Raw genomic sequence first — 478,443 nt, forward strand, 5'->3', positions numbered from 1 at the left:
GTCGTCGCAGATGCCCTCTCAAGGCTTAAACCGACAGATATAAATGCTAATAACCAAGATGACGTTGAAGATGAACATGACAAGGACGAAAGCGACGAAAACACCATACATTCAGCCGACACAAGCGATGACCATTATATATGGACAACGGAAAAACCAATAAACTGTTTCAAGAATCAAATTGTATTCAAAGTTTCCGCAGTAGACATTGAAGCACACGAAGAAGTATTCCCAAAATACCATAGGTTTACAATCTCAAAACCTGAGTATACAGAACGCGACATCCTTAAAATCTTCAAGGAAAAACTTAAGCCAAACGGCGTGAATTGCATCTATTGTCCTGTACCACTCACACAGCTTATACAAGAAACATATCGTAAACACCTGTCTCATAATGGAATCTTTAAGCTTTTTATTTCACAGGTTCTACTACAAGATGTACGGCTACCAGAAGACCAAGACGATATCATTCGTAAAATCCATGAATACGCCCATAGGGGTATGAAAGAAAATAAAGCCCAAATACTTTCGGATTATTTTTTCCCTGAGATTGACAAAAAGGTCAAAATATTCATAAATAACTGTCCTACCTGCAAGAAATGCAAGTATGACAGAAAACCTACAAAATTAATTCAAAAAACAAACACAACCGGCAAACCTTTCGAAAATATCCACATTGACATCTTCTTTATGAGCGGAAAGAAAATGTTAACCGTGGTGGACGCTTTTTCAAAATTCGCAAACGTAATTGCTCTAAACACAAGAACAATAGTTGATTTGAAAAGAGCAATTACGGAGCATATTAGAATTTTTGGCAGACCAGAGATCATAACCTGCGATCAGGAACCAGCGCTCACTTCGATCGAATTCATTGGATTTATGCAAGATTTGAATATAGAGATGCACCATGCTAGTTCCAGCAACGCAAATGGGATAGTCGAAAGATTCCATTCGACGTTGATCGAACTATACAGGGCGCTCAACCCTAAATACAAAGACCTCGATTTCTATGACAGAATTAACATTTTCGTAGACATTTACAACAACACTATCCATTCAGCAACAGGTTTCAAACCTAGAGACGTTATTTTCAATCACCAAAACAAGACAAATACCGAAGAAATTCTCGAAAATTACAATAAAATCCAATCAGCCATTAAGGTTCAAATGGCAAAACGACAGAAACAAATCGAAAACAGTAACAAAAATAGAACCATACCCAAAGATTTAGATCAAGGACAAAACGTTTATATCAAGGTCAATCAACGAATTACAAAGGACAAAGACCCATACAAAATTTCTAGAGTCCAGGAAAATAACGAGTTGACTTATAAAGACTCATACGGAGTGAAAATTCACAAAAACAGAATTAAGATGTAATTTTTTGGCCTCTTTTCAGACTTGTACAACTGACTACAGCGACGACATATCATGACGTATCCACAAAGAACGGGCTGATCACTATATCACTAGACACAGTGAGAATAAAAACAGGTTACGAAAGATTGATACATAAAGTAGACCTAGGAGACATCAAGCATAATTTAATCTACATAGAAAACTTAGCGAAGACAATTAACACATCGGACCACTTGGAACAAACTTTATATTATAAAATTCAAAAAGCCCACGAGAAGCTATCAGGTTTCTACCCGAAAAGATCAAAAAGAGGACTCGTTAACGCTCTTGGTAAAGTAATCAAATTTATAGCAGGAAATCCTGACCAAGACGACTTAAACCTGATAAATCAAGATATTGAACTACTAGAAACCAGTAATAATAATATTATCAATAATCAAATAAAACAAATAAAAATTAACTATTTGCTACAAACGACAATTAACAAAGTTTCAGGTACACTTAGATCTATTAAAAGTCAGATTCAACTCCAAAACTCAGAATTTAAAACAGACTTAGAATTTATCAACTTAATACTTAACATAGACATTTTGATGAAAACATTAGAAGATCTTGAAGAGCAAGTCACATTTTCCCGATCAAACCAGCTGAATAAAAATATCCTTAGCGCAACAGAAAAAAATTACATTTGGAATTCTCTATCAAAACAGCATATTCCCATTCAATATGAAGACGAAATTTACAAATTTGTTCAATCTATCGTTTCACTGCAAAATAACCACATTATTATTATTGTAAAACTTCCCATTGTCGAGACAAAAGAGTACAGATTGATCCAGCTAGAACCAGTCAACGTTAACGGGACCAGAATCAACACGAATATACGTTATGTGGCCAGCCATCAACAAACGTTTTTCCAACAAAGAGAGAGGTGCTTCATCTGCAATAATAACGAACCAGTGAACGACGAATGCATCTTCAATATTCTAACAAATCATAAAGCCAAATGCCCTATGATCAAACAGCCCGAAGAGCCAATAATCAAAGAAGTCAACCCTGGGACTATCCTTGTCGACACACACAAGGCAGTAACCATTTGGGACTCATGCGGAGAATCACAGATAATCTCAACACCAACCGTTGTCGAAGCAGGTAATTGTACGATCACAGTGCGAAACCTCACATTTAAAGGTAATATCAAGGTCGTGAACCAGCACACATATCTCACACCTATCTTTGGTAAAGAAATAGAAACCATCAAACAGAAAGGAGACAGTGAAGATATTCACCAGCTAAACCTCAACAATCTAGAGGAAATTAAACGACTTAAACTGCACATGATCAGCTCTCAGACAATCGGAGGAATAGCCATCTCCTCCATCGTCTTGTGTCTTTTTTCAATTATCTGTATTCGTAGATTCAAAACCAAGGATAAGAAGGAAAGCATCGTCACCCTACGCATTACCGACGAGAAACCTACTATCAACCCACAGGAAAACAACAGACAGGATACATCAACCACCTTTCAGAAAGATGAAACCTCCCTCTCGCCAAAATCTCTATTCCCAGTACCCAGATTCGTCCTGACGAGAGGATCAAACAAGTCAACCGAGGACGCCTGACAGTTAGAGGGGAGGCGTTATGAGGACCCCTGCCGCCATCCAACATTAACACATTCACCTGGCCACATAGCAACATCAATTACGATGCACGCGCATGGACGAAACCGATGAGCTACGCAAGAATCCAACGGTGACGGGAACGAAGGTCGCACGGAAACCACGCCACTCCAGGAATGCAGAATCATCAGTTCTACTCCATAAAAACCATTTGGGAATCAATGTGAAGTTTAGTTTTAAGTGTGAGGTTGTAGAATCTAGGTTAGTTTTCGTGAATAAATGTTTTTTTATAAAGTCTCGGCGGATTAACGCATAACTTATATATATATATATATATATATATATATATATATATATATATATATATATATATATATATATATATATATATATATATATATATATATATATATATATATATATATATATATATATATATATATATATATATGTTTATGCATCAAATTATCTAAACTTTTATATTCTCAATTAGTACATGTGACATATTCAACCGTTTGTATGGTACGAGGAAAGTTTTTCAGCATAAATTTCATGCAATCCAACATTTAATATGATTTTCACCTCCAGCAAACCAAGCAAAAAATAAACAATACCCAAACCCTCGCCAAAATCTTCTGTTGTATATCTGAGGTCACTAAATGGCGGAATAAATTATAAAAATTTTGCTCAATGCTGAACGAAACGACAATTCGGTTACATGTCCAAGTGTTGCAAGTTTCACCCCTGTTGCAAGTTACCCCGTTTGACGGTATGTATGTTGCATGGAGCTTCCAGGTGTCGCGCGATAGTAGGCGCAATATTGATTGGAACCAATACTAGATGTTATAAACATATTGGCCAAATTGATTATGTTTTATCTTATTAAATACACAAAATTCATGTGGCTTTGAATTGATTTATAAACTATGTGTGAATATAGTTTTTCTTGCTCAACAGACCGACAACTGATACATTGCGGTGGGCGTAAAGTGGGTTTCAGCGTTCAATAGTCAGTCATCATTTCACTTGAAAGCTTTGATGTATCCACAAAAGTATACAAAGAGGTGTACCAGCGCTGGACATCATCAAAACGCTAAGATATCGTGATACAATTGACAAGCAGTAAATAATAAGAATTATTATATAGAATAACAACGTTAGGAATAATGGAGATTCGGAATTTCGCGAAAGCCACGAAATCTACGGAATTTATCCTTCATCGCGAAACTTGGAAAATAACGCGTAAATAGTTGAATTCTGAAGGTTTATATGATAATCTCAGAAAAGTTCAGATTTTTGCTCACAAGAATGGTTTATTTATTTGTAAGCCGAGTTTCATATAAAAAAATGTGCTAATCGTTTAGTTTCAAGTTAAACGTCTTTCTTCTTGTTTTAAATTTGATAATATGATATTAAACTTATTATCTCAGTTCGCAAAATACGAAAAATGATTGAAATTTATGCATATAAAGGTCATTTTTACTGTAAATATACATTTTTATGTCAAATATTATCAAACTATGCGACCGCGGTTAATACGCAAAATTTTTCTTTCATCGCCTTGGTATCAGCGAAATTTTGAGAATTTTCCTTTTCCCTATACATTGTATATTGGAATCATCCAAAATTCTTAAAACTTACAACTAGTGATTGAAACCAAGAAAACAAACAAAAAATACGTCCAATAAGCAACAAATATAATAGCTTCCAGACACTTCAAGATTGCATACAGGAAATTACATTTTAAGGTGTTAATAATAAGAAATTACATTTTAAGCTGAAATACATTTTAAAAAATCAATTGAAAAATTCGTATTCATAATTCAAAATAAACGGTTTGTGCGAGTCAGTGCACAGGTAATCAAATTCCTCACGGGACGCCTCTGGATAAGAGTTTAATATTTTTCCAAATTTAATTTGAACTTTAATAATAAAAAAAAGAGAAATCTCTGAACAAACTTCTCGAATTTTTTTTGAATATTTGCACGGAAGAGTGTATGGAGGAATAGCTGAACCCATTCCACTCAAAACTTTGAAATGATTGAATTGAAAAAAAGATATGGGTAAAGAATTTGGGGATTAATATCAAATTGATTTTTAGATAAATCTAAAGAAACACCTAGACAATTTTCTTTGAAAAAAATGCAGATAGATTGAAACCTTCTCTGAGAAATCACTAAGAACATTTTTCCAGTTAAATCTTATTTTATTATTTATGAAAACCTTGTGGAATATTAGGAGAAATCAAGAGAGAATCAATAATTTTTGCTGTGAATTTTTCAAGCAATCCTCTACAGGGTGTCGACTCAATTTGAAAAATAAAATTCCCTCATTTTCCCCGACCTTCCAGTAATTTTTCAGAAACATTTCAGAGTACTGAATTTGGTTTAAAGACGAAATAAAAATATAGTTGTCGGGCTCAGCGCTACATTTTGTTTACCAAGTTTGGCATATCGCAGTATACTATCTACGACATTCTAGATTTTGATGTACTACTTCAAGTGCCGTCAAATTTTGAGCAACTACAAGGAAAATTAAGGTCTTTATTTGGACCGTAATAGGTCGTATAAAGAAAAAGCTTTCGCTCAGTTTAGCAAAGGCTTTCACTTTACTCGAATACAACTGTTAGATAATTTTCTAGAGCGTGTTTTAAAGCTAGTATGATTAAACTGATCATTTGAGTGTTTTCTTTCAAAGCTTAAAGATTCTTATGAAACAAAAAATAGTGAAACCTGAGTAGATACCCAGAAAATCCTGAGTCATCTACTTACTAATCATACTCAGTTAAAATCTTCAAGATTTCGAATTCTCAATGTTTTTCTCTATATGTATTTGTTTAATATAAGAAGATGCTATTTCATGAACTATTACAGAAAATCTTACATTATTCCTCCATAAACTAATGCGAATATTTCTTCAAGAATACTTAGGAAGATTTTTTCAAGAGTCCAATTTTTTTTTTCACTCAAAATGATTTCTTTTTTTCGAATAGGTACTTCAAATAATTCTTCGCGAAGATTTGTAACAATTTATTTATTTTAATAAAAATTTTGAACTTTCCATATGAATTATTCCTTGATTTTCTTCCCCGAAGAATTCATCTAAAGATGCTTTAAAAATCATTCACGGATTTATTATTGTTCTAATAAAAACTTGTCGTGCCTCCAGCAATGCTGTGAGGAACTGCTCCAAGAATTCAATTATCGATACTTCTAAGAGTATCTTCAAGAAATCTTACAGAATTTCAATCTATCATAGCAGAAATTCTATTAAGAGAATTTCTGGATTCTTAAAAATCTTGGAGCAGGGGAAGATCACTAAAATTTCGACTCACAAGAATTCGGTAAACGTTCGGTAAATGTTACAATTTTAATTTCACCGGAAAAGGCCGATGAAATTGTAAATAAAATTAAATTTATGATAGCGGGGATGATTCAGACATAACAAATTGCAAAGAATCGCAGATTGAACACTTCAGGAGAATTTCAGAAGAATCTCCAGAATATCTGGGGAATTTTTTGTGTTCTTTCTGCGATTCTAAACATTAGTATAGGAAAGCTCCTAATGAAAATCCAAAAGTAGCGCTTGGAACCTTTTTCATCACATTTTCAAAATTCGAAATTCCGAGGATTTTTTTTATAGATAGTAAAATATAGTTTACCATACATAACAGCGCTTTTTCAATGGATAATAGCTAAGATTGATTACCCATTTCGTCCAACAAATTTATCGTATTCAATAATTTGCAGATAATCAACTCGTTTGATCTTGTAATATAGTATTGATAAATAATTTTCCCTGACCTGTAGTGAAATTCCCTGACTTTCCAGGTCAAAAATTGGATTCCCTGACATTCCCTGACTTTCCAGGTTTTTTCAGGTAGTCGACACCCTGACTTTAAGAATTTCAGAGAGATTTTTGAACACAATTTTGTAATATTTCTTGAAGAAAGTATTTCCAGAAAATCCTTTATACATTATTAATGAACAACTTAATGATATTTTCATCAATTAAAATTTATGTGTGATAAGTACGTAGTTTTGCTTCATGGAGAAATGTTTAAAATTATGATGTCTTCTTTTGAACAATTTGATACAGTTTCTTCGAAAAGTTCTAGATTATAAAGCCTAAAGAAACTCCGGGAAAAATCGGTTTAATAATAACTACTTATTCCGTGGGAGTCCCAGCTAAAACTGAGTTAAAACTGGTAAAGGCGTTCTTGCACTGGACAAGTACGGAAATAGTTCATGAAGAGATCCCCGATACTTGAAAAGTTTGTGCAAGAACTTCAAAGTGATATTCTTCGTGAGTTTTTTGGAAAAAATCTTAAAGGAGTTTTTTACTGGATTAAACAAGGAATTGATAATTTCCGTAATTATTATTATTATTATTATTATTATTAATATTTATATAGGACATTTTACCATACGTGTGGCATTCGTGTCGAATTTTCCGTAATGAAAATTGTAATTTACAAGCATTACTGATATTCAGAGATAATAGCTGATATGAGACAAAATCACAAACAGATAAAATCAACGCAAATTTTCGCAAACCACGAAATTTGCGAAAATCATGATTATTACTTCGGTAAACCAAGAATTTCCTAGGCCCCCCCTAGGCCCCCTCCAGGAAGAAATCCTAGCTACGCCAATGCTCCTGAGGGTTTGAGCTTTGGCTTCGTTTTATCTTCACCAGAAAAATCGGTTTTGTTTTTGCGTCGTTTTCGCACGCTTTCTGAGTGTTCAGATTTTTGCGTCGCCGGAATGATATTTTTCTGCTCAATCAAGAACGGATGATCAATTTGGAAAGCTCGTTTCATGCTTATATTTTAAATGTGCAATATATTATGAAACGTATCTTATTATGACAACGGTGGGAATGTTACTTAAATAAATTGATTTAACAATATATGAATAGTTCGTCGCTATAAGTGTCGACATAGGCTCTTGCACATTAACATTTAGAACCCCATTCAGGGTGGCCAGTGAAAAGTTATTTTTAAATTCCCGGGTTTTTCCTGGTATTTCAAAAATATTCCCGGTTTAATAATATGCTAAAAATGGAAATTGTTACGACATTTTTTTATTATTTGAAACAACTTTAAGAACGAGTTTTTTTGGTCATATACCAAATCATTCCTATTAGGGTAGACGGAAATCAGATTTTTGCTACTCATTTAAATTATCTGGGCTTATACTAATTCCAGTTTGATCAATGGGACGATATTTTACATCAGTCTTTTTAGGTAATCTTGAAGATTGTTAAGAAAAAAAAATAGTTGTTGTAGTTTAAATGATGGGATCGAGTCAGTCATACTAAGGATCATAATTTTAATTTCAAACGGTCCCACTTACTTGGTAAACTTAATAACGAGTTTATCAATTATTAAACATTACGTCCCATGCTCATCAGCATAGATTTTTTTGTTGTGTTTACCCCCACAAACCTAGAAGTTTTTCTAAGGGCAATTATTTCTGATAAAATATAACATATTATAATTCTGGAATGAATAAGGTTTAAAATTTACCAAATGTTTCAAATATATTCGGTAAAGTATTTTTTGAAAACAGGCGTTATATTTATATATTGAATTCATATGTTTTGAAAGAATAGGTAAAGTGTTCAATAAGTTGTTTCCGAAAAATTATTGAAATAATATTTTTCTAATATTTTGCTTAGAGAAATATCATTGATAACATCCAAACATTGTAGTTTGTAACATGAAATGCTTCATAAAACTTTATGAAAAAACGCTTTTCGCAAGATGTTTCATCATTAAATGTTTTTAATTTGGGGCCCAGATAGCCGTAGCGGTAAACGCGCAGCTATTCAGCAAGACCAAGCTGAGGGTCGTGGGTTCGAGTCCCACCGGTCGAGGATCTTTTCGGGTTGGAAATTTTCTCGACTTCCCAGGGCATATAGTATCTTCGTACCTGCCACACGATATACGCATGCAAAAATGGTCATTGGCATAGTAAGCTCTCAGTTAATAACTGTGGAAATGCTCATAAGAACACTAAGCTGAGAAGCAGGCTTTGTCCCAGTGGGGACGTAACGCCAGAGAAAAAAAAAAAAAAAAAAAAATTTACTGAATTTACTAGATTTGACATTTGGTAACATTTAAAGTCATAAAGTCAGGGGATGGTACACAAATTATGTCACGCAAAATTTCGACTTTTTCGACACACTCCCCCCCCCCCTTTGTCACGTTTTTTGTATGAGTCCTTCGTAAATTTTGTAAGGCTTGTCACGCTTGGCTTGACACCCCCCCCCCCCCCTTTGAGCGTGACGTAATTTGTGCATGACCCCCAGGGGATAGTATATAACAACATAGTCTTGTTGCCATATACTATCCCCTGACTTTATTGACTAACTTGGGATGCGAACCTAGAGCTATAGCAAAAATCCACAAAAAATATAAAGTTAGTGGTGGTCAAAACATCAATCGATATGCAATATTTTCCCGGTGTTAATTGAAATTCCCGTATATTTCCCGGTTTTCTCCAGGTGATTTGAAATTCCCGGCTTTTTCCCGGTGCACTGGTCACCCTGGCCCATACCTTTTTTTTTACCTGGTTTTTATCATTATAAAAAATAACCTCTGGATTATTCGATGCTAAAAGTGTCGACTTATCGTATGTCCACGTTGCCTTTATAGTGCTGATAGTTGAATGTTTTTTTGAACTGAGGTTGCATGAATCGCATCAGGTGAATCCTGACCATGCAACTGAACTATAATCCCTCCCCACTAACGAAACTCCTTTCCATGACAACCATGGAGATGCAGAGGTGATTTCGGTCTCTAGTAACAATGGATGTCATACTAACATTCCTTCCCTTCCCCGATGACCGTAAGGACGTGGCCGGCGCCGTTATTTACTTTTTAATGTTTGGAGTTCTCGAAAGTGTACAGTGCCAATCACGGAGTACGGTCATCAATGCGTATGCTTATGTCCAAAAAGGACGTTTCCAGCTCCAACTCCGATATTCTTTGCTGTAATATGTGATGCATTGTTAACTTTCGCCAAATCACTGAAATACATTGAGTTGAAAATCTCTCTGATCCGTAATATGTCACAATTTGATCCATAATAGGGTTTTCAGAAACTGATGTAATCTTGAGAAAATATTACACACACAATATTTAAAACGATTCGATTTATGCTTTTATATTGAAATATTATGTTTTATATGTTGTTTTATAGACTTCACGTAAGTAACTTTCATATGGTTTTGAGAAAATTAATAAAGAAAAATCACAACCTGTTCTAAATATATTTTAAAATGAATCACATTTTAAACATTTTTTTCGCCGTTTACATCGCTTAAGTTCGCATATAATCAGCTAGCGTTCAAAAACTAGGTAGTTCCTATTATTTCCCACAAAAAATATGACAAAATGATAAGCCGTTTTATTCAGTTACTTACGACGCTTTTGTACCAGTGTAAAATCGACCCAAGTAGTGTTTTGTTTTGATTCGTGGTTAAGTCACTTTGTCTCTCCATACAGCGGAGCGGTGAAAGTAGCCGTTAGATTGCGAAAGTTGAAAATCCTACTTAAGCCGTTTTGTTAATTCGTAAATTAAACGTTCTAAAAGTGAAAACGAGTTGGTTTAGAGCGTAACGTATAGAAATTCGTCTGCGAAGCACGTAGGATCGACATAGTAAGTTTGCTTACTATTCTGACTTGAGACTGTTTGAATTGTGGGGTCATGGTATGACTAAAAACCGGACGCGTCTGACGCCCTTTATATAACTACATTAACCCCTCTACCGGCAGCTTCATTTTTTACCGCAAAACAAATATCAAATCGTTAAACCTTTCTTGTATTTCAATTTTTTTGCACCATTTTTTTCACAAGTTCTCAAAAAACTCTTCTAGTTTAAGAATCCGTGTCGATATTAATCATTGATGATCTAGTTTTGAAGATATTCCGATGTTTTTTGGGGGACCGACATTCTCCATATAAAATGTCTTTGGCGGTCATTTTGTTTTTGGTGAATTTATCAAAATAATAAATGTGGAGTACATAATGCCAGGTAATAAGGAGCTTCTCTGAAAAAATCATACAGATCAATTAAGAATTCTTGGAGATATTTGAAAATTACGATATGAAGTTTGTAAGATCTTTATTTGGCCAGCGTGGTACCAGAAACCTAAATGCTCATTATTCAAAGACGACTGCACCAAATTGATTCATTTTTTCACAACATACTCTCATTAATATGTTGTTCCGATGAGTGAATATTCGAAAACGATTAAAATGTTGTAGCCTGAGAAATTAACGGGGGGTTATAGTTACGCGTCGGTCCCCCAAGGAATTTTTAAATATCTTCGTAACTAGATGACATCGACACAGATTCTAAAACTAGAAGAGTTTTTTGAGAACTTGTGAAAAAATGGTGCAAAAATATTGAAAAACAAAAAAGTTACAACGATTTGAATGCGTCTACCCCGTTTGGCATAATGCCGTATGGCATAATGCCGTTTGGCATATAGTCGTTTGGCATAATAGCTGTTTGGCATAATGCCATTTGGCATAACGGTCGTTTGGCATAATCGCCATTTGGCATAATAGCCGTTTGGCATAATTGTGAAAAACATTGAATTTGATCAAATTCCTTCCATTAAGCAAAGGGGTGTGTATAAACTGCTCACGATCGTACATTCCGTTGTCAGTTAGTGATAGGACATACTTCTAATCATCATTTTTCAAGGAAACCAATATACAATAAAGCTCTTTTGGAATTTCATCATATATGACTTCCGGGGTCATTAAGCCCGGGATATTATGGTGCATTTTTAAGGTGAAGATGAATCGAAGCCAAACCTCAAATTTTCAAGAGCACGGATTTGAAGAACCGAACATCCGTTCAGGCTGAAAACTTAATCGACTGATCACTAGCTGGTGGTGACCAATTCATTAAGTTTTCAGCTCAAATGGGTGTTCGGTTCTCTAGATCCGTGCTCTTGAAAATTGGAAGTTTGGCTTCGATTCATCTTCACCTTAACAAAAATATATCCAACGCCTAAGTTATTCCATGTCATTTGAAAAAAAAAGAAACATGGAATTTGATGACGCATCTTATGGTACGGCATATTACTGTACCACTGCAGTATCTTCCTTTTTCAAATTATGCCAAACGACCATTATGCCAAATGACTATTATGCCAAACGACTGTTATGCCAAACGACTATTATGCCAAACGACTTTATGCCAAACGACTGTATGCCAAACGGCATTATGCCAAATGGCATTATGCCAAACGGGGTAGACCCGATTTGAATATTTATTTTGTAGTGAAAAATGAAGCTACCGGTAGAGGGGTTAATAATTTATATTTATATAAAACGAAACCCATGAAGGACTTCCTTATCCTTCTTTCTGAAAAATATTTACAGAACGTGTTTACCTATTAAGTTTTGGACATTTTCCTAAAAAAAATATGCAGTAGTTTCTGTTATAATCCTTGGAAGAAGATAAAATGCATAATGTAATAATTGATGCAGTTTTATATGGAATCACTACAAAAAAATCTAAAGGTGTTTCAAGTAAAAGTCTGGAAAACCTGCAGTAAAAAATAAACCGTGCAGAAAAGAGAAATTTCTTGAATTCTAATAAAATATTGATGCCTGATATTGCGGATATTGTCGAGGGTCAATCAGTGAAAGTGTGACAATACATGTACATATTAGGTAATGGAAAATGCATGACAGAAGGGAAGGAGGGGGGTAAAAATCCTGAAAATCGATGGACGTTATTTTTGAATCTTCTCAAGGAAAGTAAACAAAACTATGGGTTTCAACAAATTTGAAATACCGGGGCGGGGCGAGGAGCGTCCCGATAGGCAAAAATCTGAGATTTTTGCATGTATCAAATGGATACACGTTTGACTAAAATTTGGTTAAAATCAGTGATAGTCGATTGAACGTTTGTATTGTTTAGTGGGCATCTGCATAAGGGGATTTTTTTTATTTCCGTACGGGTTTGGGCCGAAAGGTCTCAGATTTCCATGAAACTTTTTCCACAGGCAGGGCTCATCAATATATGAATAAAAAAATGAGAAAAATTCAGGGTCGCTTATTTTCCCGGATTTTGTTTTCCCCTGACACTACTTACTTTGAAAAATCATAACTCAAGAACGAAGCATCGTAGAAACAAAGTTTTTTTTTTATGAAAATGCAAGCAAATTTTCTCAGGAATAAAAAAAAACTGGAAAAAGTTTTCCACAAAATTTTCCACCGTTGAGAAAATTCGTAAAGAAAAGCCGAAAAAACTATGCTCCAACACGTGGAAAATTTTCAAAAATATATTTCTGAGAAGATAATTTCATAAGCTTTAATCGGTGAAATTTTTGAAATGGTATTTTTTTCGTTTTTGAGTTGTGGCCAATTTTGTGGAACGGTGGAAATTTTGTGGAAAACTTTTTCCAGTTAATATTTTTTTTATTCCTGAGAAAATTTGCTTTCATTTTCATAAAAAAAATTTTGTTTCTACGATACTTCGTTCTTGAGTTATGATTTTTCAAAGTAGGGGAACGTGGGGCAAGATGAGCACCCGGGGCAAGATGAGCACCCCTTATTTGTCTCGTTCTAACCGAAGTTTTCAAACAAATATTTGAGGTTCTGATGAATATCATTAAATTGGTATGACGGTCATACATTTCAACCAAAAAATCAACAACACAACGTAAATATTGTCAAAAATACATCGTTGTCTAAAAATTTACCCTTTCATATAAGATTTGATCATTTAAAAGTGATATTTTAGTTGTGTAAACAAATCTATTCATATGTTTTTGGCCGTATAGTTATAGAACAATCTTCTGTAGATCATCTGGAGCAAAACTTTTATCAGATTACAAAAATGTTTTGATTGTTTTGATTATATTAAAAAAGTTTGCCTTGGGGCAAGATGAGCACCATGTTCAAAATTAAGTAAAAGTGATAAATTATAGAACCACATTTAGCTGTGGGCTTGACTTACGGTATCCGCTTTGTACAAAACTATTTTTCTAAAAAATATATTAACAAACAATAATTTTGAGCTTATTTCAAGTAAAATCTTAGTAATTTATTAAAATTTATTTGTTTATAAAAAAAGCCTAAAAAATTAAGCTAGTTGAAAATAAATACCATTAGAAATTGAAGATAATATCTTCGGATATTACAAGCACTGAAAAATAATAGTTTTCTTTAGTAAATTTCATCTTTTTATGGGGGTGCCCATCTTGCCCCGGAGTATTTTTGGCCCATGATAAAAAAGTTATTTTTTAACATGTTATTTAGAAAACTATTTATAACTTTTTGAAACTTTTAATGGTTGGAGGCTAAAGTAATAATGTAAAAGCTAAGGATGGTTACCAATTTTACCAAAGTAAGAACGTTTAAGTAGGCTTAAATCGCGCTTAACCTTAGGGTGCTCATCTTGCCCCGCCTGACCCTAAGTAGTGTCAGAGGAAAACAAAAAAATTCCAACTGAGTTTTCCGGGAAAATAAGCGACCCTGATTTTTTCTCATTTTTTTTTATTCATATTTTACCAGAGCCCTGCCTGTGGAAAAAGTTTCATGAAAATCTGAGACCCTTCGGCCCACTTCGTACGGAAATAAAAAAAAATCCCCATAAAATAACCCATATATAAACAAACGGTTATCCAAACTTCAAATGAGAGTACTTAAGATCTAAAGTGTTTTCAAAATTAGAAATTATATAATTTAGTAATCATTCACAGAACCACGGAAACAATACAAACGAATAATGTAAAGAATTACCAGACATGTAAAAAGAAAAGTTGAAATAATTAGCCTCAATATCTTAGTGACGAATATCTTTCGCCCTTAACGAGAAGCCAGGATGTAATAACGTCAAGTTCGTAGAAGAATAAAAGTGTTGGATATGAGAAGAGTCATATTATACCGCGGGCTACACGTTTTGCAGCCCTACAATAAATGCATCAATATCAATTGCATTAGAGTTTAGAAAATTACGACAGATAAACTTTTGCTCAAAATAAAGGTACTGTAAAACAGGGTATCTTTGATAATGCGGGTAACTTTGATAGTGCGGGACCCAAACCATACTAAATAAAATAACATAATTTCTGTTAATCAGTTAAGCAAAACGTATGCAACTGTAAAGAAAATTAGTAATTTCATGTCAGAGCTATTTTCGTTGGAATCGATCACATTCGCAGCTTTATATTCAAATATGAGATTTTAACATTTTTGAAACCCTTGAAAAAAATGTGTTCAACAATCATTATTTGTTTAAATTTCCAAGAGTTTGTCTCTTATCCTTGACAGCCCAGTTATAGTAGAACAAGATTCTGGTCTCAAGTCTCTTAGCAAAAAGCATGTTTACAAATTCGGCTTATTTTTGTGATCGAAGTCAGTAATTTTCATATAACGTTCTATTTACTCTAAGTAATTCATTCGGTTTTGTTCGAAATATACTTTTTTTTTTTTATATATATTCCCTGGCCTGGATTATGGGGATTGACGGTGCCAAAGTGAAGGTGCACCGTAAAATAATATCCGTCTGTATAACATATCACCTTCCCAATACTTTGGCACACCTCTAACGGATCATGATTTATCATGAAACGGCTGCTTGCAGGCTGAGGATCTGTTAATATGTTTCTGCATATTATCAGATACTCTTCGAATGGAGGGACCGCCAGGGCTCAGTAGTTACTTATGCACCACTACTTGTTGTTGCAGTTTGTTAGATGAATTGTAGCATCTTTTGTACTAATCGGTAATGGTGGATAGGTTTCGAAGCTAACGCATGATCCAACTTTTTGTTATGTGACTTAAAAGTGAGTGTTCGGTGAGTTTCTGTGTAACATTCGTCGTTATAAAATTATGTGAGGGTGATAATGATACTTGAAGAATTGCATAGTGGTGATAAACTGTTGAAATTGCATTTGAAGTGATTGTGAGGGTTACATTAATACCACAGACATACTAATAACAATATGCATTTTGCACTTATTTCTTTAAACAAAAGCACTATTGTCTAGTTCTTTACACTTTTACAATGACAGTGTTCATAATAACAGCAAGTGCAATAGAAGTGATCGAAGTATTTTTTTTTTGTTACGGTCGTTTTGATAATTCGTAGTTCAATTAAATAGTAAAAAATAAAATTAAACATCCTTCAATTATTGATAATAAAATAAATTGGTATGAAAGTGGCGTGATGTAATATTGGTGAAACTTTTAGCTGTGATAGTGGAAAGTGATTACGAAAGTTCATGAATGATAATCGGTTATAGAAGTGATAGTCTCAAAAACAAAAGTGTCGACAGCAAAAGTGTGGCAATTATGTGACAGTGAATGATAAAACAAAATGGGGAATGAGGACCTTTTAATAAAACTATTTCGTTTTTCACTTTAACCACTCTAGTAGCATTTCAGGCCTTATCATACTTTGATAGTAGTCTGAACTACTAGACTAAACTACGGTAAGGGCTGATTGCTGCTAGGGTACACAGTGACCATTTGAGCAACATTGCTTAGGAACGTCTGTGTGATGGACGCAATAGAGGCTTATAAAAGCAAATGCTGGGAAGGAGCTTAGGGCAGATTAAAAGTGCCAGTACTACCCCTATCGCTACCGACAAAAAAAAAAAAAAAAAAAAAATATACTTTTTTATATTCCAAAAACTTTTGATTTTTGTTCAATCCGTCAAAAAGGGTCCAATCAAAATGAATCGTTATGCAATCTTTCAACTGCAATCGATTATACTGAAATACCAGTACTTGCTTTAAAAATATAAAAAAAACATTTCTTAAATAAAATGCAGAAATATTCAGATTTTCTTCCAAAAAACTATCGAAGTTACCCCAAAGTTAATATAAATTAATGGCACTTGAAATGTATTCAAACCTCTCCATTTACTTAATGCTAAAAAGAGGGCTACAAGGATTTCGGAAGAAACAAAAAACCGCCATACTATGCTAGAATTTACATTTATGACTAAAACGAAAATTATTTGTATAATGAGCAGAGAATTGAGAGCCGAATTGTAGCGAAAATATGGAGCAGAGGAACTCAAACGCTTCAGCTTTAGTGCATATTGTACAGCATTCCCTTTGCGACTTGCTTGGTCTTATCCAAGCCCACTAGAATCTCCCCAAGTTTCAGTGCAAAATCAAATGCTGTTCCTGGGCCACGACTGGTAACAAGATTTCCATCGACAACCACGGTTTTATCCTCAACGTAGCTATATGGGACATAAATGTAGTATGAATTTTCTACCTCGAACAATTACATAAAAACTGTTTGGCAGATACTTACGTGTACTTTCCAGCAAATTCATCCTTGAAGGAGGGATACGACGTCAGAGTTTTTCCGAGGGCGACCGAATGTGTCAAGAGCACGGTCGGAGCTGTAATAAAAAAAGCATGAAACCTGTACCAAACTTTACATTACCATTCAAGATGGATATTTACCAGCACAAATGGCGGCAATAAGCTTTCCTTTTGACTCGAACGACTTCAGGACTTCTCCCAACTTGGTAGATCCCGACATGGCCTTGGATCCGCCAAGACCACCCGGCAGAGCAATGGCATCAAAATCTTCCTACAGTAATGGGAAAATTGAAGTTTGAGAGCAAGTTCAAGTTCAACTCATAATTCTTGGTTCAAGCTTAACCCTTGAAAGGCGTGGATTTTTCGCACTTCTTTGCTCATATCTTTTAACTTAGTGGATTCTAAAATATTTAACTGTTTTTGTGCAGGGGAATATTTTTTCTCCAAAGGCATCCGCAAAGATTTGGATACCGATGGGCAATCCAGATACACGACCTTAAGTGTAGTGGACACACCTCCTATTCCACCAGTGATTCTTGGTAAAATTTCAATATATTTCGAATGTATTTGTGTAAGAGTATGGTTGGTGAAGCCTGGAACTGTGATTCAGAACGGGTTTCGCAAGTTCCAACCAAGCTTCAAAAACGAATTCGACATAAGACTCACATTAGCGGCTTCCTCCAGGGTAGTATCAGCCTTGATGACCACATCCCGCGAGCACTTCACTGTTTTATCGGTCAGACCAGCAACGGTAACATTGACCTACAAGAAGGAAGTTTGAAAAAAGTTGAATTGAAAAGGTGACCTTCGAAACAAAAGTTCCAAGGAAATAGGTGAATATTTACCCCGCATCTTCTCAGAACGTCGACGCAAATCACAAATTCCATTTCTTCAGCGCCGTGGGGAAGCAACATAAGCAGTTTCTTCGTCATTTTGGACGCAATTGTTGGAGAAATTAAGCACTGAAAATTATCGCTTACTTCCGAGACCGGCAAAAGCTTTTGTTTTGCGTATCGCACTTTTTTCTTTTTATAACTGTCATTTCAAGATGCGCTACTTTTTGTTTATCTTTTAAATGCGCTACTCTTTGGCTACGTTAACATTCACAAAATACGTTACACTATTCTACACTGATAAAAATCATCATATCACTGGTATTTTTTTTGCAATTTGTGTCAGAACATCCCGCATGAGCCTCTGTACGTGCCATAAATTCTTTTGTTCTCATGACTTTTACTGTGCGCCGTGTGTTGGTGCTGTCTCGCTCTCTCTCACAGGCAACTTGAAAACAGGGCGCACAGTAAAAGTCAAACGTTTTATAGCATGCATAGGCTCATAGACCAATCCAGTTGCCTGCGTAGTAGTGCAATGTTGACAAAATTTTCTTTGTTTGCTGTGAGAACTGTCACAACATTGCTTTTGTTTGCTGTGAGAATCGAAATATAAACAGAATTGCTGCAAAATAACCACTTCCTTGTTAGTCTGCCGTTGACCGAAATCTCAATGACGTCAAACAAACATCGATACGTTTTCATTCTGAGGAAATCGACTTGTGTAAGATTGATTGTGCGTTGGTGTTTGTGGCAGTTTGCTTGGGGACCTCTATATATCTGAACCATATCTGAAACATACACTCAGGCAAATGGACTATCGATAAACATAGAAACCCCTTATGAAAATTCGCCACAAGAAATCGGATTGAAATTCATAAATTTGCCTTTTGAAACCAGAATTTGAAAACAAAAAAACTTTCGTGGCAACCTGGAATCGAACCAAGAACCTTGCGATCGATAGGCCCGAGCGTACACCACGCGCCGATCGACGCCTTGATGTGAGTTGATGCTAAAACGATACATAAAGCGTTCGTATTGCAATAACCGTTCCACCTTTCATAAGGCAAAATGTATGAAATTCGATAGTCCAGTTCGCTGCGTGTATCAGAAACGGTTTATTTTCCATTGTAAACCATAATTGAATTAGTTTAGTCAACCATAATCACACAATACTGGGGTAAAGTTTCAACATCAGTGAATATGGTATTTCGAGATTCGACCGTATGAACAACGGGTTGTTAAGAATGTTTACCGTATTGAATTGCGATTTTTCTCATACATTTTTGATCGGTGAACATTATGGAGAACATAATGACAATGGTCCGAATTCTTGGTCGTGGTGTATCACGTATGGTTTACATATTGTTTAACAACAGCATGCAACCGTTCGTGATATATTCACGAAATATTTCGAACATACGTTTTTTCTTGCTAGAAATTATTACAAATTTCATTTTATTTTCAATTAAGTTTATTTACTCATCACACTCAAAATCTAACTTAAAAACTATAAAAAAATAATTCTCAGACATCATGCCGCAAATTACACATAATTATATGCCACTATAGTATACACTTTGAGATGCCGGTACCAGATTTTGGACGTTCCTGTAGACTACTGCCCATACGGCATCGCCATTCCTGAAGAAGTGAGATGAGCAGCAAATATCATGGGGTACATCACCGACTGTTTTGTTGTTCATATGCTCTGCAATTAAACGAAACAGAAGAAATTTAGTCAGAACAAATTATAACATGCATCTTCGTTTACTGTGTTGTGGCATCTTGGTTAATACACAAACTCATCGTGATTTGCAGCAACACTCGCGGAACTTTTTTTCACTCTGATTAGAAAACAGCATTTTCCTGTGGAGAACAAAATTACTTTAGTTACGACTTATTTCTGTTGTTAAGAAATTGAATTACTTACTTCATACTTCAGAAAACTATTATTATCTGAGTTAATCCCGTAATCGCTGCAGCAAAACAGTCACAAATATGAAAAGAAAAAAACTCATTGACAGCCGCTGCGTTGTGGTCGCGAAAACAGTAGCCATTATGGTTAAAATATTTTCGATAATGGTTCACAAATTCGTGCACTGTATGAAATTATATGTGGGGCCCAAATAGCCGTAGCGGTAAACGCGCAGCTATTCAGCAAGACCAAGCTGAGGGTCGTGGGTTCGAATCCCACCGGTCGAGGATCTTTTCGGGTTGGAAATTTTCTCGACTTCCCAGGGCATAGAGTATCTTCGTACCTGCCACACGATATACGCATGCAAAAATGGTCATTGGCATAGTAAGCTCTCAATTAATAACTGTGGAAGTGCTCATAAGAACACTAAGCTGAGAAGCAGGCTCTGTCCCAGTGGGGACGGTAACGCCAGAAAAGAAAGAAGAAGATGAAATTATATGTAAAAAATACTCAGAATGGTACCAGTTTAAGGTGAAGTTGGGATGTTGTTTTACCATAACCGATTGACTATTTGAGTACCATATTCGGTATTGGTAACAATACCGTTTATTTTCACGTTAATGTTAAAATCATTTCAATAATGCTACATTTCTATGCGGGATGATACCTGTGTGATACAAATAATCAGAGTTAATTTCATACACTCAGGCAAATTAATTAACGAATTTCATAAAATTTCCCTTATGAAGCATTGAAAAATCTATAAAAGCCGATTTCAGGAGGCTAATATGGATTTCATTCCATTGCAATGATAACCATAATCGAGATGCTTATGATCTTATGATCTCCATTGTTCTAAGGGCTTGTTCATATATTTCATAACGCTAAATATGGCCATTTTGGACTCCCACCCACCCCCTTGTGACGCTTTTTGTATTGATATTTTTCTGTTTTTGTACGAGCCGTAACACCGCAAGGACAACCACCCACCCCCTCCAGCGTTATGAAATTTGTGAATGAGCCCTAATGACTAATTCCATTAATGATACCATATTTCATAAGGCTGTTATGTATTTCATATTAGCTCAATGGAAAACATAATTGCGAAGCAAGTTATACTTAATTAACGTATATCAATCCCATTAAGCCGCCTTATGATTCACATAGATGTCCCTAATGTGAAAAACGCATAAGATTGTTATTATGAAAATTTGCAGCATGAAATCACTGCCATTGTTGGCATCCAACATATTTACTGCGTCAACTTTTTCAGTTATGGAAAGTCCAGTTATGGGAAAGCAAACGGACAATAATGGTTGCGGTTACGTCAACAATATATTGTACTACTAATGTTTTTTTCAATATCTGCGTTAGAAAATGGCTTGACCAACGTGTAAATATCGGATGTTCATTTTTCACCGCGTCCTCGATGAGGAATAGTAATTTGATGCGTATTATTGCGAATCAAGCAGCCACACTGCAAAGTAGGAGGAAATTCAATTTCCACACCTAAATTGCCTAATAATAAGTAGATGAAGGCATTGAAGTACATATCCCGAATGGAATTAATTGTCAACTATATAGGGCCCATTCACAAATTTCATAACGCTGAAGGGGGTGGGTGGGTGTCCTCGTGCTGTTACGGATCATGCAAAATTTGTAAAATATTCATACAAAAAGCGTTACGAGGGGGTGGGTGGGTGTCAAAAATGACCATTTTTAGCGTTATGAAATTTGTTAACAAACCCATATAAAAAACGAATAGCATAATAATAGTTTGTGTCACAAAAAGTAATGTAGTTTATATTGCTGATAGAAGAAATTCTTAAAATTTTATTTCAATGTTCATAATGCTGTTCAATTAAATAAGCCAGACACCACATTGGCATGATCCAGATCAATTCAGGCAGAAGCAGGCTCTGTCCCAGTAGGGACGTAACGCCAGAAAGAAGAAGAAGAAGAAGAAGAAGATCAATTCATAAGGTAAATCAATGAAATACTTACCGATTTCTTGTGGCTAATAAACATAAGGGAATATATTGGGTCTTGCACGAGTGTTTAGATTTCAGTGATTATTTTGGTATCCCTCCAAACATGATTTCGCTGCGACATTTTCCCCCGATTAGACTCTACGATTGTAACAGTACGATTTATTGCGCACAAATCACACAATCGCGCTCAGCAAGATCTGTTTAACTAGGTAGGCCAACTGGCCAACTGTCAAAAAGCTGAAACAACCTATCTTATGACAGACCTTGCTTGTATACATTTGCACTGCGAAATTGTATGCGAGATGCGACTGTGATAATAAGAAATTTGGGGTGAGTCTAAATGGGTGCAAAAGTCGCAATAATGAATATTCTTAGTTTTTATGCCTTAGTGTAACACACTGAAAATGTGTGTCAGCGCACATATTGTGCTCTGCAAGATAAATCCACGTAATGCGATTATCTGAAAATGTCGATATACCGTCGCAGTGATAATGAAAATCACCAAATGTTTGAGATTTAGCAAATTTGAAACATTTGCGTCCTTGAAGAACGAAAAAATCCAAGCCTACTTGAATTTGGACGTTGCGTTTGAATAGCGCGCATATCTTCTGCGCGTTACCGCCGCCGCTGGATGTGGATTTAATATAAGCGCCGCAATAATTACCATATTTTCTTAAGGCCCAAACGCAATGATAGCGGAACGGCAACGGAAAGCGGTACCGATTCGCCAGCATGAACTATAATATGCTTGACGACTCAGTGTTGGTTCACTTTCATTCGTTGACAGTTCAGTCGAGATGGTGTGAATCATGCTGGCGAACCGGTTCCGCTTTCCGTTGCCGTTCCGCTATCATTGCGTTTGGGCCTTTAGCCATTAAGTCTATGCGGTCGCAATATAGAAGAAATTATTGGTCTTGTCGATATTTAGGCTCTGCGGTAATACTAACGACGTGTTGAAAATTTGGTCGTGAAGTAATTATATATCATCTGGCAGCCCTGGTGTGAGTTGTCAGTCTACGAGTCATCATTCGCTGGCGTCGGCGGCGGAATCGTCATGATGTCATCATCGGGAGCAGAGTTGCGTAAGAGAAAGCGCAACAAAAGTTGTTTATTTACAATGCTCAGCCTCAAGCTGACACAATCAAACAGGGTTCCCATATGGCGTGAGTGAAACAAAAGATTCCCGTCATCGCCGCCAGCTGCAGTCATTGCGTACTGCGGCGGAGGCAAAAGTGAAAACAAAACGTCAGTTTTCCCGTTTTTCTTTCCTGGCGGTCGTCAACAGTGTTCGCGCTGGGGGTGGGAAAATTGAGTGAAAATCGTGAAAACTCGTCGTGCGCATTGATTTTCCTTCCGAAAGGATACCTAGGTGGCGTCGTGTCTAATCGCTGGTTAGCTATCGCAGAACAACCATCGTTTTGTTGCAGCAGCCTCGAAAAAAAAATTGCTCACCATTTCGGAGTCTTATCGTCGCGGATTTGCGTTCCCGGGAAAGTGTTGATTGCAAAGTGTCCAAAGTGCAATACATTTCAAGCTAAAATTGGTCACGATCAGGTGTTATTTTCGGGAATTTATATAGGTAAAAGGTGAATTTTCCTTCCTGCCAAAGGAAGCCATCATAATATCGATTTTTCGCTGTTTGCAAAGTTTTGGACCGTGAACGGAAAATTTGGTGCAACCCTTGGAAGGATTTAAGAAATTTGGTGATCAATTCTTGCTGCTGAAGTTGTAATCCACGTCTGAAACGATGGCGGTTGTAAGTATTGCACTCATTGAGGAAGATTATCATAAGATGATTAATCGTGTTTGACCTCATTTTTGCAGATGATGAAAGCGACCAAGTGTCCTACGGACGAGTTGTCCCTGAAGAACAGGGCCATCGTCAACAGCACGGACTTTCCGGAGGATATCAAGTGAGTGCAATCTAGTTAAACGAGAAACTGAGAAATTAGTCCGCGTATCGTTGATGTGGCTTTGCAAATAATATGACTCAGATCTTTGCTATCAATGCAGCGAAGCCTCTAAATTGTACAATCTGTTTATGACAAAAAACATGCTAATAAACAAGTTTTGTTCGTTGTTCCTCATTTAAGGATATTGGCAATACCGCTGGAATTATTCCATAAATTTCACCAGATATCTTTTAATAAACCAATTAGAAATCTATTCGGAATACATTACAAATTGCTCTAGGAGCTAGCGATTGGATTTTAGTACAGAATATATTTCAGACATATTTCAAACATTTCAATAATCTCTCTACAAGCTTCATTGGGAATTCAGATTGAAATTGCGGCAGAAATTTCATCCTGGTTTTGCCAAGACATTTTCCTAGGAAATAACCCTTGCATGTGACAACAGTTGCGAATTTCGATTCAGTTTTTTTTTTCGAATGTAGGTAATTAGTATCGATACAATGATTTTGAAATTAAATTTTTAAATTGTGTTTCAGCATATTATTACCTGATTGCTTGGTACTATCAGAGTTCCAGTCATTAATTCTTTCAACTACTGTAGGAAAATAAAAGTCCAACTTATAATAGGGTGCGATGCAAACGCCCATCATACAATTTAGAGCAGTACCGGTATTGATAAAAGAGGTGAAGATCATTAAAACTGCATGTCGTGTAACAACATTTACATATGAAACAGAGAAGATTCTTTTGTAAATGCTATCCCACAGGAGGTTCTTGATCTCACGATATGTATTGACCTGCTATCTGGAAAGATTGTGAACAGGCATGTTTCTGATGAAGAATCATTGTCAGATCACTAACAAATCCGGTTCGATTTGGAGCTACATCAGAAATAACAGAAAGCAATGGACACCCAAAGAAAACCAACTGGCTAAGGTTTGATATGACAAAACAAATTCGTAGGGGTTCATGATTATTTTGCATATAATGTTGCACCCTTCTTTCAATAAATTAAAAAAAATATGTACAAACGATATGTTTTCTGATTAATTATATAGGCACAATATATCGACGAAGAGCCCATATAGCATAAGGTCATTTGGCATAAAATGATTTGGTATAAAGCCATTTAGCATGATTATATGAAACACTGAGTGGCAGTTTCCCCTTCTCTTCATTGGTCTGCATTCTGACGTGGCAGGCGCGATTGTTGCCTAAAAATAGAAAACTGGGTCATTGGATAAAAAATAATGCTTCATCTACATTGTTTACAATCCAAACCAGTTTGAAGTCGTCGGCTAAATAAAGTTTAAAGGATTTAAGTAGAAGATTAACGTCATTGAGATATACGAGAAATATTAACGGTCCTAGATAACTTCCTTGTGATACCCCAGATGAAGCGTGGAAGTAAGACGAAATAGCATCAAGACGTTCGAATTTTGCAACAGCTATCTGATGATTGCGATCTGATGATTTAGCGATAAAACCACCAAATTTGTATTAGTAGAGCTTTTCGGCATGAAACCATGTTGATACTCCGAAATGTAATGATTACTGTGATGCAATAATACGTTGTAAACAGCTTTTTCGAACAACTTCGATACGGCACAAAGAGCAACCATTCCTTTATAATTGCAGACTTCTCATATGTTCCCTGTTTTGAAAACAGGTTACACATAGCTTCATTTCCGTTGGGTTGGAAATTACCCAACTTGGAGAGATAGATTGAAGAGACGAGAAAAAGGCGCAGATAAACTTGTGGAGAATTTCTTTAAAATAAATGCAGGCCTGGAGCTGGTTGATGGTTTCATGGAAAAGCAAGTCTTGGCAATTGCTTAAGGATTAACTCATTATACCATAACTCATTGGGTGTCAACCATAATTATGATTCTTTTGTTTAAAGAAGGATGTTTTTTATGTTATGCCAAATGGTCATTGGCCAAATGACCATTTTACCCCTAGATTTTTTAATCAATCATGCCAAATGACTTCTTGTCATATGGTTTCCCTACGGAACATTTTGTCTAAATCGTCAACAGGGTAAGACTGAAAGTAGGGTGCATCACTGTATTGTACAAAAGTTAACATGTAATATTTTATATTTGTTGTAAACATGGGTATATCCTTTTATTGTGCAGAATATTACTTATTTATGCTGCTGAATTTACATAATATAATTAATTGGGGCCCTCCTTAGCCGAGTGGTTAGAGTCCGCTGCTACAAAGCAAAGCCATACTGAAGGCACAGACAAACAGACGTAACAGCTAGAACAATTATCAATTCAAAACATAGTCACGTGAACATTTACGCCCAACGCTAAAAATACTTCATTTGGCCAACCATGAACTAGGTGGCGGAAGTGAGCAAAGCTCAGCAAACGTCAAACTCGAACAAAAGTGAGGCGAGCGCCACAAGTGGCCCGTCGGCCAACTACCAAATATTAGAATTGGGCGCTATTTTGCCGTACGATGAAAATAATTAGAGTTCTGCTTCTTCTTTCTGGCATTACGTGTCCACTGGGACAGAGCCTGCTTCTCAGCTTAGTGTTCTTATGAGCACTTCCACAGTTATTAACTGAGAGCTTACTGTGCCAATAATGACCATTTTTGCATGCGTATATCGTGTGGCAGGTACGAAGATACTCTATGCCCAGGGAAGTCGAGAAAATTTCCAACCCGAAAAGATCCTCGACCGGTGGTATTCGAACCCACGACCATCAGCTTGGTCTTGCTGAATAGCTGCGCGTTTACCGCTTCGGCTATCTGGGCCCCCAATTAGAGTGTTACGTCTTTTTGTCTGTGCTGAAGGTGTCTGGGTTCGATTCCCGGTTGGTCCAGGATCTTTTCGTAATGGAAATTTCCTTGACTTCCCTGGGCATAGAGTATAGTCGTACCTGCCACACTATATAAGAATGCGAAAATGGCAAATGGCAAATTTGGCAAAGGAGATTGGGCAAAAATGTATGGGGTTTGGTCCCGGACTGTACACGGATGATTCATATATCATTTGAAAGATCTAAATGAGACAAGAAAAAGTTGATATGGGGCCAAAAATATTCGTCGTGGGAGAAAAAAGTTATGTAAGCTGGAAAGATGTGAAAAGAGGTATGTTTTGAACAGTTTTCTATTAAATCATATTTTCTTGCGCAAATGTTTTGAACTCGTGCGTATGTTTGTGCTTATGCATGTTTTTATTTAACCCCGTTTATATTTTTCAAATATTGTGATTTGACACAGATTGCAGGACGTTTTGTATTGCTGCAATGTTAATATTAAAAACTTACGGAGATAAAATAATAAGGATATAGGTATGTGCGTTTGACAAACACGTCGCTTTGTGTAACAGTTGGACACACATACCAAATCGAATTATCCTAATCCTGTGTTCTAGGAATATGTTTGTATAAACCAGCGGTTCATGTACTTAGGAACGAATTTCCACACTATATCCGTTTTAACATTACGATTGCGTTGTTGGATTCTGTTCTACGCTGGTGGAAATACCTCGCTTGTCGTACACAGCTTAAGCGTGCTGGAAATCTGCGCGACAGTTACCACACTTCTATCTTTGATATCAATAACATCATACTGTCATGCTATTGCTTCTCAGAGAAGGGAATCATTTGAACTGGAAGTAACTGTAGTGTTTGACAAACAACCAATAATCCGTGAACAAACTGCCAATAATCCGAGCAGAACCATTTCAGTTTGCTATCAATGTCAGTTCCATTGGCGACGCCTAAGCACATGGCAAGCGATTGTAAGCAAATCGCTAAGTGCCTAATATGTGTCGACAGAGCAGACAACGGACACTTAACGGGCGGACCCAAATGTCCGGGCACAAGCGGAGTATCAAAGCAGCCAAAACGGAAGTAACACAGTTAAATTTAAACCACTGTGATGCAGCCCAGCAGCTGCTTTGGCAGTCAGTCTCGGAAACCAAGACTGACGTGGTGTTATTATCGGACCCATACCGCATACCAGCCAACAACGGGAACTGGGTGGCGGATAGGTTTCAACAGCTAGCAGCTATAGGGACGACAGGACGATACCCAATCCAAGAAGTAGTCTCTAGCTCAAATGACGGTTTTGCGATAGCAAAAATCAACGGCGTGTTCTATTGCAGTTGTTACGCGCCCCCAAGGTGGTCGATTGAGGAATTTTCCCACATGGTTGACAGGATGATGGCCGAACTAGCTAATCGGCAGCCAGTAGTGATAGCTGGCGACTTTAATACATGGGCAGTGGAGTGGGGTAGCCGCTGCACCAATCAAAGAGGCCAGCTATTGTTGGAATCCCTGGCCGCATTAAATGTAGAGCTGGCAAATGTGGGTACAGTGAGTACCTTCCGCAGAAATGGTGCAGAATCGATCATCGACGTGACGTTTTGTAGTCCTAACCTTTTAGGTACCATGAACTGGCGCGTTGATGACGATTATACTCATAGCGATCATCAATCGATTCGCTATAGTATAATGCCAGGCGGGCAGAAGGCAGCGCGATGTAACTCGACCCAAGCCCGAGGATGGAAAACAGCGCGCTTCCTCGGCGAAGTATTCACTGAAGCCCTGAGGCGCGAACGAAACACTCTGGACCTAAACGGTGAAGAGCTAGTTGCTATGATATCACGAGCGTGTGATGCTTCCATGCCGAGAAAAGCCCCTCCTAGAGAGAACAGGCCGCCAGTGTATTGGTGGTGCGAATCAATTGCAAATCTTCGAGCAATCTGCCTTCGGGCTAGACGAAGAATGCAACGCGCACGCACGGAAGCACAAAGAGAGGAACGCGGTGCAGCATTCAGAGAGGCAAAGTTGGCTCTCAAAAAGGAAATCAAGAGTCGAAAACGGGCATGCTTTGAAAGTCTATGCGAGAGTGCCAATTCTAGTCCATGGGGTGACGCCTACAGAGTGGTAATGGCTAAGACCAAAGGAGCCATAGCGCCCCAAGAGAAATCGCCCGAGTTGCTGCGATCGATAATCGATGTACTCTTCCCGCACCATCCCATAAGCCCATGGCCCCCAGCGCCGTATGCGGCAGATGAAGGAGAAGAAGTGGCGAGAGTGACGAACGAAGAGCTGGCAGAAGTTGTGAAATCATTCGCGGCAAACAAGGCACTGGGACCCGATGGTATCCCGAATGTTGCCTTAAAAGCGGCAGTGAACACGTCCGGATTGTTCAGAACCACGATGCAACGCTGCATTGATCAAGGAATCTTCCCGGATGTATGGAAGCGACAGAAATTGGTGCTACTACCAAAGGCGGGGAAACCACCAGGTGACCCGTCGGCGTATAGACCTATCTGTCTACTAGATACGACGGGCAAGTTATTGGAGAGGTTGATTCTCAACAGACTAGTACCGTATACGGAGAGTGCGGACGGCCTGTCCAACAACCAGTTTGGATTCAGAAAAGGTAAATCTACTCTGGACGCCATCCAGTCGGTCGTTCAAACAGCTGAGGTGGCAATCGAGCATAAAAGGAGCGGCATCCGTTACTGCGCGGTTGTCACTCTGGATGTGAAGAATGCGTTCAACAGCGCAAGCTGGGAAGCAATAGCACACGCGCTTCACCGCTTCAAGGTACCGGTGCAGTTGTGTAAGCTTCTAGAAAGCTATTTTGATGGTAGGATTCTACTGTATGACACAGAGGAGGGGCAGAAAAGCGTTCGAATTACCGCGGGAGTACCTCAAGGTTCAATCCTGGGCCCGCTGTTATGGAATGCGATGTACGATGACGTACTGAGGCTGCCCCTTCCGACGGGTGTTAAGATTGTTGGCTTCGCCGACGATATCACCCTAGTGGTCTATGGTGAATCGATGGAGGAAGTAGAGTTGACAGCAGCGCACTCTATTTCCCTGGTTGAGGAATGGATGAAGTCTAGGAAACTAGTACTGGCCCGTCACAAGACTGAGGTGGTGGTGGTCAACAACCGCAAGTCCGAGCAACGGGCGCTTATCTCGGTAGGTGATTGCACCATAGAGTCCAAGCGATCCCTTAGGCATCTTGGGGTAATGATCGATGACAAGCTGAGCTTCGCTAGCCACGTTGAATATGCCTGTAAAAGGGCATCTACGGCTATAGCGGCGCTTTCGAGGATGATGTCTAACAGCTCTGCTGTAATTGCCAGCAAACGCAAGCTGCTGGCAAGCGTGGCGCTATCCATACTAAGGTATGGAGGACCAATCTGGTCAAAAGCGCTTAGAACGAACAGAAACCTAAAGCGGTTGGAAAGCACGTACAGGATAATGTGCTTAAGAGTAGCAAGTGCATACCGGACGGTATCTAAAGAGACCGTGTGCATCATAGCCGGGATGACGCCCATCGGGCTCATCATCAAGGAAGATGTTCAATGCTTCAACCAAAGGGGTACCAGAGGAGTCCGCGACACGTGTAAAGAGGAAACGCTCAGAAGCTGGCAGCAGGAATGGTATAACTCCACTAAGGGTAGATGGACCCATCGACTAATACCAAATGTGTCAGATTGGTATGGTAGAAGCCATGGGGAAGTGAACTTCCACCTGACGCAGTTTCTGTCAGGACATGGTTGCTATAGACAGTACCTGCATAGGTTCGGGCACTCAGAATCTCCTGCGTGCCCCAATTGTGCTGGTGTCGATGAAACAGCGGAGCATGTCGTGTTCGATTGCCCCCGTTTCATTGTTGTGAGAGGTCGCATGCTCACTACATGCGGAGGGGACACGTCCCCCGACAATATTATAGAGAGAATGTGTGCGGATGCCGAGTGCTGGAATGCAGTAACTACGGCTGTCACTCACATTATGTTAGAATTGCAGCGTCTATGGCGCGCCGATCAAGAGTTGGCTGCAGAGGATTAGCCCTGCCGAGGCTGGTCCCTTGTAACATTGTTTAAGTCGGCTAGGAGAAGCAGTTTGCCTAGGCTACTTCTGCTACACGTGTTGTGCTATATGCACTGGTCCCTTCCCGAAGAAATACCGTAAGGTGGTTCCGGGGAGATGAGGGTCTGAGTCCAAGGGTCATGTCGATGCACTGTTCACCACTTGAGCAATTCTAAATGAATTGCTCATGCACAGTGCATAGGCTGATTTTAGCGGGTCGTCGTTGGTGCGTCATCCCCGCATTCACTGAGTTATCTTCTCAGGGGATCTGTTTGCAGATTTCCCCCTTGTAAAAAACAAAAAAAAAAAGCACATGTACCTCCTCAAATGCTTCGCTAAGATCGCTAAATACTCATGAGGATGTCAATAATGTGAATGTTCAGAAGTAATCACACTTGAGCTGGAAACAGCTTTCATCGTGATGAACGACATGCAAAAACATGAAATCGGATGGTGGTCGATCAACAAAAGAATGTGCAGGTTGAGGATCAACGGTCGATCAACGGCACTGATGATGACAAAGATACAACTGGGACGCAAGTAGGCCTGCCACCCAAGCTTCCACGTCAAGATCATCATGAGAGATAAGAACGCCAAGATTAGGAATAGAGATGTACGATTGGGAAGATCAGTGCTCTCCGACTGGCGAACATGGATGTCCTACGCTTAATTGTTTTGCCACCTCCAAGAATATGGTGAAATGATCATTCGCAGCACCTACTTCCAAGATAATCTCCCGTACTAATATAACTGGCGATCACTATTGCAAACGGACCCGAATCGATCAGGTATTGATGGATGGATTGCACATCTCCAACATAATCAACGTCAGAATCCTACCCTCTACCTGATAGTAATAAAACTGCGCTTAAAACTCCATGTCATTTACGACGAACGGTACCGACGCCAGTCAGCGTGACATTCAGCGATTGAAGTAGAATGATTTCGCCACAGCATCGCTCCACATCTCGAGCAGTCGTTACCGGATTTGGTTTTGCTGGCTGAGACCCTTCTTGGTTGTTCTACTACAGTGAAAGTAGCCATCAACCCACAGGTATAATCATTGTGCGTTGATCATTTTGCTCCACGACTTTCGTATACCAACTCGTAAAATGATAATGATTGACATTTCAACTTGAGACTAGTAGGATAATTTAGGAGTACATGTGACACTAAACATCCACGTATGCAGTATACAGTGTGAGATGATTTATACTAGCTAGCTAGATTGTCATTGCTTAAAACACATGAAATCCTAAAACTTCGCATATGTTACTGATAGGTTCAAATAAGCATTTCAATTCACATTTAACGTTTTTTATGGCTGATGATGTTGTTCATTGAGGTTGAGCTGATGGTTTTATTGATCTCTTTGCAAAATCCGTTCTGGAGAAATATGTACTTTAGCTAAAACAATTACAGTCAGTTCTCTTATAAGACACCACACACTTTTCTTTCACCATTGTCTCCCAATTGTTTTTCATCGAATGAAGTTGACTTTTTTATTTGAATATACAAGTTGTAATGTTACCTTATTGCGAGAAAAAAAAGGATTGATCGGTCAATAAACTGCAATTAGTTTAATGTGACTATCAGGGTCTGGTAGAAAACTTAACTGAATATACGTACATATTTTATAACGATTTTAAAGTTATTACGGTCTAACATCACCATGTAATATCTTCATCTCTGAATAAAAGCTCTAATTCACTTCTTTAAAGCATAAAGCTTTTCATCATCATATAGGTGCTGAAAAAAATATATGTTTTTATTTTTAATCGATAAAAAATATAGCAAAAAAAAACAAATAAAAAACATAAAAAATCCATCTCAAACCATGCGGAATAACTTTTTTCTCCCACGACGAATATTTTTGACCCCATACAAACTTGTTCTTGTTTCACTTAGATCTTTCAAATGAGATATGAGTCATCTGTGTACATTCCGGGCCCAGATTTGCCCAATCTCCATTCTGGAAGTTCTCATTGAACATTAAGCTGAGAAGCAGGTCCTGTTCCAGTGAGGACGTGACGCCAAGAAGAAGAAGAAGAACTAATTGGATACTACGAATAGACCTGAGCGCCGAAATAATTTCAATCGGCGGCGGCGTCATGCCGTTGACAATTTTCGGCGGCGTACATCGGTGTGGGGATAATTGCACAGAAAAATGTTCAAAAATATAAATGTATGTATATATGGTTCAAATAACGCAAATTTTGTCTAATCTCGTTGCTCATATCTTTCTTACAATCTTTATGGTTAATCTACTGGCAGCATCGTTTTTAATCCACAATAAAAAATAGCTTTTTTTGTGTTTCAATTTTATATATTTTCTAAAAATTTGTCAAAAACAAAATGGCGATTTTTATGATCACAATAGACACAGATGCTAAAAATAGAACAGGTCTTGGAATTAAATATGATGCTACTATGATGTAAGAGTACCGAAAGCAAGAACATATGTAGCGATTTAAATATGATTGTGGTAAAAAAGTTGAAGCTGCTGATAGAGGAGTTAAACTAGAGTTCTGTAAAATTTTAAGCCATTTGTTAACAATTCAATGGTGGCTCCAAGACGTTGATACTTTAAACACTGGTAAAACTATCATATTCTATCATATTCACGTTTGTACTAAGAAATATTACCAAACCTTATTACTCAAGTTTTTATGAACCTAGTTTTCTAGCATATTACTGAGTTTGTTTTAAAGTAAAAGTCTTATGGCGTTTTTTTAATTCATATCTATTCAATCGATCATAGTGCCCACAAGTATAAATTACAGCTTCGAAGACAATCTTATTTCTGGCGTTACGTCCCAACTGGGACAAAACCTGCTTCTCAGATTAGTGTTCTTATGAGCACTTCCACAGTTATTAACTGAGAGCTTTCTTTGCCGATTGACCATTTTTGCATGTGTCTATCGTGTGGCAGGTACGAAGATACTCTATGCCCAGGGAATCGAGAAAATTTCCTTTACGAAAAGTCCCTCGTCCAGCGGGATATGAACCCACGACCCTCAGTATGGTCATGCTGAATAGCTGTGCGTTTACCGCTACGGCTATCTGGGCCCCGAGAACAATCAACATTTTATTTTCTTTGAACAAAAAAAAAATACAAAATCCTACTAAAATTGATTGCCAAGCTTTATAGATCATAATCTTTGCGAAACAATTCAAAAGCAATCTTAGTTTGTTTTTCATATCCTTCCTTTACTCTTTTACTTGTAGGTATGTTGATGTGTCCACTGCTCCTGGACAGCATTTTATTTTCTCGGTCGAACGATGCCCGGACATTCCCAACTATTGTATCGGCTTTTCCCTACTTCAACGAAAGTGGGCAACTTTGTCAATTAATCAGGTATACTATCGATCTCTCAACGTTACACATGATAACAATTAATTCAATTTTGCCTTTTAGGACATATCTGTGAAACCTTACTTTTTCGATCGTTCTTCTGAAGTATTGTGCAATGTTAGTATCGAAGTGGATTTCTTGCAGAAGAAAACGTAAGTTGTATTAAGAAATTTATACCACAAGGCGCTACTTGATCATAATTGAAATGTCTGAGTAATCAATTGTATATTCTATTCCTCTTTCAGAACCACCCTAGAGCCATATGATAGTGATCAGATGGCAAAAGATTTTGTTCTACAATTCTCCGGTCTTGCGTTGACAGTTGGCCAACCGCTGGTCTTCAGTTTCCAGGACAAAAAGTTGCTTGGTCTGTGCATCAAATCGCTGGAAGCAATCGATGCCAGCGCCTCCGTGCAAGGTGACAAAAAGCAGGAACCGAAGAGGACCAATTTCGGCCGGCTGCTTGGCAACACGTCGGTTACCTTCGAGAAGGCAGAAAACTCCTCGCTGAATTTGGTCGGAAAGGCCAAGGGCAAGATTGTGCGCCAATCGATCATCAACCCGGATTGGGACTTTGGAAAAATGGGCATCGGTGGTTTGGACAAGGAGTTCAATGCCATCTTCCGGCGAGCGTTTGCCTCTCGAGTTTTCCCACCGGAAATCGTGGAGCAACTGGGCTGTAAGCACGTGAAAGGTATCCTGTTGTATGGTCCTCCCGGTACCGGTAAGACGCTGATGGCTCGCCAAATCGGTACGATGTTGAACGCTCGGGAACCGAAAATTGTGAACGGTCCACAGATTTTGGACAAATATGTCGGTGAGTCGGAAGCCAACATTCGACGATTGTTTGCCGAAGCAGAGGAAGAGGAGAAAAGAGTAAGTCCATTTCGGTTTAATGCAGGTCTCGTTTTAGTTTTTGTTTTAATGATAGTCTTTAAAAAATCTATATTTTTGATGGAACGTCTCTAAAGTCACTTTTTTAATCAAAAAGGTCTCTAAAGTCACTATCTTTTCTTCTTGCATTGAACTCTGATGCGAAATACCTAACCATAACCTACCTTTATGTCCACCAAAACGGTCTATAAAATCACTTGTTTTCTCCATTCTGCTTAATGTGAATTCTGCTGACAAATTCTAGAGCTTTCTGAGAAACCTTTAGAGACTATTTCAGAGAATTTATTCTCATATTCCTTGAGGAAATGCTGCATGTGATGCTAGTGATTTCTACAAGAATTCTTCAGGCATACTTTCAGGAATTTCTCCAGAGATCCTTCCAATATTTGCAGTATTTTAAAAGCACTTGGTCGCAACCAGCTTTTCTAACATGCATCCTTTACTTATTTTATTCTAGCTTGGCCCCAACAGTGGATTGCATATCATCATTTTCGACGAAATCGATGCCATTTGTAAGGCTCGAGGAAGTGTCGGTGGCAATAGCGGTGTACATGATACTGTGGTGAACCAGTTACTGGCCAAGATCGATGGTGTTGAGCAGCTGAACAACATTTTGGTCATTGGTATGACCAACAGACGGGATATGATTGACGAGGCTTTGCTGCGTCCAGGTCGATTGGAAGTGCAGATGGAAATCAGTCTTCCCAACGAGGAAGGTCGAGTCCAGATTTTGAACATCCACACCAAGCGCATGAGGGAGTTCAAGAAGATCAACCCAGATGTAGACAATAAGGTAGGGAGTTTTTAAGGTTTGGGCTTGGATCACTAATTTTAAACTACGTTAATTTTGTAGGAATTAGCAGCCCTAACGAAGAACTTCAGCGGTGCTGAGTTAGAGGGTTTAGTGAGAGCTGCTCAATCAACTGCTATGAATCGTCTTATTAAAGCTGCATCGAAGGTAGAAGTTGACCCAGAGGCTATAGAGAAGCTGATGGTCAACAGAAGTGATTTCTTGAACGCACTGGAGAACGACATTAAGCCGGTTTGTATACGCACACTACTTTCAATGTAGCATCATAATTGAATATCTTCCATTCGCAGGCATTCGGCACTGCTCAAGAAGCACTGGAGAATTATCTCATTCGTGGTATCCTCAATTGGGGACTTCCGGTGGCCCACGTCCTGGAGGACGGTGCTCTATACACGCAACAGGCTCGCGCCGCCGAAAGTTCTGGTTTGGTATCTATCCTACTGGAAGGTCCTCCAAACTCCGGAAAAACAGCGCTGGCCGCTCAGTTGGCAAAGATGTCCGACTTCCCGTTCGTGAAAGTGTGCACCCCGGACGATATGGTCGGCTTCACGGAGAACGCTAAATGTCTACAGATCAGAAAGGTTGAATTGATGGTTTGGAATGTTTGTACTAGAATACTCATGTTTTACCTTTCAGTACTTCGACGATGCTTATCGTTCGACGTTGAGTTGCATTTTGGTGGATAACATTGAAAGACTTTTGGACTACGGTCCCATTGGACCGAGATATTCCAATCTCACGTTACAAGCTCTGCTTGTTCTGTTGAAAAAGCAACCTCCGAGGGGAAAGAAACTACTCATTCTTTGCACAACCAGCCGGAGGTAAAACCTACTGATCTATCAAAATAGTGGTACCTTACATTGACAATTAATATACATTTTAGGCAAGTTTTGGAAGATATGGAAATGCTATCGGCGTTTACTGCTGTTCTGCACGTGCCGAATCTCTCACAGCCGGAACACATCTTATCAGTATTGGAACAGGAACAGGATGTGTTCTCCAAGCAAGATCTCTCTACCATCTATAAGAGGATGAAGGGTCACAAGTAAGTATGAAAAAAACTATTTTGATTATATTTTCTCTGAAAGTCTATTTTTATGCTAATCGCGATTCAAGAAAAAAAAATAACGTTCAAAAAGAAATCATACTCTCACATGATAATAAGTATCACGACTCTCAAGTGATAGAAGATAGATTAGAAGTCTGATCGTGGCTCACCTGAATGTATAATTCCTTAACCACAGGATGGACCAATTGGAGAAACACTGGTCCTATCTCAAATCAATTCACATTTCCATCTTCCTGGGCGCTCGACGATTGATCAAATCTTTAAGTTGCGGCAGATCCTTTAAAAGAGTCGTGAATAACAAGTTTCTACGCAGAAAAAAAAATATATCGATTTCCATACGGAACGGTTGTGAAATTTTACCAAAAGAAAATATAGCTTTCATACGGTGACGCTATGAATGAATTAGCTTGTGGTATAGTATGAGTTTTGTAGTACAGTCGTATAAATTTCATATATGTGACGTATGGAATCTATGAATATTTGTTATGAACATCAAATTGTACTTGTATGGGGGGTCTGTAGCCTTGAGGTTACGCTTCCGCTTCATAAGTGGAAGGTCATGGGTTCGATTCCCAGCCCCTCCACAGGCAGCAAGCCTCAAACGACTAAGGAACACGGCAAAAATGAACCACCGCAAGAGCAATGGATTATGGCTTATGGCAGCGGTTTTCATATCGTGCTCCGCCAAGCTTTGACTGGTGCTCCGCGACCGTTTCGAAAATTTCTTCAATTACTTAGAAATATATCAATTTTTGCTTTATAATAGACTTATAATTATACCAAACCAAGCCAAAATTTTCAAGAACTTAAATTTAAAGAACAAATCAATCGATCGTGTTGTAAATTTGTTGGTTGCGACCAATCGATCGCATTTTTAATTGAGACCAATGTTTTGTCTTCTATATTTGTGCTCTTGAAATTTTAGGGGTGGTTTTATTCATCTTCACCTTATGATGTGTTCGACGTATGGTGGATGACGAAACACAGTTTTCACCAGCTTCATACACACAGTGTCAAAATCTCGATCATTATCGAACTTTCATGTGCCTCGGATATTTTTACAAAAATTTTTAGTATTTGGGATTAGATTTTGTAATTGAAAGCTTGCCGGTGTAATTTTCAAAATTTGGTTTTCTTGAATTTCTTATGGAAAAAACCCTTAAGGTTGAAGAAATCCTATTATTCGTAAATATTTTGAAACTTTTATGGAGTGAAATTTTTTTGGGATACTTATCCTCGTAAAAAAAAATCTGAGGTACCGTAAAATGGGGCGAATAGAAACACTTTTCGACATGTTTAAACGTGTACAACTTAAACCGTGTGGATAAAAAACAATTTTATTAGCCTTAAATATGGGTCGCGTCTTCATTTGCTAAGAACCCAATTGCTGTTAAAAAATAACAATTATATCGTACAAAGATTTATGAAAATGTTGTATGTTTCTATTCACCCCGCAATGGGGCGAATAGAAACACTGTTCAGTAAATATCAATACATTTTTTCATTTTAATGGAAAAATAGACACATTTTTAAGTGCATCTTGAAGAAATATCAACATGTATTTACTTAGTAAAGAAAAAAAATTAAAATTTTCAAAACTAAGTTCAATTTGCGATCATTTTTGGAATCAGCCAAAATGGCGGATGTTTCAAGCTATCAAAAATTATTGCGATTTCAATATTTTCTTCTCAATTTTTTAATGAGAAATGTAGCAAAATTTTTAATTTGAAAATAGTCTAGGGATACTCTGTTGTTATTGAATTAATGGAGAAAAAACATTTCAGTAGGTTTTCAAAGTTTATCATTACACAATAGTCGCATTTCTAACTGAAGGTCGTTTTGTTTCTATTCGCCCCACTTTTTCTATTCACCCCGTTTTACGGTATGATATTTTCCAAACAAGGCTTGCTTTGGATTTCATAAGCACATCGTATGAAATGTTATAGGGCCTCGTATGAATCTTGAATTTGATTCGTATGCTTTTCATAAGCGAGTTATGGGTAACATACGAATCGTATGAAATGTTTTTCAGTTAGCAAAATACTGTTTCATACGAAAGGTGTTATGAATAACATAACTTCAGTTTTCTCAGTGTATGTATCGGAATCACTGCCGCACAGGCATTACAATCTCATCTGATCGTAGTGATCATCTTTGCATGTTTAAAAGATATGGTATACCTAATCCAAGAGCACATTGCACAATGGACCGAATCGACAATTTAGCCGGAAAAAAGTGTTTTCTCTGTTCTCGTCGATTTTAGACGTTCGATGTCTTCAGAGAAGTTATTCGTAATTGAGTTTTGCATCTTTTAAGAAAAAAAAGTTGAATAGGGTGGCCCTTATTTAAGTTAAAATTTTGACTCAAACTTTTTTGATTGATGAAATTCGTGGCTGCAAACTTCTAGAAAATGTTATGTTGAACAACTTTGTCGAAGACACTTTTGATCTAACTCTTCATTTGGGCTAAGTAAATTGATTTTGAAAGTTTTAACATAGGGTGAAACGCGTGTGCTATTGCTTCCCAGCTTGCGCTGTTGAACGCATTCTCCACATCCAGAGTGACAACCGCGCACTAACGGGTACCGCTCCTTTTATGCTTTTATGCCACCTCAGCTGTCTGAACGACCGACTGGATGGCGTCCAGAGTAGATTTACCTTTTCTGAATCCAAACTGGTTGTTGGACAGGCCGTCCGCACTCTCTGTATACGGTACTAGCCTGTTGAGAATCAACCTCTCCAATAACTTGCCCGTCGTATCTAGTAGACAGATAGGTCTATACGCCGACGGGCCACACTGGGGCAGATCGCTGTTTTCGACGGCCAAAACCTCTAGTACTTTCGATATGCACTGTAGAGGTCTGGTGTCTTCGACAAAGTATTTTGGAATAACTTGTACTACATTTTGACACATTCAGATTTGATCTAGATAAGTGAAAACTGATCTAGATCAGTTTTATCTTTTGATAGGAGCGTTCTAGCAAAAAACTTTCTTCTGCAAAGTTGTTCATTCAGGCATTTTTGACATTTCTTCGAAAGACACTTACACTCTATCACTGACGTGCATTACGATATATGACAATTTAGTAAAAATAGTCCAAAAATCGATTTTGACCATTTTTTTCATACAAAAAAAAATGTTAAAAAATACTTTGTCATCAAGTATGAGAAGCTTAACTATTACAAAGTAAATTTACATCATTTACTAGCAAAATTTTCAGATTTAATTATATTTTTGGTAAAAACAGTCTAAAAATAGTGTTTTACAATATCTAGGATAACTCATGAAGCGGCAAATGGCGGCAGCTAATTTTTTGTATACGACTAGTCAAGAATGTTGAAACGAACGGTTCGACTGGCAACATCTGAAAGAAAGCCAATCTGGCAACATTGCTACTTACATGAACAGTAACCGAACGTGAATAAATGCATTCTTGTCTAAAGCGTACTGGCGTCCACACGTGTTTATTCTTTCTACTGAGCCCCCGTTTCCCTCGTTTTCCGCTTAACCTCAACAGGTTATGTGCTCAGCATTGGGGCCAGTAATAGTTAAGAAGTACGCGACGCGATTCGGAAAAGTGTTTTTCGGTGTGAAAAAAGGAAGACTTTGTCCGAGAAAGTACGCGGAGTGGCGGCGAAATAGTTTTTTTTTTGCGGTATCGAAAGTGTTTCGTTCGGTAAACATTCGTGTGAGCAAAAAAAAATGGATTTTTCGAAAGTGGGCGTAATTCGGCTGAATAACCGAAACTATCGGTCATGGGCTTTCAAGGTTCAGATGCTGATGATGAGGGAAGGTACGTGGAGATACGTTGACCCGGGTGTCGCGCCGGCACCGGTAACTCCGGAGTGGACGGAGGGTGATTCAAAAGCGCGAGCCACCATCGCTTTGTTGGTGGAAGATAACCAACATAACCTCATCATGTCGAAAAGCACGGCAAAAGGCACATGGGATGCGCTCAAATCTCATCACCATAAAGCTACTCTCACTGGAAAAGTTTCGTTGCTCAAAGAGATTTGCAGTACGAACTACCGCGAAGGTGAGAATATGGAAGAATTTCTGTACGGTATGGAGGAGCTTTATTCTCGGTTGGAGAATTCTGGCGAAAAGCTTTCCGCAAACATGCAGGTCGCCATGATTTTGCGAAGCCTACCAAAAGCTTTCGACGCTCTTACCACCGCTCTAGAGAGTCGTTCAGACCAGGACTTGACGATGGAACTGGTGCGTGCAAAACTCATCGATGAAAGCGAAAAGCTTTACGGCGGTAAAGCTCAGGAGGAGCACGTATTGAAGGCGAAACATGAAATGAAGCCGGCTGGTGCCTGTTTCTTCTGCGGCAAATTCGGGCATAAAAAGCGTGAATGCAAGGAGTTCCTGAGTCGCAAGTGCACCGGAGACAGCAACGATAAAAAGAAGAAGAAGAATAAGCAGAAGCAAGAAGAAAAAGTGAAGCAAGTGCGCGAAAACGATCAGAGATCGTTCACGTTCATGGTTCGTCGGCATGACAGTCGTGTTTCTCGTTCGTGGCTAGTGGACTCGGGTGCCACTTCGCATATGTGTAATGACAGAGATGCGTTTACGACGATTGAAAACGTTTCGCGATCGAGTGTCACCGTCGCGGATGGCAACGAAAATCGGGTAGAAGGCGTAGGTGATTGTCTTATCAAGTGCGTTAATGACAGTGGAGAGACAATCGAACTTACACTACGGGGTGTACTGTATGTGCCCACGCTAGAAGGCAGTATGATTTCGATCGGCAAACTCGCGTCAAAAGGTGTCCGTGCGGTATTTGACAACACCAGTTGCAAACTCGTTTACGAAAACACGGTAGTTGCGGTCGCCGATAAAGTGAATGATATGTACTGGTTGCAAGTGGCGGAGGATCGAGTGATGAAATCGGAATCTAAGAAGCATACGAAAAAATGTCAACACATTTGGCACCGCCGTCTTGGGCACAGAAACCCAGAAGTCCTCGGCGAAATTCAGCGAAAAGATTTGGTGACAGGACTGAATGTCGTCGACTGTGGCATCCGCTGGACCTGCGAGTGCTGCATCGCAGGGAAAATGGCTCGGCCGTCATTTCCACAAGTTGCTGAAAAGACTTCGACTCAAGTGTTGGATATAATCCACAGTGACGTGTGCGGGCCCATGGAGGAAACAACGCCAGGAGGGTGCCGCTATTACTTGACTTTGATTGACGATCATAGTCGTTATACCTTCGTCTATTTCCTAAAAAAGAAATCGGAGGTTGAGGACAAAATTCGCGAGTACGTGAGATTGGTCGAGAACCAGTTCGGCCGCAAACCGCGAGTAATTCGAACCGATCAGGGCGGAGAGTTTTCCAGCAAGACGCTGCGTCAATTCTATGCGAACGAAGGGATAAAAGTGGAATTTACTGCGGCATATTCACCCCAGCAGAACGGGGTTTCGGAGCGGAAGAACCGGTCCTTAAGTGAGATGGGCCGGTGTATCCTTTTGGACGCAGGCATGCACAAGCGGTTTTGGGCGGAGGCGGTTAACACCGCTTGCTATTTGCAAAACCGTTTGCCTTCGGCAGCAGTAGATCGTACGCCTTACGAAATTTGGTTCGGCAGAAAACCAGATCTGAACTACCTGCGGCTGTTTGGATGCGTTGGATACGTGATGATCCCATCGGCGAAGCGAAAGAAATTGGACGTGAAGGCGGTGAAAATGAGATTCGTTGGCTACTCCGCCGAGCATAAGGCCTATAGGATGCTAAACACGAAAACGGGAGAAATTCAAATTAGCCGGGATGTCCGTTTTCTTGAACTGGATGACGGATCCAAGAATGAACTTCCTGGTTATTGCAAGCTGGAAGACAACTTGGAAGTCAGCGAAGAAGTCGAGTGGTCTCTCGATAGCACTGCGAAGCAAGCAAACGGGTCACAGGAGCTACAGGTAGCGGATGACACACTTTCTGAAGGTGATTTCTATGGCTGGGACGACGAAGATGACGATTGGCCGCGAGGTTTTTGGCACGATAATGACAATGACTGGCTTCGCGGACTGTGGAACGATGATGACGATGGAGAACCGGAAGCCGTGAACGAGGAACCAACCCCACGTCGTTCGCAACGTGCAACAGCTGGTGTTCCACCGGTTAGATATTCAGGAGGAGTGAATCTGGTCAAGCAAGCTTTTGTTGAACCAAGGTCGTATAAAGAAGCTGTGTCCTGTCCGCAGAGTGTGGAATGGAAATTGGCGATGGCCGAAGAATTACAATCTCATCGTGAAAACGCAACCTGGGAAATCGTCGAGCTACCTGCACATCGGAAGGCTATTGGTTCGAAATGGATCTATAAGTGCAAGGCAGACGAGAATGGCGATCTCGTCCGATTCAAGGCGCGCCTTGTGGCGCAGGGCTTCTGCCAAAAATATGGGACAGATTACGATCTGGTTTTTGCTCCCGTAGTAAAGCAGATTACATTTCGGACGATGCTGGTTATAGCAAGCAAGCGGAAGATGCTGACGAAACACGTGGACATCAAAACTGCGTATCTCCACGGTAAGCTGCAGGAGGAGATCTTCATGCGTCAACCCCCGGGCTATGAGAGCGGTAATCCCAATGAAGTGTGCCGTTTAAGACGCAGTATTTACGGGCTAAAACAGGCAGCCCGTGTATGGAATATGAAGATCGACGAAGTTCTGAAACGCATGGGATTTTACCAATCGAAGGCGGATCCGTGTCTTTATATTCGCCAGAAGTCGGGTAAGTCCATATTCGTGCTTATCTATGTTGACGACGTGATTGTTATCTGTTACACGGAAGAGGAGTTTGCGGAAATCGTCCAAGTACTCAAACAAAACTTCACGATCAGCGTCATGGGAAATCTACGATTTTTTCTTGGCATTCGCATTCGCTACGATGATGGGCGATACTGCATTGACCAGCAAGCGTATTTAGAACGAGTTTTGGATCGGTTTGGCATGCAGGATGCAAAACCATCCAAATACCCGATGGATCCCGGCTTCTTAAAACAAAAGGAGGAGAGTAGCCGGCAGTTGAGCTCGCCGACAACGTATCAAAGTCTGATTGGGGCTTTGTTATACGTCGCAGTGACCACCAGGCCCGATATTTCAATCGCTACGTCTATTTTGGGAAGAAGAGTCAAGGCGCCATCCGAGGCCGATTGGAATGAGGCCAAGCGGGTTCTACGGTACCTCAAAGGTACACTGGACAAGGTACTGTGCCTAGGATGCGATGCACAGAAACTTGAGTGTTTCGTAGACGCCGATTGGGCTGGAGACACCAGCGACCCCAAGTCAAACTCTGGCTTCGTGTTTAAGTTTGGCAACGGTCTCATCGGATGGGGATGCCATAAACAGAAGTGCGTCGCCTTATCAAGTACCGAGGCTGAATATGTAGCCCTTGCTGAGTGCCTGCAGGAGATAAAGTGGATTCAGAAATTAATGACGGACATCGGTGAGCAGCTGGTTTTCCCGATCCCAGTCCACGAAGACAACCAAAGCTGCATTGCGTTGACCCGAGGAGACCGAGCAGAACGCAAAGCAAAACATATTGACACGAAATATAATTTCATCAAAGATATGGTTCGAGATGGAATCGTACAATTGATTTATTGTCCAACCGAGCAAATGGAGGCGGATCTACTAACGAAACCGTTGCAAGCTGTAAAACTGCGGCAGCTTCGTGAGGCGATCGGCATCAAATCATTCAACGTTGAGGAGGAGTGTTGAACCGAACGGTTCGACTGGCAACATCTGAAAGAAAGCCAATCTGGCAACATTGCTACTTACATGAACAGTAACCGAACGTGAATAAATTCATTCTTGTCTAAAGCGTACTGGCGTCCACACGTGTTTATTCTTTCTACTGAGCCCCCGTTTCCCTCGTTTTCCGCTTAACCTCAACAAAGAACATATGTTTCATTGTCCCGAAGAAAGAAAAGTGGGGCCACGTGGGGCTTTTTTGCTGTGGTGGTTTGAAAATTTGATGAAAATATGTTAACAAATGCCTATATTTGAGAAACGTTTCATAAATTTATATATTTTTAAATGTATTTCTAAAATATATTGCATGTTGACTACAGTGCATATCTAGAGTACTAGAGGTTTTGGCCGTCGAAAACAGCGATCTGCCCCAGTGTGCGGGCGGGCCACCTGGTGGTTTCCCCGCCTTTGGTAGTAGCACCAATTTCTGTCGCTTCCATACATCCGGGATGATTCCTGAATCTATGCAGCGTTGCATCGTGGTTCTGAACATGTCTGGATCCGCGTTCACTGCCGCTTTTAAGGTAACATTCGGGATACCATCGGGTCCCGGTGCCTTGTTTGACGCGAATGATTTCAGTCTGTCTTCATTCGTCACTCTCGCCACTTCTTCTCTTTCATCTGCCGCATACGGCGCTGGGGGCCATGGGCTTATTGGATGGTGCGGGAAAAGTACATCGATTATCGATCGCAGCGGGCGACTTCTCTTGGGGCGCTATGGCACCTTTGGTCTTAGCCATTACCACTCTGTAGGCGTCACCCCATGGACTAGAATTAGCACTCTCGCATAAACTATTGAAGTAGGGGAAAGTGGGGCAGTTTGGCTACCTTAAGAAGAAGTCGATAAAAGTGTTGAAAATATTATGGAAACTTTGGGTCTTTGCGTGATTTTCAACAATTCTTAGATCAATACACTAGATCTGTATGATTTCCGTTGTCTTATAAAATTCCCGAATAAATGATAGATTTTTCAAAATATGTCATTTTTTGAGTCGCTTTTTTACCGTTGGGGTGAAATGAGCACCCTAAATTTGATTGTAAAATTTTCTCATATAATCTAAAAAATCAACTATTTTTTTCATCAAACTTGAAAGTTATTAGTATTTATTAACACTCCGTGCTAAAAGATTGAATTTTAAAAATTATTCTAACAGTCAAATTTCATCATTCTAAAATGATGAAATTTGAAAGGGCCATTCGGGGCAATATGGGCAATTTTTTCGAACTTCATTTATTTATTTTTCTTTGAGTTTAGAACACTAACTTGTAGCTTGTCTATCGTTTCATTTCCTTGTCAGCTTTAGGGTTGCATGTTATTTCAGATGAAATTTCAATAATTTATACAGTTTTCAAGGGGTGCTCATTTCACCCCATTGGCCAAATCGCCCCGACTACCCCTATGCCCGTTTTCGACTCTTGATTTTCTTTTTGAGAGCCAACTTTGCATCTCTGAATGCTGCACCGCGTTCTTCTTTGGAGACGGGGTTGGTGGTCTGATATCTACCGCTTCTGCTTCATAAGCTGAAGGTCATGGGTTCAATCCCAGGCCCGTCCCTTTCCTCGTACTTTGTAGTTGTATATCTCTCACTTGCTTCTATCTTCCATTCTAAATCTCACACTCAAACTATTCGTTCATAGCATACGCTAGAACCAGAGACGGACAAGAAACCGTTTCCCTGACGCTTCCATTCTTCCACGCGCATGCCTTTCCTTACGCCTGATACATAGGGCAGTCTGCTAACCACAAAAGCAATCCTCTCTGCCATGCCTTTTCTCCAATCCATACACTCCCGCATGAACTGGTTTAGATTAGTGATCCTTTATAGAGAGATAAGCGGAAGTAAAATGGAATGATTTGGCAACAGACCAGCAGTGCTGATTTTGCACGGCGTCGAGAATAATATTGTAACACGGACATGACTTCCTCATTGCTATAAAGTGTATTTTGTTTCGTTTTAGATTTTTGAGCTACATATCAAAACTAATAAACAGCCGAAAAAATCAAAAACTAAAAATCGCATTGACAAAAATTCAAAAAAGTAAAACATTTCATTTTTTTGCTTCATGCAAAATTATTTTACCGAAAAAATTTCAAGCGGATTACATCACTCCTCAAGAAAAGTTCAAAACAATCATAACGCATGTTCGTTTGGCTCACACTTTGACAGCTCTCGCTGCTTGATTGGCTCACACTTTGACAGAAATGTCAGCTTCCGCAAATCTCTCTTATAAAGGATTTCTAGTTTAGATGCAGTGGTATATACGGTTTACGTGGGAGCCAGTATAATGCATCATCAATTCCTCCCCCTTCCCCACATTGGTCTGCATTCTGACGTGGCAGGCACCATTGTAGCTAAAAATAGAAGATCACCAGCACTTATACACTGAGGATGCCTGTTAGTCCCAAGCAGTCATTCGGTTGGTTCCTTGTGTAAGTGCAACTGATCTGGCGATACTGGAGTAGCATCCACGGGCGGCTAATCAAGCTCAAGCTCTCAAGCTGAATGCTGCCTCGCGTTCTTCTCTTTGTGCTTCTGTGCGTGCGTGTTGCATTCTTCGCCTAGCCCGAAGGCAGATTGCTCGAAGATTTGCAATTTATTCGCACCACCAGTACTCCGGTGCACCACCAGTACTCTTTAGGAGGGGGTTTTCTCGGCATGGAGGCATTACACGCTCGTGATATCACAGCAACTAGCTCTTCACCGTTCAGGTCCATAGTGTTCCGTTCGCGCCTCAGGGCTTATTGAATACTTCGTCGTCGAAGTGCGCTGTTTTCCATCCTCGGGCTTGGGTCGAGTTACATCTTGTAGCCTGGGGAATCTCTCATATATCATAAAAAGTATATTTTAAAATTCCAACATGAACATCATAAATGTGATATTCCTATAGAAAAATAAGGAAATACAATGTAGCTTCAATTTTAAAATAACGTTGAGTATATTTTCACAGCCTCATCGTATAATCAGATCTGTACGATCATAAAATTATAAAATTAGAGATGGGCAAAACGGGTCATTTTAGTGAAAGGATCTGATTCAAATCACTCATTTTAGTGAACCGGATCTTTTGAACGGTTCAGTGCCTCAGCGGCTCGCTAAGGAAGAGCGAATCGAACCGCGCGAATCGAACCGAGCGAATGGATAAAAAAACGATTCACTCCCTGTTGCGCGACATGCGTCGTAACTTGCGTATATTTTGCTCTCTCATGCTTCGTACATTCTTCCCCAGAAACTCACGCCCGATTTACCCTCCGAACCAAAAGGAAAAAGCAAAATGTGCTTTGCCATTCAACTGAGCACATTTTCTCTTTATCTTTCATCTGCCTGTATTTAAGTGGGTGATGCAAATTAGTTGTTTGGCTGTGTATGCACCAAACTGTGTTTGCCTGTGTGCCACGGCGCGCAAAGCAAGACACGTGTCAAGCCGAGAAACGAATGGAGAACAGGGGAAAAAATCGGTTTGGTCTTTTTTCCGGGTCATTTTTTGTCTGATCCGTGCTGATCAAATAAACCGACTCTTGCCAAAAAAACACGGAACACTCATTCTTTTGAGGGATCCGGATCTTTTGAACGGCTCCGATTCTATTTGCCAAACTCTACATAAAATGTAATCATATTTCATGCTTCTATTACGTTCGGACCACTGAAGGTTAGTTTTAAACCGATTTGTAAAAATCCCGGGAAATCCTGGGATTTGAAAAATAAAAATCCCGGGATTTTTTCAAGTCCGGGAAACAAGATCCTCTAGGAAGATCTATTCGGCCTAACATTCTACGGCCTAATGTTTTCTTCTGAACGTGCAGAGGGCTCCTAGCCTTTCATGAAGCAAGTAATACGTCACAACATTTCCATCCCATTCCCAAATTGATCTGTATTCGGACGTAGCCGGCGCCGGTATTGTTTGTTACAATAATGAGAGCAACTTTTGTTTTCCTTTGTGGGGACATGACATGCACCTTACACATTGAGGATGCTACTGATCCCGAGTAGCGTCTGATGGTTCCTAGTGTAGGTACAGTTATTCTTGCAATAACGGAGTAGCAACTGCGGGTGTGGACAATTATGCTCATTCATATAACGAGAAGAATCAAAGCGAATGTTGTTGTACATAACTAATTAAATATCGCAGTAGGGGGACATGCGGCAAGTGTTCCACCCGGTGCATGAGTGCCACCGGCAATTTCACTTAGTTAAAATCAATTTTCTAATATTTAACCCAGGATAAGTATAAACTAAGCTCTAATTCAGGTTTGTGTAAATGTTATGTTAAAAACAAATTACTACAAAAAAAGTATTGACCTCGCTACGCGGCATTTCCAAAAATTGTAAGAATGTAAGACTGGAAAATAAGGTTACACTTCCGTTAAGTTATAAATATAATTAGTATTCCTCATAGTATTAACGATTTACGATTAATCAATACAGTTGTGAAGATTTTTTTTTTCGAACAAGACGAATCAGTTTAAAATCATGAGAAAAACTCATTATAATATCAAATTGTACTAATTTTTAAAAGTGTCCAAATTTGTCCCTTTTTTGTTTTGAGGGACAAATATTTTCGCCATTCATGCATTTTTTTAAATTTTGATTTAATGATGGATTTGCCTCATATTTTGCACATTTGTTACGTACATATATACACATCTTAAGTATACTTATGCTAAATTTATCGAAATCCAACGCTAATTCTTAGAGTTGGAAAACCTCAAAGTTAAAAAATGTTGAAATGATGTTAAAAGAAGAACCGTCAAACGGCACCTACGTCTTGCTAGAGAGACATCCTTCTCGATGCTTACACCTATGATACGGCATTGTCTTTCTGTTCTTTGAGTGATGATCACGGCTATATATGGCTATAGTCATCGCTACCATCCATGTTTATCAGGGCTTCAAACTTATAGATTTGGTTCTCAATAGTTTCGAGTTCTTTCGCTTATCAGAAGGCTGATGTTTCAACTAAAATACCTATCCATTTTCTCCTTTCAGAATATTCGTTGGCATCAAAAAACTTCTAGATCTGGTAGATCTTACCAGGCAGACCGACCCAACGCAACGCGTGAACAAATTCCTTTCCAAACTGGAAGAAGAAGGAGCGCTCGATGCTGGAACTTCCATCCATTAACTTATAACCGGAGGGTAGCTATGGGATCTAAGTATTATCTCTTTCAACGACGTATTTTAAGGACATGCGAAGAAGTGAGTAAGTAAAACAATAAACTATGCCATCGGCTCTCACATATTTCCAATTCGATAGGGGACACCAAAGGCGCAAGAAGCATATTACAACTATATATATATCTCTATATAATAGTTTCATTCTAACAGTAATGAGTGTTAATTGCAACGTAACTGCGGCACGTTGCTCTGAAAATGCTATCAATTATATACAGCTTGACTGTTCTTCTTTACACAAACACAAAGAGAGTATATTTAGGATATTTACATGGTTTTCTTCTACGCTAAGATTATTGCTCTAGCGAGTTCTATTAGCTGGTCGTTCTTAGGAGCAAAGCAGAACGATACACAGAAATGCTGTAGTGTTGCATTTTCAATAATCTTAGATAGCTATACAAAACCAATTTCGTTGAGTGCGCCTATGTTTCAGTTGTCCCTTGCGTTCCTGTTTCTTGGAGATAGCTCACTCTTCATAATGGTTTAACTGGCATCGGCTTTTTTTGGAATATGCTAAACATGAAGAAAGCTTTTTGACTTCCATTTATTTTAGAAGTTTTCCCTATAAAGTACATTCTTGACTCGACAATGCATACAAAACAAGCTCCAAGCTATGGAAGACGTCTATCCCGCACATTTAACAAGATTTCAAATATTTGTTGATGTTACCATCCTTATTTGGACGGCTTCTTCCAAGATGCATTATCAATCTTCAGAAGGATCTCAGCGGAAAAGATAAAAACTCGTGTACTGCAATGTTTGTTAACTGATGATTAATACATATTTTGTTTATAAACTGTTATGTAATCGACGGATTGTTCAAGTGACGAGTGAGCCTGCATTTAGCTTGTTATTGATGTGCTTCAATTTCCGTTATTTATTTGTAAAGATTAGCGTTAAGAGATCAAAATTTAGCTGTGAATCATCGATACGTTTGATGATTAGCACCTTAGTTACCCTTCGCAATTCGTGGATAATTGGAGAACATTGCAGATCGGTGATAAAATCATTTATTAAGTAACACCCTTAAAGATAGCCTAACAGCGATAGGAATTTCTTTCACACTTTGATTCGACTCGACACGTTTGTTGTAGAAATAATAGGTAAAGCAATATACAGAACGTTCGACTGAAACATCGTTGAAGGTGAATAACAAAAGTGTACAGGTGATATAGCGATTAGATTTTGTTGAGCTATTCAATACCTTTAGCTGACATCCACATTCCATATCTAGGGCTTGCTATGTGTTGAACAGTAGTTCATGAAGGAGGTTATTTGATGATGGTGTTGATATTCCCTAATAGTAAAATTTTGTCCTTTATTAGTGCTTGCTATCTTAACGGCTTCCCAACAAGGTTTCCTTGAACAATCAACAAATAGAGATGCAAGAAAACATTTTTTTAAAGATAAACGATTTTATCGTCGATTTGTTGGATGTTCTAGAAAAAAAACTTTGGTTTATTTCAATATACAGCTTGCCCTAGCTGAGCTATGTAGGTATCATGTTGATTTTTTTTTAAATTCTAGCAATATTCTTTCAAAAAGATAACTTGTATTACTATATTTGTGTATAGATATTTTGAAACAAACGACCGTCAGTGGAGAATGGATACAAAACAACATGTTTAAGTAATTATTCAGTTTAGGAATGATAATCAGATATTGTAAATTAAACCTGTTACAACAACTACATTGCATGATATGATCATTTTGAAAGAAAGCCATACATATTACCTCTGAAATGTATGACACCAGTCAGTATTCCAGTATATCAGCCACTCTATTCAAATCAAATAAAGCATGAGGCCATTATGTGAATAAGGGCAGTATAGTGAAGTTTGTTTATATTAAGCAAAACCCTGTGCTATTTCATATATAAGGTGATACAGTTTTATTTTGGCTTTGTGCACAAGCAGAAAGCTTAAAATAAGAAGATCAGAAACGTTTGCCAACTATTTTTCTAGTTCAAGTGCCTTTGAAAACGTGAGCAGGGACACAAGTCGGCCATCTTTGGATTCCGAGATATTTCACTTTAAGTTCCATAAAAAATAGATTGCAAGTTGTAGCTTGCACTTCAATAACAGTGCAATGTAGACAAAATTCTGCCTTCAGTTCCTGAAAGTACAACCCCATACTTGCAAAACCCTATTTGGGTTTTAAGGATTAGTTCAAAAATTGGAGTTACGCTCTTAATGATTTTACAGCTTGATTTCTCCTTAATACGGCTATGCCTCACAAAATATTTGGACTGCAACTTTCAAACGAATGACTTTTCACTTTTTGTGAACATGTCTCTTTGCTTAGTAGTGTTTTGGTACAATATCTTCGAAAATTTGTCAATTTTTCACATTTTTTGATCCTAACTCGTGGACCGTTTATATTTTAGCATACCTGTCTGCTTAATTCTTATGTTATTAATTTTCAAGTATAACTTTGTCTGAACATTTTGACAATATACAAACGATCCTTCTTTTTTTAATGTTGGTCATATTAACACTTCAGTGTTCGTACTGTCGTTTTTTGTACACAAACAGAAGGAAAACCCTCGCTCTTCGTACACAGCATCTGCGTGGTACGGTACCCGAGGGTCGCACGACAAAAATAGGTTCAATGAAGTTTGCATCCAATAGCTGCATTCCAATGCAACAGAGCCCAAGCCCAAGAAGAAGGTGAAAATGCATCGAAGCCATAATAGCTTCCAAATGGTGGATCGAAAAATCTGTAAAGCTGTAGTACAGTGGGGTAGTTTCACTTAGTTTTGGTTTAAATTTGTTATCCGTCCCCTTGATATTTTTTCAAGATGATGTTTGTGACTACGTTATATAGTCACCTCTCCACATCTCGATATCGAAGGGACCATCGAGATAGGGAAAGATCGACAAAAAGAACAATAATTTAATGAAAACTAGATTGAAAATCACTCCATCACTAGGAAAATAATAAACAAATAAACTTCATTTCGAATATCCAAATTGTTCTGAATCGCCTTAACCCTTTCTTTCCCACAGCTTTGTTCGACAATTTAACTATCAAAATGGCGTTTCTAAAACAAGTGCTTGAACAAAAGTTGTTCCAAATAAGCTATATTATTCAAAATCACAATAAGGTACCGCGGGGCAAGTGGGTAAATGGGGTAAGTGAAAACAATTGATATATTTTACTGAATATGTGAATTAATGTTTCAAACTCATGCGTAAACCTTCGAGGCAATTGAGAACATTACGATAGGTAAGAAATTTCTGAAATTTTTCAGCCATTATTGTATAATAGAGCGAAAAATTGTTAACCTGTCAACTGTTACTCCGTAACAAGTTGGCGGCGTACAATCATATTTTAATATTTTCAGTGGAAAAAAGTTGCGGAAAATAATTTCCTGTACCACTTCTTAGTTGTCCTCTGTGACAGTTTCAAACTGCAATAAAAAAAGTTTTAGAATTAATTCGACATAGACTTAAAAATAACCAACTTGAAACACCGTCAATTTTCTAATCAGGTGGGGCAAGTGAAAAGTTTATCATTAGAGATTGAATTTGTGTTTTCTCTTTAAGTAGCCATAAGTAAACATGGTTCGCTATTATCATAGAAAAACATAACGTGCTGATAATTCAAGAAACACTGGAGTATAGTGTTAAAAGCTGTTAGAAATCATGGAACTTCTCTAAAATATGTTGCCAAACATTACAATATTAATATGTCTACTTCGGGCAGCCAATTGAAAGGAAGACTTTGATTGAAAAGTTGCAATATTATAGAACACACGGAAATCTCGTGGAATGTCTATGTAAAGCTAGTTCAAAACATAAAAATGGGGTATAGGTCTATCCACATAAAAAATATTCTAAATACGTTATTGAAGGATTCCATTTGATTCCTCCCGAAGAATTATCCGACTTTCTCAAAAACAAATAACGAGCGGTGGAAATTCTACAGAGCAGAAATGCAATTGCTGTCCTATAATGTAAGAACTAACATTGGAAATGTTGCAGTCATAATGTTGTCGAATCATTTCAACTAACATAACTGAACAGAAGAAAATTCAAGTGTAAAGAATAACATTTTCTTTGTTTACATGTTACTTATGTTATTGTTCATTGGGAAGCCTTAACAAATGTTAAAGCTAATAGAAATCGTGAATATAACTGTTTGTTTTTGAATTTATTGTTCAAAACGGTAAACTTTTCACTTGCCCCACTTTTGGGGCAAGTGAAAAGTAAAGAGACATTTTTCAAAAACTTTTTCTATATTTTTTTCTTCAATTTTTCATTAAAATCAATTTAAGCATGCTGCTTATATTTGGTGGGAGTCAAACTAAAAAATATACACGACCTCATTTGTTTCAATTTAAAGTCTCTAGAATTTGAAGAATCTCAACTATGCGAATTCCATTACCCACTTGCCCCACGGTACCTTACAAATTTTTGATTGTTTTTCAATAGTTAGTTGATTGTTTTTCAATAGTTTGACCATTAGGTCACTTATTTCGATGTTTGATAAGACAAATGAGCGTATAAATTTATTCCAATAATTATTGAGCTACTCGTACCTATTCGGTTTAGCTAGCGTTCGTTGAAAATCGGTGGATCACCTGTGCTACCATGCTGATCAAACAAGCTCTGGTTTTACGTCTGATTTTTAGAAGTGACCCAAATCTTATACGGGGCCCAGATAGCCGTAGCGGTAAACGCGCAGCTATTCAGCAAGACCAAGCTGAGGGTCGTGGGTTCAAATCCCAACGGTCGAGGATCTTTTCGGGTTGGAAATTTTCTCGACTTCCCAGGGCATAAAGTATCATCGTACCTGCCACACGATATATGCATGCAAAAATGGTCATTGGCATAGTAAGCTCTCAGTTAATAACTGTGGAAGTGCTCATTAGAACACTCTGAGATGCAGGCTCTGTCCCAGTGGAGACGTAACGCCAGAAAGAAGAAGAAGAAATCTTATCAGAAAGGTGTCGATCGGTGAATTGATAGTCTCACGCATGTTGGGGACTACTTGGCTTCAACCTCATTTACTGGAAAATCCGCGATATCCATAAAAATCATCACTTCTTGAAAATCATCCTAGACAGCTACAGTTTTTTGCAACCTAATCAGACGATAACGTAATAGATGACCGAAACTATCCATGGACATACATAAATGACCACTGCAACTCCCTCCGGAAGATCCGTTAAATTGGTCGTAAAAATCATCCTAGACTACTGCGTGTTTTTTTTTTCAAAAACGTCAAAAATCATAATTATAGAACATCAAGGCCACCTTGATCACCAAATTGCATTGCCAACTTATTAAAATTCATTATTATACAACATAAAGGATGGTTTTGACATTCATAGACAAATATCATTACAAGACATCATGAAAAAAAAAAAAAAACTGTGTGTGTCTAGGTTGATTTTTACGAGACGACAATTTTTACTGATGTTCCGAATCTTTCAGATGCCGTTATTGTGACCACCTAGGTCCACGAACCATCCGAATAATCTATTGAGTTCTATAATAAGGAATTCTGATGAGTTTGCAATAAATCGCAGCTGTCTTGGATTATTTTCATGAATTGACCATTTTTACGGATGCTCCTGATTAGACTGGCCCTTAAACTCAATGGGGCACCCCCTAGATATGAGCCTTAGGGTAAGAAAAACGCTCTCTCAAAATTTCAACTCAATTTGTTGCTCCACCAGCTGGCGCAATCGTTATGAAGTTTGTATGGGATATTCGTCTCAAATATATTGAAAATTGACCCTATGTCACTGTTTCGTTCCGTATACTAATTGTTTGCGTTCAAATAAGCCCAGAATGACAAATACACTAGTTGATACCCTAATGAACATAATTGCAGAAGGTTGTATCTGGATTTAATCTCATTTTCATTACTTTTTCAGTCGTTGAAAGTTTGGCTTAGATCAGCACTCCCGTACAGTCACATCTTCTACAATATTCTTCGCTATTATATCAAGTAGTGTTTTTGACATTCTGGGTCCAATTGAACGCGATCATCAATTTTCCTGACCCAAACAGTAGATGATGTGCTGTTGCTCATATGTTTGAGCTGAAAATCCCATATTTCAATTCAAATGCGCCAGCTCATGGAACGACCAAATGAGTTGAATTTTTCAGAAAGGCTTCCTCTAACCCCAAGTAATAATCCTGGGGGGTGCCCCGTGGAAGCATACAACTTTATTTTTCTCCCATACTGAGCTGGGCCAGTCTACTCCTGATTATCCACCGGAGAACTACGTTGTTTATTATCGGAGCCAAGTATTCCCAAACATGTAAGAAACTATTCTTTCACTGAACGATGCCTGTCTATAATATTTGGGTGACTAGCCAACGAGTCAATTCAAAAATCAGCTTTTAGTGAAAATTTAGAAAAAAAAAACAGATACAAAAACGGGGAGGGTTCCAGCGGGGTGGAACCAATGCAAAAAGCTAGTACAACTGTTTCCTCTTACTAAAAGCCAAAAATTTCGGGAATCGGTTGAGGCATGGCATGGCCGAGAAACAGCATTTTGAAAATTGTAGTTTCATCCTTGAAATTTACGGTTTGAATTAACGTAACGCGACACCAAAACTTTGCACCTAGTGTAACTTTTTGAAGAATGGTCCGTTTTTAGATCTTTTTTTATGAAAACACGTATCTTGACGAGTAGGAAGCGAATCCATAATATGAGAGTTCTATAAGAAGTATTTATTTTACAATGTCTAAAATTCGGCGATTTTCGTAACGCGACACCATATTAATGTGACTATTTGAATAAATACGATTTCAAAGAACCATTAATTCGTTCAGAAAAATTAAACCCGCACATAACAATGTCATCAAATACCCTCCTAGTCAACGTATAAGAGATTCATATGACACTTGATAAACTGTGATACAGTACTCTTATAAAAATGTTGTTAAATATCTCAGTTTCTCACCTATAAATTATATGAAGTTTATATAACTTTTCAGGTATGTTTGTTATGGTATTTTCAATCAAATTTATGTTTTTCATACAATTCAATATGTTGCCTTTCATGTTCTGCATAGCTTTGGAATTATTTCAGAGTTTGAAATTTTGTTATCTTGGCGTAGATGTGCGTGGAATGTGTCTTATACTCATAGCGATCATCAATCGATTCCAGGCGTGCGGAAGGCAGCGCGATGTAACTCGACCCAAGCCCGATGATGGAAAACAGCACGCTTCGACGGCGAAGTATTCACCGAAGCCCTGAGGTGCGAACGGAACACTCTGGACCTAAACAGTGAACAGCTAGTTGCTGTGATGTCACGAGCGTGTGATGCTTATATGCCGAGAAAAGCACCTCTTAGAGAGAACAGGCCGCCGGTGTACAGGTGGTGCGAATCAATTGCAAATCTTCGAGCTATCTGCCTTCAGGCTAGACGAAGAATGCAACGCGCACGCACAGAAGCACAAAGAGAAGAACGCGGTGCAGCAGAGGCAGAGAGGCACAGTTGGCTCTCAAAAAGGAAATCAAGAGTCGAAAACGGGCATGCTTTGATAGTCTATGCGAGAGTGCTAATTCGAGTCCATGGGGTGACGCCTACAGAGTGGTAATGGCTAAGACCAAAAGTGCCATAACGCCCAAGAGAAGTCGCCCGAGTTGCTGCGATCGATAATCGATGTACTCTTCCCGCACCATTCAATAAGCCCATGGCCCCCAGCGCCGTATGCGGCAGATGAAGGAGAAGAAGTGGCGAGAGTGACGAACGAAGAGTTGGCAGAAGTCGTGAATCATTCGCGTCAAACAAGGCACCGGGACCCGATGGTATCCAGAATGTTGCCTTAAAAGCGACAGTGAACGCGGATCCGAACATGTTCAGAACCACGATGCAACGCTGCATTGTTCAAGTAATCTTCCCGGATGTATGGAAGCGACAGAAATTGGTGCTACTACCAATGTCGGGGAAACCACCAGGTGACCTGTCGGCGTATAGACCTATCTGTCTACTAGATACGACGGGCAAGTTATTGGAGAGGTTGATTCTCAACAAGCTGACTAGTGAGCATAAAACATTTGTTTCGCAAATATCTCAGGAGCCTGATCACATAGAAAGATGCTGTCTTCGGCAGAGTTGTTCAGTAGCTCAAATTCTTTCTTTGTTTAATTCTTAAAGTTCGAGATTTTGCAAAAGAATGATAGAACCTGAGCTTCTGAACAACTTTGCCGAAGGTACCTGTCTAAAAAGTCGAGATCCTGCAGTATCCACAAAACAAAAATTTCATGCTCACTAGCGCCGCCTGGTGGTAAAATACCCGATTTCTTGGCTCAAATAATGATAGCCCTTGAGCCACTGAACTACTTTGCCGAAGACACTATCTTTCTAAGTGGTCAGGCTCCTGAGATATCTGCAAACAAAAGTTTCATGCTCACTAGCGCCACCTAGTGACCAAATTTTGAATCAACTAGCTCGAAAAATGATAGTTTTAACTTCCTAAACAACTTTGACGAAGACGACATCCTTCTAAATAGACAGGATCCTGAAATATCTTCAAAACAAAAGTAAAACTTCCATGCCCACTAGTGCCACCTATCGGTCAATTTCCGAATTAAATAAGGTACCATCAGATAGCGCTTCACCTCCAGAACAACTTAAATAAAGACCCCAAGTTTCTATATTATCTGGATTTTAGGATATGACGATTTCAAACTGTGGTTTCCTCGAACCGTACATAGTGCGTTCATTATTATGCGACTTCCGTGTACATTTGTTGATTTTACCGTATTATAAATGGCCATACTGTAAATAAAAACTGTCGAGTATTGTTCTTAGAAAGATTCTTGAGGAATACATCTTGGTTTGGTGTCGATAGATATCTTTGTTGCAAAATGATAGCATATAAATCACAACTGTTGTACAAAGTACAACAGCGCGACAGCCCGAAGGTTAATGAATAAAAACTTGAACATAACATACACTTAACACAGATTACTGAACTACAGATCGTATTCTATTAGCAAAATGCCTCGTCGGTTCATCGAACTCGAAAAACTCTTCGACAGCTGAGAATGCTCGGGCTCGGATGCACGCTGAGATGGGTTCGTTGTATCTAGAGGGTCTTGTCCCGGGAATCCCGGGACAAAAATCCCGGGAAATCCCGGGATCTGAAAAATCCCGAATCCCGGGATATTTTCGAAAATCCCGGGATTTCCCGAAATTGCAGGTTGAACTAGAAAATTCTGTTGTATTTTTTTCTAATGATAGCACAAAACAAGCTGCATGTTTTATGGTGACTGTTGATACAAGAATGTATTTTAGTTATTGTATTTCGCTTACTCAATAAGCATTTTTATTGAGGTTTAAGACCACGTATGCTTATACTTTTTCTGGTATGCTAGTAACGTTATTTTCAATAAACTATAGCAGGTTTCTCTAGGGTTTTTTCTGTTTATCAAAAAATGCTTTGGTGGTTGAAATTTTCATCATTTTAAAATTTTATCGATGCCATTTTATCTTCCCGTAACCGTTGCAGGTTGCCCGGGGTACCTTACACTTTTACACGACTAAAATACTTGTGGATGTCATGCCAATAATTTTAAAGCATGAAGATTCCATATGACACACGAATATATAGGGGGAGATCCCCCAGTACCGGACACTTAAGCCACTAAATTCATAATTCGAAAAATATTGGTTACATGTGCTTGTGTTACCCATTTATGATAAATATTATCATTTTTATAGTGTACAAAAATAAATTTGATAATATAAATATGAATTTTGACATTGCATTTTGATGATGTATTTTAGAACCAAATTGATCGATCTTGAAAGGTGGCACCCAATACCGGACACGATCCGGAAATGCCTCGAATTATGTGAATTTGAATATCATTGAATGTGTTTACTATAGGAATAGTACATAATTGCCAATTCAATGCATTTGCAACATTTACAAGAACAATTTGAGTTTTTCTTAGTTTGCAAGATGTCCATCAAAAACCTCTTTCATATATGAAGAAAAATAGCACATTTTACTATGTTGTTCTTAATTTTATTGCATGTTCGATACCAGGATCGACGAAATCCATGAAAAATGAATGTATTTTGAGACACTGGTGCAATAATTACAAAGATATCATATAACAAATCAAGCTGTCCGAAACTGGGGGACAGGAAGCGTTCAACCAAAATTGTAATTTGTCCATACTTAGTTCAATTTTGGTACAAAATACATTCATATTATCAAATAAGGATTAGGTTCGAACATACTTGCGTGATCCAAATTATTTTTTCATATCTTAAATAATTACTAAATAGGCTCAAAATTAAGGCAAAACGTCAAATTTTTCATAATTTTCAAACTTTTTTACTTTTTTAATAAGGCATGCATATTTCAAGGATGTGTTATTCTACGCAAACATTAGTCTCCATAATAGCTTCCTTTTCTACTAATACACCATCTTAATTGTACCATGATTTCTCAATTTTTCGACTTTGTCCGGTATTGGGTGCTGTCCGGCTCTGGGGGACCTCCCCCTATATATTTTTGGAAAATTTGATAGTGATTGGTATCACCTATACCTATACCTTAGGTTTCAGGTTTGAATTTCGTTTCAAATTAACTTTAATAAATGCCCATTGACTTCAACTGCATATAGGAGAAATATTACTGTATAAAATCTAAGATTGCATTGTTTTCGTCAATTTTAATTCGACTTAACCTTCAAAAACAGGTTCGGTTATAATGAAACAGCTCTATAAAACTAAATGTTGCTTCAATATCCGCTCCGGTCATTCTATAGTCCACGCTGTGTCTAAATCAGAAGATAATGCAAATCGAATGTACCTCGGATTATTTTCCGCTAGAGTTCAGTATTTGGGTTATATTTTCATAATCGGAAGGATTTAACACTTCAGTCGTCGCGCTGTTGTATTTTGTAGAACACTGTTGGAAAAACTTCGCTTTTCGTTCATAACAGCAGCGTGGTGGTTCTGATGGTGACAAACCGCGCGACAGCTGGAAGGTTAAAATATTCAAACGGTGAAATTTTAATTTTTCCACTTTTTAGCTATTTTTTTCATATAAAGACTTCGAAATTCAATGAAAATCACGTTTTCCTACATTTCAGCCCATACAAAATGTATGGGAAAAATTTCACCGATGGAATATTTTGGAACCTCGTTTTGGTAGCATTTGATCATTGTCCCGAGATCCCGGGAAATCCCGGGATTTTGAAAACTAAAATCCCGAATCCCGGGATTTTTTCGAGTCCGGGAAACAAGACCCTCTAGTTGTATCCAAATACGGTGCGATGGAAACATGATTGGAGCAGTGTTGTACTCCGGAGAACTCGGTTAGGAACACGAAATTCTAGCAAACTAAGCAGTTCTGGAGCATCGACTTTGCCATTTAGCAACTTCGCTATTAGCAACAATTGTTGTACCTTTCTTCGTCGATCCAATGTTTCTAGTCCCAGGAGTCGGCATCTTTCCGGATACCGTGGCAGGTTATCGGGGTCCCTCCATGGCAAGTTTCTTAGTGCCAAAAGAATGAACCTCTTTTGAATCCGTTCAATTCTTAGACTCCACGTGAGTTGGTGCGGATGCCAAACGACGGATGCATTTTCCAGTCATATGATCAACTATGTTGAGAATCGATTTCGTAGTGAAAAACAATTGGATGCATCTTGCGGTGAAAAGTGATCACCTGACATTTCTCCACGCTAATAATTAGCTTGTTCCTGAGGCACCAATCGGCAAACAGTGTTAACGAGTTCTGAAGACACATACAATCATTTTCAGTCCGTACTACAATGTACAGTTTAAGATCATCGGCATAAATCAGCTTAAATCCTTCACCGAGAACCAAGGCAGCATCGTTAAAGAAAATAATAAATAGCAACGGTCCAAGGTTGCTTCCTTATGGGACACCAGACTTGTTCAAAAAGGGTAATGATACACATCCATCGATTTTTACTCGCACCTCTCGTCCCGTAAGGTACGACTCCATCCAAGAAACCAAATTCGTAGATACTCCGAGGCGGGACAGTTTGTGCAAAACTATTCGGTGGTCAATCTTGTCGATCGCAGCTTTTAAGTCGGAATAAATTACGTCAACTTGTGCCTTTTCTTCCATGCTCTTCATGCATTTTGACGTAAAAGTCAACAAGTTCGTAGTAACCGCTCGGCTAGGCATGAATCCGTGATGCTCAACGGAGATGTAGCATTTTGTTGTTTCGAAGATAATTCCACACATTAATATTTCGAACAGTTTCGAAGCAGCTGACAGGCTTGTAATACCCCGATAGTTTGTAACATCATGGCAATCACCGCGTTTGAAAATGGGTGTTATGAACGATTGTTTCCAGATGCGTGGGAATTTTGCTTGCTGGAGTGACTGATTGAAGATTTCGCACAATGGTTGTACCAAGCATAATATAATTTATTTGGTTTCAAATTAAAAGTACGCATAAAATAGCCGTTGAATCAGTTGAGGTTAGGTAACATACAGTCAAAGTAATTAACGTAAAAATTAACGTAGTCGTTGACGCTGAACGCTAACGTTAATCAATGGTTCAGAAAAACCAACGGAAGTTTCGTTAATCGTTACAGTTAACGTCAACGCATCAACGAAACGGAGTTAATCGTTGATTAACGTTAACAACCCTGTTCGCTACATAAGTTGATGTTTTTTTTTAATTTACCATATCTCATGTTGCTCTTCTAAGTTTATTTTTCAAATTTAATTAATCTGATCAGTATTTATCATATTTGTATTTAAATGTTGGGTTTACCATACATATTTACTTTTATACGTTAAAAATACTGTTAAATCAATTACTGTCAATATTAAAATACTTTGCTCGTAGGCTATGAAATAATCAATAGAATTGTTTGGCCTATGGATTCATTACATTTTGCAGCATTATTGTGTCAAGTCTATCCTATTTACCTAACACCCAAACCAATCCTATTTTCCTTTTCCCATGACGTTTGCGTGGCCCCTCCTATAATCGGCTTTGGATTGACTTGCGCTCTTATTGCCCCACCAAACGTTGCAAAATGAAAATGAAAATGAGTTTCTATCGTTTAAAATTAATTATCTTTTATTTCAATTTAAATAACTGATACATTTGCTAGCATAATATACTTATTCTAGTGAAAAATTGTGCATGAAACGCTGTGTGCGTGCACATTTTTATAGAGTAACTTAAAAAAAACGCAAGAATATTATTCGAGAGATAATTGCGCAGAAGACACCTGAATGATTGATGGCATTCCCACGTTTTTATTACATAGACTTTTAATTTAAGGTACAGCGGGGTAAGTGAAAAAGGCTGGAGAAAATGGATAAATTCCAAAGAGTAGCACTAGGCTTTCGGATAAAGAAAACTAAGTTGTTAGTTTTAACACATATTTATATTAACAATAAGTAAAACCATTGTTCCATACACATTGTAGCATCCTTGAATCTGCCTTGTTCTCTTTTGCTTAGCTCGCAGAAATCTTCTGAATAGGATAAGAATAGTGTAAAAGAAACAATCCGGACAAAAACGCTGCCTCTAGAATAGGAAATTTCCATCGAGCACAAACAATTCAATCGCAGTTTTTTGTTCTATTAATATTCGCACTTTACGTGAGTTTGAATTTAACTATGGTTTCTTTTGCAATTTTTGGTAGTTCTTGCTATAACTTTGTATAGTTGGGAGATTTCGAACCTTTTATTCAGCGAAACAAATCAGGGCACAATATGTATTGATTGTTTTTATCCTTCGTGCTTAAAATTTACTAATCAACAAATTTCAAACTTAAAATTATATGATCTTTGTAAAACATTGCGTATAATGACGGCCAGCGTCTAAAAATATACGTGGTTGTAATGTTTCCATTCTAATGTACTCTCATGTGTTTCGATCGATTTGAGCTCGCTGGGTTGCGAAGTTATTTCCTTCCAATACAGATATACATGTTTCCATAATGATAAATGTCGTGCATATTTTTAAGGTTTCAAGCCAAATTTGGTAGATCAGGAATACGCTGCCTGCTTCGGAACCACCGCTACTGAAAATTGTCCGTCCAGAGTTCTTTCACTAACCCAGTGAAACAGTCATATTTATCTATATTTGCAAAAATGCTGAGACTTTGTCACAGTTTGAATAGTTTCATTATTATAGCAACGTTGACGTTTAATGCGTATTACGGTCGTCTAAATGGTCATTTTATAATGATCATGATTTGTGTACATGATGTGATTTTTGCCGGAATACACGTGGGCTGAACAAAAATTGGACAAGCTTCACCGACGATTACTCTGCTAATGGTTTCAATATGTTTGAATGTCTGTGGTTATTTGTGGAATCAGTGATTATAGAGAGACCAAGGGATAGTGATGGGCTAAGAGAGCTTGGAGAGTGAGGAAGCTTAAAAACGTTTTGTCGACGGAAAAGTGGCCAATAAGATGTCTGTTTTACGTTCTATAGAAAATACACTCGAGGATTATATCACTAACATGTAAAGCGCTTTCATACATTTTTCGTTCTATAAACCTGATAATATTACTACTATTTTAAATACTTGATTATGTTAAAGAGGCACTTTATTGCGCAAAATTTAGATGAACTCTGGTCAGTTTTCAATATCAGCTTTCCGTAGTGTTAGGCTTTTCGCGTTTATTTTAGGTGGGTTATTTAGTTTTTTATTCGGTAGGTGATGTTTTGAAAAGAATTTGGTCAAAATTTCAACGGTGAGTGCAATTCATATCCCCAACCCAGCGGGTTCAAATCGTTCTAACAACTCTACGGCTGTATATCTAACGATACCACACACTTTTCAACTAACGGTTTGTTCATAATGAATCTCGTACAATTATTTTACGAATGGCTTCGTGTTCTTTCTCTCGGTATATTGTCCTACTAATTAGAAACAACAAATATATGCGGGCTTCTCTCGAGCGTTACCAGGCTATGCAGATGGTGTTTGCTTTGGTGGAATTCGATCTAAAGTCAGGCAAACGTTTGTCCAACACACTGTGAAACAAGCCTATTGATACCGGTGTGTTATGGTAAATATTAGGGAGTCGTCAGGAAAAGAATAAAAGTTTAGATGCCCAGTTGACAAGTAGGCGAAAACAGGCTAAAATTTATGGAGGTTACACAGATAAGACTAAACCATTGAGACACTGCACAGCAGCTGTTGTAGTAGTCAGCGACTAAAAGATTAGTGATATTGCGATATTTGCAGACCCCTTATCAGCTGCGATAATTATAGAGATAGATGCACGTGCACAGTGGAGCAATTTAGCCGATAGTGGATCAGTTTGTCAGAAGGAAGCCGAAAATCATCGCAGAAGACTTTTTTGGCTGGGCTGTGATGTGGAAAAGCAAAGTGACTAAAGCAACAGGGTATATTCTGCATGAAGCTTTAACGAAGTTAGATAGATGTATGATTACACCATGAAAATTCAGAAAGCATATTTCGGGGAAACGGAAAGGAGTCCATATATAATTCATCTCACGTTCTACAGCCATTTACTGGATTTTACAGAGTGTAATTAGAAAAGTGGGAAATGATAACCTGTTGCATGTAACGATTCATTGAACAGCAATGCACGGCTTGTGACACAACAATGCTGCGAAAATTAAGTCAAGGAAGAGACGGCGTCTAGCTTACTGGTGCAATGAAACGTTCAGCACTGCTTTTTGTCTGGAGGCGGGCTCAAATAGCAGAGGCCAAGTGTAGTAAGAAACTGATACAAGGATTTGTGCCGAGATAGAGAAACGCTTAAAAAGTCGTTATGGCAAAGATGTACCGCTAGCGCATGACGGCTCACCATAGTAGCATGCCCGAAAGAACTTAAAACTATTATGAACCAGAGCTACATGTGCAAACTAAATGTCCCTGATAAAGGTGAATGGTTGTGATGGCTTTAACCGTGGTAAAAAACAAACGGACAAAGCTGTATCGTGTCAACACCGAGGAGGCAGCCCCTCTAGCACGATATAGGAAGCGTAACCCTGGTTAGGTGGCCTATCGAAGACTCCTCATCAATCAAGAAAGGCAAAAATAGAGCAAGCGGATTGATTTTACGGCAACAGACCAGGCAAAGCATAAAGGACAACGATTGGAAAGTCGGTCTTTGAACATCAGAGCTTTGAATGATCCCGCGCGTGTTATGCTCCTGGCTCGTGAACTTCCGAACATCAGCGTGAACGTGGCAGCTATCCAGGAAATACGTTGGCCCAAAACTGGAGAACGTGAACTCCGAGCAGTGAATCCCATCGCCAACACTTCATTCAAGTGCCACATCTACTACAGCGGCGGCGGCGACAGAGCAGAACGTTGAGTTGGCTTCATAGTGATTGGGAAGCAGATGAAGTGAGTTGAGATTGACTTTTGACAATGTGGTTACACAGGAAAGTGAAGATAGTTGGTCTTGCGGATACGATTGAAAGATGAGCGGGCGAGCATTAGTAGAAGCGGATATGTCGTTGACGGAAATATCGAGCTTAATCAGAGACAAACTGCGACTAGCCCGTTGCAAAACGGAGATTTTCTTAGTCAGCAACTTCAAAGTGGACCAGCTGATGGAGATCATCATCGAAGAACACGCAATTGCATGGAAGCGTGTACTTAAGCACTTGAGAGTGATCAGTCGACCATCAACCATCTTCAACTACAACGTTGACTATGCATGTGAAACATCATCGAAGACAATGCACGCAATTACTAGAAGCAGTGCTTCCTGCTTGAGGCACCGCGCTAAAAGTCAAAACGAATCGCGATAAATAGAACAGAGTGCTCCGACTGATGGCTGTGCAAGTCACGAATACGTATAGAACGATATCGTTGGAAGCTGACCCTGTTCAATAAGTTCGAATACAACTTTTCATAATTGTGTTGGTGCGCATCATGTGCATTCTGTGTATTTATATTGGTGTCAGCTTTAGTCTAGTATATAGGCTAACCGACGCGCATGTTGTTGACATTTGTTTTTTTTTTGTTTACCGCGCACGATGAAAGAGTACCGCGATGTCGTAGTTAAGTTGTTTTCAAGAGCTGAGCAACCTAGTGACACATTCCGGCGGTTGAAATCCCACTGGGTGAAGCAGAATTTCATTTATACTACAATTCGTCGGTACCGGGAGACGGGCTCGGCCAAGGGCCGTGTGAGATCCGGGCGGCCACGTTATGCGAGGACGCCAGCAGCCATCAAGGTGGTGAGGGACAGACCGCTACTGACTTGGATATGTCGATCGGGACTGCTCACACCATCATGACGAAGGACCTGGGATACAAGCTGTACAAGAAACGCAAGATTCACGGAGTAACGGAGGCTACAACGAAAAAAAGCTGGTCAGAGCCAAACTGATACTTTCGTGGCACGCAGGTCAGGAGTTCGTGTTTTCTGATGAGAAAGCATTCACCCGTCTCGCATAAACATCCCGCGGTTCCAAAGCGCCGCGTCGGTGACGGTTTGGGGGGCCGTATCCAGGCGTGGGAAGCTCTCACTGGTGTTTATCGAAAAAAACGTGAAAATCAACACAGCGTATTATAAGACCGAGGTTCTGGAGAAGGTTGTGGCTCCTGCACTTCGAGACCTCTACGGGAAGGATCATTGCGTCTTTCAATAGGACGGTGCACAGGCCCACACGTCGAATATCGACCAAGCGTAGTGTCGAGAGAATTTGAGTAATTTTTTAATTGATAATACTTTGTGCTGGGAGGACCTCAATGCCCTGAACGTTATATACGTACTTGTATACGTTGTCGCTGGGATGATGCCCATTTACATCACTCTGACGGAGTGCTACCAGCGACGAGGCACCAGAATCGTACAAAAGATTGCCAGAATCGCATCGATGGTGAGATGGCAGAAGGAGGGATATTCTCATGTCGTCGGAAAGACACGCTACAGCCGGAAAATTACGGAACAGTACAACAGGCTGAAACATCGAGTACAAAGTATTTGCTCTCAGGAGGAACCGATTGCCCCTAGAAATTCGAGATTGTAGTAGTCATTGACAGATCGTTTTCCGAGACAGGCGCTCTCTTCTACGACAGGCACATCGACGACGTTTGTTTTATAATCTCGTGTGAACATTTGTCAGTTAAATCGATAATGTTTCCAAAAATTCATGCAACTATCGATCAACCAGTTCGGTAATAGCGTTCTGCGTCTGAGTCGGCGCCTCATTTCCTAAAGTAAAGGTGGAGAAAGTCCTTGAAATTGACTATAAACTACAAACCTGTGCAATTTAATTGATTTGGAAGACTTTGATAAACCATTAGTTGTTCTTTTCTCGTCTCAGTACTTTTCGACCGATCGATCGCCTATGGGGTGTCCCGCACCTTTTTGTAACACCTGATAACGCTGCGAGGAACCACAAACGAAACGAAACAAATCTCAGCCAATAGTCTAAACTATCTACACAGTTCGGTAATATTTTTTTGTTTTGTTTTTGAAATTCTAGTTACACTTTCACGTTTTTGCTTGCGTTACTTGGCTAACTCTCGAAACTAGATACACACATCAATATTTCACTAATTACTAGCGTACTCAGACAGTTTTTGTTTTCCTTTATGATTCTCTGTTTTATTTTGTTTGGTTTTGTTCTCGTTATGTTATTTTGTTTTACTTAATAATAAGTCTTGTTCGCTAATTGTTGAAAGTTTCCCGCTTCGAGACAGATTTTTACTGCTATAATGTATGTACGCTACTATCGTTCACATGATTCTTGATTTTTGTGTTGCTGCTTGTTGTTGTTGTTGTAGCGTGGTTAAGTGTTTTTGTTCGGTGATTCATGCGTAAATAAAATCGCCCACAATTCAGCATTCGATGATGATTGAACGTAGTTTTTGTTTTAGAATTCATGCGTGTTGTAGAACAGTTGTTTTGGTCTTCACAAAATTCAGAAAAAAATATAATTCTCCTCGGCAGTACCTTGTACCGGAATACAGACCTCACAGTATTCCGTAGCGTAAAATGTTTGATTTTAATTTTGATTTCAATGAGAATATCCATCCATTTGACACAGTAAAACAATACTTAGAGAATTTGGTACAATCCAGATCAAGAGATTATTATTGAACAGCCTTACTGGAGACGATTCCGGTTGAGGATACGTACGTGATCATCTTAGCTAAGCAAATACTCGTCGCATCTTCTCTACCGATGGGAATAAATCCCGTCACATTTTGTTTGGTGATCCTACGCCTCAATCATAAGACTATAAAGAGAAAAGGACATCAAACATTTTTTACCATCAAACAGAACGTTCGTAGAGCCTGATAGGTAGTAAATTTCGACGCAACGTAGGAGGGCTGACGAAAGAAGGACATATTGGGATATAGATATCGGTTCAAATCATGGTTGATTAGCGGCTATGTATCGGAGACGTTCTTTTTTGATCTTCATCGTTTATTGGAGAATGTCTCGAAGGAAGATTTGTTTGTAGATATGGCCAACTTCGATTTGTTCAAGGCCTATGATATGATATGGAGGCTTCCTAATTTAGACACACTTGAGGAATGGAACTTCCAAAGGCAACTGCTTAACTACGCAGAGAACTTTCTACGGCGAGCATCAAGTCAGTACGCGAGATAAATTGCTTGGTGTCTATAACAAACTAACATTTGTTATGCATGCCGAAGCGATGATGGATTCTGTCAACGCTAAGTTGAATATTCTCGGGACCCTACGATACTTGCCTTAAAACCAGGAGGCGTTACGAGAAAGCAAGGAACGTAGAAGTAGCGTAGAGAAGCGAAAGGTCATACTCAAACGCGAGATAACGCTGAGCAAGTCTGAGTGCTGCAAGCATCTGTGCTGAGCACCTGACACTAACCCATGGGGGAAGCTTATCAAGTGGTCATGGCGAAAGTCAAGAGTCCATCAAATCCCGGTTGAAACGTGTGCTGAAAAGCCGAGGGTTATTGTCGAGGGTCTCTTCCCAACGCATGATCTAACATCTTGGTCACCCACACCGTATGTCAACGAGGAAGAAGCAAACATCGAAGATCAAGATCAGGTCGCCAATGACGAGCTTGTAGCAGCGGCGAAAGCATCGGATGGAATGCCCAATGTGGCATTTAAAACGGCGATCCTAGCGTACCCGGACATGTTTCGGAAAGTGATGCGAAACTGCCTGGACGAAGATCACTTCCCAGATATATGAGAGATCCAGAAGCTGGTGCTGTTTCCGAAGCCAGGAGAAATACATCATCATACAGGCCTATATGCTTGCTGGATACACTGGGTAAACTCTTGAAACGAGTCATACTAAACAGGGTGGCTAAATGTACGGAGAGCGAGAACGGACTATCAGAAAGGCAGTTCGGATTCCGGAAGGGAAAGTCGACGGTAGATGCAATTCGGACGGTCCTGGAGAGGGCCGAGAAGGCATCGAAGCAAAAACGAAGAGGAAATCGTTACTGCGCCATAGTTACGATAGAGCTTAACAACGCGTACATCTGTGTCGGATTCTGCACAGCTACTTCGAGAATCGGGTGTTGGCGTATACAACCGACGCCGGCCGAAAGGAGTTAATAGTAACGGTTGGGTCCGACGTATGTGAAATAACATGTACGACGTCGTATGGGCGTCGAGATTGTCGGCTTTGCTGATAACGTCGTCCTAACAGTAATAGGCGAAACGCTGGAGGAAGTGGAAGTGTTTGACACGGAGGATATAGGCACGGTCGAGAATTGGATGAATGGAATCATGCTGAAGATAGCCCACCACAAAACGGAGGTGCTACTAGTCAGCAATCGCAAAGCGGGGACATTTCATAGCATCACAGCGGTCGCTCAGACACCTAGGCGTTAGACGATCGGCCAAACTTCAACAGCCACGTCTAATATGTATGTGGGAAGGCGGCAAAGGCGGCCAGCGCACTTACTAGGATCTTGCCGAACGCCCAGACTACCGCCGACCGCGAAGAGCTATGGAAAACTATGGACGAGAATGGTTTTCCTAGGAAACTGACTAGACTAATCACGATGGATAGTGTACAGTGCTGTGTAAAGATATCGGGAGCGTTATCAGACCAGTGTGGAACACGCAAGGGATTTCGACAAAGCGATGGACTTTCCTGCCTCCTGTTCAATATTGCACTAGAAGGTGTTATCGAACGGGTGGGCTTCAACACGTGGGGCACGATCTTCAATAAATCCAGCCAGTTCATCTGTTTCGCTGACGAGGTGGACATTGTCGGAAGAACGTTCCAGGTGGTTACTGAACAGTATACATGGCTGAAGCAGAACGGGCTGGATTGAAGGTAAATAGTCTAAGACAAAAATCTGCTGGGTGGAGGAACCGAGCTTTATAGAGCTCGCATTGGTGGACGCGTGATGATCGACGGAGATGAGTTCGAGGTGGTGGACGAATATGTCTACCTCGGATCATTGGTAACGTCGGAGAAATTCGAAGACGTATCATTGCCGGAAGTCGTGCCACAAGAGCTTGCGGTCAGGTAAACTTCACCTCCGTATAAGTGTGCCATGTACAAGACGCTGATGAGACCGGCAGTCCTCTATGGGCATTAGATGTGGACAATGCTCGAAGAGGACCTGTAAGCGCTAGAAGTTTTTGAAAGACGTGTGTTTAGAACATTTTCGGCGGCGTATGGAGGAGAAGAATTAACCATGAGCTTGCGCAACTCTAAAGGGATCCCAGTACGGACGAGGCACGTTATGAGAATGCCGGACAACAATCCCGCAAAAATGGTGTTCACCTCGAATCCAGCCGATACAAGACAAGAGAGGCCCAACGAACTAAGTGGTTTAACCAAGTGGAGCAGGATTTTGGAAGTGTGGGACGATCGAGAAACTGGAAGCAAGCAGCCATGGACCGAGTTTATTGGCGTAACATTGTGGCGCAGGCCATGTCTTGAAGGACGTAGCGCCATCAAAAATAAAAAGAGAACAGGCAGTTTTCAGCTCAACTAGGTTATTCTACCAGAAGAAGATCACTGACATTGTTTCTGACTTTGTCATTCAGAATTATAGAAATCTAATAGCATATGTATGTTGAAGAAACGAATATGAAAGATACAGAAGTCGTAATAGCATAAGCGTCATAAGAAAAAGAAGCAAGTGCAACTCGTTTGAAGAAACAGTGGGTAAGAGTATCAAAACGAATCGGCCACGCTAAAGCTTAAAACCTGATGAATGGTGTCAAGCACAAAATGTGGGCATTGGGTTATGGAGAGTATTTTCAAAAAACCATCGAAGTAGAAACTCAATCAAGATGATTTTTTGGAGGTCATTTTTATGTATCTCATTTTTTCGAATACAGTTTCTCATAAAACCTTTCATTTCCTGCATACGCTAAGAAGCTCGGAAGTGCACATCGAATTCAGAAATTTAGAAGCACTTGCTATTCAAGTTGAGATATAGAGAACCGAACAAGAAATTTGCTTCTAATAACCTCTAAATAAGCTCCTACATGCGTCAAAATTTACCACCGATCAGGTTTGATCGAATTGGAAAGGCCATTTTTCAACCATAATTTTGCCAATTTCTTCTCCTAAAAAATCGGTTGTGGTAACTACCTACGCAATAGAGGGAAACCTAATCCTAGCAAACACGGTTTGAATCAGACAACGAGCGAAATAAATTCACACAGAGAATCAATTTCCAAATATTATCCAAATAGAATTTGACGTTAAACATTCTTCGCTTGTTACTTCCTTGCTCTGATATTGCTTCTATTTTATAACTACTTACGATCTAAGATAGTTGTTTTCTTCTGTGTTTTACCGTATAATATCATCAACAGTGTGATCAATTTGGTTGTCATCTGTTCTTCTCTCGATCAACGCTTCTCGACAATTTAACGTGAATCTGCGTTTGCTTGTCCTGCTTCTAGCTCTTCGGCACACCTTCGTTATCATTGCACAAAAACCTCCACAAAACAGTAGCCTTGCCCAATTAACCCAAAATACTAGGGAACTTTCTTCTCGTGAAATAATCGCAGCAATAAAGAAAAACAACCTTCCTCTCGACACATTGTGGATCTGTCTTCTTTTCACGTTAAGTAATTATACAGAACAAACATTTTAAAAAGCGAAACCAAGAAAAATTTACCTGTAAGGAGGCGATCTGAACATTTCCTTGAAATTTCCAGCAGATCAGTCTCCCTGTCTTCTGCGTACTTAGTACTATTACAATCACTAAATTATATGCATTTTTTGGTTTGGATATAAATTTCGCTATTCGTGTGGTGTGTTTGCTTCTTTGTTCTTTTAATTTTCCTTTGTTTCTTTTGTTTTGGTTTCAACATATACATCTCAGACGTATCAAAAATAAAATAACTTATCGTACAAAACATCTGTTGCTCATCATAAAATGTCTAATAAATTATTAACGAATTACAATTATTGATTTTAAATATATTGAACGCAGGGAACCAGCCCTGGCGTCGTGTATGTGTGTGTATGTACGTTTGTTTTTTGATGTATGTGTCCATGTGTGTTATTGTTGCTTTGCTTGTTTGTTTGTTTTGGTTTTCGTTTTGTATAGATCTCCCTTACAGCATACCTCGATTCGCTATTTGCTTCCATTGTTTCTCCTCCTTCTTCTTCGGGTACTGATTTGCATACGTGATTACATAAGTATGATGAGTATATGCCTAGTTTGTTGTAAAGTTCTTGATTAAATGTATATTTCGTTATGATAGGGGAGAGCGGCGGGGTGATGATGATGTGCGGTTTTCCTAGGGCTTTTCCTCGCGATTTGATTCATCATTTTCCGAAGCACTTTCTTCTTCCAGCGTCATCTGAAAAGGAAAAGGGTTTTTAGTGCTTTGTTCAATAGATTACACGAACGAAAGCCATTTAGCTCTTATATATTCTAATCTTAATATTCCTGCAATTAATACGCAGCAGCACATTATTTTTATTTACGTTCACTCTTCGAGCCTTTCTAAAAATATCCTTATTGTCGAATAGAGAATCTTTCTCCAAAATCGACACTGAGCTGGCTGAAAGGGAGATATTTCTCAGATGTCATAGAGGTCAGCTCCTTTCGACGCCCTAATATCAACTCAGATCTTATTCAGTTTTAGTTAAAACTCTAACTTTTCGAGTTCCAGAAATACCAGAACAATGCAATTCAATATCCCACACTTGTCAATGGATGGAGTAGCTGAAAAGGTTTCTAAAGAAGGCCCCTCATAAATGTCTGATCCAGGGGTTGCAGCCCGCAGGTGCGGTGTTGCACCTCCACCGAGGAATATAACAAGGTGCGGACTCAACTGGACCTGTGTGGATTGTAACCTTCAAAAGGTTACATTATCTTTGTATATATTTTTTGTACATATTTTTTCCTTTCTTTATTACTATTATTTCTATATTTACTATTCTATATTTACGGCTTAGATAATATTATTATTTATTTATTTAGTTAACATCTACACAGATAACACTGAATCAACAATTTCACGCCACAATACTCGGTTCGTGGCCGCAACTCTCCATCCTCGGTTCTGCCCCACGCTCGCCAAATCGATACGCACTTGATCCGCCCACCTAGCTCGCTGCGCTCCACGCCTTCTTGTACCAACCGGATCCGAAGCGAACACCATCTTTGCAGGGTTGCTGTCCGGCATTCTTGCAACATGCCCTGCCCATCGTATCCTTCCAGCTTTGGCCACCTTCTGGATACTGGGTTCGCCGTAGAGTTGGGCAAGCTCGTGGTTCATCCTTCGCCGCCACACACCGTTCTCCTGCACACCGCCGAAGATCGTCCTAAGCACCCGACGTTCGAAGACTCCAAGTGCTTGCAGGTCCTCCTCGAGCATCGTCCACGTTTCATGCCCGTAGAGGACTACCGGCCTTATGAGCGTTTTGTACATGGTACATTTGGTGCGGGCGTGAATCTTTTTTGACCGCAGCTTCTTCTGGAGGCCATAGTAGGCCCGACTTCCACTGATGATGCGCCTCCGTATTTCACGGCTAACGTTATTGTCAGCCGTCAGCAAGGATCCAAGGTAGACGAACTCGTCGACCACCTCGAACGTATCCCCGTCTATCGTAACACTGCTACCTAGGCGAGCCCTGTCGCGCTCGGCCCCACCAGCTAACATGTACTTTGTCTTGGCCGCATTCACCACCAGTCCAACTTTTGCTGCCTCGCGTTTCAGGCGGGTGTACAGGTCTGCCACCTTTTCAAATGTTCGGCCGACGATGTCCATATCATCCGCGAAGCAAACAAATTGACTGGATCTCGTAAAAATCGTACCCCGGCTGTTAAGCCCGGCTCTCCGCATAACACCTTCTAGCGCAATATTGAACAACAGGCACGAAAGTCCATCACCTTGTCGTAGTCCCCGGTGGGATCCAAACGAACTGGAGTGTTCGCCTGAAACCTTCACACAATTTTGCACACCTTCCATCGTCGCTCTTATCAGTCTCGTGAGCTTCCCGGGAAAGCTGTTCTCGTCCATGATTTTCCATAGCTCTACGCGGTCGATACTGTCGTATGCCGCCTTGAAATCGATGAAAAGGTGATGCGTTGGGACCTGGTATTCACGGCATTTTTGGAGGATTTGCCGTACAGTAAAGATCTGGTCCGTTGTCGATCGGCCGTCAACGAAGCCGGCTTGATAACTTCCCACGAACTCGTTTACTACGGGTGACAAACGACGGAAGATGATCTGGGATAGTACTTTGTAGGCCGCATTTAGAATGGTGATCGCTCGGAAGTTCTCACAGTCTAACTTGTCGCCTTTCTTGTAGATGGGGCAGATTACCCCTTCCTTCCCCTCCTCCGGTAGCTGTTCTGTTTCCCAGATTGTGCCTATCAGCCGGTGCAGACAAATGGCCAGCCTTTCCGGACCCATCTTTATGAGTTCAGCTCCGATATCATCCTTACCAGCAGCTTTATTGTTCTTGAGCTCGTGAATGGCATCCTTAACCTCCCTCAAAGTGGGGGCTGGTTGGTTTCCATCTTCCGCAGTACTGACGAAGGCATTTCCTCCGTTGTCCCGTCCTTCATTGCCTGTGCTCTCAGCACCATTCAGGTGCTCGTCGAAGTGCTGCTTCCACCTTTCGATCACCTTACGCTCGTCCGTCAGAATGCTCCCATCCTTATCCCTGCACATCTCGGCTCGCGGCACGAAGCCGTTGCGGGATGCGTTGAGCTTCTGATAGAACCTACGCGTTTCCTGAGACCGGCACAGCTGTTCCATTTCCTCGCACTCCGTCTCCTCCAGGCGGCGTTTTTTCTCCCGAAAGAGGCGGGTCTGCTGTTGCCGTTTCTGTTTATAGCGTTCCACGTTCTGCCGGGTCCCTTGCTGCAGCATGACCGCCCGCGCTGCATTCTTCTCCTTCAATACCTCCTGGCACTCCTCGTCGAACCAATCGTTCCGTCGACTCCGTCCCACGTACCCAACGTTGCTCTCAGCTGCATCGTTGATGGCTGCTTTTACTGTTCTCCAGCAGTCCTCAAGAGGGGCTTCGTCCAGCTCACCCTCATCCGGTAATGCAGCCTCGAGTTGCTGCGCGTATGCCGCTGCGACATCCGGTTGCTTGAGCCGCTCTAGATCATACCGGGGCGGCCGTCGGTACCGTACGTTGTTAACGACGGAGAGTTTTGGGCGCAGTTTGACCATCACCAGATAGTGGTCAGAGTCGATGTTAGCGCCACGATAGGTCCTGACGTCGATTATGTCGGAGAAGTGCCGACCATCAATCAGAACGTGGTCTTAGATAATATAAGGTATTTAAATAAACGAATTAATGAGTTAAAATGAAATTAAAAAAATATCGAATTTTCCATTCCTCCTGAACATCCCTATTACCCAATACACTATCCAACCGTAACGCACCCACACAACGACACCAACGATCGGTGTCGGCAATGGACCAATGCACGAGTTCAATAACTTGACGTTTGAGCGGTGCCGAATTCACTCGTTGCCATGGTCACGTAAATAACACGGCACCGCTCAAACGTCAAATAGTGAACTCGTGCATAGGTCCATACGTTCGTCGTCTGACGCACAAAGATGACGACGATGAATCAACAAACCTGGTTGTCATCCAGATTTCAGCAGCTAATGGAGCTATGCACGAGTTCACTATTTGACTTTTAAGCGGTGACGTATTCACTAGTTACCATGGTCACGTAGATAACACGGCACCGCTTAAACGTCAACGAGTGAACGCTTGCATTGGTCCATAGGTGAAACACCATCGTCACAGCAACAGTGCGCGTTTTTATAATCCGCCTTTCTATTTTCCCTTCTGTGCAGTAAAGCAGTAGAAGCATTAGCCGTAGAAGGCTAATGTCGCGACTGTTCGTGTGACCAACATCTAGTTTGCCACGCTCTGACAGCTTGAGTACCGGGTCTATAAGTGTCAAATCAATTTTTTCGACCAAAATAAAACATTCTCTACAACATGGCACCAAACAAACAATCGAAAACCTCAACAGTAAGTAATAATAAAATAATTCTGTTTTGTGATAACAGCGCCACTAGCGTTCTACTACTTATATTTCTATTAGTAAAGCCTTGTGTGATCTTACAAGGCCAGTCCGGAATAGTTTCGCGTGTGAAGTCCAGTCGGTGTGCCAAAAGTCCCATGGCCCGACAGTGACGGGTGAAGACATTCCGTGGGCAGTGAGAAGAGGAAGTTACCGGAGTGCCAAACCTGGCCCAGTCGACGTCGGAACAGTGACGTGACACCAAGAAGAAGAAACAAGTGTCTAGCTCCAGCGTGGCAGCGGATTGGAGCAAAGCCCGGCCCGACACAGTCTCCGAGGGGTGAAAACGACCAGCGCCCATTGAAGAACTGCTGCCGTGTCCCAAACCTAGACCGGTCCAAAAGCTCGAATCGCCTAGTTTTGAAGGTCTCCCGAAACACAGCCAGGATGGAAGATGCCAGCCGCCGTTCTGATGGGATTGCGCCACTCGCCCGGTAAAGTACATTACTTTCCTCATTTCCCATTTCCAACCAATTTGTGCATGAATATATGAACAATATGTAATTTAAATGCCCTCTATTGTTGCCTATCATTTCTCAACCACTGAGCCTTGTATTCTACAATCTTTTGTGCGTAGTCCATCTCGCTCTTTTAAGGGAAAGTTTTCCGCCATCATCCAATTTCCTCACCGGAGTAATTTTGAACGACCCTGATTCCACATTAGGCTGGCCCAAAAAAGTAATTCTAACAGGGTTCGAATACTATACACACGACGACAAACCGAGCGAGCTGCCCTATCGTATGATGCTTCGTGGACTACCGCTGGTCGACCGCGGAAGCCTCCTGATTCACTTGAAGGAGGACTACGGCCTGGGAGCCCAGGTGGCGCATATAATCAAGAATGGATCGATCTTCCTGTTGCACTTCCCAAAGGGAGCCACCAACCTCAAAAAGCTGCGTAAGGTATCGGGTAGATCATCGTGCGGTGGGAAGCGTACCGCAACAAGAAGGCAGACGTGACCCAGTGCATGAACTACCTCCTCCTATGCCACGGCACCCGGAACTACCACCTGAAGAGCAGGTGCAATTGCTGCGGGGATAACCATGACACCGACTAGTGTTCGACGGTGGAAACCGCGGCAAAGCGATGTGGAATCCGGCTACGGACCGTAGATGCTCCAAGCGAGCCGAGTACATCCGTATCCAGCAACAAGTGGCCATTCAAGACCGGTCAGGAAAAGCCCAGAGGCCCGTGTACGCCGCAGGAAATGCCTGCATCCGCTGGGTACCGGTGAGGCGACAATTCACCGCGCAACACTGTGAGGCGGCAATTCTGGCGCTTCGGATGCTCGCTCAAGAAGAACGAGCTCTCGCCCTCAACCGGCGGATTATGAACCGCATGACAACCATCCGTAACCAGCCATTTTCCAACAGCATTTGGCACCTTTTGAACCACTCGAGGCCATTCTAGAAGTTGGCATTTTTTTTTTTGAAAAAACGCCTAACTGCAGTACCACCACTGAAGGATGACGTCGGTGGTATTTTTATATCTCCGCCAGAAAAGGCTGACGCTATTGCCGGCAAACTTGTGTAAGTGTAAGGCAATCTCGGTGCAAACAAGGTGAGTTCGCACGAAGCCACGGTGCGGTAATCCATCAACCAACTGACGAAGTCGATGGCGCTTCAACCTGGTTTTGAAGAAACTATCCATGGCCCTCCTGGATGTTGAAAAGGCCTTCGGAAACGTCTGGCACGTGGGTGCAGGCAAACGTCCCTGACGAGGATGGTAAGAAGTTACCTCACTAATAGATCATTTAGAGTCCATCTTGCATGTGCCTCGTCAATTCTCCGAGCGGTGGCAGCGGGCGTGCCTGAATTCAGTTTGCTAGGGTCCATCCTGTACAATCTATACACCTCTGATGTCCCACAGCTGCCTGCAGGGTGCAGCTTGGTGCTGTACGCAGACCACAGTGGGATCATCGCGAACGTTTGAGTCCCGACTCACTAACGGCCCCTGCTTCATCAAGGTGTGACGGCATACGTTGCGTACTTCACCGCCTGGAAAATTAAGGTCAACGAGTCGAAGAGCCAAGCCATCCTCTTTTGACACCGCCCGTTTCCGCCGTCTGACTGATTCATCCTGGTGAAAGGTTGCCCCGTCGAATGGACAACAGGCGACTGTATCGTGCACACACGGACAAATTGAAGAACAGGTGCATCGGGCTCCTGCAATCCATCTATCCATTAATATCCCGGAGGTCCCGGCTGTCCCAGCGGAACAAGTTGGCTGTCATCAAGGCAATCATTGCGGCGGTGGTCAACTACGCGATGCCAGTGTGGGGTACTTGCGCCGAAATCCACAAGAAGAAGCTACAGGTGGTCCAAAACCGGTTGCTGCGACGATCAGCGAGCTGCATCGTGCCACAGGGTGCAAAATCATCAATGAGTGCGTCGAAGAATCGATTGACAGCTGTATCGCAAATGTCGCAGCTTCAGAACACTCGCTCATCTGAGAGCTTTCAACTAGGGTAACAAATTTTTAGATTAAGTAGGTTAAGTAGGTGAATTAGAATTAAAATCAAAAGTGATATACAAAATTATATAAGTGAAAAAATGCCTAAAAAGGAGATTATAGAAAAAAAACAAATAGGATCCAAAGTGGAAATGAAACGAGATCAAAAAGTAATCAATAAACCGAAAAAAAATTAAACCTAAACCAGGAGATACAAGTTTAATTCCTCAAACAGTAATTTTTAAAGTAAGCTTTCAGTTAGAAACTGTGGGCTCATTATAACATTATTTTGAGTAACTCTTAGTTCCCCCAACTGGGAACGCCATAAAATAAGAAAAATAAGGGAAGAATTTTTCATTCAGATATTATTCCAAAGAATTCTCCAGGAGTTTATCCATTCATTCGCTAATTTTATTAAAGCCTCTTTAATAATAAAGCAAAAAGAGAAGTTCATGCAGTGATTCTTTTATGGACTTCATAAGAAATTCCTCCAAAAATTATCTTCAAAAATTCAACCCGAATATTTTTTAAGGAAAACCACAGAAATTATACCTTAAGTTCCACCAGTGCAGTGGTTGCTAGAAGTTTCTATCAGGAACTACTCTTTTTTCAGAACTTTTTATGTGAAATCTGAAAATCTTCTGAAATTTCGAATTGCTTACATAATTATCGACAAAATAATCAATCGAATTCCTTGATAAATCCTGCAGGATTTTCTGAAAAAAATCTTTGAAAAACATCAGACGGGAGTCCTGAAGAATTTTGTATAGAGTAAGGTGGGGCAAAAGTTCGACCTTAGAGGTATAAACAAAGTTTTCAGGAAAACAATAACAGTTGAAACAGAACAAATACCATATAGTGAACCTTCAACATATTGGCTACAATTTTGCTGAACAAACTTGTGTCAAAATATTTACCCATTTTTAGTTATAATACTTTCAAAATTGATTGTCTTATTTGAACTTTTGCCCCACCGGTGGGGCAAAAGTTCAAATCTAGTGTGGGGCAAAAGTTCGCTGGTTAAAACACAAAATATTGATACTTTTATGACAGGCATACTTTATACCAGCCGTAAACTTAAGTTTGCCGAAAAATACACTAAATTTTCATCAAAAAATAGCCCAAAACAGGGTTAATTGTAATATACTCAAAAATAACAGTTTTTCGCAAAACTAAGTGGAAATGTAAAATTTTGATGACATTTTTCGCACGATCAGGCAAATTTATCTAAATTTGAAGATAATGTGTGGATTTTAGGCAATTTGCATTTTTTCCGTGAGTTTATACATGGGTCGAACTTTTGCCCCACTATGAGCCAAAAATTGTTTCCAAGCATTTATGCAAAAACTAATACACCTTAAAGCGTCCTTATGATAGGCTTAGAAACGCCCTTACATAAAATATTGAAAAAGATTTTTTCTTCATTTGGTTCCATGCAACGAAAGTTTGAACGAAAATTACAATATTCACGTCGAAAAACAACAAAGAGCCATAACTTTTTCAAATCCCAATCAATTTTCATGATGTTTGGAGTGAAAGTCTCTTACTTGAATAGAATTCGAACCACCATGACATTTATAAGTTTTTTTTAATTGAGCTAGAAATCTTAAAATGAAACTCTTGCCCCACTTTACTCTAGGTAGAATCGCTATAATTTGTACTCGTGTAAAACTGTAAAAAAAAATTTAAACACGAACCAGTTGACATTAACCGGTTGACATGGTTTAACATGGAAATTTTGCTGGAAAAATTACGCGAACGTTTTGAAGAACTACAGGAGTGTTCCCTGGATGAAATGCTGGAGAAATTCCAACAGAAATTCCTGGAGCAACTTCATGAGGAATCCCTGGTCGAATTTATTGCGGAATTACTGAAAAAGTTCTCAATAGATTTTTTTTTAATAAACCCTTGAGGAATTTGTAGAGTGATTTCAGGGAGAAACCGTGGTGAGCTTCTGAATGAATCGGTATGGAAAATAATGAAATAATACCTTTAAAAATCGGCCTAGCAATTATTGAAGGAATTTAGTAGTAGTCTTGTAGTCTTTCCTGGAAAAATATTTAAATTTTGGGATGAACCTTTGCGAATTTTCTTTTACACAGAAAATCTTCTAGAATATCAACTGCAGGATTGGTTCCACTAGCACTTACTGGGGTGTTCCATGGAAATATTTTCATATAAATCCATGTGAAAATTGTTAAACGTATGTAGTAATGTTGAATTGTTCAAGGATCTCCTGGAGCAATTTCCAGACCAATTTCGTTAGAATCGATCATAGCGCAGTGAGGGAGGCCTACGTGCCCGAAGCGATAGAGAACGATGATAGCCTTTGTAATTATTTCTACCAAAACCGAGTATACGGTTGCAGATAGAAACAGAGGGAGGCCTAGTGGCATAGTGCTGGGCTATTTTTAAATGGGGAAGTATTTCATTTTGAAGAACTTGCAACATGCAACAATAGCGTTTCCCATTTGGTGGAAAGGTAGAACTTAGTGCAAATGTCGGAAGAATTGCGAAAATTATAATCAGCAGGGAACCAGGTTGTGGTTGGCGACTTCGTGGAAGGTGACTAATACGCTGACTGAACGTAGTGGAAAATGGGGAACCCTAAATGTTCGGGGCAATAGGAGAAGTACAACCTTATGCCGACGAAGATGTCTACAATACGCCTGGCAATGGATTGGTGCTACTGCCATCCAGGAATCATTTTGTCACAGACAAAATTTAGTCAAACTGAATGGTTGAACTATAAGACACCTTTGATAAGTGTACTCACCTGGAAACGAATCTTATCTTCCGCTTCATCGAGTGCGGGCGGCGAAGGTGGTATTAAGCTCTGATAGTAATCACGATTCTCCTCCAGCATGTCCAGGATGTCCTGCGCATCGGGATGCACCAGGTCCGCCCAAGTCTCCCACAGCGGATGTACGATATAGTCAATGAAGCCAACTTGCGATTTTTCGATTGTCGCGTTGTGCCGATCGCACATCGGACTGATGTCCATGCCGGCGGCCCGTTCCTTGTCTCCCTGCAGGAAGAACTCCTCCATCAGCCTGGCAACCCATCGTTTGTACATTGGTAACGGTTTGGTGGGATTGCTGAGATCAGCGCAGTGTACCAAGTTTTCTAATACCTGCTCGGGGAAGATCAGACGTTAGGATCACGCTATCGAATCGGCACCGAACGGTCATTTACCTGTATCCTATCAGTATAATTATCTAACAGTAAGACTCCAGATCCTGCGACCTTCTTAGTCTCCACCATAGTTTTCAGATCGGCTAGCAGTGTCATGTGTTTCGACATATCCGTTGATAGCACCATATCGATTACCATCTTTCGAAATGTTTGACGTTGTTTTCTGTGAAAAAAAAGGCAAGACATCATCAGTATGAAACACTCCTTTTCAGTCGTCATCGTATGCTATGTATCTAAATAAATCGGGAATGAAACTAAAGTAATCAATTCTTATATTGCGGTATGCCTATCACCTAAGGATGGTTACGAACTAAACTTGGAAAGTTCAAAGTCTTATATTTTTTAATACATTTTTCCCCATCCAACAAATGTTATTGTAGTTTTAAAATATGATCAAGAATTATTGTTATCCGCAATACAATAATCCCCAGACGATTCGCTTCCGTATTTTACGACTAGCGCTATTTTCAGCCATCAGCAAGAATCCATGAACTAATTGATCACCTCAAATATGTCTCCGTCTATTATTACACTGCTTCCTAGGGATTTCTCTCAAGCTTGGCTCCTCCTACTAGCATGTATTTTGCCTTGGACGCATTCACCACTAGTCTAACATTTGCCACTTCGCGTTTCAGGTGGGTGGGCCGCATTTAGAATGGTGTTCGCTCGAAAATTATCATTATCTAACTTGTCGCCTTTCTTGTAGATGGGGCATATTACCCCTTCCTTCCACTCCTCCGGTAGCTGGTCTGTTTCCCAGATTGTACCTATCAGCTGATGCAGACAAATGACCAGCCTCTCCGGGCCCATCCTTATGAGTTCAGCTACGATACCAGCAGCTTTAGTGTTCTTGAGCTGGTGAATGGCATCCCTAACCTCCCTCAAAGTGGGGGCCAGTTGGTTTTCATCGTCCGCAGTTCTGACGAAGGCTTTTTTTCTCCGTTCTCTCGACCTTCATTGCCTGTGCTTTCAGCGTCATTCAGGTGTTCGTCGAAGTGCTGCTTGCACATTTCGATCACCTCAGGTTCGACCGTCAAGATGCTTTTATTCTCATCACTGCACGTTCTATGGAGCATGGCCACCCACGCTACATCTCCAGAAATCGGCTACACTCCTCACCGAAACAATCGTTCAGGCGACTCCGTCCCACGTAACCGATATTGCTCTCAGCTGCATCGTTGATGGCTGCTCTTACTGTACTCCAGCAGTCCAGCAGTTCTAAAAAGGGGCTTAATCAAGCTTGCCCTCTTCCGGTTATGCAGCATTGGATTGCAACACGAATGAAGGGCGACTCCGCTTGCTTTAACCGCTACAGGTCATACCGCAGCGACAATCGGTACCGAACATTGTTGATAATGGATAGTGTTGGGTGCAGTTAAACCATAGCCAGATCCATACTAGATGGTCTGAGTCCACGCCAGCGCCACGATATGATCTGCCGCTCATAAATCAGAAAGAGGTCGACTTGTAACAATATTTGCTGCGGTGATCTCCAGATGTACTGACACGGATGGCTGTACTGGAAGATGGTTGTACGAATGGCTATATTCTTATATTCGCCACAATGTTACGCCAACAAACTCGGTCCATGGCTGCTTGCCTCCAGTTCCTCGATCGACCTACACTTCCAAGATCCCGCTCCACTTGGCCAAAGTTCGTTGCGCCCCTCTTTGTCTTGTACCGGTTGGATTCGAGATGGACACCATTTTTGGGATTGTTGTCCGGTATTCTCACAACGAACCCCGCCCATCGTATTCTTCCAGCTTTGACGACTTTCTGGATACTGAATTCACCATAGAGCGCAAGCTCGTGGTTCTTTGTTCTTCTCGCAGTCATCTCCGTCGATCATCACACGTCTGCCAATGCGGACTCTACCGCGCTCGGTTCCTTTAGCCAGCAGATATTTCGTCTTCGACGTATTTACTTTCAATCCAATCCGTTCTGCTTCTTGTTTTAGCCTGCAGTGTACCAGCAACCACCTGGAATATACTTCCGACAATGTTCACGTCGTCAGCGGAACGGACTGGATTTATTGAAGATCATGCCCAGCGTGTTGAAAACCGCCCGTTTTATCACTCTTTCTAGCGTAATATTGAACAGGAGGCATCCCAGTGTCGAAGTCCGTTGCGTGTTTCAATCGGGTCCGGCACTCAATATCTTCACATAGCACTGTACACTATTCATCCCTTGTTGCCTTAATCAGTCTAGCTTTTCGCGGTCGATATTATTATAGGCCGTTTTGAAATCGATGAATAGGTGGTGCGTAGGAACTTGATATTCGCGACACTTTTGGAGGATCTGCCGCAACATAAAGATTTTGTCCGTTGTCGATAGCCCATCCACGAAACCGGCTTGATAACTTCCAACAAGTCTGCTTGCTAGCGGCAATAGAGAAGAAGATGCTGGATTCCAATCCAGCGCTTGTTTGCAGATTTCATTTCCGCCCTGACGTGGAGTGTGGCCGACCCACCTTTCGTTATCGAATTTCGGTTTGTATCTGTTGCTGGTGGTACCGACGATGGAGCTCAGCATTAGAGATCCATTAGGATTAGTTGACTAATCTGACTGTTCTTTCAAATATTTCTTAAACTCGCAAAAGCATCCCTCGCCTTCTTGATCCGTGCACTATCAGACGCCAATTGGGTACCAAGATATTGGAAGTTTTCGACGTTCTCCACCGTATGCCCGGCTATTGTAAATCTGAAAGGGCTGGCCGTGTTTATATCCAACAATTTAGTTTGTTGACGTTGATGTTGAGACCTGCCGCTGAGAAGCGTTCGTCAAGATCTTTGAGCTTACTCTGCATATCAGAGCGCCATTGAGCTAGGATAGCAATATCATCAGCCAAATCGAGGTCATTTAAGTGCTCCATAGTAACAGGCACAGCAGCCCACGGCTTTTTTCACGGTCAATGGCGCCTACCAGGATCTCGTCAATTACGATGAGGAACAGTAGCGGTGATAGTATACATCCTTGACAGACACCGTTGTGCAATACTCTGCACGTACAGGCCTCGTACTGCGCTTCGATGAGGCCGATGATTTTCTCTGGAACACCCTTGCGTCTCAGGGCCTCTCACATATTTTTGTGATTCGAGTCGGTCCAAAGCTTTTTCGTAGTCAAGGAATACCATATACAGGGACTCTTAAAATTCATTGACTTGCTCCACGATGATACGGCGCCTGACAATATGGTCCACACCGGATCGTCCGACACGGAATCCCGCTTGCGGCCGACGGAGAGTCGCATCGATCTTCTCCTGGATCCGGTAGCAACATGATGCCCTGCCATGTATCACATACCGTTGAAGTCACCACTTTTGGGTACCTTCACCAACACGCCTTGCATCCAGTCGGCCGGAAAAGTCGCGGTGTCCCAGATATTGCGGAATAGTTGATGCAACAGTTGAGCGGATATTGGGGGGTCTGCTTTACAGGGTGATTACTATATCCTGTCAGTCAAATAAGTAACCATAGAAAACAAATGGTTAAATGAATTTTAATTATCAGTGCATATCCAGTTTAGGACATCTATAACATATGTCTTTGCTATACATAGATAACAAATTATTTTTTTTACCTCAATTTCCAGCCACAAGCATTGTTTCAGAAGCATTACAGTTAACACGCACGTTATTCAAAAGCATATATTTTAACCAAAAAAATACATATTTTTTTCGCTAAAATTTTCCAAAATCAGTCTCATTCTATTCCCTAGTAAGTCTAAAAGATTGTGGTAACATGCTGTTTCAATCAGGCAATTTTTTCAGCAAAGTTTAGTCAAAAATACATATCTGTGAAAAACGTGCGTGCCAGGTGCAATGCCTTTAAAACAACACATATGACTAAAAACTAAGGTAAATGAAAAAAAAAAAAAATCTTTACTTTGTCAAAACAAACTTTATAGATGTGCAAAACAGGATGTACACCGGAAATTAAAATTTATACATACATCTTTTATCTACGAACATTTACTTTACTGACAGGAATTAGTAATCACCCTGTAAGCATCTCGGCTGATATACGATCGACCCCATGGGCTTTGTTAGATTTCATACTTTGAATGGCTGTTCCATCCAGTACGTACAAATTCATAGAATATAATTCATTTCACAATATAATCTTACTCATGGCTCATGGCGTCATTTATAATGGTTTGATGGGGGCTTGTGGGGGAAGTTCTGTTTTGGTTATCAATATTGGCTTGATACTTTGAATGTCACACAAAAACTCGCAATATTAATACGCGTTTGTTTTCCGATTCAATCTTTCGAGGTGGAACCCAACGAAAAATCACCAAGAACTGTGAGTATGGCTACTTACTTCTGTATATTGCGTAGTATATCGCAGTCTTCATTTTGCAAGAGTTTAAATGCAACTGCTAAATGATGATTCTCTAGTACGGACTCGTCATTATACATAATCGCTAGTTCTGAACCTGCAAAACAAGAAGTAAGGTTAAACGTATCTTCTGACAGATTACAGAAACTATCAAACCCACTTGAATTAATTAAAAACTGATTGGTTAATCCGGGATGATCAACATCATGTATACAGGCGGCAAATAGTGCTGCGCAGGTCTCTAACGGAGTAAATACATTCTCTAGGGCCGGCGTATTCAGCAGCACGTGCGTGCTCTGCGCCACATCCGCCGCGTGCAGCGAGTTGTGAAATGGATTATCCTTAACATAATGATCTTCTAAGGTTGTCATAAACGCTAGAAAAACTTTGGATGGTATCATAAGAGTGTTCAGTATATCCCGTTCCTGTGAAAGAGAAAAGGAAAGTCGTTAGTTTGGGACGAAGCACGAGAACCTGGCGAAGAATACCTGAAATATAGCAAAAGCTACACAGGTCAGTGGTCGATTGTTGCTTAGAGTTTCGATTCTGAAGATGTCGATGCCCCAGGTGTCGATCTGGTTGAGAACCGGCCCCAACTGATGTTCGTGCGGCGTATCGACTCCGTACTGTGGCAATCGATCACTGGTGAAAGAGTTGGTATGCTGCAATGGTCGCTTGAAGCCCGAGATTTGCGACATTCGTTCACCCATCCGGGGCGACCGGCTACGGGAAAATGAGCTGGGATTGTGAGAATCCGAATCATCTCTGCTGTAAGGGATATCCAGCTCTTGTTGTTTATCTGCAAAGTACCAATACCGGTTTAAAAATTTGAAGATTCTCAGAGATCAAGTCATAATTACCTAAGAAAGTTGAACAAATATATTCAGAGATCTGGTTGCCAGATTTACTAGATTCGCTAAGGTGTGATAGTTCCTTGTTTAGCATCCTCTTGAACTGAAATGGAATTCAAAGTTGTTACAATCAGTAGATCTGCAGAACCAAATCATATCCCACCTTCAAGGACGCCATGTCCGACACGCTGCGGTGCGTTTGTACCGTTTCCAGCTGATCGAGGCACCAGTCCAGCTCGTCGATCGTATCCAAAGCCAGCTTCACATACGACTCGTCCCCGGGAGTGAGTGCCTTCGCGACCGGTGTCACCTGCACGTTATTTCGTTTTGATCTGTTGGTGGAGCGAGAGTTGTTCAGATGTGACGATTAGTGTTGCAAACGAGAGACTGCACGAGCAGCAGTTGAGTGAATTTTTATTGTGCGGTACTTCTTCTGAGCAAGCGTTCGGTATGTGACTAAGAAAAAACCGTCGGATTTTCCCAGTGAAAACGTAACCGGGAAAACGACGGTGATTGTATCGTTGTTTTTCAGCCAGTTGTTTGATCGTGACAGTTTTGCGGATGAGGATGACTGCTTACTGCGTAGGTACTTGCAAATAAATGAAAATGCTAAACCTAGCTTCCGTTTACAAACAATTTTGCTGGTAGGTACGTATTGTATATTCTCCGAAGAAATGAGTCATGCTCTATAGTGTGAATTTAATATTTACGAAGTGGTGGTTTACTACCAAGTGCCAAAAATAACTGCTATTGAAGAGAATCTAACATCTTGTATCCACTATCTATAAGTTGACCTAGTATGTATCAGTAACCTGATTAACCACGCATATTGGCCTCCTGACACCGGAGATGTCCCGGATTTTCGGAAGACATGTCCATCTGGATCAGAAGAATAGTCATTCAATGCCAAAAAATCTGCCAAATCACTTTGAATGTCTTACATTTACCTGAATACCTCAGCGTGCTGATCGCTTTTTTTGGGATGGTAAATCTTTGTCCAATCTGACTACATACTTTCATCGATGTATATAGATCATCCAAAGTAAATTTGTTGTATAACTCTCTTAGTTTACAACATTCATCAAATCTGATCAAAGTGGAATGAAGATAAAGTAATTTTGCATCTAGTGGCAGAATAATCCATTTTTCCCATGTTTTGTACTTGGTCCACTTTGACTTAACGTAGACCAAATCATAAGCAGGTTTTATCCTTCTGAGTCCAAAAAAATGGTAATGTTATAACTTTAAAACTCTTCTAGAATGTTATTTTAAATCAATGTTAACCAAATTTTTATTCTAAACAACAGGTTGAACTTAATTTTGAACTTGTCTGTGAAAAGAATATGTACCACGAGCTTTGTTTTACAACAAACTACCCTACATTACGCTGTACATACCTCCACATAATTGATGTTATCCTTATATACAATTATTGTTGAATTCATATTCTAATAATACTCAAAATAGCACGCTATTTTGCAGTTTATTGATTTTATACCAAAAATATAAAACAACTTGAATGAGCGGAGAGCCCTAATATTCTTTTTATTAGAATTTATTGCGTTGTTATCATCATTTCAAATATCGTATGTGTTGTGGTTACGGCAATAATATTAATTCTATCAATCTCCACAATAATGTTTGGTAGTAAAATGTTAAATAAAAATAATAATTACGCAATGTTTCGATACGAACATTGACTATGGTTTATGTTTATCCATTTAAGAATCAAACTAAAATATATTAACAAGAATATTTGGTTTCGGATTTGTTATAAACGTTATATTAACCAAGATTATAAAGTATAAGATGCCGATATCCGTAGCTACTCTAAAACTGATTATAGTTTTTTTTAAACTTGTTCAGTATTCGCAGTTATCATTCTTAAGGAAGTGATCTTGAAAAAATGTACATTATTACTGGATTTGTTTAGCAAAAAACATTGGAAAAGTGGTATTTTTCTTAAACTTATTCTTCTTCTTTCTGGCGTTACGTCCCCACTGGGACAGAGCCTGCTTCTCAGATTAGTGTTCTTATGAGCACTTCCACAGTTATTAACTGAGAGCTTTCTTTGCCGATTGACCATTTTTGCATGTGTATATCGTGTGGCAGGTACGAAGATACTCTATGCCCTGGGAATCGAGAAAATTTCCTTTACGAAAAGATCCTCGACCAGCGGGATTCGAACCCACGACCCTCAGCATGGTCTTGCTGAATAGCTGCGCGTTTACCGCTACGGCTATCTGGGCCCCATCTTAAACTTATATAAGTTTCAAATATGAATTATCTAAATGTATTCTATTACATCTGAACAACACAATGAAGAACCTGAGTAATCATGTAGCGCATTAAACATTAGTTCTGAATGTTGTTTGTTTGGTTGTTGATGGGTTTACTAATATGGAATTGGATCAATTTAAGACACAAATTCAATACTTTTCCATTATTTCAAATATGTATGCAAATAAATACAGTTTATAATTGCTGAAAAATAGATGATACTTATGATCACCGTTACGGATTATGTATTTCGGATTCTTCATAGATTATTTAATAGTTCTATACCAAATTGATACATGGGGACGGACCTGGTGTAGTGGTTAGAACACTCGCCTCTCACGCCGAGGACCTGGGATCGAATCCCATCCCCGACATAGTCACTTATGACGTAAAAAGTTATAGTGACGACTTCCTTTGGAAGGGAAGTAAAGCCGTTGGTCCCGAGATGAACTAGCCCAGGGCTAAAAATCTCGTTAATAAAGTCAAACCAACCAACCAAATTGATATGAAAACAGTCCCCCTTACGGGAATAAGTTTGAGTCACTGTATTTATTGTCGCTCATATTTCTGTCTGGTATTAAGTTTTATTGATGTTCATAATTTTCCTAGAAACTAGACACAATTGCAACTTGAATGCCGCACGCTATGTCTCAACTAAAAGATTATGAAAATCGAATGCACACCGGTTTTTTTCTCGCCAGAAATCAGTATTTGGTCTACATTTTCACAATCGGAAAGTTTTGAAATATTCTGTCGATGATTTTTTTTCTTACACTTTGTATGGGCTGAAATGCTTAAAATACGGGTTTTACAAGTGTTTTATTGTGAAAAAATAGTTTAAAGGTGGAAAATCAAAATTTCACCGATGGAACCTTCCGATTATGAAAAATAACCCAAATACTGACCTTTTGCGGGAAAAATTTCGATGTAAATTCGATTTTTATAATCTGCTGGTTCAGACATGGCATATGCCGGTGGACGCATTAAGATTCGTTGGGAAATTTCCGAATTAGCTGGTTCCGGAATATATGGTCAGTCATGTTTGCATTTCTAGTCATGAACCTATATATTATTGGGAACCATATCAAACTGTGCATCAGATTTCAAGATGCTGCTTCCAGAAGCATATTCTGAATTGTAAGCAGGGTTGCCATTATGCCAGAATAATCTGACACTGTTAGACTTTTAATCGAGGAAAAGTAAAAAAAAAAAACAAACTGTTCAAATTACCAAACTTTTTTTCAAATTCAGCCGGACTTTAACCTTTCGGTTGTCGCGCGTTCGACAATGTTGTTTAGGAGATCAAGGGCTGACATGAGGTGGTCATTCTGATACGGAATTCCGCTATCAGGCGGCGCTGATGTGGATGAAACTTTCGCAAATCTATCTGGAATCAGACCACTTAGAAAGATGGCGTCTTCGACAAAGTTGTTCAAGAGCTGAAGTGCTATCATTATTTTAGTAAAAAAGTTCGAGATTTTGCCACCAGGCGGCGCTAGTGAGCATGAAATATTTGTTTTGCGACCCACAATTGTGCTTAAGTCCCGAAATTGTTATCAATAGTTACGTTCCCATAAAATAAACCCAGTTTCAGCAAAAAAAAAAAAAAAAGATGAAGTCATTAGGGAGGATCTAAAAAAATCTGGCAAGTTTGTCGTCGATATCTGATAGCCCCATAGAATTAATGTTGCATTTAATTAGGACAAAAATCATGCTATTTGATCTATTAGAAGTGGTTAGTATTGCCAAAAATATTTTCGGTTGGAAATGTTCAACTCTTTTACTACCACGGGAGAGAAAACTTACGCTTACTACAAGAGGTCCACAAAAAGTTAAAAGCGATTTTCAAAATTTTTGCATCAATGGAATCAGACACTATTTGAGATCAATATCCACTGAAAAGTTGTTTAAAAAGACAATATCCCCAAAGTATTTTTTTCAACAAATGGTACTTCTTAGTTTTATCTGGTATGGATTTGTGGCACAAATTGAACAATGTAACAATATTTAAGGTGATAAATAAGGATTTTTTAGGTTGAAATATAAATTTTTGATTACATTCAAAATTTATTTCACTTAAGAAACCTAAAAAACCTATTTTTAAATCGGTTTTCCTATAAATCAAAATTTGACCGAGAGATTGTACTTTTTCTACAATCTACATGACTTTGTTTGTAGAAGCCCAGCCAACATGTAACGACAGAAATAGAAATTTTTGATTACACTCAAAATATATTTTAATTTAAAAACTACGTAAAATTACATTTCTAACACTGTTTGCCTATAAAGCAAAACTGATGGTTTTCTCGAATGAAACATGACTGTTGAAGTATATTGAATATGTTTATGCGGGGATATAAATTGTTGATTACTTAATTAATTTAGGTAATTAAAATTTTGAAAACCCATTTTTTATAACAATTTGTTAATATACCTAAATTCAAGGCGATGACATTTAGTTTTTCTTTCATAAATTTTATTATAGGAGTCTGTTGAACTCGTTTAGCCAGAAATTATAATCTTTGAGTGCATTCAAAATTTATTTAATTTCAAAAACACGAAAAGCCTATTTTTGAACTTTCCGCTTGCAAATCAAAAATTAAAAACAATTGCTTCGAATTCCACGCTCCCCGGTCAACGATCCGAAAGAAGTTTAAGCTGTTTATCTTTAATTCCATGACGAGTAATGATATTGTGTTTGTATTTGTGTCAAGGATTGTGCTTCATTTTGTAACTGGAAGTAATTGTTAAACTATAATAAGCGAAACATGATTAGGATCTGTTTCGTCTGTTGGTGTTTCCAATTTAATTATTTAAAAGTTGTCAACAATCGAAACATCATGTTTCATTTCTCGAAGACACCCACTTTATATCTCATCTTATTTTAAAGTTATAAACAATTTAGTTAAAAAATAGTTACTTTTAGTCTGAAAATATCATGGAAAGCGGCAAACCGAACAACTTCCATCTGAAAGATATTCTTTAATGCTAACGATCGAGCATTGTTTCATTTTGTTCCGTCGTTCAATACCTGAGTTTCTTGTAGTTTTTTAAGCAAAAGAAATTTTGAGTGTAATCGAAAATGTCTATTTCCGCTCACTTATAATCACTGTTTTTGTACTACCAAATGTAATACTAAATACTACATGCCATTGCTTTTTAACCCGATTTATGGGCAAATAATGTTTTCCATGTTTTTGTTAAGTAAAATAAATTTTGAGTGTTTTCAAAATCTACTATTTCTTTCAAAAGATAAAAAGACTAATTAAAAATTTAAGTGTGTTCATGCCAAAAAAATCCATTGCTTTATATATTGATTTGAAGGCAGAGAGTTTGAAAACCTAGGGTTTCTTGTTTTTGGTAAACAATATTTTAAGTGTAATCCAAAATGTCTATGGCTGCTTAAATATGTTCACTGGACTTCTACAAGCAAATTTATACCGGAAAAGCTAGATACCATAGCTATGTATTTTGAACAGAACAGAACAGGCAAACAGATTGCCAACCTTAAATATCTCATAGTTTTTTGAGTAAAAACTAAATTTAGTGTGATTAATAATTAATATTTCTACCCAAGAATGTTCACTGGACTACTGCAGTCAAATTGATGTCAATGAAACTACATGTCATCGCTTCGATTTTTTTTATAAGCAAACAGTTAAAAATGAAGTGTATTATTATTTTTCTAATAAAATATATTTTGAGTGTAACCATAAAAACTCTATTTCTGAAATCCGAAATATAATGTCCACTAAGTGGAAGATTAGACCTGAACAAGTTCTCCAAATATAATATTATTATATTTTGTACCGTTTTCAAATTTATTGCGCAAATCAATGTCCTCAATTGAGGACGCTGGGTGTTCGGTGCATCTGTCCTCAAAATAGGACGCTGGGCGTTAACGGGTTAATTAAGAGCTTTTTTGCCTATTGACCATCTTCGCATGTGTGGATCATCGTGTGACAGGTACGAAGATACTCATGCCCTGGGGGGGGGGTTGAGAAAACTGTCCAACCCTCGATCCTCAGCTTCGTCTAGCTGAATAGCTGCACGTTTATCGCTTCGGCTGTCTGATCCCAATAGATAAACGATAGGGGAGCGCAGTTCTCATCCAAAAAGCTGATTTAGATTTTTGAAAACAGTTTTACGGCGAATTTTTTACGGATTCATCGTTGTGACTTACTTATATTTTTTTTTGCAATTTCTCATTGTAATAGGCTGCTTTTCATCACTCCAATTTGGTATGAAACGGCCTACTTCTCTGCTCTGACATATTGTTATGAAAACTTCTTTTACCATGATATGAATCTGAGTGTCAGGAACTCAAATATAATGGACTTATTTGATGAATACTTATGCATTTAAAAAATATGTTATGTACTGAAAGTCTAAATGAAGTGAATTTAGAGCGATTTTAGTTACATTGTCTATGTTGTATTATGTTGTTTGTTACCGTCGAAATTTGGATCTAATAGTATTTCTGTACAATGGGGTCTGCCAGATTTTGCAAGACTTGCACTGACCAGGTGCTCTGGGGGATGTGGTCAACATGGAACAACCATAGCAATATGGGTATATAATTTCAAGATTTTGAATGCTTTTGAAATCATTTCTATAAACACCACTAATGACCATTATATAGCAAGTTATAAGCGCCCAAGGGGAAGCGATAAATATGGAACATATTCGGAACCATATCAATATGGGTACCTATCATAAATTAAAATTTTAAAAGGTGATACTTTTGGAAGCATTTCCAGAACCACCAGATGTCATGATACAGGAGATTTCAAGTGCCCTGAGGGAATTGGCTCATATGCAACATGTTCGGAATACGTAGATACCCAACCAGTGAATTACAACAGAGTTGTAACAGGTTTACTCAGTTAGCGTGTTTTTGTAACAAAATATGTTATAACAAAATATGTTATTGGCTGGTAAGTAGTAATAACAAAAAATATAACACAGTTTCCTCTATAGTTAACAAAATTGAAACAAAATATGGTATAATTCAAACAAAAACGTTACTCATTGTGTTTCAAATCAAACAAAAATATAACTCATTTTGTTATTCTTCATAACTGAATTATAACAAAATTCGTCATAAGTATTTTTTCTCAATTCTTTTACAACAAATTGTGTTACAATTATGTTTGGAATTGAAAAAAAAAAACAAATTTGAAACAGCCTGTGTTATTATTACTGATTTTGTTTTAATTATGTTATAATTTCCTCCATCAATTTAAGGTTATTTTAATAAAAATAAAACAAAATTAGTTATCTGTAACAAATCTTGATATAATTGTGCTACAATTTTGTTGTAAACCATTGGTCTAGTATAATTATCAAACTTCAAGATTTTTAAAGATGATGTTACTGTAACTAGGCCAAATTTGCCGTCGAATTCTTCCGGATGCTCCCAATTTCATTATTTTCTCGAAAAGTTGTGCTTTCGAAAACAGACAAAATTTGGCCTATCTCAAAAACTTTGCCTATCACCTGTATGCTATTTTTATGTTCGGATTTGTGACAGTTTCCATCAGATTTATTAAATTCTAACCTCATTTGTAATACTAAGTACTGAAGATGGCCTCATATTTTTAAGGGGTCTTTCATAAATGACGTGGAATATTAGAGGGCGGGAGTGGGTGGATTTGTGACGATGCGTGACGTGGGGGAGGCAAGAGTCAATTCAATGCTTTATCGACTTAGAAAACATTTGTTTCCTATATGTTAGAAACAAATACAATCAATCGTTTCAGTGTTTTTCATATTTCCAGATATGAGCTTTATTTCTTCAAAAGAAACAAATGTTAACATCATAATAAGCAAAATATAGTAAAGTGGGGTGAAAGTTAATTTTTAGATTTCTAACTCAATTCAATGCTACAGATGTCGTGGTGGTTCGTATGGTATTCAAGTAAGAGACTTTCACTCCATGATTTATAGAAATCGATTGAGATTTGGCAAAGTTATGGTTATTTGTTGGTTTCAGATGTGAAAATAGTAGTTTTCGGTCGAACTTTCATTGCATGGAATAAAATATAGATAACATATAATTCGATATTTATGTAAGGGCGTTGCTTGGCTTATCATAAGGATGGTTTAATATGTATTAGTTTTTACATAAACCATTTTCGGCCCATAGTGAGGCAAAAGTTCGCATCAGCGATGCAAAAGTTCGTCGCATATATTTTCTCGAGAAGAAATAATTAATTTATAATATTTATGCAAAATTATAGCAATTATGTTGAAGGTTCACCATCTGGTATTTACTTCTTTTCAACTGTTATATTTTTTCTGAAAATATTGATTATTCCACTAAGGTCGAACTGTTGCCCCACCTTACTCTACATATAGAACTGTTTTCTGGCTAGTAAACTGATAGAGGTAATAAACTATAGAGGAAGAATATCGCTGGCACCGTTGTCGGAATATCTTTTGCTGGTAGAGATAGGCGAGGCTATAAATGACGCTTATGTACCCAATAAGTTTCCGAGTGAGAACAAAGGAAACACCTGCGATATTAATTCTCTATAGTTTTCTATTTATATTAGTAAACTTTATGTCCAATAAACTGACAAAATTTACCTGTTAGATGGCAATTTAATTACTGCACATATAAAAAACGGTATGAAAAGAGCACTCTATTTTTTAAATCATTCCACCATATGACCTTAGAAATCCATTAACTTACAGAGTCATTTGGAAAACAACGCTCTGTTGAACAAATGAAATATGGTAAAATTCAAAATAACTATCTGCCTAAAAATATACCTCTTCAGACCATACTTCTGTTGGTCACAAGCGGACAGAATGCAAATACCTACGCTGAAATGAGTCATATGTTTTCCTTTTAACTTAAAAACAGCTGGGAAGAGCGCGTCGTCTATTATTGATGTACAAGTTAATACGATGGAGACGCTTGGTGTGGTTATTATTCGATACGGAGCATACAGTGGTAGAATTAGCAATAGAGAGTTTTGAATTAAAGATTTTTACGCATGTTGATCAATTTTTGTGTAGTGTACAAGTTATACCTTAAGTTGTTCACTATTTTTTAATTATGGAAAACTAAGTCATTTAAATCATTTTGAATATTTTAATATCGAGTTATATTGACCTTTTTAATGAAATGTATCAAACTTTAGAACTATTGAATCATCGTGTTTAGCGAAATAGGGAATCATTTTTTTAATTCAAATAAAATAAGAAAAAACACAAAAAGCCATTTACTATTTAAGTATTTGAGTATTATTCTCACCATAGAATGAGATGAGGCTTTTGAATGGCTTGAAAGCTTTGATCTTTTGTTGCAGAATATGATTTCCAGAACAAATACAGAACGAGACAATGCCAGTGTTGCTTCATTATATATCATTGCAGAATCAGCTATAACAAAAGAGCTCCTATGAATACGTATTCGAAGCTAATGATTTTTTTAGGTGTTTCAATAGTTTCTGAACATGTCCTATAGAATAAAAATATGAAAATTTGTTCATGGCAAATGATGCAATGTTCGAGTGATCTAATGACGTGCAAAGATTATAATGATATTGTGGCAAGTGCCTCATACACTTACTTGGGCGGTGAAACATTTGTCAAGTTGAAGAAGTTCGACCGTACCGAACGTAGGCTTGCGAGAATTTGCGCAAATGGTGTAACGATCAGATCTTCCACATGCCTGTGCCATGACGATCGCGGTGTTGACGGAATTATACACGGTTGTTTTCACACGGTTGCGCGCAATCCGGGGGGAAGAGAATGAAGAAAAACAAAATTGGGTTAATGAATCAAATGATTTGAGCTAGGTGATGGCGAATGTCCCGAGAATTTTTAAGATAAATTATGATACGGTTAGGTTACGTTTTTCTGAAATCATTAAAAAACACTTCATCCAGTCCGACTAAACGCAGACCATCTTCTTCTTCTTGGCATTCCCGACCAGAACCACATAACAAGATTATAACACATTCCTATCAGCAGCAGTTAAAAATAACAAGTTAATAACATTGTGTTATCAAAATGGCTTTGTTCTCAACTTGTTATATTTTTAGTAACACATTTATAACAACATTTGTTATTTTTTTTTGACATCGCATTTATAAGTTTGTTGCAAATAACATCTGATGTCATAAACAGTAACAAAGTTTGCAATAATTTTGTTATTTTGTTACATCCTTGCAACACAATCTGTAATAAATTTGATATAATGGTTTGTTATATTTTAGTTTAATTTGGTGCACATTTTGTTAGAATTTTTGTTATGTTAACTACTAACGGTACATGTTTTATAACAAGTGGTGATATAAAACAATCATATCAGGGGAACACATTCTGTTATAATCTTGTTTCTTCCGTCTGGTCGGGTTACGTCCTTACTGAGACAGTGCCCGCTTCTCAGCTTAGTGTTCTTATGAGCACTTTCACAGTTATTAATTGAGAGATTTCTTTGCCAAAGTTGCCATTGTCGCTTTCGTATATCGTGGCAGGTACGATAATACTTTATGCCCAGGGAAGTCAAGGAAATTTCCATTACGAAAAGATCCTGGACCGACCGGGAATCGAACCCAGACACCTTCAGCATGGCTTTGCTTTGTTGCCGCGGACTCTAACCACTCGGCTAAGGAAGGCCCCCGACCATATCATAATTAAATCTCTTGAAATTTTTATATTCTTCAAATGAGTTCAAGATAAAAAGAAAACAATCCTTAGATTAAGTTATTTTAAGTAATTGAAAAGTTTCAGAAACGATTTTCAATTTTTTTTAATCGGTCCAGAAGGTAAAACAATTCACTAAACAAACTGTCACTAAATGTTTCGATTGTAATTTTTTGGTAATAACTTTAAATGAAGCACCGTATTATTTTTGAATTATTAACCAAAACCCGTGGGACATCCGCTATCATAAAGTTACCGTTGTTGCTAATACTTACGTTCGTTCCGTGCTGGTTATCGTGGGTGCCTCCACTTCTTTGAGTCTAGAAAATTTATCAGTTCTGTATGAGTTCGATACCAAACAGATTTTTTTGAGGGTGGTGTTGGTGGTGATTGTTTAACCAATTGTAGGGCAAACATTCAGGTGTCGATTTGCAAGATGTTTGTCGGTGGGAATAACATTTGATTCGAGGGATACAGAAAACGTTCGCAAGGTACATGTGCAGGAAAGAGCCGGCAATGAAAAGGGGAGTAGAGAACAGATACATACAGTTGATACACAAAACTGGGGCCGGGGGACTTAGATCATCTGATCAACATTACCTTTCACTGGCGATGCTGGAGTTTCTCGACATCGACTTCGGCGACATCTCGAAATCCGAATCGGACCGGTACAGGAAGGATTCTCTCCGCTGAGGTAGATTCTGCAGTACCAGTCCGGCGGCAGCGGCGGCTGCTGGTGATCCACCTTCCAGCGGTGATCGTGAACCTTGGCCATTTTCGACGTCGAAACTGGAATTAGCAAAGAAAAAGAAATGACAAATTAGTTTTATGCTTATTATACTTTCCATAATGCAGTATGTATATAATACTGAAGCAATCCCACAATTTTTTATGTTTGCCAGCTATTTAGCGATACCAAGCTGAGAGTCGTGAGATCGAATCTCGCCGGACTAGGATCTTTACTTGTTGGGAATTTTCTCGACTTCCCAGGGTATGGAGTATCTTTGTACATGCCACAGGATGTATACTAGAGTGATGCAAATTTTGAAATTTTAGCTCCCCTATGCTTAAACGATTTTAATTATGGTAAATAGCTTCCTCCCAAAGTTTGAAGTGATTCGGAAGAAATTTGCCTGTGCACACGCCATTTGAAGTTTATATAGAGATTACTATGGAAAACGCCAATCTTTTGTGTTCAGCCCTCTATCTCTTCGTCATAACATTTTATGAAAAAGTGGGCACACTCATCTCATGTGAAAACTTCCCAGCTACAACTTTGCCGAAGACTACTTTTTGATTGGACGTCTGGATAAATTGTTATTCATAATCATAAAATTCGTTTGCATGTAGCATGCTTCACCAACTGTTCGGCAGGCAACAGTGGTGCTCCTGGCGGGAAGAATAGATCAAAGTAATCCAGGCTACTATGTTCTATAGCAAAAAAGCAGTGTTGCTCTGAAAGTAATTGAATGATCATCTAAGCATGGTTTAGACTTTGGAATCAAGAATAGCAAATTATCCTTATGTCGCATCAAAATGTGGTCTTCAGCAAAGTTGTAGCTGGGAAGTTTTCGCATGAGATGAGTGTGTTCACTTTTTCATAAAATGTTATGACGAAGAGATAGAGGGCTGAACACAAAAGATTGGAGTTTTCCATAGTAATCTCCATATAAACTTCAAACAGCGTGTGCACAATCAAATTTCTTCCGAATCTCTTCAAATTTTGGGAGGATCATTTTCATCATAATTGACATCGTTTAAGCATAGGGGAGCAAAAACTTCAAAATTTGCATCAGTCTAATGTATACATTTAAAAATTGTCTCATGGGCCATGAGTCACGGCAAAGATAGCGCTTTGTTAATAAATGTCAAAGTGCTCACAAGAACACAAAATCTTAACATCGAACGAAATCTCCACTTATATCCAAACCGTTTCACCTGGCTCGCAAGGAAATTCTAAGAATTATGGAATGTAATCGCAATCCCAGTTGACAATTTTGCCAGCCATGAAGAGAACTTTGAGGTAATCATCGTGTAAATTTATTCTATCATAGAGCCCATCCTCTGTTCGCCGTTCTTTGCGAGAGTTCGCCTTCCCACTGCCATAAATCAAGCAATGTGAGAAGACCCACCTCCCATAGATAATTTGAGACTATCCGAGAAGATGAAGAAGTGGTTTGCGGACATGTTGGAGATCATCTTAGAGCTAAGATGATTGATCGATATCGAATTCGTTCCAACTTAATAACCTAATGAGAGCCATATTCCAGAACAGAGAGAACCATTGTTTTGTAGAGTTTAAGGTGAAGATGAATCGAAGCCAAAGTTCAAATTTATAAGAGTACGGATGTGGAGAACCAAACATCCATTTAAGCTGAAAACCTAATCGATTGGTCACCACCAACTAGTGACCAATCGAATAAGTTTTCAGCTTAAATGGATGTTTGATTCTCCAGATCCGTGTTCTTGAAAATTTGAACTTTGGCTTTGATTCATCTTCACCTTAATGAGATCTTCCGAGTGAGCACTCCACCATGGTCTGGTAATTGTTCGTAGAAAATTGATCCTTTGTTCGCCGAGTGCAGACCCGAAGATATTTTAAAGTCATTAAGACTGGTCAATGTCTGCCCCAAAAGCTTAAGTTTTAGTTGGGCTGGATTCCACTTTATAGAAAATATAATCAGTTGAGTTTTTTCGCTGCACAAACATTCATATCCCATGTAGACAGATTCTTCTTCTTGACATTTACGTCCTCACTGGGACAGAGCCTGCTTCTCAGCGTAGTGTTCTTATGAGCACTTCCACAGTTATTAACTGAGAGCTTTCTATGCCAAAGTTGCCATTTTCGCATTCGTATATCGTGTGGCAGGTACGATGATGCTCTATGCCCAGGGAAGTCAAGGAAATTTCCATCACGAAAAGATCCTGGACCGACCGGGATTCGAACCCAGACACCTTCAGCATGGCTTTGCTTTGTAGCCGCGGACTTTAACCACTCGGCTAAGGAAGGCCGACAGATTATTAAGGGAATTTCACAATAGTGTTTGTAATATTTCAGCTCCTCGGCTCTTAACAGAGACCACAGCATCATGTGTAAATTGTGTAAGCGTGTATTATTCTCTCAAATTGTTTTAGATATTTTTAACATAAAATTACGAAGAAACAGGACATAGCTTACTGGCAGCTGGCATGATTTTGGCTTTCTTTCTCACAACGCACAGTGGTACCGTCCATAGGCCTAAAATCTAAAAATAAATTGTCTTATTTGTCTTTCCATTACCTTTTCATGGATCAGTTAGGATCTCAAGAAAGTAAAAACATAAATTTTATAGACTTCCCTGTATAATATGCATAGTTAGACCATGAATGATGGAGTATATTTTTGATGCTTTGAAAATACGAGAAAAATTCAGTACATTCTGCATTTTGTTCATTGCTTCCGTAAACCAGAATCAATTATTTTTCAATCAATTTAGGTTACAGAACCTTAGTACAAATGTACATCTATTACTTCCGGTACATTTTAGAGTATAATATCTAGGAATCTGTATTGATGTGTGTAATGAGGATATAATTGCTTTATAAATGCATCACTTAATTTGAAGAACATTTTTGAATGTATTCTCAATAACATTCTCAACTTCTGCCACTAAATGATCATGTTTAAAAAGTGAAATACATCTGTGAACGTTTAATAATTTACTTAATCTTGGGCAAGGAAAGATGAATTATTGCACTGTCACTTTATGTCGCATATACCTATTCACCTAAATAACAGCGCGTTTGGAGAAATCAATAATAAGAAGGATATCAATGACGACAATGTCTTGGAGAGTGGTTTAATAGTCGAAACATGATTGTTTTGTCAATTTCTGTTGGATCAGATATTGCACGAAATGATTTATGACCGCTTCGTAGAAAAAAAAATGGATCCACTGTGCAACAGTGAGGTGAACATATTCTGATTCAAAATCATTTGCACACTTATTCACTGTGAAAAATGACATAAATTGGATACATCTAATTATATAAGGCTGTCCTATAACTATGTAAGACAAGTTTCGGGGGTTTTCAACCACCCTCTACGTGATTTTTTCACCACGGATTGGAAATAATTAAGAACATGATCAGCTTGAAACTGACAGCATTTCATACATACATTTGAGCTTGAGCTTGATTGGCCGCCCGTGGTTGCTACTCCAGTATCGGCAGATCAGCTGCACTTACACAAGGAACCAACCAGATGACTGCTTGAGACTAACAGACACCCTCAGTGTATAAATGCTGGTGATCTTTTATTTTTAGGCAACCATGTTGCCTGCAACGTCAGAATGCTGACCAATGAGGGGAAGGGGAAGGAGTTAATGATGCATCAAAATGGCTCCCACGGTAGACCGTATATACCACTGTGTCTATGCCAGTTCATGCGGGAAGGGTGAAGGGGTGGGGTATTTTTTATGGCAGAGAGGCTTGCTGGTTTGGTTAGCAGACTGCCTATAAATCAGGCGTAAGGAAAGGCATGCTATAATGATGAAACTGTGATAGATATATTGAGTGGTAGATAGAAGCAAGTGAATAAAAAACTAAGAAGTACGAGGAACGGGACGGGCCTGGGATTGAACCCGTTACCTTTTGCTTATGAAGCAGAAGCGGTAGCCATTAGACCACCAACCCCGTCGCATTTCATACACACGTATGAGCTATAAAAAATCTCCAATTTTAACAAAAAAGGAATTAGAGTTCTAAAGCCCTGTCCTCACTTTAATAGGGGAAATTGTGGTAAAATGAGTTAAGGATTTCATCTTGTTTCTAACGGAAAAACGTTTATCACGGTTTTATCACAGTACTTCACAAAGTTTTTACATGTTTTTGTCTTCAATTAAAAACGGGTTGGAATGTTAATTTTACCTGCACTATGTCGGTAAAATGATCAGTTGATGGTGTTAAAATGAGCATCTAACGAAAACAAGATTTTTGAAAAACTTTCCAGTGCGGAAGCAATTACTATTCCATTAAAAAATCTAGTTTATCTAGTAATACGGGTCAAACGGCATTCATATCTTAGCTTAAAAGAATAATAGTTGATTACATAATTTTAAACATGATTTCACTTTTTTTCGTCGTAGAACTGGATCATTAATGAGTGGTAATATTTTCCTATTATTTGCATTGTTTCAAGAAGATTTGAGCTACACACTCGAAAAAAATTGCAGTATCCTGTGAAATACATATGCTATTTTACCGACAAAATCCGAAAAATCTACTATTCTACTAACAAACAAATTTCCGGTAACCCTGTGAAATACCAACGAACAGTTCAATAACAGCATTATTTGCATCGAACTTCCGTGAAATCATTTGACAGCCGCTCTGGCAGGCATGAGCTCTTTTAGTTTTAGTTTTTGAATATCACTAACAAGCAGTGAATGCTGGCATAGTGGTAGCAAGCCTGCTTCCTGATCGGTAGGTCGGGAGTTCGATTCCCGGTCGAACCATTTTCGAGTTTTTCGTCATGATTTTGTTCAATAGTTTTACAGATCGTTCGGTAATTTTTCAGCTGGCCTTCAGCTTTTGAGATTACCGTGAAATTTCACCAATTTCAGCTTCAATGTTACAATAATCTTTCATTTGCATTTTTGTTAACTATATCATAATCATTCTGATGATATCTGATTTGGGACCATAGCATTTATATGTTTGGAACTTATGGAAACTCATGGGAAACCTTAATTCATGCAAGTTTAAAATTACATCAGATCAAATTTCAAGCGTAGTAAATTCACTTTTAGTAAATGTTCTCAGTTCAATTAAACTCCATATCGCCATGTCTGTGCGTAATAAAAATCACTAAAGTTTTTTTTTTTTCTTTGTATTTAGCAAGAAGTTCATTTTACCACCACCTCCCCTACCAAATGCTTGTGTTATGTGTGTGTGTGTGTGTGTGTGTGTGTGTGATACAATCCACCTCCCACTGGCCGGCAGTGCTTTTATGGAAGAAAATTGTATGCATGTATTTAATGATACCCTTCGATATCTTTATATCTGCAGACAATTTTAGCCCAGGAGATGAAAGGTGATAGCTCTACTGAAATTCCAACGACCCATTTCAAGAATGGCAGTAAATACACACACATTCTGAGGTCATTTTTATTTACAGTAAGCCCCGCATAAAAACATCCAGATATCAAATGGATATATGCAATGTTTTTACACTTCCCGAATCGAAAATTATATTTTCGACCCTGGCACGTATTTAGTTTGAATTGGTAATAAGTGAGTAAGGTAAACAATAATAAAGAACGATTTTACCAGGATGTGAAGCAGTTTTTCTCCGTCGCTGCACTGGGGTTTCCGTAAAACACTATACACTTTTTCACTGCACTCCACGCGTAACACGTTCGATCCTGACCGCATCACCCGCCCCGCAGGAGCAAGCGTCGCAGTCAAAGGATCACACACTACTGCAAAACAGGGGAAAAAATTCTCCGGCAACGAAAATACGCGCGAATCCGTCAGAAAAATCAATCGGACGACGCAAAACCGAACTGTCCTGCTTGGGCTTCACGAAGCACTACCCAGCAAGGCGCTCCAAAACAGGGAAAAAAAAATCCAGCAACGAAAATACGCGCGAATCCGTCAGAAAAATCAATCGGACGACGCAAAACCGAACTGTCCTGCTTGGGCTTCACGAAGCACTACCCAGCAAGGCGCTCCAAAACAGGGGAAAAAATTCTCCGGCAACGAAAATACGCGCGAATCCGTCAGAAAAATCAATCGGACGACGCAAAACCGAACTGTCCTGCTTGGGCTTCACGAAGCACTACCCAGCAAGGCGCTCCAAAACAGAGGAAAAAATTCTCCGGCAACGAAAATACGCGCGAATCCGTCAGCAAAATCAATCGGACGACGCAAAACCGAACTGTCCTGCTTGGGCTTCACGAAGCACTCCCTACCAAAATGCTTGTGTTATAGGCGAAAAACACATGTTTGATCATTTTCATTTTTTTGTTGGTTGAAGTAAAAAAATCTTTCCGGTTCTTGATATTCTTTCACACCTATTGCTTTAAATTAAAATTTTAGGTGTATTTTGTTTTCCTTGTCTCTTCCGAAACGTCACTTACACAGATAGAATAAAGTGCTCAAAACTGAGTTGATTCCACTCAATTCAGAGGGTTTGTACGTTAACCTAATTTTGAGTTAAGGGGTTGAAGTTGTTTTCATTAGCAGTCATGCGTAAAAATACCTACTGGCTAAGCTCCTTTCACTCAACCGGCAGATCAATTAACTAAACTTTCAGTACTGTGCTACAAACTTAAATTTGGGGTAACACACTTAGGTTCGGTTTTTGAGTTTTTTTTTAATTTCTTTATTAGTATCATTACAAACATTCCATTCATTATTTCTTATATCTAGGTGTTCTGTGTTATTAGACAACACTATCATCCTTATTTGGTAACACAAATCTAAGATTTTATTAACATTTTGTTAACAACATATTACATTTCATTTGCCGTAGCAGTTCAGATTTTTTACAGGTGAGTTGATTTCACCTGCTTATAAGAGGAAAAAAACGTTTTCAATATACTTAACCTAACTTAACCTAAACATAAAACGCATTCATCGTGGCAATAGAAGATTGTAACGATTTTTGCCTGAAATTATTGATTATTTTATTTGACATTTGTTCCAATGTTTCAACATTGGATATTCTATGTAACTCATTGGTACTAAACCAGGGAGGAAGCTTCAGAATCATTTTCAAAAATTTTATTTTGAATTCTCTGCAGAGCTTTCTTCCTGGTATTACAACAGCTAGCCCATATTGGTACAGCATACAACATGGCTGGCCTGAAAATTTGTTTGAAAATGAAAAGCTTGTTCTTAAGACAAAGTTTTGATTTTCTATTAATAAGTGGATAGAGACATTTTACATACTTGTTACATTTGGCTTGAATGCCCTCAATGTGATTTTTGAAAGTTAAATTCTTCGGTTTTTGAGTTGGTTTGCTCTTCGCTCTCTGACAACAATACAAGGAGAGAGTGAAATAGGGAGAGGAAAATAACTCAAAAATAAGTTGAAAATACTCAAATATGGGTTTCTCCGTATAGGAACAACCTCTGTATTGAAAAGAAAAACCCCTATAGTATTTTTGTCGATTAAGTTTGTAGCATAACATGTTTAAGGAAAATTTTATATATTTGAATTATTTAAAAATCAAATTAATGCCATTTTTGGCATAATTGTAGATGCGGAAACTTCAAATTTTGTGATTGAAATATTGTGAATTTTTCGATAAGTGAAGTTCAGGTTGTTTCTGAGCTGCGATAAAAATTTCAAGTTAAATCAGATTACCGTGATGAATCAAACTCCGGACGGTACCAATATCCGGACACTCTGATACTTATCATTAATTAAATGTAAAACTTGAATAATCATTTGTATAACTTTATACATAACTTCATTCATTCAACCTTATTGATCATTTTAGTAATAATTGGTAAAAATAAAAACAAAAATGTTGCTCCAGTATGACGTGATTTCTTTGCAGTGTGGGTCATTCCAGAAAGAGTTTCGACGAACGCATCACAACGTTTGGCTGTCCGCTTAAGGATTTAAGGACAAGACAAGCTTGATTATTTCAATGTTTTTCGTGATATTTTCATAACTTTTTACATAAAAATCATCATCTATACCAAGATCTGGTAGATCTCGTAAAATACTTGTTCAAAATAGAGTTCGAACATTTTTCTCTACTTAAGCGTCCGGGTATTGATTCACCACGGTACAGGGAACCGAGATGTAGACCTCTAAACTTGAGCATTTTTATATGAGGTGTTTATCTACGTACAATACTTACATCTAAGTTTTTAAACTATGTTTTTTCCAAAAAAAACGGAACTGGACAATAAACATTTTTGCACTTGCCAACCATAACTAGTTTTGATCACATTCTTAGTTCAAATTTCTAAATCGGCCGATCACATTTATTTTTAAAAAAAAAATGGCCAGCTTGAGAAAGCCTTGTTTAATAAGGTATACAGGAGATACCATGTTATGAAAAAAAAACAATTTTTTTTTTATGATTTTCTTTTAGTTTTTTCAAGATTGATTAACTGTAGCTCTATTATAGTGGCCCTCAGTCTAACTGACTAGGCGGTTCACTACAATGCTTTCGAAGCATGTCGCGGGCCACTAGTTATGGTGAGGAACCCTTCTTATGAACACGAAGATAAGATTTTAAGAGACACGATGTTCAGGATTCAGGAAGCGTTAAGAACATCAAACATTCACCACATGAATTCGAATGATTCTTTGATCTTGGAAAATCTTAACTATTATCAACCAAGTCAAAACTTAAAAAGTATAAGTTTCCGGTTTTTCCAACAACACAAAGGCACATTTTGATACATTTAAGGTTAATGATGAAGTTATGATGATTTTTTTGGAAATATGAGGAAATTAAGATGCTTTTAGCATGCTTTTTTTTTTTTTGGAGTACATAATTGCAATCATCTTCGAGTGATCGGGTTACGGTATTCACCAACAAGCGCGATTTACTCTGCCTAAAAGTGACAATTTAACCGCGAAATACGGGTTTTTAATAGCCTGATCTGCGATCAAGCTATAGTTTACGTGAAGACATCAACGGACAAAGTGAAGTTTTTTGGGAATTAGTGGAGCACAACAGCGAAATTGAACGATTAAATTGTGCTCGTTGCACATGGTAGTGCTGTAATAAACAACACCACTTACACACACGTTGTGCAGATAGTGCAAACAGACGAGAGTGTCCCGAAGTGTATCTGTGACCAAACGTAGGCACAAAATTGTTCAACCTCGTTTAAACGAACAATAAAGTGGATCCGAAAACTTGTTTTTACGACCCGGTCAAATGACCGGTAAACACCCTGCCCCACCAAAGGGGCCACCAGATAATCCACCAGGATGTAATAGCGAGTGTAGAACCCCAAACTGGATGCGAAATAGTGATGAAATGGGCCAAACGGTAGTTTTAGTGCTACGGCGCAAAACAGACGACAATGAAACCAGTGCAGGCAAAATCGAGGCTCGTCTACCGGAGCCATTCGTTATCGGGTCATCAGTGCAATTAATACTTGGCGTAAAAGAATCGAGGAAAGTAACTGCCTCTCGCGAAGGTCGTGGGACTCGTTATCTTCTCCGCACCAACCTCCGTAGTATCGTTGACAAGCTGACATCGCTGACGGAGCTTTCCGATGGCACAAAAATAGAAATATCCCTTCATCCAACACTCAACACAGTGCAGGGGACCGTATACGAACCAGATTCCATAAACAAGGACGAAAAACTGATTTGCGAACATCTGAGTTCCCAAGGTGTCCAAGCAGTTCGGCGTATTAAGAAGCGAGTTAATGGTGATCTAGTAAACACACCTCTTCTGGTGCTTACCTTTCACGGCACGGTTTTACCGGATCACGTGTACTTCGGTTTGTTGCGGATTCCGGTACGGACATACTATCCATCGCCGCTGCTCTGTCACAATTGCGGTATGTATGGCCACTCAAGAAAGTTTTGCCAACAACCTGGAGTATGTATGCGATGTTCTCAACTGATCCATGTACCCGACGGTGAGCAATGCAACAACTCACCATACTGTATGCACTGCAAAAACGACCATACCGTTACATCACGAGACAAGGAGGAGGACAAAATTGTCCATATGAAAGTTGACCAGTGTATTTCATACTCTGAAGCAAGGCGTCGTTATACCATGGAAAACAAGCGTGAAACTATTGCACGTGTAATCCAAGACCAACTGAAGCAGGAGATTGTTGCTAAAGACCAAACGATAGCAAAACTTTTGAAGCAAGTCGCAGATCTAACAAAAGAACTCGCCCTGCTGAAATCGTCTATTGAACCTCACTCTGGCAAATCACCTTCATTCTCTCAGGATACCCAAACACAACACCCAGCCTCCATACGCTCTACGGAAGCTGGACCGTCGAAAAAAACCACACGCGAATCAAGAAAGGACACAGTCTTCATCCCACCCCCAACTAGAAAAGACAATCGTGACAACGATCCTGATAATATCATTCGTACTCGGAGTCGAAGCGGAAAACGACAATTCGAAATATCACCAACCGACACCAACAACAGTCGGGGAAAGCGGCTATCAACAAACATCGAAACATACCATGTCCGATCAGCATCGAAAAACGATGGCTGAAACCACCCCCGAAGAACTTTCTCTAGACCTGGCTACTGACCCTGCAACGCACCTTGACACGGCACTGGAAGAACAATCCCTATCAACTAATGACATACACGACCCCAGCTACACTCACAAGGACATCGAATTTGGATTTCGATTTGACAACATGCCTGAGAACATCAACGTCATAAGTATGCGGTTTGAAGGCGGGGAATGTGTAGTACCCCCTTCACTTCTAGAAGAGGAAGCGAGCTCAGCGAGTAAGGGAATCCGGACGTCTTCCTCCAACCTGTTGACCACCAAACTCCTAGCTCGGCCGCCCTACCTTTATCAGCACTATTCAACTCTGAAGCATACGACAACTACAGGAAAATGACATGTGTACCATCGACCAGCGAAACAGCATACGAATCGCCAAGCGCGAGGCCTCACACGTCGACCCTGACCAGAGATGTCCCGGATTTATCCGAAGAGCCTCTGGCGGCAGTCGGCGTGTGCACCACCTTACCATCGGCAAGTATCCCATTATTATCCACAACCAAATACCAGTCAAACTCTCCCAGCACCTCTACCTTAACAGATTGTCGCCCAAATACCCGAACAACACCACGTCCCTCAGGCGGACGCCCTCGACGATCGACTGCATCATCTGGCAGCTCAACATGCTCATCCGTGAATTCACCAACTCGCTCACAGACACTCGCAATTCAGTGGAATATATGTGGACTCCGATCGCACTACAATGAACTCCAGATGCTGATCACGAAATATCAACCGGTAGTAGTTTGCCTCCAAGAGACCAACTTAGACTACCGCAAGTCGTGCGATGGACTCCTCGGGACAAACTACCATCTGCTTCTCAGCCAATGCTCAACCCACGGCCGACAAGGTGCTGGACTAGCTATCAAAAGTGGGATGCCTTTTAAACAAATTCCGTTGAAAACTAAAATTCAAGCAATCGCAGTTCAACTATTCGTCCCAGTTAATACAACAGTCGTTTCAGTCTATCTGCCACCTAGAGATAAGGAAGCTTCAAAACTCTTCAGTGAACTTTTGCAAGAAATCCCGAAGCCTGCACTTATACTGGGAGACCTTAACGGTCACCATGCAGCTTGGGGCAGTAAAATAACTGCACCTGCATCCGAAGCGAAGAAAAGGGGTGAACAGATATTGGAACTGGCTGTTGAACACAATATGCTCGTGCTGAACGACGGCTCTCACACTCGAATTGACCCATCTACTGGAAATTCTCAGGCCCTCGACGTATCGCTTTGCTCAACATCAATTGCTCCTAAGTTCACATGGACCTCTCTACCAGATAGTTGTGACAGCGACCACCTCCCTATACTTATTAACATTCCAAACACATCAGATGAACAGCGAAATCGAATCAAGTGGAAATACGAAGCAGCCAACTGGGCACTCTACGAAGAACTTACGAGCAGAAATCTGCGCCCGGGCCTACCACTAACGGTAGAAGAATTTTCGGACAAAATTATTTCAGCAGCGGAAGCATGCATCCCAAGAACATCAGGTAAAAATGGGCCAAAATCGGTTATATGGTGGAACGAAGATGTAAAAGCGGCTGTAAAACTTAGACGAAAACGATTACGTGCTCTCCGACGTTTAGATACTGACGACCCTCGGAAAGCAGAAGCTTTGAAACAGTTCCAAGAAGCGCGCTTAGCGTGTCGGAAACAAATACACGAAGCGAAGCAGAAATCCTGGGAAGAGTTCGTTGTAAGCATCAACCCAAGCTGCCCATCCAGTCAAGTATGGGACAAAATAAACAGACTGCAAGGGAAAAGGAGAAGTAGCACTGTAACGCTGAATCTCACGACCGGTATTACTAACAACGGACAACTGGTAGCAGAAGCACTGGCAGATGAATACGAAAAAAGATCCTCCGATACGAACTACCCTGAAAAATTCCGGAAACAGCATAAGAAAGGCATCCACATCTCAGGAAAAACTCAACGCCCAAATCTGTACAAACGGTACAATGTGGATTTCTCCCTGGAAGAACTCACATGGGCCCTCCAACGCAAAGGAGGCTCTTCAACAGGACCCGACAATATAAGCTACATTATGTTGCAACGACTTCCAATCAGCGTTAAAATTGCCCTACTGGAACTTCTTAACCGAATCTGGAATGACGGAAATTTCCCACAGCAATGGAAGCTTGGTACAGTGATACCAATACCGAAACCCGAAGCCGACCGAAGTAAGGCAGACGGCTATAGACCAATTACACTCCTGAGTTGTCTAGGCAAACTGTTTGAAAGAATGGTGAACCGCCGTCTAATTACGGAGTTGGAGAGCACAGGAAAATTAGATGCACGCCAGCACGCGTTCAGACCGGGTAAAGGTGTCGACACACACCTAGCCATCCTGGAATCCTTCCTACAACTGGACGATGATGATCATGTGGAAATAGTATCCCTGGACATCGCAAAAGCATACGATACAACTTGGAGACCCGCCATTCTTCGGACCATAGCGAAGTGGAAGATTTCTGGCCGTATGTTCAATATTCTGTCAAGCTTTCTTTCTGACAGATACTTCTCTGTAACGGTTAATGGATTCTCTTCGACACTTAGAAAAGCAGAAAATGGCGTCCCCCAAGGATCTATACTCTCAGTGACGCTTTTCTTGGTAGCCATGCAACCAATTTTCAACCAGATTCCCACCGGAGCCAACATTCTTCTCTATGCTGACGACGTCATCCTTATTGTGAAGGGTAAAAACCGCGGAACAGTCCGCCAAATTCTTCGGCAAGCTGTCTCTTCTGCTACCTACTGGGCCACCAGCGTTGGATTTTCCATAGCACCTGCTAAATCTAAGTTACTTCACGTTTGCCAAATAGGCCATCGTAAACGAGGCAGAGCCATTAAAATTAATAACACCCCAATCCCTTGCGTGCGGAAGATGAAAATTTTGGGTGTGATAGTAGACTCCAAACTCAACTTTATCCAGCACTTCACAGACGTCAAAAGAAATTGTGCGAATAGGATCCGAATTCTAAGGATTTTAGGTCGCAGACTGAATAGAAGCAGCCGAGAAACCCTTCTTAAAGCAGGATCAGCCTTAGTCATCTCAAAACTATTCTTCGGGGTAGGTCTAACAAGTATCAGCCTCGAGAACATGGAACGAATACTAGGTCCAACCTACAACGAGGTTGTTCGTCAAGCCTCCGGAGCATTTGTTACGAGCCCAACGCTATCGATATTAGCCGAGGCGGGGTGTCTTCCTTTCCGTTTAGCTCTAATCTTGCGCTTATCCCAATTAGCGCTACGATTAATTGAAAAGAACCCTAAATCAGTAGATTTTCCGATGGCTAACCGAGTAAAACAACTCCTTCAGGAAACAACAGGACTGTCGCTCCCAAAAATCAACAGCATCGTAAGAACCACTGAACGGGAGTGGTACGTAGCACCACCGCATGTCGACAACCAACTCAGGAACACACTCAAAGCAGGCGCTAACAAGAACATCGTTATTGCGACCTTCAAACAACTCATCAGTGAGAAATATCAATCCTACGAACATTTTTTTACTGATGGCTCAAAGGAAACCGACTTCTCTGGCGCTGGGGTGGTTACGCCTGCCATCAACTACAGCTTTCGGCTGCCAAACATCTGCAGCGTATTCTCCGCAGAAGCGTTTGCCCTAAAAAAAGCTGTTTTGGAAGTAGGCGATCAACAAAAGGTCATCGTATTTACTGACTCTGCAAGCTGTCTCGATGCTTTAACTGGCGGTCGATGCAGACATCCATGGATCCAAACTGTCGAACAAACTGCCCGAGAACGGAACATAGTCTTCAGTTGGGTACCAGGTCACGCCGGTATCGCCGGCAACGAACAAGCTGACAAGCTTGCTAAAGACGGCAGACATCAAACTCAACTCGATATCCCTATACCAGCGCAAGATGTTGCGCGTTCTATCAAAAAGGAGATATGGTTAACTTGGGAAACAGAATGGTTCCGAAGCCAAGGACATCTGAGGCAAATCAAGCAACTCCCCAGGAAATGCTCAGACAGGTCGAATGCCGCGGACCAGCGGATACTAACAAGGTTGAGGATAGGACACACCAGGCTAACACACTCGCATATACTCAACCGCAATTCTCCTCCATTGTGCACCTGGTGTGGTGTACAAATAACAGTGCATCATATACTAGTCGAGTGCAGAGGGTACCACCAAAGACGAATGACTTGCGGTATCAGCGGATCAGTTGCAGATATTCTACAACACAGCACGGAAAAGGAAACCAAAATCCTGAAATTCATTAGGGAAATCGAAATATACAGTGAAATCTAGGTATTGTAAAGTAACGACTAGCCCGACACGAATGCCCTGACGAGGGTAAAGTGTCGTTAATAAATAATAATAATAATAATAATTGCAAGATTTGAGGAACCTCATGTATTCCTGATCAATTAAATGCGGTTTTTGGAAACGCAGGCTAATTGGCTGTAATTTTAATAAACGTTTGAGAAATGGAAAAAAAATAAACAGCGTCATCAAGAATACGAATGTCGTTTGGCCGAAGGCCATTAGGCTGAATGCCGTTAGGCCGAAAAAACATTTGATCATTTACTACTATTTCAATTGGCTAACACATTCATCAGTGTTTTTTCCTTCTTTTAATCAAAGGCTATTCTTTTTAGTTATATTTCACAGCGGTTATTGTGGGATCCTAAGTTCATTGGAACTATCGACCATTTTCGGCCTAACGACCCTTTCGGCCTAACGGCCCTCTCGGCCATACATTGTTAGCCTTAAAATCATGTTTATCAAAATATTACGAAATATATTTATAGGTTAGTTCACACAGTTCAGTGTGAACGTGAGAATAAAACCCTAATGGAAGCAATGGTGCAAAAACATTCTAAATATACAAGCTCTTCTTTCTGGCGTTACGTCCCAAATGGGACTGAGTCTGCTTCGCAGATTAGTATTCTTACGAGCACTTCTACAGTTCTTAACTGAGAGCATTCTTTGCCAATTGATTATTTTTGCATGTGTATATCGTGTGGCAGATACGAAGATCACAAGCCAAAAATTGATAATTGATAATGTAAACTATTCTCATAGTTACAAATTATACTTTTATTTGCACTTCATTTGTAGGCAACAAAATCGTGTGACACCTAGATCGATTTCAGCCCACTGATCAATTTCACCCGATTTTACCTTATCCTAGAAATTGCGTACATTAAGCCACATCGCTAATGATATGCCATGCCACTCATATATCATAATTAATCATCCAAAAGCAGTAGAATTCTCCCCACTGAAAAACAAATTTATCTTTTGGTTCGTTGATTTACCTCACAAGACTGACGAGGTAATTTCTCACTACGTCACATTTCGAAGGAGACGCATGGTTTAACTTTTCTATATGCTCCATACAATCACTCTCTCTAAATTAATGTGAAAGCTCAGCAAAGGCATTTCACACATCTGATATGGAAAAAGCTCCTCGCAAAAAAAAAAATCAACACGTTCCCATAAATTAAAAACATTTCCACGCTTCCGCAAATCGAAAAACTCATCAATCAAAACCCGAAGCGCCCATCGGCGTTGTGCATTCAAGTCTCGTCGGTTGTTTTTTTTCTTTCTACGTCACGATCCATCACCCATTCATCAGCGCAACAATGTCTCTATAGGGTAAGGTGGTTTAGAATGCCAACTAAGGCTCAGTCGCACTTTACAGAGGAATAACAAAATTTTGCTAGAAACTTCACATGGTTGTTGGAGTAATCGATGGCAATGTATCATTTCTTCAATATCACAATGTTGAGAATGAAACTTTAGTCCATATCTATTATTTCAATCATTTAGTAGATACAATGTGAAATAATTAGGATAGATATGCGTATCGTACATACGACGTTAGAAGATAATGATGAACAGACTCTCATGATATGCTACGGCTATCTGGGCCCCGCATCTTTAACCCGGGTCTGTAAGCATCCATATTGAATTTTAAAGGATTTTGTTAATAAAATCATAAACAAATTTCACCTTAACGTGAATATAACTCAGGGCATTTTTTCCAACATTTTACAAATTTTGAGTAATATTCGTCTTTTATCCATTGCGCTTCTTGTATATAGGTAGTGGTCACACACATCACATATATTTTGGTTATTGTGTTTGATGCAACCAGCTCTTATGTTCGACTCAAAACAACAAGTTAAAATTTTTAGTAGGCAAACCAAATACGTCAGATCCAAATGAGTCAGTTTCATTCGGATATTGCAATATTGAACTTTCTCAGGTCAAAAATATTTCGGGTCCTTGAATATTTACGTAGATATATTTGGAAAACAGAAATTATTTTGAGATTGTTTGATACCAACTCACCAAAATCTTCCGATTTATGTTTTTTTTTTCAGGAATAATAGAATAGTGGAATTGCCAAATATTACAGCTCTAGAAATTTTTAATTGGTAGTACAGGGCGGACTCGATTATCCGGTGACTCGATTATCCGGAATTTTAGACTCGATTATCCGGAATATATTTTTTGATATTTTTGTTTTTCAGTTTTTATGCATTATTTTGATATAATTTAGTGTTACAATATAAAATATGAATGGCTTAGCAGTTTTGGGCGTAGTTAAGAAAAAGGGGGTACGAAAAAGGCTTTTTTGTGTATGCCGGTCAAAAATTTATTTTGCTTTTCAAGACCCCTAATGTTCCTAGACAAAAAATCTGGCAACGTCACTGCATCATATAAATAAAACAACGAAAAAAGAAAATATTTAAGTTCATTTATCGCAGATTTTAAGTTCCTTTACAATTCGATTATCCGGAGTGAAAAAAAAAATCGATACTCCGGATAATCGAGTCCGACCTGTAATACACAGTGGTTAGCCTCCATACAAAAGCCGGACAAAAGTATTTGCTAATTATGGTATACCTATTCCGTTTTTCACATTAACTTTCAAATATCATGCGTGTTTTTAGTCATAGGGGTAATTCTAATTTTCTTTAGTGATTCCTTTTCAGCAAATCAAGCTTTAAGGCTGGTTTGCTGCTGACAAGTAATTTCTTAGCCTACCTTATTGCATGGGGAATTTTGGCAAGAAATTGCCCAAGAAAACACCTCACCACAGTGACATTTCTTTTCAGTTTAAACGGGAATCGATGTAGGAAATTTCTGCGAGGAATCCTCAAAAATTTTCTTGAGCGATTCCTTTCCAGCAGCAAATCAGCATTTATACTCTAATACCAAGACTATGGACCGATGCACGAGTTCACTATTTGACGTTTGAGCGGTGCCGTGTTATTTACGTGACCATAGCAACGAATGAATTCTGCACCGCTCAAGCGTCAAATTAGTGAACTCGTGCATTGGTTCATAGGTATCAAAAAATAATCACAGCATTTCGAGATTTTTAAATCCTTACTGCAATGAACAGTTAAACTTATCTTTCTATATAACGGTGAAAAATATAAAAGAACTTTTTGGAGCTTTGAGTTACAAGAATGTTAGTACATTAGTACAGAAATTGACTGGAACATTATAGAATCTACCCCGAACTTAGACGACGCCGTGAACCTCTTTAATCACCTGATTACCAGGACAATGTCCGATTACGTTCCTGTTCGTAGACCTGCTCCCAAGCCTCCCTGGACTAATGCTCGCTTGAAGAAGCTTAAACGAATTAGGTCAAAATTTTTACGGAAGTTCTGCAGAACTAGATGCCCACATGTTAAACAACAATTTGATCATGCGAGCAACAACTACCGGCTATATAACAGATTTTTATACCAAGAATATACCTTGAGCATTCAGGAAAACCTGCGTCGAAATCCTAAACAGTTCTGGTCGTTTGTGAACTCCAAGCGTAATGAAAACGGCTTACCTGTACAAATGTTTCTACAAGACAATTCTGCTAACACATCCGCCGAAAAATGTGAGTTGTTTGCCACGCATTTTAAGCATGCTTTCAACAGCTGTGTTGCATCTAATGACGAAGCAGAAGCTACGTGCCGCGATGTACCATATAATGTATGTGAATTGAGCAACGTTCAAATCGATCACCAGCAGGTTAAGGCCGCCATCTCTAAATTGAAGTATTCAACCGCTGCCGGCTCGGATGGAATTCCATCCTGTCTCTTGAAAAAATGCGCAAACAATTTGATCCGTCCGCTAGCTTTTTTGTTCAACGAATCTCTGCGACAGCGTCTGTTTCCATCTAACTGGAAAATTTCTGTAATGTTTCCAGTGTTCAAAAAGGGCGACAAGCAAAACGTTGAGAACTACCGAGGAATTACCTCACTATGCGCGTGCTCAAAAGTTTTTGAAATCATCATCTACGAGTTGCTTTTTGCGAGCTGTAAGAATTATATCTCTTCAGATCAACACGGTTTTTACCCTAGAAGGTCAGCCTCAACGAACCTTTTGCACTTTTCCTCGTTTTGCATTCGAAATATTGATGCTGGATCACAGATTGATGCGATATATACTGATCTAAAGTCGGCGTTCGACCGAGTTGATCACAAAATATTACTTGCCAAACTGAATAAGTTAGGAATCTCATCAAACCTTATTGATTGGTTCAATTCCTATCTCACGAATCGCAAGCTGCTAGTTAAAATAGGCGATGAGTCGTCGGAATTCTTCACTAATCCAACTGGCGTTCCTCAAGGAAGTAATTTGGGACCTCTGCTGTTTTCAATCTACGTGAATGAGCTTTCAAGATTGCTACCACCGGGCTGTCGATTGTTTTATGCGGACGACGTTAAGATTTTCATTGTAGTTAACAGCATTCAAGATTGTTACACACTCCAACGGATTTTAAACTCATTCGTAGCATGGTGCTCCAATAATAAGCTGACAATCAGCCTAGCTAAATGCAGCGTGATAACAATTGTTCACCACTATACAATACTGAATCAACATCTGGAGCGCGTCGACCATATCCGAGATCTGGGAGTTATACTCGATCAGGCATTTTCTTTCCGTCTACATTACGAACACATCATATCTAAGGCCAACAAACAACTCGGCTTCATCTTTAAACTAACCAGCGAGTTCCATGATCCTCTATGTTTGCGGGCATTATATTGTGCACTAGTTCGCTCAATTTTGGAATCTAATGCTGTTGTATGGTGCCCATATCAAGCGAACTGGATCTCCAGAATTGAGGCCATACAAAGAAAGTTTGTCAGGCAAGCGCTTCGAAGCCTTCCATGGCGTGACCCGCTAAACTTGCCGTCGTACGAAGATCGTTGCGGACTACTCGGACTGCGGACATTAGAAGAAAGGAGATGTATTAGTCAAGCAGTGTTTGTTGGAAAAACATTGCAGGGAGAAGTCGACTCTATCGAAATTTTAGGACGATTGAACATCTATGCTCCTGAAAGAATTCTACGCCAGCGCAACTTTTTACAGCTTGAGCCACGCCGTGCAGTATATGGCTTTCATGACCCAATCCGTTTCATATCTGCCAGATTTAACGAAGTATTTCACGTATTCGACTTTAACATCTCTACAACCGCGTTTAAACGCCGATTACAAGGCTCATTACCGACCTTGAACAGAGATCATCGTAATGTTTCCTGTAGACCACGATGTTTGGATGGATGGATGATGCACGAATAGTTTTTAATTTTTATGATGATTGACAATGTTTGTAGAAAAGTAATTGTGATCGTATTGTATTTAATGACTTTGTTTATAATTGTTACTGACAGTGATTGTAATGTTTATGTAGAAAAGATATGAGGTTTTTACGCCTTTTTGAGCAAGTCGCGAGTTGTTGGTCTACTCAAATCGGCTTTTCCTCATCAAACGCTTCATTAAGCAAAAGCAGATGAAGCTAGAAACCAAATAAACAAACAATAAACAAACAACAATAAACATAAATGCAAAAATATAGTAGGTGTAAGAATTTTGTTGCAATTTCTCATCGTAATAGGGCTCTGCTCTGTTTTGATTTTGTATGGGTCTTTGACTTCCACTTGCATTGTTGATTACAAATTTCACGGAGGAGTGAAAGAGAGACATGTTTTTGTGAAGTGACCCATAGGCTGTTTTTCATCACGCCAATCTGTCATAAAGCAGCCCCCTGCACAGAATAAAGCAGTGTGGTAATGTTCATTACGCAACTGAAAGCAGTTACGTAATGAAAAATATTACCGAATGCTTTTTCATTACGAAATTGTTTCGAGTTGCGTAATGAATCATTACCCAACAATTTTCGTAAATTTTCAAAATAATTGTCAATGCTTCCGGATACGATTTCTGATATTCTCAATTGGTCTACAACGAAATTGCAAAAAATGTTGTACGCAACTCGTTGCAGAACTCGGTTTAAACAGCACTCGTCGTTACTATCCAACTCGGCAAGCCTCGTTTGTTAATGGTACCACTCGTGCTGTAAAATTCGTCATTCTGCAACTTGTTACGTAAACTACTATTACGAAACTGAAATTAGTTGCATAATGAATATTATGCAACATCGTTTCATTACGCATAACAATTTTTAGAAATTACAAAATAATGGTAAATGCATTCTGGTATGGTTTCTGATACCCTCAAGTGATCTTCCACGGAATTGCAAGAAAAAGTTGTGCACAACTCGTATCAGAACTTGACAGAACTCGATTTTTTTCAGCACTTGTTGTAATTATTCAACTCGGCGAGCCTCGTTGGATAAATGTAGGGTGCAGAACCACTTGGGTACTTTCATGATTCACTTTGAAATGGGGGGTTTTCCTCGACCGAATTGTCTGAAAATTTGCAAAATTTAACCCTCTTGCGCCCAAAAATGAACTGATATAGATAAAAAATAATTTCAATGGGAGGAGAAGTGTTATGCCAAATCTTGTTTTTTGATGAACCGGTTCATTTTACCGGTTCGGTTTCAAACCGGTAAAATCAAATATTTTTATTTCAGAAGATAATCGCTGAAGTTTTCTGCTATAATTTGGTAACAGTTTAATCGTATAACTGAAATGTGTAATTTTGTGAACCGTTTCATCAAAGACAAAATAAAGACCTCCATGTCCCTTGCAGTTGCCCAAAATTTAATGGCTCATAAGGTAATTTAGAATGCCGGGAAAAGTGTACTGCGATCTGTCAAATTTGGGTACCTTTTGCAGTACCGAGGGACCAAATGCAGTACAAGAAGTGGTACTCAATCTGAGCCCAAGTGGGACGGACCTGGTTTCATTCTACCGATTCAACTTTGAACCGGTTAAATTATTTATTTTTGTTTCCGAAAACATTCCGTGAAGTTCACTGTTAACATTTGATAGCATATTAGTCGTACAACTGTAATATGTAACTTATATTGTATATTGTACCGGTTCATTTTACAGATTCACTTTTATACCGGTAAAATATTTGATTTTAGTTTCAGAAGATAACCAGTAAAATTGCTGTTTTATTTTGATGGAAGTTTAGTCGTTCAACTGAAATGTGTAATATTTTGAACCGGTTTCTTTTACCGATTAACTTTCGAGCAGCAAATAAGGAAAATTGTGAAATGCGGGATATTTTTTTGATTGAACGTATTTTTATAACAATGAGAATCGAAGTGTAATGTTTCATCTTGTTATTTGATGTACCAGTTCATTATACATATCGATTTAATCAAAATTTAATTTAGATGGGAGGGGAAATATCATGCTAAATCATGATTTTTGATGAACCACTTCGATTTACCGATTCACTTTAAACCGGTAAAATCCTTTTTTAAGGAAGATAATTGCTGAATTTTGCTCTGCTATATTTTCGTAGCAGATTAAACGTCAAACTGCAACTTTTTGACCTGTTACATTTTACAGTTTAACTTGTGAATCGGTAAAATTATTTATTTTTCTTTCAGAAAATAACCCGTGAAGTTCGTACAACTAAAATATGTTGTTTTTAAACCGGTTTATTTTACCGATTCACTTTTGAGCTGGCATATGAGAATACACATGCATTTAGCGTTTCTTCAGTTTGAAGTATTTTTATAACAATGAAAATCGAAGTGTAATGTTAAATCTTGTCATAATATGAACTGATAACTCGATAAAACCGATTATTCAAAATTTTATTTCGATGGGAAATTAAATTAAAAAACAAAAATGTCTGTTTTTCATGAACCGGTTTGCTTTTGAAGCTATAATTTGGTATATGTTTTATCGTATAACTGAAATGTATAACTTTTTGAACTGATTCACTCTTGTACCGGTATTTTTTCTGAAACAATAATCCTTAAACTTTACTGTTGTCAATGGACAGCAAACTAATTATACAACTGTACAAACTTAGAATAAATCACAGTATCCTGTGAAATAAATCACCGAACTTGAACTGTAAACAACAAAAATACAGATTTTCCTGTGAAATCTACTATTTTACCGACAAAATCCGTGAAATCCATTGAAGAAGATTATGGCCAATCCCAGCCGAACTTCTAGTTGATTCTTTGTGCATTTTCACTGTCTTCGGTCAATCACGGAATAGCAACCATTGATATGTGTAGTCAGTTTAAGCTAAGCTAACTACTAACAAGCAGTGAAAGCTGGCTTTGTGGTAGCAAGCCTGCTTTCTGATCGGAAGGTCTGGAGTTCGGCTCCCGGTCGGGCCATTTTCTTCTTCAAGTTTGTTATGTTGAACTCCTTGTATCGGTTCATTTTACCGATTTACTTTTGATCCTGTATTTTTTTTTTTTATATTTTTATGAGATAACCAGATAAGTTTGCTGCTTCAATTTGATGGAAGTTTAGTCGAACATCTAAAATGTGCTACTTATTTAACCAATGCATTTTACCCATTTATTTTTGTTCCGGCAAAATAATTTATTTTTATTTCAAAAGATAACTAATAGAGTTTGTTATAAATTCAATAGAATTTTGATCGTGTAACTGAAATATGTAACTTTTGAACCGGTTCATTTTGCCGATTCGCCTTTGAACCGGTAAACCATTTATTTTTTATTTCAGAACATTACCAGTAAAGTTTGCAGTTATAATTTAGAAACAGTTTAGTCGTAATGTGTAACTTTTTTGAACCGGTTTGTTTTACCAATGAACTAGTAAAATTATCATTTTAAATTAGGTGAACTAGTAAAATTATCATTTCGCATACAAAGGAAGTTGTGCAGTTTGTGATTTTATTTGGATTGAGCGTATTTTTATAATAGTAAAATTCGAAGTGTTATGACATTTTCTTATATGAGGAACTGCTTTATTATACATACTGATTTAATCTTGAATTGATGTTTTTTTTATGTTTGCTAATAGGAAATGGATTGTACGACTGAAATGCGTAATTTATGTGAATTATTGAACCGGTCCATTTAATCGCTTTCGAAAAAGTGATATATGAAAAAAAAATACTTTCACTGATTTCATCCTGAAATAGTGAAAATTTATTTTAGAAAAGTTCGTAGCGCACTAGAACTATCCCAAGCAGCACAGTTTGTTTCAATTCAAGAATAAAATAATCTCTTGAAACTAATCCAAGTTGTCAATGGTTGAAAATATGACTTTCAATTGCACTGAACAGCAACGAAAAAAGCGCAAGAGGTGGAGTCTGTTTGCAACATATTTAAGTTATATCGAAATTGCTTATTTGTGGCAAAATACTTGAGAGAAAAAAAAGAAAACAAAAATATGAACGAGAACCAAACTTCCGACCTCAAGATCACCAAACTTCTCCTCTACTCACTACTCCATCAGCTCTTTGAACAATTGCTTCGCCAATGCACTATAAAAGCGACCACATGGCCCATTAATCAAAGCTTGTTGCCTATAACTTTACTGCACCCTTCGGAATACCAGTTCATTACTGTGGAAATTAGACCACGCCTGAAATAATCTAAACTTTTTGCAAAAACTTCCACGCAACATATGAGAAACACCATTCAAACAAACAAACTGTTGCTAGACCATGTTTTCGTTGTTAGAAGATACGTAAAGTGCAACTCAACCATATTGCAACTCGATTCAAACAAACAAACTTCTAGCTGTCATACACGTAGTTTAGTGCAACTTGGTCGCAACTGGGATGAATCTTTTTGAGTTGTGGGTATGGAAACAAAAATTGAATGCAAGTTGCGGATGCTTTAAATCAGTGCTTCCCAAACTTTTTCAACTTTCGCCCCCTTGAGACCAATAGTTATCTGAAATCGCCCCCCTGATACGTGAATTCAATATTTTAAATTAATTTAATTTAATTTCAATTTACTGGACTGCAATTTATAAAGGCAATTTTCACAATATTTTGCGTGCATTAAAGGCTACTGAATCAGTTTTCGATACAAGTACGGTTCAGTTTAATCAATTTTAATGTAATTTATGCAAATGCGCCAACTTGTGGCGTAGTTGAGGGATGATTCGTTAACTGTGATTTAATACTGATTTATCCGCTATTTCTAAAATTTCTGCAATAATGTTTGATATTTCTGGGGACGCTTTTTTATGTAATCAAAAAATACTGAAAAAGTATATGGAAATCCAGAGTGTTTTTCAACTTATTTTTCAATAATACAATGATATCATTTTTGTAACACAGATTTTTTTTGGACATACTGAAGGTTCAAATCCAACGCATCTATGACATTTCTTCAAATTTTTGACATTTCTTCAACGGTTTTGTCTTTGGAACTCGATTCTGCTAAATTTTTCAAAATGTGTCTCTAAAATGATTTGTACCATAAGAAATGATAAGAATTAGTGCAGCCGAAACTTCAACATGAGTACCGTAGATTTTTTTTCGTAAAAAGCTGGATGCCAATAAAAGAAATATTAGCTTCCTAACCTCAAATTTCTCACACAAGAAAAATCTTTGTATAAAATATTGAGCATTTGCAAAAAGTTCTAAAAATTCTCAGATACATGTTTTGTACATCCAAAATTTGCTGTGATTTAAAATCTGTGACTTATCATCCGATCTTGTGAAAATCTCAAATACCGACCATTCTGAAAATTCACATGATATTACATAGATGCATAACACAAACATGTTTGATAATTATCAAGTGTTGTCTAACATCATTTTAATATTATCATTATTAGAGATATATCGATCTAAGATAAAATATTCCTGGAATTAGTTAAGTTTGGAATTGATTAACCTTCAGATGTGGTCCTTCCAAAGGTTATGCATAATTATTTTCAAATGATCCAGTGTTAGCCTTTTCGCCCCCTTTCTGGATTTTTCGCCCCCCAAATCCTGTTTCACAAATTTTCGCCCCCTTGAGCTTGAAAATCGCCCCCAGGGGGGCAAATTCGCCCACTTTGGGAATCACTGCTTTAAATGAAAGTAATTTGAAACATAACATTAAAATCGGCATTTTGGGAGAAGTTTCAAGAGTTTGTTCGAAAAGTTGCTGGAAACATCTTGACAAACTTGACTTCATTGCTATTTGCAAAGGGCATTTGCAGCAAATCTTGTCGTTTCAAAAATGTTGAACGTCAAACAAGAAGTGAAATGCATGTTCATTGGAACGGAAATGAAACTTTATGAGCCTTGATAGTGATATGCAACTGAACTAGAACCATGTAAGTTACAGATGCTTTTATTGATACGCGATTGAAACCATTTTTGCATCTCTTTAGAAGATGTTTCGTGTGCTACTTGGGATATAACTAGGTTAGAAAAAATCGCGACGCTCTAGAAGTCTAGAACAAAAGATGGATTGATTGATGGATTGGCCATTTTACGGATATTCCGGACCTCCAGTAGGCCATTCTCTTGCCACGTAGGTTCAACATTAGACCATGATAGTATTTTGATCATAATCTACTGAATCTAGATGAATACAGCTCATTTGAACTCTGATTTTTCTCGATATCTTACGACTATTATTCATCGCTTCTTGCAGTTACATTCTAAATATTATTGCAATCCATTATCATGCCAAGTGGATTGACGAAAATTTGTCAGAGATGAAAAAATCGGAATAACAAGAACATACTGTGTCCAAAAATTAAAAACCTCAAATATATTTGAAGCACATCTAAATACAATACAAACCACGTTTAGTTTGAAATAAAATGTCGTTTTGATATCCTGATATCATTGAACACAGAAAATGGACTATTTCTGCTTGGAGTCGATTCCCGGTGACCACTCCTGATTGATGTGGACCACTTTAAGCAAAAATCAAACTAGATAAGTCTAGCTTCAATTACAACTGATTACATGTGACAAGCAAAACAAAACAGGTATCACCTATTTAGAGGTGATACTGGGCGTTGCACAGTGGCGCATGGCCGGGCAAAACCTCAAAAATTCATGTTCTCGAAATCATTTGTTAATATTTTCTATAGACTTCTATACCATTGATTGACGATTTCTCAAAATTTGAGATCGATCTGTTTTTTTTTCGATTTTTAGCAACATCGTAAGTGTGGAAGAGTCAGAAAATTTGGACTGCTTTAAATTCGTCAACTATGGTTCCTAGCAAACTTCAAATAGCTGTATCTCAACCAAATCATAACTCAATAGGCTCTATAGCTCAATAGGCTTTACGTGTAAGCCTAGTCTTAAACCTTCGATTTGGCTATAAATACATTATTTTTAAAATATTAAGTTGTTATTTGCAAAAAAATGTTTTTACAATCTTTCTTCAAATATTAAGTAAATTTTCAAAACTTTATGCGAAGTGTTTCGTAAAAATGAGTCACTCTCTATGAAGTAGCATACTGCTTAATATCTCGTTCAAAACTTAACTGAAATAACCAAAAGAAAGTTAAATTTGTATCGCTAGTTCAAATTTATGCACAAATATCTGCATTACAACCAATTTTTTTTGTAATACAGTCATCTCTCCCTTACTCGATATTGAAGGGACCATCGAGTTAGGGAGGTATCGAGTTACAAAACACAAAACCAATGTAACTGCGATCCAAGGGACCATCGAGTTAGCCATGAAAATCAACTTTTACTATGGTTCTCTAACTCGATATCGAGATACGGAATATCGAGTAAGAGAGAGTTAACTGTAATAGCCTTTTTATTCTATTGGATGAAAAAACTTTGTTTGGACAATTGAAAATTTAATTTTAAATTTGACTGTTAAAGCCTGTCCACGATAAATTTCGGACACGGATGGCGGGTGTACCACAGAAAGTTCGAGAATTTTACAGAAAGAAGGATTAACATCCTTGTCAACTGTTCATTTTGTAGATATAACTCTTTTATTCTGAAATAAACAATTGTTTTTGTTGAATTATGAGTAACTTTTTTTTGCTGCCATTATTTGGGTGTCCGAAATTTAACGTGGACAGGCTTTATTTCCAAAGGGATGATATCGGGTATCGAAAATAGTTATTAGATTACCATTATCAAGCGATTTTAGGACGTAACTTTAAAAAAATCCAAAAAACTTTCGTTTCGTGATTTCTTTTTTTTTCGTGAGAGTTTTTGTTTATTGAGTTGAAAATTTTATTCTTTCCTAGTTGAAGTATTTTAAATACAAGAAAAATATTTTGAATTTGAAATTTTGATATCCATTTGTGAAGTTATTTTAAGTATTCCCTACCCAGAAAGTACTGTAAATATTAGTAACTCCATTACAATATAAACTGGGTCACTTTCCCCCACGCGAGTGCACTTTGAACCACTGTCCCCTATGTACCTTCCGGTCGTGCGTCGCCTCCGAGTGAGACTGGTTCTGGACATGCATCGCCGAATGCGGGTCAGACTCTTGCGTGTGGTAATGCGCACCGCCTCCTCGGCCACCGACCTCCCGCCCTCGTCCGTGTTGAAGATATCCGAACATATCGAGGACGAATCCTGACGGCGCTTATCGTAGATCTTGCTGGTTGCGGACGAGTAAAGCGTATCGCTCTGCAGTGACACGCACAGTTCCTCCAGTGACGAGTTGAGATTCGCTTCGACAACTGCCGATTCGTTCAGTTGGGCCTGACGGTGCTCTTGGTCTTGGTCTTGGTCTACCACAGACGGTGACGACAGATTGTTGCGGGCGATAGGGTTTCGTTTTTGTATGAGTCCACGCAACAGTGAGAATAGTACAAATACAGCAACAATCATATCATTTTTTGTTGGATTGATACCGAGTTTAAAATTCTAATTGTAGGTATTGCCTACCAGCGTACGATTGATTATTCTAACAGCACTTATCTAGTTCACGAAGAGTTGAGTTTAAAGTTACTCGAATAGATTCACTTCAGCACTGAGATGCTTTCACAGTATGAACACCGCACAAAAAAGAACGAAGACGAGAGGAAGATGCACTGTTCCTGCCAAGAATTGCGGTGCCCTAATTTCCGGAGAACAAGTTATGCACTCCCTCTTGGCACGATTACGAGCATTATGCAAGTGTTCACTTCACTTGTCACGTTTGCGTTCTCCTGAAGTGTTTCTAATCACTGTACCACTTCCTGTTTAAAACTCACTAGGTTCTAGGGTTTGAAAAAAGTAGTCGCAAAGCTGGGAAATTGAGCAAACAGTTACCGTTTTCTACATTAGACCGAAGTACAGACCGGAAAGTTCAATACGGGAAGAAAGGAAAATTTGCGCGAGCTCAAATGTAAATAATGCTATGCTATCTCTCGTGTATGGTCGTCGGTTTCTAAAAAACAGATTCGCAAGCCACTGCTTCCTACCAGACTATAGTGCCGGCCAAGTACGCCTGCCCAGACTCTATAATCAATCATTGTGGTAGGTAATTGTTGTCGGCGCAGACGCTTCTTGCAATGCCTCTCGATTTTGGCACACTCGGGCTACAGGGCACCAATACAGGAACGCGATATCTCGTGGCGAGCCTGCCGAGGCACTGTGGGCTGGTGATTTTTGGGCCACTATGAGTCACGAAGTGATAAGGTTACAGCATAGAGGTGGAAATCGATTATGTTTCATTTTGACGTATATCAACTACTGTGTACCATCATAATGACGTGGAACATACCGTTAGTATTTTTCAATGCTTCATTATCATTTTACCAAGCTATACAACTTTTGATGCAGTGAACTAAATGAAATTCTTCAGAAAGCACACACCGATGATTGCCAGATGGGTTTTGTGATAAACTGAACTTATGATAGTCCTAATGATTAAACTTAATCAAAGGTGACAAACCACCAAAAGACAGAGAAAAATGATTATTTCGAAGTACACAACTCTAGTGGAATAGTGGAAGTCAGAAACATTATTCTATATAAAAAATCCTCAATTTCCTTAAATTAATTTGAAGTGAAAACTTAGATGTGACCTATTTCGCAAATTACGGATTCTCACTTGAAACGGTAGGTATCCAGCAATAGTGGGACAATCTAACAAGCAGAGAGTATATCAGACTTGCATATATCACAGGTCACACTTCTTTAGAATCTTCCCGGATGTATGGACGCGACAGAAATTGGTGCTACTACCAAAGGCGGGGAAACCACTAGGTGACTCGTCGACGAATAGACCTATCTATCTACTAGATTCGCCGGGCAAGTTGTTGGAGAGGTTGATCCTAAACAGGCTAGTACCCTATACGGAAGGTGCGGATGGCCTGTTCAACGACCAATTTAGACCGGTGCTGTTGTGTAAGCTTCTAGAAAGCTATATTGATGGTAGGATTCTACTGTATGATACAGAGGAGGGGCAGACAAGCGTTCGAATTATCGCGGGAGTACCTCAAGGTTCAATCCTGGGCCCGATGCTATGGAATGCGATGAACGATGACGTACTGAGGATGCCCCTTTCAACGCGTGGTAAGATTGTTGGCTTCGCCGACGACATAACCCTAGTGGTCTATAATCGATGGAGGAAGTAGAGCTGGCAGCAGCGTTGAGGAATGGGCTCTGCAGTTCTTCAACCAAGTAGGTACCAAAGGAGTGCGCAACCCGTGTAAAGTGACAACGCTCAGAGGATGACAGCAGAAATGGGATAACTCATTTAAAGGTAGTTGGACCCATCGGCTAATACCAAATATGTCAGATTGGTTTAAAAGAAACCATGGGAAAGTGAACTTCCACCTGATGCTGTTTCCGTCAGGATATGGTTGCTATAGGCAGTACCTGCATAGGTTCGGGCACTTAGGATCTCCTGCTTGCCCCAATTATGCTGGTGTGGAGGAAACAATGGAGCATGTCGTGTTCAATTGCCCCGTTCTATTGTGAGAGATCGCATGCTCGCTACATGCGGAGGGGACACGTTCCCGGACAATATAATCCAGAGAATGTGTGCGGATGCCGAGTGCAGTCACTACGGCTGTCACTTACATGTTACATTTGGAAAATGTCCCATAGTTAATTGATATACATCAGATATTGTATTGCAAGAATGTAGGAGTCATATTATTTTTATAATAAAAATACTTTTTTGGGAGCGCCGCCAAACGCCGATACCTCATTCAGAAAACTCAAAAACGGTAGCTGCTTCTATCACAATAACGATGAGGGGAAAACGTACAAATCGAAAATACGAGTTGGAGTTTCCGCCCAACGACGACCCGAAGATCTTCGAGGAGGGTTCTGCCTAGCGAAGCGAGAATGGGTCGCTCTCTTGTATTCGGGCTATCGAACGATCAGATCGTAGTCGAGAAGTCCCTCCGCGAATATATACCCCCGCGAGTTAGAATAGTCCGCATGGCAAAGACCGATCCGTCAGTCCGGCCAACTGTGCAAGTTGTGGGCCATCGGACCGAAAAATAAAGTGACCACCGGGATGGATTAAATCCCAGAAGTTGAAGTGTCTGACGATACAGCTTCAAAGAGACCCGTATGTAAGGGGTGAGGAAAATTATGAGCGGAGTTCCCTCAGTGAGAAATTGGTGAGTGGTCGAGAATCGAGAACAACGCGGCCGTCGTGCAAGAGCGTAAGTTTCGGCATATTGTCCGGCGAGCAGAGAGGCGGAAGGATCCCCTTCCCAACATAAATTGTCCTCTTGATTAGGGAAGCCGGGAAGCCCTTGGGAAGAGTCACCAGGTGAGTCGCATGCGTCCTCCTTAGTAAACCCGAACTTACACACTTTATGGTAGAATTGCAGCGCCCATGGTTCGTCGACCAAGAGTTGGCTGCCGAGGATTAGCCCTGCCGATTCTGGCCCCCTGTAACATTGTTTAAGTCGGCTAGGAAAAGCAGTTTGCCTAGGCACGTTCATATTTTACAGTAACGACTAATTTAGGAATTCTTCCAACGATGTCAAGAAAAAAATGACCAGACCAGACAGTAGGACATTTATATGGTAAGCTCCAACTAGGCTGAAAAACCAGGAGAACGTGCTGCTTGGTTTTGAGAACTTGTAACCAGAAGACACAGTGTGTTTGTTTGACAAATTGAGACATGAATTTGCGAAAAATACGCGTTCTAGTAAGACTCGAACTCACGACTCCGTGTACGCTAGATCGGCGCTTTAACCAACTAAGCTACAGAACATCTATGATTCTGCGGAATAGTACTGAATCCGAGTACTAACTATGAACACATCTCTTTTCGCAAATCCATGTCTCTTTCGGACTTAGATGGAAAACCCCCAACACGCTCACGTTTGTATCTCCCGATCGCAAGTGAGAGCGAATTGTTTATGGATGCTGAGTTCTTACGCTCTGAACGTTTGTTCAAAGTTGTCTTGAAAGGTCTCTCAAATGACTATAAGTCACCTGAACAGATCAAAAATGGAATAAATGATTTACTTGGTTTTTCCCCAGTCCAAGTAATCATTATGAAAAAGAGAACCCAATCTGGCATTGTTCGGAAAGGGCTTTCTCAAGAATTTTATTTAGTTCACTTTAACAAAAAAGAACTAAATAATATTAAAGCTTTAGAAAAAGCAAGACTTATGTTCGATGTCCGTGTGACATGGGAACATTTCCAGAAACCTGGAGGAAATTACCAGAACCCCACTCAGTGCCGTCGGTGCCAAATGTGGGGTCATGGTACAAAAAATTGTCGCATGTTTAGCATCCATGCATGATTTGCGGAGGTTCTTCTCACGCCAAGGACTTCTGTCCAGTGAAGGTAGATACCTCCAAGTTTATATGCTCTAATTGCGGGCTAATCATAAGTCAAATTTTTGGGATTGTCCTTCACGCAAAAGAGTCGTTGCGGCTCGTGCCAGGCAGATGAAAGATAATATCCGTTACGATAACGGTCGTTTCCGGAATTTGCCTGGTAAAGTATCGAACAATACTCATTTTTTCAGTTAACGATCGCTTGATTGGGAATCATACCCATCAGGAAGATCATAATCATGCTCATTCACAAACTATTTTTTATCCGAATCATTCAATTTCGAATGTATCTACCCACGGAAAATCCTTTGCAGATATCGTAGCAGGTACTTTGAACTCCTCCCCTATTCGTACTATGAGTACCCATTCTACTTGTTTCAAATGGAAAAAAAACCCTACCGCCACAGGTAACATCTACTTCGCCTCTTCGTCTACCGAAAATTCTAATAGGAAATCATCAGATAATGTACCCACTTCAATTAATATGTCTGCCTATGATTTTAATTTTCTAACTAATTGCGAAAAAGCTCAAAAACTTGCTATGCAGTTTGAAAGCGCGCACAATTTTAATTTAGGAATTACTAGTCCAATTGAAAATCAAGCTATTCAGGACTTCGAAAATATTCTCAATCAAGAGAACGTTTTCGAAAATGCATGGGATACTGATTTGAAAAAAGTGAGAACTATTATTAAAAAAAATCAAAAATATGAAAGCTCCTGGCGATGATGGAATTTTCTACCTACTCATCAAGAAACTTCCAGAAAGTAGCTTATCATTTTTAGTTGATATATTCAACAAATGTTTTCAATTAGCATATATCCCTGACAAATGGAAAAATGCTAAGGTAGTTCCAATTTTAAAACCAGACAAAAATCCTGCAGAAGCTTCTAGCTATCGTCCAATCAGTTTGCTTTCCTCCATCAGTAAACTTTTTGAAAAGGTCATTTTGAACAGAAATGGTGGTCCACGAAAATTCAATTTCTGCCAATGAACAGTTCGGATTCCGCCATGGACATTCGACCACTCATCAACTTTTACGTGTAACAAATTTGATCCGTTCCAACAAATCTGAAGGCTATTCTACTGGTCTTGCTCTTTTAGACATAGAAAAATCATTCGACAGTGTTTGGCATGGAGGTTTGATCGTCAAATTAAAAAACTTTAATTTTTCAACATAACATGTTAGAATAATTCAAAGTTATCTGTCAAATCGTACACTTCAGGTTAATTATCAGAACTCCAAATCTGAAAGACTTCCTGTAAGAGCTGGTGTTCCCCAAGGCAGCATTTTGGGACCAATATTATACAATATTTTCACATCTGACTTACCTGAGTTACCTTAGGGATGTCAAAAATCTTTGTTTGCGGATGACACAGGCCTCTCCGCCAAAGGACGAAGCCTGCGTGTCATCTGTAGTCGATTGCAAAAAAGTTTGGATATTTTTTCTTCATACTTGCAAAAATGGAAGATTCCTCCTAATGCTTCCAAAACTCAATTAATAATATTCCCACATAAACCGAAAGCTCTTTATTTGAAACCTTCAAGTAGACATGTTGTCACGATGAGAAGGGTTCCAATAAATTGGTCAGATGAAGTAAAGTATCTAGGGCTCATCTATCTATCTATATAAATAAAAATGGAATGGTGTTTGTATGTCACGAAATAACTTGAGAACGAGTCAAAGGATTTACCTGATTCTTCCACAGTTAGGTTCTTGAAGTGTTCCGACGTGTTTGTGTGTTTAAAAAACTCAAAATATACACCGGGAATGTCGAAAAACGAGAGTGAATATAACTGTCTTTTTGTATGAGACGTCACATGGCGCTTTTCAACAGCCTACTTGATGGCAAGACGAAGTTTTCCGGGACCACTAGTACCAGATAAAAATTTAACTTTCAATAATCACATTGAGGGCATTCAAGCCAAATGTAATAAATATGTGAAATGTCTCTTTTCTCTTATTAATAGAAAACCTAAACTTTGTCTTAAGAACAAGCTTCTGATTTTCAAATAAAATTTCAGGTCAGCCATGTTGTATGCTGTACCAATATTGACTAGCTGTTTTAATACCAGGAAGAAAGCTCTGCAGAGAATTCAAAATAAAATTTTGATAATGATTCTGAAGCTTCCTCCCTGGTATAGTACCAATGAGTTACATAGAATATCCAATGTTGAAACATTGGAATAAATGTCAAATAAAATAATTAATAATTTCAGGCAAAAATCGTTACAATCTTCTATTGCCACGATTATTGCGTTATATATTAAGGTTAAGTAAATTGAAAACGTGTTTTTTTTCTCTTATAAGCAGGTGAAATCAACTCACCTGTAAAAAAATCTGAACTGCTAAGGCAAATGAAATGTAATATGTTGTTAACAAAATTTTAATAAAATCTTAAATATGTTTCACCAAATTAGGATGATAGTGTTGTCTAACACAGAGCACCTAGATATAAGAAATGAATGTAATGTTTGGAATGATACTAATAAAGTAGTGATTGTATCGTAACCTTTAATGGCATCAAAAAAACATTGAATAAGTTTTTTTTCAAGTTGACCGGCTTTATAAAACTGATTGGATATTTATTCCTGTAAAAATATTTTTAGTGGATATAATTCACTGATAAATTCAATATCATTCCCATTACGTTTACATCAACCCACAGTATGCTAAAACAGACTGCATGACTACCTAGTGCTTATTGTGGGTGAAATCCGGAAAACCAGGGCTACCCTCCATAAGCATAAGTATTTAAATGTGTGCGTTCTCGAGAGAGGGAGAAAGTCGTAAAGAAAAATGAGAGAACGCGTACGAATATCGACGTGCAGTTTGACGAAATTTGTATGCTTCGTATGAAATATCAAGCGAAAGCAACATGCTAATGAAAATGATCCAAAGCGAAAGCAAAGCATGTTCATGCTCGTATGGTGTACTATATCTCTATTATAGTGTGAGCGTTTATTTTCCAGCAAGCCGGGCTACTGCAAGGACCTTTGTGTTCTTTGGTGCTATGACGGCATAGCATTCAGGAACTTTACAGCCGCTCTACATGCTCTACATGGCCTACTGTGTGTATGGCATGAGGATGAAAGAAAAAAAAATGCAACAGCCTACTTTGGCGGAATACTTACTCCAAAGCTTCTGCGTTTATGTAACAGGAAGTTCGTTCTTCTTTAGTTTGCTCGCTGCGAATGCTCAAATGCGCTGGACTAAGGATGGAAATTTTGCGATTCAGTTGAAGGCTTTTCTTGAGCTTCAGCTCGTTAGTCGCTTCCATTTCGCTAAACATTTTTTCAAATCCGGCGGAAATAGCCAGCTGCGGGGTTGACGGAGTGATTGGAGGTGAAGTTATTGCGGCCAATCCGGAAAATGTGTGAGGAGTCTTCAAAGATGGGGAAGGAAGCGCTTGCTGATAACCAGATGAAGTAGCTCCAAGGCTGGAGAAACTTTGCTGCGTCGTTGCTGCGCTGCTGCTCTGCAGAAAACTGTGAAACTTAGTTTTCTTCGAGGACCCCGAGGACGCCACCGTCGTCGTCGAGGCAGATGACGAAGTTAGTACAGATTGGAATGATTGTACGCTTGCGTTTGTATTCACACTTGTTGCTGCAAAATTCGCTTGAAATCGAACATTTTCCATCAGTCGGTCGGTTTTCGTACCGTAATCAATGACGGCTTCGGTAGCCCTGGCCGAATCCGGCTCCTGAACAACCATCACATGGTGCTGCTGCTGTTTTTGCTGTGTTTGTAGTTGTTGTTGTTGCTGGAAAGTTGACCGAATGTGCTGCAACTGCTGCTGCTGTTGCTGCTGAACAAACCCTTCTAGTGGGCACACTTTATCGTCCTCTTCTTCCATCGCTTTTGATTCTAGGTTTTGATACAGTTCAGTAGCAGTAGTTCTCGCTGCACAAGTTCACAGGTTCGTTTTCTAAGCCTCTTCTTTGCCGTAAAGCTATACACTTTTGTAACCTTCAGCACGCTTGGCGAGGTCGCGGTTGATGCATTGATTTTCTCAGAAACATAATTTGTTCCACTCGGTCGGCACACAAGGTATGAACGTTTTCGAGATCTGGGAAAACGTAGGAGGATAATTTCTCGCTTTCAAATTAAAAAATGTCCCGCTCGAGATGCTAACGTTGAGAGTGGCACTTCCGTTTCTGGGGCACATAAACGAGTTATTAATCGATGGGTACCTTACCCAACATCAAGTCGTCCCAATTTATTTTAAATAAATTTTGCTCCGTTCCCTCGGTAACGGTATTTATTTTGTGTTTATGACCTTCATTTGGTCAACGGATAACATGTGTCCCTTTAAAGGCAAGGTGTTCCTCAGATAATTTTGTGCAGAACTTAATAAAAATGGTTTGGTTCCATCCGATGCACGATGGCGAAATAAATTAAGTTTGGTAAAACTAAATTATGTAAATATAAAAAAAAACTTTAAACCTCAAAATCATTTTTGGTAGTTTTGACCTCCTTTTTATATAGATCCCGACCATTGTGCGATGATTTATATTTAACTTTTACATGATGATCTTTTTCATGTCAGTAAAGTGTATGATCGTAGAAAAAACTGCTAGAATAAATTTTAATTTTTAATTAGGGCAATATTGTATTTTTACATCTTGTCCTTCGCCTTTTGGCCGATCGAAAAAGTCAAAAATCGAAAAATAAGCAATTGAGTAGATTGAAAAATATCAAACCTTATCGGATTTGTCAAGAGTTTTTATGAAATCCTTTAAATTTTTAAGAATATTTTTCAGTCTGTTCCCTCAAAAAGCTAACCTTGTTCCAAAAATTGTGGAAGGGGGAGAGACAAAAAGTGAAAGTTAAATTTGCATCGGCCTAAATATCTAGTTTTGTACAACTATAACTTGTTTTGTAACCAAGTATAGATAAAACATTTTTTTCGTTGCTTTCATTTTCGGTCGCATGCGTGTTTTAAAGCATTACAAGTGGCATGCACGGTAAGGTAAAATAAGGAATATATACTTATTTAATGTTGTAAATGTAGTCCAATTTTCAAAACTAAATCATGTATTTTGGACAGGCTAAGGATAAACCTGGAAACGGCGATCCATTTACTGCATAAGATACTAATATATTATTACATAATGTTACTTGTATGCTAAATGTCTTACTGTACTTTGAGTTTTTGGGGGAGAAAAATCTTATGAAGTGCAGCATTAGCTTCCAAAATAACGTTTTTTAGCGGCCTAGTCTGTAATTCATTTCCGACACCAAATATCCATTTTACTCATATCATGTAAATATAATTTGAACAGGGGCGTTATCTAAATATCCATACCATGGTGTCTTGAAAGGACGGTTATATCATAAAGTTTTAAGAGTTTACATGTGACTTATGCAATGATTTCATTCATACAAGCAAATATCACCAGATCCACGAAATACACCCGCAAGTAAGCATGCATGCGACATTCTAGTGTGTTTCATTAGATAGCCAAATTATATCAACTGAACAAAAACCATAATCTATTTTGGACATCATCTGATTTATGCCTTAGGCGGCATTCACAAATTACGTAACACTCTAGGGGAAGGGGGGAGGACGTTGAAGCGTTACGGCTCATACAAAAATTTGAAATTCTTCATACAAAAAGCGTCACGGAGGGGGGTGGAGGGGATTAGAAATTTCCAATTTTAGCGTTTCGTATTTTTGCATTTAATTCATGTTTATTTTTTCTTTTGGTTTTACTTCGAAATTGGTTTAACATTTTAAGTGTTTTGACCAGAGTGGTCCTTCAGCTTTGATCTTTGATGGTTTTTGTACTGGTTGTGTAATAAAATTGGTTTTACCCTAGTTCGGCCTTATAGGCTCTGGTAATTTTTCAAAAAGAGAAAACAATTTGAAAGCCTAACTACTATTCACAAGCCGAATAAAAATTTGATAACCTAGGGGAGAACGAAGTTCCGTATGACCTGATGGCCAGATTGTTGGCAACGAGCCCTGTACCTAATGATCGTGTCACCAAAGTGCTCCTCGAGTATTTTTATCTCGGCCAGACGGTGGACCTCGGTTGTCTTCATTTTCGGAGGACTGTTGAGGATCATCCGGAGGAATTTATTCTGGGTCCTCTGGAGCATCAGATGATGGGTTTTGGCGCAACTCTCCCAGATTGGTACTCCATATTCGATTATCGGAAGAATGACCTGTGAGTAAACAGCAAGCTTGATCTTCATAGACAAGGATGACTTTCGGTTGATCAGTGGATATAGTGCTATATGCAACATGTTGCATTTGGTGACCGTTTTGTCAACCTGCTGTCTGAAAAGAAGCTTGCTGTCTAACCTTAAACCAAGGTAGTCGGCCACATCAGACCATTCCACCGTTGATCGACCGAGGGTGATTTTACAATCCTCAGCCGGAACAAGTCTGGGGGATTTGGAATTGGGGAAGAGGATGACCTGGGTCTTCGCCACGTTGATACAGATCTTCCAGTTGTTCAAATAATCTGACAATACATTCAGGCCTCTCTGAAGTCGAGATGTTAACGCTCTCGTGTATCTGCCGCTGTAGACGACTGAGGTGTCGTCAGCGAACAGCGATAGAGAGCCGCCTTCAGGGAGCTGAGGCATGTCCGAGGTAAACAGGTTGTATAGTAGGGGACCTTAAATACTACCCTGTGGAACACCTGCGGGAATGTTGAGTGGGTCTGAGTTGACTCCATTGAGGGAAACCCTGAACGTCCTGTCAAACAGATATTTTTTGATGATTTTCACCAAATAAAAGGCGAACACGAAATTATTGCGACACATTCAACAGGGCATAACTGTTCTACCATTGGGTAAAAATCAACCAAATTTTGCACACAATCTCAACTCATTAATGTATATTAATTACATGCTGTCAAACTCGAAGTCGTGTTTTTCGATTCAACGAAAATGGAGGTTGAGAGAACAAATTCTTTCCAAACACCTGGAATTTCCTGACATGTCGCACCGGCAGTTGGAAATATAATGTACATTCACCATTCAACCGTCTCCAGAGTGTTGAAGCGGTTCCAGGAGCGGTTGACGTTGGACTACGGCAAAGAAGCTGGAAGAAAACCGGGACCGGAGAACAAAAAGACGCAAGAATGCAAAGAAGAGAGCTGGACTACATACATACATGATACAGAACTTCCCAAACCGCGATGAGCGGCAACAATCGACGGCTAAAACTCGGGCACGGAAGCTCTACAAGAAGATGAGACAAAATATGGCTGCTGGGTGATGGACGACGAAACGTATATAAAAGCCGATTTTGAGCAAATTCCGGGGTTGGAGTTTTTCACCGGCAAGAGCAAGTTCGATGTGTACGACAAATTTAAGAAGAAGAAGAAAATGTCGAAGTTCGCCTCCAAATATCTCATTTGGCAGGCCATCTGCTCTTGCGGACTGAGGTGTGAGCCTTTCGTGACAAAGGGCACAGTAAATGGCGAGATCTACAAATATGAGTGCCTCGAGAAGCGCCTTTTGCCGTTCTTGCAGCAGCATGACGAAGCTCCGCTATTTTGGCCAGATTTGGCATCATGCCGCTATTCTAAAAGTGTCCTGGAGTGGTATGAGGCCAATTCTGTCCATTTTGTTCCAAAGGACATGAATCCGCCGAACTGTCCGGAGCTGCGCCCGGTGGAGCAGTACTGGGCAATAATGAAGCGGGAACATCGGAAGAGCAAGAAGACAGTCAAAGACGAGAAGGACATGTTAAGAAAATGAAAAAAAAAAACTGAGTACCTAACTGGTACAGGATGACACTGTAAAGACTTTGATGGAGGGCATCAAGCGAAAATGCCTTAAATTTTAAACTCAAGGCTCCATCGATTAACTTTTCTTTTGATTTTTGAAGCACCGTTATCCGGAGTAACATTGATCAGTTTTTGAGATATTTCTTAAGTTTTTCATTTAAAAATCCAAATGTCGCAAGTTTTGTAATTTTTAAACAAGTACTGGTACGCAGAGCTCGTGTCTATATACCATATTTTTGTTTTCAAAAGATTTAATTATGTTTGAATAAATGTTTAAAGTTACTTTTTGATTTAGCTGATATGGGGTAACATTGATCACCTATGTAAACAACGTACGGTTATATTGAAAATGTCGTTACTTACCTAAATCATGGCCCCTGAAGCCGAATATGAGAACCAAAATATTACAAGTTATTTACTTTTTTAGTTATTTCAAAAATGAAAACACCTCGAACAGCAGAATACGCCTAAAGGTAGGCAATTCCCTAAGAAATTCCTACATTCTTAACTCTCAAACCCCCAACGTCTGACTTTTCATTAAAAATGAACTTAAGAAAATCATAACTTGGCCAATTATTAATCAATTTTGGATCTTTTGGTCTCAAATAAACCGCATACTCCTCAAGATTTATTGTGTTCCGGAAGAAATGGGATTGGCCACTTGGTTCCGGAGTTATTCCGGATTCAAATGGGGTATATTCGTTCCGGAAGTGATAGTTCCCTTAGATTTTTCAAGATTAGCGGTAAGAAAATTATTCATTGTGTACTTTCTATAAGTGAAAAGCTGCCAGAAGGTCGAATGACATTGGTTCTCATTGATTCTGGCCATTTCGGATACCCGGTCACCTGGCACCGGTTCCTAAATGTACCCAGAGAGGACATTTTCTGAAACTCAAAGAATACTACGGTGCGACGGCTCAACATTCCTGATATTTTATCCGGAACATCATAGATATACTGCCAAAGACCAATATGAGGTTCTGGCCACATCCGGATACCCCGGAATCGGTTCCGGCAGGGCCTCAGTGGGCCACTTTCGTAATCCTACTCACTCATATCGTGCGACGGCTCAAAATTCATGATATTTTATCCGGAACATCATAGATATAATGCCAAAGACCAATATGAGGTTCTGGCCACATCCGAATACCCCGGAATCGGTTCCGGAAGGGCCTCAGTAGGCCACTTTCGTAATCCTACTCACTCATATCGTGCGACGGCTCAAAATTCATGATTTTTTATCCGGAACATCATAGATATTATGCCAAAGACCAATATGAGGTTCTGGCCACATCGGGATACCCCGGAATCGGTTCCGCTAGGGCCTCAGTGGGACACTTTTGTAATTTTACTCACTCATATCGTGCGACGGCTCAAAATTCCTGATTTTTTATCCAGAACATCATAGAAATAATGCCAAAGACCAATATGAGATTCCGGCCACATCCGGATACCCCGGAATCGGTTCCGCTAGGGCCTCAGTGGGACACTTTTTAATCTTACTCACTCATATCGTGCGACGGCTTAAAATTCATGATTTTTTATCCGGAACATCATAGATATAATGCCAAAGACCAATATGAGGTTCTGGTCACATCCGGATACCCCGGAATCGGTTCCGGGAGGGCCTCAGTAGGACACTTTCGTAATCCTACTCATTCGTATCGTGCGACGGCTCAAAATTCATGATTTTTTATCCGGAACATCAAAGATATAGTGCCAAAGTCCAATATGAGGTTCTGGCCACAGCCGGATACCCTGGAATCGGTTCCGACAGGACCTCAGTGGCACACTTTTGTAAATCTTCTCCTTCATATCGTGCGACGGCTCAAAATTCATGATTTTTATGCTGCACATCATAGCTATTATGCCATGGATCAATATAATATTCTGGTAACATGCGATTACTCCAGAATTGTTCTGATAATACTCATATGCACTCTGTGTAATCTTCGTTGAATCCATTGAGATAGCTTTGGATCCATATCGATAAGTCCATGAGACATTTCTGGCTAACCGTTTTTGTCAACATAAAAAAACACGATAAAAAACCGTGTTTTTATTTTATTTCTTTTATCTCGGTTTTAAATGTTGTTTTAGCGATTCGATTATCGTGTCCGACCTGTATTTGAATCTACGGACACATTAAGATTAGTTTGTTTTTCATTACACAATGCAACTGAATTATCTATTGGTACTACAGATCGGACTCGAGTATCGATTGTTTATCACTCCGGATAATCGAATCCTCCGGATAATCGAATCACTAAAAAAAAAGTTGAAATCTGCGAATAAAGAACTCAAATATTTTTCATCTGTTATTATATTTATATAATGCAGTGGCGTAGCAAGATATTATTTCTAGGAACATTTGGGGGTCTTGAGAAGAAAAAACATTTTTTGACCAAGGTATACAAAAAAAAACTTTTTCAAACCCCCTTTTCTTACCTACGTCCAAAACTGCTGAACTCGATTGAGCCTCAAATAAATGCACTAGTTAAAAAAAAAAAAACTGCTGAACCATTCATATTGTATAGTGCAATACTAAATTATCTCAAATTTATGCACAAATACTAAAAACAAGAATATCAAATATCGTACTCAGGATAATCGAGTCTAAAATTCCGGATAATCGAATCCCGGATAATCGAGTCCGACTTGTACTGAAATTTATATACAAAAAAAATACATCATGTTAAATTTAATCCGTGTTTATAAATACAAAAGTATGATTAAAAACATCTGTTTGATTTTGACACAGTTCGATATTGGCAACATGATTTTTTTCTGGAATTCTGACAAAATCAAACGGCACTATACCTTATCAAAATTTATAGAGTTTCTTTCATAAATGTTGCTGAAAAAATTAAATACTTAGAGAAAATTCTAAGACATGTTCGCTACAAATTCTTTTGACTATTTCATCCTATATATCCTTTATGACAACATGTCGTTTTTTGGAATTCGTTCGCAATGCTAAATACATTCTTGTAAAATTTATTGTTAACCTTGATGCAATTGACTAGAGAAAAGTTTAATTTTATTAATTTGTATTCGTCCTTTAAATGAAGCCATTTTTTTCACCTTGTATCCCTTATTATAGTTGTTAACGACAGTATTGAAATTAGTTGCCAAGCTCTTCCGTGAGCTCCTCCCAACCAAATTCACCTAGCATCAATTTCTCCAGACTACCAAGTTCCTTCCAACACTGTTGACCAGTTCCTTAGATGAGTCAGCATTCGCATCACGCTGAATTTGTTCAACGCGTATTGACCTTCAAATCTATATTAGATTTTCGTCCATGCTAACTCTTCCTCCAGACTACAGCTCAGCCTCCTGGCTATATCTCCACGAAGAGGTTCTGCTTCCGCGTCCAGGCTCTGTGTCTTAGTCCAGGTTCTGTTTCCTTCGAACCAGCCTCAGCATTTCGCTAAGATTTCAAGTATCTAGTCAGAACCTTTATATTGATTTATGGAGTGATGCTGTTAGATAAACAATTCGGGGTATCCGGATGTAACCAGAACCTCATATTGGTCCACGGCAATATAGCTATGATGTTCATGATGACAATTCATAAATTTTGAGCCTTCGCACGATATGAGTGAGTAGGATTACGAAAGTGTCCTACTGAGGCCCTCCCGGAACCGATTCCGGCGTATCCGGATGTGGCCAGAATCTCATATTGGTCTTTGGCATTATATCTATGATGTTCCGGATAAAAAATCATGACTTTTGAGCCGTCGCACAATATTAGTGAATAAGATTACAAAAGTGTCCCACTGAGGCCCCACCATAACCGTTTCCGGGGTATCCGGATGTGGCCAGAACCTCATATTGGTCTTTGGCATTATATCTTTGATGTTCTGGATAAAAAATCAGGAATTTTAGGCCGTCGCACGATATGAGTGAGTAGGATTACGAAAGTGTCCTACTGAGGCCCTCCCGGAACCGATTCCGGCGTATCCGGATGTGGCCAGAATCTCATATTGGTCTTTGGCATTATATCTATGATGTTCCGGATAAAAAATCATGACTTTTGAGCCGTCGCACAATATGAGTGAATAAGATTACAAAAGTGTCCCACTGAGGCCCCACCATAACCGATTCCGGGGTATCCGGATGTGGCCAGAACCTCATATTGGTCTTTGGCATTATATCTATGATGTTCCGGATAAAAAATCATGAATTTTGAGCCGTCGCACAAATGAGTGAGTAAGATTACAAAAGTGTCCCACTGAGGCCCTGCCATAACCGATTCCGGGGTATCCGGATGTGGCCAGAACTTCATATTGGTCTTTGGCATTATATCTATGATGTTCCGGATAAAAAATCATGAATTTTGAGCCGTCGCACGATATGAGTGAGTAAGATTGCAAAAGTGTCCCACTGAGGCCCCACCGGAACCGATTCCGGGGTATCCGGATGTGGCCAGAACCTCATATTGGTCTTTGGCATAATATCTAAGATGTTCCGGATAAAAAATCGTGAATTTTGAGCCGTCGCACGATATGAGTGAGTAGGATTACGAAAGTGGCCTATTGAGGCCCTGCCGGAACCGATTCCGGGGTATCCGGATGTGGCCAGAATCTCATATTGGTCTTTGGCATTATATCTATGATGTTCCGGATAAAAAATCATGACTTTTGAGCCGTCGCACAATATGAGTGAATAAGATTACAAAAGTGTCCCACTGAGGCCCCACCATAACCGATTCCGGGGTATCCGGATGTGGCCAGAACCTCATATTGGTCTTTGGCATAATATCTAAGATGTTCCGGATAAAAAATCGTGGCCGTCGCACGATATGAGTGAGTAGGATTACGAAAGTGGCCTACTGAGGCCCTGCCGGAACCGATTCCGGGGTATCCGGATGTGGCCAGAACCTCATATTGCTCTGTGGCATTATATCTATGATGTTCCGGATAAAAAATCATGAATTTTGAGCCGTCGCACGATATGAGTGAGTAAGATTGCAAAAGTGTCCCACTGAGGCCCCACCGGAACCGATTCCGGGGTATCCGGATGTGGCCAGAACCTCATATTGGTCTTTGGCAGTACATCTATGATGTTCTGGATAAAAAATCAGGAATTTTGAGCCGTCGCACGGTAGTATTCTTTGAGTTTCAGAAAATGTCCTCTCTGGGTACATTCAGGAACCGGTGCCAGGTGACCGGGTATCCGAAATGGCCAGAATCAATGAGAACCAATGTCATTCGACCTTCTGGCAGCTTTTCACTTATAGAAAGTACACAATGAATAATTTTCTTACCGCTAATCTTGAAAAATCTAAGGGAACTATCACTTCCGGAACGAATATACCCCATTTGAATCCGGAATAACTCCGGAACCAAGTGGCCAATCCCATTTCTTCCGGAACACAATAAATCTTGAGGAGTATGCGGTTTGTTTGAGACCAAAAGATCCAAAATTGATTAATAATTGGCCATGTTATGATTTTTTAAAGTTCATTTTTAATGAAAAGTCAGACGTTGGGGGTTTGAGAGTTAACAGTAATTCGTTAATGTTGCCTAATTGAACATTCTTATGAATGTTTTGACAACGGAAACGTTTTTGGCGATGCCATTTTCAGTAAGCGATAGCCCAAGCACTACACCGCCTCAAGGTAGCGGCCAGTTATGTATGTTTCTAGAAAGCTATTTTGATGGTAGAATTCTACTGTATCTGCATCTTGGGGTTATAATCGATGACAAGCTTAGCTTCGCTAGCCACGTTGAATATAGGGGGGCTGGGGGCAAGAAGGACACCTTAAGATATATAGGTTCAAATCATGGTTCATTAGCACAATTTTTGAAGATTGTTCCAGTGTAGGGGCAAGCTCAGCTCTTGTTCTAAATGATGTTATCGATAGATTTCAAAAATATAAGATACACATGATGATTTGAGATTTTTGAAAATGTCCCTTCTTATGAGGTTTTTAAACGAGGCACGGGGCAAGAGTGCCACTCGTATGGGGCAAGAAGACCACCAGAGCAAAACGCCACAAATTTTGTATATTATTATTTCCCCGCCTAAGCGATACATTCTAGAGTGAGTAAAGATAAAAACTGAGGGATAAAAGTTGACTTATAGTGAAACAGTAATTTTACGAAATTAATTTAGTTTTCATCTTATTTGACTGTAACAATAATAGTAAACATTTTCAGAAACCATCTTGAATGTCCAAGATGGTTTATTTTGATTTTATTCAGTAGGAATCATTGATTGAATGCAATATTAAACAAGAAAAATAAAAGTTCATTTGATTTTATATGAGAAAATTGCGGTGTCCCTCTTGCCCCATAAGACATACTGTTATTATATATGTAAAATTTAATGTCAAAAGGACTTTTTCGAAAAAAAAATCCTCACAGCTATATTAAACAATTGAAAATCATCAATACTGTGCGGAAAAATCAATATGTTTTGTATTTATTGGGAGTCAAACCTTGTTTTCCAGTCTTACATTCTTATAATATTTCGCATATTTTGCGTTGGTGAGTTAAAGACATTTTTCTATTTTTTTGTACTTAATATTTTTAACTGTAATATTTACACAACCCTCAATTAGTACTCAATTTATACTTATCCTGCGTAAAACATCAAAAAATTGATTTGAACTACGTGAAATTAGAGGTGGCACTCTTGCCCCGGGTGTCCTTCTTGCCCCATGTCCCCCTACCTGTAAAAGGGCATCTTCGGGTATAACGGCGCTATCGAAGATGATGTCTAACAGGTCTGCTGTAATTGCCAGCAAACGCAAGCTCCTGGCAAGGTATGGAGGATCAATCTGATCAAAAGCGCATAGAACGGGCAGAATTTTGACGGGGTTGGAAAGCACGTATAGGATCATGTGCTTAAGAGTAGCAAAACGCCGATATCTCACTCCGACAACTCAAAAAGCCTAGCTGCTCCTATTACAATAACGATAAGGGGGAAACGTACAAATCGAGATTTCGATTTGGGGTTTCCGCCCAACGACGACCCGGAGATTTTCGAGAAGGGTGCTGCCTAGCGAAGCGAGGATGGGTCGCTCTTTTGTATTCTGGCTATCGAAGTGATCGGATCGTAGTAGAGAAGTCCCTCCGCGAACATATACCCCCGCGAGTGAGAATAGTCTGCGTGGCAAAGACCGGTCTGTCAGTCCGGCCAAGTGTGCAAATTGTCAGGGGGTCTGTTTGCAGATTTCCCCCTTGTTAAAAACAAAACAAAAATAACAAAAAAGGTGTTTAGAATATTTCATACGGTTTATTTTTGAACATACATCTTCCATTATTTGCTGGTCTAACACCACAATAATAGGCAAACTACTCTACTCTAAGAATATTGTGGAAATGTGGACTTCGTGGCCATCCGATTAGCGTCGTTAGGCAGTTAAGCGTACCGTGTCATGGGGTGTGGATTTGATTCCTACTTCAGCCATTGAAACTTTTCGCCAGGAATGTTTCTCGGCTGTACCACTGGAGCATGCTTATCCGTTGTCTAGTGTTAATTTACAGTCTGTACAGTTGAATGGATATGTGGTTTTTACACTAGCCTGATGGTTGAACTTGTTACATAAATTCTTAAAATAATTCTTGGTGAAATTGATCACAAAACACTGAAGGATTCGCTTGAAGACTTATGTAGGATTTCTTAGAGGATTGTCTAACCCTTTTATTATAAGACACAAAGTGCATTTTGTCAACTAAGAATAAAATATATTTATGTAGGATTTTTTCAAGAAAAGATTTTTTGACGGAATCTTTGTCGAAAATACTGAAACGATTCATGAAGTAAATGCCAGAGTCCTTAGATGAATACCTTGCTACAGCTTCAAAACGAATTTCATGCAAGGTTTTGGAGAAATTTTCTGAAGAGTTTCTGAAAGAATTCCTAGAGGAATTTTTGAGAAAATATCTGAAAGATACGCTGAGGACATCATAGAATATGATGGCCTTCCTTAGCCGAGTGGTTAGCGTCCGCGGCTACAAAGCAAAGCCATGCTGAAGGTGTCTGGGTTCGATTCCCGGTCGGTCCAGGATCGTTTCGTAATGGAAATTTCCTTGACTTCCCTGGGAATAGAGTATAATCGTACCTGCCACATCGATATACGAATGCGTAAATGGCAAATTCGGCAAAAGAAAGCTCTCAGTTAATAACTGTGGAAGTGCTCATTAGAACACTACGCTGAGTACCCGGCTCTGTCCCAGTGGGGACGTTAATGCCAAGAAAAAGAATCATAGAATATGTAGCATAAGGAGGGATATCTAGAGGATCCCTTCCAGTGACTCCTTGACGAATCCAGCGTCTTTTCTTCCCGAACGGATTTATTTTTGGACAACTAAAAGTACTGCTAGCAATTTGTATTGTGTGTATTGTGAATTAAAAAAAAATTGAAAGATTTCTCAGATCTCTTGAACAAACTTGTACTCTAATTATTTTACCGTTTTGTCTCAAATTCCGAACAGACTCATATTCCGAAAACTCGATTTTTGTATGGCGACTAGGTTGAAATATTTCGCTGAAATATGTCATCAGATTACAAGGAAATGTCAGTCAATTGCAATTCAATTTTAACGTCTTCCAATATATTTTATACCTCGGGAGTAGTGATGATTCTCTAGCTCGAGACCACTAGAACTAGCTCAGATAAATTTGTTTGCGAAATTATTCATTTGAATACGATTTATTCGTGCTGTTCGGAATATGAGACAGAATGAGCACAGTGTTCGGCATTCGAATCAAAATTTTGTTCCATACTATTATGTAAAAACAATACTAAACATGTTTGAATAAACATTTTTATCGGCACACCTAACAGCTAACAGTTAGGTTTTGCGAAGAAATTAAAATTTTCATAAATATCAGCGAATTTATGCCTCTCAGATCCATTTGAAGCCACTGGTGACCTTAAGTGTTCAGAATATGAGTCAAAACGGGACAAGAGATTCACCAAGACGAAATTTTTCATAAATTAGTCCATCAAATCATACCAAACAAGTTGATTTCGGATTTTTCTTTCGGTCAATCAACGTCCCCTTCCTGTCCCCTCTCCCTCCCCTTTTTTCCTTACAAACTTCAAATTCGCTGAACTGCGCCTAGGTTTTGCTCGATTTTGCTCAAATTCGCATGGTAGGGGGACCTAACCTATAAATTTAACAATTCAAGTTCGTTATTGCACATTTTTGTTTGGTTTTTGAGAATTTGTCACGTCCCTTGGCTTAATCTCAAATTTTGGGTGCATTTTGTTTTGCGTGTACCTTCCGATATGTCAAATAGAAACAACCCTAGTGTTTGCACTTTTTAAAAAGTAAAACCCTAGTAGAAATATGTCAGCGAAGCGAGCGTCAAACATGATCAAAAGTGTCAAGGTTAAACTTGGACCAATTTTTTAATTTTAGGTTTAAATATGATAAAGCTGTTATTTAAGCGGGAATATTTGCCAAAGTAGTAGCACTGTTGTGTTATTTAATAAAATAAGATTTTATCAAAAAATTAGGACCCTATTAGAAGTTAAAACTATAATGGAAAATATAGGGTAGATGTACCAATAGTGGAGGTACTAAGCACGATTGAACTTCTCGCGGAACATTACTAAAGGACCTATGTACAAATGAGAGATTCTCTCCTCTCTCGTTCTCTTTCGATTATAACAGTGGAATACTAATCATTTTGGGAAGTTTTTCACTATAGATTGAAAGTCAATTCCCTTGATTAGCGTTTCATACAAAAAACGCAACATAAGAGGTTAATGTGACTCAGTTATTAATGAAAAAGAAAGTAAACAAAGAGAGCCTCTCAATGTTAGATAGTTCCTTTGGTAATGTTCCGCGAGACTTCATTTAACCGCCTAAATTCAAGAAGCGCAATTGATGTACATGGTAATGTTGTAACGGGAAGAAACGATCATTGATTCAATGAGAAAAATGATTTCATCGCAGTAATCCACGGCATGTCAGTGAAAAATAATACCTCCACTATTGATACACTGTTCCTTTAGTTGCGGTATATTTTTAATTTGTGTTCCTATAGTTGCGGTATTCGTTGTTTTCTTATGGGATCCTCCACTATAGGAACACTTTACCGCAACTATTGGTGCAAGTAAGAAAAGTTTTAGCAATTTTAGTGATGTTTCATCAGTTTTTAAGCAATTTGAACGCTCTTTTCAACTATACCGTGTATCAACGAGCCAATACGTCGATTGGCATTGTCAGTTTTGTGGCTAATTTAATAAAATCATTGAAAACGGCACTACCGCACCTATAGGAACACCCACAACTAAGGGAACACTTACCCTAGTTGTCTTTTATTTTTTGGATCAATTTAGAAACATAAATGAATATGCCTTTGTCATCTGAATGTGTTCTACTGAACACAAAGTGTTTCATGCTAATTTTCAGTGTAAAACGGTGTATAATCTACTGTGCCTACAATTGGAGATATGGCTTAAGCCGGTGCTTCTACCCTGCTATCATACTGTTCAATGTTCATCCGTTCAAAGAAAAATACATTTTTACTGGTTTCAGTACAGCACATTGAATGGTTTTAGTATGGTCATTCACTACTATGAATAGTGCTTGAATGAAAAAATCAAACAAATATTTATTTCACCCGGAACCAGAGGAACACCGTGCCCAAATCAATATCAGTCCCATTGCCATGGTGAAGTTTAAAGGCGCGCTGCTCTCAAATTAGAATTCCCACCGTCACAAATTCCAATCCCGAACACTTGCTTGAACCGCAGCAGTCACTTGGAACCGGACAGAAACGAAAATAAGCAACACACAATTCCACAAGGACTGATCCGTAGTTCGTTACACTCTCTTGGTCATTCTTCATTTATATGTGCCATTCATTGGAATCTTCTTCGCTTCTTGTGCGAACATTCTTCATTCCGACCAAGCACCGACACCTGAATTCTCTTCTCATCACGATGACCACCACGGCACACCATTAATAAATTTCTTCCCACGATTAATTTTTGTGCGCTGACGTTTTTCAATCAGGAAGCTCCGTAGAGACATGGGATGGTTGGGGAATACCTCTGAGACGCGAAACTCTACGGGGACATCATGCTTTAAGGTATTTCATATTGAATTCACTAGAAACGCTTCACAAAAGTGGATCGGATATTCCATTGATCTAACTCAGAGCGCTGTCAGCCGAAGGTATGCCGGGAAGAAAATACCTTTCCGAGTGTGTTGAAAGATGAAATATTCCGGTTAACGGAACGACCGGAAAAACGCGCCACGGACGATGACGGTAAACTGCTTGGAAAAGTCTCGGAAAGGCTCTGAGACGGTTTCTCACGCGCGCATCGAAACGTTCCACCTATCACTAAAGGAAAACTGGGCATGACAAATTTTTAATTTCGGTTTTCGAAGGCAAACATCTTTTTCATACGTACACACAAATAAACGACGACGTGCTCGTTGCTCATTAGAGGCATACTGCTGCCTGCCGCTCGGTTTCAGAAATACCCCCCGGTTGAGGGTGTTCAAAAAGGTATACGGCTCCGAACGCAGCTGACTGCCATTTGATTCGTGCTTCTTCGAGCAAGATCTGCTAATATTTTCTGTTGCTTTCCAATTTCGTTTGTGATGAATAATATATTTCATTTTGGGTGGAACTTGTTGCAATAATTTAGCACGTTGCTGTACTTTGCTCCAAGCCAGAAATGGAGAATGAGTGGACCCGAAAAGTACATTACAACATAATTCTATCGCAATTATATCAATATATGTTATATGCAACAAATATTATTTAAGTTTTTGTTAAACTCTAACTAATTTAAAAATTTTGCTAAGAGCAAACGCAATAACGTTTTGATTCATATTACGGATACTTATGGGCTCAGTGAAGTATACCTCATCTAAAAGCATACAAAATAAAACATTCTGTATGATTCCTCCTCATTATCGAGCTTTCAACACACTTAACTTTCGAATGGAGGGTGAAGATTTTGATTCCGCCACATAAATCATTTTAAATAAATAGAGATGTGTGGATTTTTCATGATTCTTATTCCGGACGCTTCCTTACTTTTGTCTCATATTCCGGACATTTTGATTCGAATTCCGGACAGCTCATGAAAATTATAGATAAAGATTGTACTCGGAAAAATTCGACACTTTGTTTTGGGTATAACTTTTCATGGCGTGGGTAAAAATAAATGATTTTTTGGGTAATACTAGTTTAAAGTACCGGGAGCTGTCAAGTAGTTTTCAAGATGCATTCGAAACAAGAAGAGTTACGCCAGCAAACTTTGGACACGGTGATCGATAATCCTGGTCAGTCGCACAGATGGATCGGCAAAGAGCTTGCAATCCACCATTCTCCCGTGCCCCGCGTTGTGAAGATGTTTAAGGAGACGAAGACCATAGAACGGCGCGCTGAAGGCGACCGAAAACTGAAAACAAAAAACCCAGAGAAGGCGCGGAATATAAGGCAGTACTTTAAGCACAACCCGAACCTGGATGGAAACCCGAGACGTGGCCACAAATGTCAATTCGTAGAAGTTTTTCATCCAGCAGACCACGAAGCGGGCTGGGCTACTTGTCTTTAAGGTCAGGAAGGCTCCAAATCGGACTGACAAGCAAAACACGGTGGCCGAATTGCGTGCGCGGAAGCTGTACCGTGAGTGGCTGGTCAAGCCAGGCTGTCTCGTCATGGACGACTAGTCATGCATCAAGGTGGACACCGAACAAATCCTCGGCCTCGAGTTTTTTGTCGGTACGTCCCGCATGGAGGTTTCGGAAGAGAAAGATGGACACATACGCGAAAAAGTACCTGTTGTGACAGGCGATCTGCGAGTGCAGATGCTACAGCAAGCCGTTCCTTACAACCGGCACCGTAAACGGGCAGATTTATCGAGAGGCATGCTTGCAGAAGCGCTTGCTGCCCTTCCTCTGTTCTCACCGTGGTTCCATGCTGTCCTAACCGGATCACGCTTCGTGCCATTATGCCAAGCCTAGATTGGTACGAAGCGAAGGGTGTTATTGAGATTCCGAAGGAAAGTGGATTCGCCGCTAAATACATCAGAGCTTCGTCCGATCGAAAAGTTTTGAGCGATAATGAAGAAAAGCAAAAAATATTCAAAACCGATGAAGCTTTGAAGAAAAGCTGAGAGAAATTGTGTAAGACAGATGGACAAAGCCTCGCCCAAGATCTGATGATCAGTGTTGAGAGAAATGTACGAGCATTCAGATTGGGGGAGGAAATTCAATTTAAATAAATTATGCCAAAAAATTATATCCGATTTAAAATGTTTTTTTGGTGATCATTTTTGTGAGTCACATTTCTTCCGAGTTTAGTCTTAAGAAAAATCAAATAATTAATTGAAATCCTCAAACCACCAAATAGACGACTACGGCAGTTGAGCATTATGAATTTTCATAGATATCCAACAAGCCTCGTAAGTGAGGACTTTTGAACGAAAAAAAATGAATCATTTCGTGTGAAATGTCCGGAATTTAAAGCTGTTCGTAACATGAATCAAAACGGTAGCAGACCAGCAACACTAATCGAGTCAAGGCACAACTTGACCACTTAGTCGAGCCAGACTAAAAATGTGACTCTGTGATCAAGAGGACATGGCAGCAGTGGAGATGCCACATTTAAGGCCAAAAAGGTCAAGAAAAAAGAGTCCCTGGACGGCCCGAACCGGGCAGCGCTTCCACAGGAACCACCGCACAGAAACAAAAATCCGTTCTCGTATCCGTGAACAGCAGTCATGAACTCGTCAACAAACAAGAACACACCGTGAACTAGGTCATGTTTATATGAACGCATTGCCTAGTTCCGAGAACGTTCATGTAAACATGATAATAGTTCACGGTGTATTTTTAACAGTTCACTTTTTCCAGAACTCTGTTTTGAGCGTGTGACGTAAAGAAATAACAATTCGTGCATACGAGTGGGAAAAAGAATGCAAAGAGAAAAAGTAAACCGGTGACCAAAAAGTATTCGTAACCGAACCCAGTGCAACGGAGAAACTTTTTCAAGTCCTTCGTATCAAAATGAAAGAAGCGAACACGAAGAAGTTGTCGCCATTGGGTGAAATGGTCCTAGTCTTAAAGAAAAATGACAAGCAAAAGGGGGCAGCTCATAAATAACTACAGTCGCCTCTCCGCATCTCGATATCGAAGGGACCATCGAGATAGGGAGAGATCGAGACAAAGAACATAAATTTAATGAACACTAGATTGAAAATCACTCCGTTAGGGGTGGTCCATTAATTACGTAAGGGTTTATGGGGGGAGGGGGGGTTGAAGATTTCTTACGTGCCATACAAATTATTTTTGGTTTTCATAAACAAAATCTTACCATGGGGGGAGGGGGGGTTGAAAAACTGTCAAAATTGTCTTACGTAATTAATGGACAGCCCCTTACTAGGAAAATAATAAACAAACAAACTTCACTTTGGGTTTCCAAATGTTCTGAATCACCTAAATCTAGTCTAGTAACCTTTGATTATGTTCATATCGACATATGGAGAGGGAATTGGGAACAAACAATCTACAGCGATATGGAGATATCGAGATAAGGAGGATATCGAGATATGGAGAGAGAAATCGTATGCTGAATGAAGGGACAGAAGCAATCATCGACCTACGGAGAGATATCGAGCTGTAGAACATCGACATGTGGAGAGGCGACTGTAGCACAAGCTCGACTACGAGATTTAAGTGTAATATCTAGGTACAGAAGCGACTCTCCAGTGTAAAAATAAGGATTAGATTACTGATACAACGGAGGTCTCGGCTGCCCTCAAATAGCAGTGTGACATCGACGTAGCCGGTGAGTACATCCATCTCAGAAAGGGTTCACAGGGTACAAAGTTGGCAGAGGCCAACAAAGCGAAGAACTTGGGAATACTCAAGGTAGGCTGGTAGGTTGCCGGCTGAGCATACACAGCTTGCTGAAGTTAGCTTCAAGTGGTTCGGGAAGGGTCGTAAGTCATGGAAAAGCAATGGCACTCATTGAAGTAAGCTGTGCAGAAGATGTGGTAGCGAAGGCCATAGAGCAAGCGATTGTAAGCAAATCGCTAAGTACCTAATATGTGCCGACAGACCAGATAACGAATTCTTAATGGGTGGACCCGAATGTCCGGACTTAAGCGAAGTGTCGAAGCAGCTACGATGGAAGTAACACAGTTTAATTTAAACGACTATGATTTTGCCTAGCAGCTGCTTTTTCGATCAGTTTCGGAAACGAAGACTGACGTGGTGTTTGTTATCGGATCCATACCTAGGACCCAGCGAAAATAATACTAGTACAGTGCATGGGCTGGGTTTAGTGGGTCATACCCACAGTCCCTGAGTTAGCGTCTCAGGAGTCTGATATCAGATTTCACCCTGTCTCGCGTCGCGTTTCGTGAATGTTCACCCTTGAGGCCTCGACAAAGCTAATCCTCTGCAGATGACTCGTGGTCGGCACACCATAGGCGCTGCAACTCCAGCATAACGTGAGTGACAGCCGTAGTTGCTGCATTCCATTACTCGGCAGTGGAACCCGGGAATCGAACATGACATGATCCGCTGTTTCCTCCACACAAGCATAATTGGGGCACGCAGGAGATTGTGACTGTGAGCACCCGAACCTATGCAGGTAGTGCCTATAGCAATCATATCCTGACAGAAACTGTGTCAGGTGGAAGTTCACTGTGACGACCCCTCGGTCGGCGCGTCTCACATCCGATCAAAGTGATAAATTTGGCAACCCAATACGTGGGGAAATGTCATCCACCTTCAAAAGGGAATGCCAAAACTGATGCGATACAGAAGACGTTTCGCGTCTGTTACAAAATGATTGTCTTATCAATTATAACTTACGTTCACTTACTAATTATAACTAGTCTAAATTACTTCCTATAAATGCTAGTGAATTCCATAAAATAAACATTTGAATTCGAATGCCAGGTAAAAAATGAAATGTAATACATAAAACTAGCTCCCTAATTAATTGCTATCGATGTAGGTTAGACTGTATACTGTACATATGGCAAATAGGCTGAAATCTAATTTCTTGTGATACGCCGGTAAGTTTTCAGAAATATTATGCACTATTTGGGCCGAAAAATAGATGGCATAAATACTTATAGGACTATTACATAGACTCTAAACGAGGAAGTAGCAGGAGTGAGGGATTACAAGAAGTTTTAAAGGAAACAGGAGAAGAACTAAACGTAAGATGTTAAAATGGTAAAGATATGCAATTGCTAAAAGTTAACCTTAATATATTCCAGGAAGTTTTTATCAAAGCGATTAATAACACGGATTTCAATTCTTCTCCTCTTCCGAAAACTCAACATTCACTTTTCCATGGTTTCTTTTATAACAATCTTACACCTTTGGTATTTAACATATGCATACGGCCTCATGAGATACCATACTGTGTGCGCTTGTTACTCTTGAGCACATACTCCTATACCTGATTTTATGCTCGATTGCCACCTCAACTGTCTGAACAACCGACTGGATAGCGTCCAGAGAAGATGTGCTTTTCTTGAATTCAAACTGGTTGTTAGATTGGTCGATCATACCTTTCGTATACAGTACTAGCCTGTTGAAGATTAACCTTTCCAACAACTTGCCCGTTGTATCTAGTATTCAGATAGGTCTATACGAGTCACCTGAGGGATTCCCCGTCTTTGGTTGTAGCACCAATTTCTGTCGCTCCAATACATGCAGGAAGATTCTGATCTTTGCAGCGTTGCATCGCAGCTTCTGCCAGCACTTCGGTCACCCTTGAAACTTCTTCTACTTCATCTGCCGCATACGGCCCAGAGTGCCATCGGCTTGTGTGGGGTACGGGAAGAGTACATCGATTATCAATTGCAGCAGCAGTTACGTCTTATTGGTTTAAAGTACCTTCATGATTCGGCAAGGCACTTTTTGGGGAAGAATTTTGTTCCTTTGGTTAGAGACAGCTTGAACGAACACCGGTTCATAGTTTTTAGCAAGACAGAGCCGTTTATCACACTCAAATGAAGCCTTAATCTCGGTTCTTCAGAATAAGCAGTTTAGGGTTAAATATGTTTTCGTCTCAAGCGTTCAATAAATAAATCCTTTCTAACATTTGACATGCGCGAATACATCATACCTGTAAAAAATTGTAGCTCATCGTCGACGCACCAAATGACTTCATCACAACGGAACTCGATAACTGTATAATAAAATTAGAAGGTATGATTCCAAATCCACTCGCAAGGGGAGAGAGATTGATTCAAATCAACAATGATTAATACGAAAATCAGAATCTAGACAAATAAAACTAAGCAAAAAATAAATAAAATGTATGTTTTGTTTTAATGTTCCATACAAAACTACCATATAATGACGATTTAAGTTTTTAAGCCTCGTGCTTAAAAATTACAAAAATCAGTTACAAAGACTCACTTTGTTTTAAGGATTAATAGAGCTGAAATATAGTTTCAATGTATAGGTAAAGTTGCCCAACGGCGTTGCAGAATCGATACCCGTTCCTTGGCGTATTTGGAAAACGTGCCCTGTCTAGCGTGCTGAGGAGTCGTGGTATTGAAGCTCGCTAGAATAATTATTATTCTTCAATTTGCATACTTATGATCAACGTACATGATACTGGATTCGCCGTAGAGTTCTGCGAGCTGGTGGTTGATTCTTCGTCGCTACACACTGATCTTCTACACACTGCCAAATTTAATTCTAAGCACTCATTGCTCGAAGACTCCAAGTACTTACAGGTCCTCCAACATGGTCCAGGTCCAATATGCTTTCCAGTACTTAATTTGGCCTTCGCAAGGGTAAAGGAACAAACGATTGTCGTTGCTTTCATCAGATATTCAACTAGCCTTTGCGGACAAGGAGCAATCGGCTTCGATTTTCTTGGATATTAAGGGCGCTTTTGATTCAGTTCAGTTTCCATAGAAATATTGTCAGAAAACTTGCACAATAGTTGACTACCTGGAATATTAAATAATTTCTTGTACAATCTGTTGTCAGAAAAACACATGAGTTTTACTCTCGGTCAACTGACAACTTCCAGAATTAGCTATATGGGCCTTCCCCAAGGCTCATGTCTAAGTCCCTTGCTTTATAATTTTTATGTTAAAGATATTGACAACTGTTTGGAAGAACCATGCACGCTTAGACAACTTACAGATGATGCTGTGGTCTCTATGAAGGGCCCACGAGCAGAAATCCTGCAAAGACCATTGCAAAATTTCCTTGATAATCTATCCACTTGGGCTAGAAACTTAGGGATTGAGTTTGCTCCGCAAAAAACTCAACTGGTTGTATTTTCTAGGAAGCGGATTCTTGCCGAACTAAAGCTTAAGCTTTTGGGAACAGACATCGACCAGTCTTTGACTTCAAAATACCTTGGGGTCTGGTTTGATTCAAAAGGCACTTGGCGAACTCATATTAGGTATTTAACGGAAAAATGCCAACAAAGGATCCATTTTCTACGAACAGTGGATCATTGAAGGTAGTTTTTGTCAGAGCTCACCGCATCAAAACAAAGGCGCCACTGTATATGGGATTTAACATTGTGACAGCATTGCTGTTCTTTAAAACACGCAAGGTTACGGTGGCGCTACCTACGCTTTCCATAGCGGCCATTCTGATTATTTTAATGATCCATTACCTGAACATGGTGGGATGCTCACCCGGAAGACCTCATAAAACTCTATAAAACAACCATTCTATCTGTTCTAAAGTACGGCTCTTTCTGTTTTCTCTCAGCAGCAAACTGCCACCTTATCAAATTGGAACGAATTCAATATCGTTGTTTGCGTATCGCCTTAGGGTGTATCCACTCAACACCCCAGACAACCAAAATGTACCTATAACGAAATCACCTGGAGGCTTTGTATGTGCAAAATTTCACTTATAAGATGTCGCGAAAAGGCCTTCTACATACAAAAGTGGAGGCGATATGCGTGCATATATTATGTGATGAATAATAACATACAATGCGAGTATAGAAATATCCTACCGAGCAAACTTGTGATCTTATGCGACTAAACTTATAATAACAAATGTTGATTTGATAGCTGCTACCGTTTGACTCGACTTACTTTGTACGAGTGTACGGGATGAAACAAAATGTACAAATGAACTCAGAAAAGAAGTGTTTTATGCGAGTTTATCCACGGTCTTTTGCGGGTTTGATGTAATTAGTATGAATAAACGAGTTGTAACGTGAACTTTCATGCGATTCCAGGTTGTCTGGGACATAATGCGAGCCTAGAGGTTCTGGCAGGGGTTTTACCAGGTCCGTCCCACTTGGGCTCAGATTGGGTACCACTTCTAGTACTGCATTTGGTCCCTCGGTAGTGCAAAAGGTACCCAAGTTTGACAGATCGCAGTATATTTTGAACGGCATTCTAGATTACCTAATGAGCCTTAAAATTTTGGGCAACTCCAAGGGACATGGGGGTCTTTAATTTGTCTTTGGTTTACCACTACAGAACCGATTCTGGGAGCTCTCGCTAAGACTACTTATGAGGTGTGGAGTGAGTAACACACTCGTTATCGAAAACTTCGAAGAAATGTTTGAATTAAATACTCAGTCAAAATTCATGAGAGTTTATCTCTACTACATGTCATCTGACATTACCCTTCCATGTTATAACCCTCCACGTGTACGCTTCACCAATGACAGTTCCTCTGTTGAATATGATCTGTCCATGACACTATTCATGGAATTCCAGATCAACTTCGTTGTGTTACTATCCCACGTATTTTTAACGCAAAGTACCGGTATGTCGATTCCTACAGGAGACATTTCAGTGACGGTTCCCGTATAAAAAAACTCTTTCGCCTTCCGAAAACTTCAGGAACCTTGCACGTTTTATGTTGCTGAGCTGGCAGCAATCAACTTCGCTTTGGGGATGATCTCTAACATGCCCGCAGACCACTTCTTCATCTTCTCGGATAGTCTCAGTTCAATTGAGGCACTCCGATCGATGAAACCTGTAAAGCATGCATCTTACTTTCTTACAAAAATAAGAGAGCAGATGTGTGCACTAGTCGAAAGATCATATAAGATTACCTTTGTATGGGTCCCCTCATATTGCTTAATTTATGGCAATGAGAAGGCGGATTCTCTCTCGCAAAGTTGGGCGCTGAGGAAGGTGAGATTTATGAGAGACGAATTTCACACGATGATTTTTTTCATTTAGTACGTCAAAGTTCTCTTCACGGTTGCGATTGGCTAAATGGTCAACTGGGACGGTGGTTACATTCCATAATTCCTAGAGTTTCCTTGCGAGCCTGGTGGAAAGGTTTGGACGTAAGTCGAGATTTCATTCGCGTGATGTCAAGACTTATGTCCAACCATAACTCACTAGGTGTACATCTACACAGGATTAACCTCGCGCTGAGCAATATTTGTAATAGGTGTGGTTCCGGTTATGATGACATCGATCACGTAGTTTGGCAGTGCCCGGATATGGACGCCTCCAGAGAGCAACTTTTGGATACCCTTGCGGCCCAAGGTAGACAACCCTATGTTCTAGTTAGAGATGTGTTGGGCACCCGCGATCTTTTTTTCATATGGTCACAATTTACGATTTCCTTCGCTTGTCTTGTATAAAAGTTTAATTCTCTTGTGTTCTCTTCCCCAGTTTTTTTTCTGTGTTTTGTCCCTTTGTGTTGGAATGAGGATCCTAGCCACCCGGCAGCCGAATACCGGCAAGAAATCGCTACCAACGCCATGAAATGAAAATCAAAATACCACGTTATATCTCCCGGATGAGCTGCTGAGAACCCTAATCCCAATCCCTACCATGTCCTTCCTTCAAAAATTGTGACCACTAACTTCGAGCTGCCACGAGTACCCTGGCTCCATCACATATTAATGTTGAACTAAAAAATCCAATTAATTGTATGTAATAAAAATACAAAAAATGAATTTCGGCTCCGTAAAGCGTTAAACGCATTTGAGCCTCAAATAAACGAAATAGATAAAAAAAACGTGGTCCAGGTCTTATGACCATAAATGAACCATTTTTTTGAAAGTTTTGTACATTGTACATTTGGGGCTGCAAAACGGTGAGTCTACAATCAGTAAGAATCATCCAACGTAGCTTTGGTCCTCACGCTTCCATGGATCAAACGATGGCAAAGACCGCCACACAGAAAAAAAATCCGTTCTCGTATCCGTGAACAGCAGACGTGAACTCGTCAACAAGCAAAAATACATCGTGAACTAGATCATGTTTATGTGACCTTTGTTGGTAGTTCATGGTGTATTTTTGACAGTTCACGTTTTCCAGAACTCCTTTTCGAGCGTGCAGCTAAGGGTTGCGTACTTAGTTGGTAGAGAAGCCTGGGCACTGTTGTTCTACAGGCATCAGCTAAAGAGAAGTTATGCTCCGAGCGTCTGTGCACCAAGAGGTGCGGCTCAAACAGCATATGTCCTTACATCCAGCTGCTGAGAATGAAATGCTGTCTCACGTTAAATAAACCTAAGGTGGCAGCCCCATTAACGTGATGGAAGTAGAGCGACTTTGTTAAGGTAGCATACTGACTTCATTAGGTATTACAACAATTCAGGAAGAACAAAACACGGACGATATTATCGGCAAACGAGCTGGCAAGAAAACAAGGATTATGATTGGGAACTTGGTACCTAGAATGTCAGGCCCTTAAATGAACCTGGACGTTGTGTTTTGACTCGTAAAATGCTAAAACAGGAGGTTTGCGTGGCTTCAACCAAGGAACAATAACAATGTGATTGACAAGGAGTGCCAGAGAAATACGGATGAGGAGAACGTGGTCAGAAGCCGAATGTTGATGCTCGGTACTCGTCAGTGCAGAGAGAGAGACACAAGGAAGAAAGGTTGCCGAAAAATGAATTATCGTAGAGCGCAGTAATTACTCAGGCACAAGAAGCTATGGAACAGAATAACATGCGACGGTTCTATGAAATTGTCTATGGTGAGCGCTGCCATGTGAAACGACCATGAAGGAAACTTGTTAAGGAATAAAACAATGGTGACCGCCAGGTGGAAAAAGTACATCGAGTCATTATTGACAGAAGATTATGCAAAATCTGTTTGCAGAATTAGAATCGATGACGGTTGACAGGTTGTAGAAGCTCCAACGCTAGATGAGATAAAAAAGAACTATTAAGGCTGATACAAATATTAATTTTCTTTTATGTCTTTTTTATTTTTTTTTTTCGAAAATCCGAAAATTTTGAAGGGGAGAAAAAAAAAGATTCATCATTTTTTTGACATCAGTTAGGTTTTTTTCAATTTACAAAGTAAAAAACAAGTAAAATAATGATCCAGAGGACGATTAAAAACAGTTTAACAACTATCAATAAAAATAAAAATTTGAAAAAATAACTTTTTTTTCATTTTTATTTTTTTGTTCCTTATTTATTTTTATCCCCCCCCTCGTACCTTCCAAGTGATCTCGGACATAAAAGAAATTTAATATTTGTATCAGCCTAATGGGCTGAATAAGAACAAGGTTGCTGGAAAGGACGAGCTCTCTAGAAAACGGAAATGAACAGTTGCACAAACTCCTTAACCGTATCATTTCGAAGATATGGGAGGATGAACAAGTGCCTATTAGTTTGTTGGATGGTCTCATATGCCTTCTGTACAAGAAGGGCATCGGCTAGAATGCGCCAATTACCAAGGAATAACACGACGTACAAAATCATTTCTGGAGTCCCGTTCAACAGATTGAGACCGCTTGAGGAATCTTTCGTCGATGAATACCATCGATTCGTCCAAGCTGGTTTTCGAGATCAACGATAGATCAAATGTTTACCCTGTGTCAAATTGTAGAAAAATTACATTAGACTGGTTCGTGCAACGTTGACGAATCGAAAAAAAAATGTGTACAGGAGGTTAACGAAAGTTCGTCATCGTTTATAGCTTTAGATGGACTGAAGCAGGAGGACGCTTTTTCCAACGCGCTGTTTAACATAGCGATCGAAGGTACCATCAGGAGAGCCGGTGTGCAGAAAAGCGGTATCATTATCACACGTTGTCATATGAGGCAATCTGACACTCAACCACCTTTTTATTCGGCACACACACGCATATGGATTGTTTTCATACGGAAACCGTTTCCGTATGAAAACAACAAACAAAAAATCCCATTTGGTCTTGATGCTGGAAAGAGAAGGCTGAGAGAGTCTTATGTTCCCCATATGTGTTTGCAAACGAAATTGGCATTATCGGGATTGAACGTCAAGCAGTGGAAGACAAGGGTGGAGGGCGGCTGGTCAACTATGTCAATCTACTCATTCAACCAAGTCAACTACGTTAAGATTGCATTATTCGCCTCATACAACCACATCATTGGTTTAATAGTTTGTGGACAGCCTGCTACTCAAGTACTTAAACAATCAATTCGCTTGATAACTTAATCCATGGTGCCTCGTTAATTACCTTAAAGCAAACCAACAATTGCAATTCAACGGTCATTGCACTAGAATGGCTCATTGGTCACTCCGTCATGCTTTCGTCATTTTTTTCCGGTTCGATTCCACAACAAAACAATTCACGACGTGGTCGTAAAATTATATAATGCCGCACAATATTTTCGCAATAAAAAATTACTCGCCTGCACGTCCCTAGCGTTGACCACTTCCACTTCGGAACAGCCATAGAATAAGACGTTTTGTAGAATAAGCATCAGCAGCAACAGTAGATACGTACCTACCGAGTAATAGCAGCGGCAATTCAGCCCGCGGACGGAGATAAAATTAGATTTCATAAACACATGCAGGGAACCGAACCGATCACCTCAACCATTGCTGCGCTCTATCTCCGTATGGGGGATATGGGGGAAGAAAACATAAAACACACCATGATGGTGACTGCTCATCTCACAGTCAATGCCCGAGATGTTTTCACGGTGCTCCCCAGACCATTATTTGTCAGAAAGTAATGTCCATTAATCCTATACACACCAGACGTTTTCTATGGCTAAGCTGCAGGTCTAGACATTTAAAAAAAAATCTTAGGGCCCGTTCTGAAGTTACGCTCTTTTATGGTATATGTTAGGAGCATGGAATGAATTCGGAGCACTTTCGCTCTCTGTAACAATCATGATCCGCAGCACATCATGAGAGCCTGTTTACCATCTACAGGCGTGATTGAATTAGGAAGCTAACTCTGAATGATAAAATCCATGTAAACAATAAACAATAAATGTTGTTACAGTCAGTGTTGTGAAAAACTCAATTTCTCACAACTCACGCTTGAGATTTTTCATGCGTGAGTTGTCAATCATGCAACTCAGCAGTCAAAAAATCATGGGTGAGTTGGCTCACCTTTTTGACTCATTGTCTCGTATTTCCACAGTTTACTCACACACGGCAATAATTTCTTGTTAGTCTGGTAAAATTATAGTAATCCCTTCTAACGTAAACAACAACATTCGGGTTTCACGAGTTTTTGCCGGGTTTTGCGACTGAATCATTTTTTACGGTTTGAGTTGATTGAGTTGATTTTGCATCAAAATCTCATGCGTCAGATTTGCGAAGCAGATCTCAAATGAGTTTACTCTCACGGGAGAGCGTATTGATTGAGATTTTGAGTGTGAGTCTATCAACACTGGTTACAGTATAAGGCATGTTTGAATGAATATTTTATTGAGAAGAAGCAGCAATATATAAAGATGCTGATGAAAAACTGAATTCTATAGCTTGAGCGCTATATCCAAAAAAACAAAACAAACCAACCTTGAACCACTATTTCATAGCTAGTTAGTTGTCTTTGTTTGAGAAACTTTAACTGAGTAAGACACTATTTCTACTTACATTCTCGGTAAATTCAAAACTGTTCAAACATTTCCGATTTTCTTCGGCTTCAAAACGAACTCCACGACTTTTTATTTTTATTTTTTGCACTGCAATGCAGCTTAGCCATAGTGGTAGTGCTTCGTGAAGCCCAAGCAGGATGGATCGTTGTTGCGTCGTCGGATAGGTTTTGTTCTCGGTTTCGCGCGTGTTTTCGTCGATGGAGAAAATTTTTTCCCCTGTTTTCAAGCGTCTTGCTGGGTAGTGCTTCGTGAAGCCCAAGCAGGATGGATCGTTGTTGCGTCGTCGGATAGGTTTTGTTCTCGGTTTCGCGCGTGTTTTCATCGTCGTCTGAGAAAAATTTTTCCCCTGTTTTCAATCGTCTTGCTGGGTAGTGCTTCGTGAAGCCCAAGCAGGATGGATCGTTGTTGCGTCGTCGGATAGGTTTTGTTCTCGGTTTCGCGCGTGTTTTCATCGTCGTCTGAGAAAAATTTTTCCCCTGTTTTCAATCGTCTTGCTGGGTAGTGCTTCGTGAAGCCCAAGCAGGATGGATCGTTGTTGCGTCGTCGGATAGGTTTTGTTCTCGGTTTCGCGCGTGTTTTCATCGTCGTCTGAGAAAAATTTTTCCCCTGTTTTCAATCGTCTTGCTGGGTAGTGCTTCGTGAAGCCCAAGCAGGATGGATCGTTGTTGCGTCGTCGGATAGGTTTTGTTCTCGGTTTCGCGCGTGTTTTCATCGTCGTCTGAGAAAAATTTTTCCCCTGTTTTCAAGCGTCTTGCTGGGTAGTGCTTCGTGAAGCCCAAGCAGGATGGATCGTTGTTGCGTCGTCGGATAGGTTTTGTTCTCGGTTTCGCGCGTGTTTTCGTCGATGGAGAAAATTTTTTCCCCTGTTTTCAAGCGTCTTGCTGGGTAGTGCTTCGTGAAGCCCAAGCAGGATGGATCGTTGTTGCGTCGTCGGATAGGTTTTGTTCTCGGTTTCGCGCGTGTTTTCATCGTCGTCTGAGAAAAATTTTTCCCCTGTTTTCAATCGTCTTGCTGGGTAGTGCTTCGTGAAGCCCAAGCAGGATGGATCGTTGTTGCGTCGTCGGATAGGTTTTGTTCTCGGTTTCGCGCGTGTTTTCGTCGTCGGAGAACTTCTTTTTTCCCTGTTTTCGCGCGTCTTGCTGGATAGTGCTTCGTGAAAACGGTTTGTTTTCGGGACGCCAAGAAGTTTTTCTGTTCGCACTGTGTTGCGAAGAGATATTTGTGTTCAGTCGAGGATGGATTACCAACTGGTGAGTTCGTTTCATGCTTATGATAACACATTTTTTCTTGAAAGTGTAACTTTTGTGTAATTTTCAAACAAACTATGTATGGTTCGTCACTACAAGTGTCGGCATTATTGCTGTTTCATATGATTTAAAATATATAATGTAATTCTCAGTTTTCGCTATTAATAAAAACTTCTTTTGAATTATTCGATATTATAGATGTTGACGTTTTTTTTTTTTTGAATCTACTACTAAAAACTTCTCGAGACAAAAATACAAAACTAGTTTTAAATGTAAGTCGTATATTTCCCCCTTGTCCATGGATCGCATCACCGACCAAAGGTGACTCCCAGATCTTTTCCTCCCCCACTAATAAACACCCTTCCCGTGGTGATTGTGGAGATGCAGAGGTATTCTCGGTCTCTAGAAGCAACAATCATTACACCCTAACATTCCTTCCCCATCCCAACTGACTGTAAGGACTTGGCCGGCGCCGTTATTGATCAATAATATTAGATCTGCTAAAATTGCACTTCGAGAGTAAGTGGAAACTCCCATCCCTTATTCATTTGGATCCCAGTGCAATTCTTACCAGTTCCGATCAATCACGGAGTAGCAACCATTGACATGTACAGTCAGTCTATGCTATGCTATGCTATGCTATGCTTTGCACTGCAATGCAGCTTAGCCATAGAAAACGACCGGCGGTGAACATAGATTTGATGGATTTTTTTTCTTGACAATTACCGTCTGGGGAGCACTGTGCGTTTTCCGTTGGGTGGTTGCTAACATTGCTTCATAGGTCGTTGATGTGACGGCGGTTCAAGATGATTGTGTATTTTCGTTCTTAATCCTTCCCGGGCGTGAGAGATATACGAATTCACTGGAAATTCAGGGGCTTTTAGTGTGTTTCTGGTGAAAAATATGCTTCTTCGTGGAACTCAGCAGTGATAACTGTGTTACACACGGATGAATATGTCAAATAAGATCACTGATAAAACACCACATGGAACGTTATCAACTTATGAGAGCAGATGGTACCGAACTAAAAGCATGATTATTGGAAGATGATCCAGTTCACGTGTTTGACATTTTCTAATGTTACGATCCACTGCAAGAAGTTGTTGACCAATCGACATTATAATGCAACAATGATAACTACTGACAAATAATGCTGAGAAGTATGTAAACGTTGAGAAGCAAGCTATCTGAAGAATAATGCCAAGTAATTAATATAAAAAGCATTATTAACTGTGATCCAAATTTCCATCTTGAGTTTGGAAGTTTTTTTTCGGTTTTTTAAAGCCTTAAAGTCAATTTAAGAACTTGGGGTAGGTACCAAACTTTTGATCTTCAAACAAATTTTCCGGCCAGCCATGTTGTATGCTGTACCAATATGGAATAGCTGTAGTAATACCAGGAATAAAGCTCTGCAGAGGATTCAAAATAAAATTTTGCAAATGATTTTCAGGCTTTGTCCCTGGTATAGTACCAGTCAATTTCATAGAATATCCTATGTTGAAACATTGGAATAAATGTTGAATAAATTTATTAATAATTTTAGACAAAAATTGTTGCAATCTTCTGTTGCCACGATAAATGCGTTATATATTTAGATTAAGTTAGGTTAAGTAAATGGAAAGTGTTTCTATTTTCTCTCTTATAGGCAGGTGAAACAACTCACCTGTAAAAATTCTGAACTTCTACGGCAAATGAAATGTAATATGTTGGTAACAACCAAACCAAAAGGAAATAAAATAAAAACTATCAGTGGTACTGGTTAGTGTCACCGTCAAACATCGATTTTCAACGACCGGTCCTGAATTTATTTCGAATAGTACCACGCGTCTCCATCGACAAACATCATCCCAACCGCTTTACTATATTTTGTTTTCCAAATGCGTTTTACGTCGGCACTTCTTAAACCATCCTCTCGAGTGTTGGCCTCGAATATCGGCCGTCGAAAGCGTTGTGGCAGCAAGGCGGGTGGGTCACATCACAGTCAGCTGATTGTTGAGTGAAAATATGCCGAAACGAAAACAAGACATTCGTAATGAAAAAAAAAACGAAAAAAAATCTCACACTTGATACACGCCTCCTTGCCATTGCCGCCTCAAAGATGAAGAATACGACTACGATTATACTCAGCCCAGGACTAAGTGTATGCGCGTCATTATCATAGCAAAAATAGCGGGAATGAAAATATGTAGGAGCAAGTGGCGTAAAAAGCGCTTGTAGGAATTGGTGACTTACTCGAGTAAGCACGAGCACGAACCATTAGCTCTTGATCAGCATTAGAAGTGCTATTTATTTTTTCTTTCAATACCTAATAAATAATGCGCTCTTGCCTACACATTGCATATACAATAGGAAGCGTTGTGTTTGGATTGGCATCTAATTCTTCAGAAAGAGGTGCGCTTTGCGATAGTGGACCACGTTATAGTTGAGTTGAAATCGAGGTCAGATCACACAGCGTAACAAAAATTTGCGTGTTTCAAGGATCAAATTATGTGTTTATAGCAGATTTGGGGCTGCTAAATCTGATGCCGTTCTCAAGAATGTTACAGCACTTCACAATTTCTAGCTACAGGTCACAAAAGTTGTATAAAACACTGTTTTCATTTATGTTTACATGAAATTTAAAGTATGATTTTTTAAACTTTTTTCTGATCTAATCCTTCAAGCACCCCGACCATAGGTGCATAACAAAATTATATTAGCTTATATTATTATGTTATAAGGATTTTATCGAACAATAACTGTTATACTGTTATCTGACAATATTGTGTGTCCTCATGAATCTATAGTTAGAGTATAAACGTCAATATTAAATAAAATCTATGTTATGATACATTTGATTGAAAACGTCCATCATTGATCGATTTGGCCCGTTTGAATCGTAGGCATGGACTTGTCGTGGTAAGCGAAAGAAATCATTGGATCGTTAGATATAAACGTGCCAGAATATACGCTCCATATACTGGCACATTTATATCTAACGATCCCAGCTAGGAGCATCAAGTTCCCCAAGCAGGACCTTTGAGATGAACACGGCCAGGAATTTTCTCTGGGTAGTTGTAATGGTTCGATTTGCAGAAGCTGGCATCTAGCTTCGTTTGGAGGCAGGTTCACAGGATCATTCCAAGGGAGCAACCGTAAAGCGAATCTTAAGAATTTGCGCTGCATAGCTTCAATTCGGCCAACCATTCTTGCATGGTAGGGATCCCAAACAATAGAGGATGATTCCAGTAAAGGACGGACCAGACCTACATACAATGGTTTGAGAGTGTATGGGTCGCGAAATTCTTTTGTAATTTTGTACATAAATCCTAGTTGACGACGAGCTTTTTTTGCAATCTCTTCGTAAAAGTCTCATTACGGTGAATTCGGTATTAAGAATAACGCCCAGGTCTCGTATAGAGTCCACACGTGAAAGAAATTCTTCACCGAATGCATATCCTTTCGTTTAGAATTCACAAAGCTCCAAAACTGCTTAGGGTTATGCTTCATGTTGCGTTCGACTTTTTTAGCATAACGTCGATAAAGACGGTTGTTCAGAACTTTGTATCTCTGGCTGCCAGCTTTAAACGAGGCCTTGTTTATCGATGATCGATCAGTGCGGTATTTTCGATGAGCAGCATTCCGTTTCTTTTTACGTATCCGAAAAAAATGCAAAAAAATGCCATACAAGCTAGCAACAAATAGCCAAATTTTGTTTTTTTTTAACAGTCAATATATCAAAAACTAGATAATACTTTTGAAAACGGCAATGAATTCAGCAGCCCTTAATAGTAGTATTTTGGTGTTTGAGACAAAAACGTGTTTCGCAGTGTTAACTTCTGCGTTCATGGATCCTCTCTTGGCGTAGCGGTTAAGCGCCCTGTATATCGAATTGAGAGTCGTGAGTTCGATGGAGACCAAGAGGACGTGAAACTTTTTCGCAAATTTCACTTCAATTTGCCCATTGAAACAATTTGCAAAGAATGTGTAATGTATATTTTTTCGATAGTTGTTCAAGAAGTGCTGACATGCATTATGGTAACATTATGGCTCTACCCTATTTGGCATAATGGCGTTTGGCATAACGCCGTTTGGCATAACGCCATTTGGCATAACGCCATTTGGTATAATGGCCGTACAGGATGGACTCAATTATCCGGAGTATCGATTTTCCCCGAATCCTCCGATTATCCGGAATCACTAAAAGAAAAACTAAAATCTACGATAAAAGAACTTAAATATAATATTTTTTCGTTGTTTTATTTATATAATGCAGTGCAGTGGCGTAGCCAGAAATTATTTCTCGGAAAATTTCAAATATTGAGAATGTTAAAAAAAAACACAAAAACTATTTCAAGCTCCCTTTCTTACCTTCGGCAAAACTGTTGAATCATTCATGGGCCATATTTGGGGATCAACCACCTCCCCCAGTGCAAAAAAAGGGCTTATCATGTATATTTCTGTAGTTCATCATATAATTTTGGAGTAATTTTCTTATGATCGTATTAACGTTTAAGAATCCAACATTGTAATCACTGTCATCATCTAAACTGCAAAAGAACTTTTTCTGTTCAAAACTAAAACATAAAAATTATACGATGAATATATGTTCAATGTGTTTCGGATGGAGAATAGAATACAGTGAACATATTTGCATGAGCATGATTGACCGCCCGCAGTTGTTATTCCGTTATTGCAAGATCAGCTGTACTTACACAGGGAACCAACAGATGCTACTCAGGATCAGTAGCATCTTCAATGTGTGAGTACTGGTGCTCTCATTATTATAGTAAATAATGAGAGCACCAGTACTTCGGCTGCGTCCGACGTGTTTCTTACTTTACGGAGGAGTCCTCTGCACTTCCACAAGAAAACACTGGGAGTTTGGATATGGGAAATGATAAAGATATATTTTTAAATGAATACGTGACTGAGCATATACACAAATGACCAATACCGATAATGCTGTTACTACGCAAACCGGACACAATCCTGATTTCGTTGCTCGCTCCACAGGACCATACAACAGATTTAACGGATTTCACTACTGACGCGTTTCTTTTTTCAGCCGCACACTTCGTTTTTTTATTCGTATTTTTTTAACACGCACACTTCGTTTTTTTTTTTCATCCGCGTAACGCGAACCGGACACAAATGATCCGGATTCCGTTGCTCGCCCACAAAGTAGCATACAACAGATTCAACGGACCAAACACTACTCAATTGAATACAGGGAACACATTTTCATATAAGGTTTCTTGATTTTGAACGAAATAACTGCTCTTGAAAATTCTCAGATTAATGACGGATACTGCCCTCTTAACACTCTGAGTTTCAGTGGTTTGAAATGTTATATTCTTCTTCTATGTTTTTCTTTAATTCTTAGACCTTTTAGCAGAAAGGTATTTGCAAATTTATACTATAAAATAGTACTGAACAGAATTGGGCTTAGCCTAGACTCTCAGCTTTTCAAAATCAATCTTCCGCGTAATAATACATCTACAACTCTGACAAAAAAAAATGCAATCCATTTTTTCGCAATAAATCGAACATGTTTTAAAATAGCATTATTAAGTAAAAATGTTTGTTTTCAAATTAAGTGAAAAAAGTTTGGAATCAACTTCTAAGATTGCACTTAAACATTAAAGGCACAAATCTCGCGAAAAAGCATCCAACAACAGTGCATTTTTATTTTGGCTTCGTGCACTAGCAGAAAGCTTAAAATGAGAAGATCAGAAACGTTTGCCATCTATTTCTTCAGTTTTTTGCCTTTGAAAACGTGAGTAGGGGCACAAATCGGCCATTGTGGCGGCCATCTTTGAATTCCGAGATGTTTCACATTATATCTAAGTGAAAATTAAGCCATTTTGCACAAAATGCAAAATTTACGATAGCTTAAAAGTTTGCGTTAGAACATGAATTTTCTGCTCAGTAAAATTGTAGCGAAAATTATAAATAGCCCACTAGAAGCCAAGACCCAGGCTTGACCATTTCGTATGAAAAAAGGCCGATGCGTAATTTATTATGTCCAGTGTTGCAAGACTAATAAATAATGAAATTGTTTTCTTTTTCTGAAAACCAAACTGAAGCACTAATATGAGAACTTTGTCAACCATTGATATATCTTCTTCTTCTTCTTCTTCTTCATGGCATTAACGTCCTCACTGGGACAGAGCCTGCTTCTCAGCTTAGTGTTCTTAAGAGCACTTCCACAGTTATTAACTGAGAGTTTTCTTTGCCAAAGTTGCCATTTTCGCATTCGTATATCGTGTGGCAGGTACGATTATACTCTGTGCCCAGCCCAGGGAAGTCAAGGAAATTTCCATCACGAAAAGATCCTGGACCGACCGGGAATCGAACCCAGATACCTTCAGCATGGCTTTGCTTTGAAGCCGCGGACTCTAACCACTCGGCTAAGGAAGGCCTGATATATATATATATATATATATATATATATATATATATATATATATATATATATATATATATATATATATTGGGACCTTTTTAATATCCGAAGCATAATAATTCTTGCAGTTGGCTCAGTAGTTTGCCAAATTTTACGACCTTCAGACCGTATCAATTCTCGGAGAAGCAATTCTTCAGTTTTTAACGATTACGGAATCTTTATTTTCTGGATTTCCAATTCTGTAACATTGGACAATTATGTTTCCACAGGCAATGCACAGTGGGACGGATTGGGGTTTTAAGAGGAAAGATGGAGCTCACGCCTTCAATGGCGATTTTAAGTAAAAATGATATTCTACAAAGTTGTTCCTTTTATAAAAACATTTTTTTGGTCGGAATGAAAATTAATGTAAAAAAGATAACTATCAAAACTTTTTTTTTATTTTAAGGAATATTGATATAGTTTGTTATACAAAGTTGAAGATTAAAAAATTTTGAGCTGATTTGACAAAAAAGTTTTTTCATAGCTTAAAAATTGACCTCTTTAGAGCATTTTTTGCTATTGCTGAAGGGTGGCCCTTCAAAAACTGGTTTTTGTGTTTTATTTTATTTCATTTTAGATTTCCCAGAAAAGTTGTCTCTCCTTCATCTTTTGAGCCAATTTAAACGCATAATTTGAGGCATTTACAATTTTGCCGATGAATAGTTAAAATCAAGGATGTTTTCTCTCGCCTCAATGTACACTCAATTCGAAATTATTGCCGAATCGATTGTTGCGCTTGGAGAGGGCAACCGAGTTCACCCTCTCAGGCGAAAGGCGACATGGCAAAGAGAACGTTGAAATGAACATTGCGCGAGAGTCAGCCTCGTTCAATTGGCATGTATGTTCATTGCAGTCTTCTTGTGTTAATTGGTGACTCATTCTTCATTGCCGGCAGGCTGTTCATTATCGTTTCGTGATCCGATCCTGCGCGTCAATTTGCACCGCTCGATCGGATCACTATTCGATTGTGTGAAGATACTATCGGTACATGCATCAATGCGTCGGTCGCTCGGGCGCTCTTAGGAATATTTGCGACCATATAGATTATAGACGGTGCGTGTCAGCAAACTGGCAATGTTTTGAAAACTCGACCCATTCGTCACGTGTTTTTAAACTTTGTAACAGAGTGCATAAGAGACTCCTACGGTATATCAGAAGATACCTATTGGCGTGGTAGAGAATTAGAAACTGTCTGCCGAATCTTGGATGTGATTCTTATGATTAGAATTCAAATGTGTACTCGTATATGCACTGGTATTAAGTACGGCATCTCGCACGGATTTCAAGATTTTTTTCCTTTAATTACTATGTGAAAAAATAATTCAACAATGTTTTCAAATTTTAAACAAAAAATCTTACACTAACAATGGGGAAGAAGGGTTCGAGAAACCGACGAAAATTCTAACGTGAACAGTCCTTTAGTATAATGTTTTCACAAATGATTGTGATATAAGAAGTATCGTCTTCATCTTCTTGTAGATTTGAACTTTCAATTCAATCTTGCGAAATGATTTAGCGAGCTAAACATTTATTTTTCCATTGGTAATGAGTATTTGAACGAATTTTCATAGGGTAAGTTAGTCATATTGATGACGATAACAAAATTTATAGCAATTGAAATGGTTCTTTAGGTAGGAGTATGACATATTTACTGTAATTTTTACATTTTAATATTTTTTTTTAGTTTTTTTTTTATAGGATTATCAATTATAACGTGATAAGAGTTTTCTGGATGAATAATGTTCGAATGTTTCATTATCCAGTGCCTTAAGGCGAAGTAGGCCGTCATTGAAATTTGTACGCGTCGTTGATGATCGTATCGTATTCAGCTCACGATTTTGAATCAAAGATAATCAGTTGGTTTTGTACTGACACAACTGAAAAAAGTATCAGCATACTTTATGCATGTTAGCGCGTACAGTAATACCTTTTCAAGTCAATTCAAACTTTTAAGGCTGCATTTTATAACTTTGAAATTGCCAGCTTCAAAGTCATCATGGCTGCCTAAACGAATGACGGGCTACTTATCCTTAAGAAAGCTATGCATTAAGTATATGACAATTTATCCATGTAATTCATAATATTATTGTATTGTTGTCACTTTTTGCTTGGAATTGAATAGTGTGACTGGTAATGGTAAAAAGGAATTTTATTTATTTTCAGTTATTAAACTTTCAAACCTTGTGATATTATGTAATGAAGACAAATCCAATTTCTGCAACATTTAATTCCTTTCAGAATTTTTCATTGTGATTTACTAATTCCAAAGTTTAGTCACCGTGCGTTTGTCATGATAATTAATTTTTCAATCAACTCTCCTAAAGTCGATATTTATTGGACAATCGCGTTAGGTTGGTATCGAGATACAGAACACACATTTTCCAAATCTTTCTAATATTCTTCAACTTTTAATTATATTGACAAAATACATTCAAAATAGTAATGTTAACGTGAAGAATAGTAAAATTTTAACGATTTTTTCTGCATATTTGACAGTTTTTAGGCAGCATCCAAAAATTTCAAATTTTGTTGCCCTGAAATGAGTTATAAGCCTTTATATAACTATTAAAATAATCATAACATTCAACTTTAAGATATTTGTTATCATTTGGAGAATACTTGTAAATTTTCTTGAAAATATCGATTAACCTTTATAGGAAACTGAAACAGATCCCATCGAATTGGGTAGCATCGACTTAGAGAGGGAAAATTGTATGTTTTTAAGGGTAAGTAGCCCATCATTCGTTCTGGCATCCATGTTGACTAGACCTATTCATATTTTCAAAAATGTCAGGAAACTCCCCAGTCAACCAATACTTTGATTTTTCATTGCGAAATGAACTTCTGGCCAAAATTTCACTCAATTTAGAGTAAATTTAGTTGTGCTTCAATTCAATTATGTGTTTTTGGGCTATTTTCAAGTTTTAAAAAATCATAACTACCGAGCGAAACATCAAAATGTATCGGAAATACCTCTACATAGTAGTTTATTCAATTCTACGAACTTTTGCCGAACATGATTTTATGATTGGAGCAAGTTTTAACATAGTTTGGTTGAGGTTTGTATCTCGAGGTTCTTGAAAAACTCATTTTTCGGGAAGTGTTTTCACTGAAAAGCTTGCTTGCATGAAAATTTCGGATTTTTAATTTGAAGACTATGCATATCTAAAAGTCAATCCCGTTCAAAGTTACCATTTACCTTACGAAAATAAATTGTAAAAAATAGGTAATTATGAAGCACATTTGTAAATCCACTGTGGGTGAGCCAAGAGCACCACCGTGAGCTTCAAAGAATACAAAAAATGAACACGTTAGCACTGCCTTTTCTCAGTCGATGATGATGATTGTTTTCAAATCGTTCTAAATGATCAGTGAAATGCGATCAAAACAATCATCACTCGGAAAGAAAAAGCAATGCTAACTTGTTCAATTCATTCGTTTTCGGTACATGTGTCATGCATGATTTAATTATCATCAGGTTGCGATGCGGTATTCGATCTTTGGGCATTTATTGTAATTAATTGCCTCAAGCAACATGTAAGCTGTGTATGGTCAATGAATTCATAAATGTATTATGTTGGATTCCCGTTGACTAGGGCCTGAAAAAATAATGCCGATGAATGTTTTATATACCATGTATATTAAGAAAACTGTAATTTCTGGGTACTGTGGAGAACAAATTTGGATCAAACAATGCTAAAACTCAAATTAATCTTATTAGTGTGTTCGACAAACTTTAACAGAATAGAATTAGCTTTCAAATAGTGGTAATTGCAAGTGGTTTTGATTTTTCACATGCTAGTTATGATTTTTCAAACCTTGAAATAAGCCCATAAACACATTTTCAACTTGAAGCATACTGAAATCTTTATCAAATGAGCTGAAAATTTTACCAGACATTGTTCTTGGCATGAGAATTCCGAATACTGCTTGACCGGTAGATTTCCAGACATTTTTTTTAAATATGAACAGGTCTAATGTTGACTTTGCAGCTCGCAAATTCAAACTAATAAAACTCAGTGGTTATATTGAATATTGATTCAGAAAACCATCACTATGTGCGCTCACATGCAGAAAGTATGTTGATACTTTTTTCAGTTAGGTCAGTGAAAAACCAATTCAACTAGTTCAAATTACTGTGAACGAGATCGTCCAAATTAACTTCACATGAACGCAATTCGTCTTTCCATTATTCTTATCAAAGTATCCAAAAGTATTCACAGTCGAAGCTTATTATTATGACATCGCAGGGGACCGTCGTTATAGAGAAAAGTCGCCATAGAGAATAGTTATTACAATTAAATATTTTTCAAGGTGCCGAAAAATGTCGCTATAGAGAGCTTTTGTCACTATAAAAGTTGTAGTTATAACGAGCTTCGACTGTACACGACTTTGAGAAAGCCTTCCAACTAATCAATCAAGATTAGTCAACGCTGCTTAATGCTCAATGAGCGACCTCCGACGGTTTTTATTTGAAAAGATAAATTTTCCTATAGTAAAATTCATACACATTTTGATCGGCTGGCGCTAAATTATAGTATAACCGATCGAGCTGAAATTTTGCACAGTTATTACACAACCCAAATGCAGTGGAAGTGGAATGGAGCGAGAATCTGATTTTTGTCCCATACTAATGTACACAGCGCATTAAGGCTAATAGGATCAATTTGAGCAAAAAGCTTTCCTTGGTTTGAATTAAACATAGTGTTTTAATTTGTAGTGTTTACTTAGACAGAATGCATCAAGTATACTTACCCGATTCTAGACATGAGAACAATACAACATTTTGAATGCAATTGAATTAAAAAAGTGTTTACACCATGAAATCAAAAACAAATATTAACTTGGTATATACCTATCCATTTCATAGTCACCGATTAAACACATTGGGAAAAGAGCCTGATTACACAGCGTAACAAAAATGACATTTTTGCGTGTCTCAAGAATTAAATTATGTGTCTCTAGTAGATGTGGGTCTGCTGAATCTAATGCTGTTCCCAGAAATGTTCCAGCACGTCACAATTTTTAGCTACAGGTCGCCAAAGTTGTATAAAACACTGGTTTCATTGATGTTTACATCAAATTTAAACAATGATTTATCAAAAAATGTTGTGATCTAATCTACCAAGCATGCCAAATAGGACTTCAACTTTCATTTCAGATATAATTTGGTTGAAATTGCACGATTAAATTGAAGTTAAATCGATTTTCTCAACATGCTTGCAGTCTCCATACGAAATTCTTCGTTTCTATTATATGGCAAAATACAATACTTTTCTAAATCAACAAAAAATAAATTTTGAGCTTCGGAAGTAGTATGAACATTGTTGATAAGTTTTGTTATATACATAAAGTTTGAGTTCTGAGGCAAATTAAGCAAATAAATTGCCATACAAGCTGTCAAACTTGCATGCAAGTTGGTTGAAATAGTCAAATTTAGCATTTTCAACAGCCAATATCTCAAAAACTAGACGTGCTATGATATTTCTGAAATTGACAATGGATTCAGCAACCCTTAATTAAGTAAATAGCGGTATTTTGGTGCTTGAGACAAAAACGTGTTCCGCAGTGTTATTATATAGAATAATAGTTTCGATTGACACCAACATAACTTTAATATACATTGGTACATAATGGTGACTTTGAGCCAATATTTTTACAGCAAATTAAAACCAGAATAATGAAAACAATGTGGTATTTGAATAATACATTATAAATAGCTTTGGCGAACTCGCCAAGGGCGAAAAGCCACTCAAATAAAAATAAATAATAATAATATAAATAGCCACTGGATGGCCATGGATTAGTTTTTTGACACCCACACGACAATACGCACGTCAGTATTCATATTAGATGTTAAATTATCTGAGTTATGAATATAATCATTGAATCCGTATTATAATTCGCTCAAATGTTCGAAGCTTATTTCAAAATGTCCACTCTTCCAAAAGTTCTATGATGTAGGTCAATCTAAATTTGGCTTTTATTGCAAACGAAAATTGTGAAAATAATACGAAATAAATTGTTGAAAACATTTGAACTCCCGTTTTTACTGAACAATCCGAGCAAAATTGGATTTTTAACAAATAAAATAAAAATAAAACTGTTTTCTTCAACTTTTTAATAAGCAGAACGCTGTGTTGAATGCGAAATAGGTCGATTAAGTATTGCAGTTTTATATTTCAATTTAAACCAATTAAACTGTGTAACAAATAATATCAAGGATATCTCACGTCTTCTTCTGCAGTATATTACAAGGTATAAAATCTTTTTCAACTGTTTCAGATTAAAATAATTTAACTCAACGCTGAAGGAAGCGGCAAATGATCGTTCTCAATTACAGCGTTGTTGAATTTGTGTTGTAAAAAAAAGCCAATTATACGCACGCACAAGCTGTCGGACTTGCAAAAGCATTGCAAACGGCCAGATGGATCTTCGTAGGTGCGAGCCGTGTCCAAAACGAACAACATAGCAAAAAAAAGCATAAAAAAAAGTATCGCAATAGGTACGAATAATGCGAAAACCGCCATCGAATAATTGCGATCAAATGAGTGAAATCCCTCTCATTTTTTGAAAATTATCGGGCGGCGATTCTCCTGTATGCGATCTGTATGCAGCCGCTATCATGGCATGAATCAATCGGCTACGCTGTGTATCTTTGTTCATCTGCAAGAAGAGAAGAAAATGAACAAGTCAACCGAATGACACAATCCGTTCATTTATTGACTTGCCCATGCGCTGCTTCTCCTACCACCCGGTGCGAAGAGGGAAGGTGAAAAAGAGAATAATTATCGTTGGCTCTCGCTGATTCTCTCGCCGATCAACAACCCTGGTTAAAATCATTTTTCGTTTTTTCATATGTAGATGTAGTTTGTTTCATATTATTATATACGTACTTCTGAATAGGACAGGTGTGGTTAGTGAGGGAGGAAAAAGATCTGTGAGTCAATTTTGGTCGGTGTTGCATTTTTGTATCGCAGTAAAAATATATTGAAAGATATTATTAAAAAGTCGACATTCATAATATCGAACTATTCAGAGGTTATTTTTAGTAATGACGAAGACAGAAAGGATTGTGTATTTTAAAAGTGTATGTAACAGAAATAAGGGTATTGTCGACACATGTAATGACGAACCATTCAAAGAAAATTAAAATAAAATTAAAAAAAAGTTACGTCGCAAAAAAAAAAAAAATGTCTTACGTCGACATTCATAATGTCGAACTATTCAAAGGTTATTTTGACCAATGCCGAAAACATAATGGTATATCAAGTTTAAATGAGACGCGAAAAAATCGACACTTGTAGTGACGAACCATTCATAGCTTGTTTGAAAATAAAATAAAAGCTACTTATAGCAACGATAAAAATGAATTATCATAAGCATGAAACGATCTCACCAGTACTTCATCCTCGGCTGAACACGAAGCTTTTCGCATTTGATCAACACGAACCGAACACGGTTGGTCTCGACTCCGTTGCGCGTCCCACCGGAACATGCAACCGAATCAAAAGACCACGCATTATTGTCGATTTTTTTTCCGCACTCGGATGACGCGAACCGAACACGATTTGTTTTGATTCCGTCGCGCGTTCCATTGGAACACGCAATCAAATCAATATACCACGCACTCTACTCTAACCTTTGCAAAGCTCTGGGCAAACGAACAAAGCCACCGAAAACACACTCCGAGCGCGCGGAAATGAATCGGATTGCTTGGGTCTTCGCAAAGCACTTAAAAAGATCCACCAAAGAATGATACGACTTTTATTCACATTTTAAGCTGACAAACACTATCGTCATGACAATTATTTTTGTTTCCCCAGCTATACAAACATATAAAAAATGTATTCTTTTTTGTTACTTAAAAGTCTTTAACTTTTCATCAGAAAAAAATGTATCAATATTCTTTTTTATGCATTGCGTCACCACTGGAACAGATTATACTTCTCAGTTATTTATTTATTTATTGAACAACAAATTGAAAAAGAGGGAAAAACTCCTTTGAGTGATATTTTTAAATCTTTCTCAAAAGGGCACAAAACCTCGTTATCTTTTCTAATAAAGTTATAAAAAATAACTTAAAACTAACGGTTCAACTGGAAATGATCCATATCAGAGAAATAATCTTGAGAAGGAGTTTCAGTAACCAAAAATGGGAGATGATGGAGGTCAAGGGAGGTCGTAGTTCTTGATTTCTGAAACGAAATAAAATAAAACGCAAAACAGTATCATATAACATAACGAAAATCATTAAAAAATCGTATAAAATTTAAATCATAGGAAGTGATCTAAATCCAAGAATATCACGAACAGATACAGGTACAATAGTATCTAAATTCTTGAAGTTATCTACGAGTTTTTTCCTAGACAAAATATAATTTTTGCTATAAAAAACTATGTGATCAATGTCTTGATAAGTTTCACCACAATCACATAAATTTGAATCTACAATGTTAATACGATACAAGCACGATGTTAATACGATAAGAGCACTTCCACAGTTATTAACTAAGAGCTTTCTTTGCCATATTTATCATTTTGCATTCGTATATCATATGTATTGGTATCGATGATACATTATGTCCTAAATGAAACTTTCATTACGAAAAGACTCTTGTATCTATTTGTTTCCATTAGCTGTATCTTTTATGTTTGCATTTATTTCTTTATTTATTTATTGAAGCAGGGAAAAGCCCCTTGGAGTGCTCTTTTTATTTCTAAGTAGCTTCTCCAAAAGGCACAAAACCCACTTTTCTTTTCAACTTGTAACAATGATTCGTAATCCTACTAGCTAACCCAATGAACTTTAGTTCTTTGAAGGGTTGGCTAATGGTTCTATATATTTGTTGGCATCTTTACTTCAAAAAATTTCTCATTAAATTTTATTTGATAAATTCTTTAGAATGAAAACTATGATAAATTGAATATAGGGTACAGTTTAGTTGACAATAGTAATTAAAAATATCGCTCTAAGCTAACATGTAGATGATGTTTGAGTCTATTTGTAAATGAATATAAATTTGATAAGTTTTTTATTTCTGTTGGTAAGTTATTGTACATAATAATTCCATCGTGTGTTAACCTTCTTCTTCCATATTCGGTTCTGATTCTGTGTAACTGAAAGTTATTAGATCGCCTAGTGTAGTGAGTATGATTTCGTCTTGAAATTTGATGATTCGTGTGTGTATTCTCTAACGTAGTGATTTTAAAGATGTAAATCAACTTCCTATAGTCATGTAGAGCTTGTACTGGTAAAACGTTTTTAACTATTTCCTTATAAAGCTGAAGCTTCGGAAAAGTGTAAGGTAACTTGAAAGTAGCTCTTAAGGATTTGTTTTGCACAAATTTTAGTTTTTGGAGAGCAGTTTTTGGCGCAGCACCCCAAATGCTAATTAAGTATTGAAGCTTGGAATGCAGATGTGCAAAGTAAATCTTTTGTAGAACTTTCGAAGGCACAAAGTATGATAGTTTGCGGATCAAACCGCATAATGGAGACAGTTTTCTAACTAAATGGTCAATGTGAGAACGCCAAGATAGAGTTTCATCTAAAATCAAACCTAAGTCCTTCATTTCTGTGACTTGCTCAATTGAAATATCCCCTAGAGTTAGTTCAAGATTTATGTTTTCACGGTTTCTTTTGGATTTGAATATAATCGTTTTAGTTTTAGCTACGTTCATAGACAACATATTCTGATTAAAGTAATCATTGAGTAACTCTACATCCGATTGCATGTTATCTTGAATAATTGCTACGTTATTTCCAACGTAAAAACTAGCTGCATCATCTGCAAACAATCTCAATTTTCCTTTGAGTGGAAGCGTTCCCAAGTCATTTATAAATAATAGGGACAGTAATGGACCTAAACTACTGCCCTGCGGTACTCCTATAGAAAAAGGTTTCAGCGTACTTCGAGTATTACTAATTTCAACAAATTGCGATCTTCCAATTTAAATAGCTATTTATAACATTACCTGCCATTCCTCTTACACCTATACATTCAAGTTTAGTTTTTAAAATGTCATGATCAATCGTATCAAAGGCTTTTCGTAAATCGATAAATAATCCACCAACAATTTTTTTCGAATCAAAAGCACTAAGAATTTCATCAACTGATTCCATGCAGGCAGTTTCCGTGCTAGATCCTTCTCTAAACCCAAACTGATTTTTGTAGAGAATGTTATGGCGTTTCACAAAAGACATTATTCGTTTAGCTAATATTTTTTCAAAGATTTTACTGAAAATAGAAATAATAGAAATAGGTCTATAATTGCCAATGTCTTCCGGGTCACCACCTTTGAAAATAGGAATAACTCTGCTTATTTTTAAACAATTGGGAAACTCGCCTTCTGCCATGCATGTGTTGAAAATTCTTGACAAAATTTTTGAAAAGATTTCTCTGTTTTTCTGCACATCTTGAGTCGATATTTTATCGGGACCTGGACTTTTGTTGGGTGACAATTCATTAATAATATTGCTGACTTCTATCTCTGACACCGGATTCAAAAATAAAGTGTGTTCAACTGATTGTTCTGTACTTATTATAATCTTTGTTGCTGTTTAATTGGCTAGCTAGATCTAATCCGATTGATGTAAAATACTGGTTGAACTGGCATGCTATGGTTGAAGGATCAAAAATGCTATGATCATTTACTTTGATAGAAAAATTGCGTTTTTGATTCTGGTGCTTCCCTAGTAATTTATTGATATTGTGTCACATTTTTTTGGTATTTCCGTCACTAAAAAGTGTTCTGTAAAAATTTGTTTTAGCAATCTGTTTCGCGCTATTCAGTTTTTTATTAATGTGTTTTAAAAGTTCTAATGTTCGAGCGTCATTGGGGCTGCGTTTATGTTTCCTCAATAATTTGTTTTTCATTTGCATAAGTTTCCACACATCGAAGTCTATCCATGGGCACGCTTTATCTTTTATTTTAACTTCGATTTCAAATAATGTAGTATGCTTTACTTTTAGCTCGTTATATTTGTCGATTATGGATACAAGTGTATCATTTTGGTTTAAATCATTTGGGATGCTGCTTAAAAACTGCGAAAAATCTCTATGGAAAAAAGGCCTATTTAAAATATTCTTCTCTAAAATGATACGATGTGTTTTTGTTTTCAATTCTAGTTGAGTTAAGACAGGAATATGATCACTTATGTTGTTGTAGATTGTACTGTTAATAATAGTTATAAAACTTTCCAAATTACAAACTACGTGATCAAGGATTAACTCTAAAAGTGATGGGGAGACAACTTTGCTGAGAAACTTGAAATAATAAAAATAAAACATAAAAACCAATTATTGAAGGGCCACCCTACATGAATAGCGAAAAGTGTTCTAAGACGGTAAATTTTTGAGCTAGAAAAAAAACTTCTTTTGTCGAATCAGCTTAAAACTTTCTGATCTTCAACTTTGTAGAACAAACTATTTCAATATTCCTTAAAATAAAAAAGTTTTGATAGTTATCTTTTTTTACAAAGGGCCACTCTAATTTTCGTAACGACAAAAAAAAAATGATTTAATAATAGGAACAACTTTGTAGAACATCATTTTAAGGTGAAGATGAATCGAAGCCAAAGTTCAAATTTTCAAGAGCACAATGTGCAATGATTACTATGGCGCCTAATGAACAACACAGCTAAAGGGCGATTGAACGGTACTATACTGCCGTTATACGCATAATTGTCCCATGTTACTTTTTGTGCATTTTGACTTTTTGTCATCAAACAGTTTATTTTTACGTATAGTTTTAGAAAACACTTACCAAAAATTAACTTTGTACGGAAAATCAATGAAAAGCAAGCCAAGTCAATTTGTCCCATTGTTGAATCTCCACGCATAACTGTCCCACTACTGTATTTCTACGCATAACTGTCACACTATACAATTCGCTACGCTAATCTTGAACAAAATATTCAGTTGTGAGTTTTGAATTAGCTGGTGTTTGTGAAAATCGTTTTGAACATCTACTTACGTTGGCTTTACATCCCATGTGGAACACAACCCATGTTATGTGTTTATCGGGATGCATTCGTCATTCATGCGAGTCTGACGTCAAATTTGATTGAAATTTTCAATTTAATAATATTATTTCCCATCGGTTTTTCAATGAATTTCAGTTGAATTTTCAGGGTCAATCACATTTTTTTAATTTTTTGAACCGCCGTCACCGATTAGAAATTCACCATAATTTTGGATTCATCACGAGGAGTACTGAATTAATCCCACTTGAAGAACCAGTACTTTAATTTCGAGTCTATGGCTTGCGACAAATCAACTTCATGATTTAGCAAACCAAGTCCAAATAAAAATAGTTCGACCATTTTTGGATGACTTGGCCATATGCTGGGTTGGTCCGAATACCGGTTCACTGGTGGAAGTGGCCATTATATTGGCGAATCTGAAACCTGGCTTGCGACATATTAAATTTCATGAATTTTCAAATTAGATCTACAGGTGGTTCAAATGTATTTGAATGACTTAATCACATGTCGGATTGTTCTGAATTCCTGGTTTCCTGGGGAAAATGGCCTCTAGACTGTCGGTTCTGAAACCTAGCTGGCAACATCAAACTTCATAAATTCACAAATCAAGGCTAAAGAAGGGTAATTCAAAGGTTCCTGGATGACTTGATAACATGCCAGGTTGTTTTGGATACCCTGTTCCCCAGAAGAAGTAGCCATAATATTGGCGGTCTTGAGACCTATCTTGTGACATATCAAACTTGATGAAGTCGAAAAGAAGTCAAAGTCAAGTCAAAAGAAGAATAGGATGACCTGGCCACATACTGGGTTATTTCGCATAGTTGGCTCTTTGGTGCAAGTTGTAAATATGTTGGTGGTTCTAAAACTTAATTTGCGATGTATCAAACATATCATGATATATATTGCAAACAAAGTCCAAAAAAATGTCAAATCGTGTGAAGATTTGTGTCGTGAATTTTGAGTTAAATATTTACTCGACAGAATAACCTTGAACTCGCAGATGAGTTTCTGTAAGCCTGCAGCTGGAAGAGTCGATTAAGGAATTAACTACATCTTATAAACTCTCCTACTTACTCATCCACTCTTTCTTTCACTAACTCATACATTTTCTCACTATCACACATATAGAAAACTTTGCTTTCCATCACAAACTATAAAATCGTTTATTTTTCTCTTCCCCACACGTTGCTCCGTTTGGCACATGTCACTTGAGCCTTCATTAGGTGCCTTAACATAGTCTTGAGGATATACGTCCTCTGCATTCGGTACAATCTATACATAAGAACGGTCATCCACAGCAGTATGCTTAGCACATAATTGGTTACTACTATCAGTGGGACTGTTATGCGTAGAAATTCACCAAAAACCCCATATTTCTAGGCATAACAGTCCCACTTTGAATTTCGTAGCCAAATTTACTTTATTCCCATAATACAAACTCTTGACTCCAATAAACACGCTATTCTTCATACTATTGTGAAGATTTCAATTCAATTTACCACACAACTGGTCAATATGAGGCCTAAATGTGTTAAAATCTTTAAACGCGTTTTTCTCGATTGCATATTTTGGAACATGGGACAATTATGCATATAATGGTAGTATACAAATGCATTTAAATTTTGTTTGATTTATCATAACTATGCTGTTGACAGCAAAATATACTTTAATTCTTCAACCTATTTTTTATTTAAACATACATTCCCAGAAAGCATTACTATTTAAGAATATATTTCTGGATGAACACCACTGCCCTAGACGAATAAATCTAATTGATTATACATGGCAAACACGCTAACTAGTAATTAATTCAAGAAAACGAAAGGATTTTCTCAACAAAAATATCATTTTATGATGTATTCACAATTTCGCTACACAACCACTGAAACTGTTCTAACAAAAATATTTGTAGCATTTGAAACTTCATTCACACTTAAAAAATTATATATGTATAAAATTTCATAAAATTACAAATTTTTCCATGGTTTCAAATTGTACGGAGCAGTTTGCCCCATCTATCCCTGAGCTCGCATACGCCTTGGCCGTCGACGTCTCATGGTGTTTTCCTCGTACTGAGTTGTTTACTTTTTTCAGACGACCGATGGATGGTTGTTGAGAATGGTATGAATGCAAAAAAATATGGTTTGAATCAAGAATTTTTGAAAACGTTCTTGTTTTGAGGGTTTCATTTTTGCATTGTAGGTAGTCTGAAGGCAAGGTGTTTCAAAACATCAGTGCAAAACCGAACAGCTGAAGCATTTTCATTGGATACACATGTAGGGTGAAGGCACCGGTATTTCATAAAGCTATTTCTTTTTTTTTAAGCTCAATGCCAATTATTAAAATTTGTAAAAAAAAGCACTTCAGTCAATCCGTTTTTACTTTTGAAAAAAAAAAAAATACTCGAAAATAAATGTTGAAACTCAAGTTATATCTGAAGTGCTGTGAAAATTTCATCTAGATCGAATAACTTAGATATAAGCCTCACAAGTTGATTATTTTGCATGGAAAATATCGAAAAAAGTTTCGAATGTTTTGTTCAATACTGTATATTACCACAAAAATGCACATATGTCGTTTGCTAGGTTTTCGACTGTATGGTAATTGAAATTAGAGATAGTATTGGCCAATTATTGAAACTAATTTTGTCTTACTCCGACGTTCCGGTGCGTATTTGGGATCGTCTTAAATTGTTCATTATTATTTTAATAGAATTTTTAATTGTGACGTTTTGTTTGTATAGTTTGCATAATTCAAATCATAAGTAAATTCTATTGGAGTGTGCACATATTAATCAGTGTTTGATTTTATACTGCCAAACATAGAAGCTTAGTCATCACTGAGAAGTTTACGAAAATTAAATTGTTTTCTTTTGAATATAAATTGTTTGAAAATCTTTTGTCGAGCTCGTAAGATTAATATACACATCCCTTTTACCTATCCTTACCCTCACATTTTTCAAAGGGTAACACAATCAAAATGTTGTTCACAGGTCTATACATAGTATGAATCCTTTGCTCGTCTGTTTAATCAAGAATAAGTGCAAGTGTCGTTACGTAAAGTCAATATCCTCCGTATCCATAGGCGTTTATTAGTATGTGTGTGTATGTATGTGTCCACACACGTGTGTTTATGTGGTAGCTTCCTATCCTCTAAGAGACGGAAGCTCACTCATCAAATGACCGCTCAATTACCTTGTCATCAACGCTGTCAAACGGTCAACGGATATCCAATAATGATGGGGCATTCATGCTTCTGTTTTAACAACGACATGAAAAGCCGTATCTTCTTCTACTACCTGTTGCTCCTATGGAGATGGATGCAAATGAGGTTAAACCGATTTCTGGGAATTTGGGATACGAAACTTTATACTGTGGGGTTGAATATAATTGGAGGCTAATGCGAATTCTTTCTCTTATAAAAAAAAACAAATTTTTATTGGCTGTGGCATCCCATCATTCGATATTGGTGAAGTTTCAAACGACTAACATTCCGGAACCACTCAATGCCACTTTAATGCGAATCACACTGTTTACTATAAAAAACGGTCGTTCCATCCTGTGTCCGAAACATTCCACCACAACGCGTATGGAGCAGGGGCGTAATCGGGCAGTTTATGACTCTCGGGGGCCCAGATAGCCGTAGCGGTAAACGCGCAGCTATTCAGCAAGACCAAGCTGAGGGTCGTGGGTTCGAATCCCACCGGTCGAGGATCTTTTCGGGTTGGAAATTTTCTCGACTTCCCAGGACATAGAGTATCTTCGTACCTGCCACACGATATACGCATGCAAAAATGGTCATTGGCACAGTAAGCTCTCAGTTAATAACTGTGGAAGTGCTCATAAGAACACTAAGCTGAGAAGCAGGCTCTGTCCCAGTAGGGACGTAATGCCAGAAAGAAGAAGAAGATGACTCTCGGAGAACTGTGTGAAGGAAAAATAATTTTCCACATAACTTAATTCTAATGTCTTCACTCTACCGTTTCCGAGGGAAAAAGCGGACGTCTATCTAAAAATAAACCTGCTGCACCGCAGCAGCAGCAGCATCTCCTCGATGATCGGAATCACATCCAAGGGTATTTTGAAGGGTGTCCACGAGAAGGTTGTATTATTTTCACTTGTATCGAACTTTTTCCATTCCATTTTTTCCTTAAATTTACTATTTTTTACTACTATATCTGCTTCTAAGCATTCTACAAGCAAACATACACCAGCTTTTTACGCTGGCTATAAAACAACAAGGGGTGATTTTATTTTGACATTTCTTGCATTCATATGTTATAGCAAGGTCTTAGTAGGCAAAGTTTCCGTTGTTGATCGGAATGTAGGGAATTTTCAGAAAACTGTTAACGGATTTCCCTGCATTAGATTTTTTTACATTTCTCGATTACTTCTTCAAATCGACGTAAGTAACTTTCATACGATTCTGAGAAAATTAACTAAAAAGAATCACAACGTGTCTTCTAAAACTGTCATGTCATGTCAAATGAATCACCTTTTAAACAATTTTTCGTCGTGTACATCGCTGAAATTTTGCATACGACCAGCTTGTGTTCAAGAACTAGGTGATTTCTATTATTTCTCACAAAAAAATATTACAAAATGATAAGCCGTTCCATTCAGTTACTTTCGACGTTTTTGTTCCAGTGTAAAATCGGCTTAATTAGTATTTTGTTTTAATACGGGGTTAAGTCACTTTGTCTCTCCATACAACGGAGCGGTGAAAGTAGCGGCTGGGTTGCGAAAGTTTAAATTCTTATTTACGCCGTTTTGTAATTCTGGAATTAAACTTCTCAAAGTGAAAAATCTAGTTGGGTAAGAGCGGAACGTGTGAAGTTTCATCTGCGAAACAAGTAGGATCGATAAAGTAAATTTGTGAACTTTTCTGAGACTATTTGAATAAGTTTTCGAGATTTACTGAATCTATTTCAATTCTTGAGTTAACTTCTATATATTTTAGGCTTGAAGATGAGAAAGTATATACCTATACAATGGAAAGTAATAAATTGGACAAATCCCCACTACTGCTCCGAAGCTGAATCCCCGAGAAAACCCATGTTTGTTGATTTGTTAATGAAACTGTATGATTTTCATGATTCATTCATTTCTTTCAAATGCAGATAATACAGTCCGCTTATTTGATACTGTATGTCTCATACATCTTCCATTGCACAGATCTAACTATAGATCAGATTGTCAAGCAAAATTTTAGTAGGGTTTACTGTATTCAACTATCCAGATGGTACAAAGATTGCTCACCAGACAACGCAACACTTAACTCCATGAAACCGAGATGGCAGAACCTTATGAAGTCTCCTTCATTACTTTCCATTCCATTCTGACTTGACTCTTGCTTCTTTTGCAGTTCATTAATTAACAGAAGATCAGATTTCTTTACACACGGTGTTTAAAAGGTCTATCATGTTTTAATGAGCTGTAATACCATGAACTTAAAATAGTAATACTTTCATGATTAGACATGATGTGCTATCATTTTTTTTTTCTTTCTAAGAGTTAGCTACCAACATCCACAATCAAAAATAAAATCCAAAACTTCGCATTAAGTCCGCCATTTCAAGTTGTAAAACTCATATGTAGATAAGAATATTGGTAATGCCAGAACAAAGAAAAACTTAACACCTAGAGAAGTAGAATAAACCATAGATAATTTTAAGTTGAATCTATTATTTTTGGCACAAAAACGCCATCTCTGTAATTTTCTTGAACGTTTTGAAAAGTTTCAGAAACAGCAGAGAATATGATTATAATACAGAAACGCGGAGTGGATTTTGACTTTATTTATAAACAACATTTACAATGACTATCAATAATTAAGGTCATTCGAACAATATTTTAGTGTGCGTGTCATCCTGTCAGTCGCCATAAGAAACCAAGCTTATCAATGACGTTACTTACGTATCGCTTTTCACTAACACACACATCCAACGCCTCTTTTGCATAACATCTTTTTGAGTCTCATCGATTTTGTTCGATTGGAACCACGTTTGACGGTTCGATTGGAACCTTTGGTTTCAGAATTTGCGCTTCTCTATTTAAGGTGAAGGTCCTTTGAGCACGTAAACATATTGTTGCCACCCACTCGAGCCACCCGCTAAACCACCCTCTCGAGCCACCCAACACGGCGGAGCACAATGTTATGTGCGTCGGCCAAAAATGAATCATCATGTTCCATGTATACCTCCACCTACAGAATTATGTAGGCAGTATTACTTACACACGTTTCATACAAATGTATTATTGTCGATATGAATTCTTCAACAACTTCCTTAAAGCTCAAAATCACAATTTATTTCATTTGGTAGTGGAAACATGTTTTTTGACCAAAATTAGAGGCATTTTTCACACCATGCGTGTGTTGTTTACTTTTTTTGGCAGTTTTCTCCTCTCTTCTCTCGCTTCGCACGGACGGAGAATGTTGCCATCAGTATGCATTTGAATTCTACAGTCAATTGTACTGTATAATATCTTATATTCTGTTTTGCTGTTAAATTGCGTCGCACATTGTTTTTCTCACGCATAAAAATGTTTTGCAACACTTGTGACATTGTACACCTTTTGAGTGTTACGAAATTGTAAAATACGTGATTGTAGCAAGTGTATGAATATCCAAAAAGTTTTAATTCCAAACATAACAACTGACATCACTTCCAATCAGTGAGAGCGGCGCATCCGATTCATAAACAATGTTGGCCCAGTGAATTCGCGTTCCGGTGCTGTTTTCGAGCACAAATTGACGAATATACGTGATTTATTGCTCCCAGGAGCATTGTGCCCGGAAAATCAAAGTGTTTCAAGTATTGCATTAGATTTTTGAAGTGCTACGGTGAGTAGAAATACGATTAAAAGTGAGTTTTAGAATGGGCACCGAAAAGCCAACAAACAATATCTCGGTGCGTGAAGAAGAAGTGATTCGGTAGTGCGTGGTATTTTTTAACACAAATCACAGCAATAACTACGTGTTTGCATTCAAAAACCGGTAATTTATAAAAAATATATTATGGAATGCTTGCAGTTAAGAAACCACCCCTCTACAATAAGGTTAGTAACTTCAAATAATCATTTTTTGTGATCGCTCTCGAAAACACTGTGAGAAGCGTGGGAGGAGGGAGCGGAAAGTGAAGGGGGGAGTAAGGTGCCATATTAGAGGCCATTCTGGTACTCATGGAGATATGTCCTTAAACTAATTCTCTTGTTGTCAGCATAAGGTTCCCTATCCTCGTAATGAGGCAGCCATCTTAGGTATAGCTTATCACTCATGGATAAACAAATACTGGTGCCGGCGAATGGATTTGAACCTAGAACATTGCTAAAAACAACCGCGATGTGTGCACACTGACCATGCTACCACATCAACTTAACGAAAGCAGTTGTTAATTTGGTGGATAAAAGCAACTGCTGAGCTTTGTTTTGTTGGCGGATAATTTCGCAAGGCATCTTGTCGCTGAAAATTGTTGTCAGGGATAAATTCATTATCGTGAGAGTGAGTGAGAATTCTGAACCTTGATTGATGGCGACCATGAACTGAAGAATTGGCGAAGACCGCATTGATAAACGATCCTGACGCAATAATAAGAAAGATTACTTGCACGTGGAAAACGAAAGTCAAGGGACTTTTTGTTGAAGCACACCGATAAAACCAACGCTTACTATAATGTCCTAGACTATAATAAGGATGGCGGCAGCCGCAATTCCATGACCCAGACCCAGAGGCTTCGCGTTGCCTGTCACAGAGCTAAGCGGCGAGCTCAGGAAACAACGCCAGAGACGGATACAGACGCTAAACCCTGGGGTATTGCGTACCGTTATGGCAAAAATTAAGGACCCGTTGCTGTCAGCCGTGGTAAAGCTCAAGCAAGCTGAAGGTAATAATGTAGGGTCTCTTTCCGAGGCGTTTTTATGAGCTGCAAAGCAAAGAATGTCCCGTTTCTAACTTCCACTAAATCCAGGCAACCCGGCCTCGTTAATGCCCATGTGCCTGCTGGATACGCTTGATAAACTCTTGGAAAGAATCATCCTGAACCGGCCGATGAAATGTGACGTTAAATGTGAGAACGTATTCGCGCTGTTAAGGTCGGGATCCCATCGCCGCAGCGTCTCACAAATGTAGGTCCCCGATTTTACTAAAGAGTGTTCGAGGCAAACGAAAGATAAAGGTTGATACGAGTGCAATTGTGCATCTCTTAGGGGTCCATTATTGTTCTAACCTTTAGACGAACATACATCCCGGGTCTTGATCTTGACACTGAAGTTGGACACCAGGAGGGTGAAGATAACTTATTTTACGGATGACGTATCACTAACTATGATAGACCAGACAGTAGAAGAAGACGGAACCGAGGGCATGTTGAACACTGAGAGAGAGGAGACAGCTGGCTTATGTCGAATTCGTTTTTGAACCTAGGTTGGAACTGGCGCAACCCGTTCTGAATCACAGTTTCAACCCCAACCCGATTCAGGTTCGACCGAACTATAATTTGCTTAACGTTGGTTTGTTTGTGTGTTGATCACCGACCCAGTTCCTAAAAAACGAAAACGGCATTAGATTGCGAGCTACCAAAAGTCAAGGGAACCTGTCATCAACTGTCACTGGAAAACCGCACATTCGAAGGGCAGAGCGTGAATAACCGTCAAAATTTGGCCAAACTAAAACTAGATATGATGGTAAATTCAGATCGTTTTCCTGTGATCTCGCATATAAAATCGTAGATTATTTAAATATTGTCGATTAAACTCAAATTGATATTGAAATTTTTAAACTTTATGATCTTTTTGATAGCAAATGGAATGTGAAAATAGTTTTGACCCAGTTTTTGCTCTCCGAACCTTTGTGCACAACCCAAACTTGAGAAGAAGAAATCAAAGAAGCCAGTTGTCAGTGAGCTGTCTCCTCTCTCTTAGGTTGAACATACACGGAGAAATATTTTTACCTAATTTTTGAGTTTACTTTACCCAAAATTAAGTATATCGATTATAGTTTCAACCCAAAATCTCTCGGTTTTCTCTTTCTCCCACACGAATGTTGTCAAAAATAGAGAGAGTTGCATCTACCCAATGGGGGTACTTTGACCCAATAAGCCAAATTTGGGTAAATGCAACTTTTCTTATGTTTGGGTCGAAAGAACTCAATTTTGCGTTAAATCAATCTTAAATTGAGTATATTTTTCTAATGGAATTAAAGCCAAACTACCTAGTGGGGACCTTGGAAATTTAGCCAAAATTGAGTTATTGGGCTCAACTACGGAATTGCGTTGAAACAACCCAAAATTGAGTTGAATTCCGTCTCCGTGTAGTCAAACTTCGGATAGCCATCCAGAATACGTAAGTGGTGTTAGCAACTGCAAGGCAGTCCATCGAGCGGAGGGCCTGTGATTGCATCACAACGCTTCAGTTCGCACATGGGAGTGACGGTCGACGATCGGCTGAACTTCAAAAAGCACGTAGACGAATGTGGAAATTCGGCGACGACAGTGAATGTCAATGTGGTGGTCCAAAATGCTACAACCAAAATGCTGCAAATGATACGAATTAGTATACTATCTGCATCACCCTGGCATAAGACTCATGATGATTACAGTGAAGATTCATCGGAATTAAGAAAAAGACAGTGATCAGTTGGCAACAGGTCCCATGTGGATGAAGGAAGATGGATCCACAGTTTCAACTCCAAAGTGTTAAAGAGAGTGATAAAATAAACAGAGAAGTAAAATTCTATCTGAAGCTGTTCCGGTCAGGTCAATGATGCTTTAAGAAGTATCTCCATAGATATGAGCATATAGAGTCGTTCCACAGTCTAGATGGCCCGAACATCGAGAAGACACCGAAAAAGTTATTCTTGACCGTGCGGTCAGTTTCGTCAGGCATTGTGTTAAGGAGTGAGAGTTTGATTCCCACATGATTTTTTTTCGTGAGGTGCTTTTTCCGGTTTTGCCCCTGGACGTTACATGCTGGTCCGTAGAGAGTAGAACGCGTATATAGTAACGAGTTATCGGTTTTGGGAGAACTTTTGTCGGGAAGTTTTCCATCAAAATAGAACAGATCCATTGCTGAGGACTAGTCGAGTAGATCGCGAAGTATTGGGTGCCTATGAACTGGAAGACATTCTCCACGGGAACCTGTCCCGATTTTCACTGGTTCAAAAGATCTTCCATCGTCGGGTCATTGTTCATAGGTGTAGTACGTAGCTTATTACCACCGGATTAAGCCGAGAAGCGCTAGTCAAACGGATTGGCTAGACTGACTCTAGCACTTTACTGGCCAACAAAAGAGTATGAGCAATGCGTAACATTGTCGATTTCAGGAGATATTTCTTCATCGGGGAACTCTTCGCTGTCGGGGACTACTCCGGGTAGTATCGATCGTGACAAATTGCTGGCTTTGTGACCAACAGGTATACGAGAAGAGCAAAATGAGCAGTGTAGCGGAGCCAAGATAGTCAGCTTGCACAAAAACAAAGTTGTGTAGGGTTCTGTAATAAATAATCGCTAAGAGTTGTTGCTAAGAGTTGTCGCAGTGGAGTGAAGAGCGCGAGAAGCAACGAAAAGGCACAGAGCCGATACTCCACAAAACTTCAAACCAAGGCGGGTCCAGCTCCTCCTAAGGTGATACATTATGCTCACTTTGTGGAGAAAACCAGGAAGGGTAGGTGAGGAAGGGCTGGCCGTTTTGTTTACAAACACCTGAGACAGGTAGTCGGACAATTGACTTCTGATTGGTTGGAGAAACAGTGTTATCAAGAATTATTCTAATACGGTCGCACCTGCTCCATGTGTGCTCTATACTTCTTTCTCTCTTTTCTACAATTTCGACCACACTTATGGCAGCACGGTTAGTTTTAGTTTCAGCATCTTGTGGGCCAGGCAGTAATGACTTCTGATTGGTTGGAGAAAAAAATATGTCAGAAATTATTCTTATGCAGCCAAATCTGCGCGTAGCGTACTCTACTTTTATCTCTCTTTTTAACTATTTCGTTCGCACTATTGGCAGCACGGTTAGTTTCAGTTTGAGCGTTATCCAGGCCAGGCAGTAGTGTTGGTAAACAAAACGGCCAGCAAGTTAAAGATGGCCTCCTAGCCACCTTTGTCGAGTCAGATAACCTTACTCCGGCTACAGAGTACAATGAATCAGCCTTGCTTCAAACGATGGAGAGGGAAATGTTTAGCTTTTGCCAGAAGTGCGATCCCAGTAAACACAAACCCGTATACGATAGCGCATAAGCGTATAAAAATGGCGGCGGTATACGTACATGCGCCAATAGACTCCATGCATGCACGAAATGTTATTATGTTTAAGTACAACATGCCTTCTATTTTGGTTATTTTTAAACACACGATAGTAAGCCTTTGAATGGTACGACACTAGAAATGCCGACTTTTTCTTTATAGACTGATAGATGACTGAGCATCAATCATATCTTTGAATAGTTCTACATCAACGATTTTGACACATTGTGCCCCCAGTCAAGTTTTGCACAGAGGGATAGATTAGGCTACCGATGCAGTTTGCTCGAAAAATTCGTGTGAACCGCGGGTCGGTACATGATAGAAATTCATTTTTTTATACATGGATCAAATAGATATACTATTAAGCTTTCTTACATCGGACTTTTTTTGCGAACGCACCAATCATTTATGTCAATGATGAGCCAAAAAGGTTTGGTAGGCCTGGTGTAACCTGTAAAAATGATGCGTGAATGTTGTAATTCTTACTCCATTTTACAAGCTCCCGGTGTATTCTCGTCGAAGTGTAGGGTACTCTAAGAGTGCAATTAAATTCAAGTAGCATCTGTTGTTTCCTTGTTCAAGTATAGTTGTTCTTGCAATAACGAAGTAGCAACTGCGGGTGGTGAATCGTGTTTATGTTCATGCTCACATTTGCAATCTTATATATTTTTATATGCGATGATGTTGTTACTAAAATATATCTTTTAAATATGCAAGGATTGATGAATACAAGAGTAATACAATAAATCGCCAAGAAGTAAGGACTACGAAGACGAGGACTTGCCGAATACATAAAGAGAGTCTCGTCCCTTTTCACTATTCAATAACACGAAAAAAATCTTGCTTCAGGTTCTACGGAAAATTGGGCTATTGAATCCGTTTAAGGACTTCTCAAATACAACTCTGGGAAAATATGTAAGTAACATTTGATGGGCGGATATTATTATATATTATCCATACAAACTTTGAATACATGGCTCTATTCAATCAAGTATAATAAATTCAATTTTCTTGCATGGTTTTAAACATTGGCTTATTTTATTCTTAAGAAATAAGTTTGACATATTTCCGATTTCAAATAATTGCAAAACCAACATAATGTATTGAGGTTTTAAGACACCAGCAGTTTTCCGAGCTTTATGACGGAAGAGAAATGTCCATAGAACTCACTAGATTTGAACTGTACAATTTTCTATTTCCAGTCTAACTTGAAGCCACTAACCTGTAGATTACTTCAAATAACAATAGGACATTTGGATTCATCTCTTTTAGGTTTTATGAATAACACATCTTCAGTATGACTAGCAGCCCTCAGGAAAAACGTCTCCGAAAAATTTAAACTTGCCTATCTCAGTAACAAGCAATTATTTCGAAATTTTTTAAAGTTGTATATTGTGTTAACATATAGATGTATTATAAAAGGTACATGGACAATGATTTTTCATGGTTTTGAATGCGAGATCATTTTTCAAATATTTTGCTGTTCGGATAATTTGCGGACACCCTGTATAGCAAAATAAAACTTTGTAAATCTGCATAATACGCCTAAATGTATGCAATTTCCTTTGGATAAGCACGTTATTCAACAGTAAACTGTTTTATGAGCAAAAAACTATTCTTGTAATGCTGTACGGTTTCAAAAATAAGTTCAGCAGTTCACACTGAAGCTTACCCAACATCTTTAACACTCAAAGTTTACACGCAGGCTTAGCACCAGCGGATTGTTTAATACCGGCATTTCTAACAGCATTGCTAACACCTTCAAAAATTGTGAACATTTCTATGCAAAACTAATCTTAACAAAACTGAAGTAGTTTAAAATCATCATTAGACGTCTTTAAACTACAAAACATGAAATGTCTGTAATGGCAAAAGCAGTTTTTCTGTTCAAAACTGAAAATTATTCGATGAAAATGTGTTCACTGTGTTTCGGTTGGGGAATAGAATACAGTGAACACATTTTCCTGTAAACATTCTTGATTTTGAACGAATAAACTGCTTTTGAAAATTCCGAAATCAATAACGGATCCTGCCCCCTTAAGCATCCTTGAGAGGAAATGCTATTTGGTATCGACCTGATCAAATTCAGCCCAGTGATCAATTTGCTCCCGGATAACGGTACTACACAAACCGAATCCAATCTGTTTCAGATAAATTGAGAAAAAAAAATCAATATTATCGTGAACACCCTTTCAGCAACAAGAGCAACAACATCCCTCGACTCTGGTCATGTGTCATGCAGGGTTTCCACTACTTGGTTTGGCTAGGTACCTACTCTCATCTTCATCGTCGTCGTCGTCGGTTTGGCGCTGGCTCGGCGCTCTTAGGGTCTTATGACAACACCGCGTGATGTTCACCGCAGCCGCCATTCCATCGACAGCCAAGCCGAGTGGGATGGCGCGTTTACTTGAATGAATAATGTTTATTTTGCAATTAAATGAGGTGTCAACTGTCTGGTGGAAACCAGATTATTGCCAGCAAGAGAAACATGAATTGATTCGGGATATTGAAGTAAAGAGCGCTGATTGTAGTATTTTTATAGATAGTTATGAATAGGTGCAGTTCTCCGGATAGGGAGCCGGATCATTAGTCCGAACGGGTTATCAGGCCGTAGTACGTTAGGACGAATGGGTCATTAGGCCGAATCCTTCAAAACTTAATTAAAGCATTTTGGTTTATCTAGAAGAATTATATTTTATGTTATTGAAAGCATTTAATTGATTAAAGGTGGTCCTCAATAATTCCAGCAGCGATATTCTTTCATACTACCTGATGAATAGTATGCTTGTACGTGAATGTTTCACTGTGCTCGTATACATATTTTCTGCATAATTTTGGACAAAGTCCATTGAGTAACTCCTTTGTGGAGGACACTCTAGTGACTACGGTTTAACTTTTAAATCCTTTGGATTTCACGGTACACCAAGCGAGGTGAAAAAACTGGAGTCATAAACGTGCACATTTTAGGATCAATGAAATTTATTGCTTCGGCGCTAGTTCTACAGGATTTTCGCTATTAACTAGGCTACACATCTCTTAGGAGTTATTGCAAACCTATTGAAGTGCACATAGATAAAAGACACCATTTTCGTGTACGAGTTTCTTCGTATGCAGACTAGTTTCATGCATGCGATAGCCAAACCTAGTTGATGTATCGTTTTCCTGAGTATTTTATGCAAAAACTGGTGCTCTTCCTCCCTTTTTGGTTTGTTTATGCTACCCCTTTGTAAATGTTATCATTGCAGGGGCCGTGACTCTCAGCACTTTATTAGCAGCTTATGCCAACCCATGCCATCTACGATGCAGAGAGACAAACAAATGTTCCTCTAACCACGGCAGAAACTTGTCTATTTCCTAAGACGGAACAGTTTTCCGGTCCACCACACTATCGTGAACTTATTATAAGAGGACATTTGTCGTCGTCGTCTTATTCAAGCAGTTCTGATGATGTGAAAGCAGTGTTTGTATACCATTTCGAAAGTTTCATTCTTTGGTACATAGTCAAACAATTGCCATTCAATCTTGACAATAAGAAGCTTAGTCTAGAAGATGGTAACTTTTGACAATTTGAAACGAGAATCAGAATGAGGAAAGAATTCTACTAATTTCTAGCTAATCTATTTGTTTCCAACCGGGGTAACCGCGAAAAGCTGTTCATTAGAATATATCGAAATTAGATGACCGTTTGGTTAACTCAAACTCTTCGTGAATCAGCATTCAGCAAGCTAAACATTTTTTGATTTATCTTTAGCTATCTTCAGCAGAGTTACAAACAGTGTTGACAGACTCACACTAGAATCTCAATCAAAAAGCTCGCCCGCGAGAGCAAACTCATTACAGATGTGTTACGGAAATCTAATGCTTGAGTTTTTCATGCAAAATCAGTCAGTCTTACTCAAGCCGTCAAAAAGTGGTTCAGTTAAAAAAGCCGGTAAAATCTCATGAAAACCGAAGGTTGTTGTTAACAATTGAAAGAATTACTGTTATTCTACCACACTAACAGGCAGTGAGTGTTAGCTGTGGAAATACTAGACAATGAGTCAAACAGATGAGCCAACTCATCCATGATTTTTTGACTGCTGATTTTCGTGATGGACAACTCGCGCATGAAAAATTTACCTGCTGAAGATGCCCTCATGTATTCATTCATGTGATATGTCAAATTGCCTTGAACCACATACACTGTTTCAAAAAAATGTCCGTACAGCTATGGCTCGGATATAAAGTTTATCAAACATATAAAATGAATTCAATTTTTGGGTTGTCACAGGGGTGATCTTCTGCCATTCTTCCATGAGAACCTCTTTTAGCTGGTTTTTGTGGCCGATCGGGTGATCTCGAATTTTTCGCTCGAGGTGATCCCACAAATTTTCAATGGGATTAAGGCCTGGAGATTGGGGAGGATGCGGGAGCGTTGATTTAACGTTATACAACAGCCACTCCTTAACCAACTTAGAAGAATGCTTCGGATCATTGTCTTGGACGAAATGGAAATTGGATCCATGGCCCAATTTCACGGCACTTGCCTTCAAGTTATTCTTCAAAATGTCCAAATACATGAATCGATCCATGGTAGACTCAATGAAAGCCAGGTTTCCTGTCCCATTTGCACTGAAGGCACCCCAAACCATAACGTGGCCACCACCATGTTTCACAGTCGGCCATAGATTTTTCGGAATTAACTCTGTATTTGGTTTGCGCCACACTTTTACCAATCCGTCTGACCCAAAAATGTTGACTTTACTCTCGTCTGTGAATATTATGTTCTGTCAGATTTCTTCTGGTTCCACCACGTATTTTTGGGCATACTCCAGTCGCTTCTTGATATTTTTGGCAGACATGAACGGCCTCTTCCGTTCAGCCTTGATATCCTTTTGCCTGGGAGGGATTCCACGGAGGCATGCAAGTCGATTCTGATTGACCATTTCAAAAATATCTGAAACTTTGCACAGTTTTTCAGTTCCATCTAAATCGTCATTTTCCGATATCAAATCTTCAAGTTGAGTCACGACTAACTTTTCAAAAGGGTGTATGTGAAAATGGTTCAAAAATATTCAAAAAGCTGCACAGCAAAAACGGTTCGTTCGATTGTTAGACAACTAAAGAAACAAAGTTAGACAACTAAATAAAGATTCCAAAAAAAAATACACACAGTAAAAAAAAAATTTTTTGCATTAAAAAACATCATTTTTGTCACAAAAACTCAAATATCTCAACCCTATCGGAATACCAACGTATTTTTTTGAGGGAAAACGGTCCATTATATTAGCTATCTACCATAAAAATTTGGTGATGGTAAGCCAATAAACAAAATAGTTATGACATTTCAAATATTTCACAAATTTGACACTTAATGAATTTTTTTTTCATTGTTAATTTTTTTTAGGACCGCAGTTTGTTGCTGAATTTTTTGTTAAGGGTACCACATGAGGTTAACAAGTTGTTTTCATGATATTTTATTTAATTATTCATAACTATTATAGCATCTATTAGAAAGTTAGACGCGATCCAGTGTTGTGATCTAAAGTATTGATAGTGTCATATCTTTATTGTACGTAACTGAAGAAAAATTCTCTCAATAGTGTTGAAACCTTTTGATAAAAGAAACCTATAAGAAATCTAATATTGAAGACAAAAGCTACAAAAAAAGTTTTCTATACAGGTATACGACTAGTTTACCTGCAAAAAGTTTACCTCGTAGAGAACAAGGCGGGTCTATACCCAGGTGATCTAGTATACGTAAAGCAGGTCGGTTTTCTCGGCGCTGGTTTTCTCCATAAAGTTAAAATCTGATTACACCTGGGTATAGACCCGCCTTGGTAGAGAATAGACTTTGTTAATCATATTTGGGAGAAAGCGAGTAACTTCAACAACATCAAAAACATGATAGGTACATACCATGAACATACTCACGAAAAAGCTAAAAATATACTACCACTATGGTTATAAAAGATTTAATTGTAAAATTTTTCTTCAGTCAAGCAAACGACACCAAACTAGTTAATAAAAACTTAAAAGTGATTTTGTTTATTAAAATCTAACGAGCAACATGAGTAGTCGCTTTCTCAACTGTTGCAGGCCGTTTGCAGAAAAAAAAGTGTTCGAAAGAGCTACGAAATCTCACCGAAAGCACCATAGATAAACTGAAAGCGGCTGGTTATGCTCCAATGTCTACATTGAATACAAATTTACGCATTTGTACGTCCTGCCGTTTAAACGTTGACAAACGGGCAATCTGTACATCATCGGTGGATCAGGTTGCAGGAAGTTCGAAAACAACATCAACTGAGGAATTACTAGATGCACCGACAACAACTGAGGAGTTACCAGAAGTACCAAGTGCAGATAGTCTTGCCACGGTACCATCAGCGACATCTGTTTCAACAAATCAATCAGAAGATGAGTGCATCCAGAAGGTCAACATCGAACGCTTCAACGAAGGGATAGCTGGAATAAAAGTGACTCCGATTAAATGGACGAAGATGGGTTACGTCAATTATCCCGAGAAAAAATACCGTGAAATCAACGAAGCTGTACGAAGAAACCTCTTCAAATTAGGACCTGAGGATGTGGAAAATACAGACTACGATGAGGTAATTATGAATATGAAGGAAAGGTTCTCGAATCTAGCCACGACAAGGAAAGAAAAACTATTGATTTTGTCGATGCTGCCAAGCTCGTGGTCTATTCAAGACGCCATTGATGAGTTCAAAACCAATAGAAATACAGCAAAAGAGGCAAAACAATTCAAAAATAACTGTCTTGCAACCAAAAATGCTAGGTCGAGTACTTCATTAACAGATGAAAAGAAAAAATAATTCAATATTTTGAAGACGATGAAGTAAGTAGAGCTATGCCTGGCCAAAAAGATTATGTATCTGTAAAAAAAGATGGAAAGCGTCAAGCAATCCAAAAACGATTAATGATGACTACTTTGAAAGAAGCGTATACACGCTTCAAGGAAATTAGCGAAAATATTAAGGTAGGTTTTTCCTCATTTGCAAGCCTTCGTCCAAGGCAATGCAAGCTTCTATCCAATTCAGGAACACATAATGTTTGTATGTGCACAACACACGAAAATATTAACCTAATCTTACATAGTTTGAAAAGAATCAATTTATCAAAGGATATTAAAATGTTAACTGGTAGTCTTTTGTGTGAAAATACAACATCAAATTGCTATCTACGATCTTGTTCGGATTGTCCAGATTCTTCATAATTGGAAAATACTTTATTCGCTGAGTTTGAAGAAAATTATATTGATCAGTTATCATTTGAGCAATGGGTGACCACGGATAGGTGTGACCTAGAAACTATTGTAAAACCTGTAGATGAGTTTGTGTCATTTTTTTGCTTGAAATTAGAATGTTTAATTCCTCACGACTTTATTAAAACAGAGCAATCCCGCTTTTTAAAAAATACGAAAAATACATTACAAGATGGTGAATTTTTAGTCATTTGTGATTTTTCTGAAAACTATAGCTTTGTATTGCAAGATGAAGTGCAGTCCCATCACTGGAACGTACAACAAGCTACAATTCATCCATTTGTTATTTATTTCAATGGAAGTACGCAAATTGAACATTTTAGTTTTATTGTAATTTCCGAAGATTTAAGACACGACTCAGTATCTGTAAATTTGTTCATTGCCAAAATGATTAACTTTTTACGCGTTGATAAGGATAAAGAAATCAGAAAGATATATTTCATGTCTGATGGAGCAGCATCGCAGTACAAAAACCGTAAGAATTTTTCGAGCCTATGTCAATTTAAATCAAAGTACGGAATTGATGCAGAATGGCATTTCTTTGCTACGTCACATGGCAAAGGTCCTTGTGATGCTATTGGAGGAATCGTAAAGCGCATGGCCACAAGAGCAAGTTTAGCCAAAGAACGTGAGCATCCAATTAAAACTGCAAAAGAACTGTTTGATTGGGCGAATCGCAGAAAAGAAGAAGATTTAACAAAATAATCATTTTGTTTTACTACTACTGAAGAGTACAAATTAACGGCATCAGAGCTCAGCGAGCAATATAATAACGCGAAAACGATCCAAGGAACCCAAAAATTTCACTGTTTCATTCCATTGTCAGAAAATAAAATTAAAGCAAAACTATACTCGAACTGTACTGATAATGATGCAAAAGTGTTCGATATTGTAAAAAAATTGAATAACAATAAATAAATAAATAAGTATTAATAAAATGTTTTCATGATCTCATAACGCATACCCAAATCCAAAAGCCATTGGTAGCCACGTGTGTAGCTCGTTGTTTCTAAGCAAATGAAAGAATAAGTATCCAAACCAACATCACAGACAGGTAGATAATGATCCTTTCTTCCACATAGTGTTGTTAAATAACATGAAAATCCATTCAAATGCTCAAAAACAACGAGCTACACACATGGTTACCAATGGCTTTTAGGGCGAGATCAGAAATTATGCGAGATATATAACATTTAGAAACTCATCGATCATACTCTAAAAAAAAATATCCTTATTAAAAAAAAAAATATTTTCGTGTAATCTGTTAATTCATTTTAATTTATACATATATACATATACATATAATATTTATACATATACATAATATTTATACATATAATATACATAATACTAATGAATACATGAAAACGACTTGTTTAATTCACGCAAGGCCCTTAACAATAAAATCAGCAACAAACTGCGGTTCCCGTAATAATTTACACCGAAAAAAAAAATTTTTTTCTACTAAATGTGAAAATTGTGACATGTTTGAAATGTCATAACTTTTTTGTTTATTGGTTTACCATCACCAAATTTTTATGGTAGATAGCTAATATAATGGACCGTTTTCCCTCAAAAAATTACGTTGGTATTCCGATAGGGTTTTGAGATATTTGAGTTTTTGTGTCAAAAATTATGTTTTTTAATGCAAAAAAAAAAAAATTTTTTACTGTGTGTATTTTTTTTGGAATCTTTATTTAGTTGTCTAACTTTGTTTCTTTAGTTGTCTAACAATCGAACGAACCGTTTTTGCTGTGCAGCTTTTTGAATATTTTTGAACCATTTTCACATACACCCTTTTGAAAAGTTAGTCGTGACTCAACTTGAAGATTTGATATCGGAAAATGACGATTTAGATGGAACTGGAAAACTGTGCAAAGTTTCAGCTCAATAGAAAAATATGAATTAAAAAATTTACCAAATTTTGCTGCTGTTGCTTGGAATCACTCATGGATAACATTACGTACTGTTTGTGGGCTGACCTTGACGTTTGCGTATCGTGACAGGCTATCAGCAAGTTTGGGAGCGTTAAGATTCTCGTTGATTTTCCGAAGAATAATGCGATTGTGACGATCGGTAAGTTTCGGTTTGCACCCCCTTTTCCGGGAGCAGTCTTCAGGGATTTTGTCTTCTTGAAGTTCTCAACCATTTACTGGCCGATGAACGCGAGCGTTTCACTATGCCGGCAATTTCGGACAAGCTTTTACCGTCGTTCTTGAGATCAATAATCAGTTTTCGGACTGCAACCGGAATTTTGGAGCACTGAATACTTTTAAATTGAGTATACAATTTCAGGAAAATAATACCTCACTTCTAGTGTTGTTTCAACCCTTCAAAAAGCTTCGCTGCAAAGTCATGCACACCGTTGATGCGAATAGATTGACAGATGATTATTAACAGGATTAACTTTTGAAAATATCCTAATTGTACGGACAATTTTTTAGACAAACAATTTTTGTACAAACACTAGATGATTTTTTTGATATTGCGAGGACTGACAAATGAAAGGATCTAGTTCAGCATCAAGTGGAGCAAATGTTGAACAAATATGATAAGATTCTAAATGTTTTGCAAACATTTTTGTACACTAGAGAACGCTGTACGGACTATTTTCTTTTGATACAGTGTAGCAATCGTGTGAAGAGCGATGCAGCTTTCATTTGAATTTTTAGCCATTTTAAATTTGGCCGTCAGCTTATCAAAGAGTCCGTTTTTCTCATCATCAGCGCACTTTTTTTTAATTATGAGGTCACCATCTTAGTTTAAACCCCTGTATCGGTAGCATCATTTTCACTACTAAAATTATTCAAATCGTGATTTTTTTGTTCTTCGCTATTTTTGCACCATTTTTTCACAAGCTTTAAAAAATTCTTTTTTTTGGAATTTGTGTCGATATTAACTATTGGTCATCTGGCTCTGCAGATATTCCGATGTTCCTTGTGGGACCAACATTTCCCATATAAAATTTCAATGGCCGCTATTTTGTTTTTAGTCTATTTATCAATACACTGAACCTGAATACCTGACAACACTAATCGCAAGAACACGAAGCACATAATTGGAATCGCACAAGATGCCAAATAAGGCGTTATCAATGTCAATACAAGTTGTATATAAATCCCCAATACGATTCATAAACGACAATCTGTGTTGACAACAAAACATGTCGTAAATAGTGCAACATAGAATCGCGTTATGTTATTTAAACTGACAGATCATATATCAATCCAGAAAGCATCGTATGAAATCGCAATAATTTAGAAAAAATTGCCATCCAAACTTTGTCTATCTGCTGACGATGTGCCTCAAAGAACAACAAAGTATGTGTCGCTGTACATGAAACATGTATTAATATTGGCAAATAATCACCCATCGGATATGGAACCCATGGTGGTACAGTGGATAGGTGCCTGATTCCTGATCCAGAGGTCCCGCGTTCCAGGCTCGCTGGAATTTTTACTTTTTTATATTCATCCAAATTTTGTGGCATCGTATATCTGATCGCAGAAAGTCCGAAAAAATCGTGCCAAGTACGCATATAGCCTCCACTTTGGTAGGTATATAGCCTTTTCATGCATTCTATACGATTGAATTGATTCATATAGAATGATGTATAGCAAAAGTTATACCAACCAAAATGTTGACTGGGCCCTTACAGAATGCTTATACAACATTTTTTAGTAAAGTTGTTGGTTTATGAGTCGCCCAACAAGCTTCGATTCAACTTAATTAGTTGTTGAAATGCTTATGACCCAATACAGATCACTTACCCTCAAAAAGATGTTATAACGTTAGTCCATGAACTTACCTGAAAACGAGAAGAAAAGGAACATTTAGTTAAGTTTGATTATCATACAACAATCATATAGACTCAAGGTAAAGTTTACTTTAAGCCATGCCTCAGCTGAACATTTGATCGTTTGAGTATAACCGGAGAGTACAGAAACCATAAACTTTTCTTCATGCACCGATCTTTTGATTCTCTAGATTAGTGCTTTATGCATACCTAGAACCACGATATTATCAAATTTGAATGAACCTTAAATTTTCCTTCACAGGTTTCTAGTTTATGGTGTAACCTTTCAGAAAATCCTTGCCTCAAAATATTCTATCAGTGAAAAATTTAAATATTCGGGTTTTAATATTTTATATGGAAAAGTCCTAGGTGGACGATTCATTAGATAGAGTATAAGGATGTCTTTAATGACTCTTATCCTTAAAAATTTCTTTGAAACCCTAAAGCAGTGCAAACAAGATTTGATAAAATATAAATTCAAAAATTTTATAACTTTTAACTAAGGACTCATGTCGCATTTTATTCAATGTCAACATTGTAGCTTACCTATCTATGTTCTAATTACTGTAATGTGACCATATGTGTCCAGGAAAAAATCCGGGACGCTTGTCAGATCTCATCCCCAATGAAGCGCTGCCTATATTTGATGTGCAATTTACATTCATATTCATTCTTACACATGTACTATATACAGTATTGGACAAAACATTTGCAACTTTTTTGATTTTTCATACAAAATGACCAACTTTGGTAAGCTAGATCTCAGTTATTTATGAACCGATTCGAATGAATTTTTTACAGAACATCAGATATAACTTGAATTTTAACATATATTTTTCAATAATGTTTCCAATCTCGGGTTTATAAGCAATAACGGTTTAACTAAAGTGTAGTTTTCGACGAAAAATTCAAAACTATTTATCTCAAAATCTGATAGCGCTACACAAAAACTGTCTTCAGAAAACTTGTTCATCTCGTTAAAATACACAACTTTGCTGAAGATACCATAAAGCTATTCCTTCAATATGTTTAGTTATGTCATTTATAAAAAATCGTCAAAAAATTCACTTTAGTCAAACCGTTACTGCTTTTGAACTTGTTATTGGAAAAATCACTCAAAAATATATGTTAAATTTCAAGTTATGTCTGATGTTCTGTCTTAATTTCATTCAAATCGGTTTATAAATAAACGAGATATAGCCTACCAAAGTTGGTCATTTTGTATGGAAAATCGAAAAAGTTGCAAATGTTTTGTCCAATACTGTACTAAGTTAAATAGCTTAGCTTAGCTTAGCTTAGCTTAGACTGACTACACATATCAATGGTTGCTATTCCGTGATTGACCGAAGTCAGTGAAAATGCACAAAGAATCAACTAGAAGTTTGGCTGGGATTGGCCATAATCTTCTTCAATGTGCATAATTCAGTGCCTCTATTTATACAGGGTCAATAACGGCGCCGGCCACGTCCTTGCAGTCAGGTGGGATTGGGGGAAGGATTGTTAGTGTGTAACCTTTGCTATTTGAAGACCGTGTTTGCCTCTGCATCTCCACAAAGGTTACTGGGAGGGATGTTTGTTAATGGGAAGGATCGTTGGGTCACAGGATTCACTTTGATAAGCGATTAGACCATGATAAATAATGATGGTTCCATCCCATTACCCCGAACGCCATTACCCCGAACACCACTACCCCGAACGCCACTACCCCGAATGGGTCACTACCCCGAAAGCCATTACCCCGAATGGGTCATTACCCCGAATGGGTCATTACCCCGAACGCCACTACCCCGAGTGAGCCATTACCCCGAATAGTATGAGATATAGTGAAGTATCTTATTTTGCGGGCAAAAATGCATCTATTATGAAAACCAGTAATTAATGGCGCGTTAAATTCGTTGGTAAAATGTTCATCTTTTTTTCCCTTCTTTTATGTGTCAGCTATTATTTTGAAATATTTTGTTGGCAACTATATTCCTCTCATTCTTTCAGAGACAGTGCCTGTTTATCAGCCAATGGGCACTTTTGTAGTTCAAGGGTTAATATACGTATTTCATAACGCCAAAAATTGCTATTTTTGACACCTAACCACCCCTTCGTACTGTTTTTTGTATGGAAGTTCTACATATTGGGTATGGGCTGTAACATTCTGAAGACAACCACCCACAACGTTTTTTGCCCCCTTCAGCGTTATGAAATTTGTGAATGGGCTTTTTATTAAATAAGCCTTTTATTGACTGAGAGCTTTCTTTGTCAATTTACTATTCTTGTACATGTGCCTCTATGCCCAGGGACGCCAAGGAAATTTTCAATGTATAAGATCCGCAACCGGAGGAATTCAAACCCGTAAGCCTCAATATGATCTTGTTGAACAGCTGCGTGATCACCGGTATTTGGACTTCTTGGTGGTGTTCATATTTCAATTTTGTTTTTAAACAAATATTTTCCTTTCTTATGAATATAGGTTGTGCGATAGCATCATACTGTTACAGTGATCATTCACGTCATAGTTGCAAACATTTCACCAAAAATTTGCCCTTCTTTCTTAAATAGGCTGTTCTTCCAAGTATTCGTTTGATAAGCTAGTCACTAGTGTTTCCACATAGAACAGCTTTTTTAAAGGAATATATCCTGAAGGGATTCACTTAAGTGAATCCTGCTATAATTCTAATAAAAAAATTTCCCTTCTTTTATCTTCTAGTGTAAAAACAGACAGATCTCTTATGGATTTGCTCACCACTTTTCTGCCAGCATAATTTCTTCATTGTCTTGAATAAAAATAAATTGTAATTGTCTCATCGAAATTCAAATTAATGATCACACAAATGTAACGGCAATCAGAGACCGCCATTTTTCTAACAAGTACAAGTGTTTTAACGTTTCCTTGCTATAGCGGAACGATTGTCTATCAGGTTGGTCTTTAAGCGTATTCCATGGAACAAAACTTGCAGTGACTATCTCAGGGTGATCTTCCATCACCATCGTTTACGAAACATAATCTTTAGGGAGATCTTAATGCTAGTAGCCCGATGCCCACAATGAGTAGAGGAAGTGGGTACCGACGTTCAACAAGAGACTTTACTACATCCTAAATTTGTGCATATTATACATATCATTTTCATAATAAATTCACCCTTCTTTTTGAAATAGGCTGTTCTTTAGAGCATTGGAATGAGCAAAATTAGAGGACAAATCCAAACAAAACTTGGTACGAAAAAAATGTTTGCTAAAAAACTAGCTGCTTTTATATCTTCTGATATTTGTAAAATACATAGTTGAGCCAAACTCGTTAAATACTCGTAAGGAATCGTACAATTATCTCCCCACTCTCCAACTAGCATAAGCCTCAAAATATTATGCATTCGGGGTAATGGCGTTCGGGGTAGTGACCCATTCGGGGTAATGGCTTTCGGGGTAATGGCGTTCGGGGTAGTGGCATTCGGGGTAGTGGCGTTCGGGGTAGTGTCATAGAGTCATAATGATTTGTGAGATATATACATGCTTTTTTGTAAATATAATATTTTCATTTGATATGAACAATTTCTATGTAGTGGAAAATTATGCCGACACTTGAGGTGACGAACCATTCAAAGTTTGTTGAACAAATACCTAAATGTAACATTCCTACAGCTGTCAAGACGAAAGCATGTGTTATTATATTTTACTTATTTGAAAAGAAACAAAAAAACTTGATTGGTTGGAACATCATAGAACACTCTTATTCTTATGCCGACACTTACAGTGGCGAACCATCCAAAGTTTGTTGAATAGAGTGAACTTTTCGCGTTACGGAGATGAACCAGCCTAGGGCTGAAATTTCCTTAATAAAGCTATAATAATAATAATAATAATGAACTTTTCGCAAGTCTACACTTGTAGTGTCGAACCATTCGAAGTTTTTTTTTTTAATTACAAAAATCAAGATAAAAAGGGGTGTTCTGAAAAAAAAAAAAAAAAATGTGAAACATAAATAATTCATGAATCAGAGTTTGTGTCGACACTCACAGTGACGAACAATTCATAGTTTGTTGAAAATTCATATTTACGTCCCACAATTGTAACGATTAAATGTGCAGTCATACATATTTTATAGATTAGAAATAGTAGCATGAAACGAGCTCACCAATTGATCCTTTATCCTTCACTGTGCAGCCACAATCCACTCTTAGCCTCACTCGTTTGCTCGGCTATATAAAAGCAGTCAGAAAAAAAAGGCGTGCGACCCGAAAGGGAAAAAAAACTTGGCTTTCTTGACGCACTGCCCAGCAGCAAGCGTCAAGGTCAAAGGATCAAAAAGAACTAACCGATCACGCCACTTTTTCACTTACTAGACCGACGCGCGACATGTTTGATCCTGCCTTCGTCGCTGGCCCCCGTAGGAGCAAGGGTGAAGGTCGAAAGATCAAACAGAACTCTGTACTATATACTAAGTTAAATAAAATAAAAAGTATTGACACTGTACTGTCAAGTTAAAAATTGCTCTATCCCGGATAATCCGGGACGTCTGATCACTTTAAATTACTGAGGCATTCGATTTAAAAACGGTCTTCGGCAAAGTTGTATATAATGAATGTATCTTACATTATTAACGTAGCTCTAATTCCCAAAAGCATAAATGCAAATACTATAACCGATTAAATGATTTGCTTGCTTTTCCCATAGTAATACCCATATAAACTTCGAAGGGCTTGTGCGGTCTCAGTTTTCATCCGAATGAACTAAAATTTTGGGAGGACATTCAAAATTTAATCTTGAACTGAATGAGCAGTAAGGAGTAAAAACAATTTTTTGAACCACTCTAATACCAGGGATAGGGTGCGACTCAAAACTCTTTCGGTGCAGCACACGCTGCCGGGAGACAGCACGTTCAATTTGAAAGAGACGTGCTAGTGCAATATGAATTGTGTTGCACCCATTCTTTTTTGTGTGCTAAAACTCCCATGTGCCGTTGCTGAGAATCTCTCTGAGCATTAGGCAAGGCTCTCTCATGTCGTTTTCGTTTTTAGGAACTGGGTCGGTGATCAACACATAAACAAACCAATGACAAATAAATTGTAGTTCGGTCGAACCTGAATCGGGTTGGGGTTGAAACTGTGATTCAGAACGGGTTGCGCCAGTTCCAACCTAGGTTTAAAAACGAATTCGACATCAAATAACATCACTTTACTTTGATGACGGAGTACGGATGGACGCCACTCTCAAACGAACCACACAAACGTTTGATCTTCATTTAACCACTTAAATTCAAGAATCGCAATTAATGAACATATTAATGTTGTAACGGGAAGAAACGACCATTGACTTAATGAGAAAAATGATTTCATCGCAGTAGCCAACGGCATGTCAGTGAAAAATAGTACCTACACTGTTCCTTTAGTTGCGGTATATTTTTAATTTGCCTTCCTATAGTTGCGGTATCCGCAACTATTGGTACAAGTAAGAAAAGTATCAGCAATTTTAGTGATATTTCATCATCTTTCAAGTAATTCGCACGCTGTTTTCAACTTTTTCGTGTATCAACAAGCCAATACGTCGATTGGCAGTGTCAATTCTGTGGTTAATGCAATAAAATCAGTGGAAATGGCGTTACCACAACTATAGAAACACCCACAACTAATGGATTACTTATCCTACTTCGATAATTTCGACGACTTCGGTATACTTTTCGTGTTGACCAGGAGTTTTGACAATTTCCTGAACAAGCGATTGCTTTGATTAGATTCAATATATTTAACAAAATTTTCGCGTGATCGTTGTGTTTATTGTCGTTTTTGTTTTTAGGAACTGGATCGGTGGTCAACACATAAATAGGGTTACCAGACGTACTCTTTTTAGAGTACATGTACACTTTTTTGCCTCAAAAATGTGTGTACTATTCTTTTTGCTAAATGGGCTCAAGTGTACTCTTTTCTAGTTATTACTGACGATCACCTAACAAATTAAAAAATCTTTTGGAAAATTCAAAAGATAGGTCGTTAATCAATGGATACTAGATAGGTCGTTAATCAATGGCTGAAAGTTGTGGGAATGGAAGGGTTTAACTTAAAAATTTTGTGTCTTAAACATGAAAATAAACTAATAAATTAACCAAGCTTTTGATTGCTTGATCAATTCCTTAGAAACACTAAAATGAATAACAATGCTTGAAATTCTTTTCAGATCCAAGATTTAAAAAATCGCTTTTTCTAGTTCTAGTTTCCTGTACAAACAAATATTGTTCTACGTTTGGTAAGGAACTATCTTGCTAAGTATTAAAAAATATTTGATAGACTAGGATAGGAAGGCTTTCCGTAGATATGCGTCATTATAAAAAAAAATATACAATTCACTCAGAATCAGTGCACATTATAGGATTAGCAAATGAAATTAAGATTAAATTACGTGAAATCTTTAATGAAAAGGTAAGACAAACTTAACTGTGAAAATGGGAAAATTGGCTTCTTAAGTAAAAAAGACGTAATTATTAAATATTTCAATTTTTTTCGAAATGCACACTCATCAATAAAGTTAAGGCTTTAAGGCTAATTGTACTCTTAAGTACTCTTCTCCAGAGTTGAAAAAATGTACTCTTTCCGGTGAGAGCAAATATGGTAACCCTACACATAAACAAACCAACTTCAAGCAAATTGTATTTCGGTCGAACCTGAATCGGGTTGGGGTTGAAACTGTGATTCAGAACGGATTGCGCCATTGGAACGTAAATATAAAATTGGGATTGGAACGTAAATATCAAATGCGGAAAAACCAAAGGCGGTAAGATTTTTTCAAAGATAGCGAAGTCGAGTATTGCTTTTCCACGGAAGTGTCAAGAGTTTTGTCGGTTTTTTGACACCCCCTCTCCCGAGGGAAGATTTGTTGTATGAAATTAAAAATAATTTGTCTGGCACGTAACAAACAACTTCCTGCCCTTTCCACATGACTCACCCTACACATAATTCCTTACTTAATTAATGAACGGCCTCTAATTACAAAATGATTTCCGAACATTGTAAGAAATGTCCTACGTCCTAGTTTTAAATTAACGTGCTTTCTACGTAAGGGGGTGTCCTTATGATGTTACAGCTCATACAAAATTTGAAAAATATGCATACAAAATGCGTTACGAGGGGTTGGGTGGGTGTCAAAAATGGCCATTTTCGGCGTTATGAAATTACCCTAAAATGATTTTCAAGTGTAGAGCAAGCAAAAAATTATTCGACACCGCCGTCAGTCACATTCGTTCTCGATTATGTTTCCAATGAAAAGCACCAAACGAAGCACATTGTGCTATACTCCAAGAGTTTTAAAGAGTAGAGCTTGAGCTATCTTTTGTCTCTCACACAGTTGCGGCGATACTCGCACCTTCTTTTGTGTCACTCAACAAAAACAAGAGACGCACGCAAAAGTCGGGTGCAGCACATGCATATTTTGCACCGCTCCGAGTTTTCTGTCATTCTCTGTTCTAATACAGTATACTCAACACTTCATGTGTTCGGAGCAATCCTTAACAACATGATTGATATTTGTTAACTTATGCAGCAATTGCTGTTGTGAATCTTATGCTATAAAATATGACATCTAGACATCAGTCGATTACTTACAAGGGAAGGTCACGATGGTGTTACACGGGGTTTTCAACCGGAGTTTTTTTTGTTAGATTCTACATGTCGAAATATGAAAAACCCCAAAGCCTTTCGGGTGATGGACCAGTGGTGTAGCCAGGAGGGGCTCTGAAAGGGTCGATTTTGTACGAATATAATATTATTGAGTCAATTGAAAATTTGCCAAAAAGATTTTTCTTAGTATTTATTGTGATGCTAGCGAACAGAATTTTTTGCTTGGTGGCAATTTATTCTTCTTTGAAAAAAGGATATAGGATCTTTTGTCTCTTTTTTTTTGTTTTAGAACTTACTAAGGTTAAGTTATATCCCAAACTCGGTAAAAAAATTGAAAAAAAAAAATTGTTCTAGACCCCCCGACCGATTATTTTCGTTTTGGTCGCAAATGAAAGGGGAAAATCATGGCTTTCTTGTGTCAAAATTTCAGACATGCCGAATTTTTTGTTTTGAAATTGCTCTACGAAACACACCGTGTTCTACGACCTCTTGTCTTTTCGACCATTATCTTTCTGACTTTTTGTCCTATGGACCTTTTGTCATAGATTTTCTTCGCGGGATGCGTTGAGCTTCTGATAGAACTTCCGCGTTTCTTGAGAACGGTACAGCAACTCCATCTCCTGGCATTCTACCTCTTTAAGGCGGCTCTTTTTGTCTCGGAATAGACGGGTTTGCTGTTTCAGCTTCAGTTTGTATCGTTCTACGTTTTGCCGCGTACCATGCTGCAGCATTGCATCACGTGCTGCATTTTTTTTACTTAAAACCCTCCTGGCATTCCTCGTCGAACCAATCGTTTCTTGAAGTCCGTTCCACGTATCCGACAATGCTTTCGCCAGCGTCTGTATTGGCTGCTTTGACTGTTCTTCAACAGTCATCAAGAGGAGCCCCATTGAGCTCGCTCTTCTCCGGCAACGCTGCCTTAAGAAGCATTGTTTCAGTCGCACTAGATTGTACCGAGGCGGGTGTCGGCACCGTACATTGTTGATGACGGATAATTTTGGGCGTAGTAGGTTCTGACGTCAGCTATGTCGGAGAAGTGCCGTCCATCAATCAAAACGTGGTCAATTTGCGATTCTGTCGGCTAAGGTGATCTCCAGGTGTACCGAGGCTATGCTGGGAATGGGTGCTACAAATGGCCATATTCTTGGAAGCGGCAAAATCTATCAGTCGTAGGTCGTTCTCGTTCGTCAGCCGGTAGGCGCTGATCTTTGAAATCGCCGGTCTGAACTCCAACTCCTGGCCAACCTGAGCGTTTAGATCTCCTATTATGGTTTTGATGTCGTGGCTTGGGCAGCTGTCGTACTCGCGTTCGAGCTGCGCGTAAAAAGTGTCCTCTTCATCATCCGTGCTTCCGGAATGAAAGCTGTGCAAGTTTATTGTGCTGAAGATGAAGAACCGGCCTTTAAGCCTCAACTTGCACATTTTCTCATTGATCGGCCACCACCCGATCAAGCGCCTCTCCATATTAGACATCACTATAAAAGCTGTTCCCAGCTCGTGTGTGTTGTCGCAGCTCTGGTAGATGGTATGGTACATCTAAACGTTCGTACCATTGATCCCTTCTAAGACACTTCCTGCAACGCTATGATGCCGAATCCGCTTTCCTTCAGCTCGTCGGCGCGTATTCGTGTGTTCTCGATGAAGTTGAGAGTTCCACGTATCGAGCTACCAATCGCTAGTCCCTTTACGTCGCCGTGGTCTTCGCCGATTGTCCCGGTTCGTATTCTCTTGTTGGTCTGACACCAACTCCCTAGATTTCCGGAGGTCCATTCCCCCTAAATGTTTGGAGGGCCATAGTGCGCAATTTAGCTTAGAGTCCTTCTCTAACACTCGCACGATGATCAGCCGCCCCTGACATGGGGAACAGACGCTGTTGCAATCCGTTCCTAACATGGATTACAGACGCTCAAGGTTTGCAAAAGCAAAAGCAAACCCCCCTCCCTTCCCTGTCAGCATACGACCAAAGTTCCCACCGGGGGTTGGTTACCCAATCTTCCCTAAGGTAACTCGTACCCCGGCCAGTACCGCGAGGATAGTAGTTGCTGGGCAAGAGGCTAAGGACCGCACAGAGGGGTCTATTTTATTCCTTCAGGTACGCGAGGTTTAGGGGCCTTCCTTAGCCGAGTGATTAGAGTCCGCGGCTACAAAGCAAAGCCATGCTGAAGATGTCTGGGTTCGATTCCCGGTCGGTCCAGCATCTTTTCGTAATGGAAATTTTCTTGACTTCCCTGGGCATAGAGTATTATCGTACCTGCCACACGCTATACGAATGCGAAAATGGCAACTTTGGCAAAGAAAGCTCTTAGTTAATAACTGTGGAAGTGCTCATAAGAACACTAAGCTGAGAAGCAGGCTCTGTCCCAGTGAGGACGTAATGCCAAGAAGAAGAAGAAGGTACGCGAGGTACCAATGGTACGCCATGCCCAGCCATTTACCAACCAAAGTGTTGTCTGTGGTGAATATATTAAGTTTCATCAAGTGTTTCAGAGTGTATTTCAAAGGCAAAAATTAAGTAACCGAGAGGTTTCTTCCGTTTCCCGAGTGGAGAAGTACCTGTAATTATATATATTCGTGATAATTACCACCATGCAGGATTTTGATTCATCCTTGAATGCAAATATATTTTATTTTCAATGAGATTTTTGCAACAGTAGTGAAAACTATTGGGCGATCACTTTCATGAATGCCACCTATAAAGTGCTATCTCAGATTCGCCGTCTATAACCAATAGCAAATGAAAATGAGGAAAGTCATTAAATTGATTTCATCTACGGCAGCTCGAAGACTGATTAGATCTTCATTTTACGACAAAAATGCCTTAAATATCAGGCCACAACGACTCATCTGCTTATAGAGTTTGAAGCGGCTTACATTAGAGTGATTTGAACGAAGAAATAGTTTGAAAATTCAATTTCCCATATCTTCCCTACAATGCTTATCTTGAAAGTTGAGTTCTGTCAAATTTCGGTGAGGATATAAAGGACACGTTAAAGGTTTGTATGAAAGTTTATATGAAGAAACTCAAATAGTTTTTAAACATATGTAGAACTATAATATCCAAGCTTATGCTAAAATGATTCATCATACTTTATCACCTGATCTTTGATAAAAGAAGTTGATAAAAATAAATTCTTTATGAGCTAATTTTGCTTGAAATTTTGTACAGAAGTTAAATGGCTTAAAATTGAATGTAGGCCAACTAAATAAAAGCAAACATATCGCACTGGACCAGGAACAGAATTTAGCCAGACAAAACCTCTAGCGCTTTAAGGGTGCATTTTATAGGGTTGGTGTCTTCGGAGGCTTATCTTGGATTGATTTGTACTTCAATTTGATGATAAAAGCTACCGCCGTGCGGACTAACATTAGGCATAGGAGTGACTTTGACCGCCCTTTTCAATGCATCTCATGGCTAATACGAGAGTCTAAAAACTAATCTATGTCCATTCAGTGGCTATTTATAGCGTATTCATGAAGCGTACCAGCATTTTTATTATTTCGATTTAAGTTTGCTGTAAAAATATTTTCCCAAAGTGACCCTTATGGCACAATTCACCCCGCACGACAGTTATTTGAAGTCTTAGAAATCTTGTGTCTTCGACAACTTGTCGTAATTTTAAAACTTTGCCAAAAACGTGAAATATACACATCTCAGCGCCACCTATGCGATGAAATTTCTAACTAACTTTTATCATCAAAAAAAGGAACAAATAAATCCAAAACAAGTCTCCTCAGACACCAATCCAATAAAATGCACCCCTAAAGTGCTAGAGGTTTTGTCTGGCTAAATTATGTTCCTGGCCCAGTGTGCGTATGGATGGATATCTCTTCACCCATCCGTCAGATTCATCTGCTCTGAAGAATAGGTTTTCACTTTTAGATGATAAGTTTGTATTTGTTATGTAATACAGTACTAATAAGTTTGAAATATTTTTCAAAATTTCTTCATAGTAATATCTGTATAAACGTACATCGTCTGTAGATCATCTTTAAATTACCATCGAAAAAGGGAAAATTATTCTCAAAATGCAATTGTTATTGAAAGATTGGATTTTCAATTTTTTTTGTAATTTGGATTGCGATAACATCGACCACAAAGGGCTATGGAAAACCATGACGAGAACAGCTTTCTCGGGATCTAAAAAAAAAGTAAATTAGTGCCATGATGGGCGATGTGCAAAATTGCTTGAGGATTTCGGGTGAATACTTTAGTTCGTTCGAATCTTGCCAAGGACTTTGACAAGGCGATAGACTTTCATCGCGCTAGAATGAGTCATGTGGCGAGACAGGTTCAACCTGTGAGACACAATTTTTAATAGATCTAGTCAATGTATTTGCTTCGCGTTTGTCTATTCTGTCTTCATTCTACGTTACATACGTTTCTACATTCTGTCCGATGTATTTTACGCAAACAACTACACCCATTTCATTGCTGTGATTAATCAGCTGAAGAGCAGAATTTGACCCAGTTGAGAGTAACGCCAGAATACGAAGAAAGAAAAAGAAATACAAAAGATACTGTTATTTTTCTCGGTTATGAGGTGATGTAATCCGATTTCGAAATTTCCTAGTGGTGACTCCGTACGTACTTAAGTGTTATCGAAGACATTTTCCAGCCTAGTCATTCACGTATGCGATCTTTTGAGATGCAAATGCAAAGCAACTTTTCCAACACGTATTCCCCTGTCGTCATTGCCCCTGCGGGTTTGCCAATGTTTTATTAATATATTTGCATGCATAATCAGCTACGCCGGAATGCTCCCTCCATCCCTCATCGAGGCGTTGTCCGAAGCGATTTACCGGAAAGAAAAAGGAGAAGCACACATGCCGAACCCGGACACCGGATCTGTCCATGATGTACGATGGTTCAGATTCATAAAAATCTTGGTAAAAATTAGGCATTCTTGATTTTTTATATGTTTTGATCTTGACAAGTCTTGTTAAACATGTTTTAGGGTGGCAAACCCTATTTTGGGCATAGTCACCGTTTTTTGCTTATATAGAACAATTTTTTACTCATACTTGTGAGGCCCTCATCTTTCCAAAAAAAAAACAAATGTTTAGGAAAACTTAGGCAAGTCGATTCTTTTATAATCCTATACTTAGAATTAACAAACCAGTTGAACAGGATATCATAGAAGTTAATTTGATAAGGTTAACGACCGATTAAAATAAATTTACTTCGTGAAAACAATTTTCTTTTGAAAATTGTCTATGCTTTTCACGCCATCTGACATTGTAGATGAATGTTTGTCTTTATTTTCCAAACAAAATGAATTGTTTGGAAATCGGGTTTTCCCTAGATTTTTAGAAATTTGTACTTCTATGCGCTGGCACTCATTCTGCCAATAGATGGTGCCAACGACGACGACTATGGTCGAGTGTGCAAATTGCCCTCGGAGGGTTGTACATGTGCCAGGAGCGTGTGTTTGCAGTGCCACATCCACGCTTCCATCATTTATCCCACAATTTACTGGCAAGAAATTACATATTCCACTGCACATGGGTCGTTTCGCCACCATCTTTGTATTGCAGAGGTTTTGCAATTTAAATATTTGTCTTTCAAGTTATCCTGTGAATCTGACTAATAATTTGCTCAATCTTATTATGTGTAATCAATTTAATTTTGTATTTTAGTTATCTGTCAAATCATGCACTTCAGGTTAATTATCAGAACTCCAAGTCAGAAAGAAATCCTATAAGAGCTGGTGTTCTTCAAGCCAGCATTTGACAAATTTGAAAATAAAAGAATCTCAACATCCCTTAAAAAAAACCATTTAGGAATATTCAATTCAAATTAAATAATGTACAAATTTTTTTAAGAAGTAAAAGCTGATGTATGACAGGCCGCATTCACTTGAGAGTCCCTGCTCTTTTGGATGGTACGGAGCACTAATAATAGACCACAAACGACGCCGTCAACGGCATCCTAGCGGTGAGTACTGAACTGTTTCTACAATTCCACGTACGTACGTATACCTAAGTATACGGAATGTAGGCGATCCGTGTAGCTTGTGAAAATTAAAGTGCGCTCATTGAGACAAGCTTTTAAAGCGTTTCCGATCCGAAACTCTTCCCCCTGAATGTAGACCAAGCGGAAAAACTATTCTATAAGAGCATCGCCGCCGCCGCCACCACTACCATAGCTAGCAACTAGTAGTGTAACTTCGTTTTACTAGTGGAAAACCACACTGCGGTTCACTGGTGAAGGCAAGTGGGTGGTTGTTTTGTATGAACCAGGCAATTTCCGCCGGCGTATTGTTGGAAAACTCGATCCCTTCTAATTTCTTCCTATCGTCAATAGAAAGTTGATGGCATTGTTAGATCCGTTCATTGAATCACTGAAAATTTGATAAGTAACTGTTCTTTTGTAGGTACATTCTTGATTTTTTCCTCTAATCTTATAGTGACATGATACATTTTGTTATTTAACAGAAAAAGGTAGTCAACAATTAGCTTGTTTTATCAGTCACACATTTATTTTTGATGAAAAATACATACTAAATTTTCTTCAAACAATTGCCAAAAACGAGAAATTTTGGTGACGCTTTTTCACATGATTAAGCACATTACGCTAAATTTAAAAATAATATGTGGATTTTAGGGGTCTTTTTAGCCGAGTGCACAATGGTCGGAAAAAAATGAAGTTTGGCTAAGGATTAAGGCGATAAAATCGATGAAATATGTAATCTAAATAAGTTATTTGGCGTTTTTATTGTAACATAAGTGGTTTTTCACATATTACGTAACTATTTTTATTTAAGTTTTTTTTATTAAAAATGCTATCAAATTGAGCTTTAAGCACAAATTTTGTTTATGTTTGATCGAGTTTGATCAAAATGTGTATGAAGAGTGGTTAAATATGTTTTAAATGAACTTTGTATGAAGAATATCGTCAGAACATATGTAAAATATTGTATTATTCAAATAGCTCTAACTTGAAAATCAGCAAATTTCTGTAAAAAAATTAAACGTTTTTTGTAAGATCTAATTATGCTTTTTGAAGTGCAATATTCGAAATGGCGGCGGCATGACGCGACAAGAGTTGTTTTTCATGTTCAAAATCATCAAAATGACTAATGTGTAATGTTGAATAGTATTAAAACTTCAACAAAATATTTTTTCCATGCTCATGCTCGATAAAAGTGTTGAACCATAAGCTTCCAGATAGTGCGTAACTTTGGGAAAATGTTGCATTCCTGAAATATAAATTTTGTACTTTATTTTATTCTTACATTTTTTTTTTTTGATTCAGCCGGATTATGGATCATGATAATATAATACATAAGGTATTAGACTGATGCAAATTTTGACATTTTTGCTCCCCTATGCTCCAACGGTGTTAATTATAATAAAAATCATTCTCCTAAAACTTGAAGTGACTTGGAAGAAATTTGGTTATGCACACGCCATTTGAGGATTATATGGAAATTACAAAGGAAAAGGCAAACCTTTTGTGCTCAGTCCTCTAACTGCTCGTAATAATAATCTATGGAAAAGTAAATAAATTCTTCTCGTGTGAATTCTTCCCAGCTAAAACTTTGCCGAAGACCACATTTTGATGAGTTGTAAAGATTACTTGTTATTATTGATAACAAACTCTAAACCATCATTCACTTACTTTCAGAAAAACACTGCTTTTTTACTGTAAAACATAGTAGCCTGGATTACTTTGATCTATTCTACCCTCCAGGAGCACCATTGTTGCCTGCCGGGCAGTTAGTTAAGCATGCAAAATTCATACCCAGTTTATGGTTATTAATAGCAACTTATCCTGACCTCCAATCAAAATGTGGTCTTCGGCAAAGTTGTAGCTGAAAGGATTTCACATGAGAAGAGTTTGTTCACTTTTCCATAAAATATTATGACGAAGAGATAGAGGAATGAACACAAAATGATGGCGTTTTCCATAGTAATCTCCATGTGCACAGTCAAATTTCTTCCGATACATTTCAAACTTTGAGAGGATGCTATTTACTATAATGTATATCGTTTAAGCATAGGGGAGCCAAATTTTTAAAATTTGCATCACTTAATGAGGTATATTTTAAAATGATAAAAAACATTAAAATCTCAAAAGAAAATTGGTAGTTTTGGCTGCCCCTTCATATGCAGTCCGACCATTGTGGAGTGGTTAGAGTCCGCGGCTACAAAGGAAAACCATGCCGAAGGTGTCTGGGTTCGATTCCCGGCCGGTTCAGGACCATTTCTTAAGGGAAATTTCCTTAACTTATCTGGGCGCAGGGTATCGTCGTACTTGCCACATAAACATAAATCACGTAAATTGAAGTCGAGAATAGAAAATAAAAAAAATGCATATGTTTTGTCCAACACTGTAGGTGGCACTGCAGTCGATGAAACAAACAGTGCTTTTTTGGTTCATGTGAAAAATGTTGCGTTGTATAACCATACCGATTGATGTACCGTCGATGGGGGTGACAATGGGTCTAGGGGGTGAGATTGGGTCAAAACGGAAAAATATGTTTTGTGAAATATTTCAGCTAATAACGCTGATATTACTAAAATTAATAATTCATATGTTAGGGAACATATTATTGCACATAATTCATAACAATATACATTTTTAGAAATAGTAGTTTTTGTTTACTACATCAATAAACTTGCATGTTGAAACTAGATAAAATTAACAACATTAAATTTCTCCTGTACAAAGTATCACGCATGTACTCAAGCCTCTATCGTTGTATAAGTTGAATGTTGAAAGTCTTTTCATTACACATCACAGGTATTTTCCGGAATCTGTTTGATTTTCCCACAAAAAAATCATTTTTTTCGGTACGATGTCTAAAACATTGAAAATGGAGGTGAGATTGGGTCAAGCAAGAACGATAGTAAATGAAATTCCAAGTCCACTTTTTTGACATTTTACGGTTTCGGGTGTTCTCTTTTTTCATTAAGATGTGTTTATTCTTTCTAAATACAGCATCTCTGAAACATCAAACAAGTCTACTTGAGTATTCCGTGCATTGAATAACAATACAACGCATTTTGACAACTTCTCAAACCAGCAACTGTGTTTCATGCGCAGCAACATCGTAAATTTTTATCGAAAGGGTGTTTTTTTTTTCTAAATTTGATTATTTATCAGTGTTTTCATATTATAGAAACATCTCATGGAATTACAAATGAGTTGGATCGCTGAAATACGGGGATTATGACGTCAACTTCTGCCTGAAATTTATTGATCGTGGAATGTCGCATCGAAATTTATTTATTTTCGAAGGTTTAAACAAATCACTGTTTCAGTACACCTTTGGGGAAACTGAATGGGCTTTATAGCAATGGGGATGAGACTTTGAAGACAATTTGAGGGAAAAACCAAGAAAATTTATGTAAACTTGATGATAAATGTTGGGTTTACATATTTTGTCTCATAGCTCTTCAATTTTCAGTATAATCTTTCTTTTAAGTGGGTTTATCATACTTGTGAAACATCTTAGATATCTTTTTGTCTTGTTTGCATCGTTTTTTGTCAATATTTTTCAGTTGTGAATGGTTTTGAAATCATATTTTCAAAAACAAGATATTTCAATTACAGTGACCCAATGTCTACCCCTCTATGGGGTGAGATTGGGTCATTTTTCATTCACTTGTGGTGCCGCTGTGAATAAATAGTTGTCTTTAATTTTTTGAACAGTTGTTAATGTACCATCGAAGTACATACACACCAAATTTGAAGTTTATTGGAGTTAAATTGCGATAGTTATTCAAAAAATAAATCGCACATATCCCTTTTTGACCCATTGTCACCCCCAACGACGGTATTAATTGATTGCGTTCGAAACAAATGAATATGAGAGCATGAGCTAAACGACAGAAAAGTTCTCCTTTACATGTCAATCAAATAACTCGTACTGCGAAATTCATACCACAATACCTGTGTCTGTGCACTGCGCTGACATTTCACCAGCTACAATACGCTCACTTATCTCCTAAGTGAATTACTATTGAAATGAACAAAAGTTGACCATTTTTTTCCTGCTGCTCTCTCTCCCTGCAAAAGGTAGGAAACTGCTCCGTCCAAATGGCGCGCCCCTTGTCAAATGCTTCAACAATATAACCGGCTCTTCGCCGACAGCTCTTTACTGCCTGGGATGGGCATCTGACAACAGGTAGCAACAATAGAACTTTCCACTTTTTGAAAACTATGTACTTGTGTACACTTTATGCAGACTATAGGACATCAGTGCACAAACACACGTACGGTCGTCTCGTCAGACATATTTGCCATTGTTGGGCTGTTTGTGGCAGCTACCCGATCAGAAAGGCATAACAGAAAAATAACTAATTAATATTGATTAATATCAACAGTGGCTACCCGACTAGAGGCTTGTAACAAAAATATAATAAAATTTTATCAGAATATGATATGCATATCATATTATGATATAATTTTGTTAGGCTACGTTATCCATAGAACATAATAAAACAGAAATATAACATAATGTGTTTTATTTCTCTTTAAGATATTTTTTTGTTCATTTTTAACAACTTTATAACATCATAAATAGATAGTTATGCATTTCAATAATATACAATATTATCGTATATCGAACAGTATTATAATTTTGATACTTTGTATCAAACATTATAACTTGGTTTGATATGTTTTTGATAGGATTAAAACACATTTTGTTATGTTTATGTTACTATTCATACACTTTTTGTTATAATTTTAGTTATTTTAACAACATCCTGCATCAAGTTTGTAACAACCTATGTTCGAAAAAAACTTATAACATAATAACATATGCTGATATAATTTTGTTATGTACCCTTAGTCGGGTATTTATATCAACATATGTTATATCAAGATATTTGGCAAAACACATGTTTCAATACACTTTTCTATTCCATTACATCGTATTCATAACATAATTAGTTATAATTATAAAAAATGCATGTAATGTAACTTAATAATCGAAACTATGCATATATTTTATGGGCAATAACTTATGTTATGACCAAAAATTAGATAAAACATATGAAAGTCTGTTATAATTGTAATACAATTTCATAAATTTGAGAGTTACAATTTTTGTTATTCAAGCAACTTGCCAATAGTTATTTAAGCAACAAGTTGCAAAATGATGATTTTTTCAGCACGAGTCGTACATTTATCCGACGAGGCTTGCCGAGTTGGATAAATACGATGAGTGCTGAAAAATCGAGTTTTGCAACGCGTTGCGTACAACATTTTTTGCTTGCCGAGTTGGATAAATACGACGAGTGCTGAAAAATCGAGTTTTGCAACGCGTTGCGTACAACATTTTTTGCAATTGCGAAAAATGCCGTTTGAGTCAGATCATTTTCAAGGAACACAAGCGTATTTCAAGAGAATCCACATGGCATCCATGCGTTGAAGCGAGTCGATATTTTTCAATCAGGTAGGCTTTGATGTAGTACCACATACATGACAGTCATAAATTTACACGCATCGCCCGAAATCAAACTTATATTCAAAATTCGTGAACGGACAAGGTAAGACACCGCAAGAAATATTATTTTGCATTGTACAGTTATTTCTCAAATGCCAATCTCATCAAACCTTGTAGGAACACAAAGTTCCGATCATTTTGGGATCAATTTCACTACTGCCCCTACGTTCACTGTACGAATCGCCCCATAAAGTTCCCGTGTTTTTGTAGTGAACTTACACATTCTACTGCTTCCTATAGGTACATCCGTTTTCAACTCAGAATCCCTCAGTTAACTAGCTTCTGGTTCTGAATCCGAATCTTACAATTCAAAACCGAGTCAATTCGGTTCATCATACGGATGTAAAATCAGAACCTAGTTGACTAGGGCATTGAGAAATTCAAAACAATTGAATAAATGACGTATGGATGCAATCCGACGACATTTTGATAACTTCCAAAACAGTACTGAAAAGTGCTACTTTTCGATACTGATATTAGTGCTGAAAAGTAGCACTTTTCAGCACTGTTTCTTTTGGTAGGAAAAGTAGACCGTTATGTTGCCCATTCTCTTGATAAAAAGTAGGCTGATTTGCAACGGAATTGCAAAAAATAACTTATAGCACGCATGGGCGTAGCTAGGGATCCTTTATATGAGAGGTTAACGGAAGTAAAATGGAATGATTTGACAACAGACCAGCAATGCTGAGTTGGTTTAGCGTGGAGAATAATATTGTAACACGGAAATTACTTCCTCATTACTAAAACTGTATTTTGTTTGGTTATAGAAAAAAAATCAACTGCCTTATATTGCATTAACAAAAAAATAAAAAAAAGCGAATACAATCAACTATCCCTTACTCGATATTGAAGGGACCATCAAGTAAAGGAGGTACATCCGATTCTGTTTTTTCACGGGGAATTCGTACCGGTTCAAAATTTCAAAAACCGTACAAATAAAGTAACACCATTTTTAGACGTTTCATGCAAAAATAAGGTTTTGACGGAAAAAATTGTATGGAAACTTTTTTTGCACGGCCGTGTAAAAAAACATCCGTGCAAAAACAGAATCGGGAGTATCGAGATGCAAAACATTCATTTTTCAAATTTTGAAATTTTCGTAGATTTTACAAAATACATACATTGAAAATAGCTATTTAAACCTGAAAAATAGTAGAATTTTGACGTATGCACCTACGTTATACCTTTTGAACAGTCAACAAAAATTTAAAGTATTATCACCCTGATACACATCAAAACCCTTAATTTTACAAGCGTTAGCGTTAGCGTAGTTACGGTATACTTCGTAAATTGGATATTAGCAACATTCATGTTTCTTTTTAATAATCTCATCCTGACTACTTTCAGGAACAAGGCAGGGGAGTACACCTTGTTCAAATCATAAACAAGAATACTAAAAGCATCAGTTGGCAACCGCTCTTCGTTCGCGATAGACGTTTATCACCGTAGCTCCGTTTAACAAGTTTCCGTGGTTCCTGTTGCGATAGAGCTTTGTGTTATACGCAAAATGTCTCCGCATAGGAAAAACACCTTGGTAGTGGGTTTCAGTACCCTGCCAAAACGTCCGATTCTAGATCAGGTGGAGGAGTTCCTGAAAAATAGAATCGATCTCGACATGGCCGACGTCAAAAGCATTCAGCTTCATCACCTCGAGAACTGCGTGTTCATAGAAATGAACAACGCAAGCGTTGCACCGCGTCTACAAAAACTACACCACTTAAAACACTCCTTAGTTTACGAAGGAGTTGATTACTTCGTACCGGTGTATGTGGATGGCCCTAATACCATCATAAAGATCCACGATCTGCCACCACAAATGCCGAACACGGTGATCACCAACCATATGCAGCAGTATGGTAAGGTTATCTCAATTCAAAACGACGTTTGGAAGAACTATTTCCCTGGGGTTCCGAACGGCGTTAGAATTCTCCGGCTGAGGATTGAGAAACCACTGCCATCATACGTTGTGGTCGATGGTCATCGCAGCTACATTAGCTACCTGAAAAACGATACGAAACAACAACAACGCGCATCATCAACCACAAGCAAAAATTCAGCAACGCAAGGTGGATCTAGCCGTGGCAAAGAGAACGAAAACGACAACGCACCAGCGGCTCACTCCGCCGTCGACTCATGCGACGATGACGATGACGATGGGGACGAAAGCGATAACGACGACGGCAACGGACCTGCAAGTGAAACAGTAGAAGCTACCGGGAAGAGACGTTTGTCGACTGAGACTAGTAGTGGAACAACAGAAGACAACAATAAACCGAAACGATCTTGCAGTCAAGGTGGCCAGAAAACCGACGCAAAAAATGAGCACGAGTGGAAAGTGTATCAAACTCGATCTAGAAAAAAAAATGAAAACGATATGAATTGTAATGTTTATTTTTTCTTTACTATAGACACGAATGCACTAAATAGTGTAAAGTGTCTCTAATAAAAAAAAATATATATATACTAAAAGCATGAATATCACTATTCCCGGCCACGCCCATCTTTATCGTAACTTGGGATAGGGGAAGGAAATGTAGATGTAGCACTTACTTAATGAGAGGCCACCGACTCAGCGATACCCTCATAAGTGCTACGGAGTTGGAGGTTGGGGAAGGTATATTGTCAGGATTCGCCTAGAAAGCTGGCGATAGCTCATAAACATTTGTTGTTTAAGTATTTTCAATTTAATCTTTTGAATGCCGGCAATCAAAAGAGACAACAATAGTTTATTTAGGGTATAAATAGTATTTCGCGAAATGCTTGTCGATTGTGCGGTAATATTTTTGATCAATTGCCAGTAAAAAGCAAAATCGATCCCTCCAGAGTCATCGGATTGTATACAATACGCGTTAAAAAAAAAAAGATTTTGCGTGTCATCCTTGCGCAGGGGCCATGCTAATCTTCTCTGTATCGTTCCAATTTTAGTATATGTCCAGCCGAAGCTAGGACTTTTCTCTATGCAAAGCAATTTTTAACGAAATTAGAAAAAGTTCAAAACAAACATAACGCATGTTCCTGTGGTTCACGCTTTAACCCATATCCGCCCAGCGTCCTAAAAATAGGACAGAAGCCCCGAACGCCCAGCGTCCTATAAATAGGACAGTACTTGTAGTGCAAATATCTTGAAAACAAAGAGGTTTACGAGAAAACTGTCTTCTGCAAAGTTGATCACAGGACTGCTGACTTCCACTTGGTAACCATTTTAATTCAGAATTAACTCACCAGGTGGAGCACAGACGCCAACAAATGTCGCACATATAAGCATCATATGCAACAACTTTCCAGCGTACAAATATTTGTTTCGTTTATATCTCAGTCCAGCGATGAGACACAAAATTGGTGTCTTCGGAAAAGTTGAACAACTAAATAATACCTATTCGCATAGAACCTTATAAATTCGGAAAACACTTCCAAGATGGCGCTAGTGAGCCAAAACTTTATTTGCTTATATCTTAGCCCGGTTATGAGATACAAAAATGGTGTCTTCGACAAAGTTGAACAACTAAATAATACCTATTCGCATAGAACCTTACAAATTCGGAAAACACTCCCAAGATGGCGCTAGTGAGCCAAAACTTTATTTGCTTATATCTTAGTTCAGTTATGAGATACAAAATTGGTGTCTTCGATAAAGTTGATCAACTAAATGAGAACTATTCGCCTTAAACCTTATTCGTTCGGAAAACACTCAAAAGATGGCACTAATGGTCGAAGATTTTGATTGTTTATATCTCAGTTCAGTGATGATATACAACGTTGGTGTCTTCGACAAATGTGTTTAACTGAAAGAGATCTAGTCACCCGAAAACTTATTAGTTGGGAAAACACTTCCAAGATGGCGCTAGTGAGCAGAGATTTTATTTGCTTGTATCTCAGTCCAGTTATTAGATACAAAATTGATGTCTTCGACAAAGTTGATCAACTAAATGAGACATATTCGCCTAAAACCTTTTAAGTTCGTAATACACTCAAAAGTTGACGCTAGCGATCGAACATTTTGTTTATTTATATCTCAGTTCAGTGATGAGATACAACATTGGTGTCTTCGACAAATGTGTTCAACTGAATGAGATCTATTCGCCCGAAAACTTATTAGTTCGGAAAACATTCACTAGATTGCGCTAGTGGGCAAATATTGTATTTGCTTGCATCTAAGTTCTGTTATGAGATACACAATTTTTGTCTTCGACTATGTTGAACAACTAAATGATACTTAGTCACATAAAACCTTATAACACTCATAAGATGGCGCTAGTGGGCAAAGATTTTATTTGCTAATATCTCAGTCAAGTGATTAGATACAAAGTTTGTGTAATGGACAATGTTGAACAACTAAATGAATCCTATTCGCCTAAAACCATATTAGTTCGAAAAACACTCACAAGGTGGCACTAGTGGTCAATTATTTTATTTTTTTTTTATATCAGTCCAGCGAAGTTAGTGTTTTTGACAAAGTTGGAGAACTGAATGAGACCTATTCGCCTGGAAACTTATTACTTCGGAAATCACCTAAATGGCACTACTGGGCATACATTTCATTCGCTTATATATCAGTCCACTGATTAAATCCAAAGAAAACTATTCGCCTAAAACCTTCTTAGTTCGGAAGTCATTCTCATGATTAAAGTCCAGTGATGAAAGATTTGGTATCTTCGAAAACGATGATCAACTAAAGGAGATAAGTAGATGAAAAAACCGACTCGACTTCGAGTCTAGTACACGGCACTGAAGACGGCCTTATAGTTGAGGTCGAAATACGTGTATCTGTCAAAGGAAACAAACTCTAGTGGAATTTAAATGGTATAGTACTAAATTCGGTGTTTTCATCTACTTATAGGTTTTTTACTAAACAGCTCGAAGATTTCTTATCATAAAGGAGATATTTTCGCAAAAAAAAAACAATATATTAGCTGGGAATTGCTATTATGTGCGAAACATCAAGGAAACAACCAATAAGAAATTGGATCAAAACAATGGAAACTTACTATCGATTCGAGCAACAATCGCTTATTTCGGATGCAATGCTCCTTACATTTTTAGATGAACCTTGACACCATTTAGATCTTTTGACAAACCGACAAATTGACTTATCCATCCATGAACTGAACTCCAAGGGTGAAGGGCGGCTGTCAAATGAGAGTAAATTTGAATAACCGCCAACCTAAGTCCAGAACCGTGAAACGTGAAAAAGTAAAAATTATTATTCGCAAAATTACAGGTAATAAATGCGCTTGAAAGATATTGTTTACAAGCAGTTATTTACTACGCGCTACTGCAGTGCGTTGTTGCCAATTTAATCAGAAAATTCTACTTAATTCCCAAAATTAATGTTTTCGAAAGATTGATTAAACAATGGTGAAGGTTTGGTCGTAGTTTTGTATGGTTGTTTACTTTTTAGAACCAGCTCTCAGAACTTCCTTGCTGAACTAACTCGGACCAAAAATTGTGACATTTGAGCGGGCACGCTTCAGTATGCTCTCCAGGTATTCTGGCCAGTTCTAGTGTAAAAAATCTTGGACCGCGTGAATTCGGTTCTATCGGTGAATAAGACTATATGCATCAGTGATGCAGTAACTTCAACGTTATAGCCGAATAATGTTGGCTTCAAATATTCACATCTGTCAAGCATGTAATAGTTAGAGTCCAATATTTGACGGTCATTGGACTGAAGGACTAACTTTTGATCAGCACTAACGAAATTCGGATATTGCCAAATATGTATTTCGATCACTGTCAGATCCGAGTCACATTGTATACTAATAAATTGACCCAGAAAAAAATATTTTGATAGTTATATTTCCATTATCAGCTAACAAGTTTTATATAATCTTTTTGAAGACAATTCTGAAACATCTGTAGGTTTTTTTCTATTTGATGTAAGATTTTATTTTGTTTTTGGTATCAATGGTTTAAGTGTGCATAATTGTACATGTACATGTATGGAAATGTATTTATGTCTGTATCTTACTTACGTGGTAGAGCAGAAAATTGAATTGAAGTCACTAAATGATTTAGTTCTGGCATGCACCTATCGCCTCTGAAATTTTTATTCTTTATGTTGCAATTTCTTTATCAGGGTACGTCCACAAATTACGTCACGCAATGTTTTGCCACAATCATCCTCCTCAATTTTCTTCTGTTTCACACTTTATGTATGAATTCCAATTTTTATATGGGTAGTCACGTTTCATTGTAATCCCCTCCTTCCTCTTATGTACGTGACGTAATTTATGAATTTACCCCCACCAGCTGTTTTTTCTAACTGGTTTACATTGTAATGGGTCGAACTACATGAAAATATATTTGATTAATCTCGAAAATAAACTTATAGTACAGCTAGATATGGACGACACACTTTCAAGAATTTTTTTGGATCCCCACCATAGACTTGAAATTTTTTGGTGAAATAAGGTTTAATTTATGGGAATACGGCTATGAATAACAAAAACGGAGTTGAATTCCAATTGTGACATACCTTGGGCGTTAACGGGTTAATAGCTCTCGCTGCTCGATTGGCTCACAGTTTGACAGAAATGTCAGTTTTGACGAATCTGTCTTATAAAGGATCACTAGGCGTAGTCAGATTCTGAGTCAGATGTTCTATACTGGAAAAAATTCCAAATATTCGATCATTAGGTCAAACACGAAATATAGAAAATACAATTTCTGTGAGGATTTCTAAGATAGATTCTACCAACAATACTTCCAGGAAAAACTCCCAAATTTTCTGAAGCATTTCTCCAAGAAATCGGTCAGTTATTCCTCAAGTAAAAAGGCCTTGGAACTCCTGTAGTAATTTCTCCGTGATTTGGTTTTAGGTTTTCTTCGATAACTTTAATCATTTGCAGAATTTCTTTCAAATCATCTTCATTGTATTCCATCAAATGTTTAGAATGGCATGAGGTAAAACAAATATTCATCCGTTAGCTAACTAGCTACCTTAGGGGCTGTCCATTAATTATGTAAGGGTTTATGGGGGGAGGGGGGGTTTAAGATTTCTTACGCGCCATGCAATTTATTTTTAATTTTCATACAAAAAATCTTACCATGGGGGGAGGCGGGTTGATAAACCCCGAAAATTGTCTTACATAATTAATGGATCGGCCCTTACATGTTTTACTTGTATTTTTTTTTCTAGATTCTCATAAGTTCTAATAATTATACAGCTAATTTCTTAATGGGTTCCTTCAAACATTTCTTCTTGATTTCTTTTCTGGAATTACACCTAAAAATATTAGAACAGTTCCTAGGGAAATCACAGGATCATGATCGTGATTCCTGTAGGAAATCTTAATACAACACTTAATGCACAATCAGGTCTCCTATAAGTCGCTGCCAGCAACTTTCTTCCCATCGCAATTTAACAGCTGTTTGCAATCGGATGAAGCTGATTTTTCGTTTTGACTGTGTCATAGTATGAGCTTATTACCTGCCGAATTTCACTAGAATCAATTGAACGACATATGAGAAATTGCGGTGGACGTAAAGCGGGTGGCAGCGTCTAATAGGAGACCCGAACTGTACATTCTGAAATCTGTTAGAGAATGATCGATAATCTTTGTACCAAATCTTCAATAGATCGTTAGGAAAGTTTTTAGATTGCTTCCTTGGAAAAATCTATGAATGAATGCTTGGAAAAATATACAGGGGAAATTCCTAAACTAAGTCGCAATTGCCTGAGATTTTCTGAAAACTTCCATAGAGAAACACATTAAGCATTCCTGATTTTTTTTGTAACGCAAAAAGTCACGTTAAAATTTATACAACACCCTTGATTCTTCATGTTCAACATAAAATACCTCACGATCTAGATTAATACCTCTACCAGCCGCTTCATTTATCATAAAAAAAAATCGAATCGCGATAACTTTTTTGTTTTTTTTTAATATTAATGCACCATTTTTTCAAAAGCTCTCAAAAAAAAAAAAAACTGTTCTAGTTTAAGAATCCGTGTTGATATTATTCATTGGTGGTTGGTAAATGGCTGGGCATGGCGTACCATTGGTACCTCGCGTACCTGAAGGAATAAAATAGACCCCTTTGTGCGGTCCTTAGCCTCTTGCCCAGCAACTCCTATCCCTACCTCCTCGCGGTACTGGCCGGGGTACGAGTAACCTTAGGGAAGATCGGGTAACCAACCCGATTTCATAAATTTCACAAAGTTTTCCCCGGTGGAAACTTTGATCGTATGCTGACAGGGAAGGGGGGGTTTGCTTTTGCTTTTGCTTCTGCAAACCTTGAGCGTCTGTACTCCATGTTAGGAGCGGCTCACAACAGCGTCTGTTCCCCATATCAGGGGCGGCTGATCATCGTCCGAGTGCCAGAGAAGGACTCTAAGCTAAACTGCGCATTATGGTCCTCCGAACATTTAGGGGGAATGGTCCTCCGGAAATCTAGGGGGTTGGTGTCAGGCCCTGCAAGCCAGCCGTAAAAAAATCAAGCAACGAATAATCAACGAGAGAATACGAACCGGGACAATCGGCGAAGACCACAGCGACGTAAAGGGACTAGCGGTTGGAAGCTCGGTAAGTGGAACTGTAAATCTCTCCACTTCATCGGGAGCACACGCATACTCGCCGACGTGCTGAAGGACCGTGGATTCGGCATCGTAGCGTTGCAGGAAGTGTGTTAGAAGGGATCAATGGTGCGAACGTTTAGAGGTAACCATACCATCTACCAGAGCTGCGGCAATACACATGAGCTGGGAACAGCTTTTATAGTGATGGGTGATATGCAGAGGCGCGTGATCGGGTGGTGGCCGATCAATGAGAGAATGTGCAAGTTGAGGATCAAAGGCCGGTTCTTCATCTTCAGCATAATAAACGTGCACAGCCCTCACTCCGGAAGCACTGATGATGATAAAGACTCTTTTTACGCGCAGCTTGAACGCGAGTACGACAGTTGCCCAAGCCACGACGTCAAAATCATCATAGGAGATCTAAACGCTCAGGTTGGCCAGGAGGAGGAATTCTGACCGACGATTGGAAAGTTCAGCGCCCACCGGCTGACGAACGAAAACGGCCTACGACTAATTGATTTTGCCGCCTCCAAGAATATGGCCATTCGTAGCACCTACTTCAAGCACAGTCTTCCGTACCAATACACCTGGAGATCATCACAGCAGACAGAATCGCAAATCGACTACGTTCTGATTGATGGTCGGCACTTCTCCGACATTATCGACGTCAGGACCTCTCGTGGCGCTAACATCGACTCTGACCACTATCTGGTGATGGTCAAACTGCGCCCAAAACTCTCCGTCGTTAACAACGTACGGTACCGACGGCCGCCCCGGTATGACCTAGAGCGGCTCAAGCAACCGGATGTCGCAGCGGCATACGCGCAGCAACTCGAGGCTGCATTACCGGAAGAGGGTGAGCTGGACGAAGCCCATCTTGAGGACTGCTGGAGAACAGTAAAAGCAGCCATCAACGATGCAGCTGAGAGCAACGTCGGGTGCGTGGGACGGAGTCGACGGAACGATTGGTTCGACGAGGAGTGTCAGGAGGTTTTGAAGGAGAAGAATGCAGCGCGGGCGGTCATGCTGCAGCAAGGGACCCGGCAGAACGTGGAACGCTATAAACGGAAACGGCTACAGCAGACCCGCCTCTTTCGGGAGAAAAAACGTCGCCTGGAGGAGACGGAGTGCGAGGAGATGGAACAGCTGTGCCGGTCTCAGGAAACGCGTAGGTTCTATCAGAAGCTCAACGCATCCCGCAACGGTTTCGTGCCGCGAGCCGAGATGTGCAGGGATAAGGATGGGAGCATTCTGACGGACGAGCGTGAGGTGATCGAAAGGTGGAAGCAGCACTTCGACGAGCACTTGAATGGTGCTGAGAGCACAGGCAATGAAGAACGGGACAACGGATGAAATGCCTTTGTCAGTACTGCGGAAGATGGAAACCAACCAGCCCCCACTTTAAGGGAGGTTAAGGATGCCATTCACCAGCTCAAAAACAATAAAGCTGCTGGTAAGGATGGTATCGGAGCTGAACTCATAAAGATGGGTCCGGAAAGGCTGGCCATTTGTCTGCACCGGCTGATAGGCACAATCTGGGAAACAGAACAGCTAACGGAAGAGTGGAAGGGAGGGGTAATCTGCCCCATCTACAAGAAAGGCGACAAGTTAGAATGTGAGAACTTTCGGGCGATCACCATTCTAAATGCGGCCTACAAAGTATTATCCCAGATCATCTTCCGTCGTCTGTCACCAGTAGTAAACGAGTTTGTGGGAAGTTATCAAGCCGGCTTCGTTGACGGCCGATCGACAACGGACCAGATCTTTACTGTACGGCAAATCCTCCAAAAATGTCATGAATACCAGGTCCCAACGCATCACCTTTTCATCGATTTCAAGGCGGCATACGACAGTATCGACCGCGTAGAGCTATGGAAAATCATGGACGAGAACAGCTTTCCCGGGAAGCTCACGGCCACCTTGAAAAGGTGGCAGACCTGTACACCCGCCTGAAACGCGAGGCAGCAAAAGTTGGGCTAGTGGTGAATGCGACCAAGACAAAGTTCATGCTAGCTGGTGGGGTCGAGCGCGACAGGGCTCGCCTAGGTAGCAGTGTTACGATAGACGGGGATACGTTCGAGGTGGTTGACGAGTTCGTCTATTTTGGATCCTTGCTGACGGCTGACAATAACGTTAGCCGTGAAATACGGAGGCGCATCATCAGTGGAAGTCTGGCCTACAATGGCCTCCAGAAGAAGCTGCGGTCAAAAAAGATTCACGCCCGCACCAAGTGTACCATGTATAAAACGCTCATAAGGCCGGTAGTCCTCTACGGGCATGAAACGTGGACGATGCTCGAGGAGGACCTGCTACCACATGGAGTCTTCGAACGTCGGGTGCTTGGGACGATCTTCGGCGGTGTGCAGGAGAACGGTGTGTGGCGGCGAAGGAGCTCGCCCAACTCTACGGAGAACCCAGTATCCAGAAGGTGGCCAAAGCTGGAAGGATACGATGGGCAGGGCATGTTGCAAGAATGCCGGACAGCAACCCTGCAAAGATGGTGTTCGCTTCGGATCCGGTTGGTACAAGAAGGCGTGGAGCGCAGCGAGCTAGGTGGGCGGATCAAGTGCGTATCGATTTGGCGAGCGTGGGACAGAACCGAGGATGGAGAGCTGCGACCACGAACCGAGTATTGTGGCGTGAAATTGTTGATTCAGTGTTATCTGTGTAGATGTTAACTAAATAAATGAATGAAATCAATCAAGGATCGAATCCTAGGGTTCAATGCTTGCCTAAAGGCTGGTTTGCTATTGACAAGAAAAGGAATCGCCTATCTCGATGCGTGGGAAATTTCTTCGCAGAAATGGTTCAGAAATTCACATTTTTCTGATCGCAGTACGCAGTTGAGAAGAAATGTCATTTCAAATAGGGCTCTTGTAGGAAATTTCTTGACCCATTCAGTCAAGAAATTTCTTTACTTTTCTTGAGCAAAACAGCATACTTAGCTTAGGGGTCAATTTCGAATTAAATGAGGTACCCTCAGATAGCGCTACACCTCAAGAACATTACTGAAGACCCCAAGTTTCGAAATTATCTGGATTTTGATATAAACTGATTCCAAATTGCGGTCTATTCGAACCGTATTCTACCGTTATACGCATAATTGTCCCATGTCCCAAAATATGCAATCGACAAAAAAAAACGCATTTAAAGAATTTAACACATATAGGCTTCGTATTGACCAGTTTTGTGATAAATTTAAGCAAAATCATTGCAATAGTATAAAAAATAGCGTGTTCATTAGAATCAAGAAATTGTATAATGGGAATAACGTAAATTGAACAACGAGATTCAAAGTGGGACTGTTATGCCAAGAAATACAGCTTTTTTAGTGGATTTCTACGCATAACAATCCCACTGATAGTAGTGACCAATTATGTGCTAAGCATACTGCTGTAGATGACCCACTACTAAGTAGCCATGTTTTTGTAGTGAGCATCAAACTTAAGAGTCACTTTGGCCAAATCGTATCAATAATAATTTTCAATTTCTTCAAACTCGCCATGAAATAAACGGTTTTTGTTCAGAATCAATTATTTCAAGCGTTTGCAACTGTGTATTGTTTAAATAATCATAAAGCAGGATTAAACACATTTTCTCCATACATTTTTTTTCGCCATTCTAGATTGTTTGTCCCGAAACGACTATTTGTTTACTAACATTGAACTGTCTTGGGGAACCACTTCTCAGTGGGAACCGAAGATGATGGCTCGTTTTTTCCCCATGGGATAGTATTGTGGTGCCAGAGGCCTGACCTGATAGAGAGGAGACAGCTTACTAACAACTGGCATGTTTTCTAGCCTTCTTTGACTTCTTTTTTTTAAAGTGCAAAACGGTCATATGAACTTATTTTGGTCAAAATCATATTTACTTCATGTTGTTCACTATGAAACAGGATATGAATACAAAAAATCAATACCAGTTTGCCAACACACAACTATATTTAGGTTTTTTCTTTTTAAGATTTGAAGTCATCGAAAAACACCTAGAAATTTTAATTTTGTTTGCTTGAATTTTGACGTTTTTTTTACATTTTGCATTCCGAATGTGTTGATTTTCCAGTTGACAGTTGGTGACAGGTTTTCTTGACTTTTGGGAGCTCGCAATCTAAGCCAGCTGTATCCTCTCTCAGATATGGACCAATTAAAAATATATCATCTAGGGCTCTTTGATCATTTTTTTTATGAAAATCTATGACTATGGCAAAAATCTTTTCGACTCAGCTATCCACAAAGTTTATACGGTGACAGCGTTTGAAAGAGGTACAAAACAAAAGAAGCGAAATATTCGCACACTCAACGAAAGTAAATGAACTAACATATTTGAAATATAACAAATTTTCGTTTGATTAACTTTCAAGGTTTTGCAGTACTTCACTAATACGGATCAGGACTCACTTATGCACTGCTTAGTGGTTACCAAGTACTGCGCAAAACGTACCGGTGAATCTAGCAACATATTGGGAATGCTCAAAGATCGAAATCAAGCGTACAAGGACAATAATCGCTGGAACATTTCAAACAACAATAGGATTTAAATTATTGATGACATGTTTATATTAACAAGGCACCGCTACAAATTTAATAAGTGATGTGTAGAAGGCTACACTGCTGACTTTAACAAATTGAATAAAAAATTGAACCAGAATAAATACTATAGTATTTTTTTAGATATAAAAGCAATTTTATGTATAACATCATCCAAATGAGGGGGCCAGATAGCCGCGACGGTAAACGCGCAGCTATTCAGCAATCCCACCGGTCGAGGATCTTTTCGGGTTGGAAATTTTCTCGACTTCCCAGGGCATAAAGTATCATCGTACCTGCCACACGATATACGCATGCAAAAATGGTCATTGGCATAGTAAGCTCTCAGTTAATAACTGCTGAGCTGAGAAGCAGGCTCTGTCCCAGTGGGGAGGTAACGCCAGAAAGAAGAAGAAGAGCATCCAAATGAGAAGTTTGTTGCTGTTTCATGTACTACAAACAGCTACAAACCAGATATCGGATAATCCGTACAACATACTGTGCTTGATCAGGCCTATAATGATACTCATGAATTTGAAGAAAAATCAACTTTCACTTGACGATTATTTAGGTACATGCAAGTGCTGACAAGTGAAGGTTTGCTTCTGTTATGGATTTTTTTTTCAAACTTAAAATTCTACACTGGTAAATTGGATGGTTTAAGTCACTTCTGATGGAAGACGGTCAAGTTGTCTCGGGGTCTAGAGCCCCTAGTACACGAATAGCCTTTAATCAGTAGATAGCACGTTTTGAAAATAGCATTTTCCGGAATCACAAGTTGTCACCAAGATCATCAAGATGAAAATATATAATCATTTCAATGTGCTCTTGGATTAAGGATAATATCTTTTAACCATAAGAAGATGATCTTTTCGTTCAAATCACGTCATACAAATTAACAAGGCAGGCTCTTAACTGATGTAAATATCAAGTTTGATTATAAACATGTGACGTCACTCCTATCGTACCATATACACTCAGAAACGCGGGATGTCACAAAATGACTAAATTTTAGTAATTTAAGACTATTTTCTATCTGCCTCTCTTTTATCCTGCAGGGAATTTTATTCCTATTTGTCAATTCACCCTGGTTGAAGCTTCGCTAAGCTTCAACCCAGTCGAAATGGCAGTTAGTGTGAAAATTCACAGCAGAATGAAAGAAAGGCAGATAGAAAATAGTCATTAATGCATAAACTTTAGTAATTTTGTGACTATTTTTATTTCTCAGTGTACCATCCGGACCACTACACGGAGAAATCAGACTACCAAAAAAAAATTCTTTTTACTCAAATTTGGGTAAACTGCATTTAGTTTTTACCCACCGTTGGGTTGTTTTGCCTCTCTCGCAACAGCAATGTTGTCAAAAACAGAGAGACGCACCGACCCAGCATCGAAGTTCAATGGAATAAGCCAAATTTGGGTTCTTTCGAGTTTACCAAACGTTAAGTTGTTTTAACCCACCACGGAGACTTCGAAAGCCAACGCTGGGTAGATTTTTTTGCACTGGGTTGTTTGTATTGCCGCTGTCAAATGGCAACAACCTAATGATAGGTATATATCAGTTAACCCAAATTTGGGTTATCCCACGGAAGAGCCGAATTGCGTCAAAAGAAGTCAAAGTTGGGTTGATTTGCGGCTCCGTGTAGATCATTATTTTCGCAAATATGTTCGAGGTGGATAGGAATGACGTCGTGAAGTCAGTTTTCGGAATATATCACCTTATTAATATAGGACACCGTGGTTCAGATGAGATTGTAAAGCCTGCCAAGGAGTAATTGTATAGTTATTAAAGTGTGCCCCCATTATGCATCTCCATGTAGGCTTTCCTGTCTACCCCGAAATCAATGGCGCTTCTAGCCATCATACGTCGTGGTAAAGTGCGACGCTGGACCGCTATGGATGATGGTCCGAACAGATCCTCGCTTCAGTTAGTAAGTCGTCAAATAGAACGTAAGTAAAAACTAAATAAACCCATTTACTCATTTCTTGCATGTGCAATTTATGCTTCTATCTTGTGACTGAATGACTCCAAGACATTGCTTTATGGTGGTTCCACGTTCGAACTTTTTATTGAGAAGGAATTGGTAGATGAGTCAAAGGTCACTACTTCCTCTTCATATCATTTGGTCTCCGTCTCATGCAACCTTTCTTTGGGAAGGCGACATCCTCTTGAACTATTCTTTTTTGACATGATTTGTAAATCCATGAAGATTGAAATGTCGCGAGCCAGGTTTTAGATTCGCCGCAATATAATGGCCACTTTCACCAGTAAATCTGTATTCGGAACGGTGGTAGGTCATTTGAGATAAAGTCGTTTGGCATAATGGTCATTTGGTATAAGGGGCGGTCCATTAATTATGTAAGACAATTTTAGCGATTAATTTGAAATTCATAACTTGTCATAACGACCCCCTGGCTATACCTATGTTTACACACTTTCTTATGATTTATAGATGAAAATAATATCTCTGGTAGTTATACTTTCACTATTCCTTCCTGGTCGGGATAGTGGCACTGAGGTGGGATGTTGATGGCCGGTTGGGATTGCGGATCCATCAGAGCAAAACCAGCGACTGGAGGATATAGTCCTTCGCTTCCGTGAGGAAAATTTTACTGCCACCTGAGCTCAAATTGATACATATGTTATACAATCTGTTGCTGAAATAGAATATTGATCGTCAATTTTTGTCCGTATCTATGTACACAGGCAAAGGAACGAACGGCACTTGGGATGGAAGATGTGGATGGAGTATTTTATCGAGAAAAATGATGCACCCTCGGTCTGCTGGAGCTATTCAGAGCAATAAGGTTCAGGTCATCATTATGCCATTGCTTCCAGAGAATATGCGTAATGAGGTGGAAAAGGGTAGAAAGATAAAATTTTGAACTGCCAATTAAGAAAAATAAGCTTAACATGATCATACATGAGTTTTCCATGAAAAGAGCAGGGCCACCTGATCTATTAAAAAAGCATTAACCCAATGAAAAACGATGCTGGTCGATTATCCCTTGAGTAAGCGCCAGATACAATGAAGCAAAAAGAGAACCAGAAGCTCGTCATAGCTCGCCCTTTGTCTGTTATGATGCTATTAAATGCAGTGTGGTGAATAATCATAAATTAAACATGCCTGATAGGGTTTACTGCCTGACAGAAGTGAATAGTCTTTATTCAACAATGATGCTGTTGTTTATGCATTTAAATGCAATTGAAAGTAACAAAATTGTTGTATTACCGTGGGCTGAGAATACACTACCCGCCATAAGTATGGAACATCACCTAGTATTGCAACATTCCAGTTGAATAATGCAGCACCCCCCAAAAAGTTTGGCATCACCTAAAAACAATAATATTTATGATATCGGAATCCTTACCTTCTACAAAGTTGCAGTCTTCGGCAAAGTTGTTCAGCAGCCTTATGGCGTTTATTTGGCGAAATTTTTAAGGTATAATTTTGCCGCTACGTGGCGCTAGTGTGCAAGTAATTTGGTCATGTTCTAGAAAGCTCTAGCTCATGATCCTGGTCACCTAGAGAGCTCATGTCTTCAGCAAAGTTGTTTGAAAGCTTGAAATCAGTTTGAGACAGCTTTGTTTTGTTAGTGATTTTGCTATTAGCACCACAGCATGTAAAATATATTTTTGATAGAAATAACAAAATATCCTAATTCCTAATAGAAATATGTTTGAGCTACGAATGTTTAGCAGGAAGTATGTTTCTACAAACTTGCATACTTAGGAAAAAAAATCGAAACATGGTGGAATATTACATAATACAATAAGAAATGATGAAATTGTTTGTTTTCAAAATATTCAAATATCAAATTGCCAAATATCATACAGTGTTTCTTCAAATTGTTTTTGAACAACTTTCTAGGTCGGGATCATGAATATGGAATATGACCAAGGTAGCATGCACACTAGCGCCACGTAGCGGCAGAATTGCTAAAAAAACAGTGCTCTCTCAAACTGGTTTCAAGCTTCAAAATAACTTTGCCGAAGACCCGAACTTTCTAGGTGGTAGAGATCATGAGCTAGAGTCTACTGGAATATTACCAAATAACTGTCACGAAACGATCAAATTGATCGTAGAAGTTGAGTTAATATATCAAAAAGGTAATAGACAAATTTTGATCACACTTAAAAATTATGTAACCCAGAAAACTCAGAAAAATACTGTTTCATGAGCCTGTTTGGCTATAAAGCAAAATTCAAAGCGATGTAATTATGCTTTTTCGACATATATTTCTTTATAGCTGTTAAGTAAACATATTTGAAAATGAAATGTTTGATGACACTCAACGTTTATTTAACTTAAAACTGTGATATTCATAGTTTTTAAGTAAAATAATGTTTGTGTGTGATCGGAAATTTCATTTTTTCTTAAACATGTTCACTTAACTGCTTTAAAGAAATTTATCTTTCAAAACTTAATGTCATAGCTTCGAATTTCCATTTACAGGCAAACAGTTACATGAAATATTGTTGTTTGTAGTTTCTTAGATAACATAAATGTTGAATGTTATCAAAAAATGTCTAATTAATTATAAAGAGAACTACATATCATCGCCTTAGATTTTGATTTAGAGGCATAAAATTTGAAATGGGCTAAGCTAAGCTCAAATATGTTAATATAACTTCTATTAGTAAATTTATAACGAAAAAATAAATGTTATTGCTTTGAATTATGAGTTATTCTAAGTTTCTTGTGTGAAATAAATTTTGAAACATATCAACTTGACTTCTCCATCAATTTGGTGCTAAAAAAAAACAAACACAATATTATTGCTTTAATTATTTACGTAGTTTTTTTTATTGTAAAATAATAATATTGATTGTAATCAGAATTTGTGTGTTTGTTAACAAGCATATATGTGTACTAAGCAGGGTTTTACGTAGTCTCATAGGGAAGATAAATTTTGAGTGTAATCAGAAATCTCTATATCTACTAAAACATGTTCAATAACTTTTATAAGAAAATGTATTCCAAAAAAGCGACGTGTCATCGCTTTGAATTTTAATTCACAGGCAGCCTAGCTCATAAGACAGAGTTTCTCGTAGTTTCTTAGGTTAAATAAATGTGAAGTGTTCTAAGACAATGTCTATTTTTTCTCAAAAATGTTCAGTTAACTTCTACGAACAAGTTCATGCCGAAAAAACTACTTGTAATTGCTTTGGATTTCGAATTAGTTTGCCTGTAATCGAAATCAATAAATAGAATTTTTAGCAGTTTTTTAGGTTAAATAAATTTTGAGTGTAATCAGAAATTTCTTTTCTTATTCAAACAGCTTTACTTGGCTTCTACGGTTAATTTCATGTCGAAAAAAACTACATGCGATTGCTTTGAATTTTGAGCTACAGACAAACAGATGAAAACAAGGGTTTTCTTTAGTTATTAGGTAACATACATTTTGAGTGATTTCAAAAATGTATATCTCTATTAAATTTTATTAACTTGACTTTTGCAATCAATTTTATGAAAAAAAACTACATAACATCGCTTTGAATTTTGATTTACAGGCAAACGGGACCAAGAAACAGGACATACCCCTTAAAAACATTATATCTTACTACGACTATGTGCTACGACTTTAAGCATTCAAATGGTAAAAGAAAATCAAAAATTGGTTTGTTCATTGTAAGGTTATGATTTTTTGAAGATTTTGAGCAATTTTGTTACTACTTTTTACTACTGTTTTTTTCTAGCTACGACCATGTTTATTATTTTTCTTTTGAAGATCTACGCTAGAAATGTCGAATCATGAAACATAATCAAAAATTGATTGCATAGCGGAACCGAAATATGTTTTTATAGGATTGGTGAACATTCCAAATGGGAGCCCCCCCTTTGCCATTTGCCTTGCTACGACTCTGTTTGATATTTTTCCCTGCAATGCTGGTCTTGAATGTTTCCAACGGTGGAATAAAATTATAATATTTTTTTTCTGATAGCTGCAATATGACTTCTAAACCATTGTATCGCTGTTTTTTCTGAGGTCGACCATCTTTGTTCGACCCCCTACGGACCGTCTACCTTGCTACGACCATGTGTGTTATTTTTCTATAAGCGTTTGACCACAATGTGTTCGTTAGTGAAAAACTTTCAGCATTAGGACAAATATTTGTATGGTTATGATTTTTATAAAAGTCCATGTAATGCTGTTTTAGGGTCACCGTCGTCTACGGGGTTTTTTTTTTCTCACAGTAGCGTGGCAGATAATATGCATACCAGCGCCACGTAGCGGCAAAATTGCTAACTAAACAAAGCTGCCTCGAATTGATTTTAAGTTTCTGATCAATTTTGCTGAAGACACGAACTTTCTAGGTGTTCAGGATCATGAGCTAGAGTCTGCTGGAATATGACCAAATAATATGCACTCTAGCGCCACGTAGCGGCAAAATTGCGCATCCAAAACTCCACCTAATGAACCAAAGACAAATTAAAGACCCCGATGTCCCTTGCAGTTGCCCAAAACTTTATGGCTCATAAGGTAATCTAGAATGCCGTGAAAAGTGTACTGCGATCTGTCAAACTTGGGTACCTTTTGTACTACCGAGGGACCAAATGCAGTACTAGAAGTTGTTGTTCAGTTCAGTCAGTCGTCGGGTGTAGACGCATTTTTTAAGCGCTGCGTAGTTATTTTAATTTTTTTTTTTCTTTGCTGTTTACAAACATCGCGCGCGACCGGTAAAAATGCAGTGCAGTGTTAAATCATGCAATATCAGTGACGATCGCTTCCTATGGAAGTGCGAGTTCTGCTTTAAAAGTTACCACGCGGCATGCATTGGTGTGCAACGCCATCAGGAGAATTTTGTTTTATCATATATGGTACCTCTATGCGGCGATTGCCAGCATAATTTGAAAACTGGAATTGACACCCGCAAAGTGCTCCATCAACAGCAGCAGCTAATCGATTCAATTAGAGCACAAACTGACGCCAATCTTCGAGTAGCCGCCGATCTTAAAAAACTCAGTGCAATGGGGGATTTATTTGACCAGATCGAGCATCAACTGAAGGAATCGGTGTTGTGCATTAATAATAGCACATCGGCGAGCGTGTCAAATGCTGTATCGGTATTATCGCGTGTGGCCGAAAAGCATTCAGAATATAGGAATGATATGCCCAGCAACGATTTGATTGCACTAAAAAACCATTTGACTGGTCTATTAGATATTTCAATGAAATCTTCAAAACAACATATTGAAGATTTTGTAGAGGCTTTGACGGTAGATCTGACTGATGAATTAAAAAAGATCTGTACCGAGGTTCAGTCTTTGAGTAGCCTAACCATTGAGATGGCTGCTCATTGCAACGAACACAATGCTAGCATTGGCAAAGACCGATTTGCGGAAGATGAGTCACCGCCAAGCCTATTACAAGAGTTGGCTGAAACTGCTGATGTAAACTCTTATTCGAGTTCCGGTACCGCAGGCTCACCGCCCAGTTTAAATTCTGAATCAAATAAAAACAAAGAAGACAACTCTGGCTGGCGACTCTTAGGCACGAGGAAAGTATGGAAAGCGAATTGGGCGGAATACGACAAACGCCAACTCCACCGATTGAATCAGCAAAAGCAGGCCGACAAGGCCAGAAGGCGACGTAAGCGGAACGTGACACGCAATGCTACAACCAACAGTTTGGGTGGTAATGTAAACAACGTTTACAACAACAGTTCTGTCAATACCCCTCTCCGCTTAAATTCTATGAACTCCCGCCGTACTGTTTTCGGCAATCGCAGGAATGCCACTGCTAATAATGCAAACTCTTTCCACCTTCCACCCGATCGTGAGCTACTTGCAGCAGCAAAAAATCAGTTTTCACGTCCACCGCTAAACTACCAACCAACGATACAATTTGAAAAAAGGGAAACCATGAATCCCTACCAACCAAGCGCCCCACAACTTCACGGAACATGCCACAAGGAACTTTTTCAACTCCATCATCCTACGTAGAGTGCCCGTGTAGACACACGTGTTTTCGCCAGAACTGACGCTCTCTCCAGAGGAAGCAAATTATGACGACAATAATTGTGCGGAAACCGATGCTCACCAGGACCTGATGACTTCTCAGCCGTTTACGCTCAACCTGACGCAGTCTCCAGACGTAGACCATGACGATCCAATAGTGGGTGATATTCAACAAATTGTTCTAGGTAATATTTTAAATAATGACAATGTGTCTAATGAAGGATCTGGAATTTCAAGTAATGCTGTGCAAAGGGGTGTGTTTCCAAAAACTTCTTCAGAAGCTACCGAAATTTTGGTATATTGCCAAAATTTCAATCGCATGAGGAGTGCATCGAAAATGAACGAAATTTATAAAAGAATAGTAACTTCATCCTTCTCGGTTGTTTTGGGTACTGAAACTAGTTGGAACGAAAAAATTAAGAGTGAAGAAGTTTTTGGTAACGATTTTAATGTATTTAGAGATGATCGCGATCTGGTTCTTACCCAAAGAATGTCTGGTGGGGGAGTTCTCATTGCAATATCTTCGAAATTTAATTCAGAATTAATTGTTTCATCAAAATATAAAGAGTTTGAACACGTATGGGTAAAAGCACATATCGCCGGTGAAACACATATATTTGCTTCTGTGTATTTTCCGCCCGATCATGCTTGCAAATTATCATATGAAATTTTCTTTCAAACCGCTGAAGAAATTTTGTCGCAGTTTTCTCCAGAATTCAAAGTGCATATCTATGGCGACTTTAATCAGCGTAATGCTGATTTTATTCGTGATTCCGAAAACGAAAATGTTCTGCTGCCGGTTGTTGGTGAAAACGAATCATTACAACTTATTTTTGAAAGAGCTGCATTTTTAGGTTTAAATCAAATCAATCATGTGAAAAACCGACAAAACTGTTATTTGGACTTCTTATTCTCAAACATAATGGAAGATTTCTGTGTGAACGAATCTCTTTCTCCACTATGGAAAAATGAAGCGTTTCATACAGCTATCGAGTACTCAATCTTTGTTCATAATTATCATAATTCCGACTACTATGACTTTGAGAATTTCTTTGATTATAAAAACGCCAATTATAACGGCATCAAACAGAAATTGAATAGAATAGATTGGCAATCCGTTTTGAAAAATCAGGAAGATTTGGAGTATGCAGTGACGGGTTTTTATTCAATTTTGTCGGAAATTATTCAGATGGAAGTTCCACTCTTGCGGAGACGTCGTAGGAATGGGTCAAAAAATCCTGTTTGGATCAATAAGCAAATAAAAAATTTGAAAAATCGTAAGCAAAAGGCTCATAAAATTTACAGACAACAAAAAACTCAAGAAAGTTTAGAAAATTATTTGTATATTGTCAACCAACTTAATCAAGCCATATCCACTGCACTTGAAGAGTACAACACAAAAATTGAAAATGATTTAAAATCTTGCCCTAGGAATTTCTTCAATTATGTTAAAACTAAGATGAAGTCTAACAACTTTCCATCTAAAATGACATTGGATGATAAAGTAGCAGATAATAAAGATGACATTTGCAATCTCTTTGCTGATTTTTTCCAAGAGACTTATACAAACTTCTCGGATAATGACCGTGATTTTGAGCACTTTTCTAGTTTTCCTGATTTTACAACCGATGCAGGCGTTAGTCAAATACAGGTACAAGACATTTTAACAGGACTGAAGAATTTAGATTCCTCCAAAGGATCAGGGCCTGACGGAATCCCACCTGCTTTACTGAAAAACTTAGCCAATGAATTTACAGCACCATTATTCTGGCTGTTCAACATGTCACTTGAAAAGGGCAGATTTCCAAAAGAATGGAAAAGGTCATTTCTTATACCCATTTACAAGTCTGGTAAAAAATCTGATATTCGAAATTATCGTGGAATTGCTATTATTTCATCCATTCCAAAACTATTTGAATCAATCATTAATAAAAAAGTATTTAGCCAAATAAAACATAGAATAACTAATGTTCAACATGGTTTCTTTAAAGGTCGTTCTACTACAACAAACCTTTTGGAATTTGTAAATTACACTTTAAATGCAATGGATAGAGGTAACCACGTCGAATCACTTTACACCGACTTTAGTAAAGCATTTGACAGATTAGATATTCCTATGTTGATTTTCAAGCTAAATAAAATGGGAATTGCAATGAGACTCCTCAACTGGATTGAATCGTATTTAACAGATCGCCAACAAATAGTAAGATTTGAGGGAAAACTATCTAAAACTGTTCATGTTACATCAGGAGTTCCCCTAGGTTCACATTTAGGCCCATTGTTATTCATATTGTTTGTTAATGATATTTCATATGTGATAAAACATGTTAAAATTCTTATTTATGCTGACGATATGAAACTTTTTATAGAAATCAATAGCAAAAAAGAGAGCGACATTTATCTGAATGAAATAAGTATATTTGATAAATGGTGTAGTAAAAGTTTACTTAAATTAAACGTCAAAAAATGTAATCTAATCACATATAGCAGAAAACGTAATACACCACAGATTACTGTCTCTTTAGAAAATCAAGATGTTCAAAGGTGCGATAAGATTAGAGATTTAGGTGTAATATTAGATTCTAAACTTACATTTACTGACCATTATAATACTATTGTCCATAAAGCAACCAATATGCTAAGCTTTATTAAGCGTTTTAGCTCCAATTTTCGGGACCCATATACGATTAAAACCTTGTACATTGCTTATGTAAGATCAGTTTTAGAATATTGTAGTATTGTGTGGTCCCCACATATGAAAACACATGAGGATAGAATCGAATCAGTACAGAAGCAATTTCTTTTATATGCCTTACGCAAATTAGGCTGGACAACGTTTCCACTGCCATCATACGAGGCTCGATGCATGCTTATTGACATCCAGACTTTAAGGGAGCGTCGCGAATTAGCCATGATTTCATTTGTCAATGATATAGTATCGCATCGTATTGATTCCACCAATCTCTTATCTAGTTTGAATTTCTACACGCCCGCCAGACAGTTGAGGAATCGGAATTTGTTCACATCAAACAATCATCGAACTAATTATGCCAAATTCGGCCCAATAAATCAAATGATGTCTCTTTATAACCAGCATTACACAGAAATTGATTTGACCATGTCGCGAACGAAGCTTAGGCAATATATTAATTCCCTGAGATATAATACAACATAGTATTAAGCAAACATATAGTCTACAATTGATTGACGAAATAAATAAATAAAATCTGAGCCCGAGTGGGACGGACCTGTAATGAACGCCATAAGGCTGCTGAACAACTTTGCTGAAGACCGCAACATTGCAGGAAGTAAGGATCTCGAGATGCTGCATCATAAATATTAGATTTTTTTTAGGTGATGCTAAACTTTTCGGGGTGCTGCAATATTCAACTGGGTGTAGCGATACTAGGTGATGCGATTCCATACTCATGGCAGGTAGTGTATGGTGGTCATTGAAAGACGTTGCATTTTTCAAAAACATAATTAAAACTCCGATAACGGTCGTAAAAGATGTTGGGGTATACTTTACTCTCGTTCAGCTCGTCTAGTTTAGGTGGTGTGCAATTAAAACACAATCTCTTTTACTCTGGCGTTACGTCACAACCCCACTATGCTTATGGCACAAATCTCCCAACTGGTGGGGAACGTGCCTTGGGAGCCGGCCTTCTGATTCGTCACAACTAGGACGAAGCCCGCTGCTAATGAGCACTTCCGAATTTACTAACCGTGACACGACCCTCAGCTTGATCTTGCTGAATAGCTGCGCGTTTGCTGCTACGGCTATCTGGACCCCATAAAACAGCTGCTGAAGGATATCGAATCGCATTGTTCGCTGTGTTATTGAAATCACCACCGTTGATAATCCAATAAGCAGAAAGCTAAACTCTCAAGTCTTAACTATAGGTACATAATCGACCAAAATCGAAAGCCAAAGTTGTTGACCAATGGTAACGATTTGAAAGTTTAATTGCCATTGAACATTTCATCCAATTATAAATTCATCACGATTCAAATGAACCGATTGTTGCCCAACGTTCCCGGTAGCTTCCTGGAGAAAATGCTTCTATCTATAAATCCGAAACAAAAAATAAATAAATTAAATAACATCCATTCTCCCATCGCATTCCGGCAGCTGGTACCGTGATCCTGCTGGCTATTCTTCCGGTTATTTCCCGGTCGTTCGTTCGCACAATATGTGCGGTTAGAGTTGAGGATTAGCAATATAAGGTCCGATGTCCAGTCAAGTAATCCAATAAATTAAATTTATTTCATTCTCTTCTCTCTGCCCTGGTGCTCTATTACGTTGATGACGCCGCCGCGTTGGTGGGCGTTAAGTGTGTCCCCTGTGGTAGTGGAGCATAAATACCCCTCTTATTGGGGTTATCTGGCAATGTGACGTAAGTACCATTTTGATTTTCCTCACATTTTCAGCAATCTTGATTTTCGACGAAGAATTTATTGCTCAATGAAAATGTAAGGTATTGTAGGCTGATTGACAGGGGTCTTCCTTAGCCGAGTGGTTAGAGTCCGCGGCTACAAAACAAAGCCATACTGAAGGTGTCAGGGTTCGATTCCCGGTCTGTCCAGGATCTTTTCGCAATGGAAATTCGTTTGACTTCCCTGCGCATAGATTATCATCGTACCTGTATACCATGCTACACGATGTACTTATGCGAAAATGGCAACTTTGGCAAAGAATGCTCTCAGTTAACAACTGTGGAAGTTCTCTTAGAATACTACGCTGAGTAGCAGGCTCTGTCTCAGTAGGGACGTTAATGCCAAGAAGTAGAAGAATAAAAAGTAGAAGAAGAAGAATAAGAAGGCTGATTGAGAACTAAGTAAACTCTCCTAAAAACGTTACACAAAATCGAGCTCTTCCTGGCCAACATATCTGTATGTAATTTTCACAAATGCGGAAAAAAAAAGATTTTGTACAATTTCAATGATTTAAAATTACAAGAGCTATTAATTAATTTATGAATTGACTAACATGGAAAACATCAACTTTATAACCCAAAAACGCAATTCTCAAGTTTGGATCAAAACACCTCTTGAAGTTGAGCGTTGTCTACTGCCAAATGTTATTTTTGAAGATATATGGCAAAACCGACCAGAAACTGGAATGGCGCTTACGTCACTTCGCCAGATTACAACAGTGCTTCATACAATCCAGCGGCAAATGGCAGCTCCGATAGACGACCGGTTGGATGGCTTGTTGACTGGTGCGGGATAAATTCAATATTCAAAACGACGACTACGACGACGGGTAAATACAAAGTGGACGGGAAAGTAGCACCCAAGTGGCACTCCTGCCCATGACTGATTGCTACGAAAATGATTTAAGATAATCATGAGGAGATGACATCCATTTCCGGCATGGGATCGATATCCGTTACGTTACGGACCTTCAAAACCAATAGAAATCGATTTTGTTCTCGGGATATTTGAACGTAGAGCTGGTGTTCATCAATTGTAAAAACGATAATGGCCAGAAAGTTTGTATTACAAAGAATCTTCAGCTGAAATACCTATAGTAGAATTGGTCCTATTCCAAACTACGTAACACTTAATTCGGGGATTGTAATTTTAATTGACTCGTAAATTCAATCAGTTCGTTAACCGAGGTTTTGCCTTTTTCAGTCTGTTGATTTCCTTATCTTCCATATTTGAGGAATTTATGCTTTTCTATAACGAAAAATTATGTTAAACTATAGTTTTTGAATACTAATCAGGCCAAATTATCAGCCAAATTGCACAGAAATTAAAAAAATCAACTCCAAATATTACAGATTTAGAAAATATTACACAGTTATCGCTCAGCTTATGAGACGCAAAGACATGTTTACGATTGCGCTCCTCATTAGTCAGGCGTTTTTTTTCAGATTGTTCTACCGATATTTCATTGTGCCGCGTCGCGTGTGTGGTGATTACGCGATGAGGCGAGAAAAATCCTTTCGGATCGACTATTCGAACTTCCCCGTGAAGCCGTCGTTCGAAAAGGTGCACGGCTTTTGCCGTACAGTGCTCGGCCTGAAGAAGGAAGATGTGTTGAGACTACACTGTAGTAGAGGAGAACAATGTACTTCGTCAACCTGACGCTCGCTCAGAAAATTGTTGAAGAACACGATGGACGTCACGAAGTGGAAATAGACGGGGAGAAGCACAAGCTTCGAATAACCATCGAGGATGGAAGTGTCGAAGTGAAGGTCCATGACCTCCCCGAAAACGTGACGAAGCAGAAGATCGCGGAGTTCTTGCGTGCGTTCGGTGAAGTGATCTCGATTCACGAGCTACGAGTTCACTGGCGTACCGTCCGGCATATGGTCGGCCCGTCGATGGGCTATAGGCGTACGTGGTGTACAAGGGGCAACTGCTCTCATGCAAACACTGCAAAGAGCAGGCACACTCTGGCATATCATGTGTCCAGAATAAAAAACTGCTTGTGCAGAAGAGCTACGCCAATGTAGCGAAGCAGAGTGGCAACCGTCAGCCACCGAAAAAATCGTCCGGTGTGAAACCACCGAGCACGAAATCGATAGCTCCTACCGCACCAACGCACACCTCTTCGGCTGCTTTTCCCGAGCTGCCGAAGCCTCTTAGTCGGACCGAACGGTCTGCCGCGGTGACGAAAGCGAACAGTCAATCCGATAGGATTGACTTAACGCTGTCCCCCAGCACGCAACAGCAACGCACGCACGGTTTGTCGTCGTCTCACCGATCGACTAAACAAGCCACCGAAGCTAACTGTGAAGCTCAGAATCGATGTTGGCAAGCGGGAGCCCCACGAAAAACATTTCATTCCATTCTGACGTTACTATAGGAGTGAGGCGTCAAAGTTGTGCCATGCCTACTAGATCGTTTGATGTTCGATCCGCTGCTACATTCTCGGATATCTTTCAACAGGCTTTTGATTGTCAGCCATCATAACAGGGTTGGAAGACAAGATCTATGGCAATGTTCATTTAGTACCACACACTAACCAACCCATGTTACTGTGATGGACTTGTTCAAAAAGCCGATCCGTGCGCTGCGATTGCACAGCAAGAATGGTAACGGCAACGAAACCGACGAATCATCGGCATCTACGAGCAGCAGGCGAAGCAGAAGCCGACCACTCGGCAAAAAGCCCCGCCGAGAAGACGATGACGATGAGCAGGATGAGGATTCCCAACTGTAATGGCTCTCACATCCTACAATATCGCATCCATCAACATCGGCACCATCACCAACTCCACGATACTAGCTGCGCTGCGCACCTTCATCAACAGTCGAAGCCTCGATATTGTGTGGCTGCAAGATGTGGAAAACGACCAGCGCTCCTTGCCTGGCTTCGTCGTATACACGAATGTAGACCACACGAGAAGAGGAACAGCTGTTGCTCTGAAGGTATCTCACGTTGAGCGAAGCCTGGATAGCCGCCTAATCACTCTGCGTGTGCATGATGGGGCCCAGATAGCCTTAGCGGTGAAAGCGCAGCTATTCAGCATGACCATGCTGAGGGTCGTGGGTTCAAATCCCGCTGGTCTAGGATCTTTTCGTAAAGGAAATTTTCTCGATTCCCAGGGCATCTTCGTACCTGCCACACAATATACACATGCAAAAATGGTCAATCGGCAAAGAAAGCTCTCAGTTAATAACTGTGGAAATGCTCATAAAGAACACTAATCTGAGAAAAGAAAGAAGAAGTGCATGATACCACGATTTGTAACCTTTACGCTCCCTCCGGCTCTGCTCAGGAAGATTTTTCAACGGCACTCTCGCCTACACGGATAAAAATCTGATTCTCACACCATGATTTACAAGTCATGAAATTCATAGATTGGTTAGGCCATGATATCAGGACGACAAATCATGGTTCCTGGAGTCATAATCATGATTCTTCATAAACGTAACATCCAGAGCGACAACACAAAGCGGTGCACTTTGCTTCAATTCATTCGCATCGATCACCCATTATTCATCACGATAGATTGGTACTGTGGTAAAGTACGTGGCTCTCAATCAGAAGGTTCTTGGTTCGATTCTTGCTCTGCCAAATTTTGTTTTTTTTTTTGTTTTTATTTTATCGGGTTGACTGACAGACATATAAATAAATCCGAAATGGATGCGCGAATCATGATTTTCGAGCATTCGATGCATGATTTCGAGCCCTCAGCTGCAACTTGTGTCGCGTTTCGACAATCTGACTCATGATATCGTGAGTCCAAATCATGGTGTATTTTCATAAGATAAAAACACACTGGAATCATGATAACCGGGTGCATAATCATGATTTAGGATTCTGATTTCTACCCGTGTACTATCTCCGTCATCCCACTCAGCACGTCATTCTCGCTGGCGACTACAATTGGGTGCTTCGCTCATGCGATTCGCCTAGCACAAACACAAGCACTCAAAGCTGCCGTTCAGCAACTGCAACTCCACGATGCGTGGGAAAAGTTGCGCCCGCGGGATGCCGGCTTTACGTACGTTTGCTGAAACGCACAATCGCGCCTCGACCGCATTTATGTGAGCAACGGGTTGCGGGAGCATTTGCGTACAGCGCATACACATGTCTGCTCGTTCACGGACCACAAAGCCCTGACACTCCGTCTGTGCCTCCCCTAGCTAGGACATGAGCACGGCCGTGGTTTCTGGTCCCTTCGACCGCATCTTCTCAAGCCTAAATCACGTATCCTCTTTGACGAATTTCACGACGCACACCAGCGTCTATACGCGGAGCTACGGTTAGCGTACGATGGGTACTATTAGCACCCCGAAATGCTACCCACCATTAATCGAATAAAGGGCGAAATGTTGGTGCTTCAACTTTCCATGCGAATAAATGAGACGCACGTGGCGGAAGAACCCGTATCAATTTTTCAGTTGGGGGAAAGACGAAGGAGAAGGACCGTCATCACCCAGTTGCGAACGGAGGAGAATGAGACCATTGCCGAGCCAGCAGCAATCGAAGCGAATCTTCTCAATTTCTTCTCGGGTCTCTACACTGATGAAACAGCGGAAAACAACGATGACGGGTTTGCATGCGAGCGTGTAATCCCACCCGACGATCCCTTCAATGAAGCCTGCACGGAGGTGATCACCACAGCCGAAATCCTCTCTGCCATCAGAGTGAGTGCCCAAAGGCGTTCCCCCGGCAATGACGGTATTCCACGGGAATTTTATTTTCGTCTCTTCGACGTGATCCATCAAACTCCTGCTCAACGAAGCACTAGCAGGCAACCGTCCCCCTGCTTTTGTGGAGGGTATCATCGTGCTGGTGAAGAAGAAGGGTGGCGACAACACAGCCCGATCGTATCGAACCATCTCGCTGCTGAACAGTGACTACAAGCTTCTCTCGCGCATTCTAAAATCCAGTCTGGAGTGCGTCATGCGAGCCCACCACGTGCTGAGCGAAGGGCAGAAATGCTCTAACTCGACACCATGTGCTCGCTCGGCTTCAGTCGCGCATTGCCACCTCTCGGCTGCTCATCAACGGGCGTCCCTCACGTCCGTTGGAGATCCAGCGTTCGGTCCGACAGGGTGCGTGTGGCAACGATTTGTTGGTTGCGTATGCCGACGACATCAGCGTCATCTCGCGGTTGAATCTGCGCATAACAGTGGCGATCGATGTCGGGTTTTGCGAAGGTTTTGCAAATTAACACCCGATGGGCCTTCCTTAACCGAGTGGTTAGAGTCCGCGGCTACAAAGCAAAGCCATGCTGAAGGTGTCTGGGTTCGACTCCCGGTCGGTCCAGGATCTTTTCGTAATGGAAATTTCCTTGACTTCCCTGGGCATAGAGTAAAATCGTACCTGCCACACGATATACGAATGCGAAAATGGCAACTTTGGCAAAGAAAGCTCTCAGTTAATAACTGTGGAAGTGCTCATAAGAACACTAAGCTGAGAAGCAGGCTCTGTCCCAGTGAGGACGTTAATGCCAAGAAGAAGAAGGCTGCAAACGGCAAATGTGGTGAAAATGTTGGGTATTATTTTCGCAAACTCGATAAGATTAATGACCACACTAAACTGGAATGCGCTAGTGGGGAAGTTTGCGCAACAGCTGTGGCTACACTCGCTGTGCATGCTAATACTGCACCAGAAGGTGATTATGCTCAACACGTTCGGCACCACCAAGTTGTGGTACGTTTCGTCGGTGTTGCCACCACTAGGAGTACACACGGCGAAAGTCACCTCCACGATGGGCGCGTTTCTCTGGAGAGGAATTCCCACCCGCATCCCGATGGTACAGTTGGCGCGTAGTAAAGAGCATGGAGGTTTGAATCTCCATTTGCCAGCGTTCAAGGCGAAGTCGTTAGCAATCAACCGACATCTCAAGGAGATCGATTCCGTTCCCCACTATAAATCTCTTCTTTTCCATGTTCATAATCGCCCAGCTATTTCAATAGACAATCCTGACCTCAACTTTGTGCAGCACACCGATCCGCCCGAGGTGGAAATAAGCAACCTAGCTACCGCGAGCAGTTCTCTTCGGCAGAGCGTACGAAACTGTACATGCTGGCGAATGGAAAGTGGGAGTACCGAAAACTTATCCTCGTGATGCGGAGAGCAGACAGTGAGTTCTGCTCACATTGCGACGGATAGCAAGTAGAAACGCGCCGGCATAAATTTTAAGACTGTGCTCGTGTTGGCCCGGCTTGGACGGTCCTGTAGCAGAGGGAGACGGTCTTTATGAATGTTTTTTTAGTTAAATATATCACCTACGTTAACGAGTGTAACGGTGGAAAGATGTCAATGCACTAAATTTTCATTTTGACCTAGAATGTTAAGTTCAACCGTTGTAAATATTTAAACCGACAAATAAACCTCAATTAAAAAAAATACACCAACGTGGACTGCTTCAGCCTTTGTGGTAGTTTTGAAAATTGCATCGATCATTTGATTAAATTTTTCAGTTAAAAAAATCAAATTCAGAGGCAGACATTTCACTAGAAGTAGGTGCATTGCATGATGATTTTTTGTTGGAATTTCCCGTTAATGAAGAGTCGGAATATGAGTTTTCTGCGGCGGCAGGATTTGAAACAATTAGAACGGATATCCATAGGTAGACAATTCGAAGAGAAGGAGTTGTAACTGCTATAATATCGGTATGCGAGTTTACTTGAGTAGATCCATTCGAAATTAAAAGATCCATTCGAAAATAAATGATTTGAAAGTAAGCTTGTGAATGAGCATGGTTATAATTTACCTGATGGGTATGATTCTTAAGGAAGTGATCGTTAACTGAAAAATGAGCATTGTTTGAAATTCTGCCAGGAGAATTCCGATAACGAAAAACATTACCGTTCATCTGCGTCGTACGAGCCTCGACGAGTCGCTCACGCGAAAGCAATCCCAAAAATTAGACTTATGGTTGTCCCCGCAATTTGCGCATACAATCTTTTTGGAGAGACGTTCTTAGCGTGAGAAGAATCTCCGCCAATCATGTATTTAGCATCAATGATGGATCAACCTCTGGAAAAAAGGGCGACAAACTGGAGTGTGAAAATTATCGTGCAATCACCATCCTAAACGTCGCCTATAAAGTGCTATCCCAGATTCTCTTCCGTCGTCTATCACCTATAGCAAACGAGTTCGTGGGAAGTTATCAAGCAGGTTTCATCGACAGGACGAAGTCGAAGTTATCAAGCAGGCCGCTCGACAACGGACCAGATCTTTTCCGTGCGGCAAATCCTCCAGAAATGCCGTGAGTACCAGGTCCCTACGCACCATTTGTTCATCGATTTCAAGGCGGCATACGATAGTATCGACCGCATAGAGCTATGGAAAATCATGAACGAGAACAGCTTTCCCGGGAAGCTCACAAGATTGATCAGAGCAACGATGGACGGTGTGCAAAACTGCGTGAAGATCTCGAGCGAACACTCCAGTTCGTTCGAGTCTCGGCGGGGACTACGACAGGGCGACGGACTTTCGTGCCTGTTGTTCAATATTGCGCTTGAAGGTGTCATGCGGAGAGCCGGACTTAACAGTCGAGGCACGATTTTCACGAGATCCGGACAATTTGTTTGCTTCGCGGACGACATGGATATTATTGGGAGAAAATTTGAAACGGTGGTAGATTTGTTCACCCGCCTGAAACGCGAAGCAACAAGAGTCGGGCTAATGGTGAATGCGTCGAAAACAAAGTACATGCTGGTTGGCGGAACTGAGCGCGACAGGGCCCGCCTAGGAAGCAGTGTTACGATAGACGGGGATACCTTCGAGGTGGTGGACGAGTTCGTCTACCTCGGATCCTTGTTGACGGCTGACAACAATGTTAGTCGGGAAATACGAAGGCGCATCATCAGCGGAAGTCGTGCCTACTATGGGCTCCAGAAGAAACTGCGGTCAAGAAAGATTCACCCCAGCACCAAATGCACGATGTACAAAACGCTCATAAGACCGGTAGTCCTCTATGGGCATGAGGCGTGGACTATGCTCGAGGAGGACTTGCAAGCTCTTGGGGTTTTCGAACGCCGAGTGCTAAGGACGATCTTCGGCGGTGTGCAGGAAAACGGCGTTTGGCGGCGAAGGATGAACCACGAGCTCGCTCAACTCTACGGCGAACCCAGTATCGTGAAGGTAGCTAAAGCTGGAAGGATACGCTGGGCAGGGCATGTTGCAAGAATGCCGGACAACAACCCTGTAAAGATGGTGTTCGCCACGAATCCGGTCGGAACAAGAAGGCGTGGGGCGCAGCGAGCTAGGTGGATGGACCAGGTACACCAGGACCTGGAGAGCGTGGGTCACAGTCGAGGATGGAGAGAAGCGGCCATGAACCGAGGGAATTGGCGAAATATTGTTGGTGAGGCTTTATCAAGATAATTGATGTAAAGCCAAATAAGAAAGATGGATCAACCTCTACTTCATGAACTTCTTTGTTTATGCAAAGATTTTTGAAAAGGCGAAAATGTAATCAATGTACCATCGCTGTGCAGTTTCTAGGTAATGTACTATTCTCCTTATTCTTCTTTGCTTTACACTCATTTAAGGCAAAGCTTGTTTCTCTGCATGTAGTTTCAGGGATTCTATCTACAGTACTATCGTACTGTAAAAGAAACAATAGTCATGGAAGTGCATCACCAATCAATCAAAGTTGACGCAAAACGTTGATCTGGTTGTAATAAAATGTTGATATTTAATCTGTGTATCATTAAACTCTCATTTATCGCACAAAACCAACTGTTGACATCAGTTTTGTATTCAATCAATAAACGGAAGCATTAACTTTCCATGTGTAATCCATTTCCGACATCAACTTCTCTGGGGAAATAATCATTGCAACTGGAAGTTTACACAACTCGTATAAGCACCGTTCAGAATAGAAAACTCCCTGATGTCGTTCCGGTTTTTAATCGATGACGTCGCAGTCTCTAGTGATTTTCTCTCCCGTTTTCCGTCCGTCACTGTCCATCAACTTCAAACTGGCTGGGTGAGAAGCGATGAAATAACAATCAATATCCAGGTAGGTAAATTAATACCTACGCTAATGCATTGTTTTCGTATGCATTCATTATAAGGCAATTGCATTATTCTGTTAAGAGCTAGATGCGCTGCAGTTAGTCCAAACATTATGCTCATGCGAATGCCATGCAAGAGTAATTAGATTGGTTAACAGTTTTTTAGTAATTAGATTTGTTAACAGTTTTTTAGTGAAACAATCCATATGGTCGTATTCTCAACTAGTGGGTGTACAGAAGTATTTAATTTTTAAACACATTGATGTATGCAAATAAGTGAAATTTTTGTTCCTCATGAGTTGACTTTGCTCGACTTAATATCGACTAATAGAACCATAGTAGCATTAATTATTGGCTTTATAAGTTAGCCCTTGCCTCTGACATCGAAACAGCGTCAAGCGTCAATGATCAAAACTTGTTAGGGTGTTTTATGTATTTTGGACAGAGCGTTACCCGTACATAATTTATCCACTTTCATTTGATTTGGCCGTAAATGGCCAAATTATTTAGGCGTAACGGTCTTTCCAAAATACTTTGATCACCCTAGTATTGGTATTTTTACTTTTTCACCCAAATTCTTATACACATAGTTTTATTCTGTTATTAAGAAACGTACTGTATTATCAACAACTACCGAAAAACTAAACATTACATAAACTTCGCAATTGTATTAAATTGATAAATTTATGTGAAATCTGCGAGAAAGTTTTACGTATTCTCGGTGAGAATCGAACTCACGAATCCTTGTTCTCTGAATAAGGCGCGCTACCTTTACACCACGAAAGGACTCATGGACGCAGAATTTTCCCTAAATTCGATTTGATGGTAATTCAAGGACTCACGTGAATTCTGATTACTAAACAAATTTTCTAGCTTGATTCGGTTTTGCTGCTAGCATAAAGCCCCCTTTTTCTAGAATTTTTCTGGGACTACACTAAAAGTGAAACAAGGATGGGACTAGAGTTCCGTTGCATGATCGAATATCAGTAGTACCTTTTTGGTTTCTCAGAAGTTTAATCGATTATGTTTGCTAAGGGGCGCGCCTTCGCTGAGATGTAAATTTCTATGAAGGGTGTAAATAGCGGGACCTTTTCATCATAGTCGATTTGTATCAATACCTGAGGAATCAAAACAAGAACTGTACAGAAATCGACGCTTTATTACCTATCAATGGAAATGGAGTAATGCGTCATGCACTATACACTAAGGATACGGGTAATGCCACAATAGATCTAAATACTGGTCGCAGTGGCGCATCCGAACAGAAAAAAAAATCGATTTCGATTCAATAATCACGTGGTGCTCTTCCACAAAGCGCACTTCCTCCACAAAAAAAAAAATTATCGTGTTTAAAAGAAAATTTTCTTCAAAACTAACACCCGTATTTTGTACTCTGTTTGGTATTCCGTGTCCTTTGTGTATGTTTTTCTACTCCATTATCTGGGAGGAAGAAACCGATACAAAATTTATGTACGTCAAGGTGAGCCGAGATTCGTCTGTCACGAACTGTCAGCCCGGATCTTAAAGAATGGACAAACATGATAAAATCGCGTAATGTAAAGTGACCAGACGTCCCGCGTTTCGCGGGACATCGCAGTTTCACACATCCAAATAGTTTGGGAACCTATGCTCTATGCTTCAACTTGTAAGGTCCGATGTCGTTTTTAACTGTGAAAAGGTTTCATGGCATCAAACATTTTTGTTTTTTACATTATTCCAGAAACAAGAATTTTATTTTATAATGTAGCCCAACCAGAGGATTACATCATAATTCTATCACAATTATATCAAAATTTGTCAGAAATAACATAGTGTGTTATAAATTTTGTTAAAATGGAGGTATGAGAAATAATACAATGAGTTATATTTTGGTTTAGGTTGAAACATATTTAGTTATAGTTTTGTTTAATTTGTAACATGTTTTGTTTTTAATCTTGTGAAATGTAGAGGAATTTTTGTTATATTTTTTGTTATTTCAACTACTAACCGGCCAAAATTACAACAAATTTTGCTTACTGAGTAACACAATTTGTTACAACTCTGTTGTAATCCACTGATCGGGAAGAGGTATGCTACTCCACACTGTTTACGTCTTAGATATTGAAAAATAAACACTTGAACTCAGAAATAGCTTGTCTTATGAATGGCAACCAGCCTCAGATGTTGATTGAGACATTTTTAGATACCAGGTGCGCCGGACCATTGCAAAAACAATTGACAGGGGCACCACAATCCTATAAAATTCGGGAACCTCTGCACACTATAACGACAGTAATAACACAGCGTAACAAAAATAACATTTTTGCATGTCTCAAGGATCAAATCATGTGTCTCGAGTAAATTTGGGGTAGCTGAATCTGATGCCATTTTCAGAAACGTTCTAGCACGTCACAATTTTTAGCTACAGGTCGCCAAAGTTGTATAAAACACTGGTTTTACCGATGTTTACATAAAATTTAAAGTATAATTTATCAAACTTTTTTTGTAATCTTATCCACCAAACATGCTATTTTGCACTTGAACTTTCATTTTAGACATATTTGGTTGAAATCGCACGATTAAATTTAGATTAAACCGATTTTTTTCAACATGCACACTTAGTTTTTTTTCACGAGCTCGGCTGTGCGAATCTCGGTTTCCCGATTTTAACCGAGACTCAGCTAACAAATTGTTCGGTTGCTTAGCAACGAATCACGATTTACTGATACTCGGCATTTATTTGCTGAGATCCCAGTTAATTTGTTTGCCGACTACTCGGCTGTGCGAATCTCGGTTAAAGTTAACCGAGATTCGGCATTCTGAATTAAGTGTGTGCCTGCTGACTCCATACATTCTTCGTTTCTCTTATATGGGAAAGTACAAAACTTTTTTAAACCATAAAAAAATAACTTTTCCGCATCGAAAGTTTTATAAACTTTGTTGATAAGTATTGTTATACGCATAAAGTTTGAATTCTGTGGCGATTTAAGCAAATAAATTGCCTTACAAGCTGGCAAACTTGCATGCAAGTTGGCTATAATTGTCATTTTTTGTATTTTCAACAGCCAATACCTCAAAAACTAGACGTGCTATGATATTTTAGAAAACGGAAATGGATTCAGCAAACCTAAATTGAGTGAATAGCAGTATTATAGTGCTTGAGACAAAAACGTGTTCCGCAGTGTAATTATAATTTGACTAGTAAGTATGAGTTCTAAAAATATCATGAATTAAACAAAGCGTTATCCACTTACCATCGAAAAGGGTATTACAATAGTATCGTATGAACTTACCTGTGAAAAAACGAGAAGAAAAAAAAAACAGTTAAGTTAAGTGTTTTCATGATACGTAAAAATGTCTTGATTTAATAATACTGGTAGGTATGTGATGAATCTATAATAAATGTTAAATCAAAACACCAAACGGGTTAATATTTGTCATACCATGCCGACATCAACCTCTGATTTGATACAATGATTGTTCAACGAATATTAGACAGACAATATAAAAAAAATCCACTAAATTATTTTGATCTTTTCTCCTCACTTTAATTGCCTTAACCTCATCCGAAAGTTCAATCAAAGATGGCGTCGAAACAGCAAGCATTCCGCGAGCGTGTTATATGGTTTTACGAAACGCACGGTCATCGTGGAAAAAAGTTTGCCAGTAGATCACTTTCGAGACGAAAACTGCCCGTGAGTACAGTTTACCGGATCCTGGCATCCCTGAGCATGGAGCGGAAGGCCGGTAGAGGCAATCTGGCGAAGATAATAATAAAGACGAATATGAAGGAAGCGTTGAAGAAGTTGTTTGACAACACGGACGGAACGAGTTTACGTGATGCCAGCCGAAAATATCACTGCTTCCATACCTTAATTCACCGAACCCTGAAGATGAAGGGCATCATCTATCGGAAGAAGACTCGGTCCCCCGAGTACACGGACGAGCAGATAGCGACCGTGATATCGCCGGACAAGGCGTCTTCCGATTACGCCAAGAAGACGCTGGAGTATCATGAGCAGATAAATATACCGTACGTGCCGAAAGAAACGAACCGACCAACTTGCACCCGTACCGTCCCATTGAGGATTTCTTCGGCAGCCTCAGTGTACCCTATTGTACAAACATAATTGACGGGCCAAGGATACGAAGCAGTTGAAAGCGAAGATCCGGAATTGTATCCGGAAGATGAACGTCAGTGCCCTCTAGCGCTCTTGTGAGAGCATCGTGACTAAGTTGCGTCGTGCGGATGATCTAGGCTCATTCGCCAATATTCATTGACGTTTTTTTTTGAAGAATAAACATTGTATTTTTTATTGAACACCCATTAGCTCATCAGGGGCTTGAGATATCCGTTGAATGAATGATTTAGCCATTCCGGCAACTTTTGGAAACCATGATTTTTATGATTATGGATAACACTACAAAAGATGCATGTCTCACACGAATTTCTTTACTCTAATTGACTACATTGTTCATGTTTTGGAACTATTTATCATCATTGTATGATTAACCCGTTTTAGGTGGTTTCTTAATATAGGGGGCCGGATCCAATTCTTGGCACTTTTGATCCACTTTGGCAGTGGGGTTTTGTGAAAGTTATTGAGCTCATATTTGGCTACAATATGCGTCGTATTGAAGTGCTTCCTTTTGCAAAGTTTCAGATAATTTAACCGAGAAAAAAACCCTATGCCAAAATAAATCATGAAAATGCCCAAGTAGCTCTGCACCCTATCACAATGTTTTGTTGTCAACATGTGACTTGGCTTCATCAAGCTATACGGCACTTGAGCCAAGCTAGGGAATGGTTTGAAAATGGAATCATTCAGTATCGTCATATTAGTATCTTCTGAAATGATTTTAAAACAAATATACCTTTCGATTAGCACCCGAACAGAAATTTTCATTACACTCATTAATATATTACCGTACTCAGAATTGTTTCATTCAATCCGGTTAGTCAAACTACAGAAAACCTATGTTGCGCAAGATGAGTCCATGATTTACCGAAACTTGATGGAAAAATCTTAAGGGGTCTATTTTGTAAATCGAGCAGATTTATGTGACTCGTTTGTATTCACTGTCGATCAAAGTGAGCATGGATATTTCAGATGTCACCGGTCGACTCCCATAGTAATCCAGTCACATAGAATGACAACTGTCGATAAACTCGAGTGACAGAGCTGAGTCGAGCGAATTTTTTGGTCGACAGCGACTCCAGTCGAGTCATTTTGGTCGACTCGACTTATAAAATAGGGCCCTAAATTAAAGACTAGTGTCATATGTGTGCGAGTGTGTGCTAATATTTGAAAACTAAATTAAATTTCATTTGGTTTTCTCCATATATTTTACAAAGGAGCAAAAATACAATTACGTCGGTCGTGTTCTTGAAAATGCTCTCAAAACTTCAATTTTCATTCAATCTTTATGAAACCTTGGAAAAAGGCTATTCAATTATCTTATAACAAAACTAAAATATTTTGGGAATTAATAAATATAAAAAATAACTGATTACCATGGGATTACGACAAATCATTAATAAATACTTCGGTTTGCTAAGGTTAAGTTAAACATAATATAAAATAGCATGCAAAACGGAATTATTTTTGCTTCGTTATGCCCTATTGCGTCCGAGCCTACCAAATGAACGAGGTGTGTAGAAAAAAAAAACATTGCTAGACACTGTTTGATGATAACATTATTTAATTATGCATCGGTGCATCACCCTAACTGATTCAATAAAGCTAATGAGAGTCGAGATGACGACGACGACGACTATGAAGGGCGATGACAACGAACACAACGACGACGTCAACGATGACGATAATGATGCTTGACCATTGCCCATCGTCTCGCGAGCAGCCGGTCGATTCGATGCTAGTGTAGTGGATTGCAGTGCACGTTGAAGTTGTAACCTATTAAGTAGTAAAGGTATAACTTGCTGCTTGTGTTATAAATGTTGGACGTCATGTACATACATATGTTATTCATTTTAAATGGAAGCAAGTTAACTACATATAAAGGTATTCTGCGGTGTAACACATTGAATTTAATACCTGGATGCACTTCAGTACAAAACAGGCTAGGGTATAATAGGGCTGCGGTGGATGTTATTTATTCCATATCTGAGTATGAGGAACGGTGGGTAGGGACAAATGCAACTCACAACAATTGCAGCGATTTGAAGGGTTTGCAATTATTAAAAAATCTGTCATATGATTCGTCACAACTTATACTCTGAAATTATCCAAATTCCTTGTGCTGTTCCCACCTTGCCCCCATGCATCAATCTAACGGCTGGCGTGCACTGCACATCTGTTGCACTGATTGATGGTGAGAAAAAAAAACAACAACCTTATGTATACATTCACCTGTTTGTAGAGGTAATGATACCGCTTTTGAGCGATTAGTCGTGACGAAACGACGATGGCAGTAATTTGAACTTCATTATCTTGGATAGCCGGAGTATTATTCTCGGGAAAAACAATTAATTGATTAGGTACTTGGTGTGTTTGTTCACGCGTCGTCGTAGGCTGCTTGTGCATTGAATTGTGAGGAACTTTTATGTTTGGTAACTCCGGTAACATGAAATAGATCGTACACAGTTTCAAGTGAAGTTAAAACTATAAGCCACTTCCATGCACGCGATAGATTATGATTATCTTCAAATTTTAAAAAAGTAATGCGTACATTTAAAATCTCCAACTTTCCTTATTTTAGTAACGTTTTATTAAATATTGCTGTTTGCATTTGAGGTGCAAATCTTGATTGAATGTGCTCTAAATCCGGAAACATAAAACGATCAAAGGATACCTACAGTGAGAGGCAAAATAAAGTGCCCACCTTACCAGTTTTCGAATTTCTCTCATTGATTTGGTTCAAATTAAAGTTAACACACCTAAATCTTTTGTGATATTTTATTTTTGATGTTCTTTTAAAGTTGCACTTACGAAATTTTGATTAAAAAAAGAATTTTACTTAAAGAAAAAGAAAATCAATTTGTATTGAAAAAAAAGTAGTGACAAAAATAAGTGCCCACTTCCTTCTTGGCCCCAGAAAAGATGATTTAAGAAAAATAAAAAGCAATTTAATAGTTAATGTGTCCTCCTTTGGCCTTAAGGACTTGCTGGAGGCTCTTCGGCATGCTTTTCACCAGGTTTTGTAGGTGTTGTGGATCTAGTTCTTCCCAGGCGCGCTCCAAGGCTTCAAAATAATTATTTTTGTTGGTAACACCAGTTTTTTCAACCCTGGCATCGAGAATCGCCCACAAATTCTCGATGGGGTTGAGGTCTGGGCTTTGTGGAGGCCATTCCAGCGGTTTAATCCGACAAGACCGGAAAAAAGACTTGGTCTTCTTTCCAGTATGCTTCGGGTCGTTGTTCTAGAGAAATATGAATTTCTCTTCAAGGCCCGTCTGGATCAGCGAAACCTCCAGATTTTCCAGCAAGATGTTAATGTAGGAATCTGCCGTCATTATTCCGTCGATTTTCACGACGCTTCCTACTCCACTCCATGAAAAACACCCCCAGACCATCACATTTCATCACATCACACTTCCATGCGTCACCGTTCCTTGGATGTGGCGCTCCTGAAGCTCGAGCTGTCTAACCGAGAGCGGCGGGCTCGTGTGTGATGCAGAGCACCACATCCAAGGAACGGTGAAGCATGGAGGAGGAAATGTGATGGTCTGGGGGTGTTTTTCATGGAGTGGAGTAGAAAACCTCGTGAAAATCGACGGAATAATGATGGCAGATTCCTACATTAACATCTTGCTGGAAAATCTGGAGGTTTCGCTGATCCAGACGGGCCTTGAAGAGAAATTCATATTTCTCTAAAACAACGACCCGAAGCATACTGGAAAGAAGACCAAGTCTTTTTTCCGGTCTTGTCGGATTAAACCGCTGGAATGGCCTCCACAAAGCCCAGACCTCAACCCCATCGAGAATTTGTGGGCGATTCTCGATGCCAGGGTTGAAAAAACTGGTGTTACCAACAAAAATAATTATTTTGAAGCCTTGGAGCGCGCCTGGGAAGAACTAGATCCACAACACCTACAAAACCTGGTGAAAAGCATGCCGAAGAGCCTCCAGCAAGTCCTTAAGGCCAAAGGAGGACACATTAACTATTAAATTGCTTTTTATTTTTCTTAAATCATCTTTTCTGGGGCCAAGAAGGAAGTGGGCACTTATTTTTGTCACTACTTTTTTTTCAATACAAATTGATTTTCTTTTTCTTTAAGTAAAATTCTTTTTTTTATCAAAATTTCGTAAGTGCAACTTTAAAAGAACATCAAAAATAAAATATCACAAAAGATTTAGGTGTGTTAACTTTAATTTGAACCAAATCAATGAGAGAAATTCGAAAACTGGTAAGGTGGGCACTTTATTTTGCCTCTCACTGTAGCAACAGCCTATCTAAATGACCGTCAACCTAGCTAGAAAAACCCAACTTTGACACCCCATTTCTTGTGGAAAATCTTACTGCACAGTGTTCCCGCATTTCATATTTGCATTTCAAACGCACACAGCAACACCATATTTATAAATTAAGAGATATATTTGCTAACATCTAGGCTGTTAAATGATGTATGAGGCCGTCCATTAATTATGAAAAGGTTTATGGAGGAGGGGAGGTTCAGATTTCTTACGCGTCATACAATTTATTTTTTTATTTTCATACAAAAGATCTTACCAATTGAAAAATCGGGAAAATTGTCTTACGTAATTAATGGATCGCCCCTATGCAGTAGTGCAACTGGGATTTAGTTTTGGGGAATCTTGTTATCTTTCTTTTTGAGATGTTTAAGAAAAATCGAGTTGAAGATTTTTAGTATGCTGTCACTATCGATCAACACATTTTGGATTCCCATAGAAATTCAATCATATAGTGTGACAAGAACGAAAGTGAGTACATAAATTCGAGTGTCACAGTAATGTAAAGCGAAGTTTTTGGTCAACGGTTACACCAGACGAATCATTTTGTTCGACTGGACGTACAAATATTTAGGCCACCTAATCAGTATGTATTAGGTTTAAATTTTCATTAGGTTTTCTTTTAATTTGAAACCATTGAATTTTTGGTTTTTTGATTGCTGATGATTCTTGAGTTTTAATGCTTCTAAGCTTGATGCGTTCAGGAATTAAATAAGCATTATATTGGCTCTACATCCACTTATATCGTTTGTTTCAATGCTATCCAACGTTTTGACAGATTTCTTCTTCTTTTTTCTTTCTTCTTTTCTGGCGTTACGTCCCCACTAGGACAGAGCCTGCTTCTCAGCTTAGTGTTCTTATGAGCACTTCCACAGTTATTAACTGAGAGCTTACTATGCCAATGACCATTTTTGCATGCGTATATCGTGTGGCAGGTACAAAGATACTCTATGTCCTGGGAAGTCGAGAAAATTTCTAACCCGAAAAGATCCTCGACCGGTGTGATTCGAACCCACGACCCTCAGCTTGGTCTTGCTGAATAGCTGCGCGTTTACCGCTACGGCTATCTGGGCCCCTAGCAGACAGATTTTGACAGATTTACCACGTGCATATTGTTTGTCAGAGAGCGAGCAAAACATAAACTTTCCCACTACCATACTAGCACACCATCACTACATCTGTGTCACAGCGTTTCATTGAACGCGCATCTTATTCTCGATTCGACCAATACAAACAAAGGCTGTGCGTCGAACCGATTGAAAGGAAAACCGATTTGCCTGAATGAACAATTTGCAGTTAGTCCATTCTATGTTTCGGATCTCATAATCTATAAAACATTTAGTTTTGAAGTCAATTTTAAACGACGAATCTGATAATAAAATTTAGCAAAGGGTTGGTACACAAATTATGTCACGCTAAATTTCAACTTATTTGACCCCCTCCCCCCCTTTCTTTGTCACACACTCCTTCGAAATTTCTGTAAGGTTTGTCACGCTTGGCTCGACCTCCCCCCCCCCTTGGAGCGTGACATAATTTGAGCATGACCCCAAAAGAAGAAAGAGGCAGGTTTACCTTTTCTTTTCTTTTCGTTTCAGGGAAAGAATAACGGCGCCTAAGTCAATGCTGTCGAGCCAGGAGATAAGAAAAACATACCTATATATCATCCCTGGCACGAATAGCAATGGAGTTAACATTCTTAGCAACGCCACTTCCAAAGATTTTAAGTTTTTTTTTCTGAAATGAAACGGTTGGTAAAGTTGTCCCCGTTTCTTAACTCATTAATTAATGACTGAAAGGTTCGATTTGAATACGCTCTTCAACAAAGTTTTGGATGACGAAAGTATTTAACAGCATAAGCGTTATGTCAACCCTCAAAAGCACATGGGCGAACACTATGACCGAATGAATGATTTTGTTTTGTTTTTTTTTTTTAATTCGAATTGGATTGACTTTCCATTTGTATTAAACACTTGAATCATCACCTTGATGTTAAATATCAGATCTTTCAAAAAGTACTCTATTTATTATTCATACACTAGGGAGTTTTTTACGTCGGTCAATGCCCCGCGTAAAAACGCGTAAAACCGCGTTAATTCAAAAACGACGTAAAAAATCCGCGTAATTAAAAAAAATCCTAAAAACCGCGTAATAAAAAGAATAGAACGGCTGTAGAAAAGACCTCATGTTCTTCTAAGTTTCATGGCCATGCGAATCATGTAGAATGTAGAACTTTGTTTATAGAGAAACATTTTTGACTCAACTTTTTTTACGTCGGTTTTTGAATTAACGCGTTTTTTAATTAACGTCATTTTTTGAATTAGGGTACAGTGGGTGGGGGAAGTGTATCAGTGGAGTAAGTGGATCATTTATCCATATTAAGCATAAATACTTGAAAATGTTGAATGTTTTCGCATTATTGCTTCCTTTTAGGTTATATTATTACGCCCACATTTATATTATTGCAAAACTGGTACTATACAAGCAAACTTGTTAGCTTCAAAAATAAATTAATTTGAAAATTGTTACAGTAATTACTCGATTTTGTCAGCCCTCGATTTTGTCTACCCCCGATTATACCTACCCCTGATCAAAGCACCCTTTTTGACCCGTTTTTGTTGGGTGCAGATCGTTAGGCCGAATACCGTTAGGCCGAAGGCCATTGGGCCGAATGTCGTTAGTCCAAAGGCCATTAGGCCGCATGCCGTGAGGCTGAAAGGGTCGTTCGGCCGAAATGACATTTGATCATTTACTACTTTTTCAAGTGGCTAACAGATTCATCAGTGTTTTTTTCCTTCTTTTAATCAAAGGCTGTTCTTTCTAATTATGTATCACAGTGGATATTGTGGGTTTCTATGTAATGCAAATTATCCTGATCTAACAACTGACAACCCCTTCGACCTGAATATTCATTCCGTGGCTTCTAGGTTCTTTAGCACTATCGATTATTTTCGGCCTAATGACCCTTTCGGCTTAACGACCCTTTCGGCCTAATGGCTTTGCCCGATTGTGTTAGCCTAAAATTTATATTTATTTTAATCAGACTAAACACCAGTATATCAATATTGGGTGCATAAAGTCAATTATGACATTGGCCACGTCCATACAATCATCTCATGACCGATATTTTGAAATTTGAAATTTATAATAATTATCCAATAAACTGATCAATGTTACCATGAATTACGGTACATAGAAGATGGGAGAAAAAATGTTTTTTTTTATTAACAAAATCATAAAACTAAGTCTTTAAATTAAAATAAAACTTGAAATCATCCAAAAATTGTTTTCCCGCTTTTAGCTTACGCGAATATAAATAAGTTTAAATATTCGTAAATATTGCTTTTCTTTATATTTTTTTTTCATTCATAGCTAAAATTTGTCAAATTGGCTGTAAAAAATTTGAATTATTCCACCTTAAAGTTATTTTAACCCCTCCACCGGCAGCTTAATTTTTTACCGTCAAAAACAATATTCAAATCGCGATAACTTTTTTATTTCTCGATATTTTTGCACCATTTTTTCACAAGTTCTCAAACAACTCTTCTAGTTTTAGAATCTGTGTCGATATTGATCATTGTTAATCTGGTTTTGATGATATTCCGATGTTCCTTGGGGGACCGACATTCTCCATATAAAATGTCTTTGGCGGTCATTTTGTTTTACGTCATTTTATCAGAAAAATAAAATGTGGGCTTTATAGTACCAGTTAATAAGGAGCTATTCTGAATAAATCATATAAGTTGGTTATGTATTATTGGAGTTATTTGAATATTACGATACGATGTTTTTTGAAGTTTTATAGATCTTTATTTGGCCAGCGTGGTTCCAGACACATAAATGCTCTAAATGAGCAAGGTTTCCATTATATTATCATTAGGTATTATTAGGTCAAACGTTTAAGTCGAGTTGGATAAAGTGTGCTGGATTGCAACTTGCTTTAATGTTATATCTAAGGTAGATGCATTTGCTATTTAAATTGTCTAAAAACATTTTGTATCGGGGAAGGAATTCGTTTCTTTTCTCAATAAAATTTATAAGAATTGTGACATTTCATATCAAAATTATTGAGGCGGGGGATCGAAAAGAATAAAAAAAATGTTGGGGGGAAGGAATGCTTCGCCACTTAAAGTAGGCACTATTATTTTGCTGGTGTTATTCATAGAAATTTTGAGTATTTCGTTTTTTATTCCCACCTTGTGAAGAGCATACTATGCTGGTATTTGAATTATATACCATAATTTAATATTCTTTTCCCATGTTTTTCTGCACGAGTCGCCCTATCCCTACGGTATCGAAATGTGGAAAGTTGGCAATAACGATGAAGGCATTACATAAATAATTGTATAATGTTATGTGGAAATTTCTACACCAGCGTATTCCAACTAGAGGGCGACCTATGATAACCCCTTTTAATTTCGTGGGTGCGTTTTAATGCTGGGAAGTGCTAATTATACGCTTTTAAAAGCGAGAATACCAGTTACATACAACCCTACTGGAACAAAGTTTCAATGTGTTAAAATGCGCACATACACAGTACCTACTTGCACAGCTGACATTTTTGAATCCTATATGGTTATGCATGCATCAGTGGGTCATAATGTAAACTGCCGTTCTACGCATATTTGTCCCGCGGTTCATAAGGTTTACATAGAACATGGGACAAGTAGGCGTAGAAGGGCAGTACAATTAGGAATGCAAAGTAATCAAATCATCAAAATATGTTTATGTTGAAGCAATGATCCATTATTGGAAATTAGAATTATTTAGAACTGAGTGAACTGTGTAACAATTCATTATAACGCCACAAATTGATAACTCCGGAGAGTAAAGTTTAAAGTTATATAAATCGTTTGATTGAAAAGCAACTCTCTATTTTTTTTTGATAGATGTGATAAAACATGGTTACACAAATCAACTCAATCATATGATACCTTAAACATTTATTTACGAATAAGATGAATATACGAGCGTGAGATAAAAGATGGAACAAGTATCTAATATATGGTGACTGTTCCACCCTTAATCACACGCTTCTATATACCTTTTTGAACACGATTAGTCATTCGGTCCATTTCAGTTGTCATTATGCATGTCTAAATAATGTCATAAATTCAAGTAACACCTACTATAGCGGTAAAAAATATAAATTTTAATTATTTTCATTGTGTCATTGATTTTGAGCGATGTGCGACCTCGAAGCAGGCTCGTAAAAACATCAACATTTTCTTCTTTCGCGCGACCAGATTTATACAAGTGGAAAATTGGAAATGCCATCCATCGGAAGGTGGGTCCAAATCCAATCACCATCGGCTCGGGAGAGAAGACTCGCTTGCTATGATAGCCCGAGAGATTGGAATGCATGTCAAATATGTATTTCCTCCGTAAACTACACGCTTGCTATGCGTGCCAGTTTCCGTCCACAGCAGAGCTCACATATCTAGACTAACAGTTAAAAGTATCGTACGCGCAAATGTAAAAAGCGTGATTTTTGTATAAGGTGATGAATTTTGTCTAGGATTCTATGAACTCATAGTTAGGTTTGATTAGTGGAAAAATGTCATAAAATTTTAATTTAGCAAAATGCACTTGGTAGGAGTTAATGGCTTTTGCTACCTAGAGTGTTTTTCAAATGCTGATCTAGATATAGAGACGTTTCATCACCACCGACAACTTCTCTCGGAAGAAATAACTCGGAACGTTATGGCGTGGGCGCTTTATATGGGGTGTGGGAATGTTCTGACAGTCAGTCGCAATCTGATTTGAATGCCCGGAGGAAATGGAGAAAATTAAATGAAAGGATAAAGGCATCTCGAGAAAATCAAATCCTTCTGCCTCAGGGTGTCTAATGATGCTTCTGCTTCGATGGCTTCCGGTGTCGATTAGTCTGGATTGCTTGCGACTGCATGAATCATTTCTGAGATGGGAAAAAATCGTGTTTTAAAGAAAATGCGTTGAGGGGAAGTCGAGGGCAGTTCACGATTCAAGGAAGCGGGTTTTACGGTCAATAAATAATGTTACACAACCTCTTATACATCGTCAACTAAAATTCCTAAGAAAATAAACACGTTATGTGATTGAAGACTTCTCATATTATGAACCCTTTCCTTATTAGTAAAAGTTCTTATTAGGAAAATAGTAGAATCAATAAGTAGTTGTATCAACATTTTATTTATCTTTTTGGCGATACGTTCCAAATTTTACGAAGCCTGTTTTTCTGCTTAGTTTGCTATGAGCACTTCCATAGTTATGAGCCTTATTTGCCAGTTGCCAAAAGTTTATAAATATTCTATTGTTAAACTAGATCTAAACGTGGTTTTCCACTTAGCGATAACCTGAACATTTAAAAAGATGGTAAAAAAATTACCGTCAAAATTCGTACGAAAACGTTTATTTCGTTGAAACACACAACTTTCTTCAATACATTTAAGATTTCTATAGAGAATTGCATGTGTTTAGGCAATTCTTAAGATATTTGTCTTAGCGATCATTCTCGAAGTAAAATCATTATTAAGTTAAAATTTATGTATATGAGCAAGGGCGTACCACGATTTCCGTCAGGATGGGCCAAGAACATTTAAAGATATTTAAGGTGAAGATGAATCGAAGCCAAACTTCAAATTTTCAAGAGCACAAATCTGGAGAACCGAACACCCGTTTGAGCTGAAATCTTAATCGATCGGTCACCACCAGCTAGTGATCAATGGATTAAGTTTTCAGCTTAAACGGATGTTTGGTTCTTCAGATTTGTGCTCTTGAAAATTTGAAGTATGGCTTCGATTTATCTTCACTTTAACTCATAGCCTTCACAACCTCCATGTTTCCTCAATAGCTACGTTTTACATATAGACCAGTTATGGGACCTTCATTAGCCGAGTGGTTAGAGTCCACGGCTACAGAGCAAAACCATGCTGGAGGTGTCTGGGTTCGATTCCCGGTCGGTTCAGGATCTTTTCGTAATGGAAATTTCTTTGACTTCCCTGGACATAGAGTATAATCGTACCTGCCACACGATATACGAATGCGAAAATGGCAACTTTGGCAAAGAAAGCTCTCAGTTAATAACTGTGGAAGTGCTCATAAGAACACTAAGCTGAGAAGCAGGCTCTGTCCCAGTGTGGATGTTATGCCAAGCAGAAGAAAAAGATATAGACCAGTTGTGTGCGAATATGCCGCAGTCACTTTTACTGCCAACGAATAAGTGAAGCCACAATATGCTAGATGGTAGCAAACCGCAAGGGTCAAGATTGACATCTCCTAGATAAGTTCCCATCATCGTCAGCACCATCATCATCATAATCATCGTGCGATTCTAATCTACATCGAATAAATTTCGCTACTAAGGCTTCAGCTGTCCGTGCGTTTGGTTTGTCCTGCGTATTTCCACCATCCTCCTCAGCACGATATTGCTTCCACTTAGCAGCAATACTTTTCCCACAGTGTCTGGCTTAGCTTTGTTGCACGCTCTGAATCAGAATGTTTGATTTCCTCTGTCTTTTTTTTTAGTTGAGTGGCGGTTTAGCGGAAGCTTATGGAAGCCCGGTTCGATACAACAGGAAGAGTGATAAAACGTATTAAAAAGTATGTTTGCCAAAAAGACATAAAATTCAATCAAAATGGTAATGGGAGAACACATAATCCTAGGAGGATGGTTTGGTAAGCAATATGAGACGTGAAGGTATTAAATGTCTTAGTAATACTTGTATCTTAGGGTTTGATTTCAACACATTTCGATGCATATTTTTTCTTTATTTTTTCTCTGTGTATTCAGTAAATGTAATATGTTTTTTTGTATTATAGCAGGAGTCGATTTTTTAAAATCAAATTACAATAATGCTTCAGATAAATTCTTGGGCGGCAACTTAGCGCAAGCAATATTGGAATAGTTTGGAGTCGTGTCGTCGAACGAAATTGTATATTACTGAGCCATCTCCAAGGGTGGCGAAGTATTTAACAAATTTGTCAAAGCAGAATTGCAGTCTCTTGGTCAGAGCGTTGACAGGCCACCGCCGCACAGTGGGACGGAATCAAAAAAGTGGGACATGTGGGTTTGCGCCAAAACTATCGGTTTTAGCGTTTTGGTGTCTTCTGCAATGTTTCTTTTTTTTAAGAGTACTTTATTATAGAAATAAAAAAAAATCGTTTTCAATTGTATACACTGAGAAAAAAAATTAACTTTTTTATTTTTTCTCAAAATTGAAAACTACCTAAGGAAGTATTGTAGGTAACGTCATTTGAAGAAACTTTGTCGAAGACGAAAAAATTCTAGCTCTCATACTTACTAAGTTATATGGTAAAAATGATGTTAACCCCCTTAAAAATGATTTTTTACAATATCTTTTTTATATGATTTTTTTAATTTTTTACAATGTTCTACAATGTTGTAGATACTCCAAAAATACACATTTTTGCTGAAGAGACTAAAGCGCTATCACTTATTTTGAATGAGCTATGAACTATTTCTTCTTTTTTATACGCCACCTTTAAGGGTTAACAGCTTGCAAAGTTGCAGGTAGTAGCAGTTAATTTTGACGTTATACTGTTCAGTAACTTACACACTTTCAAAACATATATGAACCATAGCGGGATCCAATGGGATCAATAATGTTTTTTAAGTTTAACGATCTTGATGTTATAACATAATATTGCAGTTTTCAACAATTATGATGGACATATTATGCTTCTGAATAATTTTATATTGCTTTTGAGGTTCATATGTATTGCAAAACAATAGTAAGCAATTGGTTTCAATATTGGAGTACCTTTTTTAACTCATGTTAGAATATTGATTTATTTTCGGAGATGTTTCCATCATCCAAATTTAGTTCATATTTGTTCAACAAATTCATCGAATTCTAATATTTTCTTCTGCTGGAGTTATAATTAAAGCTCATTTAAATCATTTTCTTCCCAATCTTCATCGTCGGAGGAATTTGACCAATCGTTGTGAGAAACATCTGCTCAGCTATATGTAAAGCATTACGACTGGTACAAAATGCCATCCAGTGTTCACCGTGTTCTGATTCATGGCGCTGAAATAGTCAGACATTGCATCGTTCCAGTCGGAACTTTATCTGAAGAACCTCAAGAATGTCGAAATAAGGACATCAAAAGTTTTCGCGAAAATCGATCAAGGAAATGCTCACGGTAAACTTTTCAAATATTTATGTCTTCTCAAATAATAAAGCATACTTTTCTTTTTAACAGTGTAGCAACCAATCAGGACATTTTCAACCGCCTCATGGTATCTTCGGATCCGCTGATTTCATCCATGCGAAAAATTCCAAGGAGGAAAAGTATTCCGTTTCGAAAAGAAGTATTGGAATGTTTGAAAGAACCAGATGTTTCTCACAACGATTGGTCAAATTCCTCCGACGATGAAGATTGTGAAGAAAATGATTTAAATGAGCTTTAATTATAACTCCAGCAGAAGAAAATATTAGAATTCGATGAATTTGTTGAACAAATATGAACTAAATTTGGATGAAGGAAACATCTCCGAAAATAAATCAATATTCTAACATGAGTTAAAAAAGGTACTCCAATATTGAAACCAATTGCTTACTATTGTTTTGCAATACATATGAACCTCAAAAGCAATATGAAATTATTCAGAAGCATAATATGTCCATCATAATTGTTGAAAACTGCAATATTATGTTATAACATCAAGATCGTTAAACTTTAAAAACATTGTTGATCCCATTGGATCCCGCTCTGGTTCATATATGTTTTGAAAGTGTGTAAGTTACTGAACAGTATAACGTCAAAATTAACTGGAGTTCGGTTTTTGCATCGCCGGTGAGACGTCTATTTTTCTGCCACGCGTTTTGTTTGCTGGGCAGTGCATTTCAAGACCCAAGCAAGCTAGTTCGGTTTTCGCGTCGCCGGAGTGACGTCTATTTTTCTGCCACGTGTTTTGTTTGCTGGGCAGTGCATTTGAAGGCCCAAGCAAGCTAGTTCGGTTTTTGCGTCGCCGGTGAGACGTCTATTTTTCTGCCACGTGTTTTGTTTGCTGGGCAGTGCATTTGAAGGCCCAAGCAAGCTAGTTCGGTTTTTGCGTCGCCGGTGAGACGTCTATTTTTCTGCCACGCGTTTCGTTTGCTGGGCAGTGCATTTGAAGGCCCAAGCAAGCTAGTTCGGTTTTCGCGTCGCCGTGTGCATATCAAGTATGCTGATAAAGTTGCTTATGGCTGCTTAGTCAGGGATGAAGGATCAATTTGGTGAGCTCGTTTCATGCTTTCATTTTTAATGTATATTTTATTGTGAAACACTTTTTAATCATGACAACGATAGAAAAGTCACTTTTATGTATATTTTTTTTTTAACAAAACATGAATGTTTTTTCACAATAAGTGTCGGCAAAGACTATTGTAATTGTTTAAAAAGTATTCAAATACACATACCATACCTTTTATCCAACATTTTTCATTACACAAATCGTTTTGAATGGTTCGACACTGAAAGTGTAGACTTACTTTAGGAACACGTTGTCTGTAGTGACTAATAGGTGACTGTTTGAACTAAGGCTGCATGGATCGCATCACTTACCAAGGTGAATCCTGATTATGTAGCTTTTGAACCCTCCCCACTAACAAATTCCTCCCTGTGACAACCATGGAGATGCAGAGGTGATCTCGGTCTCTAGTAACAATGGATGTCACACTAATAATCCCACCTTTCCCCGATGACCGTAAGGACGTGGCCGGCGCCGTTATTGACTTTATAATGCTTGGAGTTCTCGAAAGTGTACATTGAAGATGGAAAGCTATTCCCAAGCTACATCTGTTGGTTCCTTGTGCAACTTCGATTATTCTGGTCAATCACGGAGTAGCAACTACGAATTGTACGGTCATCAATGCTTATGCTTATGCTTATGCTTAGTATAACGTCAAAATTAACTGCTACTACCTGCAACTTTGCAAGCTGTTAACCCTTAAAGGTGACGTATAAAAAAGAAGAAATAGTTCATAGCTCTTTCAAAATAAGAGATAGCGCTTTAGTCTCTTCAGCAAAAATGTGTATTTTTGGAGTATCTACAACATTGTAGAACATTGTAAAAATTAAAAAAATCATATAAAAAAGATATTGTAAAAAAATCATTTTTAAGGGGGTTAACATCATTTTCACCATATAACTTAGTAAGTATGTGAGCTAGAATTTTTTCGTCTTCGACAAAGTTTCTTCAAATGCGATTCCAATTACTTGGTAAACACTTATTTAGTGAAACTGAATTCAGAAGTCTGAATCTCCAGGACATTCTGTTATTCTTAACCTGCTGTGGTAATGAGCTATAGGCTCTCTTTACGCTCAAGCGTTTTGCAGTGCCCTTTTTAGGGCGCTGTTCGAACCCATTGTGGTATGGAGTCGGCCTTCTGATACCTGATATTTGATATGTTACTATGTAGCTTGAGGTATATCCAATCAGTGGCAAAAAAAAATGTGCAAAACATCAAGGAAAAAAATAATTCTATATTGCATTTGTTACTGCGTCTTAGTGTTCCTATATATTAATATAATATATTTCCACTCACGTTAGAAATTTGGATGGATTTTATGAAGAGCAAACAAAAAATATGCATTCTTCCGAATTTCGTTACCAATTATGAAACTTATTTTTAATCAAACCATAGCTGCAATAGTTATAAAGAAGGCTGTATACAAAAACTGATAAGCACTTCAAGTTTAGTACATTTTTTGCATGAGCGATAATTAAAACATACAAAATTACCTACTGACCCAATAACCGCTCACATGGTCTCATGTTTTTAATGTTATAAACTATTTTAACTACTGAAAATAATTGCAGGCATCATTCTAATGTTATTAATGTGGCCAGAAGATATCCGTTCAAAAAAGATTGTATTTGAACACGAAAAATCGATTGTAACACAATTACGCGGAAATAGGTGCAGGAGCAGCAACTTGTGCACTTATAGTATTTTATAAATTGTATAGTTCTAAATAAGGTTTTCATTTGCGGACAAGTATTTCACTAAACAGCTTGGAGACTTATTATCTAATATTTTAATGCTTCAAGTCATTCTCTCAGGCTTTTATGGGGGTAACAGAGATACAGACCCTACTAAAGGTATTTCTCCAACCAACACCGATGAAATTAAACAGTGTCCATGGCCAGCAATGTAGAAGGAGGAAATCTGTTTCATGAAGAATTCTATAAAAAGGTCTTCAATTGTCTTAGGTAACAATTTCCATCTAGTGGTTCCGTAGCAAGTTTTGTGAGTCTCAGAAAAGTGAGCAATTCATACACTTGGTAGAATAAAGCCACGAGACACATCAAAATTTGCATGATTTCATAATGAATGGTCCTAAACAAAATACCAGTTGAAATGTACTCATTCCATATACTTGGTTGAACTAAGCATTACTCACAAATTTAGAGAATCCATAAAAAATGTCTTTGCTTCTCTAAAAAAATGTTGATAAATTGATTGTACGCGGCAATTTTTAAGAATTCCGGAAATCTGATCATTTTCCAAGTATGGTTGAAAACTACAGAGCACAAAAAATATAATACATAAATGCATATTTTTATACAAGATATCATAAAAATAAGAATATCATAAATCATGTTCATCTCTGTACCACTAAGCCGGACCCAAGCACGCGAGGATATCTAAATGTGATATTGACTTGATAGATATAAGAGACAAGGAATTTAGAAATACATAATATCTAAAATTTACTCCTGGAATACTCCTTAGCTAGCTATTTATTAGATCTCCAAACGCCAAATTTAGAGATGGTTAACAAATTACAGAAATAATGTCATTATCTCCAGATTTGTCATCTCTTAAATCAATCCAATTACTAAGCGCATTTTACCGAAATATGTGAATTTCACTATAATCTCAACAGCTGAACAGTTTGTAAAAATAAAACACCGAAATTCAGTCTAAATTTTACAGCTTCCGCTGAATGTTTACCGAAAACTGTAAAAAATCACTGTACTCCGAAAACCGCAAAAAAGCACTGTATGTAAGAGAACCGAAGAAGATGTAGGGTTGTGAGGGAGAATATGGGGTCGTGATGGACTTTGGTTTCAGGTTGGCCGATTGCGCTGCAGACCGTTAACCGTTCTGTGGCGTGGTTGGTTAACGCGCCCAGTCTAGCGTATCGGGAGTCGTGGGATCGGAGCCCACGAGAACGATTCTATTATTTTTCACAATTTTACAATTCAATTTATTGAAATTGACTTTTGTGTCTATGACCTTCAGGTTTTTGTCAAAACATCGTCGGCTGGTTTAAGCCGTGTTTAAGTTTAAGACATGACAATCCTAGTTGCACTGTACTCCGTTCATTTATTTCACTGAACTGTTCAGCTCATAAGATTTTACAGGAATCCGTAAAATAATTTAGGTGTGCACTTTTTTATTGTATTTATTTCGCTTCTACTTGCAGATAATACAGAAGAAATCGAGAAAAACGTATTAGGAGTATAATTTGATACATAAAATTCATTAATTATCAGAAATTTAATGATTAAGTTGTAGAAAACCGTTAAATTCCATATCTGATAAAAGGTCAACATGGTGCTCTATAAGTATAGTGATTTGTATATTTCAATCAATTATATTATTTTTTGTTTGCAATATTAAGTATAAGAAATTGTAAATATATTTTTGCTGAGCAATAATCATCCTAGGAGGCGGCAACGGGCATCATAAAACTTGGGGGAACAATTCGAATAACATTAGAGGACGAATTATTTTCGATTTTACTACGGACATGAACCTCTCCATCATCAATGACGGTTCTCCGACTTTCTGGAGGGGACAACAGGAGACCGCTATTGACATCTCTTTAGCATCGTCTACTATTTCAAACCGCCAGATGTGGTAAATCGATACGGATCTACCGGGCAGCAACAATTTCCCGATATGAAACCATACGAATAATGTCACACTGGAAACCTCGCTGGCGGTATAATCATGCTGATTGGTCAGCTTTCCAATTAACGATTGCCAATAAGATTGAGTCGAACCCAATATCAATTGAAGAACTATCCAACAATATCTACGAAGCCGCAGTCGAAACCATCCGAAGAATAAGCTCTACTTCAAGTCGTCGCGCTCTCCACTGGTGGTCTGATGAGGCCGTCAAATAATTCGTAAAGCCAAAGAAGGGTCCTAGTCTACGTTCCTGAATGGAATTAATGCTTCGCAATCATCCACCGAACTTTGGAGCCAAGTCAAGGAATACAAGGAAAACGGCGCACTCGTGGCATCGCTTTGAAAATTGACAACCGCACTTCAAGGGAACCATCTATCATCGTCGATACACTGACGGATTTTTTCGCGGATCTATTCTCGCATCGGAAGTACCCACACAACTTTCGGGTAAAGCACCCAATTCCAAAGGTGGAGCTATACAGTAGAGATGGTCGGGTTTGACATTTTTCAAACCCGAACCCGACCAGTACCCGACTTATTTTATTTCCTAAAACCCGAACCCAACCCGTACCCGATAATTTTGTAACCTTCAAACCCCGATCCGAACCCGAACCCGAAAAATTTTAAATTTTCAAACCCGAACTCGACCCGAACCCGTCGGGTTCGGGTTCGGGTCGAGTTCGGGTTTGAAAACCCGAAACCTGACCATCTCTACTATACAGTTTTGTTGTCCCTCCGGATAGAGGACAGGTATTTATTCAGGCTTTTTCATTTAACGAATTCAATTTCGCTCTCAGTAAAGCAGAGGGTCAATCAGCGGGCCCAGACGAAACAGGGTATTCTATGCTCAAAAACCTTCTATTTGAGGGTAAAGTAGCCCTGCTTGAAAATTTCAATTAAGTATGGACAACCGGCACTTTTCCGCACAGCTGGAAGACGAGTTTTGATGTCCCGATTCCAAAACACACAAAATCAGCGCAGGACGTAGAGCACTACCGGCCTATGGCATTAACGATTCTACCCCATTACCCTGAATGCCATTAACCCGAACGCCATTACCCCGAATTCCAAAACCCCGAACGACCCATCACCCCGAATGACATTACCCCGAATTCCAATATTATGGGGAAATGTCATCAATATCATCATGTCAAGATAATTGTAAATTCGGGGAAACAGCATTTGGGGTGATGGAATTCGAGGTAATGGTACATTCGGGGTAATGGAATTCGGGGCGATGGTATTCGGGGAAGTGGTATTCGGGGTAATGGAGTAGAATCGGCATTAACCAATTGCCAGGGCAAAATAATAGAACGGTTGGTATACCGCAGATTAACTGAACATCTTAATTGCAACAGACTTCTAGATCCTCGACAACATGTCTTCTGAGCCGGTTTTGGTACTGGCATACTTCGCCATATTAGGACAGGTTCTCAACGACGCCTTGCAGAAAGGGGATCCAATCTAGATGGCTTCGCTAGATCTAGCGAAGGCGTATAAAAGAGCATGAACACCGGAAATACTAAACCAAGTAGTGACATGGAACGTAACCGGAAATATACTAAATTTCATCAAGAACTTCCTTTCGGACCGAAGTTTCAGGGTCATAATTGGCAACTGTCAATCCAAACTGGTCAACGAGGAAACAGGCGTTCCTCAAGGCTCAGTAATTGCCGTGACGCTTTTCCTTGTAGGCATGAACAGTGTTTTCAAATTCATGCCCAAATAGGTTTTCATCTATGTGTACGCTGACGACAATTCAATCGTAGTCACCGGTAAACATCCAAAAGCTCTAAGAAGAAAGTTCCAAACAGCGGCGAACGCCGTTGTACGCTGAACAAGCAAGGTTGGATTTGAACTCTCGGCTGAGAAATGCACCTGAACCCATATCTTTTTAGGGAATCATCCTGTACTCCGAAAACCAATGACGGGAAAGCCATTCCGACCATCGATCGACAAAGATTCAAATGTGAGTGGCTGACGCAATAATTTGCAGCCGTTTATTCTACGCAACGGAAATCACGTGCCACGCATTCGAAGGGTTAATTACCAGACTGGGGCCAGTATACAAAACACTATTCGCGCAATATCACGTCTACTACCTTCTACTCCTGCCATGTCGGCATGTGTCGAAGCTGGAGCTCTTTCGTTTAAGTACAAAGCAGCCATCGCAATCAGCACGAAAGTCATCAGCTTCCTCAAACGAACGAAAAGCAGAGCATGAACAACATACATCACCAACCAAGCAAACCAGTTACTCAATTTTACAGCTAATATTTCACTCCCCTTGATAGCCAAACGTAACCGGTTCGAAGCACAAAGTTGGCAAGCAAAGGAACCTTGTATTGACTCCTACATCAAGTCCAATCTCATTCGTGAATGCCCCCCGGAAGTAGCTTTACTGAAACTCGTTACACAGACGGATCGAAGGCTTCCGAAGCTAATAGCAGCAGGGTGGGTTTCGGAATCTACTCCACCTCCCTCGAAGAAGCATATGGCCTCACTGAATACTGCTCAGTGTTTTCAGCGGAGACAACAGCGATATTCCAAGCTGTATCCCATCCATGCGATTGTCCACTATTAATCGTGACAAACTCAGCAAGTGCATTATCAGCACTCCAGACAACCATTAACATCCACCCCTGGAGCCAAGCCTTACAAGAGCTAATCTCAGAAAGTAGGCACATAACCTTTATGTGGATTCCAGGTCATAAGGGCATACCCGAAAACGAAGAGGCTGACTGCTTGGCCAACCTTGTACGAAACGAACTACGCCGACTGCAGATATAAAACTGTGGCTTAAAGGGAAGATAAATGATGCATGGGATACTGAATGGGAACAAGAAAGAGAATGCTTTACACGGAAAATAAAAAACACTACCGATAGATGGCATGATTTACCCAACAGATGGGACCAACGAGTCCTCTCGAGGATCAGAACTGGTCGCACTCGAATCTCGTAATTTTTTTTAGGCTTGACTGGTTTCCGGAAGCGAAATATTCAGAGTCCACAATTCAGTAGAGCACTATATCTGCTATTGTCCCTCCATGGAACATCTAAGGTTGAAATTCGGAATATCCAGCATCAGATCAGCACTACAAAATGTGCGAAATAGTGAATCAAGCCTTACAACTTTTCTCAAGAACGCGGGGATGTATGAGCGATATAACAGGAAACGGATACAGATACATGATAAGAAGACAATTTATTAATGGTTCCGCAACAAAAAATAGTTTTTCATCACTCCAATCTGTCATGAAAAAGCCTACTTTCCTGCACTGAGTTATACAGTGCGGTAATAGTCATTTTGCAATTTCTCATCGTAATAGGCTGTTTTTTATCACGCCAATCTGTCATGAAACGGCCTACTTTCCTGTACTGAAGTATACAGTGCGGCAATAGTCATTACGCAACTGAAACCAGTGCTTCGCAACGCTTTCTCATAACGTAACTGTTTTGAGTTGCGTAATTAATCATAACACAACAATTTTTCAGAAATTGTAAAACAATGATGAATGCATTCCTATATAATTTCTGATATCCTCAAGTGGTCTTCTGTGAAATTGCAAAAAAACTCGATTTTTACAGCACTTGTCGTAATTGTCGTAAATTTACGACTCGTGCTGTAAAAATCATCATTCTGCAACTTGTTCCGTAAACTACTATTTTTCAACTAATTTCATATTAGATTGCGAAGTCTAGCATTTGACTGTTATTGGACTAAATTCTGTAAGTTTCAGGTAGTTAATAATATACCAAATTATAAATTAAAAACTGTTGTCAGTACGGACAATACATGGTATTTTTAATGTCAAAAATATTTACATTAAAACTGAATCGACAACTTATTCTAATTAGAGTAGTTCTCCCATAGTACTTGGTAAACGTCACTAGGAAACCAAATGAATTAAGGACTGTTCATTGAAGAAAGTGGACACCTGATTGTTCACATTTTGGTGTGAAAATTCCAAGGAAAAAATTCAAATTTTGTTTCAGTGTGTACTCAAGTGTTTATTTTGACAGCAGAAGAAAGTTGACATCAAACAGTTGTAAATTCCGAGCGATAGATCGGTTAAACATGGCGACACGCAGATTTTTTCTGCACAAATGATGTTAAGAAAAGCTGTCGTTCCGAGATTTGGCTTAAATCGCGAAGTGTCCAAATTCCAATTTTTCAACACTGTATCGAAAACAGATGCTTATGACGACGTGCAATGGGAAAAAAGTTTTTTATGGCAAGTAATTTGCTCCTGCGGTATGAAAAGTACTACATTTTTCACAACGGGTTCAATCAACGGCGAAAATTACAGAACTGAATGCATTTAAAAACGTCTTCTGCTCATCTACCGAAAGTATAACAAGCCTCCATTGTTTCGGCCAGGCCTAGCATCGACTCACTATGCTTCAGGTACTTTGGAGATGATCAAGAAGGAAAAAGTCGAATTTGTTTAAACATGGCAGATTCTATCGAATTGCCCATAACTACACCCCATTTGCCCAATATTTGGCAATAATCAAACAACATCTTAAGAAGGATGAAAGATAAGCAAGTGCCATGGATTTTTCAAGAAAATGTGGTAAGCAACACAAAGAAAAGTTACGAAGAAAGTTGTGCAGAATCCGATGGGAGGCATTAAGAGAAAAGTCAGAGCATTATCCAGGAATGCTCAATAAATGTTCAAACTTATGTGAATTTGGTCGAGATTACTCTGATTTCCATGTATTTCAAGAGAACTCATGAATTTGTTCGAAAATAAACAGTTTGCTTTAAAAAATACGTGTCCACTTTCTTAAATGAACAGTCCTTATTATTCAAATTTTAATGAATGTACACGGAAGACCGTATTATTTTCCCTATCTTTTGTCTCACTCTATCAATTATCATCAAAACTTTGCAGAAGCAAATCTCTAGTTTTAGTGAACCGATTAAACTGAAAATTTATTGGGTTGTGCACTACATATTTATATAATTATAATGATACATTTTTCACATCGATATATTCAGTGGTACTTGAGATTTGCTTCTTCAAGTGTGATTAAAACACCGTCCCGTGCGGCCTTAAATACAGCTTGCCTGCTTAAGAGAACTACCAATTTTTTAAATGAAATATTTCAACGATTCCAAAGAAAATTATAACCTAAAATGGAAGATTGATGGCCATACCGCTATATAGACGATAGTGCTACTTTTCCCCGAATGTCACATTCCTTCGAATAGCCCATTTTTCCGAAAAGTTTTAGGCAGCCATTTTTGTCAAGACCTTATACATTTCAGGGTGGTGAATGTATTGTTCATCTGATATGCACCCTTCTTTATTCGATTGGCAGTTCCTACGAGTTTTCCCGTCGTCAGTATTTTTTGCAAAATGTGTATAGTCGAGAATAACCAAATTTAGATTGCTCATCGTTCTTTCTAGAGGTAGGATGGTGCACTAAAACCTATTATAGAACTTATTTGAACTGCACCACTTTCGGGTTCAGGTTTTTGCCTCTTACACGCTTCTGACTGGGGCCTTCCTCAGCCGAGCGATTAGAGTCTATGACTATAAAGCAAAGCCATGCTGAAGGTGTCTGGGTTCGATTTTCGGTCAGTACAGGATCTTTTCGTAATGGAAATTTCCTTGACTTCCCTGGGCATATAGTATCATCGTACTTGCCACACGATAAAAAAGCTCTCTGTTAACAACTATGGAAGTGCTCAGAGGAACATAAAGCTGAGAAGTAGGCTTGTTCCAGTGAGGACGTAATGCAAAGTAGCATACACTTCTGACTTCTAACAGCCTCATATATCAGAATATTCTTTGTTGATTCGATCGAAACTTAAATCGGATCAAGCTAAAGGGGAGTTCAATTTTCAATCTTCAAATATTCATTCTATTTGTAACTACATCTCATATATTGTAAGTAGGAACCTTTACCGAGTCTGAATTAATTCTCATTCAAACTAGAGTTTATACAATCCACAACTGATAATCCCATAATCTTAATCCCAAGCTCAAAAGCAATGCATCAATCCCAAATCATCTCACCTCGCACTCTAAATCTATCCTCTCAATAATAGACTTCATTTTCAAAACATTTTACAGACTTTGCTGTAGACATAAACTTGTTACCATATTCCATTACTCCATTGCATCTCGCACCGGGGTTTACTGATGAGCACCGCCGTCCACCTCATCAACGGACGGGAGAGCCCCATTGGTAACTGTGCAGAGTAAAGCAAATACACGTAGGGGAATATAGTGTTGTGTGCGCCACTGGGACAATATGTTCCTATTTGTATCAGAAAACTCATGATAATATATCCCAAACAAATGTTTTCTATACTGTAGCTGTTTGGTGGTATATTTTTGAAAATCCCTCGTGTTTTCCGTGCAAACAGCCCACATAACATATAAGAGAATAAATACATTAGTTAAATTACTTTCTAACGTTCCTGTTAAATTGGAAAGTTATATTGAGAGTAGGTGGTCCTTATTGTAACGATCAACTGGTTAGTTTACTCTGATTGTTTTAGGGGCGTAAACACATGAAGTTTCATGTTGGTAAACTTGTATGCAAACTTACTGAAATCGATGAAAAAAAAACATTTTCAACTATCAGTACGTCAAAAATCAGACGTGTTATGGAATTCTTGAAAACATCAATGGATACAGTGACTTCAAGTTGAGTAAGTGAATTGCTCCGCAATTTGAAGGTATTCGTTGGAACCACTTTCCCCACCGACATTTCATAGCTACATAGGTATGAACTCCTGTCTGTGACCCCACACCATAGGTGGGAAAACTTCATACGGTGTGGAAAGTTACATTTTACCTATCCATTCGTTGCGAAAGTTTGTCGTGGGCAAAGAAAACAAAAGTCAAACTAATTTATTTGTTTTGCTGATGGGAAATCTCCGGGATGTGATACAATATTTCACCAGCTACTATTGACCTGGCTTTTACGAGCGAGAAGTGTGTAGTTTGGAGAGAATGTTGTGAGGCATAGACAGGCGTAATGCAGAAGCAAGGCCATACCTAATAGGAGTACAAGGAACATTATATTTTGTTTCTATGCTTTGAGGACAAATATAATATACATAAAAACCTTGAGCAACGAATTATCCACGAATCCTAGAACACTTGCATTTGGCGATCAAATTTGAGTTTAGGTAGCAGTTTTGCAAATTAAAATTACTATTCACGATTCCCTGTTCGAACTGCATAAAACTTATGAGTAAAACGTTTTTGGTTTTATTTTTCTTTCAAAGATATTGTCAGTAACTTGGATTGAGATACACTAATCACTATTCTTGGAAATATATACGTATTTTAATTTTGCGTTATATGACGAATGGATTCGATAGATTTTGACAAAATGATGACTGATCTGCTCTTGAATCAGCTTAGTGGATTAGTAAATTTTTCAATAACTTGTAAAATGATGATTCTTCTAGCACTATTTGTACATATTGCATGAAGTTTCATACAACGCTTTTGACTAACGGGTACCCACGTCGAGGGCATTCAAGCCAAATGTAGCAAATATATAAAATGTCTGTATCCACGTATTAGCATGAAATCAAAACTTTGCCTAAAGAACATACTTGGTTAAACTATTGGTATTTCACCGAGCGATTCATTATTTCCAAATGCGCCTTTAAAGTGAAGAATTTAGAAAATCATGACGATCCGTACAAAGTTTCCGAAGATTTCATACAAAAAGTATGACATAGGAGAAAAGAGGGTTGAAAATGCTGGTTTAGTATTGCTGACGACATTTTATTCCGTTTTTCTTTGTTATAGCGCAAAACATACTTTAATAACCAGTTGATACTTCAATTTATACCATGTACAAACAGACACAGAAAACTCGAAAAGATTAAATGAGGAATTCAAAAGCTTCCCAGAAGATCATCATCAATTATTTACGGCCCAGCTTGGAGTCCAGCTTCCCCCCGTTACGCAACGTGTTTAGAATGCCAACCCGCACATTCCGCATACCACTTACCTAACTTTCAGTGTCCTGGACGCTCGTCGGTTCCACTTTCGATCCGGTAACATCTTCTCGAGCGTTGGGGTAATAACTCCCCAGAAGCGCAAACCACCACGAAGAGCAACAACAACAATGTGAACCTTTTATCAACTTTTTTTACAGCAGTTGTATTGTAATGCGCACTTCAGAATTCATTCGGAAACTTTGTGTTTTGTTTCGAAAGTAGCCACGCCACGCCAGATTACAATATTATCATCTTTACTTCACGCACATTTTTTTTATCTCCCCTCTTCCGCGCCCCGAAACTAGACCTGGGTTGAATTAGAGCAAAATGTTTCATGTTTTTTTTTTGAGTTTTTCGCTTCCCGTTGCAATGAATTTGCTACCTCACTACCATCCGCGAACTATACTGCGCGACGAATTACTGGACTTGGCTCTTGTAGTGCCATAGACAAACAAACATAACACTGCAGTATTTACCATTGCGAAAATCAGTTATGAAATGATCTGCGTTTCCATTTGAATTATTCATAGTCATATTTGCTATATTTAACGAGAAGGAAGTCGTCAATATAACAAACTTGTAAATAACTATCTCTGGTATGGGATTCGGTTCCAGGTCTTCTGTGAGAGAGACTTGTGTTCTAACTATTACACCAGGTTTTACCCTTATAGTCATATGGGTTCATTACACAAATCATTTGAGTTTCATTGACTTTCACCTCTTCCGTCTACAAGTGTTATAACGGATTAAGCAACATTACAGTTAATTTTCAAATTTATTTCATTGAATGATCATTTAAAATGAAATACCAATGTTTTTCTTCAAATTTAAACGTCAAAATTATCTTGAGATCATTCCCATTTTAATGTTGAATGAAATCAATTATTATGTTCTTCTCCCGTAGACACCGCAGCAAGTAGGAAGGTGAGAAAGTTGAACAATCCTAGAATAATCCCATAGAGTAAAAAGACCACATATATTTTGATCCAATATGGGACTAACGTTTATATATGGCAGCGTCCATTTATTACGTAACGCAAAAAATGCCAATCTTCGCCTTCCTCCCCCCCCCCTCCGTAACGCTTTTTGTAAGAAAAATTCTAAAGTTTTGTATGAGCCGTAACGCTTTAGCCTACTCCCCCTCCCCCTTAGAGCGTTACGTAATTTGTGGACGACGCCTATTGAAAGAAATAACAATAATGCATTCAAGAACGCACATACCATCCATAGTTACAAAAATGACGTACAAAGCAAAGTTCTCGAAACAAAAGCACAAAAACATGATTTAAAATCGTTTGGAATAGGGTTTTGGTACCTGTGACGAATGTACTGGTAATACCAACCATTTTTGGTACCGAAATAACGGAACTAGGAAGCGTTGAGTACCGGTATTTTCGGTACTGATAAACAAAAACCCAGATAAAGCTTTCCCAGTGTCGTTTTTTACAAAAATATGAACAATTATGGCATTAAAATATTGATCTTTGAATATGGTTTGCATTTCTAAATTCTATTCCATAAATGCAAAGTTGGGTGATCACATGAACATAGTTCATAAATTGTTTATTTTGAACTATTCACTGCACCACATATCCTTAAAACTCATGAAAAACTAAAAAAATATTTGTTTAAATTCAAGTTTTGTCGGACATGGGGTTCACACTCATGCAAATATTTTCTTTAACCATCCACAGTTGATCGTTTTATTCGAATATTATATGTGGTGCAGCAAATCGTTCAAAATCAATAATTTATGAACTATGTTCATGTGATCTCGCTGCTTTTCATTCATGAAGTAGGATTTTAAAATGCAAAGCATATTCAAAGTTCACTCATTATTATTTTAAAACCATATTTTGTTAGATTTTAATTATGTAGTTAAAATTAAGTATAAGCTTGGTAATATTTTCAGCAAACCTTTGTTTATTGACAAACATGAATACATCGAAAATTTTATGTACAATACTGCATGCATGTCCAATTTATTGCAGTAGCAAGCATTATATATATTGCAAAAAAGTCTTCCAGTACCGGTATATTACCAGTACTACCGGTACTGAGAGTTACAGTACCGCGGAAACGGTGTTCGTCCAACAAAACCTTCCGACTATGCAAAAAAAAACCTAAAATACTAAACTCTAGCGAGAAAAATCCGATGTACAATCGATTTTTAGAAACAACTGGTTCCGACATAGCGTATCTCGGTGTTCTGATGTTACACACAGTTACAGAATTACACTCGAAGGCCATTTTCAAAAGTTATTCCTTATTTAAAATGATCGAATTTTCTATGGAAAACACTTATTATACCATACCTAAGTCATATGCAAAATTTAATCCAAAGAAGCACAATCTTCATTTTTTTTCGGCTAATTCTGGATGGAAATTGTCCTTTGTGTTTGTTCTGCGGGACATAACTCAAAGCATTGTGAAGGTCTGTAACTTTCAACGCTAATAAACCGATTTATGAAATTTATGATACGTCAGCGCGTTTCTACGATTTTTTGTTATTTAGGCAGAAGATTTCCAAATATCCTGAAGAATAGGTTTCTGGAGTAATTTTCTTGAAAGTTGCACGATGACCCTAAATTTAAATCGCGATAGCTTCGCAAAATTTCTTAAGGTTAACTTCTGCGTCCATGATTTAGGGGTAACGAGTCATGTCTAATGAATAAGGAGTCGTGAGTTCGATTCTAATCGAGAAGACGTGTAACTATTTCGCAGAGTTCAATTTTATGTTTTTTATTTCATTCAACTCAAACAATCCTGCTTTTAATCAAATTGCAAAGTATATGTAATGTATAGCTTTACGATCGTTGTTCATACTTCCACTTGGCTGAATAGCCGTAAACGATGATAAATCAAAATTAAAAAAGTTTTAAAATATGTTTAATTCAAAATTCAAGTTGTACTTATGAATTTTTCATGACAAAAAACATAATATTTTTTTAGTGTGTAAGATTTTTCTTGTAGCTCAACGTGGGTCATGGTTACCTAGTTGGAAACCACTAAATTTTGCATCAGTGCTCCACGCGTGATGCTGCTGCATTGAACGTAAAATCCGTCAAACTCTGTCTTGACAGCATCACTCTTACGGCTTTACACATAGAATCCATTTTTGGATCCTTTGGGTTTTCTTCGTTTCTTTCGTCCTGAGACACCGGAAAAAGAGAAATCACTGACGTTTCTTGTGATTTGTTAGGTATCGTCTGTTTCGTGCACAACGAAAAGCGCCGCCAACTTTCAACCAGACTGAAAAAAATCGTCGTCAGCAAACCAATCAAACGAGGTGATTTGCCTTTATGTTTATAAGATTGGTAAAACGTCAAACGCCAGCAAATGAATCAAAGGAATTGATTCGCAATTGTGTTGGTAAGACTGGTGAAACGTCAAATTCACAGCGGTTGCTTGGCTGGCGACGATTTTGGTGACACTTTCAATGGCAACGATTACAATTTTGGTTAAGCGAAAAATAATGTTAACTTTGATGAACAGCTTTTCTTAGGAGTTTTCGGAAAAACTATTTAGTTCTTCAATCAAAAGCATTTTGTAAGATCTCGTATTTTCATTACATTGTAGAATAATTGTTGAACGATGCACAGAAACCCGATTGCAATTTCAACAATAAATAAAACAGATATAGCATAAGCAAAGTGTCCGCTTTATAAAATGAACAGTCCTTATAGGACGTTCCTTAGGCAACTTGGAGATTTATCAATGAATAAAGAAGAGACTGCATTAGACATGCATTTTGAAAGGCAGATCAAATTAAGGCGAAGTAGGCCGTCATTGATATTTCTAAGCGTCATTGGAGATTGATACTAATTCATCTCACTATTTCAAAGCAATTAAAATCAATTGATTTCACGCTAGCAATTCTTAAAAAACATCAGCATACTTCCTGCATGTAAGAGCATATGGTGATACTTTGTGAAATCATTGTCAATTCTGAGAATTGAGTTTTATTACTTTGAAATTGCGAGCTTCAAAGTTCACATGTCTGCTAAAAACAATGATGGGCTACTTAACCTTAAGTATTTAGGACTCATGCTAGAGAAAGATTTTGTTTTTAAATCACACTGAGTGCATTCAAGCCAAATGGCATAAATACATAAAATGTGTTTATCCAGAGGAATGAAAGCTTTGTCTTAAGAACAAGCTTTTGATCTGCTAAGAATTTTTCAGACCGGTCAAATTATATGCTAGCTGTACAAATATGGATAAGCTTTTATAATACCATGAAGAAAGCTCTTCAAGAGATTTGGAATAAAATTTTGAAAATTATTCTGAAGCAGCCTTCCTGTATAGTATAAATAAATTTAATAGAATATTCATTTTTGAAATATTTGAGAAACTGTCGGATAATCATTTAAGCCAAAATCGTTGCATTCTTTTACACAGCAACGATAAGTAATTTACATGCTTAGGTTCAGTTTTTCAAAGTATGATCTTTGTTTCTCACTGCCTCAGTAGATGATGATATGTAATATGTTGTTAACAAAAGGCTCAATTTAGTTTTATCAAACCAGGATGGTAGTGTTCCCTAACGCAGAAAAATAAAAGAAATTAATGTTTAATTAATGGACCAGAACAAACTTCTTTTTTGCGATTCCGTTTCAAATCAATCAACTTTTCATTGATAAAATGCACCACATAATGGCCTACTTTTCCTACCAAAAAAACAATGCTGAAAAGTACTACTTTTCAGCTTTGTTTTCGGTGCTGAAAAGTAGCACTTTTCAGTACTATTTGGGAGGCGTCAGCCAAATATCCCAGTCTATTCTGCCACAATTTCTGATTCTATATCTGATGTGCGATCCAGATGCAAGACTAACGATATTGTCGGCACGATAAAAATTGAATCGGTTTCTCGCTGAGGTTGGATTTTTCTCAGAATCTATCCGAAATACCTAACTTCGGAAGTTATGCATTCGACTCGCATCCGGATGAGTCCTAATACGCCCTACTTCTGAAGCAGTGTATCTTGCATGGATACCCAGAAAAATCCATTGTAGACGAACTGCATATTATAACGATTGATCGCTCTTACAATACTGGTTTGGGAAAGGAACGTCCAGCTACAGCATTCATAGAGGTAGCCGCAGAACCCGCTACCTTTTCTGTCCTCCAATAAAGAATATGGATCTGTATGATGTGCACGAGAAAATTTGTGACATTCGTAGATACTACTATGTCGCAGCCTACGCGATTGAAAAAAAAAACGTGATTTCTGTTGAAATGCTTGTTTAGGCTTTTGGAAATGATCCAGCTCAAACGGATTTTTTCGTAATAGCAAAAAATGTTGTATGCAACTCGTTGCAAAACTCGATTTTTTTTGCACTCGTTGTATTTATCCAACTCTGCGAGCCTCGTTGGATAAATGTACAACTCGTACTGAAAAAATCATCATTTTGCAACTTGTTGCATAAATAACTATTTATGAACGCCGGATAGTTATGGAATAAATTAACAAAGCACACATTCTCACAGGATCCACTTGTTCCGCCAACTAAAATGCACACATGGCAATCAAAATATATTAACCGAACCGCATGTTATGTCTGTTTGTCTGTACGGCTCGTAAAACTGTTTCCTGCCATTAACTTTCATCGCTGCTTCGATAGGATTTCTGTGACCGCTTTTCAATGACCGTTTTTTTGGCACCCAAAACTATCTTCTCCTGAGTTCTGGCCACGATTCCAATATCCTCACACACTATATCACACTCTCACCACCGGTAGTCTCGGCATGTCAACTTTTCGGAACCAAGTTCTAAATCAAACTAGACGAGTGGCGGCGTAAATTAGCCAGTCCCATGCGAAAAATAAATCAAAATGCAGTTAAGTATATTTTATAATTATACACTCCCATCGGTAAATTATCACGCGGGCGAGCAAACTGAGCGCGGTCCCTGGGATGCACTACTAAGCCAACTGGCTAATAGCATAGTTAGTATATAGTGGAGCGAGCATTCCTCCACGGTGTGTGTAAAATCGTTATCAACGAAAAAATGACGATCAATTCTGCATCCACCGTTCGAAAAACATAAGGTATCCTAGCATCCTCCCCGTGAATATGAAAATATTCCATCGAGGGAAATGAAAGTTATATCACGGTTGAACAGATATGATACTAACATCCCAAGTAACCAAATAGCACTTTAATTTGCCCTCCATGCTAATATAGGGCATTTATAGAGCTGACATGCTCTATTATAGCCGTATTACAGCCCTATAAGCCCAAAAAGGTGAATTAGCGGGCTAGTGGTTACTTGGGATAGTTAGTTGATAGTTGAACAGATATCGTTCACACATTTAACGGTCATTTCAAATTTGCTATGTTGCAAACCTTACAGCCAGAGGCGTGCGCATTTTTTTCGTAGGTGAGTTTATGAACTTTGAATCAAGTCATGCATATGAGATAATACTCTTACCCATATGATGGAACATCGCTTTTACAAAAAATCTTGCTTTTACAAAAAATCTTCGAATTTAAAATAAGCTAGAGTTCATAGTTTTATTTAATACATATATTGGAATGAAAAAGATGCATCAAGAAACTGTGATAAACACGTCAGAGATGCTATATTCAACTAAAATAATCTTCAAAACTTATCCAAGATTTCACATTTCTTTGGTATGGCTTTTAATAAACTCAAATTCCATAAAATGTAGTAAAATTTGCTGAAAAGTTGCATAAGTGTCACATATTTTGAATACCGAGTGTCAATCTTATCGACATTAGCTATTTTATTGATAGAATCCATTGATTTAAAAAATAAACAATATGGAAATATTGCTTGTAGATTTCACCATATTTTTATAAATAATAAATTATTATAAATTTGATTCTCTTTACTGATACATTTTAAAGTTCACAAATGCTAGGATATCACATCTTTCAAATGATGGGTGTAAAATTGATGATATTTTTTTATTTATAACGGATTCAGTCACACTGTGCCTTACTACCCGGCTCTGCTCCGGTCGTTAGCTGACGTTCTGGATGCGCAAATAAGCACAGTGATTGTGTGGGCATGGGAGGAGCACCGTAAACTATTTTCACTTGGCATCAATGGAATTGCTCCGAATGCGGGAGGAAAATCAGAACAATCCAAGTTCAGGGGGTTATTATTGACCCAAAGCCACAGTTCAAACTATCCCCGTTATACGGTGCTATTCATTTCGTCAATTGTATAATCGTTGGAAACACACACTCGGCCCATAGGGGGAGGAGTTCAAATACAAATATTTTAAGTCGAGGCCAATCGCTCGTTTGATCTGGTGTGGACGAGATTCTGAAAAAATGTTAGCAATTTTGAAAGACTTTAACACAAACATAGGATTATTCTAAAGGTGGTGTTTTCCATAAACTATTGACAAAGCTAATAATGCATATTAGGGTGGCCGATGATGATCAAGCTAAAAGAAAAATCTTGAGTGTACCCCCCAAATTTGTACATTTGAACCCCTGGAGCTACTGTACAATTTTGAGCGAAGTGCGTCAACTCTAAGGGGATGGGAGGGGTTTGACCGAATACAGGGATGGACAAAACTTTAAAAGCACCTCATTAACATATTCATATCCGCTAAATGTCTATGTTTTTGGCATAATTCTGTTGTAGTTTTAGGTTTGGAATTTAATTGAATTATTATGTTTACGAATACCACATTTGTATAACATAAGAAGAAAAAATATATAATTATGCTTTTTTTATTTTTTCAGAAAACAACTTTGTTTTTTTTATTGGGCATAACGTTGTAAACCCAATTTTCACACCTTTTCGTAAAAGTGCTTCCTTGAATATTTATTTGTTGGTCAAGTCCGAAGCAAGCAAGCAACAAATAATCAACGAGAGAATTCTAACCGGGACAATCGGCGAAGACCACAGCGACGTAAAGGGACTAGCGATTGGAAGCTCGGTTCGTGGAACTGTAAATCTCTCAACTTCATCGGGAGCACACGAATACTCTCCGACATTTGTAAGTTCCTTATCATTTTGAAATATACCTCATGTATTTTATTAGCCATCAACAATGCAGCTGAGAGCTACGTCGGATATGTGGGATGGAGTCGATTGGTTCGACGAGGAATGTAGGAAGGTTTTGGAGGAGAAGAATGCAGCGCGGGCGGTCATGCTGCATCAAGGGACCCGGTAGAACGTGGAAAGTTATACAGTCAGGTCTCCTATTAGACACATGGTTGGGGGGCGTAATAGGAATATACGTTATAGGAGACCCAGGGCTTATGAGATTTCATCACTTTGGGGGTGTTGTTGAATATCTCGTATCCCAAAAGAGATAGCACAGTACTGTCTTCGGCGAAGTTTCAGTGCTAAGTACGATCTACCTTTAGGAGTTGAGGATCATCCTTTTAGTTGAGAACTTGGCCGGTAGGGGCGCTTTTTCTGATTTGCACTATATGAACCATGAGGGATAAGAATGCAAAATTTTGTATCATATGATATCTCTAGATCCTGATGTTTTGGAGGGTTGGTGTCTTCGGAAGAGTTGTTCAGTAGCTCAAGGGCTGACATGCGGTGGTCATTCTGATACGGAATTACGCCACCAGGCGGCGCTAGTGGACATGGAATTTTTGTTTTGCGCATAGCTCAGTAGCCTGACCACTTAGAAAGATGGCGTCTTCGGCAAAGTTGCTCTGTATCACAAGGGCTAACATTATTTGAGCCGAAAGTTTCGAAGTTTTGCCACTAGACGGCGCTAGTGAGCAAATAATTTTTGTTTCACGGATAGCTCAGTAGCCTGATCACTTAGAGAGATGGCGTCTTCGGCAAAGTTGCTCAGTATCACAAGGGCTAACATTATTTGAGCCTAAAGTTTGGAAATTTTGCCACTAGGCGGCGCTAGTGAGCAAAGAATTTTTGTTTGGCGCATAGCTCAGTAGCCTGACCACTTAGCAAGATGGCGTCTTCGGCAAAGTTGCTCAATATCACAAGGATTAACATTATTTGAGCCTAAAGTTTTGAAATTTTGCCACTAGGCGGCGCTAGTGAGCAAAGAATTTTTGTTTTGCGCATAGCTCAGTAGTCTGACCACTTAGAAAGATGGCGTCTTCGGCAAAGTTGCTCAGTATCACAAGGACTAACATTATTTGAGCCGAAAGTTTCAAAATTTTGCCACTAGGCGGCGCTAGTGAGCAAATAATTTTTGTTTTGCGGATTGCTCAGTAGCCTGATCATTTAGAAAAAAAAGTTTTCAGAAAAGTTGTCTAGTACCACAAGCACAAACATTATTAGAGCCGAGAGTTTTTAGATACAGTAATGTCCCGATTTTTGTCAGCCCCATGTTACATTTAGGGTTGACTAAAACTGGAAAAAGCTAAAATCGGGAAAAAAATCGACTACTTTTTATATTTATTCTCATCCATAGACTTCGTTTAATGTTTTTGTTGATGTTTACAGCGTTTTTTTATATTTTTGTATGAACCGTAATAACATACAAGATCCCTAACGTAACTGCATTCTGTGACAACTGTGAAACAAAGTCAATTCATACTTTGGATGACCGTATAGACGTGGCCAATGTCACACCTGACTTTTTACAATATGGTTGTACCTAATATTTCCACATTAAAATAATGTATTTTTTGAATGTTGACAAAATCGGGTCAAAAGGGTGTTAATATTGGGGGTAGACAAAATCGGGTCTAAATAGGTGCTAAAATCGGGGGTAGATAAAATCGGGGGTAGACAAAATCGGGGGCATACCAAATCGGGTCATTACTGTATTATATATACGAAGAAATCAAGAGAAAAAGTTTTTTTTATAGAATTGAATAATCGTTATGAAAAAGAAGGTTTATATTATAAAAATATTCAAACAAGAGTGTTGTGTAACTGAAGAGATAAGGCTAGTCCTAGTTATCTCATTGAGATTATTAGCGAATTGATTTCCCAATTTATAAGTAATGACTGACATTCCAACCTAACTTCATTTCTATCCAATCCATATCTTGGAAAATGTGGAGTTCTTACAATGACGAAATAAAAAAAAAATACATATTTTTTCTTTGGTTCATATAAATAGCTAACGATCACACATTTAAGTAGTAAACGGATCCTCGCTCTTTCTCATATCAAAAAATTGAACAAAAATTCTCCCAATCCATCTAAAATACTAGGAAACTAGCCACACTTTTATCCGAATGTAAAATATGTAAAATCTTTCTAAGTAGTCAGGCTACTCAGCTATGCGCAAAACAAAAACTCATTGCTCACTAGCGCCACCTAGTGGCAAAATTTCGAAACTTTGGGCTCAAATAATGTTAGTCCCTGTGTTAATGAGCAACTTTGCCGAAGACGCCATCTTTCTAAGAGATCAGGCTACTCAGCTATGCGCAAAACAAAAAATCATTGCTCACTAGCGCAAAATTTGGCAAAATTTTGAAACCTTCGGCTCAAATAATGTTAATCCTTGTGATACTGAGCAACTTTGCCGAAGACGCAATCTTTCTAAGTGGTCAGGCTACTCAGCTATGCGCAAAACAAATTTTTTTTCCTCACTAGCGCCGCCTAGTGGCAAAATTTCGAAACTTTGGGCTCTAATAATGTTAGTTCCTGTGATACTGAGCAACTTTGCCGAAGACGAAATCTTTCTAAGTGGTCAGGCTACTCAGCTATGCGCAAAACAAAAAATCATTGCTCACTAGCGCCGCCTAGTGGCAAAATTTCGAAACTTTCGGCTCAAATAATGTTAGTCCTTGTGATACTGAGCAACTCTGCTGAAGACGCCATCTTTCTAAGTGGTCAGGCTACTGAGCTATGCGCAAAACAAAAATTCATTGCTCACTAGTGCCGCCTAGTGGCAAAATTTCGAAACTTTCGGCTCAAATAATGTTAGTCCTTGTGATACTTAGCAACTTTGCCGAAGACGCCATCTTTCTAAGTGGTCAGGCTACTGAGCAATGCGCAAAACAAAAATTCCATGTCCACTAGCGCCGCCTGGTGGCGTAATTCCGTATCAGAATAACCACCGCATGTCAGCCCTTGAGCTACTGAACAACTCTTCCGAAGACACCAACCTTCCAAAACATCAGGATCTAGAGATATCAAATGATACAAAATTTTGCATTCTTATCCCTCATGGTTCATATAGTGCAAATCAGAAAAAGCGCCCCTACCGGCCAAGTTCTCAACTAAAAGGATGATCCTCAACTCCTAAAGGTAGATCGTACTTAGCACTGAAACTTCGCCGAAGACAGTACTGTGCTATCTCTTTTGGGATACGAGATATTCAACGACACCCCCAAAGTGATGAAATCCCATAAGCCCTGGGTCTCCTATAACGTTCTGGTGTGTCTTATAGGAGTGAGCGTAATAGGAGTGCACGTTATAGGAATGCGTTTAATAGGAGACCCGACTGTAGACGGAAACGGCAACGGCAGACTCGCTTTTTTGAGAGACAAGAACGCCGCCCGAAGAAGACGGAGTGCGAAGAGATGGGACAGCTGTGTTTGTCTCAAGAAACAGAGCATACAACTGCTCAACGCAGCCCGCAACGGCTTCGAGCCGCGAGCCGAGATGTGCAGGGATAAGGATGGGAGCATATTGACGGACTAGCGTGAGGTGATCGAAAGGTGGAAGCAGCACATCGACTAACACCTGAATGGCGCTGAGAGCACAGGCAATGAATGTCGGGACAACGGAGGAAATGCCTTCGTCAGTACTACGGCCAAAGGAAACTAACTAGCCAGCTCCCACTTTGAAAGAGGTTAAGGATACCATTCACCAGCTTAATAACAATAAACCTGCTGATAAGGCCATTTGTAAGCACAATCTGGGATACAGAATAGCTACCGGAGAAGTGTAAGGAAGGAGTAATATACTCCATCCACAATAAAGGCGACAAGTTAGATTATGAGAACTTTCAAGTGATTACAATTCTAAATGCGGCCTACAAAGTATTATCCCAGATCATCTTCCATCGTCTGTCACCTGTAGTAAACTAGTTCGTGGGAAGTTATCAAGCCGGCTTCTTTGACTGCCCATCTACAACGGACCAGACCTTTACTGTACGGCAAATCCTTCAAAAATGACGTGAATACCAGGTCCCAACGCGTCACCTTTACATCGATTTCAAGGCGGCATACGATAGTATTGACCACGTAGAGCTATGAAAAATTGGAAACATTTGAAAAGGTGGCAGACCTGTACACCCGCCTGAAACGTGAGGCAGTGAAAGTTGGACTGGTGGTGAATGCGCCTAAGACACATACGTACATACTAGCTGGTGGGGCCGAGTGCGACAGGGCTTGCCTTGGTAGCAGTGTTACTATAGACAGGGATTGGTTCGAGGTGGTCGACGAGTTCGTCTACCTCGGATCTTTGCTGACGGATGACAATAACGTTTAGCCGTAAAAAAAACGAAGGCCTCCAGAAGAAGCTGCGTTAAAAAAAGATACACGCCCGCACCAAATGTACCATGTACAAAACGCTCATAACGCCGGTAGTCCTCTACGGATATGAAACATGGACGATGCTCGAGGAGGACTTGCAGGCTCTTGGAGTCATCGAACGTCGGGTTCTCAGGACGATATTTGGCGGTATACAGGAAAACGGTGTGTGGCAGCGAAAGATGAATCATGAGCTCGCCCAACTCTACGGCGAACCCAGTATCCAAAAGGTGGTCAAAGCAGGAAGGATACGCTGGGCAAAGCTTGTTACAAGAATGCTGGACAGCAACCCTGCAAAGATGGTGTTCGCTTCGGATCCGGTTGGTACAAAAATGCGTGAAGCGCAGTGAGCTAGGTGGTCAGATTAAGTACGTATCGATTTGGCGAGCGTAGGGCAGAACCGAGGATGGAAAGATGCGGCCGCAAACAGAGCATTGTGGCGAGAAATTGTTGATTCGCTGTTATCTGTTTAGATGTTAACTAAATAAATAAAATTAATCATCACTCTCTCACTCTCTTTGGAGCTCTCGTTCGCTGCTCTTATTTGTCAAACTTGTTCCAATTTGCGATACATTGCTAATCATGGACCTCAACATTTCAACAGAAACATTTCTATATCATGGCTTAAAACTTGCAGTCCGGCCAGAATCCAACCGAGGACCTAGCGATTGTCGAGCGCGATAGCTTCCCGCACGGCAAACGATACGTTTTGAATGGAAGGGAGCAAAACGCACATAAAATATGTTCATGGTAACTCAAGCATAGCTGAAATCAGTGAATACATTATCAACCAACACGCAGCAGTAAAGACATTGTCCTCTCCAATTCTTGTTGCAACAAACTTATTCCGCAACAAAAGTTTATCGCAGCTTGAAAAGAATATGACAACGATCGCTCATCGCGTGCGAATCGATTTTCTAGGCTTTGCATTACAATTTTAGAGACCATTGCCACATTATTAAATAAGTGGATTACAACAAAATTGTATCACAACTTTATCAGGATTTGTTAAAAATAATAAGTTTTGTTTCATTTTTGTTCGAAGCAATTTGACTTGAAAGAGGAAATTATAACATAACATAATAAAAAAATCAAACTTCAAAATAAATTTAAATCATAATTATAACACAATTTGTTTTGAAAAAAAAACTGAGAAAAATTTCATATATATATTTGTGCTTTTATTCATTTTTTATTTTTAACAAATTTTGCTTTAAATCAGTTATGGGAAATAACAAAATAAGTTATATTATTTTTTGATTTAAAACTTTATTAGTTACATGTTTGTTTAAATTATAACATATTTTGTTCCAATTTTGTTTAGTGTCGAGGAAATTGTGTTATAATGTTTGTTATTTAAACTTAAAAATTATGACATATTTTGTTGGAAAAAACGCGCTAACTAAGTACAAGGATGGAAATCTAGTGATCATGAAAAAATCCACGATGCATTGCGGTTGTTCTTTATCGTGCGATTATGAGCAACAACGATTATCACAACAAACTACGCTCCGCGATTAATTCATCGTTCAGCAGCCGCAAATTTGTAGAATCAAATTTATGGTTAGGAACAACCAAATTCCTAGTTTGAAAATCAAAATAAAAAAAATGGTTGTTTCAAACTATAGCTTTATTTGTCAGTGGTGCTAAAAAACAGTAATATAAGGAAGTTTAATTCATTTCTGATGTTCCATCCTTTTTTTTAAGTAAATAAAATACGATACAATATTGATTATCATAGGGAAAATCTCTCTAAATTCAGATTGAGCATGTATGAAAAATCTCACTTTAATTCGGTTCTCATTGAACACATCGCAAAATAGTACTGTCAATCTAATGGACCAGCTGTATCGAAGTGGATTGTCATACACGGAGAAATTATATTACCTAAAGAATAACTTTTTTTTTCTGGTACTCTCTCTCTCTCTCTCTTTCTCTTTTGTTGTTATGCTCACGTCTTTACTCACGTTTCAAAAGATCTCTTAACTGTCCCGCCCGAACAAGACATAGATAGCACTCTTTTTCATGGTATTTAACTATGTTGTGTTTTGTGCTGCATCTTGCTCGTTCGTTTTTCATTGCCTCTATACTCTCTAGAATTGTTTATATTTTTCATGTGAAACATTTTTTTTCAGAGTTTTATATTTTTCTGAAAAGTTGAAATTTTAAGCTTAAGCTCACTCCATAACAAAAGGATTGAAAATCGGTTGAGCTGTTCAAAAGTTATTATTTTTTTAAATAAAAAATCTAATGCGATGAGACCTACAGTGTCTGCCGATAAAAAATGACTGATTTTTTATTTTCAAAACTATATATCTCAAAAACTAAAAAACATACATCGCTGGAAATTTGAGAATGAACGTAAAATTTAAACCACGAAAAAACGGAATTTATATTTTTTTCATGTAAAAAACATTTTTTTGTGAAATTTTATATTTTTTTGAAAAGCCAAAATCTTTAGCTTTCATTACGTCCAAAAAAAATTGAAAATCGGTGCAGCGGCTCAAAAGTTATAATTTTCTAAAAAATAAAAATTTTGCGAAGTCGCGATTTTTCTGGTCACCCTATTTTGGAGATGGTAACCCTAATAAAAAAATCCAAAAACACGTGTATCCTTATTTCGGATAAGGAACAAATAAGCGAATTTTCACGGAATTCGGTGACCCACTAGATCGGTTTTTCATGGAATGGCTGAGAGATGGTTCAAAAATTAAAATCTTGTGAGGTAAGGGTTCGGGTCGGGTTTGGAGGCTACAGAATTATCGGGTACGGTTCAGGTTAAGACTTACAAAAAGTCGGGCTTGGCGAGAGCTGTGAACAGAGTATCAACATGAAAGCTTAAGTATGCATCAGAAACGATGAATGTATCATCTTTTTAAACTCGGGTTTATTTGGGTTATTGTTTTAATTTTTTTGTTTTCGAATCGGGTTCAGGTTTGAACAACACAAATTTTTCGAGTTCGGGTCGGGTCCGGGGTTGCTTCTCAATTATTGCCTCAGATCCGGGTCCGGGTTTTAAGAAATAAAATAAGTCGGGTTCGGGTTTGAAAAATGTGAAACCCTACCACATCCACTACACATTTAACCTTAGGGGCTCAGTAGTCGATAACGTTTTTTCGTTAGTAAGTAGTCACTGAAATTTGCTTTTTAAATTACATGTTTAATCATAGGGAGCGCTGTAGTAAATAACAGTCATTCATTAGTAACTTAGAGAATCTCTTTTAAATAGACTGCAAAAAACTCGAACTCTTCCGTTGAGAAACAACAAAAACGTTGTACTACGCTGTAGTCGACAAAATTCTCTCTTTAGTTTGAGGTCACTAAAGATATATTTAAAAAGTTCTACAATTTCATTCAAATTTAGTGAGTAACCAAAAAAAATAGTACACATTTTCTTTTTTTTTTTTTGGTACATAGGTTACCTTGTTCCGATAAGGGTTATTTTTCAAAAGAGCTCCGATTTCGTTCAACCTTTGTGAGTTGAATCAATATTCAAAAATATTAGACCCACATTCACTTTTTTTTGGCTTATAGGTGACCTTGTTTTGATTCTGGTGGTCCAAAAACTTGTTTTGCCCATTGCACCCTGGGGAAAAATCGAATTTCAGTTTCCCCATGTTCTTGACAGTTTTTCGTTTGTGTATCATGTGACAGGTACGGAGATATTCTATGACCTGGGAAGTAGAGAAAATTTACAACCCAAAAAAATACTAGGCTTGAGGGACTAGAACCCACGACCCTCAGCTTGGTCTTGCTGAACTTTTTTTATTTCGTTACGGTTCATTCGACATTCACAGTTGCACTCGACAATGGATGGGACGTGATAGTGCGATAAAAAACTTTGGGAAAGTCTCTGGAATAATCGAGAAAACGGGAAACGGGATCGCATGACTAATGTGTCATTTTGTATGGAAGCTTACATGGCGTTGTACAACAGCCTACTTTATGGCAAAACAAAGTTAGTCGGGACCACTAGTATATAATATAAACAGATATAAATGTGTGAAGATAATAAATAAATCTTGGATAGCTACTTCTCTTCATATTTTAGTGTAAAAACATTGTATTGTTGTAATATTACTTTTATTTAAAAAAAAAACACTAGTTTTATATTATTTAATCGAACGCCAGTTACCGAATGACACATATCATTTGCACAATTACCGCAATTTGCGCACTCCTTAAACGATCAAGTGGTTTATGACGTCCGTAAAAGAGATGCAGTTCAAAATGCATAAAAAAAATCAATCTTCAGTTACAGAGTGGTGAACTGGAACGCAAGAAAAATGATGAGTTCAGTGAAATTTGAAACAACCGCTGACAAAAAAGAAAGGTGCATATCCTTGATATGTATAAAGTTATGACAATTGTTAGTGCCATAAACTGAGGCAGGGTACTGACAGCCACGAAACTGATGTTTGGAGAAACGACATTCGAGTTACTAATTGTGTACTAATTTGGGAGAAGGTAGCACAATCCTAATAAACTGTCCAATGAAAAGCAGCACTCGCAGAGAAATTTCCTGGTAGTTGTACGAGAAATTGTGTACAATACAATATTCCTATAAACAACAGCTCGCGGTTATAGGTAATGTAATTTTCTCGAAGAAGAAACTAGGTAAAACTTCTAAGGACATTGTATCAAAACTTCATACGCAAAAATATTGCAAGAGATTAAGAAAAGTAAAAAAAAAATATTAAGATTGAAAAAGTTTAAAATGAGAAGAGGGAGCTTTTTGGCGTACAATAAGTTCAATTTAGTGCTCTTGAAATTCACATCTCGGGCACAAGTGGACTATTGTGACGGCCACCTTTGGATTCCGGGATGTTTCACTATGAATCAATTGGTCAAAATCGACAAGGGGAATCTGGCGAATCGTATGTTTTAGCAAAAGTTTTTCTGATCAATGATAAATTCTGGCGAATGGCTTTCTGCCAAATATCGCACATTCCTAGTTTGTTGTGGGATCGAATCCCATCTTCGAGATAGTTATAGTGATGACTTCCTTCGGAAGGGAAGTAAAGCCGTTGGTCCCGAGATGAACTAGCCCACACACTAAAAATATCTGAATATTCAAGGTAACATAATTGTAAAATCGAACCTAATGAACTAAGACGTAAACTTAAATGTAATTCATTTTCGAGTCATAAATGCCGTGAACGGAAGGACAAATTTCTGTCATTGAAAATTCCTTCATTGCATGTGCCCGTTTCCATTTCATAACATAATAATCAGTGAAAATGACTTAAATTTATACGAATAGTAACCCAACTGCACATTTTGTCCCGGAGAAATGTCAAAAAGCTAACCAGTAAACGAAACTATAACATAGATGGTGGATTTGATCTGTATTACGTGATACGCATTGTGGAAAATAATAGTAAACTACTAAGTTTTTGTGTACACCGTTCTTTTCATCGCGGAGCCGTTGACAGTGTCATTGATTCAAGACGATTGAGGAGATTGGAAATTGGTGGCTGACTGGTGCTGTAGCACCATGGCTACAGGAATGCTGAGTTCTATAGATGTAGGGGAAATCAGGGTAAAACCGACACTGTGGGTAAGCTCGACACCCTTTAATTTTTCATGTTTTGAGCAGATTTTCTTGCAATTTCCACCACGCTCTATCTTAACTTGTGAAATGTTGTGTTTCGAATGACATTACAACTGACGCTACTAATAAACTGTCAAAATAAATAACAAAACCATATTGGATAACATAGAAGCATCAGCAGTTGCAATATTTCGCTGTTATTCTTTAACTATTTCGTATGTGAAGTTTTTATAATGTCATTTTTCGTTCTGCGTCTACATCATCATTTACTATTATTACGTTGATACAACATGAAGGAGAAATTAATTTTTGGTTTTTCGACAGCTGAAAATGCTTTTGAGAAATAAATGTACACTCGGGGAAAGATCGACACTTTCATTTGGGGTAAAATCGACACCTTTCTTTGCTTCATAATCTAACTTCAGGGAATCTTTCTAATCGGAAGACTATCTCTGTAGTTTATGTGAGTCTTTATTTTCGAATTACAGTGAAGTTCATGGATGGCGAATTTGTTAACTGACACTTTATGACTTGCCACAAGCTATCATTAAGTATTAAAAAAACTATTTCTATGTTATCACGTTTCAACTTATTTGATGAAGCTTGAAGAATTTTTTCTCATTTTAAATTGAAGAATTAATTGAATTTGAAATATTTTCACATAAATTAATCTTATTGTTTATTTACAAACTATGAGGTTCGACAGTTTTTATCATCTTAAAATAATAACACTTTTCTGTTTTGTTAAAATAAAACAGTATTTATTTTCAAAACCAATCATTCGCTACAACTTCATCTTCGTAAGCATTCCATGAACACAAATTAGTAATATCCATGTGTATTCACCCCAACTTTGTAACCTTAGCATGGGACATTTGAAAATTCCACATATATTTAGTGGATCTTTGGCCTCTCCTCAATAATTTACGTAATATGTGATTAATCCTTTGGAGTAAGGGGTCATAAATGTCGAAAGTCACGTTTAAAACATTCTTTTAAATATGCATTGTGATGGTGATGTTCACAACGTATAAATTCTACTCAAAATGGAAGTGTCGGTTTTACCCCAACAGGGTGTCGATCTTACCCGCACACTAAATTGTCTCAGCTAAAAATGATGAAATTTCAATTGGATTTAAATCACTATATAAGCTTAATATATCATCCAGCGATTGCAAGGATTGATAGATTTATATCCAATATGTGATTCTACAACAATTTTAGGTTTGTTTGACAAGCGAAAGTACACAAATTTTATCAATAAGCTTAGGGTGTCGGTTTTACCCCGAATTCCCCTATTTGATAGATATGATATTATGTAAGTACGTTTTACAAATAAAATTGTGATGGTAGAAGAAGGTGTTTCATTCATTTTTATAATTTTGGAAGAGATTTGCAGTGGGATTCGTAAATAAATAATCTTTGAGGTTAGGTTGACGGATTACGGAAATTACTTGCATGACAATTTCAAAAAAAAAGTAAAATTACATATCCGCTCATTTCAACGTGTAAAATTAAAATCTAACGTTTTTTGTGTCATTTTTGTCGCTTTAATATGTCGGTCCAAAATGACGTAAAATTACTCGTTTTTTTAAGTGTGTAGAAATAAAAATCTTCAATTCACTTACATAATAATTTCATCGACTTCAGCACACCTTATGGTCGAAAATGTATTTGGAACAGTTTTCCTATATGTTTGATCAGTTTTACCCATACAAAATGCAAGCTAGTGCACAGAAACAAAAATCTATGTAAATTTCAGCGTAAAATCGTGCACATGAAAGAAATGCCAGATTTTTCGCAAATTTACATGACACATCGTGTAAAATTACTACAACGTCATGTAAATTTATGCCAATTGTCGCGTAATCGGTTAGAGTACATGCTAGATTACACGATGTATAGCGGAAACTTACATGCTGTTTATGACGTGTTAAATTGCAACATATCTGGCATTCCCTTCATGTGCATGATTTTACGCTGAAATTTACATGGATTTTTCTTTCTGTGTGTAGCTCCCCCGAAGAGTTGACGATTCCTGGGTAGTCCAAAAGAACAAATTTGGGGGTTGTAATTCAAGACTTTTACAGATTAATTTGTTTCATATGAAAATGGTCCACCTTAATGCATATGCATCTGAATAATGAATTAATCCTAAGCAAATTATACACTAATACAATTCCTACCGCTACCGATCCAACGGTTTCATTCCTGACCACAACTCGGATTACACTCTCTCGAACCCTGCAAACCAAACATAGGTACCTCCCTACATACATACACAGCACATATAAATCGTTATCAGCTGCACGAGAGATAGAGAGGAAACCAGTCTACGCTACAGCTACAACACATGATGGCATGCAATCCACGATTCTAATCATGTAATTAGTCTTTATCCCACGATCTACATAAGTGCTCCGAAAGTGTTTATTTTGCCCCTCGGACGGGCAGTTCACCTCCCCGATCGGAACCATCATCTCAGACTACAGCACGGAAAGCAACGTCTCGAGCGGTAGAGTAGCACTTGTAGAGGCGATAATCCCACACATTCCAATCTGTAGGCGGGGCAGCACTTTTCCAAATATGTTTTTTTAACGTTTCTGTGTGAGTGTTTCCGCCAAATCGAAAGTATGGGAAAGGATACAATTAATGGGATCTCTCGATTATGGTACATGTATGAAGAATGTACCACCCACGAAATTCCTCGCGTATTACTGGTTTCCGATTAAATGTTTCCTAATTTTATTTCAAGTGCAACAATCAATCAAGACTCCCCAGCAAACATTTTTTCTGAATAAGGGGTCGTCCATAAATGACGTAGCATTTTAGGGGGGAGGGGGGACTTCACGAATTTGTGACGATGTGTGACGAGGGGGAGGGAGGGGTCCCAAGTAATGGACGTAGCATTTTGAATCATGTCGTTGATAAGAGTACGAAAATAAATATTGTGCTGAAAAAAAATGACAATCTGATATTTTTTTAAACTCTTTTGTTTTACTTATTAAACTTGGGTTATTCAATGATGATTCAGCTTGAAAACATTTATATGACAAAATTCAAAATTTTATAATAAATTTTAAATTTTCGTGATAAGGTAATCGCACAGATTTTAAGCTATCAATAGATATGTAAATAGTCTAAACTAATTTGTTTTTATAAACAAACTAAGCATTTAATAAGTTAATTAAAAATCAATGCTTTATCGACTTGGAAAACATTGCTTTCCAATTTGTTAACAATAAATAAAATCAACCATTTTAGTTTTATTCACATTTTTCTCTTCTTCTTTCTGGCATTACGTCCCCACTGGGACAGAGCCTGCTTCTCAGCTTAGTGTTCTTATGAGCACTTCCACAGTTATTAACTGAGAGCTTACTGTGCCAATGACCATTTTCGCATGCGTATATCGTGTGGCAGGTACGAAGATACTCTATGTCCTGGGAAGTCGAGAAAATTTCCAACCCGAAAAGATCCTCGACCGGTGGGATTCGAACCCACGACCCTCAGCTTGGTCTTGCTGAATAGCTGTGCGTTTACCGCTACGGCTATCTGGGCGCCTCGCATTTTCTATCGAAGCTTAATTTCTACAAAATAATACAATATGCTCATTTAGACAAATATTAACGTTACTATAGTAGAACAAGATATTTATGTATTGAATTATGCGTTCAATTTTGCAGGAGATATCTACCGTTTTGATTCATATAACGGACACTTAAGGCCTCAGTGAAGTATGACCCAGCTTGGACCGTACAAAATAAATCATTCTGTATGATTTTTTAGCGTTATCGAGCGTCGGAAGCCCTTAACTTTCGGATGGTGGGTAAAGAATACGCGTCCGCAACTTGAATAATTTTAAATAAATCAAAACGTGTGGCCTTTTCATGATTCTTATTCCGGACGCTCCCTCACTTTTGCCTCATATTCCGGACGCTTTGATTCGAATTACGGACAGCTCATAATAATCAATGATGGAACAGTCAAATCATCAATTGAAATCTTTCAACCACTTAAGAGACGTCTAAGGTAGTTGGGCATTATAAATTTGCAATGACATTTATGGAAATAACCTAATAAAACGAGCCTCGAAAATGAGAACTTTTGGACGGCGAAAATTGAAACATTTCGTGTGAAATGTTTCCCATACAAACGAGAGTGTCCGGAATTTGAAGCTGTACGTAATATGAATCAAAACGGTACTCAATAAACACATTGATTAATTTTTGATGAAATAGCCTCGATAATAATAAGGACATAAAATTTGAGTGTTCTCAAAATTGTCCTATTCAGCTTTCTAAATCACTCGGTAGTTCAGGGAAAAGGCTTTTTTTTTATTATTTTTTTTTGTTTAATTATGAGTTATGTAAGAATATTTCAGTATGGTGAACAATAATGTAGTTTAGTTGAAATATTATAAAAGATGAATAATTTGTATAAAATTCGCTAAGATTATCTAAACATTCCAAATATTACAATTGTTACTTTTTCTCTACCTGGTCACAGTTTGCTGAATGGATATGTGCTTAAATATAAATGACGAAGATCCATTCTTAATTAAGGTATTTCTTTTAAACAATTGATCAGTTTGTCAAGCACGAATAATAAAAAAAATAACATAACGAAATTCCGGTTTGATATATTATGAAATATATTTCACTCTTACTCATTACTGTTGATTTTATCAATCCGCATTAAGGTTTTTAATTTTTTTTCTAAATTTTCAGCTGTAAACTTTGTTCAACAGCAGAAGACTTCAAATTAAATTTAACCTATATAAGCCTATATATACAGGAAACCAAAATTATATCACCTTAATAGGAAATCAGTTTGTTTAAACCGTTTTCCAAAGAAATTTTGACCGCAACAGTATATCAAACTATTATTCGTCAGATTATCATGCGGTTTTAAGGTTTTAGTCAGTTAATAATATCAATGGATTTTAATGTTTCGGTTTAGCCCAATCACTGAGGAAAACAAAGAAAAAATTAAAGGGGGGGGGGGGTGCTTGATATGCTACGTATTTTTCAAGGGGGGTATCAGAATTTGTGACAAAATGCTACGAGGGGGGAGGGGGGTGTAAAAAATCGGTGAAAAAATGCTACGTCATTTATGGACGGCCCCTAAGAGTTGTATCCAACTTTTCACGCCTAACTGCCATAACATTTTGAATCGCTCCCATTTGACGTATGCTGCATACACTACAATTTGTTATGGTTGCACCTTAGCAAACCGTGCCTGATAGAAAAATGTACGTAAACATAGAAAATGTCAACTGTTTTCAACGTTTTATAGTTCTGTTGAAATTAATCGCATGATTATTAACAAAGTAATATTTTTAGCAGAATCGAGTCAAAACTACTTAGCTCTGACAAAGCTTCAAATGGATGTTCAAAGACTAGGGTCATCAGTTGGGATAAGCATATAAAACATCTTCTGGAAAGCTGAACCACGGTCTTAAATTCTTTCGAACTGTTTATTTAGGATTATTTTAAGATGCCACAATGTGTTCTTTGTATTATTGTGTGCACGAGCCTATCGATCGCATGGTTCTTGGTTCGATTGTTCGGTTGCCGCGAAAACTATTTTTGTTTTCAAATTTCGGTTTCATTACGTAAATTTATGAATTTCAATCCGATTTCTTGTGACAAATTTGAATATGGGGTTCCTATGTTTATCGATAGTTCATTTTCCTTTTGGCTCAATGTCACACCCTCGAAGGGGTGAGTTTGGAACAATTTTCATACGTTTCCTGTTTAAACGGAAGTAATCAAATTTCATTTATTTGTTCAGCATTTGCAACGTCCTTATTCTCATATTTAGCCGAACAAATCAAGTCAAATTGCGAAAGTTGTTTAAAAATAAATGATGACTTATGCATTTTTGGCCAAATCTCACCCCCGACGACGGTACTTGCACAGTTGTTTTCAAATTTCTTTAACGTTCAACGCTCCGTCATTGTAATCATCGTCATCATCGAAACTTCAAAAGCAGTTTTTCTGTTTAAAATTCAAAATTATTCGATGAAAATTTGTTCACTGTTTTTCAGTTGGAGAATAGAATACAGTGAACACATTTTCCTGAAAATTTTCTTGATTTTGAACGAAAAAACTGCTATTGAAAATTCTAATATCGATGACGGATCCTGCCCCCTTAAAGGTGAAAGGTCAAGAATTTCACCGTGAATTGAACTATTCGCTGACACGCTGAATGGCTCGATATGGTTGTGGTCTGTAAACAGAGGGATGGCATCATAGTTTTTTAATATGGTATTTGACAGGTCTTGCTGTGCCTTCTTATCGGGAGCATAAATTTATACTCCAGTTGCAATTTTCACGCACACTCATATATTTGTTGAATGTTTACCATCCGTATAAGAGAAAATGGGACAAAATGCGCCAAACAAGACAAAAACTGCGCATAGCTGGTATGTGAGAATGTGCATTGAAAGTCTTCGGTTTTCTTAACAATTTTTATCCGCGTTAGCAATGGCATTTAGCCATCGATCCCGCGCATCGATATTGGTTGGAAACTTATGATGCGAAATGTTATCATCCTTATAATTGTTCTTCAGATTATGAAAATCGACACCGCAAGAAGGAAAACAACACTTCATTGTGCTTTTCACGATGATAGAAATGAAACTTACTTTTATTTTAAACCGCGAGCTACGCTATGGAAATAATAACGAACAATATGCATAGATTTTGTGTGCCTAGGTTCGTTTTCCCACATTCGCACCAGCAGCATTGCTTATAGCGTAATAGTATTGGTGAGCGCTGCTTGCGTTCGATAAGAGGCAACAAAATATGGCCATCATGTCGGCCCCCTGTCTGTAAAGGTTGCTGCTCTTGAACGCTCTATCACCAAGTTATTACCGAGAGGATTAGGATTTCACTGGCAAAGTTTGGATTTTGATCCGAATGAGCCGAACGAACCAAATTCGGAGAGTGCTATTCATAAACCAACAAAAAAATAATCGTGGAACATCGCAATCGGATTTTTTTAAACGTAGCCTTTCAACGTTTAAAAAAAATCCGATTGCGATGTTCCACGATTTTTTTTTTTTTGGTTTATGAATAGCACTCTCCGAGTTTGGTTCGATCGGCTTATTCAGATCAAAATTCAAATATTGCCAGTAAAATTTATTTACGTTCATATTATTCTCAGTGTATGAGAAAATCAATTGCAAACTAATTCACTTATGATTTGACAAAAATACATCATCCTCTGGTGGCCTGTAGAACAACAGGAGTGTTGCCAAAATAGACGTATTTTTATATGGTTCTCGGTATATTGAAGCTTATGCGCTACAATCTTTAGATAAGGAAAGTAATGAAAGGCTCAATTATTACCAATGCATGCTTTGTTGCCTTATTCCAATAAATTAATGAATTGTGTTCGATTTTTTCTGTGAATTTAAATTGTGAATAATAAATACACCGCAATTAAATATGGTTTTCTGGCAACCTGGTCCAGTGATAAAAAGTGATTACCGAGGAAAACAAAGTACACTAATTTAAATTTGTGTTTTGAAGCATAAAAATTAAGTATTTTCGAGTTCAATAGTGCAAAAGTGATCGGTGCGTAGCTTTTGTGACCAAGTAGCATTAGAGCGGAGAATTGGACCTTTCAAAGTGGTAAGTTTTTCTTAAGCTATTCTTGTGTTGTTTTATTCGGCAGCTCACGAATGACGATAATTTCGTAAGCATTTATTTCATTTAATGATAAAACCCATGTTATATAATATTTTTGTGAAAGATGAAATTTACATGGAAGATTATAGTTCAAGGAATATACAGTCGATTCTCCACATCTTGATGTTCTACATCTCGATATCTCTCCCTATGTCGATGATTGCTTCGGTCCCTTCATTCTGCATACGATTTCTCTCTCCATATCTCGATATTCTCCTTATCTCGATATCTCCATATCTCGATGTGTTCCAGATGATTGCATGTTCCCAATTTTCTCTCCATATGTCGATATGAACATTATCATAGGTAACTAGACCAAATTAAGGCGATTCAGAACAATTTGGATATTCGAAAAGAAATTTATTTGTTTATTATTTTCCTAGTAACGGAGTGATTTTCAATCTAGTTTTCATTAAATTATCGTTCTTTTTCTCGATGTTTCCCTATCTCGATGGTCCCTTCGATATCGAGATGTGGGGAGTTGACTGTATTGAGTACATTAAAGGTAACATTTGGAACAGTTGCAGATCTGTACACGCGCCTGAAAAGTGAAGCGACAAAAGTCGATTTGGTGATGAACGCATCAAGAACAAAGTATTGCTGTGTGTGTTTGAAATGCAAATATCAAATTCCGGAACACCAAGGTAAAATGTTCTACAAGAAATGCAGCGTTAAAGATAGATTTTTCTTGCTAAGTCGGTGATGATTTTGATTATCTTTGCTAGGTGTCCTTTGATTGTTTTGTATAACCGCATTTGAAGGACGTTTAGTCAAAATTTGCACCTCAAACGCAAACAGCAATACATGCTGAAAAACGCATCATCAGTAGAAGTCATTCCTACTATGAAAGGAATTTGCAAGCACTTAGAGTGGTCGATCGACGAGTACTTAGGACCATCTTTGGCGGTGTGCATGAGAACAGTGTGTGGCGGCGGAGAATGAACCACGAGCTTACCAGGCTCTACGGCGAACCCTGTATCCAGAAGGTGGTGAAAGCCAAAAGGGTGCGTTGGGCAGGGCATGTTGCAAGACTACCGGACAACAACCCTAAAAAGATGGTGTTCGCGTCGAATCTGGTTGGTACAAGAAGGTGTGGAGCACAGCGACCGAGGTGGCTTGATCAGGTGCAACAGGATCTGGAGAGAGTGAGCCAAAATCAAAGTTTGAGGGACGCAGTCATGTACTGAGTCAATTGCCGTAATATCATTGTCAAACTAATTGATGTAACATGAAGTTAATAAATAAATAGTAGTCTTACACCTTTTGGCAAAATTTTCTAGTTTCACCCATAGTGCCAAAAATTTATAATCTAAATTTTTGCGGTTGTCTTTTACACGTTGTTTACACGTTTTTACGTATGGATGGACACTCTATATACCACTTCATTCCACTAGTCTTTATATAATTTGACAGATACGCGTACTTCTACATCAACTGTAAGGGCGTCTTCAGTGTTGAGTACAATCTAGTATACGACGCTGAAAATGGCCTTACAGTTGAGGTCAAAATGCGTGTATCTGTCAAAGGATAGAAACGCTAGTAGAATTAAATGCTATAGTACTAAATCATTTACCAACAGGTATTTTACTGAACAATTTGAAAATTTGTTGTCAAGTAGTTTAGACGATTTCCAAACTAGCCAGTGGAGACTACTCGACTACGGGAGGTATTATTCACTAGAATATTCAAAGATGGTAATATTCCATAAAATGTATGTACACTACTTGTCTAGTCTAGAAAGAGCGTAGGAAGATGGAGTATTAACTTGTTGTGAGGACCCACAAAAAGTGACAATATCCTGTTCCTAGAGGTCATTGATAAGATCTTACATAAGACACTCTAACTGTTTTCAGAAGCTCCGGAAAATGATCATTTGACACACTTGGTATAGCCAAGAGTATGATAGGATCGCTCCCGTAGAGAAGTCTCCTCAGTTTTTCAGGGCGGCGATATATGTTCTCAAATATATAATTTTTAAAAGGTGTCATCAGAAATATAATCATCATAAAAAGCTCTGGGTACTCACCGCACATTCGCCAGCGTGTGCCGTCGATTCTTCAGATACCGGCTGTGGTACTTCTGCAGGTCGCCAATCGAACCCTGCTCGGCTTGCATTTTACTCGTTGACGAGGAGATGTTGGTGCTGCTGCTGCTGGATTCTAAGTCACTAGCTGCTGCTGTTGCCGCTGCGGCTAGTGCGACTGCTGCTGCGTTGGCGCTGCTGCTGCTGCTGTTTGCTGAAGCGAGCGATTTCGCTTTCGATTTGATCTTGATGCGATTGATACTGATTTTCGGCGACGGGGTCAACGATCGTACGACATCTGCATAGCGAATTGTACATGCTTTAATGCGGGATGGTAGCAAGGGATTATGGAAATGTTGCATACCAATATCAAACTCATCGTCTTCCTCTTCTTCAATGTGCGGCAACTTGAGCTGCTGCCCTGATTGCGATTGATGCAGTTGCTGCTGCTGCTGCAGTTGCTCTGGGTTCAAAGCTTGTGTCTCTTCGGTGAGCGATTCTAGTTGATTGTTGCTAATGTTGCTACCGTTTTTGCTGTTGCTGTTTGCGGTGGTGCTAAGGTTAGATGATTGTTGCTGTTGTTGATAGTGATATAGCTCGGTTGTGCTGTTGGTCAAAGCTTCGTCCTCGGTGGCATAGTCGACAATGTGGTCATCGATTGTCGACGTGTTGCTTTTTTGGTGGTTTGCAGCGGGGGCTGAGGAGCCCCCGCGACAAGGCAAACAACACCGAAACAGCGTGCCACCGCGGTGCGACTTTATTGGCGGGATTTTCTTTTCACGCCACTCATCGATGGTATTTTCAATTGATAATAACTGACCATCAGTGTTTTACTCTCTATTTTTTTTTGTTTGGTTTTAGATTCAATTGATTAGCCACGAATGGTTCGCATTTCAATACAACACACACGCGCACATTTTATTATGAATTTCCGATGAATTCGGGTGATGACACACGAGGGAGTAACACAACGAACGGGATAAATTTGGTTGCTTCTGATCTGTAGAGGTGCCAATTAGAAGCCGCGACCGAACAACACTGATTGTACAATTCATGAAACTGGATGTTTAGCACTTTTAATTCTGCGACTATACTATCCGGATGGTGGTGCGGTTGTTATTATCTTGCTTTTTGATATGTTTTGCTGGCAAGTTTGGAACCTATGGAGGACGATTAGCATGATTTGAGTATTTTGGGTGGTAATAGGGAGAGGAATTATCTTTATCTATATTAGTAGAAATTTAATTGTTTGAAAGTGCATTAGTTAGCGATAGAAAAATAAAAATACTATTTTTATGATAGTGAATGTAAACCAATACTTTTGCAGAAGTTTGAAGCTAACGATGTGCCAAATTTAGATCTACCACAGTTCCCCTGAGTTCGAAATATAACAACCAAAAATATTCCTTGAAAGCCAAACGTCGTGTGGGTTTGTGTCTGAAATGTGGCATGATGCGATTATATGCGAAAAATGTTAACACGATTATTGAGCTCAAAATGATTTAGAAAATAGTTCGTGGAGAAGAGAATAACTTTGTCGAAAGTAAAAGAAACTTCTTCTTCTCCATGGCATTAACGTCCTCACTGGGACGAGAACCTGCTTCTCAGCGTAGTGTTCTTATGAGCACTTCCACAGTTATTGACTGAGAGCTTTCTTTACCAAAGTTGCCATTTTCGCATTCGTATATCGTGTGGCAGGTACGATGATACTCTATGCCCAGGGAAGTCAAGAAAATTCTCATTACGAAGAGATTCTGAAACGACCAGGAATCGAACTCAGACACCTTCAACATGACTTTGCTTTGTAGCTGCGCGCTTGAACCACTCCGCTAAGGAAGGCCCCCAAATGATAATAAATCATCCAAATTACAGAAATCAAAATAAAATTGAAAATGTAGTTAGACTTTCCCCAGTTTAAGTGATCATAACGAAAAAGCCTAATCTAGCATTAGTCAGAAAAAATATTTTCAAAATTTTTATCTTGTTGCATTTAACAAAAGTATTTTAAACAATACCAAAGCTTTGAAAAAATCAAAACTTATGTTTTCTGTTCACGTGACATGGGAAAATTTTTGGAAGTCTGGAAGAGGTAATTTCCAGAACCCCGCTCAGTATCACGAGTTTGAACAGTGTGGCCATAGTACCAAATATTGCTGCATGGAAGCTAGAAGAATGATTTGTGGAGGTGTTTCTCAAAAGGGAAGGTAGTTATTAGTCTAATTTTTTGATTGCCCTTCAATAATCACTAATGGACTAATCAAAACATTCGCTCAATGATAATAAAATCTTCCAAGGAGTCTTTAAGAGATTTCTTCATAAAATTTACTTCAGTTTTCTGAGCAATTTAACCTTTGAGTCCCAGACCTATTTTTAACAAACGAATTTCGGTGATCTTTTGTCTTTAATTTACACAATTTTTAGTCGATTTCAATGAAAGCTTGACACAACAACACAATACTATTCAAGCTTTACCGGTACCGAATATATACGGACATCTCGTGGGGTCTATGTGATGGTAATTTGAGACATTTCAATAATCACTTTTGCATGGATCAAACAAAACTACAGTGTTTGTAACTGAATCGTAAACCATTAGCTATTTAGACTCTTTCAACTCATTTGGAATCATTCTGGTCGGTTTCGGATTCCCTGGAACCGGTTGGGCGAACCAAAACATGAACAGCACAAACCATATCATGCGACAATCAATCTTCAAGATTTTACAACGGAAGAATAAAACAATGAGCATGAGCATGAGCATGATTAACCGCCCGCAGTTGCTACTCCGTTATTGCAAGAACAGCTGTACCTACACAGGGAACAGATACTACTCGGGATCAGTAGCATCCTCAATGTGTAAGTACTGGTGCTCTCATTATTATAATAAACAATACCGGCGCCGGCTGCGTCCGAATGCAGGTCAATTTGGGAGGGAAATGTTGACGTGTTACTTGCTTTACAGAACTTACACTTGGAGTTTGGATATGGGAAAGGACTCGAGCATATACACGAATGACCGACACTGATAGTGCGGTTACTACGCAAATCGGACACGATACTGATTTCGTTGCTCGCTCGACAGTAGCATACAACAGGTTCAACGTATCAAACTCTACTGATGCGTTTTTTTTTTATTTTTCACCGGCACACTTCGTTTTTTCTTCCGCGCAACGCGAACCGGACACAATGGATCCGGATTCCGTCGCTCGTCCACAAAATAACATGCAACAGATTCAACGAATCCAATACTACTGACGCGTTTGGTTTTTTTCACCGGCACACTTCGTTTTTTCTTCCGCACAGCGCAAACTGGACACAATGGATCCGGATTCCGTCGCTCGCCCACAAGGAGCATGCAACAGATTCAACGGATCCAACACTACTGACGCGTTTGTTTCTTTTTATTCAGCGGCACAATTCGTTTTTTTTTCTTTCGCGCAGCGCAAACCGGACACAATGGATCCGGATTTCGTAGCTCGCCCACAAGTAGCATGCAACAGATTCAACGGATCAAACACTACTCTTAACAACGGAAGAATAAAACAATGCAGATTAAGTAATTGTATGCAACAGAGGGCCATCTACAAGTATTTCCGTAATTTATTCGAACCGACATCAGGGCTTCTAAAGCCAATTCCGTGACCATGGAAAAGCACATCAATCCGTTGATTGCAAACCATCAATTTTCAAGATTTTTCGACGGGAGGTTTTATGATGTATATTGAGTAATTGTGTGCAACAAAGTGTAATTTAAAGTAATTCAATTGAATTGGCCAAATGATCTTAAAATTTTGGTTGTGGAAAATAGGTCAGTGATACTTGTTTTAATTATGAATCGTGGTTTACGGCCAACCAGCCGAGTGGAAGTTTAACAACTACCGAAAAGCTAAACATTACATATAATTTGCAATTGGATTAGATGGACAAATTGATGTGAAGATTTGCGAAAAAGTTACACGTCTTCTCAGTGAGAATCGAACTCACGACTCCCCGATCTCCAGTTGGGGCGCGTTAACCACTACGCCATGAGAGGACTCATGAACGCAGAAGTTAACCTGAATTCGATTTCAGCTCAATAATCACGTGGTCCTCTTTCGCAAAGTGCACCTCTTTCGGAAGAATTAGATGCCCATCCAAACACAACGCTTTCTATATATATCCAATGCCTAGCCCGAGAGCGCATTGTTTTTTAGATATAGGAATAGCACACTACACTAGCCAGCAACTGCGCTGGCTGAGGTTTCTATTGTGTGGGCTTCCAATGGGTCGCGACGTTCTCAAACGACCGGTTACGGAACATGAGTCCGTTGCTCGATAAATACTTGTTTTAATTATGAATCGTGGTTTACGGCCAACCAGCCGAGTGGAAGTTTAACAACTACCGATCACTTCAGTGATGAAAATGGTAATCAGAAAAACTTTAAAGGAACAAACCCTTTCAAAAGCGTAGAGAAAAAAAACACAACATAATCGATCTAATAATTAAACGTCAGTTCCTCTCAGGCTACTCTTGATTTGTCATGGGTTTTTGCAAAACAATCCTGTAAAAAAAGCGGAAATAGTGAGAGTGGACCAAGTACAAAGCTTGTTAAAATTGAATTATTCTGCCATTAGATGCAAAATAATGTTATTTCCATTTCACTTTGATCTGATTTAATGAATATTGAAAACTGGGAGAGATATGTATAATTTTTCAACGCACTGATCGTTTTCTTTGTTATGGTTAAAAGCACTTTGTCCACTCTGACCGCCGACCACTTCTAGGAGAGAGAAAAAAGAAAGAAAAAATATTTTCATAAATATTTCCGACCAATGGATTATCATATAGTAACTTATTTTGTAACTAAGAAGGCACAAAATATCTTACAATTTTGACTGATTACAAAAAATTAAAACAAGATTTGCTATGTACTTAACATGAAATAAAACTGCCCATGTATAAGCAACTGCACTCAAACTCTTTTTAACCCTCTAATACCCAAATTTTTATTTTCGATCTAAATATCATTTTCAGTTATCTAAAATCGTTCTAAACACGTTTTGGGCAATGATTTATTTTTATTCGCAAATCTATGGATTTCGGTTTTTGATTTTTACAATTTTTATTTTTGAACATCCCTACCCTTTTTCATTTTTTCTTGAAGCCTCTTCTAGTTACTGATTTTTGGCAATAATAAAAATTCAAACTTTTACGTTAATTTTAAAAATATTAAATTTTTAATATTTTTTTGAAAATATTTTTATTTTCCGTGTATTTAACGGAAAAACAGGTTTATAATTATTTGAATACCCCCAAGCTCTTCTTTTGTGATAGGTTGATCGTAGAAAAATATAAAAGGTACGATTTTTTATATCACACGTTAAATGGACCGCGGGTATTTGTAGGTTATATAAGAATACATTTTTTCAAACAATTTTCAAAAATACAAAAAAGTTTCAAAAGTCATAAAAAACTTTTCTTATATGCGTGTTATGAGTCAAGGTTTTAGCCAAAAATAAAATCATTTTGATTTCCGAGCTACGAAAAAATACACAAAATTCCAAAGTGTACCCCGTCTAAAGGCGGGGTTGGGTATTAGAGGGTTAATACATTGCACTGTAATTATGCTTTAAATTGAAACCATTTTTTAACAGTCTTTGTTATTAGAACTGGTTTTGCTTTGATTGTATTATATTTTCCTTCACCAATTCAATGTGCTTCTAACAAAATGATTTGTAACAAACATTGATATAATTGTGATTCAAATTTGTCGTACTCCATTGAGATCAGTAGCGCGGGAAGTGGGTAAGACAGCTAGGTCATGTCCTACGCACAAAAATATCTGGGTAGGACAATCAAAGGATTGTCCTATATATGATACAACAAGAAGTGATATCATTCCTACATAATTGCTACAGCCAGATGTAGACGTTCTTGGATAAATTGCCAGGAGCATTCCTAAAACTATTTCGTGACAAATAACTATTCATAGAGATGCATAGAGATCTATCAAGAGATTCCTAATTAAAAAAAAACAATTTATAGATTAAGCCAATATTAAATAAAAACGAGAATTCATTAAAAAATTTAGGACGCATCGTGAGCTAAATATATGCTCGCTTGTTATACACAGCACAAGTGATATGAATGGCCGATGACGCTCTTGATTTCTCAAGGCATTCCTGGATAAATCTATTGACAATCTGTTTGGCAATTCCTACAGAACTCCCAAAGCATACTTTGTGGAAGTTCTTGGCTGAATTGTTGTAAACATTTCTGCAGGATATTTCTGGTTTAGTTCCTAGAAAGTGATGAGATCATATTTTCCATGATTCATACAAGGAGAAGTTCTGGAAGAGTTATCGTTGGAAACATTGAAAATGCTTGGGGATGGTACACAAATCATGTCACGCTAAATTTCGACTTTTTCGACCAGTGAAGCAACTTATCTAGAGATCAAAGCGAGTTGAATAAATAGGGGAAGGGAGGCACAGATACTACACACGAAATATGAAACAACACTTTTCCAAACTGCAAGATAACTCCAGCTCATCAACGACAATCAAGGCAGGCTAGAGGAAAATTGCTGGTTTTCTTTTGTTATGCACCTTCGATCTTTCCGGACAAACATGTGAAAATGGTCAAAGTTTTCTGTGCATTTTATTTTCATTTTAATTGGAAAAGAGTAAAAAGATGCGTGTTTCAATACTTTATATTCAATCAAAATAAAATGTTTTATCGTGATATTGCGTTTGCATGTGCAGGAATTGATTTTCAGCCGATTGTTGCCAACTTTGATAAAATGCTAAACATATTTTTTGATGAATCACGCGTTTTTACCATGTTTGTCCACTCTTTGAGATCTGGACTCACAGTGACAGTTCGTGACAGCAAAATCTCGGCTCACCTTGATGTACAGAAATTTTGTACATATCGGTTTCTCCCTCCCAGGTGTAAACTATATGAAAAGCGCTTCCAGAGATTATTTATTGATTAATTCTTAGTTTCTTTTCCTACTATCCACAAAAGCACATTTTACCTTTATTTCCAGCTCCAACTTTGCTATTCTTTGCAATAATATGTGAAGCATTGTTAACTTTCGCCAAAACACTGCAATACAAATGCATTGAATTGAAATGTTTCGATTTTGTACACTGATTTATAATATGTCACAATTTGATCCTTAATATCAAACTTGATCCATCCATTTTGAATCGATACAATTCATGCTTTCAAACTGCATGTTTTCTGTTTTTTTTTTTCTTGATTTTTATAGGTTGGATTCGACACTAATTGTTCCATAATTGAGGGGTCTTGGTACCTTTACTTTAGTGAACACTCTTCACTGTCTTGTTTGCACAATTCAAATTACATGGCTGGAATTAAACTATCTACTCATCCATCTAATTTTAATCTATTTTATTTTTTTGACAGACCCTCAGACATAATGAAACCGAACGCTGAATCTGTTGTCATTTGATGATCAACGCAAATGTGAACAAACGTTGAAAATCGAGCTTTTGAAAGATGAAAATGATCTGATGCGGTGACTGATTTATGTCAGTCGTTCTCGAGTACATATCTGATAGTTTCACCGCAAAACGCTGCTCTAGCATAGGCCGTAACATCCACACATATGCAGCCACGATGAAAGTGTTAACGATTCTTGCTTAGTAACTTGTCAACGTATTTCGAAGATAACATATCGGATGAGCTTTGGGTGGATTGATTCCCCCCTCATTTTACCGCAGCTTGCGACCGCAAAACAGTGACACTTTTATGATTTTATTATGTGTGATGTAGTGATTAGGGCGTTTTTTCTCCCTAGGTACGCGCATTGTTTGTCCAACATATTTACAGTTGATATCGTCACCAGTGTGACCTTCCGCAATAACAGTACCATTCTATTTCGGTGCGCTCCCTTGTTCATTATCAAACCAACCGTATAATTACACAAACACTATTATTCCTCTGCCGCAGTTTCCACCACTGACTGACTGACTGGCTAGATGCTCCCCCGGCTTTTTTCATTCATTCATTCATAATGCACACAACCGACGGGGCGCGAGTTCATTAAGTGCATTAATTTGGTATTGATTTCAGATTGAATTGAAACTCGGAAAAAGAGGAACAAAAAACAACAAAATCCAATCGCGATCCGCCAGCCGATTTAACGCGCGTGCTTTGTACGTTATTGTTCGCTATACGTCGAAAGGCAAAACCCGAACTAATGCTTGCCAATCCAATCGCCCAGGGGAGATATCGCTGTCGGTTTCCCAAACGAACCCACAAGTCACAAATGTGTCGCACTGATTACCACCCGTGCTTTGGCTACTAGTTTGTAGGCGAGAGTGGGGCTAGAAGCGTCTCAGGATGATGCTCGCAGTTGCAGTCTGTAGGACAGCTGCCTTATTCTATTACAGAATACTTTAGATGAATGTCCATACATTTTGACAAAAATCGCACAAATGTCTAAAATTATTAATAGTATTGTGACTTTAAAACCTATTCAAACTCATCCTAAAATTATAAATTTCCAGTACAAAAAAATCCTCGACCAGTAAGATTTTATCCCACGATCCTAAGCTTGGTCTTGCTGAATAGATGCGCGTTTACCACTACGGCTATGTGGGCCTGATGGTTCACATCAACGAAAATTCAATTTTTGCCAATAAACAGTTCGGATTCCGACATGGACACTCGACCACTCATCTACTTTTACATGTAACAAATTTGTTTCGTTCCAACAAATTTGAAGGCTATTCTACTTTTTTAGCTCATTTGAATACAGGAAAAGCATTCGACAGTGTTTGGCATGAAGACTTGATTGTTAAATTAAACAAAACTTTCATTTTTCAACATACATTGTAAGAATAATCCAAAGTTATCTGTCAAATCATATGTTCAGTTCTGAAATGGAAAGCAGATACAAGACTTCCTGTAAGAGTGTTTGGTGGTGTTTTTCAAGCCAGCATTCTAGGACCAATCTCATAGAATATTTTCACATCTGACTTACTAAGTTACCTCAGGGATGTCAAAAATCTCTGTTTGCGGATGACATAGACATCTTTGACAAAAGACGAAGCCTGTTTGTCATCTGTAGTAGATTTCAAAAAAATGGATATATTTTCTTCATGCAAAAATGGAAGATTTCTCCTAATGATTCCAAAACTCAACTTATAATATTCCCACATAAATCGAAAGCCTTTGAAACCTTCAAGTAGACATGTTGCCACGATGATAGGGGTTCCAATAAATTGGTCAGATAGAGTTAAGTTACTTTTAGTCATGCTAGATAAAAATTTAACTTTCAAAAATCACATTAATGTAGGGGAAAAGCACCAATTTTCGGCCCAGCACTAATTTTCGACCCATTTTGGCCTACTTTGTATGAAAATACGAAAATTGGCACAGAATTCTTGTGAGTCGAAAATTAGTGCTTTTCTCCTAGTTGAAGTTAAATGTAGCAAAATCTATAGAATGCCTGTATCAACTTATCAACAGAAAATTGGAACTTTGTCTTTAAAACAAGAAATTAATGAAATTTTCAATATGATACTTAGAAAGGAAATTAAAAACAATAACATTACAAACTATTTCGCTCCATCTTCCCCTACAAATACTTATCCATGCTGTCACCACCATATACCACACAGCGTCGTTGCTGATGCTGTTGCTAACGTTGCAGCGTCATCGGTGTGTCGTTTTTTCGTTACAATACATATACGTACATACGTACATATAGCTAGCAGAGTCGATATCTCGCTCTCCGCCCACCGCACGCAAACCGCACACATCGATTTGCGCTCACGATACGAGCCGAGACTGGCCCTGCAGAACACGTTTTCCCATTACGTCATAGAGTCGTTTGATTAGTGGCCCTTATCGTCACAAAGCTGATAACAGAAGCGAATTGTGTTGACTGCGCGCTACTGTTACCGCCACCACAGACAAGCTGTGGCGTGCATAGAAAGTTGTTTCAGAAGTTTGACTATGAACACTAACGTACTGCAATTTCAGCTTTTTAGTTGACACTCAACTGGGCTAATCGTCTTCCATTATGAATCACATGCACTGAGAAGATTAATTAGTAAAAATCTTTGCTTCGCGTACATGAAACTATTTCATCGAGTTAACCATAACTTTCAGTCTCAAAATATTGCTGTTTCAGGGTCGTAGATTCAAAAAAAAATATTTTTTTCACAAAACTCGGCTATCAGAAGGGCCAGTGACGGCTTCTGACGCAACAATGCCGCGAAAACTGGAGCCTATGAACAGACGGTGTCCAGCTTACTAGCGGAATGAGACGCTTAGCATGCTACGCACTTTCGTAGCTCATTGAGAGCAGGAATGGGGATGGATAGGGTGGAGCCGCAAAACGGATTTCCAAGAAGCTAGGGCCACATTCGGACAGGAGATCATCCTTTCAAAAGACATCGGACAAGCATGCTCAGCCGAGAAACATTCCTGACGAAAAATTTCAACGGCTAAAGCGGGAATCGAACCTACACCCCAAGTCACGATACGCTTGAATGCCTGACGACACTAACCGCACGGCCACGAGGCCCATCGTAAGTCAAATTGGTATCTACAAAAACCTGCGCCGAGAAGTAGACGTAAATCCATTAGATACGAAACGTCTTGTCAAAGGTAACTTTCCAGAAACTTGGAAGATCCAGAAAATGGTCCTGGGGCCAAAGACAGAATAATTTAAGCAGCCTAATGAAATGATGGTCGGGTTGTCGAAGATGTATTTAAGATTTCACAAGGACCTACCTACGACATAGCAATTCGGACAGTGCTCGTGAGTACCGTCATAGGGGGTTTTTTTGACATTTTTTCCACATTCTTTAACTTCGAGGATTTGTAACTCTTAGAATTATGGATAGATATTGATAATTCTTGCCTATATTTCAGTTGTATATGTACGTAACAAATGTGCAAAATATTAGGCAAATCTGTCAAAAAATAACAAAAATGCTTGAATAGCGAAAAAAGTGTGTCCTTCAAGACAAAAAAGGGGCTACTTTGGATATTTTCACAATTTGATCATGAAATGATTGTTCCTTATAGCATTCAAACTGATTCTATAGATTATCATCCGCTGTGATGTTATTGAACGTTTTTCATTGATAAACATAATGTAGAAAATGGCAAAGCTAGAAACAATTACAAATATATAACAAATTTCAACGAAACAGGCCATTCACTAATCTCAGTTTGCAGTATGAAACTTAAATTTTAAACTTCCTCTTAAATGAAACTATCAGTTACGAGTGCTTTTTTTTTTTTTTTTTTTTTTTTTTTTTTTTTTTTTTATTAGTATTATTCCAAACATTACATTCATTTCTTATATCTAGGTGTTCTGTGTTATTAGACAACACTATCATCCTAATTTGGTAAAACAAATTTAAGATTTTATTAACATTTTGTTAACAACATATTACATTTCATTTGCCGTAGCAGTTCAGATTTTTTACAGGTGAGTTGATTTCACCTGCTTGTAAGAGAAAAAAACGCTTTGAATATACTTAACCTAACTCAACCTAAACATATAACGCATTAATCGTGGCAATAGAAGATTGTAACGATTTTTGCCTGAAATTATTAATTATTTTATTTGACATTTGTTCCAATGTTTCAACATTGGATATTCTATGTAACTCATTGGTACTATACCAGGGAGGAAGCTTCAGAATCATTTTCAAAATTTTATTTTGAATTCTCTGCAGAGCTTTCTTCCTGGTATTACAACAGCTAGTCCATATTGGTACAGCATACAACATGGCTGGCCTGAAAATTTGTTTGAATATCAAAAGCTTGTTCTTAAGACAAAGTTTTGATTTTCTATTAATAAGGGGATAGAGACATTTTACATATTTATTACATTTGGCTTGAATGCCCTCAATGTGATTTTTGAAAGTTAAATTCTTATCTAGCATGAGCCCTAGATACTTAACTTCATCTGACCAATTTATTGGAACCCCTCTCATCGTGACAACATGTCTACTTGAAGGTTTCAAATAAAGAGCTTTTGGTTTATGTGGGAATATTATTAGTTGAGTTTTGGAAGCATTGGGAGAAATCTTCCATTTTTGCAAGTATGAAGAAAATATATCCAAACTTTTTTGCAATCGACTACAGATGACACGCAGGCTTCGTCCTTTGGCGGAGAGGCCTGTGTCATCCGCAAACAAAGATTTTTGACATCCCTGAGGTAGCTCAGGTAAGCCAGATGTGAAAATATTGTATAATATTGGTCCCAAAATGCTGCCTTGAGGAACACCAGCTCTTACAGGAAGTCTTTCAGATCTGGAGTTCTGATAATTAACCTGAAGTGTACGATTTGACAGATAACTTTGAATTATTCTAACAATGTATGTTGGAAAATTAAAGTTTTTTAATTTTACAATCAAACCTTCATGCCAAACACTGTCGAATGCTTTTTCTATGTCTAGAAGAGCAAGACCAGTAGAATAGCCTTCAGATTTGTAGGAACGGATCAAATTTGTTACACGTAAAAGTTGATGAGTGGTCGAATGTCCATGGCGGAATCCGAACTGTTCATTGGCAAAAATTGAATTTTCGTTGATGTGGGCCATCATTCTGGTCAAAATAACCTTTTCAAAAAGTTTACTGATGGAGGAAAGCAAACTGATTGGACGATAGCTAGAAGCTTCTGCAGGATTTTTGTCTGGTTTTAAAATTGGAACAACCTTAGCATTTTTCCATTTATCAGGAAAATATGCTAATTGAAAACATTTGTTAAATATATCAACTAAAAATGATAAGCTACTTTCTGGAAGTTTCTTGATGAGGATGTAGAAAATTCCATCATCGCCAGGAGCTTTCATATTTTTGAATTTTTTAATAATAGTTCTCACTTCTTCCAAATCAGTCTCCCAGGTATTTTCGAAAACGTTCTCTTGATTGAGAATATTTTCGAACTCCTGAGTAACTTCATTTTCAATTGGACTAGTAAGTCTTAAATTAAAATTGTGCGCACTTTCAAACTGCATAGCAAGTTTTTGAGCTTTTTCGCAATTAGTTAGTAATAATTTGTTTTCCTCTTTCAATGCCGGTATTGGCTTCTGAGGTTTTTTCAAGATTTTAGATAATTTCCAAAAGGGCTTAGAGCCAGGGTCCAATTGAGAAATTTTATTTTCAAAATTTTTGTTTCTTAATTGAGCAAAACGTTTCTTTATTTCTTTCTGCAAATCCTGCCATATAATTTTCATAGCAGGATCGCGAGTGCGTTGAAATTGCCTTCTCCTCACGTTTTTAAGACGGATCAAGAGTTTAAGATCATCGTCTATAATCACGGATTCAAATTTTACTTCACATTTTGGAATTGCAATGCTCCGGGCATCAACAATGGAATTTGTTAAAGTTTCAAGAGCATTGTCAATATCAAGTTTAGTTTCTAAAGAAATGTTAACATCAAGATTAGAGTCAACATACGTTTTATATATATTCCAGTCGGCTCGTAAATAATTAAAAGTGGAGCTGATAAGATTGAGAATCGCTTCTTGGGATATTTGAAATGTAACAGGGACATGATCAGAATCAAAATCAGCATGAGTAATCAGTTGGCTACAAAGATGACTAGAGTCGGTTAAGACCAAGTCAATCGTAGATGGATTTCTAGAAGAGGAAAAACATGTAGGGCTATCAGGGTATTGAATTGAGAAATATCCTGAAGAGCACTCATCAAATAAAATTCTGCCGTTGGAATTACTTTGAGAATTATTCCATGACCGATGTTTGGCATTAAAGTCACCAATGACAAAAATTTTTGACTTATTGCGAGTCAATTTTCGCAAGTCAGTTTGGAGCAAATTAACTTGCTGTCCAGTGCATTGAAAAGGCAAATAGGCAGCTATGAAAGTATATTTACCAAACTGTGTTTCAACAGAAACACCTAAAGTTTCAAAAACTTTAGTTTCAAATGACGAAAACAGTTGATGTTTTATACGCCTATGAATGATGATTGCAACTCCCCCACATGCCCCATCAAGTCGATCATTACGATAAACAAAAAAGTTAGGATCTCTTTTGAGTTTAGATCCAGGTTTTAAATACGTTTCGGTAATAACTGCTATATGCACGTTATTAACAGTAAGAAAATTAAACAGCTCGTCCTCTTTACCATTCAGAGAACGAGCATTCCAATTTAAAATATTTAAATTATTATTTGGATCCATTAGAAAAACGTAATCCAATAACAATTTGATTTGTAAATTTTACACCTACTTGGACTGCTCCAGTCATAGTGGTGGCTTTGAACATTGCATCAATCATTAGATTCAATTGTTCAGTTAGAAAATTAAAATCAGAGGCAGACATGTCATGTGATTTCCCATTAGAATTTTCGGTAGACGAAGAAGCGGAGTTACCTGTGGCGGTAGGGTTTTTTCCATTTGATTTGAAACAAGTAGAATTGGTACCCATGGATCGAACAGAGGAGGAGTTCAAATTTCCTGCTACGATATCGGCAAAGGATTTACCGTGGGTAGATACATTCGAAAATGAAAGATTCGAACGGCTACCCGACGGATTAAAATTAGTTTGTGAATGAGCATGATTATGATCTTCCTGATGGGTATGATTCATGATCAAGCGATCGTTAACTGAAAAATGAGCATTGTTCGATACTCTACCAGGCAAATTCCGGAAACGACCGTTATCGTAACGTATATTATCTTTCATCTGCCTGGCACGAGCCTCAATGACCCTTTTGCGTGAAGGACAATTCCAAAAATTGGACTTATGGTTAGCCCCGCAATTACAGCATATGAACTTAGTGGTATCTTCCTTCACTGGACAGACGTCTTTGGCGTGAGAAGAACCTCCGCAAATCATGCATTTAGCATCCATGCGACAATTTTTTGTACCATGACCCCACTTTTGGCACCGACGGCACTGAGTGGGGTTCTGGTAATTTCCTCCAGGTTTCTGGAAATGTTCCCATGTCACACGGACATCAAACAAAAGTTTTGCTTTTTCTAAAGCTTTAATATTATTTAGTTCTTTTTTGTTAAAGTGAACTAAATAAAATTCTTGAGAAAGCCCTTTCCGAACAATGCCAGATTGGGTTCTCTTTTTCATAATGATTACTTGGACTGGGGAAAATCCAAGTAAATCATTTATTCCATTTTTGATCTCTTCAGGTGATTTATAGTCACTTGAGAGACCTTTCAAGACAACTTTGAACAAACGTTCAGTTTTGTCGTCATAAGTAAAAAATTTGTGCTTCTTCTCTTCAAGATGTTTGAGAAGAAGCTCACGATCTTTAAGAGTTTCCGGCAAAACGCGACAGTCTCCTTTCTTTGCGATTTGGAAGGAAACCTTGATTCCCCTAATGGAGTTCAAGATCTCCTGCCTAAATCCCCCAAATTCGGAACAACTGACCACGATAGGCGGCACTCTTTGCTTCCTCACTTGAATCAAAGAGCCTGGGCTAGAGGCTGCTTCGATTTGGTGTTCGGAAAATTTGTCTAGAGCATCGAACTGATTGCTCATTTCGATACAATTATTCATTTCACCCTTGGAAGAAAGTTCACATTCCGGGGAAACGTCCTTTCTTCCATTCTTGCCACGTGTAGTGACAGTTTTAAAACCCACTTTTTTAGAAGGAAGTAGTGAATTCAGAGATTCACCCTTCCTTTTGTTTGTTGTTGATACTATGTTTAATTAATAAACGAAAGAAGACGTGACCTTCGAGAGGTTTTTTCCCAAGACGGTGTCCAAGAAGGATTACCACCGCTAGCTTTCGCCAACGGGTCCAACGAAAAATCGAAGGCACGGGTCCTAACAAGGATCGTAAAGGGATCAATAGTAGAAAATAGTACTGAAAAGTACTGTTTTAGTAGCACTGAAAAGTACCGTTTTTAATTTTAGCACTGAAAAGTACTGTTTATGTAGCACTGAAAAGTACTGTTTATTGCTTTAGGTAGCTTTTAAGAAAACTTCCAAGAGCAGAGAGAATTCGTGTACGCACAGCACGAAGGTACGATGCGCACTGTGTTACGAGTGCTTGATTTTTAAGTTGACATAACCGAACGATGTAACTACCAGGTACCTCGATGATTAATGAGTTATGAACAAAAGCTGTTTTTTTTTTTCCTATTCTTACTGTTATATACCAGTAACTAATTTAATACCAGTAAGTAATTCTAATTTAAAACGCAATCTATGAAGTAAAGCTTTGCAAGATCGTAAAGAAGCAAGTTTGCTTTTGTAATATGCTTGCAGCTTCTTAGCAGTTTAGAGCTGGCTTAAAAGTAGTTTATTTTAAGCATTTGAAGGATGCAATTGTATTGTACTGTAAATTCATGTATAATATGACGGAAATTTGTTTTTAGGGATTATGATGTGAACTTGTCATTGGTACCCCCAACTAACATTCACTCATTTAAGAAACACCATTATGGCAGTTTTATTCAGCATCATGTTTAATAACATTTTAATAATTTTCATGGCCAACCTTTGTTCAGGCATTGTTCACGCAAATTTGGAGAAACTTTAAAGCATGTCGTCGAATTCCAACTTTATTTTTCAGCTTTTAAAACGTTTTACAAGCAGTTTGCTTCAGCTTTTATACGACAGGTCCAAAAATAATTAAAAACAAATAAAAAACAAAAAAATATTTTTCAGGCGCTTCAATTAAAATGTAAGGTACACAATTATCATGATATGACAACCATATTTAAAAATCGCCTGAATACTGGATTCGAACTCGAGACCTTCCAATCGTCAGCGGTATGCCTTGCCATCTGCGCCATCCTAGAATTGATGAATGAATCGTCCAGTGCAAAATATAAACCACTCATAGCTGAATATTGATCTTGTTTGAGCTTCTATTCGACATCGTCTAATCAACACATGGTACGCTAATCAACAACTGAACAAGCATATTATTCAGCTGCTGTTTAGTGCTGATCCAAGCTGAGTTCAGTCGGCTATTTTTAGCGCACAGTGAGAAAATTTATGTCAATGATGGTCAAAAATAATGTTTATTTACACAAAGTGAAATCAGTCTGAAATGATTAAGGTGAATATGCATCGAAGCCAAACCTCAAATTTTCAAGAGCTCAAATCTAGAGAACCAGACTGCGCAGCGGTTCGAGCTGAAAACCTAATCGATTGGTCACACGCTGGTGGTGACCAATCGATTAAGTTTTCAGCTTGAATTGATGTTTAGTTCTCTAGATTTATGTTCTTGAAAATTTGAGGTTTGGCTTCGATGCATCTTCACCTTAATCTAATTTCCTAATAAATTTTAGTTTGTTCAAAACTTCAATTTTAATGATTCATTAACTTAAATTGAAATTCATTTATTTTATAAATTATATTTGTATTAATTAATTATATTATTGATTTGTATTTTTCATAAACCTATTATGAATATATTTAAATCATTTGAAGTGTTCTGAAGACTATGCGCCTGAATAGAAAAATGTTCGAATATCTTGACGCGTGGGATTTTATTCAGAAATGGCCAAGTGAATCATTTTTCTTAGATCGCACTATTCAGTTGGGAAGAAATGTCATTTTAATTGTAGCTCGCTATAGATATTTATTTAATCAATTCTGTCAAAGAAATGTCCACTTTTCTTGTACGGAACAACATCCCGAGCAGGCGAAAAAAGCTTAGCAATAGATAATTATAATATGGATAGCAGAAAGTGATTATAACCTGAGAGATATAATATGTAAAAGATCTGGAAACGATATCTAAAATTAACAACATACAAAAATCAAACAAAATTTTGATGTTGTCTTCAGATCTTTTATGTCAATGAAGTCAATATAAAGGCTTGTTTGTCAGTACTTCGCTCCTACTAGGAATACTTAGCACAAAAGTTTGTTTTTCAAAATAATCCTACATTTCTGGAGGCTGACCATGTTTATTTTCTGAACGACTATTCAAAAAGTTTTGAGAAAGCATAAGTTATAAGCTTTGAAATGCATTCGAAACTCAACACGCATTTCGGATATTTTGTCCATTTTATGAAATTTAGCTATAGTGTGATCGCTTTTACAAGGCTTATTTATTACTGAACAATGTGTTTGTTAATCTTCATTTTGGCCTCTATTGAATAAACTGTTCTTATAATATACCGAAGCTGAATTAGGATTTTATAAGATACTTATTCAGCTCTTATTCATTCTTATGTTAAACATGTGGAAATAGCTGAAGTGCGATACAAGAAAAACGTTAGTTCGTCTTCTGAATATCCTTTTATACATATACATTTGTTTAGTGGAATATTGCCTTTTTAATTGGGGGAAACAAGTCTTGTTCAGCTCATTAGTAAAACAATATTGACTAGTCGAATGAGAATCTTTGGAAACGTTCAATAAGTGGCGATTCAACTTTTGTTAATTCTAATGCATAACGTTGAACATTGACCTAAGTTTGTGTTAAAAAAGCACCTTCTCAGCTCTTTATAGAGCAAAATTTTTATTCAGCTGTCATTACTATTATTGAACAATAATTAAACATGCATGCTTGTTTGTGGCTCTGAATTGTTAGTTGGGACGTATTGAAATATGTGTGTTTTGTGTTTATTCACTTTTACAAACATTTATTTTATTTTTTTATGTTGTAAAATATACAAACCAAAACATTATAGTAAAATAAAAGTCGTAAAAATAAGACCTTTGATCAATTATATTAATAAAGCAACAAATTTTAGCAAAACAAATCACAAAATTTTCATGAAATATGACGATTTGAATGTTTTGTGATGCTCCCAATAAGTTTCCACGACATGGGTAAAATTCAAACAATGTTTGCATAGCCAATGTTTTATACCTTGTGGATATTTATTTGGACTTTTTTAAATGTTTAGAGCATACATTGGTTAAATGGTAGAGCATACATTGGTTAATAAAATTGCTGAAGACACAAAATTCCTCAGATTAGTATTTATGCTGCTAATAAATACAAAAAGTGAGTGTCCAAAGTAGCCCCTGGAATCAAAAGTAGCCCCGTCCGACGGTACTAAGAATGCCTCAATTTTCAGTTATTATAAAAACTATTTTTACCGATTTGTTTTAACTAAAGATATTCCATATTTTTTTTGGGATTAAACTTAGTACTGACGGACGTACTTATATAGTCTCTTAATAAAAAACGACCTACGCCTTCATAAAGTTGCTTAGTTAGTCCCCACGACAGCACAATAGAAAAAATTCATTATAGTAACAAGACCTCTCAAAGCACAATTAAATCATCAAAATTGGCAACACTGCTGTAATAGAATCAAATTTATTGTCCATACATTGTTCCATGTAACATTTTCATGAAAAGTATGAGATTTTTCAATACAACTTCCTTAGAGAGTACAATTTGTACTAGAATTTTCAATCCCGGGATTCCCGTTTCCCGGGAAATGATTTTCTTTTTCCCGGGATTCCCGTATTTCCGGGGAAGCTCTGTTTCAATGAAGAATTGAGCATCTATATTCAAGTAAACTATCGCACAATTTACTTTTCATATCATACCTACAAATGTCATCACTAGATTACTAATTATATTTTGATGTTTATTGGTGTTTTTTTCGTAATCAAATAGTTATTAATAAATGACGATATGTTTTTCCAAGAAAATTCATATGCAATACAATATAAAGGAACATTTGAGAGATTTATTCAATGATTTGAGTAGGTTTATAGACTTTTTATTATTTCTTTATTTTTGTTGCTTTCTATACGAGCTCGGACCTCGTTGATCCATCTCGCTTACGGTTTCTATTAAATGTAACAGTCACAATGTTTAACGAAAGACTCAAGTTGGTTTTTATTATAGTTTTCGAAATGATTGATTAAGAAGTCTATTTTATTAGTCGAGTCGATCAAAAACGACTCGACTGGAGTCACTGTCGACCAAAAATTTCGCTCGTCACGACTCTGTCATTCGAATTATTCACCAGTTGTCCACTCTATGTGACAGGATTAATATGGTAGTCGATGGGTGACTTCTGAAATATGCATGCCTTCTGTGTTCGACAGTGACTGCAGACGAGTTACATAAAATGGTTCGATTAACAAAATAGATCCTAAATGTTGGCAAGTTTATTTGAATTTAAGATGATTTGTCTAGCATGACCTGATGAAGGCTTTAACTATAAAAAAACGAATCCAACAGATATTTTTGGAGAAACATAAATAAATTACTCACAAACAAGAGAATAAAAATATAATATACATTAAATGTAAAAAAATTCGAAGAACTCCATCATATTAGTTTCCCGGGAAAATTGAAAACTCTAATTTGTACTTGAGTGTGCAGTTAAAACTCACGATTTTGTTCTGTAGTATATAAATTTAGTTTCTTAAGTAATTAAAGTAATTATTTTAAACTCGCTCTTTACTTTACTTTTTTGCTGGGAGTAAAAGGATGGTATTTCAGCAAATTTGATCCATGAATGGATAAATTACTAGAGAGGGTACAAACATACAATTTTTTCATAATAATAAAGCTTTTTGTTATGCGCAAAATAATGCTTAACTTTGACGATCAGATTTTATTAGGAGTTTTTGGAAAAACTTTTTACTGCTTCAGTCAGAAGCATTTTGTTAGATTTTATATTTATTTCCATTACATCGTAGAACAATAGTTGAACGATGCAAAGAGAACCGATAACGATTTCAAAGATAAATAAAAACGATATAGCATAAACAAGTTGACCACTTCTTCGATTTAAACTTTTCGTCAGAAATGTTTCTCAGCTCAGCCACTGGAGCATGCTTGTTCGTTGTCTAGTGTTAAGTTACAGACTGTGCAGTCAAATGACTGGCAACGGTTTCCTTGTCTCTTCTTTCCAATTCCTTAAAGTTCACTACCCACTAGACTGGCCCAGCTCAGTATGGGAGAAATATAAAGTTGTATAATTTCACGGGGATTATTCCTTAGGGTTAAAGGTACTTTCTGAAAATTTCAGCACATTTGGTCATTCAATGAGCTGGCGCATTCAAATTGAAATTAATATGGGATTTCTAGCTCAAACATTTGGGAATCAGCACATCATCTACTGTTTAGTTCAGGAAAATTGTTGATCGCGCTCAATTCAACCCAGAATGTCAAAAACACTACTTGATACCATAGTGAACAATATTGTTGTATCACGATTTAAATTGATAAAGTTGGTGTTTTAATCTTCTGGAGTATATTTGTTAAGCTCATACGATACTGCTTTGCATTTCTTTAACATCGCCACTAAGCGCATCATAGCCACGTATGACTGTTTATTTTAATGCAAACATAACTTTATGACTATTACAATGTATTCCTGTTACAGAAGTATCGATATATAAACCTTTGCCCCACATTAGATTCCCGAACTCTTGCCCTACCGATGGGACAAAAGTTTGTTTAAGACAATCAATTTTCAAACTGTTTAAACCACAAATGAATAAATTCTTTGTTCAGTACAATTGTAGGCAATTGTAGAAATTGGTCATACCGTTCAATGTTACCCCGCTGTTTAAAGCCATTGTGATATGAAGCCACATCTTTATCCTTTTCCTATTCTTTCTTCTTATGATGATGAAATAGTCTTGATACATATAGCAATGTCACAAATCGCCCAAATGGGGTAGAACGTTCCTATGGAGCAGGTCTTCTGATACCTGATACCCTTAGAAAAGACGTCAAAGTGAATTCGACGGATAACGACTAATTAACTCGGCTTATAGTTCTCTGTTTGAAAGCCGTCTAATTGGGGAGTGTGCAGTTGTTGAACAGATGCTATAGATATTCATAGCACCTTTCAAAGAAAGCTCTGAAACTCTTATAAGAAATCAGCGCTGTTATTTTATAATTATAATCAATAAATTAGCTGGTAATTAATCGATCATATGCCTTGTCTTTAAATCCAAAAATAGTTTTAGCGATACCTCTCAGTAACTTTCTGACAATATAATCTTATTTGGATTGCTTAGTGTTTTGTGCTTTAAATAAAGCACTTAATCTAGAATCGTCACCATCTACGATTGTTTAACCACTCCGGCATGTGTGTTATACATTTGTAAGATTGAAAACAAGATCATCACTTTTCTTCCGCCACTCTTTCAGAAGACACGCTCGAGTATTATACTATAGACGTATATGCTTGAGTATAGGACAAGAGCTCGTATGTTTGATGAGTTATTATCACGTCGATGCCGTCATCTTCATCAATTGCTGCTCCTACATATCTACCAACACAGTGCATGCCTTAGGTATGACAAGCTGCCGCTACCAACTGCCACACGCCGTTACTGATACTGATGGTTTGGGCTTCGAGAGGGCCCGATGAGAGCTTCTTTCCCGATGGGTTGTCTCTTATCGGTAATTATCTGCCGAGTATATGTGCTACAATGTCGATGCCCATCGTGGAGTACCAGACCAGCCCGCTACCTAACAGCAGCGCACAGTGTACTATTTTCTGGAGGAAAAAACGGACACAATTCAGGGGGTGATCGAACCGTTTATGAAAAGTATGCTATCTCAAGTAAAATATTTCATATTTCTCCCTTTTCTCATTTTGCCTTTTTTATTAAAAATCCATCAAAACAAAAAATTTCATACTGTGATCGCTAAAAACAAAACAAAAATTTTGAATTGGAAATCGATAATATATGAGTGTTCACAGCAAAAAACGGAACTTTAAAACGTTCCAAATATTAATAAAATTGTTTTGGGTCATCATGGCCAGTAGTGTTTTTGAATAATAAGGCTCCAGGAAGTTCCTATTGAAATTTCAAAACTACTACCAATGGTATGTTAAGTGAACATAATGACTATTTTTCTGAAAGTTTTACATATGAATTCTGTTTACTATAAAATCTTGAATCGCAATAAAAAAATCTTATTTTTGGAGGGTGAGTACATCTTGCTTTATCCTAATCAAAACTTATCTTTTTAAGAAATTTAATGTTATGGGCATACGTTGAACATTATATAATTGTGAAAATGTACCAGAAACACAAAAAAAAACAAGAAGAATTATGTAGTTTGGAGATAGAGCGATTTCAATGTTTCCAACTTATTTCCGATATAGTCCTAAAAATAGCATACTTTTCGAAAATCGTTCGGTCGCAGCTCAATTTCGTTCGTTTTTTTCCAAAATAGTACACTGTGAAGCGTGGGTACCATCCTACCTGTGGTAAATGTGGTGGCGTGCGTTTATCCACAGGGCCCAATAACATTGATTGAGTGCTCCCGTCTCCAGAAGTGCTTGCATTGGGGAAGAATCAGTTCACCTTTCACCGCACACATCGAGAGCGTAAGTGCCTAATTCATGACCATCATGCGGTTTTAGGTGGGTGCAACAGGAGAAAATTACTTGGAAGCCTTCAGAAAGTAATGAACTTTTGCCAATTAATTATGCAGCACGATTGAAATCGGTGCAGCCCTGAATCATGCATAAGCTGTTTTTATCAGCACTCGAGGAAAACTGATGTGGGAGGCAGCTTATCGGATATTATGCTATCATGAAAATGAAAAAGGAAACCGTTGCCTTTACAACAGGTTCTATTTAAGGAAATAGCTGGCTCTACTCAGAGTTTACCTTCAGTGCAAAAGAGCATTTCCAGTTCTAAAAGCAAATAAAAATGACATTTTCAGACCGACTGTTTTCAATGTAAATGAAACTTTGCACATTTACTAGTAGCTATCCGATATGACAGTTCCGAAAAAAGCTAAATTCCCTAGACTGCATATTTGTCACATTCGACATTTTTGACGATTGCGAGTTAACCCGTATAGGCCTGAGTGAAAGCAAAAATACTAAAACCCTCACTGCTCAGCGAATACTTAGCGGATTTCAATTATTTATTGTCAGTATACTCGTACACATATCTAGTTTCTAAAAAAGAACTAAGGATCTCGGGAATGTTCATGTGGTCGGAGTTATTCCGGTGGGTCACTGGGTCAGGTCGGATGAAAAGGGTGCCGTGCACATGCAATTTCCAGAATCGGCTATAAAGTGGCCACTATATCATGAAATTTTAAGAAAAACGCATCAGCGCAAACCTTTTGTGAAACGATTGAATTGGATAATCATGTGTCCTGCATGACCCTACCAATGACCATTTCGAGTCCCCGGGATGTCTCAAATTCTGGATAACGTGACCAATTTGTATCTAAACATCTGTGCCAAGCTCATGGGAACGCATTTTAGTGAACTATTATGTTTGATATAAAGTTTTCGAGAATTGAAACGGTTTAGTATCCATCAAAACTATAGCCGGTTCCTCAAGGCATTATGTAAGAGTGGCCATTAGACTGATGCAAATTTTGAAGTTTTTGCTCCCCTATGCCTAAACGATGTAAATTATGATGAAAATGATCCTCCCAAAATTTGAAGTGATTCGGAAGAAATTTGGCATTGTACACGCTATTTGAAGTTTATAAGGAAATTACTATGGAAAAGGCAAATCTTTTGTGTTCAATCCTGTAACTGCTCGTCATAATAATAAATGGAAAAGTGAACACACTCATCTCATGTGAACACTTCCCAGCTACAACTTTGCTGAAGACCACATTTCGATGGGACGTAAGGATAATTTGTTATTTTTGATAACAAAGTGTAAATCATATTGAGATGATCACTCAATTACTTTCAGAGCAACACTGCTTTTTTGCTGTAGAACATAGTAGCCTGGATTACTTTGATCTATTCTTTCCACCAGGAACACCACTGTTGCCTGTCGAACAGTTGGTGAAGCATGCTGTATTCAAACCAACTTTATGATGATGAATAACAATTTATCCTGAGGTCCAATCAAAAAGTGGTCTTCGGCAAAGTTGTAGCTGGGAAGATTTCACATTAGACGAATTTGTTTACTTTCCCATAAAATATCATGACGAAGAGATAAAGGGCTGAACACAAAAGATTGGCATTTTCCATAGTAATCTCCATATAAACTTCAAATGGCGTGTGCACAGTCAAATTTCTTCCGAATTACTTCAAACTTTGGGAGGATGCTATTTACCATAATTAAAATCGTTTAAGCATAGGGGAGCAAACATTTCAAAATTTGCATCACTCTAGTGGCCATATCTGGGATATTCCAAATGGTGCAAACTTTTTCATTTATAATGTTGAATATCGGATCTTAATGATTCATGCAAATCAAAATGAATGTAAATAAATGAAATGCTCTTTTTTAAACGACTTGACTCAGTAATTCACTGGACTAACTCCGGATACAGGAATAATCCCAAGTTTCTCTGACCACTTTGAGAAACTAGATATGTGTGCCAGTATATGGACAAAAAAATATTTCAATCCGTTAAGTATTCGCTGAGCGGTTAGAGTTTTAGCATTTTTGCTTTCACTCAGGCCTATACGGGTTAATACTGTGGAACGTCATCAAATCATCAATGCTTTCGACTCGCTTAATGAAATCTGCAGGATTATTCTAGTAAATTCGAAAAATATATCAAATTGTTTTGTCACATTGCTGAATGTAACCACATAACAGTCACATTGAGATTATATATGGGCCTTATTATGTAGAGTAAATGATTTTTTTTTTCAGGAGTATTTTCTGTTTATTCGTCCATTATGCGACATGCGCTGTACAAAATTTCAGACTCAAATATGGACTTTTGAGGTCTTAGTATTTTATTTTTAATTTTAGTTTCTGCCCATACTAAGCTTGTTTTCACCGGAGCTCAATTTTTCGGCCCAAATGTATAAGCAACAGTTCCAAAAAAAATAGATCACCGAAAATAGAACTAAATTCATCAGCTTTCTCTGCAGTTTGATATAAATTCCATTTGAAATAAATTTGTCATTAATTTAACAACAGCTCTCCTGTCTGATGGTGAAGCAAACCAAAAACATTTTTTGCGGTGATCTGTGATAGTGAATATCGCGAATACGGTCTGTTAGCAACCAAAAATGGATTTTCTCGAAGTCTGCGAAGGATCGAATTTCGGAAGAGGTGCGTTTTTTGCGTATTCTGATGTGCATTCATGATCTCACCTTCCAAAGTTTGACATCTTTCATATTCTAGATAAAAAATCATTGGGCGATAGGAGTGTTTTGGCAATAGTTCAGAGATATTTTTTTTAAACTTGTCTAGAGAATGCAGTAACTCCTTCAATGATTTATTCAAAAATTTCACTAAGAAATTTTTCAAAATGTTTCCAATGACACCTTCAGAGACCCCTCTAAGAATTCATCCACAAATTCCTCGAGAAATAGTTACGGGAATTCTCAAAGGGACTCCTCCCGGATAACATCAAGGATTCCTCCAGCTGTTTCTCGAAAGAATGCATCATTGTTTTATTTAGAAACTCCTTCAAGGATTTCTTCATGATCATTTATCAAGGAATTTGTGTTAGAAAATTCCACGAAATAAATCAATGATTTTTTTTTTTCGAAAACTTCAAGGATTTCAATAGTTCCTTCAAAGATTTCACCTATGCATAGTGCAGACATTTTCCAGACATTTCTCTACGGATTCTTCCAAGAACCTCTCTGAGTACTCCACCTGGATTTCCTCCAGAGTTCCACCAGGAATTCCTCCGGGAATCCCTTCTACAAAGAACTCCACTAGACATTCCTCAAGAGCGTGCTGTTGAGATTTTTTAAGGTATTTGTCCAACGATTCTCTCAGATTTTTTTTCCAGAAGTTTCTTCAGGAATCCTCCAGGGATTTCAGTTAAATCTTCATAGATTTTACCTCGACATAATTCAGATATTATCCCTAAATTTTTCTAAGGATTCTTTCGAGAATTCCCTCTGGAATTTCTCTAGAATTTCACCAGGAATTCCTCCAGCGATTCTTTCTATCTTATCGTTCCTGAAACACTTGAATATAAAGTGAATCAGACATGAACCCCTTGAAAATAAAGTGAATCAGCCCTAAACTGATTGAACATAAAGTGAATCATATCTGTATAACTGTAAAATGCAGTGAAACAAATCTGTATGACCTAAATTCTAGGTGAATTAAACCTGAACCAATAGAATATCAAGCACAGTCAAACCTCCATGAGTCGATGTTAGGCAGGCCTGGATTACTCTCAGATGCAGTCAATGATACCAGAATCACTAGAATTTGAATCAGATCTGAAGCACTTTTTTATACAATGGATCAGACCTGAATCACTTGAATTTAATATGATTCTGCCCCTAATTACTTCCACTTCCAATTGCCAAAGGCTTTCTGAACAACATTCTGGACATTCTATCCAGTCAAAATCATGAGATTTAAGTAATGTCAACCATGCATAACTGGATGATCTATATCTCGATATCGAGTTGAAGAACCAGAGTAAAAAATCGTTTCATGACTATCTTGAACCGCAGTAACACTGATTATGTGTTTTATAACGGTATCATCCCTTTAATTTCAATCTAAGCGGAAGAAAAACGAATCAAACTATTTGCCGTCCAGATTTCTTTAACCGTCTGAAAGATTGTCCGACATTTCCCCGAAAACCATTTCCTCAAATGATTTCTTCCCGAAGGATTTTCTCCCGAAAACCATTTTCCCGAATGAAATGTTTCCCCGAATGTACCGTTTCCCCGAAAGCTTTTTCCAAAGACATTTTCTATTTTTTTAAAAAACAAATATCGGTGAAGATAGCATCCACAAATTACGTAACGCTCTAGAGGGAGGAAGGAGTAGGCTCAAACGTTACGGCCTACACAAAAATTTGATATTTTTCATATAAAAAGCGTTATGGATGGGGGGAGGGGGTCACAAATTTCCAACTTAGGCGTTACTTAATAAATGGACGCTGCCTAAGACTATATTCAACAAGCTTGATAATCGCTTCAAATGAATGATTTTCTTATGAATGATTTGAATCGAAAAACGAAAGATGAGATATTTATAGTGAAAATCGATGACAGTTTTTACTGGCAGGTCTGCTTTTAAAAATAAGTTAAAAACGTTAAGTTCGTTCAAGTTAATTCAAATTTTATTATGATAAGAATCGTAATAAAGATGCATAAAATGTTTCGAAAGAACATTCAAGAGATGAACAAATCTGACGCTTAATGTTGTTTGTTCGAACATAATTCATCTTAATGACATCTAGCTGAATTGGCAAAGGCAGAATAATGAAATAAAGTTTGACTGGTTGAAAACAGTTTGCAGGATTCAAAGACGTGACCCTAATGAGATCTTCACTGCATGAAAACTTAGAAAGAATGAATGAGAGGGATTCCACGGAGGCATGCAAGTCGATTCTGATCGACCATTTCAAAAATATCTGAAACTTTGCACAGTTTTTCAGTTCCATCTAAATCGTCATTTTCCGATATCAAATCTTCAAGTTGAGTCACGACTAACTTTTCAAAAGGGTGTATGTGAAAATGGTTCAAAAATATTCAAAAAGCTGCACAGCAAAAACGGTTCGTTCGATTGTTAGACAACTAAAGAAACAAAGTTAGACAACTAAATAAAGATTCCAAAAAAAATACACACAGTAAAAAAATTTTTTTTTTTTTGCATTAAAAAACATCATTTTTGTCACAAAAACTCAAATATCTCAAAACCCTATCGGAATACCAACGTATTTTTTTGAGGGAAAACGGTCCATTATATTAGCTATCTACCATAAAAATTTGGTGATGGTAAGCCAATAAACAAAAAAGTTATGACATTTCAAATATTTCACAAATTTGACACTTAGTGATTTTTTTTTTCATTGTTAATTTTTTTTAGGACCGCAGTTTGTTGTTGAATTTTTTGTTAAGGGTACCACATGAGGTTAACAAGTTGTTTTCATGATATTTTATTTAATTATTCATAACTATTATAGCATCTATTAGAAAGTTAGACACGATCCAGTGTTGTGATCTAAAGTCTTGATAGTGTCATATTTTTTATTGTACGTAACTGAAGAAAAATTCTCTCAATAGTGTTGAAACCTTTTGATAAAAGAAACCTATAAGAAATCCAATATTGAAAACAAAAGCTACAAAAAAAGTTTTCTATACAGGTATACGACTAGTTTACCTGCAAAAAGTTTACCTCGTAGAGAACAAGGCGGGTCTATACCCAGGTGATCTAGTATACGTAAAGCAGGTCGGTTTTCTCGGCGCTGGTTTTCTCCACAAAGTTAAAATCTGATTACACCTGGGTATAGACGCGCCTTGGTAGAGAATAGACTTTGTTAATCATATTTGGGAGAAAGCGAGTAACTTCAACAACATCAAAAACATGATAGGTACATACCATGAACATACTCACGAAAAAGCTAAAAATATACTACCACTATGGTTATAAAAATTTAATTGTAAAATTTTTCTTCAGTCAAGCAAACGACACCAAACTAGTCAGTAAAAACTTAAAAGTGATTTTGTTTATTAAAATCTAACGAGCAACATGAGTAGTCGCTTTCTCAACTGTTGCAGGCCGTTTGCAGAAAAAAAGTGTTCGAAAGAGCTACGAAATCTCACCGAAAGCGCCATAGATAAACTGAAAGCGGCTGGTTATGCTCCAATGTCTACATTGAATACAAATTTACGCATTTGTACGTCCTGCCGTTTAAACGTTGACAAACGGGCAATCTGTACATCATCGGTGGATCAGGTTGCAGGAAGTTCGAAAACAACAACAACTGAGGAATTACTAGATGCACCGACAACAACTGAGGAGTTACCAGAAGTACCAAGTGCAGATAGTCTTGCCACGGTACCATCAGCGACATCTGTTTCAACAAATCAATCAGAAGATGAGTGCATCCAGAAGGTCAACATCGAACGCTTCAACGAAGGGATAGCTGGAATAAAAGTGACTCCGATTAAATGGACGAAGATGGGTTACGTCAATTATCCCTAGAAAAAATACCGTGAAATCAACGAAGCTGTACGAAGAAACCTCTTCAAATTAGGACCTGAGGATGTGGAAAATACAGACTACGATGAGGTAATTATGAATATGAAGGAAAGGTTCTCGAATCTAGCCACGACAAGGAAAGAAAAATTATTGATTTTGTCGACGCTGCCAAGCTCGTGGTCTATTCAAGACGCCATTGATGAGTTCAAAACCAATAGAAATACAGCAAAAGAGGCAAAACAATTCAAAAATAACTGTCTTGCAACCAAAAATGCTAGGTCGAGTACTTCATTAACAGATGAGACAAAAGAAAAAATAATTCAATATTTTGAAGACGATGAAGTAAGTAGAGCTATGCCTGGCCAAAAAGATTATGTATCTGTAAAAAAAGATGGAAAGCGTCAAGCAATCCAAAAACGATTAATGATGACTACTTTGAAAGAAGCGTATACACGCTTCAAGGAAATTAACGAAAATATTAAGGTAGGTTTTTCCTCATTTGCAAGCCTTCGTCCAAGGCAATGCAAGCTTCTATCCAATTCAGGAACACATAATGTTTGTGTGTGCACAACACAAGAAAATATTAACCTAATCTTACATAGTTTGAAAAGAATCAGTTTATCAAAGGATATTAAAATGTTAACTGGTAGTCTTTTGTGTGAAAATACAACATCAAATTGCTATCTACGATCTTGTTCGGATTGTCCAGACTCTTCATCATTGGAAAATACTTTATTCGCTGAGTTTGAAGAAAATTATATTGATCAGTTATCATTTGAGCAATGGGTGACCACGGATAGGTGTGACCTAGAAACTATTGTAAAACCTGTAGATGAGTTTGTGTCATTTTTTTGGTTGAAATTAGAAAGTTTAATTCCTCACGACTTTATTAAAACAGAGCAATCCCGCTTTTTAAAAAATACGAAAAATACATTACAAGATGGTGAATTTTTAGTCATTTGTGATTTTTCTGAAAACTATAGCTTTGTATTGCAAGATGAAGTGCAGTCCCATCACTGGAACGTACAACAAGCTACAATTCATCCATTCGTTATTTATTTCAATGGAAGTACGCAAATTGGACATTTTAGTTTTATTGTAATTTCCGAAGATTTAAGACACGACTCAGTATCTGTAAATTTGTTCATTGCCAAAATGATTAACTTTTTACGCGTTGATAAGGATAAAGAAATCAGAAAGATATATTTCATGTCTGATGGAGCAGCATCGCAGTACAAAAACCGTAAGAATTTTTCGAGCCTATGTCAATTTAAATCAAAGTACGGAATTGATGCAGAATGGCATTTCTTTGCTACGTCACATGGCAAAGGTCCTTGTGATGCTATTGGAGGAACCATAAAGCGCATGGCCACAAGAGCAAGTTTAGCCAAAGAACGTGAGCATCCAATTAAAACTGCAAAAGAACTGTTTGATTGGGCGAATCGCAGAAAAGAAGAAGATTTAACAAAATTATCATTTTGTTTTACTACTACTGAAGAGTACGAATTAACGGCATCAGAGCTCAGCGAGCAATATAATAACGCGAAAACGATCCAAGGAACCCAAAAATTTCACTGTTTCATTCCATTGTCAGAAAATAAAATTAAAGCAAAACTATACTCGAACTGTACTGATAATGATGAATAACAATAAATAAATAAATAAGTATTAATAAAATGTTTTCATGATCTCATAACGCATACCCAAATTCAAAACTTTTAAAGTTTATATATAACATTTAGAAACTCATCGATCATACTCTAAAAAAAAAATATCCTGGTAAAAAAAAATTTATTTTCGTGTAATCTGTTAATTCATTTTAATTTATACATATATACATATACATATAATATTTATACATATACATAATATTTATACATATAATATACATAATACTAATGAATACATGAAAACGACTTGTTTAATTCACGCAAGGCCCTTAACAATAAAATCAGCAACAAACTGCAGTTCCCGAAATAATTTACACCGAAAAAAAATTTTTTTTCTACTAAATGTGAAAATTGTGACATGTTTGAAATGTCATAACTTTTTTGTTTATTGGTTTACCATCACCAAATTTTTATGGTAGATAGCTAATATAATGGACCGTTTTCCCTCAAAAAATAACGTTGGTATTCCGATAGGGGTTTGAGATATTTGAGTTTTTGTGTCAAAAATTATGTTTTTTAATGCAAAAAAAATTTTTTTTTACTGTATGTATTTTTTTTGGAATCTTTATTTAGTTGTCTAACTTTGTTTCTTTAGTTGTCTAACAATCGAACGAACCGTTTTTGCTGTGCAGCTTTTTGAATATTTTTGAACCATTTTCACATACACCCTTTTGAAAAGTTAGTCGTGACTCAACTTGAAGATTTGATATCGGAAAATGACGATTTAGATGGAACTGGAAAACTGTGCAAAGTTTCAGCTCAATAGAAAAAAAATAAAAAATTTACCAAATTTTGGTGCTGTTGCTTGGAATCACTCATGAGTCATCAATGTCGTTTTCGTATTTAAGAACTGGGTCAGTGATCAACACATAAACAAACCAACGTCAAGCAAATTGTAGCTCGGTCGAACCTGAATCGGGATGGAGTTGTAACTGTTAGTCAGAGCGACAAGTTCCAAGTTTTGCCAGTTCCAACCTAGGCTCAAAAACGAATTTGACATTAGTTGATTTGGGACGCATTTGACAGTCCAGCACCCCGTGTCCAGGCTATCATTCGATCATTATTTCCGCGTTAGTAGATTGTGTTTTTTTAAACATGAGAAGATGTTTTTTTTAACTACAACTGAGAACGTAAAAGGCTTGTTTTCAATTTTATAAAAATCCCTTCTTTAGAAAATAGGTAGTTCTTCTTTATATTACTGGTCTAATAATAATTGGTATCAAAATTGTTGATAATTTTAATACTCTCACCTTCTTATCATCGTAGGCAGTTCTTTAAAGCTTTGCTGGTTTGCTATTGTTCTGCTTGCAGCTGCTTATGATTTCATCATTAATTTGCCCTTCTTTTATCTGAAGGCTGTTCTTCATAGATAAATATATCAATATAAATTAACAGAGCTACTGAAACTTTAATCAGATTTTTTCTGGTAATTACATGCTACTAATTCAAATGTCATAGTGAGAACGAATACTACAGATTCTAATATTTTGATCCAACATTTTCAATGATTACGGTCTACTTAATTAATGAAGACTTAATTACTTAACTTAATTAGGAGTTTTTTCAAATAGGCGATTTTTTTCTGTTTAATTAGTGATTATCAGCATTTTTAGTATTCATTACTAACATGTTCTCTGTATTTAACGTTTTAGACTAGATGACCCATTTAGGAACGATTTTTGAAAATTGTTTCTATCCAAGACATAAAAAAAAAGATTTTTATCTGGAAAACTAATATTGATTGTTAGGGGGAAAAGAAAGATTAGAAGGGAGTCTCAAGGCTTAATTATGTAGTGCAAGATATAATAGATTCTAAGGATCAATGGTTTCACTGTAGCTAGTCACTAAGTGTAATGAAATTACGTTTAACCTAGTGGACATGTGGCACGAAGAGACGTTTGGCCAAATGAGGCATCTTTGTGTAATAATGCGGGACAATGTGAAAAAACAGCCTATTATTAAAAGAAAGGAAATTTAAGATTATCAGCTAAGTGTCACTGAATATTGGAACAGTATAAATATAAAGAACAGCCTATTATTCTAAGAAGGCAAAACTAAGCTGAATGTTCATTCGTCCAAATGTTCGTAAGCCAAATATCTATACTCCAAAGATCCCGCTTCAAATGAAACTGCCTATCATGTGCTCGCTTTTTTCATCAGGGTATCACAAAAATTAATCTAAGTTGTTTTGAGCCAAATGCTCAATTTTTAACATCTGTAACTTTAAACACATGGATTTTTATAACAAACTAGTGGTCCCGGCAAACTTCGTCTTGCCATCAAGTAGGCTGTCGAAAAACGCTTTTGATCGTCCCATACAAAATGACAGTTTCGTTCGTGCTCGTTTTTTCAACTTACCCGGTGAATATCCTGGGATTTTCATACACACAAACACGTCGGAATCCCTGACGAACAAAACTGAGAAAGAATCATTAAAATCCGTTTACCCGTTCGTAAGCCATTTCGTGACATACAAACACCATACCATTTTTATTTATATAGATTAATCAATTTTCGTCTAATCTTACATCAGCTAACACGTTAAATACTTTTTGGCAGCAAGAACAAGGATAGCTTTCAGTATGTCATTAACATTACGATTTTTTCGGGGAAATGGTACGTTCGGGAAAATAATTTTCGGGGATATAGTTCATTCGGCAAAACGTCATTCGAGGAAAATGCATTCGGGGAAATGGTTTTCGGGAAAATGTCGGACAATCGTCTGAAAACTGAGCCGAATACTCAAACTTGTTATTTCATTAGGATCACAATAAAGAACTAGCTTAAATTCTCAATTCAACATGTGTTTGAGGCAAATGAAGTGGCTAATCAAGTTTAAAGCCTCATAAATAAATACATTAAAAATTCAACATGTTCTCTACCGCCACCTAGTGGCAAAATTGGCTCCATCCCATTTCCACGAACGCCATTACCCCGAACGCCACTACCCCGAATGGGTCATTACCCCGAACGCCACTACCCCGAATGGGTCATTACTCCGAACGCCACTACCCCGAAAGAGCCATTACACCGAATTTCCTTGATCATCTGAAAAACTGCCAAAAACTTAAAAAGTCCTTCTTTTCAAAATCAAATGAGATAGAACTTATACTAGTTCTCATCATTTAGTACTCATTTAAACATTATCAACAGCGCAACCTGATGGCTAAACTATTAATCAAACTGTTTCACGGATGCTTTTGACTTTCCGTGCAACTATGATGGAGACTTAAACTTTTTATGTCATCTGGTCCACAAGATTGAATTTGTTTCATATATTTCTTTAAATATGCATACTAGTGCCATCGGGCGGCAAAATTAGGAACCCAACGATCTTTTGGATGTCCATTACTTTCTGAACAACTTTGCCAAAGACTCGTTCTTTCTATCTTCTCTATTACATGCTCGCTACCACCACCTAGCGGAAAAATTCGATCAAAACTGTTAGCATTTCATATGTCTTTGACTTTCTAAACAACTTTGTCGGAGACTCGAACTTTCTATCTTATCTGGATGATGAGATAAATGCTGGTGGTCTTCCGATTCCATGGCATGGAGTTGTGTTTGATCTTCCGACCTTGACGCTTGCTCCTGCGGGGGCCGGCGATGAGGGCAGGATCAAACATGTCGCGCGTCGGTCGAGTGAGAGTGAAAAAGTGGCATGATCCGTTAATTGTGTTTGATCCTTCGACCTTGACGCTTGCTCTTGCGGGGGCCGGCGATGAGGGCAGGATCAAACATGTCGCGCGTCGATCGAGTAAAGTGAAAAAGTGCCGCTTTCGATTAGTTCTTTTTGATCTTCCGACGTTGACGCTTGCTCCTGGGCAGTGCGTCAAGAAAGCCCGAGCAGTCGTCAGTTGTTTTCCCTCACGGGTTGCACGCCTATTTTCTCTGAGTGCTTTTATATAGCCTATTAAACGAGTGAAGTTCAAAGAGGATTGTTGCTGCTCAAGGATGACGGATCAATTGGTGAGCTCGTTTTATGCTACTGTTTCTAATCTATAAAATATGTATGATTGCACCCTTGATCGTTACAACGGTGAGACGTAAATATGATTTTTCAAAAAAATATGAATGGTTCGTCACTGTGAGTGTCGACATAAACTCTGATTCATAAATTATTTATGTCTAAATTTTTTTTTTTATTCAAAACATTTTCTTCTTTTTACCTTCATTTTTGTAATTAAAAAAAAACTTTGAATGGTTCGACACTTCAAGTGTAGACTTCCAAAAGGTTCACTTTATTCAACAAACTTTGAAACGTTCGTCACATCAAGTGTCGGCATATTTTTTCTCTACATAGATGTTGTTCATATCAAATGAAAATATTATATTTACATATAAGCATGTTTATATCTCACAAATAATTATTTATCATGGTCTAATCACTTATCAAAGTGAATCCTGTGACCCAACGATCCTTCCCATTAACAAACATCCCTCCCAGTAACCTTTGTGGAGATGCAGAGGCAAACACGGTCTCCAAATAGCAAAGATTACACACTAACATTCCTTCCCTCAATCCCACCTGACTGCAAGGACGTGGCCGGCGCCGTTATTGACCATGTATAAATAGAGGCACTGAATTATGCACACTGAAGAAGATTATGGCCAATCCCAGCCGAACTTCTAGTTGATTCTTTGTGCATTTTCACTGACTTCGGTCAATCACGGAATAGCAACCATTGATATGTGTAGTCAGTCTAAGCTAAGCTAAGCTAAGCTATCTGGATGATGAGATAAATGCTCTTTTTTATATGCTCACTACCGCCACCTAGTGGTAAAATTTTGATCCAATTTACCTGAGTCCCGGATGTCCTTGACTTTCTCATTAACTTTGCCAAAGACTCAAACATTCTTTCTCATATGAATCACGAGATAGCACATGCTTAAAGTGTTCAATTTCACGTGCATACTAGCACCACCTAGTGACAATCAAATTGTCTATTTTCCGGACTTTCTGAACAACTTTGCCGAAGACTAGAACTTTCTATCTCACGTGAACCACAAGATAGAACATGCTTAAAATGCTCAATTTTACATGCTTACTAGCGCCACCTAGAGGCAAATTTTCGAACCAACCCACGATTTGTACAGTCGTTAATGCTATGCTATGCTATGTGTAGAGATTTCATAGATTCACAGATCACGCTTGTAGACCTGTAGACTATATTCCAGAGTAATCTGAAGAATATAATAGGTATAACCTGGGAGGGAGGCACAGATACTACACACGGAATTTGGTACAAAGTTTTTTCCAAACTGCATGATAACTCCGGTTTGCTAACGACAATCAAGGTAGGCTTGGTGAAAATCGCTAGTTTGCATTCGTTGTGTACCTTTGATCTTTCTGGACAAACATTGAAAAAAAGCCACAGTTTTCTATGCTTTTAATTTTCCTCTTTATTGAAAACAGTAAAATGATGTGATTTCCAATACATCATGTTTAATTAAAGTAAAAAGTGCTCACGTGACGTTATTTTTGAATGTGCATGAATTGGTTCTCATTCGATTTTTGTTACCTTTGATGAAATATACTTTTATTGATTACGCGCTTTTATCATGTTTGTCCATTGTTCAAGATCCGGGCTCACAGTGACAGTTCGTGACAGCAAAATCTCGGCTCACTTTAACGTTGATAAATTTTGTATCGGTTTCCTCCTCCCAGGGTATAACCAACAATGTGATATAATATTTCATCGATTAATCACGTCTGAACTAAAGTACAAAGCATAAGTTGAAAACAAACGTCACTCATCATTCCATTACATAGTTTTCCTTTTAGTTTTCTTAACTTTATTTACGCACTTCGTAAAAAAGTGACGTAAATTGAACTAACTTCGTAAAAAAGTGACATAAATTGAATTTGCGTAAAAAAGACGATTTTCCCAAACCAGAGGTCGTCATTTTGGATATCAAAATGGCGTCGGATATCGAATTGAATTTGTGTAAAAAAAAGACTTCGTAAATAGAGGTTGAGTTGTGTTTGATCCTTTGCTCGCGTCGCTTGCTCCTGCGGGGGCGGGTGATGTGAGCAGGATCAATCGTGTCGCGCGTCGCTCGCGTGGCATGATTTATTAGTGTCGCGGATCGCGAAGCAGGTTAGTTGTGTTTGATCCTTTGCTCGCGTCGCTTGCTCTCGCGGGGGCGGGTGATGTTAGAAGGATCAATCGTGTCGCGCGTTGCTCGCGTGGCATGATCTATTAGTGGCGCGGTTTGCGAAGCAGGTTAGTTGTGTTTGATCCTTTGCTCGCGTCGCTTGCTCCTGCGGGGGCGGGTGATGTGAGCAGGATCAATCGTGTCGCGCGTCGCTCGCGTGGCATGATTTATTAGTGTCGCGGATCGCGAAGCAGGTTAGTTGTGTTTGATCCTTTGCTCGCGTCGCTTGCTCCTGCGGGGGCGGGTGATGTGAGCAGGATCAATCGTGTCGCGCGTCGCTCGCGTGGCATGATTTATTAGTGGCGCGGTTCGCGAAGCAGGTTGGTAGTGTTCGATCCTTAGCTCGCGTCAAATAATTTATCATGGTCTAATCGCTTATCAAAGTGAATCCTGTGACCCAACGATCCTCCCCATTAACAAACATCCCTCCCAGTAACCTTTGTGGAGATGCAGAGGTAAACACGGTCTCCATATAGCAAAGGTTACACACTAACATTCCTTCCTCCAATCCCACCTGACTGCAAGGACGTGGCCGGCGCCGTTATTGACCCTGTATAAATAGAGGCACTGAATTATGCACACTGAAGAAGATTATGGCCAATCCCAGCCGAACTTCTAGTTGATTCTTTGTGCATTTTCACTGACTTCGGTCAATCACGGAATAGCAACCATTGATATGTGTAGTCAGTCTAAGCTAAGCTAAGCTAAAAAAGACTTCGTAAATAGAGGTTTTAGTTGGTTGGTTGGTTTGACTTTATTAACGAGATTTTTAGCCCTGGGCTAGTTCATCTCGGGACCAACGGCTTTACTTCCCTTCCGAAGGAAGTCGTCACTATAACTTTTTACGTCATAAGTGACTATGTCGGGGATGGGATTCGATCCCAGGTCCTCGGCGTGAGAGGCGAGTGTTCTAACCACTACACCAGGTCCGTCCCCTTGGTTTTAGTGTATTAACGAGATCTTAGCCCTGTTCTAGTTCATCTCGGGATAAACGACTCTATTTTTTCCGAAAGAAGGCGTCACAGTATCTTTTTTGTTAGAGTGACTATCTAGTGTATGGGAATCGATCCCAGGTCCTCGGCGTGAGTGGCATGTGTTCTAACACCAGGTCCGTCCACCAGAAAGTTTAGCTTGCTTTCCTCTATCAGTAAACTTTTTGATAAGGTCATTTTGTACAGAATGATGGTCCACATCAGAGAAAATTCAACTTTCACCAATGAACAGTTTGGATTCCGACATGGACATTATAACCACTCATCAACTTTTACGTGTAACAAATTTGAATCGTTCCAACAAATCTGAAGGCTGTTCTTCTGGTCTTGCGTCTATAGATATAGAAAAAGCATTCGACGGTGTTTGGCATGAAGGTTTGATTGTAAAATTTAAAACACAACTTTGATTTTCCTACATACATTGATAGAATAATCCAAAGTTATCTGTCAAATCGTACACTTCAGGTTAATTATCAGAACTCCAAGTCTGAAAGACTATCTGTAAGAGCTGGTGTTCTTCAAGGCATCATTTTAGGACCAATATTATACAACATTTTCACATCTGACTTACCTGAGCAACCTCAAGGATGTCAAAAATCTTTATTTGCGATTTGCTTTTCGTGCTGGAAATGCTCCATACAAGAGATTTCCATCTCAACAAACCAATTAAATTATCTGCCTTTCATAAATTAATTGATTATTCATCTTTCGCAGAATTGTCTTTTATCTGCTTATTAGAGTTTTCAATCCCGGGAACATTACCCGGGAATTGAGATTTCCCGGGATTCCCGTTTCCCGGGAAATGAATTTCAGTTTCCCGGGATTCCCGTATTTCCCGGGATTTCTGTAGTTCCCGGGAAGCTCTATTTAAATACAGAATGGACCATATATATTCAGATAAAAACTATCGCACAATTTACTTTTCATATCATACCAAACAAAGTCCTCACTAGAAGAGATACGATGTGTTTGTGAGTTAAAATATTGGTGAAAACCAATCGAAAAAGGAAAGAAAACGGGATGTATTTCACTGACATTTTATAGGTGATTTCTACATGGCTTACTTCACTGTGTACTGGTTGGCAATATAACGTTTACCGGGACAACTAGTCGGCAAAACAACATAAAGACATTTTCGAATAATCTATTTCATGATTTGAGTAGAATTATATAGTTTTCAAGGTTTCTACTTGTTTGTTTTTTATTTTAGTTTTGTAAAGATTTATTAAATGTTGGTAAATATTATTTGAACTTCATGCGATACCTCCACATATAATTTTGCTTAATTTTATATTTTTTTTGTTAAACGAAGCAAATATTTTTGGAGGAACATAAATAAATTACTCATAAAAAAGAGAACCAATCGTGCAAATGCAATGGGTTAAAATAAAATATACATAAAATAAGACATTATTTCAAAAAAACACTTTATCAAATTAGCATAACTTTTACGTTTTTAGAATTTCCCGGGATCCCGGGAATTCCCGGGAAATGATAATTTTATTTCCCGTTTCCCGGGAAGTCAATTCCCGGGAAAATTGAAAACTCTACTGCTTATCATTTTGTAAAATACTTTCGATGAATTCTTATCCTTTTATACGGAACGAACTTGAATGTACCATTCCACTGGGTAACATTAGCAATTATCATGGTATACGCCTCCGTTTCGCCGCGATGTTTGGCATTGGAACAAGAACGATTAATTATTCACGAACGCATTACAAATTTAAAGCACAACCCATTGAAATAACATTCGTCGTCCGCTATCGTTTCGTATGATGCCTCAAAAGGCTGGAACTGCCTGGTATACATAAATGATCTCCGAATATAATCTATCGGTGTCGTTTGTCTCCTTCCAGGAAGTTCACGGTTTTCGGGTGCAAAACTCAAACACTCTCGATCTCAAAAATCCCACTGACAGACAAAGGTCACCCGAGCTTGTGTCGAAACAGCTGAAAGGAACAGCATAAATCCATTACCAAAACGACATCTCGTCGACTTCCGTCCGATATTTTGCTTCCGAATAGTAGCGGAAAAGCCATACTAGCGAGGGGAGAATCAACCAGATTCAAAATTCGTCGATGGAGTCCCCCACGTGCTTCGGCCGGTGTGGTCCGCTAGTAGAAAAAACAATTTATTACAATTACGAATGGCCTTGCGAGCTTGGAGCTTGTAGTAGAGAGATAATCAACTGTTGCTCCTTTGTGTGGGGCCGCGCACAACAACGTAGAAAGTTTTTGAAGACTTTTCCATGGAAATTTATGACCAGTAAGAAAACTTTAACTTGAAACATTCTTGCGGAATGGTAATCAGGTATAGTCTTATATTCGATATGCGTGTCGGGTTACCAATCAGGAGGCAACAGATATGTTTTCGATGTGGAGGATCTTTTTCGGGGATATCAACCCGAGTAGAATCCGATTTCATAATCATGTAAAATGATATAAAATTTTATTGTTCATAACATATTGATAAAAGTTTTTGATAACTTTTTTCTTAATCTGAATTTTCAATCAAAATTTGATATTCCTAAATCCAAATTGAAATTTAATTTTTTCATAAAAAAATTGACAGTATTTTTTTCTTGGCATTAACGTTTAATGTGACAGAGCCGGCTTCTCAGCTTAGTGTTCTTATGAGCACTTCCACAGTTATTAACTGAGAGCTTTCTTTCCAAAGTTGCCATTTTCGCGTTCGTATATCCTGTGGCAGGTACGATGATACTCTATGTCCAGGGAAGTTAAGCAAATTTCCATTACGAAAAGATTCTGGAACGACCGGGAATTGAACCCAGACACCTTCAGGATGGCTTTGATCCATGACCTGATATCGACTCATTGAACCGGCTCTTACAGAAAATCTTTCAGACTTAGAGTTCTGATAATTAACCTGAAGTGTAGGATTTGACAGATAACTTTGGATTATTTTGACAATGTATGTAGGATTAATTAAATTATAGATTTTACAATATTTCAATCAAGCCTTTATACCAAACACTTTTGAATGTTTCTATGTCTAGAAAACCAGTGGAATAGTGTTGTGCTACTTTTCTCCGAATGTCGGTTCCCAGAATGTCGTTCTCTTGAACGCCAGTTCCCCCAATGTCTCAGCTCCACTGTATTTTGCCATGTATGAGAAACGAAGTTTTGTATGATGACTAGAAACATGTTCAAAAAATCGATTTAATCTAAATTCAATTATGCAATTTCAACTAAATTCGATCCAGTTTAAGGGTCGATTTCTTCACCCCCGCTTAGGCCTTAAACCTAGTTTAATCATGTGGGTAAACGTTTCATAGAACGGCATCAGAATTAGCGACCCCTAATCTACTAGAGACACATAATTTGATCCGCACACGCAAAAATGTAAGTTTTGTTACGCTGTGTTATCGTTTTTTCTGACACTAAATATTATTCTTGCACTTTTTTAAATGCTTCTCTTTTCAAGGAAACGGGTCATTCGGGAAAATGGCTTTTGGGGAAACGGATTAATCGGGGAACTGGCATTCGAGGAAACGACATTCAGGGAAACGTATAGCCTTCAGATTTCTTGGATCGAATCTACTTTCTCCATCGCTGAAGAAAATAACTGAACAATATAACTCTTCGAGCAGTACAGTCAACATTATCAACCCTGTTTGAATCAATGCCAAAAGAGGTCTACAAGCAAAATGCCACGAACACGAACGCTGGATCAATCTTACACAAGTCGATTTCCTCAGAATGAAAACGTATCGATGTTTGCTTGAAGTCAATTGAGCTTTCGGTCAACGTCAGTCCAACAAGGAAATAAATGCTCAGTAGCCTTCTTCTTTTTCTTCATCTTCTTGGAATTACGTCCTCACTGGGACAGAGCCGGCTTCTCTGCTTAGTGTTCTTATAAGCACTTCCACAGCTATTAGCTGAGAGCTTTCTTTGCCAAAGTTGCCATTTTCGCATTCGTATATCGTGTGGCAGTTACGGTGATACTCTATGCCCAGGGAAGTCAAGGAAATTTCCACTACGAAAAGATCCTGGACCGACGGGAATCAAACCCAGACACCTTCAGCATGGCTTTGTTTTTTAGCCGCGAACTCTAACCACTCGGCTAAGGAAGGCCTCTATGCTCAGCTATAGTTTTCAAGATGCATTCGAAACAAGAAGAACTACGCCAGCAAATCTTGGGCACGGTGAACGATAATCCTGGTCAGGCGCACAAATGGATCGGCAAAAGGAATCCACCATTCCACCGTGTTCCGCGTTGTGAAGATGTTGCCGAAAACCGAAAACGGAATACCCAGAAAGGCGCGGAAGATAAGGCAGTATTTTAAGAATAAACCGAACCTTTCCACCCGTTTCGTTGAAGTAGTTCGTCCAGCAGACCATGAAGCGGGCTGGGCTATGTGTTTTTAAGGTTAAAACAATGGCACGATGGCTGTGTAGACTCCGGGCGGCTTTGCTTTCACAGGTCTAAATAAAAGGCTAAACCGATCCCTTACACAGCAAGTCATCAATGACAAACTACAAAAAAATCTGAGCGGCTTGTGATCATCTCAAGGATCATCTGAGACTTGATCATTACACTTCAGATGTTCGAAAACAATGTGAGATCTCATTTGCTTCGCTGCCTGTGGGATCAGTGATCAATAAAGTTTGTAGGCGAAGTTTTATATGACCGTATAAATAAGCTGGCAGCTGACAAAAAAGATATACACAACAGCAGTCCTCTCAACTCGCTGTCCACTATTCGTTAGAAGTAATACTTCTTAAAACGCACTCTTACCCTATTGTCCGTTTCTGATGTTCTCTCATTGATCCATTTCCAAGCGATCCTCTCTACTTGCTGTGTATTTCGATATCAATCATAGATGGTGGTCCATAAGACGCACACTTCCCCTTTTTTATCTCAGCGGTACTCTCAACTCAGCTTTTATTTTGTTACAAGTGGTTCTCTTCACTCACATTACAATATACGTGAAAGGTAGCGATCCCCAAAACACCCTATTCCCTGGTCTCAGCGGTCCTTTCAACTCGTTATCAATCAATTTACAAGCGGTCCTCCCAACTCGCTATTTTACACTATTCATCAAAGGTGGTGGTCCCCAAAACGCACTCTTACCCTACTTACTGATTTCTGTGGTCTTCTCAATTCACTTCTAATCGCTTCACAAGCGGTCCTCTCAAATCGTTACATTATAAGTGAAAGGTGGCGGTCCTCACAACGCGCACTTCCCCATTTTTTTATCACGGCGATTCTTTCAACTCACTGTTAATCAATTCACAAGCGGTCCGCTCAACTTGCTATTTTTCACTGTACATCAAATGTGGCGGTCCTCTTACCCTACTTACCCTATTTTCTCTCAACTCCGCTCTTTGTTTGTTCACTAGTTGTAGCTAGAGTTACTGTGCACGTGCTTAGGTACCTGGGCCTTGCCTTAGGTGCGGGAGTCTCATTGCTTGCAAGCGCACGGGCGCGCTGTATATTGTGAGACCTTGTTTGGTGTGCATGATTTTTCTTGAGATATGTCTCACTGCGGTCTCATGCGCTCCGTCACATGTGCTGTTTAAAATTCAGCGCAACAATTGAAGTGATTACAAAAGTTTTCAACGAGGATCAAAATTTTAATTCTTGGATCGCGAGTGTTCGACCATATCATGTAGACCATCTAGACACCTGCATAATGAGGCGAAAAAAGTCGTAGAAGCTCTTCGTTATCCAAGTTGGATACCGATGGTGAGCCGTAGCGCCGAGCAGCGCATTGGTTGGAGGCTCATCAGTACATTTATGTGCTCCTGAGAAATATGTAACTCTAGTTGTAGCGGTTTATCAACTATCTCCAACATAATGAAGCATACCAGCCCCTCAATCTCCAAGGTAGTCGATTGAGGAATTTACCCACACGGTCGACAGGATGATAGTCGAACTAGCTAATCGGCAGCCAGTTGTGATAGCTATTGTTGGAATAATTCCAACTTGGAATCCCTGGCCGCATTAAATGTATAGTTGGCAAATGTGGGTACAGTGAGGACCTTCCGCAGAAATAGTGCAGGATCGATTATCGACGTGACGTTTTGTAGTCCTAACCTTTTATGTACCATGCACTGGCCCGTGCGGAGGGCAGTGCGATGTAACTCGACCCAAGCCCGAGTTTGGTAATCTGTACGCTTCGACGGCGAAGTATTCACCTAAGCCCTGAGGTTCGAACGATCCTAGGGAGCACAGGCCGCCGGTGTACTGGTAGTGAGAATCATTTACAAATCTTCGAGCAATCTGTCTTTGAGATAGACGAAGATTGCAACGTGCACGCACAGAAGCACAAACAAAAGAACGCAGTGAAGCATTCAGAGAGCCAAAGTTTGCTCTCAAAAAGGAAATCATGAGTCAAAAACGGGCATGCTTTGATAGTCTATGCCAGAGTGTCAACTCGAGTCCATGGGGTGACGCCTACAGAGTGGTAATGGCTAAAATCAATGTTGCCATAGAGAATTTGCCCGAGTTGCTGCGATCGATAATCGATGTACTCTTCCCGCATCATCCCACAAGCCTATGGCCCCCAGCGCCGTATGTGGCAGATGAAGGGAAAAAAAGTGGCGAGGGTGACGAACGAAGTGATGGCAGAAGTCATGAAATCATTCACGTCCTACAAGGCGCCGGGCCCCGATTGTATCCCGAATGTTGCCCTATCTGGACATGTTCAGAACCGGATTTGGGCATGTTCAGAATCACGATGCAACGCTGCATAGAATGTAAGGAATCTTCCCGGATGTGTAGACGCGACAGAAATTGGTGCTACTACCAAATGCAGAGAAACTACCAGGTGATCCGTCAGCGTAGAGACCTATCTGTCTACTAGATACGTCAGGCAAGCTGTTGGTGAGGTTGATCCTCAACAGGCTAGTACCGTATACGGAAGGTGCGGACGCACGGCCTGTCCAACAACCAGTTTGGAATCAGGAAAGCTAAATCAACTCTGGACGCCATCCAGTCGATTGTTCAGACAGCTGAGGTGGCAATCGAGCATTAAGGTGCGGCATCCGTTACTGCGCGGTTGTCACTCTGGATGTGATGAATGCGTTCAACTGCGCAAGCTGGGAAGCAATAGCAAACGCACTTCACCGCTTCAAGGTACCGGTGCAGTTGTGTAAGCTTCTAGAAAGCTATATTGATGCTAGGATTCCACTGTATGACACAGAAGAGCGGCAGAAAAGCGTTCGAATTACCGCGGGAGTACCTCAAGGTTCAATCCTAGGCCCGCTGTTATGGAATGCGATATACGATGACGTACTGAGGCTGCCCCTTCCGACGGGTGTTAAGATTGTTGGCTTCGCCGACGATATCACCCTAGTTGTCTCGATGGAGAAAGTAGAGTTGACAGCAGCGCACTCTATCTCCATAGTTGAGGAATGGATGAAGTCTAGGAAGCTAGGACTGGCCCGTCTCAAGACTGAGGTGGTGGTGGTCAACAACCGCAAGTCCGAGGAACGGGCGCTTATCTTAGTAGGTGATTGCACCATAGAGTCCAAGCGATCCCTAAGGCATCTTGTGTAATGATCGATGACAAACTTCCCTCTTGTGTGGTTTCACTTATGAAACTTTTCAAATATAAGTAGGGTAGATTGCCAATCATCGCCAAATAAAAATCTACGTTTGCGTTTATTTTTTACGATTTTTGATTGTTTTATGCTCGGCTAATGGCTATCGATTTAAGACTGTACTTTTTAGTTTACTCCAAAAATTTCAGGCATTAGGTCAGTCGGCGCTAGTTATCAATACTCTTGGATCGAACATTTGACTTTAATTAATCTAAATTCGATCATTATACTAAAACAGAAACATGGGCTGCCAAAACCAATCTCACTTATTACATCAGAAGAGCTCTGCAAAAATGAAATGAATTTGTTTCCCAATGTTGCAAAAAAAAAAATCGATTTGAAAATTTAAGAAAATAGTTTGAATAGTTTACTTCATAACTTACTACTGACAAGAGTTGTGTTTGATCCTTCGACCTTGACGCTTGCTCTTGCGGGGGCTGGCGATGAGGGCAAGATCAAACATGTCGCGCATCGGTCGAGTAAAGTGAAAAAATGTCGCGTTCGATTAGTTCTTTTTGATCTTTCGACATTGACGCTTGCTCCTGGGCAGTGCGTCAAGAAAGCCTGAGCAGTCGTCAGTTGTTTTCACTCTCGGGGCGCGTGCCCATTTTCTCTAAGAGCTTTTATATAGCCGAGCAAACGAGTGAAGCTGAAAGTGGATTGTTGCTGCTCAAGAATGGCGGATCAATTGGTGAGCTCGTTTCATGCTACTATATCTAATCTATAAAATATGTATGACAGCACCTTTAATCGTTACAACGGTGAGACGTACATATGATTTTTCAACAAACTTTGAAAGGTTCGTCACTGTGAGTGTCGACATAAACTCTGATTTATAAATTATTTATGTCCAATTTTTTTTTTCAAGTCTCTTTTTTCTTTTTACCTTTATTTTTGTAATTAAAAAAACATTGAATGGTTCGACACTACAAGTGTAGACTTGCGAAAGGTTCACTTTATTCAACAAACTTTGAAAGGTTCGTCACCTCAAGTGTCGGCATAATTTTTCTCTACATAGATATTGTTCATATCAAATGAAAATATTATATTTACATATAAGCATGTTTATATCTCACAAATAATTATTTATCATGGTCTAATCACTTATCAAAGTGAATCCTGTGACCCAACGATCCTCCCCATTAACAAACATCCCTCCCAGTAACCTTTGTGGAGATGCAGAGGCAAACACGGTCTCCAAATAGCAAAGGTTACACACTATCATTCCTTCCCCCAATCCCACCTGACTGCAAGGACGTGGCCGGCGCCGTTATTGACCATGTATAAATAGAGGCACTGAATTATGCACACTGAAGAAGATTATGGCCAATCCCAGCCGAACTTCTAGTTGATTCTTTGTGCATTTTCACTGACTTCGGTCAATCACGGAATAGCAACCATTGATATGTGTAGTCAGTATAAGCTAAGCTAAGCTAAGCTTTACTTCATAACTTACTACTGACAACTAATAAAATGCCTGTTTCGTGATGATTTCACAACAGTTTTGGATACACTTTAAGGACAAAATTTCTTGATTCCTAATATGGTCATCATAATAGCCATTTTTTCTTCTTTAAGACTGTCCAAAGAGTTTTTAAGCCCCACAAATTTACGAATGACCTTGAATGTTCTCTATAAAAAACAAATTCATGAATAATTATTCCCTGATGGGTCGCTAAAATACGCCAAACAAACAGCTTGATGAGTCGTCGATTCAAAAAGTTTGGGAATCAATGCTCTACAGTAAGGCTGTATCATATTTTGATATGACTAATGATACGTCCTACCTCCTAGTCAATGTTTTTTCCCAAATTCCTAATATATATCTACTATATTTTCAATGAAGAAAACGCTCAAAAGTTACTTAAAGTATGCAACACTCCAATCAGCTATCACTTTCATATTCGTCGCATTTTAAAAAGTCCCTCACACATTGTTACACCAGAACAACCGAGAAAAGGAGAAACTTATTTGATACGCTTCGAGACGATAAAGGAGATTTATTTTATAATTCTTCAAATGCTTCTTCAGCCACGTCCACCTACGCTTGCATATTTCATCTTCTGTGTAGGAATTCTCAAGATCCTAAAACAATCTTTCTCTGCCATACTTCCGCCCAGGGCGTATCAAAGGAGTAAGGAGAGTGGTTCAAGGGACCATCCGAAAGACCAACATGGCACCCAGGAAGAGCAAATGAGATGCCTTTCTGAATGCGTTGGAAACCCGAGTCGTAATTATAAATTAATGCTTATTTTATTTGATTTTATATTGATATCAACTCAATTAAGATAGCGGTTTGAATTCTTACTCTCATACATTTGTTTACATTTTGTCGCATTTTTACAGTGTCGATAAAGAAGATTATTTCAAGGTTTGGTGACACAACATCAACAATAATAGATTTCTTTTGACTGTATTTTAATGTTTGGTCATGCATAGAGTAACCAATATATTTTGGACCCCTATATATTTTGGACCCCCTGGGACATTTTCCTGCAAATTTCCCTGTTTAAATTGAAAGACCAACTCAATTCGCATGCCATTTGGAAAGATAGGACTATTCCGCACTTGCATCAAGCGTTTGTACATGGCAAATGTGTTTATTCTATCTGAAATTCAATTTAATCGATTCATCCATGCAACCGTTACAACACGTTACACACAAAAATCGAAGCCGTCAGAAATTTTACAAATGTAAACAAAAACTTTTTTCAAATTTCTGAACTAAAAGCGTAGAATGTCTTCGGTTTTCCATTGTCAATCGATTGATTAGACTATGGGCAAGCATATTATACAACCAGTGTCGTGGACTTTGTCGCCAAACGATAAAAAATGCCAGGGGTCCAAAATATATACTTTGAGGGTCCAAAATGTATTGGTGTGTCCAAAATAATGACAGACAGTGCTTCACAATTCAATTATTTTCGACGTTTTTCGGATCCTACATGACTGTATGGGCATTTTTATCTCGTAGAGGAAGTTTTTCGCTACATTTTGGCATGTTCTTTGACTTGGTTACGCTGTGCAATTAATTAATTGGAACAAAACACTAAAATCACTTCCTTAGGGGGTCCAAAATACGACCGTTACCCTATTTGTAAGCAGTTCAAGTATGGGGTGATCCATTAATTACGCAAGACAATTTTCGGGGTTTTTCAATCCCCCTCCCCCTACGGTAAGATTTTTTGTATTAAAATCAAAAACAAAAATGTAAGCCGCGTTAGAAATCTCATACCCCCCTCCCCCCACAAACCCTTACATGATTAATGGACCGCTCCTATTTTGTAAAGCTGAATCAACTATACATAATAGTTGAACCAACGGAATATATGAATGAATAAATTTTAATATATGATTGACTGCATTTCGATGTATTAATACGATTGGTCGACCAGCAAATATGATTGACTTGGCTATTCTATTTTCTCCGTTAATACTAATAAAATCCATCCATATTGAAATCTTGTTTAACTTATTAAAATTATCGGTTTTCCAATTAAATTCTTTAATATCCCCTTATAACATTTTAAATTTAACTTTCTACTCGGGAAAAAGCTTTTCATCCCATACCACGCACATGACGATGGAAAATGATTGTGGCACGAAAGTAAGCCGATACCAAGGCAAAGTAATGTGTTCTCAAGACTAGACCAGATCAACAGATACGATAACCGAACAGATGATTCGCACCTTTCGATGCAGCGAGTGAATAATGCAAGGTGTAAGCCGGCTCATGTATTATTCATAACTTATCCTAGGCTGCGTTACTTTAAGTTGTGCGACATCTTCTTCGCCAGATTCAGGCTCCAAACAGCCAGCAGCGTGGAAGACCCCAAGTAATGGAAGATTATTAAATTATTGTCACTTTCCTAGAAATGGCAACGGTGACGATCCTAGGAAGAACGACGACAAGCATGACAACTTTGTAGGAAAAGAAATCAGCTACAGTGGAACGCTACCTTGCTATTTTGATATAAAACTCAGCAATTTGCCATGCTCTGGCATCTGCGGAAAATGTACAGTCATAGCGGTAAATTACTGCGACTTATTTTGATGGCTGAAAATCAAATTAATTAAGCGTGGCTCACTGACTGAAAAAGAGCTCCGAATGCGAACAGTAGCAAACCGGATTTAATATGACTACAGATTCGTTTTACAGGATGGAAATCATAATTTCGGATTCAAAGGTATGAGTTTTAAAAATGCACTGAACATAAAATAAAATTGAGCATAAACAGTGGCAAACGGAAAGATTTAACTCAACTTGATTAGAATTTGCCTCTCATTAATTTCACTTTCACTAATTGGAGAATTATTAAAGTGTGTATACCTATACGAAAAAGTAACTGAATTATATATTTTTGTAGCACATATTATAAATTGCTCTTGGACACAGCACTCGTCTAATGCATAAGTTGTGAAAGTTCACTTCCAAAGCTATAATTTATTGTAACATAATGGATTAATCCAAAATAATCGAAAAAAACATACGACATAAAATCAAACAGATGAATGATAGATGCGACAAAAGGTTGAAAAGGTCAAGAAAACAAAATGTCGACGGTTAAAGTATTCAAGGGAGGCATTTTCGACGGGTGAGAAGGTTAATTGAAAACGGGATCAATAAGATAAATGGTCAAAAGAATAAAATGTACTCGCATAAGGAAAAAGTCGAAAGTTATTGTACTTTCATTACCCGATGTTTTAGAACTCGATATTGACCTTTCTAAGTGAAATGGAAACGCGCAATACCACACACAAAAAATCTCCACTAGTTATTGCCTGAGAGGCACCGATACTACACACGAAATATGACACAAAGTTATTTCAAACTGCAAGAAAACTTCAGCTTGCCAACGACAACCAAGGCAGACTTGATGAAAATCGCTAGTTTTCTTAGGCTAAAAGCTAGATATAAAAAGATCTTCGCAGAGATTTCTAAATGAATTCATTAAACATATTTTCCAGAGATTTGTCTTCAGGGAAATCGTAAATAATTTCTTCAGTCTTTTATAATGAATTTCTTTAGCGCTTATATTTTAAAATATGATCAAAAATGTCAGATTTGTAATCGTGTTCCCATTTGGAAGTATTTAAATGGTTTGTAGATAAAAAAAAAATAAAAAAAAGTAGGCTCCTAACGATTTTTTTGGGAAAATAATGATTGAATTCGTTGAACAAGTTCTGTCAGAATAGCAGGAGAATTTTTTTTAAATTTCTGTCGGAATTTTCAGGGTTTTTTTTTTTCTTTTTTGTTGATTGTTTCTCCACAAGCTCTGTCGATATATCTGTTAGAACTCCTTACTTGAATTTCTGGATAGTCCAGAAAGTCATTTAACGTCTTTTAACAATTCATTAAAAAAGTGTCTATCAGATTAAAGTTCTTCAAAAAATTTGATGAAATTTCTGAAAGTAATAAAAAAACATTTCAGTCGGAATATGTCTCTTAAAATATCTCAAAGAAAAGCTTCACGAACTTTTCCATGAAAATTTTCATGCATGTACAGTCAACTTTCGTTCATTGCACTAAACCTTTAGCCCATTTAGTGAAAGACTTTCACTAGTCGGACTGAGTTTCAAACTGTAAAATAACATAGAACAAAAGAAATATAGAGCTACCAACATTGATAAATTGCGTCTTATGTCAGAAAATGACATTTGTCTTCGATTTAGGTGGGCTATAGCCAACTAACAGGAGCCCAATTAAAACGTAGCTCACTTAAAGATAGGTAGTGCAACGAACGAAATACAACTGTATTTGTGAGCAGCATTTTATACCTTATTTTCCAAGATTCTTTGCCAGTTTTCCTAGTCTTGAAACATATACTCCAGCGATTTAAAGACCATTTTTACATGAGTTTCCACTAAGGATTTCTACAGGGATTTTTTGATCTAATCCCGCTTTCAGATGAAATATAAATTGTTTATTTTTACTGAATTCGTAATGGAATTGCAAGCGGAACTTGTGATTTTTTTTCGAAGGAATGTAAACAGATTCTTCTACGAGAATATCCAGCTCTTTAGGCTAGCTTGCTATAAATTTTGAATCACCCCCTTCTGACATTTCTTGTCTACACTATAATTTTTAATAGTTCAATCGAAGCAAGCTTTGCGATTCAGTTTGATGTTGACAACTTATTCAATGTCAGATTTTTTCACTTTTCTCTTTCAGGTGATCTTAATTAAAAACTATTGTTTATAATGTTTTGCCTTTCTTTTCATGTTTATGGGAAGTATGCAATTCAACAGAAAAGTAATCGCCTATCTCGATGCGTGGGAAATTTTTTGCAAGAAATGCTCAAGAAAAACATTTTTCTTTGATAGAAGTACGCAGTTGAAAAGAAATGTAAATTTAAATGGAACTCACTGTAGAAAATTTCTTGACCATTTCTTGCGCAGAAATTTTTACTTTTCTTGAGTGGAACAGCATACCTAGCTTTATAAGCTAGGAGTTTGGAGAAGCCAAACCAAGGAAATTAAATCTACAAACTGATTTTATTGGGAATCTTTCTTCAATCATACTTTGTTACTGGAAAACAAGCACAACACAACAAAACAATACGAATGCAAAAAGAATGGTGCTAACATTCATTGAAGAATTCGTTGTTCATATTGATATGGCACATTGTGACATCTCTAATTATATGATTAGCAACGGACGATTAAATGTATACGTCTAGAAATAGTTTTGATGCAGGGAAAATATGTGTGTGTGTGTGTGTGTGTGTGTGTGTGTGTGTGTGTGTGTTTTTTTTTTTTTTTTTTTTTTTTTTTTTTTTTTTTTTTTTTTTTTTTTTATTATAGTGGGGTATCAAAAAAGTTTCAAAAACCTGGCCTGTTAATTATTGGCACTGTGTGGGATTCACTTGCGTGCCTATCCACTAAAACCTAGTCCTCACTTTCGGCGGTAGCCTGGATCCCCCCGGATTCCACTAGATGCGACTTCGTCGGGGGGGGCTGTGCATCTGCACTTCTCTTACGTTCTTGACGTTTTCCCGCTCTGTGCTCTTGCACTCTGCGCAGTCTGCCAGTGGTTTGCTCTTGCATGTTGAGCAGACTGCCGTTCCACCTTCTTCCGCTTTTCTTTCTCCTTCCATCGTTCATCCCTTCTCGCTTCCTTCTCCTCCTGACTTCCCCCGGCGTCGGAGGTTGTCACCAGTACCGGTTGGGGAGACGTCCGCACTGATGGTGCCCCGACTACCGGCGGCTATCGCAGGGGAGATCTTCGCCTTCTTTCTTCGTCAGGCTGACTCGAGTGCCGAGGTCGGTCAAACGATTCCGGTTGGGGGTTGACTTCCGGTTCGTTAGCGCCCCGACGACCCGATGCCAGGCACTGCTCTCTGCCTCTCGCTTCGCTGCTCTTCCCGCCAGTTTCTCTGCAAGATAGATGTTATCTCCACCACCATTTTTTCCACCAGATTCCAAAGGTTAGCATCGCCTATCATTTTGCTTACAATCATGTCTGCATTGAAATCCTGTCCAAAAGCAGCCACCGCCGCGCTTCGTTCCATGTTGAACCTCGGGCAGTCGAAAACAACATGTTCCGGCGTTTCCTCTCTTTCACTACACACAGGACAGAACGGTGACGGCGCGTGGCCGAACCGATGTAAATACTGCTTGAAGCAACCGTGACCTGACAGGAACTGTGTCAGGTGGAAGTTTACTTCGCCATGCTTCCTGTTTACCCAGGTCGACACATTCGGGATGAGTCTGTGGGTCCATCTACCTTTCTCAGAGGCGTCCCATTCTTGCTGCCACTTGCCCAGCGAGCCGATCCTCGCCAATTTCCTCACCTGACTAGTGCCTCTCCGCTGATAACACTCGATGTCTTCTCCCAGGGTGATGCAAATCGGAGTCATCCCGGTGATCACAAATACCGCCTCCGACGATATTGTTCTGTATGCGCTTGCTACTCTCATAGCCATGATCCGGAACGTGCTGTTGAGCTTATCCCGATTGCGCTTGGTTTGCAGTGCTGCGCCCCAGGCCGGAACTCCGTATCGCAGTATCGACGATAATACGCTAGCCAGAAGACGCCTCCTACTGCTTCTCGGACCATGAGCATTCGGCATGATCCTTGTGAGTGCGTTGGTCGCCCTTGCCGCCTTCTCACATGCATAGTCGACGTGGCTGTTGAAATTTAGCCGATCGTCTATCATCACGCCCAGGTGTCTGAGTGACCGCTGTGACGCTATGACATGTCCCCCGTGTGTGTGTGTGTGTGTGTGTGTGTGTGTGTGTGTGTGTGTGTGTGTGTGTGTGTGTGTGTGTGTGTGTGTGTGTGTGTGTGTGTGTGTGTGTGTGTGTGTGTGTGTGTGTGTGTGTGTGTGTGTGTGTGTGTGTGTGTGTGTGTGTGTGTGTGTGTGTGTGTGTGTGTGTGTGTGTGTGTGTGTGTGTGTGTGTGTGTGTGTGTGTGTGTGTGTGTGTGTGTGTGTGTGTGTGTGTGTGTGTGATCCATCTAACTCCCATTGTCCGGCAGTGGTATTATGGAAAAAAGTTTCTAGCAAAAATATAGTATATTTTTGCAAAAATCTTCAGTCCGGGAGTTAGAAGGTGATAGCTCTGTTGCAGATCCGGTGACCCATTTCAGAATGGCTGGAGAGACACGTCCATTCAGAAGTCACTTTCACTAACAACAAGCCCCGCATGTATGTATTACCGTTATCAAATGGATAATGATAATACATACACACTTCCTGTTTCAAAAATGTTAGCTTTGAAACTGGCGCGTATTTAATGTTTAGGTACCAATAAATATGTAATCAGAACAATCTCACCAAAATCGATCCAAGGCGGCGTTGTCATTAAATCCAATCAGCAATCGAACCTTTTTCTTCTTATTCTTCTTCTTCTCATCTGGATGGCATCCAATTCCTTCTCCATGTGACGCATACAATTTGTCATTACTAGACCACTTAGTGTGCATGTTTTAGCACTACCATTTATAATTCTTACTTAAAAACCTACCCACTTTACATGTTCACAAAAACATAAATTTATTTTTAAATTCTCAAAACCATCCGTCCAGGTGGCGTAGTAGTATCGGCCGAAAAACAAGCGCAGTCTCGAAAAAATATCACGTGGGTGCACAAATCTTAACAAAACCAATTAGAATCGGCCAAAGAATATCACACTGAAGGCGTTTTAAAGAATTTTTCACTGTTTAATATCGACATTTTTCCAATATTCACTTCCAAATTCAAATGCGGATGGCGTCGCACCAGCCAATTCATCGGCGACATCGCGGAAACGAAAGCACGAAAAATAACGTGGAGCAAAACAAAACACGACCGTTCGCGGGCAACGCTTACTGCGATCTCTAAAAGCAATCAGTTTTGATGCAGGGAAAATATTGGCCAAAATCTAGCTAATCAGGCTTATTCTGCGAGTTGGTTGGCTCAGTTGTGGGAGTCTTTTAGTTGTGGGACGAGTCGAATGAGGTGATAATGCCGACTTACTTCCATTTGATTAACATTACTCAGCTTGTCATTCGAGGAGCAGGTGACTAGCATAATAGCTCTAGATGTTGAATTTATTTTTACACTGTGTTCAAATTGACGTAACCCTGACTCAAACCGTAGATGCAACCTAATAACGATTCCCTTCGCTTGTTTGTTTCTATTGTTGACAATACTTAAGTTTCTTATTAGGTCTAATATGGTAAATATATCAACACAATGAATTGTATATATTATTTAAAATTTAGAGCAAATATAGTAGTTCAACATCGGTGATCTACTGACGGCATTATGATCAAACAATCCTCGTATGTCGGTGAAGCTCATTTTAAGATGCTGACCACATATTCTTCCTACACTTTGCGAACATTTTTACGCAACCGAATTATGAAAGATGGTCTATGTTGAAAGTACTACGGAGGATTACGAGGATAATGCAGCATAAGATCGAACAATCCCTTTGATTGAGAACCTAAAATCGAAAAAGAAAAGTATTGTAATGAAAAAAAATCTAATAACCTTAATACGAAGAAACGCATAACAAGTGAAAACTCTTGAAAGTTGAATCAACAATCACAAATCCCTACTAAGATAGCCCAGATAGCCGTAGCGGTAAACGCGCAGCTATTCAGCAAGACCAAGCTGAGGGTCGTGGGTTCGAATCCCACCGGTCGAGGATCTTTTCGGGTTGGAAATTTGCTCGACTTCCCAGGGCATAGAGTATCTTCGTGCCTGCCACACGATATACACATGCAAAAATGGTCATTGGCATAGTAAGCTCTCAGTTAATAACTGTGGAAGTGCTCAAAAGAACACTAAGCTCAGAAGCAGGCTCTGTCCCAGTGCGGACGTAACGCCAGTAAAGAAGAAAGAAGAAGTCTTACTATAAAATCGGTGCGCAAGAAATGTAAAAATTGAATCACCCCTTGAAGTTTTATAGCTAGCGTAAAAAGCTGGATAGCCATCTCTCTCTTAAACTAAGTATGCTGTTTCGCCCAAGAAAAGTAAAGAAATTCCTTGATTGAATAAGTTAAGAAAACTCCTACAGAGAGCCCCATCCGAAATGACATTTCTTCTCAACTGCGTACTGCGATGATAAAAATGTGACCTTACCTAGGGTGAAGAGCTAGTATCCATCGTATTAAGCATTTTCCCAGTATTGCAGTGAATGATGCTGATACAAACCGATTCCAAACAAGTCTTTCTCAAAATACGCAGTTTCCAGTTTGTCTCACAACTTACGGCTCACTGTGATATATTGAGTGGTCAAAACACAACATATCAACGCTATGGTAAAATGTTTTACTAGAATATATAGATCTACAGGCTTCTCTCACCATTCCTTCAGCATGATGGAATGTACTAATTTCCTTTCAAATTAATTGTTCGTCATCAAAATTCAGCCCAAACATTTGAACACAATTCCTTTTTACCGCACAATTATGGCATTTGCTGACAGTGCAGCGAAAACAACACAATCAAAGGAACCGTATTTTTACGTCCAGCATCGCGCACACATTGATGCGCACAAGCTTTTTTTTCTCAGTACGACGGAGTGAACTTTGTTTACATTCTCAATTTTACGCGGTCAAAATGAATGAATGAAAAAATGAATTATGGAACTTTTATGCCGTGTGATTGGAATGAAATCCTTCAGTGAAGAAGTACGATGGTTTTCTATAGTGAAAAATAAGTGCCTGGCGAAGTAAGTCAGTTCGCAGGGATATTTCTGATTAGGCCGTTGGATTTTTTTTTTCAATGCACCTTGGGCCAGGGACGCAATCTGACATGACAAAATTAATAATTCGGAACAAAGCATTTCCAGCATTTGTCAAAGTTTTTTGTAGCAACGAGGACCATCTACTGACATAAACGGATAGTTCGAAAATCGTTCGCATAGGTGGCGCCACAATCTAACTTCTTAATGTAAAATTTTAGAAATTTAAAGTTCGGCAAAGTTATCCATATTGTTAAAAAACAACTCTTTCGAAGACATCAAAATTTCACAGCCTACTGTTTTCAAGTTATCAGCAAAAAAAATAATTAAAAAAACCTGAGAAATTGTGTAGTTTTTGAACCTGAATTTCTCCAAAAGCCTAATAAATAACAACAGCGAGCGAAAGAGAGGGCTATTTTAAAACTCATTTCTCCCGTATAATAACCATTGGAAGTTAGCGTTTATAATGTTATTCCCCCGATTCAATCATAGCTCTAGTAGAGGATGATAAACAAGGTCTCAGCTCTCATGAGATTTTGCTGATCATGGTTGTTACAGATAGCGATAAATGAGAGATACTCTCAATCTTCTCTGGTTGTGAGACGAAGCTGAAAATTGATTGCGACCGATATGCAAATGGATACGACGAATAGAGGCAACGATAAATAATAATTTCATATCTGATTTATCTGAGTTACCTCAGGGATGTCAAAAATCCTTGTTTGCGAAAAAGTTTTTATATTTTTTCTTTATACTTGCAAAAATGGAAGATTTCTCCTAATGCTTCCATAACTCAACTAATAATATTCCCACATAAACCAAAAGCTCTTTATTTGAAACCTTCAAGTAGACATGTTGTCACGATGAGAGGAGTTCCAATAAATTGATCAGATGAAGTTAAGCATCTAGGGCTCATGTTAACTTTCAAAAACCACATTGAGGACGTTCAAGCCAAATGTAACAAATATGTAAAATATCTCTTTCCCCTTATTAGTTGAAAATTAAAACTTTGTCTTAAGAACAAGCTTTTGATATTCAAACAAATTTTCAGGCCAGCCATGTTGTATGCTGTACCAATATGGACTATCTGTTGTAACACCATGAAGATAGCTCTGCAGAGAATTCAAAATGAAATTTTGAAAATGATTCTAAAGCTTCCTCCCTGGTATAGTACAAATGAGTTACATAGAATATCCAATGTTGAAACATTGGAAAAAATGTCAAATTGAATAATTAATAATTTCAGGCAAAAATCGTTTCAATCTTCTATTGCCACGATCAATGCGTTATATGTTTAGGTTAAGTTAGGTTAAGTAAATTGAAAACATGTTTTTTTCTGTTATAAGTAGGTGAAATCAACTCACCTCCTCTTCCCTTCTGGCGTTACGTCCCTACTGGGACAGAGCCTGCTTCTCAGCTTAGTGTTCTTATGAGCACTTCCACAGTTATTAACTAAGAGCTTACTATGCCAATGACCATTTTTGCATGCGTATATTGTGTGGCAGGTACAGGGTTGGTAACCATCGGTTTCGTCACTGACCGATGACGAAAAATTGAGAAAAATATTCAGTGCGTAAAAGATCGTCATTTTCTTTGTCTTCAATGACTGGCAAGGAGACCACGACGAAACAAAGCCGCAGATTCTAATCGTCACCCAGCGCACAATTGCAGACAAAGAGAGTCTGAGCTTCAAACTACTAGTCAACAAGGTGTCTTGTGTTAGCAATTGGGCAAGCATATTTTCAATAAGTTGTGTTATCCCTGTCGGTAGGCGCGTGCTACCGATAATTTAAAGGTTTTTTGTTCAACTCCGGAAGCGCGCAGATTTTTTTTTTGCGAGTTCTTTTTTTGGTCGGCCTTTCAATTGGCACCGATTAGCGGACTTTGGGGCAAGTGTGCCATAGGGGCAAGTGTGCCACCCCTGCTTTTTATATAAACTACAATACATATTTTCTTTTTGAGCTCAACAATATGTTCCCTTATAGTTCATAATACAATGATGGAAATATGATGGAAATTGCTCTATTTTTTACGTATTTACATCAACTTGTGCAAAAACAACCAAATTTGAGTGGATTTTTATAAGATTTCGTTGTTTCTAAATATCATGGTGAAAGGTAAATTATTAACAGATTTTTCTAACGTACTGTACATCGTGAAACTATTCAAATGTGTAAGTTATTGTGGTATTTTAACGAAAAAAGTATTTAATTTTACATACGAAATCCAGTTTGGTTGAAATGTATACTTATTGGGGCAAGTGTGCCACCTATTTGGTGAACAAAAATTATTGGAGTGAAATTTATAAAAATGTAAACATCATCAACAAAATCATAATAATAAACCAAAATGAGACCCCCGTAGTAGTTTCTGAAATATAGTAGGGAAATAACTGACATTTTTGCCTCCCCTAGTGTTTTTTTCTCAAAATATTCAATAATAACATGTTTTTCGGTTCATAAAGTACCGTTTTACATATCTACATCGATATTTTACCGTTATTTAGTGCTGATCTAGTTGAATATTGAACATATTCGCCGTAATATAAGGGTATTACATATATTATATTGAATGGAGACGAAAATAACCATTTTAGTTATACGAATTGAGTAATAGAGAATTACGCATGTTTTGAACCTTGTTATAAACCATCCCCTTATTACGGTAAACTTAAAATTATTTTTTAAATTATCGATAAGCGTCTGCTTTGTTAGTAATATTAATAGGAAATAAATAAAATTTCATTACAAGTAGAATTAGATGCGATGTTCATTCGGTGGCCGTCTTGCCCCATATGGGTGGCACATTTGCCCCATAGTGTCGAAAAATAGGTTATTTTGGATGATATTTGAGAAGCTCCAAAACTAATACTTTTTGAAATTATTTTCTTTTTAAAAGGCACAGTGGTTATGAAAAGATGTGAAACTAAGATCATGAGGCTAAATTGGTGAATTTTATAGGCTTTAGGCAAAGTTAGAGAACAATTTGCTTAAGGTGGCACACTTGCCCCAAATTCCGCTAGTTGCCTTTCTATTCAAGCTGAACATGTTCAACGAAAACACATACAGAGAGGAACGGCAAAGGTTTTCATATTCGACCTTTCATATTCGACCGAATCAAGTAGGCCATGATGTTAACATATGTTTTGAACGTGTAGTACAGATATTAGAAAGTTTGTGCAGTTTTCAAAACAAACCAAAACACCACGTGTTGACAAGTTGTTTCATCGTTCTATATTATTCATTGTTTTCGTGTCAATCCAGTCCCTCTACAATTCGCTTTATTCACATCCTTATTATATTTTCAAAATGAAAATTGTTATGGACCGTATTGAAACAAGTAAGTATGAGTCATTCCATTCAATTTTCTGTGATATATTTTAACAATTGTTGAAAAAGATGCTTCTGAGCTGCATGCTTATTAATACAGAAGAAAATTAAAACACTTATCTTCTTTTTGCTCATACAAAAAAGTACCTTAAAGTACCTTTCTGAAATCCACTTAAAAATAAAATTTGAAGTATTTTTTAAATTCTGGAAGTGATTCCAGCTACATTTGTTTGCCAATTGTATGTCATCTTATGATTTTTAGGATATGCTGCCACAACCATCAATAAAGATTGTTTGTAGTAGTTTTCTGCCGCTCCACCCAATCGGATAAATCATGTTCTGAATTTCATGTACAGATGTTATGGCACTGATTCTTTCTCCAAGATATTTGAAAACGAGCTAAAGACGTTTTGCAAATTTTATTCTTGCAAAATAAACCAAAAGTGGGCTAAATGTGGAAGATCATACAAAATTTTCGTGAAGCAAAACTCCGACTGGTTAGCAAAACCAGTTCAGCTCCCACGCAATCAGGAAACTGACGATACAGATATTTCCAGCTCGGCTGCAAAGGCTGGCATGGGGCCTCACAAACAGTTCAATTAATGTTCAAGAAAAACTAAAAAGGGACGTGTTGCAGATCTTATCAACAAAAAGCTCGCATTCGCTGACAAATTCTTCAAGTGGGGATCAAGTACAGGTCATTACAGGTCTATCTGCAACAGCTCATGAATTGTACTGCATCCAGTATCATGAAGGATATCTCATTGGAAGCTTCTACTGCTGTAAAACTGGTTTGCAAGTGGGGCTTCGATGTAAGTTCAGGACACAGCATGTACAAACAAACATTTTCGGAAGCAGGAAAATCGGATGAAAGTTTGCTGACCGGAACCATTGCGACATTCCGTTGAAAATGATCGAAATAAAAGAAAATAAAACCATCTGGTCAAACGACATTTCAATTTTCTTTTTAGCAATAATTCAGTTCTCGGATGATTAATAGCTCGTAAATGAATTGTGTTGCTAATAGAAGAAACTTTATTTAACCATTTTTATAGGATTCAATTTTATTCATTGGAATAATCCGTACTACAATATTTTTATAAAAAGTTGGTTATTGAGACTCTATTATGGTTACGCATGTGCAACAACTCAAGTACTTTTTCATGCATTTTTATTTTGAACATTTCTTCCAAGCGAGCACTGTTCTATGGTATCAAATGTAAAATTTGACCTATAAGCCACTCATGCAATTACTGATGTAATATGTGTAATTTATGTCAATAATGAGATTTTTTTGTGTATAACGAGATCCTCGTCAACATCGTAGGGCAAAACCGCATAAAACATCCCGTTATGACTGTTGTCCCCAAGTGCCATACGTTCGAAGCACTGTGCGAGGTGCTTGGTTGCTGGTAGTTGGGAGTCTAAGTTTTCGCTGAGCTGCGGTAGTGACGAAAACTTTTTATTTTTCGTCACCGTCACTGATAGTCTGTCGAATCCGGCGACTAATAACAACCCTGGGCAGGTACAAAGATACTCTATGCCCTGGGAAGTCGAGAAAATTTCCAACCCGAAAAGATCCTGGACCGGTGGGATTCGAACCCACGACCCTCAGCTTGGTCTTGCTGAATAACTGCGCGTTTACCGCTACGGCTATCTGGGCCCCCTCAAATCACCTGTAAACTGTAAAATATCTGAACTGCTACGGCAAATGAAATGTAATATGTTGTTAACAAAATGTTAATAAAATCTTAAATTTGTTTTACCAAATTAGTATGATAGTGTTGTCTAATAACACAGAACACCTAGATATAAGAAATGAATGTAATGTTTCAAATGATACTAATAAAGACATTCAAAAAAAAACATTTTTTTTAACAACTACCGAAAAGCTAAACATTACATATAATTTGCAATTGGATTAGATGGACAAATTGATGTGAAGATTTGCGAAAAAGTTGCACGTCTTCTCAGTGAGAATCGAACTCACGACTCCCCGATCTCTAGTTGGGGCGCGTTAACCATTGGAAGCCCACACAATAGATACCTCAGCCAGCGCAGTTGCTGGCTAGTGTAGTGTGCTATTCCTATACCTAAAAAACAATGCGCTCTCGGGCTAGGCATTGGATATATATAGAAAGCGTTGTGTTTGGATGGGCATCTAATTCTTCCAAAAGAGGTGCACTTTGCGAAAAAGGACCACGTGATTATTGAGCTGAAATCGAATTCAGGTTAACTTCTGCGTTCATGAGTCCTCTCATGGCGTAGTGGTAACGCGCCCCAACTAGAGATCGGGGAGTCGTGAGTTCGATTCTCACTGAGAAGACGTGTAACTTTTTCGCAAATCTTCACATCAATTTGTCCATCTAATCCAATTGCAAATTATATGTAATGTTTAGCTTTTCGGTAGTTGTTAAACTTCCACTCGGCTGGTTAGCCGTAAACCACGATTCATAATTAAAAACAAGTAACATTTTTTTTTCATTTACATCAACATCAAGAAAAATTTCTGGGGGCTGACCTAGAAGCGACCAAGCGTTTGTGGGCTGATGATTAGTGAAACAATTCAAAGAAAATTGACGCAATGATTCAAATCATTAAAAGTATGTCCAATATTCTTCGCCCGTAATTAAATGGTAAGATGTCACAGCGCACAAGTCAACAAACGGTGCCCTAAGCCCCTTACATTTCCATCCAATTAATTTTTGGGTGCCCAGTTGCTTATGTGTTCTGCTGGTGTTTGTCGCTGGACCAACAAATGGAATGGTAAAGCAAAATTATCATGATAGGGTCAAGACTACAGGAATCAACAGTGAGACCTTTTTTCGGTATTTTGCCCAAGTATATTCCAACGCATTACATCTTTTTAACCATGAAAGAAAAAACTTAAGAATTTAGAAGAGCAACAATAATTAATTAATTTACGAGTGCCAGTTCTAGATAAGACCCCTCACCCTCATCATTCGTTTTTTTTATCAAACGAAATGTAGTGTGATCTCGTATAATGAGTCCCTAGCGCCATCTTGTATCGAAGTTATTTTTCTTAGTATTCTACGTTCGGTGCGTACTGTCACGGAAATCTAATTGTTGATTCATTTTATTCACGGTAAATGACGCAGGTGCTTCTCGCTGCTACTGGGCAGCACAGAAAATAATCTCAGAGCCCGCCCGGGTGCCTATGCAGAACGATTTGGTCCAGCAAAATTTTCTCTAATGAAGTGACTACGAAAGCCTTGAAGCGTGCAAAACGTGGCGTGGACCACTTGGCTGTTTGCGGTTGATATCTGATGTGCCCCGGCGGCTAAGGAACAGTGTTTATTTTCTTTGCGCCCCATCAGAAGAAGAGAGCATAAAGTGGTCCAGGCCTGGCAGGCAGACAGGTTGATGATGGTTTCACTTTCTGAGAATGTACTTGCAGATTGTTTAAACTTTTTCACAAACACTCTCGCCAAGAAAAACGGGATAATGAGCGATGTTCGTTGAAGTTGAGATCATTTCGTCAGTATTATAAAGTGTCTGCGAGGGCTCTTATTGTTGACACCCCCGCAAAAGGGAAGCTATCGCGAATGGAAATGAGATGTTACGGCTGAGGAACGTTCCCTGGAAACGAAGGACGTGTCTTTTGCTCACCTACAAAGTACCTAACAAGTACGAAGAAATATATGTACAATTAGTGAGAGATTATAAAGTTAGTTTGTCAGATATGGCTGCGTCTTTACTAAGCCTAATGAGCAAAACTTTGGATGGCCAACCCATCCCAATCTGGCTAGAACACACCACATAGCGCCTAGGATAGACCTGAAATAAGCAACCATGCGTTTCCATAGGTTGGTTCTAAATCTACTTTACGATGCATTATTAGCACAAACAAACAGATGTAACACTTAGAACAGATTTCGATAAAAATCATAGTCACAAAGACATGTACGCCCGGTGTGTTTGGCCGACGGGCCAACAGATGGCGGAAATGTGCAAACGTCAAACGCGAACAAAAATGCTGCGAGCGCTGCTGGTGGCGGATTGTCCACCTACCGTTAAAAAGGTGGTCGATGGAAAATGATCAGAGTGTGACGTCTATTTGTCTGGTGTTATTAGTCTGACAACTACACCAAGGTAATGGGTTCGAATCTCGCCGGTCGAGAATCTTTTCCAGCAAATGAACAATTCCCGCTGAAACCATACCGACATTGGCACCCATCGTTAGAGTTCCAATTTTATGTCACTAATCGCTAGTATATTTTGGCATATACTAGACACTAGAGGATGGTCGTCTTGGTTTTCTCAAATTGGTGAACCCCTCGTACGCCAGCTCGCTAAATAGTTTGCGAAAAGTCTAAATAAAATATAAATATAAATATAAATCATAGGTATTTCTCCACGTGATGTCTTCTATTTCTCTTGAAACACATGAGCATTAGTGGCATCATATAGGATAGGATGTAACTTTCATTTGAAGCTGAAAAAAGTTTTGGCAGACATTTCGAATTTGGAATTCCGTACCAAATTTTTAGATCAAACTGCATTTCTAGCGAAGAGTTTGATATAAAGTCAATTTTGTATACATTAATTAATCAGATTTGATACCAAGCTTTCATTTGAGGTAAAAATTTCTCAAATCGGGCTGTTAGTGCGTAGACATCAACCATTTATGTCGAAAAAGATCCAAAAAGGTTGGACCTGTATTAGACTTAGAGGAAAATGACCTTCGACATTTTTGAAAAAAATGTTTTAAGGAGTCTAGATGAAAATATTTGGTTGGATACAGTGTTGCTTAATAAACTTATTTTCAATTTTAATTCCATCGTGTATATCACACATTTCAAATTCGAAACACATAGAGTGCACTTCGTAAAGCTCAAGCATGCGGATTCGTTTTTGTATTGAAACTTTCAGTTTCAGTTTTCACGTTTGCTAGACAGTGCGTTTCGTGAAACCAAAGCAAGCAGATTGGCTTTTCGAGTTACAGAAGTGAATGTGTTTTGTTCAGTTTCATGTTTCGGTTTGGAGCTTCCATTGCCGAAAATCTCGGCGCACTATTACCAAAATTTGGCAAATGATTATTTTTACTAGCAGAAGTATAAGAAGAAAAAACTACATATAAATTCTAAAAATAAAAACTAATTTATTGAAACCAAATATTTATTGCATTACAAATGTAAAAACCACTACCGCTGTAAACATCTACCTTTTCACTCAATTTCAGAAATGTTGTGCTTTTCCGTTTGAAGCAAATAGTAGCAAGACGAGCATTTTCGCTGCACTTTCATCGAGGAGTATAAGTTCTAGGGAACATTCATAAAAATGCAAAAAAGCTTAAACTATTGCTGACTCGAATGAATGGTTAGTTTGAAAGTTCAATTTTATGCCATATATATATATAAATAGAAAAGTATCCGGAGTAGTTGAAGAATCTGAAAGGAAAACAAATCTGTCATTTTGTATGGGAGATCGTATGTAATTTTCCAACAGCCTACTTTATGGCAAGACGAAGTTTGCCGGGGGCCACTAGTAATACAGTCATCTCTCCCTTACTCGATATTGAAGGGACCATCGAGTTAGGGAGGTATCGAGTTACAGAACACAAATCCAGTGCAAATGCGATCCAAGGGACCATCGAGTTAGCCATGAAAACCAACTTTTACTATGGTTCTCTAACTCGATATCGAGATACGGAATATCGAGTAAGGGAGAGTTAACTGTACCATTCTGATTCAAATTCCGGACACTCTACTTTGTATGGGAAAGGTTTCACTTGAAATGTTTCAAAATTCCCCGTTCAAAAGTTCACAACATTCAGGCACGTTTTAATATGTATTTACCATAGCAATCCATGAAATATTATAATGCGTGATTAGTTTTGACGTTGCTCTAACGGGTGAGAAAGTTTAATTTATAATTTAACCATTTTAGTTTTGGTTTTCGTGAGCTGTCCGGAATTCGAAACAAAGTGTCCGCAATATGAAACAAAAGTGAGGTTGCGTCCGGAATAAGAATCATGGAAAGTTCACTAATTTCTATTTATTTCAGGTAATTCAAGCTGTAAAATCCGAATCTTCGGCCGCCATTTGAAAGATTAGTGTGTTGAAAGCATGATGACGCCGAGGTATCATATATTATGTTTCAATTTATATGCTTTTCGTTCAGTTATACCACACTAAGGCCTTAAGTGTCCGTAATATGAATCAAAACGGTACAATAATTCATGTGTTACTTACTGTGATTCTTCAATTTTGACAGATGCGCATTGACGGAATTCAGTTAAAATATTTGTTTGCTGATTTTTGTGGCAAAATAGAATACCAAGTCTCAGTTGTTTATGTAAACTATCAATTTTCGTCAATTTGCATCTGTCAATATCTCTAATCTGACAAAATTAAACGAGATTTCAGTAAAAATATGCTTTACCGACTGTATTCGTCGATTAAGTGTGAATGAGTCAAATGTGATGGTTCGCATTTTAATAGCGACAGCCAATGGGGACTACATTGTATTTGTTTAAAGACAACTTACACCGTCTTCAGCCATAGGCTGCACAGACTGAACATAACTTACATTAGACAGCGGACACATGGAACGACCAGTGGACCAGTGAAGAATTTTTCGTTTGACGAAAAGTTTTCTCCGACTGGGGCGGGAATCGAACCCACACTCCGTAGAACAATACGCCTAAACGACTGACGCCGCTAACCGCACGGCTACGAAGCCCACAGATAGTGAATATATGACTACTATTAAAATAAAAATTATTTCAAATTTAGCATAATATTATGTTTAAGGTCTATGTAACCCGTGGATATGAAGCATTATTTCTAGATGATCTCTTGAGATGAATCAACCAGTGTTGATAATTTTCATTTAAAGTTTTTAAGTCCGTATTTTGCGTATAAAATCTCAAACAATCTTGTATTTTGAAGAAAAGTTTGATGCTCAGTGCAAAACTAAGGTGTTCTGGGCTGGGCTCCCAAATTACCTTTTTTAGTTGAATTGTTAAAAATAATACCAAACAAACGAGTATGAAATAAATTAAACATCTTGTAATATCAAAATATATTTCAATGTTGAGTAAATCCTTACAATCCCGAGACGAACCTTATTTTTTTAAATGGCCACGATGTGCAGACCAGTCGATCAATTCATTTGAAATAAGTTTTAAAGTAAATGCGATTAGTTGGTCTTACAATTCTTGGATGAGACATCCCCTCTGACCCCTTCTCCTTTTCTAGGTAACGGAAAAAGCGTGGACACGAGGGGTCCAAAATTGGCCGCAAACGGATATCTCAACATCCGATTGAGCTAAAAGTTTGGTGTCATCGACAAAGTTATTCAGCACATCAAGAGCTATCTGGTGAGAAAAAAATCTAGTTGAGAATTCATTCGTTAGGTGACACTAGTGACACACTTTATACAATCATCTGTATCTCAAGATCCTCATCTGCTAGAAGGTTGGTTTTCTCGGAAAAGCTGTTCAACAGTTCAACTATCTGGAGGTGAAAAGCCTGATTAAGAATTTTCGCGCTAGGTGGCGGTAGTGACAAATTTTCTTCAATTTGTTGTATCACAAGATTCTTATTAATTAGAGGGTTGGTATATTCAGCATAGCTGTTCAGCAGAATTAGGGCTATATGGCGGTGAACAGCCTGAACGAGAATTTTGTCCGCCAGGTAGCGCTAGTAAAAAAAATCTTTAGGGAGACTAGCTTATTATAAGCTCCTTTTAATCATGAACTGATAGACGAGTTTTCTATCAAACAATAATAACAATCATTCATTTTCATTTTTTTCTGGAGTTAATGAAGCAAACTTAAAAAATGTGTGCTTATTTGCTTACCACGCGTAGTTAATTTATTTAATGACCATGCGGTTTGGATTACCGAACAGCGCAATATGAGCGTCATTTTCTATTAGAGTGCTACTGCCTCTCTATAGTAGTCATGTCGTCACTTGAGTGAGAACGACACATTGATAGCCTTCCCGCATCTTTACCCTTCCACAATACAGTTGGTGTTGAAGCGATGTAGGTATGATAGGCAAACAGTTTTAACACTAAAAAAATCACACTCGCTCTGCGCGCGTGTGTATTGTCGCACCGCCACCAAACCGGATCGCGCCAGTGAGACTCGCGATACACCTCAACTCGCCGCATTTTGCAATCAGTTTTTTAGTGTGGCGCTGCATTCTTACGATTTTTATGAACACAGCGCACTATGCACATATTAGCTGCGACGCACGGGACCGAGAAAACAATAATTTTAAACAAATGTTGGTCTTGATTTCTACCAGATACATAATATTAACATGAGATGAATGGATGTGGATTATAAATAAGGTCTGCGTGGTCTGTGGGGATTTGAATTCTAAACTTGTAACCAACTGAGTTATTGGGTCACCAAGTGGCTCGGTAGCTTAATTGGTAAAGCGCTCGTCTAGTATATATGAGTCCTGGGTTCAAATCCCAGATGAGCACGTGAATATTTTCATAATTTTATTCATAATTTATCCATCTTTACCACGCGTAATGATTTGTTTAATTTAACAAAAAGAACGTTTTTTAAGTTTTTCACGATTTTTTGCCAGGAAGGCACCTAAAAATATAAATAGAGGCACTCAAAAATATAAATACACATTTTCTATTATCTCAGGCAGGCTTGATAATTCTCCTCAACATCATCAGAGTTCGGTGACATACTCTAGAGCAGCGTGCTGCCAGTGCCTCTTTGCGAGGGAGCCAAAAAATGTTAAGCAGCGAGGCAACGAAAAATGAGCGAGGAAGATGCAGCACAAAAAAAAACCGAGTTAAATTCCATCAAAAAAGGGTGCTCTCACAACTCCCCGAGGACTGTCTGTTCGGGCGGCAGACTCGAGAGTTCGTTTGAAGTGTGAGTGATGGTGAGCATCGCAACGAGAGAGAGAGAGTGTCTGAAAAAATCCTCGCATTTTTCTGCACTCTCACTCGAATCGCTTGAGGATCTGTGTTGAAAATTTTGAGTTTATTTTTTTCTCCTCAGAAAAACGGCAAAATCGCCTCCTCTTTGCCTCGCAGAGGAGTTTCTATCAAGCCTGATCTCAGGTAAAAAAGAGTTCCAAAAGACATCTTTCGTTCAAAACTAGGGAGTCATGTTTTATCTCAACGGTGCATTTTACACCTTGTTCCCCTAATTGTTTGTTTCAAGGGCTAATTGGCGGTAAAGAGTCTGATTGGAAACTCATCCACTAGGTGGCGCAAGTAAAAATATCTTCAATCTTATCTACCTTTTCCTTATCAGCTAGAAGATTGGTGTCTTCGGAAAAGATATTTAAGAGTACTATCTGAAAAATATTGGCGCAATAAAAAACACAAAATCTATGCAACTACGCTTAAAGAAACTATAAGGAAAGCAATGATAACCATCTTTTATTATTATTATTATTATTATCTTTTATTTTAACTTGAATTTTGAAAGAGGGAAAAACCCCTTTGAGTGATTTCTTTTTTGGAAATCTTTCTCAAAAAGGCACAAAACCTCTTTATCTTTTCAAACAACATTACAAAAATAATTCTTAAATACTAAAGGCTCATCCGGAATTGATCCATATCGGAGCCGTTGGAGTCATCATGAGGGTCCTCGTATATCCAAGTAACTTGAATTAAAACAACTTAAACTCCGAATGGTACAAAGGATCGGTTATCTGAAAATAAATATAAAAAAGCGAGCAGTATCAACTATAATAAGAAATCTCATTAAAATACCCATATAAAATTTTTAAAATATTCAAATTTTTAAACGCCAAAATATCTCGAATAGATGTAGGTATATTAAGACCCAATCTTGAAATTTTTTCAAAAATATTTCTTCTTGGCAAATCAAAACGAGTACAATTAAAGACAATATGATCTATATCTTCATATGATTCACCACATTCACAAAGATTAGAGTCCTTGATATTTATGCGGTATAAATGACTGTTACATATATAGTGATTAGACATAAGTCTGGTATAAAAACAAATAAAATTACGGCTGACCGATAATTGATGAAACCAAGGGAAATGCTTCACCTTAGGAAAAATGGAATAACAATAACGTCCTTTATCACTTGTATTCCAAGCGATTTGCCAATTATTTACAGAATTTTGTTTCAATTTAGTAAAATATTCTGATGGAAAAATAGCCCGATCATAAATTATTCCACGAGAAACACCTAATTTTGCTAAAGAGTCGGCTTGTTCATTACCATAAATATTAGAATGAGCAGGAACCCAAACAAATTTAATGACAAATCCTCTAGAAAACAAATCATTCAATATTTCTTTAATAGATAAAATAATTTTACTTGTTTTGAAATTGAAATTAACTGTGTTCAGAGCATGAAGGCTACTAAAACTATCAGAACACACCATATATATATTTGGAGCACAATTTCTGATTAAACTACAAGCAAAATGGAGTGCTGTTAATTCAGCAATATAAATAGAACAAGGAGCTTCTAATTTAAAAAAATGTGCAATATGAAAATTGAAAACTCCAAAACCTGCTATATTATTGATCAAAGATCCATCTGTGAAATAAATTTGTTCAGGTTCCACCCCAATAAATTTACGTTGAAATAATAATTTTGCAAAATATGAACGAGCACTAAAATGAATATGTTTCAACTCTTCATGCAAGGTAAAATCAACATAAGGACGAAAAGAATGAACATTCATGTTATATTCATAGAAACCAGGAGATGAATCTAACATGACATTTTCAGCCGAGCAATAAATAAATGAACTCAATAATCTACTGGTGGGATTAATTTCAAACAAAGGTTTTAATATATTAATAATTGGATGATTATTGGAGAAACATTGTAGTAAAAATTTACAATTTAGTTCATGAAAACGGTATTTGAGAGGAATGATACCTGCTAAAACTTCAATAGATTTAGTATGAGTAGAATTCATTAATTTCAAACAAATTCTTAAACAACGAAATTGGATTTTTTCTAGTTTAGAAAAATGAGTTTGAATGGCACTACCAAAAGTAAAACAGCCATATTCCATTACAGAACGAATAGTTGTTTTATAAAGGGTAATCAAATCACTGGGATGAGCTCCCCACCAAGTTCCAGTGATTGTTCGAAGAAAATTTATTCTCTTAGAACAAATTGTTTGAATGTATTGAATATGTTTGTTCCATTTTAGTTTAAAATCAAACCATATTCCAAGATATTTATATTCAAAAACCTGTTCTATCTGATGATAATTTAAATACAAAACAATATCAATTGGAGAATGTTTACGAGAAAATATAATAAATTTTGTTTTTTGTTCTGAAAAACTAAAACCATTATTATGCGCCCATGTACCAAGGTTGTCCAAACAACATTGCATAAAATGACGAATAACTTCTCTACTCTTACCACTGATTGAAATAACCTTATCATCAGCAAATTGAATGAAAATACACCCATTAGGAATAATAGAAATAATATCTCTAGTAAATAAATTATATAAAAATGGGCTTAAACAAGAACCCTGAGGAAGACCAAAATAACTATAACGGATCATTTTCGATTCTCCGTTGTGGAAAAAATGCATTATTTTGAATGAAAATAAATTACACAAAAAATTTGCAATTATTAAAGGAAGTTTACAATCAATCATTTTATTATAAAGTAAATCTATCAGTACAGAATCATATGCACCAGAAACATCAAGAAATGTAGAAACTACATCTTGTTTCTTGTTCAATGATAATTCAATATATGATGATAGAAGAGCTACACAATCACGTGTGCCTCGACCTTTTCTAAACCCAAATTGAGATGAAGAAAATATATTATTTTTTTCTGCCCATAATTCAAGACGGTTTAAAATCATCCTTTCCATTAATTTACGAAGGCATGATAATAAACTAATTGGTCTTCTACTTTCAACAAGTGAAGGATTTTTCCCAGGTTTTAAGATACTTACAACTTTTATGAAACGCCATTCCTCAGGAAAAATATTTTGAAACAAAAATGTATTATATAATGAAAGTAAATGTAACTTCCCATCAATAGGTAAATTTTTTAAAACTATAAATTTAATATTATCAATACCAGGAGTAGTATTTTTCGTAACTGATAATGCCAAATTCATTTCTTCAATAGAAAATTCAGTACAAAGATCAGGAAAAAAATTATATGTTGATTTTTTTTTAAGTTTAATATTTATAGGTGTAAAATCAGGACAAATTTTAGAAGCAAACTGGTCAATCCAATCTTCCGAATATTCCAAAACTGGTGAAGTAGAAAAATTATAATTTCTCATATTTCGAGCAACAGTCCATAATGTTGATAGTGATGTATCAGGATCAAGATTTTCAATAAAATTTCTCCAATAATTCCTTTTTTTAAATTTTATAACTCTAGTAAATTGAGCTTCAGCTTTACAATATAAAATATATTGATCTCTAGAACCTAATCGTCTAAATAATTTGAAAGCGTTTGATTTATTTTTCAAAGCAATTGTACAATCATTATCCCACCAAAATGCAGGATTTTTTTTCTTAGATGATGAATGCATCATTTTTTTAGTTTGAGATTTTTTTAAACAATCGATTAATAATTTTGAAAAATATTTATAATTTTCGATGGTAGAAAGTGAATTGTCAAAACTGAGCAAAGCAAAGGAAACTAAATCAGAAAATTTAGCCCAATCCACGTTTATTGTTAAATTAGGAACAGAAGGTTCTTGATTATATTGTATATTATTAGGATTATGAATGTTAATCAATATAGGCACATGATCACTTCCATTTGCGTCTTCAATAGTTTTCCAAGATGAAATCATAGATAAACTATTCGAACAAAGAGATAAATCAATACAAGAATGACGACCAGGAGGCACAACAATCCTGGTAAAAGAACCATCATTAAGAATATTCAAATTTAATTCATCAATAACGTCCATAATTAATGAACCCCTACCATCAATTTTATGGCTTCCCCATGCCAAATTATGAGCATTTAAATCTCCTAGTATATAAAAAGGAGAAGGAATATTATTAAAAACAGATTTCAACTCTAACAAAGAGAATTTTGCTTGGGGAGGAATATAAATGCTAATAATTGAAAATTCCAAACCTTTATGTTTAACAGAAAGTGCAACATATTCAATTTCTGAATCAATTGAAAAATTTAAATATTTGAATTCAATATTTTCACGAATTCCAATTAACACACCACCATTTGAAGTGTTGCGATCTTTACGTATAATATTGAAAGATGGAATTCGAAATGATTTAGCTTCTACTAACCAGGTCTCATTTAAACAAAATATATCCAAATCATAATTTAAGACTAATGCTTTAAATCTGTCAATTTTTGGAATAATACTTCGACAGTTCCACTGTAAAATATTTAAATCATTAATTTTTGATGAAGCCATTACGAAGAAAACAAAGAACAAACGAGGGGTCCAATTGAATTCAACTTTTCAAAAATAGAGGCCAAAAATGGTAAAATTTTCTTAATTATTTTTTTCCAAAAATCGTTTATTCCCAAAAAATCAATCAATTCTTCCAAAATATTCAAAATAGAATTCTCTGCATCTGAACTATCAGTTTTTTGAAAAGTTGAATTTGAATTGTCCTTATTTTCGTTTGTGTTTACTTGTGTTGTATTTTTTTGAAAACCAGGAATAACACGAGAAGAAGTAGGAGAAGTAAGAGGGGGAAAATGAATATCAAATGATGTTGATGGTTGAGGATTTGAAAAACAATCATTATTTATAACTGGTTTAATAATTCGTTTCCTTTTATTAGGAGGTTTATAAAAGAAATTTTCATGATCATCATTTGATACAACATTATCAACATTATTTGAAAGAGGAGCAAACATATTCGTTGAGGATAATTCCGGAGAAGTTTTAATTACCTCAGAATACGATAATTTGTTTCGATTTTTAATTTTCTGGTTAGATTGTTGTTGTTGCGAAATGTAAACAGAACAATCTTTTAAAGAATTGTGTTTTTTACGACAATAAATACAAAAATCTGAATTCTTATTGCAATCAGTAGATGAATGACTACCACCACATTTAAAACATTTAATTTTGTTAGAACAAAAATGCGATGTATGACCAAAAAGGAGACAACGATCGCAATGCATAATTTTCGGATAATAAAGTCTAACTTTGAAAATAACATTGTCAATGTCTACATAATCGGGAAGAACAGAACCCTCAAATGTAATTTTTATGCAATTAGAATGCATGTATGAAGATTGTTTATCGGTAAATGTTAATTTTGATAAACGCATGCAATCTAAAATTTTAACTGGCTGAATTGCCTTATTTTTAAATTTACCTGAACCGTAATTTACAATATCTTCACAGTTCAAATTTTCATCATAAATGACTCCGTTTATTTCACACGAGTCACAAGGAGCGTAAACTCGATATGAATCAAAAAAAAGTTTAGATTCCAATAATGAATTTGCATCATCACGGGATCCAAATATAACTCTCAATTTGTCAAGTGAAACTTTTTTAATTTCCTTGACAGATTTGTATAATTTATAAATTTCCGAAGATATCAAAAGAACATTTATAGGCTTTTCCTTTTTACGAAAATAAACAACAAAAGGGCCTAAAAAAGTGGAGGGATAAGTTTTAATACGAAAACGCTTGGTGGAAGATGATTCACCAGTTTCACCAGATGTTCCATCCCCGTCAGTCTCCATATTGGAAAATTGACGGGGTGAGTGAAAATATATGAAAAAATATTGAAGTGCAATTGATAATATAAACAAATAATAATAAGAATAAGAATAAGAGTAATAAAATAAATAAAATTATACTTAACGAAACTTCAATCCACACCAAAGGCTTGAGGCCGTCAAAGACAACCAAGTATTTCCACCAGTACTCAAATCAATCTTGATGAGTTGAAGCTTGATATTTTAGTTCACGTCTTCTTCATCAAATCCTCGTTGATTCCAGAATGGTCGAATTTCCTCCTTCGAACTTCAATTCTCTTCAACAGTCGTTTTGTCTTGAAGTCGACAAAGCCAAATCAATTTCTTCACAATCACCAACTCGAACAGTTGAAGTTAGTGCAGTATACCTTCTAGTACCTCTTCTTCTTCTTCTTCGATGACCACTCGTTTGATAATCCACCTTCAAATCCTTTGAAACGAAATCCACCTGAAAAACGGAAAAAAATTGACAAGCGCAGAAAAACACCGGTAATCCGATCAAAGCCTACTTACCAAAGATGATAACCATCTTTTAAAATGGTTCTATAACTCAACAAAAAGATTCTGAATTTAAAAATGTGAAGAGATGACTGTAGTGGTATCTATAGGATTATTCTTCAATAAGGCTCCATCGTTTAACACGAACCTTTATTTTTTAATTTATCGCAATAATGGAGATTGAAGAAAATGTGTTACTATTGTTATCTAGTGGTTGAATTCTCAATCACCTACAGATAGTACTAGATCTGCTGCATATCTTTGAAAAAAATCTTGAGGCAGATAAGATAGAAGTTTTTTTTATTTTACTAGCACCACCTATCGGAAACAAATCTAGACTCTTCACCGCCAGATAGCCCTTGATCTGCTGAACACCTTTGTCGAAGACATCAACCTTCTAGTTGATGAGGATTTTGAGATATAGATGGTTGAATAAATTTTATCACTGGTGCCACCTAGCGAATGATTTCTCAATCAGATTTTTCATCGCCAGATAGCCCTTGATCTGCCGAATAACATTTATGCGCTGATCAATCCTTTATCGATTCACACCGACAGACTTGTTAAAAGCTTTTTGGAAACGTTTTTACAACGCTGCAAACATCTCTTGTCAGTGTGACTATTGTCGGCAACCTCATTCTGTTCGGCAGCTTTCCCATAAGAGCTGCAAACAAGTCACTTCGGCAGCTCCATATCAGTCGCATTTTGAGGCGCGTTCATTTGAATTGCTGACATCTTTGGCGAAATTGTTTGTTCCGTCTCGGAAATCTCGTTAGCGGGTTGCTGACAGAACGAAGAATTATCTGAATGTTTTCATTGGTGTGTTTTGATAGAAAAATACTGTGTATTTGGCGTTTGAAATTTGGTTGCCAATAATAGTCGCAAGGTGCCGAAGCCGCAAGTCTCCCTATGTTATGGAAATCCAATTTCTTATATTATTTTAAATATATATAATTCAATTAGAGACCAAAAAGATAAAACGCCTGTTTTTTATTTTAAAATTAGAAAATCTGGCAAACTTCCATCTCATGCTTGGTACGAATGAATCTTTTGTCTTTAAGACACCAACACGTTAATACTCCCAGTGGACGATTTAACCTTTGAAGGAATCACCACACTATTAATATTACGACATAATTGAAAATAAATATTGCTTTAAAACAATTGTTAAATTGATGATCCAGCAACAGTGTGTTGAACAAATCTTCAATGAATATTATGTGTGAAGTTATTCGTCTAAATTCTATATTGCTGGAATTTTATTTGGAAAATTCGGACTTTTAATATAAATCGCGATTTCTCAAGATTGGCTCAAAAATCTTTAGGAAGTTAAGTGTAATATAAAAAAAAATTGAAAGCGTTCATGTGGTTCAGCTGGGGAATATTCTAAGCTTTTATCACCATCAATAACATCCATGGAAAATAGAGTTTACGATTAATAATTCTCATTATTTCTCATTAATTCTTATACCGCAATAATAGGGAATACCGCAATAATGGCCAAATTACCCTAACTGTCTCGCTGCTGTATTTCTACGGATATCTGTCACACTATACAATTGGGTTGTTTAGCGCAGCAAAATTCACAGTTTTTTAAAGCTTGATTGAAAGAGCACATTTTTCTAAGTATAACACGATTCTATTGCACTTCATTATCTTAATGTTGATATTACAAATGATTAAAAAAGATTTCAATCCGTCGACCCAATGGCATTTCCATTTACATAATGACAGCTCGTCCCGAAGTAAAATTGGCCGAGGGGTGATTCAAAAGTGATTTCTATACTAATTTCAAACGTGTTTTAAAAATAGTTCCAGGTTACGGAAAATCGTGAAATTTTGGAATCTTGTTCAATTTTTAACGTAGATTCAGAATATGTAAGAAATTGGATACCCCTAAACAAGCCAATCTACAATGAAATATTCAGTACGCAGATTTTAATTGGCTTTGGTATTGGAAAATCGTTTTGAATATCTGCTTCTTACGTTGGTGTGACATGTCATGTGGAACACAACCTATTTAATGTAAATTTAATCAATGACTCATAATACAGCAGATATTTAAATTATTAAAACTATTATTTTGAGCAATTTTACCTGAGGCTTAAATTTTTACCCGGTACTGTGAAAAATTTCGTGTTTCCAAAGCGTATTCTTACAGCAATGCAAAGGTTATTTCATGAAGTTTGAGCAGTCGCATGTCTGGTTTTGCCAATTGTATATGTTTGTCCCCTGATTTACCGAAAGTTATTCAGAACCCAGCCTTGGCCATATGGTAAAATTGACAATATTAAGAGTTTACGTATTGCATTGAAATTCTGAGATGATTTCATGACGTTCAAGTAGCCACATTGTTGCTTCGAGACAAATTTGATCTCGGTTCCTACCCGAAAAGTACTTCCGGAACCAGGTTCTGGCTTTCGCCCCATGCGAGAAAATAAACCAAATGTTGTATTCTTGCATTGGTCTGTTACTTAAAGTCACAAAATGACTAAAACCAATCGGTTAATCTCGATTACTTTTTCAAATTGACGTAAGTAACTTTCACACGGTTTTGAGAAAACTAATTAAGAAGAATCACAACCTATCTTCTAAAACTGTTTTAAAATGAATCACCTTTTTAACATTTTTCGCCGTGTAATGTCGCTCAAATTTTGCAACGATGGAGTTGGTGGTCTGATGGCTACCGCTTCTGCTTCATAAGCAGAAGGTCATGGGTTCAATCCCAGGCCCGTCCCTTTCCTCGTACTTTGTAGTTGTATATCTCTCACTTGCTTCTGTCTTCCATTATAAATCTATAGCATTCAAACTATTCGTTCATAACAAACGCTAGAACCAGAGACGGACAAGAAACCGTTTCCCTAACGCTTCCATTCTTCCACGCGCATGCCTTTCCTTACGCCAGATACATAGGCAGTCTGCTAACTACAAAAGCAAACCTCTCTGCCATGCCTTTCCCCCAATCCATACACTCCGCATGAATTGACGAAGATGCAGTCGGACTCCACGGTCTACAGTGGGCTAGTATAAGTGCAACATCATTTCCTCCCCCTTCCCCACATTGGTCTGCAGGCGCCATTATAGCCTAAAAATAGAAGATCACCAGCACTTATACACTGAGGGTGTCTGTTAGTCCCAAGCAGTCATTCGGTTGGTTCCTTGTGTAAGTGCAGCTGATCTGGCGATAATGGAGTAGCATCCACGGGCGGCCAATCAAGCCCAAGCCCAAGCCCAAGTGTAATGTCGCTCAAATTTTGCATACAATCAGCTCGCGTTCAAAAACTAGGTAGTTTCTGTTATTTCCCGCAAAAATAATTATAACAAAATGATAAGCCGTTTCATTCAGTTACTTTAGACGTTTTTCTACCAGTGTAAAATCGGCTCAAGTATTGTTTGGTTTGATTCGTGGCTAAGTCACTTTGTCTCTCCTTACAATGGAGCGGTTGGGTCGCGTTAAATGAAATTTTTACTTACGCCGTTTTGTAATTGCAGAATTAAACGTTTTTGAAGTGAAAAATCTAGTTGGATCGATAAAGTAAGTTTGTTCACTTTTATGACTTGAGACTATTTGAATAAGTTTTCGATAAATATTGGTTTCGTTGCCAAAGATGTTAAAAATGTGACAAGGAAACACTTATTTCCGGATGAAAATAATGTCCCGACCTGAACTTCCGGATGGAAAATTCCATTCGCAGGTAGTCTAACTGATCTATCGATCATGGTGAAAACAACATTTCATAAAACTTATTTGTTTCTGAGTCCAGTCGATTAAAAATAAGAAATCTGTTCCGAAGATTTGAGAGTTAAACGTATTTTCCCCATATCATGACTGACTTTATAGGTGGCTACTAATATTTTCATTAGAAATCTTCCCTTCTTTTCATCGTAGGTTGTTGTGTAGATTATTATAGGCAAAATGTCTGATAATATTTTAATCAAGGGTTTTCCCCTCCTTAGCGTAGCTTATGCTGCATGCGCGCACTACTCGGCAATCAGCCGCGGTAACCGAAATTGAAAAATTAAATCATCTGAAATGTTGGTTCGGGTTGGCTATAACGATTATCATTGTTTTCCCCACCAATAAATGAGGGGGGATTGTTTATACAGTGATCGACGGTAATTTGAATGCCAAGCTCAGCTCAGTATACCAAATTTGTTCAATAGAGTAAATCTTTCGGAAGGTAGATATAGTTTAGATAGACTTAGAAAAAATCATTGGAATTAACGTCGTATGGTTAGACTCCATTTGCAAAATGTTCAATAATTTCACCGTAAAATAAAAAAACTGATCAGACATCCACATCCACCAGGTAAAGGTACGGGTTACTCCCGCAAACCGCTCGGAAATTCAACCAATTAACCCGGGTATTCACCGTTTCTGAACCCGGCCAGCCAAGAGAGCTTGACCCCTCTTTTCGTCGAACAGCGAGCAGCAGCTCGTTTGCAGGCCTCCTTCCAGTGTGGAGCTATTTAAAATTAATCTGGCAAATATATTAAATCATCGGCTTTTTTCGCTCCTTCCCGATTTTCCACAAGGTAAATGCAAGGAATGGTGTGTGGGAGACTTGCCTCCAACGTCAAACGTGTCGGACTCGGTAGGTACCGTAAATTTGGGTGAAATTGACACAGGCACAGGATTTTATTTCTTACAAATAGAGAAGATTCAGAGTGTGTTGTCTTTTGATTCCGTTGCATGTTTCTGTGAGGCGAGTTACGGTATTCGTTTTCAGTTGAGGATGGTTGCCAACTGGTGAGCTAGTTTCATGCTTATGATAACTATTTTTATCCTGGCAACGTTACGCTTATGTACTTTTCAAACTAATTATGGATGGTTCGTCACTTAAAGTGTCGACATTAACCCTTATTCGTATTGCATATAATTTTATTGAACGCATACTTTTGTTATTCATAAAACTAACCATTGCATAGTTTGACATTATGAATGTCGACGTACTTTTTTAATTTTCTATCAATATCCACCAATATCTGTTCACCGCGAGGCAAAAATTCGAAACTAGTTTTAAGTAAGAGTCGTATTCTTTCTCCTTATCCAAGTATCGCATCACCGACCAAAGGTGACTTCCAGATGTTTTTCCTCCCTCATTAATCAACAATCTTGCCATGATGATTGTGGAGATGCAGAGGTACTCTCGGTCTCTGAAAGCAACAAGCATTACACACCAACATTCCTTCCGCATCCCAACTGACTGTAAGGACTTGGTCGGCGGCGTTATTCATCAATAATATGAGAGCTGCTAAAATATGCACTTCAAGAATAAGCGGAAAGTCCCATTCCTTACACATTTGGATCGAATAGCAGTCCTTACCAGTTCCGGTTTCTATCACAGAGTAGCAGCCATTGACATGTACAGTCAGTCTATGCTATGCTTTTTGTATGATAATAATGTAAAATTTCTAAATCACGTTCGGTGTGTTTTACAAGATATTCTTTAATATTTTAATAATTGTTGAAGCATTAAAATGACTTCTAATGAAGAATTGTATAACACGAGTCTATGAGATGAGGTAACATTGGTATCATTACAAAAAACATACATGCAAAACTGGAAAAAGCGAACAATGTCACCCTATTTTACGGTATATACTTTCATGAGACACACTGCCAATCGACACTGCCACCGCCGCCGCTTGGTACACATTATACGCCTCAGGTGGAGCGAAATGGCCTTGAACGGGGCTAAAAATATACGAATTTTGATTGAAATATTTGGGAACCGCGTCTTAGAACACAAACATGACGCTACCGGAGCGCTAAAAAGTAGCCAGCCAAATTCATTAATAGAGTGCCGAAAGTGCTAAACTAAGTATAAACAGGAGACGATTCCGAAGAAAGTAACCTGATGCAGCTAATAAACCGTGCCCCCACCCGCTCCGGATGTTGAACAGAGCCAACATTCAAAGTGAGTTGTTATGGTTGTCCCTTTGTCTGTGCTCTGGGCTCAATATGACCCCAGAGCACTATGAAGAGCTAATACTTTTTTTTTGTTAGAAAACCCATTTGCGAATTTTTTTCACATTTGGAGAATTTCTGCGAGTTTTTTGTCATTTATTTTTTACTAATATCTTGAAAAATAGTTTTCTAGATTAATTTTCTTGAAAATAGTACTTATATTGACATTGGCATATTGACCCAAATCTCAAATATCGATAATTTCGCAATATCCGAATGGGTTCTCGATTTTTTAACTGTTTTAAAATAAAAATTTAGTAAAAGTTTCATAAAAATTATAACAGGGTGATGGTGCAGTGAAGGAAGGGAATTCTGAGACTTTGGACGCTTATATCTCAGCAACAGTATCATACATTCTTCAATAGAGATTTGCAATACAGAGAGGACTGCTGCTATACACATTGTTTAGTTGACTATTGCACCGCATTATGGCGTTATCTAAGAAAATGTTACTTTATGAAGCCCATAACTTAGCTATGAAGTCCCATATCGAAATATTCGAAAGATTGGGAAGACTGATGAAAGTTTTGGCACGGTAAATGGCTGAGCATGTCGTACCATTGGTACCTCGCGTACCTGCAGGAATAAAATAGACCCCATTGTGTGGTCCTTAGCCTCTTGCCCAGCATCTCCTATCCCTACCTCCGCGTGGTACTGGCCGGGGAAGATCGGGTAACCAACCCCGGTGGAACTTTGGTCGTATGCTGACAGGGAAGGAGGGGGGGGTTTGCTTTTGCTTTTGCAAACCTGGAGCGTCTGTACTCCATGTTAAGAGACGCTGGTCTGTTCCCCATGTCCCGAGCAGAAGAAAATAACTACTGAATACCAAATTGAGGTATTCCATACCAGATAATTTCCAATACTTACATCCTGAATGAGGTATGAATGAGCCCTGCATAAGAGGTAAAATACCTCAAATAATACCTTCTGCATATTCTACAAATACCAAGCTGATACTTAGGTCAGGTATTGTAATACTTAAATAATACTTGATGGATTTTCATATAAAAGTGAAATTTTTCAATACTAGTTCAATACCTCCAGCAGTCGTCAATAGCTGTCGAATACCAAAATGAAGTATTTTTAATTGTTTTAAACATTTTTTTCAAATACCATTGTAATACCAAAATGACGTATTGATAACTGAACAATACCTAATTCTGGTGTGATACCAAAATATGGTATGCATAAGTTATTGGCGAGTTATTCTTTCCTCCTCGGGGTCAGGGGCGGCTGATCATCGTCCGAGTGCCGGAGAAGGACTCTAAGCTAAACTGAGCACTATGGCCTTCCGAACATTTAGGGGGAATTGGTCCAAAGGCCGGTTCTTCAACTTCAACGTGCACAGCCCTATCTCCTGAAGCACTGATGATGATAAAGACGCTTTTTACGCGCAGCTCGAACGCGTGTACGACAGCTGACCAAGTCACGACGTCAATATCATCATAGGAGATCTAAACGCTCAGGTTGGCCAGGAGGAGGAGTTCAAACGGACTATTGGAAGCGCAAACCGGCTGACGAATGGAAACGGCTTACGACTAATCGATTCCACCGCCTCCAAGGTATGGCCATTCGTAGCACCTACTTCCAGCACAGCCTTCCATACCGATACACCTGGAGATCACCACAGCAGACAAAATCACAAATCGATTACGTTCTTTTTTTTTAATTTCTTTATTAGTATCATTCCAGAAATTACATCTTATATCTTAGACAACACTATCATCCTAATTTGGTAAAACAAATTTAAGATTTTATTAACATTTTGTTAACAACATATTACATTTCATTTGCCGTAGCAGTTCAGATTTTTTACAGGTGAGTTGATTTCACCTGCTTATAAGAGAAAAAAAACGCTTTGAATATACTTAACCTAACTTAACCTAACTTAACCTAAACATTTAACGTATTAACCGTGGCAATAGAAGATTGTAACGATTTTTACCTGAAATTATTAATTATTTTATTTGACATTTGTTCCAATGTTTCAACATTGGATATTCTATGTAACTCATTGGTACTATACCAGGGAGGAAGCTTCAGAATCATTTTCAAAATTTTATTCTGAATTCTCTGCAGAGCTTTTTTCCTGGTATTACAACAGCTACAACTTGCATACAACATGGCTGGACAAGATTTTTAACATGACCTACGTCTGAGATATACACTCTCGTGCATAAGTTTGGGTTCATCCCCTTAAACCATACAGAAGTGTTTTGTACATGTCTCTGTGATAACACGTCCAATTGAAACTCTCTATGGTGCATTCGAAAGGCAATGAGTTATTCTTACTTCGTAGGCATTTTTCCAAAAACAGTTTTTGAATGTTGTATACTAAATTTTTACTTAAAATTGTGACATTTTTCAAAAAAAAACACCGGCTAATTTACTCAGCATTGGATTGACCAAAATATTTTAACAATATGTCATTCGAAAAATTCGAAATTTAGCGTCACACAATTTGTGTACCATCCCCAAGGCACAGACAACGTAACTTTTTACCACAAACAGGAGATTAACAACTTACACATCGAGTCTACAATCTAGAAGATAGCCGTTGATAAATGGCGCAACAAACTTCTACACTTCGTTGGTAAGACTTCAGCCTGACAATTATCCAGTAGCTAGGTAGATAGATTGTTGGCATCTCCTATCGGCAATTAATCATCCCATTCAAGTGACTGGACAACCAAATGTGAAGTGAGGACTACGTATAATTATTGTAAACTAGCAATCATCTGGGCATGCATCAAGCCATGCATTAAACATCGAAATCTTAAGAGCCTTCACTGTGCAGCATCGGACACACGAGAACGTGATATATTGTCAATTAAATGTAAATATTCAATTTATCAGGTGGACCACATTCCAGAGCCACTGTAATTAAGGAAATGTCCTACTCGTATATTGTAGTTAAACTGCAATCCGTATGATGCAGTTAACTTTGAGAACAGTGGCTGTAAATTGAGACGCAATTGTTAAATTAACTGATTAATACCGTTCATGGTTTTGACTGGGGCAATGTCATTCAATTATGTCACACGATTTATGATAAGGGATCTAAAGTCATTGGTAATTACGAGTTAAGATTATGGTTTCTGATAGCGTTAATGGATAGAGACACAAGCCGACATCATTATCATGGGTTTACCTCATCATAGCCCTGTTAAATTAATCATATCTCTTTAGATTTATAATAGAAATTCAGATGCCGTTGGTAATTAATGACCTGCTAAAACGCCTTTTTAAGTTATAGGACCACTTTGCTGCATGTCTGCTCTATAGTAGCCCTACGTTAGCACGCAGGGCGAACTGAGGAGCCATTTCAAAAGTAGAGTCGATCAAAATGACTTGACTGGAGTCATTGTCGATCACAAAAATCACTCCACACGATTCTTCCACGGGACCTTCTTTAGCCGAGTGGTTAGAGTTTCAAAGCAAAGCCATGCTGGAGGTGTCTGGGTTCGATTCCCAGTCGGTTCAGGATCTTTTCGTAATGGAAATTTCTTTGACTTCCTTGGGTATAAAATATCATCGTACCTGCCACACGATATACGAATGAAAAAATGACAACTGTGGCAATGAAAGCTTTTAGTTAATAACTGTGGAAGTGCTCATTAGAACACTAAGCTGAGAAGTAGGCTCTGTCCCAGTGAGGACGTTAATGCCAAGAAGAAAACTCTCCCACTCGTGTGTTTTTCGAAACAGTCGACGAGTAACTTCTACACTGTTCCTTTATAAGGACTTATCTGACATGGTCGATTTCTCTTCATAGATGCTCTCTTCGCAAAATTTAAAAAAAAAATCGTAATATTTCTTGTTCATGACACAAGTTATGGTGGTTCTTTATCCTAAAGTACAAAAACATGGTGATCGTTTTGAATAACCTCTGATAATAAACAGTCAAAGGAGAAAATCGAAATTAGGCTAAAATTAGGCAGACCATCCAATTGTGAGTTTAATGATATACCTAGTATATGGGCAAATATCCATACACACTGTTGAATGCGTTCCTTTAGTATTAACATTCTCAGCGGGGTTTACAACAGTGAAACGTTACCTGCACGCGTTTTATATTGCGGCCCTGATGGGGCATAAAACCGCGGTCGATACCTACAGTATTGGACAAAACATTTGCAACTTTTTCGATTTTCCATACAAAATGACCAACTTTGATAAACTATATCTCAGTTATTTATGGACCGATTTGAATGAAATTTTTACAGAATATCAGACATAACTTGAATTTTAACATATATTTTGAGTGATTTTTCCAATCACAAGTTGAAAAGCAGTAACGGTTTGACTGACGATTTTTATAATTGACATAACTGAACATATTGAAGGAATAGCTTCATGGTATCTTCAGCATATTGTAGATTGTGACGAGATGAATAAGTTTGCTGAAGACAGTTTTTGTGTAGGGCTATCAGATTCTGAGATAAAAAGTTTTGAATTCTTCGTCGAAAATTACACTTTTGTCAAACCGTTATTACTTATAAACTCGTGATTCGAAAAATTATTCAAAAATATATGTTAAAATTCAAGTTATATCTGATGTTTTGTGAAAGTTTTCGAATTCGAATCGGTCCATAAATAACTGAGATCTAGCTTACCAAAGTTGGTTATTTTGTATGGAAAATCGAAAAAGTTGCAAATGATTTGTACAATACTGTATATAGTCTGGAATAAGCTCTTCCCAGGCGGTCGCAAGCTTACTACGTTCTGTATGGCGGTATATGTAGATATGTAGGTTCATTTTGCTTAAATAATATCACATGTAGAAAAGGGAGTGGATGGATGGATGAGCATAGTGTGAATCTCTCTGTGTACGTTACTAAACCACGGTGCTCCCTAGAACGTTGTTATCGGAAACAAATTCCACTAATCTTTGCTCAACAGTCGACTTTTATAGCTAACTTGCATGTATGGGCCAAATTTCAAAAATGTTAGGACCCATTTTAAAGTTACGCCCTTTTGATGGCATAAATCAACAAATTCTAAGGAAACAGTGATATTTGCACAATTTGGCATAAACCTTTATAACTATCACGAACATACCGATACCATCAAACTTGTCCAAGTTGGTTTTTATGGTGGTAGGTCATTTGGTATAAAGTCGTTTGGCATAAAGCCGTTTGGCATAAAGTCGTTTGGCATAATGGTCGTTTGGCATAACGGTCGTTTGGCATAATGGTCGTTTGGCATAATGGTCGTTTGGCATAACGGTCGTTTGGCATAATGGTCGTTTGGCATAATAGTCGTTTGGCATAATAAGTCTGAAACCAAGAATTTCTTATGATGAGATTCGTTTTTACGTTTCTTTTGAATCTTCCTGAAGACATTAGGCTTGTTGCGGAGTCAATAATTGACAATAATTGATACAAAATGTCACTTTATTCAACAATCATATGCTCTTGAATAAACTAAAGCATATAAGAAAAGTTATTGTCAATAATATTTTATAATTTATGCAGAAATTACCTTTCTTTATAATATTATTTTTTTTTTTTGAGTTCCGCTATTGGAATATTTTTTTGCACTGGAGATTTTGATAGATTTAGCACTAATTTACCCTTCTTTAAAACATTGGATTTCTTTTAAATGTGATGTAACCAAATTATAGGCATAAAAACTGTTGATTTGAAATTGAAACAAATTTTACCTTCTTTTATACATAGGCTGTTCTTTTAAGAGCGGGGAAGAACCAGCCTCGTGCTGAATTTCCCCTTAATAAAGAGTCAATCAATCTTTTAAGATTTCGTTGTTCCCAACTGACAAAATGGCAGCAATTGATGACATTGATCTGCTCAAGTTATCAGCGAAAAGAGAAATCGATTACTGGAGTTACTTTGATGGGTTGTGCTACTTTTCCCGTAATGTCGGTTCCCCGAATGTCGTTACCCCGAACGCCAGTATCCCGAATACCAGTTCCCAGAATATCCCGCTTCAACAAAAAGTCCACTTCCCCGAAAAGTTTGTGTCACTCATACTTGTCGTAACTTTAAACATTTCAGGGTGGTGAACGAACTGGCCATCTGATATGCACCCTTCTTTATTTAATTGGTGGTTCTTTCGAGTTCTACCGTCCTCAATATGTTTGCCAACATGTGTATAGCCAAGAATGACAGAATACCTACTTCTTTTGATTGCTTATCGTTCTTGCTCGTTCACCTTCCAGCCACTAAAGACTATTATAGCACCTATTCAAACTGCATCACTTTTCGGGGAAACGAGTCATTCTAGGAACTGGCATTCGGGGAACCGACATTCAGAGAAACGACATTCGGGGAAAAGTAGGACAAGAGCTATGATTCTGAACGCAATTTTTGATGTCTTTTCGTTTTATTATGCCGCAATAGTTTTTGGCGTCCAATCTTCTATTGATTTAATCATATATTTTGCCTTCTTCTAAAAATAGGCTGTTCTTTATATTTATACTGTTTTAAATTTTATTATTCAGTCAAGCTAAATGTTCACCATTTATATATTTCGCAATTCTTGCAAGATGTGCTGTTAGAATAATTACTTTAAAACCTGTAAATATTCAACATATTTTTTTGCAAACACAAGTTCTACTTTCAAGATATGCTGGAAAAATATTGTTTCAATCACACATTTTCCCTCCTTTCGATAATAGCCAGTGGTTTTGATGTACACTTTAAAAATTAAAATTTATATTGAATGTGTTGTTCATTTGAGTTATGTTGTGAGAAAATATTTAGTGTTACAGCCTTAAACATTTTAAACGAAAAAAAATCTGCTCTTTTATATAGGCTATATTTGCATTATGCTGCAATAACAGATCTCTGGATAAGAGTTTTTAATATTTTGCAAATAAATGTTTCCTTCTTCTACCAAGTAATTTTCATCAAGTATTACGTACAAACTGGAACAGAGCTTGATCTGCAGCAAAATATGTGCATTCCCTTTATTAATAACTGCGAACTTTCTTTGCCAATTTACTATTTTCAATTATCTATATCGCAACAATTCAACAATACTTTATGTTCTGGGATGTGAAGAAAATTATTGTTCCGAAAAGATCTTCCACCAGACCCGTCACGAGTTTTATTTAGTTATGCTCTCTAATGTCACTACAATTTATGACATTCATGTCTTGGATTATATCTGAACGACCACCACGCTCATTGAGAAACTACAAAAAAAAATTGCTATGGGTTCAGTGGTGTTGATCTCGGTGAAAGATTCGTAAATGCCGATATTCATTCTTACTCAATCATTATGCCAAACGACTATTATGCCAAACGGCCATTATGCCAAACGACCAATATGCCAAACGACCATTATGCCAAACGACTTTATGCCAAACGGCTTTATGCCAAACGACTTTATGCCAAACGACTTTATGCCAAACGGGGTACAATCGGTTTTTATATGGCAGCGTCCATTTATTACGTAACCTTGAAATTGAAGATGTTGGCCTTAAAACTTTAAGGCGCATCGTAGGGAGACATGGGGTGAAAGGTGCCAGTAAAGAAAGATGTGCCGAAATGAAGACCAAACAACGTGTATGGAATGTTTAAATATATACAAATCTAGTTCATTTGTTTTAGTTCAAAATATTGAAACAAGACGGACCTAAAACACGTGTTTTGAAGCAAATTGCATTCGTCGGAAAACGAGAATTTAGATGATTTTCGCCTACAAAATAATAAAATTGTGCAAAATTTGGTCGACTCTATACCCACTCATGGAACCAAGAACAAAATTACATGAATATTGTGATGGTACCGTCATTGATCAGCGGGGTAATATTGATCGGAATGACTCATCTCGTTAACAGTTCGTATTATCATTTATGGATGGAACATTTCCAAATCATGAATGGTGTTTCTCTTTCTTACATTCATGAGCTAATAAAAGTAAATATTTTTGCGAATAATGCGTTTACCTTATGCGTAAATTTGGCAACTTTTCTAAACAATGAAAATAATAAGTGACTACCGAAGATATATGTCTCACATAAGTTCTGTAAACGATATAAGCAAGGAAAATGCGATTCTTACTAAAAATGGCATCGCCGAAAACGATTCCGTTGTCAAAATCTTCATGAGTATGCTCAATTAGGAAACATTACCGAATTACTGTTAAGAATGTAAAATTCCCTTACGAAATTTTCTACCTTTAGGCGTATTACGGTGGTCCGAGGTGTTTTAATTTTAAAATAACTCAGAAAGTAAATGACATGTAGGAGTTTGGCCTTAGGGGCCATGATTTATGTAAGTTTTCGATATTACCGTACGTTGTTTACATAAGTGATCAATCCATATCAGCTAAATAAAAAAATCGCTTAAAACATTTTATTAAACATGCTTAAATCTTTTAATAAACATAATACAGAATATAGTCAAGAGCCATGGGTGGCAGTACTTGTTTTTAAAATATAAAATTTGCAACATTTGCATTTTCAAACGAAATATTAAAGAAATATTTAGAAAAATGATCAATGTTACCCCGGATTACGGTACCCTAAAACTGCTTTTAAAAATATTTCTGTTTTATGACTCGTTGGTCTCTTTAGATTTCGACTCGTGGAGGTTTGACTATAGTTTATTTTGAGATGGATCGTTCTACCCCGACTAATGGAGTGCGTGTTGGATTGAAAGCACATCAGAATGTTATGTTAAAAAGGAGCCATCTACAAATTACGTGACGCTTGGAGGGGGACAGGTCAGGCTAAAGCATTATGGCTCAAACACAAATTCTTAACAATATATAGAGAGAGCGTTACGGAGAGGGGAGGGGAAATTTTCAATGTATCGTTATGTAAAAAATGGATGCTTCCAAATAGGAATCATCGTGTTTTCGTCAAATCATGTTATCGACAATTGATCCTTCCTTGGAACATCTATTTAATAATCAAGGCTTGCAAAAGATACAAATTTGTCATTTTTTAACCACAATCGAAATAATTGAAGTTACACAAAACCATGTTTTCAGAATTCATTGTTCTGTCTCCCTCTTTATTTATTTAAAATGTTTAAAATTCTCATGCTGTGAACAATCTACAGCGTTTTATCAATCTGCGTGATATTTTTCTCTCAAAAGTTGCTTATCTCAGAGAAATCGACAAGGTGCATTTTGCCCCGACAATGCACGTTGCCCCAAGAACCCCTATATTAGGGTGATTCAAAATATCGTTTTTGCTTTACACCGTTTATTCGATTCTAGGTGACCTCTCCAAATTTGAGCTCATTTAGAGTCTCAATAATTTGTTTTTGATTTTTATCTGAACTCGAAATTATGTCGTAAGGGTAAAGATCAAGGGCCCAAAGCTAAGCTGTGTCCAGACAAGCAAAGAGTGATCGTGGTTGGTCTCTTCCCGTGCTCGTCCTGGCCACCAACGCCATACGGCGAAGACGCAGAAGCAATCGCCGACGACTGGCATGTGATTAACGACGAGCTTGTAGGCGAGAAGACAAAAATCGAAGAAAGCCTCTGATCCGGATTGCTCACCAAATGTGGCGCTGAAAGCGGCCGTCCTGACATATCCGGACATGTTCAGGAAGGTGTTTCAAACGTGTCTTGTCGAAGGTAACTTTCCAGGAATATAGAAAATCCAGAAGCTGGTACTGCTACCTGGGACACCACTAGAAGATTCAATCTCGTTTAGGCCCGTTTGCCTGCTCGATATACTTGGAAAAAATTTCAGGAAAGAATCATACTTAACAGCCTGACGAAGTGTACGGAGAGTAAGCGCGGGTTGTCAAAAACACAGTTTGGATTCCGCAAAGGCGTATCGACGGTAGACGCAATTCGAAAAGTACTGTAATCAGGGGTAACATTGATAATGTTTTTTTTTATTATTTCTTAAAAAATTCATTCTAAAATGAATATATCGCAAGTTTATTTTTAAAACAAGTACTGATCATTGCTCCTGTCTATATGCTGTAGTTAGTTTTCTGAAAGTTAAAAGCATCTTTAAAAAATAAAAAAACATTTATTCATCTGATATGGGGTAACATTCATCACTCATGAAAACAACGTTCGATAATATTGAAAATATCATAACTTACTAAAATCATGGTCCCTGAAGCCGAATATCAAGGCCAAACTCTGAAAAGTCATTTACTTTTTGAGTTATTTCAAAATTGAAAACACCCTTAGTTGTGGAAAACACCTAAAAGTAGGCAATTTCCTGAGAAAACTTAGTATTCTTTATAGTAATTTGTGAATTATGCTTAACTAAACATATTCATGCAAGTTTTGACAACGGAATCGTTTTCTGCGATGTCATTTTTAGTAACAAACGCAATTCTCTTGCTCACATCGTTTTCAAAACTCATGTGAGACATGATTTGAACATTTGATCGTTTCCTTCGTAATCATGAAAATCATTGTTTCAAAAAGTTGAAAAATTTACGCATGAACACAACTTAATTTTTGCAGAAACTTTAATGTTTATAAGCTTATGAATAGAAAGAAGAAAATCATCAATCATGCATTGAAAATACTTCATCGATAAATGTTAAATGGAACTTTTTATGCGGTCATTACGATCAATGTTACCCCGGATTACGGGACTCAAGTGTGCTGAAAAGGCGTCGAAGCAGAAACCAACAGGAGATCGATACTGGCACCGTGGTTACGATACACTGAGGAAAGCAAACGTAAGACTGTCATAAGATTTGCTTATGGAATTACGACACAAGAAAAATCTTTGAAATTCATAAGACCATCGTATGGTTTTCGGCAGATGTTGTTTCCATAATACACTTCGAAGGAATTTCGTAAGATGATCTTATGAACCATCATTGACTTGATAACAAAATCCATAGATAATCTTATGAATTACGTTCTGAACCATTCTTGGTTCCATAAGACTGTCTTGTGTAATTTGAGCTTTAGATTATAAATTTCAATGAATGAATAATACTAATCCGCGTTGAAAAATAGGTTAACCAACTTGGGAAAATTAAATTTTCATCCATTTTGTCACGCTGCAATTCGATCAAAGCACTTTACTGTAAGCATTAGAATCGATTTGCGATACGACAAAATGGATGAAAATTCGATTTTCTCTAGTTGGCTAACCTATTTTGAACGCAAAGAAGTATATCATAGCAGCGAAACATTATTGAGAAAAGTTGTGAAGAACGCCTGAATTGTTGCAGGTTTACGTTAGGGGCGGATTAATGGATGAGGGGGGTTTGTTATTTCTTACGCGTAATACAAATTGTTTTGAATTTTCATTCCCAAATCTTATTGTTTGGATCCAATTCCTTAATCTGTTCGAAAGAAAGTGTTAGTTACAGCGGAATTGATGATAAATAGAAAATATTTACCCTTTGATGCATTAGAAACGGAGTCAGCCAACGACAAATCAGCAAACACGTCCATTTCGGAAGCCATATTGAATTTCTGATAGTGAAATGAGAAAATTTGCCTCACGTGGTTCTTCACAATGATGAGCAATGGGGTTCATAAGCGTTCTTATGACATTGACAATTGATTGTTATGAAAAAAATACACTTCTCTTATGAATCTCAATCTCGTCGAATGAAATACACAAGTGTCTTATGAACCAACAAAAAAATAATAAAAAACGCGTTCATTAGTGTGATCTTATGAAAATCATGCGAGACTTTTGCCTCAGTGTAGATATGGAAAAAGCATTCAACACTGCCAGCTGGGAGGGCATCACCGCAGCACTGCACATAATGCAGGTGTCCGACTATCTGTGCATGATCCTGAAGAGCTATTGCCAGGGCAGAATCTTGTTGTACCAAACAAATGAAGGACAGATGCAAGTGACAGCGCGCTTCCCTAAACGTTCCATCTTCGGTCCAACTCTTTGGAACGGGAAGTATGATGGAGTCTTGACACTGCTGCTGTCCAGGAAGAAGTGCGGTGCTTAGGACAAGGCACTGGAAATAACGCGGAATCGCGAAAAGCTGAACAGAACATTTCTACTGACGGCAGTGCGAGCAGGGAATGCGTTAAAACGATATCGTCAGATGATGTATGCGTTATAGCCGGTATGATCGCCATTTGCATCACTTTGTCCTCTACCAGTGCTACCGATGCAGAGACATCAGAAACGTATGGAAGATGGTCAGAGTCGAATCTATGGCGAGGTGGCAGCACGAGTATGACTGCGCGGAGAAAGGAAGCTGGATCCACCGCACAGTCAGTGGTTTCCGCATAGGTCATAAATTAAAAAAAAAATCGACTTTCACAAAATCGTGATATTTTTTCAATGATATCATGTCTAATACTTATAGAACAAGGTTCCATAATTGGTTTTGCTGAACTCTTGCATTTACGTTTCGATATGGATCACTTAAGTGAGATGATTTAGGCGAAGATATGAATCATAAAAATCTTAATATTTTTGACACTTTCATTACGCTGTCTGAATTCTTAACGATATTTTGCAAGTACCAATGGTACTGGTTTTCAATAAGGTTTTAATCGATATTTGAAAAATAAAACTCAAATTTGCATATTTGTTTGGAAACTACATCGCTGATATACAGTGAAGAAAGATACCATCAAGTTTATATGCTCGAATTGCGGGGGTAATCATAAGTTCAATTTTTGGGCTTGCCTTTCGCGAAGGAGAGTCGTCGAGGCTCGTGCCAGGCAGATGAAATATAATATCCGTGAAGATAACGGTCGTTTCCGGAATTTGCCTGGTAGAGTAATGAACAATGTTCATTTTTCAGTTAACGATCGCTTGATGAGGAATCATACCCATCAGGAAGATCATAATCATGCTCATTTACAAACTAATTTTAATCCGTCGGGTAGACGTTCGAATCTTTTAATTTCGAATGTATCTACCCATCTATGTCTGCCTCTGATTTTAATTTTCGAACTGAACAATTGAATCTAATGATTGATGCAATGTTCAAAGCCACCACTATGACCGAAGCAGTCAAAGTTGGTGCAAAATTACTGAAACATATTTAAAACCTGGATCCAAACTTTTTTGTTTATCGTAATCATCGACCTGACGGGGCATGTGGGGGAGTTGCAATCATCATTCATAGGCGTATAAAACATCAACTGTTTTCGTCATTTGAAACTAAAGTTTTTGAAACTTTAGGTGCTTCTGTTGAAACACAGCTTTGTAAATATACTTTTATAGCTGCCTATTTGCCTTTTCAATGCTCTGAACAGCAAGTTGATTTGCTCCAAACTGACAAGCAAAAATTGACTCGCAATAAGTCAAATTTTTTTGTCATTGGTGACTTTAATGCCAAACATCGGTCATGGAATAATTCTTAAAGTAATTCCAACGGCAGAATTTTATTTGATGAGTGCTCTTCGGGCTATTTTTCAATTCAATACCCTGATAGCCCTTCGTGTTTTTCCTCTTCTAGAAATCCATCTACGATTGATTTGGTCCTAACCGACTCTAGTCATCTTTGTAGCCAATTAAAAACTCATGCTGATTTTGATTCTGATCATGTCCCTGTTACATTTCAAATATCCCATGAAGCAGTTCTCAATCCAATAAGCTCAACTTTTAATTATTTTCGAGCCGACTGGAATATATATATATGAAACATATATTGACTCTAATCTTGATGTTAACATGCTCTTGAAACTTTAACAAATTCCATTGTTGAAGCCAGGAGCACAGCGCTATGTAAACATAATTAAATAAACATTCAATTTTCGACAATAAATTCTTGAATGTTACATGATCTTGTAAACTCAGAGTGAAATCGATTGATAATTAAAAGATTAGTCGTTGAAATTTACGTTATTTCAATGTTCCAGTGACTTTTTGCGAATATTGTGCAACAAACGCAAAATTCCATTGTCGTATCGCAGCCGCAGTCATCGAGCGCTCGGCCATCTGTTCGTTTTCATCCACTATATAGGTGTACTGGTGCGTCATGGAGAACACGACGTCAAGAACTCCACTCAAGCCGGCAATGTCTGATACCGATAGAGGCGAGATGCACATAAATATATGGGTACCCCTTGTATACTAGGGTGTGCAAAAAAACACTGTTCGAAAAGTCAGGCCCAGGCAACGAGAACGTACGTATAACGAGATCACCTTTTGTGTTATGCGATGCTTATATGTTTCACGTATAAGATGTCGCGGAAAGGCCTTATGCGTACAAAAGTGGAGGTAATATACGTGCATATTTTATATGATGAATAGCATACAATGCAAGTGTATAGGTTTTATTGCAAACTAATCTATAGTCTTATACAACTTAATTTATGCTAGCGAAGTTCATTTGGTAGCTACTAAGGATTGATCCAACTTATTTTGTATAAGTAAGCAAGACGAAATGTACTAATGAACCCGTAAAAAGCGTTTTATACCACTACCTACTATATACTACTATACTACCAGGGAATACAACGAATAAACGATTTCACCCAGTAGTGCGGGTGTGATGCAATTTGTATAAATGAACGCCTTTTTTCGTGACGCAATGAAGTGTAATCGAACGTTATGAAACGAGACGCAGAATGAAAACAAACCAACCTATAAGGTGACCAGAAACACATTTTTTGTGCGTAAAATAACTAGAAGTTCACGTTAACCCCTCTACCAGCTTCAATTTTTACCACAAAAAATATTCAAATTGCGATTACTTTTTTTTGTTTCTCGATATTTTTACACCATTTTTTCACAAGTACTCGAAAAACTCGTCTAGTATAAGAATCCGTGTTAATATTAATCATCGGTAGTCTGATTTTAAAAATATTCCAATGTTCCTTGGGGGACCGACATTCTCCATACACAATATCTTTGGGGCCATTTTATTGTACATCAATTTATCAAAAAAAAAAAGTGGGCTAACCAATGCCAGGTAATAAGGAGCTACTAGCTAGTTTTCTAGATTTTATTATTTGGTAGCGTGGTACTAGAAACATAAGAGCAATTCTCGCTGAAACCAGGCCGCCATCGGCACCCATCGTTAGAATTCCAATTTTATGTCACTGATCACTAGTTTTCGATAAAACTTAAGGGTGGTCCTTTCTGTTTTCTCAAATTGGTGGACCCCTCGTACGCCAGCTAGCTGAACAGTTTGCGAAAAAGCCCATTTTTAGATAAATCTTGGGTATTTCTTCACGGGATATGTCTCATATTTCGCTTGGAACACATAGCAAACTTAGTGGCGTCGTATAGAGAAAGGATATAGCTTTAAACTTGAAAAAATGTTGGCGGCCATTTTGAATTTGGCCGCCATCTTGAATATTGTTAGAAAAATCGATTTTTCACCATTAGCGCACCGCTAGTTTTGAATTCTGAGATCACAATCAGAAAGCTGAGGAAAAATTGCGTAAGATAGGCTACAGAAACTAGGTGAGCAATGGTATTTACCCTATCAAATGAACGATTTCCTAAATCATGTTATACGATTTTGACGTATATGGCGAGTGCAATCAATACAAACATCATTTTTTGTACAACAAAGAAACAAGTTTTCAACCTTTGGTGTTTTATTCGAGTCGAGTAAAGAATAAGAATATTATTTTAAGTGAAAAAATCTGGCGGCCATCTTGGATTTTGACGCCATCTTGATTTTAGGTATTAGAATTAATGTTTCACCTTGATAGAACTCCGCATGTCGAATTTAGAGGCTACCAATAAAAAAAGGTCACGCATACTCTTCTTCTTATTATTCTTCATTTTACTGACGTTACGTCCCTACTGGAACCGAGCCTGATATTCAGCTTAATTAGTTATAATTCCAGATTATTAAAAGGAATTTTCTTTTTTAATGCGATTTCTGATAACAGAATAATTCTTCGACATATCTTTGAATTCAGTAATAATGAATAAATAAACTCAATAAATGAAAACCGTCAAAAAACATTGATTGTATTAAACAAACATTTTTTTACCCTATGCATTGTTGTTTATTGTATGAAGTTTAAAGATTGCGTGTCGGGACATTAGTAAGCCTTGTGGTAATATCTGTAGCTCTAACGTAAAACATTGACAAAAGTGCATTAATTTATGATGAAACTCTTAAATTTTGAAGCAAAAAAACATCCTTGATTTTCTAAGTCATAAGGTATCGTTTTTAGTACCGCTCAACATGCATGTGAAAAATAGCGAAATTGAATGATGAGAAGCAGGGTTTGTTCTATTGTGGACGTAATGCCGAAAGGCAGGTGTATAATTTCGAGGTTAGAAAAACTGGCGGCCATCTTGACTTTCGACGCCATCTTGGTTGCATGATTTTTTACCATCTCAGTGCTCATCATGTTAAATTATAAGGCCTCCGTTAAAAAAAAACAATCAGATTCTATCTTTCTCATCTTATCTCAGCTGTTCAATTGATTGTTCATATGTATCAATGGTTCTAGACCCAATAAATGAAAGAAATAATGCTATTTTACAACTCGAAGATATGTAGAAGAATCATTCAGGTAGCAAATAAGCGTTTACAAAATCCTATTTGATAATTTGTTTTTAAAACTAGTTAAGCTGAAGGGCTGGCTCTGTTCCAGTAGGGACGTAACGTGAGAAAAAAGAAGAACAAGAAGATTAATAAGTGTAACAGTAGCAAAATTCAACATGTTGAGTGCTAAGGTGAAAACTCATTCTACTACTTAAAACCAAGATGGCGTCAAAATCCAAGATGGCCGCCAGATTTTTTCACTCAAATTAATACTCATATTCTTCATCTGTCTCAAATAATACACCAACGATTGAAAACTTGTTTCTTTGGTGTACAAAAAATTATGTTTGCATTGATTGCACTCGCCATATCCGTCAAAATAGTAAAACATGATTTAGAAAATCGTTCATATCATAGGGTAAATACTATTGCTCACCTAGTTTTTGTAGCCTATCTTACGCAATTTTTCCTCAGCTTTCTGATGGTGATCTCAGAATTCAAAACTAGCGGTGCGCTAATGGTGAAAAATCGATTTTTCTAACAAAATTCAAGATGGCGGCCAAATTCAAAAAGGCCGCCAAATTTTTTTCAAGTTTAAATGAAAGCTATATCTTTTCTCTATACGATGCCACTAAGTTTGTTATATGAGCCTATGCATGCTATAAAACGTTTGACTTTTACTATGCGCGCTGTTTTCAAGTTGCCCGTGAGAGAAAGCGAGACAGCACTAACACACGGCGCACAGTAAAAGTCAAAAGAACAAAAGAATTTATGGCACATACAGAGGCTCATGTTCCAAGCGAAATATGAGACATATCCCGTGAAGAAATTCCCAAGATTTATAAAAAAATGGGCTTTTTCGCAAACTGTTCAGCTAGCTGGCTTACGAGGGGTCCACCAATTTGAGAAAACAGAAAGGACCACCCTTAAGTTTTATCGAAAACTAGCGATCAGTGACATAAAATTGGAATTCTAACGATGGGTGCCGATGGCGGCCTGGTTTCAGCGAAAATTGCTCATAAATGCTCATTACTCAAAGACGGACTTATCAAAATGCTTTATTTTATTTTTTATGTTGTAGCCAGTGATATTTACGGTGAGATATGGTTACGCGTCGGTCCCCCCAAGGAATTTTGGAATATCTCCAGACCCAGATGACCAATAATCAATATCGACACGTATTCTAAAACTAGAATAGTTGTTTGAGAGCTTGTGAAAAATTCGTGCAGAAATATATTTAAAAAAAGTTATAGCGATTTGATATTTTTCTTGTGGTAAAATGAAGCTGCCGATAGAAGGGTTAAACATAAACCCCGATGGTTTGCATGAGGTACCGTTCAAAATTTCGGGGGTCCACTGTATTCGATGTACAAAAATGCAATGAATAATAATATTAATTCTGGGCATGACTTTTCGAATATTTTTTTTTATAGGCCACCCTACTGTGTACCTAACCATACCGCACAGTATCCACGATAGATTGACTGAGGCAGTTGAGCTAATTGATAAATTATTCAAACAATACAGTTTTCCATACGCAGTTACATTCAAGGCGCAGCCGCTCGATCGCTGCCTGTAAGTATTGTGCTACATATCTATCATCCAGTCAGTGGATCGCACGCCGCTTCGCAAACGCCCAATTTGGCCTGATAAATTTATGCATTTGACAGCACTCTGAGGATGGGTACAGGCGATTGTAGTAGGCGTTCGTTACTGCAATGAATCAGTTAGGATTACACTGATTGGAAATGTCTCATTTCAATTAATGGCTCACTTTGGTCGGGATTGATTTACCAGATTTGAGTAATATTTGACAAGGCGTGGCTGTGTGGTTTGGCTCCTCATGCATATAAGTGTGTTTAGGGGTGAGAGTTCATATTGTTTTTGGTATGTAAAACTTATCGTGACATTGCTCGATTATGAAACCGCTCGTTATTATGAATATGCAAGCTGTTCTCATGTCTGTCTCGCTACCCATATGGTTTACATATAACATGGGAAAAGTAGGCGTAGAAGGGCTGTGAAAGGGTAAAAATGCAGACGGTTTTCGTTACTCGATTCTCAGGCCACAATTATTCAGATAGGGTAATTTACCCATTATTGCGGTCTATGAATTAAATCCTGATTATTAATCTCAAACTCTATTTTATACGGATATCATTGATGATGAAGAAAGCTCTTTTAACAAATGTCCAATGTCTCACAAACTGACAGTACCGTGCATGAAGGAAGCATAATTACAGAGCACTGAATGTAATAAAATATATGTTTTTGACATAATTGGCAATAATTGAACAAAATACTGCCATATTTGACAAAGTAAGTGCTTCATATTTATGTATAAAAAAAGGGCTTGATAATTAACTTTTCTACTTCTTTATGTGTACTCCAAATAAAAAATAATTTCGACACTTCACATTGCAAAGTATGACAATATTTAGGCTTCGGACACTGAAACACGATTGAGGTTTCAACACGTGGCATAGGTCCTTCATAATGGAACGGATACCTTAAGTGATAAGAGCTATGCATCACTGAATCCAAAGATTTTTTCGGTGATTCTTCTTCATTTGTCTAGCGTTACGTCTCCACTGGGACAGAGTCTGCTCCTCATCTAAGTGTTTTTATGAGCACTTCGACACTGATGCGGCACTTGGTTTTCTTCGGTTTATGGGAAGACATGTTCGAAATCGATTCAGTTTATATGATACCAAAAATACCAAAAAAAAAGTCACATTTTTGCTCTCAGTTAAACATGAATAACTCTGAAACGCATAAAATTGGAATCCCAAAATACTGTCCACGTGGTTAATGGACAACCCCTAAGCTTGAAATATTTTGAACGACTTCCGTAAAATTGTTTATTACATATATCTATTATTATTATTATCTTTATTAACGAGATTTGCAGCCCGAGGCTGGCTCATCTCGGTAATTTCATATATTGTGCAATTTGATTAAATAGACAAATTGAAGTGAACTTTGCGAGAAAGTTACATTTCTTCTCGATAATAATCGAACTCACGACTCCCTGTTCACTAGACTGATGCAAATTTTGAAGTTTATGCTCCCTTATGCTTAAACGGTGTCAATTATGATGACAATCATTCCCCCAAAATTTTTATGGAAATTACTATGGAAAAGACTTATATTTGGTGCTCGGTCCTCTAACTACTCATAATAATAATCTATGGAAAAGTGAACAAACTCTGCTCATGCAAAATTTTCCCAGCTACAACTTTGTCCAAGATCATATTTTGATGGAACGGAAGGATAATTTGTTATTATCCATTCCAAAGTTTAGATCATGCTGAGATGATCATTCAATTACTTTCAGAGCAAAACTGCTTTTTTGCTGTAGAACATAGTAGCCTGGATTACTTTGATCTATTCTACTCGCCAGGAGCATGCAGACCCAGTTTATGATTATGAATAGCAATTTATCCTGGTGTCCAATCAAAACGCGGTCTTCAGCAAAGTTGTAGTTATAGTTGTAAATTCATTTCAAAATTTTCATTTTTTATTGTTTTCCATATAACATCTCGTTCTTGAAAAATAAAGGAGAATGTAAGGCGGTCATTTTTAGATTTTATCAATATTTTTCTCATAAAAAAAACTATGAATTGATATTCAGACAGACTGGGCTAAGTTAACGGTTTAAGGAAAATGTACCCCAGGCCCTCAAAGAATCGGAATCGTTGGTGTAGAGACAGGGAGGGTCAGTTTTATTAATCATTGACATAATTCAAACTATGGGTTCGAATTCTTGTGCAATTCCAGGGAGAAATTCCTAGAGGCTTTCTGGAAGGGTTCTGGGAAATCCAGAAGTCAAGGAAAGAATTTTGCTAGATTTCTAGGAAAATTTCTAAAAAAAGATTCCGATGAGAATTCTTGAGAAATTTGATTATTTTGGAGGAATTATTCTATTATCATCTAGGGAAAAGATTATATCTTATCTTTTTTTATTCTCATTTCTTGAGGAACTTCTTACAAGAATCTCTTCATACTCCAAAAAAAACCCTTGAAATAATCTGAGGAAAAAAGTACCAAAAAGTAGTGCAAAAATTTCCGCCAAGATGAATTTAAATCAAATGTTCTTAATAAATACCGTCAAACTTCTATGGTTCCTACCACAATAATTGAAAATATTCTCTCCAAAAAAGTAGGAAAAACATCAATCTGTTTGCCATAGTATCAGGGAACTTCGGAGTTAATGCAAAACATTTTCTAACATGTTAGAAACAAATATCTACAGGGTGATTACTAATTCCTGTCAGTAAAGCAAATGATCGTAGGTAAAAGATGTATGTATGAATTTTAATTTCCGATGTACATCCTGTTTTGCACATCTATAAAGTTTGTTTTGACAAAGTAAAGATTAAATCTTTTTTCATTTACCTTAGTTTTTAGTCATATGTGTTGTTTGAAAGGCATTGCACCTGGCACGCACGTTTTCCACAGATATGTATTTTTGACTAAACTTCGCTGAAAAAATTGCCTGATTAAAACAGCATGTTACCACAATCTTTTAGACTTACTAAGGAATAGCATAAGACTGATTATGAAAAATTTTAGCGGAAAAAATATGTCTTTTTTGGTTAAAATATATGCTTCTGAAGAACGTGCGTGTTAACTGTAATGCTTCTGAAACAACGCTTGTGCCTGGAAATTGAGGTAATAAAAATAAATATGTTATCTATGTATAGCGAAGACAAATGTTATAGATGTCCAAAACTGGATATGCACTGGTAATTAAAATACATACAGCCATATAATTTCTATGATTACTTATTTTACTGACAGGATATAGTAATCACCCTGTACAGTAAAATTTCTGTCTCTTTCAATGTCAATCATTGTATATTGCATAAGACGAAGAAAAAACAACAAAATTTTTGTAGTATTTTTTATCAGATTTAAACTTTTTTGTCAGGTATTACAAAAAAAAATTCGTCAAAAAGTTTCAGAACTTTTTAAATTAAGTCTTGAAATTTCAATATTTATTAATCAGTTCTTCCAAAACTATTTTTTGTATGTGTTACTCTAGAAATCTGATACAAATTATATATAGACATGGAGTGAGTTGTAGAGTAATTTGTAAAGAAATCTCTTAAAAATTATTGAGGTATTCCTGGAGAAAAAACACACGGAGTAATTTCTAGAACCTGGAAGATGGGATTTCTTTAGATTTTTTAAGAAGTTCTGTAATGAATTGCAAAATCTTTTAGCAAACCTCAAAGTCAAAAATTACATTAAAAATCTTCAGAAGAATCGCTAGTGAAATTTGAAGAAAAAATCTCTGGAAACAACTTGGATGAATCTATGGTAATTTTTTTTTTTTTTTTGGAAGAGTCGCCAAAAATTCGTATGTCCCGATTGATTTTTTAAACCTTTTTCATATTTTGACATTAAGTGTTCCTTTGAATATGAGCATACGTTCATGGGTAATGCATACAAATATTTGATTTTTTTTTATTTAATGGCATACGTTAAAATGGGGTGAAGATGATAACTTTTGAACGATTCTGTTCTATAATATCTCGTGGGATGCATGTATTATCATCCGAATAGTTTTGAAACCTGTACTGGTGAGATGATTTTCGAGTTATATTAACGAAATTTTGACAAACTATTATCATAATAACGAAAACAATTTTTGGAAATCAAAAACGGGTGTATTTGATTCCGGAGTGAAGAATCAATTACTGGATAAAGAAATATCTACTTCTTCTTGGCATTAACGTCCTCACTGGGATAGAGCCTGCTTCTCAGTTTAGTATTCTTATGACCACTTTCACAGTTATTAACTGAGAGCTTTCTTTCTCAAACTTGTGTTAGAATTTTTCAAAATTTTCTTAGGTAGACATTTTTGAAAAAAAAAATCAAAATATTATTTTAGAGAGAGTTTTGAAGGAATGTCAAGAGCAACATCATTGATTTTTATAGAAATCTAGAGAAACACTCAAAGCATTTTCAGTGAAAAAAGCAGATATATCTGTAGAGAACTTCTCTGAGAAATCGCTATGAACATTTTCCCAATTTCATTTTAATTGCTTATGGAGCTCTTGTGGATCATTAGAAGGAATCTTAAGGTGAAGATGAATCGAAGCCAAAACACAGATTTTCAAAAGCACAAATCTAGCGAACCGGACAACGGTTCAAGCTGAAAACCTTATCGATTGGTCACCACGAGCCAGTGACCAATCGATCAAGTTTTCAGCCTGAACGAACATTTGGTTCTCCAGATTTGTGCTCTAGGAAATTCGAGGTTTAGCTTCGATTCATCTTCTCCTTAAAAGTAACATCTGGAACAATCATTTAATGTTTTCTGGCTACGAATATTTCAGGCAATCCTGAGTTCCGAGAGATTTTCTTAAAGATTTAAAGAAAAACTTTATGAGAAAACTCAAAAGTAAAGTTGGAAAAATTTGTTCATAGAATCCTTGCTTGGTGGTTTTGAAGACAATTTTGGTGAAACTCCTAAAATTGCTTGTATTACTTATCAGAGAATTCTTCAGTGATGCCATAAAATCCGAAACACATTATTAGGGAACAACTGGGTGATATTTCAAACTAACAAATGGAATTTATATGTAATAAGTACGTAGAGGGTCTTTCTGGAGAAATATTCAAAAGGATTTCTCAAACATTATTTGGCGGAACTCTTTAAACAAATATTTTCGCAATTTGATATAGATTCCCCAGCTGTTTTTTTTTTTTTGTAAAACAAGAGCACATAAAACTGCAGGAACAAATTGTTCAATGATAGCTACTAATCCTTGATTTTCCGTGGGGATACAAGCAGCAGCTCAGTGAGAACTTGTGAAGGAGGTCTTAGAGAAAGTACTGGAGATATTACAGAAATAGAACATCAAAAAATCCCCGTGGAAATTATTAGAGAAGAAATCTCTTAAGAGTACGTGTTTGAATCCTGAGATGTTCATGAAACAATCACAAGGGTTTATTCCTCGTGGGTTCTTTGGAACAATTCTTGAAGTCACATTTTTACATTTTTTGATGTAACAATGAGAAGTTCAATAGTTTATGAATTCGCGGTCCAGTGTGATCAATTTTAGAACCGCGAGCATTCCAATTATTTATAATGTCAAAATTCTTCCTTCTTCCCTCAACCTAGAAACCACACTGCAAGAAGTGATCGTTTCATGACATGCAATAGTCAAACACTCGGCTCCGCCGCCGATCATCAATTTCGTTCTCTGTAGGTATACCTAGATATATGATGAAGTAATCAACCGTAGTTGTTGTAATCGACGACGTCAACGGCGGTAACCGCGGATCGAAATGACAACGGCAACGACAGAATAGAAACAGATGGTGGAGACAGCGCGGTGGTCTACTCGTTCAAGTTCAAATCAATCGAAGCACTCGTTGAAGCACCACCCGATATTGATGCATTGCTGCTGCTAGTTGCTGTAACGGCTCATCGTATCATTCAGACTAACACGGTGTGCCTTCTGGCCGTTGATAACGAGAAAAGTCTAACTTAGTGAAAAATCTAACGCAAACATCAATATACTGTTTCGTTCAAGAAAACTCGAGAAATTGGTTTATCGGATCATAAAACTTTCAACCGTGTGCTCCGTTGAAAATAACATTTTCTTCTCAACTACGTATTGCGATCAAAGAGACCCATCCGGAAAAGTAATTTCCCACGCATCGAATCAGGCCATTACTTTTCTTCACAGTTGCATAGTACCCATATGCTGCACCAAAATATACAGCTCTTCATGAGTTATAATGTGTAAATAAATGTGAGGATGTAGGTAGCTAAGATTTCCATCATGGGAGGGGTCGAAACGATCTTAAATACAATAACAATTTTAGACACTTAATACGTTCTTTTTGAGAGAAACGCATTTTGACCCTGCTCATTCTGTTACAGAGGGCAATGTAAGTATGTCTAATATGCAACTGAATTAAGTTTCTCGGCTAAAGAGTGGATTCAGTTAACGGTTTTGGACGGATTATTGGAAGCCTCCAGATTTACACTCCCGTGCAAAAGTTTGGGTTCAGCCCCTCAAAAACATACAAAAGTGTTCTGTCCATATCTCTGGGATTACGCGTCTAATTGAAACTATCTTAGCCGCATTCATAAGGCAAAGAGTTATTCTTACTTCGTAGGTATTTTTCCAAAAACATATTTTTAATTTTGTATACTAAATTTTAACTTTAAACTTTAATTTTAAGTTGTGACATAATTCAAAAAAACACACTGGAAAAACATTTGTAATTTCCTCAGCATTGGATCGGTCAAAATTTTAAAACAAGGTGTCATTAGAATCGTAATCTTATATTCTTTGAAGAGCACTCACGAAATTTTCGCGGAAAAATCTGAGAACTATTCAAAATTATTGAAACAGTCATTCAAGTCATCGTGCAAAAGTTTGGGTTCACCTGAAACACACGCAAATAATTTTTGTCAATATCTCAGCCATTTTTCAACCGATTTCAATAATTCATAGCGTTTTCAAACGCAAATAATGGCGCGTACATGATTGGTTTGATATTGATATTGACACCTTGTTTTAAAATTTTGGTCGATCCAATGATGAGGAAATTACAAATGATTTTTGAAAAATGTCACAATTTTAAGTAAAAATGTTGTATATAAAATTAAGAAAATGTTTTTGGAAAAATACCTACGAAGTAAGAATAACTCTTTGCCTTTCGAATGCGGCTTAGAGAGTTTCAATTGGACGTGTAATCGCAAAGGTATGGATTGAACACTTTTGCATGTTTTTTAGGGGCTGAACCCAATCTTATGCACAGGAGTGTAAGTAGTGACTAAATCAACCAAAATCTCGCCTAAGTAACTGGAGGTTTACTTGAATACAATGAACTTAACAAAATTTCCAGAAGATATTCGTACAGTTTTTCTTTTAATAATAACTCTAGAATTACTGTAGGCATCGTACTGAGAGCTCTTTGAAAGATTATTGCAAACAAACCAAAAAATCGTCGGAAATTCTTCACGATTTTTGTAGAGATATGTAGACTCTTCCAGGATCAAAATCCTCTAAGGTTTTGCTTTCAAAAGCACAAGGAATTATCTTATAAGTTTTTCGAGGGATTTCGCAAGTTTGCCCTTCAAAATACTTTATGAAACTCATCAGAAATTTTCCAACAATTGCAATTTTTTTTAATAATTCCACTACTTACTATTCCAAAAATCTTTTGAACTTTCTCTGGAATATCATCCTTATTTCATAAAATAGTCATTTTATTTATTTATGTAACATCTAAACAGATAACACTGAATCAACAATTTCACGCCACGGTTCTGCCCCACGCTCACCAAATCGCACTTGAACCGCCCACCTAACTCGCTGCGCTCCACGCCTTATTGCACCAACCGGATCCGAAGCGAACACCATCTTTGCAGGGTTGCTGTCCGGCATTCTTGCAACATGCCCTGCCCATCGTATCCTTCCAGCTTTGGCCACCTTCTGGATACTGGGTTCATCCTTCGCCACCACACACCGTTTTCCTGCACATCGCCAAAGATCGTTCTAAGCACCCGACGTTCGAAGACTCCAAGTGCTTGCAAGTTCTCCTCGAGCATCATCCAAGTTTCATGCCCGTAGAGTAGGGCTGTGCAAATATCGATATTATCGATAATATCGATATTATCGATAATATCGATATCCGATATCTGTCGGCACGATATTTTCCGATATCGATAAAGCCATTATCGATCCGATAACAGTTCCGATAAATCAGAACAACATTTTTTGTTTATACTACAATTGAAAATTGTTCAATAAATATTGAAATTCCTAAAAAAAAAATATCACTATGAAATAAATAAAGCAACAGTTGGTGTCAAACAAAGCCGATATTGTCGGTTTCACCTTAAACATCTCTTTTGAAAATTATCGAAAATCGGTTCGATATCGATAATGTCAAATCCGATATATCGCCGATACCGATATTGACCCAATATGATATCGCCGATACCGATAAATCTTCATAGTGCACAGCCCTACCGTAGAGGACTACCGGTCTTATGAGCGTTTTGTACATGGGTACATTTGGTGCGGGTGTGAATCTATTTTGACCGCAGCTTCTCGTGGAGGCCATAGTAGGCCCAACTTCCACTGATGATGCACCTGCGTATTTTACAGCTAACGTTATTGTCAGCCGACAGCAAGGATCCAAGGTAGACGAAATCGTCGACCTTCCTAGGCGAGCCCTGTCGCGCTGCATACATTCCATCGTTGCTCTTATCAGTCACATGAGCTTCCCTGGAAAGCTGTTCTCGTCCATGATATTCCATAGCTCTACGCGGTCGATACTATCTTATGTTGATACTATCGTATGAAATCAATGAAAAGGTGATGCGTTGGAACCTGGTATTCTCGACATTTTTAGAGGAATTGCCGTAAAGTAAAGATAACTTCCCATAAACTCGTTTTCTACAGGTGACAGACGACGGAACATGATCTGGGATAATTCATTGTAGGCCGCGTTTACGATGGTGATCGCTCGAATGTTCTCACAATCTAACTTGTCGCCTTACTTGTAGATGGCCCCAGCAACACATATGTTATAATGGTGTATTATCAACTGATATATGACCAAAACTAGTCATATATAAGTTGATAGTACACAATTATAACATATGTGTTACTCGGGGGGGCATATTACCCCTTCATTCCACTACTCCGATAGCTGTTCTGTTCCCCATTGGCCTATCAGCCAATGACCAGCCTCTTTATGAGTTCAGCTCCGATAGCATCCTTACCAGCAGCTTTGTTGTTCTTGGCTGGTTGGTTTCCATCGTCCGCAGTACTGGCGGAAGTGTTCGTCGAAGGACTGCTTCCACCTTTCGATCACCTCACGCTCGTCCGTCAAGATGCTCCCATCCTTATCCCTGCACATCTCGGCTCGCGGCACGAAGCCGTTGCAAGATGCGTTGAGCTTCTGATAGAACTCACGTGTTTCTTGAGACCAGCACAGCTGTTCCATTTCCTCGTACCCCGTCTCCTCATGGCGGCGTTTTTTCTCCCGAAAGAGGCCGGTCTGCTGTTGCCGTTACCGTCTATAATGTTCCAGGTTCTGCCTGGTCCCTTGCTGCAGCATGACCGCCGGGCTGCATTCTTCTCCTCCACAACCTGCCTACATGCTTCGTCAAACCAATCGTTCCGTAGACTCCGTCCAACGTACCCAACGATGCTCTCGGCTGCTTTCACTATTATCCAACAGTCTTCAAGAGGGGCTTCATCCAGCTTACCCTCTTCCGGTAATGCAGCCTCGAGGGCTGCGACATTCGGTTGCTTAAGCAGCTCTAGGTCATACCGGGGCGGCCGTCGGTACCGTACGTTGTTAACGACGGAGAGTTTTAGGCACAGTTTAAGGTGAAGATAAATCGAAGCCAATTCTCAAATTTTCTAGGGCACAAATCTGGAGAACCAAACATCCGTTTAAACTGAAAACTTAATCGATTGGTCACTAGCTGGTAGTGACCAATCGATTAAGTTTTCAGCTCAAACGGGTGTTCGGTTCTCCAGATTCGTGCTCTTGAAAATTTGAAGTTTGGCTTCGATTTATCTTCACCTTAACGTTCAACGCTCCGTTATCGTAATCATCGTAACTTCAAAAGCAGTTTTTTTTTGTTCAGAACTGAAATTTCACTGTTCACTGTGTTACAGTTGGAGAAAGGAATACAGTGAACACATTTTCCTGTAAAATTTCTTGATTTTGAACAACAGAAATGTTTTTTAAATTCCGAAATCAATGACGGATCCTGCCCCCTTAACCATCCCCATATAGTGGTCGGAGTCGATATTAGCGCCACGAAAGGTCGTGACGTCGATAATATCGAAGAAGTGCCGTCCATCAATCAGAACGTGGTCGATGATTCTGTCTGCTGTGGTGATCTCCACGTGTATCGGCATGGAGGGCTGTGCTGGAAGTAGGCGCTGGAAATGGCCATATTCTTGGAGGCGGCGAAATCAATTAGTCGTAGGCCGTTTTCGTTAGCCAGGCGGTGGGCGCTGAACTTTCCAATAGTCGGTCCGAACTCTTTATTCACTATTTTGTCCAAGGCCAAATTTTAAAAAAGCCCTAAATCCTCCAATCATACTTCTAGAAATTCACCAAAAATCTTTCATAGAATTCTACTTGAAATTTCACCCAAAATTTTCACAGGTGTTGCTTTAAGAATCTTTAAAGAATAACTTCTAAATTGCTTACAATTATTTTTGGAATAACATTTAATGAAATCCAAGATGAAATATCCTTCTTTGAATTTATTCCTACTGTTTTTAGATCTACTGGTTACAGTATTCATCCTTAAAGCTAAGTATGCTGTTTCGCTCAAAAAAAGTAAAGAAATTCCTTGACTGAAAGGGTCAAGAAATTTCCTACAGAGAGCCCCCTTTGAAGTGACATTTCTTCTCAACTGCGTACTGCGATCAGAAAAAAGTGATTTTCTTGACCATTTCTTGGGAGAAATTTTCCACGCATTGAGATAGGCGATTCCTTTTCTTGTCAATAGCAAACCGGCCTTAAAAATACAACAGAAAAATCACTGGAGCAATTAAAGGAATTTCTAAACGAGTCACTAGATTCTTTCCCCAAAAAACGACCTCTCATATGTGTTACGGGATGTTGTAAAATGTTGATGGAAAGGGTAGTGCCATAGGATACGATTGGTAGACGTTCTGGCCGACAAATGGTTAATATTTACGCATTGTGATCATGCGCTGCTGATCAGAAATAACTCACCAAATTCCTTTCGAAACTCCTCTCCAATCAGTCGCTTTTCACATTCCATTTTTCAACCAACACGCTTAACACACACAGGAGATTAGAAAAAACGAATCGCGCGAAACGAATTAAATTGCTGAAAATATCACAGAGCACTTTCGAGCAAAATGCAAGCAAATTATCTCCCAAAAAACACTTTTATCACTTTATAAAACAATTTTCCACAGAACATTTGCACGTGGCATAGTACCATCCGCCAAATCTAATTTTCACATGCCGAATCGGAAAAACTGCAGAGCGAGGTGAACGTGACACAAAATTCAAAACGCAGCCAAAAAAAAATTAAATCCAGAATGAATTCTTGAAATCCTTGAAATAATTTCTTGATGAATTTCTTAAAATTCCTTTGAAGGAATTCTTAGATATAATTAGTTAAGAAAGATTTGTCCTGGAAGAATTCAAAGAGGTACAATTGAAAAAAATATTCAAGGAATTTAACAATTTCCTGGAGAGAACACCAGAAAGAGTTTCTGGGAAAAGTACTTGATAAATACCAAGAATATAATAGGCTAACTCCAGACAGCATCTACATATGTATGTGGTCAATCTTTAAGTAATTCAAGAAGGAATACACACTTGTAAAAATAGTTCTAGTAAGCTCTGATGCAATTTCTTGGGAAATACTTACCTGGAGAAATGCTAAATCCTTCAAAAATTATATATTAGGAATACTTTAAAAAACTTCAAATGAATTTTAAATGTGATTTCCCATGTTTCTAGAATGTCTATAAAAATTTTCCTTCCAAAATGCTTTGACAAAGCCAAGAGTTATCCTCAAAGGAACTACTGTAACATTGATATTAGCTTTATTATATAGCGTAATTTTCACCTTAAGCTTATGGAGAATTCCTTTCAAAAGTCTTGTTAATATTTCTGAAGAAATTGATCTGAAAGAACTCCATAGGCAAAATAGGTAAAATTTCTGAAGTAAGCTTTGAAACACTTCTTTCTGGACTTTGCAGAAGTTATGTCCTTTGTTTATGATTTATTTTTCTAGGGATTCTAGGAGGAAATCATAGAGTTACCCAAGACAAAATCTCAGAAGAAATGGAAGGAGTAAGGAAAAAATAACATAAATTCAAAACATTTATTGAAAATTTTCATATAAATTCAAGACTTTTATCAAACACCTTCTGAAAAAAATTCTTTAAGGAATTCATGTCTAATCGATCTCTGAAAACCATAAGTGCGATTTAATGCTTTTATACACATTTTTTCGTGTTTCCACTATTATGAGAACTAACAATTGGGGCAATAGTCTTGTGATGGGGTGAATGCGCCATAAGACAATCTGACGTTTAATCACCTTTCTCTTTCCTGCACACGCACGCATATGGATTGTTTTCATACGGAAACCGTTTCCGTATGAAAACAACAAACAAAAAATCCCATTTGATCTTGTTGCTGGAAAGAGAAGGGTGCGATAGCCTTATAATTTCCTTATAAAACTAAAATGCACATTCATCCAAGTTTACATAAGTAGTAAACGTAGTAGGCATTAAAGTCTCTAGCAGAAACCAATCATTGTTCAATGTCACGTTTAGTTGATGTCCTATATACGCGCCTTAAACACACATCACATGTAAACTCAATTTCCCATTTTTGCATTGCAATTTAAAAAAAAATGAAAAAAATAGATCTAATAATTTTATAAGAATACTATATTAAGTGAAACACGTAATTTGTAAATTACGTAATCAGTGGATCAGATATGTTGTTTTCATGAGTGTATCAATTCTAGTATTGTTTTTGTGGAAAGGAAGTACACCGTGACCAGGGGACATACATAGCAGGCCGTGCAGCAGCAACAGCAACAGAGGATGTAATAGAGTTTAAATTTAATGGGAAATAAATAAGTGTGAAATATAGATCGCGTATCGTATGACGACGGGTGAATCGGCGGGTGTGTGCATGTATACGATAGTGTGCTAGCTTCTGATAGGTTAAGGTTGATCAGTTTTGTTTTCTTTCTTGTGTTGCTTGTTCGTTTTCTTTCTAGGATGCGATACATGTACTGTCGCCTGCTTCGATCCAACTTGATGCGTTTCGGTACTACATAGCACTATCAATGCGTTCACTAGAACTAATCTAAGTAAGCCATAGCAATAACTTGTTGTGGTGCGGAAAAATATTTAGATTTGAATCACACATACACTTCGATGTAAGTTTTTCCTTCCAAATCACTGCACAGCATAAGATGACCTTTCTCTCCACTGCTCCACTGCAATTAATCCATTCTCTTCACCATGATGTCGTTCACTGACGACAGCACCGTTTTGCCGATTTACGTCACAGATTACCGAAGTTGACTGATTTTTTTCACACGGTGTTGATCATATTTTTAGCTGTACTATTCCAACGCGAATATGAATTAATCCTGAAGAGTAATCATAAAAATCTGCTCTTTGTGGCACTGGGAAACCAACCAAATCGATAACAGCACTTTCCCCACAAACAGCCGAGAGAGGAGAATACGCTCCCCCCTTTTTTACACCGACGAATTCGCGGCACGGAATACTAATCGCATCCTTCTCCTTTGTTACCACTCTGATAACTGAGAGCGAACTGAAAAGCATTGAAATGTAACTTGGAAGATGGAAACACTGTTCTTCACTAGACTCCTGACCAGGAATGGCCTGCTTCGTTTACCACAATCGACGCTCACTTCGGTTTCGTCTGGTTGCTTCAGTTCATCCCTCGATTGGGAACCATGTGCACACACATATAGAATCTGATTATTATTAGACCAAACTCTTCCTTTTTCTCCTCCAGATATCCACCGACACCTGTATCCTTTAGTGCACACCGCAAGTCAGAATCCAGATCGAACATTTTTTCTTCAAGCCACCATTGGCAATCCCAGTTAATCAAAATAAAAAAAAATCTCATAAAAATCTGAATTCGTCTCATTAATCACCAATAGTTCGATATATCACCACCCGCTGCGAAACCGAATTCGAATGTGGAGCCAACCGACAAACACCCGCCCGAAGCCGACGAAACGCAGGACCAGATACCACACTTGTGCACTCGAATGCGATCGTTTGGCTTGTGCGGAAAATTATCACCCGAAATTTTCACTTTCCATGAAAGCGACTTTCCTGTATCTCACCTCGCATCGTTTTCGTAATAGGTAGCCATCCCCCCAGTGTTAAATGAGCGATTGGCTTCTCTCTCTCTCGCTCGCATACATCAAAGTTGTCCTGGGCTCAGCGATTCTCAATTTGTGTTTGAATTGAAGACGAGTGCTGTAAAAATCTTGTTATGCAACAATTTAAGTGCAAATAACCTAAAAGTTAAATGAAATGCAATTTCTTAAAAGCATTGTGCAATGGATAATTACCTAACTCTAATGGGAAATACAACATGTTTTTTTTTGCAATTTCTCATCGTAATAGGCGGTTTTCCATCCCGCCAATCTGTCATGAAACGGCCTACTTTCCTGCACTGAAGTATGCAGTGCGGTAATAGTCATTACGCAACTGAAACCAGTGATGTAATCATTTATTACGCAACGCTTTCTCAACTGTTTTGAATAGTTACACAACAATTTTTAAATGCATTCCGTTATGATTTCGGATACCCTCAAGTGGTAATCTACGATATTGCAAAAAATGTTGTACGCAATTCGTTGCAGAAGTCGATTTTTTTCAGCACTCGTCGTAATTAACCAACTCGGCAAAGCTTTGACACTACTCCAGCAGTCCTCAAAAAGGGCTTCGATGAGCGTTCCCTCATCTATTTATTTATTTATTTATTTATTTCGTCAATCAATAGTAAACTACATGTTTGCTTAATTCTACGTTGTATTATATCTTGAGGGATAAAAAATTGTCTTAGCTTAGTTCGCAACATGGTCAGATCAATTTCTGTGCAATGCTGATTATAAAGAGACATAATTCGATCAATTGTGCCGAATTTTGCATAGTTAGTTCGATGATTATTTGATTCAAACAAATTCCGGTTTCTTAACTGTCTAGCGGACGTGTAGAAATTCAAACATAATAAGAGAATGGTGGAATCAATACGCTGCGATACAATATCATTGACAAATGAAATCATGGCTATTTCGCGACGCTCATTTAAGGTTTGAATATCGATAAGCACGCATCGAGCATCGAGTATGATGGCAGTGGAAACGTTGTCCAGCCTAATTTGCGTAAGGCATATAAAAGAAATTGCTTCTGTACTGATTAAATTCTATCAACATGTGTTTTTATATGTGGAGACCACACAATACTACAATATTGTAGAACTGATAATACATAAGCAATGTTCAAGGTTTAAATCGTATATGGATCCCGAAAATTGTAGCTAAACAGGTCGAAAACGCGGGCCAAGTCAGGCAGCAAATGCTGATGCTTTTCAACACTCAAATAGCGGGAAGTCTAGCAGCGTTGTGAGCCACACGAACACACCCACAAAACATGAACGGTAGGCGCCTGGGAGGGAGGCACCGATACTACACAAGAAATATAAGACAACGTTATTTTGAACTGCAAGATAACTCCAGCTTGCCAACAACAATCAAGGCAGGCTTCGAGAAAATCGATAGTTTCCTTTTGTTGTGCACCTTCGATCTTTCCTGACAAACATGAAAAAGGGCCACAGTTTTCTATGCACTAAATTTTCATTTTCATTGGAAAAAGTAGAACGATGCGTTTTTCAATGCTTTATGTTCAATCAGATTAAATGGTGCTCACGTGACATTACTTGCGTTGTGTGTATGAATTGATTTTCATTCGATTTTTATCACTTTTGACGAAATACGAAAATGTGTTTTAATCAGTTACGCGCTTTTTTCATGTTAGTCCAATGTTTGAGATCTGGGCTCACAGTGACAGTTCGTGACAGCGGAATCTCGGCTCACTATGACGTACAGAAATTTTGTATTGGTTTCTCCCTCCCAGGTAGGCGCAAATCGTTGTGTACTACATTGTCTGCCTACTATACGAGTTCCCCAAGAATATTCATGGGATCTCAAGAAGCATTCATGAAGCCCTGGGCGATGACGTAGTAGCTCTGGAAGCTCTTTGGCGCTTTTTGAAAGATGATGGCCACGCGGCGTCCCACGATAACGAACTGCTGCAATAGGGTAACGACTGTTTATTTCGTTCTTAAACGCTAACAGTTGGCGCCAGCGGCAAAAAGAACAGGCAACAACCTTTCGAACATTCAGTTTCTTTCACTGGCCGCCGAGCGACGACACTGTTGTTTGTATTCCTCCCACTGATCGCGCTACGGTGGATTCTCAAATTTCTCAAACTTTCAACACAAGCGCATGGAAGAATGGTAGTCGGAGAACTGTCAGAACGTATGGAAAATAATGAAAACCGTAAATTATTTGCAATTAGGAAACTGGATCAAAAAAGTAGTGATTAGAAATAGAGTATAGTAAAGTGAATACATAACTTGTATGTTTAGTTCATCTTCCGTGGTGCTTTCTTTGCTTCAGGATTTCATTTTTACTTCCACTGAAAAAGAGCCATCTATTGACTTTTCAGTTTTGAATATCGCCCTATTATCACTTTCCAGTGTCCCTCTTATTAGCCCGCCAGCTACGCAAACCGCCTTTGGTTTAAGGACATTTTGTTAGTACACAGTATTTATAGCATTCTAAGAATAACAAAATGTGTTGGCGTAGGACTAGGCTTACTCGCATACTGTGTAAGCTGTTTTTCGGCGAGACACCTTTGGTTAGGCTCGAATAGTGATCCCTTCTGGGTCACTTCTGCCTCTAGTGTTGCCTCTCTGGCACACCCTTTCTCGAGGCACTCTTTGGGTGTTCCCTTATCCGACAGAGTGTTAAACTAGTGTCAGTTAAAAAACACTTTATAAAGACAAAGAAACTGAGTAGTATACCCAATATTCAAAAAGGGTGACAAGTTTGAATGTGAGAACTATCGATCATCATTCTTAACGCAGCCTAGACCATCTTCCGTCATCTTTCACAACTAGCAAGTAGATTTGTAGGAAGTTCCCTAGCCTGTTTCGTAGACGGGTGATTGACAACGGACCAAATCTTAATGTTGCGACAGGTCCTCCAAAAGTATCGTGAATATCGACTCCCTATGCACAACCTATCAATCGTTTTCAAAGCGGCCTATGATAGCATCTACCGCGAAGAGCTATCGAAAATTATGGACGAGAACGGATTTCCCGAGAAACTGGCTAAACTGATCGAGGCGACGATGTGTACAGTGCTGAATCAAGATATCGGGTGCGTTATCGGACCAGTTTGAAACACGTAAGGAACTTCGACAAGGCGACGGTCTTTCGATAAATTCATCCAGTTCTGCTTCGCTGTCGGCGTGGACATTGTCGAAAGTACAGGTGGTTGCTAAGCAGTATATCACACAGTTAGAAAAATCGTCGGTAGTTCGTTTACCGAAATCTCAACAGCTGAACGGTCGGTAATCCGTTCAGTAAACGAAAAAATTACCGAAAGGACTGTAATTTGAACCCGACGGGTGAGCTGTCAAAATTACCGGTAGATCGGTAGTGGTTACCGAAGTTCCGCTTCTACTCGGTAATGGTATTTACCGAATCATCCGTTATTTTGGATTGAGGATGCGAAATTGCAGATATTTTTGCAATGTAATAAATCAATGCATACGCTTATGTTTACAACAAACATTTATTTACATGGCACACATAATCTCCTGTATAGCACAAGTCTATTAATTGGTGGGACACGTTCCCTCTCTCGACATGCTCTGTACCATCACTTAATGCTGCTTACTCCAGGCGCATCATATTTGTCGTGCTCCTTTCATTCCCATAACAACAAGTATATATGTACAGATCCCTTACAGATCATGCTCAGATGTGAGCCAAAAAATAAATAACTAACCTGTAAAGTCACCTCCCAATCACTTCTTCCAAGCAGATATTAAAGATCATTTCCCAAAAACAAACGTAATGGAACGGGTCTACATATTAGATCGCGGTTTATGTACAAGAGTCGATTGAAAATATCATTATGGCGGATTTGACGTTTCTTGTTCCAAGTTACCGACTACGGTATTCATTACCGACAGTTCAGCAGAATATTTCACCGAAGTTAGCACTTAAGCTTGTTCAACGATTTATCGGTAAATATTTTCACCGATATCGTTAATCTTGAATCAATTCACCGAAATTCCGTAATTTTTTTTCGCAGACTTCAGTAATCAAGCCGGAATATACCGAAATGTCTGTAATTTTTTTTGATCACCGATCTTTTTCGGTAATTTCATTTACCGAACTCATAGAGTCTGTTAAAGTGTGCAGGCTGAAACATCAAGCAGAAAAGCTAGGATTAAATTAAATACGTCGAAAACGATGTATCTGTTGACTGGACGCAATAGAGCTCGCATTGGCAGGAGTTCGATGATCGACGGAGATTAAGGTGTGGCCCATTTAGAATTGGAACATACTCAAATTGGAATAATTTGGATATAATTTAACAAAAATTAATTCTGTTTTAACTCAAATGTTGCATGGCATGTAAGCTTTAAAGGAAAAATAATAAAAAATATATTCATCCCCTTTTACAACAAATTGTCGGACTTTTCCCGGAATACTGTTTATTGATTTGTGCACACTATTTTCATGAATATTTTTGACAAGTTCATCCCATTTAGCTTACAGTTCGTCGATGTTTTGGCTATTCTTTCATTCGCTCTTAGCTTCCGCTTCATAATAGCCCAAAATCTCTTAATTGGGCTGAGTTGGGGTCAATTAGGTGGGTATTTATTAGTGATCCTTTATAGAGAGATAAGCGTAAGCAAAATGGAATGATTTGGCAACAGACCAGCAGGGCTGATTTTGCTCGGCGTCGAGAATAATATTGTAACACGGACATGACTTCCTCATTGCTATAAAGTGTATTTTGTTTCGTTATAGATCTTTGAGCTACATATCAAAACTAATTAACAGCCAAAAAAAACAAAAACTAAAAATCGCATTGACAAAAATTCAAAAAAGTAAAACATTTCATTTTTTTGCAAAATTATTTTTACCGAAATAATTTTAAGCGGATTACATAACTCCTCAAGAAAAGTTCAAAACAAATATAACGCATGTTCGTTTGGCTCACACTTTGACAGCTCTCGCTGCTCGATTGGCTCACACTTTGACAGAAATGTCAGCTTCCGCGAATCTCTCTTATAAAGGATTTCTAGTATTTATCACCTATCATGAAAAAATCCTTAAATTCCGTCAAAACTTGATCAAACAACTTCATGATACGGAACTTGGCAACATTTCTCTAATTTTATTTCCTATTTGGTTGTCTGCACTGCAGACATGGTATGAGCGGAGGCTTCAATATCTGAAGTCGAATCCATAGCACGGTATTGCATGACAGCACCAAACTTTTTGGCCAAATCGCGGTCTATAATGTTTGGATTTGAATCAATGGTCCTGTTTTTAATCCACAGCTGACGGTGCTCAGTAACTGCCCGATGCTTCTATTGTGGCTTGCGATCTGTCAAAATAGTTACTTCGTACTTATTCAGTACGAGCCTCACAGTATTCATTGAAAAACCTAACACCTTTGCAATTTCTATTCCTGATCCAGACGGTTTTTTTTTTTAAATTTTTGTGTGCAATTATTTTTCTTCTCTCTTCTTCCATGTTGAATTTCTCAGAAGTGCGATCGAATTAAGCTGCGAAAAAAATCATGAGATGATATTAATGTTATAGAGCACACATGGACGGTTCAGCTTCTAAATAGGGTCCTAAAGCCCTGTCCCAATTTCAGTACCAAACGCTTAAGTTTAGGCAACAAACACATGTTTACTCAATTTTTAAATGATTTTCGTTGGTTTAAGTCCAAAAAAACATTTTTTTACGGTGTTTGTCGCTTCCCTTGGTTTAACTCAAATTTCGGGTATATTTTGTTTTCCGTGTCCCTTCCGAAATGTCAGATGGGAACAACCCCAGTGTTAAAACTAAATGCCCTGTGGCAGTTTTGTCGATAAAGTGAACGTCAAACATGATCAAAAGTGTCAAGGTTCATATTCATTAGGAACCAATTTTAAAATTTAAGTTTAAATATGCTATAGCCGTTATTTTAGCTGGAAAAATTGCTAAAGTAGTTGCAAGAACATGCTCTTTCGTATGATCAGATAAAAACAAGAATTCATTAAAAATTTTAGGATCCAATTGGACCACTAGAGTCGTTGTAAGAACCAAAGATGTTTGTTCTGATTCTAAGTGGGCCACACCTTAGCTCGAGGTGGTGGATGAATTTGTGGACCTGCAGGCATTTTTGAACGACGTGTGCTTAGGACGATGATTGGCGGAGTATGTTAAAACGGTGTATGAAGAAAAATACTCAGTATCCAGAGTCGCCGAAGCTGGAAGGGTACAATGGGTGGGACACGTTTTGGAAATGCCGGGTCAACATCCCGCAAAACTGGTGTTAACCTCGAATCCGCCGGTACAAGACATTTTACAACTATAAAGATATGAGAAGGATTTTTTTTTTCAAACTTTATTAAATTTTGAATAGCCTTAGACTGCATGTTAGACTCAGTGCTGGGAATGGTAATAGTAGTAGGCTTGAATTTCGCGAAAATCACGTGGCTCTCTCACTACAGTAGTTTAAAATCGTAAATCTTATCAAGTAGCCTATATGGACCAGTGCACGAGTTCACTATTTGACGTTTGAGCGGTGCCGTGTTATTTACGTGACCATGGCAACTAGTGAATTCGGCACCGCTCAAACGTCAAATTAGTGAACCCGTGCACTGGTCCATTGGGTACATGAATTTCTCTAAATCAGTAGTGTCATTGAAGGCTCTAAATGCGGGAAATGCAGCGGAAAATAGAACATTTTTCTACAGTAATTTTGGGTTGCCCTTAGCAACGGGTGTTTTGCAATTTTCAAGGCTTTTTGCCTACAGCAGCGATGGGCGTGAGTTTCACTGGCTTCGCTGACTGATTGGCTTTGTTTGACTACTGTAGAGTGAATTTCAGATTTTTTTCCAACCCTGGTTATACTACACAAGTGCAATATTTCCCGTTTAGCTAATTTATTGCGAAGTTGATTGAATCACTCCCATTGAGAACTGCTGATCGAACTTCATTCTGCCGAACACCCATAACTGTCTCACCTTTCTCGCTCTCGTAAACAAACAGAGAGCCGAATGACCACGTTTAGCTATGAGAGACAGAGAGTGTCTTTCGCGCTGAAGACAGAAAAGCTGTGAATTTCCCTACCCCCCATTTTATCGGGTAGTGTTGAGTGGGTGGTGCGGAAAATGGACAAGCAAAGCAAAGGGGCTTCTGCGACCAACATATGTCACGGTCACTCACTAATCTTGCAAATTCCATTTGGTTGGGTTTGTCTCTCGTGAGAGGAAAAATTGGACGAAAATCCTATTCGTTCCTACTCTCTCATGGTTTACTTGTTCGATATCCTCGGTGGGACAGTCGAAACAGGTAAGCAGCAGTGAATCAACAGAAAACCAAATAAAGGTTACAACAACATGATTAGCAAAGAGCGAAAGCACAGAAGGTATCATCTGTTGGATTCATAGAGGACTGCGTTAGGGTGGTTCCGTAGTGAAAATTGATTGAAAAATTCGTTTATTTCAGCCTTTTTTAATCGAACCAAAACATTATTTTCTCAATTCTTATTACTTCTGTTCGGTGGTAGTAATAACGAAATATTTTGTTGTGTTGTGTTCCTTTAACAGTATCATTGTGGATTAAGCAATGCTATCATCCAAATTTGATAAAAAAAATATTAAGCTTTTATTAACATTTTGTTAACATCACATTACATTTCATTGGTTGTAGCAGTTCTGAATTTTCACATGTTAATTAAATGCATCTGCCTATAAAATAAAAACACATCTTTTCAATAAATTGAACCTGAGTAAAGCACTTATCCTGGCAATAGAAGATAACAACGACTTTTGCATGAAATTTCTGAAAAATTCATCCGACATTTGCTTCTGAAATTCATTTTTTTTTTTTAATTTCTCAACATATTACATTTTATTTGCCGTGGCAGTTCAGATTTTTTACAGGTTAGTTGATTTCACCTGCTTATAAGAGAAAAAAAACGCTTTGAATTTACTTAACCAAATCATAATCGTGGCAATAGAAGATTGTAACGATTTTAGCCTGAAATTATTAATTATTTTATTTGACATTTGTTCCAATGTTTCAACATTGGATATTCTATGTAACTCATTCGTACTATACCAGGGAGGAAGCTTCAGAATCATTTTCAAATTTTTTTTTTTGAATTCTCTGCAGAGCTTTCTTCCTGGTATTACAACAGCTAGTCCATATTGGTACAGCATACAACACAACATGGCTGGCCTGAAAATTTGTTTGAATATCAAAAGTTTGTACTTAAGACAAAGTATTGATTTTCTATTAATAAGGGGATAGAGACATTTTACATATTTATTACATTTGGCTTGAATGCCCTCAATGTGATTTTTGAAAGTTAAATTCTTATCCAGCATGAGCCCTAGATACTTAACTTCATCTGACCAATTTATTGGAACCCCTCTCATCGTGACAACAGTCTACTTGAAGTTTTCAAATAAAGAGCTTTTGGTGTATGTGGGAATATTATTAGTTGAGTTTTGGGAGCATTAGGAGAAATCTTCCATTTTTGCAAGTATGAAGAAAAAATATCCAAACTTTTTTGCAATCGACTACATATGACACGCAGGCTTCGTCCTTTGGCGGAGAGGCCTGTGTCATCCGCAAACAAAGATTTTTGATATCCCAGAGGTAAGTCAGATGTGAAAATATTGTATAATATTGGTCCCAAAATGCTGCCTTAAGGAACACCAGGAAATCAGTCTCCCAGGCATTTTCAAAAACGTTCTCTTGATTTAGAATATTTTCGAAGTCCTGAGTAACTTGATTTTCAATTGGACTAGTAAGCCCTAAATTAAAATTGTGCGCATTTTCAAACTGCATAGCAAGTTTTTAAGCTTTTTCGCAATTAGTTAGTAAAAATTTGTTTTCCTCTTTCAATGCCGGTATTGGCTTCTTGGTGTTTTCAAAATTTTAGACAATTTCCAAAAGGGGTTAGGGTCCAATTGAGAAATCTTATTTTCAAAATTTTTGTTTCTTAATTGTGCAAAACGTTTCTTGATTTCTTTCTGCAAATCCTGCCATATAATTTTCATAGCAGGATCGCGAGTGCGTTGAAATTGCCTTCTCTTCACGTTTTTAAGACGGATCAAGAGTTTAAGATCATCTTCTATAATCACGGATTCAAATTTTACTTCACATTTTAGAATTGCAATGCTCCTGGCTTCAATAATGGAATTTGATAAAGTTTCAAGAGCATTGTCAATATCAAGTTTTGTTTGTAAAGAAATGTTAACATCAAGATTAGAATCAATATATGTTTCATATATATTCCAGTCGGCTCGAAAATAATTGAAAGTGGAGCTGACAGGATTGAGAATCGCTTCATGGGATATTTGAAATGTAACAGGGACATGATCAGAATCAAAATCAGCATGAGTAACTAATTGGCTACTGTGAGGCATAGATTGCGCTGTGTTTGGTAGTGGCAATATAATTGATTACAGCAAGCGGTCTGGTACATTGAGCTCATTCTTTCTGGCACTTGCGAACTGTCATTTGTCTGGGTAAGTTGTGTGAGCTTCACGTGAAGAGTGATTCCTTCTCTAGTTAAATACTGAATCTCCACAGCTACAAATATGACTAGAGTCGGTTAAGACCAAATCAATAGTAGAAGGATTTCTAGAAGAGGAAAAACGTGTAGGGCTATCAGGGTATTGAATTGAGAAATAGCCCGAAGAGCACTCATTAAATAAAATTCTGCCGTTGGAATTACTTTGAGAATTATTCCATGACCGATGTTTGGCATTAAAGTCACCAATGACAAAAAATTTTGACTTATTGCGAGTCAATTTTCGCAAGTCAGTTTGAAGCAAATTAACTTTCTGTCCAGAGCATTGAAAAGGCAAATAGGCAGCTATGAAAGTATATTTACAAAACTGTGTTTCAACAGAAACACCTAAAGTTTCAAATACTTTAGTTTCACATGACGAAAACAGTTGATGTTTTATACGCCTATTAATGATGATTGCAACTCCCCCACATGCCCCATCAAATCGATCATTACGATAATCAAAAAAATTAGGATCTCTTTTGAGTTTAGATCCAGGTTTTAAATACGTTTCGGTAATGAGTAGTGTTTATTCCTTCGACCTTGACGCTTGCTCCTGCGATGGCGGGCGATGAGGGCAGGATCAAACATGTCGCGCGTCGGTAGTTAGGAGTGAAAAAGTCAGGCAATGGACATGCCCTATATCAACTGCAGCGATTTGCAGTAGACAGGATGTCCCGGGCCTGATCTATCTGACAAGCCAATCGAGCCCTCTGTCACCATAGAAGATGGTGTCTCCATCATGTCGATAGCCTGGAAAAAGTGCTCGGTCCGTTAGTAGTGTTTGTTCTTTCGACCTTTACGCTTGCTCCTGTGGGGGCGGGCGATGAGGGAAAGGTCTCGGATCGCGCGCCAATTTTCTCTGAGTGCTTTTATACTGCCGAGCAAACGAGCGCAGCTGAAAGTGGATTTTTGCTGCTCATTCAAGGAAGTAGAAGCATTAACCGTAGAACGCTAATGTCGCGACTGTTCGTGTTACCAACATCTAGTTTGCCACGCGCTGACAGCATAAGCACCGACCCTCAAAGTGTCAAATAATTTTTTTAAATCATAACAAACAATCCTCTACAACATAGCATTAAAAGACAATGAAAAAGTACAGTTAAAAATAATAATAAATTATATCAGTTTAGTGAGAACAGCGCCACTAGCGTTCTACTACTAATATTTCTATTGTCAAGGATGACGGATCAATTGGTGAGCTCGTTTCATGCTACTATTTCTAATCTATATGCACATTGAATCGTAAATATGATTTTTCAACAAACTATGAATGGTTCGTCACTGTGAGTGTCGACATAAACTCTGATTCATGAATTATTTGTTTAACATTTTTTTTCAAAACACCCCTTTCTTTTTACCTTTATTTTTGTAGTTATAAAAACTTTGAATGGTTCGACACTACAAGTGTAGACATGCGAAAGATTCACTTTATTCAACAAACTTTAGATGGTTCGTTACTGTAAGTGTCGGCATAAGAATAAGAGTGTTAGGAATATTACATTTAGGTATTTGATCAACAAACTTTGAATGGTTCGTTACCTCAAGTGTCGGCATAATTTTCCTCTACATAGAAATTGTTCATATCAAACGAAAATATTATATTTACATATAAGCATGTTTATATCTCACAAACTATTATTTATCATGGTCTAATCACTTATCAAAGTGAATCCTGTGACCCAACGATCCTCCCCATTAACAAACATCCCTCCCAGTAACTTTTGTGGAGATGCAGAGGCAAACACGGTCTCCAAATAGCAAAAGTTACACACTAACATTCCTTCCCCCAATCCCATCTGACTACAAGAACGTGGCCGGTGTCGTTGTTGACCCTGTATAAATAGAGGCACTGAATTATGCACACTGAAGAAGTTTATGGCCAATCCCAGCCGAACTTCTAGTTGATTCTTTATGCATTTTCACCAGTGAATCAAATTATCATCAAAATAGACGAAAAACAAACAACAAAGCAAGCTCGCTCACAACCGTTCGTCACAACTGTTGCGGATAAAGACACAATCAAAAGCAAAATTGTCATGACAATCACAAAACGCAACATTGTTTCAAACTTTTCAACTCGCGATTAATCAGTTATTTTAAACACAAAACCAAATTTGTTTTATGGATGCTGTTTGATAATGTGTCAATGTTTACCAAGACGGAGAAAGTTCTCGAAAATTGCAATGCGAAGCCCAGAAAATCGCTGCGCACGTGGTGATCGATCTTTGTCATATTCTGTTCAAGTGATGATAAACTCTTGTTGCGGAATAAAATTGTTGCAACAATAATAGGAGGGGACAATGTCTTTGTTGCTGCGTGTTGGGTGACAATTGATTCACTGATTTTCACTGACTTCGGTCAATCACGGAATAGCAACCATTGATATGTGTAGTCAGTCTAAGCTAGCTAAGCTAGCTAGGTTTTAAATACGTTTCGGTAATAACTGCTATATGTACGTAAGCTGTAAGAAAATTAAACAGCTCGCCCTCATTACCATTCAGAGAACGAGTATTCCAATTGAAAATATTAAAATTATTATTTTGATCCATTAGAAAAACGTAATCCAATAAGAATTTGATTTGTAAATTTTACACCAACTTGGACTGCTTCAGTCATAGTGGTGGCTTTGATTGAACATTGCATCAATCATTAGTTTCAATTGTTCAGTTATAAAATTAAAATCAGAGGCAGACATATCACTTGAAGTGGGTACATTATCTGATGATTTTCCATTAGAATTTTCGGTAGACGAAGAGGCGGAGTAGGAGTTACCTATGGCGGTAGGGAATACCCTACCCCTTCCATTTGATTTGAAACAAGTAGAATTGGTACTCATAGTACGAATAGGGGAGGAGTTGAAATTACCTGCCATGATATCGGCAAAGGATTTTCCGTGGGTAGATACATTCGAAATTGAAAGATTCGAACGGCTACCCGACGGATTAAAATTAGTTTGTGAATGAGCATGATTATGATCTTCCTGATGGGTATGATTCCTAATCAAGCAATCGTTAACTGAAAAATGAGCATTGTTCGATACTCTACCAGGCAAATTCCGGAAACGACCGTTATCGTAACGGATATTATCTTTCATCTGAGGCTCGTCAATGACTCTCCTTCGCGAAGGACAATCCCAAAAATTGGACTTAAGATTGTTCCCGCAGTTTGAGCATATAAACTTGGTGGTATCTTCCTTCAATGGACAGGCGTTCTTACCGTGAAAAGCACCTCCGCAAACCATGCATTTAGCATCCATGCGACAATTTTTTGTACCATGACCCCACTTTTGGCACCGACGGCACTGAGTGGGGTTCTGGTAATTTCCTCCAGGTTTCTGGAAATGTTCCCACGTCACACGGACATTGAACATAAGTTTTGCTTTTTCTAAAGCTTTAATATTATTTAGTTATTTTTTTTTTAAGCGAACTAAATAATATTCTTTAGAAAGCCCTTTCCGAACTATGCCAACTATGCCGAACTATGGGTTCTCTTTTTCATAATGATTACTTGGACTGGGGAAAATCCAAGTAAATCATTTATTCCACTTTTGATCTCTTCAGGTGACTTATAGTAACTTGAGAGACCTTTCAAGACGACTTTGAACAAACGTTCAGTTTTGTCGTTATAAGTAAAAAAAATGTGCTTCTTCTCTTCAAGATGTTTGAGAAGAAGTTCGCGATTTTTAAGAGTTTCCGGCAAAACGCGACAGTCTCCTTTCTTTGCGAATTGGAAGGAAACCTTGATTCCCCTTATGGAGTTCAAGATCTCCTGCCTAAATCCCCCAAATTCGGAACAACTGACCACGATAGGCGGCACTCTTTGTTTCCTCACTTGAATCAAAGAGACTGCTTCGATTTGGTGTTCGGAAAATTTGACTAGAGAATCGAACTGATTGCTCATTTCGATGCAATTATCAACATTATCCATTTCACCCCGCATTCCGGAGAAACGTCGTTTCTTCCAATCTTGCCACGTTTAGTGACAGTTTTAAACCCCACTTTTTTGGAAGAAAGTTGGGAATTCAGAGACTCACTCTTCCTTTTGTTTGTAGTTGCACACCCATGTTTGGTGAATAAACGAAAGAAGACGTGATCTTCGAGAGGTTTTTTTTCCAAGACGGTGTCCAAGAAGGATTACCACCGCTAGCTTTCGCTAACGGGTCCAACGAAAAATTTAAGGCACGGGTCCAAACAAGGATCATAAAGGGATCAATAGTAGAAAAAAAGTACTGAAAAGTACTGTTTTAGCAGCACTGAAAAGTATCGTTTTTATTTTAGTACTGAAAAGTACTGTTTTATTGCTTTAGGTAGTTTAAAAAAAACTTCCAAGAGCAGAGAGAATTCGTGTATGCACGGCACGAAGGTACGATGCGCAATGCTAAGGACGGGTAATTAACTATAAAGCATAAGCATTGATGACCGTACAATCCGTAGTTGCTAATCCGTGATTGACAGGAATAATCAAAATTATTCCAACCGAAAGAAGTAGCTTGGGATTAGCATACCATCTTCAATGTACAATTTCATGGACTCCAAACTTAATAATGTCATTAACGGCGCCGGTCACGTCCTTTCGGTCATCGGGGAAGGGAATGAATGTTAGTGTGATGTCCATTGCTACTAGAGACCGAGATCACCTCTGCATCTCCATGGTTGTCACAGGAAGGAGTTTTGTTAGTGGGACGGATCAAAAGCTACATGCTCAGGATTCACCTTAGTAAGTGATAAGTGTAGTGTCCCTCGCCTTACTATAAATGATATACCAACCGTCAAGTACCAAATTAGATTTTTATGGCTAAAGGCTACTTCCTTCCACTTTGAGTGAGAACGGTCTCTCACCAGTTCCATCCTCAACTGAAGTCACAATTTCAGCATCAACATATCAATGCACAGTGATGCGAGAACGGAAAATAGTCGAAAAACTGACTTGCACTTTTAAGTCTCAACATATTTTTGTATTTTTATACGATAATTAAATTGTCCTTTTCCAATATTTCATAAAGATTGAGTAAAAATTGTTTTTTTTTTGTTTAAAAATCATTTCATAAGATACTAATATAACGATACTGAAGGATTCAATTTCCAAAAAATAATTAGCTGTGCTCAAGTGCCGTATAGCTTGAGATATGAGAAATCTATTTCAAGATTTTTTTTCATCTTTTGTATGGAGAGGAATCACTGTGCAATGGCGTCTCGTCCTAAGGTGCACTTGGTGCACTACACAGTCAAAGAGTTCAATCTAATAAAATAACAATATACATTATAATTTCCAATACCTGCAACATTCGTAAAAAATATGCAGTTGCTTGAAAATGTTCTTCGCATAATTGGTGCATCGCCCTCAGTGAATAAACCCAGTCTCCACCGTTTGATTCTCCCTTCCATGGGCTCGCTCAACCAGCAAGCGAAAACAGCAAAGCAAGACAAACTGCCATGCGTCTCCATCGTATTGCAGAGAATATCCGGAATATCCAGAGCAGCCGTGTACTCTTTTTTTGTGTACGAGAATGGGGCTCTGCACTGTTTTGATTTTGTTTGAGATGTTGACGTTTACTGGCCTTGTTGTTTACTCATTTCATTGAGGAGTGAAATGAGAAAAAAAGATTTTTGTGCAGAGGCCTATGGATCTATGCACGGGTTCACTAGTTGACGTTTTAGCGGCGCCGTGTTATTTATGGGACCATGGCAACCAGTGAATTCGGCACCGCTCAAATGTCAAATAGTGAACTCGTGCATTGGTCCATTGTCAGGCCAACAGTGGCGTTGTATAGGTAAAATCTGGTGCAACAGAGAGAGAAATTGCCCATGGCGCGGTTTGCGAGAATCGAGAAAGCGCGCGCAACTGGCGTCACAACGTCACGACGTCTGCTGTTTGAAGAGAAAGCGACAACGCCATGCGTATGAATGTGTTGCATGGACTTTTCATGTGTCGCGTGATACATACTAGGCGCGATATTGATTGGAACAAAATCTAGATGTAATTAACATAGGAGAAACGCTCCCTTAGTGGAGGTAGCTCAAATAGTAGATGTAGTTTGTTTTGGCATGTTTCGCACTAATTAATGATTTTGCGATATTTTTTAATGATGTACGATGCTAAAATGATACAAGTAATCGAATAATATGTATGAAATTTGACCAAAACGCACTTTAAAACAATTATTTTGCATAAAATGTTTGCTCTTTTGCCTCTATAGTGGTGCATCAGTACTCATAGTGGAGTCTTCTAGTCTATCTTATGCGCCCACAGCAGCCAGTATTTATAGCTTAGAAATCATGTACGTACGAACAAATGAAAGGTACCATTAACCATAAAAGGTAGATTACCAATATCACTTGAGATAGGTAGCCATGACAAAAGCAATGGTTTGCGCCTGGGAGGGAGGCACCGATACTACACACAAAATATGACACAAAGTTTGTCCATTGTTTTAGATCTGGGCTCACAGTGACAGTTCGTGACAGCAGAATCTCGGCTTAACTTGACGTACATAAATTTCGTATTGGTTTCTCCCTCCCAGGTTTGCGCCATTTTTAAAACATACCTCCACTAAAGGAACAGTGTTCCTATTATTTGTGCAAGGCTTTTAGCAGAAAAAATTCAAGGTAATCATGATTTTTAAACATTTGAATGATGGAAGAATTTGAAATCTAGCGATTTATATGCTAAAATCATATATTTCATGATTTTAGCATATTTTTTTTAGCAGTTTTCCTTAAGGTGCACCACTTATAGTACATTTGCCCTATAAGCAAATATGTGTGAGTACAAAAACAAAATATGTGTGAATATAGATTTTCTTGCTTGAAAGACAAACAGCTACAACCAATCATCACTTCACTTTTAAGTCTTGATGTAAATATAGTCAACTTCCATTTGTTGCACTAAATCTGTAGCCCACTTAGTGAAAGACTTTTACTAATCGGGCTGAGTTTGTAAAATAACATAGAACAAAAGAAAATCAGAGCTACCAACATTGATAAATTGGATCTTATGTTTGCCTTGTTTTAGGTGGGCTTTAGCCCAACTAACGGGAGCCCAATTAAAACGTAGCCCACCTAAAGATAGTGCAACAAACGAAATTCGACTCATCAAAAATAGTGTACAAGAATATGTCCCAGAGCTGGATATCGTTTAAAAACTAATACATCGTGATACAATTAACAAGCTGTAAATAACAAGAATTAACATTTAGAACAATATCATTAGAGGCAATGGAAATTTGCAATTTTGCAGAAGCATATAAATCTACAATATTAGGCCTTCATCACAGAACGAGTCGAGGTTTTATCAAAAAAAATATAATCATTTAGTTTCAAGTTGGACGTCCGTCTGGCTTGCATTGTATTAACCAAAATGCTTAAAGAGTTCTGTTTGATCCTTCGATCCTGATGCTTTCCCCCGCGGGGGCAGGATCAAACATGTCGCGCGTCGATCGAGTAATGAAATGAAAATGCACCGCGGATCGTAAGTAGTGTTTGATCTGTTGATCGCTCACTTGCTCTTGCGTGGGCGAGCGATGAACACTTTTCCGACGTACAATGCGATTATCGAATTATTTCGCAACTCCGGTTAGGCGTGATTGTACCATGGATCGCATCACCAACCACTGGTGACTCCCAGATCTTATCCCTTATCCCACTAACCCAATATCCTTCCCATGACAACCGTGGAGATGCAGAGGTGATCTCGGTCTCTAGTAACAACGGTAGTCACACTAACATTCCTTGCCTTCCTCGTTGACCGTAAGAACGTGGCCGGCGCCGTTATTGACTATCAAAATTTGAGCTCTCGATTTGTGCACATTGAGGAATGGTAAGCTAATCCCAAGCCTCATTCATTAAATCTCTGTGCAACTTCGATTGTTCTGGTCAATCACGGAGTAGCAACTACGAATTGTACGGTCATCTATGCTCATGCTCATGCATTGTATTAACCAAAATGCTTAAAACGTCGCAGCTTAAAACTAACAACGAGTGAATAAAACTAAGAAAATTAAAATGAAAACGTACAATAAGTAATAACTTCGAGAAATTTCAAGATTACGTCCAGTATTGGAAATTATATTTTAAGGTGGAGCATTTTTTTTTACTGAAATACATTTTAAAACTCTTGCAAAAATTGTATTCATAATTAAATTTAACTGTTTGGGTAATTAACAGTGCACAGGTAATCAAATTCCTCACGGGACACCTCTGCAACACGTAAAACCTGTGGAACCAGATGAAACACATTTTACTCCGGCGACGCGAAAAAACGAATCCGCTTGCTTGGGCTCCACAAATAAATCTTCCAAGGACAAGTATCTATCTATCTATTTTCTATATATAAATAATAAAACAGTCAAACCTCCATGAGTCGATATCTGAAGGGACCATCGACTCATGAAAATATCGAGTCGTGGAAACAAATCTCTTGGAAAGCTGTTTGAGGGGACCATCATAGTAACCATGAAATTCTGTTTCTAGTATGGTTCCATGAGTCGATATCGAGTCATGGAACATCGACTCATGGAGGTTTCACTGTAATCTATCTATCTATATAAATAAGAATGGAGTGGTGTTTGTATGTCACGAAATAACTAGTAAACGGATGAACGGATTGACGTAAGTTTTTCCCGGTTGCACTCGACAAGGGATGCGACGTGATCGTGCGTGGAAAAAGTTTGGGAAAGTATCCGGAATAATCGGGAAAACCGGAGAAGACAAATGTATCATTTTGTACGGGGGTTTACATGACGTAAAATGGCCTACTCGATGGCAAAACGAAGTTTGCTGGGACCACTAGATAAATAATAATGTTAAACATCTCGACGATATTTATTACGTCCTGCTGTTACAATTTTCCGTCATAGTTTGGTGGTGCCGTTTCGGGCACAATTTTCGCCACTTTGCGAGGCTCCTTAATCAACGTAACCGGGCATTGCATCTCCGTCCAACCGACCGGAACCATGGGCGTAGGGTCAGAGCTCTTGTTCGACATGGCAACTGCCACGCCAAGTTCGTTTTCGGCCGTCGTCAAATGGTAGGTATTGAGTTCGACCAGCGGAAGCTAGAATTAAGAGGAAGTTAGAATGACAGTTAGATCCAAGATATATAGACCTGATGTTCTTACGACTCGAGCTAATATGATGTCCCCCGGTCGGAAGCATTTGTACATTTCAACGCGATCCTTTTCCGTAGCTCGTACATCCTCTTTCCGTAAGATTCCTCTGTAAGGCCTGTTCAGGCAGGTTTTACCAATACAGATGATAACGCATTTGGCAAATCGTTGATTGATAACTGTGATCTTTGCCGTTACGACATCCCCCACCACGGGAACCACCGTTTTACTTCCGAACGATGCTACAGAAATGTAGTTATTCTGGAAAGAATGCACGTTCATTAAATCATTTCAAATTAATCAAATCTAACAATTTACCTTGTGTCGCTTCCGGATTTTGACCACCCCGGAGAGGCTGGCGTGCAAGTAACCCAATTTTTCGTACGTTCCTTCACCACCCACTGTGTACTCTGAGACCGCGCAAAGACGTTGGCCCGGCACGCAAATATAGCTCTCGCCGTCCGTGTTTTCACTAGCTGTCTTGACCATTGCTCGGAGCACTAACTTACCGGATTAAAGGTGAGTAAAACCGGGAACTAAATTATTCCCAGCGTTTATTGAAAATGGGAATTGCGATATCGACGATACCGAACACAACGAGCCTGCAACGAGCAATGTAAATAAAAAACATAAACAGCATAAAACATGCTGCTAGCTGTCACACTGTGCACGCTCAAAAAAAATCTACAAACTTGATGTTAATTCTTTGCACTGAAAATAAATCGCATAGGGTTATTAAGGCTCTCCCGGCCAACCATTCATTCTAGAGATGGGCAAAATGATCAAATTTGGAGAGCGAATCGTAGGTGACTCACTCACAAAAGTGAATCGACTCTTCTGATCGATTCGATGACTCATTTTATAAAACCAAAAATGAATTAGGTATGTATTTAACACAAGAAACAAAAATAACAATTTTTGAATGATATTTTTTTTCCGTACAGCAACTTTAACTATTGATACATATCCGAATTGTTTGACAATGATAATTCCAACTCGAAAATATGATTCCTACACGGGAAAAAAATCTGTGGTAAAAAATACTATTGTAGCTGACTACGCCCATTCTTGAAACTACCATGGAATTTCAGACCAATTTACCATGTTTACGGTACAGCCCACCACATTACTGGTACGTTTGACAGAAATAATTTACAACAATCTGATTTCGACAACAGACATGGTAAAATCAAGCGCATTTCTGGTCTGCTGAAAATTGCCGGTGCGAGCGCTTAAGTTAACCCCCTAAAATGGTAGTTTTTACCGCACAATTTTTTTGCGTGTAATACATTTTTAAGCCCTCTTCTAAAATACTCAGTGCGAATGAATCATGACTCTTTTGAAAAGAACCGTGATTCGTTCACTCATTATCGAGAGTCGACTCTTTTGAATGATTCGTGAGTGAGTCGCTCATCTCTAATTCATTCACAAACAGGCATAACTAAAACTGACGAAAATTCAATCGTCCTTTCATTTCACGATCATCTAAAATTCATTATTTCACAAGGCGCTAGTCACAGGTTTGAAAGGCGCTAGTCACAGATCTAGCTCCACAAAACAGTATTGCGTGCAACATGGATGATGATGATGATGGTACTGACTGGGCGATGGATTTCAGAGGAATTTGTTCTAAAAGTTATGTCTGTCTGACTGTGATTTAATGCTAAGTAGCCGGACATTTATTTTGGCAGCCATGTTGATCTTGCAGTTCGCAATTTCAAACTGATAAAACTCCGTCATCATAGGTAATATTGACCGTTCAGTTCCTAACTGTTCGCTTGGAACACATAGCAAACTTAGTGGCATCGTATAGAGAAAGGATATAGCTTTCATTTAAACTCGATAAAAAAAACGATCAACTTATGGAACACACACTTCGTAGTTGCTACTCCGTGATCAATCAGGATAGTGGTATTTGCACAGAGAACCACTTAGATGGGAGCTTGGGTTTTAGCTTTTTACCATCTTCAATGTGCATTTACACTATCCTTGATATTTCTAGATTGATAACGGCGCCGGCCACGTCCTTATGCCCATCGGGGATAGGAAGGAATGTTAATTAGATAGTCGTTGTTACTAGAAACCGGAGAATTCCACAGCTACCTTGGAAGTAGGAGTGTTTTGTTAGTGATGGATGGGGGAATTCGACCGTATGGATACCACTGTGGTAAGCGGTTAAGTCGATTTATTCAGTTCTAGCGATAGATAGAACCGATAATGTTTGCGTCATAACGGCGCAGAGAGATAGAGAAAGATAGCTATTAGGTAGAACGTTACAAAGATGAGAAAGGGGCGGGCCTGGGATTGAACCCACGACCTCCTGCTTGAGAAGCAGAAGCGATAGCCATTAGACTACCAACCCCGTCTTTTCATTTTCATTTAAACTCGAAAAAAATTGGCGGCTATTTTGAATTTGGCCGCCATTTTGAATTTTGTTAGAAAAATATTTTTTTGAAGTTAAGACAACATTTTTTTTGAACTAAAAAGGGATAAAATCTGTTTATGATTTCTGTAAACTGAATTAATTTTAACCAAAATTCTTTCAGAGCTCACGAATATGATAAATAGATTGGATCCAATAACAAAAATGAACGTTATTGTTAAAATTGTTGGACTTTTAGCAAAACTCATTGGAAAACTGGCATTTCTCATAATGTTAACTAAGTTTCATAAATGCCCGCTAATAAATTATCCAAATATATTTTACTACATCTGAACATCATAATAAAGCACCTCAGCAATCAAATAGGGCATTAAAATTTAGTTTTGAATGTTATACGTTTCATTTCTAATAGGTGTACGAATATGGAATTTGGCGGATTTTAGACATAAATTCAAAACTTTTCCATTAATCCAAACATGAATGTAAATGGAGACATTTTGTGATTTTCAAATAATAGAAGATTTTTATTTTTATTGGCTTACTCAATAAATCATTTAACAGTTTCTTACTAACTTGATGTGAAAACAGTGTCCTGTACGAATATTAAATTGGGTCATTGTATATATTGCGGTGCTCATTATAAATCCACATTCAGCGGCGGCCGTAACTCAAGACGCCAAAATTCAACTCGGCTTGGATTTTTGTCTACCTTTTTTGGTTCATCAAACCTACATCAAAAGGTTTTATATAGATGAATTTAAAAAAAAAATCTCAAGGCTTTCGCATCATTCTCTTTCCGGTAACAAGATCAAATGGGATTTTTTGTTTGTTGTTTTCATACTTTGCAAAAAATAAATCAAATTTTCGGGCAAAGTGGACAAACATACTCTAAGATTTTTTATTTCGTTTGAACAAGCTTCATATTTATTCAGTGAGAAACTTTTCGAACCCATTTGCGTGTGCCAGCAAATAAGTTCACCTATAATAGACTTTACTATAAGCTAATAAAATATTATCTCAAAACTCATCAATCGTGTTTTTACTGATTCTTAAATGTAGCTTTCAACCGGGATAGCACTTTAGATCCATGTCAAACGGAAATCCCTATCGTTATTCTGCATCATGACAATCCGCTGATAGAGGGCTATCGCAGGTCCAAGTTTCAGCCCAAACCCGGACAGGACATCCGACTTTCTCATCAAAACCAGTGATGGTCCGTCGATTTCCTGGAATTTAGAGCATAAATTACATACTTTGTGTGGGTAACAGTAAAAAGTATACAAATTTACCTGTTCTTTGAACAGATGAGCATAATCTGGAAAATAATGTTTGAAATATTGATACACATCTTCACACGACCAATTCTGAATGTCTTCAAAATTATCAAGCCGAGGATCAAACTTTTCCTCATCATTATCCACATCGTTATTTTCCTCAGTGGTATCGTTCTGATCTGTCTGCTCCGTTTCCTCTGCTTCTTCCTCCTCGTCCTCATTCTGATGATCATCGTCTTCTTCTTCCTCTTCGTCATCGTCTTCCGTGTCATCTGGCTGGACGGCACTATCATTGGCCGGTCCCGAGTCCGACAGTGAGAACGAATCTTTCCGTATTTCATTGTCACTGAATCCGGCAAATTCCTGATGGGCTTCGTCATCGGCGTTGTCCGCCGATTCCGGGCGATCGGCCACTGAAGATTGCTTTTCCGGTTGAGATCGAGACTGTTTTGTGGGGTTGCCGACACCTAGGCATCGTTTGCATAACCAGGGACTGTCTGAATTGGACGGCCCGTGGCAGTTTGCGTGGAATGCATTATGGCAATCACAGCAGAACAGAAGATTTCCCTGGAAAACGAATATTATCAGTACAGCCAGCAAGGATAGAGCTTTTAGGTGAAACCCCAAGTAGGGTAGAAGCACCGGTTTTGGCCATACGCCAGTTGTAGCCATAGTGGATTATACACCGTTTTACTTGGCTATGAAACCTTTTGTGTTCAGTAGATCACATTCACATGATAGAGCTACATTCATTTACTCGTCCAAATTGATTCAAAACATAAGAAAAACAATTCATGTTCCTTATAATTTCAACTCCCATACACCTAATTTAGCCAGGGCACTCCTAATTTGGCCACTCTCATGAGAAATCAATGCGATTGGCCAATTTAGGAACCGAAGTTAAATCTCTGGCTGAAACTGGTTCCATTGGCCTATATTGACCAACGGGATTTTCAAAGCGAAAAAATGGTTTTAGCTTAGTTTTGATATTTTACACAGATAATATGGATTGAAAGCTTACATTTGACATATTTGTAGTATAAATACGAATTCCCATTTAATTTTTATTGACATTTTCTCTTAGGCTGGCCAAAACCGGTACTTTTACCCTACATGAGACATAAGATTAACCAGGGCGGCAATGTGCGGTTGACCAAATCAGACACCGAAAATGGCACCAAAACACCCATATGCTTTATAAAATTAAATTTAAAATAACTTCTTATAATCATCAAATGTCGTCAATCTTGCTAGTTGTTAAAGGCATATATCTTACGAAATCACGCAACAACTCTTGAGGCAATTTTATAGGACTATCTATACATCCTCCAGCTGCCACAAGGACGTGGCCAGGACGACTATCGTACACTAAGGCAACAATACTTAACGTTTGATTTGGCGCCACAATGATTATTGTTGAATAAATTGCATAAGTCATTACATGAATTTCTCAAGCCGGTTTTTTAACTTTAGTTAATAACTTGTCCGCGCAACTATTTCAAGCGTGTGCTAGAATAAGGGCGTAAGTCGCATGATCGATTTCTCTTTATCCATCCTCTCTTCTGTGAATAAAGGTGACAAGAAGCGGATTTGTTACCATTTTTTCACTTCAGGACGCTAGGCTGTGATGCAATCTTGCGCCTGAGGTGAAAAAATTCTGACAAACCCGTATCTTGTCACCTTTATTCACAGAAGAGAGGATCGATGAAGAGAAATCGATCATGCGACTTACGCCCTTATTCTAGCACACGCTTGATTTTTGACTGCTAATTTTGATTTAGTAGAAAGAACTTAAAACATGTAAGGTACTAAACCAGGCCTGCCCAACGTACGGCCCGCGGGCCGCATCCGGCCCGCGACCCCATTTTATACGGCCCGCGAAGAGTTTGAAGATTCCTGTCATATCCGGCCTGTTCATTGTTCTACCAACTTGAAGTTAGAATATACCAATTAACCTGATGATTTCATTTTTTTATTAAAGCAAATTTTTTAAAATTTGAGAATTGAAGAATAGCTGAATTTTAGTACTTTTTTCGAATTTGAATAATCTTTAGAGTTGTAAAAGACAGTTTGAAGTACATAATGTAATGATATAAAAAAGTAAATTACCATCAATGTTTAACAAATATTGTGTCAAATCAAATCACACTTAATCAAAGGCAGAACTCTCCCTGAATTCTGGGCGTTAATTTTGCACAGTTCTGAGAAGGGTTATTTAGAACATTAGAAACATTTTTCATGAAATTTTGGACAGGATTCTTAAACAATCAAACAAAATAAAACACTGAAGCCGGATTTGCTGTTGAAAAGGAATCTCCAAAGAAATTCCTCGCCAATTCCTAGCAGAAGTTTTCTGCAGCGACTCCCATTTGAACTGACTTTTTTTTTAACTGCATACTGCGAACAGAAAAAAGCGCTTTCTTGATCTATTGTCTGCAGGAATTTCCCATGCATCAAGATAGGCCAAGAAATTAATTTTCAGCAGGCTTGCATCTGGAACATATATATCACAAAATCCTGGACAGAACATTCACACAATCCTAGATGGGATTCTGAAAGAATTCCGAACTAAATTCATACAAATTTCATACTATAATTTCCCAGATTCTTGGACAGGATTATAGAATATATATCGAGCACGATTCTGAATTCGAAGAATCCAGCACCTTATTTAATCCTAGGCGAAATTATCACAAAATCTTATACTGCATTCTCATAACAATCAGGACATGATTCTATTTGAATTCTTAGCAGGGCTTTCATGGATAGGTAAGATTCTGACAGAATTCCGATTTGGTTTCTAATATAACCTTGGACTCTATTCTGATATACTTAATGGCAAGATTGATACAAGAAAACTAGATTAACAACTACCGAAAAGCTAAACATTACATATAATTTGCAATTGGATTAGATGGACAAATTGATGTGAAGATTTGCGAAAAAGTTACACGTCTTCTCAGTGAGAATCGAACTCACGACTCCCTGATCTCTAGTTAGGGCGCGTTACCACTACGCCATGAGAGGACTCATGAACGCAGAATTCAACCTGAATTCGATTTCAGCTCAATAATCACGTGGTCCTTTTTCGCAAAGTGCACCTCTTTCGGAAGAATTAGATGCCCATCCAAACACAACGCTTTCGCGTTCCAATGCCTAGCTCGAGAGCGCATTATTTTTTAGGTTATGAAATAGCACACAACACTAGCCAGCAACTGTACTGGCTGAGGTTTCTATTGTGTGGGTTTCCAATGGGTCCCGACGTTCTCAAACGACCGGTTACGTTGAGATCTAGATTATATAATCCGAAGCACAGTTCTCACCTGATATTCGGTAAATTTTTGTATGACCTCTAAAGAAAGCTCTTTTATCAACTTAATTTTGTTCGATTTTGTGAAAATGAAATTTGGCCCGCCACCTGTTCATGTTGCTAAGATATGGCCCGCGGTTCAAAAAGGTTGGGCAGGCCTGTACTAAACTAAAGGCTACCCCACTAGGTCGCTATATAGATGCTCAGATATACTTACACCACGTAACGATTTTCCACAAACGACGCATTCGATGCACTGGAAACAGCGAAAGTTGAACCGAATCGGGAATTTCTGATAGACTGGATGTGCTCGCAGGCATTTGGAGTGAGCTGGAAAACACAAAAGGAAATTTTTATTTATATATTTTTTACCATTAACTTTGTCGATCATGGTTAGGGTGTAAATGCAAATGTTTCAAGTTTTATATTTTTGGAACACGAACAAGTACTGGTTTTCTGTCACAGAACCGGAGAACATGAATTACGAGTGATGATCAGGCATTGCAGAATTCGTTCTTATTTTATTTTGAAGCACGATCAAGACAAGCGAAGAAAAATTACTACCTGTTTCGTTATAACGAGCTTCGATTGTATTGTCAAAAAAATTTCAACAAACTCACTCCATTGATCTTTATCAGTTTACGTAATCGATTTTTTATGAAATAATATGTAACATATCATAATAGTAGTTTACGGAACAAGTTGCAGAATGATGATTTTTACAGCACGAGTCGTAAATTTATTCTACGAGGCTTGCCGAGTAGGATAATTACGACGAGTGCTGTTAAAATCGAGATCTGAAACGAGTTACGTACAACATTTTTTGCATTTTCGTAGAAAACCACTTGAGGGTATCAGATATCATATCGCAATGCATTCACCATTATTTTACAATTTCTAAAAAAAATAATTGTGCAATGATTCATTACGCAACTCAAAACAGTTGCGTAATGAGAAAGCGTTGCGTAATGAATCATTACAGCACTGGTTTCAGTTGCGTTATGATTATTCCCGCACTGCATACTTCAGTGCAGGAAAGTAGGTCGTTTCATGACAGATTGGCGTGATGAAAAACAGCCTATTACGATGAGAAATTGCAAAAAAATAGTTTTAACATCAAAAAATTAAAATGACACACTGGGGCGTAACCATATAACAAAGCAGGTTTCAAAATAAATAATTACCCTGTCTAGTAAATTTGGGTCTGCTGAATCTGAAAATGATGTCAAATATCTTACAACAAGAGTATTCGATCATTTTATTGCAAAATTAAAGTTTGAAAATCTGCCTGATACGACTAAACGTAGGCAATTTCCCTTGAAATAAGCACATTATTTGAGAATAAACGGTTTTATTGAGAAAAAACTATACTTGCCATGCTGTATGATATCAAAAATGAGTTCAGTAGTTCATACTTAATCTTACACAACATTTTAAACACCCAAAGTTACCATGTAGGCATAGCACCAGTGGATTGTTTAGTACCGACATTTCCAACGGTGTTGCTTACACCTTCAAAAACTGTGTTATTTCTATGCAAAACTGGCCATAATAAAAATGAAATAGTATAAAAATCATCATGGGCTGCAAAACGGTGAGTCGACAACAAGGAAGGAGCGTTCAACACAGCTCTGGTCCTCACAAGTTCCTACCTCACGCTTCCACGGGTCAAACGATGACAAAGACCGCCAGCTAAGGGTTGCGTACTTAGCTGGTAGTGCAGCCTGGGCACTGTTGTCCTTCTGACATCAGCTAGATTGAGGAGGTACGTCTCGAGCGTCTGTTCACCAGGAGGTGCGGCTCAAACAGCGTCTGTTCTGGTATCCAGCGGCTGAGCAAGAAATGCTGAATCGCGCACAGCTAAATCCAAGGTGGTAGCCCCATCAGCGCGATCGTCCTAGTGTTAGTTGGGACGTTAAACAGAGCTGGCACGATGGCGCTCCGGCGAGACAGGAGTGTTGGCGTAGGCCCAATAAGCCACCCGTAAAAAACCTTATTGCGAATAACATAGGAGATAATACGACCCGGAACAATCGGCAAAGACCCACGCGACGAAATAAGGATTACGATTGGAAACTTGGAACATGGAACTGCAAGTCACTTGGTTTCGCAGGTTGCGACAGGATAATCTATGACGAACTACATCCCCGTAACTTCGATATCGTAGCGCTGCAGGAACTTTGTTGGACTGGACAGAAGGTGTGGAAAAGCGGGCATCGAGCGGCTACCTTCTACCAAAGCTGTGGCACCACAAATGAGCTAGGAACTGGCTTCATAGTGTTGGGCAAGATGCGACAACGCGTTATCGGGTGGCAGCCGATCAACGCAAGGATGTGCAAGATGAGGATAAAAGGCCGTTTCTTCAACTACAGCATCATCAACGTACACTGCCCGCACGAAGGGAGACCCGACGACGAGAAGGAGACGTTTTACGCGCAGCTGGAGCAGATTTATGACGGATGCTCGCCGCGTGACGTGAAAATCGTTGTTGGCGACATGAACGCACAGGTAGGACGAGAGAGTCTGCACGCCGTATCTAACGACAACGGCCAACGATGCGTCAACTTTGCAGCCTCTCGTGGTATGGTAGTCCGAAGCACCTTCTTCCCCCGTAAAGATATCCATAAGACCACCTGGAGATCACCCGATAACCTAACCGAGAACCAAATCGACCACGTTCTAATCGACGGAAAATTCTTCTCTGACATTACCAATGTTCGCACATACCGCAGTGCGAATATAGATTCGGATCACTACCTAGTTGCTATATGCATGCGCTCAAAACTTTCGACGGTGACAAACTCGCGTCGAAGCCGAACGCCGCGGCTTAACATCGAGCGGCTACGGGACTCAGAAGTAGCCCAAGAATACGCGCAGCAGTTGGAAGTGGCCCTACCAACGGAAGAGCAGCTCGGCGCCGCCACTCTTGAAGATGGCTGGAGGCACATAAGATCCGCCATAGGTAGCACCGCAACAGCAGCACTAGGTCCAGCGGCCCCGAATCAGAGAAATGACTGGTACGACGGCGAATGCGAGCAGTTGAAGAATGAGAAGAATGCAGCATGGGCGAGAATGCTGCAACACCGCACGAGAGCGAACGAGGCACGGTATAAACAGGCGCGGAACAGACAAAACTCGATCTTCCGAAGAAAAAAGCGCCATCAAGAAGAACGAGATCGCGAAGCGATGGAAGAGCTGTTCCGCGCTAAAGACACACGGAAGTTCTACGAGAAGCTTAACCGTTCGCGCAAAGGCTTTGTGCCACAAGCCGACATGTGCAGAGACTTTGACGGAAATCTTCTCACGAACGAACGTGAGGTGGTCGAAAGGTGGCGGCAGCACTACGACGAGCACCTTAATGGTGATGTGGCCAGTAGCGGAGGTGGCACGGAAATAACTTTGGGAGCACGCGCGGACGACGAAAGACTTCCGCCTCCAGATCTCCAAGAGGTAGAAACGGAGATTAGACGGTTGAAAAACAACAAAGCCGCTGGAGTGGACCAACTTCCTAGCGAGTTGCTAAAATACGGTGGTGATGCACTGGCAAGAGCGCTGCACTGGGTTATTTCCAAGATTTGGGAGGAGGAAGTATTGCCGGAGGAGTGGATGGAAGGTGTCGTGTGTCCCATCTACAAAAAGGGCGACAAGTTGGATTGCGCCAATTATCGTGCGATCACAATTTTGAGCGCCGCCTACAAGGTACTCTCCCAAATTCTATGCCGCCGTCTATCACCAATTGCTAGAGAATTCGTTGGACAATATCAGGCAGGATTTATGGGCGAACGAGCAACAACGGACCAGATATTCGCCATCCGCCAGGTGTTGCAGAAATGCCGCGAATACAATGTACCCACACATCATTTATTCATCGATTTTAAATCGGCCTATGATACAATCGATCGAGAACAGCTATGGCAGATCATGCACGAATACGGTTTCCCGGACAAACTGATAAGATTGATCAAGGCGACGATGGAGCGAGTGATGTGCGTAGTCCGAGTATCAGGGACACTCTCGAGTCCCTTCGAATCTCGCAGAGGGTTACGGCAAGGTGATGGCCTTTCGTGTTTACTGTTCAACATTGCTTTAGAGGGTGTGATAAGAAGAGCGGGGATAGACACGAGTGGCACGATTTTCAGAAAGTCCGTTCAGTTACTTGGTTTCGCCGACGACATTGATATCGTAGCACGGAACTTTGAGACGATGGCGGATACGTACATCCGACTAAGGGCTGAAGCTAGGCGAATCGGACTGAACATCAATGTGTCAAAGACGAAGTACATGATAGCGAGGGGCTCAAGAGAAGACACAGCACGCCCCCCACCTCGAGTTCATATTGACGGTGATGAAATCGAGGTTGTCGAAGAATTCGTGTACTTGGGCTCACTGGTGACCGCCGACAACGACACCAGCAGAGAAATCCAGAGACGCATCATTGCTGGAAATCGTGCCTACTTTGGACTCCGCAGAACGCTCCGATCGAGCAAAGTTCGCCATCGCACGAAGTTGACCATCTACAAGACGCTGATTAGACCGGTACTCCTCTATGGGCACGAAACATGGACCCTACGTGCAGAGGATCAACGCGCCCTTGGTGTTTTCGAACGGAAGGTGTTGCGGACCATCTACGGCGGAGTGCAGATGGAAGACGGAACGTGGAGAAGGCGGATGAACCATGAATTGCACCAGCTGCTGGGAAAACCAACCATTGTCCACCTCGCAAAAATTGGGAGGCTGCGGTGGGCCGGGCATGTCACCAGAATGTCGGATACCAACCCGGTGAAAATGGTTCTCGAAAACAATCCGACCGGCACAAGACGACGTGGTGCGCAGCGAGCAAGATGGGTCGATCAAGTTGAGGACGATCTGCGGACCCTTCGCAGAATGCGTGGCTGGCAACGGGCAGCCATGGACCGAGTCGAATGGAGACGTCTCCTACGTACAGCAGAGGCCACCCAGGCCTTAGCCTGACTGGTAAGGTAAGGTAAAAAATCATTATTAAACATGTATAAACTAGCAAACATGGAATATCTGAGGTGCCAACGAAGCCTTTAGGAAACTTAGGAAGAAATGTTTTTTGGTACCGACCTGATCAAATTCGTTCCAGTGATCAATTTTCCCCCGGATTACGGTACCATTCTTATATAATATATATAAATTATAAATATATGTTTTGGAAGGATTATCAAAAAGTTTCAAAGTTCAAAGTTTTAAATTTGTTCCTAGAAACTATTGGTGCATTCTTAAATAGATGCCAAAATCATGCATAAGAAAAACGGAAGTTTACTCTAGCCAAGGTCAATCCGGCCATTTTTAAAGGTTTGGTTTGCAAATAAAGTCAGTCCTAAACGGTATGATAAGTTCTAATTCTCAAATAGAACATTCAATAATTATTTATGTATATGTAATGTTTAGCTTTTCTGTCGTTGTTAATTATTTTTTGATTTGTGATTGATTGTTGAAAACCAATATTACAGATTTAGTCAAATTATAAAGTGCTAATGAGCTTCATACTAGGATGGTTTAGTTGATTAAACAAGCTTCAAACACAAATAAAATGATTATGGAATATGAATGATAATGAAAATATGGATGCATATTTTAGAACGTAATGTTCGGCAATAAAAGATAAAAATCTCATTATCCACCACAAGATGTAAAAATTCTTTTCAAGTGATTTTAACATTTAAACCCTTAGTTTATCAACAATGAACTCGCACCATACTAATAAAAGAATAACTTAGATACTACAGTGAAACCTCCATGAGTCGATGTTCCATGACTCGATATCGACTCATGGAATCATATTAAAATCGAAATTTCATGGTTACTATGATGGTCCCCTCAATCCACTTTCCAAAGCATTTCTGTTGTTTCATTACTCGATATTTCCATGAGTCGATGGTTCCTTCAGATATCGACTGTATTACAAATTACGTGGAACTCTATGAAATGTGAACTTTTTTACAAGAAAACAATTACGTCCTGTCCCTTCAAGCACCATCAGCATAGTAGTCTAAGTAACTTAAGAAATCCCGAAAAATCCTTTCCTTTCCTGTTGTACAAATGTATTCCCTAACCTTAAAACTTCCTCAAACTAACATAGTTTTTAAAATAAATACAAATTTTAAAATGCAAATAATGTAATAAAAAAGAAAACGATTTCGGCTCTGTTTTGCCATACGGCGCCCGAGCCTGCCAAATAAACGAGATAAAAAAAGAAAAACATTATTTGATATTTTTATACAGATATAAAGTTGTTCTGGTAATGTCCTAACTTAGCAAAGGAAGATTCTTATTTTTTCCCAAAATGTTAGCTCAAAATAGTTAAAAAAGTGACTTTTTGACGAAATAAGTGACTATAGTTGAAATGGGTTTAAAAAAGAGACTTTAAAGCTGCCTTCAAAAAAGTGACCAAGCCACTTGCTTGCTACCAGCCCTACAGATATCGCAATATTTATTAGACAAAAGCTATTCTGATTGTCCTATTATTGCGGTAAAATGGGGCGAATAGAAACACTTTCTGACATGTTTATATGTGTACAACTTAAACCGTGTGGATAAAAACCAATTTTATTAGCCTTAAATATGGGTCGCGTCTTCCTTTACTCAGACCCCAATTACTGTTAAAAAATAAAAATTATATCGTACAAAGATTTATGAAAATGTTGTATGATTCGATTCACCCCGCAATGGGGCGAATAGAAACACTGTTCAGTAAATATCAATACTTTTTTCCTTTTAATGGAAAAATAAACACATTTTTAGGTGCATCTTGAAGAAATATCAACATGTATTTACTTAGTGAAGAAAAACAATAAAATTTTTAAAACTAAGTTCAATTTTCGATCATTTTTGAAATCAGCCAAAATGGCGGATGTTTCAAGCTATCAAAAATGATTGAGATTTCAATATTTTCTTCTCAACTTTTTAATGAGAAATGTAGCAAAATATTTAATTTGAAAATAGTCTAGGGATACTCTGTTGTTATTGAACTAATGGAGGAAAAATATTTCAGTAGGTTTTTAAAGTTTATCATTACATAATAGTCGCATTTTTAACTGAAGGTCGTTTTGTTTCTACTCGCCCCACTTTTTCTATTCACCCCGTTTTACGGTATATACTTTTTTTCAACAAATTTGCTTCAAAATTCAACGTCTATCATTAAGTGTTTCTTTAAGTGTTTCTTTATTCTTTAATACATCAACAGGCAATCAACAGCCCCAATGATGTCAACTTAATTCTAGTCTTAATACTAACAAAAGGTCAAATTAAACTTAAAGTGAACACAAGTCAATACTACACAAAACATTCAACTATCACCAGCGGCGTTTGCAAAAAACTTGAAAAACGTCGGCGAAGTGTGCGTCGGGGAGTGTCAAAGTCAAATTCTTAGGCTATCCGATTAAATGTTCTTTGCAGACCATTAATAGCTCCATGCATACTATAATTGGTTCGTCTCAACGGTAAGCGGAGCATGAGGTTGTTGCGCAGTGTACGGGGTGCAACATTTATGTTGATTTGCTCCAAAATAGTGGGGCAATCAAGTCAACCTTGAAGAGAGTCAGCGATAAACAAAGCTCTGGCAGTATTGCGTCTAACGTGCAAGGGTTCAAGATCGATCAATCGGCAACGGTTCTCGTAGCTGGGGAGGCGGAAAGGGTCTCTCCACGGTAGCCTACGGAGGGCGAAGCGTAAGAATCGCCGTTACACAGACTCGATACGCTCGACTCCATTGGAGTAGTTTGGACTCCAAACCTCCGAGCAGTATTCTAGAACAGAACGTGACAAGGAACAGTACAGTGATTTAAGACAATACACATCAGTAAAGTTTTTAGCTATCCTAAAAATGCATCCTAGAACACGTGACGCCTTACCAACCACGTAAGACACATGTTGATTAAAAGTTAAGGTCGTGTCTAAGACCACTCCCAAATCCTTCACGTGGTCGACACGTTCGATTTCAGCACCCATGAGCTGATAACTGAAATGGATTGGACTTCTCTTTCTGGAAAAAGTGATCACAGAGCACTTCGTGGGATTAACAATCATGCGATTGATAGTACACCAATCTGCAAAACTAGAGAGTTGTTGTTGGAGAAGGTCGCAATCCTCGATAGAGTGGATTTCAAGAAAAATCTTAAGATCGTCTGCATAAGACAACCGGGGGACCTTTATCTGACGGTGTACATCATTGAAGAAAAGCAGAAAAATTAAAGGCCCCAAGTGGCTTCCTTGAGGGATTCCTGACGTAGACATGAACGAAGCAGTCTGACAATCACCAATAACGACCTTCAATTCTCGACCTGTCAGATATGATCGAAACCATTGCAAAAACCTGCCATTGATTCCAAACCTGTCTTGTTTGGCGATTGCTATGTCATGGTTCACCATATCAAAGGCTGCAGTTAGGTCCGTGTATACCACATCTGTTTGATTACGGCGAACCATACTATCCATTATATAGGAAGTAAGGCAAATAAGGTTGGATGCAGTTGATCGCCCTGGCATAAATCCGTGTTGATCCTCGTTCAGTTGCTGCTGACAATGAGCCTTCAGGGGTTCCATAATAACCAATTCAAACAGCTTCGAGACGGCACATAGGGATGTGATTCCACGGTAATTATTGACGTCACGTTTATCGCCCTTTTTGTACACTGGGTACATGTGAGCAATCTTCCAGCAAGATGGGAAAACACCGCTGCTAATCGATGCCCGAAAGATGAAAAGAAGCGGAGTAACTAGAACGTCAATGTGCTTTTTTAGAAGAACTGAAGGAAATCCATCCGGTCCGGGGTTGAAAGATGATTTCATCTGAGATGAGGCCTTGGTAATCATAGTTTCATCGATATCAAAACTTCCAATCGCATGAGATGACCGGGGAACGTTGCTAACGGCGAGCTCAACTTGATCCGCAGTTAAATCTTCTCTTGAGAACATACTCGCAAACTTTTCCGAAAACATGTCGCAAATTTCGCGGGGAGTCGTGCGGTCGATGCTGTTGAACCTCATAGCAGATGGTAGTCCCGATACTTTTCGTTGCTCATTGACGAACTTCCAGAAGCGCTTTGGGTTTGACTTCAAATTTTGCTGGATATTGTGCTGATATCTGGAGAAGCACCGCTGACTGGCATATTTATACTTATGATTGAGCCTAACATAAGCAATTCTTAGTGGAACTGTTCAGTGTTTAGTAAACCGCCACAAGGCAGTTTTTTAAACGTTTTTAACCGTCGCAGGGAAGTGGTTTGCCAAGGAGGTCCGGTTTTGTGCTCCTGGCTCTTTTTTGGTACGTACCTGTCAATCGAGTACGCCAAAATAGCGGAGAAAGTCTGAGCCGCAGACTCGAAATTATTAAGATCTAGAACATTTTCCCAGTCGAGAGTCGCGAACAATTCAGCGATACTGCGATGATCCGCTTTATGGAAATCGTAGGAAAAGGTGGCGGACGAATTAATGGAATCGTGTAACTACATCCATTATGAACTGATATACCTGCTGCATGTTATTGTTTTGGTTCTTCTAAACTTAAAAATTCACGCTTATGAAATTCTAGAGATATTTCTCAAGGCCGTCATTTCGAAGTAGGCCTTTATTGAAATTTGTACGCGTCATTCATCTCACGATATTCAAGTAATGAAAATTAATTGATAATAAATCTTCGAGCTGTTTAGTAGAATACCACTTATCCACTGGTGTACTAAACTGATTCGGTCGAAGAATTTTGACACTAGAGCGGGTCCAGGTCCAAGGGTGGAATTGGTGGCTCTTTATTGCTACCCCAACGTGTAGCTGGTTCTAAAATGTAAACAACCATACAAAATTACGACCAAACAATGGTAGAGGCGTAATCAATTTTGTCGAAAACATCTATTTTGTAAATTCAGCAGAATTGTCTGATTAAATTGCCAACAGCGCAGTGTAGTAGCACGTAGCAAATAATTGCTTGCAAACAATATCCTTCAGGGCGCATTTATTACCTGAAATCTTGTGAATAATATTTTTTACTATTCCGCGTTAAGCCTTAAAACTGGTTCTGGACTTAGGTTGGCGGCTTTTCAATTTTACTCCCATTTGACAGCCGCCCTCCACCCTTGTCCAGGTCACGTGGGGATCATACGGAAGCGTGCCCCGCTCAAGTGTCACAATTCTCAGACCGAGTGAATTTAGTACACCGGTGGATTAGACCATAAGTAGATGAAAAACACGAATTTAGTACTATACCATTTTATTCCACTAAAGTTTGTATCCTTTGACAGATACGCGTATTTCGACCTGTAATGCCGTCTTCAGTGTCGAGTCTAGTACACGACACTGAAGACGGCCTTACAGTTGAGGTCGAAATACGTGTATCTGTCAAAGGATACAAACTCTAGTGGAATTAAATGGTATAGTACTAAATTCGGTTTTTTCATCTACTTGAAAAATAATTGATTTTGCACTGACACTGCTTAAAAGTATATGTATAAGCGATTAAATATCAATAATAAGGACTGTGTTTTATTACTATGAAATTCGTAGGCTGCAGTGTAAACATGTTGCAATGAACAAATGGTTACTAGATGAACCATCGATTTCTCCAATGCTCATGTAAAAATACCTAGGTAATAAATTATCAGTTTCCCCTTTTACCAAAATCAAGTTTTCAAACACTAAGAACTTGTATTAAAATCTAAGATCAAATCCCAAATGAAAATAATGAAATGCTTTAAGAAGTATGAATTTGTTGATGCAAAACTCTTATGAAAGAAAACACGTAAAGTTGCTAATAATTATCACGATTCGAGAGAAAACCCCCATGTATCCATTATGCTTACTAGAAGCATTCCCTGTTTACAAACACCCTGAACTTCTCCCTCAAAGAATGACCAGTTACTTACCTCGAAAAGCACAGCTGCAGCAATCGACCAGCTTGAATCCGCGGCGTTGCTGTTCCACCTTGTGGCACATGTCGCAATTGGGTTCCCGCTTGATGCCAGTCACAGTCAGCCCCGAATTTCCTCCACCAGCTGAACCTGCCAGCCGGGTAGCATCCGACGAGGACGAGGACATAGAGGATGGCCCTCCGCCAAGCACTTTGGGCCGGCTGTAACTTGTGGTGATTTGTTTCGAAGCGACGGAAAGCGTCGCAGGACTTAGGGTTGGGCGCGACTTCATCATGACATTGCCATTGTTGCCATCTGCGGTCATTGGCGTGTCCGACTTGGACGGGGATTTGGGAACCAGGTGGTCTAATTTGGATGAAGATGGACCGACTGGTGAATCGGAAGGTAGTAAATCCGCTTTACGGACGCGCTTTCTCGGTATGTAGTTATCCGAGGGGTCAAACACTACTTTTGCTTTCTAAAACCAAAAATTGAGAATGATTAGTTATTAATGAGAATTTAGGACAATTGGAAGTTATTACCTTGGTTCTGGTTCCGACACGGGTCGATATGTTGTCACTCTCCGGCGGCAGAGTTGGAGCCCCGGCGGATGACGACAATGAGGCCGTTGTTGACTCAGTGGAAGACTTGTCCCCATTCTCAACTTCGGTGCCGTTCTTGGTTTTGGCCATCGTCCTTCAATCTACCTTACGAATCTACTTCGTCCCGGTGTCACGTTGGATGTAACAATCCGTAATCAATCCACTTTTAGATTATGCACTCTTGCACTTGAATCAACGTTATGCTTCGACTTCTCCCAGCGAATACAAACGCGCTGATTTTTTTGGTTTCTACTCGTCGTCTTACCACAGACGAAGCGCATCAACGAAAGAGCTGTAGCAGGGAAGGCGTTGTGATGATAAATTGTCGATAGGTATAAGCTAAGCATCGTGGGTAGAATAAGTGGATTAGTTTACAAGGAAGCGAAAGGAAAGCTTATTGCACTTAAAACGTGCGGAAAGGACATCAAAATCGCTGATTTCCACGCGAAATTGTGGAAAACATTTTCGCGTTCGGGAGGGTTTTTGTCATTTCTGGTCAGCTAGCGGTCTGTGCGGTTTGATCTGTGGTTGCTTACCTGACACAGGGAGTGTGCAATTTTAAGGCCACTAGGATTTATTAGAGCACACTTCGAAAGAATGCGTAGATTTCTTGACGCGTGGAAAATTTATGCTCAGCGTTAGCATAAAATAACAACGTGATCAAAAAATATATCATACAGTCAACTCTCCGTATCTCGATATGGAAGTTATGGAGGTATCAAGTTGCAAAACATAGAATCAGTGCAACTGCGATTCAAGGGACCATCGAGTTAGCCATGAAAACCAACTTTTACTATAGTTTTCTAACTCGATATCGAGATACGAAATATCGAGTAAGGGAAGGTAGATTGTATGAGAAATTTCCGGTTCTTATACAAATTCTTGTAAGAATAAAACAGAATGCTGGGTAAACAAATCATCGATAAATGGCAAACGGCATCAGTGTTTCAGGAGCGGTTATGTAGATTCCTATTTAATTACCTGTTAAAACATTGCACTGAATAAGAACAATGCAACGAGGACAGCTATTAGGGCGAAACAAATTATTGCCCAAAAAATATCTGCCATTGAATAGTTTTATTACTCATTTTAACAAAACAAAGGTCGGACAAATCCTCAAAAGTGCCCCAATCAATTGAAAAGGTTAATTCACGAACTTCAAATGATCTGTATGGAAATAAATAAAAACTTTATGATAAATCCACAGATAAAAAAAAATTTAAGTCTGATAAAAAACTAACATCGAATGCATTGAGCATTATTGAGCGAGGTGAGTTTACTGCATGCTCTCTCGAAAACGTCCAGAACTAAATTTGTTTTTGCAGTTTCTGCAGCTGAATACTGATGAACAAGCAGAATAGAATGCTCATCAAAAAAATGGAAGACATGCTATTCAGCAAACTGATGTTTCATCAGAAGCGGAACCATTTTCATGAAATCAGCGAAAATAAGTGATTCATTATGAGGCTTTAGATTTACTTCCCAGACTAGCTTTGTTCATACCCTGGGGCTCTTTGATTTATGCTAACCGACCGTCAGTTAGTGATGGAAAACTTTGTTAAAAGTGATTGTTTTAATAAAGAAACCGTTCCCGTATGAAAAAAAAAACAAACGAAAAACTCCATTTGGACTTTTTGCAGGAAAGAGAATGCTAAGAGAGCCTTATATTGCGCATTTCTTTCACCACTGAACTATCAAATCGGGTAGGTGCTTTTGGGGGACTTATTCTTTGTAAATCATAGAATAAGTGCTCTGAAGACACCAACGTGATTCGATGCAATCCCGCACTTTTATTCACACTTTCGCACTTATGAGGCCGCACTTCGCAGTCCAGTGATGAAGGAAAGGGTTTATTCACATATTTCATAACGTCAAAAATGGAACTTTTTGGCACCCACCCACCCCCTCGTAACGCTTTTTGTATGAATATTTTACAAATTTTGTATGAGCTGTAACATCACGGGGACACCCACCCACCCCTTTCAGCGTTATGAAATTTGTGAATGGGCCCAAATACACAATATATAGACTTCCAACATAAAAACCACTGTTTGTGTACACAGTTAAAAATAATGAGGATTACACGTCATGTAAACTTCACTCATGCGATGTAAACATGACGTCATGTAAATTTAAGTCTGAAATCATGTAAAAATGTGTTATATGTCATGTAATCACTCAGGATCCTGCTGGATTACACAAGGGGAGGTCACTCTACACACTTCAGTCGGCACAGCTGTGCTTTCAAAGCGCCAAGGTGCGCCAAGCGCGCCAAACGTGCTACAATACTGCATACCATAAAAATCAATGAAATGAAATTATGGAAAAACGATCTCAGCAATCATTGACATATGTAAATTGAAAAACTCAGAATTTTTCATTACATATTCGGGAATGCATTTGACATTGTTACGAGAAATTTACGGAACTTGCGATACAAAGCGTGAACGATTATGTACAAGGGCGTGGTGGGCGTGATATCGAGTTTGAAAAGAGGCAAGAAAGGTACAGTCGGATCTCCTATAAGACGCTGCCTTCATCATTCCTCCCACGGCAAGATAGCCGAGGAATTGCGGTGGGCGTAAAGTGGGTGGTAGCGTCAAATAGGAAGCCTGACTAATTCCAAGAAGATTTTTCTCATATTTGTGCATTCGCTGTAGTATGGGTATTTGAACACGACGTGCAGAAGTACAGTTTTAGGACTAGGGAATGTTCAGAACCAGAGACTATCTAATGAAGGGAGAGTATGGACATTTCGCGGTCAGTGCGTTCAAGCCTTTAGACTGCTAAACCCTCAGAAATTTACTTGCTTTGTTAGGTTTCGAATAGATACTAAAACTTTTTGCCCATGCGATTTTTCGTGTAAAGAGTGGTATTGACTCATTTTTTTCGTTGGATTCCCCTACTTATGTTCACCCAGTTACCCGGCTTTGGAATTTACTATTAGTTGATGACAAGGCCACTGACGCTGTTTTTATAGGTGTATAATTTATCCTTTTAACTTTTTATTCACTTTAAATTTAGTAGCCATGACACAAAGCAGATGCCATCACATTCAGTTCAGTTCGATGGGCTTTGCAGGTTTGGTGCCACACGATAGCTTCATTCTGAAATAAGAAAAGTTTATAAATGTAAAATCGACACTTTTTAATTTTAGCAGGTTCTTTTTGAATTCGAAATCAACTTGAAAATTTCGCGTTATCCATGTTTAACAGATAACAACAACTCAGAAAACTCAATGATTGCTGAGACGAAAATTTCAGTTCACTGCGATTTTTATAGCAACACACTATAAAACAAATCGTGCCAGTTAGTGCGCCGAAATGTGCCATAGCTGCGCAAGGCACACTGCGTAGAGTGACCACCCCCTTGGGATTACATGACATATAATTGAAGATTACATGACATATCATGTAAATATCCATGATATTCCACGCTCTAATTATGTGCATTATATGTCTCAGAAATTTACACGTTTCGTTCGAACTGTGTAACATTAATCACAGAAAGAAGAAACTTACAGTTTGGAATGTACGACAAATTGTGTTTTTCTATGCGGAAGTACTTGACGCTTGAGTGTAGTTTTACCGTCATCGAGAGAATACATGAGGACCATAATAGGGTCCCGAAAATGTTCAATGAAATCTTGTTTTTATTTAATAACACGAAAAAGCATGTTACTGCAACTACTTTAGCAATTTTTACCGCTCAAATAACGGCTATATCATATTTAAACTTCAATTTTAAAATTGGGTCTATAAATGAACCTTGACACTTAAGATCCACGTTTGACGTTTGCTTAGTCGACAAAAACACCACAGGGGTTTTAGTTTTAGCACTGGGGTTGTTTCTATCTGACACAAGGGGGTGGTCACTCTACGCAGTGTGCCTTGCGCAGCTATGGCACATTTCGGCGCACTAACTGGCACGATTTGTTTTATAGTGTGTTGCTATAAAAATCGCAGTGAACTGAAATTTTCGTCTCAGCAATCATTGAGTTTTCTGAGTTGTTGTTATCTGTTAAACATGGATAACGCGAAATTTTCAAGTTGGTTTCGAATTCAAAAAGAACCTGCTAAAATTAAAAAGTGTCGATTTTACATTTATAAACTTTTCTTATTTCAGAATGAAGCTATCGTGTGGCACCAAACCTGCAAAGCCCATCGAACTGAACTGAATGTGATGGCATCTGCTTTGTGTCATGGCTACTAAATTTAAAGTGAATAAAAAGTTAAAAGGATAAATTATACACCTATAAAAACAGCGTCAGTGGCCTTGTCATCAACTAATAGTAAATTCCAAAGCCGGGTAACTGGGTGAACATAAGTAGGGGAATCCAACGAAAAAAATGAGTCAATACCACTCTTTACACGAAAAATCGCATGGGCAAAAAGTTTTAGTATCTATTCGAAACCTAACAAAGCAAGTAAATTTCTGAGGGTTTTGCAGTCTAAAGGCTTGAACGCACTGACCGCGAAATGTCCATACTCTCCCTTCATTAGATAGTCTCTGGTTCTGAACATTCCCTAGTCCTAAAACTGTACTTCTGCACGTCGTGTTCAAATACCCATACTACAGCGAATGCACAAATATGAGAAAAATCTTCTTGGAATTAGTCAGGCTTCCTATTAGACGCTACCACCCACTTTACGCCCACCGCAATTCCTCGGCTATCTTGCCGTGGGAGGAATGATGAAGGCAGCGTCTTATAGGAGATCCGACTGTACCTTTCTTGCCTCTTTTCAAACTCGATATCACGCCCACCACGCCCTTGTACATAATCGTTCACGCTTTGTATCGCAAGTTCCGTAAATTTCTCGTAACAATGTCAAATGCATTCCCGAATATGTAATGAAAAATTCTGAGTTTTTCAATTTACATATGTCAATGATTGCTGAGATCGTTTTTCCATAATTTCAGTTCATTGATTTTTATGGTATGCAGTATTGTAGCACGTTTGGCGCGCTTGGCGCACCTTGGCGCTTTGAAAGCACAGCTGTGCCGACTGAAGTGTGTAGAGTGACCTCCCCCTTGATCTGACATCGTTTACACCCAATGCTAAAAATACTTCATTTGGCCAACCGCGAACTAGGTGGTGGTAGTGAGCAAACGTCAAACTCGAACAAAAGTGATGCGAACGCCACGAGTGGCCTGCCGGCCAACTACCCAATTTTAGAATTGGTCACTATTATGCTGTGCGGTTAAGGGCCCATTCACAAATTTCATAACGCTGGAGGGGGTGGGCGGGTGTCCTTGCGATGTTACGGTTCATACAAAAACAGAAAATAGTTATTTAAGCAACAAGTTGCAAAATGATGATTTTTTCAGCACGAGTTGTACATTTATCCAACGAGGCTTGCCGAGTTGGATAAATACAACAAGTGCTGAAAAAATCGAGTTTTGCAACGAGTTGCATACAACATTTTTTGCCATTACGAAAAATGCCATTCTATTGAAGTATTTCTAACAGCATACAAATATTTCAAGAGTATCCATATGGCCCTCCATGGTCTCAGTAGTTTTCAATCAGGTAGGCTGTGACACAGCAACCTGATCTTGAGTATGACAATCACAAATTTTCACGCTTCAATCCATATTCTATGTATCTGATTTCGACGACGGACCAGGTAAGACGCCGGATGCAATTTTCGAATTATTTAAATTAATCATGTGTCAACCTGCCTGCACGAACCGTGAAGAGGCGTGTAGTTAGGTTCCGGAAATTTTGGAGTTTGCTCTACAGATACGAATCGCCAAATGGTTGCAGAAGCTGAAGCATTGTCGAACTAGTCATTGAGATTCACAGGGCTGTTCAATAAATGGCGTTTGAAGAGTCGCAGATACTTAGTTACTGACTCCCAATACAGAACTGAAAAGTGCTACTTTTCAGCACCGAAAAGAGTGCTGAAAAGTAGCACTTTTCAGTTCTGTTTTTGTTGTCAGGAAAAGTAGGCCGATATGTGGTTCCTTTCCTTGATATAAAGTAGGCTTATATGCAACGTAATGGCAAAAATATCATTATAAATAGCGTTACATGGGGGTGGGTGGGTATCCATAATGGTCAATTTTAGCTTTATGAAATATATGAACAAGCCCTAAACTAATTAGAGTGTTACGTTTGTTTGTCTGTGGATTAAGTTATCAGCTTAAACGGATGTTTGGTTCTCCAGATCCGTGCTCTTGAAAATTTGAACTTTGGCTTCGATTCATCTTCACCTTCATCTGAACACTTTTTAATTTGTACCCCGCTAATTTGCACATCGTTCAGATTAAAATGGTTCAAACGTCAATTAGCTCAAGGAACGGAGTAAAGTGAAATGGAACGCTGTGGAACGGAGCGCAGAATCAAAATAAAACAGAGAAAGAGGTAACCTGAAATACCGTTCTAGGGTGACTAGATGTTCAAATTAAAAATGAACCCCGATGGTTTGCATGAAGTACCGTTCAAATTAACAGGGGGTGCACTCCCGCATAGATAGAAACCATATTTGTACTGTTTCCCATACAACTTAAAACCGTTTGAGACAATATCTGGATAATTTCACTTAACACCTAAAATAACAATAAGTCCACAATACCCGAAACGGTTTTGACAGCATGATAAACGGTAAATGGCTAATTTACAATATGGGTAATAGGCGGTTAAGTTATGTAACCATTCAAAAACGCCGATTTTCTCGAACAAAATTTTTCGATTACAATTTGTCAAACAATCTATATACTATCCACTTTTTGGATAAATCACTGTATAAGAAACTGTTTCATTACAGTTAAACTATAAAGTAGGAATTAAAACGAATAATGTTTACATAATAGTTGATTTACGGTGTATTACGTTATTTTACCCACATACCGTACTGTTATGTTATGTTTGAACCATAAGTAAAGATTGAATTAATAAATCAAATTAAAAATGAAATACGCAAGTACTTGTCAAAAATCACACTTACATTGTAATATATGTTTTACAAGAATAGAGGTAATAAACTATAGAGGAAGAATGTCGCTGGCGTCGCTGCAGGAACATCTTTTGCTGGCGGAGATAGGCGGGGCTATAAATGTCAACGCGAAAATGTATGCAGTTTGACACTTATATACCCGTCATGTTTCTGAGCGAGAACAAAGGGAACAGCAGCGACATTCGTCCTCTATAGTTTTCTATCTCTATTTTTACAAGTATTGCTTACATAGCAGATTAAACTGTACATCTTCCAATTGTGGTGAATTTTTTACAAGTACTTACTGATTTCACTGTAATCTGTGTCTCCATAAATTCATGATCTATTTATTCATTATACTGAAATGCCTTTACAACTTCAACTTCCAATTATTGCTTAAAATTTTGTATCAAAACACATCGTAGCGGAGACACACAGAGTCTTTGTGTATGGTGAAGGAATACCAAGGTGCAATCGAACGTAGTTTTCTCTACCAAACTCCTTATAGAACGGCTGGATTCATCCTCCTGTTGCGAATATATTTTGCAGCTATCCAAATATTGCTTCCCGTTTTCCATGATCGTTGAAAAACAAATCCTATGGGAAGAAATAAGTAATTTACTGAATAGAAAAAATTGTGCATACCGGAGATTTTTTTTTTTTTTAAGTAATTTCGAACACTCACCAATGGATTACGATTGAATTCGATCTTTCGGTACTGAAAGCGGATTCCCACGAAGAGGTTCCGGCACTGCTGGGGCAAATATTCGCTTTATTACATAGGCCGCAGCTCAAATCCGGAATATATTCCGGGAAAAGTATACTTTCTGGCCACTGACCGTTTTTTTCTTTTCTTTTCTTTTCACAAGCAAAACAATCATGAAAAATGCACGCTTGAAAACATCAACTCAGAGACTGCGTAAATTTGACTCAGCCTTCAATAAAATGTTCTAAATATCTTAGCATTTTTCGACACAAAGATGAGAAATAATCAGGAGAAAACACATTATTTGAATAATTCTACATTTTTCAGCCGAAATTTGGAGAAACTCAAAAATATGTTTATAGAATTTCTCTAAGAATGCCAAACATCCAGTTTGGTGATTTTTAGCGTGCTTAACAAAATGCTTACGAATACAAATGCCCGCAACTGTTCGCCAAACTGTTGACTATATGTTTTATATAGTAAAATTCACGTGTAAATGTATTTGTCAAATTCAAACATGAATACCATTTCACGAAAGGTGAGATTATGTTTCCACAATTTCTCCCAAGTTTTCTATCTCAATACAGTTCAACAATATCTGGGTTTAATATTATAGTGTCACTATTTGAAATGGAGCTCTCAAACCGTTTTGCATAGTTTACAGGTTTTAGATTTCGTATTGTTCAACAGAATGGCAAGTGTTTGTGATACACTAACCTTATCGGTTGAAGGTATTTTACTGTTTTGACAGTAAGACAAATTGTATTTTTCTATGCGGGCTGTATTCAGCGGTAGTTATGTTGGATTTTTTCCCAGGCCCCGGAGAGCATTATTCTTGTGGTCTTTTTCGCAATCACTTTTACGGACATAATGTACACTAAATTGTACTTACCGTACCGTCGCAGGGATAATAAAAATCATCAAATGTTTCAGATTTGGCAAATTTGGAACATTTACGTCCTTGCAGAACGGAACAATCCCAGCTTACTTGAAATTTGACGTTGCGTTTGAAATGCGCGCATATTATCTGCGCGTTAAGGCCCAAACGCAATAATAGCGGAACGGCAACGGAATGCGGAACCGGTTCGCCAGCATGAACTATGATCAGCTTGTCGACTCAGTGTTGATCCAATTTCATTCGTTGTCAGCTCAGTCGAGATGTTGTGATTCATGCTGGCGAACCGGTTCCGCATTCCGTTGCCGTTCCGCTATCATTGCGTTTGGGCCTTTACGGCCGCCGCTGGATGTGGATTTAAAATGAGCGCCGCAATATTGCGGCGCTCATTTTAAATCCACATCTAGCGGCGGTGGTAACGCGCAGAAGATATGCGCGCAATTTAAACGCAACGTCAAAATTCAAGTAGGCTTGGATTTTTTCGTTCTTCAAGGGCGCAAATGTTTCAAATTTGCTAAATCTGAAACATTTGGTGATTTTCATTATCACTGC

The 478,443-nt window shown here is 38.2% G+C and overlaps 5 protein-coding genes, 1 long non-coding RNA gene and 1 other non-coding gene across 17 annotated transcripts; 1 reads left to right on the top strand and 6 right to left on the bottom strand.

The window, feature by feature from the left end:
- Positions 1 to 16,941: 16,941 nt before the first annotated feature.
- On the bottom strand, positions 16,942 to 18,330 carry LOC5564065 (protein dj-1beta). Its single transcript, XM_001648346.2, has 5 exons — positions 18,145 to 18,330; positions 17,966 to 18,061; positions 17,441 to 17,570; positions 17,286 to 17,376; positions 16,942 to 17,211 (listed from the first exon to the last, which is right to left on the bottom strand). Exons 1-5 carry the CDS (start codon positions 18,229 to 18,231, stop codon positions 17,055 to 17,057), a joined length of 561 nt encoding a protein of 186 aa, XP_001648396.2. The 5' UTR covers positions 18,232 to 18,330; the 3' UTR covers positions 16,942 to 17,054.
- Positions 18,331 to 23,261: 4,931 nt separating this feature from the next.
- LOC5571511 (vesicle-fusing ATPase 1) lies at positions 23,262 to 51,552 on the top strand. 3 transcript variants are annotated; one of them, XR_002501083.1, is made up of 12 exons: positions 23,262 to 23,794; positions 23,863 to 23,951; positions 34,040 to 34,169; positions 34,230 to 34,318; positions 34,412 to 35,042; positions 35,518 to 35,853; positions 35,914 to 36,102; positions 36,162 to 36,452; positions 36,508 to 36,692; positions 36,755 to 36,916; positions 49,675 to 49,884; positions 49,943 to 51,552. XR_002501083.1 is itself a non-coding variant. In XM_021848407.1 (12 exons), the coding sequence occupies exons 2-12, from the start codon at positions 23,786 to 23,788 to the stop codon at positions 49,808 to 49,810; spliced, it is 2,247 nt and encodes a 748-aa protein (XP_021704099.1). In that variant the 5' UTR covers positions 23,262 to 23,624; positions 23,686 to 23,785; the 3' UTR covers positions 49,811 to 51,552. The 3 variants fall into 3 exon arrangements, 2 of the variants coding, with proteins under 2 accessions (XP_021704099.1, XP_021704098.1); XM_021848407.1 differs by having other exon boundaries at positions 23,262 to 23,624; positions 23,686 to 23,794; positions 49,675 to 51,552; XM_021848406.1 differs by having other exon boundaries at positions 23,262 to 23,617; positions 23,686 to 23,794; positions 49,675 to 51,552.
- Positions 51,553 to 54,333: 2,781 nt separating this feature from the next.
- LOC110677351 lies at positions 54,334 to 71,581 on the bottom strand. The gene is made up of 3 exons (XR_002501084.1): positions 71,570 to 71,581; positions 70,130 to 70,132; positions 54,334 to 54,458 (listed from the first exon to the last, which is right to left on the bottom strand). It is a non-coding gene; the product is annotated as an uncharacterized LOC110677351 (long non-coding RNA).
- Positions 71,582 to 71,812: 231 nt separating this feature from the next.
- Positions 71,813 to 432,197, bottom strand: LOC5571510 (cAMP-specific 3',5'-cyclic phosphodiesterase). Of its 9 annotated transcripts, none has more exons than XM_021848411.1 (13): positions 431,303 to 432,197; positions 318,164 to 319,320; positions 99,681 to 99,869; positions 99,356 to 99,418; positions 98,002 to 98,103; positions 88,303 to 88,471; positions 88,149 to 88,242; positions 87,777 to 88,087; positions 87,449 to 87,713; positions 87,271 to 87,385; positions 82,949 to 83,111; positions 82,530 to 82,886; positions 71,813 to 73,591 (listed from the first exon to the last, which is right to left on the bottom strand). In XM_021848411.1, the coding sequence occupies exons 2-13, from the start codon at positions 318,520 to 318,522 to the stop codon at positions 73,529 to 73,531; spliced, it is 2,250 nt and encodes a 749-aa protein (XP_021704103.1). In that variant the 5' UTR covers positions 318,523 to 319,320; positions 431,303 to 432,197; the 3' UTR covers positions 71,813 to 73,528. The 9 variants fall into 9 exon arrangements, with proteins under 9 accessions (XP_021704103.1, XP_021704104.1, XP_021704109.1 ...); XM_021848412.1 differs by lacking the exon at positions 431,303 to 432,197 and having other exon boundaries at positions 318,164 to 318,458; positions 318,525 to 318,973; XM_021848417.1 differs by lacking the exons at positions 318,164 to 319,320; positions 431,303 to 432,197 and adding exons at positions 290,487 to 290,782; positions 296,208 to 296,396.
- Trnas-gga lies at positions 322,120 to 322,193 on the bottom strand. Its single transcript has one exon. It is a non-coding gene; the product is annotated as a tRNA-Ser (tRNA).
- Positions 432,198 to 450,611: 18,414 nt separating the features above from the next.
- Positions 450,612 to 451,544, bottom strand: LOC5571509 (exosome complex component CSL4). The gene is made up of 3 exons (XM_001659710.2): positions 451,237 to 451,544; positions 450,931 to 451,179; positions 450,612 to 450,867 (listed from the first exon to the last, which is right to left on the bottom strand). The coding sequence occupies exons 1-3, from the start codon at positions 451,405 to 451,407 to the stop codon at positions 450,652 to 450,654; spliced, it is 636 nt and encodes a 211-aa protein (XP_001659760.2). The 5' UTR covers positions 451,408 to 451,544; the 3' UTR covers positions 450,612 to 450,651.
- A 2,618-nt stretch (positions 451,545 to 454,162) lies between these two features.
- LOC5571508 (zinc finger protein ubi-d4) lies at positions 454,163 to 469,664 on the bottom strand. The gene is made up of 5 exons (XM_001659709.2): positions 469,293 to 469,664; positions 468,766 to 469,228; positions 458,103 to 458,215; positions 454,591 to 455,142; positions 454,163 to 454,527 (listed from the first exon to the last, which is right to left on the bottom strand). Exons 1-5 carry the CDS (start codon positions 469,440 to 469,442, stop codon positions 454,381 to 454,383), a joined length of 1,425 nt encoding a protein of 474 aa, XP_001659759.2. The 5' UTR covers positions 469,443 to 469,664; the 3' UTR covers positions 454,163 to 454,380.
- Between the last annotated feature and the right edge of the window lie 8,779 nt (positions 469,665 to 478,443).

The sequence above is a fragment of the Aedes aegypti genome, chromosome 1 (assembly GCF_002204515.2).
Source record: "Aedes aegypti strain LVP_AGWG chromosome 1, AaegL5.0 Primary Assembly, whole genome shotgun sequence".
Lineage (NCBI taxonomy): Eukaryota > Metazoa > Arthropoda > Insecta > Diptera > Culicidae > Aedes > Aedes aegypti.

Bases quoted from the DNA above. Each gene is read 5' to 3' on its own strand.
- LOC5564065 (XM_001648346.2), bottom strand. From the start codon at position 18,231: ATGACGAAGAAACTGCTTATGTTGCTTCCCCACGGCGCTGAAGAAATG. The intron at 18,062-18,144 runs GTAAATATTCAC...TCCTTCTTGTAG, and splicing joins ACGTTCTGAGAAGATGCGGG to GTCAATGTTACCGTTGCTGG. The intron at 17,377-17,440 runs GTAAATATCCAT...TTTTTATTACAG, and splicing joins TATTGCCGCCATTTGTGCTG to CTCCGACCGTGCTCTTGACA.
- LOC5571511 (XM_021848407.1), top strand. The intron at 34,170-34,229 runs GTATACTATCGA...TTTGCCTTTTAG, and splicing joins CAACTTTGTCAATTAATCAG to GACATATCTGTGAAACCTTA. The intron at 35,854-35,913 runs GTAGGGAGTTTT...TTAATTTTGTAG, and splicing joins ACCCAGATGTAGACAATAAG to GAATTAGCAGCCCTAACGAA.
- LOC5571510 (XM_021848408.1), bottom strand. From the start codon at position 136,058: ATGGAAGAAGAGGACGATAAAGTGTGCCCACTAGAAGGGTTTGTTCAG. The intron at 88,243-88,302 runs GTGGGATATGAT...ATTCCATTTCAG, and splicing joins CGGACATGGCGTCCTTGAAG to TTCAAGAGGATGCTAAACAA. The intron at 87,386-87,448 runs GTGGGTTTGATA...CTTGTTTTGCAG, and splicing joins TCAGTTTTTAATTAATTCAA to GTTCAGAACTAGCGATTATG.
- LOC5571509 (XM_001659710.2), bottom strand. From the start codon at position 451,407: ATGGTCAAGACAGCTAGTGAAAACACGGACGGCGAGAGCTATATTTGC. The intron at 451,180-451,236 runs GTAAATTGTTAG...CATTCTTTCCAG, and splicing joins AAATCCGGAAGCGACACAAG to AATAACTACATTTCTGTAGC. The intron at 450,868-450,930 runs GTAAGAACATCA...TCTTAATTCTAG, and splicing joins ACATCATATTAGCTCGAGTC to CTTCCGCTGGTCGAACTCAA.
- LOC5571508 (XM_001659709.2), bottom strand. From the start codon at position 469,442: ATGGCCAAAACCAAGAACGGCACCGAAGTTGAGAATGGGGACAAGTCT. The intron at 458,216-468,765 runs GTAAGTAACTGG...TGTGTTTTCCAG, and splicing joins CTGCAGCTGTGCTTTTCGAG to CTCACTCCAAATGCCTGCGA. The intron at 455,143-458,102 runs GTAAGTATATCT...TTCGTTTTCCAG, and splicing joins GTGGAAAATCGTTACGTGGT to GGAAATCTTCTGTTCTGCTG.